We start from the raw sequence: 551,759 nt of genomic DNA, 5'->3' as shown, positions 1-551,759 counted from the left end.
TTTTCTTAATAAATCCAGTTTGATCTTGTTTTACTATTTTTGGTACACAGTCGGCCAATCTGTTTGCTAATAGTTTTACTATTATCTTATAATCTGAGTTAAGTAGAGATATTGGTCTATACAATGCTGGTGTTAGTGGATCTTTCCCCGTCTTTGGTATTACTGTAATTATTGCTGTTTTACATGAATCTGGTTCATTACTTCCAGGAGAGGAGGAATTAGTAACTCTAAATGTTTTATAGAATTCTACTGGGAGTCCATCCTCTCCAGGCATTTTATTGTTCAGTAGCTTTTTTAATATATCCTGTATTTCCTCTATTTCAAATGGTTTTATCAATTTGTTTTGCTCCTCTTCTTGCAATTTCGGTAGCTCAATTTTAGCTAGAAACTCATCTATTTTGTCTTCTTTCCCTTAGTTCTCAGTTCAGTATAATTGCTCGTAGAATTCCTTGAAGTTTTCATTGATCTCTGTTGGGTTATATGTAATTTGTTTGTCCTTTTTCCTTGATGCCAATTCCGCTGTTTTAGCTTGTTCTGTTTGAAGCTGCCAAGCTAGTATTTTGTGTTTTTTTCTCCTAGCTCATAATACTTCTGCTTTATTTTCATTATGTTCTTCACTACCTTATACGTTTGTAGTGTTTCATATTTTATTTTTTTGTCCACCTATTCTCTTCTTTTTGTTGTATCTTCCCTTGTTGCTAGTTCTTTTTCTGTACTTACTATTTCCCTTTCCAGCTGTTCTATTTCCCAATTGTAGACCTTTTTCATCTTAGTTACATAACTTATCATCTGCCCTCTGATGAAGGCTTTCATGGCATCCAATAATATAAATTTGTCTTTCACTGATTCTGTATTTATTTCAAAGTACATTTTAATTTGCCGCTCAATAAATTCTCTAAATGCCTGTCTTTTAAGTAGCATGGTGTTTAATCTCCATCTATATGTTCTTGGTGGGATGTCCTCCAGTTCTATTGCTAATAACAGGGGTGAGTGATCCAATAACAATCTAGCTTTATATTCCATTTTCCTAACTCTCCCTTGGATATGGGCTGACAACAGGAACATACCTTGAGTATGTTTTATGTTCACTCGAATACTATGAGTATTTCTTCTCCTTTGGGTGTTGTCTGCTCCATATATCCAAAAGTTGCATTTCCTGCATTGATTTAACCATAAATTTGGCTACTTTGTTCTTTTGCTAGTCTTTTATCCATCTTTGAATCCAAATTAAGGTTAAAGTCCCCTCCTATCAATATATTCCCCTGTATATCTACAATCTTCAAAAAAATCTTACATAAACTTTTGATCCTCTTCATTAGGTGCATATATATTGACCAAATTCCAGAGTTCTGAATACATCTGACACTTTATCATTACATATCTCCCTGCTGGATCTATTATTTCCTCCTCTATTTTGATTGGTACATTTATATTGATTAATATAGCTACACCTCTGGCTTTTGAATTATATGATGCTGCCGTTACGTGCCCTACCCAGTCTCCTTAATTTCTTGTGTTCCACTTCAGTTAGATGAGTTTCCTGCATCAATGCTATATCTATTTTTTCTTTTTTTAGTAAATTTAATAGCCTCTTCCTTTTGCTTTGGTTATGTATTCCATTAATATTTATAGTCATATAGTTCAACATGGCCATCTCATACTCAGTTTACATCTCATTTGCACTTCGTCACCACCACCTTTCCCCCATTTTTATTTCTCAGTTTTCTTTTTGAACACACTGCATGACAACATTTCTAAAACATAAAATATTTCAACCATTCCCACATCTAAAATTCCCTTAACCCCAAGTGTCGGCCCCCCCCCTCCCCGAGTCACCCCTTGTCCTTTGCCGGGCAACCACAACTCCCCTCTCCATTCGGACTGCAAATCCTTTCACAAGTGTCAAATGATTTCGCAGTGACTGTTATTCTCTCCCACCCAACCCCCTCCAGAAAAGACTTTTATCTGCACATTAAAACAAAGCTCCCCCTCATTCTTCTTTTTCTATTTTTTTTTTTACCCCCTTCTCCCTTACTTCCCTCCTTTAGTTCTTACTTATACATTATTTTTACGCCTTTATATGTAGTTTGTCATCATTCTTCATTCTTGTTACATCTCTTCATCTCTCTTTCTCTCTTGCAGGAGTTCTGCAGATTCTTGTGCTTTCTCCAGATCCGAGAACAGTCTGTTTAGCTCCCCCGGGATAACTATTTTAAGCACCGCTGGATATCTTAACATAAATTTATAGCCTTTTTTTCCCCACAGGATCGATTTTGCTGTGTTAAACTCCTTCCTCTTCTTTAGGAGCTCCAAACTTATGTCTGGGTAGAAAAATTTTTTTTGACCTTTGTACTCCAGTGTTTTTTGTCTTCTCTAATTTTATTCATTGCCTTTTCCAATACATTTTGTCTTGTCGTGTATCTCAGAAATTTTACTAAAATAGATCTTGGTTTTTGCTGTGACTGGTTTCGGGGCTAATGTTCTGTATGCCCTTTCTATTTCCATTCCTTCCTACATTTCTGGCATTCCCAGGACTTTTGGGATCCATTCTTTTATAAATTCTTTCATATCTTTGCCTTCTTCATCTTCCTTTTTGGCCCATTATCTTTATATTGTTTCACCTACTATAGTTTTCCATTATATCCATCTTCTGAACTAACAACTCTTGTGTTTCTTTAACTTTGTCACTTTCTTCCAATTTTCTTTTTAAGTCGTTCACTTCCATTTCTACCATCATTACATGTTCTTCCACATTTTCTAATCCTTCCCCTACATCTGTTATTACCAGCTCACTTTTTATTTCACTAAATTCTAGTGTCAGCCATTCTTTTAATGCTTTCATTTGTTCTTGAAATTTTTTAAATCTATGTTCTGTCCATTCATTTTTACCTCTATTCCTCTGTGCAGAGCTTGGTGTTCCTTTTCTTATTCTTCTGTGTCTGCTCTTGGGTTTGTCTTCTATTTCTCTTCCTTGTATCTGTGTCTCTTCTGACTTTCTTGTTGAGCTGCTTGTCTCAATTTGTTGGGCATTTGTTTTTCATGGTTTCTTGATGGTCCTCTTCTTCTGGGCTGGTTATCTGTTGGGCCTCCTGCTTCTGTTTTTCTTTCTCATCCCTCCCTTTCCCATTGCTTTCTTTTTCTTCCAGCTGGGAGCCGTGCTGTCGGGCATCTCTCAGCTGTTTGTGCTGTGTAGTTTCACTCCATAGCTGGTCCCCCTTCCCGTCAGTGTTCTCCTCGTCATGCGCAGTTGCGCATCTCTCTTTGGCTCAGTGAGCCATTTTTGCAGTCCCGCAGTCGGTACGTCTCGACCCTGCGGGGTCTCCACTAACCTCGGGGAGTGGGCTCCTCTTTCCACGGCGGGTCCCTGCTTTTTCGTGCAGGTAAGGCCTTCTCCTCTCTCTTCTGGCATCTTTCCTTTTTTTCCCCCATTGTTTTTGGTTTTTCTTTCTTAGGTGCCATTTTCTCCACACCTTTCTTTTATTTGTTGTGTTCTGGGTATCTGGGGCTTTGCTTTTCCCTCACTTTTTTTCTTCTTTTCTGGAGAGGGCTGATATTCTCCTACCAGCCACTACTCCATCACGTGACTCCTCCAATGTCTCTTCTACCTTATCCCTGTACAAGTTCCCTTGAGATTCTTGAGCAACATCAGTAAAGAATTACAATCAGGAGTGAAGACAGTCATCATATCTTCTGAATATTAGACAAGACACATTTCTCTTAAACCATCCTTCATAAATGGCAAAGCTAACAGGCCCGTTCCAATTAAGAACAATGCTCGACTCAGCAGGTCAAACAGCATTCTTTGGTAAAACACAAAAGTCTGCAAACACCGTGGTTGAAGTAAAAATGGCCCCATTCCAATTCATCAGTCTACTACTTTTCCATGAATTATATCAAGTTCTTCGATCAAATTCAGGCAAGATGTTTTGAACCAGTAAGAAACCCCGTCACTGACTAAAGACTTTGATCACGTGCCTTAAAGCTGGCAGATGCCTTCATCTTAAGGATTCACTTCTCCTCCTGCTGATTCCTGTCCATGCCAAATACCCTTTAATGGGAGTGTTTCAATTTGAACAACCAAATCTTGGCAGCAGAGAGCAAACCTCAGTGAAGCAGCAAGGTCTGTCTTGTAGCCAGACCTTTCCACACCAGCCGACGATCAGCTCAGTGGAGCTGGATCCTCGCACCCCAGACACAAACTGTTGTGCTCAATAGATAGAGACAATAGAACACTTATTTCCTGCCAGAACTGTTGCCCTTGATTTTCTCAGGTCACAAAACACTCGGACCTTTGCTTGAGCTTCCATCAAAAACAAATGCAGACACCCTATAGTGAAGGTAGAATTCAAACCACGAGCCGACTGTATGTCAAACAGCAAAAAAGTGGTTTGCACATTGTCAAATTCATCTTCCAGGTAAGAGGAGTAGGCCTTCTTGTTCCAATCACCACTGAAGAGGATTGTGGGTGATCTGATGATCTTAAATAGACCTTTGTACTTGTTCGTTATAATCCTTTTTCTTCCTGCAGTCCAAAATTCAATCTTATTATATTTAATGACTTGGTCTCCACTGCTCTCTGCAGTGCATATATTTAAAGATTACAATTCTCAAAGGACAAGAACTTCATCCTGAATCTATATTCCTTAGTTTTATCAGTGGTAATTTGGTAACCCATCAAGCCGCTTCTAAACTTTGTGACAAGCATTCCAGAGAGCCTGATTTATTCAATCTTAAGACATTCCTTTCATTCCAGAATTCAATCCTTTGAACCTTCCCTGCACTTCCAAGGCAAGTACACCCTTCCTAAAATTGTGTACCATGCTCAAAGGTGAGATACAATTAACTGCTAATTCACTTTGTTCCCCTCCAAATGACTGTGCTATAAAAGTTGACCTGCATTCCTATGCACCCACTGCTACATTGATGTCCAAGCACTGACATGTTTATTCGGAAACAAAGTGAGAATGGGGATCCAAACGAAGTGAGCTTCACTGAATGGGACAGCAGGATCGCAGGATACATGATGTATACCTGCCCCCTCAAAGTTCATGTTATTTATGCATTCAGCGTCAATAACAGTAGGCTGGGGAAGCTTCTCCATTCAACAAAGAAGTCAACTACTTGCCTTGGAATTAAATGTTCCACAACCTAAAGCTAGTGATGGGATAAGCAGTGCAAAAGTTACACTTCTAGCATTAACAGCAGGCAACTAAACTGTATCACTGATTACCCAGCATGTCACCCCTCTGGACCCCAAAATGTATGGTTTACTGAACTTGAAATCTGCCAGAAAATTTTTGAAAAGCGATGATACCAAAATGTCAGATAACTCTACTAGAAACACTTTCTTGCAAGACAATGAATTCCATTGCTCGTATTTAAAAAATGAAATTACATAGCACTATTAATATGGTTATTTATTAATTTTGAAATTGTTGATAAAAGAACTGTACAGTAACTATGCACCTGGGTTTATATTTATTATATTTAAATAAACTTAAACTTCTAGCACCATGAAGTTGGATTTTTCTTCTTGAACATTGCAATGGTACATTTACCATGATACAGTTAACACAACTTTACTGCTGTGTTCTTGAAGGGGTAACTGTCGAGACCAGCAAGATGCCTAACGGGATAGGCTGTAATAGAGTGGTGAAAGCCTATTGGCTGCTCCCTCCCACCAATGGTAACCTTCAGCTGAAGGTATTTCACAATAATCAGCTGCACAATGATTCACATCCAATAGGTTTGAGATGCATTTCCCCAATATTCCCTTTTTAATGTCATCTCAGCATTACTCGTTGTTGGCAACAAGTGCAATAAATTGAACTCGAAGGAAACCACAAGTAGTTGGGTTTTATGCTCACTGAAAACATCCTCTCTTCCCCAGATATGCCCAGCGCCAAAAGTCAAAATAAGACCACCGTCCTGTCAACTTTCTACTGGAGCTCTATTGAGAGTCTCCTGGCCGGCTGCAACACAGTGTGGTCTGGTTGTAGAGTATTGGATCAGAGGTCAATTCACAGGACCACAAGAGAGGCAGAGAGGATCACTGGAGTCTTTCCCCCACCCCACCCCCCCCCCCCCCACCAATCGATGCAACCAACTGAGATTGTTGTCTGAAAAGGGCTCACAAATCGTTATCACCCCACACACAGCATCTTTCAGCTGCTCCCGTCAGGGAAGAGATGCAAGAGTATCAGAGCAGGAACCACCAGGCAGAGAAGCAGCTTCTTCCCACAGGCAGAATGTTGAATGACTGATGCATTGCTCCTACAATCCCTCTGAGAATCTATAATTTAACTATTTATTTATTTATACATATATGTAATGCATATAAATAGTTTGTAAATATGTGTGTTATGTCTTTATATGTGTTTGCATGTTTTTACATCAAGGACTGAAGTAGGCGGTTTCATCCAGTTGCAATTATAAAATTGTGTGACAAAAATAAACTACCCTGGGATCACCATCATCCATCTGCACTACTGAAACATTTTGTTTTCTTGCGTTAACTGCAAATGTGAATTTTTATTTATCCTATGATATATCTCTTTTTCTATCTTGCATTTGGAGTAATTTAAAATTTTACTATTGTAATTGGTGTACCTTACTTACCCACTTGGCTACAGCAAGAATTTTGCTGTCTGTACATTGTACTGATGTACAGTATAAGGCAATAAACTCTCGTTGAATGTTGAATCAAATGAATCCATCTCCAGGCTTTTCTATTTATATTAAACAGGGCACATCAACCAATTTTACCTTCCTTTTCCATGCTATTATCTTTTGCATTGTCCACAGCAATCTTGGGTCCTCTTCGAACATTTGTTGATGTTACTCTCCTTCCAGATTTGGTTGGTGTCAGAACCGTGTACTTTTATTTTGCCATAATCGCACAAATTCTCCACCTTCAACAAGTGCAACTGAAGGCAATTCCCACATCAGTCTTCATGACACTTGCGACTTTCCACAGCAGGAGGTCTTTCATTTCTTCCCCCCCCCACCCCCGAAACACACTTAAAAGAGCCAGTTCTCATGGCCAAGATCTGACACCTACATCTACTCTCGAAGCAACTCAAATATTGTTATTCTCACCAATCCTCCCAAAACCCCTGTGGCTTAGAATACTTTATTCTGGACTATTTTGGTGAATCATACATTCTGAGACTTATCCTTAAACAAATGCTCAGAGGAAGGCACTCCACAGACTGAAAATACAGATCAGGTTTATTTACAACTAAAATACACAATGTCAAACACTTGAATCTGAGCATTCACCCCTACAATTGCCACCAACGTGTCACATTACCATCACCAATTCTTTGCACCATCCTTAGCTCCAACTGGTTATACTTCCCAGGGCAACACTAGGATGAGCTGTCCTACCATAAATAAGATGACAGAAAAATATGGACATACCAAGAAATTATCTGCAAATACAGTCAAGGAATGGCACATGGACAAATCCAATTCCAACCATGGTCTGAATATATTCCAAAATTCATTGCAGACAGAAATGAGTTACTTTTTTCTCAAAATGTGTAATGAAATGGAAAGGAACGAATTCTCAAACGTCAATCAGCAATTCAATTTGAAAGCGTGGGCTCTCTTTTATAACAAGTTATAATTAATATCATTAAATTCTAAAAATACTGGAGGTGGGTGGAGGGAGTTCAATCTACCAATCAATTACTGAAAACTGAAATTCCTGGGTTTATTTACCAGGACAGTGGGGGAGAAAAAAGTTGGCTTACATCCAAAATTGGGAAACTAGGTGATACAATCTGAAATAGTTAAACAGCAATTATGCCTTTCATTACAGATAAATGACATTCAAATCCAAGGCTACATTTTGGTGACCAGCAATTCTTTGTTTGCTCAAAATTCCAGCTTTGGTGTTTCTCAAATGTTCTGTAGCTTTTTTCACATCTCTATTTTGATACAGTAGTGAACCAAACTTTAACAGTTGCTTCAGTTGATGGCAAAGATTTCACAAAGCACCTGGTTCTGTGGGTTAAATACCAAAACCATCAATCCAAAATACAGAAGCACAGAACCTATTGAATTTTGAGAATATGCTTGTGTTTTTTAATTCTGAGATTTGAAGATTCCAGCTCAAGATGAAGGAAATGCTTCAGAAACAATCATGTGATCAGTGATAGCACTGGGTTATTGGGGAAAACAGCTTACACATCAAGTGTGAAATTGTATAACCTCACAACTTACACGTATATGGAGAACAATGACATCAGGCATATAATATAGGTCAACAATGGAATCAGCTCAGCTAAATCCACCCTCACCGACATTGTTCTGAACCTGGTCACTGATGTATGATTGTATGATGTATGATGGCTCCTGGTTGAAAAACCTCCATTAGCTTTAGCTGGCCAGCACACAATTCTTTAACTCTTAAGTCTTAGGGGTTCCTTTATAGACAAGAGAGTTATGGCTCCCACGGAGGGCTTCGTCTGCCATCTACTTCTCCTTCAGCGTGATAAAGTACATCCGCCAGTGTATGCTCAACCACAGCATACCAGCCCATGTCACTGATCTAAAAAACAAGTGGAGACAACCAGGACAAGGTTAACAGTGCAAGCTCCTGAAAACTGCCAGTCTCTTCCAGCATAGAGTCACACAGCACAGAACAGGCCCTTTGGCCCAATGTCCATGCTGGCCTAGGTGGCTTTCTGGGCTAGATCCATTTGCTTTCATTCTAACCCCTTCATATCCATATACCTATCCAAATGATTTGTGAACATTGTAATTGTAGTGAAACACAAAAGTCTGCAGACAATATGATTCGTCAAATACAGAAATGCTGGAGGAACTTAGCCAGACTTGCAGCGTACATTGGAGGTAAAGATATATTACCCAAGTTTCAGGCTTGAGCCCTTCCTCAAGGTATGAGCATTGTAATTGTATCCTATAGCTTCTCCTGGCAGTTTGTTTCGGATACAGACCTTCTGAACAAAAATGTTGCTCCTCAGGTTTCTCTTGATTCTCTCCAATGCTTCAGGCTAGAGCCCTTCATCAAGGTGTGGGGGAACATCACACAAATGCTGGAAAAACTCAGCAGGTCAAACAGTGCCTCTATGCAGCAAAGGTAAAGATACATCACCAACGTTTCGGGCTTGAGCCCCCACACCTTGATGAAGGGCTCAAGTCCGAAACGTTAGTGATGTATCTTTACCTTTGCTACATAGAGGCACTGTTTGACCTGCTGAGTTTTTCCAGCATTTGTGTGTTTTTTCTACTTAACTATGGTGTCAAAGGAATCCTGTGTTTTACCCCTTTCAGGTGCATGGAGCTCATCACAAGAACATTAGCACTAATATGCATTTCTATTTTGAAAACATATTGTAAACAAAGCAATCAAGCAGCTATTTACATAACTTACTGGTTTGAATGGAATCTCTTTTGGAGGACATTTGAAATTTGGTCCAAAGTTAATTGATACCTAAAGAAATCAGTCAAACATCAATTACATATTTCATTTTAAATGACTGGATAAAACATCAGTTCGATTAAATTCCATAATCGGTCTAACATAGATTAAAAACAGAAATGAATATCAAAATTCCATCCAATTCTCTCTATTGTATTTGTTTGATAATGCATGAGCTTAATATAATGTCAGATAATAGAAATGAACCTGCAGTTGAAGAGATCCATTTGCTTATATCTATTAAATGTACCATATATTTTGGCGTAAAGTCAATTATTGAAACCCTCAAAAAGCACTCAAAAATCAGGGGTCGACTTATACGCCAGATACAAAAATGAAATCTTAAATTCAACTCTTAAAAACTCTGCTTGACATAGATTCAACATACAAGATGAGCCGAAGCATCTCCCCTCCGCCAGTGCCGACACTCCCCAACACCTCCCTACCGCTGCCATAACCCACCCAGACATTTTACGTTTGTAGAGCCTGAGGTTCACTCTCCTGCCCGGGAGCCGACACGAAGCCGTGGTTCCTGCACCAAACGCACTTGGGCAGCGAAGCGACTTCGGTGCAGGTGACACCGCACCGGATGTTGAGAATGGAGTCGCCGTCACCGATTCCGGCTGGAGCCGATGCTAAAGACTTGGACCCAGCTCCGTTTGGCACCTTCCCGGTCAGAAGGAAAGGGATTTTTTTTTTTTTTTTTTTTAAACTTGCTTGCTTGATTTACAGATTTGTTACTTGACAATTGGAAAGTGTAATAAAGTTTGGTTTGTTGCTGGGTGAACTGGACATCAATATCCAGCATGTTTCTTGCAGAATTTTTTTTTGGGGGGGGGTGGTGGTTGACTTATATATGATAAAGCTATGAAAATGAGGACCTAACTTATCTGAAGGTCGACGATTTTAATGCTGAAATATACAGTATATTGATTTTTTTTTCCCCCCAAATTTAAATAGTTCCCTTCTCTTCAGCCTCATCTCATCACCTGTACTCTCACACTATTAAAATTACACAAATAATAAGTATCCAAAACCAGGTGTCCACTCGTAAATCAGACTCAACAACAAAATCAATCAGGGAATCGCGTAAAGATTTATTTTTTCCACTTTGATTTTTTTTTTCCTCTCTGTATTGCAGTTTATTTACATTTCTTTATTTGTTTCTTGTCTATGTTGAAAAGGGGTTTTTTTTGCACAACAACTAAATGGTAATTTTGCCTCACCTTCAGGAAAAAGAATCTCGGGGCTGTATGTGATGTCATGTATGTTCTCTGACAATAAATAAATCCGAATCTTTGGACTTTACCCAGCCTTACTGATATTAGGGAAAGGGCTCCTCTATGATGCTGATAATCATTGCTCCTCCGACATTGCATGCTGCATCGTTCCAGTTGCTTTTATATGACATGGACAGTCAATGACCAAGGTGGTCATGTCCATGGTGTTAAGTTGTTAACCTATATTTAATATTAAGAAGTGTATGACTTTGCAAAGCAGGTGCTCCGTTACACAACACTTGTATCCTACAAACAGGGTCTTTTTGCAAGGAAGCCCACCGCAGTTGGACGCAAGCTTTTTTTAAAAATATATGGTTTAGCTTCCCATTTTTACAGTCTGTTTGCGCCTATTCACATGACCTGTAATCTGCAGACTTCATCTTGCACAAGTTTCGAAAACAGCACAGCCTTGGCTCTCACGTCTTGCAGCTGCGCTCCTAAAACAATTTATTTTACAGACTAGCATTTTCCCATAAAAATATTCTTTTTAAGCCTTTTCTTGCTGCTGAAATGTATAAAGAAAAGAACCAAATCTGTACAATCTCAGCTCATAATTTGTAATTTAGCAACTGGGACTTTGGTGGTCCAATTTGCATTTAATTCATTCATGGGGTGTGCTCCAAGATAACACTGACTACTCAGACCGACCCTTCCTGGAGAAGGGAGCAATAAGCCACCACCTTGAACTGCAGCCCACGAGTTTCACAGCTCATGGACAAAGCACCATCATTTCAACAGACATAGCCAATGGCAAAGTGCGACTGGACATTACAGACAAAGGATTAATGAGATGATCTGGCACCTGTGGTTATTGGTAGATGCCGGATAAGTGTATTTGCTAGTTGCTTGAGATTGCGTGCTGTGTGATTGGCAAACTGACCGCTACTTTTTATCTGTTTATTTTCTGCAATTTATTTGCCGGTTGCTTGAATTTCAAATCATGGGGATTTTACTATACCTCATTTGATCATATAATATGCAGAAACTTACTGTGCAGTTCTTGTACAAAGAAATTGCAGGATGATAAACACCGGCATACACATCTTCAAAGGCAGTTCCCACATTCTCACCATTCTTGTAAAAAATCATCTGATCAAAACAAAATATGCTTGGTAATTCATCCATTAATTATAGCACAATCACAAAGGATCCATACACAACCCTCAGTTCACACTGAAATGACATTAAATAAACAACTCTTCCAAACAAGCACCATAGCTCCACTACTGTTGTGACACCCTGATTATACAATTGTTCTTAGGGTGGGACTGACTCCTGTACACAACACTCCAACTCCAAAGTCAGAGCCTCACCTCCAGCCAGGGGCACGTTGCACCTGATCAGAGGATGCCAAGTGGACTGACTGGCAATATTCAACAACTGCACCTAATCTCAACTGAGGTCTGATAGAATGCACTTTTTTCTGCAGGATGAGATGATCCCCTTGCACCATGCAGGAGAAGATCAAATGCTCGACTGAGCCTCACTTCTCCGGCCTCCCTAGAAATGTGGCAGGACCCAGACCTTGGCGCTTTCAAGGATGGGGCAATTAAGAGAATCACAAGGGCAGGAAATTGTGAAAGGACAGTAAGTGGGGCAGAAGCAAAAGATCTTACCTTGCTACCTGCTGCTGGTTTGAGGCTCTTCTCGGCTTTATCCACAAAATCTTTCTCCTCAAAGTACAAGTAGCTCTTGAATTTAATTAGAGCCTGCATTGAAAGAAAACATGGATGCTAACTTTGCAAAACAAGCTCTTTCACTGCCTTTCTATCATCTGAATTTGCTTGGTCTCATGTTTCATGTTGTAAAGCAAAAACAAGTAAGGAAGGAAGGATTCTCCATACTTGTTGCAGAAGATGGCAGCCAGTTCTATGGACACACATCTGGACTACAGGAGTCAGATCCCAAAACAAATATGTCAAGAGGAAAAGATTGGTGAAATCCAGAGTAGGTCCCTTGCAGTCAGAATCAGGGGAATATATAATGGGGAATAAGGAAATGGCAGACCAATTAAATTCTTACTTTAGTTCTGTTTTTACAAGAGAGGATACAAATAACCTCCCAAGGATGTTGGGAAACATAGAGACTAATGCAAGGGAGGAACTGAAAGAAATCAGTATCTCTAAGGACATCATCTTAGGGAAATTGATGGGATTGAAGGCAGATAAATCCCAAGGGCCTGATAATCTACATCCTAGGGTATTTAAGGAAGTGGCCATTCAGATAGCAGATGCTTTAAGAATTATTTTCCAGAACTCGATAGACTCAGGATCAGTACCCATGGATTGGAGGGTAGCTAATGTTACCCCACTATTTAAATAGGGGGGTAGAGAAAAACCGGGGAATTATAGGCCGGTGAGCCTTACATCAGTAGTGGGCAAAATGATGGAATCCATTATTAAGGATGTAATAGCGGAGCATATGACTAGCAGAGAAGGGATCGGACGGAGTCAACATGGATTTACAAAAGGTAAATCGTGCTTGACAAATCTATTGGAATTCTTTCAGATGGTGACAGGTAAAATAGATGGGGGAGAGCCAGTGGATGTGGTGTACCTGGACTTCCAAAAGGCCTTCGATAAGGTCCCGCATAAACGACTGGCTTCCAAAATCAAGGCTCATGGGATTGGGGGCAAAGTATTGATGTGGATTGAGAACTGGCTGGCAGGTAGAAGACAGAGAGTTGGGATAAATGGCTCGTTTTCTGAGTGGCAGGCGGTGACCAGTGGGGTGCCACAGAGATCTGTACTGGGATCCCAGCTGTTCACAATTTACATTAATGATCTGGATGAGGGGATTGGATGTAATATCTCCAAATTTGCAGATGACACTAAGCTAGGAGGGGTTGTGTGCTCGGAAGACGGGGTCAGGAAGCTCCAGTGTGATTTGGATAAATTGGGGGACTGGGCAGATACATGGCAAATGCATTACAATGTGGATAAATGTGAGGTTATCCACTTTGGCAATACAAACCGGAGGGCAGATTACTATTTGAATGGCAATAGATTAAGAGATGGGGAAGTGCAGAGAGACCCAGGGGTACTTGTACATCAGTCTCTGAAGGCGAGCATGCAGGTACAGCAGGCGGTTAAAAAGGCAAATGGTATGTTGGCCTTCATATCAAGAGGGTTTGAGTATAGGAACAAGGATACCTTACTGCAGCTGTACAGGGCCTTGGTGAGACCACACCTGGAGTATTGTGTGCAGTTTTGGTCACCTTATCTAAGGAAGGATGTTCTTGCAATGGAGGGAGTGCAGAGGTGATTCACCAGGCTGATACCTGGAATGGCAGGAATGACATATGAGGAAAGATTGCACAAATTGGGATTGTACTCGCTGGAGTTTAGAAGATTGAGAGGGGATCTCATAGAGACCTATAAAATTCTGGCAGGACTGGACAGAACGGATGCAAATGGGATGTTTCCAATGATGGGAAAATCCAGAACCCGGGGCCATGGTTCGAGGATAATAGTCAAACCATTTAGGACCGAGATGAGGAGGAATTTCTTTACCCAGAGGGTAGTGAATCTGTGGAATTCATTGCCACAGAGGGCAGTAGAGACAGGTTCATTAAATATATTTAAGAGGGAATTAGATATATTTCTTCAGTATAAGGGTATTAAAGGTTACGGAGAGAAGGCGGGGATGGGGTACTGAACTTTAAGATCAGCCATGATCTCGTTGAATGGCGGAGCAGGCTCGAAGGGTTGAATGACCTACTCCTGCTCCTATCTTCTATGTTTCTATGTTAAGCAATCTGATGTGATGCCATAGATCAGGCAGGACAATTTGACCACAGTAGTGTGGCCTTAACATCTCATTGTGGTGCTCACTAACTCAACCCTTTGCTTTAATCTGATTAAAATGATATGTAGACATATCCCACCTGTATAATGTCAGTATGCAGTACAAGGAAACAAAGTTGGCCTCAATGATTTGATTCTGCCCCTGCCATAACCCTCAATTTGTCTGTCATCATAAATCTGAGCTACAAATATACAATCTCAATAAAGAATTCCAAAGACTATAGTCCTCAGAAATTGCCAAATCTCAAGAGCACAGGAGGCCACCATTTTGTCCAACTCAATTTAAAGCAATTCCATCAATCTCATTCTCATGCTTTATCCCATAAATTTCCTAGGGTTAGTTAACTTAGAAAGAGACAGCAGCCACTGTACAATGCTCATAAGCCACACTTGAGAGGAGAATTAAACCATTCAGCCCATTAAGTCTGGTCTGCCATTCAAATTATGGCTGATGTATTCTTCCTTTCAACCCCATTCTCCTGCCTCTGCCCATACCCATTGACACCTCTACTGATCAAGAAACCATCAACCTCTGCTTCAAATCTACCCAATAACTTGGCCTCCACAACTGAGAGAGCAGGTAGGACTTTGGTTTTAATATTTCATCCACAGTCACAGGCCACTGAGCACATAGCATTGCCTCAAACCAATTACCATTTCAGTTCATTACAAGATGGTAACACACAGCCAGTTGTTGCTTCCTGACCATTCCAACCCAGTATAATCATGCAGAATACACAGGTAAAGACACCTTCTAATTGGTCCTTCTCCTCACCCAAGGTCACATGGGCTTCCCTGGGCCAGCCCACTAGCCGGCTGCAGGACAGAATCCCAGCACGTAGACTAGCTAGCTTGTTCCCTTTGGAACCACCCCTGAGCTCTATTTCAAATTGCTAGCCACAAGTGACAATGCAAGTCTAATTGCAAGGTGTGTGCTGGTGAAGGGTGGGGGGCAATATGAGGCATGCGCCCAGGATCGACCATGTCTCACCCATTGTAGATGGGTATATATAATCTTGATCACTGAGGTCCTATGCCTGTTTGTCATGGAAGGTGTAGCAGGTAGTTTATTTGAACCCTCAAAATAACATCAGCATTGTTTAGTTAACTGGTTGGCATTACTGGTTGGCATGTGGGTGTGTGTCTTCTGCTAAATATTTTTGTCACGTATAAATAAAGTTCACCATTTAGTACTAACGTCTCCAGGATTGTCACTCTTTGAACCCTTTCTCCCACCACATAGATCGATCTATTCGTTGACACCCCTGAGAATTACCTTGTCTTTATAAGTGTCAGGCAGTGCCCGGGCAGCCTCAGTGTCCTCAGGAAGGTAGAGGTAAAAACCAAGAACATCTCCTTGCCCATAGCCTTCAGAATAGTGCCTGCCTATCGACTGATGGAACTTGGTCCCCTTCTTACTGCGCCAAGAGTAACTGAATTTATCATATCCCAAAGGCGCCTGGAGATTGCCTGGAAGTATCAAAGTTTGAGGAAGATTATCATGCAGTTCCTGAAACCCCTCCTCTGAAAACACCTTCTGCCATACATTTTAAGTCCTTTATCGAGGTTTCTTAAAACCACAGTAAAAATGCTTGAGGAACTCTGCAGGTCTCGCAGCAGCCATAGGAGGCAAAGATATATAATTGATATCTCAGGCCCAAGCCCCTCAAGGTATTTGTTCCTCCTGTGTTTCTACAGCAATCACAGTGTCTGCAGACTTTTGTTTCACTTCTTAAAAGTATCGCCTAAGCAGTGTTTACCAGGAATCAAATGTTAGAAACGGGTAAAAGCAGAATAACTACCCCAAAACTCTTTTTTCCTCTACAATGCAAATCTAAGTTTGAGGCAATATCCTCCTCTCCCTCTTTCCCCCACCTTTCTATTCAGGCATTGGTTCGTGTAGTGGTTGCAGCAACACAGTTACAGCGCCAGTGGACTGGGGTTCGAATCCCATGTTGTATGTTCTCCCTATGCCTCTGTGGGTTTCCTTGAGGACTCTAGCTTCCACCCACTGTTGTAAAAACACACCACGGGTGTAAGTTAATTGCGTGGCATGTGCTCGTGGACCAAAAGGGCCTGTTATTGTGCTGCATGTCTAAATGTAAATTTAAATGTAAAAAAAGTAAAATTCACAAAATATTATCTGCCCTTTTTCTACTTACACCTTATGAAGAGCACAGGCTCTTCACTTCCTATGATGGTGTGAGACCTACTGAGTTTCACCAGCACATTTGTGTATTGCAACTGACCCTTCATTGAAGGAGCTATCACAGCTCAGGGCCATAACGTCCAATCATTGTTAGTTCCATTTTCACCTGACCAACTACTAAGTGCCACTGTTATTTCAGCCCTTTCTCTGTATAGCTATCCATTGTGTTAAACATTTGCACCAAATACCCCTCTGAAACTGGATAAATACCCATCTAGGCATCCCCCCCCCCCCCCCCCCACCACATCTTCACACAGGTTTATGTAGTACCATACCTAAAGGCTGTGACCAGCCAAGTCTCGCAGCTGTCTCTGTGGGCATCTCATCCACTGTGATCTCAAAGTACCAGCCTCCTTTCCGGATTCCATGAGACGCCCGCACCATGGAGTAACCTTTCTCTCCAGTCACAGTCAGCCGGTCATCCGAGATCTTCAGCTGCGGGGCTGGAAGGAATGCAAAGTGTCAAAACTCAATCTCACTCTCTTTAATGGTTCCATTAAACGTTCACCAAAGCACAAGATTCAATGAGATATTCAATACCTGCCATTTGCTTCCCAATCATCAGTATTATTGTTCAGGACCACCTCAGCCAACAGTGCAGTTACTCTTTGTAGTAAAGGCCAAATTGCCAAAGGCTTTCTTAACTGCTTGTTGGAACTGTTTGCTAACATTTTCTGATTCATTCATTTGAACATTAAGACAGTGGATGAGGAAAATGGAGCATTTTGAGTCCATCGTTTGACAGAGCTGGGCCTTCTGATCTGCACCAAGAGCGATCCCTCTCACAGCCTGGTAAACCAGCTGCCAATCAAGGGTTAGATCTGCCCATCGATGAGGCTGACGTGTAATTGGTCCTTTTAGCAGGTGTGTGATTTGTCCTCCAGATTCAATCAATGGTGAAGCTGACACACGATTAGTCCTCGCAGGTCATGGGACAGCCCCTGCATTGAAAAGGTCCACACGTGGAGCACTCTCTTTCTCTCTTTGCTGTTCCCTGAGGAAATTTGTTGAACGCCAGGCTGCGAGCCACTGGCAGCTCCAGGAGAGCAACTACGATGGACTCGTCCCGGATCCCAAGCAGCAGCAGCAACAATGGAGTATGTGTATTCATTTAGTTACTTGGTACACCGTGCCTGTGGTTGGTTGACACTATGTTCAACCCTCCCAATCAGGAGTTGAGATTGTTTAAGCAATGATTTATTTGGCTATGTAAAAGTGTGTGTGTGTGTCGTTTTTGTGAATTTCCATGCATAAATACAGACCACTATTTGTTAATAACGTGTCCAGCCTTGATTCTCTTTAAACTTGTCAAACCTATTCTGAACACAACAGAAGGGCCCAGAGTGAGATTTGAGCCTTCAACAACACAGGACTGCTTGCAGGAGTATGCTAGCTGCAGTGAAATTAGTCTGTTGATGACTCCTTCATGATCCCAAGCCTGATTCAATTATACCCCATCCCACAAGTATGAGCAGGCTGCAACACCTGCAGTTCTAATCAGTGATCAGAGCATGATAAAACTGCAGCAATCCAAAGAAGATTTCTGCTCTCCAATTTTACCTTGGAGGACCCCTTTTCTACCTTGCTTCCAAGCTCACAAGCTACTTGGGGGAAGGCACCAGCTTTGCTGCACACATTAACCATCTAAGACTCTCATATTCACAAAACAAAATTTATTTATTTATACATTTGTATGTATGAATATTTGTCCTGCATGCATATTGTATATTCGTGTATTTTGCATCGAGGACTGGAGAACACCATATCCACCATATCATCCCTTTGTACTTGTGCAATCCGATGTCAATAAACTTAACTTGAACCACCCCACCACGAGTGACACCTGCCATTCGCTTCCCCACCCAGGATAAAAATCAATCTGCACCAAGGACTCTAATGTACACACCTCGATCATGGAGTGCCAAAAGAACTTTTTCATAGAGGCAAGCCCTGTAGAGGTCTCCAGGGATGGGCTTACCAGCCCAGCAGTCTAGTTCAAGTTTCTCTGGATCTGGGGCATGGGGATCAGGCTCAGCCAAGATGTACCGATATCCATCCTTATTGAACGGATGTTCTAAGGGATAGCCGTGAGGGGGCAGACGTTGAGCAGCAAATAGTGGGTCACTGTGAGAAATAAAGTACGCAGAAAAAAATTTAGTTAGCACGACATTATTCCAGTTCCAGTGACACGAGTTCTAATCTCGAGCCGTCTGTGAGAAGTTTGTGCGCTCTACCCCCACCCCGGGTGCTCTGATTTCCTCACAATCTCAAAACGTACCGGAGTTGTAGGTTTCTTGGGCAGCACAGGTTTCAATGGCCAGAATCAGCTTCTATGGGTTCCAAATAAAAATTCTAACATTTTAAGTTCTCTATACCTCTATTATGTTGATATTAAAATTAAGACTGCACAATTCCCATCCAATTCCTGGGAAAAAAAACCTTTACTTAGAAACTATCTGTTCACAATCAAAGCAATCAGTCTAAATGTGCACTTTCCCAAAAAAGTCAACTGCTTAAAGGTTTTCACAACTATAATACATTTTTGTTCATTTGGGGTTGGGGTGGGACATCTCGTGAATGTAACCAACTTTACTGCTGCAGAATAGAGGGAAAGGACCAGTCACAAGAACACAAAATAGCCCCTGAAGCTTGGCCCATCATTCAATTGCATGACTGATCTACCCCTTTACCTATTCCCCAATTTCAAAAATGTACTACTCTTCACTTTAAGCACTCCTACTGATCAACCCTCTCCTCCAGATGGTCGTGGAGAATTCCACAGATTCATTTGACGACAAATGTTAACAGATTGCCATTTTAAATAATTGGCCCCTCGACTTGAACTCCATCCCGCTTATTTCTACAAGTTGGAGAGTCTCAAACATCTCAATGTCTACCCTGTCACAATGCCATCCATGGACCTGAGCTCTCAAGAAGGTAGCTGTTGGATTCCAGGCCTAAACTATTCACCTTATCTTGATAAGATGACTTATTCATCACAGGAATTAGCTGAGAGAATCTCCTCAAATGGCTCCAGTGTTACTACACTTTTGAGTTGGGTAATGAGATCAAAACTGTGCACAATTCTCCAGAAGTAGCTTTGCCAGGACCCTGCATGATTGAACCATGCCCATTTTTAAACTCCAATTCTTTGCGGTAAAGGCCAAATTGCCATAGACTTTCTTAACTGCTTGTTTGAACTGCCTGCCAACTTTTTGCAATTCATGCATTTGAACACCTAGATCTGTCTGCATTTCACACACTTGCAGATTCAGTTCATTCTTCCTAAGGTGCACGAGTTTGCACTTCCCAATATTAAACTCCATTCGCCAAGTTTCTGTTTCCAATTGCAGGATTACAATAGTCCCATCACACTTTTTGTATCATCAGGAAATTTGGACATCTTACCCTTCATCCCCTTCTTCCAGGTCATCAATACAAATAGTAAATCATTGATCCCTGGTCCTCAACTGGTTACAGCCTTCCAAACTGATAAAAACCCTTATTCTCGTTGTTTTCTATGAGATAGTGGTTTTCAATCTTGCTACCACAGGAGGCATAGACAAGGTAGACAGTCTTGTAGCATTCTGGAAATGCTGTATACCCATTAGAGCATTTGTTTTAAACAGAAGTGTAATTAGGTATGCAGAGCAGAGGAACTCAAACAGCAGATGAACTTTCAATCCAAAGCCCAATTCAAATGAAAAGCTCCCTGATTCAGAGGGAGAAGGCGCAAGAACAGAAAATGCTAGAAACAGTCAAGCACCATTTAAGAGGAGGGGAAAAAAAATAATCAACAGTTTTTGTACAAACTCCTTCAGAACATGAAGGATCTTGTACTTGAAATGCTGCTTCTCTTTCTAAACTTGCTGCCTTACTTGCCGAGTTTCTCACTTTTATTTTTAAATTTAATTCCAGATTCTGCATAATGCTGTTACAGTGCTGGTGATCTGGACTGGAGTTCAAATCCCGCACCATCTGTAAGGAGTTTGCATGTTCTCCCCATGTCTGTGGATTCCTCCGGGTGCTCTGGTTTCCTCCCACCATTCAAAAACATACAGTGGGTGTAGCCCAATTGGGTGTAATTGGGCAGTACAGGCTTGTGGGACAAAAGGGCTTGTTACTGTGCTCTAAATTTTAAAAATATTCCAGTATCTTCAGGTATTTTAAAAAGATACTGGGGAAAGACGACAACCTGCTGGAAGCTGCCAAATGACTTTGTGAAATGGCACCCAACATGGAATTATGATGGTTCTCAAAGATGGAGATAGCCAGCTAGGAATCCACCCGTTTCGGTGTTGCACTTGCCGCTCCCCAGCCGTGAGGGTCTTACCTTCGAGTCCTCTTGGCAGCCCCTCCTGAAGTTCCATCCTGTTTACGCTTTGCTCCTCTTCCTTTGCCACTCCCTCCCACAGAGCCACCTTGAAAAGAAGACACTGAAGACTGTGATCTGGGAGGAGAAAACCCAGTCCCGACACCCAGAGCAAAGCAACTGAATGGAGAAGCATGTAATAGCTATAAGTGTGTTTAAAAAACAGACCAGCCCATAAGCATTTGGCTTCTCCACATGCCCAAGGTAGGGAAGGATCCCAAAAGAAAACATTTTTTGGCAGCACCAAAACTAATTTTTTCAGCATGGTTGTACAAAGTTACTCACTAAGCTGTCCTCCAAGGGTGCTACTGCCAGAATCTCACAGGGAACAAAGAAATAAAATTAGATGTTTTCAAAATGATTTGCTTTCATGCTATTTAACTGAAGAAAAACTATTTCAGATTCAAGCATTTCATCTGTCCAATCGTTATGTACCAAGAAAAATATCAAGGAACTCCTTTTAAATAAAATGTTGAATGGACACAACATGGTACTCAGGTAGAATCAGCTCAAATTAGTACAGCCCACTAATAAGTGGCAATTCTGCCTTGCTTGCAAAGATCTCAGGGCTGGTATGTGTTGTCATGTATGCACTCTGGCAATAAAGTGGAAATTTGCCACCTCAATTCTCCTGCACCAAATCATATTCACATCCTCGCAAAAATCCTTACATTTTTACTAAAACTGCTTTCTGGTGCCTTTTGTCTTTCTGTAATCTAGTCACCAAATCCTCAACATTTTACAGTAAAACAAAATGGCACATTTCAAAAATAAATCCACACCAGAATACATGGAAACACTTGCTCACTCGAACCAAGGTCTGCTTTCCAAATTAAGATGCAAAATATTGGGAATAACCAGGTGTCAAGAGAGACCCATCCAATTTCAACCTTTCAACATCTTGTGTACATTCTTAATCCAACTCAAGCCCCCGAAATAATGAAAGCCAATAGCATCTTAAATTCATTGAGGTCCTCAAAAAGCTGCGACAATTTGTACAAGAGAAGGGATGCGTGCCTATTGATCTGGTCCTGGTCCCAAAGCAATTACAACTTCATTATGCAAATTGGTTACACCAAAGTCAGTCGAATTGAAGAAGAAAATTAGGACATAAGGATTCATTATCAAGGTTTGAACAATACAAGTACTTTTCTGTTGACATTCTAGTTCATATTCATAAACTAAAACTGCAGTTGTGTGCCACTGTCTTACAAGATTAATATCACTTTGTTCCATTCCAATGTCTTACTCCTTGCACAACAGTTGGGAGTTGCAGGGTTGCACAACGCACACTTTAAAATTAATGCAACTTCTAGATCTCCCCAAAAGTTAAAACAATTTTGTGTCTTCTTGATTTCCACATCCCTCAGAAGGCAAATTAGAGTTCCAATTAGTTTAGGTTTCCGCCTTGTTCCACGCACCACAGAGAGATGCTGAAAGAAAATTGGGCTGAGAAACCCACTGAAGGCAGTGAAAGAGCAGAAATTGCCAGGGGAGAGACCTCTTAGCCTAAGAATTATGATGTGTAGTCGCTAAGAAATCTGTGTGGTGCTGAAGGGAAGTGAAAATTAATACATAAATATGACCAACTTCAAGTTGCGCACAGTTCATCAGGATCAAGACATCAAAATTAACATGACTGCAAGCAATAGTTACCCTTCTATTCAAATCCCTTCACAACTATTTTGTTTTGCAATTTTCACTGGTAGAATAAAATACATTGGAAAGAATGCTTTGAGCCCCATTTAGAACATTCTTTTCAAAGACACCATAAATTGTGACCCAAATTCTTCTAAGCAATCTTCCTCCAAGGGTGACTTTTTTTTGTATCTAGTAACCATATCTTCATGAACTCCATAAACTAAACAAAGTCACCCAATTTGATGAGCAGATTGCAGTAACTTACTGATCATGAAAAAGGAACATCTGAAATGGACTGTTGCTCAAATAAATGATTCTAACCAAGTCTAATCTGAAAAATCTTCAACATCAGAACCAATACTCATTGACTGGAAGATATTTAAGCCTCTTTCACCTTTAGTTATATACAGAGATGTATTACTTCATGAACTTAACCATGGGTAACCCTTGAAAATAAGCACAATTTTACCATAAAGTGTCTAAATTACACATTAAACAAAAATGACAATTCATAGATTAACAAATCTATTCCAAAATTAATCCTAAAGGTACTTCACACAAATGTATACAATTTGTAATTGTATTTCTGACAGTGGATTGGGTCTAATCAAGAAGGCTGGTGGAACCTATTCTGACCATTTTGAGAAAATAAGCACATGAAAATAATTTCAACTCATGAGACTGACCTTTCATCTTGATTCAACTTGAGCTCATCTTGTGGCAGATGAAAATCAAGTTGAAGCTAGCATTAGCCTAAAGCTATCTGCACTACTCCTGCAGCTGTTGAAGGTTATCTACCCCATCAGTCTGCCACTTTCAAGTGTGTTCATTTGCACCTGGAGGTAGACCATCTTCCAACTTTTAAGATAACTTAAACTTGTAAGTCAACTGCTATGTAACCCAAACACATCAGCTGAAACTCATCACTACATCTTCATCCATGACTCCATACAGAGGACTTTCTGTTCTCAGCTACGCTGGCAAGTGTAGAGAACAGGGCTCCCACATGCAGCACAACCAGAGTTGTCTTCTCCCAACCGACCACCCTTTGACCGTGGCTCTTCTAGGAGAAATCGTAACTCACCTTGTGCGGAGTCACGGGTGCGACCCCCAGTCCCGTCATTGCACGCTGCACCGCAGAGTTGCCCTGCAAACACAAATTGTGAAGCCACGATTCTCGCGTGTCAGCCCATTGGGTTTAGTCAGCAGAGAACAGCCAGGGTCCAGGAGAATTAAATAAAAAAGGGACCTGGCTTAACACAGGACAAGGAAACCAACACTTCAATAAAGGCTCTGCATGAACAAACAGTCAGAGCTCCACACAGCTATCACTCTGCGGGTGGGACTCGGAGACTGGACACTGACTTCAGCATTGATGTCCGCACTCCTGACACTGCCAGGGAATAAGGTCCAGTGCCAACTCCAAGTAGTCATGCCCTTACACGAATGCCCTGGTTATCAACAGCTAGGCCTATTTGACCCAATGTCACTGCCTATCTGGATGTTGTCCATCTGCAATAGGATCAGGGTTCAAATAAAAATAACAAGCAATTAATACTTCTTCCCACACCTGCTACCCTCCCTCCATTCAAGAAGGCTGAAGCTATGATGCAGCAATCACATTGCTCCTTAAACAAGTACAGCAATCTCAGCAGGACCTATACCGGCCATTGACCCACTCAAGGGCAAATGGAACACAAAGCAGCAAGAGTTGCCAGAAGGAAAGGTAATGATCAAAAAAGCATTGAGAAAGCACTCAAGTGGAGGGGTGTGGGTGGGGGAGAAAGGGTGCTGCACAAAGAAATCCAGTGCATTTAAATATGATGCCATTCTCTGAATTATGGTAACTCACCTGGGACGAGGCTGCATCTTAATTTTACAGTAACCAACATCACAGCTGACCTAACGTCCCCTCCCCAAGAATCCTAGGGGTGCAGCTTGTAACGCTCAAGTTTACAGCTTTTGGAATGTTCAACAAGGCAAAAGCAAGAACATCTCCACCACCACCACCCACTCACAATTTCAGTTTAAATGGATCATCTGATCTGAACTGTGCAAAAATAATGCAATCACAACAGAAACATGGCCATCACTTTCATCTGCATTTTCAATGTTTGGTTTTTAACTACTGTCTCAATTCAACTGGTACAATATGGCTTGACTACCAGTACTTCATGTTACATTCACCATATTTGTTTCTCACAACTTAAGTGCTGCATTTTGTCCAGCTCAGATCAGAGAAAAAAGGAAAAGTATTTTTATTTTAAAAAGCACTGCAAATCGCTAAACAAGCATTTTAAGCCAGGTACAAAATACTTAAGTTTCAGAACTTCTTAAGACACAAACTTTCACCTCCAAATGAAGGTCCACCTGGAAGAGAAGTTACAGCATGCATTTGAAGTCTGAAGTCAACAGAAGCATCAACTATGGATTCTTATACGTTACTTTTTTTTGTTTCGATTTGAAGGCAATATTCCACACTCAGCCCGGTTATCGGTTAGTACCGCTCTGCTTCCCCCAGGGTTTCCTGCTGCCCCCACGGGTAGCAGGACACCGAAGCACATAGCCGAGCTTCCCTCTGCCACTTCCACAGAAAGCCCACCTGAAGGGAGTAGTCCACTTGGTCCACCAAAGCTTTGCACACGGCCAAACGCAGCGTGTGAGTTGGCCTTGCATTAAATGAATGAGACGATCACTCCATAACTACATACAATGCTGGTTGTATCAGGGATATTTCATTCCTTAAATATCTACTAAACATATTAACACAAGATCAATAAACTAACGACAAAAGGTCATACTACAACTACCAAACACAGCAAGAGGATTTTTAAGAAGCATTTTCCTACAATGGAATTCTCTTCATGTCTATGGCAGATAAATTGATAGAGACTGATTGCCTTCATGAGTCAACAATTTTATTAATATTGTAGCATGCAAAATCCAAGGTGGTAGAAGGCCAATTTTCTCATCAATGATCTTTCCCTTCATCATTTTCTTTAATACCTACATTAATTCTTACTGAGAAAAGGACAATCAGGATATAACCTATTCTTGCACAAAGAGAAGGGAATAGTCGGAATGTGGTACATTCAGCTGTGTACTTCCATGTAATGGGAGCGAAGTGACAAGCTTGAGCTATCTCAATATTTTGGCACTGGAAGGTAATGGGCGAACTGTGAAAAGCGTAATGGAAATAGGAAAGACAAAACTCACAAGTTGGCTTCGAGCTCCTATTACAGGTACCATCTCTACACCTTGGCATCATATATCCCACAACATGAGATTTGCACTTTCACAGAACTGTGATCAGTTACGTAAACAATCCTATCCATATTCTAGTTGAATAATAATTTGGTGTTAAACTGAGAAAAATCTCCCCAAGGCAGAACCTCGTTAAATTTAAATAGTTTCTTTTAAAAATAACCTTCAGTTTATACCCTGCACCTATTAAGTTGACTTTGTCTCTAGAATATTTTAGTGTTTTGTCAATAATCCAAGAACTGCAAATCACATTAACAAATGGTGCACTACATGAGATTTTCCCCAAAATAGCTGCTGTATATGTTTAACAGCAAATTTATTTGACTTTTCAAATAAGATTTCCTTGTATCTAAATGGATAAACTTACTGCCAGTCCTATTTAGTGCAGAAATTTCCCCTGCCACAAATAGGGTTCCCATGATTGTTAGTGTAAATAAAAACAAGGCTCACACTGTAAGGAAGCAACCACACATCTCCTTCCTCTGGCTTAGTTTATCTACAAATGAGTGCTAATTTTGAAAGTTAATTAATCAGATGGCTGGTACATTGAAGAGTGGCCACGGAAAACAAACTCAGTTAAAATGAATTTGAACTAAGCCAGAAGAAACATTCATGGCAAGAAACTCAAAACGAGATGAGTTCAAATCGAAGTCGTCTACATACCATTGAGTGTGCTTCCTGGAGTTAAGGCACCACCTTGTTTCTGTGTGTCGTAGGCTGGGCCAATGTTAGAGAGATCCTGTAAAAGAGTTCCAAGCACCATGTTACGAAATTGACTTCGTCTCTAGAATACTTTAGTGTTTTGTCAATAATCCGAGAACTGCAAATCACATTAACAAATGGTGCACTACATGAGATTTTCCCCAAAATAGCTGCTGTATACATTTAACTGCAAATTTATTTGGCCTTCTATTACTCAGTAGGTTTTGTTTCCTGAACGCTTTGGAAGTGTTTTATGAATTTTGGTCTGTTGATCATGAAAATCACCTTAAAATTTTCCTATCACGTACAGTACCTTTTTTAAAAAAAAGGTTAAAACCTATTTTGTGATTTTTTTTTCTGTCATATATTTTAAGTCTTCTAGTATATTGCCCACAGAGCAAGCTGTTTTGGTCAATCTAAGCATGCCTGGGCATACACTCAGTGCAGGTGCTATGCTAACATTGTCTCAAGCCTGGGCATGCTTAGTCAGCTATATACAGATGCTGTGCATTACATTGATCTAGATTGAACACATGTTTATGCACATATTCATAGCGGGTATTCTTAACAACAGCATTTATTGTCTTCAAGAGGATTCAATACAGCAGAAATATCTCGTCAATGTCGTCACAGCTGCAATACATTCTGCTACATTTGTGGTGAGGGTACTTTTGCGCAAACAGAGGAACTACTGCCATGGTCTTTGCCCTCAGACAGCTCCAAGAAAAGTGCAGAGAACAAAACAAAGGACTCTACATCACCTTTGTTGACCTCACCAAAGCCTTCGACACCGTGAGCAGGAAAGGGATTTGGCAAATACTAGAGCGCCTCGGATGCCCCCCAAAGTTCCTCAACATGGTTATCCAACTGCACGAAAACCAACAAGGTCAGGTCAGATACATGAGCTCTCTGAACCCTTCTCCATTAATACTGGCGTGAAGCAAGGCTGCGTTCTCGCACCAACCCTCTTTTCAATCTTCTTCAGCACGATGCTGAAACAAGCCATGAAAGACCTCAACAATGAAGACGCTGTTTACATCCGGTACCGCACGGATGGCAGTCTCTTCAATCTGAGGCAGCTGCAAGCTCACACCAAGACACAAGAGAAACTTGTCCGTGAACTACTCTTTGCAGACGATGCCGCTTTAGTTGCCCATTCAGAGCCAGCTCTTCAACGCTTGACGCCCTGTTTTGCGGAAACTGCCAAAATGCTTGGCCTGGAAGTCAACCTGAAGAAAACTGAGGTCCTCCATCAGCCAGCTCCCCACCATGACTACCAGCCCCCCCACATTTCCATCGGGCACACAAAACTCAAAACGGTCAACCAGTTTACCTATCTCGGCTGCACCATTTCATCGGATCCAAGGATCGACAGCGAGATAGACAACAGACTCGCCAAGGCAAATAGCGGCTTTGGAAGACTACACAAAAGAGTCTGGAAAAACAACCAACTGAAAAACCTCACAAAGATTAGTGTATACAGAGCCGTTGTCATACCCACACTCCTGTTCGGCTCTGAATCATGGGTCCTCTACCGGCATCGCCTACGGCTCCTAGAACGCTTCCACCAGCGTTGTTTCCGCTCCATCCTCAACATTCATTGGAGTGACTTCATCTCCAACATCGAAGTACTCGAGATGGCAGAGGCTGACAGCATCAAATCCACGCTGCTGAAGATCAAACTGTGCTGGGTAGGTCATGTCTCCAGAATGGAGGACCATCGCCTTCCCAAGATCGTGTTATATGGCGAGCTCTCCACTGGCCACCGAGACAGAGGTGCACCAAAGAAGAGGTACAAGGACTGCCTAAAGAAATCTCTTGGTGCCTGCCACATTGACCACCGCCAGTGGGCTGATATCGCCTCAAACCGTGCATCTTGGCGCCTCACAGTTCGGCAGGCAGCAACCTCCTTTGAAGAAGACCGTAGAGCCCACCTCACTGACAAAAGACAAAGGAGAAAAAACCCAACCAACCAATTTTCCCTTGCAACTGCTGCAACCGTGTCCTGCATCGGACTTGTCAGCCACAAACGAGCCTGCAGCTGACGTGGACATTACCCCTCCATAAATCTTCGTCCGCGAAGCCAAGCCAAAGAAAGACAGTTAAAGCTAAATTCAGTAATAGTTCATTCAATGTTTCCCCAATTTTCTACGTGATACAGCAAATCTAAAATTATCTTTGTATTGAGTTTGAAGTTGTCCATCATAATCTCCATTTTTTTTTCCAGGAAGAAATCCTTGTGGAAAATGTCCAGTGTAATCAGTCAATTTTTAACCATTAAAGATGTGAGCATTTCTTCTGACATTTTCAGTGTGAAAAATCACACTGTGCTGATGGACATCAACCTACTCTATAATCAATCTAACCCTTTGCCTCTCACACAACCCATAATGTCTCTGTTATTATCAGCCTTGCCCACTCCCCAACCCCACACCCAAGCAGTGTTGAAGGCACCAATTCTCTTAAAAAAAAAACCTACCTCTGACATTTCCACTCACCTTAAACAGATGTCTTCCGGTATTGACCAATGCCACCAGAGGAAAAACGCGCTGGCTGTCCACTCTATCTGTGCCTCTTACCTCTATTAAGTCACCCCTCATCCAAAAGGAAAAGCCCTAGCTTGCTCAAATTTTTCTAATAGACATTTATTTACTGATCAAGACAGCAACCTGGTAATTCTCCTCTGCACCCTCTCTATAGCTTCTAAATCCTTCCAATGATGAGGCGACCGGAAACGAATATAATATTGTGTGGTCTAACTCGGATTTTGAAAAGCTGTAACATTACCTCATCTGCCATATCTTCCCATTCTGCTGTGTGACACAGGCAGCAATCCAGAAATTATTACCCTGAGGTCATGCTTTTTAGTTTCCTAACTCCCTATATTCATTCTTCAGAACCTTTTCACTTTTCCTGTCTGGGTCATTGATACCACTGTGTGCCATTTTTCTGGCTGTTCACCCTCCCTCTCAAGAATGTTGCATCTTGCATGAGCTAAGTGAATAGAATCTTTAAGAATAAAATTTTCATTTGTATACAACAGAATCCCAAATGCTTCACAAAATATTGATTGATAAATATTCCTGTGTGCTAAAAACTTTGATCAATATATTAAAGAGTCCTTAAAGGGAGGTGGGAGATACTAATAGGGCAAAATTCAGAATTCCATGGTTAATACTGAAGTTGATCAATGTGGTAAAGGGTGAGGCATGTAGAATTTGAACACGAGGATGAGCATCTCAAACTCGTCATTGTGGCTGGAAACCAATGTTGCTTAGCAAGCAAAGCTCTAGTGCTCAAAAACTCAGTGCACGTTAGGGAAAGGGAATCACTTCAAATGTGAATGAGATAACTTCTGCGACTATGGAAACATTTCAAATGTGAATGAGATAACTTCTGAGACTATGGAAACATTTCAAATGTGAATGAGATAACTTCAGAGACTATGGAAACATTTCAAACGCCAAATCAAGAGGCAGCCTTCATAGTTCAGGTCTTTTGGCAGCCGGTGGGCTGATGCAAGGATGAAAAGAACTTCTTGTAAGCATGGAGATTTGGTTCGATGATAAACTTGAATGGCATTTTCACTCTGTCACCTTACACTTGAGCGCCATTAATAGCATAGCGGTGCCAGACACCAGAGTTAAAATCTGGTGCTGTCTGTAAGGAGTTCTCTCCGTGTCTGCATGGGTTTCCTCCAGGTGCTGCGGTTTCCTCCCATGCTTCACAACGTACCAGGGCTGCAAGTCAATTGGGCTCATGAGCCAAAAGGGCCTGTTATTGTGCTGTGTGTCTACACATCCATGGTTCTTACCTGGTCCAGCAGTCCAAACTCTCTCTGTCACCTTACACTTGAGCGGCATTAATAGCATAGCGGTGCCAGAGACCAGAGTTAGAATCTGGTGCTGTCTGTAAGGAGTTCTCTCCGTGTCTGCATGGATTTCCTCCAGGTGTTCCGGTTTCCTCCCACGCTTCACAAAGTACCAGGGCTGCAAGTCAATTGGGCTCATGAGCCAAAAGGGCCTGTTATTGTGCTGTGTGTCTACACATCCATGGTTCTTACCTGGTCCAGCAGTCCAAACTTGGGGTAATCTTCCTGTGAATCTTTACTCCCAGGATCTGGGTTCTCCTTCACAAGAAATACATCCCGCTCTTTAGTCTGAAATTGCAGACATCCAAAATTGGTTAAAAGCACTAAAACCTCATCAAAGCTCCTGGCTTTAGCCAGTTCTGCCACTACATTTACCTAGTTATTTAGTTTGGTTCCTCTTCCAATGAGGTCCTCAGATTATAATCTTGTATTCCAAAACAAGCATTACAAGAACAAACAGTTTGAAACAAATAATGCATCACTGCATTAGCAGGCATGCCTTTCAACAAACAGCTCTAGAATTATCCTCTAAACAAATTTCCCCTCTACAAGAATCTCCACAAAATATCTCTTTAAACAAACTCCTCTCCTGGTTTGGTGTATTTGTTTTATAGATGCTCCTGTGAGTGATACTAGAATGCCCCTTGCTGTGACAACACCTTCCAGATCTGTGGCCTCAAACACCAAAGACAAATTAAGGGACATCACTACCTGCAAGTTTCCATCCAGTAGTCTAATGTGGAAATGAAGCTACTATATAACTTAGGCACCTATGGGGATTGGTAAAAGTGAATTTGCCGGTTGTTTGAGATTGAGCGATGCATGGATTGACCAATTTTAAACTTCTGTATTTTTCTTACCCATTTGTTTTCCGTGATTTTTTTTGCCAGCTAACGAGGAATTTACTGTGCAGGGTATTTTGAAAGTCTAGAAATCTGCACCAAACAGTGCCATGGGAGCACCTTCATTGGAAGAATTGTAATTAGCAATTCAAAGTGTGACTCTATTTTATCTTCTCAAGAGAAATTAAACATGGGCAATACATGATGGCCAAGAGCAAATTAAATATATACATTCAAATGCTGTAAAATGACAGCAATGACAAGCATCTATGTACACAGTCTTTGTAACAGTGTTACTACAGGCAATGGACCACCTTGACTAATTTTAAAAAAGGACGACGGGCATGTCAACATTAAATGTGACTGCATTGCTTCTGCAGGAGTAAAAAAGTACCAAAGCCCAGGCTCAACTGATTATCTGATGGTGTTCCAAGATAGATTATAATTATGCATTAGATTCACTTTAGGTTCAGCTAATCTTTTCCCTGGGCCCTAATTTGGCCTCAGGCCAATATATGTCCACAATGCCAAGCCAAAGAGATAAGATAGAGGTAGGCAAGTTGATTACATTGGTGGGAGAAGAATAGAACTAGAGGACATAGCCTCAAGATTCAGCAAAGTAAATTTAGGTCAGAGATGAGCAGAAGCTGCTTTTCCCCAGAGGGTGGTGAATCTGTGGGATTGGGTGCCCATTGAAGGCAACTTCAGTAAATATATTTAAGATAAGGTTGGATCGATTTTTTTTTTTTTTTTTTTTTTTACAGAGTAAGAGAATTAAGAGATATGGGGAAAAGACAAGTTCATCAGATCAGCCATGATCACATTGAATGGCATAGCAGGCTTGGCGGGCCGGATGGTCAACTCCTGCTCCCATTTCTTATGTTCAAACTGTAGGGCATCTTCATAACTCAAAGCGCTTGAGAAATCCTTGAAATAAGGTTCAACTTTCAGGTACTTCTCTAATTCTGGGGATTTTGCCAATCCCTCCAACTTTAACAGTCAAGACTCTTGGCTTCAAAATTTCTTCTCTCTATGCTTTCCTCAAAACATTTTAACATCTGTTGTATGTAGCCTGCTATCAAATTTTGCTTGGTAACATTCCAGTGTATTGCTCTAGGAGGTTTCTCTCAGGTTTATGACCAACTGTAAAAGCATTTGTTTAAGATTATCATTAGGCAGTGGAACATTATTCTTCCAAAATATGAAGCAAACATCTTCATTGGAGAGAGGACAGTAAAACCCCCAGTTTCTAGCACCTATGGGGATTGATCGAGCCAGATAAGTGAATTTGCGGGAGGGTGCAATTTTAAACTTTTGTATTTTTTAATCTATTTATTTTCGGCAAATTTTTTTTTACCCGCACTTGAATTCCGGAATTGAAATTCTGAAACTCAGCACCAAACAGTGCCATAGGAGGACCTTCACTGGAAGAACTGTAACTTGGAAAAGAAAAGTTTATTGATCGCAAATATCACCACTGCCTCATCTTCTTTTAAATATGAAAAATCACAGAATAAATATTCATCCATATCCTATGGGAACTCACTCACCATTGTCTTCACGATGTTGTTTGGCCAAGTGATTTTGCTAGGTCTTTGTCGGGTAGTCAAACATTCCCAGTATTTGTCAATAAAAGGAATAATATCCTATAGGAAAGAAATGGAATGCAAGAAAATGAGCTTAAACTGAAACTGCAATCAAGAAACATGAGGTATTACATTTCAAAATCTCTACTCCCCTGCCTGTAGATCTGCAGGGAAATCTGCCTAAGTAAGGCAAGCCCCTGGAGGTTTAAGGTGCAGCTTGCTTGAGAGCTGACATGTCACAATAGCAAGCCCATAACTGACAGTCAGGAGCATTTGATCTAAAGAAGTTGGCTCCACATCCTTCTCTAGACAGTGTCCCACAAGTGCACAGTGACCTTCAGAAATGCCAACCGAGACGAAGCCCTGCTCTGCATGCTCGTACTCACCATCAATATTCAGATGAAAAATGGTTCCTAGGCAGAACTCAGAGCCAGGAAAAGTGAGAGGAAAAAAAAATTATCCCAAAATAGCGATGTACCTCTTGGTACGGAGGACTCTTGTTTAATTAACTCGGGTGAAAGTTCAACCCCCCCCCCCCCACCACATCACCCAACTCTGCATGGAAAGAATCACGTCCTCCAAGCATATACAGTGCAAGAAGAGAATCCTCTGCATTTTACTCTTTTCACAATCACCACCATGAGGTCAATTTTTGCAGTGCTGGACAATACCTCAAACCATTTGGTACACAGAGAGCCTTCCACTCCGAAATACAAAAGCAGAACTTGCCCTTTCTCTAGGGCAACATGGTTAGAGCGATGCTGTTACAGCGCCAGCGACCGGGGTTCAAACCCGTCGCTACCTGTAAAGACTCTGTACGTTCTCCCAGTGTCTGTGCAGGTTTCCTCCTGTTGTTCTGGTTTCCTCCCACCCTTCAAAACATATAGGGGTTGAAGGTTAATTGGGGTATTTGAGTGGCACCGGCTCAAGGGCTAGAAGAACCTATTACTGTGACGTATGTCTAAATTTAAATTTAAAATGCAAAAATTTTAAATTTAATTAAAATTTAAATGTAGTCCTTTTGACATTACCAAAATGAAGCAGCTCAAAAGGTGGCACAGTTTCTTTGTAACTTAGGATTTTGGAAAAGGGAACCATGAAAACCTTGTTCTGGAAAGGAATGAGACTATGGAGAGATACCCCACAGGAGCTATCTGGTCACAAGCCCCAACAGCATACCTTATCTTTTGAAAACATGGTCTTGGGATGCTCGTCCTGAGTTCGGGAGCGCCAGGTCAAATTAGCAAGACCTGTAAGGCACATTTCCTTCAAGTCTACAGGAGGGGGAGAGAAAAAAACACTTACATTTGTTCTGCACCTTTCACAACACGACACGAACCACAGCAATGCAAGTTTGAGGAATAAATAGCTTCCAGAGCACTTGAGAATTTTCCATAAGTGTATCCAGGGAATCAAAGCAAGCATATGACAAGGCAGATGGGACCCCATCTTATTATATGTAGTATTCCCTGAGCCCTCGTAACTCATTACAGATCTGGATTATAGCTTTAATATTAATAGATATTCTGTTCAATACAATAAAGACATGCCTAGTTTCAGCAATTCCCCTCCAGAGAAGAGCAGCATGGTTAGTGTAGCAGTTAGTGCAATACTATTACAAAGCCAGTGACCTGGGTTCAAATCTGATGCCGTCTGTGAGAGGTTTTTGGCGTTCTCCTTGTGACTTGCACGGGCTTTCCCTGGGTGCTCCGGTTTACACCCACCCTCCAAAATGATTGGGGATATAGGTTAATTAAATGTAATTGGGCAGCATGGGTTCAAATGGCCAGAATTAGCATCTACAATGTGGCAAATAATTTTTTTTTAATTTTTTTAAAAAGGGCCTTTAAGCACAGGGTAACAAAAAGGCATTCAAATGGGGTTTTGTTTCATTCATATCCTTACTTGCTTGTTTTCGAAGGAAGTACGTGTTCCCACTGTGATGACATAAATTGCAGTGAAAAATATAGTTGGTCATGAACGGAAGGCATGAGCTGGAAAAGAGATTCTGAATTAAACAGCAATTAAAAGACAAAACAAATGTAGGAAATACAAGATAGGATGAAATGCTGGAAATACTCAGCAGGTCATACTTGTTAATAGTCAACATGGTTAACATTTCAGGTCAACAATGGACCAGAAACATTAATTCTGTTTCTGACCTACTCAGCAACTTCACTATTTTGTTTTTAGTATCAAAATTAAAGGCATCAATACTAAAACTTTCAGAGTGATCTTGGTTCAATCAGTGCAAATGAGACAAAGGTGGAATGGCTGTTTCACTAAGCCCAACACTGAATTCACATCTACTTTGTTTTAAATGTGAAAACAAAATCTGACATTTGAAAGTGTTTAATCAAGGTGTCAGAACGTTGTAAATACCAATCAGCTATTTTGAGATCTACTCCCCCCATCTCGTGCCACAACTACCTGAGTGAGAGGTATCAAAGACCTGACAACATTGTCAGGAAAAAGCCTGACCTGGGACAGAGAGGAAGAATAGTTTCCCATTAAAACAGTTACGCACGCTTTTCTCTGTACAACTCCAACAGTCACGCTTCTTCAACACACCAAAAAGGCCATTCAACCCAACTGTTCTCCACACAAGCCTTTCTCCTTGCATCCTCTCCTAACGCCATCCTTGTATCACCATCATCTCTCCTTCACCTTGGAAGGAGTATTTACCTCACTCCTCTTCAAATGAATCCATATACTTCATGGAAAGAGGTAGAGGTGCCACAAGACTCGGAACAACAGGTTCAGGAACAGCTGCTACACCTCCACCATCAGCAATAAACTCAATCAGGGACTCATTTAAGGACTTTATTCCCTCTCTGTATTCAACAGTGAGCTTGTTTACATTTCTTTATTTGTTCGCATGTGCATGTACAGTTTTTTTTTTGCACAACCAATAAGAGGTCATTCTGCCCTAGACCACAGGAAAAATAATCTTGTCGGAGTCGTATATTTACCTTCATTGGGAGCAGTGCCAGCTGCCGCTGATGAAGTAAGCGATGTGACACATGGGGGCTGGGGGGGGGGGGGTAATAGCACACATGCACAGTTATGTTAAGGGTCAGTATGCGGGTGATTAATCTCCTATGTGTTTTTTTAATATTCAAAGAACCTGCGTGATTTTTCCGTTGTGATGTGTCTCCCTCTCTTTCCGGAGTGGCCGTTCACACAGGAATGACCAAAACTCCAAATACCATGAGTTAAGACAGAATACCTGAAGTGCAGTGTTTAAGGAGGCTGGACATCCTATTCATTAGTCTCTTCTTCATGGATCGCCTACAGTTCAGTTTTGACCACAGACAATCCGTGAAAATTACTAGAGGTCAAGGAGGTAAAGTGCCGGAACAGAAATGAGCCCTAATTCCCGTTCCGATCTTTATAGGTAGACTGCATTGGGGAAAATTGGGAATAATTTCCTAGAGCGTAGCGGCTGTGTAACAAACATATCCGATGCAGGAGGAGGAGAGCAAGAATATCAGGATCTCCCATGTAACAGTGAGCCAAAGAAAAGTTCAGAGGAGTTTAGCTGGATGGTGTTTGGGAGCTGAAGAATTAACAGCTGATCAAACACGTTCACGGTTTTAAATTCTTTTAATCACTTTTCCCACGGAGAAAGGGGCCATGCCCCAGCCATATAATGTGAAAAATCTTCCCCACAATCTTTTTATTGTGTGGAAACAAAAATTTTGTAGGCTTTGCCAAACTAAAGCTTCCAACAAGTTTAGCATGACCTCTTTACTTTTCAATTCTATCGCTCAGAACAGTGATTCTCAAACATTTTTCACTGACAGAGCATCTTTGCAGACTCATGGGCGTGAGAGACTGGCGGGCTTAAACTCCCTCACCAAATGGGAATTTGTTTTAGTTGGTCTTCGTTCATGTGAATTTTTTGTCATAAAATTTACAAACTTATTTCACGTATGACTTGATTATTACAACAGTTATATTTGTCTTCACCATGGAAGCTGTAAAATTTATTCTGAATTAGAGAGCGATTGAAAGACAAAAATATACAGATGTAGGAAATATGAGGTACAACGAAGTGCTGAAAATACCCAACTGGTCGTATTTATTGAGTATTAACAAATACTCAACATGGTTAACATTTTAGGTCAACAATGAACCAGAAACATTAATTCTGTTTCTGATATAGCAGATCAGAATTAAAGGCATCAATTCTAAAAAATTCAGGGGAATCTTTCAAACCAGTGCAAGTAAGACAAAGGTGGAAAGGCAAATTCACTCATTCAAACTCTGATAACATGTGGTCCACAGAGTGAGAAATACTGGCTGAGAGCAAGGTACTTACAGGCAATCTTGACCAAATTCATCTGTCCACAAAATAGTGGGTTCAAGACAAAATTAAAATTACTAGTCATCTTAAATTAAAAGGAAAATAATGTACCACCTTAAATACACAGGGCCAATAGTCCCTCCAACAGAATTTCTTACAGGAGCTGGTGGAGAATAAGGTGTTAATTACATACGTTGTATCAAGGCCAAACGTGTCTGCTGAAAACCATTTCACACAGATCCCACATTGGAGCTCCACTCCACCAAGATGCCGTACAGATTCCTCTTCAATTGCCCCTGCCTGCTGGGTATCAGTGGTTTCAGTGTTGTCAGCGGATACCTCCTGCAAATATATAGTTTAATTATTGGGTGTAGAACGGAGTAGTTCCATACTGCAGTTCAACTTGTGCAAACACAAATTTAAAAATAAGTATCAGGAATGTAGCAAATACCAATCAGCACCCAAGCTGATTATCAATATAAACCAAGCAATAAGCGGCCCATTACATCCGCCTGACTACGTAAAGATAGCCTTGTGCTAGGAAGTGGGCCTTACATGGTGCAGGGATGATGGTATAGAAGCTAACCATTAGACAGTGACAGGTGTGTCATTGCTGGCTCATCCTGAGCACAAAGCACTGCAAAAGGTAGTGGGCACAGCCTCCCCACCATCAAGAACATCTACAGGGATTGCTGCATTCAGAGAGCAGCAGCAATCATCAAGGATCCACATCACCCAGCCCACGCTCGGTTCTCATTGCTACCATCAGGAGAGAGGTATAGGTGTCACAAAATACACAGCACCAAATTCAGGAACAGCTGCTACCCTTCCACCAGACTCCTCAATGACAAATTCAATCGGGCATTCATTTAAGGACCCTTAGTTTTGCAATTTATAGATTTATTTAACCTTTCTGTATTGCACAGTTTACATTTCCATGTGTTTACATGAGTACAGTTTTTTTTGCATTACCAATAAGTGGTGATTCTGCCTCGTCGGCAGGAAAAAGAATCTCAGGGTCATATGTGATATATGTACTCTAACAATAAACCTGAACCATTCCTTCTCCTTCTGCACCATTGACCTTGATCATCTAGGAATGCAGAAACACAATAAAACCACACCGCTGAGCTCCCCTTCAAACCTTTGACCTCACTTCTGTACAAATATACTACCCATTCCTCCAGGGGAATATCAGTTTTACAGGGATGTAGGTGTGAAGATCAGAGCTTTATTACTTTCAGTGTATTATTCTACACTAGTTATTCTACACTAGTCTAAGCTTTGTGAGATGAAACAATTTTGTAGTGCTGAAAATAAGCCTTCCTTGACCTAAAACTTTCAACTGAAGGGCATGGCTGAGAGAGTTAAAGAGAATCAAAGGGTCTGCGATCATGACAAATAAAGACTACATTCATAGAGAAGTATATACTTACAATGTCTTTACAAGCAGTAGTCTCTGTGTCCATATTAACTACATCTGCCATTGATGAATCACTGTAATGAGACAAACATATCAAAATTTAGCATCACTGAGCAGCCATGTTGAATCAATCACAAACAAGGCTCATCAATGGCTATTCTTTGAAAGGAGTTTGAGGAGATTCAATATGTCACCAAAGACTCTCAGACACCTCTGCAGGTGGAGAGCATTCTGGCTGGTTGCATCACTGCCTGGTACAGAAGTGTCAACACTTAGGACAAGATAAAACTCCAGAGGGTTGTTAACTCGGCCTTTGACATCACGGGCATCAGTCTTCACTTCGAGAACATCTACACGCAGTGTTGTCTTAAGAAAACAGCCTTTATCCTCGAGAACTTTATCCTCGAGAACTTTATCCTCGAGAACTTTATCCTCGAGAACTTTATCCTCGAGAACTTTATCCTCGAGAACTTTATCCTCGAGAACTTTATCCTCGAGAACTTTATCCTCGAGAACTTTATCCTCGAGAACTTTATCCTCGAGAACTTTATCCTCGAGAACTTTATCCTCGAGAACTTTATCCTCGAGAACTTTATCCTCGAGAACTTTATCCTCGAGAACTTTATCCTCGAGAACTTTATCCTCGAGAACTTTATCCTCGAGAACTTTATCCTCGAGAACTTTATCCTCGAGAACTTTATCCTCGAGAACTTTATCCTCGAGAACTTTATCCTCGAGAACTTTATCCTCGAGAACTTTATCCTCGAGAACTTTATCCTCGAGAACTTTATCCTCGAGAACTTTATCCTCGAGAACTTTATCCTCGAGAACTTTATCCTCGAGAACTTTATCCTCGAGAACTTTATCCTCGAGAACTTTATCCTCGAGAACTTTATCCTCGAGAACTTTATCCTCGAGAACTTTATCCTCGAGAACTTTATCCTCGAGAACTTTATCCTCGAGAACTTTATCCTCGAGAACTTTATCCTCGAGAACTTTATCCTCGAGAACTTTATCCTCGAGAACTTTATCCTCGAGAACTTTATCCTCTTCACTCTAACATCGGGAAAAAGATACAGGAGCCCAAAGACGAGCAATCAGCGGCACAAGGACAGCTTCTTCCCCTCTGCCATCAGATTTCTGAATGAACAATGAACCACAGATACTACCTTACTTTGTCTTTTCTTTGCTCTATTTTTATTTATTTGATAAGGTGTTTATGTAAATGTTTGCACTGTGATGCTACCGCAACACAACAAATTTCATGACAATGAATTCTGTGTCCATCACATTCATGTAACCATATAATAATTACAGCATAGAAACAGGCCAACTTGGGCCTTCTCGTCCACACCAAACACTTTCTCCCACCTAACCTCACTGACCTACACTCAACCCAAAACCCTCAATTTATTTCCCATCCATATACGTAATCCAACTTCTCCTTAAATGCTAATATCAAGCCTGCCTCCACTACTTCGTCTGGAAGCTTGTTCCACACACACCCACCACTCTCTGAGTAAAGAAGTGTCTCTCTCCCCCCCCCCTCATGTTTCCTCTTAACTTTTGCCCCTAAGCAGCTTGAAAAAATTCAAATACCTGCATCTTCTTCTCCCAGATTCCTCCATCTAAACTCTCCCTTTCCACTCCTGATTCCTGCTCCTCAACCCAGGCACTCCGCATACTCCAATTCCTCCCATGTTTCTCCTCCATCTTAACCCTGTCCCATTCTCCCTCCCCATACTCCTGGCATCTGTTCCCATGCTCTTCTGTCTCCTCCTCCCATTCCCTCGACATTCTCTTACCCACGACCCCTCTTCCACTTCATGTGCCCCCTCCCCCTCGCACCACCTCTTCTTCCTCCCCCATGCGCCCCTTAACCTCTCCTCCCTGTCCCCTCACCACGTACTCCCAACCTCTCCTCCCTCCATCCCCTCTCCTTCTCCCAGACCCCTCTCCTCCCCCCATGCACCCCTTCCCCGTGCACTCCCCTCTCCTAGCCTTCCCCCCACGTGTCCCTTAACTTCTCCACCCCTGCCCCCTCCTTCCCCCTACGTCCCTTGCGCACCTCCTCTCCTCCCCCCGTGCCCCCTCTCTTCTCCCCTCCTTGTCCTTGACCCCGTTGCCCCACATGCTTCCCTTCCCTCCTCATTCAAATCCCTAGGCCAGGAGCTTTCGGCGTCGACAGGCCCCGCTGAGCCTCCGCCCAAGCCTGCTCCCCTTCCAGGCGATCACCTGCCGCAGCTCACGGCTGCCCTGGGCCCGGCCGCAGCTTCCTCCGCCGCTGCCGCTGCTCCCGCCTCGCCGACAGCCGCCATCTTTCCGCCCGCCGCTCTCGCGAGAATTCCAGCCCGTCCCCTGTCCAATGAGCTGAGAGAACGGGAGACGTTTGGCTCTTAAAGAGGCTGAAGCAGTGATCTTAAAGGGATCGGGTTTAAAAGGTTAAATTCCTCTTAGAGAAGGTGAGTGCAGTTACTCCTGTGTCAACCCAGGAGGGTTTATTTTTCTTTATTTTTTTTTTAAATATAAAGAAAATACATTTTATTAGTACTGAGGCTCAGATGATGATAAGGTGATGGTCATACACATTGTACAATGAATCTCCAGAGGGTTATTAACTCGGCCTGCCTCATCACAGGCACCAGACTTCACTCCATCAAGGACATCTACATGAGGCGGTGTCTTAGAAAAGCAGCCTCTATTCTCAAAGACGCCCCCACCACCACCCAGGCTAGGCCCTCTTCACTCTGCTACCATCGGGAGCCTAAAGACGAGCCCTCAGCGGCACAAGGACAGCTTCTTCCCCCTCCACCATCAGATTCCTGAATGATCAATGAACAAAGGTCGCTGCCTTCCTTTTCAGGCACTTTTTAAAATTTATGTACTAAGATTGCTGCTGCAAAACACCAAATTTGGTGACAATAAATTCTGATTCTGACAATGTACATCTGCATTAAAATTCTGACTTGCGGCAGCTGATCATGGATTTGTTAAAAAAAAACTAATTTAATTAAATGAAAAGAGACAATAAGAGATATATGCAAGATATATATATAAATATTCACATTAATCCAAGAGCAAAAATGTGACCTGCACCTCTGTGATTAGATTTCAGATTTATTGTCAGAGAACATACAGGACAACACATACAACCCTGAGGTTCTTTTTCCTGTGGGCCAGGTAGAATTACCACTATTGATTGTGCAAAAAAAACCATACTCAACATACACACATAAACAAATAAACAAATGTAAACAAACTGAACTGTGCAATACAGAGAGGAACAAAAAAACAATAAAGTGCAGAAGTCCTTAAGTGAATGAGTTTATTGTTGAAGAGTGGAGGGGTAGCAGCTGTTTCTGAACCTAATAGTGTGAGTCTTGTAACACCTGTACTTCTTTTCTGATGGTAGCAGCGAGAACAGAGCAGGTGCTAAGTGGTGTGGATCCTTGATGATCGCTGCTACTCTCCAAAGGCAGCATTTCCTGTCGATGTTCTCGATGGTGGGAAGGGGTTTGCCTGTGACGACCTGGGCTGTGCCCACTAACCAAGGGTCTGATAGCTGCTGCAAAGAAACTGTTGTTCAAACTTGAGGTGCTGGGTGGCAGGCTTCCATCCAAAGATAGCAACAAGAAAAAATTTTGACCATGCTAATAGCATCCTTTTTTATTGTTGGGTGCCTTCTTGTTGCACAGAGATGTTTACAAGAGATGGAAGGTCAGAGCCTGTGATGGACCTACCTATACGATGGACCTCTGCAGCCTTCTGTGTCCCTGGACAATTCCCAAACCTGGCAGTGATGCAAATATACAATAGATGGGCTGATTGGCCCACTTCTGCTCCTATATCTTGTGAATAATCTTTCCAGTAACATTTAAGTTTCATCATAAGCAAGACATGCTGACTGTTATCTCATTTCAAAACGGGGAGTAAATGAATCCTCTGCCGTCTAGTCTACAATATCTGGCAGTTTTCACTGGACAACAGTGAGAAATATACAGGAAAAATCAGCCATTAATTGGTGACAGGGTGTCTGTCCAATATTATATGCACCAACTGTTTTGAAATCTATTTTGTTAAGTTATTTTGTTTTTCATGAACTTGTGAAACAATATTTGAATAATTTAGTTCCACTAGCTTGTTTTAACAGACCCAAATTCCAAAAGCCATGGTGCCTTCATTATACAAACAGATCCCACTGAATGGTGGCAGCTGTTCGTGTGCACACCTTCCTCACCACAGGATGGCAGTAGGATCTAAAGGTCACCACGTTACTGCTGATGTATCAGCACAGACGAGCTGCTCGCAATCCTAACCAGAATCGTCCTGCCAATAAACCTTCACCCAGTGTAAAATCGCGTTAATTTTACAGAAAATGTAATGATGCACGATCTGAGGGGATGAAGACGGGGGGGGGGGGTCAGGCTGCTGAGGGTGGGGGAAGGGGGATGGAGGAGGTCAAGGTGCCGAGGTTGGGAGAGAGGGAGTCAGGGTGCCGGGAAGGGGGTGGGGGAAGAAAGAGGGGGAGTTAGGATACCGAGGGTGGTGGTGGGAGGAGGAGGAGACAGGGTGCCGAAGTTGGGTGGGAAGAGAGTCAGAGTGCCGAAGTTGGAGGTGGGGGTGGGGGAAGGAATCACGGTGATGAGGGTTGGGGGGAGGTGAGAGTCAAGGTGCGGGGGAAGGAGAGAGTCAGGGTGCCAAGGAGGGCGTGTGGAAGGAGCTGCCCGCTGAAGTGGTGAATGCGGGCTCAATTTTCACATTTAAGAAACATTTGGACAGGTACATGGATGGGAGGGGTATGGAGGAGAGCTATGATCTGGGTGCAGGTCAGTGGGACTAGGCAGAAAAAGTCCGGCACAGACTAGAAGGGCCGAAGGGCCTGTCTCCGCAATGTAATGTTCCGGGAGAGTGTCAGGACGCTGAAAGAGGCGGGGCAGGACATCTACAGATAATAAAGTGAAGCGGCGGCGGTTCCCCAACGATAACCTCACACACTGCGCTCCGCCCGTGACCGAAGCCCATGGCATCCGACCGAGAGAGGACAGGCTGGATCCCAGCTGAGCTGATCTGGACTTGCAGGAGGAGAGAAACAAGCATATCTCACCAGGGCAGTTGACGCATTAAGCAGCTCGTTTTCGCTTCCCAATTCAAAGAGACCGGCACCTCACACCTCGCTGACTGAAACTCCACCCAGCCCCAGACAGACCCCACGGTCCCAACTGGTAACTCTATTAAACCCTTGGAAATGTTGCCATCAAAAATAGATGGTGGACGAAGCGGGGGGGGGGGGGGGTAAAAATTAAAAGGATAATGAATTCAGGAGATACCGTTCGTCCCCGATTGCAGTTCTATCTCGCCCAACCTTGTGCACCGTTGCATCGGGATTAGGGGGGAGGTTGCGATTTGAATAGGCTATTTTCTTCTCTGAAATGCTGATCTCGTTTCCAGGGGTCTGATTTAATCATTCGTACTAACAACCGCTCCGTTACTGTGAGTTCAAGGGGTTGGGCGTCTGATAAATTTGGAAGGGGGGGGGGGGGGGTCAGATATTAGCAATTGAACTGAACCGTCCACTCTCACCCAAGAACAGACAGATAATCTAAAAACTCTCCCACTCCCACCCCCAAAATCTTGTTCGTTGATCACCAGGAAATTTTTCTCCCAAGTTATTTTTGCTGTGATCCAACGTTAATATTTTAGGTGTTCGTTGGGGAGGCGGGGGGAGTGGTGAAGGGTTTAGTTCAAGTCGGAGGGGGTGGGGTGGTTCCCCAAGAAAAGTCCGGGGTCAGCTGCGAACCTGTGTGTATTGGCATGTAGGAAGTTAAGTCTGCCATTGCGAGAGGCGGTCAGATCAAACCGCGGTGCCTGGGCTATAAGAGGCGGGCACTCAATACGCGCCTGCAGTTTCTCCGACTTTCCCCATCAGTCCGGATGGGTCAGCGGCTCGACCGTCCGACCCAGATGCCTGCTCTCCTGCCCCTCTTGCTGCTCTCCGTCCCGGTCCTTGCCGCCGCCGCTTGGCACGGGAGGCCGGGTCAGGACCGGGACGCTCTGCGCTACTTCCTCGGTCGAGCCCAGATGGGTCGGGGGGCGGTCAGCCCCGGGACACGACCCCGGTACCCATTTTACATGATCCAACTGTACAAGGCGGTGACAGGCAGAGGTGGCAGAGACCTTTCCGCCCTGGATCAGAGAGCGGCGCATGAAGCGGACGAAGTGGTCAGTCTAATGGCCAGGGGTGAGTCTGTCTAATGTGTTTTAAATGTAAACCTTTTTTTAAATAAAATTAGAAACAAAATACTTTTTTTTTAAAAAAGGGGGTTTGTGGAGAGGGAGAAATGATGTTTCAGGATTGGTTTCCTTCCGTATCTTCCCTGGATTCAGGGTTAGGCAGTGTGAACTTGGCCTGGGATCCACGCCGCGCAAGTATTAAATCAGTGGTTCTCATCCATTTCTTTCCACTCACATGCCACTTTAAATAATCCCTTACAGACAACCATTTTATACCATAGGTGCACCGTGGTTAGTAAGGGATTACCTAAGGTGGCAAGAGAGTGGAAAGAAAAAGGTTGACAATCATTACTACTTGCCGGTATGGACGAGATGGGCCGATGGGCCTGTTTCTGTGCCACTCAACGCTCTTTCTCGAGTTTCTGGGTCTTGTTCTTTCGCGTGTCCAAGGAATGTTTGGGAAGTGTGGACGGTGCTGTGATGTGGGTAGGGGTGCAGACCGGGGTTTATCCAAATCCAGTTTCCCCCAGCATTGGGGGGGGAGGGGGGGGTTGTTGTTGGTCCCCGAGTTTCCCACCGGGTTTCGGGATACAATTCCAGCGCCGCCCCCCCCCCCCCCCCCCTTCCTCGCTGCGCAGGTGGGCAGAGATCTGGCAACTTCAATGAAGCAAAAAAATTTCACTCCTATCTTCATCTCTCCCCCCCCCCCCCCCCAATTTTTTCCCCCCAACCGAGACACCGCCTGGGGACGTTAAGGGGCAGGTGCAAACGCTTGGTTCCGGGAGTTGAGAGAGGCAGAGAAAACCAATGAGAGACCGAACATCGTGGTTAAATGGATTGACTTTTTAAAAACTGCCCAGAATACCGTTCATTCCTGAATTAACACCATTAAAATAGATAATCCAGTCACTAATGGCCGTTGTTTGTGGGAGCTTGTTGAACACAATACAACCGTGTAGGGCATTCAAATCATTCAAATTGGCGTGAAAGGTACTGTATGAATGTACTTTGTCAAACAACTTGTGAGCAGGAGTCGAGGTAGACCACTGGGTCCCTCCGTTTAATAAAATCACGAGTGCTCTGGTTACATTTTCAACCCCCGCATTCCCGTTTACCCATGATATTTTTCACCCCACCCCGGATCGACCCACTTCTGCCTGAAAAGTGTTTAACGATTCCGCTTCCACCGCCCTTTGAAGAAGACCAGCCCCAAAATTAAAAAAAAAGAATGAGTCTTAACACCGTCTTGAGTAGAACATACAACATTACAGCGCAGCAGAGGCCGTTCGCCCCTCAATGTTGTGCAGACCTATATATTCCTACCAAAAAACTAAACCTTTCCTTTTTTTTTTCTTTCATTCATATGTCTAAGAGTCTCTGAAATGCCCCTAATGTTCCAGCCTGTACCATCACTCCTGGTAATGCATTCCAGATACCCACTACTCTCTCTGAATAAACTTTCCCTCCCTTCACTTTCTACATGTCCTCTGGTGTTTGTTGTTCCCACAATAGATGGGAAATGGGTGCTGGCCATCTATCTTGACTATGCCTCTCAGAAGCTTGTAGACCTTCTTCTCTTCATCCTCTCCATAACTTCCACATCCTTTCATGAAATGACTCGAACTGAATACAAAGGTCTCGCCAGAGATTTGTAGAGTTGCAACATGACCTCTCTACTCCTGAACTCAGTCCCCCGCTTATGAAGCCCAGCATCCCATAGGCCTTCTTAACTATCCTATCAATCTGTGTGGCGACCTTGAGAGATGTATGGATTTGGACCCCAATTTCCCTCTGTTTTTCCACACTCCGAAGTATCTGACCATTAACCCTATACTATGCTTGTGGTTTTGATCTTCCAAAATGCATCACCTCACACTTATCTGGATTGAACTCCATCTGCCACTTTTCAAACCAACTCTGCATCCTGCCTGTCCTTTTGTAACCTACAACATCCCTGAGCACTATCCACAACCCTCCCAACCTTCATATCATCTGAAACTTCCTGACCCATCCTTCTGCTTCTTCATCTAGGTCACACATGTCAAACTCTGGCCTGCAGGCCAAATTTGGCCTGCAATATAATTATATTTGGCCCACAAGATCATATCAAAAATGTATTAGAGGTGGCCCGCTGGCCGCCGCGCCAGTATAGCGCATGCACAGTAACTGCTGTGTCCCGGGTGAGAGAGAGAGAGAGAGAAAAATCCTGGTCCTTGAAAAGTAGTGGTGGGTGGTTTTATAAACACGATGTCGTGTCCCCCCACCCCCCCCCCCCCCACCGCAGCGCGACCTGGCCGGTGTTAGGGGAAGCCAAGGCCGCTTCCCAGCGCCCGGAACCCCAGTGGCACAGCGTTTCTTGGAGCTGCAGATGGAGTCGGGACGCTGGAGGGAAGATTGGGGCTCCCTGCCGGGCAATGGGGTCGCCGGCCGCCCTGTGCCTTCCCACCGGACCAGCGACGGGTGCCCGTAGTACACATGGAGAGCGAGGCTGGTCGGGCAGGTAGGGTGGAACTCCCCGCCAATCTCGGGAGTGGCGTGGGCTGGATCGGGATTAGCCGCGCTCTCCTGCTCCTCCACTGCTGACCGGGATCCCAGCGCGGTCCTGAGCGCAGAGACTGCCCTGGAAAGGTCCTGGGACACCGGCATGGAAAGAAAAGGGGGTCCGGGAGAAACTCAGAAGGTCAAGGGGGGTCCGAGAGAAACTCAGAAGGTCAAGGGGGGTCCGGGAGAAACTCAGAAGGTCAAGGGGGGTCCGGGAGAAACTCAGAAGGTCAAGGGGGGTCCGGGAGAAGCTCAGCAGGTCAAGGGAGGTCCGGGAGAAACTCAGCAAGTCAAAGGGGGTCCGGGAGAAACTCAGAAGGTCAAGGGGGGTCTGGGAGAAACTCAGCAGGTCAAGGGAGGTCCGGGAGAAACTCAGCAAGTCAAAGGGGGATCCGGGAGAAACTCAGCAGGTCAAGGGAGGTCCGGGAGAAACTCAGCAGGTTAAGGGGGGTCTGGCAGAAACTCAGGGGGGGGCCTGACCTCGCCAGGACCGTTGCCCACTCCCCCTCCCTGCCGCAGGCTGACCCGCGACTCACGGTGACGGGGCCGCTGATCCACCGAGATGCCGCCCTGCAGCGAGAGCCGATGCCCCCGCACAGTCGTTGTCCAACCCGATCGCCCGCAAACCCCGCCCTCCTGCACACAGGCCTGAGTAAGTATTATGAACTTTAATCTCAGGATAAAACGATCTTCCAATAGTTTCATGTCACAGTTAAAAATGGTCCTGCACCTGGATACAAGCTCATTAGGCATAAAACTTGAAAAGTGTGTAAATCAAAGGATATCTGAACCAATGGAAAAAGGGCATGGCAAATAACCCTGCTAGAGTTCATGCCCACAATCTGTCACCCATTTGATTGTTTCAGGAATCATGTTATTCTGCCACATTCTCAATAGCCCTCAGATTTTACTATTCAACAGCACACTAGCAACATTTGACAAATCCTCTATAGAGAAATATTATTTATTGAATATTTTATTTCTCATTTGTTAATGCTTCTGGAAAGAGTTTATCCAAAACTATTATTAAACATTTATTTTAATAAGAAAAAGTTTAACATTACATATGTTGAAAGAAGAGAAAACATGCAGATGTTGTTGAAAATTTTGAATAAATATTTAGTTCGGCCCTCGATTTAGTCCAAGTTTTTAATTTTGGCCCTCCGTGAATTTGAGTTTGACACCCCTGATCTAGGTCATTTATAAAAATCACAAAGAGCAGAACAGATCCATGTGGAACCCCACTAGTCACAGACCTCCAGCCTGAATCTGTCCAGCCTTTCTTCCTGTGGTCAGTTTGGTAAATCTGGGAATAGCTTCCTGTGCATTAACAACCTTTCTTAATAAGGACACCAGTGGTGTACATCAGCCATTTTCAATGGGCAGGGGTTGATGACCGCAAGGCACTTTCGGGGTGGGGGGGGAGCATGGACTGATGTAGTCAGTCGGAGAGATCTAATGAAGAAACCAACTAAACTTGACTGTTTCACAGGGCTGGATTAAGCCAGTGTGTGGGGCCTGTAACATATGCTATAAAGGGGGTGAATTTAAAAAAAAATACTCACAAATATTAAAACATACAATTTTTACTTGCATAATAAATTAATTAATTTTTTTCATTTGCTATACAGCCAGATAATACAGCAAATATGTCTGTCAGTAATAGTATTACTTACATATAGCTATCAAATTCAGTGTCAAAAGTAACAAATCTACAATTTACAAGTTAAATTTTCTAGATTTAGCATGAGGAAATTTGTTGATGATACTGGAAACATCCATTTCATGTAGAAGTTCATGTTAAATTCTCACATCACCTCACACTTTTACATAGCACTCATCAGTCTCGGCATATACTTAACTAACTCAATTTGAACAAAATTATTTATTCGTATAATGATGCTTATAATGATTACATATCTTGCAGATCCCCCCGTCATGTAAACAAACCAGCCAGCTGACTGAGGGCCCGAGATGTGTTTTTATGGTTCAGCTAAGACGTGTTTCCATTTTTGTTTTCATCTTTGTGCTATGACTTCAGTTTCAAATACCTTCATATTTATGCATCAAATATGTACAACATAGATACCACACTCTCATTAATTACTGTGTTAAAATAATAACTCCAATTAAAGGTGTTAATTGGTTAAAATCGCTAACCTTAAACACCCAGTCATTGATAAAAGTTGAAGGCAATATTCTACTATAGCAACAGAGCAAGTGCAGAATCACTGAATCGGAATTGATCACTTGCCAGCATTTAGCACGGGGCCCTTGAAAATGCAAGGATCTTAGCATTTGCTACTAAGCTAATCCAGCGCTGGGGCCCATAAACTTTGAGCAGAGTCCAAAGGGGGCTATAGCTAAAATAAAGTTGCGAGTTCTTCGCTAATGCTGCTTATGTCTGCTTTTGTATTCCATTCCCCTTGCAATGAATGATTATATTCTTTGGTTTTCCCTCTGCTGCTGTACCTGCACATCAGCTGCTTGTGACACTCTGTGCCTTCAACTCCTGCAGTCTCATATTCAGATGATGCTTCTTAGTGCTCTTCTCCCAAAATAGATAATTTCCCCACATTATAGTCTGTTGGCCAGGCCTCTATCCACTGACTTAACTAATCAACCATTCTTCGTACCTTCCTTATGTCATCTTTATAATTGGTTTCCTATCTATCTTGTTCCCAACAACGTCATCCAAAAAAAATTAGTGACTCTGTTCTCATCCAAGTCATCATTCATCCATCATTGTCGATGAAGACCCTAACACCATTAGTCACTTGAAGATTGGATGCGGTGTGTCCGAAGATGACTGATCAAGCCAATTAGCGCACAGAATGTCCTGGCCCATTGTGCAGATGTGTGTGGGCACTGCAGTCGGTGGCTCTGGGCTTGCGCACCTTGCACTTCAGCAGGTGACCTTGCTTCGTAGGCTTGATGGCCAAGTCAGGCAGTTTTGTGCTGGCATTTTCCAGGTCGTGACTATGTCATGCGACTTTTGGGAGGCCTTTAGTGTGCCTTTGTAACATTTCCACTGTCCTCCACGCCATCTAAGTCAAATATAAATCTCTGATTTACAGTTTGTGTCCCCTTCCTCATCTTTCCCTCACCAGAGGAAATAATTTCAGGTCTGGAATCATGAAGGGTTTAGGCAGTGTTCTTAGTCACAGGAAAACTCAGGATCAGGTGATTAGTAGCGTAGACATGAGGGGTTTAAGAAGAAACTTTTGTATGCTGTGTGCATGATCTGACACTGGCTGTGAGCAAAGTGGAAGCTGTAATTGAACATGAAGGAGCAGGCAATCTGGCCTGCGAGCCACCTCTGCCAATCAACAAGGATGTGTCTGATCTGGGTGCAGACGTGCCTGCCTTTTCCCCATAACCCTTGCGGTACAAACTCATGTAAAAGTTGGCCCTCACTTTTTGGGCAAAATAAATCTGGAATTTTCCATGTACGGTGTAAAAAGTCAATGCTTGTCTCTCATCTTGGCCCCGGCCGCCTGCCGATTGAAGCTCCCAATGCCTCTTGACACAGATATTTAATGCGGTCCTGACCTCCTCCATGATAGGATATGTGTTTTGATGTGTATAATTAGGTTCTTTACTTCAGTGATTTTAATCTTTATTTGTTTAAAGATCATTTGAACCTGCTACGGATATGGTATTTTGGATTCTTGTGTGAATTTCAACCCCTCAAAAGGAATCCATGTAATAGTCAACCCCATAAATTTAACATTAAATAGTGGTCTACAAAATTTGACTTTTATACAAGTGCATATGGTAATTTCCCTATTATGCAAAAATCTATCTAACTGTGTCTTAAATGTATTTAATGAGGCAGCCTCTACTGTGTCCTTGAGCAGAGAATTCCACAGATTCACAGCTCACTGGGAGAAGCAGTTTCTCCTCATCCCCATCCTAAATCTACTCCCCCTCCCCCCCCCCCCCCCCCCCCCCCCCCCAAATGCTGAGGCTGTGCTCTCCAGTTCCAGCCTGGGTTACCAGTCAAACTGTTCATTGTCACATGTTACAGAGATGCAGCAAAAACCTTGGTTTTTGTGTTGCACACTAGCAGCTTGCAGAAGGTTACCATGCTCCAGTATCCTTTTGGATCCACAATACTTCAGAGGGAAAGGGAATAATTCCCAGAGTTGTAGGGAAGGAGCTGGCTAATGTAACTGATGGGTCCTCAAGAAGCCAGAATTAATTAGAAGGATGAAGGTCCTTCTTCATTGCAGTGATCCTGATTTCCTAATTCTTTTAATACCCTTAACATCTTGATCAAATCACCTTCTAAAATGAATAGAATCTCTTGTTTCTTGCTATTCTTTTTCTATTTTTCTTTCTTTTCTCAGGGGAGGGGGGTATAGTTAATTATAGTTAGACATGAAATAGCTATCAATGGATGTTATATTACTTTGGAAACTTATTTTGTCTTGCACTGTTTGCCTTGAAAATTTGTAAGTGAAATATTTTTAAAAATAAAATGAATAGAATTGTTTGTTATCTTACTTGCCATTTCATTCTCCAAGCCTCCGACCTAAATTCCAATAAGCACTGATCTAAGAAATACTTTTTTTATTGATCATGTGGTCTCTTTCCGACTGAGTGCTAATTCTCTGAATTTATTTGTGGCTGCCCAAGTCACATTTGGTTAAATACATCAGAGGAAGGTCACTGTCACCCCATTGGGTTTCAATGAGGAGTTGGAAACTGTTGGGATCCCATCCATTGGGCACTGTCCATACTGTAGTCTGAAACTGAATGCTGACCATCTGCTGGCTGGGAATGGGCGAGACTCTGAGGAGATAATGGGCCTCATTTTGACAAAGTTCTCCACCACGTCAATGATGAGTCACTGACTTCATTATTACACAGGATGGTCAAAGATGAACTGGAGGCAATGAGCCACACAGAGGTACAGCTAGAGGGAGCCACTGTCTCACAGCACCAGAGTTTGGAGTTCAGTACCTACCTCGGGTGCTATTTTTGTGGAGTTTGCATGCCCTTCCCATGAAGCTGGGTTTCCTCCAGTTGGTTCGGTTTCTTCCCATACTCCTAAGATGTGGGTCAGTGGGTTAATTGGCCAATGTAAATTCCTCCAGGTGTGCAGCATGGCTCTGGGCAGGCAGGTGAGTGAAAGAATCTGGGAGGACACAATGAGAATATGGGCAAAAATTATTTTAAAGTGTTTAATATTAATAGGTGGATGGTTGAGGCAGACTCAGTGGCCTGTTTTCCATGCCTTTGACCAATTCTGTTACCCAATTCCCAAGGTCTTTCTCTCTTGAGAAGTGATTGCAATTCTGTGTGATACCTCTCAAAGGACTTAGAATTCAATGACCACTCTCTGTGCTGTAAATTTCTATAATCCGGTAATCTTCTCTTGCAGCTTGGAATCGCAGCGAAGATGGTTGGTTTATCGATTTTGACATGACGTCTATTTCCGTCCATGAGACTGTACAGTTTGCTGAGCTCCGTATCCGTCCACCCTTGTCCTCTGTATGTCAAAACACCACAGTTGTCATTAACCATAGCCATACTTACAAATGCAACATTAATCGGACATGTCATGAACACTTGGCTCTTGGCTCCTTCATCATCAAACCTTCCAGCGCCAGGTCGGGCTGGCAGGTCTTCAACATCACTGGCCTCCTGAACAGCTGGCTGAGCCCAGAGTTGTTTGGCAATCAGGATATTCACCAGCCTCTCGGCAAAGTTTGCCGGAAGGTTGAGGAGCGGCGACAGCGTCCATTGGGAAAGTTCGGCAAATCGGGATCCGCAGGGAGCCAAAGGAAGCTTCCTCACAGGAGCATCAGCCAGATCATGATGGTAGTGTTCGTCAAGAGGAACAGTACCAGGGTAGGAGGGGCCACCTCCACACTGCTGAGCACGGTGCAGCAGTCCTCGAAGAGCAAGGTGGACACCGGCAGCAAGAGATACAAGAGGAACAGGAAAGAAAGGTTGAACATGGGCAACAGCACCTTGGAGCTGAGGAAGGACCAGTCCTTGTGCCGGAGGATGGACATGGAAGTGAGCTTTGACCAGATTGGCTGGGGCGAATGGGTCATCTACCCCAAAAGTTTCAATGCCTACCGGTGTGGTGGAGAATGCCCGTCACCAGTGGATGAGACCTTCATGCCAACGAACCATGCATACATGCAGGTGAGATGAATGAGGTGCCTCACCACCAGTATATAAGATTGCATCATTAAGAACGAAGTACCTTGCCTACCATTCTATCATTTCCATTGTCTCTGGTCTTGTATCAGTTGAAACATTTTGGGTCTCTATACCCTCGACCACAATGGATGGCATGGTTGGCATAGCGGTTAGCACATGCCTTTACAGAGCTAATGATTGGGACCAGACTTGGGTTCGAATCTTGCACTGACTGTATGTTCGCCCTGTGTCTGTGTGGGGTTTCTCCAGGGGCTCCCGTTTCCTCCCACCCTTCGAATATGTACCAGGGTGTTGGTTAATGGGGTGTAAATTGGATGGAACTGACTCGTAGGGCTGAATTAGCCTGTTACAGTGCTGCATGTCTAATTTTAAAAAAGTAATTTAAAAACTAATCTCACCGCAGTAACAGTTCTAACGTGTCATTACTTTGTAAACCTGTTTCATTGACAATTAAACACAAGTCACTCACTCTCATTTAAGAACACCCTTTCCCCCTCAGACCTCTCTCTCCTGAGATATTACCTTCGGTAAAGAGCTTGGAATGACACAGTCCTCTGAATCCTGACCTTGCAACCCTTTCGCCACTCATTCCTTCTGACTTGTGGAATTCCTGTACTCGAATGAGTTCACAAATGGGTCCGAGTCTTCACACCTACTTCCTGGTGTTGAGTTTGATTTTGTTCCTTGGTTAAGGACACAGGAAGGAGTCAACCATCCAGCCAGCCTTATTGTCAGGTTCACCGAAATGCAGTAAAAAGTTATGTTTCGTGTGGCACCCAGGCAAGTTGACTCGTACTTAACTACAGCAAGTAAATTTAATTTTAAAAATTTATTTACAACTCTGTAGAAGCCATTTAAACCAGAGCTGCCCAATTACAGCTAATTAACTTACAACCATGTACGTTTTGGAGGGTGGGAGAAAACCAGTGGCAGATTTGAATCTGGGTTTGAACCAATCAAAAAGTCACTGTAATATGTGATAACCACCACATTAGCCATGCCATCCAAGTAGTGCAATAATAAAAGTGGAGGGTGCCATGTTACAGACGCTACAGAACGGTGGTGCATCAAAATGGCTACTGGGTTTAACCTTGTACTTGTACACCTTACTGACTTCCAGCATTTGGTTATTCCATTACCCTTGGGAGTGTTCTCACATTCCCTCCATAAACCTCAACTTGTCTGCCACTATTAACTCTCACTGCCCTTGCAGTCTGACACTTTCTTCAACTTCTACCAGGTTTTGAGCCCTGTCCCTATTTTGTACATCCCTCTGGTTTCTATTTCATCAGTTTTCTTTAGATCTACTAATCTCCAAGCTTAATTTGGCCTCTTTGCATGTCTGCCTGATCCTAGTCAGTCTTACAAGGGTCCTTAGCTTTGTGGACCATTTTATTCACACACCCCCCCCCCCCCCCACAAACCCCAGTGCTCTCTGCACCAACCTCACTCTCCCCTCCACGTAAAACCAAGCTTCCACATCTTGCTCCTGATGAGATGTGAATCTTGCCATTGTTGAACCTCTATGTGCAGGAAGAGTCTGTTCAGTCCATCGTACCAGCCTGGTCCTTTTTAAAGTGATCCCACTCCCAAGATCCCACTCTTTGTCCGCTTCCCCATTTGGAAAGCTCCTGTTAAACCTGCACTCTTAGACAGAGTCCAACACACTGCATATCAGCATTGCCACAGGAAGAAGTACTTATCCTTGATCTTGCCAATAGAGAGTTTCTTTCTTCTTGGAATATTAAATCTTTCTCCCAACCACCATTTTTGTTTCAAGGTTTATTTATCTCTGCCTGAAGAGCCATAAATGTTCCATTTGCTGGGCAAGCCATTCTAAGTTGATCAAATGGACAGCCCGGTTGGTGTAGGGGTTAGTGCAACACCTTTACAGAACCAGCGAATGGGACCAGACCTGGGTTCAAATCCCATGCTCTCTGTGAGGAGTTTGTACTTTCTCCCTATGCCTGCATGGGTTTTCTCTGGGGGCTCTGGTTTCCTCCCACCCTTCAAGAACATACCAATGGTGTAGGTTAATGGGGTGTAAATTGGGCGGCATGGATCTGTGGGCCAAAATGGCCTGTTACCGTGCTGTATGTCTAAATTTAAATGAAAATTTAAAATAATTTGTTCAGCTCTGGGTATTTTTGGTTGCAGAGTTTGTTGAAGTCCTTCCATCCAAAGCGAGTGCCCTGTACATCATGCGTGCCAATCCGGATGAGCCACTTGTCCATGCTGTACTACAAAGATTGGGAGGTGGTACTGAGTCACCACAAGGATATGATCGTGGAGGAGTGTGGCTGCCATTGAATGAAGTGACATGAAACACTTGCCCTTCTGATTTAAAAAAAAATGTAATATAAATAATGAAATACAATATAATCTACAAAATATATTTTTGTATAAATGGAATAAAGGTGATGTGAAAATATAATTGTTCCGAGGGGACTTTGACATGAGAATGGGATTGGGCTGGTTTTAAATTTAGACATGCATGTAGCATGATAACATGCCTTTCTGACCCATGAGTCTGTGTTGCCTAACTGACCTACAATACCCGTATATTTTGAACAAAACCAGAGCACCCGGAGGAAACACATAGACGTGGGGAGAACGTACAAACTCCTTACAGACATCGTGGGATTCGAACCCCCAGTCACCGGAGTTTTAACAGCATTGCGCTAACCGTGCAGCCCTTTACGCTAACCATACTATTAATTCTGTCCATCGCTGATGCTCGGTGGCTGCAGAATGCTGCACCTCCACAACGAAGCCTGATACAATGGTGATTTCCAAACACATGACCTGAGGGCCATGGGGAAGAATGGCACTGAGAAATGCCTTTCAGTCCCCTGAGTCAGTGCTCACCATCAGCTCCTATTTGCCATCTAGTCTGTTATTCAATAAGATCATGGTCAATCTAGCCATGAACTTAGCTCCACTTACTTGCCCTAATCTTCATTTTCATCTTTTTCTCAAATGTGTTCAGTGAGGCAACTCCTACTGCTTCCTTGCATGTAGAATTTCACAGATTCACTATCTAGGAGAAGCAGTTCCTCCATCTTCAATCTGCTCCCCTGAACCTTGAGACTATGTCCCCCAGACCTGGTGGAAACTGCTCCTCCCAAACCTGCAATCACCGCCACCAGAAAAGACAATGGCAACAGGTGCTTGAGAACACTATCCCCTTAAAGTTCCCCCCAAGTCATACGCCATTCAAACTTTGGAAACACATTGGTGATCCTTTGACAAGTTGTAGTCCAGCACTTCCTCCCAAACTGAACAGAGGGGCCTTCACCAGAAAGCAGCTTTCCCCTCTCGGAGAGCAATGAAGATATGGGCATTGTCAGTAATGTCCAAATCCCACAAAATAAATAAATGAAAGAAAAAAATATAACTTATCAAACCTTCTGGACCAAGAATACACCAACCTCAGTTTCAAACCCTCCATTTGTCCTTGGTTTCCATCATCTTTCTGGGAAAGACCTTTTGCCATTCTATTGGAACAGAGGCCCATTTTGGGTGAGAATGGTACGCAAACCAGAGATGGGTCCATTTACAGTAGAAGTCCAGAAATTTGGACTGCTCGGGGATCGGGTCGGTGCAGATTTTCTGGATTCTCGGGCAGTACTTTTAAAATTCGAATTTATGGATTAATAAAGAACAAATGAAGAGGTAACTGTTGATAGTTTATTCATTAGCAAGTACAGCATGCTTCATTCATCAGAATGAACAGTTTTAAAGAAAAATAAAGTTGACATGACAAAAATATAAATATAAAATGTTCGCTTGTTGCTGCTGTGCATCCGTGGCGTTTATGCATAAATGCACACAAAACTCTACTAAATTTAAAAGTTAGAGAGTTTTCAAGTCTGGATTCTGGGGTGGTCCAGATTTCTGGCAGCTGGAGTTTTGGACTTCTACTAAAAAAGGTTCCACTCTCCTTCAGAGGTTGACTGATCCTTTGCGTATTCCCTCTGAGGGAATTTGGTTGAAGTAGGTTGCAGATCTCCTGAAAGACAGAGTGCTTGGTAAGAAAAACAGGACTAAAATCTTTCTGCAGTCTCATTTCCCCTCTGCTGTTGATAGCTTCTCCACCTGTACTGCTTTGATCTTTCTGAACCCTTCACTTTTCCAGATCCACCCTCAGCCCAGCCAGTCCTCGTGGCACCTCCACTTGCATCTATTTAGCACCTGAGGTTCACAAGCATGTCAGGTTCAAAGTGGCCTGGTGTGTGCACTTATAAATGTTTGGTGGGCAAGCCACTTTTGGAGGATTTACAAACTCACCGATAGACACAGGCTCTGCCACCAGTCATTGACTTGCACTCTTACCACGTGAATCCTCACTTTTTGTTCTCCCCTCCCCACATTCTCTTCAGCTCCCCCAGATTCAATTCCTTCACCTATGCAATAAGGGCTGTTTGCAGTGGCCAGTTAACCAAATTACCTGCTTGTCTTTGGAATGTAGGAGATAACCAGAACAAAAATAAAACACGAAAGTCCGCAGACACCATGCTTGAAGTAAAAATGCAATGCTGGAGAAACTCAGCAGGTCAAACAGTGTCCTTTACATAGCAAAAGGTAAAGATACATAACAGACATTTCAGGCTTCAGCCCTTCATCAAGGTATGGAAAAATGTTGGTAGGTGTCCAAACAAAAATGGTAGAGGGGGAAAGGGCAGGGAGAGGAGCACAGACCCACAGGCAGGAGGTAATAGGTAGAATAACCAGAGCACCCAGTCATGAGGAGAATGTGCAGACTCCAGACAGATTGTGCCCATTTGAACCTGGGTCTCTGACTCTGCAAGACAGTGGCTCTCCCAGCTCTGCCACTGAGTGAGGCAGCTTAGCTGCTGGGCTTCAAACATACAAGAACAGATAGGACGGTGGGGGGGGGGGGGGGGGAAATCACGTTGACCTTGAACATCGTTTGGACTGAAGTCCATGGAATTGGACATCAATGTTTTGAAAGGGTACGAAGGATACACAAAATCCAACAGAAGCACGTTGGGTTATTCTCACTGCAAGAAAGAGATTTGACAGAGGTGGGAAAAATCATGATGGGCATTTAGACCACTGGTTCTCAACGGTTTGTTTTCTATTCACATACCACCTGAAGTAATCCCCTATTAACCACAGAGCACTTATGATGTAGGATATCATAGGTACTCTGTGGTTAGTAAGGGATTACTTAAAGAGGTTACTGTGTGGGGAAAAAATGTTGAGAATCACTGATTTAGGGTGAATGGAGAGGAGGACGGTCCAACAGATAGGGACACAGATTGAAAATCTTGGGAAGTATTTAGAGAGGCGGTGTGAAGAGAAACTTATTCAAAAACGGAGTCATTATGATCTGCAGCTCAACACTCTTTTAAGTTGGTGGAAGCAGCAACCAATCAAAAAGTCAAGCCAAGCTTTATTGTCATCCAATTACATAAGTGCAACCCGACGAAACAGCGTTCTCTGGTCCTCAGTGCAAAATACGCAGACACACCACCAGACATAGCACATATTCAGACAAGCACTACATACGCTGGACAAGTATTTAATCTATGCAAATAGATAAATAAATACTGTTTTGTACATACAAGAATCTTGGATGGTCAGTGTGAGCAGTTCCTTGGGTCGTTCAACGTCCTCACTCCCCGAAAAGGAGGTCTCTGGAGAAAGATTAAAGGTTTGAGATTTCAGGAGCTGTAATCCAGCTTCATCTCAATGGGCTGAAAGGCCTTGTGTACCTTCATAGGCCCTGTGACTTTTCTTTCAGTACTGAAGGCAAATTGGTGTTATTTACACAAAGGCTTTCAGCAGTGAGACCCTTTACGGGGATGGAATGTTAGCTTTAGGAGCTGTAAGTGGTTAATCTATTAGTTGACAGGGAACCCACTGTGTTGTAGCTGGGTGTCTGTTCCACCAATAACATTCACTGAGATGCAACAGGTGAGGATTTGCTTTATGATCTCCGTCTGGGCCTGCAGGCAGCTGGTGTCCACGGCCACCATTGCTGCAAGAGGTCATGGCCTTTCCCTCCTCCCTCCCCCTGCCTGTCTGGGAGCACGTTTACTTAGCAGGTCACAACAGGAGTCGACAGGGGCATCCAAAGTAAAAGCCTTGGAAGAAGGCCCATCCAACAATTCACAGGGAGCTCAGAGGCAGTAGTGGAGAAGTGTGGGCAAGGTTTCGGGGCCCTTTTACATTATCGGTGCAGTAGAGAGAATATTGCTTGAGGATTTCTGTGAATATTTAGTATCTATCTATCTTATCTTTGTTAATTTAATTCAGTTAGTTTACTAAACGTGGTTAGCACAATGCTATTACACTGCCAACGTCCTGGGTTTGATTCCAGTGCTATCTATAAGGAGTAAAAATACAATGCTGGAGAAACTCAGCAGGTCAGACAGTGTATTTTAAATAGCAAAGGTAAAGATACATAAACAACGGGCTCGAGCCTTTAATTCTCAATGAGTTTCTCCAGCATCGTATTTTTACTCCTTACAGACAGCACTTTGTGAACCCAGGACTCTGCCACTGTGAATAGTGTTTCCTCCGGGAGCTCCGGTTTCCTCCACTCTTCAAAAATGTGCAGAATTTGTAGGTTAAATTGGTGTATTGGGGGTGGTACAAGCTCAAGGGTCCATTTTGTCAAAATTTGAAAAATTTATATTCAAACTTTGAAGTTGAACATGAGCCGAGTCCTTCATGGGCTCCGACCTCCCATCCATCGGAGACATCTCCATGAGGCGCTGCCTCGAGAAGGACTTCCATTACCCTGGTCACAACCTCTCCTTGTTTCTACCTTCAGGGAGAAGGTCCAAAACCCTGAAGACCAACACCTCTAGATTTAAGAACACTTCTTTTCCAATGGCTCTCTGGACTTTCCCTGTCAGCCCTAACCATAAACACCTTCACCGTAAAGAAGACCTGACCGCACTATCTGAATCCCACCTTTTCTTTCTTTTCTTTTTCAATCTTTTTATTATTATTATAATTTATAAACACATACAGTTCAAAGAGATATAAAAAATACATAGTAAGTAATGAATTAATACAGAGATATTAAACAATAATATTAAAGAATAAAAATATATCATAAAAAAAATTTTTAGATCAGTTTAGGGTGTGAACTATCTCTAAAAAAAAGATATAATTAATAACAATATATGAAAAAAGAGAAAAAAAACCCCAAAAAAGAAGAAAAAACAAATCTGAATTAAAAAAACCAAAAAAAACCACAGATATAGCTAAACCACGCCGATCACTCCGATTTCATCTTACAGCCCAATTATCATACATAATCATAGAAAGAAAACAGAGCCAGATCAACTCACCACAAATGAAAATATTGAATAAATGGTCGCCAGGTTAACTCAAACTTAGAAGGGGATTCATAGACAGAGTTTCTAATTTTCTCTAAATTTAAACATAGTATAGTTTGGGTAAACCATTGGAAAACAGTGGGAGGATTAACCTCTTTCCAATTCAATAGTATAGATCTTCTAGCCATTAGTGTAAGAAAAGCAATCATACGATCCGCAGGAAGAGATAAATAAGTCAAATCTATCATAGGTAATCCAAAAATTGCAGTAATGGGATGTGGTTGTAAATCAATATTCAAAACAGTAGATATAATGGAAAAAATTTCCTTCCAATAATTCTGTAAAGAGGGACAGGACCAAAACATATGTGTAAGGGAAGCTATTTCCAATTGACATTTATCACATATAGGATCGATATGAGAATAAAAGCGATGGAGTTTAACTTTAGACATATGAGCTCTATGAACAACTTTAAACTGTATTAGTGAATGTTTTGCACATAGAGAAGAAGAGTTTACCAGTCGCAGAATTTTATTCCAATTTTCATTGGAAATATGAAGGTTGAGTTCTCTTTCCCAATCATTTTTAAACTTTTCAGAAGTCCCAGAATTTATTTTTGTAATTATATTATATAATTTAGATATCACACCTTTTGGAGGGAATTTTGAATATAGTATATCCTCTAAAACAGTCGTAGTCTCCCGATTGGGAAAAGAGGGTAAAGTCGAAACTAAGAAACTCCTAATCTGCAAATATCGAAAGAAATGAGATCGAGGTAAATCATATTTCATGGATAATTGTTCAAATGACATGAAAGAGTTATCCAAGAATAAATCCGAAAAGCATGTTATACCTTTAACTTTCCAGAGTAAATAAGCTTGATCAATTAGAGAGGGATAAAAAAGGAAATTTAGTACAATAGGAGTTTCCAAGATAAAATGACTTAGGCCAACACCTTTTCTTGGATGGCTGTAACTGTGAATATTTATTATTTATCTTTTTATGTTTATTATCTCTTTCCGTAGGATATTTGACTTTCGAAGATTTTTTTTAAACAAAGTACCTGTTTGGCTGCAGGACGTAAGAATTTCAGTGCACATGTACATTGGGTTATTTACATGACAATAAACATTCTCTCACTGCCGATTTAGCGGGAAAGGCTCCTAAGTGCAGCATGCCCGGTAAGTTTACCCGCTTCCTAGGAGAGTTGGCAGTGTGAAAGGGGCATTAACACAAAGGATCAAGTCTTTTGTCCCTTGGTGTCTGTGTGTGTGTCATAAGGTTACTTTGATAGAAAATGAAATTTTGATGGCACAGGGATTTTCTGGTCTAAAACACCAATTTTCTTGCCATGTAACCGGTTGAAAACTGCTGGCCTTAATATTGTTTGACCCGTGACTCCTTATATTTTTCTCTATGTGGCCCACAACCAAAAAGGTTTGGCCAACCCTGGATTAAAGGATTAAGTGTTGGTCAATGTACTGGGAAGAACATTCTACTCACTTTTGAACACTTGCTTGCAAACTTTCCTGTCTGTTGGAGACAGCCAACAGGGTTTTGTTTTCATTTCCTCCCTGCCACCCCCCCCCCCCCCCCCCCAGATTAGGCTCAGCGCTGTAGCGAGAACATCAATGTGTCTCTTGCGTTCAAGTTTCGGGAAGGGAGACTTGAACCCACAACTTCTGACAGAGGCAGGATGCCTGCAGCTGTCGCGAGCATTGTTTACTTGATTGGGGTGGGGGAGAGGTGGATCACCACCCCATGCCACAACCTGCTGATGCTTGTCACAACCATCACCAATCATGGCCAGGCTGTTCCTGAGTTCAAATTATTTCTTCAGAGGGAGGATGGGGACTTCCCTGCAGTTTGGTTCGGTCGGCAGTACCGCTCTCACCTCCTGCTCAGAGTTGGTGGATCAAGTTCCAAAAGATTCTGATACGAGCGGTCAGGAGGGCGAGGTGTTCTCCCACAACCGAGGGAGGCTCATCAGCTTATTTTCAAAACACAGTAAAACCCCTGGTATCTGGCACCTATGGGGATTGGTAGATGGTGGATAAGTGAGGTTTCCAGTAGCTTGAGACTTACTTTTACAATGCCTATCATTAAGAATAAACAGTTTAAAATATAAAAATACTACACTGTACTTACACTGAACAAACTTCACTTACATGAATATTTCAACCTTAAATCATTTTACTTTATTTTCAGTCATTTAAATGTCGCTGCATCTGCAGGTTCCTCCCCTTCCACGGAGCCACCCAAAAGATGAACAATAGCATTAGAGATACTTAACCCCGCCCCCCCACTAAGTTTAATGATAAAGCCTTACTAATATACTTAATAATAAACTAATAAAGATAAAGACTTTTACTAAGCAGGGATAAGGAGTCACCCCAGCGGAGAGCAGCATGAACTAGCTCTTCATCATGGGCGACACTATTTTATTCAAACAACTGTGACAAGCAAAGCCTGGCCGGGGCCCTCCGCTGGCTAAATAGCTGCTCCCACCATCACCAAAGATTCATTTGCTACTTAAGAGAGCATTTACTTCAACAATTTTAAACTTTTATTTAAATTTTTATAAATTATAATTTATTTCATTATTAATTTATTTTCCTCGATTTTATTTTTTAAATTTCCGGTTATCTGGGGTTTTACTTCAAGATCAAGAGCCAGTCTATTTTATCCAGTCCTCCAAATCTTGGTTTTATAATTGAGCAGATCAATAAAATAATTCAAGATTCTCTGTCCCACTTGAACATTTGAAATTTACTAAAATAGGTGAAAAGGGCAAAGAGTTTTTAAAAATCTTTTGCTGGATGTACAAAGCCCAACCACAGTGTTGTGAAAAGCCTGGCCAATATAAGACACAGAAAGTCTTGTAACTGGAAGCTGCGGGGCCAGGTTACAGTAGCTAGGTTTGATAGACCCCTATATAACCACAGTGGCAATATTTTTTTTAAAATTAGACGTACAGCACTGTAACAGGCCTATTCAGTCCATCGAGTCCATGCTGCCCAATTACACCTCATTAACCTACACCCCCAGTACGTTTTATATATCTTTTTAAATGTAGACATATAGCACGGTGACAGGCCCATCCAGCCCACCAGCCCGTGCCCCCCCTCGAAATACACCAATTAATCTTCAATCCCCAAATGTTTTGAAGGGTGGGAGGAAACTTGAGCCTACGGAGAAAACCCACGCAGGCACGGGGAGAACGTACAAACTCCTTACAGACAGCATGGGATTTGAACCCAGGTCTGGGCCCTATCGCTGACGCTGTAAAGGCTTTGGGCTAACCGCTACACCAACCATGCTGTCCTTATCTATCCCAGACTAAACTTCCCCACCATCACACCACAGTCTCATCCATCGCAAACTAATCCTTCTAACCTATTCTCTCCCACACTCATAGATCTGCTTCTACTCCAGAAACGTATCCATTTCTAACTCTGCTCAATATATAAATGTTTTCCTGTCGAACAACCATTCCTGGAAAATAGTTTCTCCTTATTCTTAATTTTAAAAACATATTTTGGACACACAGCATGGTAACAGGTCCTTTTGAACCCATGCCGCCCAAATGACCCATAACCTCTTGTACATTTTCAATTATGTTTTTTTTATATAGGTGCTGCGTTCCTGGAAATTATTCCCAATTTATCGGAACGCAGTCTGTGTAAAAAGATCAGAATGAGAATATGGACTCATTCCCGTCCCGACATTTTACCTCTTCGACCCCTAGTAACTTTCATGGATCGTCTGCGGACTTAATTGAACTGCGGGTGATCTATGAACAACGGGCTAATGAATAGGATGTCGCTGGCGATGTTGCTGCAGTGGCGCTGTAGATTGCACAAATGTTATACGTCACAGTCAACATTGACTCCATGTCATCGCACATCCCATTTCTTGGCACGCCTGACTTCCAGTATTCTGCCTAAATCCGCAGACAGATATGAATATTTTGAGTTTTGGTTGTTCCTGTGAGAACGGCCACTGCCAGAAGGTAGGGAAACTCCTCAGAATGGAAAAATCATGTGAGGTCTATGTGAAAAACATAAATTGTGGAAGGAAACCAGAGCCCTTGGGGAAAACCCATGCAGACACCTACAAACTCCTTGAGCGACAGCATGGGATTCAAACCCAGGTCCAGTCCTGATTGCTGGCACTCTAACAGCGTGGCTCTAACTGGTACGCTAACAGTCTTTGCAGCTATGTAAAATGTATAAGGTAAGAATGGATAAGATAAACAGCCCAGGGCATGGGGAGTTTAAAACTAGAGGGCATGGTGTTAAGGTGTGAGGATCGAGATTTAAATAAGACCTGAGGGCATCTTTTTCTCCCCCGCACGAAGGGTGGTAGGTATGTGAGGTGCTGGAGGGTGTGGTGGAAGTGGGTACCATGTTTAAAGGACATTCAGAAAGGTATATGGGTAGGAAAGTTACAGAGGGACATGGGCCAGATAGGACTAGCTTGGGTCGAGCACTGATGAGCTTGATTCTGTGCTGTAAAACTCAATGATCCCATTGTTGGTATTCCTCCAACCCTGACACCCCAACCACAGGAAAAGCCATTCTATTTTCACAAACTGTCCATTTGGCTGCGGCAAGTAAGTATCTTGGCACATCTGCACTTTGTACAATGTGTATGACAATAAACTCATTGTCATAATGATCAACGTCATTGGGTGGCACTGGGTTGGTGTCACACAGTACGATAACTCATAATGTCACCACCAGCACCCCCCCCCCCCCAACCCAGCTTCTTTTCCTTTAATTACTACTTCATTCTCAAAAAAAGTTATTGGTTCAGGTTCACAAATACCAATGAACCCAAAAACATCAGAAAATCTAACAAAAGCATCAACTATTAAAAACACCAGCAGCAATGAAAACAACAGCGCTTGCTTGTGGTGTGTATGGATGAAACCACGTGATTTGAAGCATCGTTATCATTGGGTAATAATGACGGCTCTGACAGGAGTGCAGTCGAGGTTCAAAAAGTAAATTAGCATTGAGTTTTAACCTTGTAGGTCTATTGATACATGTAAGTGGGCTTACGGAAAATGCTTTTGTTGTTATAACTAACAACAGGGATATTTTTATTTAAAAAAATACATTTCTGATGAAACTCTGCACAAAAGTTTTATAGACAATCACTTTGGTGTCACCCCCTCTGATGGTGTCACCTGGTGTAGTCTGCACGCTCCCCCTCCGCACCCCCCCCCCAAGACACCAGTGCTATCACAGCGCCTGAGACTTGGGTACGAATCTGCACATGTCTATGTGGGTTACCTCCAGGCAATCCAGTTTCTGCCCTTCAATTGAATGGAGATATTTAGGTGGAACAGGCTCATGGGCCAGAAGGGCCTGTTACCATGCTATATGTCCGAATTTAAATTTAAATCACTGTAAAAACCTTCCTCTCTCAGCTGTGGGGGAATCTCTTATTGTCTGTCCATTTTCCCACCGCTGGCTGTCTATTGCCTGAGAAGATCAGACTGAAGTCATTGCCCTTCCACCAATGTAACGTTATTAGCCTGCGTTCATGAAGAACATTCACATCTCCAATTGGGCAATTGCTTTGCCTGTTCACACTCGACCTTCCAGCCTGGGAGGTCTCTCAGATAAAAGACTAGGTCATATCCTTTCTGTAGCGCTGGAACCCTCACATCGTTAAATGGAATATTGTTTTAAGCTTAGCCAAGCACCACTATCTGATTCGTCAGGACACAACAAAAGGATTTAACTGATCAACCCCAGCATAAACAGCCCCTCTGCACTCTGAACCCAGACACCTATTTGTTTGTTCAGTCTAATAGAGATTAGTTCAATCCACATCAGCCTGGGCAGGCGGAGCTGCTACAGGTCCTTTGAGTGATTCCCGCCTGCATCTGTTTTTGTTACAACAGCTAAGCCTGGGTCCTGCATTCCATGCCTTTGTCAACTCCGGGTTCCCTTCGGCTGCTTGACTGATGCCGAGTTGGTCCCCTCCCCTCCAGATTCTCAATGCAGCAGCAGGAGTTTCAATCCCACTGCACACCGGCCTTGAGCTGGCTGGGTTACGGGGTGATGCGGTTGCGCCCATCTCCCTCAAAAGTGCGAGTTCACTGAGATTGGGTACGTTGGCCTTTGCTGGGGATCGTAGAGTGTGTGACGCTGGGATCACTTGTCTGGGACAAACTCTCATTGCTGGGAGATCCTGTACCTGATGAAAGGAGGACTCAGCCTGAAATCCATGTGACTTTCAATGGAAGGCACATGGATTTCTCCCCCAAAAAGTAAATGTTATTCACAATAAATTGTTTACAGAAGAAACAATTTCCATATCCTTCATGGCACGGTTAGTGTGGCACTGTTACTGCGTCAGCCACCCAGGCTCAAATTGGGTGCTGTAAGGAGTTTGTATGTTCTCCCAGAGCCTGCGTGGGTTTTCCCTGGGGACTCCAGTTCCCTCCCAAACAACAATATCCATTGGCCATTGTAAAAAAGAAATACTTCCATTGATTAATACATCAAGCACATTCCTTGCCCCACAATATAACTACATATGTACAATTGTAGCAAACAATGAACTCATCAAAATGACCATTCCACCCTCTGTGTGGCCTACTTCTCATTTGTATTTGGAAATATTCCCCGTTCAGGCATTTATTCAAATCCCTTTCAAAATCCCAGGTAAATCTACTGCCACTACCCTTTCAGGACTTGAACTCCAGATCGCAATTTACAGCCCAAAATTAATTGGTCTCATCTCCCAAACCCAGTTTCTAAACCCATACCTTCTATTCAATGCCCTGCCCTCTGGCGCAAAACATTTATCTGTTTCATCAGGACCTCTCATTGCTCTCTCATGTGATGTACTCTGACAATAACTTTGAAATCTACTCTCAGAAGAGGGATTCTGTTCTGAAATGACAGTTCTGATTAGTTGTCACCCGCTGTGAACCAAATGACCAATCTGTACACAGCAAGCTTCCACATTTACAGGTCATCTGTTGGAGTGATGTAGAATGAAGAATAAATATTGGTCAGGACAACAGGGCCATGTTATTCCATAAATGTCCCAGGACCTCTTAAGCCCTCAGGAAGACCCTCCATCCTCCATTAGAAGACCGTCTGCCTCACAATGTGGTAGAGTTGCTGCAGAGGAATGGATCGGAAGCCAATACACAGGACCAATATGAGTGCCCCCCCCCCCACCCCCCATCGACATGATCTACCGGGATCACTGAATGAAGAATGTGCGCAAAATCGTTGAGGACCCCTTCCACCCCACACACAGCATCTTTTAGCTGCTCCCGTCGGGAAAGAGATTCAGGAGTATCAGAGCCAACGTCACCAGCCTGAGGAACAGCTTCTTCCCACGGGCAGCAAGAATGCTGAACGACCAAAGGAACTGCTCACACTACCATCTGATATTCTCATATTTGTGAAACAATATTTATTTATTTGTATAGATGAATACTTGTCCTACATACGTATTGTTTGTCTGCATGTGGGTGATGTCTGGTTGTGGGTCTGCGTGTTTTGCACCAAGGGCCGGAGAATGCTGTTTCTTTAAATTTAAATTAATTTTAAATTTAGACAGACAGCACAGGCCCTTCTGGCCCGTGCCACCCAATTTCACCCAGTCAACCTACAATCCCCAGAACATTTTGGAGGGTGGGAGGAAATTGCTGTCCCCGGGGAAACCCCATGCAGCCCCAGCAACCTGAGTTTGAATCCACCGCTGTCTGCAAGAAGTTCTTCTCGTGTCTACATGGGTTTCCTACAGGTCCTCCTGTTCCCCCCCACCCCAGCCTTCAAAAGATACGAGGGTTGCAGTCTCATTGGGGTGTTTGGGTGGCACAGACTCGTGGGCTGGAAGAGCCTGTTACAGCATTGAAAGGAGAGCATGGCCAGGGTTTATGATGTTGGGTTTGAAACATTATTGTTGAAGGCTCATGGTGGAGTTATTCTGCTGGCTGTTGACCTCTTCCTGGCTGGGATGGCAGGTTCATCTTCTTTCACTAAGGGGCACATCTATATCTCCTGCAGCCAACCTACTGAAAGACCCACCACACACCGGACACACCTCTCATCGGGGAGAAGGCTGGGGTGGGGGGACATTTTCACAGATAGAGCAAATCATCCACAAGGGGATACATGATCTGCTGGAATCCAGAGCACAAAATCTGCTGCAGAAACTCAAACTCACCATCTGGGGGAGAAAAGCAATGGTTGACATTTCCAGCCATAACATTTCAGCCGCTGACCATATTTCTATCTCCCGCTATCATTGATTGACCCACTGAGATCCTCCAGCAGATATTATTTCGTTCTCTAAGATGTGCATTTAGCATCCTTAGGTTTATAACGGATCAGAAAAACCAGTGGGTCTGAGATTTTTCTGTATCAAGGAGGGGCGGTTGGTGAGGTGGTTCGCGCAACGCCTTTACAGCACCAGCAATTGGGACTGGAGTTTAAATCCCGCACTGGCTGTAAGGAGTTTGCACGTTCTCCCCACGTCTGCATGGGTTTTCCCTGGGGGCTACAGTTTCCTCCCACTGTTCGAAACATAAGTCAATTGGGTGTAAATTGGGAGGCACGGACTTGTGGGCCGAAATGCTGTATGTCTAATTTTGAAATATTAAACGTGGGGACCAGATTTAAACACAGCTGTCAGTCTCTACATTAAACTGCACCCAACCCACAGGAAAACTCCTCCATCAGTTCACACTTAGGCAACGACAACAGTGATTCCACTCCAAAAATGTTTGACTGGCTTTGGAAAATGTCTCAAGACCAAGAAAGGCGCTACAGTAATGCAAGCCTTTCGGGCCTGCTTTATCCTGAAGCCTCTTCATGATTCGAATGTTTTTATGGAGAAACATAAAAGCTGAACATGCTGGAATCCTGTGCAGGCAAAAGAATCGCTGGAGAAACTCGGCACGTCAGACGGAGTCTGTGGGTAGAAATGGTCAGTGGACACTTCTGGATCCTCAGAATCAGAATTTATTGTCAGGAACATGTAACAAAATTCGTTGTTTTGTGGCAGCGTCACAGTGCAAACATTTCTATAAACCATGTTACAAAATAAATACAAAAAAATGCAAAGAACAGTCAAAGTAAGGCAGTGTCTTTGGTTCGGGACTCTGATGGCGGAGGGGAAGAAGCTGTCCTTGTACCGCTGAGAGCTTGTCTTCAGGCTCCTGCACCTTTTCCCTGATGGTAGCAGAGAGAAGAGGGCATGGCCTGGGTGGTGGGGGTCCTTGACGATAGAGGCTGCTTTCTTAAGACACCGTCTCTTATAGATGCTTTCAATGGAGTGAAGTCTGGTGCCCGTGATGTCGCAGGCCGAGTTAACAACCCTCTGGAGTTTTCTCCCATCTTGAGTATTGGCATCTCCATACCAGGCAGTGATGCAACCAGCCAGAATGCTCTCCACGGTCCACCAGTAGACATTTTCGAGAGTCTTCGGTGACATACCGAATCTCCTCAAACTCGTCAAGAAGTATAGCTGCTGGCGAGCCTTTTTCATGATAGGGAAGAAGGAGAAGGTGGGGGTGGGGGGTGAGGGAAAGAGGAGAGGGAGGAGATCTGGGAGGGATATGGGGACATGGGGACACAACTACAAGATTCAGGAGAATAGATTTAAGATGGGGATGAGGAAAAACAGTTTTTCCCAGAGAGTAGTGGGTCGATGGAATTCTCTGCCCAGGGAAGTAATTGAGGCTACTTCATTAAACATATTTAAGGTTCAGTTGGATTTTTACATGAAAAAGGAATTAAGGGATAAGGGGAAAAGGCAGTTGGTGGAGATGAGTCAATGATCAGGTCAACCATGGAATGGTTTGATGGTCTGCTCCTATTTCTTATATTTTTGCATCAACATGGAGACTCCAGGACAGATCCTCTGAGATGTTGACACCCAGGAACTTGAAATTCTTGACCCTCTCCACTGCTGAGCCCTTGATGAGGACTGGGACATGTTCTCCTGACTTCCTCCTGAAGTCCATTATCAAGATTGACCACTTCTACACATGGACGATTCTGTCAGACCTGCTGAGTTTGCAGCCAGTCCTTTGTTTGCTCAAATTGTATGTTTGCCTTGCCCGCTCTGCCAAGTTGGAGGGCTGGGGTGTACCTCCACAAGGTGGTCTCCGAGTGTCGGGTGCTTGTGGGGGAGACAATTTCACACCCCCCCCCCCACCCGTAGAACACCACAGAGATGGTGCTGCAGTGTTAGAGCTGTGTCTCTTTATGTAGGGTCTGCAGACCCTGTGAACTCAGCAGGACTCGCAGCGTCCATAAGATGTATTACTGATGTTTCAGGCCTGAGCCCTTCTTCAAGGTTTAAAGCCCAAAACGTGACACTGTGAGTGAGACCAGCTGAGCTCCTCCAGTATTTCTACCCTCTTAGTAGGGGGCTGGGCAGAGGAGTGTGCTTGAAATCCTAAAAGAGATAAAAAATAAAGGACTATATCATAAAACTAACGTGAACCTGAATCATGTCAGCAGCGCAGCGGAGGCATCACCTTCTGCTTTGCCTCCATCTTTTCACTGACCAACTCTCCCCCTCCCTCCCTCCCTCCCCCACTTTATCCCTTCCCACAACCAGTAAGGAGAGAACTCCTTCAGTCACCCTGATGGGGGCTGATTAGCTGCAATCAACATCTTCAGAGGGACAATGAATAAACAAATGTCTGTCTGGTTCTCACAGCAGCGAAGAGCTTAGCTGATACAGTTGTGGGTAAGCAAAGGAAAGTAGCCTGTTGCTCCCAGATCAAGGATTTAGTCAGCAGGGAACTGGAAGAACATCGACTAATTCAAACTGATATCTGAGCCTATCTCATAATCTCAAAATGATCTACGTTAATTGCTATAATCCATCATGTTCTTTCTTTTATTTACAGTTTGCATAGTCATTCTACCATTATTGATATTTGACTGTTTCACAGACATTAATCTACCAATTACTGCAATTCAGAAAAACACTGTGCTGGAGAAACTCAGCAGATCAAACAGCGTACTTTCTGTAGCAAAGATAAAAAATACAGAACCAATGTTTCGGGCTTGAGCCTTTCATCAAGGGTTCAAGCCTGAAACGTTGGTTCTGTATTTTTACCTTTGCTATATAAAGTACACTGTTTAACCTGCTGAGTTTCTCCAGCTTTGTAATTTAACTTTAATTTTGACATGCAGCACAGTAACAGGCCATTTTTGCCCACGAGTCTGTGCTGCCTAATTTACACCCAGTTAACTTACAAACCCCAGTCTATTTTTGAACGATGGGAGGAAAACCCCATACAGACATGGGGAGAACATACAAACTGCTTACAGACAGCGTGGGATTGAAACCCCAGTCCTGATCGCTGGCGCTGTAAAGGCGTTGAGCTAACCGCTAAGCCAACCCTGCCGTGTTTTTTTCTTCAAACACCGGTTCCAAAGATTTTACCACCAATTACTGCAAGCTCATGCTTGCCTGACGAGCCAGAACATATTAAATCATCTGTATGAATGATTGCAAGAGTGATTTGGGTACACTGCTGACATCTAGGACACATGAACACCGCCCCGTGTGGAGGAAAATGGAACAGTAAATTATTTTGTCACAGAGTGAGTTTCAATGGCATAGAAAATAGAAGCAAGTGAAGGCCATTCAGCCCTTTGAGCTTGCTCTGCCATTTGAAAAGATCATGTGACCTCTGTGTCCTATTTCTACTTTCTCTTCTCCCCCCCCCCCCCACCTCTTTCCTCCCTGATGCTTTCAGCCATAAGGGCCACATCCTTAGTCTCAACATGGACAAGATGAAGGAGATGATCGTGAACTTCAGGGGGACCAGGAATGACCACCCTCCCCTACTCATCAATAACTCGGAATTGGAGAGAACCAAGTTCTTTGGTGTTCACTTAACTAGTAACCTATCGTGGACATTCAACATCCCCTCACTTTGTCAGGAAGGCACAACAGTGACTGCAATTCTTGAGAAGACTGAAGTGGGCAAGGCCACCTATATTTCAACCTTCTACAGGAGATCTATTGAGAGCGTCCTGGCCATCTGCATCACAGTGCGATATGGTTGCTGCAGAGAAATGGATTGTTGGTTAATCCACAAGAGTGGCAAGGGGGATTACTAGAGTCTTCCTCCCCCCCATCCCCCCCATATCAACATGATTTACTGGGATAGTTGTCAGAAGAGGGCACACAAAATCACTGAGGGACCCTTCCACCCTGCACACAGCTTCTTTCAGCTTCTTCTGTTGGGGAAGAGATACAGGAGTGTCAGAGCCAGCACCACCAGGCTGAGGAACAGCTCCTTCCCATGGGCAGTGAGAATGCTGAACGACCAAAGGAACTGCTTGCACCAACTGTCCAAGACTCTAATTTTTACTAAACACTCCTGTGGATGCAGACTAACTTGATGAGTTCCTCCAGCAATGTGTTGTCTGCTTGTGGCCTAAATAACTCATGGTAGGCGATCCACAAGTATACGATGAAAAATTTCTCCTCATCTTGGGCCTAAATGGTTTTCCACTTTATCCTTAGAGCCCTTGTTCTGGACTTGCCCAAAATTAGGAACATTCTTCCTGCGTCTAACCCAGGGGTGGCCAACCTTTTAATTTTTAGACTTACAGCACGGTAACAGACCATTTCGCCCACGAGTCCCTGCCACCCCTGCTACATACTCATGGGCCAAAATGGCCTGTTGCCGTGCTTATGTCTAAATTAAAAATTAAAAGGTTGGCCACCCCTGCCTGTCTAGTCCAGTCAGAATGTTATACATTTTGAGAATATCCCCTCTCATTCTACTGCATTCATCAAGCAAGAAATTAATGTATATTATTTGAGTTTTTCTTTTTCTGTTTGGCATATGTACATTGTACGTGTGTGCATGACGGCAATGTTATTTAATTTTAATGAGATAAATGCACCTGATTCAAAAAGTTGACTGATATCTGTGTGGTCACTTAGCCCCTTCCTTCCTCAAATCAACAATAAACTCCTTGACCTTGGTGACATTGACAGCAAGAATGTGGTTCTCAGTCTCCATTCTGTATTCTTACTCATCATGTCCGGTTATTCGGCGCTATATAAATGGAAAGGATAATTGAGAGCAACAAGGGTCTCACATTAGAGCTCGGTTGAAAGAGGATTTTCCGTTGCATTGGCAAAGGTATAACCTTTACCTCTTTAATATAATCAAGTCTGCTGTCATCGAGGAAAAGGAGCCTGAAAACGAGAACTCAGCGGCACAAGGACAGCTTCTTTTCCTCTGCCATCAGATTCCGGAACAATCAATGAACCAAAGACACTGCCTTACTTTTTGTGCACTGTTATTTTTTTTTATAGAGTAATGTTGTAAGATGGTTCATAATATGAATGCTTGTACTAGATTCAAGATTCAATTTATTGTCATAGTATTCAAAATTTCTTTTTGTCCGGTGCAAGGCAGACGGATTCGCCACCGACAGGAATTGCCTCAGTGTTCTTGCATTATGATGTTGCCGCAAAAAAAACACCGAAATTCATGACTTGTCCAGGACAATAAATTCTGATTCTAGGTGTTATTTGACCCAAAGCAATCAATACAGAAAACATTCGAGAAAGAGACAGAAGGCAGTCAACAGCAGAGGGCAGCACACCCACATTTTTCAGGAGTAATTAAACTGCTTCTTATGACCCAAATTCTTATGACCCAAAACCTGACAAATCACAAGAGAATCAATTTGATGCCAAGCCACAAACCGTCATGTGCTAACGACAGATGACAAAAGAGTTGGGTTAAGAGGAGTACCATTAAAACTGTAAAGAAGTTACCAGAAGAGGGAGGGGTGAGGTTATAGAGGAATGTCAAGAACAGATAGAGAAGGATGTTACAAAGTGAAGCATTTTATCAGAATCAGATTTAATTATCATGAATTTGTTGTTTTTGTGGCAACATTACACATGCAAAACACCATAAATTAAATTTTTTTTAAAAAGTAAATAAATTAGGGAAAGTGAGGCAGTGTCTGTTCAGAAATCTGCTGGCAGAGGGGAAGAAACTGTTTCTGTTCCATTGGGTGTTCATCTTCGGGCTCCTGTACCTCCTTCCTGATGGTAGCAGTGAGAAGTGGGCATGGCTTAGGTGGTGGGGGTCCACGAGGATAGAGGCTGCTCTGTTGAGACACCGCCTCTTGTAGATGTCCTCGATGGAGTGAAGATGACGGTGTTGAACGTTTACAATTATCTGTTGTCTTTTCCTGTCCTGTGCATTGGCACCTCCATACCAGATAGTGATGCAATAAGTTAGAATGCTCTCCACGGTACATCTGTAGAAATTTGCAAGTCTATGGTGATGAACCACATCTCTTCACCAAGTATAGCCACTGGCGAGGCTTCTTCATGATTGCATTGACGTGCAGGTTCCAGGATAGATTTTCAGAGATGTTAACACCCAGGAATTTGAAGTCCCTAACCCTCTCCAGGACTCAGGATTAAAAAAAAACACCCAGCAATTCTGTTATGGTGAGGCGTTAGGAGTTTGAGCAGATTTGCTGTCTTTTGCACTATGGGTGATCCAGTCAATTAGGGAAGTGAAAATTTCCTAGCAATACTTCCCTATTAGTCTGAAAGCAATCTGCAACCTCCTCGCACATCTGATCCTCCAATTCCGGTTGACTTGGGGGAAGATGAGGCCTATATTACAGTAGTAAAATTCAAAGGTCTGCAGACTTTGTGGTTGAAGAAAAAAGCTGGAGAAACTCAGCAGGTCCAACAGTGCACTTTATGTAGCAAAGATGCATAAACAACATTTCAGGCATCAAGTAATGACCTGAATAAGATGGTGGGGAGGAGGGGCAGGGGAGGAGCACAGGCTGGAGGTAATAGGTGGATAAGGGAGAGAGGGCACACCAGCAAACTGAGGTGGGGGTAGGGGGAGGAGTGGTTCTGCGAATGGAGAAGGGGATGGAGAGCTGGAGGAAAGAAGACAGAGGGATGAGGAAGGGGAGGGAGAGAATGGAGAAGTCGATGTTAATGTCATCCAGTTGGAGGGTTCCCAGACAGAAAATTGGGTGTTGCTCCTCCAATTTACGAGTGGTCTTGGTTTGACTGTGCACGAGGCCATGGACAGACATGTTGGCACGGGAGGGGGGTGCAGAATTGGAATGGTCAGCCACTGGGAGATCCCTGTCAGCGGAAAGAGCAAAGGTGCTCAGAGAAGCGACATCTCTCTGTGCCCGATCTCTCCAATGTAGAGAATGCCACAATGGGAGCACCAGATGCAGTAGATGACCCCCAGGGATACACAAGTGTTACAGTCCCATATTCATAACTACAAGATTGTAGACCACCAAGATGGAAAATAGGGTATCTGTGCATTACCGACTCTGAAGAAGTGGTCACAAAAGTGGATGAAGCGAATGAACAGGAGGGGCGATTGGGGGCAGAGAAATGGAGGTAACACCAATAGTTATATTCGGAACTGGATAGAAGTACACACATTATTGTTTACAAGCTTATGAGAGTCATAGATAAGGTAGACAGTCAGCATCCTTTCCCAGGGCAGGAGCAATAAACACCAGAGTACATCTATACAAAGTGAAGGGAGGAAAGTTTTGGGGAAACATCTGGGATAATTCTTTTACTCCAAGAGCCGTGGGTGCCTGAAATGCATTCCCATGGGCTGGAACGTTAGGGGCAGTTAAGAGACTCTTAGGCAGGCACATGGATGGAAGAAAAATAGAGGGTCATGAGGGGTTTTTTTTGGTAGATATATGGGTCAGCACAACATTGTGAGCTGAAGGGCCTGTACTGTGCTGTAATCTTCTATATTTAGTTCCAACATAGTTGGCAGATCAGATCATCCTATTTATATTGTACTTCCTTTTGTTTGCTTGAATTATTGCCTGATGTTTTGACACAAATCTCACTTCCCCACCAGCACCTGAACAAAAGAACTTTGCTTTTAAGCATTTACTGTTTTTTTTAAAAATTGCACTTATTTTACTTGTGGTTTTAGTAAAAGCACAATGCTGGAGAAATTCAGCTGGTTAAATAACAACGATAAACAACTATAACTAACATTTCGGGTTTGAGCCCTTCATCAAAGTATTAGCAAAATGTGGGCAGGTGCGTGAATAAAATTGGGGGTGGGGGGGGTGGGATGGTGAGAGGCAAGGAGGAGCACAGTCCTTCAGGCAGGAGGTAATAAGTGGACAACGGAGGGAGAGCACAGCAACAAACAGGGGGAGGGAAGGGATTGGAGAGCTGAAGGGAGAACAGAGAGCAGGTGAGCAGAAACTGGAGAGTCGATGTCAATGCCATCCAGGAGAGTGTCCAGATGGAAAATCAAATGTTGTTCCTCTAGTTCACGGGTGGGCTTGGTGGGATAGTACATGAGGCATGGGGAGACAAGTCAGCATGGGAATTGGAGTAGTTGGCCACGGGGAGGTCTCTGTCATTCGTGCGGACAGAGCGAAACGATGAAATCTCCCAGTCTGCGTCCAGTCTCTCCGATTTAGAGAGACATGTCCAGGCATTTGATGCCAGTGTGCAACAAGAATTGGCACAATCGACTTTCTTGTTGGAACTGATGTTACTCAAGAATAATATTGAATTTGATAACATGGTTAAAGAGAATCCTTAAAGAAAACATTAATTCCAGAAGATTAAAATGATTCCAAATTCATAGTTCTGTGAAAGTGGTGACACGAGAGGATGGGGTAGTGTTTAAAACATTTAGTCTGCTTGCCTTCATAGGCCGAATTTAGTGTAGAGTTGGGACGCCACAAAATGTTGGTTGCTGGCTGCACTTACAGTATTGTGTCCAGTTCTTGATGCCACACTACAGAAAGGGTGCAGTCACTGCAGAGAATGTAGAAGTCTACAGAATGTAGAACATTTCTAGGGGTGTAGTGTGGAGAGCATTCTGACTAATTGCACCATTGTCTGGTATGGAGATGCCAATGCACAGGACAGGAACAGGCTACAGAGGGTTGTAAAACTTTACCAGTGCCATCATGGGCATTAGACTTCCCTCCATTAATGACATCTTTAAGAGGTGGTGTCTTAAGAAAGCAGCCTCTATCATAAAAGGACCCTCACCAACTTTTCTCACTGCTACCATCAGGAAGGAGGTACCTGAAAATGGACACTCATTGTTATTAAAAACAGCTTCTTCTCTGCCATCATCAGATTTCTGAATGGACAAGGAACCTATGGACACCACCACTTTTTTTTTGGACAAATTTTTTAAAAATCTTGTAATTTTATAGTAATCTTTGCACCTTGTTCTGCAACCATACAACACATTTCAAGACAACATTCCGCCCACAAACATTGCTGCCTTCTGCGGTGTTGAAGAGGTGCAATTGATGTGGGGCTCGGGCTCGGCAGCTGGACACATGGTCTCAATCAGACTCCCAGCACTAGAACATGTGCAGGGACATTGGGAACAGGAAGTGACAGCTTTGGGAGTAGAAGCTACATTGTATGAGGTGACAAGATCCCGACCACTCGCTGACGAGTCGATTCTTTCCTTGTTTTTGGCAGGGCTATGCTGGAATGTGGTGACTCTTTGCCAGCCTTTGAGTGGCATACAAATGAAAATGTCACCACACCAGACAAAAACAAGGCCCTCCATAATGTCTGGGACAAAGACACTTTTTAAAAAAATTTATTTTCCCCTGTGCTTCACAGTTTAAAATTTGTAATCACACAATTCACATGTAATTAAAGTGTACATTTCAGATTTTTTTCAAGGTTATTTGTATACAATTTAGTTTGACCATATAGAAACTACAGCGCTATTTGTACATAGTTCCCTTATTTCAGGACAACATAATATTTGGGACACTTGGCTTCACATTTGTAAGATCTCAGGTATGTTTAATTGCTTCATTGGTCCAGGTATATAGGCTGGCTTCTAAGCTTTTGATCACCTTTGGAGTCTGTAGTTGCCATTTTTCGACATGAGGACCAAAGCTGGATCAATGAAGGTCAAAGAAGCCATTATGAGGCTGAAAAACAAAACAGTAAGAGACATCATCCAAACCTTTGGATTACCAAAATTAAGAGTTTGGAACATTATTAAGAAGAAAGAGCAAACTGGTGAGCTCAGTTATCGCAAAGAGACTAGTATTCCAAGGAAGTCTACCACAGCTGATGACAGAATTCTCATCATAATGAAGAAAAATCCCTAAATGCATGTCCAATAGATCAAAAACATCCTCAGGAAGCAGGTGTGGTTATGTCAATGAATATCGTCTGCAGACGGCTTGATGAACAGAGTTATGGAGACTACACTGCATGATGGCAAGCCACAGAAAGGATGGCCAGATTACAGTTTGCCCAGAAGTATTTAAAAGACCCTGCAAAATTCTGGAAAAAGGTCTTGTGGTCAGTTGAGACCAAGATGAACCTGTATGAGAGTGATGGCATGGAACTACCCAAGATCCAAAGCATATCACCTTTGCCATGGCTTGCATCATGCAGTGTAGCCTCTGTATCTCTGTTCGTGAATTCTTCTGTGGACAGTTGTCATTGACATATTCACACTTACCTCCTGAAGAGTGTTTCTGATCTGATGGACAGGCATTTAGGAATTTTTCTTCATGATGATGAGAATTTTTCTGTCATCAGCAGTGGAGGGTCTTCCTTGGCCCCCTAATCTCTTTGTGATTACTGAGCTCACCAGTACATTCTTTCTTCTCAATGATGTTCCAAACAGTTGATTTTGGACATCCTAAGGTTTGGGCGATGTCTCTTACTGTTTTATTCTTGCTTTTCAGCCTCTTCATGGCTTCTTTGCCATTTATTGGCACAATTCTGGTCCTCATTTTGAAAAATGGCAACTACAGATTCCAAAGGTGATCAAAAGCTTAGAAGCAGCCTAGTTCTCTTATACCTGCACCAGTGAAGCAATTAACATCCTTGAGTACTCACCATCAAATGTCCCAAACATTATTTGGCCTGAAATGAGGGGATTATGTATAAAACATGTTTTAATGTCTGCATGGTCAAACCAAAATATGTAAAAATAAAATCTGGAATGTGCACCTTAATTCCATGTGAAAACTGTTTGATTACACATTTAAAACTGGATCACGGGGCAAATAAAGGAATAAAGTGTCTTTGTCTCAAACATTATGGAAGCCACTGTATATCCAGAAAGACACAACAAATTCAAATATCTTAATTTCATTTTATTTCATCTGCTTAACTTTTCCATCTCTTTCTTTTCCCTCTCAACAGGAATTACATCTCTGAAAGCTTAACCTTTAGCCATGTTTACCAAAGGTGTATAAAATTGAAACCAGATTAAACAGATCAAAAACCCAAGACACCCATTCTTTACAACGTTTGGCACCGATGAGAATAGCAAATGCCCCACCATGTAAATCATGTGGCACTTGCACTTTTCACAGCAGTTGAAGAAAGTGTCACTGTCTGCCACATCACAGAGGTGGACGGTTCCATCAACGGCAACAAAAAAAAATGTTTGCATATTTTGATTTTTTTTTATTAAGTAGAGCTGGTGGCTGGGAGAAGACATATGGACTGATGCACAAGCCCATATCGAGGGGTTCCAGGACCAAAGCTCCTCAGTCCAGAAGAAACCACATGGTGCTCCTTAAATATCCATCTCAAATTGGGCATCATCACCTATTACAGGAAACAGAAAGAATTCCATGACCTTCGATTCAGTTTAAATTCATTCAATAACACCGGACAATGAAGATTTTGCTTCCTGAATAGGGTGCATTTTATGAATTCTGGGCTGCTGATCACAAAAATCACCTAAAAATTTCCCCATTACATAGTATTTTTAAGATGCAACTTATTTTTGTGATTTCCTGTCACATTTTAAGTCTACTTCAAGCACACTAACCATGATGTACAACACGTCATTGAAAATTCATTCACATTTAGGATTTCTTCCCTGCTGATCTTGGTGCAGTCGGTGACGAACATGGTGAAAGTTTTCACCAGGAATTTGTGACCATGGAAAAGTGGTATCAGGGCAACTGGAAACCATCAACGCTGGCCAACTATTATTGGATATCGACATGAGAGGCATCAGATGCCGAGTACAAACAAAAATCAGCTCAAACATTTTTAGGTCAGTTGAACTGATGTAACGCGTCAGCATCATTATATGATTGAACATACTAAATTCAATCAAAGTTAATTTAAAGTTTTTCCAACTTCCTACGTGAAATGACAAATCTGAAATTATCTTTGTGTTCAGGTTGAAGTTCGCTCTCATAATCCCCAATTTCTTTTCAGGAAGCAAACTTGTAATCTTAAGCATTATTTCCCTTGCTCTGTTCCTTCCATCTCCATCAACCATCTGCAACCACTTACTCCATGCTTGTTTCAAAACTTCTTGTTCCTTACCTGTAGTGCACATGGGTAAACTTGTATGCCCGTTTAACTACTGCACTGCAATAAAATTCATATTTTCACATGCACATATGTCCTTGCACAGTCATCAATCCTGCAAGACCTACTGATGTTCCTTGCTGCCCCAATCACAAAAAAGACTAATGAACTCCCACTCCACCCACAATTCTATCCAGGGGCGGTTCATTCAGCCACAATTTCTTATCCAGCAGAAGATCAACTTGTCCATTTGAGTTTGCATGACAGTAGTGGTGAACCTCAGTCTTTTGGCAAACAAGTGGGCTGGCAGCATGGTGAGCATTGTTCCTTCTAATTGTTGTCAATGTGGAGTTGACACATTAGAGGCATAAACCACAGAAATTGGCCCTTTGGCCCACCCTGGCCACTTTCATCTTTAAACATCCACCAACAGTAATTTCATATACCTTCTTAGCCTTGGCGATCTGAGTATATTAAAGCCTGTGGGGATTGCTCAATAAGTGAATTAGCTGGTTGCTTGAGATTGCATGATTGGTGAACATAGGGATCACCAATGTTAAACCCTATTTTTTTTAACTATTTCTTTTCTGCATTTTTTAAAATCATTGCTTGAGGCTGCCAATTGCTTGAATTCTGTATAACGGGGATTTTTTTTTACTATACTTGCCTGTTTAACTTGTCTGTTAAATATTATGAGAGTCTCTGCCTTCACCACATCCTCTTGTACTACATCCCAGATTCCATCTGCCTTTTGGGAGAATTATTTTTCTCCTCCAGATCCCTTCTAAACCTTCAGCCTTTTACTCTCAAGTTTTAGAATCTCTGTTTTGGTGCAAGTCAATATATTTAATTATCTTTAGTTAATTTGGTCAAACAGCACTCAACCACCACCCCCCACTCCCTTAACCTATGTTGACCATCTTTGATTAATACTTGCCTTTCCAAATGTAGATTAATTCTACTCCTTCAAATATTTCCCAATAACTTCACATCTAATCATATTAACTCACTGGTGTGTCAATACCCTGCTGCCCTTCCTGAGTAACACTGGGACCACCTGTCCCCCTGAACATTACCTGTAGCTAGTGAAGATTTCAAAGACTGTCAGAGCCCCCAGGAATCTCCTCTCTTATCCCCATGGAATATCTTCCTGTGACTGCATGCATTTAATTTCTTCCCAGATCTAAAGTCCCTGGTAGGTATACAAAATTTTGATGGGTAGAGACAGAGTAAATTCAAGCAGGCTTTTTCCACTGAGGTTAGGCGAGATAAAAACAAGAGGACATGGGTTAAAGGTGAAAGGGGGAAAAGTTTCAAGGAAATCTTAGAAGGAACTTCTTCACACAGAGTGGTGGGAGTGTGGAATGAACTGCCAGTTGAATTGATAAATACAGGCTCAATTTTGACATTTAGACAGGTACATGAATTGGGGGGGGGGGGGATATGGTCAGGGTGCAGTTCAGTGAGACCAAGCAGAGTAATAATTCAGGAATGACTAGAAGAGCCGAACGGCCTGTTTCTGTGCTGTCGTGTTCTACAGTTCTATCCCAAAGATGTACTGAGTGATTGAAAATTCACCCCTTGGAGCAGAAAAAGACAAACTCTTTGGCATGTGAAATGGAACAAGTTAAAGTTAGAGGGAAATAAGGAGGGAGAAATGGGACTGTTGGGATTAACCTATTTGGAGCTGGCAGGGAAGAATTAACTAAATAGCTCCAATGCCATAAGTAAGCAAGCAAATGAGATTTGCTCCAGGTAGGTAATTTCAAACAAGTTATTGCTGCTGCAAGGATTTCTAGTTACCTTCTCTGAAAATGTATCTTTAAAATATTTCAAGTGAAATGTCCTACCTTTGAACGAAAAATATTCTGAGCTCAATGAACAAACTGTGTTATGCTAAGGTTACTGCTATCTGATAACTCACCATAGGAAAATAGCTTCCAACCTCAACCATACTGTTCAGATGCTGCCAATAAAGGAGTTTACAAATAAATCCACCAGTGATCATGACCATTAAGCTATTCCCTTCAAGACAACATGGGCAGCATTACAAGGCCACGTTCATCAGATTGTGCATAGGTGTTTGAGGAATCAAATCCATTTCAACCACTTCAAATTGCTCTGCCAATATAGAGAGAGCTAACACTGCCTCCTCTTACGCTGCTCAAGGTCTGGTGGACGAAAATTCAATTGTCATTAATAGTTTCACTCAAAAAGAAAATATCTTTATTTCCCCACCCCACATTACCCTTCACTAAGATCCGAGGAACCTTCTGATCTTCATCCTTACCGCCAGCTCCCTTTTCTTCGTGGCTGTTTACGTGGTTCACTGCTGGCTTCACCTTCTCTGTAGTAGATGGACTTGTTACACCTGGGATGTTTGGAAGGTCACGCGGAGGGGTCCTGGCCACAGGAGAGTTGCGGCATTCCATGAGGAACTTGCGGTCATAAATAATACGGGTGCCTGCAGCATAACAGCAATGCACTCGTTAGAATAGGGACTGAGGCGTCCTCTGTATCGGGCATAGTTTTATGAAATTAAATAATTTTTCCTTCAGGCAAGGCTGCCACAGTGAAAAGACACCTAATATCTGAGACCATGTTATTTGCCCACAGGATGCAAGATGGCTTTGTGTCAGTGCCCGGTGTTAATGAGACATTTTGAATTGATCCTGCATAATGTTAAGAACCAGCAATACCACTCAATGATGCCTGCTCACAAGCCAAGGATAATGTACAAATCTGAACACAGACTGGAAGATTGTTTTGTTCAGTACTTTTGCTCTGTCTGCTGCAATAGTGGGGATCTCCCAGTGGCCAACCATTTCAATTCCACACCACACTCCCACCACTCATGAACTTCCAAACTGAAGCCACCCTTAACTTGGAGGAACAACACCTAATATTCCGTCTGGTCACTCTCCAACCAGATGGCATTAATATCAACTTCTCTGGTTTACGTTAGGCCATTCCCTATTCCTGTCTCCTTTCCTCCAGTTTCCCACCCCCTCCCCTCCCCATTCAGAGAGCTATCCCCTCCCCCATCACTTCCCAGCTTCTCTCTCTTCTGGTCCTCCCACCCATTCATCTACGGCCACTTGCCTGTGGGCTTGTGCTCTTCCTCTCTCCTCCACCATTTTGTTCAGACATCCACCTGCTTTTTGAACATTCCTTGATCAAGGGTCTCAGACCAGAAATGTTGGTTATGTATCTTTGGCACAATGAGCACTGCGTGACCTGCTGATCTTCTCCAGCATTTTCGTCCATGCACAAGTGAAACTCTGCTCTACCCATTTCAAATGGAATTTTTAAAGATGGTAATTGTGGTCCTTCTCACAGCTGCCCTCATTTTATTGTCTGTCGGGCACTTAGGGATAAACCGACCATTACATGTGGTGCTTGTTAAGTCTGTTGCATGTGGTTTGCTGTCTTCTGCCTGCAGTTTCTTTCCAGAAAATTTCAGCTTCGGGGATGATCTAATTTCAACTATGAACACTGGAACATTTCTTCTTACTGGTTCGGATATTTTGGGTATTGTTTACACTTCGCAGCTGGGAGTAAGTAATGGAACAAAGAGCATACAAAAAAGGCAGAACAAAAGACGAGCATGGCCAACTCGGGGATTTTATAGGCATTATCTATCACTCACAGACCCCTCCTTTTCCAGCCATAATCATTTATCAGTTGCATACAGCATATATTTTGCTGTATTTAGTCCGAAGTACAACTGTCATCTTATTTAACATCCCGTGTGGTCTATAAGGAGTTTGTACGCTCTCTCAGTGTCCTCCAGTTTCCTGCCACTCTTCAAAACATACGAAGGTTAACTGGTGTATTTGGGCTCCTGGACTGGAAGGGCCTGCATGACTAAATTTTAAAATGTAATTTAAAAAAAATTCAGCTACAATTAAGCACAGAAGATGCTAATTTAGCCCAGCCGTTCTAAACGTGGGTCACGCGACCCCCCCCCCACCCCCACCCCAAGGGCCACAGCACATTTAGAGGTGACCATAAACTGAAATCATAAAATATTTTAAAGTTTTTTATGTAGACAGTAGTAGAGAAGTATGGAAGAAACCAACTAAATGTGCCTGCTTGACAGGGAAGGGGGCCCATCAACTTTGAGCAGAGTCCTGAGCCAAAAGAGGTTGAGAATGGCTGATTTAGCCTATTATGCGCATGCTGACCAGGAACTACCTTACTGTGTGAATCCTTCCTCCCAGCTCTTGAAGTGATTGTCAAGCTACTTATAAAAAATACTGTGGGCTGTTACTCCTGCCACTCTTTCAAGCAGTGAGTTCAGATCCTCACTGTTCAGAGTGAATAGTTTTCCCCCCCCCCCCCAATACTTACACGAATTAACCGCTTTATGCCTGTCATCGGTGATTCTAAGGGAAATAATTCCTCATTATGATGATGAAGCCCTTCATCATTTCATACACTTCAAGCATATCTTTCCTCGTCTTCCAAAGAAAACAAGAGTTTCACCTCCTGACAGTAATTCACCAGCTGTAACAACACTCTCACAATTCTGCCCTGCGTGATCTTCAGTGCTTTCCCATCCTTCCTTCAGTGTGGGGCCCAGACTGCATCTGGGATAGCTGTGCCCTAATAGGTCCTCTGTAGTCTAAACATGACCACAATGTGCCAAATTTCTAGCCTCTGTCAATAAAGGCAAATGTCCTGTTTTCCTTCTTAAATCAACTCCTTGCCTTTGTCATTCTACTTTTAGGGATGTCAATATTGCACATTTTATCCATTCTCTGGCCTCATCTACAGACCCCAAATACATTATTCTATACTTACTGGATTTGACATCTTCCAACTTCAAAATTTCCTTCTCACTTTCAGCGATGCAGCTTATTTGGGTATCAATCAACAAACTTCATTATCATGGGCAATACCTTAAAACCCGAATAATTTATACATTCCACAAAAATGGGGCTAGGTCCCAAATCTGATTACACACAGCCCTCCAGTCATTAAAATGAGTTGATCATTACTCTGGTATCTTTCAACAAATCAATCAAGAGGAATAGAAGAGCAGGGATGTGATGTTGAGGCTCTATAAGGCACCGGTGAGACTTCACTTGGAGCATTGTAAGGAGTTTTGGGCTCCTTAAGAAAGGATGTGTTGAACTTCTCAGAGGTTCACTGGGATAATTTCAGGAATGATAGGGTTATCAAACGAGGAGCATTTGACAGCTCTTGGCCTGAATTAGTTGCAATTTAGGGGAATCTCGTTGAAACATTTTGAAAGTTGACATGGACAGAGTAGATGTGGAACAATTATTTCCCCTGGTCAGAGAGTCTAGGACAAGAGGGCACAACCTCAGGATTGAAGGGTGCCTGCTTATAATAGAAATGTGTGGGAATTTCTTCCCACGGTGGTAAACCTGTGGAATTTGTTGCCACAGGTAGTTGTAGAGTCCAGGTCATTGGGTGTATTTAAGGCAGAAAATGATAAGTTCTTGTTTAGCCAGGGCATCAGAGGTTATGGGAAGAAGGCCAGGTAGAATAAGAAAATGGACTCGATGGGCTGAATAGCCTGTTTCTGCTCCTATGTCTTATGGTCTTTTAATCCAATGCCATTTCACCTTAAATTTGAACTGGAGGTCTGAAGGCAAGTTTTTTTTAAAAAATGAGTATTTAGCTTAATTTCAAGTAGATGATTGTTCATGCAATGCCATTTTGTGACAACTGGAGCATGGTCTGTACAGGTTTCATGGCAATATACAGGACTGGAGTTGAGCTTGTAAAATCTCTTCTTTCCCCAAATGCAGTGACACATTTTGTGATTATGGCTGTATGATAGAACATGATAGACAAGGAGGTAAATTCAAGAGAGGGAGTAAGATTGGAGGCAATAGGTGACATGGGTAGTAATCCAATGAGAATACATGCTGATAATCCCTGGCTGATAGTGTTTAGAACATGCATTGTAACATCACCTAATGTAAGTAAACGGGCTCAAGAAATGATTTGAGTTTGACAAAGAGGTATTTTCCTAATTCCTTTCTTCACTTTTGACTGACATAACTTAGTGTATAATAAAATACATTTTAAACTAATAAATACAAAATCAAGGTGAGCAGGACTATTACACTCCTGAGAAAACATTAGAACTCATAATATGTCATAACTTTTGCAGGGCTTTACACTCAGGGTATGTGGACACCAATAATCCTAAGCAAAAGGCCCTACAAAAGGCAGTGGACATAGCCCAGGATATCACAACCAAAACCCTCCCCACCACAGAGAACATCCACAGGGAACTCTGCTGACAAGAGAGCAGCAGCAAACAAGGTTCCACATCACTCAGCACACGCTCTTCTCGCTGCTACCATCAGGAAAGAGGTGTAGGTGCCACAAGACTTGCACCACCAGGTTCAGGAATAGCTACTCCCCCTCCACCATCAGACCCCTCAACAACAAACTCAATCAGGACTCTGACTTTTGCACTTCATTGATTTTTTTTCTCTCTGTATGGCACAAGTTTTCTGCAGGAAAACGAATCTCAGGGTTGTATGTGATGTCATGTATGTACTCTGACAATAAATCCAAAATCTGAATCTAATTAGCAATGTAGAAATATTGCCTTCAACTACTATTTGGATACTGCAAATCCATTTTACAGATTCCAAGAGATTTTTTTAAAATCTTTAATTTGGTCCCAATAGATACAGGTACACGATCCTTTATCCGGACATCCCCAAAATCTGGCAAGTTGGAACCGGCGGTCAGGGGAGGCAGCCGAGGAACTGTCGGTCGGAGGAGACTGCTGGGCGGTCGGGGGAGGTGGCCGAGGGACCGGCGGCCGGGGGACCGGCGGTCGGGGGAGGTGGCCGAGGGACCGGCGGTCGGGGGAGACGTCCGGGCGGCTGAGGTACCGCCAGTCGGGGGAGATGGTCGAGAGACCGCGGTTGGGGGAGGTGACCGAGGGACTGGCGGTTGGAGGAGACGGCCGGGCGATTGGAAGTGGGTGGGGGTGGATACAGCAGCACAATTTGGGTGGGCTTTCCAAAATCCGGAAAAATCCCAAATTCAGAACACACTGTCCCCCAAGGGTTCCGGATAAAGGATTGTGTACCTGTACTCTAATTCATGTTGGTGCTGTGCATTTATTGAAATGTACCCATTGTGGAGTGGTGCGCACTTCTTAATTCATCATCAGTATTTGGATAAAACAAGAGGCAGTTGGAATGAAATCGTGGGAAAATACACATTTGGTAAACACTGGTTCTTATTCAAGAGGCAGTAAGAAAGCAATATTGCTTAACTCCCTTTTAATTCTTCACTGACATGTGATACCCAACGCTGACATGTTTCATCTTTGTTATTGAAGGAATAGGATTTAACACTGCATTTGAGCACACATACCGTGACAATTTATTCTTAATTGTCAAAAGAAAATCAAGTCGTTTTCAGGCAGCATGGTTAGCAAAGTTGTTAGCGCAACACTGTTACAGCGCCAGCCACAGAGGTTCATAGTTTTGTACGTTCTTCCTGTGTCTCCGGTTTCCTCCCACCCTTCAAAAATATACAGCGTTGTGGGTTAATTGGGTGCATAGGATCATGGGCTGAAAGGCCCTGTTTCTGTGCTGCATCTCTAAATTTACTTCCTGGATTGTTGCATAAAATACACCATATTTAGCTTGTATTGCTGAATGAGAAAGACCCTTCAGAATAGGATTAATCCAGGTAAAAATACGATGGAGAAACTCAGCAGGTCAAACAGTGTGCTTTACATAACAAAGATAAAGATTCGTAACCAAGCCTGAGCCCTTCATCAAGGTATGAGCAAAATGTAGGAAGGTGCCCGGACCTTTGCTATATAAAGTACACTGTTTTTGGCCTGCTGAGTTTCTCCAGCATTGTGTTTGAACATCAATCACTGTGTCTGCAAACCTTTGTGCTTTACTCAGGATTAATCCAGGGATGAGTTAGGTCCAGAGACTTGGGTAACTTTCCAATTAATGGTGTGCTTGCTACAAAAACACATGACACAACTTCATGGCAAATAAATAGCTCCTTGTTCTCACCCCCACCCAGCTGCCTACATGCATGGGCATGTCACTATGGCAGGGAGCAAAAGGACTAAGTCTTACTCACAAAATCTATTTCAAGGGCTTGTCTCTTCAAAAGTAGGTGAAATAAATAAATAAACAAGCATATCATGTATGAAGTAAAACACGAAAATCTGCAGATACTATGGTTGAAGTCAAAACACAATGCTGGAGAAACTCAGCACGTCAAACCAAGTCCTTTATAATGCAAGGGTAAAAATATATAACCAAGGTTTCGGACGTGAGCCCTTCATCAAGGCATGCATGAAAACTAACACTTATTTTAAAGGGAAGAAGCACAATAAACATAACTGAAATTAATTTTCCATAGACCAACACTCACAAGAACTTTGGATGACAATGATTTCAATTAACATGCAAGGTGTCCTGTGTTTGACTGCAGGTAGGACATTACCAAACTATTGTGCAAGATGCACAAGTCACACTGGAGTTTGGTTCTCTTGGTGCTTGTTAGTAACACTGCGGAAATGTTGATTTGAGCAGGAAAATTTATGCACATGATCCATCAACTATCAATCAGCTCCATTAATGCCTAAACGTGCAAAGGGTTTAAAGACAAATGACTCTTAACAGACGAGAGATAGTAGGATTTCTCTGTATGCAGCAAGGTTGGAGCAAGTTCCAAGGGTGCTTCCAACAAATTTGATGATGCAAAACATCCCCTTGCAGTGGGACTTACTACCACAAGGTAGTCTGTCCAGTTACCTGTAATTTGATTGAGTGATTAGTGGTCTACAAGTTTTCATCACAACATTCCATAGAACCAAGAACACTAAAGCACAGGAACAGGCCCTTCAAGTCTGTACCAAACTATTATTCTGCCTCGTCCCATTGACCTGCACCCTCTATACTCCTTCCATGCATCTGTCCAAAATTTTTCTTAAATGTCAAAATCGAGCCCGCATTTATCAATTCAGCTGGCAGCTCATACCACACTCCCACCACTCTCTCGTGGAGAAGTTCCTCCTAATGTTCCCTTTAAACTTTCACCCTTAACCCATCCTCTAGTTTTTATCTTTCTTTTTCAATTTTTTTTAATTTATTTTTATAATAAATACAGTACAATGAAGAAAAGGGAACAAAACTGAAAATACAACATCATATGTGTGTGTGTGAGATATATCAAGATAAAACTTCAAACAGTATAAACTTAGTTCCCCTCTCTACTGAGCTGGATGAAGACAGACATCAAAAATATATATTCACACATATATCACACATACATATACACACACATGCATACATACATATACACAAATTCATACACACACACATATTTTCTAAACCACTCTATTAAAACCATCTGAGCAGCTTATCCTGAGGTTACATATATTTTGTAGCTTTTGATTCATACCAGATTAAGTACATCTAATCACATTAAAAAAAACATTTAGATCAAATGAAAATAAGACATAAAAGGTTGCCATGTATCTTCAAATTTCACGGATGAATCAAATACATGATCTAATTTTTTTTCTAAACGAACAGAACCACTGAAACATTCATGGAGGTCTAGAGTTTTTCCATTTGAATTAAAATGGCTTGTTTTTATCTCTCCTAATCTCAGTGGAAAGAGATTAGTCTATATCCATCATAATTTTGTATACCTCATTCAAATCTCCCCTCATTCTTCTACGATCCAGGGAATGAAGAGGCCAACCCTAAAATCTTCATTTGAAAAACTCTGAGTTATCTCAAAGGATCACAGGAAGAAGGTATGAACCAAAGTTTGATGTTCAATCATGCACCCTCAATAACTTGATGAGAAGTTGCAATTCAAGCACATCACCCAGAACCAATGATCCCAATACAACATCTGACGCTAATGGTTACCGGCAGCTGAGAACTTAAGTTCATTCTCTCATCAATTAATCTGCAGTTAATGCCAAGTGTTGCCTGTTGTTTAAAAAACTGTGGAGCAGCAGAGTGAAGAATTAAAAGGGAGTTTTGCTGATATGCTCACACCCCCTGAAAGAACACCACCCAAAGAAGCAAAAAAAATCTCCAAGAAAATGACTCTTCTGCTTTATCAGATTTAAGTGGCGTGATAAAGAACAACATTCCAACCGCCAAGTGGTCTGTGTGGAGGGACGGATAAGTTGTTCAACCTCAAATTTTAACTACTTGTTCTTGAGTTAAAAATGAACTCGACTTAGTGAAGGGATGCAAACAACTGAACATGATTCAGCACATCGATAAATGATCACTGCTCACATGCAGGGCTTCTAGTCACTTCAACTGGCTATTCAATCTAAAATAGACTCAGCAGTGAAGCTGTAACAGGTGGAGGAAGAGAAATCACTGAAGCAGCTGACCAGGGCACCATGTATTTTTAAGGGAAAGGCCGGAGCAGATAGGAGAGGGGTACTTAACAAAACAGGTGTAAAACACAAAAGTTTGCAAGTAACAACACAAAGCTGGAGAAACTCAGGCCAAAGAGTGTACTTTCCCTCCTCCCTCTGCTTGCTGGTGTTCCTTCCCCCCCCACCACCATTTTGTTCAGACACCTGTCTACATTTTGCTCATACCTTGATGAAGGGCTCAAGCCCAAAACATTGGTTATGTATCTTTATCTTTGCTATATAAAGTTCAGTTTGACCTGCTAAGTTTCCCCAGCAGTGTGTTTTTAGTAAAACAGGTTATGGTGAGCAGGTTAAAGGATCCATTATTGTCATGTAATACTACATTTGGAATGTAACATTCTTGAAATTCTTTAACTTTGTAAGGAAGACAGAGAGTCGCCGCTTTGTCCAGCGCCCCTCACATGAGGCCCTAGCATGGAATTAACTCATGATCCCTAGTTTACAAGACCAGTGCTCTAACCACTGAGCTACCAGATAATACTTCATCTGATCCAGTTGTGAATCCATAAATTAGATGTTCACCATATCTGTTGCCTGCATCCCATAAGCCCAGGAACCATGTAAAGGGCCATCACCAGGAATAATGGTGATGAGGACTAAGAAACTGCAGATGGTGGAATCTGTAGCAAATATAAAACAATTGCCAGAGGAACTCAGCAGGTCGAGCAGCATCAAAGGTTCCTTGAAGGGCCCCAGTGAACAGTCCCAGCTTCTTTTTCTCCCATTGATGCTGCTTCAATCCTCTGAACTCATCCAGCTATTGTTTATTGGTTGAAAAGGAATAATATTTGTAAGATGATAAGAGAGTTACAAGGCGCTGTATTCTTTTGTTTGCGAGTGAGCAGTGGAGTGGAGAACAAAGATTTTTTTTCAGGAAACAAAACATTTTCCATCAAAAGCCATCAGGGAGAGCTAACAATCTGAGCTGATCTCAGAATGGCACATACAGAACAACTAATCCCTGAAACAATTCCAATTTCACCTCTTGTACGATATCCAAAGACCAACCCCATTGGAGCACCTTCTCAAAGTTACTTCACAACTATGGTATTAAGTATGGTCACTGTTAGATAAGGTATACAGCAGCCAATTTGCATTAAGCTCTGACAAACAGCCAAGAGACTAATGACACATAATAACAACTTGAATTTATAAATAATATTCAGAAATAAAAACAAAATGTAATTTAGGACTTTTTACAACCTTGGATCAGCAAAAGTACTTAATGCTACTGAAGTACTTTGACCTATCCAGACTATTGCATGCAGGACACCAATAGCAGGTTTGACGTCAGAGGTTGGCTAGAATTCAGTAGGTGAGGTTCAGAAGAGCTTCTTTGAAACCTTGTGGATGTTAAACAAATAGAAATTTCAGAGTGAAGCCCCCCACAAAAATAAATATTAAACATACAATTCAGCATCTAAGATGTGATTGGCCAATCAAATAATTCTTGGCTTGCAAGAGTCTCGTCATCTTGGGCAACACAGTTAGTGTACCAGTTAGCATGATGCCATTACAGCGCCAGTGATTAGGGTTCGAATCCAGCGCTGTCTACAAGGAGCTTGTACATTCTTCCCACGTCTGCGTGGGTTTCCTCTGACCATTCAAAATTGTTCGGGCTTGTTGGTTAATTGGGTGTATGGGGGGTGGGGTGGGAAGAGACACAGACTCGTGCGCCAAAGGTCCTGTTACCATGCGATAGGTCTAAATTTTAAAAAAATTCACATTATCAGCAATCTCTCAGCATTAGGATATCTCATAGATTGAGGGAAAGTGTTCAAAGACTATTATCTCAAATCCAAACTGCTTGGCTATCTGAAGGTACCAGATTAAATTTGGCTGAATATCCTGACCTATGGTAGGCTGACCAGAATTGGCATTGGCTCCTCAGACATGGGCATGTACTGAAGAAAATTAGCAAACATTTGACTCGTGAATTTTGGTGCTTGGAAATAAGTGGATTTTATTGGGCAAGGAAAGACTTAATGGGCCATTTTTATAATTTCTTCCTTTTGGCAGATATACCACTTGTTGAGAAAGAACTTGAAAACAGAAACTTAAAAAAAAGGCAATGGATAAAGAAAAGATAAAATGTTGGGTTTAGAGATAGTGTGGCTGAGAATACAGAATGACTGAACCAGCATTCATTGTTCTAAGTTGTATCACGATCAAATACCATGTAATTATCAAGCTGAAAGTTATAATACAATGCACAAAAATAAAACCCTAGCCATGTCACTGTATTATGCTTTCATGGTTCATAATGCCTAAAGAGCTTAAACCAAACTTGTTATTAATATGTTATAACTGATAAAATAAATTTTTAAAAGCAAGAAACCAGAAATATACTGCACAAAATAGTTTTAAACATTAATTTCCTTCCATACCAAACAAAATACTTGTATTTCTACTGCTCCAGTCATGTCGTTTTAGAACACGCTGAAGTGCTTCATGAGTTGTGAAGAACTTTCTTTTGATGTCTAAAAACCAAAGAACCATTCCATCCAATTTATGCTCAAGAGCGACATACAAATGGCAACATGATTAGCTGGTTTAATGATAGCAAGTCAGGAAGTAAATATCAGCCAATTTCTTTGGTCTTCTTCAAAATAATCCAATAGGATCTTTGCTTTCAAGCTTTGTGGTCTTAATTTAACATCTCATCTGGACACACCGCCTCCAAAAAACATAGGATTTCCTGTGTTTTGGATCATCAACTTATTGTGTTTAAACCACTAGAGTGATGTTGAACCTACAACCTTCCAATGCACTTGTCCATATCTGAAATGTAAATGTTGATTAAAAGATTATAAACTTAAGTGGGAAGTTAATTTCACAATGGAAGCCAAACCAACTGACTGGTATTTTTTTATCCTGTGCAAAAGAGTAAGGGCACACAACACCTTTCCTTGGTCATTGATTAGAAAAGCTGTATGAAATTGTACTTTAAAAAAGTTATTTTAATGACAATAAGACAGACTCTGTTTTTAATTTAATGCATAAAAGTGCAGGAGAAACTCAGGACTTCATGCAGTGTTCTTAGGAACCAAAGATATGCCACCAACATTTCAGGCCTAGGTTTTTGTCAAGGCATGAACTAACAGGTTCATAAGAACTAACTAACTTATAGGTATGGGAAGACAGAAGAATAAAGTACTGCGAAAGGATAGGGGTTAACTCTCTGAATGGAGAGGAAAGTGTGTGGAGAGCTGAAAGAAAGGAAACATAAGGAGAGAGAGAAAAAGAGATCTAACATAAACTGGAGGTGTCGATGTTAATCCCATCTGGTTAGAGAGTGCCCTGGCAGAATATTAGCTGTTGTTCCTCCAATTAGCAGGAGGCCTCGATTTGGCAGTGCTTGAGGCCATGGAAAGACATGTCGATGTGGGAATGGGGTGCAGAATTGAAATGGTTAACCACTGGAGGTCTCTGTTACTGCAGAAGTCAGAGCGAAGGTGCTCAACGAAATGATCCCCAGTCTGCGTCCTGTCTCCCCGATGTTGAGAAGGCCACAACAGAGCAGTCGATGACCCCTGTATATTCACAAGTGAAATGTTACTTCACTTGGAAGGATTGTTTGGGGCCTCCGAATGGTGGTGCAGAAGGTGGTGTGGGCACAAAATGTAGCATTTCTACTTCATTAAGGACATCTACAAAGGCAGTGTCTTAAGAAAGCAGTGATTATCACCACCTAGGCTATGCCCTCTTCTCACTGCTAGCATCAGGAAGGAGGTACAGGAACCTAAATAAAAACATCTAATAGTACAGAAATACCTTCTCCTCTGTCATTAGATTTCTGAGTGGAAAACGAACCACAGACACTACACTTTTTCTCTTCATTTGCACAAACTTATTTTTAAAAAAATGTAATTTATAGCAGTTTTTCCCCTGTAATGCTGCCGCAAAACAATGAATTTTGCGACACATCACGACAATAAATTCTGACGGTGAGGGAGAAGTAGGCGCAAATGTAGCATTTTGTGGTGTTTTTTTGTCACTTTTTAATGAACATTGGTTCACTTGCATGTTATTAACTTGATCATCAAATATATCACCACAGAAAGTTATCGACTTGAAATGTTAGTTGTTTCTCTTAATGCATAATGTTGAGCATTTCCACTATTTCTTTGTTTTGTCAGATTTCAAAGGCAATGTGTTGCTTTGTGGTTATTGTTGCCGCACTTTCTTTCAACACTTGGAGATGCAGTGGCTTTGAAACAAAAATAGGATTTGGATTTTCAAATTTCAAAATATTTTCAAATAGTCAGCATGTGTGATGGGCGAGGGAAGGGTTACATTGGGCGGGTGGGTGGGGAAGGGAGACGGTAGGTGGGTGGGGGAAAGGAAGGGAGACGGTGGGTGGGTGGGTGGGGGAAGGGAGACGGTGGGTGTGTGGGTGGGTGGGGGAAGGAAGGGAGACGGTGGATGAGTGGGGGGAAGGGAGACGGTGGGTGAGTGGGGGAAGGGAGACGGTGGGTGAGTGGGGGAAGGGAGACGGTGGGTGAGTGGGGGAAGGGAGACGGTGGGTGAGTGGGGGAAGGGAGACGGTGGGTGAGTGGGGGAAGGGAGACGGTGGGTGAGTGGGGGAAGGGAGACGGTGGGTGAGTGGGGGAAGGGTGAGTGGGGGAAGGGAGACGGTGGGTGAGTGGGGGAAGGGTGAGTGGGGGAAGGGTGAGTGGGGGAAGGGAGACGGTGGGTGAGTGGGGGAAGGGAGACGGTGGGTGAGTGGGGGAAGGGTGAGTGGGGGAAGGGAGACGGTGGGTGAGTGGGGGAAGGGAGACGGTGGGTGAGTGGGGGAAGGGAGATGGTGGGTGAGTGGGGGAAGAGACAATGGTGGGTGGGAAGGAAGGGTGACAGTGGGTGGGAAGGAAGGGTGACAGTGGGTGGGAAGGAAGGGTGACAGTGGGTGGGAAGGAAGGGTGACAGTGGGTAGGAAGGAAGGGTGACAGTGGGTGGGAAGGAAGGGTGACAGTGGGTGGGTGGGGGAGGGTGACAGTGGGTGGGTGGGGGAGGGTGACAGTGGGAGGTGGGGGAGGGGAAGGGTGACAGTGGGAGGTGGGGGAGGGTGACAGTGGGAAGGTGGGGGAGGGGAAGGGTGACAGTGGGAGGGTGGGGGAGGGGAAGGGTGACAGTGGGAAAGTGGGGGAGGGGAAGGGTGACAGTGGACGGGTGGGGAGTAAGGAGGTTTAGTTAGTGATCGGTAGTGGTCAGGATAATGCAGACGGGCCGAAGCCCACACAAAGCCTTACCTCCTGGGGTGGTGCTGAAGAGGGTCCCCCCGGGGGTGGTGCTGAAGTCGTGCGGCAGCTGCACCGAGTCGCTGACGGTCACCCTGCGGCTGGGAATAGCGCGGCTCTCGGTTTTCTGAGCGGGGCCGGACATCGTGGCGCCACCTCAACCGGGACGGGAAAGCCGGGCCCGGACTCCCTCTTTCACCCACCCACCGCTACCTCAAGCAACCCCCGGCCCCACTCACTCACTCACGCCAGGCCCAAGCACCCCGCCACCGTCAACATCCGCTCGGCCCGGCGCGTCATCCTCGGGCACAGCGGAAAGAGCCGAGTAGCTTCGGACCACCTGTCATTTTCGGCAGGAGGGGCCGAAATAGCTGAGACTTCGGACCGCCCGACGCGCTGTGGCGTCATCTTCGGAGACACGCAGAGCCGACGGCTTCGAGCAGCTGAAGCCGGGCGTGACGTAATAATCGGCAGAGCCGAGCGGTACGTCATCTTCGGCAGGGGGCGGAAAGAGACGAACTGACCACTTTAAAGATGTATTTGTTTATCCTTTCTGCAGCAGTCCATCGTTCCCACAGGGTTCAAGACAGCCACCATCATCCTGGTACCCAAGCAGTGGCAGATTAACTACCACCAGGCCCTAAATCAGGAGCTCCAGTGTAGGCTGAGGGAAAGGTTCAGAGTTGGGACCCTAATGTGCCTAGAGCTCCCGACTCCCCACTCTGAATCCTTCACTCAGCAGTCAGCCTACTACAAGCCGGATCTCCTGACGCCCAACGCCGAACCCTCCCCTTGGCCTACTGCTGCACGTGCACACTGAGTGGATGTACAAAACACAAAGTGGGGCAGCACATAGCTCCAGAGGTTAACAGGGAGATCACCACTATCCCCGCCCACAGTGGTGGTACCCACTCTGGGATGCGGCTGCAGCATGATTCTGTCGGTGCAGCGGAACGCACTTTGTTCTGGGCCTGAGCTGTTGATGGGTAACAGTCTCCATGGCTACCGTGACTATGGCGTTTATTCTCAAAGCATCTCCATTCATGTCATCAGCTGCACGATGTTACCGCCCCCATAGACCCCAATGTCTACTTACATTCATTGGCTGTAGGTCATGCCCTCTGCACGGATGCCAGAACTTCCTTGGCTTGCTGACCTCCATTATAAAAATGCTTTGGGCATCTGGTGATAAAAGTGCACCTCCCAGAGATGTTGAACCCATTTCAATCTGCCTAGAGAAGAAAAAGGTCTACAGAAAATGCTATAGCCTTGTTGCTTCACTCTGCCCTGACCCACCTGGAGAACGATGCTGCTATTCATTGACTTCAGCTCAGCGTTTAATATGCTGTTTCATCAGGTTGTACTTGTACAATCAGATGGCAATAAACTTGACCTATTTGGCTGCAGAAGCAGGAATTTCGGTGCATCTGTACATTGTACTTCTGAATATGACACAAAACTCACCTTAATTTTGACATTGCCAAGATGATGGACTGCGAATGGTGTGTCTGTAGAATGAATACAGGTTCTCGGCCCTTTGACTATCCAAAGTCAATCCAGGTTTTAAAATGTTTCAGCAGTTTTCTGTTAAAAGTTCTGTTAAATTAATGCTTAATGATTTATTTGACCTGTAAATGCTGGGAATACAGATCTCATACAGACTTGAGTCTCTGTACAACTTTTCACATCCTTCAAAGTGCAAAGTGTATTTTTGGAATGTGGGTAGCCTTGTTGGTGTAGCGGTTAGCGCAACACTGTTACAATGGTAACAACCCAGGTTCGAATCCTGTGCTGTCTGTAAGGAATATGTACATTTTCCCTGTGTTTGCGTGGGTTTTCCCCGGGGGCTCTAGTTTCTTCCCACCGTTCGAAATGTACCGGGGGTTATAGGCCTGGGTGGCATAGGCTCATGGGCTGAAAGGGCCTGTTACTGTGGTGTATGTCCAAATTTAAAATTTAAATTTAGTGTGACAATAAAAACACACAGAAATGCTGGAGAAACTCAGCAGATCTCACCACGTCCTTAGGAGGTAAAAATCTATTTGGGACATTTTGGGCTTGAGCCCTTCTGTAGTGTACTAATAACCAACTAACCTACATTTATTGAGGGATAAATATTGGACAATCCTGATCTCTAGTGCTGTCTGTGTGGAGTTTGCCTGTTCTCCCTGTGGGTTCCCCAGATGCTCCAATTTCTTCCCACAGACATTTAGATTAGTACGTTAATTGGCTGCTGCAAATTGCCTCGTACATAAATTTGGCAGAATCCAGGGGGACCCCTTGGGAATATGTGGAGAATAGATGCAGGTGTATCAGAGCCGGTACCACCAGGCTTAAGGAACAGCTTCTTCCCACGGGCAGCGAGAATGCTGAATGACTGAAGGAACTGCTTAGGAGATGCTCATATTTCTGAAACAATATATATATATGAATGCTTGTCCTACATGTGAATTGTTTGTCTGTATGTGTGTTATGTCTGCATGTTTTGCACCGAGGACGAGAGAACGCTGCTTTGTTGAGTTGTAATCAGATGACAATAAACGTGACAATATTTAGTTTAATGGCGATATTGAATTCCTTTCAACCAATTCAATTAAAAGTTGGTTGCTCTCACAGATAAATGATTCCACATTGCCTGTTTTGTCTCAACACCCAAGATGGTTCTTAACCCACATTGCATTGCAATTAGCACCAACTAGCCAGAAGGTTTTGCAAACATTGATACAACCTGAGGTCCCCAAAAGGACACCCATCACACCAGAGTCAGTAAAAGTGATCAGCAGGAAGACACAGAACTGACAGCAAGATCCAGAGTTAGTTTCTTTTTTAATTGATGAACATTACATGTGCTACATAATTCCACTTCCTAGTTCTCTGTTCAACAATACATAAGCAACACCAAACCAGTACAAAAATATTTCTTCGCAATGAAAATATCTAACAGCAATTTTCAATTCAAGATAAGAAAAGACAATACATTAATTCATCTTGTTACTACATTTAGCAGTCACCTTACATTAAAATATCCAGTTCTAAGAGCTGAGCATTCTTTGTGGACCAGGTATCTAGAATTTCAGAATTATTTAAAGACCTGTCAGTGGAAAAACAACTGACAAAAATATGAGGGAGAATAACCTCCATTGGGAAATTAGAGATGTTTTTTTTAACAACCTGCTCTCCTCCAGCCCTGGGCCCATAGAACTTCCTCATCTTCATCATCATTGATTGGCATGTCTTCAGCTCTCAGGGCACTAAGCTCTGGAATTCCAATTCCAAAATCTGTCCTCTGCCGTCCTTCAAATCTTCCTGTGACCCGATCTCTTGGCCACCTGTCCTCGGACCTCCTAATGTCCCTAGGTTTCATATTCTGTTTGCCAGCCCTCCACACGATGCTTTTCCCTCCCCAAGTCAGGAAGCTGTGCAAATTGCTCTTGCCCAATTTCACCCTCAATCGAGATTGACAGAAGCATAAAATTGACTGTTTCTGGGATTTCCTGGCTTGGCCAGTTAGGTTAAAATATGCTCCTCAAGGACTTCCTCAATTCAGAATTTCTTATTTCCTGTGAAATTTTTCATCTGTAAACCAAGTATCTAATTTTTGTCTAATCTGTTTAAAGGGAATGTACAGGACAATTTCTTTTCCCCATACAGACTGCTGGTGTCTGGAAGGGGCTGCTAGGAGTACTGGTGGAAGCAGATACAATAATGGCATTTAAACAGTTTCTAGATAGATACATTAACGTGGATAGGAACAGAGGAAGTAGGAACAGGAGTAGGCCAAAAATGGCCCATCGAGCCTGCTCCGCCATTCAATACGATCATGGCTGATCTAATTTATGACCTAACTCCACCTACCTGCCTTCTCCCCATATCCCCTAATTCCTCTAAAATGTAAAAATTTATCTAACCAAATTTTATTTATGTTTAATGAGGCAGCCTCAACCACTTCCCTGGTAAGAGAATTCCAAACATTCACTACTCTCTGGGAAAAACTATTTTTCCTCATCTCTGTCCTAAATCTACTCCCCCGAATCTTGAGACTGTGTCCTCTTGTTTTAGTTTCCCCGGCTAGCTCAAAAAACCTTCCTACATCTATCCTATCCATACCCTTCATAATCCTATATGTTTCTATAAGATCTCTTCTCATTCTTCTGAACTCGAGCAAATACAATCCTAGGCGATTTAATCTTTCATCATAAGTCAAAGTGTATGCAGCAGAAATTTAATTTAATTGGACAACATGTTCACCACAGACACATGAGGCAAAGGGCCTATTTCTGTCCTCTATAGTTCTAGGTTCTACCATATATGCCAGCATATAGGAATATCCGAAACTTAAAATTTACCTCAGAATCGAGTCGTCTTATACACTGGATCTAAAATCTCAACCTGGGGACAGTGAAAAAAAATTCATACATTAAAGAAGGTCTCAAGCCAAAAATGTTGGTTATATATCCTTATCTTTGCTGTATAGAGTACACAGTTTGACCTACTGAGTTTCTCCAGCAATTGTTTTCACTTCAACTACAGTTTGCAGACTTTCATGCTTTACCGCAGTTGCTAAAATCTATGTTGGACACCTGGTGGAGGAAGATCATTACTGCAGAGATGTCTGCAATATTAAGCTGGAAGTGCCATCTATTTTGGGCATACATTGTGTTTGATGTCAGGTTTCTCCCTTGAACATATCAGTAGATCTGTGCTAGCTCTTTGAAAGCACCAGCCAATTATTCTCTCTCACCTGTTCCTCCCTCCAGTTCTTTAAATAATCCGAGTGAAATACGACGCTGTGATTACAATCAAAAGACAAAAATGCTGGAGGAACTCAGCAGGTCTCACAGCATCCGTAGGAGATAAAAAAATATATTACCGTTGTTTGGGCCTGGTCTTTTTTTAAAATTATTTCTTGAGGAAAGGATCAGGTTCGATATAGATGCTCCCCTACTTACAATGGTCTGACTTTCAAATTTTCAAAGATGCAATGGTACGATAGTGTGACCTCAATATTTACTTTCATGTTCTAAGTTAAAGTAAAGTAATCGCAAGCATCATTGATTTTTCCAATAAACGTTAATTATTCCTTTAAGGTGAATTCTTTGTAGCCTCCTTGTGGAATCACTTCTTTTTGTTTCATCAGAAATCTTGCAGGGACTGATACAGCAATCTTGGGAGAGAGCTGGGCAGTGGGATCAGTGTGGGGACTGATTCAGCGCTGTCGGGAGAGAGCGGGGCAGTGGGAGGACTGATACATCACTGTTGGTATTATACAAGGTGTACCTGAAATAATCAAGATTAATGATGGATATGTCGGAAAGTTACCCCATCGTAGGTTGAGGAGCACCTGTATATCTTTACCTCCTATGCTACTGCAGTACTGGCTGGGTTCCTCAGCATTTCTTTGTTCTGACTTTAAATACTCTTGTACAGTTTCACTCTTCCAAAAGGCAGTGAAACCCTTTAATAATGTTACAGCAACTGAGGTTAAATCTCTTATAAAAATGGTTTTCAGTAATCCTATCAACCAGAATTTTGGAAACTGGTTATGTTATTGTGTGCAAAATTTGCAATGACGAGATCCCTGACGTTTGATGGTAATACACAGACATCTTGCTCTGTGACTAAGAAAGAGTGTGTTAGATTGTGAGCTGCATATTTGTGAAAAGTTAGCTGGTGTGGGCTTTCCATCAAAGATAGAAAGGTGAACCAAGTCAAAGCCCAGAGTATGTCCGACTGCAGTAGAGAAGTGGTTATCTGACAGTCAGTGGCCATGTCTTCCCAATACTGGCGATACCAACGTCTTCTTCACAAATGTTCATGGAGATGTGGAACTCTCCCAACCCAACCAGCAGGTGTTAGATTGTTGGTAAGCAATGTTTTGTGCAATATATCCGAATGAGGGGATAAATAAACCAAAATCTATCTGAAGGAGACTCTGGGTGGCCCTCTCCCATTCCTGTTGCCTGCAAGTGCGATGTATCAAATGTTGTTATCTACAGTAAATGACTCATGCTAATTATAGAATAACAGATTATAATTTATCACAATACCATGGTGAAGCACGTGGCAACCTTTTAAAGTACAATTGTTATTGTGCAAATCATTAACAAGCAGAAAAGTAACTGCCCCAGTTGTTTTGAGAACCAAAAATGCAAACACTCAGGGGTAAATTTGATCCTAATTTGTTGGGTGAAAAACGATGAGATTAGGTATTTTTCAGTGACTTTAAGTGATGTAAAATTAGAACAGATGCCATACTGGAGACATGCCTGATTTAGTCCATTCTTTGATGCATGGCTATGAAAAAAGCTGCCCCAATTTTGACCGTACTTACATTTCTGCTAAATGTAGCAGGCATCATTCATACTTGTCATCTCTTCTATATGTCCTTTTTCTGTATTATGTCATAGCTGTCCTGGGCCTCACCATGCCTCTGGATCTGGGAGGGCGTTGAGAGGATGGGTCTGGACCTGTGCAACCCCTACTCACCTAAATCCATTCACGCACACGCTGTTCCTTTCTGAGGAGTGGGAAATACTCGTATCAAACCCCACAAACTGACTGAAAGGAACCATCACCATCCTATGGGATGGAGATCCAGAAGAAGTTGTCATATTCTAAAATTGCCTATTAATTGCTCCATTGTATTTTTTAAATATCAGTTAATAGAATTCAACTCAAATATTTAGTGGCAGTAATAATAAATTGCAAAGTTTTTATTTAATGCAATGTTATTTTGAAATTTCAATCATGGATGTGGTCTACAAGTGGATTTTTCCCTTGGCAGATTCATCAAAGGAGTGAAGCAAAGATCTGAAGGATCAAACAGGACCCTAGCTACCTGCTGAAAGGAAAACACTCTCTAGAAAGCATGCACACCATTTATTTCCGCACACCACCTTCAGAACATTTGAAACAATGATCAACAGCATCATCTCCTGCAACTTCCCTTGTCATTAATTAATACTATTCCAAAACCATCAGAAGACCCAGTCTCCCATTAATATTCTTCCCGTGTTTGCTGCCTCTCCACTTCATTTTATTTTTGAGCTGACCTTTGCTGATGTAGTGCTTTTTTTTTTGCAGCCTGATCTTTATACACCTCCCAGCAGTTAATTAATTTCCAAGTTTCTTAAAAAGGGGTTTGCCAGCTTAGAGTATCCTCCGTCCAAGAGAATTGTACATATCTCTGTTGTTCCCCACCTTCCCTTCTAGGCAATGCTCCAAATGAATTGACCAGTCCTATAAATTTTTGCAGCACTGAAGGAAGGGGATTTGGAGCTACGTGAGCCCTAAAAGAGCTCCATGTGCTTGACTCTTTTCTCACCCCTCTGCAGCATTTTAATTTCCCATTCTAAGCACGCACTATTGTAAAGTTGCAACTCAATCAGACACCTTTTCATTCAACGAACTCTAAGTCAGCGTCACACATGCAGGCAAAGATCCTCATTATTTCTCCTCTGATTCTTTTGGAAATTATCTCAGATCCCCTGGTTACTGAGCTAATACTTTTACTGATTTAGGGGCCTCCACCTTTTTGGACATGCAGCACGGTAACAGGTCATTTTGGACCACAAGTCGGTGCCGCCCAATTTACACCCAATGAACTTACACCCACCCCCCCACCCGAGGAAAACACACGCTGACATGGCGAGAATGTACAAACTCCTTACAGACAGCGAAGGAATCAAACCCTTTTCCCAATTGCTGGCGCCGTAAAGGCGTTGTGCTAGTTGCTATACCAACTGAGTTGCCCCTATGCCAACCTAATCCTCGGGAAATAATCCTTTACGTACTTTTTTCATTGATAATTCAATAATCACACTGCATTGTGCCAAATTTTTTAAAAAACCCACTGTAAGACCGTAAGATAGAGAAGCAGAAGTAGGCCATTTGATCTGTTGAATATGCTCCGCCATTCCATCATGGGCTGATCCATTCTCCCACTAAGCCCCACTTCCCAGCTTTCTCCCCCGTAACCTTTGATATCAGACAGCAAACTATTTGACCAGTGACAGATCTCCATTATGTAACTTCAGTTTGTTGTGTTCTCATTGATCTGTATGTGCAGTAAGTAAAATTATCCACTTGGAGACTAATCTCATTTCATTGCTTCTTATTGAAATTCCATTTGGTGAGTTCCAAATTCAATCACAATTCTGATCAGGAAACAGCTAACATTTCTGGCTAATGAATTTTCAGTAGAACCGTGTTTGAATTTTGATGGACCAATTAACCCCTAATATTCTACCTTAACAATGAGCAACTTTTCAACTACAAATTGGCACATTCCACAACATGGTTAGAGAGAGAGAGAGAGAGAGAGAGAGAGAGAGAGAGAGAGAGAGAGAGAGGGAGAGAGAGAGAGAGGGAGAGAGAGAGAGAGAGGTTTAAACCACATTTACACAAGAATTCTACTTTATTTATACAAGGTCCACAAAAGAGAAAACCTATCAATTACAACATTTAAAATATCTTCACATTTCTCTGGCCTTTCAACTAAATTACTGTCCCATTAAACTGGCCAAAACAAAGTTCTATTTCCTTAAAGCAATTTCTTACTAAATTCTCAACAAGCAATAAAGTCAACATTTTATCTTTTCAAAAGTCTACAGAGCTTTATATTCCTACAGCAAATGAGAAATTGAAGGGACCAAGGCCTCACAGTGCAGAATCTCTGCAGGTACAATATGAAATTTTCACCACTCAAAAGGACTTCTGTCGGTAAAATTACAACACCATCACACTGGGTTGATTGGGAGATTGAAGACCCATAAAATGGCTGCACTGAGCTCAGAGGTGCAGACGTATTTCACAAAACGTAACAGACACTTGAACTTGCTTTGACTAAATTATCACTTGGTCTTGATGCCAAACTGCCTTTTTTGGGACCACCTTCTGCAAAGGGGTCTCATCTCGTGGCTGAATGACCAAAATGCTTATTTCATTCACCTGATTTTGAATCAATCCATTGAACACACTCTGCTAATGACCTTTTGGTGCATAATATCTTGGATAATGTGGGTGCCACTCAAAGGCCACAGCGCCAAGGATTATGTCCAATGCAAGCACATGATCCCTGGGTCTGCCTGGCAGCAAATCAAATGGCACATAGGTGCAATGTGTTAGATCACCTGCAGCCATCAATTATTGGTTTGCAAGTTGAAAATGTCTACAGTCTTCTGCTTAAATCACTGAAATTATAGATTATACGACATTTCCTGTCAGAAGCTAAAGGAATGAAGATGGGTAAAAACATTAACATTTTTCAGCCTCCATTCCAGTTCCTTTGACTTTGCAAATGTAGAATGCCCCTGAAACAAGCCAGTACTCATTAAGCAATGCTGAATGCATGTGACTGCACAACAATTGCATGAAAATAATCCAGCTACACTCTTCCTTTGTAGCTAATGTGATCCTGGTTCAGCCTTCCCTCCCATGGTTGTTCTATTGATTTAGTGCAGTTCAGTCAAAACAGAGCAGTAGAAAAACTGCAATTCTTTTTAGTAAAATATCACAATTTTAAAATTATCACAGGCAAAAAACATTTTAACCCACTATAATTGTAAATCACTGGAGTATTGCAAGGAAAAATATTCTATGTTTAGTTATAATCCCATATCACCTCATTTCGCAATCAAAGTGAGACATAGGGTTGTACATAAATTTCACACCCCTCATGCACTGCTTTGCAAACCTGCGACTTACATGTAAAGTAGAAAAGGAACAGCATTGTTCCTGATTCAGGTCTATTTGCTAATAAATTATTTTTCTTAATATCTGAATATAAAATATGTACGTTTCGTACACAAGCTCAGTGTGAAAATGAGGAAGCAATACATCCAGGGATTGCTTTTCAAATCAACTGTTTAAGTTCAAGTAAAAAAAAATAAGCCCGGTATATTCCTCAATTTTCAAGAAATGAAACCCTGATTTATTAAAAGTAGGTATTAAGTGTGAATATGAACTCAGCAGGAGCATCCTGTTTGTACCCTTATATGATTTCTGGAATATATAACAATTTTAATCAACCTGGCTCAGCCGCAGTAAGATCCATGCAAGGAAAAGTACCATGCTTTCTAGAACTGAACCATTGTGCTAGTCAACCACACCCATGTCAGCAACAAGTTTTAATAAATGTCACCAGTTACTGCTTAACGGACTAACATCTCTCACTCACGTGCCGCAGTCTGAAACAATCGATGCAGCAATAAAGGGTGTGTGTGTGTGTGTGTGTGTGTGTGTGTGTGTGTGTGTGTGTGTGTGTGTGAATGAGTGAGAGAGAGAGAGCGAGCGTGAGTGGGAGACTATGTGTGTGTGAGCATGTGAGAGAGAGAGCGCATGCGTGAGAGAGAGATTTCATGCATGTGTGTGTGTATATATAATATATATGCATAAATCAGAGAGTGAGAGAAGTTAGTGCTGACTGTTAGGAAATTTAAAAAAAACTCACTTTGATTGCCATGATCTAGCCACACTGCAGTGCTCTGTTTGCTGGTCATTAAAACCTGGTAAGCGTTTGGCTGACTTGGAAGAAGGCCTTCAAACTGCTGGATGCTGGAATAACTGTTTGTTTAAAACAAAGGTTCTCTGATCCACGCCATGACTTCAAATGACAGTGGAGGAGGAGGAGGCTGCAGATGGTGGGCTTGTATTCCAGAAGAACCATTTGCGCTTTAACTGACGTTTCTGACACAGGTAGTCCTCCTTATCACGCTCTCTCCTTGCTCGCTGATAGTGATCATCTTCTTTGAGGAACCAGACAGGAGGCCAACGGTGCTTCTCAAAGTAATCCTGGTTTTCTGAAAAAGCACATCAGTTAAATTGTTAGTAACATACAGGATTCCTGCTTTCTTCCTCTGTACTTGAATAGATTTCTCTGGCATGATTCTGACCGTGCACTAATTTTCTCTGTACACTGCACCATATACTTGCCACTATATCCTGTACAACGTATTGTAACAATATTGCCAACACTGTTGTTTTATTTATTTTTTTATGATGAACGATCTGCAGAATGCATTGACTTGCCTGGATAGCAGACAAAACAAAGCTTTTTGCTGCACCTTGGTACACATGACAACAAACATTTCAATCAACTAATCAATTGTGGGGCTAAGTGAGCAGTTTCAGTATGTCTACATTAATTTTTTTAAATTTAGGCATACAGCACGGTAACAGGCCCTTCTGACCCATGAGCCTGTGCCACCCAAATAACTCAATTGACCTACAACCTCCTGTTTATTTTGGGAGGGTGGGAGGACACTGGAGCACCCGGAAGAAATGCACATTGACACAGGGAGAACATACAAATTCTTTACAGACAGTGCCGAATTCGAATCCGGGTCGCTGGCGCTATAACAGTGATGCACTAATCAGTACGCTAACTGTGTCGCCCCATTGACTAGCGATTTCCCCAAGCTGAGCCAATTGTCATCATTTTGAGCGAGAGCGAGAGAGCGCGAGAGATGGAGGGAGAGTGAGAGATGGAGGGAGAGTGAGAGATGGAGGGAGACCGGGCAATGGAGAGAGAGAGATGTCGATGGAGAGAGATGGGGCAGAGAGATAGTGATAGAGAGAGAGAGAGTGGGCAGAGATAGATAAAGAGAGAAAGAAGGATCAAGAGAGAGAGTGGGACAGAGAGAGAGAGAGAGTGGGACAGAGAGAGAGTGGGATGGAGAGAGAGAGAGTGGGATGGAGAGAGAGAGAGTGGGACAGAGAGAGAGAGAGTGGGACGGAGAGAGAGAGAGTGGGACGGAGAGAGAGAGTGGGACAGAGAGAGAGAGAGTGGGACGGAGAGAGAGTGGGACGGAGAGAGAGTGGGACGGAGATAGAGAGAGTGGGACGGAGAGAGAGAGAGTGGGACGGAGAGAGAGAGAGTGGGATGGAGAGAGAGAGTGGGAAGGAGAGTGACAGAGAGGGAGAGTGACAGAGCGAGAGAGAATCAGAGAGAGAGAGACGCAGAGAGAGAGACGCAGAGAGAGAGACGCAGAGAGAGAGACGCAGAGAGAGAGACGCAGAGAGAGAGACGCAGAGAGAGAGACGCAGAGAGAGACGCAGAGAGAGAGAGAGAAAGACAAACACAGAGACGCAGAGAGAGATACAGAGAGACAGAGAGAGAGAGAGAAAGACAGAGAGAGAGTCAGAGAGAGAGAGAGACAGAGAGAGACACACACAGAGACGCAGAGAGAGACGTAGAGAAAGAGAGACACACACAGAGAGACAGAGAGAGAGAGAGACACACACACACACAGAGAAATACAGAGAGATGGAGACAGAGAGAGACACACAGAGACAGAGAGAGACAGAGAGAGAGAGAGTTGGAGAGAGAATGGATGGAAAGGTGTTCTGAGAAACAAACTGAGCATTGGTGGAGAGAGAAGAGTGAACATGAAATCATAGAGGGAACAGTTTTTTTTGATTGACAATATGGACGAGTTTGCCTGCTTGCAGTGGGCATGGAATCAGAAAGTGAGGGCAGAGATTAGGGTAGAAGGACAAAAGCAAGATGCCTTGTGCTCTGAGGTGGAGAGGAAGAACAGGCAGGGAACAAAACATAAAGGTAGCCAGTTAGAGGATTTAAAATGTGTCTATTTCAACTCTAGGAGTATTAGGAATAAAGGGGATGAACTTAGAGCATGGATCAGTACGTGGAACTATGACATTGTGGCCGTTACTGAAACTTAGCTAGGGGAAAGGCAAGGTTGGTTGATGCAGATACCTGGGTTTATGCATTTTAAAAAGAATTCGATGAGATGTAGAAAAGTGGTGGGGGAGGGGGGAGTAGCATTACTAGTCAGGGATAATACCATGGCTACAGAAAGGGAGGACACTGCAGAGGGAGCGTTTACTGAGTCGGTGTTGCTGGAAGTCAAAATAAGAAGGGAGCTATCACTGAGCTAGGTGTAGTCCATAGGTCCCCAATAGCCCTTGGAACACCAAGGAGCAGATAAGCAGGCAGATTTTGGAATGGTGCGGGAAATACAGGGTTGTAGTAATGGGTGATTTCAAGTTCCTAATATTGATGACATCTGCTGACTGCGAGGAATAGATGGGGCTGAATTTATCAGGCGTGACACAGTATGTGAACCGACCGACTAGAGGAGAGGCCACACTGGATTTGGTTCTGGGGAATAAACCTGGTCAGATGGGGGAGCATTTTGGTGAGAGTGACTACAACTCCTTTAGCTCCAACATAGCTATGGAAAAGGACAAAAACAGTCAAACTGTGAAAGTGCTTAACTGGGGAAGGGCTAATTATGAAGGAATGAGGCAGGAATTAGCGAGAATAAATTGGAAATAGAAGTTTAAGGGTGAAAGCACAGCGGACCACTTGTGCAGAGTTCAGGATAGGTTTGTTCCACTGGGACAAGGAAAAGATGGGAGGAAAAGGGATCTGTGGATGATGAAACAGGTCAGGCAATAGTCAAGAGGAATAAGGAAGCATACATTAGATATAGAAAACAGGAAACAAAAAGGGCTCATGAGAAGTATACGGTAGCTAGAAAGGAGCTTAAGAAAGTACTTAAGAGAGTTCGGAGGGCATGAGAAGGCCTTGGCATGTAAAATTAAGGAGAACCCCAAGGCGTTCTATGCATATGTGAACAACAGAATGATGATGAGAATGAAGGTGGGACTGCTAGGGATAAGGGAGGCAACGTGTCTGGAGGCAAAGGAAGTTGGGGAGGACCTAAATGAATGCTTTGCGTCAGTATTCATAAGAGAAAAGGATCTTGATAATGGTGAGGTCAAAATTGAACAGGCCCGTGTGCTGGACAATGTGGAGATTAAGGAAGCAGAAGTGTTGGATCTTCTTAAAAACATCATGATTGATAAGCCCCTGGGGCCGGACACAATATACCCCTGGCTACTATGAGAAGTGAGAGAAGAGATAGCTGGGGCAGTAGCTATGATCTTTGAATCCACATATCCTTCAAAGTCGCCACACAGGTTGATAGGATAGTTAAGGAGGCCTATGGGATGCTGGACTTCATTAATGGGGGGAATGAATTCAGGAGTAGAGAGGTCATGTTACAAATCTTTGGTAAAACCACACTTAGAATATTATGTTCAGTTCTGGTCACCTCATTACAGGAAGGATATGGAAGCTATGGAGAGGGTGTGGAGGAGATTTACTAGGATATCACCTGGGTTGGGAAACAAGTCATGAAGCAAGGTTCGCAGAGTTGAGACTTTTCACTTTGAAGTGTAGAAGGATGAGAGGAGACTTAATAGAGGTCCACAAGATTATGAGAGGCATAGATTGGGTGGACAACCAGCATCTGTTTCCCAGGGCAGGATCAGCTAACACCAGAGGAAATATGTCAAAGTTAAGGGAGGGACGTTTAGGAGAGACATTAGGGGTAAGTTTTATTTTTTTTTAATTTGTGGGTGCTTGGAGTGCCTTGCCAGGGATGCTGAACCATTGGGGGAATTTAAGAGACTCTTTGACACGTAGATGAAAGAAAAATAGGGGGTTATGGGGTAGGGAGGGTTTAATACTTTTTTAAAGGAAGGACTATATGGGTCGGCACAACATTGAGGGCCTGTACTGTGCTGTATTGCTGTATGTTCTATTCTGCTGGTGAGAATGGGCATTTGTGGCAGGAAATCAGGAAACTGGGACTCTTTTTGAACAAAAGACTTTATATGGAAATAAATTTTATTGGGATAACTAACAAAGTGTTATCACAATATATTCAAAGGTTTTTTTATGTTCCACATTACTAAATAATGAATTGCATTTTAAAATAAATTATTAACAATAATTCATATTCACGTTCATAGCGAAGGAAGGGTTCAAAGGGTTTGAGCTAGATGACAAGTTGAGTGCACAAGGCTTGGAATTTTTTTGATCGAGTTAAACAATGTTATTGCCGAATGAGAAAAGGTATCAGAATCCTACCAGGAGACTTTGCTTTCATTTCCCTGGGAAACTTGCGACAAACGTTGTTGTAGTTTGTACAGATGTGATGCAGGCACCATTCAGACAGTTGACGAGCACAATGGAACTGTACACAAAACAAGAGAAACAGGAGAAAGTGTCAACTCTACTGCACAGTACAACCATTTGAATAAAACATCTGCCTGGCTGGAGATTGGGATTTTGGCTTGACAAAGACTACAGTGAAGAAATTGGGGTGGCCCAGCAATTTGGCATTGCCACAATCAAAGTAAAAACACACTGAAATGCTGGAGGAAACTCCATTGATCTCGGAACGTTGAAGGGAGTTAAAGATATAATACTGATATTTCTGGTCTGGGGCGGGTGGGGTAGGGGTGGGTTGAGGTTGGGTAGAATTTTGTATTAGATTATCTGCCAAGCAAGAGAAGGAAAATAATCCTTAACAAGTTGGATGAACCACATTTATAATAAACTTTGCAATTAAGCATTTCCAATACTAATTCCTTTTTTTACTAAAATATTGCATTATGGCTCTACTATTGTGTGTTCCTGTAATGTGGGGACCAGTATTAAACATGATGCACCAGCCTGACGTTTTATCCGTTTCTAGCATCTCCTCAGTTGATTTTTAATTTAAAAAAAATTCAGACATACAGTGTGGCCCATGACTCCATGTCGCCCAAATACACGCAATTAACCTACACCCCTCATATTTTTATGAATAGTGGGAGGAAACAAGAGCCCCCAGAGAAAACCCACGCAGACAGGGGGAGAATGTACAAACTCCTTACAAGCAGCACGGGAATCAAACCCTGGTCCCGATCGCTGGCGCTGGGAAGGTATTGCGCTAACCACTTTGTCAACTATGCCGCCCACAGTGTCAAGTATCAAGTGTCCACCCACCTTCTGTTCAAGTGCCTTATTGACTTGTCTGGCTACCTTTAGAAGTCAAAGTTCAGGTACCAGTATCCCTCTGTTCCACACAATTTATTTATACTTTATTCCATTCCCTCCTCAAATGTAAGAACACAGTTTTCCAGAATTTCCAAATCATCATTGAAGATAGTCCAGAGAGGTTTACGAGAATGATCCCAGAGATGAGAGGGTTAATGTATGAGGTATGCTTGATGGCTCTGGGTAAGAAGGGGGAATCTCATCGAAACCTAATGAATATCAAAAGGACTGAATGGAGTGGACGAGGAGAAGATGTTTCCAGTAGTGGATGAGTCTAGGACCAGAGATCACTTTAGAACAGAAATAAGAAAGTATTTCTTCAGCCAGAGGGTGATGAATTTTTTTTCTTTTAAATTTTTTTATTTTTCACAATATAAACCATATTGACCAAGTTACATACAGACATTTTTCTTCTTAAATATATAGTGTCATTTTTCCCCCCTTTTCCCCCCTCCCTTCCCTCCCTCCCTCACCCCTTCCCCATTTATTTGAAGTTCAATCTATAAGATACATTAAACCCGTTAAACAATGTTGTCACTTAATAAAAATAAACAAGAAATTTTACTGAGTCAGTTCTTTTCGTTGTCTTCTCCTTCTGTCATTTTAGGTGGTGGAAGTCCATGGTAGGATTTCTCTATTGTGTTTCATGTATGGCTCCCATATTTGTTCGAATATTGTAATGTTATTTCTTAAATTATGTGTTATTTTTTCTAATGGAATACATTTATTCATTTCTATATACCATTGTTGTATTCTCAAATTGTCTTCTAATTTCCAGGTTGACATAATACATTTTTTTGCTACAGCTAGGGCTATCATAACAAATCTATTTTGTGCTCCATCCAAATCGAGTCCAAATTCTTTGTTTCTTATATTACTTAGGAGGAAGATCTCTGGGTTTTTTGGTATATTGCTTTTTGTGATTTTATTTAATATCTGGTTTAGATCTTCCCAAAATTTTTACACTTTCTCACATGTCCAAATTGCATGAATTGTTGTTCCTGTTTCTTTTTTACAGCGAAAACATCTGTCTGATACTGTTGGGTCCCATTTATTTAACTTTTGAGGTGTGATGTATAGCCTGTGTATCCAGTTATATTGTATCATGCGTAACCTCATGTTTATTGTATTTCTCATAGTTCCGGAGCATAGCTTCTCCCATATTTCATTCTTTATCTTTATGTTTAGATCTTGTTCCCATTTTTGTTTAGGTTTACCGTTTGTTTCCTCTTTCTCCTTTTCTTGCAGTTTGATGTACATGTTTGTTATAAATTTTTTTAATTATAATTGTGTCTGTAATCACATATTCAAAATTGCTTCCTTCTGGTAACCTCAGACTGTTTCCCAATTTGTCCTTTAAGTAGGTTTTCAGTTGGTGGTATGCAAACATTGTATCGTGAGTTATATTATATTTATCCTTCATTTGTTCAAAGAATAATTTATTTCCCGAAAAACAATTTTCTATTCTTTTGATCCCTTTTCTCTCCCATTTTCTAAAGGAAAGGTTATCTATTGAGAAAGGGATTAGCTGATTTTGCGTCAATATTAGTTTTGGTAGTTGGTAATTTGTTTTATTCCTTTCTACATGAATCTTCTTCCAAATGTTGAGCAGATGATGCAATACCGGTGAATTCCTATGTTGCACCAATTTTTCATCCCATTTATATAGTATATGTTCAGGTATCTTCTCCCCTATTTTATCTAGTTCTAATCTGGTCCAATCTGGTTTTTCCCTTGTTTGATAAAAATCTGATAGGTATCTTAATTGTGCGGCTCTATAATAATTCTTAAAGTTTGGTAGTTGTAAGCCTCCTTGTTTGTACCATTCTGTTAATTTATCTAGTGCTATCCTCAGTTTCCCCCTTTTCCATAAGAATTTCCTTATTATTTTCTTTAACTCCTTGAAGAATTTCTCTGTTAGGTGTATTGGTAATGACTAAAATAGGTATTGTATCCTTGGGAAAATATTCATTTTAATACAGTTTATCCTTCCTATCAGTGTTAGTGGTAAGTCTTTCCAATGCTCTAAGTCATCTTGTGATTTTTTTCATGGTAATTGATGGATGGTAATTGAGTTTATATAGATGGCCGAGGTTTTTATTCAGTTGTATACCTAGGTATCGCATTGCTTGTGTTTGCCATCTAAATAGCGATTCTTTCTTAAACTTTGCGAAATCCGCATTATTCATTGGCATTGCTTCACTTTTATTTGTGTTGATCTTGTACCCCGATACTTCTCCATATTCCTTCAATTTCCTATGTAATTCTTTTATTGATATTTCTGGTTCTGTTAAGTATATTATAACATCATCTGCAAATAGACTGATTTTATATTCCTTCTCTTTTATTTTTATCCCTCCTATTTTATTTTCTGTTCTTATCAATTCTCCTAGTGGTTCTATAGCTAACACGAGCAGTGAGGGAGATAGTGGACATCCCTGCCTTGTTGATCTGCTTAAGTTAAATTGTTTTGATATATACCCATTTACTGTCACTTTTGCCAATGGCCCTTTATATAATGCTTTAATCCAATTAATATATTTCTCTGGTAGGCTGAATTTTTGTAGTACTTTGAATAAATAATTCCATTCTACTCTGTCAAAGGCCTTCTCTGCGTCTAAAGCAGCCGCTACTGTTGGAGTTTTATTTCCTTCTACTGTATGAATTAAGTTAATAAATTTACAGATATTGTCTGTTGTTCATCTTTTTTTAATAAATCCAGTTTGGTCTAGATTTACTATTTTTGGTACATAGTCAGCCAATCTGTTTGCTAATAGTTTAGCTATTAATCTGTGTTAAGTAAAGATATTGGTCTATATGACGCTGGTGCAAGTGGATCTTTCCCTGTCTTTGGCATTACTGTAATTATTGCTGTTTTGCATGAATCTGGTATGCTTTGTGTTTTATCAATCTGGTTGATTACTTCCAGGAGGGGAGGAATTAATAAGTCTTTAAATGTTTTATAGAATTCTATTGAGAATCCATCCTCTCCTGGTGTTTTATTGTTCGGTAGTTTTTTTAATATCTCCTGTAATTATTCTATTTCAAATGGTTTTATTAATTTATTTTGCTCCTCTGTTTGTAATTTTGGTAGTTCAATTTTAGTTAGAAATTCATCTATTTTGTCTTCTTTCCCTTCGTTTTCAGTTTGATATAGTTGCTTGTAGAATTCTCTGAAGTTTTCATTGATCTCCGTTGGATTATATGTAATTTGTTTGTCTTTTTTCCTGGATGCCAATACCATTCTTTTAGTTTGTTCTGTCTTAAGCTGCCACGCTAGAATTTTGTGCGTTTTTTCTCCTAGCTCATAATATTTCTGTTTTGTCTTCATTATGTTCTTCTCCACCTTATATGTTTGTAGTGTTTCATATTTTATTTTTTTATCTGGCAATTCTCTTCTTTTAGTTGTATCTTCCTTTATTGCTAATTCTTTTTCTATATTTGTTATTTCCCTTTCCAACTGTTCTGTTTCCCGATTGTAGTCCTTCTTCATCTTAGTTACATAACTTACTATTTGCCCTCTGATGAACGCTTTCATTGCGTCCCATAGTATAAACTTATCTTTCACTGATTCCGTATTTATTTCAAAGTACATTTTAATTTGTCGCTCAATTAATTCTCTAAAATCCTGTCTTTTAAGTAGCATGGTGTTTAATCTCCATCTATACATTCTTGGTGGGATGTCCTCTAGCTCTATTGCCAATAACAGGGGTGAGTGGTCCAATAATAGTCTAGCTTTATATTCCGTTTTCCTAACTCTCCCTTGAATGTGGGCTGATAACAGGAATAGGTCTATCCTTGAGTATGTTTTATGTCTACCCGAATAATATGAATATTCCTTTTCCTTTGGGTGTTGTTTCCTCCATATATCCAAAAGTTGCATTTCTTGCATCGATTTAATTATAAATTTGGTTACTTTGTTCTTTCTGTTAGTTTTTTTCCAGTTTTATCCATGTTTGAGTCCAAATTAAGGTTAAAATCCCCTCCTATTGGTATGTTCCCTTGCGTATTTGCTCTCTTCAAAAAGATATCTTGCATAAATTTTTGACCTTCTTCATTAGGTGAATATACATTGAGTAAATTCCAAAATTCTGAATATATCTGACATTTTATCATTACATATCTCCCTGTTGGATCTATTATTTCCTCTTCTATTTTGATTGGTACATTTTTATTGATTAATATAGCTACTCCTCTGGATTTTGAATTATATGATGCTGCTGTTACATGTCCTATCCAATCTCTCTTTAATTTCTTGTGTTCCCCTTCAGTTAGATGTGTTTCTTGTATGAATGCTATATCAATTTTTTTTTCAGTAAATTTAACAGTTTCTTCCTTTTGATTTGGTTACGTATTCCATTAATATTTAAAGTCATATAGTTCAACATACTCATTTCATACTTTGTTTCCTTTACGTTTCCTCATCACCACCTTCCCTTCTTATCCATTTCTGCTTTCTTTTTTTGAAAACATTATAAGACAACATTTCTAAAACATAAAATATTTCCACTAATCTCATATCTAAAATTCCTTTAACCCCAATAGTCCCTCCCCTTTCTGAGTTGCCCTTTGTCCCTTGTCGGGCAACCACATCTCCCCTCTCCATTTGGATTTGCAAATCCGCTCGCAAGCGCCAACTGATTTCGCAGTGACTGTTATTCTTCCCCACCCAGGCCCCCCCAGAAAAGATTTTAATCTTCATATCTAACAAAGGTCACTCTCTTAATTCCCTCCTTACTTCCTTTCTTCCCCTTCTTAGTTCTTACCTATACTCTATTTTTTATATACACACACACACATATATATATATATATATATATACACACACACATACACACACACACATATATATGTATATATACACACACACACACATACACATATATATATATATTTATACACACATACATACACACATACATACACACATACATATAGTTTGTTGTCATTTTTGTTCTTTTTACATCTCTTCATCTCTCTGTTTGTTTTGTAGTTGTTCTGCAAATTTTCGTGCTTCTTCCGGATCCGAGAATAGTTTGCTTTGCTGCCCCGGGATAACTATTTTAAGTACCGCTGGGTATTTTAACATAAATTTATAACCCTTTTTCCATAGGGTCGTTTTTGCTGCATTGAACTCCTTCCTCTTCTTCAGGAGTTCAAAACTTGTATCTGGATAGAAAAATTTTTTTTGACCCTTGTATTCCAGTGGTTTTTTGTCTTCTCTTATTTTTTTCATTGCCTTCTCCAATATATTTTCTCTTGTTGTATATCTTAGGAATTTTACTAGAATGGATCTTGGTTTTTGTTGTGGTTTAGGGGCTAATGTCCTGTGTGCCCTTTCTATTTCCATTTCTTCCTGTAATTCTGGTCTTCCTCAGACCCTAGGGATCCATTCTTTTATAAATTCTTTCATATTTTTGCCTTCTTCATCTTCCTTAAGGCCCACTATCTTTATATTGTTTCTTCTATTATAATTTTCCATTATATCTATCTTTTGAGCTAACAGCTCCTGTGTCTCTTTAACTTTTTTATCAGATTCTTCTAATTTCTTTTTTTAAGTCATCTACTTCCATTTCTATGGCTGTTTCTCGTTCTTCCACCTTGTCTACTCTTTTTCCTATATCTGTCATGATCATCTCTAATCTATTCACTTTTTCTTCTGTACTTTTTATTCTTCTTTTTATTTCACTGAATTCCTGTGACTGCCATTCTTTTACTTTTTCCATATATTCTTTAAAAAAAATTTATCCATGTATTTGCCCTTCCCTTCATCTTCCATTTCTCTGTGTTCTTCCTCCTCTTTTTCTGAGTCCACTCCAGGATCTGTGTCCTTTACCTCTGTCTCTTCTGGTTTTCTTGTTGAGTTGTTTGTTTTATTTTGTTGGGTATTTTTGGTCTTCTTATTTTTATTAAAAGTGTCTTGGTGTTGGTCTTCTTCCTCTGGGTTGGTCATCTGTTGTTTCTTTGATTTCTTATTTTTATTCTCTTCCTTCTTGTTCTCGTTATTTTCTATGTTTTCCTGTTGAGAGTCTTGCTGTTGTGTTGTAGTTGTCTGTTTCAGCTGTGGAGATTTACTCCTCAGCTGGGCCCCCCTCCCGTCAGTGTTAATTTTGTCTTGCGCATGTGCTGTTGCGCACTTTTGTTTGGCTCCGTGAGCCATTTTTGTAGTCCCAAGTTCGGGGCTTCCACTGACCTCAGGGAGCGGGCTTCTCTCTCCACGGCGGCCTCCTCGTACCGGTAAGGCCTTCACCTTCCTCCTCCAACGTCCTTCCTTCTTTTTTTCTTCCCATTGTTTTTGGTTTTTCTTTCTTCGCTGCCATTTTCTCCACACTTTTACTTTCACTTTGTTATGGTTTTTATGTTTGTGCCTTTGTTTTTTCTCTATCTTTTTTTAACTTTTCTGAAGAGGGCTGGAGTTCCCCTCCCGGCCACTACTCCATCTCGTGACTCCCAGAGGGGGATGAATTTGTGGAATTTGTTGCCGCAGACGACTGTGGAGGATGTCATTGGGTATATTTAAAACAAAAGTTGATTTGTTTTTGATTCATAAGGGCACAAATGTTATGGGGAGAAGGTGGAAAAATTGAATTGAAAGGAAAAATAAATCTGCTATGACTTGAATGGTGGAGTAGACTCGATGGGCCAAATGATTGAATTCTCCTCCCAAGTCTTACAGTCTTATCATCATCTTACACTGAGTTTGAAGAGTTCTACTGTACAATAGTTCTCTAGTCAATACCACTGATCATCACATTTGTTTCTTGGCATTGAACTAAGTTTGAATCCCCATTTGCCTTGGATTCCACTGAACTTTACACCTGATTAGTCTGTTATGTAGGACTTTATCAGATTCCTTGATAAAATCTGTGAAGGCTTCATCAAAGATATTGAACTAACACATTTCAGTGAATTTAGCTACACACCAGTCCAAGGTGGCTGTCCTTGATTCACGTGTAACTGTCCATAAATTGGATTGGGAGCCCCTTCACTGCACAGACTGGCGAAGTGACAACACTGGGGCAAGTGTAGAGGTGATCTACCAGGATGGGGGCCTGGGATGAAATGTTTGTTACGAGGAGAGTGTTTGTTGTTCTTGGAACTGAGAAGGTTGAAGGGACTGAGAGTGATGCAAAATGACTTTAACCATAGTAGTCATCTGAAGCTGGAGGACACATTCAGAGTCAGGAGGAAGAGAATTGGAGGGGAACTGAGGGATTAGAATGAATAATTGCAGATATGGAAGCAGTGGGTTCCATGCTAAATGAATCGATGACTGTTCAAAAAGGCAAACTCTCAGAAAGACTACAGCTGAACAAACAATGCCTATTATGACGGTGACAACCTCATCTTGACAGTGACTTTCAAAGTACCTTTAACACAAAAATGATCTGTTGGGTGAAGGCATCAATTTCTGTGAAATTTCTTAGCTTACTGCATTCTCGCTCAAAGAGTGTGAGCATCACTGAAACCATGGAATGTTTTTAAGCTTACAGCCAACTTGACAAGGGTATGCATGCAAAAAGACCACTTAAACTTGTTTTGAAAAAAGCTTTTTTTTGGTTTTCACTTAATTTACCATATTTTTCTGTGTATAAGACAGTATTTCAACCTTAAGGATTTCACCCCAAAACCAGGGGTCGTTTTACATGTCAAGTATAAAATCCAAACTTGAACAGCAAAGACAGCATTCCTCCATGGGGTCCATCTGCCCAGTAAAAGCACAATGCTGGAGAAACTCAGCGTGTCAAACAGTGTACTTTATGTCGCAAAGATAAAGAGACACAACTAATGTTTCGGGTTTGAGCCCTTCATCAAGATATGAAAGGCCCGAAACATTGGTCATGCATTTTTATCTTTGCGATGTAAAGTACACTGTTTGACACACTGAGTTTCTCCAGCATTTGTGTTTTTACTTCAATCACGGTGTCTGCAGACATTTGTGTTTTACATTCATCCACCCAGTCAGACTGCTGTCTGCTCTATACAGGCTTTAAAATACGCTAATAAAATTTAAACTTTATTGCATAATTTGCTTTTAAAATAATGTGAATTAGTATATTGTATGGACCTAGCACGATCACTCCACTGGATGGCGGAATGTGTCAGATTTGAGGTAGTCTTATAAAGCGAGCATAGCTCAAAACCTACATTTTAAGTGGAAATTCTGGGGTATTCTTATACATATCATCTTATATACCGACTTAAGTGATACATCACAAATAGTTTGTACCTGAGCAATTTCCAAGAACAGTAAAACGTCTCCATCTATGTCCACACCCTGTTGTGTTGCTTCAATCAATCCACATACAGTGTACTGCTCTACAACACAAGAATAGAAGATTTATCAGTTTTTGAAGCATTGGTTTTCAATAGCTACTTTTATGACTTGCACTTCCACAGGGCCTCTGATACTGGAAAGTCGTAGATCATTTTGAAGGGTGAGAAAGAATTGAAGAAGTTAGTGGTGATACAAAGATCACGATTAATCACAACAATGGTCCAAAGAGGGAGGGTGGGGGAGGTCAAGCATACATACAGCATGGTAACAGGCCCTTTCAGCCCACGAGCCCGTGCCACCCAATTGACCTATAACTAGTATGTTTTGAATGGAGGGAGGAAACCCATGCAGACATGGGGAGAACATACAAACTCCTCACAAACTGTGCCAGGTTGGAACCCAGGTCTCTCACCGTGCCGCGATGGAAGAGTCAGGATAAAGAATTCCAGAGATATAGGTTCCTACAGATCTTTTTATTTCACCTTTTGAATTCTGAAAATCTTCCATCCTTCATAGGACAATAAGTGGCAATGGTCACCCACATGTTGGATTCTTCCGTTGAGTTTCAGGTAATGGTGGACATCATAGTGTCGAGAGTTGGAAGGCTCAGAACTAGCACTGCCATTTACTGTCAAGGGTAGCAGTTTTTTGGTGATAGTCATTGGCATGTTTAGAGCACGAATGCTACTTATGGGCCTATGTATGAATATTATGTCGTGTTGCATGCGGGTTTAGATTCCTTATGTTCTGAAGAAGATTTAGACAACAAGCAAGTTTTGACTTGACAATGGAGTGAAATCAGCATATGTTCCTCAATCCTAATTGTCCATGAGGAGGTCTTGGTGTGCTGACATCTGATGATGTTATTTTCATGGTGCTGTTGTGGAGAGAGCTCCAGGACAATATTGGACAATTATTCATTGGAGCGACTCACAAAATTGTGGAAAATAAATTTTAAAAAGTAAAATCAATAAAAATAAAATAATAGGTAAAAAATGTACATTTAAAATTGAAAAAATAAATGTTCTCTGAAGTAACACATCACTTTGGTGAAGATGGGAGCAAATATTCAGCCAGCAGAGTCATGCTTTAGTTGTAGCAGCTGTTTGAATAAAGTTGAAATAAAATGGCATCAACCAGGATGAAGAGCAGATTGATGCCATCTGCCATTGGGGTGACTCTTTTGAAGTGTCTCCATATCCGTGCTTAGTAAGAGTGGCCACAGTCAGAGGCTTTACCTGTAAACGGCAGGGAGGGGTTGATAATTATCTATAATGTTCAACTTTCAGGCGGCTCCGTGGAGGAGGAGGAGGAAGAACCTGCAGATGCAGCGACGGTTAAATGGTTTCAAAGAATGATACTGAAAATAAAGTAAATGTTTTAAGGTTTATATATTCATGCAAGTGAATAACTACAGTATAGTATTTTATCTTCTAAACTGTTTATTCTTAATGTAGGTGTATTAGTTAGGCATTGTAAGTCTCAAGCAACTGGAAAATAGACTTATCCGGAATCTACCAATCCCCATAGGTGCTGGATACTATGGGTTTTACTGTACTTAATTCTCTTTTGAAATGTAGAATTGAAAGTGCTCAGAATGATTGAGATCATGAATAACAAGCTCTATGATTGAACAAGCAGATGCTGGCTTTGGTCGCAGGTTCTCGGGTGTTCACCACAGTATTCAGTTGTATGGTGAAATGGACCTCATCAGCTTCATTGGGGTAAGCAATCATTTTCATCATTATTTCTGCACTATACCGAGTTCTGGCCCGTTATTAGTGATAGAAACTGCAACTGCACAGAGTGCCAGGCACTTCTTGCTTACAGAGGTTGGACTTTGGACAGGTGATACTTTCTATAAACACCAATTGCACAATAATTCCATCACTGGACCCGTTCCAGGGGCAACAGATAACATTATCACAGTATCACAGAACATGTGATTTAACAGGCAACATTCTTATCTTGGAGATGGAATATTGTGGGAATGGCGTGTTTTAGGGGGGAGAAACCTCATCTGTCTGCGCTAACTTGGGAATATGTGATCTGTCAGCATGATTGAAATGCCAGTTTCTTGACCTTTCCTTTATATTTATTATCCCTTTCCTCACTGGGGTAATTTAATGTATGCAATCATTAATGGTATATCTTGCATTCCTGCTTGATACCCACAAGACAGACATTTGGACATACCTATAACTCAGTGGGAGACATGGTTAGTTAGTGCTAACAACAAGGGTTCTAATCTGGTGCTGTCTGTAAGAAGATTGTACATTCTCCCCATATCTGCCTGGGGTTTCCTCTGGGCGCTCTGGTTTCCTCCTACCTCCCAAACGTATGGGGTTTGCAGGTTAATTTGGTGGCACAGATTTAAATGGCCACAATCAGCTTCTACTAAATTAAGAAAAATAAATTTAAATGACAAGCTACAATGATCTTAAATGGGAAGTATAAAGTGGTAAATGAATTTTATGTATACTGGGAGGAGACCAAAGTTATTTCATCTGAAAACCGTGCATCTCTGAGGGACAATTTGACAAAAATGTAGCTTCAAAGATAACCTTGCATCCCATTGTAAAGTGTAATGGGGACACATTGACGGAACCAGAATAAAGGTCATATAAACAGTGGGAGGAATTACTTTGGTAGGATTATACTATTGGTATCCCAATAGTCAGTATAATTAGAGAAGTAAAAATGTAGGGAAATTGAAAATAGGCGTAGAAATAGAATAAAACATGAAAGTATTCAGATGTAGCAATAGAACTAGAAACACAATGCTGGAGAAACTCAGCAGATCAAACAGCGTAATTTATCTATTAAAGATCAAGCACTCCACTCCTTTCACTCTCCATTCACAGAGCCATCTCCCCTCCCCCTGTTTACTGCTGTGCCCTCCCTCCATTATCCACCTATTATCTTCTATCTGCTGGCCTGTGCTCCTCCCCTGCCTCTCCCCCCACCTGTTTATTCAAGACCTGCCTACATTTTGCTCATACCTTGATGAAGGGCTCAAGCCCGAAATTTTGTTTATGTTGCTTTGCCTTTTGCTATATGAAGTACGCCATTTGACTGGTTGAGTTTTCCCAGCATTGTGTTTTTACTTCAATCACTGCATCTGCAGAACTTTTGTGTTTTACTTCATTTGGTAGGTTGACTGGCTCCTGGCATAATCGGTGAATGATAGAACTTGGGGGGCAGTTGGTGCAAATGTGGACATAATAAAATGGGATTAGCATAGGATCCATGTAAATGAGTGTTTGATGGTCAGAACAGACATAATGGGCCATAGGGCCTATTTCTGAGTTGAATCATTCTACCACTATGAATCCTGAATTAACCATTCCAATGGAAAGGTGAAGAGAGCCAAGATCAAGACTATTACCTGTTAATGCAACCAGATGAGGTAAACAAAGGCGGTTTGCCAACACAATAAGTTCCATGGAGTCCAGCTCCGGGCTAGAGCAGAACTGTCCTGTATATAAATATTCCAACACTGCTCGCATACAGCTCTTGCTTGTGTTTGGGAAGTACACCTGTCAGAATGTTAACAAAAAACATTATGAGTAACATTCTTGTACCTCCTAGATACAATTAACTGCAACACCTCACAATGATTTGGTCTTGAAAATTTCTGCCTTCACAGCGGAGCATTCAAGTTCAGAAAGCTCTGCAAATTTCAATGTCACAGGCAGATAGAACCAGGCAACAGGCTCTTCAGCCTACAAATCCAAAATGTTCCAAACTCTGAAACTTTTTGAGCGCCATCATGATGCCACAAATGGAAAATTCCACCCCTGACCTCACTTGCCCATAGGGGGGTTCTGACGCTCCGTTTGCACCAGTTTGTTACCAACCACCAAACCTGCATGCATTACTCACTGTTTTTTTTGCTTATTCTCTGTTGAAAATAATCAATAGCCGAAATGGTTCTGAATCAAGGCAAGTACAAAATATTATTATCACGTGAAATCTGAAATTCATCTCCACTTAAAATGCCATATTTGAGTGTAACATTATTGTGTTAAAAAATAAAATCCAGTGTAGTGTAACCTTCTGATCAAGACACAGCATTGTAGGTGGAGCCTGTCGTTTGTTGATGTTTAACAAGTGATACAGGGATTCTGCTGATGCTACTATGCTACTTAGTTACCCTAAACACATTATTCCAATATCCGACAAAATCCAATATCTGAAACACTTCTGGTCCAATGCATTTCAGATAAGGGGTACTCAACCTATACCAATTTTTCACACTAACCCTGCAGGAATCCCAATTTATTTTCCCTATCAACTACTCCAAGTTTTACCCCTGATCTGCACACTAGAGGATGTTCATTTGCAGTAGGCAGGAAACCTGGCCAACCACATTGGGTGATGAAACCGATCTCTGTCAGAACTTGGATTGCCAACTATCAGCATGCTTTGGAGTCCTCAGACATTGATCTTCAAGGCACGGCTGCAAGCAGTGACTTGTTACAAAATCACTGGTGGGAAAAGCTGTTTGACCAGCAATCACAAACAATCCAATCTGGAAATGTAAATGATGGGATTGTTCACCACACCAGGCCATTTCTACAAGAGTAAAACAGTTAAAAACAAACCGCTGGAGGAACTCAGTTGTTCGGGGCAACATTTGTGAGGGGAAAGGAACTGTCGACGTTTGATGTCAACACTGCATCAGGAAGGAGAGTAAAGAGGGAAGATAGCCTGTACAAAGAGATGAGGGTCAGGGATGGGGCAGGGACCATCAGGTGATAGGTTGACTGAGGAGGGATTAAAGAACGACAGACAGATTGATGCCCGTATGGGAAGAAGTTGTCGGCCTTTCCAGTCAACAACTTACACCAGGACACACAGCAGAGGAGGGTCAGTCAATATAGAGGAGGGCGAGAGGTGAGACAGAGGCCAGCAGTTTGTTATTTGCTCCAGATTCCACCATCTGCAGGCTCATGCATCTTCAATGAAACAGGTAGTGGTTCACGTCGAAGCCCTTTCTTGAGAACTGACATGAAATTTTTAACACTGTCTGTGTCAGCTACACTATTGTTTTTGAATCCAGAAGGTTCAAGTTTTGCTCTAAACACTTGAGTGTGCCACTCAAGCTCCTCCCTCCCTCCCCCACCATCTATTTTCTGTAAAATTAGGAGTGCAATCACTTTTCAAATGAGTAAATTTAGACATACAGCATGGTGACAGGCCCTTTGGCCCACAAGACCACATCCCCCCAAATACACCTATTAGCCTGGTAGGTTTTGAATGGTGGGAGGAAACCAGAGGCCCCGGAGGAAACCCACACAGACACGGGAAGAACATACAAACTGCTTACAGACAGCACTGGATTTGAACCTGGATCACTGGTGGTATAATAGCGTTGTGCTAACCGCTACACTATCTGTGCTGCCCAAGCTGATGAAGGAAGATAGTGAGGACGACATGCCAAATGATCTCTGTGGGACAGGAACCTTTACCATGAGAATATAATGATGCGAGTTTATTGTCATATTCACAAGTACAATGTGCAAATGCACTGAAATTCTTGCTTCTGGCAACCACAGAGTCACACAAACTACAATGGTGTAAATTATTAAGAAATGATAGATAAGTAAATATTCACTCAGCAAGAAAAAAAAAAGCAATGTTTCACTTGTTAAATTGAAAAATGTTAAAGTTTAAAACATTTACACATACAGCATGGTAACAGGCCATTTTGGCCCACAAGTCTGTGCTTCCCAATTTACCCCCAATTAACCTACACCTCCCCAGAATGTTTCTAATGGTGGGAAGAAACCGGAGCTTCTGGGGAAAAGCCACACAGACATGGGGAGAATGTACGAACTCCTTACAGACAGAGCGGGATTCGAACCCCAGGTCCGGTCCTGATCACTGGTGCTGTAAAGGCATTGCGCTAACTACTGTGCCAACCAAAGCTGCTTGTGAAGATAGATCTTTTGGTGATCCCCGAGTAGTTATAGTTAGAATAATATGGGGTGGTTCAAGACAGAAATATCTGATTATTAATCACCATCACAGGAACAGTGTAGCATATTTTTGATAAGAAATTCCTTCTTGTACATCTGAAGGATACTCAGTTAGTGTGTGAAATTAGAATTAATATAAATTGAGGGAAATTATGAAAGAAAGCTGAATTGCATGAATTTTAGAGGAGTGTTATCATGTTCCAGTGTTATCCAATCTCCAGAGATGACACTTGTAAAATTACACCCAGCTGGACTCTGGTTCATTAATATCCAATGTGATAGCTGATCACTGATAGCACATGTACCTATTGCATCATTTATAAATTGCGGTCACCAGCAATGCCTGTCTACATGCAATGGCCTCATACATGCAAATACATTTCCCATTCTGTAATGCCTGGACCCCAAACAATCTGACAGTAGGTGTGTTTTCTATTGCAGACAAGATTACATTGGCACGCATACAAATTAAAATCACAACAAATTGAAATTGGTAACCTGGGATGGAACGAATAACGTTGATTGGCCTGGAATCTTAACAGAGGGAAAAATCTTGTTGTGCTGAGAAAGTGTAGAAAATATCTATTTGAATCTGACATATCAAATGATGGGATAAGTTCGTGGAGCTGAATGGCCTCTTTAGTGTCCAATGTTCAGAAATCTGGAAAATAAACTTTGGGAATATGGATACTCAAGCGGTCATCATCAAGTAGTTCTTTGGTTGAACTGCAGTGTGGTCATCAATGGAGGTACAGTACCTCCTTTACACTGACATGGCCTTCTTGGTCCAGAGGGCCTCCCGGTCTAAGTTTGCAAACAGCCTACAATGAATGAAACTATGTATTTGAATTATATTCTGTGGCACATTTAGTGCAATGCTTTTACAGTGCCAGTGACCTAGGGACAAATCCGGCGCTATCTGTAAAGAGCTTGTCTGCATGGGTTTCCAGTTTCGTCTCACCCTTCAAAACATAAAAGCGGTTGTAGGTCAATTGGGATATTTAGGGAGCATGGGTTTGTGGGCCAAAAGGGCTTGTTACAGTGCTAGTTGTCTAATTTAAAATTTAGTCTATCAATTTAAATTTAAAATACTATCAGGGTGGAACAATCTTTTTCTTATTTAATTTTCCTGACATGACATCTGAGCTGGGTTAAAAAAAAATTAAAATATTGGAAACATTCAACAGGCCAGGCAGTTAGATTTCAGGACAGACCCTTCATTAGAAAGGTTGACTCTCTTTCTCCATCCATAGATGTTACCTCACTTTGCTCAGTTTTTTCCAGCATTTATTTTTATTTGTATTTCAAATTTCTAGCATGAAGGTTTTTCGGTTGAATCCAATGTACAGAGTGGCCAGATATGGAACTCAGCGATTAGCAGTGTTAGTTCATTGCTGATCTCCGAAATAACTTGGATGTCTCCACGTGAATGAAAGTGACTGACGGTGAAGAATGGGACCTAATAATTTTGAAGCTAACTCTTAAGGCTGAATCCTAAGGTTTGTACTCCATTCTGGATGTTCTAAACACTCATTGGAAAAGTTGTCTCCTGATTTTGGTGTGAAAGTAGCTGCTGTCTTTGCTGTGAAGTCCCTGGAAAAATATCAGAAGTGGTAGATTGTCTTTAGTGAGATTTTCATTCTTCAGCTTTCTTACACATTTCATTCACCTCATTTTGCTTGGAACTGCACTATTTAAAGAAGACTTTGCCTGCAATTGTCCTCACTGGAAATTCCTGCAGCATCTAATATCGCTTTGCACTTGTTCCTGGTCAGTTTCATCCATGGGAGGTCAGGTTCAAAGTCACTCTCAACTTCCAAGCTGCCGGATCATTTCTGGCTGTGATGTGGAGGTCACCAAGCTCCATATTCCAGGTGAGAAAGCCTGACTGACATTTCCGTTAGCCTAAAGGAGCAGGTTAAGAGGATATGAAGATCTGCCTGCACTGCAGTTTCACTGAACTGCATTTGTAGCCTTGTCTAATCCAGTATTGGTCCTGGTTGGGATCTCCTCAGCCTATTAGCAGTGGCCCCAGAAGACTTTGTGCTGTCATCACAAAAGGGATGTGCAAAGGAGGTGGTAAATGAGGGCTTAATCTTAAGCTTTGAGAATAAATTGGATACATGGATGGAAGCGGTCTGGAGGGTTATGGATTGGATGCAGATCAATGGGACTAGTAATGTTTCAGCACAGACTAGAAAGGCCAAATGACTTGATTCCTGTGCTGTAGTGTTCTATGGTTTTACTCTTCAATACCCTCTGACATTGTTGGAATGTTCTCCCACCCATCTCAACTACAGTATAATGATCGAAGCTGGAAGAGGGCTGAGGATGGTGTGTGTGTGTGCATTTCAACAAGGCATTCAATAAGGTTCTGCACAGTTTGTTGCTCTGTGGTGGGATCCAAGGTGAGCTAGCAGAATGGGTAGAAAAGTAGCAGCTGAGGGTGATGGTGGAGGGTTATTTTTCTATTTGGAAGCCTGTGACTAGTGGTGTGCCATTGGGTTCAGTGCTGGGCCCATTGCTGTTTGTCATCATCAATGATTAAGATGAAAACTTACATGCCCATGATTAGTAAGTTTGTGGATTACACAAAGGTGTCTGGTATTGAAGGTCATGAAAAGAATTGCCAAAGATTGCAGCAGAATCTTGATCAGATGGGCAGGTAGGCAGAGGAGTGGTTGATAGAATTTAATAGAGTGAAGTGTGAGCTGTTATATTCTGGGAGGACCAACACAGTGAATTGTAGGGATCGGGGGAGTTGTAGAGCAGAGGGTTCAAGGAGAACAGGCACTATAGGCCTTGTAAGTGCAGTCGCAGATTAAGAGGGTGGTTAAAAAGGCTTTCTGCACACTGGCTTTCATCAGTCAGAAGATTGAGTACAGAAGTTGGGTGGTCATATTACAGTTGTTCAAGATGTTCGCGAGGCCCTATTTGAAGAACTGTCTTCAGTTTTGCTCACTCTGCTGCAGAAGAGATATTGTCAGTCTGGAGAGGATGCACAGAAAATTTACAAGGATGTTGCCAGACTCAGGGGCCTGATCTGTTGGGAGAGGTTGAGCAGACTGGGGCTTTATTCCTTGGAGCACAAGAGGATCTCACAGAGATGTTAAAAAAAAACATGAGAGGAATAGATCACATGAATGCAGAGAGACTTTGTCCAGAGGAGGGCAAATTGGTAACCAGAGAACAGAGGTTTAAGATGAGTGGGGAGAAATTTAACAGGAACCTGAGGGGTAACTTTTTATATATAAGGTGAGTTTATGAACTGCCAAAGGAGGTGTTTGCAACGTTGAATCAAAAATATTGGATAGATACATGGATAGGATAGGTTTTGATACGCTTAGGGGGATAAGGGCCAAATGCAGGCAGGTGGGATGAGTGTAAGTGGGATATTTTGGTCAGTGGGGGTAGTTCCGATCACTATATGACTCGAACTTTAATTTTTAATTTAGACCTATAGCATGGAAACAGATCATTTTGGTCCATGAGTCTGTGCTGCCCAGTTTACACCCAATTGGCACACCCTGCATGTTTTGGAGGGTGGGAGGAAACTGAAGCACCCACAACAAACCAGCATAGACGTGGGGAGAATGCACATTGAAGATTGAATCCAGGTCGCGGGCACTGCATTAGTCTTGGAACTGAAGATGTTGATTTTTATATAACTCTCACACTAAATTGGGATTATACACATGTTGCCTTAACACAGGTTAGATTCAATTTCCAGGTTGGTCGGTGTGGTTCACCTGATGAGCCATCTGCGAACCCCTGTTGCTGCACGACGATGATCCTGGTGTGCAAACATGTGCAACCGCTAAGTTTATATTAAAGTCAATAAGGATATTTGCATATTTGGCCAGTCAGAATTTACTGCCAACGTGTCACTAAGGTAACACTTCAGGTACACCCCACAGATTGCAATAAATTTACTGAGGTTCTTGTTTATGACACTGTTTTTTTTAAAAAAATGGTTGTCATCCAAAAAAATTCTTCTGCATTCATTACATAAAAGGGAACTGCTCCATCATCAGTTCTATAAATAACTATAACCTTTAGACAAACCAATGCAGTGCTGAAGGAAGGAAGGAAGGCCAGAGTCTGTGAGCTGCATCAACTAGCATCACTCTTAATTACAGCTGAGTGATAAAGAACAGCACTCCACAGAGTTCAGGCAGCACCACAAGGGACATCATCTGCACAGGTCAGCTCTTGATTTTTGTAGAGCTTTTCTGATTATTAAGACAAAACAAAATCTATACCACTTTTTAAAACAGCAGATTGCATGGCATGACATACAGCAAGGTCAACGAATAGATACTGTATACTGTGCTGTGAAATAAAGATAGCTCGTATCATCCTCGCTTGTATTAATGCCAAAAAAAGCTGATAGATCTTTTCTCTAAATTTGGAATAAACAGTCAGCCACATCTTGTTTAAATGGGCCTTGGCCAACATTTGTCAAACATAGTTGAAACAGATTGCACTGCACATGAAGATTTTGCTTCCTGGACACTTTTGGGTGTATTTTATGGATTTTGGGCTGCTGATCACCAAAATCACTAAAACTTTCTTATCACGTACCTTTTTTTAAAAAGATATAACCGTGTTTTTTGTGATTTCCTGTCACATTTTAGATCTATTTCAAGCAGGCAAAAATCATGAAGAGCGATATGTTGATGAAAATTAATTTTCTGCATTCACACTTCGACCCTTCCTGGCTGATCTCGGTGCTGTCAGTGATGAACACGGGTGAAAGGTTTCACCAGGACACTGTGACCATGAAAAAGTGGTTATCAAGGCAAATGGAATTCATCAATGCTGGCCGACTATTGTTGGACACGGACATGAGAGGCATCAGATGCTGAGTACAAACAAAAATCAGCAGCAAAACATTTATAGGTCAGCATCATTATGCAACTAAAAAATTCAATAAAACTTAATTTAATGTTTCTCCAACTTCCTACGTGATAGAACAAATCTAAAATCTGAAACCTTTATGTTCAGCTTGAAGTTTTCTCTCATATCATTCCTCACTACTGCCTGGAGCTCATCTTTGATTAAGAGTGCAACTCCACCTCCCTTACCATCCTGTCTATCTCTTTGCACCAACTGAATCATGACCTCTGACTGTTCATCCTTCCATGCCTTTATTGCAACAGGAGAGAGGAGCTGATGGTGCAAATAGAAATAGGTTGGCATAATTTGATAATCATTGCAGAGCCATGGTTAGATATTCAAGGATATCGGACATTTTGGAACGATGATCAGGAAAGGAAGGTTGGTTAATTCTGTCAACACTTTGAGATCACTGCAGTGGAGAGCAATGACATTGGCTCACAGAGTTAAGATGCAGAATCAGTTTGGGTTGAGATCAGAAATATCGAAGATACATATAGTGGCAAGACCCGAGTAGGGATTATAATCTCAGAATGTTTCGTCATGAACATGTCATTGTTTTGCAGGAGCACTGGAGCGCAAATATTGCTATAAATTTACATTTGAAAATAAATAAATTAGTGCAAAAGTAAGAGAGTGCAAGTTAGCATCTGCGATCATTGTCCATTCAGAAATCTGATGGCAGAGGGGAAGAAGCTATCTTTGTGTCCTTGTCATACTGTGTAACAGCAAACAAATCATGGATGATTTGTGGATTGGACATGTAAAATTGGCAGAAATAACCTTGGTGATGAAGTTCATAAAATGCATTCAGGATAGTTTCTTAGAGAAATGTGGAACCAAAGGAACAGGCTCTTTCAGATCTGGTATTAAATTAAAATGATAAATTTTAAAATATTTAGATAGACAGCATGGAATCAGGCCCTTTCGGCTCACGCGTCCGTGCTGCTCAATAAACCCACGACTCCCATACATATTGAACAGTGGGAGGAAACTGGTGCACCCAGTGGAAACCCACGTAGACACGGGGAGAACGTACAAACTCCTTCCAGGCAGTGTGGGATTCCAACCCAGGATGCTGGTGCTGTAACAGCGTGGCACTAACCGTGCCGCCGTGGTGAGAAATGGTCCTGACCTGAAGCCTTCACTGACCACAGCTCTCCACAATCTGGTGATTCCCTCCAGCTTCTGATTGTTCACTTGCTCTTGAACTGAAGTGAATTATTTATTGTTGTGACCAGCACCAAGGCACAATGACAAATTTTGCTTCCCCCCCCCCCACTACCTGCAGTGAATCAAGGCTGTCTGAGAGGCAGCAGTTGATGTGTGCTCTGACCAGCCTCTTGAAGCACTTCATGAATGATGGATGTATTATGTAATGAGACAGGAATAATGAATTACCTCATTGGGAAGGAAACAGTGATCACAGTGTGGCAGCATTTCAAATTCAGTCTGAGGGTGAGAAAGGTAATTACAATAGTTAGACAAAGTTAAGGATGATATTGAAAGAAAAGGTTAAAATGTTGTCTAGATTAATGGTAAGTCAAAAGATCGTGGCATTTCAGAAACCAGCATAGGATGATGAAAAAAGATAAAAATACTGTATGTTCTTCTGTAATCATTGAATTTTCTGGGTCAAATTTGGTGGGGGGGGGGGGGGGGGGGAGGTCAACTTTCACACAGACTTCAAATTCACTTGGTCCATCTCTAGCAACACTCTCCCTTTCCTCGATCTCTCTGTCTCCATCTCAGGAGATAAACTCTCGACAGACATCTTCTATAAACCCCCAGCCATCACGACTACACCTCTTCCCACCCTTCCATTCTCTCAACTCCTCCGCCTCCGTTGCATCTGCTCCCAGGATGAGGTCTTCCATGCCAGATCAGTGATGCCCTCCTTCATCAAGCAATGTGAATTTCCCTCTATCACTATCAATTTAGCACTCGCCTGCATTTCCTCCTTTACCCGCACGACTGCCCTGGCCCCCTCCACCCCCACGCACAATGACAGTATTCCTTTTGTCCTCACCCTCCACCTCATCACCCTCCACATCCTCCTCCACCATTTCTGTCACCTACAATGTGATCCCACCCAGTAGACACATATTTGCCTCTCTGCCTTCCGCAGGGACCATTCCCTGTGACTAATTTATCCACTCCTCCCTACCCACCAATTCTCCCCTTGGGACCTACCCCTGTGACTGCAGGAGATACTCCATTTGTATCTCCTCCCTCAGCACCATTTGGGGCCCCAAACAGTCCTTCCAAGAGAAGCAACATTTCACTTGGGAATCTGCAGGCGTCACCTCTGCATTGGAGAGACTGGATGCAGACCGGAGATCGCTCTGTCCGCCGCAAAAGTGTGGATCTCCCAGTGGCCACCCATTTCAATTCTCCATCTGTGGTGCACTGTTAGCCAGAATCAGACACACACAAAGATAAAGACTGTACAACAGACTTTAATCCACAAAGACTTCCACAGAGCCAGGCTGGCTGTGGCTGCAGCAACTCAGAGTGAGGCCTCAGGAGGCCAGTGCAGGCTTATATCCCGGAGGGTGATTGGCACCCGACCGGGTGGGGCTTGATCCATTCAGGCCGACTGATTGACAGCCGGCCAGGTGTTGTCCTGTCCCCTTACACTCCTGCAGGTACAGAGGTTGCCCCCTGCAGTAGGCCGGTGGTGTACCACCACACCATCCCATTCCCTTGTTGGCATGTCTGCTCATGTACTGCCAGACTGAGACCACCTGTAAATTGGAGGAACACCACCTCATCTTCTGACTGGGCAACCTCCAACCAGATTCCATTAATATCAACTTCTCTGGGTTTCATTTAAACCACCCACCCACCCACACCTCTGTAATCTCTCCATTCCCTGTCTCCTTTCATACAGACATGATAAATTTTACCTAGCTCCTTATCACATCCAATTAACACCTTTTGTTGATCTGGATTTAATTGTTTGAATTCTGTTACTTTCTGACATATCCTACTTCTGCCTTTTCTGATTTGTTTCTTGAAGAAGGGCTCAGGCCCGAAACGTCAGCAATATATCTATGTCTCCTACAGATGCTGAAAAGTCCAACTGAGTACCTTCAGCATTTCAGTGTGTTTACTACAATCACAGCGTCTGCCTATCATGTTTCACTTAGATCTGTTTGCAGTCTGCCCCATTATTTCTGACAATTTATTGTCAGAGTACATGCATGACATCACGTATAACCCTGAGATTTTATTTTCCTGCAAGCGAGGTAGAATTACCAATTATTGTAGTGCAAAAAAAATCTGCACTCAACATGCACATGTAACAGACTGTGCAATTCAGAGAATAAGATGAAAACGTAAAACTTCTTAAGAGTCCCTGACTGAGTTTGTGTAAGCCGAAGAGTTGTGTCACACAATGAAGCACCTTTTCATTGTAAAATGGGATATTTGTCTCCACCAGAACGATGCATCTGGGGGGAAACCCACACAGACACAGGGAGACCATACATGCTCCTTACAGACAGCACTAGATTTGAACCCCAATTGTATTTTTGTTGAATTTGCAGAGTCAAGATCTTCCTCCACTCCACCCCTCCCAGTATACTTCAAGCAATAGCACCAAGTCCTTACCTCTTTGGTTGAACTCTCCACAAAGGGACCTCCAAACATCGCTGCCATCCAATCACAGCTGGAGATCAGCAAGGGTTTATGGGCACAGATTGTTCCATCGTCCATCTTAAATACCACGTCTGTCATAAAACAAGAACACCAGAGAGGTTCATGGCAACGTTGTTCTTCTGCAGACATTAACCTAACAAACCACGCTTGATTGGTCAGTTGCAGAGCTTGAAAAATTAACACCACACAATTTTGTATAGACCGAAAGAAAGCCACACATTTCTCTTTGAACTGTTGCAATGATGAATATTATAGATTGAAGAAATCCCTTGCATGGTCTTTTAAACCTGTTTTTCCACTCAATAAAATGATTACTGGTTCGATATCTAGTCTTTACTTTTCCACTTGATTCCTAGAACTTTTGATTATTCTTCAAGGATCTATTTGCAGCTTGCCGAGGTAGAGGATTCCAACCTTTATTGATAAAATTACAAAAAAGAATACTGGGTGATCTCAGTTTTAATTGGGCAACCACTTATCCTGAGATCTTTACCAGATTTACTCACCGATTCATCAAGTGCTTTCAGAATCTTATTTCTTCCACACAACCCCAATCCAACCAAGTTGTTCTCATATGACAGCACCTTCATCCCAAAATAAATTTAGTGTACCTCTGCACTGCCTCCAAGATTTTAAAAGATTAATAATTTAAAAAAGATGCAGCACAGTCAGTGCAACTCTGTTACAGGGCCAGCGACTGGGGTTTGAATCTGGCGCTCTGCAAGAAATTTGTACGTTCTCCCCGTGTCTGCGTGGGTTTCCTCTGGGTGCTCCGGTTTCCTCCCACTGTTTTAAAACATACAGAGTTGGAAGTTAATTGGGTGGCATGGGCTCGTGCTGCATGTCTAACTATACATTTAGATACTCTTCTCCTTCCCTTTGCAATACTTCTGGTATGGCCTTACCAAGCCCTTCAATAATTGTAGCAAAGAAAAAGTTTGAAAGCCACTGTTTTAATTGTACCTCATGGACTCGTTATGTGCACGGTTTCATTGCTCCAAAGCAATTTTTCTCAAGCAAAATATTTCAGTGGCCATCAGGTCTAGAGCAGTGGTTCCCAACCTTATTTTTCCCCCCACTCATATCACGCCTTAAGTAAGCCCTTACTAACCACTATGCCGTAGGTGCTCTGTGGTTAGTAAGGGATTATTTAAGGTGGTATGTGAGTGAGGGGGAAAAAAGGTTGAGAACCACTGCTATGGGGCAACCAGGAGGCTCATGAAGTCAACAGTGAGAAAGCAGTGGGAAGGAATAGTCGGAGGTAGCCCATGGTTTACAGATTTGGAAGCAGGACCACAAAAGGCTCAAGATATTAGTGCTGCTCAACTTGCTCTGTATTAACATCAGCACGGTGAGCTCTGACTCTACATTCATTCCATTGAGGAGCGGGATCCAGGGACTGACAGCAATGTGCCAATCCTCCTGTGTTGCTTGTTTGGACTTACAGGGAGTGAATTTTTTAGAGAAATAACTATACGTTTGTGGCCAAGATTAGTACTTTTACCTTCAAATGCCACCTCCCACCAAATGTACCCCTTGGCTTCCACTCTGTTCACCCATGAACAATTCCTGTCATGTTATGGAGCTGCTGGGTATAGAAGAAGCCTTTCAGTTAACACAAGCACTTCGAGCTACTGGCACACCTCCCTATGTGGACTCCACAAGCTCTTAATCATCCTAAAAACACCAGATCCTTCTCATAACAACATTTTCCAGAAATTAATCCCTTAGTTGAACTGTACGAGTCTGCATTCAGCTGCATGAAGTAAACAGATTATATTGCATCCTGGATATCTTATTTGGATCTGTTCACTCAAATAATTGATCAACACCACTTCGTTTGCATTCTTCTGGCACACATTAGTTTTATGAATATTCGCTTTACAAAAATTTGCTTTTACAAGGAAAGCCATGTTTGCTTTTATGAAAGGATTTGAGTGGGTTTTTGCTTTTACAAAAATAGCCTTCAATAGTGGTGAATTGGCCTTCGCTTTACTCCATTTTGGCTTACGGAAGGTTTCATAGGAATGCTCTAGTTTTGTAAAGCAGGGTGTACCTGCACATCATAGGGTTTGGATGACAAATTCATGCATGCACATTGCACACTATACTAAAACTTTTAATTTTTTTTTATATATACACACCCAATGAACCTACGACCCCCCAGTACATTTTGAAGGGTGGGAGAAAACCTGAGCAGTCAAGAGGAAACCTACACAGGAACGGGGAGAACGTACAAACTCCTTACAGAGAGCAGATTTGAATCTGTGTTGCTGGCGCTGCAACAGCACTGCATTAACTGTTCCTCTAACTGTGCCTTCCCCTACGTTAAGCGTGCTGCACCACAATGTAGAGGCACACTGAGGGTTCTACAAGTGGTTTATAAAAATAAATGTCTCATGTAAATAGCAGCTTGCTTCTTAATAGCATATGGAAGTAGTAATTCCAGTCATTTTTAATTTTCTGTTTGTTTGTAACAATGCTATCATGAAAATAGAAAGCTAATCTCAACCAAACCGAATAAGAGCACACATCAGTTATTGCATCCCAAAGTTAATCCATCTGCAGTTTCTGAACAAAGATTAAGAAGTTGGCCAACTTGACCCTTTGTGACTTGTTCCAAATTGCATCTTGCTTCTATTTTCCTTTCCTGGTTCCCCATACCTTCATACCATCCCTCATGAGAATCATTCAATTTGATTTACAATTTGAAATGGAGCATCACCTGCAGCAACTTTTTACAGGGCCAAGTTTCTGATCCCCACCACCTTTTGTGTGAAACATTGTCTGGCATCCTAAATAAATTAACCTTCATTTTAGAATTCTTCTCCAGCCTCCAGCTGGTATGGATCAGCCCCACCAACTAACTCTGCTAGAGGGAATAAGTAACATGTCCTCTCTGTGCCCTGGGAGCCCTTGGCCAGAACTGGACACATTTCTGGTTGTCAAAACACACTAATGTTGGAGGAACTCAGCTGGTCTCACAGAACCCTAGGAAGATGCATTACTAACGTTTCAGGCCTGAGCCTTGCCTCAAGGTACGAGTGAAAAAAGACACCTAAATTAAAGAGAAGGGGGGGGGGGTGGGGGGAGAAAGGAGTACTGACCAACAGACAAAAGGTGTTAATTGGATATGATAAGAGGCAAGGTGAAAATTGATGTTAGTTAGCTCTGTGAAACATCAATTGACCTACAACCCCGATATGTTTTTGAAGGGTGGGAGGAAACCAACGCAGACACGGGGAGAACATGCTCCTTACAGGCAGTGAAAGATTCGAACGGCTACACCAACTGTACCACCACAGAGCAACTTCAAGCGTCTTAAGGTCCTTTCCAGGAATATTGTGATGTAAAATTGGACATCAACAAGACAAGAAGGTGTTAGGATAGATCATAAACAGACAGGTTTCAAGGATCAATAAGAGGTTGGTGGTCACGATTAAAGGCCAGCATCACAGTCTGGTATGGGAACACAAATATCCCTGAGCACAAAAGCCCTCCAAAAGGCAGTGGACACAGCCCAGGACATCACAGGCAAAACCCTCCCCACAAATAAGTTCATCCACGTGAAATGTTGCCGTCGGAGAGCAGCAGGAATCACCAAAGACCCTCACCACCCAGCACAAGCTCTGTTCTCACTACTGGCATCAGGAAAGAGGTGTCGGTGCCACAAGACTCGCACCACCAGGTTCAGGAACAGCTGCTCCCCCTCCACCATCAGACTCTTCAACAATAAACTTAATCAGGGACACATTTAAGGACTCTTATTTGTGCGCAGCTTATTGGTTTTCTTTTTGATCTCTCTGCATTGCAGTTTAGATCCGTTATCTGTTTACACGATTACATGTTTTACACAGTGTACAGGTTTTTGTTTGCACTACCAATAAGTGGTAATTTTTGCTGCGCCTGCAGGAAAAAGGAAGCTGAGGGCTATATGTGATGTCATGTATGTACTCTGACAAGAAATCTGAATCAGCTGAAGGTACAATACCAAGGATCAAGTGACTAGAACTAGGCATGTAATGAGTTGAAGAAGCAAAGAGATCTCAAAAGGCTGCATGGTTGGTAGTCAAGCTATGGAATGAAATCATGAAATGGATTGAAAAACTAAGCTGTTGAAGAACCAGAAGCCAGAAGAAGTAAACATATTAAAGGGCATGAAGAGCTCGTAACCTCAAGTTCAAGTTTATTTTTCATCTGATTGCGCAAGTAAAATAGTGTTCACTGGTCCTTGGTGCCAAATATGCAGATACACAACTAGATATAACACAAATACATTCACAGGACAAATATACATATACAGGTAACCTGGTGCATTTGAGGAATCAATTTAAGTAATTTTACTTATGAACTATTTTGGGTGACTAATTAGGAACCTGGCAAAACCATGTCTTTACATTGCAAATTTGGATCACTGAACAACACCAGAATCTTAGCCAAGAGCAGCAGTTTTTTTTAATGTTGAGTTTTTAACCCACTCATAATCCTTCTCCAACAACAAAGGATTTATTGTATCCGTGGAACACAAACACAGAAAGCCTTCAGTACAATTCTTAAACCTTGAAAATTCTTGTGAGAAAGAAATAACCTGATTCTTCCAAACATTTCATCAAATGGAAAAAGTCATGCGAAAATTATGAGCGCCCTCTTGAGATCTGTAAATTGAAATCCTCTGCTCCCTGAAGCCTGAGGATTGGTGCAATCCCCAGATTGAACACAAATTGTTTTCCAGCCAAAGATAATAGGGAACCATTGTGACTTTCATTCACCTTCTGCCACCTGAGCAAACATCACAATACATTATTAAGGATATCAGACAACTCTGGCTAATGTTCCACTTTTTGATCATAAAAGTGTTACATTATTATTTAATCATCTAAATTTATTCAACATGCTTTATTCAGCATACTATTCACAACATTTTTTGCCATTCGAGTTTCCTTACAAAGAATGAAAAACAATTTTTACCTGTGACATAGGAATAATGAACTTAATCTTAGCACTTATCAAGTTGAGAAGTAGAAAGGGTAGACTATCTTAATATCAAGCCATCCATAGAATTCACAGTACAGAGACCCATGCCAGTCATTCTACTACTTGTTCCTCCTCCAACCTCTCAGCGCACACTTGCAACATACCCACTCATCCCTTGCCACTAATCCCTCCCCTTGGCACCTTCCCCTGTGACTGTAGAAGTGCATTTGTGCCCACATATCCTCCCTCACTATCATTCAGGACCTCCAACAGTCCTTCCAAGCAAAGCAACTCAATGTGAACCTGCAAGAGTCACCTACTGCATCTGGTGCTCCCGTTGCGGCCTTTTCTACATCGGAGAGACTGGATGCAGACTGGGAGATCACTCTGCATCAATGACATAGTTTTCCTAGTTGCCAACCATTTCAATTCTGTGCCCTACTCCCACACCAACACATAAACATTGCCTCCTGCTCTGCCAGACCAAGGCCACCCATAAAACAGAGAATGTTCATTCTGGGCACCCTTCAAGTGGACACCTTCCAGTTTCTGCTAGATCACACCCTCTTTTCCTTCTCCATCCCTCTATCTCCCCCAGCTCTCTTCCCTTTCCATTCACAGAGCCACCCCCACTCCATTTTTTTTCTTTTGTGCCCTCCCTCCCTTACTCACCTATTACTTCCTGCCTGTGGAGCTGTACTCCTCCCCTGTCCCTCTCCCCCCCATCATTCTACTCAGACACCTGTCGAGATCTTGCTCACAATTTGATGAGGGGATCATGCCCAAAACATTGGTTATGGATCGTTATCTTTGCTCTTTTAAGTTCGCTGTTTGACCTGCTGAGTTTCTCCAGCGTTGTGGTTTTACTTCAATCACTGAATCGGCAGACTTTTCTGTTTTACTCCACCAGATTCTTGCAGTCTATTCTCCTCTGAGAGGCTCTGGAGCTTTCCTTGAAAACCTTTAATATATCAACTGTTTATGCACCACGAGATCACACTCTTTTTAAATTCTCTGCTTCAGCATTCCCAAGTTGTTGGCAATTGCCTTGCATTTATGCCACATGATATTGGAAAAGGTTCAAGGATGTGCTCATAGGCCCCTTTGAGAAATACAACATCCTTACCGACACCTGGAATCTCTGGTCCTTGACCTCTCAGACTGGAGAAGGTGCAATTAGGATTTTATCCAGAACCCCAGGCCCATAAATTGGGAGCACAGATCAAGTTCAGGTTTATTATCATCTGATTGTACATGTGCATCCCAATGAAACAGCATCTTTCCAGACCAATACACACAATGATCACAGAAAAATAGATGCTCCCCTTACTTACAAGGGTTCGACTTATGATTTTTCTAAGTTACGATGGTTGAAATCCGTACTTCAATTTCAAATTCCGATCTATTCCACTACTTGCTACTCTTTTGCGATGCTGACTCCAACCACACTCACAGACTCTGGAGCGATCACGCGAATGGTTAATGGGTGAACAACCCATCATGTCTACTAAATGCCCATGAGCGTCTCCTCACCATCCAGCAATCAATTTTAGTTCAAACGTTCTTCATACCCAGTGTGCTTTCAGCTTTGTATGTTAATGGTTTTTTCAGTGTGTAATAAAGGTACAGGTATATTCCACTTCACGAAACTAGAATGTTCCTTTTCGTTAACTTAAACTTTTCATAAGCCAAAATGGTATAAAGTGAAGACCCATTCACTACTATTGAAGGCTATTTTCATAAAAGTGAAAACCTATTTAAATCCTTTTGTAAAAGTGAACACAGGTTTCTTTGTAAAATCAAATTTTTGTAAAGTGACTATTAATTCAAACTGCAAACAAATTTTAATTATTAAAAAATGGTAGGTTTGGTATTCTTTGAATTTTGATTTTTTAAAAAAACTTACGACCGTCAAAATAAATATACACAAATATTTGGGATGATTTACTTGGTTAGAAATCTCACAGCTTGTGGGAAGGCGGTATTCCCCTGCCCAGCAGACCTGATTTTGATGCTCCTGTACTACCTTCTCTCTGGATTCTAGAGTCTGGGCAAGATTAGGATAATTTCACAAGCTACCGAGCCACCTGCTCCATCTACCACAACCTCTCTCAAATGTGGAGTAGCCCAGTCCCACAATTGCCACCTCCAATCTAAACAGAACTCTGGTGGAAACAAGTTATTCTTGAGGCCGATGGATTAGTGCTTTTAACACTGAATTGTGCTGCTTTTAATATTGAACAGGCCTCTGGATAGGAACTATGTTATTTGAATAAAACTGGGCTATGCTTGGATACAGATCAGAAAAGGATCCATTACACTGCTGCCTCTTGGCCTGCAGAGAACACTGAACCTTCAGCCTGTTCCACAATGAGATGATCACTCCATTTATTTTCCTCATAAATGAACCAGGTTTAGTCAGACATTAGCCGCCTTCAGGTGGAATCACCTGGAGAAAGCAGCTCTGGAGCAGGCAACGTGTCTGTGAAGAGACATTTAGGTGGCAACACTGAAGGTGTTCTGCCATCTGAAAGGTCTGAAGCAGGGAGAGGGATCACAGAGCAAACACCGGCTCACAGCAAGGGCAACAGTCTGAAAGCTGGTCTCCCCGCTGCCTGACAGCAACCCCCTCCCCCCGGCGCGGGACTACAGGGCTGGGGCAGCGGGAGAACAAGGCTGGGGTGGCGGGGGAGGGGGAAGAATGGGGCTAGGGCAGCTGGGGAGAAATACAGGTGGCGGGGGGGAGGGGAGGTTGGAGTACTGGTCTGGGGTGGCCAGGGGGGTGGGGAACTACGGGGCATGGGCGGCTATCCCCGAGAATCCTGACTTATCGAAAGCTCTCACCTTTTAAATTTAGCAAGATTTTGTGTGTATGCATAAACTCCATACTTTGCCCCGCTGCCCCAGCCCTGTACTACCCCGCCAGCCGCCCCAGTGCCATAGTCCCCCGTCTGCCACCCCAGCCCCGTAGTCCCACACCGAGGGTCTGTCAGGTAGTGGGGAGGGTAGGTTTTAGCGACGGGGCTGTCAGCGGGTCTCCAGCTGACCGTCAACAGCCTGCCCACTGCTAGGCACCTGAAAGTTGCTAGCAGCTTTGCCTGAGTGCTTTCAGGTGCTACGGGGGATTTTTGGAGCAGGATATTATACCTATAGGAGAAGGGTTGGGTAGGTAACCTCTTGGCCAGGTTCTCCACTTTCAGGTGGCCACCCGACAGCCACATAGGAGTACAATAAATAGGCTGCTTCACAGACGGGTATTGTGGCCATCTGAAAGTGGGTATTATTGCACTTCCTTGGAAAAGCATGACAATGCAATGCTCAAGAGTGAAAGTTCATGAACAGGTCAGTCACAATGCTTCTAGAATTCCACTGATAAAGCATTAGTTTATCTGATGACATTGTTTGTACATCAAGATAAAAATCTTGCAGATAAGAGGCATTTACAAATTAAAATTAACAAACAACTGGGCAAGTTGAGGCCAATGGAAAGAATAATAGCAGCAAGGTGAGATCTTTACTGCAAAGAGATAAATTACAATAAAAATGATAATTTAGCATGGTTCAGAAATCCTGGTATCTGGCCCACTTAGTAGACTATTATAAAATGTAAACTTATTATCCATGGCTGCATGCACTCATGAGATTGGATGTCTATTAGAGAAGGTGTGGTCTTGATGTGTGGTTGGAGTTAGGGCTGGGGTCTGAAACCCTGGGGGTCAAGAACTTGGGTAGGTTTGTGATAAGTGGTAGGGTCCAAAGTGCAGGAGAGGGTCCAGAATGTGAGCTAGGATCTGGAGTGCTTGTATACTGCAGAAGATTAAACACATCTGGATTATTTTTCTCATACTCCTTTTGAATTCACTGGGTCCAGTTTCTCACATGCTTTAAACTCACTGGAAAATTTATTATTCTACTACTAACATGCAAAAATAACACATTGGAGACATGGGGGTTACATGCGATGGTGTGGAAAATCTGAATCAGAATTCAGATTCAGAATTTATTGTTGTGAATATGTCACAAAAATCATTGATTTGTAGCATTATAGGTGCAAATAATGCTATAAATTACATTCAGAAATAAATAAAATTAGCGCAAAAAGATAAAGTGAGGTAATGTCAGTGGTTCATTGTCCATTCAGAAATCTGATGGCAGAGAGGAGGAAGCTGTTTTTGTGCCGTGAGGTGTTTGTTTTCAGGCTCCTGTATCTTCTTCACGATGGCCTGGGTCTTTGAGGATAGGGTCTGCTTTCTTAAGACACTGCCTCTTGTAGATGTCCTTGATGGAGTGAAGACTGGTGCCCAACTCAGTAACTGTTGTCCAGTGTGATCATAGCACATTCAACATTTCCTTTGGTATATTCCATTGTTAATTCCTACTTTAACCTAAACATTTGGCAGCACAGTGTCTAATTGGCTTCTTAAACCCACAATTAGGGAACACTTTCCTTGTAATATGACATTGTGCTATTTATCACGTTAACAAAGAAGAAATTGGTACAAGAACTCTTCAAGCAAGCATCTGGCTCTTCTCATATCTCAAAACATTTGCGCTTGAGGCCCTATTATTTATTTTTTTTGAAACTTTATTTAAAGATTTTATTACATGAATAAAACAAAGAAATTACGTTTAAAGAAAAAATAAAAATGAAGCAATTATTGCAACACATTAATAACCTAACCTAAATCAATCTAACACCCCCCCCATTTATACGACCACTAAAAAGAAACTATATATAAAAACCTCACCCTTCCCCCAAAATAAAGAGTGAAGAATTAATAAAGTTAGTAATATTATATATAAAAAAACTCAAACAAAAGAAAATAACAAGTAAAAATATTAATTAAAAAAAGTTATCAAATCTAAAATATCACACATAAAACATATTTAAATCTGACTTAATTGCAAGTACTTAACAAATGTAGTCCACTTCAACTTATAAAAAGACATCTTATCTTGAATTGAAAAAGATATCTTTTCCATAATTAAACAAGACTTCATCTCTAAATACCACCTATCTAAGGTTCGTATATTTCTATCTTTCCAAGTAAGCGCTATACATTTCTTAGCCACTGCTAAGGCTAAATAGATAAAAGAAATCTGATAATGATTTAAGCCTAAATTGATTAATGATTGCATATTCCCTAATAAAAATATCAGGATCTAATACAATATCGATATTATATAAACTATTAAATATAGATTGAATACCTTTCCAAAACTGTTGCAATCGATCACAAAACCAAACTGTTATGTAAAAAAGTATTAGCCGTCTGATCACAACGAAAACAACAATCTACCTTACTAAGACCAAACTTTTTTAATTTCTCTGGTGTTAAATATAATTGATGTATAAAATTATAATTAATCATCGCTAATCTAGCATTAATCAATTTCCGAATACTATTCTGACAAATTTGCATCCAAGCTTCTTCAGGTATTATAGAACCTAAATCTTTTTCCCATTTCAACTTATCTTTATCCCAATCTGTCTTATTTTCATTTTCTTGTAAAATACAATACAAATCAGATATATATCCCTTTTTTGGTATAGAAAGTACATATTTCTCAAAACTAGTTTCAGGCAATAAAATCATATATCGGCCACATACCTGTTTTACAAATGATCTTAACTGATAATATACATATACAGAATTTCCACTAATACCAAATTTCCTTTGTAATTCCTCAAAAGAAGAGGCCCTACTATTGAACTGGTTGTACAACACAATTGTCCAATATTGTCAGGCCTTCTTCTTTTCTTTGGCTTGGCTTCGCGGACGAAGATTTATGGAGGGGTAATGTCCACGTCAGCTGCAGGCTCGTTTGTGGCTGACAAGTCCGATGCGGGACAGGCAGACACGGTTGCAGCAGTTGCAAGGGAAAATTGGTTGGTTGGGGTTGGGTGTTGGGTTTTTCCTCCTTTGTCTTTTGTCAGTGAGGTGAGCTCTGTGGTCTTCTTCAAAGGACGTTGCTGCCCACCGAACTGTGAGGCGCCAAGATGCACGGTTTGAGGCGATATCAGCCCACTGGCGGTGGTCAATGTGGCAGGCACCAAGAGATTTCTTTAGGCAGTCCTTGTACCTCTTCTTTGGTGTGGGTATGACAACGGCTCTGTATACGCTAATCTTTGTGAGGTTTTTCAGTTGGTTGTTTTTCCAGACTTTTGTGTAGTCTTCCAAAGGCGCTATTTGCCTTGGCGAGTCTGTTGTCTATCTCGTTGTCGATCCTTGCATCCGATGAAATGGTGCAGCCGAGATAGGTAAACTGGTTGACCGTTTTGAGTTTTGTGTGCCCGATGGAGATGTGGGGGGGGGCTGGTAGTCATGGTGGGGAGCTGGCTGATGGAGGACCTCAGTTTTCTTCAGGCTGATACAACACTAAACAAACACACAGATCATGCCACTGAAATTCTCTGAATTGCTCACAAATGAACTGTCAAGGCCTTTTAAATATTAGACAACCTAATTTTGATTATAACGATAAGTACGATTTCTTTATATTGAGAAGGTAGATGGGCAGAAAATTTCAATTTTGACCTCAGCTATCCTTCTCCATATGAATTCAATCTTTATCTTTTAATAGTTAACAGTAACCTATTGTGACTGCACTTCCTGGGAAGACTGAAGTGGCCAAGACTACTGGCCACCATTATGTCAACCTTCTACATAGGCTCTACTGAGAGCATCCTGGCCGCCTGCATCACAGCATGGTACGGTTGCTGCAGAGACATGGATCAGAGGTCAATCCACAAAACTACAAGAGAGGCAGAGAGGATCACTGGAGTCTCCTTTGTCCTGCTCCCATCAGCATGACCGACTGGGATCGTTGTCTGAAGAACGTGTGCAAAATCATTGAGGACCCCTTCCACCCTGCACACAGCATCCTTCATCAGGAAAGAGCCAGCACCACCAGGCTGAGGAACAGCTTCTTCCCACTAGAAGTGGGAATGCTGGACGATCAAAGGAACTGCTCGCACTGACCATCGGAGACACTCATATTTATGAAACAATACTTATTTATGTATTTGTACACATGAATACTTGTCCTACACTTGTCTGTATTTGTGTTATGTCTGGTTGTGGGCCTACATGTTTTGCACCAAGGACATGCTGTTTCGTCAAGTTGTACTTGTGCAATTAGATGACAATAAACGTGACATACCATATATGCTAGTGTACAAAACGACTCGTAAATGAGATGGTCCCCTGAATATTGATCTAAAATGTAGGCTTTGAGCTATACACGTTGCACAAGACTTCCCCAAGACTGGCACTTACCGCTGAGAGCTTACTGTTCCAATAGACCTTTACCAGCCATCGCACTGACCAGTGGAGTGACACTGTCACAATATTTTAAAATCAAATTGCCCAGTAAAGGTTTTCATTTTATAAGCACATTTTAAAATAAACCAGCGTTTGCTCCTTTAACAGGCTGTTTAAAGCCCGTTCAGAGCAGATGGCAGTCGGACTGGGTGGATGGACCCTGCAGGGGAATGCTGAGATTCTGCTGTAAAAGTTTGGATTTTGTACTTGGTGCACAAGATGACCCTGGTTTTGGGGTGACTTTTTTTTTAAAGTATCATCTTTTTGCCGGCACATACGGTAAACAAAAAAGCCTTTCTGACTAGCAGAAACTGGACACACTTACCTGAGAAGGTGCCTTTGGCAAGGCATTCTTTCACTCGATTTGCTCTCCTGACATGGAATGCTTTGGTAATCTCTTGGTTCATGAAGGCCTCGTTATTCAAGATATTGGCCACCATCATCCGCAAGTCAAACACTTCCAGCAGCTCAGCAATGTGGGCAATCTGCATCAGCTCCCCCTCATTCTCATCCAGCTGACCGGTATACAAGTAGCGCATGACCGCACTGAATGCGTCAGGGTGAACAGAGTAGTCCATCCTGACAACGGTCATCAGTCGATGGGTAAAATTGACAGGATCTTCTGCCATCTCTTCTTGAATGCTGATAAAAGCTCTGCTCCATGATGACAGAATCTTTCCCCTTTTGAACCATGCCTTTGCTCTTGCGCTGTTATCCGAAGCATTGAGTTTCAAGATGCTGTCACTTGTGGAAGCCCGAAGACTTGATGATGATTGGATGGTTGTCACTTCGTCTGTGTTTTCACTGACATCAAAACTGGCAGCTCTCATTAAAAACTCCCTGCCCTGCCTGTCGTGGTGAATCACTGTCCTTTCACCACCAGACTCACGGTCTTCACTGAGATCCATTAGAAACAAGTCATAGAACTTTGAGGAGGAGGTAGACAAATAAATCTTGTGAGCATAGATGTTAACCTTGTCCTGAAGCACTAAGATGACATCGGAACAAAGGGGATTGGCCAAGAGAAGAGCAGGATGCTCCTCGTTGGTGGTTGGAGGATTGTGAATGGTGATGATAGGAGGAGGCGGTTTGGGGGGCAGGAACGGTGCCTGCAGTAAAGGCTTTTGAACATTTCTTAAATGCGACTTCCAGAACTGGAGGTGTCGTCTGGAAATCAAGGCAGCTCTGATGGCATTATCGAACACGTCCTTGATGCCAAATTGGGCAACCACGCTGGTTTCATAGTAGGGGATTCCTAGTTCTTTGGCAACCTCTCGACCCTTTTCAGGAGGCAAGATCTCGTTGTGTTTTATTGGCCTGTGAAGCATAGAGAAAATGCAAATTGAATAGGGAGCTCAGAACTTTGCACATAATGCTAAGATGCAATGGATCGATCTCGCGTGGCTTCCAAGGCATTTTCAAGAGAGCTTAAAAATTATCTGTACATTGCTTCAGCCAACTCAGCATACTTTGAGGCAGAGTACCCTCAAAGGAGGAGAATATTTGCCACTGATAGCAACTTGGGCAGCATGGTTAGCACCTGTAACCAGCGTTCAAATCCAGCGATATCTGTAAGGAGTTTGTACATTCTCCCTGCGACCTGTCCAGCTTCCTCCCACCCTTTAAAATGTACTAGGATTGCAGGTTAATTGGGTGTAATGGTGTGGCATAGGCTCATGGGCTAAAGGGCATGTTATATGTCTAAATTTAAAATTAAATTTTAAAATTTAAATTTAAGAGTATACTTATTCTGAGAATAATAACTTGCATCAAGTAAAAGGGAACAAAGTTTAAATTGGGCATTATGTACAGTACAGACATGTGGACCAAAGGGCCTGTTCTTGTACAATGATCTATAAACAGAAAATGATTGATATTATATGAATAGCTCTCAACAATAAACCCTGTTGTCAGGAGCTTTAAATAAGATCAGGATAGCAACACAGCTCTGGTGGAAAATATTACTCAAGAGATTGAGAGCCACTGGTTTCTCAACATTATTTGACAAAATGTGTTGTTTTCATTTATACAGCACCTTTAAAAGGCTGCCCCAAATCAAGTTCTTGGAATACAGTACTTATTTGTAACACAAGAAACACCACAATTAATTTCTGCAAGTTCCCACATGCAGCAATGGGAGAGCGATCGATTAATCTGTTTTAATGATGTTATTTTGCACGATAAGTATAGTTTAGGATAAGGAGTAATGCTGGGATCATTACATTCTGGAGGTCTTATTATTGAATAGACAGACATGGAATATGAAGTGGGTGGAAGAACATCTATCAAGTGCAAGCAGCAAATTTCGTTTGACTTGGGCATCAAGTTCAGCACAGACAGGGCCTGTTCTATGAATTCTCCAACTTGTGTAGATAAAGGTGGCGTGGTTATTGTAGCAGTTAGTACAATGCCATTTCAACGTCAACAACCTGAGTTTAAATACGGTGCTGCCCGTAAGAGGTTTGTACGTTCTCCCCGTATCTGCTCGAGTTTCATCAGGTTTCCTCCCACCCTTTAAAAATGGACAGGAGCTTTACATTAAATGTTGTATTGGGCAACACGGGCCTGTGGGACAGAAGGGCCTGTTACTGTGCTGTACATCTATATTTAAAAATGTTCACTCTTTATCAGGACTGGTTATTTCTAGTTGCCCTTCCTCTCTTTTATATTTGTTCCTGATATTCAGATGTGCCTGGCACATCTCAGTTGGGTCAAAGAGTCAATATCACCCAGCTCTCAACATTAACTGTGCATAACACAGAAAAGGGAACTTAACGGCCCATTCAATAGCTACATCCTTTCACCCTATTCCAGACATTCCCTTTATTCATAACACCGAAAGAGGAACAATAGCAATATGGATAATTATTGCCCGCCCCCAACCCCCCACCAAATTTACAGACTGGGGAAACTCTTACTCTACAAAGATAAAGAGGCACTTTAATGCCCCAACAGCAAGTGGCATTAACCAAATCTTCATCCTGGGTGATGACATTTTATTCAAACACAACTTTATTCAAACAGCTGCTACAAGCAAAGCACAACCAAGGCTCTCCACTGGCTGAATATTTGCTCCCATCTTCAAAGAACATTCACAATTTTAAACTTATGTATTTTTTAACCTATTATTTTATTTTTATTAATTTTACTTTTTAAAATTTATTTTCCTTGATTTTTGATTCACTCCAACAAATAATTGACAGCACTGAATACAACAAAAGACCATAAGATATTGGAACAGAAATAGTCTAGAGTCTGCCCTGCCATAAAACCATGAGCTGATCCATTTCACCACTCAGCCCCACTGCCTGACCTTCTCCCCATAGCCCTGGCTAATCAAGAACCTGTATTCAATCTCTGCCTTAAATACAACCATAGAGTTGATGTGGCTACAGATTTACCATCCTCTGGCTGAAGAAATTCCTCCGCTTCGCTGTTCGAAGTAGCCACCCATCGATCCTCAAGTTGTGCCCTCTTGCCCTCAACTTCCCAGCGTGGGAGACCACCTTTCTACATCTACTCAGTCCATGCCTTTCAACATTATTCCACTAATTGTTCACAACCCTCCTCTGCTACTTAGACTAACTTGGTTATGCTGCAAGGTGCTGGTGAGACCACATTTCAAATACTGCATGCAGTTCTGGCTTCCTTACTTGAAGAAGGATGTACTGGAAATGCAGAGAAGTTTCACCAGGTTGATTCTAGAGATGATGGGGTTAGCCTACTAAGAGAGATTGAGTTGTCTGGGGTTGAAATATAGAAGACTGAGAGGACACCTTATAGAAAACGGTTAGTGTAGCACAATGTTGTTACTGCGCCAATTATTGGAACCGGGGTTCGAATCCCCCGCTGTCTATAAGGAGTTTGTACATTCTCCCCGTGTCTGCGTGGGTTTACTCCAGGTGCACTGGTTTCCTCCCACCTTTCAAAATGTACCAGGGGTTGCTGGTCAATTGGGTGTGATTGGGCGGCAAACGGGCTCATTACCGTGCTGCATGTCTAAATTTAAAATGTAAAAACAAAATTAAATTTAAATGCATAAAGTTATGAAAGGCACAGATAAGATAGAGGTAAGCAAGTCATTTCCATTGATGGGAGACCAGAATTAGGGGACATAGCCTCATGATTCAGGGTAGTAGATTTGGGGCAGAGATGAGGAGGAACTGCTTTTTCCAGACAGTGGTGAATCTGTGGAATTCGCTACCCAATGAAGCAATGGAAGTGACCTCAGTAATATATTTAAAACAAGGTGGGGTCAATTTTTTTTTTTTTTTTCCACATGGTAGGGGAATTAAGGAATATGGGGAAAAGGCAGATAGGTGGAGATGAGCCTCTCATCAAATCAGCCATGATCTCATTGAATGGCGGAGCAGGCTCGACAGGCCAGACGGCCAACTCCTGCTCCTATTTCTTATGTTCATATAGAGAAATAATTATGAGACTGGTGTTGATCATTTCAAAGTTTATGTAATAGATATTAGATTACAATATAAATTGGAAGCAGAAAGTTGCCTGCATAATGTACACTTCAAATTATCGAATATAAAACAGGGTATATAGCAGTGTTCTATTATGACAATATAAACTCAAACAAAATTTTGAATTATTTCCTTTTTTTAACCTATTATTTATTCTTTATCTCCCTGAACAAACAGACTTGCAATGGATTCTGAATCTTCTCGGGAAATACACCTAAGCTCGAACGAGCTTAACAATGCAAACAAGGTAGAGGACTCCTGTGGAAAAAAATCTTTCCTTCACATTTCTATTATGGACAACTGACTCCACTCCCTTCCATTCCAATGCTGAAACCCTAAACGAGATTCTCATTCCTTAACTCAGCAAAGAACCAATGGAGTAACTCATTTGAAGATCTTATGATTTGTGAAGACTCACCAACCCATCCGATTAACATTGATTTTGCTCTTAATTCACCCTAAACAAATGCCTGCAGTTTGGTTTATTCACTTGGAAATCCATATTAACGGACATACCTTGCAAGAGGTCTCCGTGCGCGATTAACTGCTTCCAAGTCTGTGTACCGCAAGTCCAGCTGGCAACCGACCAAGATGACAGGCGCGCGTGGGCAGAAATGTTTAATTTCCTGGTACCACATGGTTTTCACATGGTGCAGAGAGTTGGGATTAGCAATTGAAAAACAAAGCACAACCACATCAGACCTGAGCAAAAGAAAAAAAAAAACACAATCACACAATTGCTCATGAAAGTTACTTACAGTTTTGTAAAAGACAGGCCTGTAACTTGGTAAACTGCAATGTATAATCGCAGAAACCACTATTGTAGTCCATGTTGGTGCTTGATGAAACCTCTTATCTTCATCTCCCCCACCTTTAGAACAGTACAATACAGGTCCTTTGGCCCTCAATGTTGTACTGATCTATATGTTCCTGGCAAAATAAAATATTAAACCCTTCCTTGTAACCTATTTTTATGACTGCTCATTTTCTCTTCAATGCATGGATAGTTCACTTAATTAATATCTAAATTTAACTATGAATGTAATTCAGGTTGCACATGGATAAAATTATGATGGTATCAGTCCAATTGCAGCCTCTCCTTCCGTTTATGTCAGTGCATGTACCAGTAGAATCATTGCAGGTTGGATACATTTGTCAGCTCCTTTTGCACTGGTAGAATCCTTATTGCATATTAATTGGATTGGACAATACTTCAAAAGAGACACCAGTGCCCTTCTCAATGAGAGAAAGAAAAAAAATACAATCAGCTTAAGGACTCTAATTGGTGGATTAGATAATGTAATTACACTGTTTTAATTTTGTTTAGACTTTAGAGTGTTAGTATAAGACTGATCGAAAGATTTTTTTTGTTTTATGCAATCTTCCCAGTTCTCCTCTCATAATGTTAATTTCAGGCATTTACTTAGGAAAGTGAAATTCGACATGGTTTTTAATTTCTCAGAACATTCTGAATTAAAACAGAAAATGTCTTTCCAGGTGAGGCAGAACTTTACCTGCACATTGTCTAACCTCACCCACTGCATTCAGTACTGACTCCTCTTCACCGGGAAAACTAAAGGCGACATGGATGACCACTTCTGTAGGAAGTAGGAGGGACTAGGCTTGAGCTTCACATAGCCAATAATTTCAGTTCCCACCAAAGTTCCCACAATGATGTCTGTTCTCAGCCACATTCATCATCAGGATGCGTTTAAACATAAATGTGAGGAACAACACAACATAGTCCTCCTGGACAGCCTTAAACCTAATGGCTTAAATATCATTTTTTCCCCTAATTTTCCCCCACCTCTAGCTTGTTCCACTTATTCACTTTCTGCTTTCTTACTTTTCTCTCTAATCAAACCTACTTAAGATCTCCCCCTCTTCTCGTTTCTCCCCCTCTCCCACCATTTGTCCAAAACCCTATCACCTCAGCCCCTCCCCTGCAACTCTTAATATCACCTTCCCCTCCACCTTTACATCACCCTCATTTTACTTTATTCCCGACATGAACAATGACTGACCATTTCTACCTATGGGATACTCCCTGTCCCGCAGAATTCATTGCTTGCTCCAGATAAAGCCTTTAGCTTGAAATGTTCTGTTTCTCTGTCCATGGACTTTGCCTGTCCAGCCAAATCTTTCTGGCATTTTCTGTTTTCATTTCAGAAAATTCTGAACTTTGTGTCAATATTTGCTTCATTACTTTTTGATAAGTGCTTCAAAAAGAAATGTGGTTATGGTGGTGGTGGTGTGGGGTGGCATGGTTCCCACTCAAACTAACCCAAGCAAGGCCTGTTCACCTTTTGCATTGCTATACCTGCCATAGGCAAACCGTCTGTCCTTGTGATGGTCCCCAAATGTATCCCAGAGTCGTAATGATACACTGACATCATCAACTACATCACGGGAACGTTCCAGGACCTACAGAAAACAGAACAAGTTGATTCTGTTGATGAAATGATTTTGATGTAATTTACGTACAAGATCGCCATGCCCCAACCTCACCCATTCAATACCAATTGGAGTACAGGACAAGAAAATGAGTGCAAATGTTAAAGTAATTGAGAATGATTTGAAGAAGATTTGAGCACATCAGTGATTTTTTTTAAATTTAATATCCCTTTCCCAACATTGAGTGGTAATTAACAAAGCCACTTGAGTGTTAAATTCCATTGGACAACAATTTTTTTCCCCCAAAAGGTTTGCTTCCTGAAATAAAATTGGAGATTATGATAGGCAAGTTCAAACTGAAACCAAAGATAATTTCAGATTTTCTGTTTCATGTTGGAAGTTGGAGAAACATTTAATGAACTTTTATTGAATTTAGCATGTTTAATTGCATAATGATGCTGACACAAGCTCTCAAGTTGACTGCACATGTTGCACCACAAAAGCAAGGAGCCCAGGGTCACCAATTTTACAACCAAAGTACAGCTCATAGTCTTTCTTAGTAAGTGCAGTCATTGAGCCTTAAGCATATACTCTCTACAAATGTAACAGAATGTATCGTAGCTGTCACGACATTGACAAGACATTTCCGCTATATTGAATCTTCCTGAAGACGATTGTTAAGTACACTCACTATATGCTAATGCCTGAAGAACATGTGCATCAACATGCATTCGATCTATTGCCCTTCTTTCACTGGCATCTCAGTTAATTAGCCATGCAGTGTCCTGGTTAAAGAAGCTGTTTTTTGCTGTTTCCATTGGGCCATTTTTAACTGGGACACTACATGCTTTCACATTGACCACAAGTCATCCCCGGGGATAGGAGCATCTACCTTCAACATAGTCCATGGATGCAACGTGTCCTTTTTTCACTAGCTCAATTGGCACATCGGCGCCAGATGATGCCAGGGATATGAGTAGAGGTCGAGGCATCAATCTTGGGCTTAATTTTGCATGATTTGACACTGGCGTGCCAATTGATTCACTTTTTTACTGAACCCTTAACCAGTAAATTGGCCGTCAATTCATGGGACAAGGTTCCAGGGCTTATAATCAATGTAAATCACAGCATCTGCATATGTGAGCTGCTTCATAGCCTGTCTACATCTATCCTGACTAAGCATGCCCAGGCCTAAGATATTTGCATAGTGCCTGCACTGGCTGCATACCCAGGCATGCTTGGACTGACCAAAACAGCTTGCTTTGTGGGCAATATATGAGTAGACAAAATATGACTGGAAGTCACAAAAATAGGTTATATCTAAAAAAAAACTGCATATTAGGAAAGTTTTAAGGTGATCAGCAGTTCAAAATCTGTAAAATACACCCAAAAATCTTCAGGAAGTAAAATTTTTGTTGTCCAGTATTATTTTGAGGCCCAAGTATTTGGCTGTATGAAAAGAATGCTGTGGGGTTGGAATACACCTTGAATATTGCTAATTTTGGTTGTTAGAATACAAGAGAATATTATTGTCTATTTTAAGACCCATGTGATTGCTTTGAAATGCATATCAATCGTGAAATGGAAAGGAATGTATGAAGCTGAGTTGTTGGCCTCCAAGGTGTAATGTTCGCCCACAAAGAGACTGCAAGGAGTAGAGCAGTGAAATAATTCAATGTGCAGAGCAATGCTTGACACGGTTGCTGCATCATTGTCCACATATATATATATATATATATATATATATATATATATTGAAGAAACCGCTTGTTCACTGAATGCAAGAAGCCAGAAGTGGCACAGCCTGTACCGCTCCCTCATAGCTCCTGAAACCTGGGTTAAATGCTAATCTCTGGTGCTGTCTGAGTGGAGTTCTGCACATTCTCTTTGGGGCCCCTGTGGCTGGCTGCTCCAGTTTCTTCTTGCATGCCAAAGCTGCAGGATTATTGGCCATTGTAAATTGCCCCTAATGTGTGAGGAGTGGAATCTGACGGTTGGTCGAGTGGAGGTGGTTTGGTGAGGGGGGTGGGGAGGATGTCAATAGGGATAAAAGAAGATTAGCACGGGAAAGATATAAATGGATGCTTGATGTAAGCTTAGTGATTTGGAGGGCTGGTTTCCATGCCACAAGACTCTAGAACTTTAAATCCAGTTCGAATGGAAGGCAGCCAGCAGTTAGTGATTATGTAACTGAAATTGACCAAGAAAACACCATCAATACGCAAAAGGGCGAGAGAAACTCAGCAGGTCATGCAGCATCTATAGGAAGTAAAGGGTAACCAACATTTCAGGTCGAAACACCGTCAAGGTATGGCAGTGGGAGGACCTCAGGCTAAAAGGCTTGAGGTCATAGGTGAATATATGTGAGAGAGAGAGGAGAAAAAATACTGAGTTGATTGGGGAAGGGAGCAGCTCTGTGAATGGATAGGGAAGGGGGTGAGAGCTGGAGGAAAGGAGACAGAGGGGTAGAGAGAGAGATTCAGGAGAGCTGAAGAGATCAGCCCCGAAACATTGGTTACCCTTTATTTCCTACAGATCCCAGCATGTGTAGACTTTCTTGTTTAAATCATCAGTAGTTCTTCTGCCTCAATGGTGGAGGTAACGTTATTTTATATAAGTGGGGTGGGAGTGCTTTTATATCTATAATCCTTCCCTCAGGAATTCACCAGCACCTCTGCAATGTAGTGCCCTGTCTTACCTCTGACTACAACCGAGCAGCCAGTTCTGGAGCTGTGCAATGAGGCTCATGCATATGGGTTTGGAATCCTTCCTGAATCTCAACCGATGTGCTGAATGTATATACCCACGCTTCAAGTCTCTGATTTACTCCTCACAACCCAGCAAGAAATTAATGTTGTTCTGATGTACAGAGCCATCTGGTATATTTTCCCATGTGCCAAAAATTTTCAAGCCTTGTACATTAGCAAGAGAAGAACTACAAGGATGATTTGTCATGCTAAAAGCTTGAGGGCCAAGGAAAGGTTGCAATAACAACCAGCATAGCAGCTGTCAAAGAAGTAATGCTTTAGAGATATGGAAGTTAGCCTATCTGGAAATTTACTTAGTGATCTTTAATATTGATAATTTTACATCCATCTGAAAGGGCAGATGGGTGCAGGCTGGTTCAGTACAACATCCAATCAGAAAGTCGACATCTCTGAAAGCACAGCATTCCTTCACCACCAAAATATCAGCTTCTATTACATGCTCAAATTTCCAGAGCATTAATTGAACCTACAACTAAATAAATCTGGCCAGACAGCTGCAGAATTTTTGATTTTTCTTTTAAACTGCCTTTTCCAGTTAGACTTTTAATCTAAAAACATGAACAATTTTTCAACTTATTGCCAGAGGCTATTTATATTGTAGAGTTTATTACAAGAATTATTCCTGGAATAAAATGTTTGATGGCTCTTAGACTATACTCTTTGGAGTTCAGCAGAATAGGGGGGGGGGGGGGGGTGGGGGCGGGGTGGGGAGAAACCTCAGAAACTTTTTGAATTTTGAAAGATCTGGATGTGGCAAATTATTTCCCGTGGTAGGGGAGTCTAGAACAAGAAGGCACAACTTCAGTACTGAAGGTGCCAATTTAAAACAGAGATGCGTAGGAATTTCTTTGTCTGGCGGGGGGGGGGGGTGTCAACCTCTGAAATTTGCTACCATAGGCAGCTGTGGAGGCCAGATCATTGGGTGTATTTAAGGTGGAGATTGATAGGTATCTGAATAATCAGGGGATTGAAAGTTATGTGGATGTGATAGTACAGATTCTATCACCAATGAGTAGATTGGCTACAATATAATTTGTAGTGGAGGATGATTGTGATTGGCTGAGAGCATAGCCACGCCTACTGACAGGTCTTAAAGGGTTGCTCCGAGCCAGACCAGGTCATTCTGGACTGGTCAACCTACATGTGATACGCTCCAGTCTTCTAGTTAATAAAAGCCTTGGTTGGGATCAACAAGCCTTTGATTCTTTCGACACGCTCTACAATTTTATTAACTAGAAAGTTTTAACGGGATGGAGCATATGCACGGCTGGAACTCCTCAACATCGACCCACATTCAGGCTACAGCCTCGAATGACTTTAAGCACTGGGTGAGCCACTTCGAAACATACTTACAACTCTCTGTCCCTGCCGTGATAGAGGACAGCCATTGACTACTAATATTGTTGACTATGGTGTCTCCGAGAGTCTACCAGAGCATCCAGGATGCGACCACTTAAGCCGCAGCCACGAAGGTGCTGAAAGGGCTCTATGAGCGACCAGTGAAAAGTGTCTACGCTCGGTACAAACTAGCGACAAAGAGGCAACAGCCCGGTAAGTCCTGTAGAGCGCTCTACAGGAGAGAAGGCAGGGGAATGGGGCTGAGTGGGAAAATGGATCAGCTCATGATGTAATGGCAAAGCGGACTTGACAGGCTGAATGGCCTACTTCTGCTCCTATATCTTATGGTCTTATTATACTTGTAAATAGTTTGTGAACATATATCCCTATCAGAACAGGGAAAACATGAAATAAATTTTAACATCTATTGCTATAAATTGAAGATACAGTTCATAGTACTGGATTTACAATGATATCAAAACCTAAAATCCCATGAATGCCAAATAATATGAAATATTGATTGCTATTTTCAATATTTTCTGATTCAATAAAAGAGTTGCCAAATTTACAGACTTTTGCTTTTGTTTACCAGTCATTTGTATGCAAAAGAAAACCCCACCTTAAAGTTGCAGAAACTCAGCTCGATCCATTTAAATTCTTCAGATAAAGGAGCTTGAAACCTCTACCTTCTTGGATCGTCTTCATGATCAACACCGTAGGGTAAAGCAAAATTCTAAGCACAAATTCTGAAATTCTCAAGTTGCTAGTTCCACATAATTCTATAATTTAAACCAGTGGTTTTTCAACTTTTTCTTTCCACTCACATGCCACCTTAAGCAATCCCTATATGCCATAGGTGCTCTCTGATGAGTAAGGGATCACTTAAGGCCAGATGTGAGTGGGAAGGGAAGGTTGAGAACCACTGCTCTAGATTCAATTGTTTCTGAAATATTTTGCTGGAGAAAAATTGCCATTTGGCCCATTTCCTTTGGAGTTATGAAACCATGCACATAATGAGTCAATTAGGGATGATTAAAACAGTGGTCTTCAAACTTTTTTTTCTTTTCACACATCCCACCTTAAACAATCCCTTACTCATCAGAGCACCGATGGCATATAGGGATTGCTTAAGGTGGGATGTGAGTGGAAAGAAAAGTTTGAAAAAAATCACTGCTTTAAACCTTAATTATATTCTAAGATTCCTTAAATTAAAATCATCTTTCCTTCCCATTCTATTATCATTTGTACATTATCTTGTGACTGAATTTAGAGTCATGGAATCATACAGCACCAAATAGGCCCTTGGATCCATCTCGTTCATGTTGACAGAGTTGGCATTCCATTTACTTTATTTCATTTAGGATTTTCCAATTCAAGTTCCTGCCCCAAATGTCATTTGTACATTATCTTGTGACTGAATTTAGAGTCATGGAATCATACAGCACCAAATAGGCCCTTGGATTCATCTCGTCCATGTTGATAGAGTTGGCATTCCATTTACTTTATTTCATTTAGGATTTTCCAATTCAAGTTCCTGCCCCAAATGTCTTTGAAGGTCAACATCACACCTGCTACTAAAGTTTCCTCTGGCAGCACAATCCAGTTATGGGCCACCCTCTGGGTGAAAGAATTGGCCCTTGATCCCCTTTAAATCTTTCTCCTCTAATCGTCAACCATGGCCTACTAGTTCTAGGGGAATAAAAGACTGACATTTCATTTTATTCATGCCCCCCATGACTTTATAAATCTTCCTCGGCTCTATTACTGTCTCAGAGTCCTGGAATGAGATGGCCCTGGAAGTAGTAACTAACTGAACTTACTGTCCCCGTGCCACAAGACAGAATCATGAACTACTCAGCAGGTCAGACAGCATTAACAGGACAAGAGAAAGAATTAACCTTTCAGCTGGGTGATTGTTTTCACATAATTAGAAAATATCATTGATCTCATAGTTTTTAAACAAGGGGAAAGTAGTGTTGGAATGAGAGAACAGTGATAGGATGGAGAGTATTTAATTACAAAGCGTAAGATGGTACATGTGGGAATTGGAGAATGATGAAAACAAAAGGACAATACAATCTGGAGTTTGCAAGGAAGAACTGCGATCTGACTGCGCAGTACAAAATTCAGAAGGGGCTTGATTGAGTGGGTCCAGATGAGGGACATTTTCTCAGGAGAAGGGGTCAGGAGGAATTCCTTCATATCAATCATTATGAACCTTAATAATTCATCATGCTAAAGTGGAAGGTCAGTGGTTCAGCATTTTCATGACCAAGACCAATGGATGTTTGGATCTAACTGAATCATGAGATATTAGGATTGACTACAAATACAGTTGCCATAACATATCTGAAAACATAACAGGATCATGGGGTCTGTAGGCTATTCCTGTTCCTATTTTTCATGTTTGTCCTTATAGGGTAGTTCTAAAGGAGATGCAAACACAATACCCGTCTTTCCCAAAAAGCAATTCAGTTAGATGTGAAAATATTTGTTGGGTTCACAGGATTGCCAGGCACTTATGAGAAAGAAAAGCTCCTGTTAACACTGATTTTTTTATTATTTTATTTTAAAATTTAGACATGCAGCACAGCAACAGGCCTTTCTGGCCACAAGGACTATGCTGCTTGATTACACCAACAATCCCCATTCGTTTTTGAAGGGTGGGAGAAACTGGAGCACCCCTGTAGACATGGGGAGAACACACAAACTCCTGAAGAACAGCACAGGATTCAAACCCCAGTCCCAGTCACTGACACTATAACGGTGCTGTGATAACCGTGCCCCCCCACCACCCCCAAACATGGTATTATATTAATGGTATTGTATGCATGCATGGTTGTTTTATGCTGTCTAATTTCTCAAAAACAAGCTTCAAAAACTTGACAGTAAACACAATAAAATGCACACCAATTTGCACATTTTATAACCAACCAGGAATGCACCAATGATAAAGGGCACCCATTTCTTACCTCTTGGCAGACACGATATTGGTCAATGGCCCAGACCGTTGGTACGTGTGTAGCTAGTAGCTGGTACTGTGTTAATGTGGCATTACATGCTCTTGCGCAGATCAGCCTGGTCTTTCCGACTGCATTGTCACCCACAACCACACACTTGATTGTTTCCACATTTGGCCTCTCGTAGTCCATATTTCTATCCATCAACTGTAGGCTGGACACAATGAAAAGAATGGTCAGATTAAAACAATTGGAAAATTTCAATATGACCTTTACTTTCTATCCACAAGTGACCTACTTTCACAGTGCCTGATGTTTGCTTGGATAATCATTGTTCTTTGTTGGAGTAGTGCAAGTCTCATTTCATTGTCCCGAGTTTCCCCTCATGAAATTCTTGAGCTGTACATGAGTATGCTGCAAGTTTGCTGTGTGTGGAAAGACAAGTTCGATGGGTCCCAAGAGCAGTGAGTCTGAACACAGGTTAGAACATTACAGCACAGAAGCAGGCCCTTCAGCCCTTCTAGCCTGTGCTGATCCCTTTTCCTGCCTAGTCCCACTGACCTGCACCCAATACCCCACCCACCCATTTACCTGTCCAAATTCTTAAATGTTAAAATTGAACCCACATTCATCACTTCAGCTGGCAGCTCATTCTATGTTCCCATCATTCTGTTCCCCCTAAATTTTTCCCCTTTCACTCTTAACCCATGTCCTCTGGTAAGTTAAGCAGCAATCTTTATTTACGTGTCGTGAAGTTGCAACAGGAAGACACACACGCCAGATTGTACAACACCCTCGCTGGAGATGTAACAACTACCCAATACTCGCAACCACAAAAACAATCAAGTAATAAAATATGGTGCCCACTGCCCCTTGATACAGTCCAGACATGGCTCTGAACTAAGCTAAACTCAGGACAGTAATTTCTAGACACACGATACTACAGCTCCCAATCCTTTGTCAGTGCACACCTACCAACGACTCTACAGCATTGCCCACTGTTCACCACATGGAGTGGAGCTAGGGTTCATCTCAGGGGAAGAAGAAGAGACCAATGGTCCAAACATGGTGGGCTTGATAGTGCCATTGGCTGGCGGGGGGCAATGGCGAGGTGTGTGCGAACTTGTGGGCAGGGCTTGACCTTAATGGGTAGGTGAGATGACTAGGTAGCTGCCAGTAGGATCATGTGACACACGTGATCCTCTGTATTACAACGTTACAATTTTGTAGTTGAAAAAACCCAGAAAATAAATAGGTTCAAAAAAAGCCATGAGAGTCTAAAATTAGTCCCACCCCCGCTCCCCCAAAGCGGTCAATTCACCAATCTCAAGCAACCAGCAATTTCACTTATCTGGCATCTACCAATCTCCATATGTGCCAGATATCAGGAGTTTCACTACAGAGTTTAGAAGATAGAGAGAACTCATTAAAACATACACAATTCTGAAAGGGCTTGACAGGTTACACGCAGGGTGGATGCTTCTCTTGGCCAAGAAGTCAAGGTCCAAGAGGCAGAACTTCCCAACAAAGAGTACATTAGAGACCAAGATAAGGACACATTTCTTGACTCAGAAGGTGGCACACATTTTGAATTCTTTACTCCAAAAGGCAAAGTAAAACCAGTTGTAGATATTCAAAATAAATTAGATTTTTTCAAGACAAGAGCAGAATGAGGGAAGATGTGAATGGAGATGGAAAATGGTACCATGTGTGATTTTTAACGACCAATGCTATTAGCTTGGAAGGTGGAGCGACCTTAGCCTGCTAAGTTTATGTTCTTGTGATATGCACTTCATTCATTTTAAATGCTGAATTATCCGATGTTTGTGAAGGTACTTCACAAAATAATAAAAATACTAATTAAGTTATATCTTTCAAATAAAGTTTATTCACAATTATAATATAGTTCACAATCAATTTCATTCAAGGCAGTGAAGGGCTTTTAGTTATGCCATATATACACATTTTCTCTGTACATTCAGTGCTCTGGGGAAACTGCACCAATTATCTCAAGGAAGATTATGCCATCTTATTAATATCACCACACATAGCAGAGACATTAACACTCTTCACAAAATGGAACAAAAATGTCACTTTCTTACAAACAATATTTAAAATACTTTTATAACAAATGAAACTACAGAGAGTTCAGACTGCCAGACAAGAAAAATAGCTAATTATTAATGGCTCAAATATTAATCACGAGTTTGCAAAGTGGATGGCATTAACATAGACTTCTCTAGTTTCTGCTAGCCTTCTCTCCATTCTCCCTCCCTTCCCTTTCCCCTTATCTTCTTTCCTCCAGCTCTCTACTCTATTCACCGAGCCATCCCTTCTCCCCTTACTTGCTGCTGTGGCCTCCCTCCCTTATCCATCTATTACTTCTTGCCTTTAGGATCGTGCTCCTTGTCCCTACCATTTTGTTTGGACACCTGCCGACATTTTTTCCACATCTCCTTCCATTCTTCACTCCTTAATCTCTCATTTTAATTCAGACACCTGTCTGCTTTTTGCTTATACCTTGAAGGGCTCAGGTCCAAAACACCGCTAATATATCTTTACATCCTATGGATGCTGTGAGACCAGCTGAGTTCCTCCAGCATTGGTTTGTTTTACTATGCTTCATTCCTTCAATTCTTCACACAAGTAATACAGTACTTTTTCATCCAATGCATTGTACCTCCTCACTTATTTTTTTTCTTACGGCACACATCGGTAAGATTCTCTCAGTCCAGTTTAATCATTATAAAATAATGGGGGATTCTGATCTGTAACAGCTTTGCTCATCATTGCTCAAATTACAGTAAAAGACTACCTGAAAAGACCAATCAGCTCCTCATATTACATTCATGGCTGTAAACCCTTCCAGATGGTTCAAGGTCAGAAGCAAGAGAACCTTCGATAATCTTCCAACTGTTGAGGCAAATTATTGCTTATCCATCAGTGACAGAGGTGAACAGGTCTTCTGGGTCCAAGATTGAGGGCTCTGGTAGGACACGTCAACCATTCTTTTACTCCCACTGACTTGCCTTCTCGACTTGCTGAGCTTCTCTGGTAGATTACTTTCTTCCTTCTGTGGTCTACCCAACTTGGCTTGCCTTTGCTCTCACTAAGCCACGCAGGGAACTCTTAACTATTGCTTTCTGATATTTGCAATCCATGCAGCTCAGTTCATTACTGATGAAGTTACAGGCTAGTTTAGATGTTTGAATTGATGATTGGTGAAGGCATCATCGGCCACAGACTAGAACCTCAATTCCTTCCATGGAGTTAACCCTTTGAATCAGGAAGTTTTGATTTCAAGTTCTATTCCAGAGACTCCTGTAATAAATTGAGGTGGACAATCTAGCATACTTTAAAGGGTGATAAACCATCAAAGGGATTGCTAAACTGATGCTTTTCAGTACATTTACACATGAGCATCACCTCATTTCTTCTGTGTGATTCCCAAGTGCAAATTGTTGTTGTTTACAAGATCACAAGATAGAGGATCAGAAGTTGGCCCATTGAGTCTGCTCCACCATTCTAATCATAAACTGATCCATCCTCCCACTGAGCCCCTCTCCCTGACTTTCTCCCGTAACCCTTAATCAAATACCTGTCAATCTCTGTTTTAAATACATCCAACAACCTTGCCTATAGCAACAGGTTCCACAGATCCTCTGGCTAAAGAAAGTTTTCTGCATCTGCTTTAAATTGACACCCTTTTATCCTAAAGTTGCACCCTCTTTACCACATAAAATAGTAACTACTTTAGCAACGGAACTAGAAAGTATGAAAAGGTGCGAGGTTATGAATGCAGTCGACAAATGCAAGAATTTATTCAACAGTTACTGGAGAATTTGTAGACAATCCTCAGAATTGCTTATGTTTTGCTCTCTTTTTATTTTGGTTGCCGTGGTGGAGGAAGCATCTGGGCTGGGAAAGACGTGCATCTTTGGAATACCAATGAAAGGGAGCAAATTACTAAAAGACAGAGAAAATATATGTTTTCCCATCAAGATTCTGACAGTCCTGATTCCTGAGATGTATTCAACCCATCTTTGCAGTCATCTATTTTTCTTGTCACTGAATGCATTCAAAAGGCTATAAAAAGGTATGATTTATTTATAGGCTTACTGAAGGCCTGGTAAACTGGAGGGCTGTTGCACATCATACATTTCAGATCTAGTTTCGGTTGTGCTGGGCTCAGACATTGAAAGACTTTCAGTGATTATGTTACGCAGCATTAATGAGATTACAAAGGCTCTGTTATAAAACAGCAAGCAGTTGCTGCACAAAAAAAAAAGAGAAAATGCTGGAAGCGCTCAGTGCAGCATGTGGAGAGAGAATCAGAGGCTCCAATTCTGGTCTGGGACCATTCGCCGGAGCTGGTTTTGCATACAGTTAGCGTGCTTTTAGTGCCCTTCTCTACTTGCTTTGCTGGTGTTGGTTTTGTTGTCATTACACCATTCAACGATCTGATCGATCTCCCTTCTATACACTTCCTCACTGCCGTTTGTGATTCTGTCGACAACTACGGGGTCATCAGCAAACTTGTAGATGGCAATGGAATCATGTGTGACAACACAGTCGTAGGTGTATAATGAGTAGAGCAGTGGGATAAGAACACATCCTTGGGGTGCGCCTGTGTTGATGATCAGTAAGGAGAAATTGTTTCCAATTTGTACTCACTGTGGTCTCCCAATGAGAATATCAAGGATCTAGTTGCGGGGGCGGTGGGGAGGGGGGTTAAGTAAGCAGTAAATCTGCCTCACCCACAGGAAAAATAATCTCAGGGTTGTATGTGATGTTATGTATGTACTCTAAAGGTCCTGAATTCAATAGGCAATTCAGTAAACCTGAGTGTACAACTTCAAATGCTGCAGTGAGTGATTGCTGGAGGTCTGAGACTCAGCCCATATGGTCAGACTATCAGAACATATTGGTTCAGGAAGACTGCAGAACACTAGTGGGTGTTATTTAAATATAGAACTAGAATACGTGTCAATAGCAGCGCATTTCACAACCTCCCACTTCTGAAACTAGTCACTGAATATGGGTTCATGACAACCTTCTTAAAAAAAAACAGCATGACCAACATCACCTCAATAGAAACTAGGTGGATGCTACAGAACATGTTTTTCATTCACCATCATTTAATTGACCGAGTCCAACTCACATTAAGTGGTAATAACAGTTTGTTGTAGCTTGTGTTTTGACCAAAATTTAAAAAACTTTCTGCATTGCTCATCCTTGATTTGTCAAATACATTCTCCTTTGTTACTGCCTGATTGAGATGACATATAAAACAGTACAAGAGAAGAATAAAACACAAACGTCTGCAGATACTGTGATTGAAGTAAAAACACAAAGCTGGAGAAACATAGAATTTAGCATGTTGCTAAAGATTTGATGCAATTACAGAGATTTCTGGATCACTTCTAAAAAGAATTAAGAAATTAAGAGGTATCAAGCTGTTGTAAATGACATATTGTGGAGATCAAGCTTGATAAGGTCAAAAAGTGTACTTTATATAGCAAAGATAAAGATACAGAACCAGCGTTTTGGGCTCAAGACCTTAACAAGGTATGAGCAAATTGTAGGCAGGCACTGGAATTAAATGTTGGGGAGGTGGGGTGAGTGGCTCTCTGAATAGAGAGGGAAGGGGCTGGAGAGCTAGAGGACAGAGGGATGGAGAAGAGGGAGAATAGGGAGTGGTTCCACAGATTGGAGTGTGCCCAGATAGCATACGAGGTGTTGCACCTCCAATTTACAGATGGCCTTCGTTTGGCAGTTCAGGAGGCTCCTGCAATGTACGAATATAAAACATAACTGTACAACTAGACTAATAAATGTTCATATATTGGGTTCAAGTATTTCAGTAACAAGATTTGAATGCAATTTTTAAATGCCATGCTTGAGCTAATCAAAATTGCACTGTACAAAGTGCAAGAGATCAAAACTGTTACACATCTAATGTCCATAAAATCTTTGTTTTATCTTTGTACCAAAGGTACATAGACAAATTGCAAAGCAACATGCTATGGATTCAAGAAACCTAAAATAAAAACAATGACTTTTCTAGAATGTTGAATGCAAGTCAGTGCCTTTACATCAAAAAAAAAATTTTTCTGATCCATTATTTCTGTAATACTATCTTCAGATAGAATTCAGTGTTAATTATGAGATTATAATAATGTCCTGCCACAGCTGGAGCAGAGCGAAATAAGTCTCTAAATTATTGCCAGTTATTATATAAAAATTTAAACACAATTTGTTGCTTTAGTGTACTGTTTGATAGACACAATTTGCTCATACCTTGTTGAAGGTAGGAAATTCAGTCTTCTGCAACTACTTCACCATTCTATGATTTTGTACCTTGGTGCAATCATCCTTCACTCACCCCACATTCCTTGATTTCTTTCATATCCGAACATTTATTGATCTCTGGAGCTAGTTGCCTGAAGGCATTGTTATGTATACTTAGCTTCTAACTTGCAAAATGTGACAATTTAAACACAAGGCATTCTAAATGATTCCAGCTCATCGTTAGTTCTTGACAGAGATGTGAAAAGCTATGGTTGGTAAACACGAGATTCTTATTAAACCAGTTTCAGATTTAGTGTCAGAGTACATGCATGGCATCACATATTATCCTGAAGTTCTTTTTCCTGTGGATGAGGCAGAATTACCACTTATTGGCAGTGCAAAAAGAAAATCTGTGCATAATGTTCAGAATTTCTTCTAAGCTGCACATGTGCACACTGGACTGTGCGAGCACGCGTGTGCACACTTTCAACTGTGTGCACACTGATTTCCAATGTGTGCATGCACAGCTTCGAGGGAACACCATGCAAACAAATACTATACAGAAATATAAACAACTGACTGCAATACAGAGATGAACATAAAAAAATAAGATGCAAAATTAAGACTCCTTAAATGAGGAGTCTAATGCTGGAGGGGTAGTAGCTTTCCTGAACCTGATGGTGAGAGTCTTGTGGTACCTACACCGTTTTCCTGATAGTAGCAGTTGAATGGAGCGTGTGCTGGGTGGTGTAGATCCTTGATGATTGCTGTTGCTCTCTGATGGCAGCGCTCCCTGTAGATGATAGTGGGGAGAGTTTTGCCTGTGATGTCCTGGGCTGAGTCCACTACCTTTTGCAGGGCTTTACACTCAAGGGTATCGGTGTCCCCTATACCAGACCATAATGCAGCTGGTCAGCACACTTACCATCACACGTCTGTAGAAATTTGTCAGGGTTTCTGGTGTCATACCAAACCTTCACAAACTCCTGAGGAAACAGAGGTGCTGGTGTGCTTTTTTCATGATGCCTTTCGTGTGCTGGGTCCAGGAAAGATCCTCCAACATAGCAACTCGCAAGAACTTAAATTTGCTCACCCTCTCCACCTCTGATACCCGAGATCACACCTCTGGTTTTTCCTTTCTGAAGTCAACAATCAGCTCCTTCTGGAATATTTCTGAAATGTTTTCCAGCATGGCAGCCAGATAGAGGATCATGGGGTCATAAAATGGAGCCATGCACTTAAACCTTTCCTCAAACAAAAATAGTCTTGCTTTTTAGATTGGAAGCTTGACGTATTTTCTACTATTTTGCCATAAATCCTTTCCAAATGGGTGAAGATCAACCAACCCAGAATATGATAAAGTTAGAGGAATTATTATATTTCTTAGCCAGCATTATCTAATGGATGTTACATTATACCAATAAAAACACAATGGTGAAGAAATTCAGCAGGTCAAACAGTACAAAGATACATAACCAACATTTCCGGCTTGAACACTTCATCAAGGCCTGACCTTCATTCCTCTCAGCTCACACCTTAATGAATTCCACACACGATACGATGCCAAACTCCTCTTCTGTCGCCTCCATTTCCAGGCCTACATCCACGACTGTGTTTCTGCTCCTACTCCCCCCTCCACGATTCCTTCTTCCTCCTCTTGGACACATCATTCTAGCCAGCTGCCCACTCTGGATCTTTTTATTTCCAATTGCCCCAAGACATCAACAGCCTGAACTTCACTCCCCATTTTTATTCTACCTCCTCTGAACACTCTGAACACTCTGCCCTCCATTCTCTCCACAACAATCCCAACCTCACCATGAAACCTGCAGACAAGGCACACTGACCTCAGGACACCATCATAGTACATCACACCACCGTCCCTAACACCATCTCCAATTTAATCACCTCTGGTCATCTCCCTCCCACGAAAAACTCCTCGATGAATGGCTCAAACCTGAAAAGTTGGTAATGTATCTTTATCTTTGCTATATAAAGCACCAAAGAAAAGGTACAAGGACTGCCTAAAGAAATCTCTTGGTGCCTGCCACATTGACCACCGCCAGTGGGCTGATAACGCCTCAAACCGTGCATCTTGGCGCCTCACAGTTTGGCGGGCAGCAACCTCCTTTGAAGAAGACCGCAGAGCCCACCTCACTGACAAAAGGCAAAGGAGGAAAAACCCAACACCCAACCCCAACCCACCAATTTTCCCCTGCAACCGCTGCAACCGTGTCTGCCTGTCCCGCATCAGACTTGTCAGCCACAAACGAGCCTGCAGCTGACGTGGACTTTTTACCCCCTCCATAAATCTTCGTCCGCGAAGCCAAGCCAAAGAAAGAAAAGAAATATAAAGTACACTATTTGACCTGCTAAGTTTCTCCAGCATAGTATTTTTACTTCAATCTACAGACTTTTGTCTTTTACTTTACATTATACCAATAGTCAGTTCAAATTATTCAAGTACATCTAAATACCATGAAGCCATTATAATACTTACTTTGGATACTATCCCCTTTCTTTTGTCACCCAAAGTTAAATTCCCCCTCAAGTTCTAACTTGCTTCTACCCAGACCTGAGGCTTTTCTAAGGCAGTAGTCTCTGTGAGTGATTTAACCATAATTCCCACGAATAAACCCTGTACTTTCAGATCAGAAAGCTGCACGCCATCTTACATTCTCCTTGTATGTGACGCTGAGCAAACAAATGCCCCAGTTACTATGTAAACTATGTGATGTGGAATTCACAGCAAAAGTAGAGTTGCTATCTTGTGTTACATACAGAAATTTGTCAATGAATGTTGTACCATTTTCAAAATGATGGGAGTTAAATAGGAATACTAGGCACACGCAACAACAACAACCTGCATTTATATAACATTTCTTTGGAGAATGCAAAGCTGGTCAGAGTCAATTAAACTTGCTAAAGAATAAGTTGTGCATTCTGGATGCAAGGTTGGTCACTGAATCTTCATCCAATCCTGTACTCACTCCTATCTGCAATGAAGTCTTTCAAACTTTTTGTAGTTTGATGACACGGCTATAAATACCTAACCATCCTCCAAAATCTCAAAGACAGTTGATCTGGTTATTAGCTTCACTGGACTTCGTGGCAGCTTGCAGAGCTCAAAGTGGCTGCAGCCCTTCCAATGGTAGTGGTGACCGACCAAATAAGTATACATTGTATTTGACGGCATATAGGATCACCCCTCCTTCCCCCTCCCAAGTATATTTCCTCAAAAACCACCCCGGGTCCTATACGCGAAGGTAACATTTTGGTGCTGCCATTTTGGGTGCCAAAATACAAGGAGCTCAAACTACTCACCGAGCTTCAAGAAACCTGTGGAGGTGCTGCAGCTGTCCAGAAAGTGGGCCTGCAACTTAGTGAACCACCTTCCCTCAGGTGACCCATGCTTTCTGCCACATATGCCACAGGTACTCTGTGGTTAGTAAGGGATTACTTAAGGTGGTATGTGAGTTGGAAGAAAAAAAGGTTGAAAAATCACTGGGCTAGCATGAGATCCTTATCAAATGAAAATCAAAACAAAAAAACTTTATGCAACTTCAAATACTAACCAGCTGTTGAACAGTTTGTTCATTAAAATCTCTTCTACTTTTGTACCATAAATACAAGGCCAAGTTATTGTGACAGAAGTAGTTTATGTTTCATGAATGATAGCATGGACCTAAATCTATTCCAACCCAATTACTCTGGCTGTAGAAGTTTCATTCTGTGGCACACGTATCAATGTCAGGAGTCAGTCCCTGCCTTTGTCTCTCTTCTTTTCAAACCAAATGTGCCAGAGCAATTCCACAAAACAAAAGTTTGAATTCAAACATAATGAAACAAAAACAACACAGGAGAATAGAGGCCCTGCCTTTTCAATAACTTCTCAGATGACACACTTGCTATTTCAGGGATCAATCTGACAAATCTTCACTGCACTTCCAAGTATATTTAAGGAGTGTCATAAAATTTACACAATACTCCAGATGTGGCCTCATCAAATTTCGAGCAATGCTGCGCAGCTTTCAATCCTACTGCTGCTCCATCTGGAGTGTTAGTTTGCTCACAACATTGGGTATTATTGTAAATGAGGGAAACTGTTTGCATAACAAGTCCTCAGGCTAAAACGCACGGCACGACTCACCTAAACTGACAGCACGTAGCTTCACTTCAACCACAATAAAGCTGAAAACAAACCAAATTCTCAGCAAAGACCTTATGTTGATTTTCATTTTCAGAACCAACACATCAGTACATTATCTGTAACTTGACTATACTGTACCTATAAATCAATATAGATTGCTAAGTTCAAAAACAGCATTGGGAAGAAACATTCATTCAGAAAGCTCCATTGAAATAATTCCAGCTGAAGTTTAATCCGTTGCATTGTGAAAAGTGATTCAAACACAACTTCACTTTGCAAAACTATTCCTCCTTGAAATATTGATGTTTTTTTTAAATATACACAGCCACTTTGTTCCGAGAAATTATTTCTTTTTTCCAGAATGCATGCTGTGGGGTTGCCATTCCAGTTCCATCTTTTTTTTCCTCTTTCCAATATTTTTTATTATAAAACAAAATATATATCCAAAATAAATGCATATTAATAAATAGCTGTAAACAATTTTTGAAAGCAACAAATAGACAAAACAACTATCTAAAACAGAAAACTATTTTAATAATCTAACCCTTCCCTTGTGAACTTATGATTAAACATATGGGTCTATTAATGCATGAAAGAAAGGACAACCAAACCATAAATTGCGATCCAATAATCTTATAAATTCTGAAACTAATTAAGGAAACGACCCCATAAATTTAGAAAATTAAGTTTCATTAAATTAGCAGAGCATCTCATTTCTCTCTCTCCCCCCCTTCCCCCCATCAAGAGTCAAGCATGCCATCACATCAGATAACCATTGAGTCTGTATAGGAGGGACAGCATCCTTCCATCTCACAAGTCTAGCTCTTCTGCCAATAAGAAGAGCAAAGGCAACTCCATGGGATTGTAGCCCAGGCAAATTTAAATCAGCTGACTTACTTATTCCAAATAGGGCAAGAAAAGGATGAGGAGCCAAATTAATATTAAAAACTAAAGACAAGGTATGGAAGATTCTTTACCAATATTGGAAAGCAAGGAACTATGACCAAAACATATGAAATAATGTGCCTTCAGTCTTGCATCTATCACACTTTGATGAGAAATCATAATAAAATGTAGCCAATTCTTCTAAACTCTAGAGAATAAAAGCCTGACCTTTCTCTCTTTGTTTTACAGACCTGACATCCAGGCATCTGTTTGGCAAATCTTCATTGCATTCCCTCCATGGTAAGTGTATCCTTTTTTAAGACAATATAATTCCCAATATTTTGTACAAATGAGGGCAGTTTTTTATGCAACAAGTGCTAGAAGTAAAAATAACTGTATAGATAAATGTAATTATGAAACACAAGCAATTTACTGCATGGTCTGATAAATATCAGTGGCTTCGCAAGAGCAGCTCTGTAAGACACCAAAGTTCCAAAATAGCATCTTTGATCGATCACTTTTAGCAGATCTATTTGCAAAAACAAAAACCTGCCTCATTAAATAAAAATAATCATGAAGCAAAAATGAAAATGCCACAGCCCAGGGATCATTAGGAAGTTTTCTGCTTGTGCAGCTGTGACCCATTTTGAGTATTTATCATCTGAAAATAGTGAGCTGAAATTAAGTCTTTGTTACAATCCAGCTGATTAATAATTACTGTCTTCTTCACAGTTGCAAAAATGTGTTGGACTTGGACTGAATTCAGCTTCCACAGCATAAGCATTATTCTGATGACCTAATATCTTTGAACCAGCATCATTCACAGGCATTCTCAACCTTTTTTATTCCCCCGCTATGGCCCCCATGAGGACTCTGCTCAAAGTTTATGGGCCTCCTTCCTCATGAAGCAGTAAAGTTTTGGGTTCTTCCGTACTTCTGTTCTACTGACGACATTAAAAATATTTTTGTTTTGCAATGTGAAAAGAAATTAAGGTGCTGTGGACCCCGCTGGGAATGGTGAGTTGTCATCTGGACTTTCCAAAATGCCTTTTGTATTCTCTGCATTATAACTGAGACTGCACTTCAAAAAGTCTTCATTGACTGTGGCACTCATGAATAGCACTGTAGAAATGCAATATTTTAATTTCTTTTGTACTTTGCATTTCTATAGTGCCATTCAGGACACGATCGCACTGAACAGTTTCTTCAGTTTATTCCAATAAATCTTGCTCAGTGAAAACAAATCATACCTCGAAAGAATACCAGAGGGGATGAACAATAAATATTGATTTACAACATCCCTGGCATAAACTAAAAATGGTAATGGAGATCGTATACAAGGGTGGTGGGGGAGGGGGAAAGAAAATAGGAAAAGTTCAAATCTCAAATTTATCGGCAGAGTACATACACGAGATAACATACAACCCTGAAATTTTTTTTCCTGCCGTCAGTCTGCCTGTCCCGCATCGGACTTGTCAGCCACAAACGAGCCTGCAGCTGACGTGGACTTTTTACCCTCTCCATAAATCTTCATCCGCGAAGCCAAGCCAAAGACTCATAAGCAATGGTTACACAGCCTTGTTGAGTAATCTCAACACAGAATTTTATGTGAACACAAGAAATAGGAGCTAGTTTAGGTCCTTCCGGAAGAACTCAAGATCATGGATAATCTGGCCTTGGACCTTGTTCCATTTATTTGTTGTTCCCATAACTCTTCATTTCCCTGCTATTCAAAAATCTGTATACGAAATGAGGCGGCCTTCATTGGGCAGAGAACTACACATGGATGCAATACTTTCAGGGAAAATCATCTTTTTCTTAAATTAGGCAAAAGCCTAATTAGGGAGTCTTGAATGTGTAGCAGGCTCTGCAGTTGGCTGGTTGTTGCAGCCATTAACAACGGCTGGCCTGGGCGTTTCCCTGGAATGCTTAGGGGGAGCAGCATCGATGGGCCTCGGAACCCAACTGTTGGTGATAGAAACAGTACTGCTCACCAGTGGGGCAAGGCATTCAGGTAGTTGGTTGGATGATCGGTCAATAGTCTTCCTGAACATGCATGAGATGTTCTGATCTCAGAAGCTAAACAGGCTCAGGCCTGGTCAGGTCTTGGAGGGGAAACTGCCTAGGAACACCAGGAGCTGTAGGTTTCTGTGAGGGGCGCTGGGCAAAGTAAGCGACTCTCTATCTGCCTTACAGTTGACAAAAGGTAAGAATTTCATGTCTGTTACATTCCAAATGTAGTATTACGTGACAATAATGGAACAGTTTCCTTTTAAATTCACTCTTGAGGGTATGACTGCTTGTTCTCATCTCACTGGCCAGTGGAAATAACCTCTGCTTTTATCTTATCTATTCCTTTCATAATTTTATGTGTCTATAAGATTCATCCACATCCTTCCAAACTCTAATGAGCATAGACACAGGGTAGTCAACCTCTCCTCAAACCAATCCCCACTTTTCCAAGATCAACTTGATGGTCCTCCTCTGTTTCATCTTCAAAAGCAGTGTATTTCTTTTTCATCAAGAAAGACCAGAACTGCACACAGTACTCCAGGTGCAGCAGCAGGATCTCCCTCCTCTTGAATTCAATAATTTCAGCAATGAAGGACAACATTGCATTTGCCTTGCTGCAACTACAAACAAAGAACATTGAACATTACAGCACAGTACCAGCCCCTCGGGATACCAACCTATGTAAACCTACTCAAATATCTAAACCTTCCCTCCCTCACACCTATAACCCTCTACTTTTCTTGCATCCATGTGCTTGTCTGAGTCTTTTTAAATGTTCCTATTGTACCAGCCACCACCACCACCCTTGGCAATTCATTCCTGGCACCGACTACTCTGTGTGTAAAAGAAAACTTGCCCTGACCTCTCCCCTAAACTTTCTTCTCCTCACCTGATACAAATGACCTTAGTATTTGCTATTTTCACCCCAGAAAAAAAGGTTCTGGCTGTCCACTCTGTTTCTGCCTATCATAAATCTTGTTGGCCTCTATTAAGTCACTTCTCATCCTTTTTCGCTCCAAAGAGAAAATGTCCAGCTCTGTTAAATTTGCCTCAAGACATTCTCCAATCCAGGAAAATCTCTGCTACATTCTCTCCAAAGCTTCCACATCCATCCTGTAATGAGGCGACCAGAACTGAACACAATATTCCAAGTGTGGTCTAACCATCCCCTGACTAATGAAGGCCAGCATTCTGTAAGCCTTCTCAAATTACCCCATCAACTTGAGCAACCTCGAGAGATCTATGGATTTGGGCCCCAAGATCCCACTGTTCTTCCACACTATTAAGAATCCTGCCATGAACCACGTACTTCGCCTTCAAGTTCGACCTTCCAAAATGCATCACATCACTCTAATCCGGATTGAACTCCATCTGCCACTTCTCTGCCCAACTCTTCATCCTGTCTATATCTTGTGATAACCTTTGACAACCTTCTACACTATCCACAACACCTCCAACCTTCATGTCATTTGCAAACTTACTGACCCATCCTTCAACTTCTCCATTCAGGACATTTACAAAAATTACAAAGAGCAGGGGTCTCAGATTCTGTGGAACTCAACTAGTATAACCTTTTTAGTTTCAAGAACTCACCCCATGTTTGACCCTTACCCTCGTACCAGCAAGTGATCTGGGAGAGGTTAATAACTGATTTTTTTTGTAAGATAAAAAGTCTTCAAGTACTCCCAGGTAACTCTTCATAATGTTAATCGGGGTAGGGTGGGAGAAGATCGCTTAATTCTTCCTAATATCTGCAAAATAACATTATCGAATACAGACATGGGTACAATTACTCTCTCTCCGCTCAGAATTCCCTATTTAATTAGGAATTGAACCGCTGCTATCTCCCTTCCTTGGTTCAGTTGCTCATTTTACGCTTGAAAATCCAATCATTTCAGCATCATTCAAACTTTAAAGTGCAGTTGAATTTCCTTTCAAAGCCCTAATCCTCAAGGATTACCCATTCTGTAAGTGTACGATGCAGCTGAATTACTACGCGTTGAGTCAGGTGCGAGGACGATTCCGATTCGGTCATGGAAAAAAAATTAATTGCAGATGCTGCACACCTGAAATAAAATCAGAAAGCTGCCTCTCCGCAGCAAGCGAGTGGATGGAGGAACAGAATCAACTCTCAGGTCTATACCTGAAGTATGCAAACTGCAGTCAAGAAAGTAAACACACTGCACCGTATTTTGTTGTGGGTTCATCGGGTTATAATCAAGATCTTCGGGGAGATACTTTAAAGTTACAATCTGCGCAAACCATAGACCATATTACAACTATGCCAGCAATTATGGAATCAACATTTGTCGGTAGCTCTGCTCCTCTCCATAACCTTTGATTCTATTGATCTGAGATAATTAGTTTGAACTCTACACTCGTGATCGTTAAGTGCATTTTCCTCCCGCACACAAAGAGAGAAAAAAAGAAAGTTGTTGACCTCTCCCGTGACAATACTAGGCAAGGTTCGTACGTGGGGTATTGGTGCACAGGGACCAGTATAAAAACTTTAAAGTCTACCACTGGCTCTCAACCTTTCTTCCCCCCTCCCCCCCTAACTCACATACCACCTTAAATAATCCCTTACTAACCACAGACCATAGGATGCCATAGCTGCTCTATGGCTAGGGATTACTTACGGTGGTAAGTGAGTGGGGAAAAAAGTTGAGCACTAGTGGAGTCCGACAAGAGTAGGGCGAAGGCGAACACAGGAGTTACTCTTGCACAAGAGAAATTCACCTTGACTAATAAGGTAGAAGCGGCCAATGCGATGTACCTAACAGGGGTTGTATTCATCACCGGAACTACTGTACATGTGAAGCACCATTCATCGCAGCAAGGGTAGCAAGAAAATTCAGAAATTCTGGGATGAACCAGGAACAGTAGTCCGTACGCCCCCGTTTTTGGTACCGATCCCTGTTCCCAAGACAACTCACTCAACTTAGTCACTGGTGTGCATGGCTAGACTCTTGACAATGGTACAAAAAAAAACGCGCGCACAAACCCTGCCCAATATAGAAGCTAACACAAATAGCTGAGAAGATAATGCAATTCACAACGCACCGTTTCTGGAAGCAAATATCCCTTCAACGAGGAAGTAGGTCGTGTTCTGCTCCTTGTTCTTCAGGGGCTTGCAGGCACCTTAGTCATTGTATCCATTTGAAGAGTGTGTTAATTAAAAATAAATAGTTCGACATCATAACTGAATGAATAGTCACGTTATTAAGCAAAAACATAAAAATATTCGCGCAGCACGACAAAACCGGGATGGAAAATCTGCATATCCACTGACAATATCATGTCTGCGCAGAAATAAGAACCCTGTCTATAAATATTGGATGAGGATGTAATATCAGATGGAAAAAGACTGCAAAGAGAAATTATCAATCTTTTTATGCATTAAAACCATCCGCTAATTCGGCTCACGCTGCAGTTATGCTTTCATTCATAAAATTAAAATGATTCTGCAGCGAGCACAATGCAAGTTGCAGGAAACAGCTGCGCCCGCCTCCTCGACCCTTTGCTATTTGCTCACTCGACTCTCCACCCAGCCGTACGTCACAATAGTTTTGCCCACCATCCAGCGTTTAATTGGCTCTTCGCCCATGCCAATCACTCGGCGGCTGCTCAGTACCGGAAGGGTAGGACTTCTCGAAACAAGGTTTCGGGAGTGAAATGTACGCGACCCTGAAATAAAGGCATTTCAATAAAAAGGCGAGGAAACGAGATGAATAGTCCCTTCAAGTGCATTTATCAATTGCTTCCACATGATGCGGGAACAAATGAGATTATCGAAGGGGAGTCCACTCTCCACCCCCAAATTAAACATTTGTCGTCTTTCGAGGAACGACAGCAGTCGGTTTAGAAACAGACATATCATCTTTATAGGGAGTATTTTACTATTGTGACAATAAAAAATAACAAGAACGTTTCCTGAATTGTTTTTCTTCGCATCTAAAATTGGTTGGAAAATGCCCATCCCCCAACTATTGTTCCATTTTATTTTAAGGTATTTTTATTGATTTTAATAAAGAATTTATATGAACAAAAAGGGTACAATTCAATAAGATTCAAATACAATTCAACAATTCTGTATATCACTAACATATATAAACTGTAAATCATATCCATAATTAATATTCTAAATAGTATATTGTGGCGACACATATTCTCGTAGCGGCGAACCGGCCCTGCTTGTCACGGGGAGTCAGCAGGCAGTCGCGGCAAGGATGGCGTTGCGGGACCATCTCTTCCGGTCCAGACCGGAAGGTTGCGTACATGCTTGCGTCGTCGGGACGTTGGGGGCGGAACGGAATAAGGCTTTAAAGCCTGCAGTGCGAGATTCAAATTAAAGCAGTTGTGATACCACAGCCTGTTGTCTCAGTCTCTTTGCTGTGCCCGCTCACAACACACTGCAATATACCTTTTTTAGAAAAAAGAACTAATAATAAAAACAAAGAGGAAAGAAGAAAATAGTAAATGATAAAAACTCAAACCCTTTACCTAACCACTTTGCTAGATGCTATATATTAAAAGAAAGATATAAAAGGAAAATGAAGGTGAAAAAAATTATATAAAGAACTTGGAAAAGAAACGAGTTAATTTAATTATATTGGAGTAAAATTATAAAGTAATATAGTGAGTCATAAATGACCCCCACAACTTGTGGAATCTTATATTTGAATTATTAATTGAATAACAAATCTTTTCCATATTCATACAGGACATAATGTCACACAACACTGATCACGAGTAAGCGGGGCAGCATCTTCCATTTAAGTAACAGCGCACACCTCGTCAAAAGAGAGGCGAAGGAAATGGTGCAACTCGGAACCAGAGATAAAGAAGAATCATCCCCTCCCGTTGTGCTGAAGAGGGGCCACCAAAGGAATCGGTGTTCAACTTGTATTGAAATTTTTTTGTTCCATTTTTAACTCATTACCATAGCACAATAATCACCTGTGATTGTGGATGGACAGGAGTACAAATAGAATTTAATTGATATGCAGCACGTTTGGTGTCCTTTTCAGACTGATATGACAATCTTTTCATTTTACTGGCAAGTACTTTTGAAGTGCATCCCACCAACATGCCAAATCAAGCACAAGGTCCCAAAAGAATAGCCAGATGTATGAAGGAGGCAAATGCAATGCTGGCTTTCATTTCAAGAGGAATAGAATATAAGAGCAAGGTTGTGATGTTGAGGCTTTATGAGGCACTGGTGAGACCTCACAGGGTATTGTGAGCAGCTCTTCATTTAAGAAAAGATGTAGTGACTTGGAGAGGGTTCATAGGAGGTTCTGTGGCGGCGCACTCTCTCATGGCAAACCGGCCCCGCGTGTAATGCCACATGGCAGGGCAGCCATGGGAAGATGGCGCTGTTAGGGTTTTCTCCCTGCCTCAAGTCTCCTGCCCAGCGAGCGCCTGGAGCAGTGATTATGACGTCACAATGCACGAGGTGACTGAGCTAATGCTGTCCTTAAAAGGGCGTGCGCTGAATTTGAATAAAAACAGTAGTTAATGACTTTCAATGTGGTGGCTGAGTCTTTCTTGGCTGTATCCAGCACTACATTGGTAACCTCGTTGAGCCCAGATGCCTCTCTGGTCTCAAGAACATGGATCTGGCAGAGATCAATGCGGTTGCCATCAAGCTGCCTCACCTTCTGGACCCATCACCCGCAAACGTGGTTCGGGCAGGCGGAGGCACAGTTTCAACTGAGGAACAGTTCAGCAGACGCCTTGATGTTCTACCATGTCATGAGCGTGCTGGACGAAGAAACGGCAGCCAGGGTGGACGATCTAATACACAACCCACATGGTGAGGGTAAATATCCTGCCCTCAAGAACCTGCTCCTTGGCACTTTCATGCTCTCCCCTCAGCAGCGTGCCTCCAGGCTCCTGCACCACGACGGGCCCTAATGGATGAGATGCTGGTGCTGGTGGAGGATCACAAACCTTGTTTCCTATTCCGTCAGATCTTCCTCGAGCAGATACCCGGGACATTCAATTACTCCTGGCGGATGAAGACTTCATGGATCCACACCAAGTCTCAGCCTGAGCGGACACCCTCTGGTGCACCAAGAGGGAGAATGAAGCATCCCTCAGTCAGGTTGCACGACCAAGAGCCAGCCGGCTGCAACACTCCCCCAATCACAAGCTGGAGGAGCACCATTCCACCTGGTGCTTTTACCATCAGCACTGGGGAGCACAAGCTCGTAAGTGCTGACAACTGTATGACTACCAGGGGAAATGACCCGGCCAGCCACCGTTGATGGCTGCGACGGCTGGTCACATGGACAGTCTCATTCACGTTACCGACAATTCCACCGGCCGACATTTCCTGGTGGACACAAGAGCGGAACTGAGTATCCTGCCCCCCACCGCCCTTGAGACAGTGTGATCTCATGGTCACACCTTGAGGGTAGCCAATGGTTCTGCCATCAAGACCTTAGGTACCCATAGGGCGCAGATCCAGATCGGGAAAGTGAAATTCCGCTGGAAGTTCGTGTTCGCCTCAGTGGGTACTGCGTTGTTAGGGGCCAACTTCCTGATGGCACACGGATTGTTGGTCGACATGAAGGGCAAGAGGCTGGTCAATGCTCGCACCTTCCATTCGGTGCGCCTGATGCCATGAACGCCTGCAGGCCCAAGATCACCACCATCGCCACATCCAGGGATGAGTATTCAAACATACTCCATGAGTTCCCCGCCATCCTTCAACCACGATTCAGCGCCACCTTACCCCAGCACAGGGTATACCACCATATCTCCACACAGGGCCCAGATGAATTCCGCCCAAGAAGCTGCAGCTGGCAAAGGAGGAGTTTTCCTGGCTGCAGGAGTTGGGGATCATCTGTCGCTCGGACAGCACCTGGGCATCCCCTCTCCACATGGTCCCACAATCCAACGGGGGCTGGAGACCCTGCGGCAATTACTGGTGTTTGAATGACACGACCACACCGGACAGGTACCTGGTTCCACACTTTAAAGACTTCTCGGCCAATCTCCACAGCGCGCAAGTCTTCTCCAAGGTTGATCTGGTGCAAGGGTATCGTCAGTTCACAGTCCATCCTGAGGACATTGGCAAGATGGCAATCATCACCCCCTTTGGCCTCTTTGAATTCCTGTGTATGGCTTTTGGCCTCAAGAACGCAGCCCAGACTTTTCAGCACCTCATGGACACAGTGGGTAGGGACTTGGACTTTGTTTTTATCTACCTGGACGATATCCTTATCGCCAGCTGCAACTGTGAAGAGTACAAGGCTCACCTCCATACCGTTTGCCAAACTGGCAGAGTTTGGCCTCATGGTCAATGTGGCCAATTTGCCAGTTTGGCAAGCAGATGCTGCAGTTGCTGGGGCACACCATCTCGGCAGCAGGTGCTGCCCCGGTGCCAGAGAAGGTTGCGGCCGTCCAGCGGTTCCCCAAGCCAACTACTCTCAAGGGCCTGCAGGAGTTCATGGGGATGGTGAATTTTATCATCGATTCATCCCCGGCCCCGCTTGCACCATGCGATGGCTGTTCGCATTGATCGTCACTAAGGAGAAAGTCCTGACCTGGTCAGAGGAGGCAGAGACCGCTTTTGCTGCAACAAAGGAGGCCCTCGCCAACGTAACTCTATTGGTGCACCCATGCCCGGAAGCACACATGGTGCTCTTGGTGGACGCCTCAGACATAGCGGTAGGGGGCGTACTCGAGCATTGGCTCAACGGACAGTGGCGCCCGTTGGCCTTCTTTAGCAAACAGCTGTGCCTGCCGGAGCTCAAGAACAGCGCTTTCAACCGGGAGCTCCTGGCGCTGTACTTGGCCATCCGGCACTTTCAATACTTTCTGGAGGGCAGGCCCTTCACGGTGTTCATGGACCACAAGCCCCTCACACAGGCACTCGCGATGGCCAAAGATCCGTGATCAGCTCGCCAGCAATGCCACCTCTCCTACGTGTCGGAGTTCACCACTGACATTGGGCACAGGGCAGGCAAAGTCAACATTGTGGCGGATGTGCTCTCCCATCCGGCGATCAACGCTCTCGCCCCCTGGCCTTGACTACACACAGAGATGCAGGCTCTCCAGACTGCCACCTCTGGCCTCGAGCTCCAGGACATTCAGTTATCCAACAGCCCGGACACGCTGCTCTGCGATGTCTCCACCAGCTGGTCGTGCCCAGTAGTCCCACTGCAGTGAAGGTCGGTTTTCAGCTTAGTTCATGACCTAGCCCACCCGTTAGTGAAGACTTCGGTGCAAATGGTGGCAGAGCGGTTTGTGTGGCACGGGCTCAAAATGGAGGTGACTGAGATGGCAAGGAACTGCACAAGGTGTCAGGCCTCCAAGGTCCACCGGCATTCACAGGCCCCCAAGGTCCACCGGCATACACAGGCCCCAATCCAGCAATTCAACCCGGCGGTGCGGAGATTTCAGCACATCCACGTTGATGTCGTAGGCCCCCTGCCGGTGTCCAGAGAAGCGTGTTACCTTCTCACAATAGTCAATCGGACCACGATTGTTACGAATGTTTTAAAATTGGTACATTATATCTCTGTAATAAAACAGAATTCCACTTAAATATGAAATGATGTGAGTAAGGTTCTGAAATACTAGCCAATTCTACCCTAGCCCAAATAGGAGGATATGAAACATCCAACATGCGATTAATAAATCTTAATTGAGCTGCTTCTTAATAATTTTGAAAATGAGGCAATTGTAAATCTCCCAAGGCATATTTCCAAGTCAATTTATGTATCTCTACTCTAGCTAACTTCCCCTTCCATAAAAATTCTCGTACTACTTTATTTAAGTCCTTAAAAAAAGATTTCGAAAGTAAACAAGGGATCAACTGAAAAAGATACTGAATTCACGAAAAAACATTAATCTTAATACAATTTACTCGACCTACTACTGACAAAGGTAAATCCTTCCACTTAATCAAATCAGCCTTAATCTTTCTCATTAACAGTACATAATTTAAATTATACAGTGATTTAATATTTACATCAATCATTATATCCAAATAGTTAACTTTATCAGTCCAACAAAATTTAGTAATTTGTCTACACTGATTATAATTTGCATTAGAAATTGGTAATATTTCACATTTGTCCCAATTCACCTTATTATGTTCTAAACGTTCTTGCAAATAAATTAAAGATCGTTCTGGATTAGTTAAATATATCAAAACATCATCAGCAAATAAATTAATCTTATATTCATAATCTGCTATTCTTATACTCTAATATTCTCATTCTGTTTTATAGCTTGAACTAATGGTTCGATGACCAATGCAAATAGAGCTCGTGACAAAGGACAACCTTGACGAAATGAACGCGATAATTTAAATAACAAAGAGGTTTGACCATTTTTCGCCACCCTAGCAACTGGATTATTATAGAGTACCTTTACCCAACCAATAAAAAAGGGTCCAAATTTAAATTTCTCCAAGGCTTTAAATAAAAAATTCTATTTGACCCGATCAAAAGCTTTTTCAGCATCAAGAGCAACTACCATTGGTAGGTTAGGTTGCTGATGTGATTCATTGATCAATGAAATCACTCTAAGAATATTATCAGAGGCATACCTATTTTTAATAAAACCTACCTGATCAACATGTACCAATTGAGGTAAATACTTAGCAACTCTATTTGCCAATAATTTCGTTATTATTTTATAATCTACATTCAATAAACAAATTGGCCGATATGAAGCTACATTCAAAGTGTCTCTGTCTTTTTTTGGTATAACCATTATTATTGCACTCAAACACAAACCTGGTAAAGCTTGTTCCTGTGTCACCTGTTGAAGAACATCCATAAATAGAGGAGACAAATCATCATTAAAAGTTTTATAAAATTCAACAGTAAATCCATCAGCTCCTGGAGACTTCCCATTAGGCATTTGTTGAATAACATCCTTTATCTCTAAATCAGTAAAAGGAGAGTCCAATTTCCTCACATCGTCTTCCCCTAATATTGGCAAATTTAAATCAGACAAAAAGGATTCAATAGAACCATCGTCTCGAACTCTCTCAGAAGTATATAATTTCTGGTAAAATGATAAAAATTGGTCATTAATTTCTTGAGGTTTATAAGTAACTAAATTATCTTTTCTCACAGCATTAATAGTTCTCGATGCTTGTTCTGTTATCAATTGCCACACTAAAACTTTATGAGCTCTATCCCCTAACTCGTAATAACGTTGCTTAGATCTTTGAATCAAACATTCGTACTGATATGTTTGTAATGTATTATATCGTAACTTCAATTTAATTAAAGCTGCTTTATTTTCCTCTGTACAATTCCTCTGAAATTCTTTTTCCAAATCAGCTTCTGTTTTTCCAACATCTGATTCTCCGTCAAAAACGTCTTCTTTTCCTTTGATGCAAAACAAATAATTTGACCACATAAAAAGGCTTTTAAATCATTCCATAAAGTAAAACTACTCTGAACTGAATTCCAGTTCAAATCTAGGAAAGAAGCAATTTGATCCTTAATAAATTTTACAAATCCGGCTTTTTCAGTAACATTGCATTAAACCTCCAATGAAAAGTGAAATGAGTGACTTCTGGCCCAACCCAAAAAATAAGTAACAGTGAATGGTCAGAAACTATTCTACTCTTACATTCAGCTTTAGAAAAACGTGACTGCAAATGTGCCGATGCCAAAAATAAATCAATCTTTGAAAATGAATCATGATGCGAAGAATAAAATGAAAAATCTTTCTCAGTAGGATTTAGCCTTCTCCAAACCTCTATCAAATTTAAGTCTTTCATCAGAGAAACCAATTGGACCGCTGTTTTCGATTTTTTCAAAGTTTTCAGAGATTTATCCAATAATGGATCTAATACACAATTGAAATCTCTCCCAATCAAGATATTTTCCTTAGCTTGACTCAGAGTTAAAAAAGCTTCAGATATAAATTGCTCATCGTCAACATTTACAATTAATCATTAAGATTCGACCAGCTGTTTCCACCGAGGATTAAAGTTCAAATGCAGGACCCACGCATGCCCAGTGCGTCCCGGGTCCGTGATCTCGAGAGGGTTTGGGCCATCGGTGACGCTGGCCAGCAACAGGCTGAACATGTCGGCTCTGGGTCTGTCGGGATTAAGACCAGGAGTTAAGTGAGTAAATCATTGGTAGAACTGAAAGAACAGCAAGGGAAAGTTTCTCTGCAAACTGAAGGTATGGAAGAAGAAACATCGACTACAGTTGAATTGAGAGAAGGTAGGCCTCAAGGAGAGGCAAGTGAATCTACTTTTGATGCTGTCTTTACAATTCTTGAATCTGTAACTCATCAAATGGGTAACATGTCAACACAAATGTCTACTCAGATTGACCATGGATTTATGAATATGACTGAAAAATAAATAATATTTGTGAGGATGTTTCTTCTGTTAAGAAAGATATTTCTGTTAAAGCTAATGTCAATAGATGTTTGAATATGGTGGATACAGTTCAAGATAATTTTAAGAAAGTGGAAGACGCCTTTCAAGATTGTAGAGAACAAGTGGAACGTAATAAAGAAAAAAATAGAAAAAGTGGAAGATTCTTAAGTTGGATGGGAAATTCAGAAGAAGGATTTATTGAAGATCAAAGTCACTGGAATAATGTCAAAATAGTAGAAATTCCAGAAGGAATTTTTTAAAAAGTGGATCCCTGCAGGGTTTGGAATTAGATAGGGCACATAGAGCTTTGAGAAGCAAACCATATCCAGGTCAACCTCCACGAGCAGTTTTTATTCGTTGCTTACGGTATCAAGACAGGGAAACTATTTTGCGAGTTGCGGTCCAAAATGCACGTAGATATCAGTCTCCGTTGATGGTGCAGGGTAATAAGGTTTTCTTTTACCCGGACTTAAGTCAAGAAATTATTAAAAGGTGTAAAGAATTTAATTCTGCTAAAGAGGTGCTTTGGAGGAAGGGATACATATTTTCTTTTTGATACCCTGCAGTTTTGAAGATTTTTTTAATGGCAATTTCCAATCAAAGTTTTTTGAGAGTGATCGCGATGCTTTAATTTTTGCCTATTCTTTGCCAGACAGGGCTACTGAAAGGCACTCTTCACCTAAGAGGACGACACCCGATAAGAAGAATGGAAATGGAAATGGGAATGGGAAGGCAAATATGTCAAAGAGTTTGATTGACTTTGATGACCCGGAATAAGCTTTGGGATTGAATTCACTGGGGTTATGAACTGATTTAGATTCATAATTTTGTAAGTCCAGTTGGGGGGGATGGATGACGCTGAAGCTTTTGGAAGTCATCTGCCACCTGTTGCGGGGGTGGGGAGGGGGGTGGTTATTTCTTTCAGCACGCGCTGAATTTGAATAAAAAGCCATTAACCACTTTCAATGTGGTGGCTGAGTCTTTCTTGGCTGTGTCCAGCACTATAATTCACTCAGATTAATCTGGGAATGAAAGTGTTTGACAGATCTTGGCCCGTATTTGTTGGAAATTAAGAGAATGATTTCATTGAACATTTCAAATGTTGAAAGGCATGGACAGAGTAGATATAGAAAGGTCATTTGCCATGATGGGAGAGTCTAGGCTTAGAACAGGAATTTCATCAGCCAGAGGGCAATAAATCTGTGGAATTAGTTGGCACAGTCAGTTGTGGAGGATAGGTCATTGGGTGCTTTTAAGGCAGAGGTTGATAATTTCTTGATTAGCCAGACATCAAAGGTTATGGGGAGAAGGCAGGGAAGTGGGGCTGAGTGGGAAAATGGATCAGCACGTAGTGAGGTCACTACAGTTACAGCTAGGTTATAGCTCTTGGTTATGGCCCTAAGGCTGTAGCTCGAATCCGCAGGAGAAGAAAGAGAATAGTCTCTCGGCCAAAGTGGCACTTGGCCAGGTTGATGGTTAGGCCAAAATAGCTCAGCCTGGAGAATAATTGTTTTAAGTGGGCGGCGTGCTTGGTGCGGGTGTGGCATGCGATTAAAATGTTGTTGAGGTAGATGAAAGCAAAATGCAGATCCCAGCCCACTGCATCCATCTGCCACTGGAAAGTCTGAGTCCCGTTTTTTAACTCGAAGGGCATGCGGAGAAATTCAAACAATCTGAAGGGGGTTATGATGATAGTTTTTGGGATGTTTTCAGGGTGTACTGGGATCTGGTGATAGCCCTTGATGAGGTTCACCTTTGAGAATATCCGTGCTCCTTGCATGTTAGCAGTGAAGTCTTGGATATGGGGCACAGGATATCTGCTCGGTATGGTGGCCTCGTTGAGGGGGCAGGAATCTCTGCACAGCCTCCAGCCACCCGCTGCCTTGTGGAGAGGGGATTCCCAATGACTATCAGAGCGCTGCACAATGCCAAGTTCCTCCATAATTTTGAACTTGTACCTGGCTGGATTGAATTTCTCACAGGGGAGACACCATGCCCTAATGTGGAGGAGAGGGCCCTCTGTAATGATTTGGTGCCTCACCCCATGTTTGGATTCTGCCAAATGGAAGTGAGGCATGGTGATGGAGGGGAATTCAGCTAGGACAGTACTCACTGAGTGCAGTTGGGGGCTGGTGAGTTCAGTGCTCTTGAGCGAGAGTGACTAAGATTTCCGGACGTGCACTAGCCGGCACCCCTTGATATCCACCAGGAGTGAGTTGGCCCACAGGAAATCTGCACCCAGTAATGGTTGTTGCATGGCCATCACTGTAAACTTTCAAGTTAATTGTCTGTTGCTGAAGTGTAGGGGAATGGAGCGGGTGCCGAATGTTCGGATGTTGGAGCTGTTTGCCGCTTGGAGTTCCTGGCCCACTTTGCCACAGCAGGCCTCCAGCTGGTCAGGGGAATGATGCTGTATTGTGCCCCAGTGTCCACTAAGAAACGTAGGCCCGACAGGGAGTCTTGAATGTGTAGCAGGCTATGCAGATGGCTGGTTGTTGCAGGCATTAACGATGGCTGGCCTGGATGTTTCCCTGGAATGCGCAGGGGGAGCGACTCGGAACCTCACTGTTGGTGATAGAAACAGTACTGCTCACTGATGGGGCGTGGCATTCAGGTAATTGGTTGGACGGTCAGTCAGTGGTCTTCCTGGCTGGGCGTTGATGACGTGGTGCTGTCACCCACTTGAGCGAAGTGCAGGTATCCCTCTTTGCTGCCCACAGCAGGGCTGCTTGGGCAGCTATCTGGGGGCCTCGAAGTCTTCCTCTGCAATGAGCAGCCAGATGTCCTTGGGCAGCCTCTCCAGGAAGATCTGCTGGAACAGCAAGCAAGAGGTGTGGCCATTGTTGAGAGCAAGCATGTCGCTCCTGAGCGAAGGGACCCTGTCCCCCAAACCATCGATATGGAACAGTTGGGCAGCGCACCTGCACTTTGAGAGCCCGAAAGTGTGGGTAAACGGGTCTTTGATGGCCACATACACTCCAGACGCTGCTGGAGGAGGTTGATGATGCAGGCTGTGGTGTCCTGATCGAGGGCACTGACCACGTGGTAGTAGCGCGTGTTGTCAACGGAGATCCATCAAATGGCGAACTGTGCCTCGGCTTGCTGGAACCACACCTGTGCTTGTGACATGCAGAAGCTGGGCAGCTTCAATGCTACGGCATTGATTGCAAGTTGCTCTTCCATCTTCAGGTCCAATGCACCATTTGGACCAGTCGGGGTCACCACTGTAGCGAGGTCGCTATGGCTGCAGCTAGGTTATAGCTCTTGGTTATAGCCCTAAGGCTGTAGCTCAAATCCACAGGAGAAGAAAGACTCACACACTAGTAAAGAGTATTCGACAGTTTATTCAGTGGCAGCTCTGCCTTTTATAGTCAGCTCAGCTGTGTCATTACCGGGGCATAGTTTGAGCGGGGCCAGCTGCTGATTGGTTACCTTGGATGCCCGGGCCCCAATTGGGACCTCTGCAATCCACCGGCAGTGATTAACCAGTTTCATCACTCTGCTGTCAGCCTATGGAGACAGGCCTCTCAGCCCGTACGATGCTTTGCCGATCACCGCGTTTGAGGCAATTTGCTGTGTTGGCCCAAGGCGCAGGCCCCGGGCAGCTACAAGCTCATGATTGAATGGTGGGGCAGACTCAATGGGCTGAATAGCTTATTTCTACTGCTATGTCTTATGGGCTTAAGATGGTACTTGCTCAGTGCTGCACTAATTTTTATACACAAGTTTTGAGTGTGAGAATTGAATCAACAATCTCAGAGTTGAAAGTATAAAAAATCTGACATTTGAAATATAATTCTCAAAAATAATGTAATTATGTAATTCTCAAAAGTGTTAATATTGCGATTGCCATGCAAATGGGAAGGTTCAAGAATTAAAGATTGATTTATTGTCATGTAATATCACACAAAATTTGCTTTACTCTGCTGTAAGGCAGACAGATTCACCATCAGCAGAAAATTGCCGGGCACAGTCAGAGAAAGAGAAGCGAAAGAGAGTCCCCCCTGTAGAGCGCGTTGAAAGAACCAAAGACTTGTTGATCCAAACCAAGGCTTTTATTAACTAAAAGACTGGAGCATATCACAAGTCAGTCGACCAGTCTGGCTAGGAGCAATCCTTTAAGAGCTGCCAGTAGGTGTGGCTACGCTCTCAGCCAATCACAGTCATCCTACACTACCATCTGTACATATACACATTGGTGATAGAATCTGTACTATCACACCCCCAGAGTCACCGAGTGTTCATTGATACACCTCTAGTGCTCCCACAGCCTCTGCAGCCATCAGCCCAAACTATTGGCAACCCGAGGACCAGGTCTGAACATCTTACATGATTAAGAAGCCCTTAGAGCCAAAAGGAAAAAGTATGCATCATGGTTAATGTGGTTTATGGTGTGAAAAATAAAAAAAATTAAAAAAAAAAAAAAGCCCTTAGAGCCCTTGGCACCCTCTCACATTCCTTTGACCGCATTTTGGGCAATTGCAAACCCATTCTTGCCTAATTGAGAGGAATCCTACATTATATCTGGAGGCCAGGGATGTCAGTGGGAAAGCAGATGTTGGACACCATCAGCAGGTCACACAGCATTTCAATCATTGACATTAGGCTGAAGGCATTAAATCTCCACTAACTTTGAGTCTCTGAAGCTTCTTTTCCTCAACCACATTTTACTTTTAAGATACATCACTATTTATCATCGTCTTTCACTTTCCCCTTGAGTAATTTATGTGACTCTTAACTCTTGATGCAGATTGTTTATAGATTTTAAAAATGACCTGTCTCCTGTGATGAAGTGAGCACCACTTTTCATCTGAAAGAGACAGTAAAATGTACCATTGTATAGTTTTGATTGGTGTTAACTATATAAAGGGACAATTTCATGTATTTCTAAAATTAAACTGCATCTTATGTTCCTCGATACTACTAAGTGACTAACATAACAAATTGTTTTCTAAAGCTACAGTCATAGTATTATATCCACATTGCTTTTGGCTGTGACACAAATAGAGCAATGCAAAGGTAATTGTTTGATTCTTGGTCTATGCCCTGAGCATCATTAATAGCCACCATAGCAACAGTTTTCTTTAATGTAGCTGCTGAAGATCAAGCTGTGCGGGTGGGTCGCGTCTCCAGAATGGAGGACCATCGCCTTCCCAAGATCGTGTTATATGGTGAGCTCTCCACTGGCCACCGTGACAGAGGTGCACCAAAGAAGAGGTACAAGGATTGCCTAAAGAAATCTCTTGGTGCCTGCCACATTGACCACCGCCAGTGGGCTGATATCGCCTCAAACCGTGCATCTTGGCGCCTCACAGTTTGGCGGGCAGCAACCTCCTTTGAAGAAGACCGCAGAGCCCACCTCACTGACAAAAGACAAAGGAGGAAAAACCCAACACCCAACCCCAACCAACCAATTTTCCCCTGCAACCGCTGCAACCGTGTCTGCCTGTCCCGCATCGGACTTGTCAGCCACAAACGAGCCTGCAGCTGACGTGGACATTTACCCCCTCCGTAAATCTTCGTCCGCGAAGCCACGCCAAAGTAGGTTGTGTAGTGAAATGTTTGCGATGCTTGACAGGACAACAAGATTTGATAGATAGCCAATCTTATCAGACGGATGAGGATAACCTTAGTCAAAAAGGTAGATTTTGAATGATGGCTCTCAGCAGTGAAGTGATTGTCGCAATGCTGTTACAGTGCAAGCAACTGGGGTTCGTATCCTGTGCTGTCTGTAAGGAGTTTGTACGTTCTTCCCATGTTCTTCCTCCAACCCTTCAAAACATATCGGGGATTGTAGGTCATACGAGTGTTCTTGGGAAGCATGGGCTCACGGGCTGTGCTGTATGTCTAAAAAAAAAGTGCATAAATAATTCAGGATTTTTGTTACATTTTCAAGATGTGGTACACTGACAAGGCCAGCATTTATTACCCATCCATAACTGCCCTTAAGTAGGTGGTGGTCTTCTTCAACTGCTGCTATCCTCTGACAAAGATGGGAATGGAATTCTAGGAGCTTGGACTCAGTGATGATGAAGGACCAGTGATACATTCTTAGGTCAGGATGGTGTTAATCTTCATGGGGAACTTGCAGGTGGTGGTGTTGGCAGTCCTCTCCATTGTAGTGGGAGACCAAGGATGTGAGTTTTTGAGGTGCTGTTGGGTGAGTAACTCAAGTGTATTTTGTACACAGTACACTCTCACTTACCACAGTTCTCTGGTGGTGGAAGAAATTACCTGTCTTGATATAGCAACAGGAGCTCTATTGAGAGCACCCTGGCTGATCCATCACAGTGTGGTACTGTTGCTGTAAAGCATCGGATCGGAGGTCAATCCACAGGACCATAAGAGTGGCAGAGAAGATCACTGGGGCCTCCTACCCCCTCCATCAATGTGATTTACCAGGATCATTGTCTAAAGAGGACTCACAAAATTATTGAGGACCTCTACTACCCTCATGCAGTATCTTCCAGCTACTCCCATCGAGAAAAAGATACAGAAGTATCAGAGCCATAACTACCAGACTGAGAAACAGCTCCTTCCCATGGGCAGTGAAACTGCTGAACGACTGATGAAACTGCTTTTACAAACTCTCCATGACTCAACTATTTATTTCATAATAATATTTTTTCATGTTTGTATATGCAATGTAACATGAATATGTATCATTTGTATGTGTGTTATGTGGGTCTGCAGTGTGTTTCACTGAGGACTGGAGAATGCTGTTGCATCAGTTTGAACTTGTAAAATCAGATGATAAATAAATTTGAACTTGAACTTTTAGAATGTCTGTTGAAGAGCCAATCCAGATAATAGGAAGAGGTTGCAGAGGTAGGAAGTGATAAAACAATATTTGAAAACATGGATAAAATATTTGTCTAACTTGGATGGATTTTCAGATTATTCAGCTCTCTTCAATTTTCTTATCATTATTATTAGTTTTAATTTGTTTTTAAATTCTGTAATTTGAGACCCTCTACATGTGAAGCAAGTCAATGTCAGATGTTTTCATGAATTTGGCCCAGATACAATCAAAGTGAGTAATTCCTGGAATAAAGCAAGAGATTTCTACTGCAACAAAACTAAAAGACTCTTAGTTATAACCAGTGAACAGACTATTTTATTTTTCACAAAGCTCTCTGATCAATGACATATCTGTGTGAATTACCCATTTCAATGCCTCAAAAATTGAGCCTGATTATTTGAAAATTAGTTTATTTTTTAGTTAATGAATAATGGACTATTTATGCAACTCTTTGTTAATATTAAATCTGTGCTTGAACACTGCATTCATTTCCTTTCATTACCTAAACATCATCTGAAGTTCTCAGGTTAAAGTCACATTTAAAAAGTTAACTCTGTTCCTCTCTCCACAGACTTTGCCTGACTAGCTGACCACATCACTTTCTCATTTCATTCCAGATTTGCAGCATCTGCAGATTTTTGCTGTTTGATTCCTTTCACAGTCAAATTGGTTTTTGTATAGTAATTGAATTTTCTCTGTGTATGCTTTAATAAATGAGCCAGTAGTAGATAAAACAACATCCAGTCTATTGTTTTGTTTTGACCACATAGTTAAAGGCATCTTATCACTGAGAAACACAATACTGTATCTTGGGAAGTAGAGTTATAGAGTGCCATATCTTTCAACAGGAAGTTAGACATTGTCAGAGAGAACATGAGGTTGAAAAATAAAGTTAGGTCACTTAATCTTTACCTTATCTGCCATCCAGTGATAATGGGACACAATCAGAAATCTGAACAAAAACAGTAAATATTAAGAAGTACTCTGCAGAACTGGCTGTACTGATGAAGATGGAAAGAGAATTAACATTTCAAGCCAACATCACTTCAAAAGCAAATGATAAATTAAAGAAATATGAAGCTCATAACTTGCTTTCCTTTCCAACAACCCATAAACATTAGTTAAGCGTTACATTAATTCAAAATCTCATTTCCTCTCCCAACTCTCTGCCTTCTGATTCCAATGTTGATCTAATCACATTTTTTGTAATTTCAAGGCACAGTGACGAGGCACATTGCAAATGTTTAGACAGAAAAATTAAATATTGTGAGAGAGTATGTGTAACCGAGTTAAAAATGCTTTTTAATAATTTTTATTCCCAATTCTGTATTTGTGAATTTTATCTCAATTAGTTATTTATATTTACTGTTATTTTAATAATATTTCCAGTGGGAATACATTTTGTGGTGCACACCTCTTCTGTACCTCTTGAGCCCCTCCTCTCTTGTTCCTCAGATTGTTGATTGCATGGTGATGGAGCAAAGGTGCAGAAGGGAAGAAAAACCAGAAGGCAATTGATGTTATATTGTCTTCTTCAGACACCAATACTGGAGAACAATTCTGTGAGTTGTCTCTTTTTCTATGCTCTATTCAAGCCCCTTACACTGGATTCCAAAATATTATTGCATCTTACAGAAGGTTTTGTATTGTTTTGACCGTTAATTTAAGTCCTCCCTAAGTGGAGTTATAATCTTTGCAACCAAAACACCTCTACGAGCTAAGCGGGATGATGTGGGCTCTTGTCATAAAGCCAGTATAATAGGGCATAGAAAAAGAGATGACTCACAAAATTGTTTTTCAGCATTTCTTTGTTCTCTGCAGAAGATAATATGACGTGACCAGGCAATAATGCGGCTTTTGTGCATAAAAATCCCTTTAGACCTCAAAGAAATCTCAGGATGCAGATTTATTTTTCAAAAATATTCTAGCTATGAAAATGTCCTTCTCAACATTGCTTTGCAAGAAGAGCTCAGAGGCATGACAATGGGGTGCAAGTACTCCTTTGATTTTCTGCAGAAATTGAATTGAGTGGCAGAGTTGAAATTCTGCTATCCTTTAGACCAATGGTTTTCAACTTTTTTTTTCCACTCACGTACCACTTTAAGTAATTCCTATGCCTTAGGTGCCCTGTGATTAATGGTAGTAAGGGAGTACTTAAGGTGGTATGTGAGTGGGAATAAAGGTTGAGAACTACTGCTCTAGACCCAAATGTTACTGAAATATTTTGCTTGAGAAAAATTGTCATTGGCCCATTTCCTTTGGAGTTATGAAACCATGCACATAGTGAGTCAATTTAGGTATGATTAAAACAGTGGTTTTCAAACTTTTTCTTTCCACTCACATACCACTTTAAGTAATCCCTTACTAATCACAGACCACCTATGGCATAGGGATTAGTTAAAGTGGTATGAGAGTGGAAAGAACTATGGAACCATCAGACACCATCCCATGGAAACATGCTCTTTGACCTATCTAGTCTGCACTGAACTAATATTTTGCCGTCTGATTGACCTGCACACAGACCATGGCCCTCCATACCCCTCCCATCCTTCTACCTATCCAAATTATCTTTAAATATCAAAAATCAAGCCTGCATTCAACACTTTAACTGACAGTTATTCCACTCTCTCACCACTCCCTTCATGAAGAAGTTCCCTCTCATATTCCTTTAAACATTTCACCTTTAACCTATGTCCTCTTGTCTTACTCTACCTTGGTGGAAACAGCCTGCTTGCATTTACCCTATTCCTCTCATAATCCAGTGTTGTCTGTAAGGAGTTCTCCCCATGTCCACGTGGGTTTCCTCTGGGAGCCTCAGTTTCCTCCCAACCTTCAAAACATTAGGAGTTGGAGGTTAATTTGGTGTAAATTGGGCAGCAAGGCTCATGGGCCTGTTACCATGCATATATATCTGTCAAATCTCCCCTCATTCTCAGTTCTTCAAGTCCCAGTAACATCCTTGTAAATCCTTTTTATGTAATATGATTGATCACAGTCCTCATGATTGGAGAATAGAAGGTGAGAAGATAAATAGAGTGTAAGGACATCTGCAAGAGGTAGGGTCTTAAGAAAGCAGCCACTATCCTCAAGGTCCCCCACCAACCAGTCCATGCCCTCTTCATACTGCTACCATCGGGACAAAGGTACAGGAGCCTGAAGACGAGCACTCAGTGACAGAAAAACAGCTCTTTCACTTCTGCCATCTGATTTTGAATAGACAATGAACCACAGACACTACCTTACTTTCTCCTAATTTCTTGCACTGTTTATTTATTTTTGTAATGTAATTTATCGCAATATTTGCACTGTAATGTTGCTGCAAAACAACAGATTTCATGACATGTTCTTGACAATAAATTCTGGTTCTGAGATTGTAGGTGAAGGGTCATATGGATTATAAACTAAGGTATGGGTTGATTGGGATTAATTCGATTGAAATAAAATCCATAATAAGGTAACAAAAACAGTAAATATTTATTTGGCATAATTGCAACCTCAAGACTTAACATATCTTGGGCAAAGGCTTACCTAAAGAGAGAAAAGGCAAACCTGCTATTTTTGGCATGTTCTAATTTTCTAATTTACCAATAAAATGTCAACTTGGAATGGACCCAAGATTCCACTTTGCCACTGAGGAAAGTAGTAATTCAGATTTGGAGTGGGCCCAGATGGAACGAGAGGCCACTTACTCATCCTTAAGTGAGCAATTAAGATTTTTGCTCCAATGGTGACCTCATCTTGAATTCATAATTAGGTGCGAGAATGCAATAATACTGCAGAGTACATTAAGGTCCAATGATGAGAAAAGAAAATCTGAGTGACATTCAAACAAAATACTCATGACTGCCATAAGTAGGTTATATAATTGGGTATAGTTTGCAGGCACAAACAGGCTGTAGGGTAAAGCAGTCATTTGTCAAAGGTTAATCTTGGAGAGTTTTGTGTTCTTTGTCCCAATTTTCATGGAATAGTTGTAACACAATGTTTGGCATGTGGAGACAGATATCAGGAATGCTTTACACTGCCTCTTGCTTCTCAAGACTCAATTTATATAAATAATAATAAAACAGTATCCTACCACATGAAATTTCTTTTTCCCTGCTGCAAGGCAGACAGATTTGCCACCAGTGAATTGCCTAACCACCTCTTAGTCTTACGGTCAGACTAACAGTTAGAGAGAGTGAAGCAAAAGAGAGTCCCCAAGAGTCACCCAGTGTCTGTATTATATGTCTGTGTATTTTTAAAGATGTATTTATTATAAAATATTGTTACGTGCAATGTATTATATTCATAAAAGTGGGCAATTACATTTCCCCAAACCTTACAGTGTGGTCTCTGTTGGAATGTCGCAAATATATAAAGTATTTTGGAGAACCTGTGATGCATGATGAGAAGTTATTTCCATTGGCATTAAAAGTACCAGTAAATGTGTCTGAAGAACCAGTTTGCTCAAGTTTCTTGAGAAACGAGCTACTTTCAAAAAAGAAGGAACACCAAATAGCCATTATGCAGCACTCTTACCACAACATCGAGCAACAATGGCACAGCAGCATTTTTGAGAACAGCAGCATATTTTGGCATGAATATAGACATTTAGGCAGCACTTTTATTAAAATGTCACATAGATTAGTTTTTAAATATGAAAATAGTATTTAACTAGCATAATCCTTGGCTTTAATATGCAGGAGGCAATGGCTTGCATGCTATTATTGTATTGTATTGCATTGAAACTGTATCAGATAATGAGATCTGCTTTTTGTATATATTGGCACCTGCAAAATGTGTGAAATTTCACAACAGGTTATAATTGTAAATTATTACAAGCATGCTTGTAAAGTCAGAACTTTTCAAAACATTTCGCAGGATTACAGCAGTCAAATAGTTAATGGTGCTGAAATAGCCGACTATAAATTTAAATCAGAGCATGTGAGCACACGTCATTGAATGTTTGACCTCGACAAAGAATTCTGCAGGTACATGCACAGTGGTAAGTGGAACTGAAAAGTATACAATTATTGCAGTCACTGGTTCTGGAATCTGATGCATCCAATCAATTATATTGTTGCTTATGGAAAATGCATAATATATTAATGAAGTAACTATGTTCAAACTTTCAGAATTAATTCAGTTAAATATGATTGGAAACTAATTACCAAATAGCATCGTTAATTTTCTCTTTTCAGGTCAGTGTCATTCTTCGATATTCTCAGCGTCCTTTGCACACAATATTATTTATCAGTCATGCTCACTGCTGTCATTCATGAATACTTTTAAAATGTTTCATCAAATCAATAAAAAATACATCAGGGCTACAGGATTTAAAATATTATTTTTTTCCCTAGAAGAAATGGCTATCTTGGTTATTAGCTTTTTCTGCTTCTGGTTCGTGCTGATGGCATGGATAAAATAGTGAATTTACACCATAAGAAAATACTTACATGAAGTCAGAAACATCCATTTTTTAAATCACCAGCCCAACATGGATTCAGTTGCGTGCGACATCAAGATGTGCGGCAGTAGCTTATCAAGATGAATTCTACAGAATCTCCCAACCCTACTGAGCTCTAAACCTGGGACAACATTTACAAATCCATTGACAGAAAGGTATTGCTCTTCCTTCACTACTGAAGCTGATAAGACCTGGACTCCCTATTAGCACAATGGGAACAATTCAATAGAGCACATTTAAAGATAACAGTTCACCATCACAAGTGGAAGTAAGAATGGAAATAATTGCTGGTCTAAAAAGAATGATATCGATTTTACAGGAATGAATCAGGCAATGATTAGTGTAGTGGTTAGCACAATGCAATTACAGCGCCAGCAACCTGGGTTCAAATCCGGTACAGTCTGCAAGGAGTCTCCCTGAATTTCCTTGGATTTCCTCTGGGTGCTCTAGTTTCCTCCCACCCTTCAAAAATGTATGGTGTATTTGGGGGGCATGGGCTCATGGGCCAGAAGGGTCTGTTAGTGTGCTGTATGTTTAATTAAGATGCAAAAAAACAAAAGAAGGAATAAAAAAGTTTGAATGAGGTACATCAACACAGTTCTCACCACTGTTGACGACTGGTTGAAATTGCACTTGAGGTCTGTTGTTTGTTCAGAAATTAGACTGGCACTCTGTTGAGTTTGTCTAGCATTGTTTTTAATGTTTTTTCAACAATAAGCTCCTTGCTGATGTTGAGGGCAAATTGTACTTGGGGGCAACACACAACCAGATTCTCGATCTCCATCCTCAGAAACAGAATTGTCTTGTGGCTGCTTTACAGGTGTAAAATCACAATAAATTACATTAATAAATAAATAAACAGATTAGTGCAAAAGAAGATAAAGTGATCCACGTGTGTATTGCTCCTTACTATCTTCCAGAAAATAGGGTTGGCATTGCTTGATCAGTCTTGATGAAGGTTTCCAACCCGAAATAAAAACACACTGGTGGGGAAACTCAGCAGGCCAACCCGTGTACTTTATGTAGCAAAGATAAAAATACATAACCAATGTTTTGGGCTTGAGTCCCTCATCAAGGTACGAGAAAATGTAGGCCAGTACCCAAACAAAATGATTGGGGGAGTGGCAGGAAGAGGAGCACAGCCCCACAGGCAGGAGGTAATAGGTGGATAAGGGTGGGAGGGCCCACCATCAAACAGTGGAAGAAGAGGGATGGCTTTGTGAATGGAGAGGGAAGGAGGTGGAGTGCTGGAGGAAAGAAGACAGAGGGAATGGGAAGGGAGGGAGAACAGAGAGTAGGCTAGCAAGAAACCAGAGATGACTATGTTAATGCCATCTAGTTGGAGCTTTCCCAGAAGGAAAATCAGACCCTCACCACTCAGGCCATGCCCTCTTCACTCTGCTACCATTGGGAAAATAGTTAAGGGGCCTAAAGATGAGCACTCAGCGACACAAGGACAGCTTCTTCCCCGCTGCCATCAGATTCCTCAATAATCAATGAACCAAAGAAACGACCTTACTTTTCATGCACTATAATTCAATTTTTTTTATTAGTAATGTCATAATTTGGTTATAATATGAATGATTGCACTATTCTTTGGCTTGGCTTCGGGGATGAAGATTTATGGAGGGGTATGTCCACGTCTGCTGCAGGCTCGTTGGTGACTGACAAGTCCGATGCGGGACAGGCAGGCACGGTTGCAGCGGTTGCAAGGGAAAATTGGTTGGTTGGGGTTGGGTGTTGGGTTTTCCTCCTTTGTCTTTTGTCAGTGAGGTGGGCTCTGCAGTCTTCTTCAAAGGAGGTTGCAGCCCGCCGAACTGTGAGGCTCCAAGATGCACGGTTGGAGGCGATATCAGCCCACTGGCAGTGGTCAATGTGGCAGGCACCAAGAGATTTCTTTAAGCAGTCCTTGTACCTCTTCTTTGGTGCACCTCTGTCTCGGTGGCCAGTGGAGAGCTCGCCATATAACACGATCTTGGGAAGGCGATGGTCCTCCATTCTGGAGACGTGACCTACCCAGCACAGTTGGGTCTTCAGCAGTGTGGATTCGATGCTTGCGGATTCTGCCAGCTCGAGTACTTCGATGTTGGTGAATGAATGTTGAGAATGGACTATAATGCTGCCTCAAAACACCGAATTTCATGAATTGTTCACAACAATAAATTCTGATTCTGAGCTCTAACTAGTCCTCGATTCCCTCTAGTGGTTAGGAAGATCACTAGCACTCTACCATTACAGTCTGACCTTCTGTTTACCTAAGATGATGCAATCCTAGGTCTCCACTTGTTTACACTCCAAGTCCTTACTGGGAGATTTGCGAATCCTCAAGTTTTTATTGCAAATGGTAGCAATTTTACTTTGTAACCAAAGTTCAAAATTTAGATTTATTGTCAGAGTACATGCTTAACATCACATACAACCCTAACATTCTTTTTCCTGTGGGCCAGGCAGGATTTCTACTTATTGGTAACTGTGAACTGTACTGAAGAAAAAGATAGATACACAGAAGAAAGAAATGTAAACAAACTGTGCAATGCAGAAAATAACTTTAGTGATAAATAATGAGCAAAGAATCCGTGATTGAGTTTCTTTTTGAGTCTGTTGTTTAGGAGTCTGAAGCTTGAATCCTGGTTAGAAACAGGGGAGGCAACAGCTGCAATTTGGAGGATCAGAGACCATGATGGATGGAGAGTCATGATCGCCCATGATGAACGATAAGGCACTTGAATGGTTGAGGGATAGGAACCGTTCCTGAACCTAGTGGTACGAGTTCTATGACACCTATAGCTCTTTTCTGATGGCAGTAGTGAGAACAGAGCATGTCCTGGCTGGTATAAATTTTGATGATTGCTGCTGCTCTCCGATGGCAGCATTCCATATTGATCTTCTTGATGGTGGGAGAGTTTTGCACTGGGCTGTCCACTAACTTTTGCAGGGCTTTCCATTCAGAGGTATTAGTGTCCCCATACCAGGCCATGATGTAGCCAGTCAGCATACTTTCTACTACACCTCTGTAGGTTTACCAAGGTTTCTGATGAACAGCTGAAAACTCCTGAGGAAATAGAGGTGCTGACGTGCTTTCTTCAAGATGGCATTGGAATGATGGGTCTAGGAAAGTTACTCTGAGATAGTGACTCTCAGGAATTTAAATTTTCTCACCTCTGATTCCTTTCCCAAAGTCGGCAATCTGAGCTTGTTAAACCACTGCCACATTTCCCATTTTAATCTGTGCAGCCTCCTTTAAATTCATACATTCATGATTAGACAAACTATACAATCCCATGATGTTTATCCATTGTCATCAATAAAGACCTCAACACCATTAGGTGGTGGCATTAAGATTAACGCATGATTTGGATTAAAATGAGGGAGAGTTGCACAGCGTCAGCCTCACTCTCTCTCTCTCCCCATTTCTCATCTGGATCCAGAGGGAAGACAAAAGTCAAGATGACTGGACATCTTCTGTGTCTTATGCTCTTTGCATTCCACGATGCTTGCAGAGACCACCTTCTTGACCATTCATTGACTTGACTTCTTGACATTGACTCACCTTCTTGACTTTCATTGGTCTCATCTGCTCAGTCTACCAGAGTCTGTCTTCACATGCTGGTATAGACATCTCCCTATGTCACCGTGGGTTTGGGATCCGTCAACTACCCTCACCTGGTTTAGCTGGCTTGTCGAAGCAGTTGCCCAGGGTGTGCTGCTATCACCTGCAAACAGCTACGGGGAGCCACATGTGAGAGCTGAGTGCCAGGTGGAGACCAAAGGGGGACAAACAGCCCTGAAAATGATGCAACATGTTCCCCCACCAGAGATGCTACCCCTCACTAACACCCCTACATTCCCATAATATCACTGCCATAGTCACACCATATATAGTGTTCAGTGATTCACTCAAGCTTACAATACTGATTCTGCACGTTAAAACATGCATATTTGAACTATAGCACTGGGAGTGGTGAGACAATTATTCTGTACAATTGGTTTAAACATGTCTCCATATGAATTATCTCTTTATTTGACTGGAGGAAAACAAGGGTGTTTTTAATCAATATATGAGTGTCTTAACAGAAGGAAGCAAAGGGGACTTTCATTTCCCTCCTGCAATGCCTCATGAAGTGAAAAAGGTTCCATCCTCTCTACAAATTATTTGAGAGGTAAAAAGAAGCTAAAGTTCCAATTGTGGACATCTTGACTCAATAAAACCCAACCCAACTTATACAAGTGGAAAAGATTAAATCAATAAAATTCATCAGTCTCAGTAAGCTATGTGGCCCTACATCTCCAGAGAGAGAACTGTAAGATCTCACAAAAGGCAAGATGAGAAAGCATTGCTGATAACTTTCCTTTCAAATGTTTAATCAAGAGTGGAAACAAGCAAAGGCAGTTCCATATGTGTGTGCAATGAGAAGCTTTGGAAGAAGATGGTGAATTTCATATAATAATTTAACAAGAACTACAAAACCAAAAGGTCAATATTGACATCTTGCATAAAGTCAGCAAACATGGGTTTGATATCCTCAGGCAGCTGGTGTCACCACAAGACCTTAACATATAGGTGCAGAAGTAGGCCATTTGGCATATCAAGCCCACTCCACCATTCCATTGAGTTGAACTATTCTCCCAAAGCCCCACTCCCCAGCCTCCTCCCCATAACGTTTGATATTCCAACTATTCAGAAACTGAGCAATCTCGGCCTTAAATATACCCAAAGCCACCCATGGTAGCAAATTCCAGAGCTTCACCACTCTCTGGCTAAAGAAATTCCTGTTTTAAATGGGCACCCATCAATCTGTACTGGATTCCTCTCTTGTACGAGACTCCCTTATAAAACGTTTGTGGAACTCTCATAAGATGGTCTCATTTGAATACAGGCAGAGTACCTACTGTCCCATGGCTGAATTGCAAGAATGAGAAATCAGATGTTATAAGCTCAAGTCAAAGGCAGTCTGCATCATTTTCAATTATTGTTTCTGGAAATGATTTTCTCAGGAAGAGGCAGGAACCATGACTTCATTTAGTGGCCACCAGATGATCTGATACAATTCAATGAGCTTTATAAATTTGAGTCGTGGTGGTGCAATATGTTGCCTTGTAATTGAGATGTATTGTTATTGAGTTTGCTTGTTTTAAGTTCCTACAAGGAAATAAATGATGGCAGCTTTGGCCTGTGGCAATGTACACCTGTCAACTAAACTGATGATATAAATATTGGAAGTTGTGTGCGTCCTCTCAGAGGTAAAGGGAGTGAGATGGTGAGAGAGAGAATGATGGAAGGAGTTTACACCACCGTGACAAGAACAACAAAAGAGAATCATGCAGGTTTGTTTGTCATTGAGCTGAAAGAGATAATGGATGCAACAGTGCTGTAGTATTAAACACAGGAAATATGAAGATTTATTCTGCAAAGTTAAAATATCTTCCTTTGTTTCATCCCAAGACGCATGTTTGCAACCTGATTAGGCAGATTGGGAAATTCCATCTTTTACAGTGAATTGTCAGATCAGTGACTATAATTGATAACACAATCAAATGCCTTGAAGAGAACCAAGTCATTCTTTAATTCCTTTGCAAAGAAACTTATTAAACTTCCTCTTGAAATCTTCCCTTGATTCTAAAGCTAGAATTAATTGGCAGAAGAGAAAAGGTTAACGGGATTAGTTTATTTTACACAATGCAGATTTCCTGGTTATGCTCCAACAGGCAATGTCCTGGAGAGGATGCTGGTAGAGTTTCATGTGCCTGAATGGTCAAATAATGTGTTTATTGTCATATACAATGTACATGTGCACTCATAGGAAATTAGGAGGAATTATTATACCTGTGGGTGTATGCAGTTGTCATGGGAATTTCTTGTTGGTATTTCCTGAAATGGGGATAATGAGGAAGGGAAGGAAGAGCCTAAGGTAGGTTATGTGAACATTCATGCAGGATGAATTTAAAACAGCAGTGTACCATGAAGGAGAGACCTTGAGTAGGAATGAAGCAAGGAGTGTTCCATGCAGATTCCAAGAGTTACAAACTTGATTTGGAGAAAGTGAGTGGAGTTATAGAGAAATTGTTCACTGAGTAAACAAGTTCAGGCAGGTGATAAAGGAGTTTGGTGGGGAAGGAGTGGTTGGGCTTTGCTCAAGGAAGAGTTATCCTAGTCCTGATTGAACGGTCAGAAAGAGGAATGAAAATAGGCTGCATGGGACCAGGAAACTGGAAAATGTCAAAGTGGGAGAAGGCATCAGAAGTGTCACAAATGTAAATAGGAAGGTACAGGGCAAAAGGGGAAAAGAACATAGGAAGAAAGTTCCTTCAACAAAAAAATGGGTTTACCAGGAGAGTCTTGATTGTGGTCCTGGGGTGAAGGTAAAAGGAAGTATTGCATGGCTGTGGGACTATGAAGCTCGATACTGACAAGAGAAGATCACTTGAAGAAATATGGTCATGACTGTGATATCTAGAGCAGGAGTGGCCAACCTTTTAATTTTTGATTTGGACCTACAGCACAGTAACAGGCCATTTCGGCCCACAAGTCCCTGCCACCCAATTAATCTACACTCCCGGTATGTACTCGTGGGGTGAAATGGCCTGTTACTGTGCTGTAGGTCAAAATTTAAAATTAAAAGGTTGGCCACCCCTGGTTTAGAGGAAGGTATGAAGAGATGTTAAAGAGCAGGTCTTCAACTTATACAAGATAGTTGTCAGTTTGCCTAACAATTGCAGCGCTCTCCTTATCAGCAGACTTGATGAGTGTAGCATGATCAACATAGGGCAGGTTGGAGAGAGGAGGGCCAGTAAAAAATATTGGTATGGTCAATATCACATTGAGGGTCAGTGATCAATAAATCTAAAGTGGGTAAGAAGCCAGAGGAAGGAGTCTAGGTTGATAGCAAATTCTGAACATAGGAGAAAGGGTTCATAGGTTGGGGTGAAGAATCCTGGCAAATGAAATGGATTTGAGATAAAGATAGATTCAGATGAAATGAGGCAGAGGTGTCTGCTGAGGACAGAGTGTTCAGGATTAGAAAGGAGATCAGAAAAGAAAGTGAGTACACAGTAGGGGTAATATTGAAATAAGAGATGAGTGGAGAGCACATAAAGGATGAACTACCTTGGATGCACACCTTCTCATCTGTGAGGAAGGCATAGTAGCACCTACACTTTTGAAGGAGGTTGAGGAGGGCAAGGCTACCGACCCCATCTTGACAACATTTTACAGAAGCACAATTGAGTTTCTTGTCCGGCTGCATCATTGTGTGGACGGGTGCAGCTGCCAAGCATCGGACTGGAAGTCAATACAGAGGATCATCAAAATGGCCGAGAAGTTTACTGGGGTCTCTGTTTCCTCTATTGATGACATTCACTGCAAGAATTGCTTAAATAGGGCTCAAAGAATTATAGAGGCCCTTTCCATTCAGACACAGTATCTTTGACCCATCCACTTCATCAAGAAGTAGATACAAGAGCATCAAAATCAGGACTGCAAGGCTGGGAAATAGCTTCTTCCAGCATGATGTGAGATCATTTTTAATTTAAATTATAAAATTTAGAGATACAGCACAGTTGCAGGCACATCCAGCCCACGAGCCCGCACTGTTCAAATACACTCTACCAACCTTGTATGTCTTTCGAACATCAGAGGAAACTGGAGCACCCAGGGAAAACCCATGCAGACATGGGGAGAACATAAAAACTCTACAGACAATGCCAGATTTGAATTCGTGTGGCTGGTACTTGTAATAGTGTTGCATTAACCACTACACTAACCGTGCCACCCTACTATGAATCAGTGAGTTTTGCAACCCACAGATTCATGGATAAACCTTGCAACTTTAGTTTTGGGCTTTATTATTTATGATTGTTAACTACCCATCTTTCACAATTTCTTCCATTGCTCCAAAAACAAATAGACATCGTGCTTCTTTAAATAACTGTCAATATTTAATTAGATGGAAATACACAAATTCTGTCCAGTTGGCAGAACACTTATCTTTGCATGATTTCTATTGCTAACTTGCCAGAAGATAACTTGATCAAAGGACCAAATTTCCATTGTTGAAAATAAGTGCATTGTGGTGGTTGAAAAAAATACATTAATGGTAATATTAATTGGATGCAGTAACACTGTGGTTCATTTGTGATGGCTATTTACTGAACATTTAAATTTCTCTCAAAATGAAGTGAAATTATCTGGTTGGTTGATCTCTAGATGTCAATGAAGATATAAATTCAAGGCTTCACATGATAAATAAACCAGAAGTTTGCACGGTTGGCATTTTAAAAACTGAAATAAGCATTTTAGTGCAAAGTAACAAACTTAGCAGTATCTACTGTTTAATAAAAGCAGAATCGTGTGAAAATATGAGGACAAACTTGGGAGGAAAATGCAGGGGTTATGGTTAGGTATGGACTTAAAAGCTCAGCTCAAACTGCACACCCCAACCTTCCGGACTCCAACCCTTATCACAATCTAAAGAAGAATGCAAGTTATCTAACTCAAAGAATATGGAAGAAAGCTTTGCGTATCATGTTTAGAATTACATAAACACATCCTTGTTGTATTTCTCGTGTGCCATGAAGGTTTTCCTCAGTCCTTTCCATACTGAAGAAATTGATGACTTGGTAAAATTCAGTTTCATGTTGCTGTGAACTCAGTGTTTAGCCACATGCCATCCTCCGATGACAAACAGTAAAATATTGCAAAAAAAAGCAGTCCTCAGCATTTAAAGAAGTATCAACAGAGACAAAAACTATAGAAAGTGTCCTGAAATTTGTTACAAGAAGCCAAATAACAAAGCACAGTTTTTAATCTTACCCATCTGAGCTCAATCCAAAAGGAAACAACAAAGGGGGGGAAAATGGCAGGTGAGTTAATGTAGTTCATTTTCTATCTAAAGTACTGTACATGCTGGAAAACAAGTAGACTTTCTTTCAGAGAACACAAATTGCTAATAAAAATAGAAAGCATTGGTGTTACCTGAGAGAAATATAACATTTCTGTGGTTAGTGTTTGTGGCTATCAGTGGAGTTGCATTGCAAATTCTATGATGGATTGAAAGGAATGAGGCAAAAAAACCAGATAGTGCATCTACAGGTCAAGCAAATAACACTGCCAATGAAGATTTTTGTTCACAAACACATTTTGGTGTGTTTTATGGATTTTGGGCTGTTGATCACAAAAATTACCTTAAAATTTTCATATCATGCACCATTTTTTTTAGGAATAACATTTTTTTTGTGATTTCCTGTCATATTCTGAGTACAAAACCATGAAGCACAACATGTCAAAGAAAATTTATTTTCTGTATTCGCATTTGGACTTCTTCCCTGCTGATCTTGGTTCAGTCAGTGACGAACATGGTGAAAGGTTTCGCCAAGACATTGCAACCATGAAAAAGTGGTATCAGGGCTCTGGAATCCATCAATGCTGGCTGACTATTGTTGGACACTGACATGAGAGGTATCAGATGCTGTGTACAAATGAAAATCAAGGGCAAAACATTTTTAGGTCAGTTGAACTAAGGCAATGTGTCAGCATCATTATGCAATTAAACATGCTAAATTCAATCAAAGTTAATTTAATGTTTCCCCAACTTCCTACGTGATCCAGTAAATCTGAAATTATTGTTGTGATCATCTTGAAATTGTCTATCATAATCCCCAATTTATTGTCAGCAAGCAAACTGTCTGGAAAAAATTGTTGTTCAGTGTAATCAACTGTAACATGGATTCCCTTCTCTTAGTTGGGAACTTGGAAGAAACCATATGAAAGATCAAAAATCATCTCTCTACCTGTCATCTGGTGGACTCGATCGAGTTTTGTCTGACCAATGTTTTAATTTTTACCCATGTTTACCATCTAACACATGGTCCACATCAGCTCTTCATGGCTTGTGATACATTGCTGTACATCTGACTTCCTAGTCTGCCTTCAGTGACAGTCTCTATCAAGCCTTCACTTTCATTTGGTTCACCTCTGGCTCTTCACGTAATTTTTTTAACTTCAATTTCAAAAGGTAAGTGAGTATCCATGAAAAAGCATATTTGGACACTGGAGCAAAAACACAAATGGCTGGAGCAACTCAGCAGGTCAGGCAGCATCCATGGAAGGCAATGTTTTGGGCTCTAATCTGACATCAGTCTATCTTGTTTACTTGGACACTGAATTCTGCTTATGACCAGAGACAGAAATATGTTGGAAAGACACTTTAAATATTCATCTACTTAAATTACCAACTGGAATTTTTTGATTATAATTTGGTAGCATTAGTCATAAAGTCACGACTAAAGGGACTAAAAATATCAATGTTTGACATCTGCAGTTAAGAGCTGAAAATGAACACCAATGGGGAGACTACATTTGGATACATGCAGTATTGATCTCATTTAAAGAATGGTGTTAATGCATTGGAAGCAGTTCAGAGAAGGTGATTTAGACTGGTATCCAGAATGAATGAATTGTCTCTTGAAGAAAACTTGTCCCCTCTTGAATTTAGAGGGATTTGATTGACCCTCAGGGGACTGACAGATTGGATGTATTAAGGAGGCTTCCTCTTACAGAAGAATTTTGAACTTGGGGTGATAGTTTAAAAATAAGAGGCAGCCTATTTAAGACAGATGATGCAATATTAGCTCTTCTCACACTCATTTAGAACCTTACAGATATAATTGGTGCTACCTTTGTCGTTGGATTAATGCCAGTTAGCCAATCCATGTTTACATGAAATGACTTGGTCAAGCAATTAGGTTAAAAGGAACAGCAATTTCTGTCCCTTCTCTTGACATAATCATCTTATGTGACCTCAAGGTGAGAAAAAAAGAAATACACAGTGCCTGGAGAATTGTCTGTCGAAAATGAGTCTAGTGTTTTTAAAGAGGTGAGAACGTGAGTGTAGAAATGAAGCAAGGAAAATGATCAGACATGAAGAAACAACAATAAACTGAACTATTGAAAATCTCAATATCTCATAATATCAAACGTGAAAGAGAAACACAAAGTATTTGCACTGAGTAGTAAAAAACAGTGACAGAGCTTTATAAGGACTGTCATTTAAAATTTTATGAATCCCTCAGCATGAATACATTGGCTTCAAAGGGCTTGGAATGTAAATAGAGGACTTTATATGGTTTGAACTTACTTAAAAAATTGTAATTTGTTGAGAAACTATTTCAGAATTTTTCTATCTCAGAAAGCATCTGCCTCAACTTCCAACTCCACCACTCGTGCTCCAATTTCCAATGGAAATATCCAAACACGACCTTGCTGGCAGTGAATGGAATAAAACACACACTGTTAAAAGAACTCAGAAATCGATGCAGCATCTATGGAGGGAAGAACAGGGTTAACTTTTCAGGCTGATGACCTTTCATCAGGATTGTGAAAAACTAATAAAAGGTACTGAAAAAGAATCAAAGGACAGAGAACAAAGAAAAGTCTGCAATAGGAGGGAGCAGAAAAGATTGTGACTAAAAAGGCAACAGATTGGGATGAAAGAGGGGTAATAAAGGCATTAGTGAATAACAAAATGCCATTCTGGGGTGTTCAAAACACAGATGAATAAAATTACCAGTAAAGATTTAAAAAAGGCATGATGGAATCTTGCAAGAATTGCATTGTTGAACTCAAAAGCCTCTTCAAGACGAGAACATTGTGCCTTATTGCGTAACGCCATTCTGTGTAAAGGTATGAACACGGAATGGGGTGGGGGGGGGGTGGGTCATTGCAGTCCCACCTTAAGCTGGCAGCAGATGTAGTTAAATCGCATCATACTGGCATTTTTTTTGGTTCAAAGCAATCCAAAAGGATTGGTCTTCTTTACAGCAGTATTGCGGGATCTCTGTGTAAAAAGGGTTAATGTCAGAATGTCATTAAGGTCAGAATTTTAGGTATTGTTCTTTGAGGTTACGTTGGGCTTCATTGCAACAGTGGAGGAGGTCAAAGATGAGCAGATCAGAATGAGAATGGAATAAAGATGTCCACTGACTGCTTCTGGAAGCTAGATGTACTTGTGGGCCCAACAGTGTTTTCTGCAAAGTAGCATCTAATCTGAGTTTGGCTACATCAGTGAACAGGAGAGCACATTATGGACAATGAATGCAATAGGCAAAACTGGAAGAACAAATAAATATACATTGAGACGAAAATCTTGCAGTAACAGCAGGAGTGGTTTATTGCTCTTTATCAAATATTATGGGTTTGGACATTCTCTGGCCCTTTTCTGCTTGTCATGCCTTCAAACAAACCCATTGGATATGTAACCTTCTTAGAACAGACATAACAGGATCAATTCAAACAATTTTTATGAAAAAAGCTTCAATGTAACTCAAGAAATTTATACAGGAAGAAAAATAGTTTTACATGCAGGCATGCAGGGAAACAGTTAGTCTTATTTTTATACCCTGGATTAAATACTTCAGGTGCAGTATGTGTACTGCTTCTCCTGCGTTACCTTGACAACCCAGATATTTGTTTTAAGCCACGCAAATGCATTTTTAGTAACTAAACTATACCTAGGTTGCTTGGAATCAATCTCAGCCACACAAATCCATTTGACACTTGTTGACTTGGTCAGTTTCTATTGTAATTTATCAAATGGTAAATATTAGTATTTTTCAAGAGAAAGCAATGTAGGTGCTTTTGATGGATCATCGAAAAGTGCAATGGGCTGTGTCATCCATTGGGCAACCCCTATCTCCTGCCATGTTTGGCAGTCACCATATTCTCTTCCCAACAGGAGCAGAAAGGCACCAGAGTATCTTGCCAAGCCAGTTGATATTATGTGAATTTTAGAAATGTGTGAAAGAAAGAAATTTGACTGTTTTTATGAGGGCATTAAAATCATACGACTCATTCACTCATGCCTAAATTCATATCATTAATTTGGTTTCTGATTACTGGGGTCCCAAGCTATTCCAGACATCCTCTGCCCATGCCCCTTTGTGAATTCGGCATTCACTCTTTGACTCCTCACACTCTGGCAATTGGGAGGAACGACAATGTAACTGCTGGGATTGCTCTGAAAAATTTTAGGAGCACTCAATGTCACTTAACATCCTTCACACACTGAATTATACATTTTCTGCAACTGGATTCATTACTTCCTGTCTCACACATCACAGTCAGTGAGGGATGGAGGCAATACCTCCTCCATGATCACTCTGAACACCAGGGCTGTAGTAAATCACTGTAATGTATAATTATCTGGTCAAGCATACCTAATGGCTGGTTATACCTGTGGGCCATCCCCACAGACTCCTGTATAAAGGTGACTGTTCCACAGCCCCCTGCAACTCAGTGCAGGAAAACTGAACAGTAGGGATATGGTATGTTCTCAAGCCTGTTGGTTTTTCCACAATAGTCTCTTGAGTGATTGATGGTGCATCAATTGCCTACTATACTTCCTGCATATTCCTGACCGTGTGGCCAAACTCTGTGCTAAGTCCATCTAGAAATTAGCAGATGACATCACTGAGGTAGGCTGGATCTCAAACAGTAGTAAGAAGGAATATCAAGAAGAGATAGAGGGACTACAGGCCTTGTGTCAGGGCCAGAACCTCTCCCTCACTGCCAGCAAGATTAAGGAACTGGCCACAGATTTCCAGCAGAGCGATGGAACTCACTCCACAATCTGCATCAATGGAGGAGATAGTGGACATCTTTAAGTTCTTAGTATTAAAACTTCCAGAAACTAGTCCTGATCCAGCTACATCAGCACAATGGCCAAGAAAGCCACCTCTTCTTCCTTAGAAGCCTGATAAAATTCAACAACCTCCACCATCAAAATATCCTGCCAGGATACATCACTGCATGTTACAGGAACTGCTTTGTCCAAGATCCCAAAAAATGAAAAAATGTTGTGAACATACCTCATATCATCTCACAAACTCTCCTCTCTTCCATCAACGCCTTCTGCTGCCTCGGAAAATCAGCTATCAAACTAAAAGACTCATCCCACCCCAGCCACACTCCCACTCACTCCTCCTGTCAAGAAAAAGATTCAAATGTCTGAGATCATGCACTACTATGTTCAAGGACAATTTCTTTCCCATCTATTTATACCTCTGCTACATCTCCCAACTTTAGTCTGCCTCAGCTCAGCTTTTGCTGAATGCCTCATCTCCTACTCGTATTCAAACTTGCACCAAGTTCTGTTCACCTATCACTTCTTTGCCTGTGACCTTAAATGACATCCAGTTTGGCAACGCTACAATTCCAAATTTGCATCCATGTTTTCAAATCTTTCTGTGGCCTTGTCTTTTAACATCTCTTCCAGCCTTTCAACTCTCTGTGAACTTTGACTTTCAGCTTGATTTCAGCTTGCAATCATTGAAACTGGGCTGCTTTGTTCTTCTTCTCAGCCAAGAATTTTTTTAAAAATTCAATTTAAACATACAACATGGTCCAAGAGCCCACGTCGTCCAATTACTCCCAATTGATGTACAATCCCAAAATGCTTTGAACAGTGGGAGGAAACCTGAGACCATAGAGGAAACCCACGCAGACATGGAGAATGTACAACCTCCCTACTGACAGCACTGGATTCAAACCTTGGTCCTGATCGCTGGCACTGTAACAGCGTTGTGCAAACCGATATGCTAACTGTACTGCCCTTTATTATAAAATTTTTATTTATTATATAAAATTTATATAATTTATTATAAATCTTGGAATTATGCTAAAATCTGTGCACTGTGGCTTCAGTTGAGATAGGTTCATAGGCAAAGATTAGGCATTACAAGCAGCATTTTCCCTCTGCCTGACTCAATGACATGCTGTGTAATATTTTTATCTACTGAGCCACATTATGTACCTTAGCCAATTTTATACAAATGTTAATATTAATTCTTCAATATGTGAACTGAGGTATGGCCATGAATCTGGTTGTACATTACAAGTAGCATCTGGCCTGTTTAAATTAGTTTAGGGATCTCCAAAAAATAACATCTGAACAAAATGCAGTGATTTACTAATCCAGATGGGAATGTCAACGGAAAGGGAAATTCTTAAAGGTATTAGAGAAAGAAGCACATTGATCCTTCACTGCTTGAGCTAGGTGTGAAATTTACTGTCAGAATGCATGACTAAACTGCAAATTCCACTCAGCACTTATCACAAAGTTTAGAATTCAAGATTCCTTTATTGTCATATAATATTATACAAAATTGCCTTCTGCCATTCATAAGGCAATGAGTCTCCATTAGGGTGCTCGGCGCCCCTTCCAGTAGACGAGAAAGAGAACCAATTCATAGCCCCCAAAAAGCAATTTTCATCTACGTGTAGAGAATTGCTAAAGCACATTCTTAACTATACTTTTAGAGCATGTAAGGGAACTCAACAACCTGAATTACAATTTCATGTGCAGTCCTTGAGGTGGCACAGTTTCTGATTAACGAATGGAAAAACTTAACTTTAGCACAATTTTAATCGTATAACCATGCAGATTATGGAATAATCTTAAGTAGAATAATAACATAAATCTTCTTCAACAAAGCTCTGGGTATTTATTTCATAGTGAAGTATTTCTTTAAAGCTGATTAAACCTTTCAGCATATCAACAGATTATATTAATTCACAACAGTAATCGTGTCTACTTTTCTCTACTTCAGAACAAAGTTCTCTTGCATGCTGTTACTTCTTTTCATCTCTGGATAGAGGATGAACTGACAAGTTTATTGCAGTCTTGCTGCAAGTTCTGTTACTTAAGGAATGGATTTAGTGATGGTGAAGAAAGGGCAAATTATTCCCAATTTAGGATGGTGTGTGACTTGGAGGGGCATCTGTGGGTGACTCTGCTTCTATGTGTCCACTGCTTTTGTCTTCAGGCATAGGAGGCACGGTTACAGAAGCATTAACAAATAATTATAGTGTATTTTGTAGGTGGTACACCCTGAGCTATGCTGTATAGGTGTGGTGGTGGGAATACATTTAAGATGACAGATCAGTTGCCACCTGAGCAGATTGCTATCCCCTGGTTAATATTGAGCTTCTTGAATGAAATTGGTGTTGTACACATCCATTCACACACATGGTATTACATCACACTGTGGACCTGTGAATTTGAATTGGTGGTAAGGCTTGGTGAAGTTGCATGAACTGTCCTTTTGTGTCAGGATACATACATGGTTGGTCCAATTTATTTTTTGTTCAGCAGTATCCCCAGAAAGTTTTGATTGAGAGACATACCAATTATAATGTCACTAATGATCATGGGTCGGTAGAATATGTAGTTGCAGAGAGGACAGGAGATGGTTGGTTTGGGGAATGTTAGGATTAACTATTGATGTAGATGGCTATTGTTCAGCAATTATAGACTGTAAATGTTATCATCATCACATGCCTGAATGTTATCAAGGCTTTGATGCACTCAAGGACTGGTTGGTTCATATACTGAGAGGTCGTGTGAAGAATTGAACATTAGGCAAGTGAACAAGCTCACTTCTGACTGTATAATGGCAGGGAAGGCCATTGATGAAGCAGTTGAAGATGGTTCAGCTGAGGACATTCCTCCATCTCCTGCAACATCGAGGGGTTGAGATGGCTGACCTTCAATACTACAATCATTATACCTTTTGGAAGGTATGATTTCAGTCACCACTAAGTTTCTACCCTGCATTCTCACCAATTTCAGTTTTATGAGGTCCCTTTAATGCTGGAGGCACATGAGATGTTGCAGTCTGGAGCTAAAAAAAACAATCTGGAGGAACTTTAGTGGGTTGAGCAGCATCGGGGAATGAAAAATAATTGTTGACAATCTGGGTTTGAGATTGTGTTCGAAAAAAACACTTTCATGATTTGTCAAGGCATTTTGAATTGGGTATAATTAAGTTAAAGCTATGCTGTTAGTTGAACACAATTGCAAGATTGATTTGAATGAAAAAGCATCATAACCCCTTTCATCTCAATATTTCCAGACAACCTGCTAATCATATCTAATACTCTTCAAAGAGACACAATACAGTCCTGTAAGCTATTCTTAACCATTCAATTATTGATACATTTTGAGATGAAGAAAATGCTTATTGAAATTGGTAAAGCATTCAAAAATTGATGAACAAAATCCTTTATAGATTGGAGTACTTATATCAACAGCAATGAAGTGTTTTGAAAGGCGGGTGTTGAAGCATATCAGCTCTTGCCTGAGCGGTGACATGAATACGTTCCATTTCGCCTACTATAGCAGCAAATTTATGGTGAATGCCATCTCACTGGCTCTACACAAAGCCCTGGAACACCTAGATAGTGAAGATGCATTCATAAGGATGCATTTTATCAACTACAGTTTGGCATTTACTGCAGATACAAATGGCGGCACCCATGTATGGCAGCAGCCTTGAGGAGTTGCAGACTCTGGGGCAGCGGAGGATTGGCATATGACGATGGTACAAACCAAGGTTGGTCATACAGTACACAGTAAATAGCAGGGCACTGAGGAGTACAGTAGAACAGAGGGATCTGGAAATACAGATACATAATTCCCTGAAATTGGTGTCACAGGTAGATAGGGTTGTGAAGAGAGCATTCGGCACATTCGCCTTCATAAATCAAAGTATTGAATATTAGAGTAGGATGTTATGGTGAAGATGTACAAGACATTAGCAAATTCGGTATACTATCTGCAGTTTTGGTCATCAAACTACTGGAAGGCTATCAATAAGATTGAAAGAGTGCAGAGGAGATTTACAAGGATATTGCTGGGACTTGAAGAACTGAATTACAGGGAAAGTTTAAACAAGTAAGGACTTTATTCTCTGGAGCATAAAAGAATGAGGGGATATCGATAGAAGTATACAAAATTATTAAAATTATAAATTTGGGCCTATGAGTCCATGTCACCCATTTTACATCCTTTTAACCTACATCCCAGTATGTTTTTGAAGGATGAGAGGAAACCAGAGCCCATGGAGAAAACCCACACAGACATGGGGAGAATGTACAAACTCCTCAAAGACAGTACGGAATTCGAACCCAGGTCCAGTCCTGATCACTGGCACTGTAAAGGCATTGCACTAACCACTACACCAACCATGCCTCCCTGATATTCTATCTATATCCATTAAAGATGGGTATAGATAGAGTAAATGCAAGCAGACATTTTCTGCTGAGGTAAGGAGAGATTAAAAAGTAGAGGACATGGGTTAAGGGTGAAAGAGGAAAAGTTTAGGGGGAACATTAGGGGAAACTTCTTCATGCAAAGTGTGGTGGGAGGATGGAATGAGCTGCCAGCTGAATGTGAGCTCAATTTCAAAATTTGGACAGATATATGGATCGGAGGGGTATGGACTAGGTGCAGGTCAATGGGACTAGGCAGAATAATAGTTTAGCATAGACTAGAAGGGTTAGTTCAATGGAAATATTTCAGATGACCTTACACTTTTGCACGTTGCATTCTAGATTTTTCCCTTGTTATGAGTCCAGAGGACCCCAAAACCCAGCAGCAATAGATATGCACCACGACAAAGGGTTACTTAAACAAAAGTTGCTTTCATCTTTGAACATGAAAATAGAATCAAACTAAAACTTCTCTATTGACTGACTTAATCCCCTTCTAATGCTAAGCGCACATGTATGTAATGTGTGTGTAAATTCAGCAAAGTTCTTTGATTCACAGTCCAATCTCACTGGTTGCAGTCAATGCTTACACAGAAGTTAACATTAACAAAGTTCACCAGGCTTTGGTGCTTAACAAGTAAATGGTTACCACTCAGAAGGGTTCTTGTTGGTTTTCATGTTCCAGGACATCTACAACGGATTCCTTTTTAATCAGCTGACAAAACTTGCCCCCTTCAGGGTTCTCCAGATGATAACCTCTTTCTTTCAGGTCATCACAGAGTTCCTTTCTGTTTCTCCTATTACAAGGGAAACACCGGACAGCTAGTCCTCTCCTTTGACCAGGCTATCGTCCAAAGCTTGCCAGCTTGTCCCTCTGGAACTGATGTCTGTGTCTCTCCCCTCTCTCTCTCTCTCTCTCTCTCTCTAACTCCCTCCAACTCTGAGAGCAAAGCCTCTTTTTTCCTGCTCTCTGCCTTCAAAGATCACATGACTTTCCAGACAGTAAGTTGTTTTCCAGTCAAAGCTGCTACTGCCTGTTATTACATTTGTTGCCTTTTGCAAAGAGCACTCATTATTGAAGTCTCTAAGCACTTTTGCAAAAGCTCCTGCAAAAATTCTGCATTTTAAAGTGTTTGTGTGTGACCTGCTCTAACAAACCTTTCCCAATTTTTCTCTCAAACACCTCTATATATTCTGAAACACCCTGTATATGTAACCTGCCTCTTTCAGCCTCCTCATATCCTGTTCCCAACTTACAACTGTAACCCGCTCTATAGCATCAACATGCATTAGATTTGGTTCCCACAATCACAGTTTTTTCCTGATGAATACTTGGGACTGGAACACCCATTCCTGCAGAAGCCCAGCAACCACAGCCTGGTTTTAACCAGTTAAAGCCTAGCACCTACAGCCTGGTTTTAACCAGTTAAAGCCCAACATCTACGGCCTGGTTTTAACCAATTAAAGCCCAACACCTACAGCTTGATTTTAACCAGTTAAAGCCCAGCACCTACAGCCTGGTTTTAACCAGTTAAAGCCCAACACCTATAGCCTGGTTTTAACCAGTTAAAGCCCAGCACCTACAGCCTGGTTTTAACCAGTTAAAGCCCAACACCTACAGCCTGGTTTTAACCAGTTAAAGCCCAACACCTACAGCCTGGTTTTAACCAGTTAAAGCCCAACACCTACAGCCTGGTTTTAACCAGTTAAAGCCCAGCACCTACAGCCCGGTTTTAACCAGTTAAAGCCCAGCACCTACAGCCTGGTTTTAACCAGTTAAAGCCCAGCACCTACAGCCTGGTTTTAACTGAATTCTCACACCAGGTCAGCGAATTTGTCCACCGTTCATATAAAAGTACAAATCACCTTCCAAGTTCCAGCTGCTATTCCCTCCCTCCAAAAAAAGAGCCGCTAAAACATCCAGGAGGAGGAGGAACGGGCGTCATCTTCGAGCTCAGCGGCCATGACGTCTTATGACTGAGGTTGTAGGCACCCAATGAGAGGGGCGCTGTGGTAGAAGGGGGGCGTGAACTTCAGCTGGCCGGTGGGTCGCGCGCTGGATTTCAACCGGTTGGTGGCTTTAATCCCAACTGGATAAGGGTTCCTTGCGGCCTCGATTTTTGCTTCACTTTTATTTTTAAAATAAAAGTAGGATTATAAGGTAAGCTCCTGAATTGCTGGGAGGGAAGCGCGATTTTATCGTATTTTGCACCAGTTGTTGGTGTTGTCTCCTTTAAAGTGAACAACAACAACCACCAATTTGCCCTGACTTTGGTGATGTTTGACGAAGGTGCGTTCCCCCCCCTCCCTCCCTCCCTCCCTCCCTCATCCTCCTCCTCCCTCCCCCCCCTCCTCCCCCTTTATTTGCCAAAGCTGTCAACTTTGTCTTGGCTTTATTTCCTTCCAGTGAAGACACAAACCGTTTTGCATTGGTTTTGGAATTTTCAAATATTTAAAATACAAAATAACCCCTCCTCCCACCAACCCACCCAATGGCCCCCAAAAAGCAAGAAAGGGAGATTTAAACAATCACAAATACAACCAACTACCATGGATCAGAGCAACACCACCACGAGAGATTCAAAATTTTAAACCCATATGATCTAAATAAGGGTGGTGGTGGACAGGTGTTTTTCCAATTGGAAATCTATAATCATGGAGACTGGAGGCTTGGGGGATGGGGTGGGGTGGGGTTTACTTATGGTGATAGGACCACCAGCCTACTGCAATGGGTGATCTCTGGACCTGAAGGAAAACCATCTAAGGGCTGACTCCACCTGGCCGGCTGTCAATCAGGTGACTCAAATATAGACCTGAGCTGGCCCCTCCTGAGCCAGTCACATGGGAGCCACCGGAGCATGAACCGGTGTTCAGAATTTTATCTGAATAAAGCCTGTTGTACAGTTTTTCAAGTTTTGAGCTTGCGTGCAGCTACCTCAGTGCACCCACAACTGCATGTAATGCTTTGAGTATGCTTTACTTTTAGATCATGTGGGTCTGGGGTTATGTAACCTTTTCTCCAATTACCTTGCTTAAGTGTATCGTGTGCATCGTATTGATGGACAGAGACCCTACACCATTGCTTCAAGTGTGACAGCAGAAGAGGGTTCTCTCAAGTAGCTGCTACGTAATTAAAAAGTGAACCAAAGAATTCTGTGTGCTGTGCCTGATTGCATTGGGAGTTTATTGGAATATTTGGGAGATAAATTGGTAAAATTAGAGTAGGTTACATACATACACACACTTTAAAACAGATCTTATTTGAAATATTGAAGAATTCATATTCAGTAACTTTACAGAAACTATGGAGAATACTGTGCACATTTCATGGGTAGGTACTAATTGAAATGATGTCATTAAAGCCACAAGCAGGAGACACTCTGGCTGTTAAAAGCAAAGGTTTTGACAGAGTGCACAGAAAGGTCACTCCTGGGTTTTTGTTTACCTAAAGACAACAGCTTGACCAAGAAGACTAACTCCTATTGTTCGCTGGAGAAAGTCAGGGATTTTGCAAGTGAGAGAGTCACATGGGCTTTCTGGCAGTTAGAGAGAGAGCTGAAACAAACAGGAGAAGCTGGTTGGAACTGAAACAAACACCAGAGTGGCAGACGGCTGGAAGTGCTATCTGTCTGATGTTTCTCTTGGAATAAAAGGAACAGAAAGGAACTCTGTGATAGCCTGAAAGAAAGAGGTTATCATCTGGAGAACCCTGTTGGGGCAAGTTTCATCAGCAAGACATTGAGGTGACTAATGGTGGTACTTCAGTTGTGGAAACCCTGGAACAACAAATCTCTTTCTGCAAACCCTATGAGAACCTTCCTGAGCGGTAAACATTTACCTTTCGAGCACCAAACCCTGGTGAACTTTACACATGTAAAATTCTATGCACAGTATAAGAATTGTCTGCAACCAGTGAACTTGGAGGAATGAGAAGTGAGATTGAATTGTGAATCAAAGAACTTTTCTTACATTTACACACACATCGGATACACTTGCATTTAGAATTAGAAGGGGGTTAAGTTGGCTTTAGTTAAGATAATAGAGATAAGTTAAAGTTTGATTCTGTTTTCATGTTTAAAGATAATTAAAAACAATTTTTGTTTAAGTAATTACTTGTCTTGGTGAATGCCTATTACTGCTAGGTTTTGGGGTCCTTTGAGCTCATAACAGGAGAGACAAAAACCCACTACAACAAATCAAGAAAGTCAATGGTATGTTGAGCTTCATTGTTAGAGAGATTGAATTTAAGAGCAGAGAGGTTCTACTGGTAAGGCTGCACCTGGAGAAGTGTATACAACTGATCCCTTTACTTGAGAAAGGATATGCAGGATTTGGAGGTGGTTAAGAGGAGCATCACCAGGTTAATTCTGAAATCTTATGGAGAGATTCGATCACTTGGGGTTATACTCAATGAGAGTTTAGAAAGATCAGGGATGATCTGATTAAAAATTATAAAATAAGTAGATAAGACAGGGAGTTTGTTAAGATAGGATGGCATTAATATAGACTTCTCTGGTTTCTACTAGTCTACTCCCTGTTCTTCCTCTCTCTTCCCCATCCCCCTCTCTCCTTTCCTCCAGCTCTCTACCCCTTTCCCTCTCCATTCACAGAGACATCTCCCTAACCCATTTGATTGTGCCCTTCCTCCATTTAACTCTTACCTCATGCCTGTGGGCCTGTGCTCCTCCCCACCTGCCATTTTGTTCATACCTTGATGAAGGGCTCAAGACTGAAATGTTGGTTATGTATATTTATCTTTGCTATATAAAGTACACTGTTTGACCTGCTGAGTTTCTCCAGCATTGTGTTTTTACTTCAGTCATGGTGTTTGGAGACTTTCGTGTTTTACTCACAGGAAGGTTGTTTTCATTGGCAGGTGAGAATGGAACTAGGGGATGTAGCCAGGGAAGTAGATGTAGAGATAGGGAGGAACTACCTCTCCCGTACAGCAGTGAATATGTGGAATTTTCTGCCCAAGTAAGCAGTAGAGGCTGCCACATTAATTTATTTAAAACACCAATAGATAGCTATTTTTTAAGAATAGGAGAATTAAGGGTTATAGAGAACAGATGGATAAGTGGAGTGACGTCCACTGTCAGATCAGCCATGGTCTTATTTAATGGTGTTTCAGTCATGATGGGCCAAATGGCCAATGCCTGCTCCTTTTTCTCATGTTCTATTGTGTTTACATTTGCTGGCAATGGATCAACATGAGGAAACATGATTAGAGTGATGGTTTAGAGCCAGAATTGAAATGTGTTTAATGTAAATTATACCTCCAGGCATGATCTGCAGTCAGCGAACATTTGGTTAAAAACCTGGCAGTCAAGATATATGAATTATGGTCAACTGCCTTTAGAGGAAACACTGAAGTTGCCTAGTGTGACAGATTATGTTATATTTTATATTGTATATAGATATGTTTTAAAGGAGATAAATTGTGGCATTTTTTTTTTTAGTGTAGGTCACAAACAAATACAAACATTTCAAAACTGATCTCTTTTAAAATGCCAGAGCTCTGCTCAAGCCAGACAGTCCATGCTCCTGTGGAATAATGGATTATTGTTTTGGAAAGCATCAGATGAACGAACTCAGAAGATTGGGTTCGGTGCCGCAGTCTGTCTAAGTGCAGAGTGCTGTTCTAAGAAGGTCATGTAGTTTACTCTGATTGAGAGAAAATTCAGCAGCTGGGACTGGAACATGACAAGCTGGAAAGTTTGTGGAAAAACCTCATTTTGAAGACTAGTTGTGAGTTCTTAGTTCAGCCTGTTCAAAGCCCTTGTGGTCTATGTAAGAGGAGATGGCTGGCTGTATAATGCTTCACTTGAAATAAAGGAAACCGAAAAGGAACTCTGTGGTGACCTGAAAGAAAGAGGTTATCATCTGGAAAACCCTGATGGGGAAAGTTTCTTCGGCAAGACACTGAAGTAGATGATCAGAAGGAATCAGTTGTGGGTGTCCAACGAGCAACAAAAAAATCTTTCTGAAAACCGATAAGAACTTTCCTGAGAGCAGTCGGTCCTTGTATCTCAAATTGTCCAGTCCTAGGAACATCCTTGTGAATCTTTCCTACACCTCTCCAGTTCAATTGCTTCCTTCCTATTAGATAGATGGCTAGAACTGTACACAGTAATCTGGGTGGTTTTATCAACCTCTCTTACAGTTGCAACATGATGTCCCAGTTCTTGTACTCATTTGCCCTGCTTGATGAAGGCAAGAATGCCAAACAGCTTCTTCACCACCCTCTCTACCTGTGTTGTCACTTTCAGAGAATTATGTATGTGTACTTTGAGCTCTCGGATCTTCTTGGCTTGGCTTCGCGGACGAAGATTTATGGAGGGGTAATGTCCACGTCAGCTGCAGGCTCGTTTGTGGCTGACAAGTCCGATGTGAGACAGGCAGACACGGTTGCAGCGGTTGCAAGGGAAAGTTGGTTGGTTGGGGTTGGGTGTTGGGTTTTCCTCCTTTGTCTTTTGTCAGTGAGGTGGGCTCTGCGGACTTCTTCAAGGAGGTCAAGGAGGTTGCTGCCTGCCGAACTGTGAGGCGCCAAGATGCACGGTTTGAGGCGATATCAGCCCACTGGCGATGGTCAATGTGGCAGGCACCAAGAGCTTTCTTTAGGCAATCCTTGTACCTCTTCTTTGGTGCACCTCTGTCTCGGTGGCCAGTGGAGAGCTCGCCATATAACACGATCTTGGGAAGGCAATGGTCCTCCATTATGGAGACGTGACCTAGCCAGCGGAGTTTGATCTTCAGCAGCGTGGATTCGATGCTGTCGGCCTCTGCCATCTCGAGTACTTTGATGTTGGAGATGAAGTCGCTCCAATAAATGTTGAGGATGGAGCGGAGACAACGCTGGTGGAAGCGTTCTAGGAGCCGGTAAAGGACCCATGATTTGGAACCGGATCGGGGCCGCCGCCTCCTACCTTCTGCTCGGACTGGGGCCCGGACCGGGGCCACTGCCTTCTTCTTTCTGCTCGGACCGGGGCCTCCGCCTGCTTCGCTTTACCGAGGCCGGGGTCGCCGCCTCCCCCTCACTTCTGCCTGGACTGGGGCCTCCGCCTGCCTCACTCTACCGAGGCCGGGGTCGCCGCCACCCCCTCGCTTTTTACATTTTACACCCCAATTACACAGCAGTAAGAAAGGGTGTGACTCGGTCAACCCCGTCAGAATCCAACCGGGTCCCTGATTAGAGAACCCAATTAAACTTACCTAGGCCATGTCCACAGGTGATTTGCGACCAGGTATGGTCCGACCTAGGAGGGGAGGCAGGCCCCTCCAGCCTGGGTAAGAAACCTGCATAGGAGAAGGCCACTCCGATATAAAACCATTGACCCAAGGACCTCGCTGCCACGTCCCAGCTTGCTTGGCCACGGCACACGAACCATGGGTGTAAAGGGTGGGGCCAGCACTGCGCACACTGCACTCCACCTAAAAACTCCTTTGCGCAGGCCCGAGGACAGGTCCATGTCCTCCCCCTCAAAAGATGCTCACAAACTCAAGCTAGCATGCTGGAACATCAGAACCATGCTAGACAAGGCTGACAGCCACCGACCTGAACGTCGGTCTGCCCTAATCGCACATGAATTCCTCAGACTTGACATTGACATAGCTGGTCTCAGTGAAGTCCGCCTCGCAGATGTAGGCAGCCTCCAAGAACGCGGCGCGGGCTATGCACTCTACTGGTCTGGCAAGCCTATGGATGAACGACGCCTGTCTGGTGTAGGCTTCATGGTCAAGAATTCCATTGCCTCCAAACTCGAAAACCTCCCCACAGGCCACTCGGACTGGATCATGTCCATGCGATTCCCCCTTCAAAACAAGCGTCGCATCACCCTCATCAGTGTCTATGCTCCAACCCTCCAGGCGGAACCAGCAGAAAAGGACAAGTTCTACACTGATCTGCGCAACCTCATTCAACGCACTCCTACAGCCGACAAGGTTGTCATCCTTGGCGACTTCAACGCTCGCGTCGGCAAAGTCTCAGAAACCTGGCCAAGAATCCTGGGCAAGCATGGTGTCGGCAATTGCAATGACAACGGGCGCCTCTTGTTGGAGCTCTGCGCAGAACAGCAGCTTGTCATTACAAACACCCTTTTTCAGCAGAGGGACAGCCTGAAGACTACCTGGATGCATCCCCGATCCAAACACTGGCATCTCCTGGACTTCGTCCTGGTGCGAGAAAGAGACAACGAGATGTGCCCCACACCAGGGTCTTGCCCAGTGCGGAATGCCACACTGACCACCGGCTGGTTCGCTGCAAGCTCAACCTTCACTTCAAGCCAAAGTCCAGGAACAGTAAAGCCCCCAGAAAGAGGTTCAATGTTGGAAACTTGCAGTCAGACGAAGTGAGAGGAAACTTCCAGGCAAACCTCAAAGAAAAGCTTGAGGATGCAATCCGCCTCAAGGATTCGTCCCCGAAACCCTCTGGGATCAGCTGAAGACTGCCATACTGCAATCCACTGAAGAGGTATTGGGCTTCTCCTCCAGGAAAAACAAGGACTGGTTCGACGAAAACAACCAGGAAATCCAGGAGCTGCTGGCAAAGAAGCGAGCTGCCCACCAGGCTCACCTTGCAAAGCCGTCCTGGCCAGAGAAGAAACGAGCCTTCCGTCGCGCATGCAGCCATCTTCAGCGCAAACTCCGGGAGATCCAAAATGAGTGGTGGACTAGCCTCGCCAAACGAACCCAGGTCAGCGCGGACATTAGCGACTTCAGGGGTTTTTACGAGGCTCTAAAGCTGTGTACGGCCCCTCACCCCAAGTCCAAAGCCCGCTGCGCAGCTCAGACGGCAAAGTCCTTCTCAGCAACAAGATCTCCATCCTCAACCGATGGTCAGAACACTTCCAATCTCTTTTTAGTGCCAACCGCTCAGTCCAAGAATCCACCCTGCTCCAGCTCCCTCAACAGCCCTTAAGGCTAGAGCTGGATGAGTTCCTCACCCGGGTAGAGACATATAAGGCAATTGAACAACTGAAAAGTGGCAAAGCAGCAGGTATGGATGGAATCCCCCCAGAGGTCTGGAAGACTGGCGGCAAAACTCTGCATGCCAAACTGCATGAGTTCTTCAAGCTCTGCTGGGACCAAGGAAAGCTGCCTCAGGACCTTCGTGATGCCATCATCATCACCCTGTACAAAAACAAAGGTGAGAAATCAGACTGCTCAAACTACAGGGGAATCATGCTGCTCTCTATTGCAAGCAAAATCTTCGCTGGGATTCTCCTAAATAGAATAATACCTAGTGTCGCCGAAAATGTTCTCCCAGAATCACAGTGCGTCTTTCGCGCAAACAGAGGAACTACTGACGTGGTCTTTGCCCTCAGACAGCTCCAAGAAAAGTGCAGTGAACAAAACAAAGGACTCTACATTACCTTTGTTGACCTCACCAAAGCCTTCGACACCGTGAGCAGGAAAGGGCTTTGGCAAATACTAGAGCGCCTCGGATGCCCCCCAGAGTTCCTCAACGTGGTTATCCAACTGCACGAAAACCAACAAGGTCGGGTCAGATACAGCAATGAGCTCTCTGAACCCTTCTCCATTAATACTGGCGTGAAGCAAGGCTGCGTTCTCGCACCAACCATCTTTTCAATCTTCTTCAGCACGGTGCTGAAACAAGCCATGAAAGACCTCAACAATGAAGACGCTGTTTACATCCGGTACCGCACGGATGGCAGTCTCTTCAATCTGAGGCTCCTGCAAGCTCACACTAAGACACAAGAGCAACTTGTCCGTGAACTACTCTTTGCAGACGATGCCGCTTTAGTTGCCCATTCAGAGCCAGCTCTTCAGCGCTTGACGTCCTGTTTTGCGGAAACTGCCAAAATGTTTGGCCTGGAAGTCAGCCTGAAGAAAACTGAGGTCCTCCATCAGCCAGCTTCCCACCATGACTACCAGCCCCCCCACATCTCCATCAGCCACACAAAACTCAAAACGGTCAACCAGTTTACCTATCTCGGCTGCACCATTTCATCAGATGCAAGAATCGACAACGAGATAGACAACAGACTCGCCAAGGCAAATAGTGCCTTTGGAAGACTACACAAAAGAGTCTGGAAAAACAACCAACTGAAAAACCTCACAAAGATTAGTGTATACAGAGCCGTTGTCATACCCACACTCCTGTTCGGCTCCGAATCATGGGTCCTTTACCGGCATCACCTACGGCTCGGATCTACAACACTTTTTCAGACCCTGCCTTTTACTTTTCATGTCCTTCCCTAGTTTAACTTGCCAAAACGCAACACTTTGTACATGTCTGAACTAAATAACATCTGCTGTTACTTGGCTCGGTTTCCACATTGACATAGATCCTGTTATAATCTTAGATAACCTTCTTCACTGTAGTGCTAAATACATTCTTAATCAAATTGTTGATTATGGATGATGAACAGTACTGGACCTATCATGGATGCTTCTGGCACACTGTTGGTCACTGGCCTCCATCTGATAAAGAATCCTCCATTACCACACTCTTCTCCAACCTACAAGCCAAATTTGAATCCATTCGGCTTGCTCCCCCTAGATCCCTTCGGATAACCATATAACCACTTACAGCACAGAACAGGCCAGTTCGGCCCTACTAGTCCATGCTGTAACAAATCCCCACCCTCCTAGTCCCACTGACCAGCACCCGGTCCATACCCCTCCAGTCCTCTCCTATCCATGTAACTATCCAATCTTTCCTTAAATGTAACCAATGATCCCGCCTCGACCACGTCTGTCAGAAGCTCATTCCACAACCCCACCACCCTTTGCGTAAAGAAATTTCCCCTCATCTTCCCCTTATAATTTTCCCCCTTCAATCTTAAACCATGCCCTCTAGTTTGAATCACCCCCACTCTTAATTGAAAAAGCCTATCCACATTTACTCTGTCTGTCCCTTTTAAAATCGTAAACACCTCTATCAAGTCCCCTCTCAATCTTCTATGCTCCAGAGAAAAAAGCCCCAGTCTGCACAACCTTTCCCTGTAACTCAAACCTTGAAATCCTGTCAACATTCTCGTGAACCTTCTCTGCACTCTCTCTATTTTGTTTATATCTTTCCTATAATTTGGTGACCAAAACTGTACACAGTACGCCAAATTTGGCCTCACCAATGCCTAACCTTTGGGACCAACCTACCATGTGGGACTTGTCAAAGTGTGGTTGAAGTCCATTTAGACAATGTCTACTGCCCTGCCCTTATCACTTCTTTTGGTCACCTCTGGGAAAACTGAATCAGACATGTGAGACATGATTTCTCATGCAGAAAGCCAGATAAGTATGAAATGGATTTTGAAAGGTCAAACTTGAAGGCAGAGTACATGGTTAATGGTAGATTTTTAAACAATATTTTAATTTTCATAGACTTGCAAAATTCAAACAAAACATTCATGTAATATACAGGTCTGTATTTATTTCCCCCACTCTTCTTTTCCATCCCATTCCCCAAACTCCGCATCCTCATACAACTAAAACTACAGTCAATTAAATTATATTGATACAAATTCCAGTGGGTCAAAGACCCCTACGTAAATCTGGGAAAAGGCACAGGTAAAAAACAAATAGAAAGGCTAAGTAACAAAGGATAAAAAAATTCAAAATAATTTAAATGAAATTGAATTAAAAAATAAATTAAAAAACTCAAAATCAAACTGAAAAAACACCTCTCCTGTCCCACTTCCTTGTTCACATACATTTCCCCCACTGGGAGGGATTGCTCCAGTACCCCTATTTTGAAATGTTTTTGGGGGGGGGGCGGTGGCTAGTCAATTTGTGTGCCAATATATTTCAAGTAAGGTTGCCATACCTTAACAAATGTGTCATGTTTCTTCCTTAGATTGTATGTGATTTTCTCCAGGGGAATGCAACACTGCATTTGCATATTTCATTGTGTTGTACTTAGTTGGGAGTTGGACTTCCACAAAACTGCTATACACTTCCTGGCTACTGCCAAGGTGACCTTTAAATATGAACTTTGATATTTGGACAGTCTAAAACTCAGATCTCCAATGTCTCCCAAACGGTACACTTCTGGATCCTGTGGAAAATCAACTTTTGTAATTTTTTTTGGAATGTCCCCAAGGTCCTTCCAGAAAGATCTTACCTTTGTAAATAGCCAGGAGGCATGGACGAAAGTTCCAACCTCCACATCACACCTATAAAACACTGAAATTTCAGGTTTTGAATTGTGTAATTTTTGAGGTGTGAGGTACAGCTGGTGCAAGAAATTGTATTGCACCAACCTGTATTTGGCATTGACGACTCCAGTCACATTGTCGTGACAAAGGTCTTGCCACAATTCTTCATTGATTGTTGTACCAAAGTCCATCTCCCATCTCTTCCTTGACCTCTGTAAGCCCAGCTTCAGGCCCTCACTTTGGAATATGTAATTAATCTTGGGGTATATTATATTTTATATTATATATTAATATGTCTTTAAAAGAGATTGTGGGCTGTTTAGTGTAGGTCACTTCAAGTAGACTAACACCACATCTGATTTAAAATGCAAGAGCTTTGCTGAAAGTGAAATACTGAGATACCAGTGCCTTTGCAAAGACAATGAAAACTACTTTGGAAGTAATTTCAAAAGGTAGGTGCAAATAAACAGTCCAGGCTCAAAGTGCTGATAAAGATCTTTCAAGGATTGGGCTAGCCTTGCAAGAAATTCTGGTTTTTTCAAGCAGAGAGAGAGGATAGAACCAACAGGATTTCTCTTTTATAGAGAGAAAGAGAGAGAGAGAGAGAGTTCAGTGGCTTTTAAGGCTGCAACATGACAAGCTGGTTGGAAACCCCATTTTGAAGACGGGTTGTGAGTTCTGAGTTCAGCCTGTTGAAAAACCCTTGTAGTCCTTTGTTTAAAAGGAAATGGCAGGTTAGAGTGTTTCTCCTGAAATGGGGAACTCTATGATGACCTGGAAGAAGAGTGTCCGATGAGCAATAAATCTCTCACTGAAACCAAATAGAACCTTCCTAAGTGTTAACCATTTCCCTTTTCACTGGAGCATAGTGAAAATTCATAAATGTTAAATTCTGTGCACAGTTTAAGAATTGCCTGATACTGGAGAAGTGAGATTAGACTGTGAATCAAAGAACTTTCCTGAACATATACACATTACATACACGTGCGCTTAAAATTAGAAGGGGGTTAAGTTAATAGTAATAAGTTAAAGTTTGATCCTGTTTTCATGTTTAAAGAAAATTAAAAGCAACTTTTGTTTAAGTAACCATTTGTCTTGGTGAATTTCTATTGCTGCTGGGTTTTGGGATCCTCTGGACTGGTAACAAATTGGGGACTCGTCTTTTCGGATTGAAGTATTTGGAGATTTGGGATCTTAAACTTTTGGAGTTTTTGCAATTTATTAGTTAATTTTTTTTCCAAGCTAATTTAAAGCTTGTGTGTGTGTGTGTGTGTGGAAAACAGCAGCAATGGATGTTAGAACATTTTTGTTACAACCATCACCTGTGGAGCTGCAGAGAAAAAGAAAAGAGGAACCGATGGTCATTGTGAAGGAATTAAAGCTGGCTGAAGTCAAGCATTTGATGAGGAAAATACAAATACAGAAGATTATAGTGAAATATTATATAGGTGAGGGAAAATTTGTTGAGAAAGACAGACAATTTTCCGGAGGATAGATCTTTTGAATTGCAATTGGAATTGGAAAAGTGGAATGTGGAAGTAGAAAGAGAGAAATGAGGGTGGAAGAAGAAAGAGAAACGGGAGTTTGAATTGCAGGGACATGAGGCAGAGCAAACTGAAAAAAAGAGATGAGGATGAAAAATGGAGGATATATGAAGCAGAGGAAATTAAAAAAAAAACTAGAAGAAATATGAGTTAGAGGTGGCCGAAAAACAGGGAGGATGAGTCCTCTGGATTCATAACATCCCTGTTGAATTAGAATCTCCACATTACTACATTTAGGTAGGGTCATAGAAGATCCCAATTTTTCCCTTACTTTCAGATAGCAGAAGATTGTTCTATTAGACAAATTGTATTTGTTCCTCAACTGGTCGAGTGACATAAGCTGCCTTTGATTGTAACAATCCTCGATACACCTGATCCCTTTCTGGCACCCCGTGTCCAGGATTTTATTACCCAGAGTCAAGGGTATTAAATTGTTCTGGGTCAAAGCCGTTTAGGGAGATAATCCCACTTTCAATCTAATACATTGATCTCTTCTTTGCCATATCTAAAGTATATGCTTTAGTATGGGGTTATTTGTTTTTTAAAAATCAATTTGTATCCCATTTATATATAAACTCTCCTGCTATGTTTTCATCTACCACATATAGTCCAGTTTGTGCCAAGGAGGGGGAGGCCTTCCCTCAGAGAATGAGGCAATAAACTTTGCCTGGTGTGCCCAATAATATTTTTTGAAATCAGGTAATTTAAAACCCCTCAAATTATAGTTCCATGTTAGTTTTTTTTCCATGGAGATTCTAACCACTTTACTGTTCCACAGGAACCTTCTATCATTTCTATCTTATTTGTTAAGCATCTTAAAAAAAAACCCGGGGTAACAATTGGAAAAAGATGCTGGAGCCTTGGCATCACCTTCATTCTGACACAGTTAACTCTGCCCACCAGTGTGATGGGCAGAGTCCTCCATCTAGCTGGTCTTCCTCAATCTTCTGGAGTAAAAGGAGATAATTAAGTTTGTATAAGTTGTATAAATTGTCTAATTTTATCCCCAGATATTTAATGCCTTCTTGTGGCCATATTTAATGCCTTCTTGTGGCCATTTGAAATGACTTCTCTGTTGATATTGTCTATAATTCCCATTTGTCAAAGTCATAATCTCACTTTTGTCCAGATTTACCTTGTACTGCAAGACCTTCCCATAATCCTCCAGCATGGTCCTCAGCCTGGCCAATGACCCCACCCGGGGTCTGTCAAATATAGTAACACATCATCAGCGAGAAAGGTTGTTTTTTTTTTTGTGTTCCTCCTGAACTCCATTATGCCCGGATCCTTCCGACTAGCTTCCGCCAATGGTTCATTTGCCAGTATGAACAGTGCTGGGGAGAATGGACATCCCTGCCTACTGGATCTGCTCAATGGAAACACTCGAGACATTTGCCCATTTGTAATAATTTTTGGTTGGGGTTTACAGTAAAATGTCCTCACCCAATTAATAAATGTTTGACCCAATCCATATTTCTCCACTACCTTGAACAAAAAGTCCCACTTCAATCTGTCAAAAGCCTTTTCCACACCCAGTGCCACAGCCAGTCCTGCATCAACCCTTGTTTGTGCCAGATGTACTATATTAAGCAATCTAGCTATATTATTTGTCTCCTCTCTACACATCCAGCTTGGTCTGGATTCATTAATTTCGGCAACTATTCTGCCAACCTGTTGCCCATGCTTTTGCAATGATTTTATGATCTGTATTCAATAAGAGATGGGTCTATGTGAAGCAGGATTCAATGGGTGCCTGCCTTTTTTTTGAATCTCTGTGAGAAAGACTCTGGGAGGGTATGAGTCTCTGCTGCCTGATCCATCACCTTCATAAAAAGGAGCTTTAACAGATCCTTGAATTCTTTATAACATTTGGCAGGAAACCATCCTCCCTGGTGATTTGCCAGCCTGCAGAGAGCACAGGGTCCATGCAATCTCCTGTTAATGGCAGATTTCTTACAGTGTGGAAGAACGGAGAGACGTTGGGTTCAAATCCATCGCTCTCACTAGGTTGTTGCACAGGTTGATGGTGTGGTTAAGAAGGCTTATGGAATGCTGGCCTCATTAGTCAGAGGGACTGAGCTCAAGAGTCATGAGGTAATGATTCAGCTATATAAAACTAGTTAGACCGCACTTGGAATATTGTGTTCAGTTCTGGTTGCCACATTACAGGAAGGGTGGATTTACCAGGATGTTGCCTGGATTAGAAAAAGTGCCTTGGAGGCAAGGTTTTTCTCTTTGGAGCTAAAGGAAGAGAGTTGACTTAATAAAAGTCTACAAGATTATAGTCCCTTTCACATTTGCAAGTGATCCCTGGAATTAACGGTCAATCAGCCTTTAAAGTGTTTAGTGTGAAAGCAAAATGAGCTCATCATCATGCTGAGGATTGATGGCTTCAACCCCAGTGCAATCCCCGGCACCTGCAGACGCCGGCATTGCAATCGTGTAAGTGTGAAATGGGCAATTGCATTGTGAGATTGAAAGGACCCAAGTTTTTGTGTGAATACAGGAATGTAAAGGAAGAAAACATTAAAATGAAGGTATAAACTTTGCTGTGGGAAAGTCGCAGCGAGTGATAATAGCAATAAAGGTCAATTTTTAAACAGCATGGGAAAGTTGGTAGCGCTATAGCACACAATTTATAAAGATCATGGGAAAAAGCAATGGCGGACCTGATTTCCCAGAAAGGTGTGCGGCAGAGAAATCCCTCTATGAATGCTCCATGTATGCAGTCGTGCATACACCCTTTTCTCTGATGCACAGAATTCTGGGAGGGCAGGTCTGCCATCGCTTTTTCCCACGGTATTTATGAACCGTACGTGATAGTACTATCAACTTTCTAATTGTGTGCTATAGCAATATCAACTTTCCCAGGCTGTTTAAAACTTGTTTGCTATTGCTAGCACTTTCCAATGGTCCGTAATAAAGGCTTATGTAGGTCAGCACAACAACAGCAGGGGCTGAAGGGCTCATGCTATGTTGTTCATAAAGTTTAATTATGTTATAATTGGGCAAGATTAATTATGTTCAAATATAAGATCATAATACATTGATCAGGATTTAGGGCAGGTTCACCATCGCTCAATGCGTCATGACGTCACAGGTAGAAAGAAGGTAGAGCAGTCCTAACCCTGTAGATGGTTCCTTGCAAGTGTGAAAACATTCAATGCCCCTGTGTCCCCATGCTCATTGTGATGGTGTTGGACATGCTGTTTCTGATCTGGACTAACTGAGGATCCAATTACAGAGAAAGGTGTTTAGGCCCAACAGGTTCAACTTCCTAATCATTGTGTTGAATAATTGTGTTGAATGCTGAGCTGGCCTATGAACACCATTTCAACATATGAGTCTTTATTTTCCAGGTGGGTGCGGGATAGGTGGAGCGTGGTGGCAACGGCGTCATCTTTAGATCGGTTGGGATGGTATGCAAAATACAGGAGGTCCAGTGAGGGAGACAGCTGAGCCTTGATGAGCTCCATGACTAGCTTCTTGAAGTACATCATGACGGTGGATGTGAGTGTGACAGGACAGTAATTGTTGAGACAGAACACTGAGGGCTTCTCATGCTCATTTATCTCAAAATGCACAAAAAACATAAACAGCTTTGGGTCTGATTTGTGTTTGGATGGGGATATGAGTATTAATCGGTGGAATGATTAGAAAAAGAAACGGCAAAGCTGACCAAAACTATGGGTGAAAAGGAAAAAAAAACACAATGCTGGAGAAACTCAGCAGGTCAAACAGTGCATTTTATGTAGCAAAGATAAAGATAAATAACCATCGTTTCTGGCTTGAGCCCTTCATCAAGGTATAAGCAAAATATAGGCACCTATCTGTTTGACCAGCTGATTCTCCAGCATTGTGTTTTTACTTCAACCACAGTGTTTGCAGACTTTCATGTATTACTCCTGTGTGAAAAGAGATTAAAAAAAAAGTAAAACAGAAAAAAAAAACCATTATGGAGTGAGCCACTGACAGAAAAAATAAATTTACCTTCCTAAAAAGTATTTTTAAGAAATTATTCTGTAATTTGTAAATGTGTAATAAGTTGTAACATGTGCAACAAGCAATGAGGTTCAGAGTTCCAAAAATCACAGAATAATAGACATTTGTTTGATTTTTCAGGATGAAGCAGCTTGTATATCTGCTGTTTGGGCTGAATGCTCTTTCTCATTGGAAGGCAGACTCTTCAATAAATGAGGAAGAATCAATATGTATAATTGAAAACAGCGGCAACAGTAGTACTTGCAGGCAAGCACAAACAAAGATCTGATTGGACATTAAGTTGACCATTGTTGGGCAAGTTGAGCTTTTTCATACCACCTCTTTCTTATTGACATTGCATGACAGAGTATATGACATTGTCACAAACCACAGGTGGAACATTTCCAGCCATGTTACCATTGCATTGTTCTAACATCTGAATTGAAGGCAGTACTACTTTCAAAAATGCTGAAAGGAAAGAGAAGCAGATGAATGATGGAGGAAAAAGAAGAGGACTGATGGTAAACTTGTAACATTGGAAAAAAAAATGGATTCCCAGAGTGGTGAAGTGCAGAGTGAGGCTCTGCAAAGTGGGAGAGCGCACGTGTGAGATGTGTGAATCTCTGCACACATAGTCTGAGATTTCCTATGTTACAATATCCCAAAACCACAGGAGAGCTTATGTGCACCTTTATAAATTAGCCTTCATTTGGATATTAGTTCTAATTTGAATTCCATTTCTGCTACAGAAATATTCCACAGTTGAGATACTGGAAAAAAAGTTAAATTTCCATAATTTTAGATGATGTGTTGACATTTCTAGTGGCTAGCAATATTTATAATGTAACATGAAATTGAAGATTTTCTGGAAAATTTGTTTTTTATTGGCACTAAAAACAATAGACATTCTTAATAAATCCTAGTAACTTGACAAGCTCTGATTATAGTGGTTTTGGGAGGAAGTAAATGTATGTCTTTACCACAGCATAGAAGCAGGCTATCGGATGCTAGAAGTTTGCATTGGTGTTTTTACCTCCAAATCTAAAGTGTTAAATTTAATTTTGTACAATGCTGTAATCTCCATGGCGAAGTTTTTATAAACTTCATTTACATTTATACTTCTTTTAAATTTGTGATACCTCATTTCCATTTCCCTGGTTATTGAAAACAATTTTCCAAATATTGATATTATGATTGTATGCAATACACAAAAGTGCTGGCGAAACGCAGCAGGTCATGCAGCACCTGCAGCAAGCAAAGGGTTGCCTTTGTATAGATGCTGTGTGACCTGCTCTTTCTCCAGTACTTTTGTGTATTACAGTATCAACACAGCAAACTTTCCATTCAGCTGCTCCACTGCAAAGTCTCTTTGAGGGATACTTACCCTAAACAAGTCCTCTTCTCTTCAAAGGGAATTCTATGAAATCTCTTTCACTACCTGACAGCCCGCACTGGCCACCCCAGTACTGATGGCCCGCGCCAGCCGCCCCAAACCTGACAGTCCGAAGGGACAGGAGCTACAGTGCACTCCGAGATGCCTCCCGTGCAGCTGTCCCTTTCAGGTGGCCAGCGTTGCGCTTTCAGCCCTGCCACCTGAACGACTATCCCACAGGTCTGAATCCGCTTCTGCAGGTGCATTCTTGGCAGCGCATTCTCAAAGCTATTCTTAGACTTTCCTAATAATTTATATACCCAATTAAAATTCCAGTGTTTCAATGTATTGCCTTCATAGTTAAATGTATATCCTTGTAATAAGTTATTGGTTCTCATTTTTATTTTCAGGTTTTGTTTTTAAATACATAGTCATGAAACAAAAATCAAATCAGTGCACAGCTAATACACATTGGTGGCATGAACAACAAAAAATGTGTATAAAAAAAAAAAAAAATTAGTTAAAATTGTTACGTGTAAATTGCAATTGTTATCCTCTGTCTATCAAAAAATGTATATATACTTCCTGTCTCCCCTAATTTTGTGATCTCCTGGATAAGGCCTGAAGCATGCAAACCTAATTTGGAAGATAAAATCTAGAAAATTCATCTCCAAATGCACCTGTTTAGCTATTTGCAAACAATCTCGTACAATAGCTGTCTGTCCACATTAGATAGTGATCGATATTTCTTGAAGGAATTCAGGAAATGAGCATCTATCATGTAAGCAAGGTGACCTTTGCAGATGTCTGCAGTTCCAATTTGAAAAGGGTCACTCTTGCCATCTAACCTTGAAATTGCATTTTTCAAGATATAATGTGTTCAGATTTTAGTTAGAGAAAACTACATTTTTAAACATATTTATTATCATTTTCTGAGGGGAAGTACTTGTAGTAACTAATATATGGCACTAGGTGGTACAGACGTGCTTTACATAGTATTTCAGGATTTCCACCCTTAAAAGCTGCAAGTCCAATGCTTGTTGGTACATAAATCAACAGGGAATTGTGCTTGGATTAAATAATTGAAATTAACAGTTCATCCTATCAAATTTGAAAAGTTACTATAATCATAAACAAATAAAACCTCGATACACTGGAAGTCCCAACAGATTAGAAACTAAGGATTATATTGCCACAACTCAAGAAAGAAGCATACCAAAAGTGATCTTGTGGACCACTTGGCTGGATATCAGTTTTACAGAAAATGTTGGAATCTATTTCTAAAGCTGCAGTACTAGGGCTCTTAAAAAAAATCATATTGTCGTTTGGTTTTTGAAAGGAAAAATATCTTTGAACCAAATGAATATTTTTAATTTAAGAAAAAAATTTAGACATACAGCACAGTAACAGGCCATTTTGACCAACAAGTTTATGGCGCTCAATTTGCACCCAATAAACCTACACCGCTGGTATGTTTTGAATGGTGGGAGGGAACAGGAACCCCTGGAGAAAACCCACGCAGACATGGGGAGAATGTACAAACTCCTTACGGTGCGGGATTCAAACCCCAGTCTGGTCCCAATCGCTGGCACTGTAAAGGTATTGCAGTAACCGCTACATCACTGTGGATAGGGTAGTTAATCATGTATTAAATTTAACCTGGTGCAGAATCCCCAGCATCAGTTTTGGGGAATCTTGGTAAGCTGTTTTGCCATCAGACTTCATGTGGAATCCAAAGAGGTTTGCAGCTGGGAATCACCGGCAGGTTTACCTGGCAAATTTCAACCTTTATTTTTTTATCTTTGCTATATAAAGTTCAATCTTTGACCTGCTGAGTTTCTCCAGCATTGTATTTTGACTTAAAATGTAAGATATTTTACATCTTGCATTATGTTGACAATATTTATTTTTTAAAAATTGTTTAGTTCCAGGCAAAACCTCCAAGTGATTTATCCAGAATTGGGAAATGCAGCCTGTATTATCATCCCAAAATGCCATCAATTCCAAAAACATCTGAGTGAAGAATGGGGTGAACCGAGTATTAAATTTCCTGAAGCCAAAGAGGTAAAATGTTGCAATAAAAGCGTCTTTGCTTGAATGTCAGCTTGCTGTTGCTTTTTAAAGCTATTCCATGTAAAAAGTAGTCTGTAAAGTAAAACTTTCATTAGATTAAAACTAAAATAAGCAATTCATTAGCAATTTTAGAGTTATAAGATTGTGCTCCTAATATTACATATTGATAAAGATGGCAGAGAACAAAGTAAATTTGTATCTTTATATTTATTTGTGTTTCTGGACATGGACTCTGCCAGCATTTATTACACATCCACCACTGCCCCTGAACAAAGTGGGTGCTAGGTCTTGTATATACTTGCCTGATATTAAAGACAACAACCATGTTGTTGTTGATCTGGAATCACATGTATACCAGACCAGGTAAGAATAGAAGGTTGTTTTATTGAAATATTGTCAGGTTTGGTGGGTTCAAAGAGAGTCGAGTCTGGTTCAAAGAGAGTCGAGTTTGCAATCAAATCTAACTTTATTAACACAGCAATTAATAAGAGAGACAATTTATAAGAGAGTGTGGGAACCAATCGTAACGGGAGACAAACGGAAGAACATTAGACAGTACACAAGTATTAATTTACACAGGCGATGCAATCATTCCTATAAACAGGAGTGATACACACCCTCCCGCACCCCTGAATAAGGGGAGGTGGATCTGATACCACTGTACCCATAGGGGTATTTGCAACTCTCAGACCCCTGATCAGTTGAGAGGAGCGGCTCTACTGCCAGTATTGATCTTTAGCAATTTGAGCTCTAGCAATACCACGGCTCGGCTTCAGCAACCCTTCCAAGCAATGACTGCAGCAGCAACCTGACACGGAATGGTGTCTGGGGCTAGCACCACAAGACAGAGAGGGTCCTCTATGCTGGTGCAAAATATAGGACTCTAGCCAATGAGGACGCTGAGTGATTTGCACACTGATCTGTGGTCTGAGCCCAATTTTAACTGGCAGTTTGTAACATTATCAATAACTTTGTAACTTTAAGTGTAACAAAGAGTACAGTGCTAACAGGTGATGTGACTTCCCGGGAAGGTCATGTGACCTCCAGCAAATGGCAGGGAGCCTCCTCCAGACGCAACAAAGGCTTCCTCCTCTGAGGGGCATTAATAAACTCAATGTCTTCAGATAACAATCTTATCGTTAAAGACGAATAACACTAGACAATTTTTTTCCAAAAGGTTTGCTTCCTGGAAAAAAATATAGGGGTTATGACTGATAACTTCGAGCTGAACACAAAAAATAATTTCAGAATTGCTGTATCTCGTAGGACAGGGGTGTCAAACTCAAATTCACGGAGGGCCAAAATTAAAAACTTGGACTAAGTCGAGGGCCGAACTAAATATTTATTGAAAATTTTCAACAACATCTGCATGTTTTCTCTTCTTTCAACATATGTAATGTTAAACTTTTTCTTATTAAAATAAAGGTTTAATAATAGTTTTGGATAAACTCTTTCCAGAAGCATTAACAAATGAGAAATAAAATATTCAATAAATAATATTTCTCTATAGAGGATTTGTCAAATGTTGCTAGTGTGCTGTCGAATAGTAAAATCTGAGGGCTATTGAGAATGTGGGAGAATAACATGATTCCTGAAACAATCAAATGGGTGACTGTTTGTGGGCATGAACTCTAGCAGGGTTATTTGCCATGCCCTTTTTTCCATTGGTACAGATATCCTTTGATTTACACACTTTTCAAGTTTTATGCCTAATGAGCTTGTATCCAGGTGCAGGACCATTTTTAACCAGGAATATATTTATCACTGTGACATGAAACTATTGGAAGATCGTTTTATCCTGAGATTAAAGTTCATAATACTTACTCAGGCCTGTGTGTGGGCGATCGGGTTGGACAAAGACAGTGCGGGGGCATCGGCTCTCGCTGCAGGGTGGCATCTTGGGGGATCAGCGGCCCCGTCACCGTGAGTCGCGGGTCGGCCTGCGGCAGGGAGGGGGAGTGGGCCTCCAGTTCCGGGCGCTGGGAAGCGGCCTTGGCTTCCCCTGACACTGGCCAGGCCCCAAAACCAGAGTCCACGGTGAGACCCTGCAATGTAAACAGAGGAGGTGGGGGCGATTAGCGGGCTGACGCCAATGCATTCTGGGATTTGTTGTATTACTGTGCATGCGCTATACTGGCGCGGCGGCCAGCGGGCCACCTCTAATACATTTTTTTTAAACTTTATTTAAGATTTTATAACATGAATAACATATAGGATTACATTAAAAAAAATTAAGAATAAAATAATAAAATTGCAATACAATATCAGTAATCTAAATAAACTATACCCTCCCCAATAATTATTACACACTCTAATACATTTTTGAAATGATCTTGCGGGCCAAATATAACGGGCCAGAGTTTGACATGTGTGATGTAGGAAGTTGGGGAAACATTAAATTAACTTTTATTGAATATAGCATGTTCAATCACATAATGATGCTGACACATTGTGTTAGTTCAACTGACCCAAAAATGTTTTGCCACTGATTTTCATTTGTACTCAGCATCTGATGCCTCTTGTATCAGTGTCCAACAATAGTCAGTCAGCATTGATGGATTCCAGTTGCCCTGATACCTCTTTTCCATGATTGCAATTTTCTGATGAAACCTTTCACCATTTTAGTCACTAACTGCACCAACATCAGCAGGGAAGAAGTCCGAGTGCGACTGCAGAAAATTAATTTTCAAAGGCATGTTGCACTTCATGTTTTTGTAGCTTGAAGTAGACTTAAAATATGTCAGGAAATCACAAAAATAGGTTGTATATGAAGAATGGTGCTTTTTATAACCAACATCCCAAAATCCATAAAATACATTCAGCAGGGTTCAGGAAGCAAATTCTTTGATGTCCAGTGTTATTTTTGTTTTATTTTAATTTGATTATTAACTGAATTTAAATTCTATAGTTATCAGGCGGTATTTGAGTTTTATTCTTTGGATTATTAATCCAATACTGAGGATTCCTGGTCCATTAACTGCATATGCCATTCTAGACTTTAGATTGTCTCAAAGTGTATAACAGCCTATAGTAATCAAAGAATAAGGATTATTCTTAGAATCTTAGATTCTGCCAGAATCTAAGAATAAGCATTTTGCAAATTTACAGTGACTACTTTTTTATTATAACAGGAAGAAATGGGAATGACCTCTTAAATTTTCTCATTCTTTACATGTAATGTTGCAGACAAATGGAATTAGTATTTTTAAAATTAAATATAAATTTCAGAGGAGAGCTGGTGCAGATGTTTCAGATTTAGATTTTGCTTTCTCTCCTCCGCAAGTCTGTAGTTTGTGATATAACATCAGGCTCTGAGCCAAAGCCTTGGGGTGAACTGACACAAAGTCTGGGACTGAGACATGACTGGAGAAGTGGACCAAATTTGAGGATGCAAATAGTGGGAGGTCTTGGAGCTGAAATGGGTAATATAAATTGATCCTGGAGAGTTTAAGACACCTGATCTGAAATGAAAGAATAGTTAGTACTGTGGTGAGGGAGAACTTGGGGCTGAATTTGTGTTGGGATGAAGTTTGAAACCTCATCTTGAGTGGGGGAATAGTCTTCTCTGTATTTGAGGGTCTGGCTTTCCATGATAAGAATGAAATAACTGGCAAATTCTGAATATTGGAGAGATATTGGAGAAAGTTAAAATCTACATTTCGTTAGCGAATTTCACATGACAAAATTTACACTGATATGTTAAACTATATGGCAATATGCCTTTTTATTCTCGTCTGATTTAATTTGCAAGGACCAACAGTAAAAAAAAAGTTAGATGTGGAAAATTTTAAGTACATATTAACAGTAATTGCAGAAGAAAAAATTTTAATTTTGAATGATCACTTGTTCAATTCTATGTGCGTGGGGAGGGGGTTTGGGGAGGAGGTGGTGGAGATTACAAGGAAAATAATGTAACAGTAGATGGCAATAGCATGACTGAATTTCACTCAAGTTTAATCAGCACATAATAATATGATTACTTTGCAATTTATCCCTTTGTACCAGTTGTCCACACTGCAGTAATCAATTTAAGATTATTACCAGTACAAAGAATGTGATGATCTAATTGAATGAAATTCTGCATTGGACACGGAGCCCATTGTTGTAAATTGAAAATGTTTAAAAAAAGGAATTGATTTATTAGCACCTGAAATGGTTACCACAAGAGGACACAGGTTTAAGGTGCTGGCAAATAGGTACAGAGATGATGTCAGAGGTAAGTTTTTTTAAAATTCCGAGTGGTGAGTACATGGGATGGGCTGCTGGCAACGGTGATGAAGGCGAATGTGATCGGGTCTTTTAAGAGACTTTTGGATACTGGTCAGTACATGAAGCTTAGAAAAATAGAGGGCTACGGGTAAGCCTAGAAATTTCTAAGGAGAGAATTGTTTTGGCATAACTTTGTGGGCTGAAGGATCTGTATGGTGCTGTAGGTTTTCTATGTTCCATGTTCTAATTTTTCATGTGCAAACTATACATGGTTTGGATCATTGCAGTGATTTATTTCCTGGTAAAATCACACCCATTGAGGACTACTCTGTGGAATTCACATCAGCATATTGAATTTTTTCCAGTAGGATTATTGTATTAATGATCTTCCAATTCATTCGCTGAAAATGTCTTGAATTGCTGGTATAAATTTGAAATTTTGGATGCGAACTATAGCATTTGTTGTGAGCCATAAGAAACAAGGATCAGGTTGTGACATCAGTTTGTTGATACATGTACCAAGCTGTAGCTGGTCAGCTGGATATCCCATACAAAGAACAGAAGTGGAATGGCAGAATTACAGAGAGATCAGTTGGTATGGGACAAAAGCAACATAAAGGTATTGTTGCTGCAGAGAAATGGATCAGAGTTCAATGCACAGGAGTACTGGAGTCTCTGTTCCACACTCCCTCCCCCCTCCCCCAAATCCAAAGACATGATCCACTGGGATTGTTATCTGAAGAGGGCACACAAAATCATAGAGGACATTTTCCACCTTGCACATGACATCTTTCAGCTGTTACTGTCGAGGAAGAGATACAGGAGTATCAAGCTGAGGAACAGACTCTCATGGGAAGTGAGAATACTGAACAACCAAAGGATCTGTACACTCAAACCATCTGAGACCCTCATATTCATGAAACAATATCTAGTTATTTATTTGTATAGATGAAATACTTGTCCTGCATATGTATTGTTTGTATGTGAGTTATGTCTGGTTGTGTGTCTGTGTTTCGCACTGAGGACTTGTGTACACTGTTTTGTAAGGTTGTACTTGTACAATCAGATGACAATAAACTTGACTTGATAATCTTACTCCTGTGAGGTTCATTCAGGAGTCTGATAACAATGGGAAAGAAACAGTCTTTGAATCTGAAGGTGCTTAATCTCATACTTGGAATCCTGTTCCTTTTAATAGATGTATATTTTAATATATTGGCTGCTTTTCCAAGGCAGAGGGAAGTGGAATTAGAGTTAGTGGAGGGGAGAGGGACTTGTGTAATTGTCTGACCTATGTTCATAACTCTTGGGCAGGGCATGCTTTGCAGGATGCATCTTGACAGAATGCTTTCAGACTCATCTGTAGAAGTTGTTGAGGGATACAACCGAGATGACAAATTTTCTCTGGTCTCTGAGTAAGTAGAGGAGCTCATGGCATTTCTTGGCCATCAGGATGACATGGGTGGACCAGGGCAGGTGGTGTACACTGAGTATTCTGCACACTACAGTTCTTTGGAGCCACTTGGAGCAAGTAGCTTGATCAGGGAAGACGATCATGGAGAGTGTGAGAGAGGTGGTATCCATGTATGCAAGAGCTTGCTATATTCCTCCCACCAAGTGTTTTTTCTCCCCACAATTGTAGCCTCTTTTGCAGTCATAGGCACTTTTTGTGGTCTGATGCTCTTCGCTTTGGCTATCATAACAGTTAAACTGTTACAAGCTTTTTTTTAAACTGCCCCAGATGGAAACTATGATAGCATTCTTTTTGATAAATGTTTGCCTGATTTCATGATATTCTTCTGACTGGTTGCTAGCACTATATGTAGCATTAGGTTCGATCATCAAATGAGAGTGGAAACGCATTTCCATATGGAGAAGTTGTACTGTCCTGTTGCATTGGGAAAGGCTGAAAATACATAATCCCATTATTGGATTTATTTCAACTCTAAATCCAAGCACTTGATTTATTGAATGCTTAAAAAGCTGTAGTGCCTATATAACAGAAATGGAGCTGGGTGATTTGAATCATTGTCTCAACTGATGTCTTCCTGCTTCAAGTGAATTTCAGTAAGAAAATTAGTGTTGTACACCATTCTCATGAGATAATACCTTAAAATTGAGTTCTTGATCAATTAACCAGTAATTTTTAGATATGTTTATGATAATACAGCAGGTATCATAATGCTTTGTGACACACCTCTGCCATTATTTTGTTGGTTTGTCATTGGTTGATCAAATAAAGCACAATAATTATTATTTTGTGGCGAACCGCACTACTCCATGATCAAACTGGCGTCTGTAGTTGCGGGCCCCCACAGGATCAGGAGTTCCCGGTGGCACAAAGAATTCTGGGAGGAGTGTGACTTCAGAGGTCGGCTGATTGTCATAGCGCCCCTACAGTAATTATTTAAATGCCAGCGAAGATTCCATTAAAACAGTTCTGTTAGCTCAGCTCACATACAACTTCTGTTGTGCTTTATTCACTGCACCACTTGCGACATTGGCGACCCCGACAGTCCAAATGACATTTTAGACCTCACTATGGATGCGCAGAATGCCATTGTGCTCAAACTTCCAATATTTTGGACCTCACAGCCACAGGTCTGGATTGAGCAGGCCAAGGCCCAGTTCCATCTATGCCAAATTACTGCTGATGTAACAAAGTACAATTATATCATTGCATCGCTGGACCAAGACACTGTGGGACATATTGTCAATTTATTACTCCAGCCGCCAGCTAACTACAGGTATGAAGCCATCAAAGTCCTGCTCATATGTATTTTCAGCCTTTCCCAATGGAACAGGACAGTACAACTTCTCCATATGGACGGCCTGGGCGAATTAATGAATGAGGTGCTGGCGCTCATGGACAGACACAAGCCCTGTCTACTTTTTGAGCAACTTTTTCTTGAGCAAATGCCAGAAGAAATCTGTTTGCTGCTTGCAGACAAAGACTTTAATGACACCAGTTGCTTAGCAGCCCATGTTAATGAGTGGTGGCATGCTAAGCAGCATGGTAGACTTTTAGTTGGGTGCATAGTGGTGCTCGACAAAGGGCATGAACCCTCCCCACTCAGGATGGCGGTGTGGCATCAGACTCGACTGGACGCAGCACAGTCCCGCTCTCTGACACCTCTACCTCAGCTTGTGCAAGAGTCCTCATTGCCAATTAGATAGTGTGACTACCCATGCCCATCTTCTTTGATAGAGGAGCTCAGTTTACGTCTGGGTTATTCTCTGCAATTATGCTCCACAATTGCACAGTTGCTGGGCACACAACTTCATCGGTCAATGGCTCATCATCCCCAGTCCAATGGCTTAGTGGACTTTTTCACCGTCATGTGAAAAGGGATCTCATGGCATGTCTTAAGGGACCGGATTAGATAGATGAACTACCTTAGAGACTTTTAGGTATCCGTACCATACTGAAGGAAGCTCTAACTACGTCCTCCGTAGAATTGGTTTACGGAGCCTTCCCCAATGGTTCCAGGGGATTTCATTCCAGCAGCATGTGGGCAGCAGGAATCTCCCTCTTCCATACACACATGCTTAAAGAAGAAGGTTGGTACACCTGGCATCTTTCCTGACCACTCGGCATGGGTCTACGACTTCATACAATCTCCCTAAACTCAAGTTCTGCCTTTATGTGCAAGGTCCTTTCAAGGTGGTACAGACATTGGCGATAGGCAAGAAACGGTTTCAGTAAATCACCTTAAGCAGGCACATGGATCAGCCAGTACGGGTGGCAAGCCTCAGCGCAGTGGGTGTTCATTAGCCCGTTCTAGTTGTTTAGGTAAGACTTTGGTGTCACCTCAGAACTCTGGTTCTGGGAGGGTGGCGGGGTTATGTGGCGATCCGTGCCACTCCATTATTAAATGGGTGTCAGTATTTGCTGGCCCCTGCAGGATCAGGAGTTCCCGGTGGTTGGGAGGGGGGGGGGGCACAAAGAACTCTGGGAGGCACATGAATTCAGAGGTCAGGTGATTGTGATAGTGCGCCAATTGTAATTATTTAAACTCCTGCGAAGATTCCAATAAAAGAATTCTGTTGGTTCAACTCAGACAACTTCTGTTGTGCTTTATTCATTGCATCGCTCTCTAAAATTCATAATTTAATTTTCTTAACTGCTCCATGATAAAAGTTTGACCAATAAAAGGTGTGTTCCCTTTTTGGACTTTTAAGATACCTATCAAAGCATATAGGATAACGAAGCCACATACGATCAAATATTTATCGTACCACTGTTCCAGTTCTTATTTTTGAAGACCGAAGATTTAAAATTTTATAAAATGCATGACAACATTTGAAATTTAATAACACTGAGTAATATATTTGAAATGAATCACATTATATTTTGTTTTGATAGTTTACTCAAAATTAATTCCAGTTTTGTAATTTGTATTGTGAAGAATTGTATGAATGGAAGGAAATATGAGTAAACAGGAGTCAAGAGTGAAATTGAATTTAATGGGTTTGGAGGCAGCTTTTATCTATTGGATTGTGGTGTCCAGTTTGCAGTTGGGGCAACTGATAGAGGGACGTGAACATATTTGGATGCGACAATTCTGGGAGAAATAAATGTACAAAATGTGTGGTTGTTAATTGACCATAGATTTATTTTGGCTCCCTCTCATGATACTGACCTCTGCCTAATCCCTGCTCTCCCCTCTGATCTACCCAGACTGCTGGCACCCACCTCCCACCCCCCTATTGGTCCAGGCACAGCTATATTGTTTTCCTTGTAAATAACCAGGCTCTCTTGCTCCATCATTGCCTCACCATTTATTTTGGAACTTTTCTCTTTAATTAATGGAAACTCTACATTTGCATCTCTAGATATAATTAAACTGTTTTGTAATGGTCTTTGGACTTTTCAAGGCCAAAATACTTGGTGCAGTTCTTCTGTGTGTGTATATAGTATCAAATTACATTTATATATTTCCAGTTATCTGCAACTGTAATGTGTGTGTAAAAAAAAAAAAAAATATGTTTTCAAACTGTAAATCCAATCCTTGCTGTTAAAATTTTAGCAAACCTCAGTTAAAATGTAAAAAGGCCAAAAAGTTAAGTAAATAAAATTACCCACAAAGCAGTGAAGGCTTTTGATTCCATGGCTTCAGGATTTTGCAGTTGATGAAATACTTCGAAAGTATAACCACTTTCAGTCATGAACCAAGAGGCGGATTGTAGTCAATCTGGCCTACCACCTGTTCTCACCTTTCCTCGGCCTATCCTTGCCATTTGTGGCTATGTTGTTCTTTTTGAGCTCAAGGCCTGATTATACAGCCATTATGTAAAGCCCATCCAAAAAAGCTCTCCCTGATGCCACCACCATGAACCATCAAGTCCCAGCTGCCCCAGAAAGTCCTTGCACTCATTTGCACCTCCCTGTGACCAAAGACATCTTTAACTTTTTTAATGTGTAAAAATCAAGGGGATTTCAAACAGAGACAGATTGGAATAATTAAAATAATCAGAGAACATGCCACCTGCTCCCATTCAGAATTGGAATTTATTGTTATCAACAAGTCACGAAATACAGTGTTTTGTGGCAGTATCATAGTGGAAACATTCATATACACCACTTTACAACAATAGTGCATGAAAAGTAAGGCAGTGTCTTTGGTTCATTGATCATTCAGGAATCTGATGGCAACGGGGAAGAAGCTGTCCTTGTGCTGCTGAGTGCTTGTCTTTAAGCTCCTGCACCTTTTTCCCAATGGTAGCAGAATGAAGAGGGCATTGGCTGGGTGGTGGGGTCTTTGAGGATTATGCTTTAAATCCATTTATTCATACCACTTAAATGGTTAAGGTTCTGCTCCTGGCTCCAGCCATCTGGGGATGGATGTAAAATGCATCCAGTCCCTCAGCTCCTGGACTAGTGATTGAGCATGAGGTCAAGTGCACCAACAATGCTTGTAGCATGCAGGTGAGTAAATCAGAGATGAGTTGAGTCAGAATGAAATTACTGGTAGTTCTGTATGCAGCTGATGGCCAGTGGTAAGAGCCTGTCAGTCCATCAATGATTTAACTGTTTTGCACATCACAATGATTGTGTTTATTAACCTATCTCAATCACTCATTCTTTGGTTTGCAATTGTTGTTTGTTTGATTTTACTCCTGTATGTACTGTAGTAGGTTTCATATGTTATCAATAGCAAGCAATTAAAAAAAAGAATGAGAGGAAAGGTAAATATCTTGGATTAATTTCTCCAGGATTCATTGCCAAAATGTATTCAACCTAAAGGCTTGGATATGGGTATGAAAATTTCAAAACTTGGAAAAAGCAAGAGTGTGGAGGTGTGGTTAATAATATGAAAGAGTATAATATCATGCACGAGGATGTAGGTTGGTGTAATGGCAAACAAATGACAGGTGAAGTTTGTTGTCGAGAATTGTGAAATAATAAATTTTAACAGAAGATTGAGATCATTTGCTTAATGACACAGTTTCAAAAGATATTTAGAAACAAAGGCTATCTTTGAACGTTGTATATGTGCATAGAACTTTGAATGTGTAAGATTATTTTATGGGGTTATTTATAATTGTTTGACAAACCCAAGTGGATCAACCACATGAATAGTGTTCCTATATTGCTGAAAGACCTCAGCAGTTAAAGGCATGATCTGGTTGACCTATTATGTTCTTCCAGCAGTTTATTTGTATTTGCTCCAGATCCCAGCGTCTAAACATCCCTTGGCTTTCCAGGCTAGAAGCGGTGTATCTTGCTGTTTTGTTTGGATTTCTACCATCTTGAAGGCACAAGTCAAAAATGTGATGGTATACTGCCCATTTACCTGGATGAATCCAGTTTTAACAAGTGTGGAAGCTTGGTTCCTTCTAGCAACCTTGAGTGATTGGCACACATTGCTACTCATGGGGTAGTGTAGCAGTTAGTGCAATGCTGTTACAACGCCAGTGATCAGGTCCAAGATTCAAATCCTGCGCTGTCTGTAACGAGTTTGTACATTCTCCCCATGTCTATGTGAGAATGCTCTGGTTTCCTCCCACTGTTCAGAAACTTACCAGGGGTGTAGATCAATTGGGTGGCATGGGCATGTGGGCTGAAATGGCCTGTTACTGTGCTGTATGTCTAAATTTTTTTAAATGTCTAAATTTAAATGTTATCCACTATGTTTATTCTGTTCTTCATTGATGCTGCTTCTGTGTGCAATCTACAAATGCACTGAAATTACTCTGCAAAGGGTTTTGATGTTACTACCTGCAAGAAGTTCTCCATGTCACTCACCATCCGACCTTGTAAATACATTGTTTACATCTCTACCAGAAGATTTGGCATGGCAACTTACCACTATCTTCTTGAGGTGATTAAGGAAAGGTAATATGTGTGAAGTTATCTCACAATGGTTAGAACCCATGAATAAAAGATTGAGCAATATATTAGTTTGGATGGATGATTGGTAAACAAAATGTATGGAGCAGGAATAAAGATTATTTTTGGTGGGGTAACACCAATGCTGTTTCTCACCCATTATTGTTTCTTTGTCCTCATACTTTGCTTTGGCCTGGAAATTGAAGTTAGCCAATTAGAAATCTGCTGATAAGTGCTCAGCTGATGATAGTTTTCCATTTAATCTGCATAATATTAATGGTAAATGTTCCAAATTTAGCTGCACTAGCAGAACATGATAGATTATGCCAAAATCAATCCAATAATTGCACATTTTCTTTCTTCAACTATTGAGGAAGCCAATGCTTCAGTGAAGATTTGTTAATTTTACGCACCCCTGCAATAAAGAATTTTTTTGGATGTTGGCTTTACTGATCAGAAGCAGACTGGTATTTGGCCCCACAATTGTGATCTAAACAATGCGCAGAAGTATTGCTGGGGAGGCAATCAAATGCTTTGCTCCAAAATGGAATTTTGGAGAAAGAGGGACATTAAACGTTTGAAATCCTGATAGAGGCAGACATTACAGAAACAACACTGGGAAGGATGAATGTATTTATTTTTGTTTGCTAAGAAGGGTTTGAAGGTAAATAGTGGCTGGTTTGTGGGTGAGAAGAAAGTGAACGAAGTTTGGAGAAATGGGATTAGAAATCCTATCATGAGATAACCCGCATGCCAGACCTTCATTGAACCTGTGCATAAATATTAAACTATTAATAATGAATGCAACTTGCAATTCAGGTAATTTTGGATAATTTGTGTAAGCCTTTGTGGCTCTTTGACCCTGCACATCCATTTTACCTTGTGCAGCATGGTGAGGTAAGGGTATATTGAAAGTGGAGAATAGCCTGAATATCAGCAGAGGAATGCACAATCTCACTCAGATCATTATCCTATAGATTTGCTATTCCCTGTAATACTTCACTGGTGTTTTGTCTCCTTACTTCCTATTTGGGCCATCAGCGTTGGCTTTTTTGTACTAATTTTGATCAGCTAATATTGCTTGCTGTCTTTTGTTTCTCATTTCCTATTTACAGAGAATTGAGATTGTTTGTGTCTGAGCAGTAAATTTTGGTCCAAAAACTGGATGAATGCATTGAGTAAGAAGGCTTTCTCTTTCTAGTAGTTGTACGTAAAATGCTTTTGTATCTCTTTCCATTCTTTTCTATTGTTGTACTTCAGACCTTTCATAATACTGTTCTTTTCATTAATAGTATTTGCTGCCCCCACAGATTGAAATGTTGCCCACATTGGTTGCTTTTTTCTGATATCACTTCTCTTGCCATACATTTTGTATATGCATACTTGTATCTGAATACTCATATTTCTGCACCAGTTAGCTGACAATTTCACACCCTGTCTTGTTTAAAAAATAGTGTTTTTTGCCACTTGTCTTTTTTTTTTGGTAACTTCTTATCTTGGTTTCAAATTAACCACAACTTCTTACCTTCTGCAAAGGGTATTACAGTTTGCATGACAATCAAAAGTTGTTTAAGCATGGTAAAGGTGTCACTTTTTAAAATGTTTTTATTGTTTCTGATGATTTAAAATGATTGATGGTGTCCTGAAAATTAATCTTTGTGTGTACTGCAGTAAAGTGTGTTTAAAATCTATGACACCCATTCCCATCACTTACTTGTAAAAGGTTATGATTAAATATTGGTTTCTGCACACCAGTTGATGCTGATTCACTGTAAAACTGGTTTACAAGATGTCAAAGTTCAAAGTATGATTGTTTTCATTTAAACAATCAGGTTAAAAGTCTCTGAATGATGGAATTCCCCACCTTGTATAGTTGTCAGATGGACAGTTGCTGGGTTTGTGATCGGTGTCTTTACTTGATTTATGAATATTGCTCAGCTAAACGAATAAAGAACATTGGTAAAAGAAAATAGACAAATTACAGCTAAAGTAAATTTGTAAAATTTCCACCTAAGCAGTTACTGTATCAAATGATGAATCACTTGAATTCTATTGTAACTGCCTGTGATGTATGGTCATATTATCTCCAAAACTGTTGCGTGATTTTTTTTTTATTGCTCATGTTGGTGGCAGTCAGGAAAACAGATTACTTTTTAGGTCAAATCGATATGTATTTCATTTACTGAGTTTTCAAACACACTTTAAGTTTATATAAAAACATACTGTAGATCTCTCCGCAGAATATTTGCTCACATTTCAAAAATGGTTTTTGCTCTTTGCTTTAACTCTTCTTGTTGAATTGCTATCTCGATTTTTAAAAGATTTTGTAAAATATTATTTTTGAACGAGTAATGCACTCACTGAATATGACTTCAAATGTATGTTGTATAATCAGCATTCACAGAAGTGGTAGAAAGATATGTTTATGAAATTTGGGAGATTTCCTGAATTAGAATTCATTGTCTGAACATATCATGAAATTCATTGTTTTGTGGCAGTAACACAATGCAAACATTTCAAAATAAATTTAAAAAAAGACAAAATAAGATACTGTCAATATTTCATTGTTCATTCAGAAATCTGATGGCAGAGGGGAAGAAGCTGTCTTTGTGCTACTGAGTGCTCATTTCCTGTATCCTTTTCCTGATGGCAGCAGAGTGAACGGGGCATGGCGTGGCTGGTGGGGGTCCTTGAGGATAGAGGCTGATTTCTTAAGACACTGTCTCTTGTCGATGTCCTCAATGGAGTGAAGACTGGTGCTTGTGATGTTGTAGTTAATGACCCTCTGTTTTTTCCTGTCCTGAGTATTGGCACCGCCATACCAGACAGTGATGCAACCAGTCAGAAGTTTTTGGTGACATACCAAATCTCACAAAGTATCGTGGCTGGTGAGCCTTCTTTGTGATTACATCTGTATTGAGCTTCCAGACAGAACCTCAGAGATGTTGACACCAGCCATTTGAAGCTTAGAGGAAAGAATTCTTCTTTCTTTGGCTTGGCTTCGCGGACGAAGATTTATGGAGGGGGTAAAAAAGTCCACGTCAGCTGCAGGCTCGTTTGTGGCTGACCAGTCCGATGCGGGACAGGCAGACACGATTGCAGCGGTTGCAAGGGAAAATTGGTTGGTTGGGGTTGGGTGTTGGGTTTTTCCTCCTTTGCCTTTTGTCAGTGAGGTGGGCTCTGCGGTCTTCTTCAAAGGAGGCTGCTGCCCGCCAAACTGTGAGGCGCCAAGATGCACGGTTTGAGGCGTTATCTGCCCACTGGCGGTGGTCAATGTGGCAGGCACCAAGAGATTTCTTTAGGCAGTCCTTGTACCTTTTCTTTGGTGCACCTCTGTCACGGTGGCCAGTGGAGAGCTCGCCATATAATACGATCTTGGGAAGGCGATGGTCCTCCATTCTGGAGACGTGACCCATCCAGCGCAGCTGGATCTTCAGCAGCGTGGACTCGATGCTGTCGACCTCTGCCATCTCGAGTACCTCGACGTTAGGGGTGTGAGCGCTCCAATGGATGTTGAGGATGGAGCGGAGACAACGCTGGTGGAAGCGTTCTAGGAGCCGTAGGTGGTGCCGGTAGAGGACCCATGATTCGGAGCCGAACAGGAGTGTGGGTATGACAACGGCTCTGTATACGCTTATCTTTGTGAGGTTTTTCAGTTGGTTGTTTTTCCAGACTCTTTTGTGTAGTCTTCCAAAGGCGCTATTTGCCTTGGCGAGTCTGTTGTCTATCTCATTGTCGATCCTTGCATCTGATGAAATGGTGCAGCCGAGATAGGTAAACTGGTTGACCGTTTTGCGGAAACTGCCAAAATGTTTGGCCTGGAAGTCAGCCTGAAGAAAACTGAGGTCCTCCATCAGCCAGCTCCCCACCATGACTACCAGCCCCCCCACATCTCCATCGGGCACACAAAACTCAAAACGGTCAACCAGAGGAAAGAATTAGGGATCTGGAAAAAGGCAAGTGAGCACAGCAGGTAGCTGCACAACTTCATGGCTCCAGTATTGATACTGACCTTGGTTGCTGTTGGTGTGGAGTTTGCCCATTCTCCCTGTGATGGATTGTTTCCCTCCGCTGATTTAGTTTTATCCCAACAATGTGCTGTTGGCTAAATTTCTCTTGGTGTAGATTAATGGCAAAACAACCAAAGGAAGGTTAATGATACATGAAAGGGAAGAATTTGCAAGGCTACTGGCAAATGAGAAGAATGGCAATGAGACACTGGAGTGCTCTGTTCAAATCCCACCTGAATGCTGTGGACTGAATGGCTTCCTTTGTTTTAATACAGAATTAAGTTCTTAAAATAATGTTGTTAGCCAAGCTTGTGTGATTAAGAAATCAAAATTAGGGTTAAAACCGTCTTGATTCATTAAAGAATTTTGTTTACACGTCAACTGTTACAAAACACCTCTTCCTATTTGCTGTTTAATTGTACACTGACATTCATGCCCAAGTATAGTGGGATTGCAGAGCTTTGATCCGTTAATTGGTTGCAGAAGAATGTAGCATGAACTTTAGTGCACTGCTTCCTTGTTCCACAAATGTCGTCCTGTCTAGCAGCTTCAACAAGTTTATGCCACTTTTAATTAAGTCTTGTTGGTCCTGTACTCTTTAATGAACTAGGACAGGTGCCTGGTTTGATATGAGCAAGTCAGGAGCATGTATGTTTTGGTGGAGTATGTTTGTGCAGCTGATAGTCCACATTTTCCTCATGCTGTACAGTCTTTTTTTACACTACCAGTAGGTGGTAATTCTACCTGGCCCCCAGAAAAAGAAAATCAGGTATGCACGCTGATAATAAATCTGAAATCTAAAAATACATTTTGTTGTATCAAATACATGAGGGAATAAGAGTGTGCCACCATAGAGGGGAAATGAAATGAGAGAAGACCAATTGGAGTAGTGTACTCATTGGTTCATACTTTGCCCTTTCTGCTGATGTTTTCCAATCAACCTGGGTTAAAGTGGGACAAGTTATCGAGGGGGGTCTTGTAATGATTGCGACCTAGGATCTGTGCTAATAAAATGCACTTGTCGATATTGGAATGGGAATAGAATCAGTTTTCAGAGGCAGATTGAACCATCAGTAAAAAAAGCATGCTGTCAAAGATTTTAAGTGAGGAATGATAACTTGGATGGATATTAATGAAGGATGTCAAGCAATAAAACAAACTGCTGGAGAAACTCAGTGGGTGAAGCAGTATCTATGGAGGCAGAGTGATAGTCTGCATTTTGGGTCAACACTATGTCCTGACTAAGAGAGGAGATGCCAGTATAAAGAAGTGTGAGGGAAGGGTGAGACAGGCTGACAGGCAAAATGAGGAAGGAGATGTTGGGCAGATGGGAAAGGGAGTGGTTGGGAGACGGTGGCTGATGGGTGATAGTCAGGGACAATAAAGAAAATGAGAGAGGAGAAATGGAGCCAGGTGGGGTGGTGAGAGGTACAGACTGAGATGATGAGAAACAAGACTGAGAAACAGAATTTGATAAGGAGAAGTGGAAAATGAACAGATACATCAAGAAATTTATCCCTCCACAAAATGGTAAAAATGTTTACTTGTGTGGTTAACATAATTATGTTTCTCTGAGGGCCAGAGAACACTGATTCGTCAAAATATACTTCTGAAATAATAAACTTGACTTCATTTTCCTCTTTTAAAAACTACCTGTTTAACCATGGCTTTGATCATCTCTCTATATATCTAATATATCTTCTCAGCTATTGTTTGTTTGAAAAAGTTCCTGTGAGGCTCTTTAGGACGCATTTGGTCAGTTGAAAGTGTTTGATCAATAAAGGGTGTTGGTGCTGAGACACTTGCAGGACCCAGGTGTGCATGCTTGTGTGTGCATGTGCCCACATTTGGCTTGGACTTCCATTATTAATAAATGATTGGTGTGTAGAAATAATGCAATACTTCACTCTCAAACTACTTTTCCTTTTAGGACAATTAACTTTTGAAACATTGCCACCGTAGAATGTACAAGGGATGACAAGTTAGGTCCTTGCTTTGCTTTGTTATTTTCAGCTTTCCATAACTGGGAAGCTGCAGCAAATAAAAATTGTATCTGTACATTTTATTTGTGTATTACAATAAACTCATTCACTTGAAAATTTTGTGTTAAGAACAGAGCATCTAATAATTCAAAGTAATGATTTGGAAGCTTGTCAGGTAGAATTTAAAATGAAAAGTACTCAACACCTGTATCTTTGCTGCCCAGGTATTCCAGAGATTTGTGTCGAGCCAATTGATCAGCTGGCAACAAAATACAATTAATTAAAATGTTTTGTTATCAACATAATACCATTAAAGAATGCAAGGGTATATATTCAACCATTCACTATTCTCTTTGATGAGGTAAAACATGAATAATATTTTGTTCTCTAAATTTTGGTTAAAATTAGCAAAGCAAAGATGGCTCAGTTATTTCTCTAATTCTGGTTAAATAGATATTTCAGTGATTGTTTTTAAATTAAAATTAATAGCTCTTCCTGCTTTATTCTTGAAAAATGGCCCTGACTCAAATGTTGATTGTCCATTTTCTCCATGGATGCTGCCTGAGCCACTGAGCCTTCCAGCTTCTCATTGTTTGCTTTTATAACCTTGTGCTAAGACCTCTTGGCTCTTATTATGAAGGTATGCATCTGGTAGATAATGAGGACAAAACAATTCTTGTTATTTCCCATGACATGATCATCAATCATAGAAATAAGTGATGATATCTAATGATGTCAGATTGTACTATTAAATATTGCTGTTAGATTCTTCATCTTTTGGACAGTTTCCATGACAACATTAATAAGATTAGTGATGGCACTGGGACAGCACACAAAACAGACGGTTTGCCAGTCCCATGTTTAAACAATCTAATTTTTGTTATTCAGGCAGTGGAGTACAACTGTGATTGAAGCAATTGAAAGAAGCTTTAGGATTGCCATCTAATGTAATAGAATTCATTGTACTTGCAGTGTTACACAATTTGCTGAAATAAAAGGAAAATAATGGAAATAATCTTTCTGGTTTGAATAACTGTCTGAAGTACACTTTACTGGTTTCTCTCAAAGTAAATTGAAATCAAAACAATAGCCATATTGTTTCAAGATAAGGAGACTGTTGTTTAAATCTGATGGTGTGTGCAGATGTTTCACAATGAGTGGGGAAACTCTGGAATTCTCTATCCCAGAGAGTTCTGGAGGCTAGATATATTAAAAAGAAGGTAGGTAGTTTTTTTTTTGAAGACTCAGAATTGATGGAAATTTAGAGCTGGAGTGGAAGATAATTTGCGGGCTGGGAGCAAATCAGCTCTGATCACATTGAATGGTGGTGAAGTTTCAGGGGCCAAGTGATGAATCCCTGTTCCTGTTTTCTTGTGTTAATCTGGGTGTCTGCACTTATTTCTCTCTGATTATATCAGTCCCTGCATTTCAGAAATTCCTCATTGACTGTGAAGTGCTTTGAGGTGTAATGAGGTATGCCTTCTTCAAAATTCCAGCTCCCTGTGCTGCCACCTTTGGATGACACCAAGCTTTCTTTGTTTCTCAATACTTCCTAGGGTATTGTGTATGAACATCTCCTCCACGATCTCCATCAGTACCGGAGCACTACAGGGCTGAGTTCTTAGTCCTCTCTCTCCACTCGTTGTATCCCTATGATTGTGTGGCTTGGTACAACAGAAACACCATCTGCAAGTTTGCTTGCGATACCACAGTAGTGGGTAGTATAAAAAGGGGTGATGAGTCAGCATATAGATTGAAAACTTGGCTGAATGGTGCACCAACAATAACTTTGCACTTAATGTCACCAGAACCAAGGACTTAATTATTGACTTCAGGAAGAGAAAACCAGAGGTGTACATTGGGAGATCAGAGGTGGAGAAGGTGAGCAAATTCTTGGGAGTATTCCTTTCTGCTTAAGTTTGATGATTCCATTGTTTAACAAAGCCATTTAATGCAATTACAGCCTCCATTAAAGCTTGAGCCTTTGACTCCCTTCTAATGACTGATGGATATTGGAAATATAATATTAAAGAATTTATGGAAAATGTTTCTTACTCATTGCTATTCTTACATTTTTCCTTATGCTTATTTACACACTCTTGCAGTTAATAGTGAAATGGAATCAATCCAGAAGCAGAATTTTCAATGCAATTTTACATTTTGCTTTTATACCTGTATGTTCCACATGATGCATATCCCTCTATTCTCTGAATATTCATTGTCTATTCAGATGTCTTGTACTATATATGCTTCCACCACTCTGCTAGCTCCCTGTTTCTGTATTTACATAGAAAAAAACTTTCAACTTTCACCTCACCTTAAATGCATGTCTTCTAGTATGTGATGTTTTTATCCTGGGGGAAAAAGATTCTGATTCTGATTGTCTATCTTATCAGTGCTTCTCAATAGGGACAGCACAGTTAGTTTAATGGTTAGCACAATGCTGTTACAGCCCCAGTGATTGGGAATGAGGTTTGAATCCCACACTGTCTGTCAGGAGTTTATCAGTTCTTGCCTTGTTGGCGTGGGTTTCCTCTCGGGATCTCCCACCATTCAAAACGTACTGAGGATTGTAGGTTATTTGGATGTATTTGGGCAGCTCAAGCTCGTGGGATGAAATGGCCTGTACTGTGCTATATTTCCAAATTTAAATGATCTTGTACTTCTATAGGTCATTGCTCCACTTTCACATCCCCAGAGAAAATAACCCAAATTTGTCCAACCTCCACTTAGCTGATACTCTCTAATCAAGGTAACACACTCTGCATCTTTCCTTTAATGGGGTAACCAGAAACTCTCTAATCTAGGCAACACACTGCATCCTTCTTTTAATGGAATTTCACGCAATACTCCAAGTGCAAAAAACCAAAGTTTTGTATAACTGCAACATAACTTCCTTTTATACTCAATTCTCTACCCCAAGGTTTCCCAAACTTTTTCTTTCTCCTCACGTACTGCTGAAGAAATCCCTATGCCATAGGTGCTCTGTGATTAGTAAAGGCTTACTTAAGATAGTATGTGAGTGGAAAAAAAATTTGAAAACCACTGATTTAATCGTACCTAATTGACTTGTTAGGTGCATGATTTCATAACACCAAAGGAATCACAGAGCACCTATGGCAGAGGAATTACTTAAAGTGGTATGTGAGTGGGGAAACACTACTTGTATCCAATGAAGGAAAGCATACCTTTCTTTACCATTCTATCTACTTGCACAGCCTCTTTCAAAAATCTGTAAACCAGAACCCTCTGCAGATTAATACTTTTAAGAGTCTTGCTATTAACTGTATACTTTCCCCTTACATTTGACCTCCCAAAGTGGAGCGCATCACACTTGTCTGAATTAAACTCCATCTGTCATTTCTCTGCCCATATCTGTAATTGATCTACAGTAAAACCCCTGTTATCCAGGATTCAAGGAACTGGCAAAAAATATCAAGGAAAATAAATAAAAATAATTGAAAGATATAAGACTCTGAAGTAACACATAAACCTTTGGTGAAGATGGGAGCAAATATTCAGCCATTGGAGTGTCTTGGTTGTGCTTTGCTTATAACAGCTTTTTGAATAAAGTTGAGTGAAACAGCAATGGCGTTGCCCAAGATGAAGAGCTGGTTTGTGCTGCTCATTGTCTCTTAAAGTGTCCACTTATCCCCACTTAGTAAGAGTCGCCCCAGTCTGAGGCTTTATTTGTAAACTTGAAGGAGTGGGGAGCTAATTATCTATAATGTTATTGTTCGTATTTTGGATGGATCTGTGGAGGGGGAGGAACCTGCAGGTGCAACGATGATTAAATGTTTTCAAAGAATGTGACTGAAAATAAAGTAAAATGCTTTAAGGTTTATATATTCATGCAAGTGAAATTTATTCAGTGTAATGAGTAAAACATGAAAGTCTGCAGACCCCGTGGTTGAATTATAAACACAATGCAGGAAAAAATCAGCTGGTCAAACAGTATACTTTATGTAGCAAAGGTAAAGATACATAACCAAGATTCAAGCTTGAAACATTTATCTTTGTACATAAATTTCACTGTTGACTAGCTGAGTTTCTCCAGCATTGTGTTATTATCTAGAAACACAGAACATTATAGCATGGAAACAGGCCCTTCAGCCCTTCTAGTCTGTGCTGAACATTTTATTTGCCGAGTCCCACTGATTTGTATCCAGTCCACGTCCTCCTTACAGCTCCCATCCAAGTACCTGTCCAAATTCTACACTCCCACCACTCTCTGTGATATGGTATAGTATTTTTTGTCTTTTGCCTTTTAAACTGTTTCCTCTTAGTGCAGATGTATTAGTTAGGCATTGTAAGAGAAAGATTTAAACAACGAGAAAATATACCAGGCGTTTTACAGTATATCTTTTTGTATACTTTGATAGCCCTCAACTGCTCACAACTCCAACAATCTTGGGGCCATCAACAAACTTACTAACCCACTCACAGGACTAATGCCTTTCTCATTTTTATTCATGCACGAGATCTGGCAGTCAGCAAGCCACAAATTCATGGAAGCAGTGATTAAAAATGATCTTTTTGCACAGTAGTTGCATCAGAAATCTTCTTTCTCTCCAGTGTACTCCTCTCATCTGTCTCAGCCCTCTATTTGCATGGATATGTATATTTTAAAAAACACAATGGAAAATTATATATTAAAAAAAATGTTTTTGTTCAATTTTCTCATGGCGATTTACATGACAATGATCAAAGGTCCTGTCGTGGTTGGCTATTGCTATGGGAACTTGCAGTATAACAATGAAAAAGAAAGCTGATGTAATGCAAACTTAACCCAGTCTCATTTCTCAGATGAAACTACGTGTTAGATTTCAGCAATTTTAGTTATTTTTTTAGTCATTTATATTTGAATGCATTAGCAAGATTTAGAAATACTAACACACCTGAAATTGCACATGAAGTCACTGTCGATTGCAAACTATCACTAGTTTTATATAAGGACCATTGGCAGCCATGTGATATGCACAAGGTTCAAGATATTTCAGACAAAGCTTAAGATTCATTGCTTAGCAGAGTAGTGTTAACACAATAAGATGTGTAAAAAAAGATCTTTTGTGTGATCTTCTCATGTAGATCGTAGAGACTAGGGAGGAATTTGTGCTGGATAGCAGGTGGGGTAGGGGCCAAGATGATTGAAAGTTAATGTTAGGGGACTTTGGATGGATGGCTAAAGTTGAGGAGGTTGACTGACGCAAAGGGATGAAGATAGCAGAGAGGGAAAATAATTGTGGGAAGTGTTGGATCCCTTCTGGGAGATTCTTCGGGGAAGAATTAGTTAGGGGGACTCAGGAAGGAACATTGCCTGATGGCAGCAACAGCAAACAGAAAAGAGAGATCACATAGATCAAAGAAGGCATCAGCTGGAAGGAAGTAGATTCTGTGCAGAGTCTGGCAAAGATCCTGTGAAGTAAAAACACAATGCTGGAGAAACTCAGCTGGTCAAGTTTTATAGAGCAAAGATAAAGATACCTAACCAATGTTTAGGGCTTGAACCCTTCATTAATGTATGGAAAATTGTCGGCAGGCACCCATACAAAATGGTGAGGGGAAGAGATAGAGGGAGGAGCATGGACCCAAAGGTAGGAGGTAATAGAGGGGGAGCACAGCGGCAAACAGGGGGAGGAAGGATGGCTCTGTGAATCAAGAAGGAAGGGGGTGGAGAGCTAAGGGAAAATAGACAAAGGGAAAAGGGAAGGAGAATGGAGAGTAGATTAACACTTTTACGTACTAGACCAGCAGCAATAGAAACTCACCAAAACAATGGTATCTTCAAACAATTTTTTAAATTAAAAAACTATTACTAATATAACATTTCTTACTTAATTCTAAACTTAACTCTACCTTAACCCCACTATGCACAAATTTATAGAAGTGTGTGTGTGGGGCAAAACCCAAACCATTATAGTTTCAGCTTAATTCTGAACAGATGATTTTAAAGTTCAGTCAATTTTGTTTTGAAACTCAGATTCTTTAAATTGTTGCTCAAAAGCAATTATGGAGTAGATGTGAGGCATTAGACTTCTCAAAACCTATGAAATTCTTGTAGAGTTGTTTCAGAGAAATGTTTCTTCAAATGAATAATTTTTCACAAACCTAGGCAAGAGTTAAATGAAATGCCATGTAGAAATGGACACAGTAGAACTGCCTTCTTTTGGCAAAGAGACAGTGAAGTGGCTATTTATTATAACCGATTTTGTGGATAACACCACAACAGGACCCTCTCTTGAGAATGTCTCTGTAATTCTGACCTCAGATGTTCCTTGATGCAATAGCACATAGAACATTACAGCACAGCACAGACCATTCAGAACCTATACTGTGATGTGCCGACCCATATATCCCTTCTTAAAGAAAAGTACTAAACCCTCCCTACCCCATAACCCTCTATTTTTCCCTCATCCATGTGTCTGTCTAAGAGTCTCTTAAATGCCACCAATGTTTCAGCTTCCACCACCATTCCTGCAAGGCATTCCAGGCACCCACAACTCTCTTTTAAAAAAAAAACTTACTGCTGTTGTCTCCCTAAACTTCCCTCCTTTTATTTTGTACGAATTTCCTCTGGTGTTTGCTAATCCTGCCCTGGGAAACAGGTTCTTGTGTCCATCCTATCTATTGCCTCTCATAATCTTGTTGATCTCTATCAAGTCTCCTCTCATTCTTCTGCACTCCATAGAGAAAAGTTCCAGCTCTGCTAACCTTGCTTCATAAGACTTGTTTCTTAATCCAGGCAACATCATGGTAAATTTCCTCTGCACCCTCTCCATAGCTTCCACTTCCTTCCTATAATGAGGTGACCAGAACTGAAGTGTAGTCTTACCAACGATTTGTGGAGTTGCAACATGACCTCTCTACTCCTGAATTCAATCCTCCTATTAATGAATCCCAGCATCCCATAGGCCTCCTTAACTATCCTATCAACCTGTGCAGTGATCTTGAGGGATGTATGGATTCGCACCCCAAGGTTCCTCTGTTCATCCACACTGTTAAGTAACTAACTATTAGCCCTGTACTCAGCCTTCTAGTTAGTCCTTCCAAAGTACATCAGCTCACACTTATCCAGATTGAAATCCATTTGCCACTTTTCTGCCCAACTCTGCATCCCATCAATATTATCTTGTAACCTTCGACAATATTAAAATGCACCTTCTTGAAGTGTCTTTAATCATTTGACATGACCTCACAAAAGATTTTTGTTTCATTTCTCCAAAAGCACGAATCATGGCAGATGGCCTCTTGTCTGTTTATACAAATGATCAAACAAAGACCTCCTTGTTTGACTCAAATGTTTTCCTGAGTGTTTAAAGTTTATCTCTTCCAAAGGTTTATGAGCTAATGTGGTTCTGAGTTGTCTGCTCAGTTTAATCAGCAGAATGACTGTGTGCACATGTACTCCTCCCTAGCAAGCACCATTGTTTTAGGTTCAAGGAAGAATAATTTCAAATTTTATGATTTACACAATTTTAGCCAATAATGGTTTAACAGACATTTCGACTTCCAAAATAGTTTCTGTGTTTAGGGGTCTGTGGTGTCTGTGAATGTGACCCTGTCCACCCATATAGCCACATAAAATAACTAAAGATGAATACAATTCCATCGCAAGCAGAAACAGGAGAAGTCGATGTTCATGCCATCCGGTATCTGCAAAAGGTCCAGGTAAAATTGGACACTTCAAGTCATGGTAAAGTAGGCTTCAGCCTCTAGTTAGACTTGTTTCAGTAAGCACAAACTCATGTTATTTGCATATCTCAACTGCAAGAACAATGTGACGCAAAATAAATCAAAATTATATATTTTGACAAAATTTTACATACCAATAGACCTCTTGGCATCTCTGCATTTGTGTGCATCACAAAGGATCTGAGTCTAATCTGTTAAGAAGGGAATTTTAATAAATTTCCATTGCAGAGTTAAAAATAAAACATTGGTCTGTAGATCAGAATTTTTGGACTAGTGGATTTTCATCTTTTCACTAAGAAATTACTTTTTTTTTACCTTTCACTCATCACAGCTGTTGTTGTGTTCATTCTTCCCTTCTCTTCACCTCTCTCTGAGACAAAATATTTGATCTTAAACTTTGTTTTCATTTCTGTCAATTAGTTCTGGAATGATACCTCTGTTCTTCACTCCTCTAATATGGGCTGACGTATTTCAAGCATTTTCATTTTTTTTTCCATCTCATTTATTGTATTGGCAGCATTTTATTCTTTAAATCTGCCAACCAAAGCCATCACAAATATTTAATTAAGCTTTCGGTAACTGTTTGCTTTCCCCTCCCCATCAGGGTTTATCATCTGTTTTATTTTGTCTGTTTATAAGCCACCTTGGTTTAATATTTTATTAGAGGTGCTATTTTCTTGTTAGCTTTTCTTGATAGAGAGTAAGTTATGTTTTTAGGAACAGGATGTTCTATCTTATGTTTCAAAAAAATAGTTTTTGTACCAACTATATTGACTCTATTTTCCTGTGCACTTTAAGGCCAAATTCAAACTTACCATAATTAATGTGAGCAGGGTATGAGGCATCAGCTTGATAATGCACTCCATCTTCTAGATTTTTGAGTTGAATAATTTAAAAATATAGATTGGAGTCTGATGGCAGCATTTGTTCATGAATTCCATTTTGACTTAAATTGGTACTAAGTGTTCTCATCATGTGGAAAGCACAGTGAGAAGGAAAAATTGGCCCAGACAAGAAGGAGGTTTATTTAAGGATTGGGTGTGGGGAAGATTTTGCCTTGCCTCATGTTACCTTTTCTTCTTCTCTTCCGTGCTCCTTGGCCAGATTTGTAATTGTGGTAAACCACTGTTATACTATGATTGGCTACTGCCGGATGGACACACCTCTTGAGACTGATCATACCCTTTACCCCTTGCATGCTCCCCCATCGTCCTGCCATGATCAGTCTATGAGGTTGGTTGGTGTTCCAGTTTATAGTCAATAAAAGCCTATCCGTTTCACAACCTCAATCTTTTGTGGTAATTGATGGTGTATCAGTAATTAAACACAGTACAGAAGCAGAGTTCCTTGAAAGTGGTGACCCCAGTACACAGGAGCGTGTTTGCCATGCTTGCTTTCATCAGTCAGGAGTTTGAATATCATATTACAACTGTATAAATTGTTGGTGAGACTGCACATCGAGTATTGTGGGTAACTCTGGTTACCCAGTTTGAGGAAATATATAATTAAGCTGAAAAGGGTGCAGAAAAGAGAATGTTGCCAGGACTGGTAGAATTGAATTGTCAGGAGTGGCTGAATAGGCTGGGAAATATCTTCATGGAGGCTGAGAAGGGAACTTTATAGAGGTTTATAAAATCCCAAGTGGCATAGATAAGGTAAATAGTTTTAGTCCTTTTTTTTTCCAGGCTAGTGGAATCTAAGACTCGAGGCCATAGATTTAAGGTGAGAGGGGAAAGTTTGAAAAAATGCTTGATGGTCCCCTTCTACACATAGAGGGTGGAGAGTAAATGGAAGGAGGGGTCAGAGGAAGTAGTAGAGGCAGGTACATTTTTTTAAAATTTAGAGCAGCCATTCTCAATGGAGCACCCCTCTGCAGGGCCACAGCACATTGAAGTAAAAGCCTTGGTATCTTTTCCCCTCACATGTCATAAATATTTTTAGTTTTTTTCTGTGGTCGGTAGGAAAGAAATATGTAAAAACACAAAACATGATTGCTTCATAGGGAATTGGACCTGTAAACTTTGAGCAAAATCCTGTGTGGGGATGTGGGGGGAGGGGGAGAATAGCCAAAAACAAGGTTGAGAATGGTTGATTTAGAGATCCAGAACAATAGCAGGAACTACTGGCCCATGGGCCACATATACCCAGGTTACCAATTTACTCACTGACTCTCATACCTCTGGAGTGTGGAAGGAAACCAGAGCACCTGGATGAAACACAAGCATAAATGGGGAAAACATGCAAACACCTTACAAACAGCAATGGATTTGAACCGTGGGTTGTTTTTCTGTAATATCGTTGCACTAACAGCTACTCAGGTACATGGATAGGAAAGATTTAGAAGGATATGGGCTGAATGCAGGCAATCTCCCAATCGGTCTTATCCATATTTCTTTTCTTTGGCTTGGCTTCGTGGATGAAGATTTATGGAGGGGTATGTCCAAGTCTGCTGCAGGCTCGTTGGTGACTGACAAGTCCGATGCGGGACAGGCAGGCACGGTTGCAGCAGTTGCAAGGGAAAATTGGTTGGTTGGGTGTTGGGTTTTTCCTCCTTTGTCTTTTGTCAGTGAGGTGGGCTCTGCGGTCTTCTTCAAAGGAGGTTGCTGCCCGCCGAACTGTGAAGCGCCAAGATGCACGGTTGGAGGCGATATCAGCCCACAAGCGGTGGTCAATGTGGCAGGCACCAAGAGATTTCTTTAAGTAGTCCTTGTACCTCTTCTTTGGTGCACCTCTGTCTCGGTGGCCAGTGGAGAGCTCGCCATAGAACACGATCTTGGGAAGGTGATGGACCTCCATTCTGGAGACGTGACCCACCCAGCGCAGTTGGGTCTTCAGCAGCATGGATTCGATGCTTGCGGACTCTGCCAGCTCAAGTACTTCGATGTTGGTGATGAAGTTATTCCAATAAATATTGAGGATGGAGCGGAGACAGTGCTGATGGAAGAATTCTAGGAGCCGTAGGTGATGTCGGTAGAGAACCCATGATTCGGAGCCGAACAGGAGCGTGGGTATGACAATGGCTCTGTACACGCTGATCTTTGTGAAATGGTGCAGCCGAGGTAGGTAAACTGGTTGACTGTTTTGAGTTCTGTGTGCCCGATGGAGATGTGGGGAGGCTGGTAGTCATGGTGGGGAGCTGGCTGATGGAGGACCTCCGTTTTCTTCAGGCTGACTTCCAGGCCAAACATTTTGGCAGTTTCCGCAAAACAGGACGTCATGCGCTGGTGAGCTGGCTCTGAATGGGCAACTAAAGTGGCATCGTCTGCAAAGAGTAGTTCACGGACAAATTGCTCTTGTGTCTTGGTGTGATCTTGCAGGCGCCTCAGATTGAAGAGACTGCCATCCGTACCGAATGTAAACAGCATCTTCATTGTTGAGGTCTTTCATGGCTTGTTTCAGCATCATGCTGAAGAAGATAGTAAAGAGGGTTGGTGCGAGGACGCAGCCTTGCTTCACGCCGTTGTCAATGGAGAAGGGTTTGGAGAGCTCATTGCTGGATCTGACCCGACCTTGTTGGTTTTCGTGCAGTTGGATAACCATGTTGAGGAACTTGTGGGGGGACATCCGAGGTGCTCTAGTATTTGCCAAAGCCCTTTCCTGCTCACGGTGTCAAAGGCTTTCTTGCAACAAATCTTGCAACAAATTATATATAACTGAAATATAACCCTTTTTCGGTATGGACAAAATCAAAGATTCAAATCTCGACAAAGTAGATAAAATCATCTCTCTACCATAATTATCTTTTTCTAACGAAACAATCTTGTCTTGTCTTTATACCTTTAGAATCCCAAATCTTTAAATGATTATTAAACATTGAAAAAGGAATAAGCTGAATGTTATACAATGGAGTTAAAATTGATAATTTATCTTTCGACTCTAACACCATGTTTTTTTTATAATGCAGATCTTTAACAAATGTTTCAATAACGGCATATCATATTGCTGTAACAAAATCAAATTCCAACGAAATATAAATTCATGTATTTAAACCCTAGATATACATGCCATTTTCACTTTAGCCCAGCTGGGAGGCTGATCTAAATCTATCAATCTACTAATAAACTTCATCTGGGCCGCTTCATAATAATTTTGAAAATGTGGTAATTGTAGTCCGCCCAGTGTTTACTTCCAATGCCACTCGGGCTAATTTACCTTTCTATAAAAACTCTCGCACTGCTTTATTTAAATCTTGTAAAAAGCCCTTAGAGAGTAAAAAAGGTAATGACTGAAATAAATTGAATTTGAGGAAAAATATTCATTTTAATACAATTAACCCGACCAATCAAAGTTAATGGAAGATCTTAATATAGGTACATAATTTAATTGATATAATGATTGATAATTCATATCCTAAATAAACACACCTAAATATTTAATTTTACTTGTCCACCTTAATTTTGTAATTGTTTTAAATTCAGAATAATCTCCCACTCCAACTGCTAAAATTTCACTTTTATCTCAATTAGCTTTATATCCCGATAGTTCTCCAAATTTCAGCAAACACTCTTGCAATTGTTTCAACGATCATTTCGGTTCCGTCAAATATACCAACACATCGTCCACAAATAAGTTAATTTTATATTCTTCATTCTTAACCCTCATCCCTCTAATTTCTTCATTTTGTCTAATAGCCTGAGCTAACGGTTCAATAACCAACGCAAATAAGGTTGGTGACAATGGGCAGTCCAGTCGCGTTGAACGAGTCAATTTAAATGGTAAAGAAATCTGTCCATTTTTCACCACCCTCGCAATCGGGTTCATATATAAAGCCTTAACCCAACTTATAAAAGAAGGGCTGAATTTAAATTTCTCTAACACTTCAAATAAAAAATCCCACTCAACCCTATCAAAAGCATTTTCTGCATCTAATGCAGAAAAGGTTGTAAAATTAATCGAAATATATTATGTGATGCATTTCTATTCTTAATAAAACCTGTTTGATCAATATGTACCAATTTAGGTAAATATTTAGCAAGTCTATTAGCTAATACTTTTGCTTTAATTTTATAATCTACATTTAATAAAGAAATGGATCTCTATCTTTTTTTGGAATAACAGTTATTAAAGCTCTTGAACATGATTCTGGTAACTTCTGATCTTCAGTAACTTGATTCAACACTTCTCCAAATACATTAGAGAGATCATCATTTAAAAATTTATAAAATTCCACAGGGAATCCATCATCCCCTGGGGACTTTCCATTCGGCATTTCCTGAATAGCTTCCTTAATTTCAAAATCCATAAATGAATTAGGGAGATTAGGGTAGAAGGTAGAAAAGAGAATGTATGTGAGGGTCATTCTCTGAAGTGCATATATTTTAATGCAAGAAGCATAGTGAACAAGGTAGACGAGCTTAGAGCATGGACAGATACTTGGGGGTCATGATATTGTGGCAATTAGTGAGACCTAGCTACAAGAGGGGCAGGACTGGCCCTGCCAATCTATTACATCTGTTTCAGATGTGATAGATCAGGGGGTAAAAAAGAGGGAGGAGTTGCTCTGCTTGTTAAGGAGGACATTACTGCCGTGAGGTGGCAAGATGGTCTGGAGGCTGTTTGGGTGGAATTGAGGGGTGAAGGAGACATGAGGGTGCTAATAGGGGTGTATTACAGACCACCAAATGGGTCAAGAAAACTAGAGGAACAAATGTGTAGAGAGATAACGTATATGTGTGAGAATCATAAGGTAGTGATCATGGAAGATTTTAACTTCCCTCACATTGATTGGGATACCCATACAGTTAGAGGGCTGGATAGGCTAGAGTTCGTTAAATGTGTTCAAGATTTTTTTCTGAATCAATTAGTAGAAGAACTGACTCGGGACAGTGTAATACTGGATCTCCTGTTAGGGAACGAGCTAGGTCAGGTATCAGACATTAATGTTGGAGATCCAATTGGGTCTAGTGATCAGAATTCTGTTAGTTTTAAGGTAATGTTAGGGAAGAGCAAGGAGGGACCTAAAGTTGAGCTTCTGGATTGGAGAAGAGCAAATTTCGAAGGAATAAGAAGGGACTTGGGGAATATTGAGTGGGACAGGATATTTTCAGGTGAGGGTGTAAATGAAAAATGGAGGATATTCAAAAAAGAAATTTTGAGGGTACAGAGTAGTTATGTCCCAGGGAGTAATCAGCATATGTCCCAAAGGAAAGGCTGGAAGTCAGAGGGAGGCTTGGTTTTCGAGGAATATTGGAAATTTGGTTAGGAGAAAAAGGGAGGTGTACAAGAGGTATAACGAACAGAGAGCTGACAATTTGAAGGAGGACTACAAGGAGTGTAGAAGGAATCTTAAGAAAGAAATTAGAAAGGCCAAAAAAAGGCATGAAGAGGCTTTGGCAGACAGAGTAAAAATAAATCCAAAGGGTTTCTTTAAGTATATTAAAAGTAAAAGATTAGTGAGGGATAAAATTGGACCCCTTGTAGATAATGAGGGTAGGCTGAGTGAGAAGTCAGAAGAAATGGGGGAAATTTTGAATGATTTCTTTGCCTCGGTATTCACTAGGGAAAAAAAATATTGAACCAGTTGAGGTAAAGAAAAATGGGGAGGTAATGAAGCATATAAGGATAACCGAGGAGGTAGTGATGGCTGTGTGGAAAAAGATAAAGGTGGATAAATCTCTGGGACCGGACAAAATATTCCCAAGGACACTCAGGGAGGCTAGTGGACAGATAGTGGGGCCATTAACAGATATTTAGGATCTCACTGGCCACGGGGGTAGTGCCAAAGGATTGGAGGGTGGCGCATGTGGTTCTGCTGTTTAAGAAAGGGTCTAAATGTAAACCTGGGAATTTTAGGGCCGTGCGTCTGACGTCTGTGGTGGGCAAGTTGATGGAAAGTGTTCTGAGGGATGGTATTTACAAATATTTGGAGGTATAGGGATTGCTAGGGAGTAATCAGCATGGTTTTGTCAGGGGTAGATCATGCTTGACAAACCTGATTGAGATTTTCGAGGGGGTTACAAAAAAGGTTGATGAAGGGAAAGCTGTGGATGTTGTCTATTTAGACTTTAGTAAAGCTTTTGACAATGTTCCCCACAGGAGGTTAGGAAAAAAGGTGGAGGCATTAGGTATAAGTGAGGAGGTAGTGAAATGGATTCAGCAATGGTTGGATGGGAGGTGTAAGAGAGTAGTGGTAGAAAATTGTTTGTCCAATTGGAGGCTGGTGACTAGTGGAGTTCCTCAGGGATCGGTCCTGGGTCCACTATTTTTTGTTATATATATTAACGATCTGAAAGTAGTGGTGGAGAATTGGATAAGCAAGTTTGCGGATGATACAAAGATTGGTGGTGTTGTGGACAGTGAGGAAGATTACCATAGATTAAAAGGTGATTTAGGAAGGCTGGAGGTGTGGGCTGAGAAATGGCTGATGGAATTTAATACAGATAAGTGTGAGGTGTTACATTTTGGAAAGGCAAATCTAAATAGGTCATATGCATTAAATGGTAGGCTATTGAGATGTGCAGAGCAACAAAGGGATTTAGGAGTTGTGGTAAATAGTACCCTCAAGGCTGATACTCAGGTAGATGGTGTGGTGAAGAAGGCATTTGGAATGTTGGCCTTCATAAATCGGAGTATTGAATTGAAGAGTAGAGAGGTTATGATGAAATTGTACAAGGCATTGGTGAGGCCAAATTTGGAGTACTGTGTACAGTTTTGGTCACCAAATTATAGGAAAGATATAAACAAAATAGAGATAGTGCAGTGAAGGTTCACAAGAATGTTGACAGGATTTCAAGGTTTGAGTTACAGGGAAAGGTTGTGCAGACTGGGGCTTTTTTCTCTGGAGCGTAGAAGATTGAGAGGGGACTTGATAGAGGTGTTTAAGATTTTAAAAGGGACAGACAGAGTAAACGTGGATAGGCTTTTTCAATTAAGAGTGGGGGAGATTCAAACTAGAGGGCATGGTTTAAGATTGAAGGGGGAAAATTATAAGGGGAAGATGAGGGGAAATTTCTTTACGCAAAGGGTGGTGGGGTTGTGGAATGAGCTTCTGACAGACGTGGTCGAGGCGGGATCATTGGTTACATTTAAGGAAAGACTGGATAGTTACATGGATAGGAGAGGACTGGAGGGGTATGGACCGGGTGCTGGTCAGTGGGACTAGGAGGGTGGGGATTTGTTACGGCATGGACTAGTAGGGTTGAACTGGCCTGTTCTGTGCTGTAAGTGGTTATATGGTTGTAAGATTCCAATTCCTGAACCTCATTTCCATCTAATACTTTAATTTAGATAAGTGAGAGTCAATAGAACTTTTATCCTGTTTCCCCTCAGAAGTATATAATTTTAAATAAAATGAATAAAACTGGTCATTAATTTCCTGAGGTTTATAGGTAACTTTTGAATTCTTCTTAACAGAATTAATAATCCGAGATGTCTGTTCAGCTTTCAATTGCCAAGCAAATCCAACAGATTTTTTGTGGTGATTTTTGGCATTTTTATTTTCAGGAAGGTGTGGTAAACCACTGGATTAATCTGCCTGACTACACCCATTGACTTACTGTACCTAAGGCTCCTCCCACAGATGCCTGAATAAAGGTGACTATTCCTCAGTCCCCTCCTCAGTTCAGGACAGTCGACCAGTATGGATGTGCCTTCATTCTATTGCAAATAAAAGCCTATCAGTTTTTCTCAACTTTAGTCTTGGTTCATCAATTTTATTCACAATAGTCTTAACAATGGAGCAGATCCTGAAGCCAGAGAAGCTGGAAATCGACCCCCAATCGCCTGAGGCCTCGACCAACTTTGAACTCTGGCTGAGGTGTTTCAAAGCATTTCTGTAGGCGTCATCAGCCATGATTTAGTCAGAAAACAACAAACTGCAGGTACTGCACTCCAGAGTCGAGCCCCTGGCAGACTTGATAAGGGATGCTGCATTGTATCTGAAGACAATGGACATATTGAAAGGCCAATTCCTGAGAAAGGTCAACGAGGTCTTCGCCATACACCACCTAGTGACCTGAAAGGAGCGACTCGGGGAGTCTAATGCTGAGTACCTCCAGGCTCTGTGTACCTTCAGATGGGCCTGCAAATGCAAGGCCATGATGACCGTGGAGGACCTGATTAGAGGTGCCTATGCCGCAGGCATCAGGTCCAATTGCCAGAGGGTATTAGAGCAAGGTGAGCTCAATTTGTGGAGGGTGGTCGAATTGGCAGGCATACTGGAGGTGGCCCTTCAGAATATGGAGGCCATCTTATGGTTGCCCTAGGATCCGCAACTTGGGACATGCCACCACCATTACGTTCTACCAGTGATTTGACCATGTTGGCTGTACTCCGCGAGTGCCTTAACACCGCTACTACCAGCGATCAGACCACTGCTGTTGTAGTCTGTGAGCATCCTAAATGCTTCTTCTGCAGCCCTGGCAGGCACCCGAGGAAATGCTGCCCAGTGAAAGACGGGATTTGCTCCAGCTGCTAAGGTGTACAGATCAAAACCACTCTTCTCCAACAGCGCCATGTGGAGACCGCCATCTTGGACATTGCCATCCCTGGGAGCTAGCAGTGCCATGTGTGAGTCGTGGGGGCTGCCATCTTTGAGACCCAGCAGCGCCATGTGCTGGCAGTGGAGGCTGCCACCTTGGATGCCACCATCTTCTGACTTAATACTCGAACTCTCCGATGCAGCGATCTGGCACTGGCTTCTATCACACTTGACCAGATCAGACCCTGTCAACTTCGCCAGATCAATGATGGACATTCAGGTAAACAGCCACATGACAAATTGCCTGTTAGATAGTGGGAGCACAGAGAGCTTTATCCATCCCAACACAGTGCAGCATTACTCCCTCATGATAAGGCCAGTAAGCCAAAAATTCTCCTTAGCCTTAAGGTCACATACGGCGATGTCTGTGCCTATTGTGTTGTGATTTTGACCGTGTGGGGCATAGACTACAAACACTTTAAACTCCTGGTGTTGCCACAGCTCTGTGGTGCTGTGCTACTGGGACTGGACTTTCAATGTCACCTTAAAAGCATGATGATGGAATATGATGGGCCCCATCCATCCCTGATTGTTTGTAACCAGCAGTTTTTAAATCGCCCATTGTGCTCCACCTTCCCTTCAGCTTCTTCCCCCTGCACACAGCAAACAAACTTGATCACCCATTATGCACCACCTGCAGACTCTTCACCCTCAAAATCACCCCTCTGTTGCTATTCGCTGACCTCACCCCTGACTCTAAACCCATCCCCACCAAAAGTAGGCAGTACAGTGCTGGGGACAGGGCCTTTATTAGGGTGGAGGTGAAGCAACTACTTGATGCGGGGATCATTGAGGCCAGCACCAGTCCTGGAGAGCACGTGATGGTAGTGAGAAATGAGGAGAAAAGCAGAATGTTTTACCATTAATAGGTACAAATAACTGAACGTGTACCCCCCCCCCCCTCCCTGTATATCCAATATGGTGAACCATATCGCACAATATCGGGTCTTCTGTACTATCGACCTAAAATTGGCATACCATCAGCTTCCCATCTTCTCGGAGGACTGCAAATATTACTGGGTTTGAGGCAGATGGCTGCCTCTATCATTTCCTGAGAGTTCCATTCAGGCGTCACCAACAGGGTCTTGATCTTCCAACAGAAAATGGACAACATGATAAATCAGTGCAAGCTGCAGGCGCATTCTCATATCTTGCCAACGTCACAATCTGCGGCCACAATCTCTTCAAAAATTCCTCCACACCGCCAGGACCACCAGCTACAATCCCCAGGGGAATAGGCAGATGGAAAGGAAGAACGCTGTAGTCTGGAAGGCCCTGTGGTCTAGGGGCCTCCCAGTCTCCCGCTGGCAAAAGGTCCTTCCTGAGGAGCTCTATTCCATCAGGTCCCTTCTATGCACAGCCACCAATCCACACCGCATGGACGTATGTTTTCCTTTCCCAGAAAGTCAGTGACAGGAATCACGCTACCAGTATGGCTGACGTCCCCAAGGCGATTCCTACTCAGGAAACGTGAGGAGACACAAGTCCGACCCACTGGTTGAAACAGTCCACCTCCTCCACGCAAATCCCCAATACGCCTATGTGGTGTTTCCCAATAGGCAAGAAGACACTTTCTCCATTAGGCACCTGGCACCCTCAGGGACTCTGGAGACCACCACTGATCACCCAACACTCCTCCCACTCATGATGCACCAAGGCCATGGCGCATTATCCAACAAATGACATGCTAGACTCATCGCCGAACACCCATCAGCCCAACGGCAATGACTTCATAAAGGCACCCAGACTCTCCAGGACCCCATCGCTGCACCGCAGTCCCAGGTGGTACTACGATGGTAGGTGTGTTTATTATGTCTGGAGGCAGATGAGCAGGAAATGGTGGGTAAGGGCTGAGTTGATGGTGGTGGAGGGAAAGCCATATTTTTGGAAGAAAGAGAACATTTCAGAAGATCTAGACTGTCTTTAACTTTTCCTAGTTCTGATAAAATGTCAATAACTAGAAATGTTGACTATGTTTCTCCTTCCTCTGTTGTGCTGAATTTTTCCAGCATTTTCTGTTTTTTTTAAGAGCTCCAAAAACTGCAGGTTTTTTTTTGCTTTTTATTATTGTTGTAGTGGAAGTAGCTTCTTTATAGTGATTTGAAGCTAAAATAATCTATTTTTAAGGAAGCTCAATGACGATGCACATGGTGTTAAAATGCTAAGAGATGTCTCAAAAACTGATAAGTAGAAACTCTGTCTGGCCTGTGGGATAAAGAATCTCAGGGTTGTATGTGATGTCATGTACGTACTCTGACAATAAATTTGAACTTTGAAATATTATGCAATATTAGCACTTTGGGTTGCTGTTATTGCAATTTCCCATCCTTTGTTCATTGTTGCTGATAATTGTCTTTTGGACCAATTTTATTTGATCTATCTATCTCCATCTATTTGTCTGTCTGATAGTCCATTTCTATTTATTTGTTTATTCATCTGCCCAACTATTCATTTATCTGTCTGCCAGGCTATTTATTTGTATAATTTTTTGGCAGTCCTGCTATCAATCAATTAATTAATTAATTAATTTATCTGTCTACCTATGATCTATTAATCCACACAGTAGCTATCTTTTTATTTATTTATTTACGTGTCTGCCTGTAGGACCATCTATTTATATATCTATATTTATTTATTTGCCCCGTTTTATTTACTTATTCACCTCCCTATTTATTTATGCAGGCCGCCATTTCTATTTATTTATCTATTTAGTCATCGTCTATCTATCTATCTATCTTTTATTTATCAGTCTATTTACTTATTTGGCTCTTTATTTATTTACTTATCTGGCCATTTATTTATTCATCTATCTATCTATGAACCTACTGACTGACTAGTCGGTTTGGTTGTTGGTGGAAAATGGCACATTTATTTCCTTGAGGCATATTGAACTATGACATAATGAGCAGTGCTATTTAATGTTTTCTCTTTGAGACCGAAACAGTCGATCATGTCTGATTATGTAATTTGCTGACATAAACTAACATTCCAGAATGAATATACAGTATTATCATAGTTTTATGGCATGGAATCAGTGCTTTTGGCTGTCCATGCTAAGTTGTGTACCTGAGGTCGTTCTATATCCCTCTAAACCTTTCCTATTCATGAATCTGTCCAAATGTCTTTTTATCATTACACTAACACTTCCTGTGGCAGTTTGTTCCATATAACCACAATCTTTTGCGTGAAAATGATGTCCCTCAGGTCCTTCTTAAATCTTCCCCTTCACTTCACAACTTAAATCTATGTCAAGTTTTATATTCCCTTACACTGAAGAAAAAAAAGCTATGATTATTTTCCTTAACTATGGCCCTCATGGAGGTTTATAATCTTCTATCAGAATCTTCTATCGTCTCTTCCTCCCCCCCACCCCCTCCCACCAGCAGCCTCCTTTGATTAAGGGATAAAAGACCTAGCCTATCCTACTTCTCCATGCGGTTTAAGTCCACCAGTCCTGGATATATCCTTGTGAATGTTTTCTGCACCCTTTCCAGCTTAATGATATATTTATCATAGCTGGGCAGCCAGAACCGTGCATCATACACCAACATCTTGTGCAGTGTAACATAATGTGCCTGCACCTGTATTCAGTGCCCTGATTGATGAAGGCAAACGTGCTAAATGCCTTCTTTACCACCCTGTCTACCTGAGTTGACACCTTCATAAAACTATGCATGGGTACTTCTCAGTCTCTCTGTTCGACACCCCCCCCCCCCCCCCAAGGACCTACCATTTACTGCATAAATCCTCCTGTGGTTTAACCTAGCAACAAAAAAATGCAACTTACACTTGTCAGAGCTTAATTCCATCTGCTGTTCCTACTTTCTATCTGATAACTTTCTTCACTGTCCACCTATCATCATATGCAAACTTACTAACAATGCCCCCTACTTGTCATCCAAATTGTAAATATAGATGAGAAATAATTTCTGCCCAGCACTGTATGTATAAATACATGCACACACACAAACATATGTTTATTTTAGAAAGTTATGCAATATATTCTTCAGTCATCAGACAAAATCAGTGTTCATTTTATCATTTGGAATTTTTATCCTATTAGCAATTGTAAAAAGGAAACCAAGGACTTCAGGATGGGAAAACCAGAGGTGTATGATCCAGCAATCATTGAGGAATCAGATGTTAAGAGAGTGAGCAAATTTGCCTCCAAGGATCTTTCCTGGACCCAACACCCAACACACTAATAGCATCATGAAGATAGCACATCAGTGCCTCTACTTCCTCACGGGTTTGCTATGACATCAGAAACTCTGGCAAATTTCTACAGATGTCATGTGCAATGGAAAATGTGCTGCATCACGGTCTGATATGGGGATACCAATACCCCTGAGCGAAAAGCCCTGCAAAAGGTAGTGAACATAGCCCAGGACATCACAGGCAGAACCCTCCCTACCATCATTTACATGTCAGAGAGCAGCAGCAATCATCAAGGATCCATATTCCTCTGTTCTCACTGCTACCATCAGGAAAGAGGTATAGGTGCCACAGGACTCACTCCAGCAGGTGCAGGAATTCCTGCTTCTCCTCCACCATCAGAGTCCTCAATAACAAACTCAATCAGGGACTCATTTAAGGATTTTCTTTTGCACTTTATCGATTTATTTTATTCCCTGTATTGCACATTTGTCTGTTTACATTTCTTTATTTGTTTACATGTGTATGTTAGGTTCATTTATTTTTCCATTACCATTAAATGGTAGTCTGCAGCAGAAGTGTAGAGACTGAGGCTAGTTAACCACAGTCTTGTTTATTTCCCTGTTCCTCTGAGGAGATCCTAATTCTATCCATATAATTTTCATAAAAGTCTGTTTAAAACACTCTTTCGACATGGCATAATGTGATTCTCAAAAAAAAAAATTGGGAATTCTTGATACCATTGCTGGGTAAGATATTAAACCAAAGTCCAGTTTGTGTCTTCAGAAGCTTGTTCAAGATTACTTATTCGGCTTTCAAAATTGTGAAATTTTTGAACAGCTTCCCAGAAGACATGGATTAACATTCATATTCGTAAGACAGTGCCAGTTTAAAACAGAAGGTAGAAAATTATTATTGCACAAGACCACATTTTTTAGATCAAAAGCATGACCTGGCATACCTGCTGTAATAAAATGGCTTTCACAGCTCACAGATTGCTACAGTTGATGCTAATTGATGTTGCCTTGTGACACATTTGTTCATTTAATTTGTCATGTGAGTAGTGCCAAAGCTGGAAGTCTATCTAAGAGTCAAAAGGCTCTTTTTCGCTTCTTTCCTTTTTGTTACTAATACTAATAATTCTATGGTGTGAATGGCAGGTGGATGGTCAAGAAGGTTTTGTACTAATGAATTGATATCAATCAGAAATTTTATCTTGTGGACGTTCCACGAATCTTTTCAGAGTTTTGGACACCAATTGTCCCAATGCCTTATTATTTCTGGTTATTCCTTTATTCCCCATTTTTTGTGTCTTCTTTCGTTAAAAGCTGATTTTTGAAAGAGTTATTCTAATTAAGATTTTTTGCTGTCCTTCGAACCATATCAAGTTATCCTCTTATTTTGAGTACCTTAAGTAGGTTTGAAAGTGACAATCAAAATGTACATGAGCTTGTTTCAAAGTATCCTCTGCCCTGCCTTCAAATTTTCTGACATGCAGGAAATTTCAATCCTTTCCCACCCTGGAGTAAACTGGAATAAAATGTTACAGCAAATATTTGATGACTTTCCAATTATTAAAACAAAAAAAACCTCAGCTTTTTAATTTTCCAAGAGTTTGGCTGTCCGGTCCTTTTTTTATTTGTTTACTGAGCAACATAGATGATTGCACACTGAATATTATCTATATTATATTATCAAAATTATTATATTATATTATCAAAATTATAAAAAATATTATCAAAAATATTCATTGTAGGGATAATTCACAGATTAGATATTCAGATTCATATTTCAGATTATACATGACATCACATAAGATATACATTATCACTGTTTAATATAAATGTAAATCAAAAAACCTATCCATATTTATTTATTTAACAATATTTCTTAAAATATAATTCTGGATATAAAATAAGTAAAACTACATTAGACAATCCCTTAATTCAAACAAAGAATAAATTCTGTCTAATAATATGATCTATGACAACCATATTTAAACCCATATTTAACATTAATCTAAAAGAAAAAAACTAGAAAAACTTCAAACTAAATCTAATCTCCCTCCTCCCTCTAATCAATGCGACCTTTTCGAAAAGGATGTAAAGATGTGGATCAAATAGCAACCTTCAGAAACTGACAGAATCATCAGAACATCCAAACTTCTTAAATCTTCCAATCATGATAGTATTCGATGAATGGGCCAATGATCCTCTCTATCACTCTTATTTGGCTCTGATTCCAGACTTCCTAACATTTTTGGAGGCTTAATCACTTGATCTCTATATCTAGTGCTTCCTCCATACAAAAAGCTTTTCAAAGTTGATTTAAAATGTTTTAAAAGTTTTTACATTGCTTCTTTGAGTTTGTGTTTGGACTTGTTCATAATTTTGTGCAGAAGATTAGTGCATAATTTCTGGCACCTCCAAGGCAGACCAGAAGGGTCGGTCATCTGACCTGAAGCACAGCATCCAGACAGGGCCATGAGCCTACTTGAGATCATCATTCTCGTCCTTTTCCGCTAATTACTTGCTGATCCTTACTTGGCCTGTACGGTTCAGCTGATGTTTCCGAATTGTCAATCTACATCTCAGCAGAATTGCGTGATATTCTTGGGATTCACGTTTGCTGCAGATGCATTGACTCATACTATGTGGTGTGAAATGGATGTCCCCACAAGCCTCTGACTCTGCTCGTTGCTGTTTTCAGATGTATCTATGGTAACACAATAAGAAGCATTTATTGCTTTCAGCAACACGCCTTGTATTGCATTCTTCTGACACAATAGCACAAATGATAATTTCTTTGGTGTTGAGATCCTAAACTTGCACTGTATGTTTGATAGAGTAAATAAAGCAAAATTGCTTCCAGTGGCAGAAGGGTCGGCCAGCAGAAGACATGGATTTAATATGATTGGCAAAAGAACCAGTGGTAAGATGAAGCTCTTTATTTAGTGGCAAGTTGCTATTGTCTGGAATACTTTCTGAAAAATTAGATGAACCAGTTTCAATTTTGACAGTCAAAAGGGAATTGGATGTGTAGTTGAAAAGGATAAAATTGTAGAGCTGTGGGAAGAAATCTGGAGGAAAGGTAAAGTCGGGTGAACTCTATTGTTCTTTTTCAAAATAAGTTTGTTCAAATTAATTTCATTATGAAGATAGAAATTTGTTCTTTAATTAGCAATAAAAGTTTTAGAGAATATTCTTATCAAATTCAGCCTGGCAATTTGATGAAAAAATATCCAAGAGTTAAACCTGGAGTAATATTCTTTTGAAAATCTTTCAACCAGGAAGAGACAAAAGATACAGAGATGAGAAAGAATGTACATTATTAAAAAATTTAAATTTAGATATACAGCGCGGTAACAGACCCTTTCAGCCCACAAAGTCCTGCCACCCCATTAACCTACAACCATGTATATTTTTGAATGGTGGGGGGGGAAATCCAGAGCACGTGAAGGAAACCCACACAGACATAAGGAGAATGTACAAACTCCTCGAACAGTGTTGTGTGCTAACTGCTTTGCTCACTGTGCTATTAATTTTGATACAACAGAATGGACATTATGTAGTGCTTTCATATGTCATGAGACCTAAACTTTGGATATGTACAACAGAGCAAATTGAAGTCTGTTACTAGATTTGGAGGGATTGTGAAAATACTCATTAATTTTGTCCCAAAAGACGAGTGATGGGACATATTTAATATGATGGGTAAAAGATATGGGGGTTGCTAGGGGGGTGATGAATGTTTTTAAGTTTTTAAGCAGACTATCTTAAAAATCTGGACAATTTAGGATGGTAGAAATTGAGGGATTTCAAAAGGTTCTTGGATGAAGGAAGATAATTTGCTGGACAAAGGTGAAAAAGTAGGGATTGTTGGCAAGGCTTTGGATTGAATGACTACATTTTGTGTTGTTCAGTTTCTATGATGTTTTCTGCTAGATGCTAGCCAAGTATATGGTATCTGAATTCCTCTCTGTTTACCAAAACCAATTCCACCAGCATGGAGATGGGGATGGCATTGTTAAGCAAGTGAATATGAAACCAGATGCAAATCAAAATCGTGATAATGAATCAGTATTGATTGACCAGATTAGGCCAGTGCTGAAACCTTTAGCTCACTCAGAAGCAACAATGTTTCCCCTGAGCCTGAAGATAACTCATAATTAATCTTTAGTAAATATTTGATACAAGCTTTTTTGATGTGTGATGGGGAAAAATAAAATGTGAAATGTTCTAATTTTCAAAAGGCACATCACTGGCCATCCTCAGGACTTATTGTACCTCACCCAATGCTGACGATGATAGGGCTCCAGCAATTTCTTCTCTGGCTTCCCACAGTGTCTTTTGATGTGCTTGTATTTATCTACTTTTCAGCTTTTAAGACTGCCAGCACACCCTCTTTTGTAACAGAGGTACATTTCAATACATCACAATTCTCTTTCCCGAATTCCTCAGATTTCATGTAAATAGAAGAAATATTCATTTATGACCACCTCTCTCTCACCAGTTCTCTTCGTAGTTAATTCCATAATTGGAACAAGCTAATTTAAAAAGTATTCTTAATAAGACACCAATATTTAAGGCCAATTATGTACTTACTAAATTTTAGGTTAAATACCATGAGTTTCTCACCAAATTACTTCATTAATAAATTAAAGTCTTTTAAAAAGCTACATATACTGGAAATCTGAAATACTCTTGAAATGATAATTTTACTCCTGACCTGATTCTTTCCAATATTTTCTTTTTTCATTTTGTTTCAATAGGTTGCCAGCACAATATTAAGATTTCACTAAATTTTTTGATACGTTATAAAGGTTATAAACACCAAAGATTGAAAGTTGATACCAAATCAAAATTAAAATAAAGTAATTTTGTTTGATCAAGTTTATTGGTTACAAATTCACCTTTGCATGATGCACAAAATCATCTGCTTTGTCTACCCTATTTAGTTGTTGGTTATTCTGTTTCCGATGTTAAAAGACCAGTTCAGAATTGCCTAACTCCATATCGAATCCTGCTACCTTTCTACAACTTAAATGTCTCCTGATGATATTATAAAGACTGAACTTACCGACAGAATATATGGAAAGAAATCTTTATTTATATTCAGACAGATAGATGATAAAAGGTAGCAATTTGAGATAATGTTGTGTCTGTGTCTGGCTGGCATGATATGTACAGTACACTGGGTTCTATGTGCTCTGCATCACACAAGATTTCTAGGATAATGTACGAGGACAAGCTGTTAATTGAAGATCTTGCATCTATTTAAACTGCAGAAGGTAAACAACCAGTAATAAATTGTGTACAATATTATGATGTGGTATGACGCATAATTGTTTGGCATGATAGAAGGCCCTTCTGGCCCATGAAACCTATGCCACCCAATTACCCTACCAATCTGTATGTTTTTGGAAGGTGGGAGGAAATCAAAGCACCTGGAGACAACCCACGCAGACACGGGAAGAACGTACAAACTCTTTACAGACATCACTGGATTCAAATCCAGTCGCTGACACAAGAACAATATTGTGCTAGCTGCTTTGCCAGCCATGCCACTTATATCTGGGACTTTCCAACTTAGAGAGAACTACCTGCTGGAACAGGGCTATCAATGTTGCTGAGATTTTTAAACACAAAGTATGACGGGCTATGAAAGAAAGGAGAGTAAATAACAGAGATTGGCTGCACATAAGGCTCAAGCACCTGATTGGATTACTTTTGCTTGTATACTTGCCCACTAGTTTGATATATGCACTTGCTGTGTTCTGTACATTTAAAATCTACATCTTTTGAATGACTTATAAACTTCCCATATTCGTCCTTTGTGCAAATTGTTCTGAACTGTTGCAAGAAGCAAGCAATTGGCAACTTGATTTTTACATGCCTGAAGGACAGTTACAAATAATTTTTGTAAATCCATTTTGGCACAATCTATACGCAGGTCAATGGCCCATCTCCGGCAGCTTCTCTTACACTTGAGCTACCTTCAGTTTATGTGCACTAAAAATGAACCTTTCCTGAGAAATTACCATTAAATGTGACAGCAACTCAGAAAGTGAAGACCCTGATAAAGAAACCACCAATCAAGAATGGGATTAATGCCAGATAACAATTATGACAACACCTGACCACACTTGACCAGTGCAGTACTAGAAGTTTGATTTCATTAGTGAGACTGATTATATTGGATAACAATTTTCTTTCAAAAAGTTTGCTTCCTGAAAAAAAAATTGGGGATTATGATCGACAACTTCAAGCTGAACACAAAAGATAATTTCATATTTCCCATATCTCATAGGAAGTTGGAGAAACATTAAATTAATTTTTATTGAATGTTTAGTCGCATAATGATGTTGACACGTTGCGTTAGTTCAACTGACCTAAAAATGCTTTGCCGCTAATTTTCGTTTACATTCAGCAGCTGATGCCTCTCATGTCAGTGTCCAACAGTAGTTGACCAGCACTGATGGATTCCAGTTACCCTGATACCACTTTTCCAGGGTCTCAATTTCCTGGTGAAACCTTTCACCGTGTTCGACTCTGACTGCTCCAGGATCATCCAAATGCAAATACAGAAAATGAATTTTCTTTCATGTTGTACTTTATGGCTTTTCATGCTTGAAGTAGACTTAAAAGTATGACAGAAAATCACAATGTGATAGAAAAATTTTAAGGTGATTTTCATGATCATCAGCCCAAAATCCGTAAAATACAAACAAATGTGTTCAGGAAGAAAAATCTTCATTGTTCAGTGTTATTGGCCTGGAAATTACTCTGATATATTTTCCATTTATGGAAATAATTGAATGAAACAAAATTATTTTTTTAAAGAAGGCCAAATGCTGAATGATAATCATCAACCTAAGTTCTGGAAGTCAAAGTAAAGATTTTGGCAGGTCAACGATTAAACAAAAAATTAAGCCTATTTCCTTTACTTCTCAAAAAATGATTATGTTGAGGCGTCCCTTAGCAGTTGAAGCCCTTGGTCCAAGTCGGCCGCGGTGTTGCCCGATCTTCGAGAGGGTTCTTGCGATGGAAGGGCCGCCGAGGAGCCTCTACGGGTCCAGCCCCTTCGTGGAGGACAGTTTCAGCCGCCTCTCCTCGCAGAGCAACATCTACGGCCTGAGTGCTGTCCCCAAGCCCAAGGGCGGGTGCAATCTGCTGACCGCCTCCCTTAAAAGGAAGGTTATCTGCTTCAGATATCAGAAAAGAAAGAAAAAAGAAAGAAAGAAAAAAAAATGATTGCTTCATTCTACTTTTGGCTGCAAGCGAGGCCACGGACCAAATAATTGAGATTGACATTCTCAGAGGAAAATCAATCTTTTCAAGTGACCTCGAAGCAGTGACTTTCTCTGAACACATGTTTAACTGGGCAGGGAGGTGAAAGGGCTTTCTCTGAAAAAGATAAAATCCTCAGTGAAATGGACAGATTGTAACATCAGATGGTCTGAGGTACATGACCAGACTTAAACAAGTTAACTTTATTGACTGAACTATAACTCAGCAAATTTTGCCAAACAAATTTAATTACAGCCTCCTATTAAATTAAGTTTGAACTTATTTGAACATCTCCTTTGATTGGAGACACAAGAGACTGCAAATGCTGGAATTTGGAACAAAAAGGAATTTGCCCAAGGAACTCAGTGGGTCAAACAGCATCTGTGGGAATCTTGATGAAAGGTTCAGGCTCAAAAAGTCAATTGTTCTTTTTCTTCTACTGATGCTGTTCTACCTGCTGAGTTCCTCTAGCAGATTACTTTTTGCTGCTATCCCCAATGCCTACTGTTTTCATCCACCTGAGGCATCTTACAACATGGTTAGCGTAGCAATTATTGCAATGCAATAACTGCAATTACTGTACCAGCGACCTGGGTTCAAATCCAGTGTTGTCTGTAAGGAGTTTGTATGTTCTCACTGTGTCTGCATGGGGTTTCCTCTAGGTGCTCTGGTTTCCTCTCACCATCCAAAATGTACAGGGTTGTAGGTTAATTTGGGTGTAATTGGGTGGCATGGATTTAAATGGCCGGAATCAGCTTCTATTTTGCTGTAAATAAAATCTAAAATGAAAAGAAAAAAAAGAATTTTCTTCAAGTAATATGAGTCAGGTCTGTTTTCTTCATGACAAGTTGTTGAATTAAATAATATTTCTCCTTTGGGGAAATGAACAGGTGAGACATTTTCTCCAGTTTCCAAAATTTGGAAGCTAGATGTCAAAAATGTCTGAAGGAACTTGAGCTTCTTTAGAGGCTAAGGTTGAGACCCTTGAGACAAACAGTTGACTATCCCATTGCCTCTGATGAAGTTGCTTGACTCAGTGAATAAAATGGTAGGGGGGAGGAGCACAGTCCCACAGACAAGAGGTATCAAGTAGATAAGGGAAGGAGGACACAAGAGAAAACAGGGGGAGAGGGATAGCTCTGTGAATGGAGAAGGGACGGGGTAGAAAGCTGGAGGAAAGGATACAAAGGATAGGAGAAAGAGAAAGAACAGGGAGTGGTCCAGCAGAAAACAAAGAAGTTGATATTAATGCCATCTGGTTGGAGAGTGCCCAGACTGAATATTAGGCGTTGTTCCAACAATTTACACTTGTGTTTGGTTTGGCACCGCATAAGGTCACGGACAAACACGTCGTCACAGGAGTGGGGTGCAGAATTAAAATTGTTAACCACTGGAACATCCCTGTCATTGATGTGGACAAAGGTGCTCAGTAAAGTGATCGACTAGTCTTCATCCAGTTTCTCCAATATAGAAAAGAGCACAATGGGAACACTGGATGTAGTGAATGACTCCCACAGATTCACAAGTGAAGTGTTGCTTCACTTGAAAGGACTGTTAGGGGCCCCAAATGGTGGTGAACAAGGAGATGTGGGCACAAGTGTGACACTACCTGCGGTCATAGGGGAAGGTGCCAAAGGGGTGATTAGTGGGAAGGGATGAGGGAGACACAAGGGGAATCAGTACCTCTGGAAGGTGAAGAGGGGAGAAGATATGTCTGGTGATGGGATCATGTTGTGGCTGATGGAAATTGTAGAGGATAATATTGGATATGGAGGCTGATGGGGTGGTAGATGAGGACAAGGGGAATCCTTTTCTTGTGTCTAGAGGCAGAGAGGGCCAGGGTAATTGTGCCGGAAATGGAGGAGATGTGGGCAAGTGCTGAGTTGATTGTGGCAGAGGGGAAGTCATGTTTTTTGAAAAAGACGGACATATAGAGCAAAATACCTGGATGTATGAAAAGAGTTAGCACAATCTCATGGAGCCTTGGTGTGACTACATCTATAGTATTATGTACAATATTTGTTTTTATATCTGAAAAAAAGATATTGTTTCTGTAAAAGTGCAGCAAAGCTGCACCTCACTGGTTTCTGGAATGGTGTGTCTGTCAAATAGGGAGAGTTTGAATAGGATAAGCCTTTGTTCTCTCGAGTTTGGAAGGATGAGAGGTGAGCACAAAGAATCACATCAAGTTCTTACAAGGTTTGAAAGGATAGAATCTAGTACTGGAGATCATTGTCTCAAAATAAATGGTGAACTATTTTGTACTGAAATTTGGACAATTTTCTTCACTCAAAAGGTAATTAATTTTTGAAATTCTCTAACCTGAAAGGTTGTGAAGGCTTTATCATCGATTGCATTCAAAGCAGAAGTAAAAAGATTTCTGGATATTAAAGGAATTAAAGTATTTGGAGAAAGGGCAGGAAAGCCAAGTTCAAATTTATTGTCATTTGATTGTATATGTAACCTGATGAAACAGCACATCTCTGGTCCATAGTGCACACAACACAGTACATCCTATGTACAAGCAACTTGTATACACAGAGCGATCCAAAATAAATATATATTAAAATAATTTACGAGTTTCTAGGATTGTTCAAGTCTCACTGCCCATGGGAAGAGCCTGTTTCCCAGCCTCGCAGTCCTGGTTTTTACGCTTCTGTATTGTCTGCCTTGAAGGGAGTTCCTCAAAGATGCTGTGTGCTGGATGGTAAATGATTCTCAATGATTTTCTAAATCTTCTTTAAGTACCGCTCCCTGTAGATATTGTTGATAAAGGGAAGGGAGATGCCAGTAATATCAGCAATTGTCCTCCATACTGACATCCAATCTGATGCTTTGCAATTATCATACCATGCTATGATGCAGCCAGCCAGGCCACTCTCTATTGTGCTTCTGTAGAATGTTCTTAAGATGCTGCCCAGTAGCCTTGCCCTTCTCATTGTCCTTAGAAAGTATTTGGGAAGATCCTGTTAAATGGTGAGAAGACTTGAATGGCCTGCCCAATTCCTTATGACCTTATTCAAAGTTCAAATTTATTGTCAGAGTTCATGTATGACATCAGATACAACCCTGAGATTATTTTTCCTATGGGAAAAGCAGAATTTCTAATTACTGGTAACTGTAAATTGTACTCAAAGAAAGAACTGTAAACTGCCAATACAGAAGTATAAATATTCAGTAATAAATAATGAGCAAAGAGTCCTTAAATGAGTCTCAGAAGGAGCCTGTTGTTCAAGTGTCTGACAGTTAAAGGGTAGCAACTATTCCTGTACCTGGAGATACAATCCTGTGACACCTGTACCTCCTTCCTGATGGCCTTGTACTTCATTCCTGTCTCTTATCAGAGCATGGTCAATATATATGTGTTAATAAACTTCAAAATCCAAAATTCTAAATGAGATTGCATCATCCATTATTAATGCTAGTGAGAAGAAAGGAGTAAAACACAAATGTCTGCAGACACCATGATTGAAGTAAAAACACAATGCTGGAGAAACTCAGCAGGTAAAACAGTGTACTTTATATAGCAAAGATAAAGATGCATAATCAACGTTTCAGGCTTGAGCCCTTCATCAAGGTATGACAAAAGACACCTGAACAAAATTGTTGGGGGGGGTGGGTAGGGGCAGGAGAAGGATCACAGACTCGCAGGCAGGAGGTCATAGGTGGATAAGAGAGGGAGGAAGCCTCTCTGAATGGAGAGGGAAAGGGGTGGAAAGCTGGAGGAGAGAAGGCAGGGAATGGGAAAGGAAAGAGAACAGGGAGTGATCTAGCAGAAGCAGGAGAAGTCGAATTAAGTCTAGTGAGGCAAGAGTATAAATACATCTTTTTCTCTTTTCCTGTACATCCTTCAACCCAATCTACTGCATTCAGTAAACTCATTGTGGCCCTTCTACATAGGTGAAACTAAATGTAAATTGACTGAGCACCTCTGTTCAGTCTGTGGTTGCCAACTATATAAATTGCCTTCACCATTCCAACAGAGACACCTCTGTCCTCCGCCTCCCCCAATGTCATGCTGATGCCAAAGGTAAACTTGAGGAACAACACCTTTTATTCCTACTGGATGGTCTTAAATTTAATGGCATGAACCTCAATTTTTCCTTTTTAAGTACCCCAAACCCCACCCCTACCTCTCTCTGGTTCCATTCTTTTCACCTTTTTTAAAATCTACTCGTATTATTTTTCTCTCTAACCACCAGCCATCCATCCGTGATCTCCCTCTACCTGTCTCTCCACTATTCCCATCCATTATCCTAACACACCTTAGCCACTCTCCAGCCGCTCCCTCCCCCTCTTTTGATATACTTGATAGACCCAAAACATTGACCATCACACCTTGAGGAAGTGCTCAGGCCCGAAATGTCAGTAATAAATCTTTACTTCCCATAGACACTGCGAGACTGGCTGAGTTCATCCAGCATTTCTGTGTTTTGACTCCAATCACAATGTCTGCAGATGTTCAAGTTTTATTCCATTGGCCATATCTACCCATAGGCATGCCTGCCCTACTGAGTCCCTTCAGCTTCTCATTGTCGGCTCAAAATTCTAGCATCTGCAATTCATGTGTTTCTCTTCACATCTTTATCTCTTTCTGCTTAATTAAACTTTTCCCACTGACCAGTAGTGATTTTTTAAAAATACAGTATATAATTGTAGCTTACTTGGCATCTTTTCAATCTTCTTCAGCATGATGCTGAACCAAGCCATGAAAGACCCCAACAATGAAGACGCTGTTTACATCCGGTACCGCACGGATGGCAGTCTCTTCAATCTGAGGTGCCTGCAAGCTCACACCAAGACACAAGAGAAACTTGTCCGTGAACTACTCTTTGCAGACGATGCCGCTTTAGTTGCCCATTCAGAGCCAGCTCTTCAGCGCTTGACGTCCTGCTTTGCGGAAACTGCCAAAATGTTTGGCCTGGAAGTCAGCCTGAAGAAAACGGAGGTCCTCCATCAGCCAGCTCCCCACCATGACTACCAGCCCCCCCACATCTCCATCGGGCACACAAAACTCAAAACGGTCAACTAGTTTACCTATCTCGGCTGCACCATTTCATCAGATGCAAGGATCGACAATGAGATAGACAACAGACTCGCCAAGGCAAATAGCGCCTTTGGAAGACTACACAAAAGAGTCTGGAAAAACAACCAACTGAAAAACCTCACAAAGATAAGCGTATACAGAGCCGTTGTCATACCCACACTCCTGTTCGGCTTCGAATCATGGGTCCTCTACCGGCACCACCTACGGCTCCTAGAACGCTTCCACCAGCGTTGTCTCCGCTCCATCCTCAACATCCATTGGAGCGCTTACATCCCTAACGTCGAAGTACTCGAGATGGCAGAGGTCGACAGCATCGAGTCCACGCTGCTGAAGATCCAGCTGCGCTGGATGGGTCACGTCTCCAGAATGGAGGACCATCGCCTTCCCAAGATCGTGTTATATGGCGAGCTCTCCACTGGCCACCGTGACAGAGGTGCACCAAAGAAAAGGTACAAGGACTGCCTAAAGAAATCTCTTGGTGCCTGCCACATTGACCACCGCCAGTGGGCTGATATCGCCTCAAACCGTGCATCTTGGCGCCTCACAGTTTGGCGGGCAGCAACCTCCTTTGAAGAAGACCGCAGAGCCCACCTCACTGACAAAAGGCAAAGGAGGAAAAACCCAACACCCAACCCCAACCCACCAATTTTCCCCTGCAACCGCTGCAATCGTGTCTGCCTGTCCCGCATCGGACTTGTCAGCCACAAACGAGCCTGCAGCTGACGTGGACTTTTTACCCCCTCCATAAATCTTCGTCCGCGAAGCCAAGCCAAAGACAAGAAAGACAAGACTTGGCATACATTTTATCAATGTTTTTAAAACTTCAGGAACTTGAGAGAGCAAAGTCAATTTAATTATAAAGGACTGTATCACATTTCACCTTTCTCCATGCTTTTAAAGTTAACTTGAAAATAATGTTATGATGTGTTCAATTTTTAATAATGCTGTGACATGATTATTTTAATTTTTAACAGTTATTTAAGTTTGATTACAGTGCTCTGTTCTCTGAAGGTCATACTGCAATTGCATGTCAGGTGAACCATGAACAATTCAGTAGTGGCTTGATTTTTGAATAAATGAATTTGACCTGGAGTGAAGAAATAGATCATTGGAAAGGGATAACACAGTCTTATCCAAAATCATTTTGAATCCAGATGGAGCCCAGTCACTAAAATTGAGTTTATTAACTGAGGCACGTTCAGTATTTGTTGTTCCCATGGAGACCATTTACAGAATAAAGTCTTGTCATGTAATCCTATTAGAAGTAGTTTTTTTTAGGCTTTAGGGACAATTTGGTAAATTTGTAGTTAATTTGAAGTGTCCACCATAATTAACGTTTTAGCAGAAAATAAATTATTAGCTGGAACGCGATAAGCTACAAAATTAAATTTTATATTACCTGTATCTTGTAAAGTACTAACCAATTAATTAGGAAAGATACTGAATTCTGCAAGAAAAATTAGCAGCAAACAATTTTAGTTATTCAGTACTATTGGAAAATGAACTAAAATGGCTTGAAACAAAAGTCTACAGATGCTATGATTGTAGTGAAAACAGCATCAGATGCTGTGAGACCTGCTGAGTTCCTTCAGCATTTCTGTGTTTTTTAATAAAATGGCTTGCTTTGATATCAATAAATCCAGATTTTCTTTCTTGTTAGTGACATTTTTGTTTTGTTTCCTCTCAACCTTATCTTTTTCAAAGGTTTGAACTGAAGTAGAAAGCTAGAATATACCTTTCATTATTTGCAGGTTAATTATTTACGTTAATGAGCCATCTTTCATGAAACCAAATTAATAAAATGCAGGACATGGAATGCTTCTGTAAAAAAAAAATGATTTGAACACAGCCAAAGACCACCCAAACATCAGTCCCATTTAAAAGGCAGTTTGAATAAAAATGGTGCTTGGTGTAAAGTTTGTGTGTTGTTTTTAAAATTCATTGACAATTAGAGAGACATGTTCTACTGACCATTTTGGGCATGGGACAACCTATGATGACCATCTTTCACAATATTAAAGTGGGACCTATGACAAATAAAAAGTCCATGGTCTCTTGCACTGCCAGACTGAGACCATCCATAAATTGGAGGAACAACACCTCATCTTCTGATTGGGCACCCTCCTACCAGATGGCATTAATAACAACTTTTGTTAAAACCACCCTCCCACCCACCACTCACTTCTTTCCCCATTGCCTTCCCTTAGCTCTGTCTTTCCCTTCTGATTCCTTTCACACAAACATGATAAATTCTTACCTCGTCCCTTATCATATCCAATCATCACATTTTGTTGGTCTGGATTCTTCCCCCAGCCAACATTGTCTGAATTCTGAGACTTTCTGAGATTTCCAGCTTCTTGCTTATTCTGCCCCTATTCTGTCTCCAATGGATGCTGAAAAGACTGGCTGAGTTCCTCCAGCATTTCGGTGTATTTTTACAACGTATTTTCACAGAGTCTGCAGACTTTCATGTTTCACTCAAATAAGAAGGGTATTGGTGTGTAAAAAAAAAAAGAAAAAAAAAGTGACAAGGGGAACCTATTTTAGGTGCATCCATGGACTGTTCATGTTTTGTGAGTGACCTTGTTGACCTTTAAACTAGATCAAACTGTGGATACTAGTAACTACTGTCTTTTGCAGGTGATTTTTTTTCTCTATCACTGTGGAAAATCATTTTTGAAGTTGATCAGGTGAGATTCAAAACTCATGGTACAAAGCTCATGATAGTTGGATACCAGGAAAGTTTGTTTTTCCAGCATTAGGTGCATTGAAGGTTCATCCTGACAAAGCCACACATAATCAAACAGGTGCGCTTGAGCAGAGCAGAGCATGTACTTCAATCCCCTTTGGTGCTCTCTCAGCTCTCCACTGAACTTGTTTCTTTTCACTGCCCCCTCCCAACTACCCACAACAGCTCACATTTAGTACTGTCTTTGAAATCCCTTGTTCTAATGCTTTGCAGCAGTCTGTCAGTTTAGAGTAGGGACTGGATCCTCCTTGGTTCTTTGGGTTGGGATCCTCTTTTTCTTCACTCTCACACCTGATCCTGAATGGTTTCAGACCAGATGTTAAGAATAAACTCTGAAGTTGTTATATGTTATAACACATGTTATTTCCTTGGTTCCCTCAACAGAGGCTTCCTGTTTTTGTGCAATTTTGCTCAGTCTAATATCACTTTCAACTTATTCCCCTCACATTTTAATACCTGCTCAGTCTAATCTGAAAGTTCACTCACTCCACATTAGTTTCAGTATACTTCCCAGTCAAATCCTCATCTATCCTCCTTTCCATATACTTTAATATAAAAGGTAAAGGTTACATAATACTACATTTAGAATGTAACATGCATGAAATTCTTTAATTATTATCTACTGCAAGACAGCACCCCTCACAGAAACCTATAGCCCCTGGTGTTCCTAGACGATCTCCCTTCTAACTACTGACCAGTCCTGAGCCTGCTTAGCTTCTGAGATCAGGCAATCTCAGGTGCATTTAGGTTATTAGGTGCTATTAGATGGGATTAGATCCCATCCAATCTAGTCTTGTTTATAATGCTGAAAGTCCCACACATCTACTAGGACCATACTGGTGTTGTTATCATTGGGATACTGCTGCCACTGCCAGAAACATTAAGCAACCTTCCAATCTGCCTGCTGTTCCTGCTCCAGGGAGCCAATGAAAGGAAGTGTGTGCATGGGTTTAGGGGCAAACACAGTTCTATAAGTACAGGAATTAGAACTAGTTTCTGTAATTCAGGAATGTCCTGATCAAATGGATGCTCTTTATCAACTACAGTTTGGCATTCAACACTATCATCCCCTCAAATGTGATAGCAAACTCCAAAACCTATGTTTTGGACCCCACTATGTAATTGCATCCTGGATTTCCTCACTTCCAGACAACAATCATTGAAGTTTTGTAAGAGCATCTCTTCCACAATCTCCATTATTATTGGAGTGCCACAGGGCTACGTTCTTAGTCTCTGGCTCTACTTGCTATACACCTATGACTGTGAGGCTCACTATGACATCAACATCATCTACAAATTCGCTGACAATACCATAGTAATTGTATATAAAGGGCTGTATACAAAGGGGTATTGAGTCAGCATGTAGGAGGGAGATTTAAAAACTGCTGAATGGTGCACCAAAAACAAATTCAATGTCACCAAAACCAAGGAGCTGATAGTTGACTTCAGGAAAAGAAAACCAGAGGTGATCATTGGGGGATTAGTGGTGGAGAGGGTGAACAAATTTAAATTCTTGGGAGTCACCATCTCTGAGGATCTTTCCTGGACCCAACACGGTAATGGCATTGTGAAGAAAGCACATCGGTACCTAGATTTCCTCAGGAGCTTGCGGAGGTATGGTATGACATCAGAAACCATGGCAAATTTCTACAGATGTGTGGTGAAAGTGTGCTGACTGGCTGCTTATGGTCTACTATGGGGACACCACTACCCCTTAGGGTAATGCCCTGCAAAAGATAATGGATACAGGGCAGGACGCCACAGGCAAAATCCACCCCACCATCAAGAACATCTACATGGAATGCTGCAGTTGGAGAGCAGCAGCAATCATCAAGGATCCACGCCACACAGCATATGTCCTGTTCTTGCTGCAACCATCAGGAAAGAGGTATAAGTGCCACAAGACTCACACCACCAGGGTCAGGAACAGCTGCTGCCCCTCCACCATTAGACTCAACAACAAACTCAATCGAGGATTCATTTAAGAACTCTTACTTTTGCACTTTATTAAATTTTTTTCTCTGTTCATTGCTCTGTCAGATTGTTTATATTTCTTGATTCGTTTATATGTATACGTTGAGAATAGTTTTTTTTGCACCACAAAATAAGTGTTAACTCTGCCTTGCCCGCAGGATATAGAATCTCAGGGTTGTATGTGATGTCACGTATGTACTCTCACAAAAAATCTGAACTTTGCACTTTGATTCACTTTAGACATGTCAGTTAAAGACTCTGTCAATGGCCCTGTAGAGGGTCATTTCCTTTCCATGTTGTATCAGCATTGAGTCATGGACATCATGATTGGACAAAGCTCTGGGCAAGAGTCTGTTGCAGGTGTTCGGGTGAAATGAGTGGTACTGAGGTTAATGGTTGCTGACTCTGAGTGAGTGTCAATAGCTGGTTGAAGAGGAATGGAGTGCTCTGAGTCAAGTGTATGTCCAAATCAGATGGCCACAGGGAATGGGAAGGCCAATGGTCAGTGATGCGAGGCAGGCAGGGTTTGTGAAATCAGGGCAATAATGGTATGTATTTGATCATACATATTGATCATTGCTGATAATGCTAGGATCTCCACTTGACCCCTAATTGTTTCTGAACTGAGGATGCAATTGAGAGTCAATTATATTGGTGGGAATTAGATGGCATAGAGTCCAATGCAAATAAAGATGCCAGATTCTCTTCTATGAAGGATATGAGTGAACCAGATGAGTTTTGACACAAACTTAAATAGAAAAAGATAAAATGGTGGTACTAATAGACCTCTCTACTCAACCCTGGCAAGCACTGCCCATCAGTAAGTCACTAGAGGGGCCAGTATCTGTGGAGAGATGAACAGTGTTGATATTTCAGGTGAATGACCTTTTATTGCCACTGTAAAAGTAGGTGGAGACTGAGATTGTTCAGGTGTCACAAATGCTAATGGTTCTGTGTAGGAGAGAATGATGAATGTTTGTTAGTCATCGCTGATCTGTCTGGAAGAGTGTACAGAGAGGGAGATGAATCAGCAATAAAAAGAAAAAAAAACAAACCCTGCTGGAACTGTGAGATCTTGAACACAGCAATTGCTCAAACTTGATATGAAAGAGAAAGCTGGAAATACACAGCAGGTTCAATTTCATTACGATTATAACAATAATGCTTTCTGTGTTAACCTTGTAGTTAATGACCTTTCATCAGATTTTTCCCAATTCTGAAACAAAGGGTGGTTATCTGAAACAGTAGAACAGTAAAATCCCCATTATCCGAAACCTACAGGGATCACAGATGGAGGATGTGCGAATTTTCTCTTACATTATCTAACTAATACACCTGCATTATGAAGATACAGTTTAAAAGACAAAAGACAGTGCAAAATATAAAATAATTAGAAAAAAAATCAGTATTGTAGTCTTTACTTATGTAGAGTTCACTTTAATCAGGTAATTACTGTAACTTACTAAATTTAAATTCGAACCCCAGTCTCTGGTACTGTAACAATGATGCGTCAAGTGCTATGCTAACCGTGCAACTGTCATAATTAACCTCCTCATCCCCCAAGTTTTCAGGTAAAGCCTTACTAATACACTTAATACTAATAAAGATAAATACTTCCAACAGGGATAAGGAACCACTTTGGGAGCGGCATCAGTTGGCTCTTCATTCTGGATGCCACCATTTTATTCAAACACAACTTTATTGAAACTTTATTTAAACAGCTGCTATAGGAGGGGCACATCCGAGGTGCTCCGATATCTGAATGTTTGCTCCCATCTTCACTAGTGTTGCTTCGGAGAAAATTTACTTTTACAATTTTAAACTTTTATTTACATTTATTTATTCTTATTTATTTTAATTTTTAAAAAAACATTTATTTCCTCAATTTGCTTGAATTCCAGATATGGCATATTTTACTGTATTTTATATTAAGGCCCGAGGACTGCCTGGAGCTTATGCTGGGAGGTGAAAGAAGGAGAGGTCAGTGTAGGAAGGAGATGTAAATAAAAGTACCAGGAAATTGGATGGTTCAGGGTGGTGAACTGAAAATATTTTCTTAATCAGTGCTTGGATTCACCAGTGATGAAAAGACCAAAATGTGAAAATGAAATTGGAATAAGTGCAAGTAAGCTATTTGATGGGCCCTTGGTGATGAGTTGGGAAGAGATTTAAAAAAAACATCAGGTGTTGCATTGCATGGGGAAATCTGGTGGTTTTGCTGTCCATTCTCACTGAGGCTAACTTTTCAACATGAAATTATTTGAAATTAACTTCCCCAGCAACCGTGGTGAGACTTGAACTTGTATGTCTGGGGACTGTAGCTGGGGACTGTAGCTGCTACTTTATTGTTGTGGGAATGAGGTCAGGAATTGCTGGTGAGGAATGGTAGTGGTGGGGTTGCTGGTGTGAGAAGTGATTGGTGAAAGGTTAGGGGGTGTTTGCTGGAGGTCAGCAATTTGCGGGATGATTAATGAAAGAACGGAAACCACTGTCAAGGGCTGAATTGGTTGTTGATGAGCAGCAGGTGGTGAATTGGAAGAGGAATCTGCTAACTTGAGTATGTGTAATTGGAATTGGTGAGACAGACTTACAATCATTGTTGAACTTGTGAGAGGAGATCCCAGGGGTTGAGTGATTGGTGGGGGTTTGGAGGATTGTTCAATGTTGGTGAATTTTAAACAGGAGATTAAGTTGATTAAAACAGTAAAACGAATGGTTTGATTTTGGAATCTTTTAAGTTAACTCGATCAACTCGTCAAGGTTGTCCTTTATCACCAGCTTTGTTTGCGTTAGTGATTGAACCTTTAGCACAGTTGATAAGACAAAATACACAGATACAAGGTATGAAAGTTTTAGATGAGGAGTATAAAATTAATTTATTTGCTGATGACGTTTCGGTTTATTTAACAAATCCAGCTCAGTCACTTTTGCATTTGAAGGAATGTTTAATACAATATGGATGTCTTTCTGGATATAAAGTTAATTGGGAAAAAAGTGAAATATTACTGGTAAGTGAAGGAGATTTTTCAGTTTATAAGAATATTATTAATTTGAAGTGGACTGATCGAATTAAATACCTGGGTATAATTTTGAATGTTAATTATCAATCTTTATATGCTCTGTTAATGAAAAGAATTAAAACTGATTTGATTAAATGGAAAGATTTACCTATTAATTTAATGGGAAGGATAATACAATTAAGATGAATATCTTTCCGCGTATACAATATTTGTTTCAATCTATTCCGTATTTACTTGATAAAATTTTTTTTCAAGATTTAAATAAAATGGTTAGGGAGTTTTTATGGAGGTGTAAATTTTTGAATAAATTAACTTGGAAATATGAGTTAGGGGGATTACGTTTACCACATTTTCAAAATTATAATGAGGCAGCCCAACTTAAATTTATTAGTTCATTGATGGATTTGGTACGGCCTCCTAGTTGGGCTAAAATTGAGATGGCAAATATTTCTGAATTTGAAATACATCAATTTTTGTTTAGGTGGAATATGAATTTGTTACAACAATATAATGTGCCTATACCAAAACATTTAATGAAGTTATGGATAAAGAAAAATAAAATGATAGGTTCTATGGGGTAAATTATTGGCTTTGACTCCGTTGTATAATAATCAACTTATTTCTTTTTCAATAAATAATCAAAGTTTATTGCATTGGAGATTTAAAGGTGTGAAAAATTTGGGAGATTGTTTTAAAGAAGGTAAGTTTTTATCTTTTAATCAGATGAGGGAAGATTTTGGTATTGATAATAATTCTTTATTTCTTTATTATCAAATTCGATCTTTGGTAAAATGTATGTTTGATAGAGATATGATTTTACCTAAAATGACTAAATTTGAGACTTCTCTTATGAAGGTACCAGAGAAGGGTTATATTTCATTTATGTATCAAATATTACAGGATGGTATGGATAAAAAGGGTTGGGATAGATCAAAAGGGTTGGGATAGATCTAAAATTAAATGGGAAGCGGATATTGGTTTTATTTTTTCTGAAGAGGATTGGTTAGATATCTGTTACGATAGTGTAACTAGATTGATAAATGCACATTATGCAATGATGAATTACAATTTTTTACATCAATTATATTTGACACCTGAAAAATTAAAAAAATATGGTTTTAATTAATCAGATTTGTGTTTTAGATGTGGTGATACAGTTGGAACTTTTTTTCATGCTGTTTGGTCATGTATACATATATCTGTATTAGATTAAAATAGTTTTAGATCCAACAGTATTTTTATTGGGTAGTTTGCAACCTCTGAAAGGCTTGGGATTAGATAAGTTTCAGCTTGCTTCTGTATATTTAGCTTTATCCGTAGCAAAAAAATGTATTGCTAGTATGTGGAAAGATACAAATATGATTGATATTAATAGATGGCATAATTAGATGAAATATTGTTTAATAATGGAAAAAATTATGTATGTTTTGCATGATAATTATAATTTTTAAATGAATAAGTGGCTGTTATACTCAGAATATTTACATTTCAATTTATATTGATTAGATTTTAATATGTATATTTAACTTTTAAAAAATATTCTTTCTTTTTTCTTTTTTATGGCTCTCCTTAGGAGAGTTGGCTGAAGGGGGGGGGAATCTTTTCTTTTTTTATATAGATATATATATATATAAAAAATGTTCACGTTCATGTTTAATTGCTGTATATGTCATATATTATTTGTTTTTTGAACGAATAAATAAAGTTTAAAAAAAAACAGTAAAATACTTTTCACTGTGGTAGAGCTAAAAGATAGCTAAATCAAAATGAAAAGAGTTATTTTCATTATCATAATTTCAGATTTTGATTAAGACGGCGGCACAGTTAGCATAGTGGTTAGCCTAGCGTTGTTATAGCTCCAGTGATCGGAACCTGGGTTTAGATCCTGTGCTGCCTGTAAGGAGTTTTTATGTACTCCCCGTGTCTGTATGGGTTTTTCCTGGGGCCTCTTGTTTCCTCCCACCCTTCAAAACGTATAGGGGCTTGTTGATCAATTGGTTGTAATTGGGTGGCATGGGGTTGTGGGCATTTACTGTGCTGATGTCTAAATATATATATATTTTTTAAATTATAAATTTGTTGTTCCATTCATTCACTGCATAAGCAAATATGAATATTAACCAGAATTCTGTAGAAAATCCAATACTAAAGTGGATGGTTAAACCTCTAACTTTTGAGTTTAGTGAAATTCTTTTAAAAAATGACACAAATTTTCTCCAAGGAATTTAATTTTGCAGTGCAACGCTCCAGTCCCAAGCTTTTTCTGAAATCACTTGAACCCCTGTGCCTGAAAACTCACATTGTAATATCTCATTTCAGGGAGATATCTTGCTTCTTTCTGTTTCCCATCTTTCCAAACAGATTTCTCTAGGTAAGGTCAGGAACTCAACTGATTATTTCAGCAAAGAACTTGTGTTTGGTTGAAAAAAAATTATTTTGAAAAAGTTGCAGTTCATTTTTGCCTGAAATGATAAACTTTACAACTCAGAATATTTTTTATCTCTTTTTTTCCTATTGAAAGCATTGGATTTCAATCTCTGTTTAAAAACTGTAACGATTAGATGAAGTTAATAAATCAGTCGACTTGACCCAAGTCAATAGAGGAAATACGATTATAATGAACAATTTAAAAAAAAAAGATTAAACAGCTGAAAAACTACTTTAAGGATGGTAGGCATAGAAGATGGGTCCTGAAAATTACAAAGGGTTATTGACAGATTAATGAGTGAGTAGAACAGCTTTAAATGGACTTCAAATAAAAAGGTCCAAGTTCATTATCTTTGGACTAAATGATATATTCCCAGATTTTCCAAAGTTGTGAATTTGGAGAAAGAAAAGAATTGAACAGAACTGACACAATTCAGTAAAATGCTTAAATGGGTGTAAATGTCAGAAAACAGTATGTCATGGAATGTTAGTCATTGACCCAAGAAAATTGGAGTACAAAGTGCAGACAAGGTATAGCTCAGTCTCTCATCTCCCATCTAGAAAACATTCAGAATTATTGTCAGAATACATACATGACATCTCATACAACCCTGAGATTCTTTTTCCTATGGGTGAGGCAGAATTGCCACTTATTGGTAGTGCAAAAAATCTGAACATGTAAACAAATAAAGAAATGCAGAGACGAAAAAAATAATAGTGTCAAGTTTACTGTCATCTGATTGTACAAGTACAACCCAATGAAACAGCATTCTCCTTGGTGCAAAACATGTAGACACACAACCAGATATAACATATACGGACAGACAAGTATTTTATCCATACACATAAATAAATATTGTTTCAATATATTAGAGTCTCAGATGATTAATGTAGGCAGTTCCTTAGGTTGTTCAGCATTCTCACTGCCCAAGGGAAATTGCTCCTCAGCCTGGTGGTGCAGGCTCTGATGCTCTTGTATCTCTTTCCCGACAGGAGCAGCTGAAAGATGCTGAGTGCAGGGTGGAAGGGGTCCTCAATGATTTTGCGTGCCCTCTTCAGACAACGATCTGGTAGATCACGTCAATATGTTTGGGGATGGGGGGGACGAAGGGAGACTCCAGTGATCCTCTGTACTACTCTTATGGTCTTGTGGATTGACCTCTGATCCATTTCTCTGCAGCAACCGTACAAAAGTAAGAGTCCTTAAATGAGTCCCTGTTTGAGTTTATTGTTGAGGAGTCTGATTGTGGAGAGGTAGCAACTGTTGCTAAACTTGGTGCTGCGAGTCTTGTGACACTGTACCCTTTTCTTGAAGATAGCAGCGAGAACTGTGCTGGGTGATGTAGATCCAAATCAGGAACGATTCCACAAAAGATGTACATCTCTGATTGATTACAGTAATACCTGGGTTTTATATATATAAAAAAATATAAATAATAAAAATTTAGGGAGTTAAATTTCAAGAACAAATTGATACACCTTGTTTATAATCTCACACTGAGAGAAATTTGTAGGGAAATTGAAACATTTAAAATGATTTTAAAAATGTTCATTACAGTAAGTATAATGAAACTTTTCTTTGGTAAGAAAATCATCGAAAGGGAAACTATTAAAATTAAAGCTAACCATTTTGAAGTGAAATCAGAAAATGCTTGCTCCACACAAATGCATGTAAAAACTTCCCAAAAAACCTCCCTTCCCAAAAAAACAGTAGACTGTGGCGGCGCACATCCTCATGGCGAACCGGCCCCGCTTGTATCGCCATGTGGCGGGGCAGCCATGGGGAAATGGCGTCGTCAGAGGTTTTTCTCTGACTCAAGCATCCCTTCCAGCGCACACCCTGGGCAGCGATTATGATGTCACAATGCACCAGGTGACTGAGCTCATGCTGCCCTTAAAGGGGCGCGCTGAATTTGAATAAAAACAGTCGTTATCGACCCTCAACGTGGTGGCTGTGTTTCTCCCACTGCTCACACCCCCACAGTGGTGACCAAAACAAGCCCAGACAATTTTCTGGACTTAAAACACCATGGATTCAGCAGTGGTAAACGCTGTCTCCATCAAGCTTCCCCCCTTTTGGACCCACCGACCGAGATTGTGGTTCGGGCAGGCGGAAGCACAATTTCAACTCCGCAACATCTCCTCAGATGCCACGATGTTCTATCATGTCATGAGTGCTCTGGACCAACTGGACCAAGATACGGCAGCGAGGGTGGATGACATCATCCAGCACCCCTCGGCTATGGGCAAGTACAATGCCCTCAAAAACCTGCTGCTTGGAACTTTCGGTCTAACTCCCCAGCAACGGGCTTCCAGGTTCCTTCACCTAGATGGGCTTGGGCCATAGTCCGTCGGCGTTGATGGTCACAAGCCTTGTTTTCTCTTCCGCCAGATATTCCTGAAACAGATGCCGGAGAACATTCAGCTGCTCCTCACAGATGAAGACTTCTTGAACCCAAGGAGAGCAGTAGCCCATGCGGATGCCCTCTGGTGCACGAAGAGGAAGAAAGAGGCAGCCCTCAACCAGGTGACACGACCAGGAACCAGCTGACCTCAAGCCACTCCCAAGACCAAGCCAGAGGAGGGTCAGTCGACCTGGTGTTTATACCACCAGCGCTGGGGAACGCAAGCCCATAAGTGCCACCAGCCCTGCCGGTTTCAGGTAAATGACCAGGCCAGCTGCCATTGATGGCTGCGACGGCTGGCCACATGTGACAGACAGATCCACCGGCCACCAATTCCTGGTGGACATAGGGGCTGAGCTCAGCATCCTTCCCCCCACGGCATTAGAGACTCACATCTGATCTCGACATCCAACCCTGCGGACGGCCAACGGCTCCACCATCAGGACCTATGGCACCCGCAGGGCACAGATCCAGATCGGGAAGGAGAAGTTCCACTGGAGGTTCATCCTCGCCTCTGTGGGCACCGTGCTGTTAGGGCCGACTTCCTCAAAGTTCATGGCCTATTGGTTGACATGAAGGGAAAAAGGCTGGTCAATGCCTGAATGTTTCACTCCACCCTACTGGACACAGCAAAAACCCGCAGGCCTGAAATAGTTGCCGTAGCCGCTACTAAGGATGAGTTTGATGAGACCCTCCATGAATTCCCTGCCATCTTAGAGCCACAGTTCAACGCCGCCCTGCCGCAGCATCTGGCCTTCCACCACATTGACATACAGGCCCCTCCACTGCATGCTAGACCCAGACGGTTGCCGCCTGAAAAGCTCCAGCAGGTAAAAGAGGAGTTCTCCAGGCTCCAGGAACTGGGAATCATCCGGCGCTCGGACAGCACCTGGGCATCGCCACTCCATATGGTCCCGAAATTGTCCACGGGCTGGATACCGTGCAAGGACTACCGTCGGTTGAACGACGCAACCACCCCCGACAGGTACCCGGTGCCCCGCATACAGGACTTCTCCGCCAACCTCCATGGTGCACGGGTCTTCTCCAAAGTGGACCTTATGCAGGGATACCATCAGATCCCGGTGCATCCAGACGACATGGGTAAGTCGACCATTATCACCCCTTTTGGCCTCTTCGAGTTCCTGCGTATGCCCTTCAGTCTAAAGAACATGGCCCAAATGTTCCAGCGCTTCATGGACGCGGTTGGAAAATACCTGGACTTTGTGTTCATTTACCTGGACGATATTCTCATTGCCAATCACAACCACGGCAAACACAAAGCCCACCTCCGCACACTCTTTACCCGGCTGGAGGATTTCAGCATCACGGTCAACGCGGCCAAATGCCAGTTTGGCATGGAATCCCTCCAGTTCTAGGGGCACACCATTTCAGCGGCCGGCGCCGGAGAAGGTAGCGGCCGTTCAACGATTCCCCAAACCCACCACCCTGAAAGGCCTCCAAGAGTTCGCGGGGATGGTAAACTTTTACCATAGTTTCATTACCGGAGCCACGCGCACCATCCACCCATTGTTCGCGCTCATGGCCACCAAAGAAAATACTTTATCATGGACAGAGGAGGTGGACAGAGCTTTCATTGTGACAAAGGAGGCTCTAGCCAGCGCCACACTGCTGGTTCACCCGCGACCGGAGGCGCACATGGCACTCTCCATGGACACCTCAGCTACGGCAGTTGGGGGAGGGGTTCTGGAACAGTGGCTCGATGGACAATGGCGCCCACTGGCCTTTTTCAGCAATCAGCTGCGCCTGCCGGAGCTCAAATACAGCGCCTTTGACCGGAAGCTCCTCGTGCTGTATTTGGCCATCCGCCATTTACGTTACTTCCTCGAGGGGAGACCATTCATAGCCTTCATGGATCACAAGCCCCTCACTCAAGCACTGGCAATGGCAAGGATCCATGGTCCACCAGACAGCAGTGCCACCTTTCGTACGTGTCTGAGTTCATGACCGACATCCGACACAGGGCTGCCAAGGACAATGTAGTGGGATGCGCTCTCCCGTCCAGTCATCAACACTCTCGTGCCTGGCCTGGATTATGAGCAACTGGCTCAGGCACAGAGGAATGATGCGGAGAGCAGGCCTTGATGACTGCCATCTCGGGCTTCAAACTTAACGATGTCAGGGTGCCCAGCAGCCCGGACACATTGATCTGTGACATCTCAACAGGCATTCTGCGCCCGGTGGTCCTGCTGCACTGGAGGGAGAAGGTCTTCAGTCTGATCCACGACCTCACTCACCCAGCGATAAAGACAACCATGTGGATGGTCGTGGAGTGGTTTGCGTGGCACAGGCTGAAGAAGGATGTGGCAGGAATGTCCAGGAACTGTACCAGGTGCCAGACCTCCAAGATCCAGTGACACATGCAAGCCCCCATCCAGAACTTCGACCCGGCGGTTTGCAGATTCCAACACATCCACATTGACTTCGTTGGGCCCCTGCTGGTGTCCAAGGAGGCTCGTTACCTCCTCATGGTGGTGGATTGAGCCACAAGGTGCCGGAGGCCGTCCCGATTAAGGAGGCCTCCGCGGAGACATGCACCAAGATTCTAGTCAGCCAATAGATTGCCCGTTTCGGAGTCCTGGCGCACATCACTAGCGACAGAGGGGTGCAGTTTATGCCTGCCCTGTGGACTCAAATGGTGAAGCTCCTGGGGGTCAAGCTCCCCCACACCACAGCATACCACCCACAGTCCAACAGGTTGGTGGCGAGGTTCCACAGGCACCCGAAGGCATCGCTTATGGCCAGCCTCTCTGGACCAGACTGGGCGGATGAACTACCCTGGGTCCTCCTTGGGATTAGGACGGCACCCAAGGACGACCTGCAGGCTTCAGCAGCGGAGATGGTCTATGGCGCACTGCTTTCCCTGCCAGGCCCTGACACCACGGCCACCGACAGAAACCTGTTGGCGCACCTACGCAGGCGACTGGCCTCCCTCACTCAGGCACGCCACGGCACCCGGCTGTTTCAACTCCCCAAAGAGCTCGACTCGGCCCAGTTCGTTTCCTTGTGGAGGAGACCACAAGGTGCACCACTACAGCGACTCTATTAAGGGCCATACAAAGTCTTGCACAAAGTCCTGCGGAACCTTCACCCTGGACGCTGGGGGGGGGAGAGAGGAACTTTTTACAGCGGACCGCCTGAAGGCGGCCCATCTGGACTTAACATAGCTGGTGCAGACGGCCGCGCCCAAGCGCAGGGTCCAGCTGCCAAAGTGACAGGATGCGTAGCCAGTTCTGGGGGGGTGTTGTGTGGCAGCACGCATCCTCATGGCGAACCGGCCCTGCTTGTATCGCCATGTGGCGGGGCAACCATGGGGAAATGGCGTTGTCAGAGGTTTCTCTCTGACTCCAGCATCCCTTCCAGTGCCCACCCTGGGCAGCGATTATGATGTCACAATGCACCAGGTGACTGAGCGCATGCTGCACTTATAGGGGCGCGCTGAATTTGAATAAAAACAATCATTAACGACCCTCAACGTGGTGGCTGTGTTTTCCAAACTGCTCACACCACCACAAGACGAATGAATATTTGCTAATTAAGTGAATGGTGTGCATAGATTTTTGTGAGCTAAGAATTTCAGGAAAGACTGATAGGAGAAGGGCAAAGGAAGTTACATTGCACCTGAAGAAGGACCATCTTCTGCTTTCCATGGATTCTGCATGACCTGCCGAGTTTCTCCATAACTGCAAAATGGTTGCATTTCAGTGGAATTATGCAGCTGTATTTAAGGGTCTGAATGACCTACCTTTGTCTTAATACTTCTCCAATATCTATTTACCTTATAAGATAGTTATTTGCCAGAACTAAGTCTTGGCTATATTCATGCCAATTAATTTGTGAGAAAGCTACATGTTTATGCATTTGGCTTCCTGTGGAACAGCACTTCAGAAATTATAATCATTTTATTCAGAGCTATTTACTTGATTGTAACCTTTGGCATTTTAATTAATATCATTGATGCATTGTAGTTGTTTCTATACAGTTCATTAGATAACAAAGAATGTCGTAAGCTTTCTAAAAGCAACTCATCTAAGATTATTTACATAGTATCTTTTCTGTGACCTCTGATAGGTGAAAAAGTAGTTATGCAAATCAAATTATTCACAAGTCGCAAGTTAACTTGACTTGGATTCATTTTTGCAATTTCATCATCATTGCTGGGTTATTGCATGCCTGACATTATAATGGGAATGGCATCAGACATTTGCCTAGATATTAAATTACATGGAGTAGGATTTGTGTTTAGATTTCATGGCATTTCAAAGCTCCATGACTTTCCCACTCAGTAGATAACTTGCTAATGCTCCTTGGATGTGAATGATACCCACTAACGAGAACCAACACTTCTATGATCTGGGTCCTATGTGAAAGCAGGTCCTCACAGTGCTAAAAAAATGGAATTTCAACTAGCTTCTTTCTCAGTTAACTATTTACAATTTGTGGTGGATTTTCCTCAGATCTCTTCGTGTGAAGTCATTAGTGTGACTGACCTACTTCTTCGCCGATCGCCTTTTCAACCCTCCCTCTTCATATACCTCAGTTCCAGGATACTCCAATAACTCAAGATTCAAGATTCCTTTATTGTCATGTCATAAAAACTGCACTATTACATGGAATTTGCTTTAGTCTGCCTATTTGCCATCAGCAGAAATTGCCTGGTGTCTCTTACAGTCAGAGAAAGAGAATCAAGAATCCCCTCAGAATCACCGAGTGTCCGTGGATTCGCCTCCAGCACTACCGCAGCCACCCAGAGTCGAGTCTTACCATCAATGGTCCAGATCTGAACCTCTGGCACGATCAGGAAACTTTCAGCGCCCTCGGCATCTTTTCACGTCCCGGTTCCAATACTGAGCTCCAAATTAACTTGGGCTGTCTCCTCCATCTAAAAACTGCTTGCCACAATGACTTTGTCTCCAGTTGTCACCCACCACTCTTCAGAAGCTGAGCATGATCTACCCCCTCCCTCGTTGACCCTTCTGATCACCAACTGAAGCACTGTCCACACTCACTCTCACAGCTGAGGTCTGGATCTGCTGTGGTGTGGAATGAATGATGGATATTTCTTGGGCATGTATGAAGCCTAGGGCTTTGTGAGCTGTAGAATTAGTCAACCAGGCACCTTCCTTTTAATGAGGTGTTTAAGCACTACAATAAAATCCTTATTATCCACTATTCAAGCAATCGGCAACCTCAAGCAAGCGACAAACTAAATGGCCAAAAATAAATGAATAAAAAATACAGGTTTAAAATTGGGGTGCCAAGCCATTAGTTCTCCATTCAGTCTCAAGCAACCAGAAAACTCGCTTATCTGACATCTACCAATCTGCATAGGTGCTGGATACTAGGGGTTTTCCTGTATTTATTTTCTGGGCAAAGGTCTCACTAGGACCTCCAGGGGTAGATGTGGCACGTGATTATGCCAATTTATCTTCTATCCTGTGACAAATGTGGAAAAACAGAAGAATTTGTTGTAGGAAATAATCAAATCCATCATATGAACCAGAGTAGAAACTGCTGGGACAGTATTGGAGTGGAGTGCAGTGAATTAGCATTATGTACTGTAAAAGATAATAGTAAATATTCTAGAACATGATTGCTTCTAAGAGATTTCATGCAGATCTTTGAATTGAACATGAATGGATTAGATAGAGAAATGGGTAGTTAGTCTGTGGAAAGAATGGATATCATGTCCATCAATCAAGACCTTATTGTTGCTTTCAAATGTAATGATAAATCACTTTATGTTGAACAGAAAGTCAACGTGATGCCAATAAAGTTTTCATCAAGTTTAAGTTGATCAACATTGCTTCAAGCATAAAATGATGTGTAACACGCATGTATTCTACTGATAATACATTTGCATGTAAAACACTTTGAAAGTTCAAATTGAGCATGATCAATCTTTAATTAATTGTGGGGAGCACAGAAAGAGAAGTTCTCAGTCTTGCACAGTCCTGTTAGCAGAAGAGTTAAATTAAGTGAAGTCAAATGATCAACCCATCATATGGTTTAACAGATTGCTGACAGTCAGTTATTAATACTGTGAAATTTTACTAACGCAATATGTTGTGCTCATGAAATGTTTTGACTTCATACAGCACAATTCCATACTGGTAAAATATTTGGTGTTTTCTCACTGCCAGGAGGAGATTCTTACTCTTAATAGATATGTTTTATTTGTAAGTGTTTTACATAAAAAGTTGTAACATTGGCCTTTGTTGTGGCCTGTAATTTTGATATGCTCAAAACTGTTGGGTTAAACAAAAATAAAATCAGAGATGCCTTACCTTTTTGCCTGAATTTTACATGTGAAAATAATAAATATTTAAATCTTCATGCACAAATAAACACATCTACTATGACAATAACTTCCAAATTATGAATATAGCCATTCATAAGCCCCCATAAGTGTGGGTCATTTTTCTGATATAGACAATGGTTTTCATATCTCCATTTCTTTCGTTGAAAAATATTTCACAACATTGTAAAGATTCAGGCTGATTAAAATTTCAGGAGGCCAAAAAAGGAACAGTTTCCCTAGCAGCATTCATTTTTGTGTAACTGAAATGGCGGTTGATTGTAAACGGCAGGATGGAATTTTTTTGTTTCTTTTGTGATGTGTATCCATTGATGCCAAGCAAAAATTCAGAACCTTCATTCACTTTGACTGGAGCAGGGTTTCAGATTCATGTTTCTGTATCATGTTTATGAGGCTAATTTTATTGAAAATATAATTGAATATTATAAAATATAATGATACAATGTTACAGCACAGTCTAGGCTCTTCTTTTTTTAAATTTTTTTTATTTTTCACACTATGAAACATACTGACCAAAATACATAGACATTTTTCTCTTGAATATATACGGTGTCATTTTCTCCCCTTTTTCCCCCTCCCTTCCCTCCCTCCCTCACCCCCCCTCCCCATTTATTCAAAGTTCAATCTATATGATGCATTAAACCCGTTAAACAATGTCGTCACTTAATAAAAATAAACAAGAAATTTTTGTCTTTTACTTTTACATACTGGGCCAGTTCATTTCGTTGTCTTCTCCTTCTGTCTTTTTAGGTGGTGGAGGTCCGTGGTAGGATTTCTCTATTGTGTTTCATGTATGGTTCCCATATTTGATCGAATATTGTGATGTTATTTCTTAAATTATATGTTATTTTTTCTAATGGAATACATTTATTTATTTCTATGTACCATTGTTGTATTCTCAAGTTGTCTTCTAATTTCCAGGTTGACATAATACATTTTTTTGCTACAGCTAGGGCTATTGTTCCCGTTTCCTTCTTACAGCGAAAACATCTGTCTGATACTGTTGGGTCCCATTTATTTAACTTTTGGGGCGTGGTGTATAGCCTGCGTAACCAATTATATTGTATCATGCGTAACCTCGTGTTTATTGTATTTCTCATAGTTCCGGAGCATAGCTTTTCCCATGTTTCATTCTTTATCTTTATGTTTAGATCTTGTTCCCATTTTTGTTTAGGTTTACAGTTTGTTTCTTCGTTCTTCTTTTCTTGAAGTTTGATGTACATGTTTGTTATAAATCTTTTAATTATCATTGTGTCCGTAATCACATATTCAAAATTGCTTCCTTCTGGTAACCTCAGCCTGCTTCCCAATTTGTCCTTCAAGTAGGTTTTCAGTTGGTGGTATGCAAACATTGTATCGTGAGTTATATTATATTTGTCCTTCATTTGTTAAAAGATAATAATTTATTTCCCGAAAAACAATTTTCTATTCTTTTGATCCCTTTTCTCTCCCATTCTCTGAAGGAAAGATTATCTATTGTGAAAGGGATTAGTTGATTTTGTGTCAATATTAATTTTGGTAGTTGATAATTTATTTTATTCCTTTCTACGTGAATCTTCTTCCAAATGTTGAGCAGATGGTGCAATACTGGTGAATTCCTATGTTCCACCAATTTTTCATCCCACTTATATAGTATATGTTCAGGTATCTTCTCCCCTATTTTATCTAGCTCTAATCTGGTCCAATCTGGTTTTTCTCTTGTTTGATAAAAATCTGATAGGTATCTTAATTGTGCTGCTCTATAATAATTCTTAAAGTTTGGTAGTTGTAAGCCTCCTTGTTTGTACTATTCTGTTAATTTATCTAGCGTTATTTCCTTATTATTTTCTTTAGCTCCTTGAAGAATTTCTCTGTTAGGTGAATTGGTAAAGATTGAAATAGGTATTGTATCCTTGGGAAGATATTCATTTTAATACAGTTTATCCTTTATATCAGTGTTAGTGTTGTCTTTCCAGTGCTCTAAGTCGTCTTGTAATTTTTTCATTAATGGCTGATAATTTAGTTTGTATAGATGGCCTAGATTATTATCTAGTTGTATACCTAGGTATTGGATTGCTTGTGTTTGCCATTTAAATGGTGATTCTTTCTTAAACTTTGTGAAATCCGCATTATTCATTGGCATCGCTTCACTTTTATTTGCGTTGATCTGAATTTTACATTACCATGGACAAATAAGTCTGATATTTTTTACATCAGTCTTAACCTTGATTTTTTAAAGACCCTGAATGAAACACGAAGTAGTGATGTTGAGATATTTGCCTGCAGTATCAACAAAAATTTCAAATTTCTCTTGAATAGGGTGGAGATGAACAAATTGCCCAGCATCTCTGATAAACAGTGTGGATTGCTTGATGCCAACTTGGAATAATGTTTAAATCTCCAATATTGAATCCTTGCTTTGATTTTAAAAAAAACCCAATTTTTATCATTAATGTTGCATTGATTTATAAAAACTTTCATTTAAAAAAATAAAATTTAAATTTAAAAATGTAAAATTATGCAAAGCTTTGATCCAGAATGTTGATTCATCGTAGTGCAGTCATATGTTATTTTGTTAAATGTTCATGATAATTATGATCAATTTAGTGACCTTGGGGGAAGAAGACTATGGTGAGAGAAGAATCAATCCCTGTTTGGATGGTTATGAGACAGATCTAATTATACTTGAATAACCATTACTGGGAAATTTTTGGATTTGTGCCATCTTTCACTAGAAAAAAAATAGTTTCATGTTCCACACTACTTGATGTATTTTCAACAATTTTATTTCACTCAAATCAATGTCTCATTCACCGACCTTGACTATAAAGGAAATACGTTATTTCCTTGCCACACACCATTAGGAAGTGAATAAGGGAAGAAGTTTGACGTGATTGAGGATGCCTTTCAAAGATCAGAACCATGAGAACCTGGCTTAGAGAATCAGAAGGATGAAGAAATGCACTGTTGTTGCACGTACAGTTGGTACTGTCTTTGCTTTTCCATTAAACTCTTGCCAAATGTAAGATAAGCATTTTATCACTGGGTGGAGGGAAGGTGAAGCTGACATGATCCAGTATGAGATGTACATTTTTCAACTATTCATGAAAAGAGATTTAAATTTGAACTCAGCTCCATTATTTTCATCTGTCATTGAGTTTTGATATTACAGGTAAAAATTTGGTTATGCTCAAACAGAAACAGGCATATATCATTTTATGGATTTGATTATTCTGTTTAAAATATTACACAAAAATAAAAATGAACCAAAAAGAATAAAGATCGTATTAAGAAGAAATGGGGTTATGGAGAAAATCTGCCATTCAGATCTTTTTAAATAAAATAAACTTGAAAAGCAATTCACAAGAATTGCTATTCTTCCTTTTGAACGGGCAACTGCAGACTTGGTAAGGTGTATTGTACAATTATTTTTCAACCGTCAAATTTCTGAATCTAGACTTGGATGATCAATCAGAGAAAATCAAACTTATTTCTCCATATTCTAAGTTAAACAATGGTTAGCTTTTCTTTTGTGTAGTCTGATTGATGGAAATTGAATTGTGGATCAAGAAAATAATATGGGCTGTAGATACTTAATGGATGGAAAGTAATATTTATTATTGATTATGAAGGCTGAAAACAAATTATGCAGATGGTATTTTAATATAAAAATATTTGTATGTCTGCATCCATTTATTTATTTTGATATTGGTTGTCATATTGTTGGTTTGATAATTTAAAAAAGAACACTCACTTGCTACGTTACATTAAGGCTCTATCACTGATGGGATTCTTCGTATCCTGTTAGTTTTGTAGTGTGGTGACATGATTACAACTGGATAATTATTGTCTTTGTGTGGTGCAGTATTTTTCATTGTGGCCCATTATATTTGTCGAACAGGACATGATGCATGTGCTCATAATGGTGGATCCTGATGCTCCAAGCAGAAAAAATCCTAAATACCGTTACTGGAGACATTGGTTGGTGACCAAAGTACAAGTAAGTGACATCTGATGATGAGGATATAGATAATTCATCTTGTTATACTCTGGCAATTTATTTCTGATATTTTATTTTATTAATGTGTTGATTTGTAGCAATGCTAATTCTTTGGCTAAACCTCCAAACAGCAGTCTCAAATTCCGTTCCCAGTGGCACAGCTTCTGCCTCATAGCATCAGATTCAGATTTCAGATTTATTATCAAAGAATACATACAAGATATCATAAACAACCCCGAGATTCTTTTTCCTGCAGGTGAGGCAGAATTACCACTTATTGGTCGTGCAAAATGAAAAACTGGACTCAGCGAACACATGTAAACAAAAAAAAACTAAACAAAATGACTGCAATTAATAAAGTGCAAAAGTAAGAATCCTTAAATTAGTCCCTGGATTGAGTTTGTTGTTGAGGAGTCTGATGATAGAGGGGAAGCAGCTGTTCCTGTAAATGGTTGTGCAAGTCTTGTTTTCTGGCCTCTGACGCTGCCTGAATGTGGGGTCTGCAGAGAGAAATGGACAAGGGACATCTGTGACTGCACGAGTTTCCTTCTGTTTATTTTCCCCTTCCCCTAAGCCCAAAGTTATGTACGTTGCTATGTTAAATGACCACTGAAGATTGCCCCCAGTGTATCAATAAGTTGGCGGACAATTGATGCGAATATAATTAATGATGGGTTAGCTCTTGGAGTTGGCAGAACTTTCTGGGTGAAATAGCCTCCTTCGATTTATTTAAATTTAAATTTAGACACGCAGCATGGTAACAGGCCCTGGTGGCCCACAATCCCATGCTGCCCAATTACATGCCAGATCCCCTGGGGAAAACCTACAGAGACATAGGGGGAACATCCAACTTCTTAGTGACAGCGCAGGATTTGAAACCTTGATTATTGGCACTGTCACAGTGGTTTGCTAACTGCTACGTTAACCATAGCGGTTGTAATGTTGTAAAGAATCTTGAACCTGTTCTTGTTTTTTATTTTAATGCATTTAATGCATCATCAAGGATCCAGACCACCCAGCACATGCTCTGTTTACTCTGCTATTATCAAGAAAGAGTATATGGGGAGGAGTCACACGATGGAGTAGTGGCTGGTCGAGTGGAACCAGCCCTCTCCAGAGAAAAGAAAAAAAAGTTTGAAAAAACAGAGCTCAATAAACATAAAATACAGGAAGAGAAAGATAAAGTTACAGAGAAGAGACAGAAGATGGCACCTAAAAGAGAGAAAGTAAGAATAACAGAGAAAAGGGAAGTAGGAAAATCACTGGAGAAGAAAGAAGAAAGCCTTACCTGAACATTGGAGCAGGGAGCCACCGTGGAGAGGAGCGGCCAATCTCTGATGTTGGTGAGTCCCCAGAGGAGCTGTGTCCTCCCGACCGGCAGACTTCAAAAATGGCTCTCAGAGCCAAGAAAAGGTGCGCAGTGCGCGTAAAAGAAAAGGTTAACGCCGGCAGGAGGGGGACTCAGCTAAGGAGCGGCCAGCTGAGAGATACCCAGTATCGGGGTGTTTGGCTAGGGAAAGTAAGCAAGAAAAAAGAAAAGAAGAGTGGTAAGAAATAGAATGAAGGGCTGAAAGAGGATGAGCAGCAATGGGGAGACCGGCAGGGGGACGACCTGCAGCAGGAGGCCCAGCAGTGGGTCGGCCTACAGCGGGGGGCCCAACAACTGGTCGACCTGCAGCAGGAGGCCCAACAGCAGAAGACACAGCAGTTGGAGGCCCAGCAAGGATACAAAAGCAGCTCATCAGAGAAGGATGAAGATACACAGATAAAGAGGAGAGAAGAGGACACAGGCATAGTTACAGTCACAGAAGAAGAAGAGGAAGAAGCCTTTTTTGAAGAACAAAGTAGGTCATTAAAAGAATGGCTATCATCATTAGAATTTACTTCAATCAAAAGAAAAAAGAAAAGTGCTGAAGACAGAATGCAAAGCTTAGAGTTGGTCATGAATGAAATAGGGAAAAGAGTAGAAAATGTAGAGGAATGAGGAGCTGCTGTAGAAATGGAGATAAATGATTTAAAAGGGAAGTTGAAAGAGAGCGAAAAAAAATTAAAGAGACACAAGATTTATTGTCACAAATAAATGACGTATTGGAAAACGACAGTAGGTGAAAAAACATAAAAATAGTGGGCCTGAAAGAAGGCAAAGAAGGGTCAGATATGAAGGAATTTATAAAAGGATCGATCCCGAAGGTGTTGGGAACGACAGATTCACATGAAGAAATAGAAATTGAAAGGGTGCACTAGTTCCAAAACCGCCACCACATCAAAAACCTAGATCCATATTGGTAAAACTTCTAAGATATACGACAAGAGAGAACATACTGGAGCAGGCAAGAAAGGTTAGAGAAGACAATAAGCCGTTGGAATATAAGGGACAAAATACATTTTTTTACCTGGACATAAGCTTCGAACTTTTAAAGAAGAGGAAGGAATTCAACACGGCGAAAACAATCTTATGGAAGAAAGGTTATAACTTTATATTAAGACATCCAGCAGTACTCAAAATATTTATTCCTGGGGAACGGAATAGACTGTTCTCAGACCCAAAGAAAGCCCAAGAATTTGCTGAACATTTGCAGGACAGAAGAGAGGAGGAGGAGTGACAAGAAGGATGACTGGCAAGAAAATATACAAAGCTATAAAGTAAAGATGATGTATATATAAAGATTTAAATATGGATAAGAGAAGGCAAAGAAGGGGGAAAAAGAGAGAGAGCTTTGTTATATGTATAGGAAAACAGTGGGAGAATAATGGTCACTGCAAAATCGGTTGATGCTTGTGAGTAAGTTTGCAAACCGAATGGAAAGGGGAGTTGTGGTTGCTGTCAAGGGGCAAGGGGCAACCCAAGGAGTGAGGGGGGGTTCATTTGGTGTTAAATAAATAAAATATTATGTTTATATTATGTTTATTAATATAAACATATTAATGTTTATAATGCTTATAAACATTAATGGAATATAAAACCAAATGTAAGTGTATCCCATTGGAAAAAAATCACATATAATTTAAAAGACATATAATTTAAAGTTACAATGTTTGAAAAAACCTGGGAACCATATATGTAACGTAATAGAAAGAGCAGGCCTCGGACCACCACCACCTAAAATGATAAGAAAATAAACAATCAGATTTAATATGAATAAGTAGATGACACATCTTTTTTGTTTGTATTCCTTTTGTATAAAGATATTGTTTTATTGTATTTTATATGTTCAACAGTTACTGTTTTTGGAGGGGGGTGGGAGGGAGGGATGGGGAAAAAAGAGAAAATGTCACTGTGTATATTTAACAAGATGCATCTGTAAATATATTGGTTGATATGGTTCATAGTGCGATAAATAAAAAAATTACAAAAAAAAGAAAGAGGTATATGTGCCACAAGACTTGCACCACCAGGTTTAGGAACAGCTGTTATTCTTCCACCATCAGACTCCTCAACAACAAACTCAATTAGAGACTCATTTAAGAACACTTACGTTAGCACTTCATTGATTTTTTTCTCTGTATTGCACACTCCATTTGTTTATATTTTTCATTAAATGTGTATCGTGAGTCAGTTTTTTTGTGTGGTACAGTGGAACCCTGTTATAACGTAATAGTTGGGATCCAAAAAAATCGCATCATGAAAAAAGCAGGGTCATGCTAAATTGGGATGTCACTGTGTACAATATATACACATCAATCACGGTAGAGCCCCCCTTCGCTCATGGCAGCACAACCCCCCACCTCACTGTCCCCCGTTCGGGGGAGCACTCACCTCTCCAACTCGCAGCAGCACCCACCCTCCCCGTTTGCGGCAGCACAACTCTCCCCCCCCCCCAATTCGTGGCAGCACTCACCCGCCTCCCCCATCCCCCCCCCCGTTCACAGTAGCACTCACCCCCCCTTCGAGGAAACACTCACCAACACCCCCACCCCTGTTGGTAGCAGGACCCCCCTTCATCCATACGATGAATTTCCCACCAAGATAAACATTACTGTATTTACCTTAATCATTTAGACATGCCACTTCAAAACATCTGCTGCGCCACAGGATGGCCATCCCTGGTACTGCATCTTTAAAAATGGGCTCACTTAACATCCCTTCTCAAAGAACGGAATGTGGATGTTAAGCAGCGCATACCTAGTATACATTGGGGTCCAACGACTCATCGCATTATATTCAAATTCACATTAAATTGAGGTGCATTAAATCGGGGTTCCACTGTAATTCTGTCTCGCCCACATGGAAAACCGTCTCATGGCTGTATGCGATGTCATGTATGTACTCTGACAATCTGAAATCTGAATCTTATCTTAGGTGTAACAATGGTGATATCTCTTTAATTGATACTTAATCATTCTGATTGAAAGATTGTTAAAAATTTTCTGGTCATGTGACGCCAATAACTGGGCCAAATTTCGGGTCTATTATCTAAACATCAAACAGATTTTTAATCCTGGAACTGGTTGGAATATAATGAGTTGATGTTGAACATCTGACTGTGTGTCTGCATGTTTTGAACCGAGGACCAGAGAACACTGTTTCGTTGGGTTGTACTTGTGTAATTAGATGACAATAAACTTGACTTGACCTTGACATCTTTTTAGAAACATCCCTGTTTGGCTCATGTATGAAACAGGATTTTTGACCAGTTGATTGCATTTTTTGATGCCAACAGTCAAATTGTATGAGTAAAATGCAACAAAGTAGGCATATCAGAAATACTGAAGGACCTGGAGAGAATGGACAGACACGATAAGGATTAGAAATTGGCTTTGTGACAGGAAACAGAGGAAGTAGAGATTAGATATTTTATTTTTAGATTCGGAAATAGATTGATGCTTACAAAGGGATGGATCTGGGCAGTAGTGCCAACATTACATTGAAATAATAATGGGCAGTGTTTTTATGGGCAGGGCTTATTTGTTGGCAGAACCACAAGAAGGCACACTGTATAAAGGAAGATGCTGAGATCAGTGCAGAATTGATGGACCATCTCCTCTAACAGTTTACATTAAATGTAGTTATATTAGGTGGAAAAATACATTTAATATACTTTTTTTCTTGAACTATGACTAGTAAACTTCAAAGACAACACTCTCTTCCTCATGCGCTCATCCATCCCCACTAATTCCACCTCCCCCCCACCCCCAGCACCTTCCCCTGTGATCGCAGGAGGTCTCACAAATGACCACACCTCTTCCTTCATCCAGTTCCCTTTGTGGCCTTCTCTACATCAGAGAGACTGGGCACAGATTGGGAGATCGCTTCGTTGAGCACCTCCTTTGCATCCACACCAGTGACAGAGACCTCCCAGTAGCCAACCATTTCAGTTCTGTGTCACACTCCCATACTCGCATGTCTGACCTTATGTACCATCCCACCAAGACCACCCTCAAATTGGAGGAACAACACTTGATTTCCCATCTGGGCATTCTCCAGCCAGATGGCATTAACATTGACTTTTCCGGTTTGTGCTAATCTGCTCTCCTCTTTCTCCCTCCCACCTTCCCTTCCCCTTTCTAGTTTTTGCTCCCTTCCCCCTTCTATCACCTAGCCACCCCTCCTCCCCTTGATCGCTGCAGTCACCTCCCTCCCTTCTCCACCAATCACCTCCAGCCTTTACAACCACACTTCCCCACCACCCACTTTTTTTTGGACGCCTGCTGACATTTTTCCATACTTTGATGAAGGGCTCTAGCCCGAAACATGGGTTACGTAGTTTTAACTCTGCTATATAAAGGACACTGCTTGACCTGCTTTCTCCAGCTTTGTGTTTTGACTTCATCCACGGTGTCTATAGATTTTCATGTTTTACTTCAAAGACAACACTCAAATCATTTCAGAAAAAAATATATAAAAGAGATTTTATTCCACCAAAAAGATAAGCGTTCACACTTCAATTCTAGAGGACAAACATTTTCCAGTCCCATGTATCAGGAGAAAATCAGGAGAACACGATCCAAGCTTCATCGAGGGCTCAGTAGTGGAGAGGGTAAGAGCTTCAAATTCCTGGATGTCAACATCTCTGAGGATCTGTTCTGGAGCCTCCATGTCGATGCAATCATGAAGAAGGCTCATCAGCGGTTATACTTTATGAGATATTTGAGGAGAGTCAGTATGTCACCAAAGAGTCATTCTGGCTGATCTGTTATGGCAGTGCCAACACTCAGGACAAGAAAAAGCTCCAGAGGATTGTTAACTTAGCCTGCAACATCACGGGCTCCAGTCTTCACTCCATTGGAGACATCTGCAAGAGACAGTTTCTTAAGTAAGCAGCTTCTATCCTCAAGAACCCCCAACACCTAGGCCATGTTCTCTTCACTCTGCTACCATTGGGAAAAAGGAGCTTGAAGATGAGCACTCAGATGCACAAGGACAACCTCTTCCCTGCTGTCCTCAGATTTTAAGACACTGCCTTAATTCTACTTTTTGTGCTTTATTTTTCTAAGGTGGTTTATAGTGATTATCACATCTCCTTTACAGCACCAGTAATTGGGACCAGACTGAAGTTTGAATACCGCACTGTCTGTAAGGGGTTTGTATGTTCTCCCCGTGTCTGCATGGGTTTTCTCCAGTTTTCTCCCACTGTTCAAAAATGTACCGGGAGTGTAGGTTTATGGCACCACGAACTCATCGGCCGAAGTGGCTTGTTATCATGCTGTATGTTTAAATAAATAAATATAAATGTTTGCACTGTGATGCTGCTACAAAACAATGAATTTTGTGACTTGTTCATTACAATAGGTTCTGATTCTGATTCTTGGGGCATTTCTTGCATTTAATGCAAGAAACATTCAGAACAAGGTAGATGAATTGGCTGTGGAAATTGAGACAAATAAATACAATTGGATTGGGATTACAGAAACATAGCTGCAAGGTGGGCAAGCCTGGGAACTTAACATCCCGGGGTATACAATATTTAGGAGGGATCGGCAAGAAAGAAAAAGGGGTGGGGTAGCATTGATGGTGAGAGAAGGGACCGACACGATTGACAGGAAGGATATTAACTCGGAAGATGCGGGATCTATATGGGTAGAACTGAGGAATAGTAAGGGGTGGAAAACGTTAGTGGGGATGGTATATAGGCCTCCAAATAGTAATGTAGAGGTGAGGGAAGGCATAAAATGAGAAATTAGAGAAGCACGCAATAAGGGAACAGCTGTCATCTTGGGAGACTTTAATTTACATATAGATTGGACTAGCCAAATTAGTAAAAATACTGAGGAGGAGGAATTCCTTGAATGTTTATGGGACGGTTATCTAGACCAATATGTCGAGGAGCCAACTCAGGAGCAGGCCATTTTAGACTGGGTATTATGCAATGAAAAGAGGCTAATCAGCAATCTTGTTGTACGAGGTCCTTTGGGTAGGAGCGATCACAATATGATTGAATTCTCACTCGACATGGAGAGTGAAGAAATTAAAACTGAGACTAAGGTCCTGAATTTAAATAAATGGAATTATGATGGTATGAGACAGGGGTTGAGTAAGATTGATTGGGTGGTGTTTATGGAGGGGGGGGGGGTGTTGATGGTGGATAGACAATGGAAAGGATTCACAGATCTAATGGAAGAATTGCAGAAATCGTTTATACCAGTTTGGCATAAAAATAAACCAAAAAAAGTGACTCAACTGTGGATAACAAGGGAATTTGGTCCAAAGAGAGACCATATCAATTGGCAAAAAAAAAGTACCAAATCCAAAGTCTGAGAACAGTTCAAGATGCAGCAAAGGAGGACAAAGGGATTAATCAAGAGGGCAAAAAAAATTGCAAAAGTAAGCTTGCGGCAAACATAAAAACCAACTGCAAAAGCTTTTATAGATATGTCAAGAGGAAAAGATTGGTGAAATCCAGAGTAGGTCCCTTACAGTCAGAATCAGGGGAATATATAATGGGGAATAAGGAAATGGCAGACCAATTAAATTCTTACTTTAGTTCTGTTTTCACAAGAGAGGATACAAATAACCTCCCAAGGATGTTGTGAAACAGAGACTAATGCAAGGGAGGAGCTGAATGAAATCAGTATCTCTAAGGACATGGTCTTGGGGAAATTGAAGGGATTGAAGGCCGATAAATCCCAAGGGCCTGATAATCTACATCCTAGGATACTTAAGGAAGTGGACATTCAGATAGCAGATGCTTTAAGAATTATTTTCCAGAACTCGATAGACTCAGGATCAGTACCCATGGATTGGAGGGTAGCTAATGTTACCCCACTATTTAAAAAAGGGGGTAGAGAAAAAGCAGGGAATTATAGGCCGGTGAGCCTTAGTGGGCAAAGTGATGGAATCCATTATTAAGGATGGAATGATGGAATCCATTATTAAGGATGGAATGATGGAATCCATTATTAAGGATGTAATAGCGGAGCATATGACTAGCAGAGAAGGGATTGGACAGAGTCAACATGGATTTACAAAAGGAAAATCATGCTTGAAAAATCTATTGGTATTCTTTGAGATGGTGACAGGTAAAATAGATGGGGGAGAGCCAGTGGATGTGGTGTACCCGGACTTCCAAAAGGCCTTCGATAAGGTCCCACATAAACGACTGGCTTCCAAAATCAAGGCTCATGGGATTGGGGGCAAGGTATTGATGTGGATTGAGAACTGGCTGGCAGGTAGAAGACAGAGAGTTGGGATAAATGGCTCATTTTCTGAGTGGCAGGCGGTGACCAGTGGGGTGCCACAAGGATCTGTACTTGGACCACAACTGTTTACAATTTACATAAATGATCTAGATGAGGGGATTGGATGTAATATCTCCAAATTTGCAGATGACACTAAGCTAGGAGGGGTTGTGTGTACTGAAGAGGGGGGTCAGGAAGCTCCAGTGTGATTTTGATAAATTGGGGGACTGGGTAGATACATGGCAAATGCATTACAATGTGGATAAATGTGAGGTTATCCACTTTGATAATACAAACCGGAGGGCAGATTACTATTTGAATGGCAATAGATTGGGAGATGGGGAAGTGCAGAGAGACCGAGGGATTCTTGTGCACCAGTCACTGAAGGCAAGCATGCAGGTACTGCAGGCAGTTAAAAAGGCAAATGGTATGTTGGCTTTCATATCAAGAGGGTTTGAGTATAGGAATAAGGACACATTACTGCAGCTGTACAGAGCCTTGGTGAGACCACACCCGGAGTATTGTGTGCAGTTTTGGTCGCCTTATCTGAGGAAGCATGTTCTTGCAATGGAGGGAGTGCAAAGGTGATTCACCAGGCTGATACCTGGAATGGCAGGAATAACTTATGAGGGAAGATTGCGCAATTTGGGATTGTATTCGCTGGAGTTTAGAAGATTGAGAGGGGTTCTCATAGAGTCATATAAAATTCTGGCAGGACTGGACAGAATGGATGCGGAAGGGATGTTTCCAATGGTGGGGGAGTCCAGAACCCAGGGTCATGGTTCGAGGATAATAGGCAAACCATTTAGAACCGAGATGAGGAGGAATTTCTTTACTCAGAGGGTGGTGAATCTGTGGAATTCATTGCCACAGAGGGCAGTAGAGGCAGGTTCATTGAATATATTTAAGAGGGAATTAGATATATTTCTTCAGTATAAGGGAATTAGGGGTTACGGAGAGAAGGCGGGGATGGGGTACTGAACTTTAAGATCAGCCATGATCTCATTGAATGGCAGAGCAGGCTCGAAGGGCCGAATGACCTACTCCTGCTCCTATCTTCTATGTTTCTATGTGCCTGCTTTTCAAAAAAATCTCCTGGAGGAAGGACGGGGTAAGAATGATAATTCAATGAAACTTACAACCCATCATGGCTGCAACATCTCTCTTTGAAATTGGAATAGTAGCAGTGAAAGAGCTGTCCAGCCTATTCTGGTTTCTGGTGCTCAGGCTTGATATTGGTCAACCTCTGGTCCTGATAGATGATCTCTGGGTTTTGGTGTTTGGTGTGCACATAGGCCCAGCAATGGCTGAGCCTTGATTCAAATTCGTCATGCCTGAACGATATCTTTTCAAGAGTTGTAGATGTTGTGGGTTTTCCCAGCCCTAACCTCAGGGCTTCTACTCTCTTTACTAACTTTGTGTACTTTATCTATGCTGTAGAAGTCCAGTGCAATCCTGTTAAGTCTACTGCTTTTCTTGATGCATGTCAATGACCTGAACTTGGATGTACAGAGCAGACTATTCCTGAAAGTGTGTACTTATACACTTAAAAATGGCATTTGCATGCTTGTGAAACAGTTCAAAATAAAATTTAATAGTAGGTGTACAATGATACATTTTGGTGGGAATAATGTTGGAACAATACAAAGGAATAGGCAATAAATGTTGGCATTGCAAGTGACGTCCAGGTGTTGAAAAACAAACGATACATTTTGGTGGTAATAATGTGAGAATAATGCAAAGGAACGGGCAATAAATGTTGGCATTGCTAGTAATGTCCAGGTGTTGAAAAACAAAGGATACATTTCTACAGAATGCAGGCACAAAGTAAGTTAAGGGTATTGGTTGGGAAAACTGAAAAATGATTTATAAAAGTATATGGGATCCTGAGCATTATAAATCAAGGAAAGTAGCAAAAAGCAGAGAAGTTGGATTGAAACTATATAATATAATGGTTCACCAAGAAGAAAAAAAGGCAGCTCTGCCAGGGCTGCTGTAACAACAGTGCTGCGACTGGTACAGACCCACGGAAAGTGAGGTCGTAGCACTCCTCGTGAGGTCCAACTGCCCAGTCTGGCTGCCATTGGCTCCATGCAGGCTTTAAATGACCTGTTAAAGGAGCCATCGATTTATTTTAATAACCTGCAACCGTGGAGTCTGAGCCCAAAATGGCAGCGCTTATGTTCAGCAGTGGCCTTGAGGGGTGGCAGTCTCTGGGGAAGCAGGGGATTAGCACAAGGAACCAAAAAATGGGGAGACCACACACCCCTGTTTGAGAGGGAGAAGTAAAACTATATATTGTCTGTATGTTTATTTGTCTTTTTTCTTCTATTTGGATTGCTGGAGGGGATGCATACTGACACATAGGATATTAAACAATGGAAACAGGACAAAACTTGTAGGGGGGATGTAAAGGAAGGGGGTGGATTATACTTTAGCAGGATGAGTAAGGTAATGAAGTTTGTAAATTTTAATGTCAACGGGATAAACGGGACTGTGAAAAGGAAGAGAGTGTTAACATATATTAAGAAAATGGGAGTTGATGTAGATGTTCTTCAAACACATTTGACTGAAAAAATACATTTGAAATTAAAAAGGGATTGGGTTGGACAAGTAGCATCTTCCTCATTTAATTTTAAGGCAAGAGGTGTGGCAATTTTGATTAAAAAAGAATCTTCTAATTAAAAATTCAAAATGCTATGATGGACCCAGTAGGGAGATATGTAATGTTGCATTGTCAAATAGATTCTGAATTGCAGACTTTTAAAAATTTGTATACTCCAAATATTGATGATGAGAAATTTATTCAAGAAATATTTTTTAATTTGGCAGAGGCACATGATAATATGTTAATAGGAGGGGATTTTATGTTTTGTTTAGACCCATTGTTAGATCTGCTCAAGTAGTGCCGAGAACAAAAGTAGCAAAAGCTACATTGGTCTTAATGAGATATTTGAATTTAATAGATGTATGGATGAGGATTCATCCTAGAGAGAAAGATTATTATTTTTATTCAAGTAGGTATGATTCTTATTTTAGAATTGATTTATTTTTAATCTCAGCACAAATTACAAATGAAACCTAGGATTTTTGAAGCCGATTATAAAGTGAGAATTCTATCAGATTATTCACCTTTATTAATAATGATGGAAATGCCTGATAAGGAGAAAATGATTTATAGATGGAGACTGAATTCTTTATGAAAAGAAAAGATTTTTGTGAGTTTGTTAGAACACAAATTCGGATATTTTGTAATACATATATGAACTTGGTAAATGATAAGTGTATTATATGGGAAGCTTTGAAAGCATATTTAAGAGGTCAAATTATAAGGTTTACTTATAAAATTAAAAAGGAGTATACAAGAGAGATTGATCAATTAGAAAGAGAAATAACAGTTTTGGAAAATGATCTTCAAAAGCAGGGTTCTGAAGATGAGTGTAAGCAATTAATTAATTAAAAAATCAATATAATACATTACAAAGAGCAGAGAAAAAATAAGAATAAAGCAAAGATGTTATGAATTAGGAGAGCGATCACATAAAGTACTTGATTGACAATTAAAAGCAGAACAGATATTGAGAACAATTAATGCAATTAAAAAGGATACTAATGTTGTTACTTATAAACCTCAAGAAATAAATTAATAATTTAAGAATTTTTATTTCAAATTATATAGCTCCAAATTTATAAAAAATGAAAATAAAATAGATTGATATTTATCATAGATAACTTTGCCTATATTAAGTTTGGAAGAGCAAACTTAACTGAATGCTCCTTTTACTCAGGCAGAGGTGAGGGAAGCTATGAGCTTATTACAGAGCAATAAGTCTCCAGGAGAGGATGGATTTCTGTCTGAATTTCATAAAGAATTTAAAGATTTATTAATTCCTATTTTTATGGAAGTATTAGATCAAGCTTCAGAAGCCAGTACTCTCCCAGAATCATTTTCAATGGCAATAATTACAGTGATCCCTAAAAAAAAGATAGAGATCCTTTAAAGCCTTCATCTTGCAGGCCTTTTTCATTATTAAATGTGGATTATAAAATTGTTGCAAAAATTTTGGCAAATAGAATGATTAAACTGTTACCTAAATTAATAAATATAGATCAGACATGTTTTGTAAAAAAAGAGACACTCATCTGAAAATATAGCTAGATTATTTAGTATAATTCACAGCACTATAGGAGAGGAAGAGTGTTGCAGTGGCTCTAGATGCATAAAAAGCATTTGATAGACTTGAGTGGGATTTTTTTTGTTTAAGGTGCTGCAAAAATTCGGACTTGGATTGACTTTGTGAACTGGATTAGGGCATTGTATAATAATCCCAAAACTAAAGTAGTGACTAATGGACAAATATCTGCACTGTTTCGAATGATGAGGTCAAGTCGACAAGGATGACCTTTATCTCCAGCTTTGTTTATTTTAGCTATAGAATTACTTGCTGAAGTAATTCAGAGTGATTTGGAAATTAAATGATTTAAGGTAGTTCAAGAAGATCATAAAATTAGTTAATTTGCAGATGATGTTTTAATATACTTGATTGAGCCCGAGACAGCTTTATGAAAATTTTATGTTAAATTAGAAGAATACGGAATAGTTTTGGTTTATAAAATAAATTGGAATAAAAGTGAAATTATGCCATTACAGAAGGTGATTGTTCTCAATGTCAAAGAGATACCCAGTTTAAATGGAGAAAAGGGGATTTAAAATATTTAGGCATTCGCAAAGATAACAATCTGAAACATTTATATAAATTGAATTATTTACCATTATTTAAAAAGATTGAGGAAGAGTTTAAAAAGTGGACTAATCTACCAATAACTGTAGTGGGAAGGGTTAATTGTATTAACATGAATATATTCCCAAGATTACAATATCTTTTTTAAACCTTACCTATTTTAATACCTCAAAAAAAATTTTCAGTGACTGAATAAATATGTAAGAAAATTCGACTGGAGAGGTACAATGTCAAGAATTTGTATCGAGAAGTTAACATAGAAATATGAATTGGGAGGACTATTGCTTCCTAATTTCAAAAATTATTATTGAGTGGCACAAATGATATTTCTTACTTCTTTTTTTGAATGAGAAGAAAAGCCAGCATGGGTTAAAATAGAATTGAATAAAATAGGTGAGAAAAAAACAGAAGAATTTATATATAAATGGGTTCAAAATTAATGGCTGGTGATAAAGAAACACCATTGTTGAAGCATTTGATTAATATTTGGAATAAAATAAATGAGGAAATTGGTGTAAGAAGATGTATATCGCCCAAAATGCCTTTGATTCAAAATTTTCATATCTTTTTCGAGATAATCAATTTTTGGATATTTGTTTTCGTAAGGCAATCATATGTGTTGAAGATTAATGAAAGGGGCCAATTAATGTCATTTGAGCAATTGAGAAATAAATATGGAATAATTCAAAATACCTTTTTTTCTTATTTTCAATTAAAAGCATATTTGAGGGTTAAGTTAGGACCAACCATGTTGTTACCTCGATGTACTGAAGTAGAACTTCTTATTAGGACAGAAATTGTTAAGATATTGACATCTATGATATATTCTTTATTATAAGTAGGACCTCCTAAGCGTAAAGTTCATAAATTTAGACAGAGGTGGGAATTAGATTTGAACATTATAATTGATGAACAAAGATGTTGGGATTGTATGATTAACACTATAAATGTAAGGTATAGATTAGTTCCATATAAATTTTACATCAGTTATATCTTACACCACAGAAATTGAATAGATTAAAATCAGATTTATCAGACCAATATTTTAGGTGTGATGTTGCAACATTTTTGCATTCAACTTGGTCTTGTCCTGAGGTAAGACCTTTTTGAGTGGATTTTGGGAAATTGTTGGAATGAGTTACAGGTGTCGTATTTCCACAAAATCCAGATTTATTTCTATTGGGAAATATTGAAGGAACAAGACCTGCATTAAAATTATCAATTGCAATTTGTTAAAGTTGCATTAGCGGTGGCAAGGACATGTATTGCAGTTACTTGGTAATCAGATACATGTTTGTGTATGGCAAGATGGAATGTAGAAATTCAAAGTTGTATTACTTTAGAAAAAAATTACATATAGTTTCAGAAATAAATATCCTATGTTTTTGCAAATTTGACGCCTGTATACCCAAATATTAGGTTTAAATTTGTAAAATTGTCCTTCCTTTGTCACTGGAGCTGCAAGAATCTCCTCTGAATTATGTTAATGAATTTTTAAAAAATTTGTGTTAGGCTACATCCCTATGTGCAATCCTGAAAATTCTCTTTTTCTATTATATAACTATATTATATTTTTTATTATTGGTTATTTTGTGGGAGGGGGGGTCTGGGTGGAGAATTTGGATGGGGGTGTAAATACCATCATGTATATAATTTCTAATTTGTTCTTTTGGGACATCTATTACATTAAATCTTGATTATTACATGTATGGAAAATTTTTAAATAAAATATTCAAAATAAAAGGGAGGGAGAAGTAGAGAAGATGACTCATGGGACAGTGACCATGATAGAGTACCAGTGAGGGGTTCAGAGGGTGAAGAATATACGTTGGTGACTTGAGGCGAGGAACACAGTAGTCCCTGGGCTGCAGGTAACTGTGTTCCAAGAACCCACACCAGGGCGTGGGCTGATGGAGAATGGCTCGATACTGTCTGAAGGGGTTACCAGGTATCGGGGTTATGAGGAGGTGAAGCCATGGACTCTGGGAGTAAGAGGCTCCCAGCAATTTCTGCTGATGGGAAATCTTTGTCTGCTTTATGGTAGGCTAAAGGAAATTTTATGTAATATCACATTTTCTGTTTTATTACATGACAATAAAATAATCTTGAATTTAATTCAAGTAATGTGTTCATTTGTGGGTATATGCAGAAAAAATTATTGGGAAGTCTCAGTTTTCTCCTTCTCTATCACTATGCCAAATTCATAAATATTCCATTGGTGGTTTAATGACTGATGTGGATGCTTTGTGACAGGAACAAGGGATTGGACTTGTTTTCCGTAAAGAGAAGGTTGAGGGACAAACTGGTAGAGGGTTCAGAATCACAAAAGACCTGGACAAAGTGAATTAAAAAAAAACTGTTTTCATTGACAAAAATAACTTGATGTTGCAGATTTAAGGTGCTTGGTAAAAATAAACAAAAGTGTCTTGAGAGGAGCACCTCTGGCAATGGTAGTAATGATCTGCAAATAACTGTACAAAAAAGAGGTGGAAGCATATTTAGAAAGAAATTAGATAAGTACTCAAATGGAGGTAAAAACAACTGGGCTACAGATATTGGGGGGGGGGTAATGATATAGACTGCTTTGAGAGAACACTCAGCTGGGTAAATGAACTCTGCAGTCACAATTTTACGACTCTTTGAAAATGTATTTGTTTTAAATGGATTAATCTTGTAGATCATTAATATATTCAAAAAAGGATCTTGTTGAGCATATGGACATTTCTATTCCTGTGAATATTTTTGTTAAAAGCTACTATAATATGATAATCATTTCATGGAAATATCCTGTGCATATTGTGTTTACAACACTATGAATGTCTGTTACCACACATGGAACTTTGGCATGACTCACAGAATTAACATATAATATTAGAGATCTGGAAACAAAAAAGAATACTTTTTTTTGTATTGTTTTTCATGGGAACAGAGCAGCTAACTCTAGGATTTTAACAGGATGTGAGTTAAGGCAGACAGGAAGCAAGCAATGTTATCGAGGCAGAATATGCAGAATTGGAATGGATACATGAATGAAAACAGCACTATCAGTGCTTTTTCATGAACTTTGGCATATGGTCATTTCAATGGTTTTGCAAACTGCCATCCTACATCTTAATATCGTAAGGGGATTGTTCACTGATGATTGCCTTTAATCCTATTTGCAACTCTGTCTGCATACACCAAGACCTCGTTAACCATCAGACTCGAACTAATACATACATATCCAATATCTACTACTTCTTGATTCAACAACATTATCAATCTTATGGATGATCATCTAAAATTGATCATATACTTAATGGCAGGTCAGAGATTGCATGTTTTGGGGGAAATTAGTCTACCTTCTATTTCCCCAAAGCCTTTCCATCATCTACAATGCATGTTAAGAGTGTAACGGAATACCCTGCTTTGGTCTCGAGAGTGCAGATCAGGAACCCTAAATATGCTTGGCATTATTCTGGTAGGGTAAAGCATCTTCCTGTTTGACACCCTATTCTTCACCCTTTGTGTTCATTCCTGATACTATACTGTAGTATCGGTGAGTGCAAGTGACAAATACCCAACAAGGCAACTTCAGCACTTCCCAAAACATCAAACTCTTGTTATCTTGAATTGATAAGGTGCTCAGCATAATTGGAATGACAGTAAAACACAAAAGTCTGCAGCCGCTGAGATTGTAGTTAAAAACACAATAAATGCTGGAGGAACTCAGCCAGACTCGCAGTGTCCATGAGAGGTAAAGATATATTACCGACGTTTTTGGCCTAAGTCCTTCTTCAAAGTACAAGGTTATATCTAAAACATCGGTATTATCTTTAACTCCCATGCATGCTGCAAGACTGGCTGTATACTGTAATTGGAATGCCAGCCTTTCAAGTTTCCCTCCAAGATGCACATCATCCAAACTTGGAAATGTACCATTGTGGCTCAAAGTTGTCGTGCCTGCCTGAGAGCACAGAGAAAACAGTGGTTTGAAAGGTGCCTCAGGACCATCTTCTGAAAAGAAAATAAAGCTTTAAATGCTTGCCTTGCCAATGCCTTCCATTCCCTGCATCTGAGGGAAAAAAAAGGAATCTGATTTCTTCTGCTGCTTTACCTTTTGCTAGCTAATCCTACACATGCACTTTACTTAAACTTCTGTTGTATTTATTTTGTTCTCTTAACTGTACCACAACCCTCCCATTACATCGAAGCACTTTTGTGTTTCAGATTGGTACTTTTTGCTTGTCTCTCAACAAATATAAGGATAACCGAGGAGGTAGTGATGGCTGTGTTGAAAAAGATAAAGGTGGATAAATCTCCGGGACCAGACAAAATATTCCCAAGGACACTCAGGGAGGCTGGTGGACAGATAGTGGGGCCATTAACAGAGATATTTAGGATGTCACTGGCCACGGGGGTAGTGCCAAAGGATTGGAGGGTGGCGCATGTGGTTCCGCTGTTTAAGAAAGGGTCTAAATGTAAACCTGGGAATTATAGGCCCGTGAATCTGACGTCTGTGGTGGGCAAGTTGATGGAAAGTGTTCTGAGGGATGGTATTTACAATTATTTGGAGGTACAGTGATTGCTAGGGAGTAATCAGCATGGTTTTGTCAGAGGTAGATCATGCTTGACAAACCTGATTGAGTTTTTCGAGGGGGTTACAAAAAAGGTTGATGAAGGGAAAGCTGTGGATGTTGTCTATTTAGACTTTAGTGAAGCTTTTGACAAAGTTCCCCACAGGAGGTTAGGAAAAAAGGTGGAGGCATTAGGTATAAATGAGGAGGTAGTGAAATGGATTCAGCAATGGTTGGATGGGAGGTGTCAGAGAGTAGTGGTAGAAAATTGTTTGTCCAATTGGAGGCCGGTGACTAGTGGAGTTCCTCAGGGATCGGTCCTGGGTCCACTATTGTTTGTTATATATATTAACGATCTGGAAGTAGGGGTGGAGAATTGGATAAGCAAGTTTGCGGATGATACAAAGATTGGTGGTGTTGTGGACAGTGAGGAAGATTACCGTAGATTAAAAGGTGATTTAGGAAGGCTGGAGGTGTGGGCTGAGAAATGGCTGATGGAATTTAATACAGATAAGTGTGAGGTGTTACATTTTGGAAAGGCAAATCTAAATAGGTCATATGCATTAAATGGTAGGCTATTGAGGTGTGCAGAGCAACAAAGGAGTTGTGGTAAATAGTACCCTCAAGGCTGATACTCAGGTAGATGGTGTGGTGAAGAAGGCATTTGGAATGTTGGCCTTCATAAATCGGAGTATTGAATTCAAGAGTAGGGAGGTTATGATGAAATTGTACAAGGCATTGGTGAGGCCAAATTTGGAGTACTGTGTACAGTTTTGGTCACCAAATTATAGGAAAGATATAAACAAAATAGAGAGAGTGCAGAGAAGGTTCATGAGAATGTTGACAGGATTTCAAGGTTTGAGTTACAGGGAAAGGTTGTGCAGACTAGGGCTTTTTTCTATGGAGCATAGAAAATTGAGAGGGGACTTGATAGAGGTGTTTACGATTTTAAAAGGGTCAGACAGAGTAAACGTGGATAGGCTTTTTCAATTAAGAGTGGGGGAGATTCAAACTAGAGGGCATGGTTTAAGATTGAAGGGGGAAAATTATAAGGGGAAGATGAGGGGAAATTTCTTTACGCAAAGGGTGGTGGGGATGTGGAATGAGCTTCTGACAGACGTGGTCGAGGCAGGATCATTGGTTACATTTAAGGAAAGACTAGATAGTTACATGGATAGGAGAGGACTGGAGGGATATGGACCGGGTGCTGGTCAGTGGGACTAGGAGGGTGGGGATTTGTTACGGCATGGACTAGTAGGGCTGAACTGGCCTGTTCTGTGCTGTAAGTGGTTATATGGTTAAATATAGACCAAATCCATTTTATTCTTTATGCCACACAAAAAAAATCTGCCGCAAACCTACCACTTTCTTATCCAACACCCTGCTCCCTAAGACTGCAGCTGACAAAACCCCATAATAATGCCACAGGAGCTTTTGTAAAAATGAGTCAAATCATTGGAATGTGACATCAACTTTTCAGCTATTCTCTGGAAGAATGACCTACTTCAGGTATCTGGTTCCATGAAATTTCAATTTATTTCAAAATATCCAATGCTTAAATAGCTTTAAAATATTTTTAATTATTGTATGTTCTGAGTATCCTTAACTGGATATTAACTGTGTTGAAGTTTGATCTACTTCTTGAACAGCAGTCTGATAATCAGATGCACACACCTAGTTGAAAACTTGCAATGGGAAGATTGACTTTAATGCAGGTATTATGATGGATTGTTTAGAAGAGCACATGGACAAATCCAATGTCTGACACCTTATGTTTGTTGAGTCATGATGATGAATTGACTTTTTCAAAGAAACCAAAACTGTGGGAATATTGACATCCTCATGGTCTGCAACACAAATTTGAAGCAAGGGCTCATTTTGCTTCAGAGTTATATAGTTGAGTTTAATTGTCAATTGAATGCGGTTAGTTATAAATTGGGCTCACTAAAAGTATACCTGCTCTTTGCCCAAAATTTGACAGCTCAAGCAACTAAAATTCTTACATCACCTATTTTGAATATAAGATATGTTTAATATCTATGATTGTTTATCCTATTTTTAATTGAAAATTAATTCTGAACAGAAAATAGATTCTCTTGCCACCAGCTTGACTCCAGTATAAATGCAGTCGAAAGACTGTAAACACGCACCCTCATTTGAAACAGTCTTCTGTATCCAAGCAACAGCGATCACACTAGCAAAGTGACATCAAAGCCACTTTGTCATTTTGTCAACTGCCTTAACTGTAGCATCGTTTCTATATAATGTTGTTTTTGGGAACCATAAACAATGTATTTGTAATGTGTGTGTATGCACATATATAAAACCTTGAGGTGGGTGATGCAGAAACTTGTGAGACTAAGATTTGTGACCATTATTTCCCACAGAATGATTTATTTTAATATATGTCTGACTCATTGAAATAGGTTACAAAGTGAAGCTGGGCACTCAATTACAAAAATGAAGAGAAAATATCCTTTTTGGCTATAAGAACAAAAGCAGCTTATGTTTACATAGTTTTTGTAAATTAAAGATATGCCATACTATTGTAATGGAATGCATGGCCACAGAAGTTGAAGGGACCAATTGGGATTATGAAAGAGGCCAGAACTGCAGAAATCTAGATGGTTTGTAGAACGGAAGTGGTTTTAGAACTAGACCATTGGGAAAATATTTCAAAATGGGTGGTATTAAAGCAAGAGTCAGCAAAAGCCAGAAAATGCGGGGAGCAAAATGTGAATAAAATCATGAGCAAATCAAGATCTGAGCATTCAAATTGTGGGTAAATAGATTTAACAGGGTTGATCACTTTGGTAGGTCATAAATCAGACATTCCTGACGCACATGAACTAAGGCAGGCCAAAACCAAGCCTCATGAAGGGACCAGACCTGAAACAGGTTACCCTTTACTTCCCATGCCATGGAATGCTATGTCACCTGCTGAGTTTCTCCAGTATTTTGTGTATTGCACTTGACTCCACCATCTACCGATTTTCTTATTTAGAAACAATGTTATAAAGGCAGAAATTGGCCTTTTTAATTATTAGAAGAGATACATGGACTAAAACCTAGCTCGATGTCAAATGAAAGATGGTTACAATTGTTTAGTTAAGATTCAGAAATTTCTAAGGCTGGTAAAGATAGCTGAGGAAATGTTTTGTGGAGAAGACCAAAGACCATGTGGTGATATCCCCATATAAAGGCTTGCGCCGGCCCTTGGGTAGGAGTAGAGCACATGGAACCAGAAGGGATGTTGAACCATGTGTGCAAGTTTTAAGCTAATTAAAGTCTGTAGTACAGCCTTTGTAGTTTGAGCTTGTTCGTTCTTCAGCACATCACAGACAGCACTTCACTTTGCCTCATATTTAGCTCCAGGAATTGCTGCTCAATTGCATTGCATGTTGGTTCCACTGGATAACAGTCTGAGTCACTGGAGAGCCACCTGGAGGGGTACTATATTTTCAAGTTGTCTTCCAAATTCATATCATTTTTAACTTCCAGACGATATTTAAAACCAATTTGTCTGCTGTCTATTCACTCCACTTCCATGAAACATAATCAAAATCACAAAGTATGTGTCTGTAAATTAATCTAATTTGTCACCACCTTTCTGCAGGCCTTGACAGTTGAACACTGAATTTTCCACCAGCTCATCTCTACAGTTCACCCAGGTGATTATATCTTTGTTTAGCAACATTATTTTGATCCATGAGCAATGGTGTTCTTGATGTATCTATGTTAGGTGCCTCCTGTTTCTTATCTACATGCAACATAATCTCTTGAATAAACATAATTTCATTGCAAAGCATCTGGTCCTACAGTAAACAAAAATGGTGATGAATAACGAGGGTTAATTTATACACTCAAAATGACAACAAATGTGCATGTTTCAGGCAGTGATGAGGCTAGAAACCAGATTAATGGAAATTAAACAGAAAGATTGGAGATGATTACATATTTAAGGAATATAGATAAGGTGGTTAAAAAAAGAGTTGAGGGGTACATTTTCTATGAAGAATGTGTTAGATATCTGAAATGTGCCACCAGAGGATATGGTGGGTCAAATAAAATTCCTATGCTTGAGAGACTTTTAGAGAGACATTTAATTGAAGCAAGGTATGGAAAGGTATGGACCTAATGTAGCAAATGGAATTGCATGGATGAGCATAAAGATCACCATGGATGTAATGGGCTGAAGGACCTTGACCCATTTCTATGATTCTAGAGATATTAATTTGCAAGGACAGTGAAGAAAGTTTTCAAAGCTTACAGAGGGATTTGGATCAGCTTGAAAAATGGGCTGAAAAATGGCAGATGGAATTTAATGCAGACAAGAGTGAGGTGTTGCAATTTGGAAGAAAAAACCAAGAAAGAACATACACAGTAAATGGTAGGGCATTGAGGAATGCAATAGAACAAAGGGATCTGGGACTACAAATACATAATTCCCTGAAAGTAGCATCACAGGTAGATAGGGTTGTAAGGAGAGCAGTCTTCTTAAATCAAAGTATAGGAGTTGGGATGTTTAAGTTGAATAAGTTGTTGGTGAGGCCAAATTTGCAGTATTGTGTGCAGTTTTGGTCACTGAACTACAGGAAAGATATCAAAAGATTGAAAGAGTGCAGAGAAGATTTACTAGGATGTTGCCTGACCTTCAGGAACTGAGTTACAGGGAAACGTTAAACAGTTGAGGACTTTATTCCCTGGAGTGTAGAAGAACAAAGGAAGATTGATAGAGGTATACAAAACTAGACAGAGTAAATATATGTCAGCTTTTTCCACTGAGGGTAGATGAGATACAAACCAGAGGACATGGGTTAAGGAGAAAAGGGGGAAAAGTTTAGGGGGAACTTTATCACACAGAGTGGTTGGGAGTGCAGAACAGACCACCAACTAAAATGGCGAATGCACTCAATTTTAAAATTTAAGTAAAATGTGGACAGTTACATGGGCGGGAAGGGTATGGAGGACTATGGACTTTGTGCAGGTCAGTGGGACAAAGCAGAAAAATGAATTGGCACAGACGAGAAGGGCCAAAAGGGCCTGCCTCTGTCCTTTAGAGTTCTATGGTTGTATGACTTTGGTTAGTTGAGGAAGTTGGGTTATGAAGTGGGGAGTGTTATTGAACAGATGGAATATAAAGTGGAAAAAAAATTGGTTTATAATATAATAGTATAAAGATGCAAAATGGAAGCTGGCCTTTTGGCCCACATGCTGACCATGTAGTAATAGATAGTGGCACTGCTGCAGATCTGGAAGGAACAGGAAGTGGAGACAAGTCTTCCAGCACTTGTGTCCTATTGCCCAGTCATTAATGTCAATAGTACAGGTTTAAAAGGCCTTTAGAACGGGAGTCGGCAGTTAACCATTGGAGAGCCCATGGAGGTCAATGATCAAGATGGCAGATCCCAAACTTGGCAGGCCAAACCATGAGGATTGTGGACTCTGGGGAAGAGGTGGACCAGCACAGGGTATCAGAGCACCACCCTGCCGCGAAGGAGAAACTTGGGAAAATAATCTACAGAAGTAGGAGAACACTGCATCATATAGGCAAAAGGCTTGGCAGCCAAAGGATTCACAAGATCATAAGATAAAGGTACAGAAATAGGCTATTTGGCCCATCGAGTACACTCCACCATGAGCTAAACCATTTTCTCATCTAGTTCCAATTTGTGGCCTTTTCCCCATATCTCTTGATACCATAGCTAATTAGATACCCATCAATCTCCTCCTAAAACTCCCCAATGATCAGGCCTCCACAGCTGTATGTGGCAATTAATTCCACAAATCCATGACTCGCTGGGTAAAGAAATTTTTCCTCATCTCTATTTTAAATGGGTACTTTCTGATTCTCCTCTAATGGGTATCCTCTAATGCCCTCTTGTCCTGGACTCACCCACCAAGGGAAACATCTTATTCACATCTACTCTGTCCAATCCTTTCAGCATTCAAAATGTTTCTATGAGATCCTCTCCAATTCTTCTATTCTCCAATGAATACAGTCCAAGAGCCAATAAAAGCTCCTCATATGTTAGCCCTTGCATTCCAGGAATCATGCACATAAATCGGGTCCAGAGTATTCTGAGGGGAAAGGGTGAACAGCCAGAAACTTGGTACATGTTGGTGCCAATAACATAGACAGGAAAAGAGAGGAGATCCTTGAGGAAGATTGCAGGGTGTTAGGAAGAAAATTGAGAAGCAGGACTTCCAGGGTGGTGATTTCAGGATTGCTGCCTGTGGCACATGCTAATGAAGGCAAGAATAGCAGAATTAAGTAGATGAATGCATGGCAAGGAGACTGGAGTCGGGGACAAATTCTTGAATCATTGAGATGTATTTTGGGAGAGGTAAGACCTATATAAAAAGAAAGGGATACACCTGAACTCAAAGGGTACCAATATCCTGCCAGGGATGTTTAATATGGCTATTAGGGACAGTTTAAACTAAGTTGGCAGGGGGAAGGGAACCAGGATGTTAGGGTCGAGAAAGAGGAAAATAGAAAAAAGTCAAAGATACTGTGCAACAAAGATGACAAGAAGGACAGGCAAGTGGAAAGGCAGAATAATTTGCTGTGCAATAGAAATACAGCAAGATCAGTAACAATTGTACTGTACTTAAATTAACGTACTATTAGAAATAAAGTAGATGACCTTGTGCAGCTACAGATTAAAAGATATGACATTGTAGATGTGATTGGGAGTTGAATATTCAAGAGTACACAGTGTATAGGAAAAATAGGCAGGTAGGTAGAGGGGGTGGCTTGGCCCTGATGGTAAGAAATGATATTAAATTACTAGAAAGAAGGGACTAGGGTCAGAAAAGGTAGAATCCTTATGGGTTGAGTTAAGAAATGGCAAGGGTAAAAGGACCTGAATAGCAGTTATATACTGGCCCCCAAACAACAGCTGGGAGGTGAGCTACAAGTTATAGCTGGAAATAGGAAAAGCATGTCAGAAGGAAAATGCCAAAATAATCATGGGGGATTTTAACATGATAGGGGATTGGAAAAGTCAGGAAGCTACTGGATCTCAGGAGAGAGAGTTTGTAGAATGTCTACAGGATGGCTTTTTGGAGCAGTTTATCGATAAGACCACCAGGGGATTGGTGACTTTGGATTGGGAGCTGTGTAATGAACCTGAGGTGATTAGGGAACTAAAGGTAGTGGAACTCTTAGGATTGAGTTCAGTTTCAAATTTGAAAAGGAGAATGTAATACCAGGTGTGTCAATATTTCAGTGGAACAAAGGAAATTAAAGTGGTATGAGAATGGAAATGGCCCAAGTTGACTGGAAAAATGAGCTAGGTGTGTCAATATTTCAGTGGAACAAAGTAAATTAAAGTGGTATGAGAGTGGAAATGAACCAAGTTGACTAGAAAAGTGAACTAGATGGAGGGACGGCAGAGCAGAATTGGATGATATTTCTGCAAGAAATAAATAAAGTGCAGGATAGCTATATTCCAAGAAAAAAGAAAATTATGAATGGAATGAGGCTAACAAGAGAAGTTAAGACTAAAATAAAAGCAAAAGGGTGGGCATACAAGGAAGCAAAAATTGGTCAGAAAACAGAGGACTGGGAAACTTTAAAACTTACAGAAATATACTAAGAAAGTCATTAGGAAAAAAAAATGAATTATGAAAGGATACTAAGAGTTTTTGTTAATATATGAAGAGTAAAAGAGAGGCAGGTAGATATAGGTCTGATTGAAAATGATGCTGGAGAAATTATTATGGGTTACAAAGAGATGGCAGAGGAACTAAATGAGTGTTTTGCATCAGTCTTCACTCTGGAAGACATTAGCAATATACCTGAAAGTCAGAGGTCTCAGGGAATAGAAAAGTACAGTCAGGATTACTAGAGAAAGTGCTTTATAACTTAAATGGACTAATGATAGATGTCTTCTCGGCTGGGTGAGGTGCACCCATGGGTTCTGAAGGAGGTGGCTTTAGAAATTGTGGAGGCATTGGAAATGATTTTCCGAGAATCAATAGACTCTGGAATGGTTCCAGAGGACTGGAAGGTCACAAATGTAGTTTCGCTGTTTTAGAAAGGAGGAAGCCAGAAAAAAGAAAAAAAAAGCCTATTAGTCTGATGTCGGTAGTTTGAAAGTTATTGGAGTTGATACTCAAGGACAAGGTTATGAAATACCTTGAGGTGCATGGAATGATAGGTCCAAGCCAGCATGGTTTCATGAAGAGAAGATTCAGCCTGAGCAACCTTTTGAAATTTTTTGAGTTAATCTCAAGTAGGATAGACAAAGGAGAGGCTATGGATGTTGTGTATTTGGATTTTCAAAAGGCTTTCAATAAGGTGCTACATAAGAGGCTGCTTATTGAGAGCTCATGGAATTACAGGAAAGCTATTAGATTGGGTGGAGCATTGGCTGATAGGCAGAAAGCAAAGGATGGGAATAAAGAGGTCTTGTTCTGGTTGCTGGATAGTAGTGGTGTTCCACTGGGGTTGGTGTTGGGGCCACTTTTTTTTTAATAATGTATATCGTTAGTTTAGATCATAGATTAAATGTTTTGTGACTAAATTTGCAGATGACACCAAGATAGATGGAGGAGCAGGAAGTGTTGAAGAAACCAAAAGGTTGCAGCGAGACTTGGATAATTTGGGAGAGTAAGCAAAGGAGATACAATGCCGAGAAATGTATGGTTGTATATTTTGGAAGAAGAAATAAACAGGCAGATTACTATTTAATTGGGGAGAAAATTCAAAATTTGGAAGTGCTTAGGGACTTGGGGATCCTTGTGCAGGATACCCTAAAGGTTAACCACCAGGTTAGATTGGCAGTGAAGAAAGCAAATGCTATGTTGGTATTAATTTCAAGAGGAATAGAGAATAAGAGTAAGGAGGTGTTTATGAGGCTCTATGGGGCATTGGTAAGACCTTATTTGGAGTACTATGTGCAGTTTTGGGCCTCTTATCTGAGAAGGGATGTACTGATGTTGGAAAGAGTTCAGAGTAGATTTACAAGGATGATTCCTGGAATGCAGGGGCTAACTTATGAGAAGCATTTATCAGCTCTTGGACTATTCATTGGAGTACAGAAGAATGAGAGGGGATCTCATAGAAACAATTTGAATGCTGAAAGGATTGGACAGAGTAGATGTGAATAAGATGTTTCTGCCCAAAGTGTTTGTTTTTTGGGATTGAAATGTCTGTGGATCCTTCAATATATTTTTTAAAATAAACCAACATTGTGCTGATTATTCAATCATCAATTAATCTTGAAAAGGATCAAATATTACTTGTTGCAAACCATTACTGCTAATAGACTCCCCAGTTTCATTTGCATGAAGTAAACATTACTATGTTATAAGTGATGCAGATGTTCTTGTTTTTAACTGTCATGAATAATAATTACAGGTCATATAGCAATGATTAGTATGAAAAGTCTGTTTAAAATACTTAATGCACAGATGTTAATTTGAGCAGTTTTTACTGCTCATTATGCTTTTAATATGTGCTGCTTAACAAAACACAAAATTAGTAGAATTTTTTTTTAACCATGTAGCAGCAAAATTTTAAAGACAAATCACCAAAAATGTGCTGAAATCCCTAAAGAAAATTGCACCAATGTGGAACCATAGCTATTTCGGAAGGTTCAAATGTTTAAAACTGATACATAATGGAGGCTTCAAAAATGGAAGGAGGATATTGAAATTATTTACAAATGACATCACATCTTACATATAAGTGCAGCACAGAAAAGCTGGACAAAAGAATCCATTAGTGTTTAAATGCCACAAAATATCCTCCAGTCCTCATCTTAAAAGTAACTTTTCTCTTTCATACACTTACTTAGCTTCATCTTAAATGCACCAACATTAATTTCCTTAGTCCTTTGATGGCAAGTTCCACATTTGAATCACTCTCTGGATAAAAATGTATTAATTGAATATTTTATTTGATTTAATCAAGGCCAATTTATATACCAGTTGGACTGAATAGACTAAGAATTCTTCTCTTAACAATATATACGAAAGTGGAATGTGTAATTACCCCACAAACTGCCACTCTCACACCAGTTTTAATGTAGTCTTCATTTAACAAAATGAATGAATTTTCAATGCATTGTCCATTGTTTTCCTGATGACTGCATGACAGAAGCAAGTGTTGGTTTGCAAATTTACACAACAGACCTCTGAAACTGAGGCTCCAGCTTTTAAGGGCACCTGACCTTAAAACAATGGAGCTGTTGTAAGTTTAGTGTTTAAGTGGGTGTGATGGATGTTCCAGTGGAGGGGAGCCAGGTTTAGATAAACTATTGGTGAAACAGGTATGTAAATGAAGTGATTGTAGTGCAATATCTAGAATTGTGTGATTGTAGAGCAATGACCAGAACTGCTGGAGAAACTCAGCAAGTCATGTAGCATGTATAGGAAGTAAAGGGTATCCAATGTTTCGGGCCTGAGCCCTTTATCAAGGAATGAGCAAAAAGCAGACAGGCGCCTGAATAAAAGATAAGGGGAGGAGAGGAGGAAGGAACAGGGGGAGGTGTATAGGCTAACAGGTAAGAGTTGCCAAGGGCCTGAGAAAATGCTTGAAGAAACTCTCATACAGACCCTTTGATTGTACTCTCACTAATCTGCTAATAACACTTCAGAAATTATCCTTGGAAGAAAAAAACTGCAAAATGTTTTTTTCCCATTCTTGGGTTGGAAAGTGGTAGAGTATTATACATTGAATTTTCCTGATCAGACATTTATTTTTCTGCACCTGGTGCCATAAACAATGATACTGCCTAAGATAATAATTTTGAACATTGAAGAGGAGGATGAGAGTGTAAGGAGCAGCAATGGTGAGTCATATTTTTACATAACATTACATTATAAAGCTCATTGTGGAAGATAACAAGGATATTGAATAAAGAAACCACAATGAACTGGTTACAATTTAATATGTAACTGCCAAGTGTTAGGTTCATACATTTATTCATTGATGTTACATTTTATTCAACAAGTTACATTCAATAATTGCAGACAAACAGGCTCTGAAACAGGCAAAGATGAAATTAAGGAGCACCTTAATTAGTCTGAAATAGTCACTTCATGGTGATGTAATATTAATTTATCTTCAACGCCAAATTAAGTGAATTGGATTTGTGCTAATCTCATTCTTACTGAGTTTCACCCCAACTCGGTTCTGTATGAGGATGCCATTCAAGGTAGAATTGATTTGAAAGAATTTCTGCAGCGCCTATATTGCAGATAGTGGGGCCATAACTTCAGCCTGTACTTATGATTTCATGTTCATTATTTTCCACTCATTGGAAAAATTGTACAAGAGTCTGAGAAGCAGCTAAATTTCTATAACCTGGATTATTTCCTCTGTAAAATTAAGTGGGTAAATGGGAAAAATTCTGCAATGTTGGGTTGAATTGTGCTTTATGTTTTTGGAAGAATTCATTTGGGTAGATTCAGTTGCATTGTTGGACCTACTTCAGTCCTGAAGTCAGTTTACAATTAAATAATTGGGCTTGCCTCTGTCTGCTTCCCTGCCCCCCTCCCCCCCCTCACCAAAAAAAAAACCTCATGTTGCCTACAGGCTAAGAATCTCATTTAGTTTGGTGTGGTGACCACTCTTCTGAATTCCAGTGGATACAAGTCTAACTTGATTAATGTTTCCTCATATGTCTACCTATTTATTTTTGGTATTAATTTGGTATGCCTCCTCTGAACTGCTTCCAAAGCATTGGCATCCTTTTACATGAAAACCAATGCCGTGTACAGTACTCCAAATGCTGCAAAGCAATGAATTTCGTGACATGCTCCTGGCAATAAATTCTGATTCTGAAAGCACATCTTGAAAGTTCTTCCCAAGTTAAACATTAACTGTTGCTTTTTTATATGTAGGTAAAATTACCATAAATGATATCTCAACAAGGAGGTAACCTGTTTCTACTTTAATTCTACATTTGGGCCTTCAGAATACAATGATATAAATATTTATTTATTTGTATTCACTATCCTGCCTTTAGAAAGTTGATCCAATCCCAAAGATATTCTCCACTAGGTTTTCAATTATTTGGAAATAATCACACTCTCCTGAATCTGTACTAGCTGGAAAAGAACAGGGCTGAAGCCAAAGATAAACTTTATTTCTTCAAACTTTGTGGAATGAGGATTGAAATACTATAGCAACTCTAAGAATAACAAGATTTATTCTGGCTCGAGATGCTTCTTTTACTGTTAAAGAAATGAGGGAAACACTTCGATCTATGCCTGGTGGGAAGTCTCCAGGAGACGATGGTTTTATTTCTGAATTTTATAAAGAATTTCAGGATTTATTAATTCCTTTATTGATGGATGAATTGAAACAGTTGATGGAGACTGGCTCTTTTCTGGATTTTTTTTCTAAAGCAATTATTACAGTTATTTTTAAGAAGGATAGAGAGCCACTAAAAGCAGGATCTTATGGACCTATTTCTTTATTGAATGTGGATTATAAAATTGTTGCCAAGGTTTTGGATAATAAATTAGCTAAATATTTACTAGATTTGATTCATGTAGTCAGGTAAATTTTATTAAAAATCAGTATTCAGCAGATAATATTGTAAAGCTGATTTATTTAATTAATACTTTCTAAGAGTGATCCAACCAACCAATGGTAATTTCTCTTAATGCAGAAAAGGCCTTTGATAGAGTGGAATGGAGTTTTCTGTTTTAAGTTTTGGAGGTTTAATTTCAGGCCTCTTTGGTTGGATTAAGGCTTCATATAAAAATCCTACTGCTAGAGTTGTGACAGATGGACAGGTATCTTCACCTTTTATGTATTTAGATCACTAGACAAGGCTATCCTTTGTCGCCAGCTCTATTTGCATTGGTTATTGAACCTTTGGGTCAGATGATTAGATAAGATGGTAATATTAAAGGTATTAAGGTAAAAGCAGATGAGTATAAAATAAATTTGTTTTCAGATGATGTTTTGATATATTTAACACAACCTTTGTTGTCTTTCAAGAGTCTGCATGATAGATTGGAGCAGTATGGTGAAGTATTGGGATTTAAAATTAATTGGGAAAAGAGTGAAATCATGCCTTTAACTGATGTGGATTATTTGCTTTGCAGGCATGTTGCAAAATTTAAGTGGTCCAACCAGATAAAATATTTAGGTATTATAATAGATAGTAATTGTCATTACTTTTATGAACTGAATTATTTACCTTCACAGTCTAAAATTAAATATGATTTAAATCGGTGGAAAGATTTAACTATAACATTAATAGGATGTTTAATTGTGTTAAAATGAATATCTTTCCCCAAATTCAATATCTTTTTCGATCTATTCCTTGCAAGATTCCTCAAAAAATTTTCAAAGATCTGAATGCTTTGGTAAGGAAGTTTTTGTGGAAAGGTAAAATGGCAAGGGTATCATTGCAGAAATTAACTTGGAAGCATGCATTGTTTATGTGAGATGGTAAGACCTTTTTGGTATAGAATTAAGGAACTGTGATGCAGCTGGACAGGACATTCTTGATAGTGCTCCTGTAAATGTTGACATAATGATGGCTGGTAGCCTTGTCTGCTAGGTTTTTCTTTGAAGGCTTCAGCATGTGGGTGTAAATTCACAGGATGTTCAATAAAAACATTGGGTATTTTACTAAGTAATTACTCCATGAGGAGTCGAAACGGAGCACTAGTTATGATTCAAAATGCTGTTATGAGATTGTAAACAACACATCATACACAGATTATCTCTTTCCTTGTCACACCAAAAACAATTACTTATGAGTTGGTAAATTATGTAGATATTAGAAGTAAACATGATAAGTTTATTTCTTGCTAAATAATTTAATACAGCTGATAACCAATATCCTTTCAGTTATGACATTGGGATCAATTTCACTACACTTCTAACATAATAAAGTAATAGTTTGCAGATCTGATTTTACAAGATTTTATTATCAGGCTGGCACTGAAAATTTGATGTCAGCATTCCGTCACATTGCTGGCTCTACCTTGCAATAGCTGAATACAAACTCTGATGCCTCTTATCTCTTCCTGGACTACAACCTGAGTGTGAGTAGAGTTCTGATTAAAAAGTCACTGACCTGAAGTGTTAACTCTGTTATCTTTTCAACTGAATATTTTCAACATTGTCTGTTTTTGTACCTTATTAGTGAGGGTGGTATGTTTTGTGTTTCAACAAATATTAATAATATTCTAGATGTTCAATGGTGTTATAATACCAATCAACTCTGCATAGAAAGTGCACATTTCATCTGCAGTTGAATGTGGTTTCCCTTTGCCAGCATTTATTTCCCTTTGCTTCAACCTTCCTGTACTATTCTATTGTTGTTAATTTTATTCTTAACTTTAATGAAGGCTTAACTTTGCTTTATTGGTTCCAACTGGAGCTATCCTAGTCTCCCCTCTTATTTCTTTAGTGCTTCTCTTTGCTCATTAACCTGGCAAATTAACCACGAGGCTTTTCTTCAGTCATGAGTTGTAGGTACAAAAAAGGCATTTCTATGTTGACTAGAAATAGTTTCCTTGCCAATTAATAATCAGGGTTTTTTTAACACTCTAGAATGAATGACTTGGTAGAGACAATTAAACATGGTCATGTTTGTGCTGAGGGATCAAATTCTGGTTTTCCCTTTGATTTATTTCTTCTTGTTTAAACTAGCAGGTATAAAAGTATTAAAAAAAGAAAGCGAAAGAAATGTAGATCTTGCCTTATACTAAAATCTATATGTATGTAAATTATTTAATTAACTATTTTCATCAGCATGATCAATGGAAATGGAAGGAGTAAATAGAAAATTTGCTTTGGGTATAGCTCTTCAGGTTCACACTCTAATCCCTTTCTTCCCCTCTGTCATCAGATTCCTGAATGAACAATAACCCACAGACACAGCTTTACTTTGCCTTTTTCTTGCACTCTTTATCTTGTCATGTGTTTTATATGAATGTTTGCGCCGCGACGCTGCAGCAAAACGACGAATTTCGTGACATGTTCATGACAATAAATTCTCATTCTGGTTCAAAGTTGACACCTTCTCTCCTCTTTCAACAATCTGTTTCAATTAGGAGAGGGTGTCCCATGTTAAGAGCCTGAGGCCACTGCCAACACATGCACAATTTTCCCATTTTGTTTAGCAATGGGTTTCATAACAGCTCAAGTAGAATTTTTTTTAATGTTTAAAACTTATTTATGCTGTTCAAATTATAACAATATGTTACAATCAAAATCATTAGGGAAAAAAACCAAATGTGAATAGGCAGAGTAATAAAAAGTATTTTGACAAATCTAATGGAGATTTGTTTTACATTTAACTACCAGAATAGAAAATGTGTGGATGTATTTTATCTGGACATCCCAATGGTATTTGCTATGGTGCCATGCAAGATTTAATAAAATAAAGGTTAATGTATTTATCAAGAATAGAATTTGACTAAAGGGTATAAAACCCAGAATAAGAAAAATTAGTTTTTTAAAAATTACCACTGGTATCAATAGCAGATTTATGGCCAACATTAATAGCATCGCTGAAAAGGCAGTGTTGGATGTTTACTTCTAATCCAAACTCAGGTGGAAAAATTAGCTTGGAAGCCTTCAAACTAGCAAGTGTCACTATCCAAATGGATCTTGGTATTCACGCGTAAGTATAGCAAGGAAATGGGAAAGCACATCGAGTTTTGGACTTTATTGTAAGGGGATTGAAGTAAGGAAATCTTGAAAAAATTTATATTAGGACCACATTTGGAATACCATATATGGACTTGGATTCCAAATTGGCCTTTACATATGGTGTTTAGATGAATGAGAGATGATATAATTGGAACATTCAAGATTTTGAAAGGGATGGACAGAGCAAATCCAGAACATTATATTTTCAGGCTTTTGACTTGAATTTTAATGGTCAATGTATAAAAATAAGGAGATAGTTACTTACAACTGAAATAAGATGAAATTTCTTTCATGATGAGGGTTGGAAATCAATGAAGTTGTCTATACCAGATGGCTCTTTTGTTGAATCTTTTTGGCTTTGAGATTTTTAAATTTTTATGATATAAAAATTGGAGTAGAGATGGCCTGAGGAACAAGATTGGTCGCAATCTTGCATACATACATACACACAGCATGGTAACAGGCCCTTTTGGCCCACGAGTCATGCTGTCCAATTACACCCAATTGACCTACATTTTTGAAATCTAGAGAAAACCAGAGCACCTGGAGAAAACCCATGCAGACATCGGGAGTATGTACAATCTACTTACGGACAACATGGGATTCAAACTCCAGTCCTGATCATTGGCACTGTTACAGCATTGCGCTAACTGCTATGCTAATCGTGAGAGTGGTTAAAAGTTAAATCCCTGCTATCTCTTTGTTCGCATATATTTCATAGCGTAAAGTTTAACAGTTGAGAGCATTTAATGTTTTGTGCCTTAATATATAGAAAATATTTTTGTGTTTTATTGATTTATGCTAACATTATATTAGGGTAATAAAATGCTTCTTAGAGCTTTTGGTCCATTATTATATTTTTATTATAGGATTGGGGATGTGACTGAAGTACAGAAACAATAGATATCTGGAACTGCATACACTATTCACAACATCCCCATAATTAGGGCTTCACATGTGTCATCATCTAAATATTATGTTTTGAAAAAAATTCTGCTGACAATGGTATGTCAGTAACATTTCTAAGGTCAAAGTATGTTTAAAGTATGAATAGTCAGGCAGCTCAATATTTAAATTTTTTTTTGCATGGAAACAAGTATGAATAAACCCTAAGGTAAAACGTGCCTGATTTTGAGCTGGCCCTGCTTCTTGGATGCCACTTGGATATCCTGTGATCAACACATCCAGAAAGGTGGACATGCTGGACATAAGTCTCCATGGAACATCAGGGTCTTTGCATGGCACAGTCAGAAGCCATGGCAGGTCAGAATGAAAGCTATTTCATTGATGGATGGGTTATGCCACTTGTCAAACTTGTCAAAATGCCCCTGTTTTTCCTTTTTTTTTAATTACCAAAGTGCATCACATCACACTTTCTCACCTTGACTGAACATCCTCTTTCCCACCTGCTCAGCGTGTCTGTATTCCTTTTGGAGATTTATTTTCCTCAAAGCAGATTCTTACCAAGCTTTGAAGCAACTAACCTGGATATGTTGCATATCATCCTTTTCTCATCCAAGCTATTAATATAAATTGCGAGTTGTTGACGGTCAGGCTTATCAACTAACCTCAGAGGCGACAGCAGATCCATGTTCCACAAAGCCACTGTAACTCACTTACATTGGTTTCAGACCCATCCCATAATGTTGCAATATGTATTACTGGAGCTCTGTGGCTCCTTTGAACAATCACATCCTTAGCTCACCTGTCAGACATTGATTGACCATGGAATACATGGACTATGGAAGATATAAAGATGGTGCCGGGCTGTGGACTGCTGGAGAAGCTCAAAATGGCTGGAGAAATACCAGGTATTGGAACGGGGTTGTGAGGGGGCACTGAGGAAGCTGAAGGCTCCCTGACGGAGTCAGAGGTTCAAAGCTCAGATTGCCAATATTTTGGGCTGAACTCTTGTGGCTGCGGAAGCACTGGAGGCAAATCTATGGATACTCAGTGACTCTGGGGGGACTCTCTTTTGCTTCTCCTTCTCTGACTGAAAGTATGATTGTAGGTCTGACTAAGAATTGTAAGAGGCGCTTAGGCAATTTCTGCTGGTGGCGAATTCTATGCAATGGGGCACTGTTTTATTACTATGACAATAAATTGAATATTGAATAATGGTCAGATTACAGTTGTGTCCAAGGACTGGCTCTGCAGGTAGACTCTCCCCGTGTCTGCATGGGTTTCCTCCAGATGCTCTGGTTTCCTTCGGGTGCTCTAGTTTCCTCCCATCATTCACAAATGTTTGTAGGGTACTGCACGTCTAAAATGTAAATTTAAATTTGGGCAGCACAGTTAGCGCTATATTGATGTAGTGCCAGCGATCGGACTGTGGTTCAAAACCGCCGCTGCCTTTAAGGAGTTTGTACATTCTCCCTGTGTCTGCATGTGTTTTCTCCGGGGGCTCTGATATCCTCCCATCTTCAAAAACATACTGAGGGTTGTAGGTCATTTGAGTGTAATTGAACTGCAAGGGCTTGTGGGCCAAAAGGGCCTGTTACCATGCTGTATGTCTAAATTAAAACATTAATAGGAACCAAATGGTGCAATTTTAAAGTCATCCTTGGAAGTTGAAGTACAAGTTAAGAAAACATATCAATCTTTCGTTGCACAAAGAGAACCAGGAACAAAATGTTGTCAAATCTCTGCAGTTCAATGAATAGACTACCTGACTACCTGATTTGTAGCTCATTTGTGCTTTTTCGTGGCTTCTGCAGGAACAAAACATCTTCCCTTGAGGAGAAATTGTGACTCAATTAGCTTGAAATATTTTGATCCACTCACAAAATTGGACTAAGCCCATCGTGTTTATTGTCTACACTTTACAAAATCATGAGAATGAGGTCAGATCATGTGCACTCTTCACTGGGGCAAATGTGTTTGGATTTGCATATCATGATTGCAGAGCACATTTTCTAGTATAGGATACCGTAGTTAATCAATCCTTTACAACCTAATACCAGAATGACCCCGATTTTTGGTCTGCAACCCATCAGGCTTACTGTCATGACCACAGGAGCTGTGCCGTTCTCTTGCTTAATAGAATAGCAACAGAGTTGTTTAAACTTTACAACATTCACCAAGATTTCTATTCATTTTCCTAATTAGACTGGGTGCTGCAGGGGGCTTGTTGAAACAGTTTGCATGCAGAAATAATTTTGTTTTAATTAGCCACTTGCAAATGCGTCTTGGTAAAGCAATCAATTGCAACCATGCATTGTTTTTCTTAAGAGACATTCAGTTAACTAAAAAGATTTATGGTTTCCTTAAAAAGAAATGTAGTCTGTTATCAATTTATATATTTATATCTTCTGAATAACAGAGTGTTGAATTTAACACAATATGCGTTACATTCCAACACATTTTTGTTTATTCAAGGACTTCATAAAACGTGTTAAAAGTTTCACATTCAATATCAAGCTGAATTAACACACTTGGAAGTGTTGACACATGAGTGAGCAAAATAGACAGGATTCTTGTGTTCTGAATTAGTTTTTTTTAGCCGTACCGACTGACCTGCAATTGATTAACAACCTAATTAAACAGTACTTAAGGGTTAGCTAATTAATGTCAACATAATTAGGGCTTACTGAAGGCCAGAATTAGCAGGAACATTTTTTCCTATTTTAGCAGCATATTTGTTACTCTTTCCTCATCCCAGTTTTAAATTACAGTATTTTTTTTAATGTGTGACATTTGAGGTATTGCAATTTTGTCTTCTCCAATGTGCGACAGTTATATTTAAGCCACTTTTAGTTGCAATTTTGCACGTCCTTGCTGTTTTCCAAGTCTTTGAAAATTGAAAAAAGCCTGGCTGTGGTCCTGGCTAAATCTCACGAAGACCTGAGTCTGTTACTGTCTTTTGTAATTTTTAGAAGAATGATAGGAACATCAAAAATTATGAAAGTCATAGATAAGCAAGAGGTAGGTAAGTTGTCCCCCATTAGTAGGGTAGACTAGAATGAGGGAACATAGCCTCAAGTTTCAGGGTAGTAGATATAGGACAGAGATGAGGAAGAACTGCTTTTCCCAGAGGGTGTTGAATATATGGAATTTGCTGCCCTCTGAAGTAGTGGAGGATACCTTAGTAAATATATTTAAGACAAGGTTAGATAGATTTTTACATAGTAGGGAAAAGGCAGGTAGGAGGAGGTGAGCCTATCATCAGATCAGCCATGATTTCATTGAATGGCAGAACAGGCTCGACAGGCTGGATGGCCTACTCCTGATCCTATTTCTTATGTTCTTATGTAACCAAGGAACAATCTACATTTTTCTTATTTTCTGGGGGTTTTTTGCTACACAATGTTTTTTTTAAACGAATTAAGCTTCCATAAGTGCAGAGGATTGAACATGGACAATTACCTGTAACTTGAATTAACCTGATAAACCAGTGCTAGCATTGGCTGGAAATTATGAGTTTATTCTGTCAGGCTTTTGTAGTCATAACCCAGAAGTTCTAGCTTACACATTATTGCCCAGTTTCATAGCAACAGAGCTGGTTTGAAAATGCTGCATGCAAAATATGCCAGATCAGACTATGCTTGGCAGGGTCACTTGTTTACTGTGTTTGTCAAATTCCATTGTACTCTTTGTATTTACAGAATATTTTGATGTTAAACTTTGATGGGGACCAATTAATGCCTTGCTAAGAAGATAGGTTACTGGTAAAAGCCAACAAATCAATGTGATGTTTGTGGACATTTTCAAACTTGTGTGGTGAAAGTATTGCTTGAAATGTTAATCATAGCTCCCCCTACTGTTTCTACATTGATAATTCCAGATGGGAAAGGAATCCAAATTTTCCATTTCCCTGAAATTTATTGCATGTCTTTGAAATACAGATATTTTTAAAATTAAGCCATGTAAGCAAAGAGATAAATTGCAATAACCCTGAGATCTTCCTGAATATGCCTAAAGAAACTGAGCATTGTTTGATATGGTCTTCTACTTCACTACTGTAAAACCCATTGTTTTACAGGCAACTAAGGGGATTGGTAGATGCCAGATATGCAAATTTTTCAGTCGCTTCAGACTGTGTGTATCATGAATGGAGAACCAAAGGAGAGGTGTGCAAATTTTAAACTTCCATATTTGTTTAACTATTTCTGCTGAAATCTCGGTATCCATACCATTGAGAGACTGCCCCACACATACACTACTATAAACCCTTACATAAAAAGGTTGCAATGTGAATGGCTGACTCAACATTACAAAAACAGCTTCTTCCCCTCTGCTATCAGATTTCTGAATGGACACTACCTTACTTTCCTCTTTTTTTTGTGCTAATTATTGTTTAAAAATCTTGTATTTAGGAATTGCAATTTGCAGCAATTTTTGCACCTGTTCTGCATAATACTGCTGTCACAAAACAACAAATTTCATGACACATGTTCATGTCACCAAACCTGTGTATGGTCTGGTATGGTGAAACCAATATCCCCGACTTTAAAGCCCTACAAAAAGTAGTGGACACAGCCCAGGGCAACACAGGCAAGGCTCTCTCCACCATTCAGAACATCTACAGGGAATGCTGACATTGGAGATCAGCAACAATCATCAAGGATCCACATCTCCCAGTACATGCTCTGTTCTTGCTGCAACTGGACTTCCTCATCGCCAGGCCAAATCAATATGGATTGGCAATCCTTGCTGGCCATCAACACAGGTACCTCAAGGCTGCATGCATAGTGCTTACTCTATTCCCACCATAACTTTGATTGCACAGCCAAGTTAAGCTCCAACTCGATCAATAAATTTGTCAGCAACACTGCTGTTGTTGACTGAATAATGGGCAATGATGTTGGAATAAAGGATGGAGATGAGATTGAGAATGGCTAGAACAATAATCTTGCTCTCAATGAAAGCAAGACCATGATATTGGTTTAGAATTCCATTGTGAAGCTGTTCCACCACTGTTATCTCTTTCCTCCTTTAAGATTCTTAACATTGAAGATATTAATCAAGCTTTTAATAATTTTTCCTCATGATGCCCAGTATCACGAATTGTTGATATTATCACAGGAAAATGTCTTGGCATACAGAACAAGGATAGTACTTTTGTAATAATGTTGGTTACAGGACACCAGAATTTTGTTTTGGATTAATTGATTACTCTAGATTTTATTTAGAGTAGATAGGACATCAAGTGCAAAGATTCTATAGCCTAAGAATTCATTTCACTATATCTTTGGACTACAAAACCATTAATGGTGTGTTCTTGCCTCTTTGAATCCCTCTGAAAAAAAATGTCCTCAACAGCAGTGCTCTTGGTCTATTATGTTTTTGACTCTGAATACTTCATTAGGTGACAACTACTGCAAGTCACAGCAGACTCAATGAATTTCATTCTGCTGTTGACAGTTTGCTCTGCAGCCAGTACAGCAGGGCTTCAGTCTAAAGACATTGTTCCCATGGCAACCAGATGGCAGTAACACACAAAATGGCTGTGATGGAGAGTGCATGGGTAAGGGATAGTTCCAAGATTCTCCAGGAAGAATTTGGAGATTTTGATCGATAAGATATATGCCAGAAAGAATGCCCTCTGTGCATAGGTATCCAGAGAACCCATAAATGAAAACATTCACCAGCAGTATGGAGGTAGTTGGCATTGCATCCTACAGGAGTCACACTTTGTAGACAAAGGAATAATATAGTTACTTGACCTCAGTAGGTACACCAAGATAAGTTTGAGAGCTCTTTTAAAATTCAACTGCACACACACACACATACACACAACTTGAAATGAGAAGAAAATGCTAAACATATTCAGAATCAGGATTTATTGTCATGAACAAGTCATGAAATTTTGTGTTTTGTGGCAGCGTCATAGTGCAAACGTACTATTATAACCTTATGACCTTACTATTAAAAAAATAACAAAGCAGCAAGGCAGTATCTTTAGTTCATTGATTTTTTCAGGAAACTGATGGCAGCAGGGAAGAAACTATCCTTGTGCTGTTGAGTGCTCATCTTTAGGCTCCTGTATCTTTTTCCCTAAGGTAGCAGAGTGAAGAGGGCATGGCCTCAGTGGTGGTGGGTCTTTGAGGTTTCTGTCCTCAATGGAGTGAAGTCTGGTGCCTGTGATATCGTAGACCGAGTTAACAACCTTCTGGAGTTTATTCTTGTCTAGAGAGTTGGCGCCTCTATACCAGACAGTGATGCAAAAAGCCCAAATGCTCTCCATGGTACATCTGTAGAAGTTTACGAGAGTCTTCTGTGACATACCGAATCTGCTCAAACACCTCACAAAGTATAGCAGCTGGTGAGCCTTCTTTGTGATTGCATCAACATAGAGACTCCAGGACAGATCCTCGGAGATGTTGACACCCAGGAATTTGAAATTCTTGACCTTCCACTACTGAGGCCTCGATGAGGGTTGTGTTCCCCTGACTTCCTGAATAAGTCAGGCCACAGGCAGCAATTGAGGAGTGCGACAGAGTTGAAATAAACCTGAAGGTTTACTTTGTTTCATCCCCCATGGATGCTGCTTTACATATTACCATTTATTTTGGCATATGTTGTATCATGAAACCCTAAAATATTTCTCAAAAAGTTGGGGGGTGGTCGACTTATACGCCGGATATACTTTTGAGACCTTAAGTTCACTGATAAAACCAGATTGATATCAATTCAGCATACAAGTCAATGCTGGAAGCACCTCACTAACGCCAGTGCCGCCGCTCCCCGAAACCTCCCCACAGCTGGGCGTCGTCATAACCACTCCTACGTGGGTCCTTGAGGTTGTCACCGTCACTCCTGCCTGATAGGCCAAAGTTCCTGCTCCTGCCAGGAGAACACCGTCTGTGCTCCAGCTCCGTGGGCTGTTGATGCTTCTGCATGGTAGTCCAAGGTTTCTGCTCCCGCTTAGAGCACAATGTTGCCGCTTCAGCTCTATGGGTTGTCGCCATTGCAGTCTGGTAGGTAGGCCGAGGCTTTTTTTTAAAACTTGCTTAATTTACAGCTTGTTACTTGCAATTGGGGTGTTTAAAATTTTTTTGGGTTGTTTCTGGGAGGCATGGACACCCCAAAAAATGGTGGGGGGGGGGGTGGATTGAATTATACCATAAAGCCCTTAAAGTTAGGTTGAAAAATGGGGATCGATTTATATGCTGGTTGACTTATATGCCAAAATATGTTGTAATATTTCCAAACTTTATGTTGTAGTTTGAATTTACATTGGATGTTTGGATGCTATTGCTTGATACTGACTTAGTGTTTTACCTAATTTGAAGCAAAGATTGGAAAGAGGCAATATTACAGCTATCAAGTTCAATGCCTCTCCTGTGGATGGGTAGGAGACTAGTGAAGGCCAGACTCAATTAAGACAACAAAAATCATGATGATATGCAAATGAAACATGCACCCTCATCATAAATTCATCTCTTTTTAATCGATCAATAATGAACAGCTTTGTCAGTATGCTTGCTTCTCTCTTCCTTAAATGTAACATTGCAAAACAATTTTTTTCAAAAGTTTTGCTTCCTGAAAAAAAAAAGGAATTATGATAGACAAGGTCAAGATGAATACAAAGATAATTTTGGATTTGCATAATCACATAGGAAGTTGGAGAAACATTAAATAAACTTTTATTGAATTTAGCATGTTTAATTGCATAATGATGCTGAGCCAAGCACTTAGGTTGACTACAAATGTTGCACAACAAATGTGCGGAGCCCAGGGTTTGTCTTGGTCACGAATTTTACAACCGAAGTAATGCTCATAGGCTTTCTTAATAAGTGCAGTCATGCTCTGTCTTTGAGCCTGGGTGGGTCACGTCTCCAGAATGGAGGACCATCGCCTTCCCAAGATTGTGTTATATGGCGAGCTCTCCACTGGCCACCGTGACAGAGGTGCACCAAAGAAGAGGTACAAGGACTGCCTAAAGAAATCTCTTGGTGCCTGCCACATTGACCACTGCCAGTGGGCTGATATCGCCTCAAGCCGTGCATCTTGGCGCCTCACAGTTCGGCGGGCAGCAACCTCCTTTGAAGAAGACCGCAGAGGTCACCTCACTGACAAAAGGCAAAGGAGGAAAAACCCAACCCCAACCAACCAATTTTCCCCTGCAACCGTGTCTGCCTGTCCCGCATCTGACTTGTCAGCCACAAACGAGCCTGCAGCTGACGTGGACATTTACCCCCCTCCATAAATCTTCATCCGCGAAGCCAAGCCAAAGAAGAAGAAGAAAGATATACTCGCCACAAATGTATTGCAGCTGTTGTGATATTGATAAGTCATTTCTGCTGTATTGAATCTTCCTGAGGACAATAAATGCTAGGCTGTCCAAATATCAATTTGAGTTTCTTCAAATTTCATTGGCAGTGACCAGGAAATGTATTGCAGTTACCTGCAAGTCTGATTCTCTCTTGGAAATAGCCTGTTGGAATACTGAAATGCATAGTTGTGTTCTCCTGGGGAAAATTACCTACAACTTAAGGAATAAATACCTGTGTTTGCAGGTATGGGAACCTTACTTACAAAATGTAGGTTTGAATACTTAATAAATAAGATACTTATTCTATTTATTTTTCTTCCCTCTATTTTTCTTCCTTTTATTGAAATTTAGATAAAAATAATTTGGCCTCTTCTTTGTTGAATTGGATTTCAGATCAAGATCGCACCTTCTCTTTTTCTTTTTCTTTTTTCTCTTTCTTTTTCTTTCTCCTCTTTTTCTTCTCTACTTTGTCTTTCTCCTGTTTCCTTCTTTCTTTTTCTTTTAGTTTTTTTCCTTTTTCACCTTTTTTCTTCATTAGGGGGTTTGTTTGGGGGAGGGGGATAGGGGTCATATTTGGAACATGTATTAATGATTTGCATTTAATTACTTATCTGTGATGATAATTTGGTATTTTTTGTTAATAAAGTATTCAAAAAAAGTGCTATACACTTACTATGCTGTGGCCTGAAGAACATATGCATCAACATGTGTTCAATCGATATCAATGTAATACACAGCATCTGTGTATGTGAGCTGCTTTTTTGGGGGGTATCCAGCTTTTATTTTAAGCATTTAGAACTTTCACAAACACTGTGTACTTGCTGCTTAGTTATAGTGTTTCCTTGTGTTAATTTTTGGATGATGATTTCACAGCTTTAAACTAAGCAGTGCTTGGGAGTTTGTCAGTACTCAGGGAAGCCCTTTATCTTGTTCCCAAGGTGATGGCTAGTTAATTTCTGCTCTAATGATTTGTCATTGGGATGAGCCAGGAACTCCCTCCTCCACCCCACACAACTACTCCTACACAGACACATTGAAGCTGCATAACTAATTGGATTTCCTTCCACCTACAAGGTATAGCCTTCTCCTTCTGTTCACTGCCTGACACCTCCTTGGCATCACTGTTTTAGAAATGTCACCAAAAATGTGAAAATCAACCATCCTGGAATCAATCAACCCTTACTTTCCAACATTCACAAACGTCTACTTGAATTTACCCTTTGCAAACCACAGTACAAAAAGAAAAACTGACAATATGGTTTTAATATTATAGATTATTAACCAAAATGTTTGTGGGGGCGATGTGATCAGACAGAGCTGACACTTTACAAATTAATATGGAGTATAGATTATAAATCATGGGATTGATTTAACACGGCCATTTACAGAGATTTCATTTTTGACAGTAACTCCTCAGAAAACTTCAACTGATTCATAAACCTCGGAACAGACCATTCACCTCAACTCATCCATTCAACTAAGTTAGTATACTGGGGAAATCCCATTTGTCACCCCTGTTATCTGCAATTCAAGCAACTAGTAAAAAAAATGGACATTTAAAATCTGCACGCCTCGCCATTAGTTCTCCAATCATGCAACAACATGCAATCTCAAACAACCAGGAAATTCATTTATCCAGCAATCCCCATAGGTGCTGGATATTAGGGTTTTTGAATGTTATAATTATATCCACTTTAATAGCTCCTCTGGCAATTTGCTCCAAATATGGATGAAAACGTTGGCCATAAACCTTAAATCTAGAATTGCCAACCCAGAGAAATGGACTGCGAGCATTTATAAACTTCTTTCCGTCACCACTCAACCTCTGATGCTCTTGGGATTAAAGATCCAGCCTATCCACCCATCCTATAATTCAAGCCCTCCAGTCTCGGTAGCATTCTGCTGAATCTTCTCTGGTCCTTTTCTAATTTATTGATATCCTTCCTCAAGTTTGCCGTCCAGAACTGGGTTCTGATAAGGGTTTAAGATTAGAATTAAGGTCAAACCTTTTCTCTCAGATGGTTGTAAGTCATTGGAACTTTATCAGGAGTGTGAAAACAGAGTCTGAATATTTTTAAGGCAGTGATGAATGGATACTTGATAGGCAGGTGCATGAAAATTTACTGCAGGTGGACAAGGATTGAGTTCACAATCAGATCAACCCCTATCTTCTTGAGTATTAATCTACCTGTGTTTGAAAATGGCAGAGATATTTGAGGGGCTGAGTATCTTTTTTTAAAAAAGAACTGCAACCTTCTCCTTTTATACGAGTTAATTTTCCATGCTGCCTAGGGTACCTTAATATTGTCTTATGCCTAAGGCCCTTGCTGTTACCTCATGTGATGGTTTGGAGATGAATGACTATTAATTATTCTTAAACATGGACAATGTAAAGAAAATCATGTGAATTGTTGAGGAAAAAAAATGAGTGAAGAATTGAATTAATTCTGAAAAGGATATTTTCAGTTAATCGTTTAACATGTATCGACCATCTTAGAAAAGCACTTGTATGGGAATCACTGCCCGGAAGTTTCTGCTAACTAAAGAGTTGTGTTGACTGGCAGATTGAAAATAATTAGTTCAGCCATTGTTAACATTGGGACATATTTTGCTCGTTAAATTAGAAACTCCGTTCTGTATTGTTCCTCAAGTAAAAGCTATTTGAAAGCAGTGAAGAAATTTATAGTGAGGGGAAAGACCTGTGATAGGGCTGCAGGTCATTTCACATGGACTGTTTAGATATGAGTGTAGCTTGCACCCCCAATCAAATATGTACAGTGCCAAGTCTGCACAATCTCGCCTGTCACAACTGTTGAGCTATGATTCATTTTTATTGTCATTAATAGCTGTAGTTGGTTCTGAGCAAATAGCCCAAAGGTAAAAAATGAACTAAATTGGCTGCAATTTATTTGTGTGTTGGCAATATTAAAAATTAACAAGATATTTATAAATTTGCTGGATTATTAAATGAAAATAATGGCCAATTTGTCATGAATCCAGTTACAAGATTATCAACTGGATCTCATAAAAATATTATTTTTATTTGATTCATGTTCTATTTTTGGTGTGTTTATTTATAAGAAGTCCATGGCTGGTTTAAAGTCTGGCACCCAAACTATATTTAAAAAAAAAAATCAGGATTCAAGATTCAATTTATTGTCATGCAATAAAACAGCATCATATTACACTGGCCTGAGAGTTGCTGAAGCTGGGATGCCATCCATATGTCTTCTCTGTTTGGCCCCAGGTATCCAAATATAGCAACCTGCTATTAAAAGTCACTGGTTGTTGCGTTAATTAATTTTTTTTCAAGGATGGAATCAATCATTTTAATGTATGTATAAAATAATGTGGAATAAATATTGGTAAATGGACTTGGGTTGATATGATTGGATGGGGTTTTTGGAGGTTGAAGTGTCAGGTTTGAGATGACAGCAGGAGAGACCTCCATGATTTAGACCCAACAATGATGAAGGACCAGCAAAATATTTTTACAGATCAGGATGATGTATGATAATTGTCATTTTCTGACACTGCTGTGGCTCAAGTATTACATACTACTTAGACTGTATAACAAATTTGCTTCCTGAAAAAAATATGGTGATTATGATAGACAACTTCAAGCTGAACACAAAGATAATTTCCAATTTGCTGTGTCACGTAGGAAGCTGGAAAAGCATTAGATTAACTTTTATTGTATTTAGCATGTTTAATCGCATAATGATGCTGACGTTGCATTAGTTCAACTGACTTAAAAATGTTTTGTCGCTGATTGTCGTTTGTACTCAGTATCTGATACCTCTTATGTCAGTATCCAACAATAGTCGGCCAGCATTGATGGATTCCAGTTGCCCCAATACCACTTTTCCATGGTTGCAATGCTCTGGTGAAACCTTTCATCATGTTTGTCACTGACTGCACTAAGATCAGCAAGGAAGAAGTCCAAGTGCGAATGCAGATAATGAATTTTCAATGACATGTTGCACGTCTTGGATTTGTATGCTTGAAATAGGCTTAAAATATGAAAAATAGATTATATCTAAAAATGATACATAATAGGATATTTTTAAGTTGATTTTTGTGATCAGCAAACCAAAATCCATAAAATATACCCAAAAGTGTTCAGGAAGCAAAATCTTCATTGTCCAGTGTTATCAGCTCCGAATGTTGTTCTAATCTTGCTGCATGCAGACACAGGATGCTTCAGTCACTGAGGAGTTGCAAATGGGGTCGAACATTTTGCAGTCATCAGTGAACATCCCTTGTGATGCAAAGGTGGTCATTGATGAAACAGCTGAAGGTGATTGGGTCCAAGATATCTCTCTGAGGAGATCCTTAATGGATGTCATTTATAGCAGCAGGAGCAGGCAATGTGACTGATCTGAGCCAGGTCTCCTCCTCTATATCAGCCTCAAACCTCTCGATTTTTCTAAACTTTCAAAAAATTGTCCACCTCCTCTTCAAGTATCCTCAATGATTTAACCTCAGTGACCATTTAATGTGGAGAAATCAGATTTATTGTCACATACATGACATTCCATACAATCCTGAGATTCTTTTTCCTGTGGGTGAGTGCAAAAAAATGTACACAAGAGACATATGTAAACAAATAAAGAAATGTAAACTTACTGAGAGAAAATTAATAAAGAAATCAACCTGATTACCACACCATCTGTTTTCTCTTGTTCCCTCCCTTACTCATCTATTACCTCCTTCCTGTGGGACGGTGCTCCTCCCCTGCCACTCCCCCCACCACGATTTTGTGCAGACACCTGCCTACATTTTGGTCATACCTTGAAGGGCTCAAGCCCAAAATGTTGGTTTTGCATCTTTATCTTTACTATATAATGTACGCTGTCTGACCTGCTGAGTTTCTCCAGCATTGAGTTTTTACTTAAGTAATGGCATCTGCAGACTTTTGTGTTGTACTCCATTCTACCATGACTATCTTCTTTTGTGCAAGGTGTGAATCCTTTTCCCTTTTTGTTTTCCCTTTGATGGTCATTGAGTTTAGTTTTAAAGTAAGCTTTCATAGACCACAGTTGGTGAAATGCTGCCATAATTTCAAGGACATTCAATTTTACCTCACTTCTCGAATTCAGATCTTTGGACCAGGAGTGATGCAATCAGATCAATATTATATATTAGTTTCTGAACTGGAATCAATTAGTTTGAAAAACTGGAGGGAATGATCTTGGGGGGGGGGGGGGGGGATGGGCGAGGTGGAGTCCTGAGAAGGTCTGAAGCAAGAACTTTTTCATGTATTCCAAAAGGAAGGAAACTTATCTTGGATGTGTGGTTTTAGAGGAAGTGTATAAAGTTAAAGGAGAAATTGTTCAGTGGGAGAATGAAGATAATGACTTTGATTTTTGTAGTTTTTAGTAAGAAGGAATATCTCATTATCTATTCCTTTCTATTGAACAAGCAGTCTAAAAACTTCAGTACAGTTCAGGGAGGATGAAGAGGGTGATGAAGTTGAAATAAATGTCATCATCATTCATGTGGATATTGATACTCTCTTCAGATGGTGTTGCAGGTGTGAGATCTGTCTGCTGTAGTCCTTTGCTTCAAATAATTAACCTGCATCTACCTTCTTTGTCCACTTATGTGTAAATCAACTTCAGAATAAACTCAAAATTATAATATTTTTTGGCTTTACAACCTCTAAATTAATGAAATAACTTCAACTCACATATGAGTTCTTGCCAATTTTTGAACAGTGTAAACCACAATAGGGATGATTTATCTTTTACCTAATCTGGTATAACCATGTGTTAACTGAGGTGAAATCTACAAATGTCTGAATCAATTGGAGGCAAGAAACTAGGGATTCCAGAAACATTTTGGAATCTTTGTTGAATGTGCCATACTGAAAGACTGGATTTTAAAAAGTGTTTCAGAATCCTGACCATGCTGGCTGACACCACTGTAAAGCTGCCTAATTGAGTATTTCATCAATTAACAATCTAATTTATTTTAAATGCTTAAATTGTATAGCCTCATTGTTTCTCAATTTATCATTTCAATACTAATGCCAATTACAATTAGAAAATGTCAAAGTGCATTGAAACTCACTCCTGTGGATTATTAACTCTTGGTTGTACGTACATTGAATAGCTCCAAAACATTTTGTTCTGTTATCTTTAGTTGGTGGATAAATTCATATATATTTCACTGGTTTCCACATTCTACATTTATTTCTTTTTTTTTTACTTTATTTATTCATTCAAAAAACAAATAATATATGACATATACAGCAATTAAACATGAACATGAACATTTTTTTAATATATATATATATATAAAAAAAAGGAGAAAAAAAAAAGAAAAGATCCCCCTACCCCTTCAGCCAACTCTCTCAGGAGAGCCATAAAAAAAGAAAAAAGAAAATATTTTAAAAAAGTTAAATATACATATTAAAATCTAATCAATATAAATTGAAATGTAAATATTTTTAGTATAACAGCCACTTATTAATAAAAAAATTATAATTATTATGCAAAATGTATGTATTTTTTCCATTATTAAACAATATTTCATCTCATTATGCCATCTATTAATATCAATCATATTTGTATCTTTCCATGTCCTAGCAATACATTTTATCGCTACGGATAAAGCTAAATATACAAAACCAAGCTGAAACTTCAGAGGTTGCAAACTACCCAATAAAAATACTGTTGGATCCAAAACTATTTTAATCTTATACAGATATTCTAAAAACGATTGAATTTTCTTCCAAAAAGATTGTATATGTATACATGACCAAACAGCATGAAAAAAAGTTCCAACCATATCACCACATCTAAAACACAAATCTGATTAATTAAAACCATATTTTTTTAATTTTTCAGGTGTCAAATATAATTGATGTAAAAAATTGTAATTAATCATTGCATAACGTGCATAAGTGGATAATTGTCTGTCAGGTTGGAGGCCGGTGACCAGTGGTGTGCCTCAAGGATCTGTATTGGGCCCATTGTTGTTCGTTATATACATTAATGATCTAGATGATGGGGTGGTGATTTGGATTAGTAAATATGCAGACGATACTAAGATAGGTGGAATAGTGGATAATGAAGAAGGTTTTCAAGGATTGCAGAGGGATTTAAGCTGCTTAGAAAAGTGGGCTGAAAAATGGCAGATGGAATTTAATGCTGATAAGTGTGAGGTGCTTCATTTTGGTAAGAAGAATCAGAATAGGACATACGTGGTAAATGGGAGAGCATTGAGGAATACAGAAGAGCAGAAAGATTTAGGAGTAACGGTACATCGTTCCCTGAAGGTAGAAACTCACGTGAATAGGGTGGTGAAGAAGGCTTTTAGTATGCTGGCCTTTATCAATCATTGCATGGAATATAGGAGTTGGGAGGTGATGTTGAGATTGTATAAGACGTTGGTGCGGCCTAATTTGGAGTCTGTGTGCAGTACTGGTCGCCTAATTATAGGAAGGATATAAACAGAGTGGAGAGAGTGCAGAGAAGGTTTACCAGAATGTTACCTGGGTTTAAGCATCTAGAGTATAGGGAGAGATTGGACAGATTAGGTCTTTATTCTTTGGAGCGTAGAAGGTTGAGAGGGGATTTGATAGAAGTATTTAAGATTATGAAAGGGATAGACAGAGTGGATGTGGATAGACTATTTCCGTTAAGAGGAGGAAAGATTAAAACAAGAGGACATGAGTTAAGAATTAAGGGGCAGAGGTTTAGAGGTAACATGAGGGGGAACTTCTTTACTCAGAGAGTGGTAGCCGTGTGGAATGATCTTCCGGGAGAAATAGTGGCGGCGGAGTCAATTGTATTATTTAAGAAAAGGTTGGACAGGTATATGGATGAGAAGAAGATGGAGGGTTATGGGCATTGTGCAGGGAGGTGGGACTAGAGAGGGGTGTTTGGTTCGGTGCGGACTAGAAGGGCCTAATGGCCTGTTTCCGTGCTGTAATTGTTATGTTATGTTAAATTTATCAATCTAGTTACACTATCATAACAGATATCTAACCAATCCTCTTTAGAAAAAGTAAAACCAATATCCGCTTACCATTAAATTTTAGATCTATCCCAACCCTTTTTATCCATACCATCCTGTAATATTTGATACATAAATGAAATATAACCCTTCTCTGGTACCTTCATAAGAGAAGTCTCAAATTTAGTCATTTCAAAGAAAAGTATTGCTATCACTTCATCTTCATCCTGGACCTTTTTTGGCTATGGCCCCTTACGGCCCTGTGCTCAAAGTTTACAGACCCCAATCCCTGAAAGCAAACGTAATGTTCGTACTTTGATGCTGCTGCAAAACAACAAATTTCGTGACGATCATGACAAGAAATTCTGTATTCTGGTTTAGTTGGTTTCTCACCTACCAACAACATACATACATTAAAAAAAAATTATGATTCAGTCACTGGCCCCCAATTGAATGTGCTGTGGCTGGGAGGGGGGTGGGGGCTCTGTATGGCTGCTATTGAGAATAGCCATCTTGAGGATTCCTGACCAAGGACCCAGGCCCCCAACATTTGTTAGCTTTTACTTCCTATGTATTACCTGCTTTTGTGTATTGCAAGGGTTCATAGTAGACCAGAGGAACGGAAAATTTTGGGACCCAGCAGTAGAAGACTAAGAAGCTCATCAGAATGAATGAAACAAAACTGGAGAGAAATCTTGCATGTTGTGTGAAAGCAAATACAGTAGTCAAGAGTTCTGGAAAGAGGATAGCCAAGGTAAAAGCAGGCCCTGAGGCAAATGAGGCTGGTGAATTAATAATAGCAATCAAAGAAATGGCAGATATATTAAATAAATGTTTTGTATCAGTCTTCAATGTGGAGGACATTGTTAAAATCCCTGAGATATAGGATGGTTTAATTTCAAGTAACATAGTAGACCACTTAAATTTTCCAATCACAAGGGCGAAAATATTGGAGAAACACAGGGGGTAATGAAGTGGTTAGTGCAATGCTGTTGCAATGCCAGCAACCTGGAATTGAATCTGACGGTATCTGTAAGGAGTTTTTTACGTTCGCTCCATGTCTGTGTGGGTTTCCTCCAGGTGCTCCGGTTTCCTCCCAAACTCCAAAAACTTACAGAGGTTGTAGGTTAATTGGAGTATATCGGGGACATGGGCTCGTGGTGTGGAAGGGCCTGTTACCATGCTATATGTCTACATTTAAATGGAGAGGTCACCAGAAATTGAGGGACTGCACATCAGAGTTTAAAGCAGGTTAAAGGAAGTGGTCACAGTGATAATGGACTCGTTGTTAGGAATGTGACTGTTGTTGAAACAGTGGAAGGGCAGAATGCAGGGAATAACAGGCCAGTTTGCTTAGTACTGTAGCTAATACTGATGCTGGGCAATATGCTAAAGCTAAAAATCGAAGAGGAAATAACATACCATTTAAGAAGGCAACTTGTGATTAAATCTGATCAACATGATTTCTTGGAAAGTTTGACAAATTTGCTCAAATTCTTTGAATGTATAACAGGGAGAATTGATACAGGAGCCCCTGTAAATGCAGCATATTTAGATTTCCAAAGAGCATTTGACAAGTGCCGTTGGGGAGGTTGGTGCAGAAAACTAAAATTTGTCTGTCTCATAGAAAACAGAGTTGGAATAAATGAATCCTTTTTAGATTAGAAGGAGCTCATTAGTAGAGGACTCCAGGAGTCAGTTCTTGATCAACAATTATTTTGTTTATTTAGAATACTTTATCATCTGGAGCAATGAACTATAGGTAAAGTTTCCAAATTTGGTGATGTAGTAAAAATTAGGTTTCAGAATATGTTGTGATAAAGATTCTGTAATTCAGCAGCAAGATATAAATATATTGAGCAAGTAGGCAAAAGATTGGCAAATAGTTCAATGTGGGGAAATGTGAGGTCATACATTTCGGAAAGAGAAATTAAACAATAATTATAGAGAGAATGAAGTGAGGGATGGTCATATGATCTAGGTGTTTTACCATAAATCACAAATAATCTAGCAGGCAGATCCAACAAACAGTTAAGAACCCCATAGAACATGACAGCACCCTATTTTTCTGCTTCATCCCACTAACCTGCACCTGGACCATATCCCTTCATACCCGTCCCGTCCATGTACCTGTCCATATTTTTCTTAAATGTCAAAATTGAGCCTGCATTCACCAATTCAGCTGGCAGCGTCTCTCTGCATGAAGTTCCCCTAATGTTCTGAGATGAGTTGACTGGTAGATGCTGAGCAACTTGAAAATCTACAGGTTGATGTGAAGCGGAGCTGTAGAATTGTACAGCACAAAATCAGGTGCTATGGCCAATCTGGCCAAGTTAGTCCCACTGAGACTGTTCTAATCACTTGCATTTAGCCCATGTCCCTCCAAACCTTTACTATCCACTCTCAGTATAAGGGTCAGAAATTTAAGACAGAGATGAAGTGGGTTGCAAACCTTTGGATTTCTGTTCCCCAGAGTTTAGTTGATGTTCATTTGTTACATATGTTCAAGATGAGGATTAATTGATAGATTATAGAGCACTAATAGAATCAAGTGTGTGGATACAGGCTAAAAAAGAGGAATTTATGTAGAATCATATTGAATAATGGAGATTGCTCAAGGTGCTGAGTACCCATTATTTTATCTTGTTTTTTTGTGTAAATCCTGCTCCTCTTGGCACCATAAAAAGAAGGTATTTTCAAAAACATATTTAAAGTACTTACTTCTGAATTGCCTGATGGCTATTGAGTCAATCAAGCAGAGCAGATTCGATGAGCAATAATCTCTTGTGCCCCCATGTGAGTCTGCTCAACCTGCATTTTCTATTCATGTCGGTGCCACTGGGATGTGGTCTTATGGTATAGAAGTGCACATTGTTATTAATTATGCAGTTATTAATTATTCAACACTATTAGAAAGGGTATAGAGAAGATTCACCAGGATGTTGCCTGAATTGGACAACATGTTTTAACACATCTCCTCACTTGTCAGGAAGGTACAACAGAGACTGCACTTCCTGAGAAGACTGAAGTTGGCAAGGCTACCGGACTCCATCCTGTCACCCTTCTACAGGAGCTCTTTCGAGAGCGTCCTGGCTGGCAGTATCACAGTGTGGTACAGTTGCTGCAGAGAAATGGGTCGGGGGTCAATCCACTGGACTATAAGAGTGCCAGAGAGGATCATCAAGTCTCCCTCACCCTATCAATGTGATTGACTAGGATTGTTGTCTGAAGAGAGGATGCAAAATCTTTGAGGACCCTTTCCACCCTGCACAAGGCATCATTCAGCTGCTTCTGCTGGAAAAGAGATACAGGAGTATCAGACTCAGTATCACGGAGGAATCACGTGATGGAGTAGTGGCCGGACGGTGAACTCCAGCCCTCTCCAGAAAAGTCGGAAAAAACAAAGGAAAACACAAAGGCACAAAAATAAAAATTAAAGAAAAGTGAATATAAAGGTAGAAAGAAGATGGCGACGAAAAAAGAAAAATCGAAATCAACGGAAAGAAGAGAGGAAGAGAAGACAACGGAAGAAGAAGGAGAAGGCCTTACCTGTTCGAAGAGGCCCACGGTGGAGAGAGAAACCCGCTCCCTCAGGTTGGTAGAAAGTGGACTACAAAAATGACTCGCTGAGCCGAGTAAAAGTGCATGCAAAAAAACACACCGACGGGAGGGGTGACCAGCTGGGGAGTCGATCTCCACAGCCGGCAATGACAGCTGCAGAACACCTGCAGCAAGAGGAGAACATAGAAGACAACGAAAACAAGAAAGAAGAGAAGAAAAGGGCAACAAAGAAACAACAGATGGCCAACCCAGAGGAAGAGGAAGAGGAAGAGTACAGTGAAATAGAAGAAGGGAAAGGCAAGATAAAGGATATACTTTCTCTTATTAAAGAATATATGGAGTCATTTAAAGAATGGCAAGCGCAAGGATTTAATGATTTAAGAAGAAGAATAAACAATACAGAAGAGAAAATGAATAAAATAGATATGACCTTAACAGAAATGAGAAAGAGAATGGACAAGATGGAAGAGCGGGAAGCAGCAGTAGAAATGGAGGTAGAGGACTTAAAAAAGAAATTAGAGGAATCTAATAAAAAAGTTATAGAGACACAAGAACTGTTAACTCAGAAAATAGATATAATGGAAAATTATAACAGAAGAAATAACAAAAAGATAGTGGGCCTTAAGGAAGATGAAGAAGGCAAGAATATGAGAGAGTTTATAAAAGATTGGATCCCCAGGATCCTAGGATGTCCAGAACTACAGCAAGATATGGAAATAGGGAGGAGTCACGTGATGGAGTAGTGGCCGGACGGTGAACTCCAGCCCTCTCCAGAAAAGTCGGGAAAAACAAGAGAAAATACAAAGGCACAGAAATACAAGTTAAAGAAAAGTGAGTATAAAGGTGGAAAGAAGATGGAGACAAAAGGAGAAAAATCAAAATCAACGGAAAGAAGAGAGGAAGAGAAGACAACGGAGGAAAAAGGTGAAGGCCTTACCTGTCCGAAGAGGCCCGCTGTGGAGAGAGGAGCCCGCTACCTCAGGTCGGTAGAAAAAGAACTACAACAATGGCTCACAGAGCCGAGTAAAAGTGCGCAACCGCGCATGCGCGAGGAGTCGCGCATGCGCGATGCGCATGAAAAAAAACACACCGACGGGAGGGGGGACCAGCTGGGGAGTCGATCTCCACAGCCGGCAACGACAGCTGCAGAACACCTGCAGCAAGAAGAGACCACAGAAGACAATGGAAACAAGAAAGAAGAGGAGGAAAGGGCAGCAAAGAAACAACAGATGGTCAACCTAGAGGAAGAAGAAGAGGAAGAATACAGTGAAATAGATAAAGGGAAAGGCAAGGTAAAGGATATACTTGCTCTTGTTAGAGGATACATGGAGTCATTTAAAGAATGGCAAACACAGGAATTCAATGATTTAAGAAGAAGAATAAACAACACAGAAAAGAAAATAAATAAAATGGATATGACCTTAACAGAAATGGGGAAAAAAATGGACAAGATGGAAGAACGGGCAATAGCAGCAGAAATGGAGGTAGAAGACTTAAAAAAGAAATTGGAGGAATCTAATAAAAAAACTAAAGAGACACAAGAATTACTAGCCCAAAAAATAGATATAATGGAAAATTATAACAGAAGAAATAACATAAAGATAGTGGGCCTTAAGGAAGATGAAGAAGGCAAGAATATGAGGGAGTTTATAAAAGAATGGATCCCTAAGGCCCTAGGATGTCCAGAACTACAGCAAGAAATGGAAATAGAAAGGGCACATAGAGCATTGGCCCCTAAACCACAACCACAACAAAAACCAAGATCTATTGTAGTAAAATTCCTAAGATATACTACAAGAGAAAAGGTACTGGAGAAGACAATGGAAAAAGTAAGAGAGGGCAACAAACCGCTGGAGTATAAAGGGCAAAAAATCTTCATTTATCCAGATATAAGCTTTGAACTCCTAAAGAAGAGAAAAGAGTTCAATGCAGCAAAAGCGATTTTATGGAAGAAAGGATATAAATTTACACTGAAGCATCCTGCGGTATTGAAAATATTTATTCCAGGACAACAAAACAGACTATTCTCGGATCCAGAAGAAGCACGAAAATTTGCAGAACAATTACAAAAATAGACTGAGGGATGAAGACGGGTAATGAGAGCAAAAATTATCACGATTGATATGTATGTGGGTAAAGACAAAAATAGACTGAGGGATGAAGACGGGTAAGGAGGGTAAAAATGACCACGATTGATATGTATGCGGGTAAAGAGGTATAAGAGTGAATAGAGACAATGGGCATATGTGAAAGTATCTGTAATTAGAGGAAAACATAGAGAGTATAGACAAGAATTAATAAGGGAAGGTAATGGAATAGAGAGAATAAGGAGGGAATTAAAAGAGTGACCTTTGTGACATATAAAAAGCGAAATCTTTTCTGGGGGGGGCTGGGTGGGGGAAAAGAGCGGTCACTGCGAAAATCAGTTGACGCTTGCGAGTGGATTCGCAAATCCAAATGGAGAGGGGAGATGTGGTTGTCCGACAAGGGATAAAGGGCAACTCAGGAGGGGAAGGGGAGATTGGGGATAAAGAAGATAGAAATAGGAGAATAAGGAAAATGTTGGATGTTGTAGGAATGTTGTCTGGTAAAGAGTTGAAAATAAGAAAACAGAAATGGAAAAGGAGGAAAGGTAATGATGGAAAAACGGAAAGAGAAGATAAACAAAATATAAAATGGCTACGCTGAACTATATGACTCTAAATATTAATGGAATACATAACCAAATTAAAAGGAAGAAACTACTAAATTTACTGAAAAAGGAAAAAATAGATATAGCATTTGTCCAAGAAACACACTTAACTGAATTGGAGCACAAGAAATTAAAGAGAGATTGGGTAGGACATATAACAGCAGCATCGTATAATTCAAAAGCAAGAGGAGTGGCTATATTAATTAGCAAGAATGTGCCATTTAAAATAGAAGAGGAAATAATAGATCCAGCAGGGAGATATGTTATGATAAAATGTCAGATATATTCAGAGCTTTGGAATCTACTTAATATATATTCACCTAACGAAGAAGATCAAAAGTTTATGCAAGATATCTTTTTGAAGGTAGCTAATACGCAAGGGAACATACTAATAGGAGGGGATTTCAATCTGAATTTGGATCCAAATATGGATAAAACGGGGAAAAAAATTAACAGGAAGAACAAAGTAACCAAATTTATAATTAAATCAATGCAAGAAATGAAACTTGTGGACATATGGAGGAAACAAAACCCAAAAGAAAAGGAATACTCATACTACTCGACTAGACATAAAACATACTCAAGGATAGACCTATTCCTGTTATCAGCCCACATTCAAGGGAGAGTTAGGAAAACGGAATATAAAGCTAGACTATTATCGGACCACTCACCCCTGTTATTGGCAATAGAGCTAGAGGACATCCCTCCAAGAATGTATAGATGGAGATTAAACCCCATGCTACTTAAAAGACAGGATTTTAGAGAATTTATTGAAAAACAATTAAAAATGTACTTTGAAGTAAATACGGAATCAGTGGAAGATAAGTTTATACTATGGGACGCAATGAAAGCATTCATTAGAGGGCAAATAATAAGTTATGCAACCAAGATGAAGAAGGACTATAATCAGGAAACAGAGCAGTTGGAAAGGGAAATAATAAACATAGAAAAAAAATTAGCAATAAAGGAAGATACAACCAAAAGAAGAGAATTGGCGGATAAAAAGATAAAATATGAAACATTACAAACATATAAGGTGGAGAAGAATATAATGAAGACAAAACAGAAATATTATGAACTAGGGGAAAAAACACACAAAATCCTAGCATGGCAGCTTAAGACAGAGCAAACTAAGAAAATGGTATTGGCAACAAGGAAAAAAGACAAACAAATTACATATAATCCAAAAGAAATTAAGGAAAACTTCAGAGAATTCTATGAACAATTATACCGAACCGAAAACGAAGGGAAAGAAGGGAAAATAGATGAATTTTTGACTAAAATTGAACTACCAAAACTACAAATAGAGGAACAAAATAAATTAACAGAACCATTTGGAACAGTAGAAATACAAGAGATAATAAAAAATTTACCAAATAATAAGACACCAGGAGAGGATGGACTCCCAATAGAATTCTACAAAACATTTAAAGACCTAATAATACCGCCCCTCCTGGATGTAATCAACCAGATTGATGAGACACAAAACTTACCAGATTCATGTAAAACAGCAATAATTACAGTGATACTAAAACAAGGGAAAGATCCACTCTCACCAGCGTCATATAGACCAATATCTCTGCTAAACACAGATTATAAGATAATAGCTAAACTATTAGCGAACAGATTAGCAGAACAGGTACCGAAAATGGTAAATTTAGACCAAACTGGATTTATCAAAAAAAGACGCACAACAGACAATATTTGTAAATTTATTAACTTAATTCATGCAGTAGAAGGAAATAAAGCACCGGCAGTAGCAGTTGCTTTAGACGCAGAGAAGGCCTTCGACAGAGTAGAATGGAATTACTTGTTCAAAGTATTGCAAAAATTCAGTTTACCGGAGAAGTATATTAATTGGATTAAAGCATTATATAAGGGACCGTTAGCGAAAGTGACAGTAAATGGACATGTATCAAAGCAATTTAACTTAAGCAGGTCAACGCGGCAGGGATGCCCACTATCACCATTATTGTTTGCGCTAGCTATAGAACCACTAGCAGAATCGATAAGAAGAGATAATAATATAAAAGGAATAAAAATAAAAGACAGGGAATATAAAATCAGTCTGTTTGCGGATGATGTGATAGTGTACTTAACAGAACCAGAACTATCAATAAAAGAGCTATATAAGAAATTGAAGGAATATGGAGAAGTGTCGGGATACAAGATAAACGTAAATAAAAGTGAAGCAATGCCTATGAATAACGCGGATTTCTCAAAATTTAAGGAGGAATCCCCATTCAGATGGCAAACGCAGGCAATAAGATACCTAGGTGTGCAAATAAACAAAAATCTAGGCCAATTATATAAACTCAATTACAATCCACTAATGAAAAAATTACAGGACGATTTAGAGCATTGGAAAGAGCTACCACTAACACTGATAGGAAGGATAAACTGTATTAAAATGAACATTTTTCCAAGGATACTATACTTATTTCAGGCATTGCCAATACAACTGACAGAAAAATTCTTCAAAGAGTTAAAGAAAATAATAAGGAGATTTTTATGGAGAGGGGGGAAACCGAGGATAGCACTAGATAAATTAACAGAATGGTATAAACAAGGAGGCTTACAATTGCCAAACTTCAAAAATTATTATAGAGCCGCACAATTAAGGTACCTATCAGATTTTTACCAAACAAGGGAAAAACCAGACTGGACGAGACTAGAATTAGATAAAATAGGGGAAAAGATACCTGAACACATATTATATAAATGGGACGAAAAATTGGTACAACATAGAACTTCTCCAGTATTACACCATCTCCTCAATATATGGAAGAAGATTCATGTAGAAAGAAATAAAATAAATTACCAAATACCAAAACTAATATTGACGCAAAATAAGCTACTCCCTTTTACAATAGACAACCTTGCCTTTAGAAAATGGGAAAAAAAAGGGATTAAAAGAATAGAAAATTGTTTTTCAGGAAGTAGATTCTTATCCTTTGAACAAATGAGAGATAAGTACAATATAACTGGAGATACAGCGCTGGCATATTACCAACTGAGATCCTACTTGAAAGATAAATTAGGAAGCAACTTGAGTTTACCAGAGGGAAGTAACCTTGAATATGTGATTACAGATACAATGTTAATCAAAAGATTTATAAAAAATATGTATATTAAACTGCAAGAAAAGGAAAATGAGGAAACAAATGGTAAAACTAAACAAAAATGGGAACAAGATTTAAATATAAAGATAAAAAAGGAAACATGGGAGAAGTTATGCTCTGGAACGATGAGAAATACAATAAATACGAGGCTGCGTATGATACAATATAATTGGTTACACAGACTATACATTACACCGCAAAAGTTAAATAAATGGGACCCAACAGTATCTGATAGATGTTTTCGATGTAAAAAAGAAAGGGGAACAACAATTCATGCAATCTGGACATGTGGGAGAGTAGAAAAATTTTGGGATGATCTCAATCAGATATTAAATAAAATAACAGAAAACAATATACCAAAGAATCCAGAGATCTTTCTCCTAAGTAACATAAAAAATAAAGAATTTGGAATTGACTTGGAAGATGCACAAAAAAGATTTGTCAAGATAGCCCTAGCCGTAGCAAAAAAATGTATTATGTCAACCTGGAAATTGGAAGATAATTTGAAAATACAACAATGGTATATAGAAATGAATAAATGTATTCCATTAGAAAAAATAACATATAGTTTAAGAAATAATATTGAAATATTCGAACAAGTATGGGAGCCTTACATTAAATACAATAGCGAAAACCTACCGGGAACAAACATTACCTAAGTTGATGGAAGGAGAAGAAAAGAAAAGAATGGACTCAGTAGAATTTCTGGTGTATTTTTGTTGAATGACAACATTGTCTAACTGAATTAATGCAACCTAGATTGTATACCTAAAATGGATGAGAGGGGGGGGGGTGGGGGGGTGGCTTGGGAGGAGGGAGGGGGGAGGGAGAAAAAGTCACTGTAAATGTGTGGAAAAGAAAAAGTGTATATCATGGCTATTGTGATTTATGGTGTGAAAAATAAAAAATTAAAAAAATAAAAAAAAAAAGATATGGAAATAGAAAGGGCACATAGAGCATTGGCCTTTAAACCACAACCACAACAAAGGCCAAGATCTATTTTAGTAAAATTCCTAAGATATACTACAAGAGAAAAGGTACTGGAGAAGACAATGGAAAAAGTAAGAGAGGGCAACAAGCCACTGGAGTACAAAGGGCAAAAAATCTTCATTTATCCAGATATAAGTTTTGAACTCCTGAAGAAGAGAAAGGAGTTCAATACAGCAAAGGCGATTTTATGGAAGAAAGGGTATAAATTTATACTAAAGCATCCAGCGGTATTGAAAATATTTATTCCAGGACAACAAAACAGACTATTCTCGGATCCAGAGGAAGCACGAAAATTTGCAGAACAATTACAAAATAGACTGAGGGATGGAAGACGTGTAACGAGAGTACAAAAGACTGAGAACTAAAAAGACACATAAGTTTTGAACTCCTGAAGAAGAGAAAGGAGTTCAATACATCGAAAACGATCTTATGGAAAAAAAAAACCATTCTCGGATCCAGAGGAAGCAAGGAAATTTGCAGAACAACTACAAAACAACCAGAGAGATGAAGATATGTAATAAGAGTAAAAATGACCACGATTTATATGTATGTGGGTAAAGAGGTATATGTGTGTATATGTATAATGTGCATACATGAATGTATCCGTATTTAGAGGAAAATATAGATAGTATAGACAAGAATTAATAACGGGAAGGAAATGGAATAGAGGGAATAAGGAGGGATCTAAAAGAGTGACCTTTGTTACATATGAAAAGTGAAATCTTTTCTGGGGGGGGCTGGGTGGGGAGGAGTTGCGGTCACTGCAACATCAGCTGACGCTTGCGAGTGAATTCGCAAATCCAAATGGAGAAGGGAGATGTGGTTGTCCGACAAGGGATAAAGGACAACTCAGGAGGGGAAGGGGAGATTGGGGCTAAAGAAGTTTTAAATAGGAGAATAAGGAAAATGTTTGATGTTTTAGGAATGTTGTCTTATAAAGGGTTCAAAACAAGAAAACAGAAATGGATAAGAAGGAAAGGTAATTTTGGAGAAACAGAAAGGGAAGATAAACAAAGTTTAAAATGGCTACGTTGAACTATATGACTTTAAATATTAATGGAATACATAACCAAATTAAAAGGAAGAAACCGCTAAATTTACTGAAAAAAGAAAAAATTGATATAGCATTTGTGCAAGAAATACATTTAACTGAATTAGAACACAAGAAATTAAAGAGAGATTGGGTAGGACACGTAATAGCAGCATCGTATAATTCAAAAGCAAGAGGAGTAGCTATATTAATTAGTAAAAATGTGCCATTTAAAATAGAAGAGGAAATAATAGATCCAGCAGGGAGATATGTAATGATAAAATGTCAGATATATTCGGAGTTTTGGAATCTACTCAATGTATATTCACCTAACGAAGAAGATCAAAAGTTTATGCAAGATATCTTTTTGAAGGTTGCAGATACGCAAGGGAACATATTAATAGGAGGGGACTTCAACCTGAATTTGGATTCAAATATGGACAAAACTGGGAAAAAAAATTAACAGAAAGAACAAAGTAACCAAATTTATAATTAAATCGATGGAAGAAATGCAACTTTTGGATATATGGAGGAAACAACACCCAAAGGAAAAGGAATATTCATATTACTTGGCTAGACATAAATCATACTCAAGAATAGACCTAATTTTGTTATCAGCTCGTATGCAAGATAGAGTAAGAAAAACAGAATATAAAGCTAGAATACTATCGGACCATTCACCCTTAATATTGACAGTAAAGTTAGAAGACATCCCTCCAAGAATGTATAGATGGAGATTAAACCGCATGTTACTTAAAAGGCAGGATTTTAGAGAATTTATTGAAAAACAAATAAAAATGTATTTTGAAATAAATACGGAATCAGTGGAAGATAAGTTTATACTATGGGATGCAATGAAAGCATTCATTAGAGGGCAAATAATAAGTTATGTAACCAAGATGAAGAAGGACTATAATCAGGAAACAGAGCAGTTGGAAAGGGAAATAGTAAATATAGAAAAAGAATTAGCAATGAAGGAAGATACAACTAAAAGAAGAGAATTGGCGGATAAAAAAATAAAATATGAAACACTACAAACATATAAGGTGGAGAAGAATATAATGAAGACAAAACAGAAATATTATGAACTAGGTGAAAAAACGCACAAAATCCTAGCATGGCAGCTTAAGACAGAACAAGCTAAGAAAATGGTATTGGCATCAAGGAAAAAAGACAAACAAATTACATATAATCCAGAAGAAATTAAGGAAAACTTTAGAGAATTCTATGAACAATTATACCGAACTGAAAATGAAGGGAAAGAAGGGAAAATAGATGAATTTCTGACTAAAATTGAACTACCAAAACTACAAATAGATGAACAAAATAAATTAACAGAGCCATTTGGAATAGTAGAAATACAAGAGATAATAAAAAAATTACCAAATAATAAGACACCAGGAGAGGATGGATTCCCAATAGAATTCTACAAAACATTTAAAGACTTATTAATTCTGCCCCTCCTGGAAGTAATCAACCAGATTGATAAAACACAAAGCTTACCAGATTCATGTAAAACAGCAATAATTACAGTAATACTAAAGCAAGGGAAAGATCCACTCTTACCAGCGTCATATAGACCAATATCTTTACTTAACACAGATTATAAGATAATAGCTAAACTATTAGCAAACAGATTAGCAGAGTATGTACCGAAAATGGTAAATTTAGACCAAACTGGATTTATCAAAAAAAGACGCACAACAGACAATATTTGTAAATTTATTAACTTAATTCATGCAGTAGAAGGGAATAAAGCACCTACAGTGGCAGTTGCTTTAGACGCAGAGAAGGCCTTTGACCGAGTAGAATGGAATTATTTGTTCAAAGTATTGCAAAAATTCAGTTTACTGGAGAAGTATATTAATTGGATTAAAGCATTATATAAGGGACCATTAGCGAAAGTGACAGTAAATGGACATGTATCAAAGCAATTTAACTTAAGCAGGTCAACGCGGCAGGGATGCCCACTATCACCATTATTGTTTGCGCTAGCTATAGAACCACTAGCAGAATCGATAAGAAGAGATAATAATATAAAAGGAATAAAAATAAAAGACAGGGAATATAAAATCAGTCTGTTTGCGGATGATGTGATAGTGTACTTAACAGAACCAGAACTATCAATAAAAGAGCTATATAAGAAATTGAAGGAATATGGAGAAGTGTCGGGATACAAGATAAACGTAAATAAAAGTGAAGCAATGCCTATGAATAACGCGGATTTCTCAAAATTTAAGGAGGAATCCCCATTCAGATGGCAAACGCAGGCAATAAGATACCTAGGTGTGCAAATAAACAAAAATCTAGGCCAATTATATAAACTCAATTACAATCCACTAATGAAAAAATTACAGGACGATTTAGAGCATTGGAAAGAGCTACCACTAACACTGATAGGAAGGATAAACTGTATTAAAATGAACATTTTTCCAAGGATACTATACTTATTTCAGGCATTGCCAATACAACTGACAGAAAAATTCTTCAAAGAGTTAAAGAAAATAATAAGGAGATTTTTATGGAGAGGGGGGAAACCGAGGATAGCACTAGATAAATTAACAGAATGGTATAAACAAGGAGGCTTACAATTGCCAAACTTCAAAAATTATTATAGAGCCGCACAATTAAGGTACCTATCAGATTTTTACCAAACAAGGGAAAAACCAGACTGGACGAGACTAGAATTAGATAAAATAGGGGAAAAGATACCTGAACACATATTATATAAATGGGACGAAAAATTGGTACAACATAGAACTTCTCCAGTATTACACCATCTCCTCAATATATGGAAGAAGATTCATGTAGAAAGAAATAAAATAAATTACCAAATACCAAAACTAATATTGACGCAAAATAAGCTACTCCCTTTTACAATAGACAACCTTGCCTTTAGAAAATGGGAAAAAAAAGGGATTAAAAGAATAGAAAATTGTTTTTCAGGAAGTAGATTCTTATCCTTTGAACAAATGAGAGATAAGTACAATATAACTGGAGATACAGCGCTGGCATATTACCAACTGAGATCCTACTTGAAGGATAAATTAGGAAGCAACTTGAGTTTACCAGAGGGAAGTAACCTTGAATATGTGATTACAGATACAATGATAATCAAAAGATTTATAACAAATATGTATATTAAACTGCAAGTAAAGGAGAATGAGGAAACAAATGGTAAAACTAAACAAAAATGGGAACAAGATTTAAATATAAAGATAAAAAAGGAAACATGGGAGAAGTTATGCTCCGGAACGATGAGAAATACAATAAATACGAGGCTGCGTATGATACAATATAATTGGTTACACAGACTATACATTACACCGCAAAAGTTAAATAAATGGGACCCAACAGTATCTGATAGATGTTTTCGATGTAAAAAAGAAAGGGGAACAACAATTCATGCAATCTGGACATGTGGGAGAGTAGAAAAATTTTGGGATGATCTCAATCAGATATTAAATAAAATAACAGAAAACAATATACCAAAGAATCCAGAGATCTTTCTCCTAAGTAACATAAAAAATAAAGAATTTGGAATTGACTTGGAAGATGCACAAAAAAGATTTGTCAAGATAGCCCTAGCCGTAGCAAAAAAATGTATTATGTCAACCTGGAAATTGGAAGATAATTTGAAAATACAACAATGGTATATAGAAATGAATAAATGTATTCCATTAGAAAAAATAACATATAGTTTAAGAAATAATATTGAAATATTCGAACAAGTATGGGAGCCTTACATTAAATACAATAGCGAAAACCTACCGGGAACAAACATTACCTAAGTTGATGGAAGGAGAAGAAAAGAAAAGAATGGACTCAGTAGAATTTCTGGTGTATTTTTGTTGAATGACAACATTGTCTAACTGAATTAATGCAACCTAGATTGTATACCTAAAATGGATGAGAGGGGGGGGGGTGGGGGGGTGGCTTGGGAGGAGGGAGGGGGGAGGGAGAAAAAGTCACTGTAAATGTGTGGAAAAGAAAAAGTGTATATCATGGCTATTGTGATTTATGGTGTGAAAAATAAAAAATTAAAAAAAAAAAAAAAAAAGATATGGAAATAGAAAGGGCACATAGAGCATTGGCCTTTAAACCACAACCACAACAAAGGCCAAGATCTATTTTAGTAAAATTCCTAAGATATACTACAAGAGAAAAGGTACTGGAGAAGACAATGGAAAAAGTAAGAGAGGGCAACAAGCCACTGGAGTACAAAGGGCAAAAAATCTTCATTTATCCAGATATAAGTTTTGAACTCCTGAAGAAGAGAAAGGAGTTCAATACAGCAAAGGCGATTTTATGGAAGAAAGGGTATAAATTTATACTAAAGCATCCAGCGGTATTGAAAATATTTATTCCAGGACAACAAAACAGACTATTCTCGGATCCAGAGGAAGCACGAAAATTTGCAGAACAATTACAAAATAGACTGAGGGATGGAAGACGTGTAACGAGAGTACAAAAGACTGAGAACTAAAAAGACACATAAGTTTTGAACTCCTGAAGAAGAGAAAGGAGTTCAATACATCGAAAACGATCTTATGGAAAAAAAAAACCATTCTCGGATCCAGAGGAAGCAAGGAAATTTGCAGAACAACTACAAAACAACCAGAGAGATGAAGATATGTAATAAGAGTAAAAATGACCACGATTTATATGTATGTGGGTAAAGAGGTATATGTGTGTATATGTATAATGTGCATACATGAATGTATCCGTATTTAGAGGAAAATATAGATAGTATAGACAAGAATTAATAACGGGAAGGAAATGGAATAGAGGGAATAAGGAGGGATCTAAAAGAGTGACCTTTGTTACATATGAAAAGTGAAATCTTTTCTGGGGGGGGCTGGGTGGGGAGGAGTTGCGGTCACTGCAACATCAGCTGACGCTTGCGAGTGAATTCGCAAATCCAAATGGAGAAGGGAGATGTGGTTGTCCGACAAGGGATAAAGGACAACTCAGGAGGGGAAGGGGAGATTGGGGCTAAAGAAGTTTTAAATAGGAGAATAAGGAAAATGTTTGATGTTTTAGGAATGTTGTCTTATAAAGGGTTCAAAACAAGAAAACAGAAATGGATAAGAAGGAAAGGTAATTTTGGAGAAACAGAAAGGGAAGATAAACAAAGTTTAAAATGGCTACGTTGAACTATATGACTTTAAATATTAATGGAATACATAACCAAATTAAAAGGAAGAAACCGCTAAATTTACTGAAAAAAGAAAAAATTGATATAGCATTTGTGCAAGAAATACATTTAACTGAATTAGAACACAAGAAATTAAAGAGAGATTGGGTAGGACACGTAATAGCAGCATCGTATAATTCAAAAGCAAGAGGAGTAGCTATATTAATTAGTAAAAATGTGCCATTTAAAATAGAAGAGGAAATAATAGATCCAGCAGGGAGATATGTAATGATAAAATGTCAGATATATTCGGAGTTTTGGAATCTACTCAATGTATATTCACCTAACGAAGAAGATCAAAAGTTTATGCAAGATATCTTTTTGAAGGTTGCAGATACGCAAGGGAACATATTAATAGGAGGGGACTTCAACCTGAATTTGGATTCAAATATGGACAAAACTGGGAAAAAAAATTAACAGAAAGAACAAAGTAACCAAATTTATAATTAAATCGATGGAAGAAATGCAACTTTTGGATATATGGAGGAAACAACACCCAAAGGAAAAGGAATATTCATATTACTTGGCTAGACATAAATCATACTCAAGAATAGACCTAATTTTGTTATCAGCTCGTATGCAAGATAGAGTAAGAAAAACAGAATATAAAGCTAGAATACTATCGGACCATTCACCCTTAATATTGACAGTAAAGTTAGAAGACATCCCTCCAAGAATGTATAGATGGAGATTAAACCGCATGTTACTTAAAAGGCAGGATTTTAGAGAATTTATTGAAAAACAAATAAAAATGTATTTTGAAATAAATACGGAATCAGTGGAAGATAAGTTTATACTATGGGATGCAATGAAAGCATTCATTAGAGGGCAAATAATAAGTTATGTAACCAAGATGAAGAAGGACTATAATCAGGAAACAGAGCAGTTGGAAAGGGAAATAGTAAATATAGAAAAAGAATTAGCAATGAAGGAAGATACAACTAAAAGAAGAGAATTGGCGGATAAAAAAATAAAATATGAAACACTACAAACATATAAGGTGGAGAAGAATATAATGAAGACAAAACAGAAATATTATGAACTAGGTGAAAAAACGCACAAAATCCTAGCATGGCAGCTTAAGACAGAACAAGCTAAGAAAATGGTATTGGCATCAAGGAAAAAAGACAAACAAATTACATATAATCCAGAAGAAATTAAGGAAAACTTTAGAGAATTCTATGAACAATTATACCGAACTGAAAATGAAGGGAAAGAAGGGAAAATAGATGAATTTCTGACTAAAATTGAACTACCAAAACTACAAATAGATGAACAAAATAAATTAACAGAGCCATTTGGAATAGTAGAAATACAAGAGATAATAAAAAAATTACCAAATAATAAGACACCAGGAGAGGATGGATTCCCAATAGAATTCTACAAAACATTTAAAGACTTATTAATTCTGCCCCTCCTGGAAGTAATCAACCAGATTGATAAAACACAAAGCTTACCAGATTCATGTAAAACAGCAATAATTACAGTAATACTAAAGCAAGGGAAAGATCCACTCTTACCAGCGTCATATAGACCAATATCTTTACTTAACACAGATTATAAGATAATAGCTAAACTATTAGCAAACAGATTAGCAGAGTATGTACCGAAAATGGTAAATTTAGACCAAACTGGATTTATCAAAAAAAGACGCACAACAGACAATATTTGTAAATTTATTAACTTAATTCATGCAGTAGAAGGGAATAAAGCACCTACAGTGGCAGTTGCTTTAGACGCAGAGAAGGCCTTTGACCGAGTAGAATGGAATTATTTGTTCAAAGTATTGCAAAAATTCAGTTTACTGGAGAAGTATATTAATTGGATTAAAGCATTATATAAGGGACCATTAGCGAAAGTGACAGTAAATGGACATGTATCAAAGCAATTTAACTTAAGCAGGTCAACGCGGCAGGGATGCCCACTATCACCATTATTGTTTGCGCTAGCTATAGAACCACTAGCAGAATCGATAAGAAGAGATAATAATATAAAAGGAATAAAAATAAAAGACAGGGAATATAAAATCAGTCTGTTTGCGGATGATGTGATAGTGTACTTAACAGAACCAGAACTATCAATAAAAGAGCTATATAAGAAATTGAAGGAATATGGAGAAGTGTCGGGATACAAGATAAACGTAAATAAAAGTGAAGCAATGCCTATGAATAACGCGGATTTCTCAAAATTTAAGGAGGAATCCCCATTCAGATGGCAAACGCAGGCAATAAGATACCTAGGTGTGCAAATAAACAAAAATCTAGGCCAATTATATAAACTCAATTACAATCCACTAATGAAAAAATTACAGGACGATTTAGAGCATTGGAAAGAGCTACCACTAACACTGATAGGAAGGATAAACTGTATTAAAATGAACATTTTTCCAAGGATACTATACTTATTTCAGGCATTGCCAATACAACTGACAGAAAAATTCTTCAAAGAGTTAAAGAAAATAATAAGGAGATTTTTATGGAGAGGGGGGAAACCGAGGATAGCACTAGATAAATTAACAGAATGGTATAAACAAGGAGGCTTACAATTGCCAAACTTCAAAAATTATTATAGAGCCGCACAATTAAGGTACCTATCAGATTTTTACCAAACAAGGGAAAAACCAGACTGGACGAGACTAGAATTAGATAAAATAGGGGAAAAGATACCTGAACACATATTATATAAATGGGACGAAAAATTGGTACAACATAGAACTTCTCCAGTATTACACCATCTCCTCAATATATGGAAGAAGATTCATGTAGAAAGAAATAAAATAAATTACCAAATACCAAAACTAATATTGACGCAAAATAAGCTACTCCCTTTTACAATAGACAACCTTGCCTTTAGAAAATGGGAAAAAAAAGGGATTAAAAGAATAGAAAATTGTTTTTCAGGAAGTAGATTCTTATCCTTTGAACAAATGAGAGATAAGTACAATATAACTGGAGATACAGCGCTGGCATATTACCAACTGAGATCCTACTTGAAGGATAAATTAGGAAGCAACTTGAGTTTACCAGAGGGAAGTAACCTTGAATATGTGATTACAGATACAATGATAATCAAAAGATTTATAACAAATATGTATATTAAACTGCAAGTAAAGGAGAATGAGGAAACAAATGGTAAAACTAAACAAAAATGGGAACAAGATTTAAATATAAAGATAAAAAAGGAAACATGGGAGAAGTTATGCTCCGGAACGATGAGAAATACAATAAATACGAGGCTGCGTATGATACAATATAATTGGTTACACAGACTATACATTACACCGCAAAAGTTAAATAAATGGGACCCAACAGTATCTGATAGATGTTTTCGATGTAAAAAAGAAAGGGGAACAACAATTCATGCAATCTGGACATGTGGGAGAGTAGAAAAATTTTGGGATGATCTCAATCAGATATTAAATAAAATAACAGAAAACAATATACCAAAGAATCCAGAGATCTTTCTCCTAAGTAACATAAAAAATAAAGAATTTGGAATTGACTTGGAAGATGCACAAAAAAGATTTGTCAAGATAGCCCTAGCCGTAGCAAAAAAATGTATTATGTCAACCTGGAAATTGGAAGATAATTTGAAAATACAACAATGGTATATAGAAATGAATAAATGTATTCCATTAGAAAAAATAACATATAGTTTAAGAAATAATATTGAAATATTCGAACAAGTATGGGAGCCTTACATTAAATACAATAGCGAAAACCTACCGGGAACAAACATTACCTAAGTTGATGGAAGGAGAAGAAAAGAAAAGAATGGACTCAGTAGAATTTCTGGTGTATTTTTGTTGAATGACAACATTGTCTAACTGAATTAATGCAACCTAGATTGTATACCTAAAATGGATGAGAGGGGGGGGGGGTGGGGGGGTGGCTTGGGAGGAGGGAGGGGGGAGGGAGAAAAAGTCACTGTAAATGTGTGGAAAAGAAAAAGTGTATATCATGGCTATTGTGATTTATGGTGTGAAAAATAAAAAATTAAAAAAAAAAAAAAAAAAGATATGGAAATAGAAAGGGCACATAGAGCATTGGCCTTTAAACCACAACCACAACAAAGGCCAAGATCTATTTTAGTAAAATTCCTAAGATATACTACAAGAGAAAAGGTACTGGAGAAGACAATGGAAAAAGTAAGAGAGGGCAACAAGCCACTGGAGTACAAAGGGCAAAAAATCTTCATTTATCCAGATATAAGTTTTGAACTCCTGAAGAAGAGAAAGGAGTTCAATACAGCAAAGGCGATTTTATGGAAGAAAGGGTATAAATTTATACTAAAGCATCCAGCGGTATTGAAAATATTTATTCCAGGACAACAAAACAGACTATTCTCGGATCCAGAGGAAGCACGAAAATTTGCAGAACAATTACAAAATAGACTGAGGGATGGAAGACGTGTAACGAGAGTACAAAAGACTGAGAACTAAAAAGACACATAAGTTTTGAACTCCTGAAGAAGAGAAAGGAGTTCAATACATCGAAAACGATCTTATGGAAAAAAAAAACCATTCTCGGATCCAGAGGAAGCAAGGAAATTTGCAGAACAACTACAAAACAACCAGAGAGATGAAGATATGTAATAAGAGTAAAAATGACCACGATTTATATGTATGTGGGTAAAGAGGTATATGTGTGTATATGTATAATGTGCATACATGAATGTATCCGTATTTAGAGGAAAATATAGATAGTATAGACAAGAATTAATAACGGGAAGGAAATGGAATAGAGGGAATAAGGAGGGATCTAAAAGAGTGACCTTTGTTACATATGAAAAGTGAAATCTTTTCTGGGGGGGGCTGGGTGGGGAGGAGTTGCGGTCACTGCAACATCAGCTGACGCTTGCGAGTGAATTCGCAAATCCAAATGGAGAAGGGAGATGTGGTTGTCCGACAAGGGATAAAGGACAACTCAGGAGGGGAAGGGGAGATTGGGGCTAAAGAAGTTTTAAATAGGAGAATAAGGAAAATGTTTGATGTTTTAGGAATGTTGTCTTATAAAGGGTTCAAAACAAGAAAACAGAAATGGATAAGAAGGAAAGGTAATTTTGGAGAAACAGAAAGGGAAGATAAACAAAGTTTAAAATGGCTACGTTGAACTATATGACTTTAAATATTAATGGAATACATAACCAAATTAAAAGGAAGAAACCGCTAAATTTACTGAAAAAAGAAAAAATTGATATAGCATTTGTGCAAGAAATACATTTAACTGAATTAGAACACAAGAAATTAAAGAGAGATTGGGTAGGACACGTAATAGCAGCATCGTATAATTCAAAAGCAAGAGGAGTAGCTATATTAATTAGTAAAAATGTGCCATTTAAAATAGAAGAGGAAATAATAGATCCAGCAGGGAGATATGTAATGATAAAATGTCAGATATATTCGGAGTTTTGGAATCTACTCAATGTATATTCACCTAACGAAGAAGATCAAAAGTTTATGCAAGATATCTTTTTGAAGGTTGCAGATACGCAAGGGAACATATTAATAGGAGGGGACTTCAACCTGAATTTGGATTCAAATATGGACAAAACTGGGAAAAAAAATTAACAGAAAGAACAAAGTAACCAAATTTATAATTAAATCGATGGAAGAAATGCAACTTTTGGATATATGGAGGAAACAACACCCAAAGGAAAAGGAATATTCATATTACTTGGCTAGACATAAATCATACTCAAGAATAGACCTAATTTTGTTATCAGCTCGTATGCAAGATAGAGTAAGAAAAACAGAATATAAAGCTAGAATACTATCGGACCATTCACCCTTAATATTGACAGTAAAGTTAGAAGACATCCCTCCAAGAATGTATAGATGGAGATTAAACCGCATGTTACTTAAAAGGCAGGATTTTAGAGAATTTATTGAAAAACAAATAAAAATGTATTTTGAAATAAATACGGAATCAGTGGAAGATAAGTTTATACTATGGGATGCAATGAAAGCATTCATTAGAGGGCAAATAATAAGTTATGTAACCAAGATGAAGAAGGACTATAATCAGGAAACAGAGCAGTTGGAAAGGGAAATAGTAAATATAGAAAAAGAATTAGCAATGAAGGAAGATACAACTAAAAGAAGAGAATTGGCGGATAAAAAAATAAAATATGAAACACTACAAACATATAAGGTGGAGAAGAATATAATGAAGACAAAACAGAAATATTATGAACTAGGTGAAAAAACGCACAAAATCCTAGCATGGCAGCTTAAGACAGAACAAGCTAAGAAAATGGTATTGGCATCAAGGAAAAAAGACAAACAAATTACATATAATCCAGAAGAAATTAAGGAAAACTTTAGAGAATTCTATGAACAATTATACCGAACTGAAAATGAAGGGAAAGAAGGGAAAATAGATGAATTTCTGACTAAAATTGAACTACCAAAACTACAAATAGATGAACAAAATAAATTAACAGAGCCATTTGGAATAGTAGAAATACAAGAGATAATAAAAAAATTACCAAATAATAAGACACCAGGAGAGGATGGATTCCCAATAGAATTCTACAAAACATTTAAAGACTTATTAATTCTGCCCCTCCTGGAAGTAATCAACCAGATTGATAAAACACAAAGCTTACCAGATTCATGTAAAACAGCAATAATTACAGTAATACTAAAGCAAGGGAAAGATCCACTCTTACCAGCGTCATATAGACCAATATCTTTACTTAACACAGATTATAAGATAATAGCTAAACTATTAGCAAACAGATTAGCAGAGTATGTACCGAAAATGGTAAATTTAGACCAAACTGGATTTATCAAAAAAAGACGCACAACAGACAATATTTGTAAATTTATTAACTTAATTCATGCAGTAGAAGGGAATAAAGCACCTACAGTGGCAGTTGCTTTAGACGCAGAGAAGGCCTTTGACCGAGTAGAATGGAATTATTTGTTCAAAGTATTGCAAAAATTCAGTTTACTGGAGAAGTATATTAATTGGATTAAAGCATTATATAAGGGACCATTAGCGAAAGTGACAGTAAATGGACATGTATCAAAGCAATTTAACTTAAGCAGGTCAACGCGGCAGGGATGCCCACTATCACCATTATTGTTTGCGCTAGCTATAGAACCACTAGCAGAATCGATAAGAAGAGATAATAATATAAAAGGAATAAAAATAAAAGACAGGGAATATAAAATCAGTCTGTTTGCGGATGATGTGATAGTGTACTTAACAGAACCAGAACTATCAATAAAAGAGCTATATAAGAAATTGAAGGAATATGGAGAAGTGTCGGGATACAAGATAAACGTAAATAAAAGTGAAGCAATGCCTATGAATAACGCGGATTTCTCAAAATTTAAGGAGGAATCCCCATTCAGATGGCAAACGCAGGCAATAAGATACCTAGGTGTGCAAATAAACAAAAATCTAGGCCAATTATATAAACTCAATTACAATCCACTAATGAAAAAATTACAGGACGATTTAGAGCATTGGAAAGAGCTACCACTAACACTGATAGGAAGGATAAACTGTATTAAAATGAACATTTTTCCAAGGATACTATACTTATTTCAGGCATTGCCAATACAACTGACAGAAAAATTCTTCAAAGAGTTAAAGAAAATAATAAGGAGATTTTTATGGAGAGGGGGGAAACCGAGGATAGCACTAGATAAATTAACAGAATGGTATAAACAAGGAGGCTTACAATTGCCAAACTTCAAAAATTATTATAGAGCCGCACAATTAAGGTACCTATCAGATTTTTACCAAACAAGGGAAAAACCAGACTGGACGAGACTAGAATTAGATAAAATAGGGGAAAAGATACCTGAACACATATTATATAAATGGGACGAAAAATTGGTACAACATAGAACTTCTCCAGTATTACACCATCTCCTCAATATATGGAAGAAGATTCATGTAGAAAGAAATAAAATAAATTACCAAATACCAAAACTAATATTGACGCAAAATAAGCTACTCCCTTTTACAATAGACAACCTTGCCTTTAGAAAATGGGAAAAAAAAGGGATTAAAAGAATAGAAAATTGTTTTTCAGGAAGTAGATTCTTATCCTTTGAACAAATGAGAGATAAGTACAATATAACTGGAGATACAGCGCTGGCATATTACCAACTGAGATCCTACTTGAAGGATAAATTAGGAAGCAACTTGAGTTTACCAGAGGGAAGTAACCTTGAATATGTGATTACAGATACAATGATAATCAAAAGATTTATAACAAATATGTATATTAAACTGCAAGTAAAGGAGAATGAGGAAACAAATGGTAAAACTAAACAAAAATGGGAACAAGATTTAAATATAAAGATAAAAAAGGAAACATGGGAGAAGTTATGCTCCGGAACGATGAGAAATACAATAAATACGAGGCTGCGTATGATACAATATAATTGGTTACACAGACTATACATTACACCGCAAAAGTTAAATAAATGGGACCCAACAGTATCTGATAGATGTTTTCGATGTAAAAAAGAAAGGGGAACAACAATTCATGCAATCTGGACATGTGGGAGAGTAGAAAAATTTTGGGATGATCTCAATCAGATATTAAATAAAATAACAGAAAACAATATACCAAAGAATCCAGAGATCTTTCTCCTAAGTAACATAAAAAATAAAGAATTTGGAATTGACTTGGAAGATGCACAAAAAAGATTTGTCAAGATAGCCCTAGCCGTAGCAAAAAAATGTATTATGTCAACCTGGAAATTGGAAGATAATTTGAAAATACAACAATGGTATATAGAAATGAATAAATGTATTCCATTAGAAAAAATAACATATAGTTTAAGAAATAATATTGAAATATTCGAACAAGTATGGGAGCCTTACATTAAATACAATAGCGAAAACCTACCGGGAACAAACATTACCTAAGTTGATGGAAGGAGAAGAAAAGAAAAGAATGGACTCAGTAGAATTTCTGGTGTATTTTTGTTGAATGACAACATTGTCTAACTGAATTAATGCAACCTAGATTGTATACCTAAAATGGATGAGAGGGGGGGGGGTGGGGGGGTGGCTTGGGAGGAGGGAGGGGGGAGGGAGAAAAAGTCACTGTAAATGTGTGGAAAAGAAAAAGTGTATATCATGGCTATTGTGATTTATGGTGTGAAAAATAAAAAATTAAAAAAAAAAAAAAAAAGATATGGAAATAGAAAGGGCACATAGAGCATTGGCCTTTAAACCACAACCACAACAAAGGCCAAGATCTATTTTAGTAAAATTCCTAAGATATACTACAAGAGAAAAGGTACTGGAGAAGACAATGGAAAAAGTAAGAGAGGGCAACAAGCCACTGGAGTACAAAGGGCAAAAAATCTTCATTTATCCAGATATAAGTTTTGAACTCCTGAAGAAGAGAAAGGAGTTCAATACAGCAAAGGCGATTTTATGGAAGAAAGGGTATAAATTTATACTAAAGCATCCAGCGGTATTGAAAATATTTATTCCAGGACAACAAAACAGACTATTCTCGGATCCAGAGGAAGCACGAAAATTTGCAGAACAATTACAAAATAGACTGAGGGATGGAAGACGTGTAACGAGAGTACAAAAGACTGAGAACTAAAAAGACACATAAGTTTTGAACTCCTGAAGAAGAGAAAGGAGTTCAATACATCGAAAACGATCTTATGGAAAAAAAAAACCATTCTCGGATCCAGAGGAAGCAAGGAAATTTGCAGAACAACTACAAAACAACCAGAGAGATGAAGATATGTAATAAGAGTAAAAATGACCACGATTTATATGTATGTGGGTAAAGAGGTATATGTGTGTATATGTATAATGTGCATACATGAATGTATCCGTATTTAGAGGAAAATATAGATAGTATAGACAAGAATTAATAACGGGAAGGAAATGGAATAGAGGGAATAAGGAGGGATCTAAAAGAGTGACCTTTGTTACATATGAAAAGTGAAATCTTTTCTGGGGGGGGCTGGGTGGGGAGGAGTTGCGGTCACTGCAACATCAGCTGACGCTTGCGAGTGAATTCGCAAATCCAAATGGAGAAGGGAGATGTGGTTGTCCGACAAGGGATAAAGGACAACTCAGGAGGGGAAGGGGAGATTGGGGCTAAAGAAGTTTTAAATAGGAGAATAAGGAAAATGTTTGATGTTTTAGGAATGTTGTCTTATAAAGGGTTCAAAACAAGAAAACAGAAATGGATAAGAAGGAAAGGTAATTTTGGAGAAACAGAAAGGGAAGATAAACAAAGTTTAAAATGGCTACGTTGAACTATATGACTTTAAATATTAATGGAATACATAACCAAATTAAAAGGAAGAAACCGCTAAATTTACTGAAAAAAGAAAAAATTGATATAGCATTTGTGCAAGAAATACATTTAACTGAATTAGAACACAAGAAATTAAAGAGAGATTGGGTAGGACACGTAATAGCAGCATCGTATAATTCAAAAGCAAGAGGAGTAGCTATATTAATTAGTAAAAATGTGCCATTTAAAATAGAAGAGGAAATAATAGATCCAGCAGGGAGATATGTAATGATAAAATGTCAGATATATTCGGAGTTTTGGAATCTACTCAATGTATATTCACCTAACGAAGAAGATCAAAAGTTTATGCAAGATATCTTTTTGAAGGTTGCAGATACGCAAGGGAACATATTAATAGGAGGGGACTTCAACCTGAATTTGGATTCAAATATGGACAAAACTGGGAAAAAAAATTAACAGAAAGAACAAAGTAACCAAATTTATAATTAAATCGATGGAAGAAATGCAACTTTTGGATATATGGAGGAAACAACACCCAAAGGAAAAGGAATATTCATATTACTTGGCTAGACATAAATCATACTCAAGAATAGACCTAATTTTGTTATCAGCTCGTATGCAAGATAGAGTAAGAAAAACAGAATATAAAGCTAGAATACTATCGGACCATTCACCCTTAATATTGACAGTAAAGTTAGAAGACATCCCTCCAAGAATGTATAGATGGAGATTAAACCGCATGTTACTTAAAAGGCAGGATTTTAGAGAATTTATTGAAAAACAAATAAAAATGTATTTTGAAATAAATACGGAATCAGTGGAAGATAAGTTTATACTATGGGATGCAATGAAAGCATTCATTAGAGGGCAAATAATAAGTTATGTAACCAAGATGAAGAAGGACTATAATCAGGAAACAGAGCAGTTGGAAAGGGAAATAGTAAATATAGAAAAAGAATTAGCAATGAAGGAAGATACAACTAAAAGAAGAGAATTGGCGGATAAAAAAATAAAATATGAAACACTACAAACATATAAGGTGGAGAAGAATATAATGAAGACAAAACAGAAATATTATGAACTAGGTGAAAAAACGCACAAAATCCTAGCATGGCAGCTTAAGACAGAACAAGCTAAGAAAATGGTATTGGCATCAAGGAAAAAAGACAAACAAATTACATATAATCCAGAAGAAATTAAGGAAAACTTTAGAGAATTCTATGAACAATTATACCGAACTGAAAATGAAGGGAAAGAAGGGAAAATAGATGAATTTCTGACTAAAATTGAACTACCAAAACTACAAATAGATGAACAAAATAAATTAACAGAGCCATTTGGAATAGTAGAAATACAAGAGATAATAAAAAAATTACCAAATAATAAGACACCAGGAGAGGATGGATTCCCAATAGAATTCTACAAAACATTTAAAGACTTATTAATTCTGCCCCTCCTGGAAGTAATCAACCAGATTGATAAAACACAAAGCTTACCAGATTCATGTAAAACAGCAATAATTACAGTAATACTAAAGCAAGGGAAAGATCCACTCTTACCAGCGTCATATAGACCAATATCTTTACTTAACACAGATTATAAGATAATAGCTAAACTATTAGCAAACAGATTAGCAGAGTATGTACCGAAAATGGTAAATTTAGACCAAACTGGATTTATCAAAAAAAGACGCACAACAGACAATATTTGTAAATTTATTAACTTAATTCATGCAGTAGAAGGGAATAAAGCACCTACAGTGGCAGTTGCTTTAGACGCAGAGAAGGCCTTTGACCGAGTAGAATGGAATTATTTGTTCAAAGTATTGCAAAAATTCAGTTTACTGGAGAAGTATATTAATTGGATTAAAGCATTATATAAGGGACCATTAGCGAAAGTGACAGTAAATGGACATGTATCAAAGCAATTTAACTTAAGCAGGTCAACACGGCAGGGATGCCCAATATCACCTTTATTGTTTGCGTTAGCTATAGAACCACTAGCAGAATTGATAAGAACAGATAATAAAAGGAATAAAAATAAAAGACAAGGAATATAAAATCAGTTTATTTGCGGATGATGTGATAGTGTACTTAACAGAACCAGAACTATCAATAAAAGAATTATATAAGAAATTGAAGGAATGGAGAAGTGTCGGGTTACAAGATAAACGTAAATAAAAGTGAAGCAATGCCTATGAATAATGCGGATTTCTCAAAATTTAAGAAGGAATCACCATTTAGATGGCAAATACAAGCAATAAGATACCTAGGTGTACAAATAAACAAAAATCTCGGCCAACTATATAAACTCAATTATTATCCACTAATGAAAAAATTACAGGACGATTTAGAGCATTGGAAAGATTTACCACTAACACTAATAGGAAGGATAAACTGTATTAAAATGAACATTTTTCCAAGGATATTATACTTATTTCAGGCATTGCCAATACAACTGACAGAGAAATTCTTCAAGGAGTTAAAGAAAATAATAAGGAAATTTTTATGGAGAGGGGGGAAACTGAGGTTAGCACTAGATAAATTAACAGAATGGTATAAACAAGGAGGCTTACAACTGCCAAACTTTAAAAATTATTATAGAGCCGCACAATTAAGATACCTATCAGATTTTTATCAAACAAGGGAAAAGCCAGATTGGACGAGATTAGAATTAGATAAAATAGGGGAAAAGATACCTGAACACATATTATATAAATGGGATGAAAAATTGGTACAACATAGAAGTTCTCCAGTATTACATCATCTCCTCAATATTTGGAAGAAGATTCATGTAGAAAGAAATAAAACAAATTATCAATTACCAAAACTAATATTGACGCAAAACAAGTTACTCCCTTTTACAATAGATAACCTTTCCTTTAGAGAATGGGAAAAAAAAGGGATTAAAAGAATAGAAAATTGTTTTTCAGGAAATAGATTCTTATCCTTTGAACAAATGAAAGATAAATACAATATAACTCAAGATACAGCGCTGGCATATTACCAATTGAGATCCTACTTGAAGGATAAATTAGGAAGCAGCTTGAGTTTGCCAGAGGGAAGTAACCTTGAATATGTGATTACAGATACAATGATAATCAAAAGATTTATAACAAATATGTATATTAAACTGCAAGTAAAGGAGAATGAGGAAACAAATGGTAAAACTAAACAAAAATGGGAACAAGATTTAAATATAAAGATAAAAAAGGAAACATGGGAGAAGTTATGCTCCGGAACGATGAGAAATACAATAAATACGAGGTTACGTATGATACAATATAACTGGATACACAGGCTATACATTACACCTCAAAAGTTAAATAAATGGGTCCCAACAGTATCTGATAGATGTTTTCGATGTAAAAAAGAAATGGGAACAACAATTCATGCAATCTGGACATGTGAGAAAGTAAAAAAATTTTGGGAAGATCTAAATCAGATATTAAATAAAAAAACAGAAAACAATATACCAAAGAATCCAGAGATCTTCCTCCTAAGTAACATAAAAACAAAGAATTTGGAATTGATTTGGAGGATGCACAAAAAAGATTTGATAAGATAGCTCTAGCCGTAGCAAAAAAATGTATTATGTCAACCTGGAAATTGGAAGATAATTTGAAAATACAACAATGGTATATAGAAATGAATAAATGTATTCCATTAGAAAAAATAACATAGTTTAAGAAATAATATTGAAATATTCGAACAAATATGGGAGCCTTACATTAAATACAATAGCGAAAACCTACCGGGGACAATCATTACCTAAGTTAACGGAAGGAAAAGGAAATGAAAAGAATGAACTCAGTAGAATTTCTGGTGTATTTTTATTGAATGACAACATTGTCTGACTGGTTTAATGTATCCTAGATTGTATACCTTAAATGGACGGGAGGGGGGAGGTAGGGAGGGTGGGATGGGAGGAGGGAGGGGGGGCGGAGAAAATGGCACTGTATATGTGTGAAAACGAAAAGTGTGTACTATGGTTAATGTGATTTATGGTGTGAAAAATAAAAAATTTAAAAAAAAGTCTCAGCATCACCAGGTTGAGGAACAGCTTCTTCCCATGGGTAATGAGAATGGTGAACGACCAAAGGAACTGCTCACAATAATCATCTGAGATGCTCATACTCATGAAATAATATTTGTTTATTTATTTATTTGTTTGTATATATGAAATACTTGTCCTGCATATGTATTGCTTGCCTGTATGTGTGTTATGTCTGGTGGTATGGTTGTGTGTTTTGCACTGTTCAGTTGTAGTTGTGCAATCAGATGACAATATACTTGACTTTTATGAAGCAAAGTTGACAGAGTTGGGGCTTTTTATCTTTGGAACGATGAAGTATGAGACTTTATAGATGCACTGTATATAAGATAATGAGAGGCTTAGATAGGATGGACAGCCAGCTTCTTTTTCCTGAGCGATAATAGCAAATATCAGAAGATGTACAAGGTGAGTGGAGGAAAGTTTAGGGGAGACGTCAGAAGTAAGTTATTTACACAGAGTGGTGGGTGCCTGGAATGCATTGCTGGGGTTCATGGTGGAGGTTAGTACAATAGGGACATTCAAAAGACTCAGACATGGATGTAAGAAAAATGGAGGGTGATGGGTGTGAGGTAGGGAAGGTTTAGATTGTGTGAAGTAGATGGTCAGCACAACATCATGGGTCAAAGGGCCTGTACTGTGCTGGAATGTTCTATGTCCTATTATTAATTAGTATCATAGCTTTGTCCTTTATAGGGGTCTAGCCAAATAAACCCCAACATTATTGGAAGTATTAGGGGTGAATTTCTTAGTAATGGATCCAAAAAGATGGCAAAGAGCAACCTCTGTATCTTTGTTTACATCACTTGAATCTTCATTCTGCACTGGTGGGGGGGGTTGGCCATGGCACTGAGTGCCATCAAGAATCACTGACGACCTGTGAGAAGGACAGCAAAAAGATTCTGTAACTTCACTGATGTCATCAGGGTAAGTGGGTTAGTGTTCTGAATCTTCTAATCTCATTTTATAAGTACAGGCTTACAACACACTCCCAGCACATGTGCATACATGCCCATGGGCATGCACGCACGTGCACACACACACACACACACTCACACACACACACACACACACACACACACACACACACACACACACGCACACACAAATGTGATACGTCAGCAGATTTGATTGGCCTGTATTCGTCCTCCACTTCCTTCATGTCTGGAGTTGGATATCCATCCTTTAAACCTGTTCTGCCTCTATCAAGATCCTGCTCTTCTACATCCCTGCTGTTTTCCCCCATATTTCTTGCTATCCAGAAATCTATCAATCTCTTTTAAGACTGAGCTACTGGAACCATTATAGATAGAGGAGTCCAAGAATTTATTGTTCTCTTTCATTTAATCATATTTCTTATTCTTGACATTTTGCTTTTTTTTCATGTACACCAAAGTGGATTAACCTCACAATTCAGTATGTTATAACTTATCCGCAATCTTCTTGTCCACTCATTCAGCTTGCCACTTGTCTCATTGAAGCCTCTGTACATCTTCCTCTGTAGTCACAATTACACCTTTCGTGGTACTATTAGCCAACTTGGGGGTATGACATTTTGTCCTGTGGCCAAGTCATTGATGTAGACCATGAACAGCTGGGTTGCAAACACAGAATCATGTACCCATTTGTAACAGATGTCAATTTGAAAAAGAACTGTTAATTCCCACTGCTCGTTGTCTGTCCAATAGCCAATTCTCAATCCACATCAGTATATCATCCCAATATCACGTGCTCTAAGCTCCTGTTCAGGATCTTATCAGAGTCTTCCATAAATCATTTGCTAACTACATGCAACCAATCTTAGGGCCTCCTGATATGGTCCAACTACTGCAATTCCCCATTCATTGCCACATTATGTCTGTCCATGGTTTTGTGTACTGCCAATTTGAGGCCACGGCTAACTTGAAACACTTATATTCCGTCTCAGCAGTTTCCATCCAGAGAGTATTAATGTCACCCTCCAATTTCTGTTAACCCCCCCCCCTCACCTGGTCTCTCCCTCAGCCTTTTATTTCTTTTCCTCCAGCTCCCCAGCCCTTTCTTCTATCAGAGAGTAATCTTTCTTTGCCCTCTTCCCCCATTTCCTTCTAGCTCCTTTTTCTTCTTCCCATCTCCCATTTGCTAGCCGGTGCTCCTCCCCCTTCCATCCAATCATTTGGTCAGCACATCTGAAGAAGGTCTCAGCCTAAAATGTCAACTGCCTTTTGCTTCCTATGGATACTGGACAAGTCTGTCCAGCACTTCTGTGTACTGCACCGCATTCCAGCATCTGCAGATTTCTTCGATCTAAGGTGACTGACTTTGTCTCAATGTTTTTGGCAGAGAGCATTGGACCCATAGAAATATAGTTGTTCCTTTATGTCCTTTATAGTGTCTGACCGACCTCGGACATCTGTCCTGTAGCTTCAGCTGATGCAATATACTCAATGTGACTACCACATAAACATGCATGGCAAAGATGTAATAACAGGAGTAATTATAGTGTATCACACCCAACATGAGAGAGATGATTTCTTGTGGATTCTGTAATCTTCAAACTGAATTTAGTTGACCACAGAAGTGAAAAGTAAACAAGTGGTTTCTTTAGAGTCCTCACAACATTCACAAAGCAGAAAATTGGGACTAGGTTTCATCTTTAATGTTCCAAATGAGTATTGCTTAAGAAACAAATGTTGTTGATTATGTGTGCTGAGTTTAGTACTCTCAGAAGTATCAGAACCAATTTGACAAGCTCTAATTTGTGTTGAAAGTCAATTTTCATATCAAAGCTTCAAGGTTTACCTTAAGAATACTTAACAACCGCAATGGGTAAAGTTGAGCCCCAATGTTTACCCCATAACAATAACTAAGTTCCTAGCAGCCCTAAATTCTATAATAACAGGTTGAATAGATTTAAATTTCATTTAAATGCACCTTTAATACAAAATTTGGTCTTGATTTAAAAATGTGACTCACACCTGCACAGATCTTCCCACTACTAAATTGGTATTCTTCGCGCCTATTTTACACCTGCAAAACAAGCATAACGTACACCAATTTCACCCATGATGTGTTAAATGCACCAGAACACAGCTGTTCTTCTTCAACATGCATGGCTTAGTCTGTCTGCATTTGCTTTGAAATAATTTAACCCATTGGTGTTGATATTGAAGTCTTCAGAGGAAAATAGCAAAATTCAATCTTAACCAAAGGAACAGAGACATCCTTTTTGTGATTACAACAATTTTACATTAAAATTGACATTTTTAACCATTTCAAACATTATAGTGCCATTTATTTCATTTATTGGAAGTGGAAAGGTTGCTCTTAGATATTTAGGGTTGTTCAAGTCATCCAAGCTGAAACAGCCCAATAACCATAACATTTAAGTAAGAATCTGTGGCATAGTTGTATTGGTGATTTGGGTTTCTCAGGAAATCTGACTCAAGATTGGAAGTGGAGATCCCAGGTTCATTCGTAAGAGATTTTGCAACATTACCTTTGATTCAGGAGAAGTAAAGTTGCTCCCCCTCCGGGGAAAATAGAGGCATTATTTTCCTCATTGGAAAACCAGATTATCCCATCACCATAAGTTAAGAGTTGACTATTTCTCAATCTTACTTTTTTAAATTCTTATAATCGTATTTTATTATCATACAGGTAATGGTTTGGAGAGGTGCTGTTTACTTGGGTTGTATATATGTAATCAGATGATGATAAACTTGATATTTAGTTTGTCCTGTAGTCATTAAAATATATTTAAAGTTTGCAGCTCCAAATTCAAGGGCTGGTTCTATTTGCATCAAACAGCTGGCTCAGAGGACAGGTTATCTGCCAAAGGGGCTCTTGCCATTTCTTAATTCCCACTGTGTGATACCCACATAATTTTAATTTATACTTTACAGTTCAGATTAGAGATTGAAATCTTATGTAATAATCTGAAGTCAAATCCAATGGAAAAGCACCTTCAAACAATTTAGCTAACCAATGACAAAATTAAGTGACTGATTTTGAAATTTCCAAAAATTCTACAATCTTCTGTTCTCCCATTACTTACTTGGGTATTTATGTGTCCATTTAATATTGCAGAACATTAATAGATTTCTGTCAGGCTTTATGATTTTAGACTGAAACAGTGTAAGAAGACTATTAACAGTCATACACGCCAGCTATTTTTTTTTAAATTCTAGCATGTTAAGTCATTATCAAGCTATAAATCATTCTGGTTGAATGAATTTAGACTTTTGTAAATTAACATCATGTTGTCATACTGAACAAAGCCCAGATTATGCAATTAATTCTCTTCAGACAAGTTGTACATTAGTTGTTTAGTTAATTATAGTATATTTTAATATTGCAATGGAAAGGCAACATTTGAAAGTAAACTGACAAGTTCTAAATCTGGACTATGTTTTATTGGGAATTGCAATCCCCACCAAAAATGTTCAGAACCTTGATTTTTGCAGTCGATGACAATTGAATATACATTGTGCCTGACTTTGAAGAAAGCTGTCCATCAGGATCCAGCTATTTCCAGCTTCCAGCTTCCCCATTCTCAATATTTATTGCTGCCAGATATCAATTATTGGTAGCTGCTTGCTCCCTATATGAGCAGTTTGAGGAGTTTTGGTATATCATCGAACACTCTCAAAAACTTCTTCAGAAGTTTTTCAAAAACTGAAGAGTATTCTGGCTGTCTGGTATGGAGGTGCCAACGCTCAGTGTCGTGTATTTACCCTAAAGAATGGTCTCACACAATAGGAACTGTGATCACTCTTAATTCTGTTCAAGATGGCGTCTAACTGAACATGCATATCAAATGTAATTTATTACATGATGTCATGCAACATGCACATTCTCATAACGCTCTTCCCCACAAAAAGAAAATTGTACTTGTAAATAACTATACAGTTTTAACTTAAATATGTTAACACTGTGGACACTGCAGTGAAACTTAAGCACTACTTCAACTAATTATTTTAACTAGAAGTACCCAACAATCCAACTTGAAAATGCATTAAACTGGGAAAACAAACAAAGTCTTTAAGATGTGCTGAAAGGTGTCTTCTTGGATCTTCTTGGGGATGAAGAACACAGAAGAGAAGTACGATTTTCTGACTTCTGGAACAGATCATCTCTCATTGCTGATTAACATTACTGGTTGTGCATCCGGTACTTCGCTGGGATTTTACTCCTGGGCAGCTGAGTCAGGTTGTGCAAAAGGCAGAACGTCAGGGCAATTGCCCAAAATCGGCACTGTAGTGGGGTCCTCTATTGCTCTTAACTGGTCGGTGTGTCATTTCATGTCTTGTCACCCACTAGTTCAGAATATGAACATGGACTTAGTTCCTTGAGAAACATGCCTCTTACCCATGTTTCTTTATGCTCCCTGTAATCTCATATCAATGGTTGTTTTTCAATCTCCAGAGATCTTCTTGGGTTGTTGGCTGCTGAATACAAAGTCCAATGTTTGAGTGGACTGCAGCAAGTTGGGTTCTCAAGTTGTGTCCAAACATAAGTTTGTTTTGTAGAGGAGGGTGTTTTCTAGTGGAGTGTAGCGTTGTTCTGTATGATAATAGATATACTGTGATTTTATGATTCCATTATGTTTTTAATGAAATCTTTGCTTTCATTGCCCATTTAAAAGTCCAAATAAAGCACTCCTCTTCCTCGTTCACATTCGGATGGTAGAGGGTGCAGTCAAGATGTGCCGCATCTTGTTGTTTCGCAGGAACTGCTTTAAAGTGTCTGATACAAATTGAGGTCCATTGTGTGAAACCAGTTCTATGGGTAATCCATAACCTGCAAACATTGGCTCTCAATTGTCTTTTCTTTTCTATTGTTGTTGATCACATTTGCCACACAATTGGCCATTTGGAGTGTACATTGACAATAATCAGAAGGTTTCCCCCATAAATGGACCAGCATTTCGGTACCATGTGATGGCCATTTCCATACGTTCGCTTCTTCTTGTGGTGCTTTTTGTTGCATTTCTTGGCATATGTGGCATGACTAAACCATCTGTTCAATATCTATGTCATTCATTGGCTACCAGATTGCATCTGGTCCATTCCTGGATAGTTGGTGTGGAGCTCTTGCCATGATCGTTCTTGTCCCCCACAACAATTCGATTGAGATTTGGTTTTGCCGAGTATAAAAAGCTTTCAAGTTGAGGTAATACTGTTGGCCTTGGGCCTCCCATTCAAGGTGAAGTACAAAATTTTCGATAGTGTGGCTTCTTTTCTTACCTCTTTCCTGATAGCCTTAGCTATAAAGGCCAAGGGGTGAAGTTGTTCCTGCTGTAGCTACCGCAGTCAAATTGATGTTCCCTTCTGTCTGTTCTGTTGCAGGCAGACGTAAGAGTGATAATACATCAGCATGACCATTCTTGTCTACAGGGCGATGCTTAGATCAGTGGTCTTCAAACTTTTTCTTTCCACTCACATACCACTTTAAGTAATTCCTATGTCATAGGTGCTCTGTAATTAGTAAGGAATTAGTTAAGGTGGTATGTGAGTGAAAAGAAAAAGTTTGAAAACCATTGTTTTAATCGTACATAATTAACTCATTATGTGCACAATTTCAAAGGAAATGGGCCAATGACAATTTTTCTCAGGCAAAATATTTCAGTAACAATTGGGTGTATTCTAACACCACCTTAAGTAATCCCTATGCGGAGGAGTCACATGATGGAGTAGTGGCCAGTCGGGAAAACCAGCCCTCTCCAGGAAAATAGGAAAAAAGTTAGGAAAAGACAAAGCACAACAAAAATAAAATATGAAATAGAAGATAAAGTGACAAAGAGAAAGGAAATGGCACCCAAGAAGGAGAAAGTAAAAACAACCGAAAAAAAAGTAGAAAAGTCGCCGGAGAAGAAAGAAGAAGGCCTTACCTGCACGGAGGAAAAGGGAGCTGTGGTGGCGAGGAGTGCCCGATCACCGAGGTTAGTGCTGGCCCTGCGAAATCACGACCTCCCGGCCGATGGACTTCAAAAACAAAAGTGCGCAATCAAAGGAAAAAGAGGACATTGACGGGAGGGGGGCTCAGCAGCCACAGCGCGAACAGCTGAGGGACGACCGACACCAGGGCGCTCAGCTGGAGGATGAGAAAGGCGGCAAAGGAGGGATCGAGGAAACCGACGAGGGAGAAAGACGGAGAGGTGACCGACAAGAGGATCAATGGCAGGAGGCCCGACAGATGAGCAGCCCAGGAGGGGAGGACCAACAGCAAGAGGAGGCCCGAGAAAGAGATACAAGCAGCTCATCAGGAAAAACAGAAGAGACACAGACACAAAGAAGAGAAGAAGAAGAAGACCAAAATCTTCACAGAAAAATAGAAGGTAAAACTGATGGACAGAATATAGATAAAGCTTTTTTTGAAGAACAAATGAGATCACTAAAAGAATGGTTATCATTAGAATTTAGTGCAATTAAAAGGAAAATGAAAAGAGCAGAAGATAAAATGTAAACTTTAGAGCTGGTCATGACCAAAATAGGGAAAAGAGTTTAGAAGAGCGGGAAACGGCTGAAGAAATGGAAGTAAATTACTTAAGAGAAAAATTGGAAGAAAGTGATATAAAAAATTAAAGAGACACAATATTTGTTATCTCAGAAAATTGATATGTTGAAAATTATAGTAGGTGAAACAAAATAGTGGGTGAAGAAGGCACAGATATGAAGGAATTTATAAAAGGATGGATCCCGAAGATCCTGGGAATGACAGAAATGTAGGAAAAAATGGAAATAGAAAGGTCACACAGAGCATTAGCTTCGAAAACACAGCACATCAAAAACCAAGATCCATCTTAGTAAAATTTTTTAGATATACGGCAAGAGATAATATACTGGAGCAGGCAAGAAATAAAGTTAGAGAAGATAATAAGCCATTTGAATACAAGGATCAAAAAATATTTTTTTACCCAGACATAAGTTTTGAACTCTTAAAGAGGAGGAAGGAGTTTAATACAGCAAAATTTATTTTATGGAAAAAAGGTTACAAATTCATGTTAAGACATCCAGCTGTGCTTAAAATATTTATACCCGGGGAGCAAAACAGACTGTTCTCAGATCCAGAGGAAGCACAAGAATTCGCAGAACATTTGCAGGACAGAAGAAGAGATGAAGAAATGTAACAATAATGAAGAATGGCGATAAAGTATATATAAAGATGTAAAAACAATGTAATGTAAAGATTTAAAGAGGAAAGAGAGAAGAGAAGGAAGGAAGGGGGAAAAAAAGAAGAGAGAGCTTTGTTATATATGTAAAAAAATGTTTTCTGGGTAGGGCTGGGGGGGGGAGAGGGAATAACCGTCAATGCAAAATCAGTTGACGCTTGTGCGCAAGATCGCAATCCAAATGGAAAGGGGGGTTGTGGTTGCCCGACAAGGGTCAAGGGGCAACTCAGAGAGGGGGGGGAGGATTTTGGGTTAAGATATTATTGGGTGTGGGGACTGTTGGGGTATTTTATGTTTTAAATCTGTCATACATTGAGTTTAATAAGGGAAAACTAAGAGATGAAAATGGGAAAAAAGGGATGGAGGTGGAGAGGAGGTGGAAAATCGGTGTAAGCAAGATATAAGATGGCCACATTGAACTATATGACTATAAGCATTAATGGAATACATAACCAAATTAAAAGGAAGAGGATACTAAATTTATTGAAGAAGGAAAAAATAGATACAGCATTTGTGCAGGAAATGCATCTAACTGAAGTGGAACATAACAAATTAAAGAGAGACTGGGTAGGACACGTAGCGGCAGCATCCTATAATTCAAAAGCTAGAGGTGTGGCCATATTAGTTAACAAAAGTGTACCAATCAAAGTAGAGGAGGAAATTAGAGGAGGAAATAATAGATCCAGCAGGGAGGTATGTAATGATAAAGTGTCAGATATACTCAGAATTTTGGAATTTGTTCAATATATATATATATATGCCTACCGAGGAGGATCAAAAGTTTATGCAGGATATTTTTTTGAAGATTGCAGTCACACAAGGAAATATATTGATAGGAGGGGATTTTAACCTTAATTTGGATCCAATGTTGAATAAAACTGGACAAAGGACAAGCAAAAAGAATAAAGTAGCCAAATTTATGGTTAAATCAATGCAGTAAATTAACCTTATGGATATATGGAGGAGGCAACACCCAAGAGAGAAGGAATATTCATATTATTCAAGTAGACACAAAACATTCTCAAAGATTGATATGTTTTTGTTGTCGGCCCATATTCAAGGGAGAGTTAGGAAAACTGAGTATAAAGCCAGACTACTATCAGATCATTCACCCCTGTTATTAGCAATAGAACTGGAGGACATCCCAGCAAGAACATATAGATGGATGTTAAACTCCATGCTACTTAATAGACAGGAATTTAGAGAGTTTATTGAACACCAAATTAAAACATATTTTGAAATAAACACAAAATCAGTGGAAGACAATTTATATTATGGGACGCAATGAAAGCCTTCAATACATAAGTTATGTAACTAAGATGAAAAAGGATTACAATCGGGAAATAGAGCATTTGGAAAGGGAGATAGTAAGTTCAGAAAAGGAATTAGTAAAAAGGGATGATATAACAAAAAGGAGAGAATTGGCAGACAAAAAAAATAAAATAAGAAACATTTCAAACGTATAAGGTGGAGAAGAACATAATGAAAACAAAGCAAAAGTATTACGAACTGGGAGAAAAAACACATAAAATATTAGCCTGGCAACTTAAAACAGAACAAGCTAAAAGAACAAGGAAAAAGGACAAACAAATTACATATAACCCAACAGAGATTAATGAAAACTTTGAGGAATTTTATGAACAATTATACCAAACTGAGAACAAGGGGAAAGATGATGAAATAGAGGAATTTTTAGCTAAAATTGAACTGCCAAAATTGCAAGAAGAGGAACAAAACAAACTAACCATTTGAAATAGAGGAAGTACAGGATATATTTAAAAAGCTGCAAAACAATAAAACACCAGAAGAGGATGGATTTCCAATAGAATTTTATAAAACATTTAAAGAGTTATTAATTCCTCCTCTTTTGGAAGTAATGAACCAGATAGAAGAAACACAAAACAGCAATAATTACAGTAATACCAAAGACGGGGAAAGACCCATTAACACCAGCATTTTATAGACCAATGTCTCTACTTAACTCAGACTATAAGATAGTAGCAAAATTATTAGCAAACAGATTGGCCGATTGTGTACCAAAAATAGTAAAACAAGATCAAACTGGATTTATTAAGAAAAGATGAACAACAGATAATGTCTGTAAACTTATTAATCTAATTCATGCAGTTCAAAGAAATAAGAAACCAACAGAGGCTGTTGCTTTAGATGCAGAAAAAGCCTTTGACAGAGTAGAGTGGAACTACTTATTTAAAGTATTACAGAGTTCAATCTACCAGAAAAATACATAAATTGGATAAAGCATTGTATAATGGACTGTTGGCAAAGGTAGCAGTAAATGGATATGTATCAAATCAATTTAAATTAAGTAGGTCAACTTGACAGGGATGTCCATTATCCCCCCTCATTGTTCGCCTTAGCAATAGAACCTCAGAACTGATAAGAATAGAAAATAAAATAAAAGGGATAAAAATAAAGGAGAAAGAGTATAAAATCAGCTTATTTGCAGATGACATCATAGTACACCTAACAGAACCAGAGGTATCAATAAAAGAATTACATAAGAAATTGAAGGAATATGGAGAAATATCGGGGTATAAGATCATGAGATCAAGAGATGCCAATGAGTAACGTGGATTATACATAATTTAAAAAAGAATCACCATTTAAATGGCAAGCACAAGCAATCCAATACCTAGGGATCAGGTTAGATAATAACTTAGGCCACTTGTACAAACTAAATTATCAGCCACTAATAAAGAAATTGCAGGAAAACTTAGAATATTGGAGAGAATTACCGCTAACATTGATAGGGAGGGTCTTCTTTGGCTTGGCTTCGCGGACGAAGATTTATGGAGGGGGTAAAAAGTCCACGTCAGCTGCAGGCTCGTTTGTGGCTGACCAGTCCGATGCGGGACAGGCAGACATGATTGCAGCGGTTGCAAGGGAAAATTGGTTGGTTGGGGTTGGGTGTTGGGTTTTTCCTCCTTTGCCTTTTGTCAGTGAGGTGGGCTCTGCGGTCTTCTTCAAAGGAGGCTGCTGCCCGCCAAACTGTGAGGCGCCAAGATGCACGGTTTGAGGCGTTATCAGCCCACTGGCGGTGGTCAATGTGGCAGGCACCAAGAGATTTCTTTAGGCAGTCCTTGTACCTTTTCTTTGGTGCACCTCTGTCACGGTGGCCAGTGGAGAGCTCGCCATATAATACGATCTTGGGAAGGCGATGGTCCTCCATTCTGGAGACGTGACCCATCCAGCGCAGCTGGATCTTCAGCAGCGTGGACTCGATGCTGTCGACCTCTGCCATCTCGAGTACCTCGACGTTAGGGGTGTGAGCGCTCCAATGGATGTTGAGGATGGAGCGGAGACAACGCTGGTGGAAGCGTTCTAGGAGCCGTAGGTGGTGCCGGTAGAGGACCCATGATTCGGAGCCGAACAGGAGTGTGGGTATGACAACGGCTCTGTATACGCTTATCTTTGTGAGGTTTTTCAGTTGGTTGTTTTTCCAGACTCTTTTGTGTAGTCTTCCAAAGGCGCTATTTGCCTTGGCGAGTCTGTTGTCTATCTCATTGTCGATCCTTGCATCTGATGAAATGGTGCAGCCGAGATAGGTAAACTGGTTGACCGTTTTGAGTTTTGTGTGCCCGATGGAGATGTGGGGGGGCTGGTAGTCATGGTGGGGAGCTGGCTGATGGAGGACCTCAGTTTTCTTCAGGCTGACTTCCAGGCCAAACATTTTGGCAGTTTCCGCAAAGCAGGACGTCAAGCGCTGAAGAGCTGGCTCTGAATGGGCAACTAAAGCGGCATCATCTGCAAAGAGTAGTTCACGGACAAGTTTCTCTTGTGTCTTGGTGTGAGCTTGCAGGCGCCTCAGATTGAAGAGACTGCCATCCGTGCGGTACCGGATGTAAACAGCGTCTTCATTGTTGGGGTCTTTCATGGCTTGGTTCAGCATCATGCTGAAGAAGATTGAAAAGAGGGTTGGTGCGAGAACACAGCCTTGCTTCACGCCATTGTTAATGGAGAAGGGTTCAGAGAGCTCATTGCTGTATCTGACCCGACCTTGTTGGTTTTCGTGCAGTTGGATAATCATGTTGAGGAACTTTGGGGGACATCCGATGCGCTCTAGTATTTGCCAAAGCCCTTTCCTGCTCACGGTGTCGAAGGCTTTGGTGAGGTCAACAAAGGTGATGTAGAGTCCTTTGTTTTGTTCTCTACACTTTTCTTGGAGCTGTCTGAGAGCAAAGACCATGTCAGTGGTTCCTCTGTTAGCGCGAAAGCCGCACTGTGATTCTGGGAGAATATTCTCAGCGACACTAGGTATTATTCTATTTAGTAGAATCCTAGCGAAGATTTTGCCTGCAATGGAGAGCAACGTGATTCCCCTGTAGTTTGAGCAGTCTGATTTCTCGCCTTTGTTTTTGTACAGGGTGATGATGGTGGCATCACGAAGATCCTGAGGCAGTTTACCTTGGTCCCAACAAAGATAGGGAGGGTAAACTGCATTAAAATGAACGTGTTCCCAAGGATGCAATACTTATTTCAAATGTTACCAATTCCCTTAACAGAATTTTTTTTAAAATGAACTAAAGAGAATAATAAGGAAATTTTTGTGGAAAGGGAGGAAACCGAGGGTAGCGTTAGATAAATTAACCGAGAGGTATAACCAAGCTGGTTTGCAGTTTCTAAATTTTAGAAATTATTATAGAGCAACACAATTAAGGTATTTATCAGATTTTTACCAGACAAGGGAAAAACCAGACTGGACTAAGATAGAACTAGATAAAATAGGGGAGAAGGGAACATATACTTTATAAGTGGGATGAAAAGTTGGTGCAATATAAAAGCTCACCAGTATTCCATCATTTACTTAATACATGGAAGAAGATCCACTTAGAAAGGAAAAAAACCAATTACCAAATACCAAAATTATTATTGGCGCAAAATCCACTAATCCCTTTTACAATAGATAATCTTTCCTTTAGAGAATGGGAGAGAAAAGGAATCAAAAGAATAGAAAATTGTTTTTTGGGAATTAATTTATTAACATTTGAACAGTTGAAGTACAAATATGGAATAACTCAAGATACAATGTTTGCATATCATCATTTGAAAGTTTATTTAAAGGATAAATTGGGAAACAGATTGAGGTTACCTGAAGGAAGCAGCTTTGAATATGTGATTACAGACACAATGAAAATTAAAAGATTTATAACGAACATGTACATTAAGCTGCAAGAGAAGGAAAATGATGAAATAAACTATAAACCTAAACAGAAGTGGGAAAAGGATTTAAACATAAAGATAAAAAAATGAAATATGGGAAAAGTTGTGCCCTGGAACTATGAAGAATACAATAAACACAAGGTTACGCATGATACAGTATAATTGGGTACACAGGGTACATATCACTCCTCAAAAATTAAAAGAATGGGATTCAACATTATTGGATAGATGTTTTTGCTGTAAAAAGGAAATGGGGACAACATTACATGCAACTTGGGCATGTACAAAAGTGAATACGTTTTGGGAAGAACTAAATCAGATAATAAATAAAATTACAAAAAATAACATACCAAAAAATCCAGAGATCTTTTAAGTAACATAAGAAGTAAAGAATTAGGCCTCAAACTGGGTAAAGTGCAAAAACAAAATCATTATGATAGCCTTAGCAGTAGCAAAAAAATGTATAATGTCAACTTGGAAAATGAAGCATGAGAATACCGCAATGGTACATGGAAATGAATAAATGTATTCCATTGGAAAAAATAACATATAATTTAAAAAATAAAGTCACATTGTTTGAACAAATTTGGGAACCATATATGGAACATAACAGAGAGATCTTGCCTAAGACCTCCATCCCCTAAAATGATAAGAAGACAAAACGACTAGATTCAGTGTGTGACAAATAGATGATGGATTTTTCTTGTTTATTTTCCTTTGTGTGAAGATATTGTTTTATGTTTTTATTGTATTGTAAATTTAGAATATTTATGGGTTTTGGAGGAGATTGGAAGAGGGGAGGGAGGGAAAGGGGGAAAAAAGGGGAGAAAATGCCACTGTGTAAATTTAATGAGAAACATTTGTACATATTTTGGTTGATATGGTTCACAGTGTGAAAAATAAAAATAAAAAAATTTAAAAAAGTAATCCCTATGCCATAGGCAACTATGATTAGTAAAGGATTACTTAAGGTGGTAAGTGAGTGGAAAGAAAAAGTTTGAAAATCACTGCTTAAGATCATAATCATACACTGCAAGCTCCATTGCCCATTATTGAATTCTTGCAGCCGCTAGCGCACTAATGCCTTTCTTGGGGCCTAAGATCAAGCTCGGTGGTTTATTGTCTGTCACTAATGTAGGTATGGTGAGATCACTTGAGACCAAATATTATGGCCAGTCCTTCCTTCTCTAGTTGTGCATAGCTTCGTTCACAGGCCGTCAAAGAACGGGAAGCATACGCAACTGGTTGTTCTCCCTTTTCTGTGACTTGTGACAATACTAAACCAACAGGCGAAGCATCAACAGCAAGGGTAAATTCATTGCCTGGGTCGTAGTGAATGAGAACATTGTCCCTTGAGGTCAGCAGTTTCTTCAAACGATTGAAAGCTTTGTTAGTTTCAGCATTTCAATACCATTTCTAGTCTTTTTTCAGCAACTTGTTGAGTGGGTTGAACAGTGTTGACATGTTGGGGATGTGCTTTCGATGATGGTTAACCAAACTCAGAATGATTGCAGCTTAGCTCAATTTGATGGGTAAGGTGCAGTGCCAACAGCTTAAGTGCCAGCTGCATCCATCCTGACTCTCAAATATATTACTGAGGGTACCATAAAATAGATACTGTCTTGATGCAGTTGTTCTAACAAAGTCAGGAGCTTTTCCAAGTTTGTGAGATGCTCTGCATCGTCACAACCCGTAATGATGATGTCATTTAGATAACAGCCAACATTCAGTCTTTGCTATAATTTGTCTGTAAATGCTTGAAACATCGCTGGGGCTGATGATATTCCATACGGCATCCTGATATAAGTGAACAACCCCAGGTGAGCGTTGATAGCAACATACTTCCTCGATTCAGGATCCAATTCAACTTTTTTAAAAATTTTTTTTATTTTTCACACTATGAACCATACTGACCAAAATACACACAAACATTTCCCTCTTGAATATACACAGTGTCATTTTCTCCCCTTTTCCCCCCTCCCTTCCCTCCCCCATTCACCCACCCCTCCCCACCCACTCAACGTTCAACATATATGATACATTAAACCCATTAAACAATGTCATCACACAATAAAAATAAACAAGAAATTTGTGTCATCTACTTTTACATACTGGGTCAGTTCATTTCGTCTTCTTCTTCTGTCATTTTAGGTGGATCCAATTCAACTTGTTGATATGCTTGTGATAAGTCTTGTTTCGTGAATTTTTTTTACATTATTCAGATCTTGAAATAATTCATCCACTCTTGGAATTAGATGTCTGGGGACTTGCAGGGTTGACTTAATTGTTACCATATAGTCACAACAAATTCAAATTTCGCCACTGGGTTTTCTGACTGGTACAATTGGAGCTGCCCAGTCACTGTACTGAAGTTTCTCTATTATTCTTTCACTTTCTAATCTGTTGAGTTCAATCTCAATTTTTTTTATATAGCAAAAGGTACCAACCTTGGCTTAAATAACTTGTTTTGGCTTCTGGTTTCAATTGCAATTTGACCTGGACTCGCTGAATTTTTCCCAGATTCTTCCCAAACTCTGTCTGGTACTTCTGAAGCACCTGTTTCAGTGTTGATTTTTTTAATCATCAAAGTTTGTACATTCTTCACCGCACTAATCAATCCCTTCCAAACAAGGCGGGTCCTTTTGTATCTACTATGTAGAGAGGTAGTCCGTCCTTTGTCTGTCCATTATACTTGATGTCCATTTCACATTTCCCTAGCATTTTGACTTTCTCTCCTGTTACTATCTTTAACACTAAGTCAGACTGTTTCATTTTAAGTTTGGGCACTAGTTAGTCTTTCAGATCTTTCAGCATTAATGACACAGCAGCTCCCGTGTCGAGTTCCATTGGTTCGTTGTTAACTTTAATGCAAACAAGAATTTCTAACCACCGATCAAGTATACTACAGATGTACATTAATGCTAAGGCCCTGTCATCCTTGGAGTCTCACTTCTGGCTCACTACTAGAACTTCTATCCTTTCCCATGATGTTTTTAACTTTGGAAAAAAATTTTAAACTTACATTTCTGGTTTTTCATCCTCCTGTGACCCTCTTTCTCTCTCTTTTCTTTCTGTCTTGGACACTTTGACTTGATGTGTCCAATAATGTCACACAACTAACACTTAGCCTTTTTGTATTAACATTTATCAATGCCGTGGATATTTCTCCCATAGCAGAAACATTCTTGTTGGTCCATTCTTTTCACTGCATGCTCAGCACGTATAACATTGATGTGACGATTGGCTATTTCAAAACTCAATGCTATCTCATAGGCAGACTTAATGTTCAAATTTTTTGTGATCAACAATTGTTGTTGGTCAGCCAAACCGATTACCAACATGTCTCTCAAGGCCTCGTCCAAAGTTTCCAAAACTACATGTCTCTGACAAATTATGCATTTAGGCCAAATATTGGCTCACTGTTTTGCCACCCTTTTGCTTTCTGCTATAGAATTTGTCTCTTTCCATGATCTCTATTGGCTTTGGGAACAGATGGTCTCTGACAAGATCACATACTGTATATTTTAGTGTCTAAGTCGATCCCCATTTTTCAGCCTAATTTTAAGGGTTTTATGGTATATCCGGCATATAAGTTGATCTGCATTTTTCAGGCTGTCCAGGTCTCCCAGGAACAACCCAAAATTTTTTAAAACACTCCAATCACAAGTAATAAAACTGTAAATTAAGTAAATTAAAAAATCCTCAGCCTACTAGACAGCAACGGCGACGGCCCATGCAGCTGGAGCAGCGACATCGTGCTCCAGGCTGGAGCAGAAACCTCAGCCTACCAGGCATCAGAGACAACAGCTCATGGAGCTGGAGTGCCAATATTGTGCACCTGGCAGGAGCAGGAACCTCAGCCTACCAGCACCAGCTGCAACGGCGACCTCAGGGGCCCAGGTAGGAGCGGTTATGGCAGTGCCTAGCGGTGGAAAGGTGTCGGGGATCGGCGGTACCGGTGGTGAGGAGATGCTTCCAGTGTCGATCTATATGCTGAATTAATGTCAATCTGGTTTTATTGGTGAATTTAAGGTCTCAGAAGTATATCTGGCATATCAGTCGACCCCTCCTTTGAGAAATTTTTTAGTGTTTCATGACTCGACTTATAGGCTGAAATATACAGAAACTCTTTATATGACGTGGTTTTATTGGTGCCAATAGGGTCTTGATTGGACCATATGTTCTGCTCCCTACCTCGTTCAAAACAACGCCTTTTTTTTAATTGCAAGTCTCTGTATCTCTCACGTCATGGGCAAAGCAGTACATAACAAACCTAGCTACATAATCATACTAGTCTTCAGTTTCTCTCTACATTCCCCAAAATGTCCTTCTGCCATTTTCACTACAATACAAAGTAAATCCACTGTCCAAGTACTGTTTATTCTCAATCTTTCGTTGTCTTCGTCACAATTTTTTTTACTGCTGATGAACACGCACTTTCATCCCGTTGCTGCTTTCACCACAAAAATTCTCACCTCCAACACCCTCTTTACTCGAAATCCCATAGATTCTGTTGTCCAGAGTGTAGAATTTTTTGTTTTTATCCTCGTTGCCAATTCTGTCATGTATTTACCCTAAAGAGTAATCTCACACGATAGGAACTATGATCATTCTTTATTATGTTCAAGATGGCATCTAACTGAACACGCATATTGAATGTAACTTATTACATGACGTCACGCAGTCAAGAGCCTTCCTATAACACTCAAGATGAGAAAAAAACTAGAGGATTGTTAACACCACGGGTATCAGTCGTCACTCATCAAGGACATCTACAAGAGGCGATGTCTTAAAAAAGCAGCTTCTATCCTTAGGGACCCCCACCACCCAGGCCATGCTCTCCTCATTCTGTTGACATCAGGAGCCTGAAGACGAGCACTCAGTGGCACAAGACCAGCTTCTTCCCCTCTGCCGTCAGATTCCTGAATGAACAATGAACCGCCTGCTTTTCTTTGACTATTTTCATTTATTTTGTGTGGTTTTTTATATAAATATTGGCAGTGTGATGCTGCCATAAAGCAATGATTTTCGTGACATGTTCGTGACAATAAATTCAGATTCTGATTCTACTCTATTTCCCTTCCCCCAGACTAATGATGTCTTGAAACTGGTTTAACAGGCAATTTCATCATCAAATTCAATTGAAACAAATTTGAGAAATGCATACATTAACAGAAGTTTTTAGCTCACCTTATTATGGATGAATTACCACCTCATTTTGTTTTATTTGCTAATCTGAAGGATCCACAATATGAAAGCGACAGCAAAGTAGATCAGTACACCGTTTAAAAGCTCACTCACATCTCACACAACAAAGCATTGCAGTTTCATTTTTTTCCTCTGCTCTGGCAGTAGATTATAAGTACTTGTTAATCTCATCAGATCTGAAAGTGAGCTGGAGGAGGTTTCAAAATGTCTAGCAGAAAATCACTGAAAACAATTTCAGGTTTGTCCATGAATGTACTCCAGGAGTTGCAAGTTTCACAGTGAATTGGGAGTTGAACAGCCTTTACACCCACAGTCAGGGTCACAAACCCTTGCAGTTCAATGGTGCACAGGTCAGAGCCAATGTTTTTCCTTCACATGCACTTCCTTCCATACTAATTCTTCTCTCTCTATTAACAGATCCTATTTCCTGAGCCTTCCTTTGTATTTTGATGTACATTTGGTGAAGCCTGCATTTCCTCTGAGAAACAATTTTGATTAATTAATTTTTTGAATTTATGAACAAATGTGATAAGTCTGGCATCAATCTTTGTACTTGCAAAACAGCAGAAGGATTTTATCAAGCTATATTATAATTTGAAATCAGAATATCTCGGGATTCACCTCCACCTCAGAATTAGATAAAAGTTTCCTAGTTCATTCTCTCTTCTCTGAAAGTACTCTTTCAGTTCTGGTATCATGCTCATAAAGGTTTTTTTTTTACCTTTCTCTTGTACTTCTGAATCATTTTGTTGTTAGGAGGCCAGAATGTATTTTTTCAATCTGATCCAATAACATTTCTACATTAGGTGAGCAGACGTACTTTGCTTTGAAATTTGAAGGTGGTGATTTGTTTACTTTTAATGATTTGTGAGTTTGATGCCTCTACTCAGTTGAGAAATATTTCCCTTGTAGGTTTGTCTGTCTGGATGTGGTCTTAATCCTGTGCAATGTAAAGAAGAGGTGGTCAATCAATCTTGAAATTGACAGAAGTAATACAGATGGAAGGAATATTTTTCAGTAGAATGAATGGCCTCCTACTTGAATCATTGTGCATGATCATTCAAGAAGCACATGCAGGATCTAATATTTTTATTGTACAACCCAATTTTTTTTTATTGTACAACCTCTGTGTCTTTAACAGAGATAGAAGCAAGCAGGTCAAATGCCAGCTGTTATGCTGAGATGCTTATGGACAGTTCTCTGTGTTTTAGAACCCATCAGCTAATCCACTTACATTGTATGGCGACATTCATGCATCAAGATATTTAGTAACATATAATAAATGAGTGGGAAATGGTGAAAAGGAGAATGGATTTGATTAAAGGCTTCTCTTTTATGTTGCCAGTCACTATCATTCTTCTCTTATCCTCCAGAACTAACACCCCAACAATGAGATGCTGAGTGATTTATTGCCACATGCTCCATGAATGTAAACCAATACACTGTGCTAGAGGAATTCAGCAGGCAACACAGCATCTATAGGAAGTAAATGAAGGTATAAGGTGTCTTGACAAAAAGGGCTCAGTTTGAAATGTTGGTTACCCTTTAGTTCCAAAGATACTGCATGACCTGTTGAGTTTCTCCAGCACTTTTGTTTATTGCCCTGTAATCACAGTGTCTGCAGATTTTCTTGTTTAATTCCATTGATATACTCTTTACATGGACAAACACCTTTGATGTTAATGCTTGCAAAGAGTTCCTCTAATCTCTCTGCAAACTTGTGCAGTGCAGCTGTGGCATTCCTTTGCAACTGCTACCCCAACATCATCTCATTTTTTGATTCTCCCCAAAGTGAGGTCTCTGTGACTGGATGAACAGTTTTGATCCCAATTTTTTTCTGCCTTCAACACTTTATGCACTTGCGGGTTTCATGGTGTAAAGAGTGATGCTCTGGATTTTTTTAAAATTCATGGACTTTGTTGAGGTCACTCATGAGAGGCTGGTTTTAAAGGTTTGTGAAAAGTCTGTGATGCTGTGATTGTAAAACCACACAGAAATGCTGGAGGAACGCAGCCGGTTTCGCAGCGTCCATAGGAGATAAAGATATATTGCCGACGTTTCAGGCCTGAGTCCTTCAAGGAATAAGCAAAAAACAATAAATCTCAGAAGAGTGCTAGCTGGGGGAGGAGTCCAGACCAACAAAAGGTGTTAATTGGATAAGAGAGGTAAGAATTGATTTTGTCTCTGTGAAAGGAGACAGAGGGAAAATGGAGAGAGACAGAGCTGGGGGAAGGCGATTGCAGAAGAATTGGTGGGAGTGGGGTGGTTAACGAAAGACAGAAGTTTATGTTAAAGCCAACCGGTTGAAGGGCACCCAGATGTAAGATGAGGTGTTCGTCCAATTTGTGGGTGGTCTCAGTCTGGCAGTGTATGAGACCATGGACAGATGTGTCAACAAGGGAATAGTAGGGAAAATTGAATTGAAATGGATGGCCACTAGGAGATCCACACTATTGCAGTGGACAGAGCAGAGGTGCTCAACAAAGTGATCTTCCAGTCTGTGCCCAGACTGTTTAAACCAAGGCAAGCTGGCAAGTCTGTGACCATTGATGTGCAGCAGGGATCAATGTGGGAGCCCTCACTGTTTCCCATATAAATTTATGATTAGTAAGTTTGCAGATGACAGAAAAATTGGTGGTGCTGTTGATAATGGGGAGGATAATCTTAGGTTACAGACCACCTGGTAAAAAGGGCAGGGCAGTTATTATTTATACTTATTTTCCAGGTATTCCTGCATATATGCAACAGACGGCGGGTGCTGGAATCTGGAGTTAAAAAACAATCTGCTGAAGGAATTCCCTCTGATGCTCAACCTGCTGAGTTCCTGCAACAGATTGTTTCCTTAATCCTGCAAGCAGCTGTGCAGTGCTTAATTTTCTGAAGAGCTGTAAATGTACAAGACATTTGTTTGAACAGCAGTGAACATCTAACTGTGGGGAATAAGAAAGCCATGCTGTCACCTATTTCTTCATGTTGTCTCACAACTGATGATTTTTTTGGGTTTAGACACAAGTCTCGAAGAACTTCAACAATGGTGTCCTCGGATTGAATGGTTGTCCTCCAGCCTTGATTCAAATTGGCCACCTTTCCTAACTGCCCCATTGGTCAAATACCGTCAAAGGCTATTCTTCACAACTCACTTCAGGAATTCAGCATTGTACATCTTGTAACCAAAGTTGTAAATGTAATCTAGAACCATATGGTCCTTGTGAAACTAACAGAGCATTATTGAACACATTAGAGATTCGATAGCAGTGGATACACCTTCCATCACTTTACTGATAATTGTCAGTCAACTGCTTGGACGGTAATTAGCCATGTGTGTCTGGCTTTTTATGGAAGGGAGTGCTTTTGCAATTGCAATGTTCTTCTTTGGATGATCTTGTTGTCTCTGCATTTCAACAAATGGCTGATTTTTGAATGGAAGTATTTGAAGCTGCAGCTGGGACGGTGTATTGCCCTTTACCCTTTGTTGAACCCACGTTTTCAGCCATTTCTTGAGGTTATGTATATTGTCAACTGAACTGGCTGAAGACAGACTTCTGTGGTTGGAGCAATTTTGGAGGAAGCAGAGGTAGATCATTACTTTAGTACTTCTTACTGAAGATGGTCAAATTCATTGCAACCTCCTCTTGGCACTGTGCCTTGCCATGATGGATGTTCCTGGAGTTTCCACGTTCCTTCAAGCTGTTCATTTTAAAAAATTGTCTGGCTGGAGCTCCAACTTGGTCCACAGGCTCTGAGATTGCCAAGGACTACCTATTGCTGAACATATAAATAATCTTTTGATGGAACTGTTACAGGTTGGAAACACTCTTGTTTTTAGTATATCTGTTGCTGTCTCTTGCATTCCCAACTAAGCTTTGAATTGGGCCTTGAGGTTACAGATTCTGGTTGAATACAATTTTACTATTGTTGATGTGACAGAGCAGGATATCAGCACAAGATCCATGTGGATGCTTTTGCTAATGCGATGAGTCAATAAGCCCTTGGCACGTACAACCCAATGAAACAGTGTCCTCCAGTCCTTGGTGAAAAACTATAGACACACAACCAAGCATAACACAAATACAGACAAACAATATATGACAAGTATTCGTATACAAATAAATAAATTTTGATACTTCAATATGAGAGTCTCAGATGGTTAGTGTGAGTAGTTTGTTTGGTTGTTCCAGCTTTCTCACTGCCTGTATTGAATCTTCATTGGCTGATGATATCTCGTCAACTTCTTCCCCTCATCAGGGATTTGGATATCCCTGCAATCCCTCATAGCCTACACCATGAATTGTAGCCTGTATGAAGTCCCTTTTGATCATTTTGACATTTTTGCAAAACAGACAATGTAAAGCCAGTTTGCAATGTGACTGAATAATGGTGAAATCAAAATGACTGTGGCCTTATCATGTTAAGCAGAATTGGTTATGATCCAAAAATAAAATGTTAAGAGAGTGGCTTGGTTAATGTGGCATTCACAATGCGTTGAAACGTGTGAGCAAAAAAAAAATATTTTACTACTTTTTTCTCTAGTTATTTTAAAATTCCTAATTTATTCAGCTTTATTTCCATTATGTTACTTAATAACTAAACTATCAAAATCTGTTAAGATCTCAGAATGAATAGAAATCCATAATAGCTACATCATTAGTCACCAGACCTCAATACCAAATTAGTTTGTTGTGAGCGTGTTGATAAATAAACATTGTTCTTCCTGAATTGATTTTAACTTTACTGGGCAGACACTGTTCAAACGCTGGTTAGATCGTTACCTGATTACACTTGACACTGAATTCTAATGTAAGATTGAGTATGCCAAAAAGTTTTCAAAACATCACGTCTCAGATCCATTCTGGTTAATTATTAGTCATTAATCTATTCCAAATGTTCAATGTCTCCACTGGTATTCATTATTAATACTGATAGCAAGACGGTGGTTATAATCCTAGATTAGTATCGAAAAGCATGGACAATTAATCTGGAGACTTGAGTTTAAATGTCATAACGACATGAAAAATTAAAAAATTAATTTAAAATAATTTAAAACTAAAATCTTATTTCATTAATGATGAGCACGAAACTTTTGTTGTAAAAATCCATCGAGATCCCAATAGAAACCAAAGTTCAAAGATCAGATTCATTGTCAGTGTACATACATGACATCACATACAACCCTGCAATTCTTTTCCCTGCGGGCCAGGCAGAATTTCTACTTATTGGCAGTGCAAAAAAATGTCATTCTTCTGTGGTTTGGCTAATATCTAATGCTCTAAAAAATCAGAACAATCACCCCCATTCATGGGGGTAAATAGGGATGAATAATAAATACTGGCTTTGCCAATATCACCGCATTACGTGAATGAAAGAAAGTAGAAAAGAGTAGTCTAGTACCAATGCACCTGAAAATGTACTGCCACAATTCCATAATACAAGCGAGGCAACAGAATAATTAGAATGCCACAAGAATTATAGGCTAATCAACATTTCTGGCCTGGGCCCTTCGTCAAGTATGATACTTTACAAAGGCCCCAGGCCCAAAAGCTAGGTTACCTTTTACTTCCTATGAATGCAGCATGACATGCTGAGTTTCTCCAGCATGTTTGAGTATTGCACTTGACCCCAACATCTCCAGACTTTCTCTTTTTAACACTTAGAAAACTGGATCTTTAAACTAAAGTCCAATGATGTAAAATTCTCCAATCATGGTAATATACATAGCACAATTTTGATGAAGTTTTGCCTATCCTCATACATCCACTACTGCTCTCTGTCCAAACTAAATCCCTCTTGCTTGTCTTCTGCTCACTATATTTTATCATTGACCAGGAGAGCCACAAGGAAGGAAAACAATGATTCATGCTCAGTGACTCGGGTGAATGTAAAGACGAAACAAAATTTACTCTGCGTGTCTTGGTAATTAGAGGCATGTTACATGGTGCTACACAGTCAAAGCACTATTGGATGTTCCATTTGCAGGTTTTAAAATGGTACTCTCATCCTCTTCAAGATATAGCTTGTGTTCCACATTTCTTCTCACTTACTGGGAATATTTAGCCAGAACTTGCACAACAGTAACTTTTCAATCGACAAGTTTGAAAAATTGTATGGAGTTTTTTTTTGAGAACAAACGTTTGGGGTCATCATTTGAAAGTAAATTTACAAAATGGGAGTTGTACTTTTGTGGTCAAGCAATGACCAGCAAAACAAATTCAGGTAGATGTGGCATATTTCAGAGTTGATGGTTATATTTTTCTATTCATTTCTCTTCAATAGAAGTATATTTGGTTGATCCTTCTTTGGCTTGGCTTCGCGGACGAAGATTTATGGAGGGGGTAAAAAGTCCACGTCAGCTGCAGGCTCGTTTGTGGCTGACCAGTCCGATGCGGGACAGGCAGACACGATTGCAGCGGTTGCAAGGGAAAATTGGTTGGTTGGGGTTGGGTGTTGGGTTTTTCCTCCTTTGCCTTTTGTCAGTGAGGTGGGCTCTGCGGTCTTCTTCAAAGGAGGCTGCTGCCCGCCAAACTGTGAGGCGCCAAGATGCACGGTTTGAGGCGTTATCAGCCCACTGGCGGTGGTCAATGTGGCAGGCACCAAGAGATTTCTTTAGGCAGTCCTTGTACCTTTTCTTTGGTGCACCTCTGTCACGGTGGCCAGTGGAGAGCTCGCCATATAATACGATCTTGGGAAGGCGATGGTCCTCCATTCTGGAGACGTGACCCATCCAGCGCAGCTGGATCTTCAGCAGCGTGGACTCGATGCTGTCGACCTCTGCCATCTCGAGTACCTCGACGTTAGGGGTGTGAGCGCTCCAATGGATGTTGAGGATGGAGCGGAGACAACGCTGGTGGAAGCGTTCTAGGAGCCGTAGGTGGTGCCGGTAGAGGACCCATGATTCGGAGCCGAACAGGAGTGTGGGTATGACAACGGCTCTGTATACGCTTATCTTTGTGAGGTTTTTCAGTTGGTTGTTTTTCCAGACTCTTTTGTGTAGTCTTCCAAAGGCGCTATTTGCCTTGGCGAGTCTGTTGTCTATCTCATTGTCGATCCTTGCATCTGATGAAATGGTGCAGCCGAGATAGGTAAACTGGTTGACCGTTTTGAGTTTTGTGTGCCCGATGGAGATGTGGGGGGGCTGGTAGTCATGGTGGGGAGCTGGCTGATGGAGGACCTCAGTTTTCTTCAGGCTGACTTCCAGGCCAAACATTTTGGCAGTTTCCGCAAAGCAGGACGTCAAGCGCTGAAGAGCTGGCTCTGAATGGGCAACTAAAGCATAAATTAGCAGATTTTATTTTGAAGCTTAAATATGAGCCCAAACCTTTTGAAGATATTCTTACAGATAGTCCAGTTTCAGAATAAGATTTTTAAAGGAAACATAGATGTAATTATATGAACTTCATAATTCATATTTGTCTCTTAAATAAGAAACTGTCAAGCAGAAGTGAACAACTTAGCAGTTTCCTCAATGAAAAGCTGGCTATCCACTACAGTGTCATTATTCTGCCTTATTTCACATCCATCAAGTCACCTTTATTTAGCATTCATGCCACGCTGCACAGTAAAGGCGAGATAGTGTTTCTCCAGGACCACGGAGCATATTTGGATAAATATGTTAGAAAAGAAGTTAAACACATCAAAATATTAAGACATATGCAATAACAGTCCATGTTACACTATCCACAAATGTTCAGGGGGCTGATGGCTTGGGGGAAAACACTCGTTACCCAATCTGGATATAGAGGCCCAAGTGCTGTGGTACCTCCTACAGGTGGCAGAAGGGAGAACAGTTTACATGAGGGGTGTGGGGAGTCCTTCAAAATTTTTATTGAAAATTAATGGTGCATCAGGGCTGTTGTATTCAAATTTCATGGATATAAAAAAAGGTCAAATGGTCCCACTTGGAAATTAAAAATTCTCTAATTCTCAAATCTAATGCCATTAACTAAAACATACATGTTTATCAAAGTCTGGCCCAGTTACTCTGTCCTGGAGAAGCATTGGAGGAACATGCTGTGGTATGTGAACTTATGAAATACTAACTGGAGGAAGTTTTCTCTGCCAATCCAGTGATCATAAGGAAGCACAATAGCTTGATTGGTGAAGTTACTGCCTCTGTTCCAGTGGGACTGGTTCATTCCCAACCTGAGACTCAATACTCCACTGTGTAATTAGATCCTAAATTTCCTCACCTTCAGACCACAATCAATGAGGATTGGTAAGAACCAATCTCTGTCAGTATTAGAGCACTACAGGGCTGTGTTCTTAGGCCCCTGCTCGACTCGCTGTACACCTATGTCTGTGTGGCTCGGTACGATAAAAACACCATCTACAAATTCACTGACGATACCACAGTAGTGGGTTGTATAAAAAGGGGCGATGCATCAGCACACAGGAGAGAGACTGAAAACATGGCCTAATGGTGCACCAACAACAACTTCACACTCAATGTCACCAAAACCAAGGAGTTGATTGTTGACTTCAGGAAAGGAGAACCAGAAGTGTACGATCCAGTGATCATTGGGGGATCTGAGATGGAGAGGGTGAGGAATTTAAGTACTTGGGAGTCACTATCTCAAAGTATCTTTTGTGGACCCAACACACTAAAGGCATCATGAAGAAACACGTCAGTGCCTCTACTTCCTCAGGAGTTTTCAGAGGTTTGATATGACTTTGGAAACCCTAGCAAATTTCTACAGATGTGTGGTGGAAAATGTGCTGCATCACGATCTGGTATTGGGATGAAAAGGTTAAAACCTTGTATTTATGATTTGTGGTTGTTTTGTGACTATCTCTTTAAGGATAAATTGTTTTTGTGGAGTTACCAGAGTTACTATGACATCATATGTCGTGATATCCGAGCATACGAGGAGCTCATTGTCATTCTTGGAATAACCATGGAAGGAGAGTAAGCTCACTCGAGAAACTTTTCTTTGAATTCATCATTATTAATCATTTATTATCGTTTTAATTTGTTTATATTTGTTTGAAATTGAGTATCGTTATAATTTACAATATGCTTTGTTTTACTCATCGTTATGCAGTGCAAAGCTATGAAAATTTTTATTTGCCTTTATCAACGAAAAGTTAAAGCTATTTACAGCTGCAATTGTGAAGTTTGATTTATTTGGATGAATAAGATGCAATTTGGAATATCGAAGTTTATGTTTCTTGGAAGATGACATGTTTTGAGATTGGGAAATATTAGAAGCTAGGAAGTGTTGTCTAGAGGGGACACCAATACCTCTGATCATAAAGCACTGCGAAAAGTAGTGGACACAGACCAGGACATCACAGATAAAATTCTCGTCTCCATCGAGAACATCTATAGAGAACGCTGCCATCAGAGTGCAGCAGCAATCATCAAGGATCCACACCACCCAGCACATGCCCTTTTCTTGCTTTCAGGAATCAGGAAAGAGGTCTAGGTGCCACAAGATTCACAACACCAAGTTCAGGAATTGCTGCTCCCCCTCCACCATCAGACTCCTCAATAACAAACTCAATCAGGGACACATTTAAGGACTCTTACATTTGCACTTTATTGATTTTTCTCTCTCTGTATTGCTCAGTCCATTTGTTTATATTTCTTTATTTGTTTACATGTGTATGTTGAGTACAGTTTTTTTGCACTACCAAAAAGGGGTAATTCTGCCTTGTCTGCAGGAAAAAGAATCTCAAGGTTGTATGTGATGTCATGTACATACTCTTAACAATAAATCTGGATTCTGATTGCATGGGTATCTTCTGAGTGCTCGGGTTTCTTCTCACATCCCAAACATGGACAGGTTGGTAGATTAATTGACTACTGAAAGTTGCTCCGAATATGTATGTGGACGTTAAATCTCTAGATAGCTGATGAGACTGAAAAAATAAAAAGAGTTTGGTTTTAAATTAGTTTAAGTGGATGGTTGATAGCTGCCACTAACTTGGTGTTTCTTTGAGAGCATCTTCATCGGAGGACGAGAACATCCAAGATAATAGCTCAGCTCTATCTTCAGTAATTAGGGATGGACAATAACCGCTGGCTTTACCAACAATATTTGTATCTCACAAATAGACTATTACAGTAAAATTCCTGGTATCCAGCATCTACAGGGATTGTTAGATGCTGAATAAGCGAGTTTTACAAGTTGCTTGAGACTCACTCTTACAATGCCTAACTAATGTACCTGCATTAAGAAAAACAGTTTTAAAAAAAACAAAAATACTATACTGTACTTACACTAAACAATTTCCACTTGCGTGATTATATAAACCTTAAAACATTTTACTGTAATGTACATGCTTTGCGAACATGGGAAAGAACGATACGCACACTAAAGTCTTGGAAAATGAGACTGATTTATTGCTCTGACCATCGCGCTTATATGGGCCCCTGGCACTGACATCAGGCCCCCGCATTATCGGAGCACTGGCTTCAGATTGGCCGGATTGTTCCCATCAGAGTTCCCCATCTTCCTGCCATTTGGAGGTCACCTAGGATGACGGCTAGTGTTTATCCCCCCCCCTCCCCCACCCCATATCCATGCAGTCGTCACGTTTGTTGGCCATTTTGTGGCCCGGTCCATGTCTCTGCGTGTGGGCTGCTACATTACTTTATTTTCAGTCATATTATTTGAAAACATTTAACTGTTTCTACAGAGCCATCTGAAAGATAAACAATATCATCATAATTAACCTCCCCTCCCCCAAGTTTACAGATAAAACTTAAAAATATACTAATAGAGATAAAGTCTCTTACTAAGTAGGGATAGGGAGAGACTAGAAGAGAATCACCCCAACAGCGAGCAGCATCTATCACCTCTTCATCCTGGGCTGTTTTATTCAATCACAACTTTCTTCAAACTTGATTCAACCAGTTGCTATAATCAAAGCGTAACCAAGGAACTCCACTGGCTGAATATTTGCTCCCATCTTCACCAAAGATTTATGTGTTACTTTAGAGAACATTTACTTTTACAATTTTAAAACTTTTATTTACATTTTCATTTCTTCTTATTTATTTTAATTCTTTTATTTATTTTCCTTGAGCTTTTACTGGTTGCTTGAGGTTGCCAGTTGCTTGAATTCTGGATAACACAAGTTTTACTGTATATCATAGAAACAGGCCCCTCAGTCCACTATATATATGTGTCAACCATCAAGATCCATCCATACTAATTTATAGCGTGACTTTACAATTCTATTGTTGATATGATCTCTGATTTTTATATTTTTGAATTTAATTAATAGCAGTATGCACAGCTCTAGACAATTCTAAACATTGTCAATACAGTGTACTAAAAAAATCCTCCTCAGCTCTATGTGAATTGGCTCCTTATTCTGCCTTTCCTTAACCCACCAAACCAAATATCCTAAGGTTTCTCCGAGCATTACTCAACCTGCCTTTCTCCTGCTTCCCTGCCATTTCACCATGAATCTACCCCTTCCCTCTGTCTCTCCAGCCAAGAAATGTCTCCAAGGATTTCTCTGTCAATCATCTGGGAAGCCAAACATCACTCATCAATAACCTGTAAAGAGACCAGTCACTTAATCTCCTCTTACTCCTCGAGGCAGCAAATGAAGATGAATAAATCAGAGTAGTAACACCATGGATTCTTTATTGTTGGGTGGAGGAGGAAACGAGTGAGAAGGTTTAGGAGAAAGAAGATGCATTCCAAGATATTGCTGTAATAATAAGTTGTGACAGATGAGAAAAGAGCCCACATGATTTTTTTTAATGGTCAACTGAGATCTGCCAGAGGAAGATGTAGAAAATGATATAATTACGACATCTAGAAGACATTTGGGTAGGGACATGGATAGGAAAGGTTTAGAGGGACATGGAGATCTGCCAAGCTCTACGACTCCAGGAGTCTGCTTCCAGACTTGCCATTGCATGGACTCTCAGGAGCACACAGTACTCATTCAACACTGACAGTCAGTAATATTATATTGAGAGCCCACTATAAAAAGCTCAGACCCCAATTATGCAAAGTTGATCACAGTAGGTATTGTCTCAATGTATGCTCCAACTTCCAGTTCCCTACAGTAGGAGGGGACACTGCAAAGTTGAAAATATCTCCATCTCTGACCTCTCTGAGATTTCAAATCCTGCATTTTCCACGAGATTTCTGGTTCTTTGGCCTTGCATTGTATTGACTGAGTTGTACTCAGACAAATTTATTAAACAAACTTACTCATTATAGTCTACAGTTACTGGAGAATGAGGCTGAGTGGGTGGATGGATCAGCTCATTATTAGAATGCCAGTGATCTTGTAAAGAAATTGCTGAGCCTGCCCCACAGAAAAAGAATCTCAGGGTTGTATGTGATGTCATGGTTGTACTCAGACAGTCAGGATAATTTTAACATTGATTATGACAATACTGGACATTCAAAATAAATATAAACCTTTCACAAAACTCCACTCAAGTGATGTTGAAGCCAGAGCTGTAGATTTTGACAAATTCCATGTCATTTCATATTTGTCTCAAACATTTGATTCTGAAAAAGGGTCAATAATCATACTGCAAATACCTGTGTATAATTTTTCTATACAGAGGGAAATTCCACTGGAATTCTACAGGAATAATTATACTGAGCATATTTAGACTTGGTATATTGGACTAACATAATCTAATTTCTCACTTCCTGCATTTATAGTTTATTATTTGTGTAAACATTTATTTAGTCTGAAGTTTTATTTTTGACTTGTGGCTGGGAAATTAGAGTATTAGGTAACTGTTAAGTTCAACAGTGATGTATGCAAGCACTTTCTTAACCACTATGCAATGAAATTACATGTTATTTTCCCTCTTTTGCTGATAGTTTTTGCTCATATTTTGCTCGTTGTGTAAGTATTGAATGTTTTGCAAGATATTTGCTTCGCTGGGACTTTTATTTGAATGGTTGGTCTTCGTGTGGGTACAAAATTTGATTGGCACTGAGTTTTCTATGTATGGTGTATCATTTTTGTACCTATCCAATAGAAGTTTATGAGTCCTGAAGTATATATATTTAACCCTTGCCAGCAGTATGGACATTTAGACATACATACAGCACAGTAACAGGCCCTTTTGGCCCAGGAGCTTGTTTTGCCCAATTAAACTACAACCCCCAGTACATTTTGAACAGTGGAAAGAAACAGGAGCATCTAGAGGAAACCCATGGAAACACAGGGAGAATGTACAAACTCCTTACAGGCAGTGTGGGATTCGAACCCAAGTTCTGATCGCTGGCACTGTAACAGCGTTCCGCTAACCGCTACGTAAACTGTGCCGCCCTACATTCCACTGCAAGTGCAATTAAGATCAGTCAACTCACCAAGAATCACTATGCAATTCTGAAACAGTCTGGTTGGGCATGAAATATAAAATGAGTGATAGCAAACGCCAGCCATTTTTAAATTGGACTCTTTCTACCCAAAAAGAATTGACCTTCATTCCCCATGACATCATCCATAAACCCGATATTTCAAATTGGTGTGAATAGTGTAATCCTAAATATAAATAAATTGTTATGGAGATCTATAAATCATTTAAATTTATTACTGGTAGTGGAAAATCACTTGTGGTCTACAGGGCTGAGGCTAAAGCAATTTCGTGATAACGGCAGATGTGCAAAAGTTAGAATTGTCATGACAACTTGAGACAATCATTTTTCAATCATTGCCCTTTTGGCCTCAAGTTTGGATTTGGGCCCGATGCAGGATCTGAATTAGCAATATTCTCTACCTTTCTGCTTTCCACAGATGCTGCCTGACCAACTGAGTTCCTCCAGCAGTTCCTCTTTTGCTCCAGATTCATCCATTTCCAGTCTCTTGCAATTTTTCCCAATCCCATCATAGCAACACGTTCCCCACCTCTGATGTCCAAGCCTAACTACCAACCTATCCTAAACCTCTCTCAGTCACAACTTTAGTCACTTCCATTTCCCAGATCTGCAACTTGTATAATCCTCAGCAAGCTCTGCTCCTGCTTTATTGTGAATTTCCTTGGGCAAGATCAAAATGAATATTGCTGTTCGCAGACGCCTCACACCAAAGTTGCAGTGAGCTCCCTGTGCCCCAACCTCCGTATAGTGACAGTTTAACAACCCTTTTGAGGGACTGAAGAATTCTTAGGCCTAGTCATTGTAAAGCACATAACTCAGCGACAAAACACTGCGTTGTCCTGTAATGAAATAAATTGTTTTAATTTCTTACTTTGGTCTAGCTGATTATAGAAAAGGAAAGAATTAAATTTAGCAATTTACAAAGCCACATATTATGAAGCCATACCTAATGCAAAACTATTACAGTGAAGTTTGTCTTGAAGCCGCCTTTCCTTTTTTTCTTGTTGAAGGTTGTTCAGCCATATAGTCATACAGCATGGGAACAAGTGCTTCATCCAACTCCTTCTTGCTGACCAATTTGCTTAGCCAAGCTAGTCACATTTGGCCCATGTCACTTGAAAGCTCCCTATCCATGTACATATCCAAATAACATACCCACCTCAACAGTTTCTCTGGCAGCTTGTTCTATATACACACCACCCTTGTGTATGAAAAAGTTGCCTCTGAAGAACCCTTTAAATACTTCCTCTCTCATCTTAAAACTATGCCCTTGAGTTTTAGGCTCCCTTCTCTAAGCAAAAGACACTGACTATTCACTTTATTTTAGTCACTCATGATTTTATGTACCTAAAAAGTCACGCCGTAGCCTCCTAAGATCCAGGGAAAAAATAAAATCAAAGTCTATCTGGTCTCTCCTTACAACTCACGCCTTTTCAATCCAAGTAACAACCTCATGAAATGCAATGTACACAAGTGCTGGAGAAACTCAGCAGGTCCCACGGCATAGATAGGAAGCAAAGGGATATAACCAACAATTGGGATTAAACCCTTTGGCAAGGTATGAGCAAATGTCAGACAGGTACCTAAATGAAAAGGTGGGGCAACAACATATGTCTGTCTAGATGTTCTTCAACCAAACCGACTTCCAGTTTCCATTCAGCCCGTCTCTCTCTTTGCTCAGAGGAGGCAACTTCAGTGAATATATTTAAGACAAGGTTGGATAGATTTCTAAATAGTAAGGCAATAGTAAGGATTTCTAAATAGTAAGGAATATGGGGAAAAGGCAGGTAGGTGGAGAAGAGCCTATCATCAGATCAGCCATGATCTCATTGAATGGGGGAGCAGGCTCAACGGGCCTACTCCCACTCCTATTTCTTATGTTCTTTGTCCCTTTGTCTCATTTCCTTCAGTTCCCCACCCCTTTCCCTTTCTCTATCCTTTCACTTCTCAGCTTTTTTTCTCTTCTGCCTTCCCATCTATATTCACGTGTTGACCTGTGCTCCTCCCCTGCCACCTCAACCTTCCTCTTCTCTCCTCCCCTAACATTTTTATTTAGTTATCTGCCTGCTTTTCCCCTCATACCTTGATGAAGAGCTCGGGGCCCAAAATGTTAGGTATGTCTCTTTGCCTCCTATAGATGCTGCGGGACCTGCTAAGTTTCCCCAGCAATTTTGTGTATTAAACAGTACTCTAACTGTAGTTTTACTAATACGTTGGACAGCTTTTACATAATTACTCTAACTCCTGTATTCAGTGCCCTGACTGATGATGGCAAACATGCAAAATTCTTTCTTCACCACCTTGTCTACCTGTGTCACTATTTTCAAGGAACTATGTACCTGTACCCCTCGGTCTCTCAGTTCTAAAAGATTATGAGAGGTGTAGATAAGGTAGACATCCAGCATCTTTTCTCCAGGGCATAGCAGCAAATACAGACATCTGTATAAAGTGAGGGGAGGAAAGTTTGGGGCAGAAGCCAGAGGCAGATTACTATTTGAATGGCAATAGATTGGGAGATGGGGAAGTGCAGAGAGACCTAGGGGTTCTTGTGCACCAGTCACTGAAGGCGAGCATGCACGTACAGCAGGCGGTTAAAAAGGCAAATGGTATGTTGGCCTTCACATCAAGAGGATTTGAGTATAGGAATAAGGATACCTTACTGCAGTTGTACAGAGCCTTGGTGAGACCACACCTGGAATATTGTGCGCAGTTTTGGTCGCCTTATCTGAGGAAGGATGTTCTTGCAATGGAGGGAGTGCAAAGGCGATTCACCAGGCTGATACCTGGAATGGCAGGAATAACTTATGAGGAAAGATTGCGCAAATTGTACTCGCTGGAGTTTAGAAGATTGAGAGGGGATCTCATAGAGACATAAAATTCTGGCAGGACTGGACAGAATGGATGCGGAAGGGATGTTTCCAATGGTGGGGGAGTCCAGAACCTGGGGCCATGGTTCAAGGATAATAGGCAAACCATTTAGAACCGAGATGAGAAGGAATTTCTTTACCCAGAGGGTGGTGAATCTGTGGAAATCATTGCCACAGAGAGCAGTAGAGGCAGGTTCATTGAATATATTTAAGAGGAAATTAGATATATTTCTTCAGTAGAAGGGAATTAGGGGTTACGGAGAGAAGGCGGGAACAGGGGTACTGAACTTTAAGATCAGCCATGATCTCATTGAATGGCGGAGCATGCTCGAAGGGCCAAATGACCTACTCCTGCTCCTATCTTCTATGTTTCTATGTAAGGTTTTTTTGCACAGAAAGTAGTAGATGCCTGGAATGTATTGCTGGGGTGGTGGTGGATGCTGGTACAATAGGGACATTTTAAAAAACCAGACAGGCACATGGATGCAAGATAAATACAGGGTTATGGGTATGAGGTAGGGAAGGTTTAAATTGTAAATACTTTTTTATAGGTCAGCGCAACATTGAGTGCCAAAAGGCATGTACTGTACTGTAATATTCTTTGTTATGCAGTACTCTCCAGGGGTCTGCCATTTACTGTGTTTCTCCTATCTTAGTTTAACATAACAAAATTCAACACCTGACAAATTCCATTTGCCATTCCATAGCCCAGTTCCCCAGTTGCTCAATAAGTTGAGGGTGGCACGGTTGGCATAGCGGTTAGCACAACGCCTTTACAGCACCAACGATTGGGACTGGATCGGAGTTTGAATCCTATGCTGTCTGTAAGGAGTTTATACATTCTCTCCACATCTGCGTGGATTTTCTCTGGGGGATCTGGTTTCCTCTCACCATTTGAAACATACCAGGAGTGTAGGTTAGTGGGGTGTAAATTAGGTGGCATGGACCTGTGGGCCAAAATGGCCTGTAATCGTGCTGTCTAAATGTTTTTAAAAACCCGTTCTAGTTTGATAACCTTTATCACTGTTTATTTTTGCCACCAATTTTCATTTCACCAGCAAAATGACTAATTATACCACCTGCATTCTCATCCAAATTGTTAATATAAATGGTCAACATTGGACTCTACCAATCAATCCCTGCAGTACACCATTGGTCACAGGCCTCCAATCAGAAAAACAATCCGTCATACCAATCCACATACAACTTCTCAGGGTTAAATGTGATGTTGTGTATGTACTCTGATAATAAATTTGAACTTTGAACAAACAGTCCTCTGGCTCCTACCACCAAGCCAATTTTGTATTCATTTGGCTAGATTACCCTAGATTCCATGTAATCTAACCTTTCACATTAGCCTACCACACGGGCTATGTGAAAGTCAATGAAGACAACATTTATTGTACTACTCTCATTGGTCTCGGTCATTTTCATCAATGTTCTTGGTCAAAATTTTTACTAATATCTTATTGGTAAATATATTTGTTTTTTTATGCAATTTTTTTCTGTATAAAAACGACTCAGAACAAAATTTATTTCAGGCATGAATTCTTTTTATTATATGAAGTGTTACTGTATGATTGTAGTTTTTTTTAAAATGGTGATTGGCAAGAAGATTGTCATGATTAATAATGCAGCATTCTCACACATTGAATTACTGATCTTTTTTCTTCATGTAAGTATAATTTGGTTCCAAAGTTATTTTCAATTTTTTGAATAATGTTTTTAATGATTATTAACAAGAAATGTTATTCTGTAGTACAGTTCGATTTAACAATACTGGATATTTTTCAGGGTGAAACATTATAACAACTTCAGGGGGATTTTACATCACTGAACAATTGATTGATCTGAACATCAAATAATATCAATCCCTGTGCAATGCTTCTTTTCATTGTGAAAGAAATTAGACCACATTCTCCCAGGAATGCCTATTATTGAACACTCAAATGAGAATGAGATTTACATGGCAACCCACCATTGTCTTTCTTAATCACATTCCCTCTCTCCATAAGAACATCCTGCTTAATAATCTCATCAACCAATGTCGTTGAACTGAGTGGCTTTCTGTGCCATTTCTGACAACTATGTCATGGTAGATCTGGAATTTTCATGTGGGACTGCATAAATAACTGGGTACATTCCCTTTTTCAACGAACATGAGCGAGCCTGGTGAATTATTATAATAGAAACACAGAGATGCTGGAGGAACTCAGCAGTCTCAATCTCAGTGTCTGCAGACTTTTGTGTTTCACTCAAATTATTATAATAACCCAGTCTTTCCACATCACCATTATTGCCACCACGATTCATAACTAACTTTTTTGAGATTTATTGAATTTTAATTCCTCAGAAGCTGCATGGGATTTGAAAATTCCTGTCTTGCCCAGTGATCTAACTACAGTGCAACAGGGCTCAGAATTTTATCAGCTAAGAGTGAAAATATAGACCCTTTCTAACATAATCAGGGCAAACAAATGTTTAAATTGCAGCTTCCTGAAATGCATTATTATCATTGCAAAGCAGAAAATGATATCAAAGTTGTGAGCTTGTTGATAAAATAACCTGACAAAAATTTTGTGCAATTGTCATGTTAAGACCCAGCTAAAAAAGCTCATCAGTCTTTGGCATTTGCTGCCGACATTACAGAATCAGGATCAGAATTTATTGTCATGAATATGTCGCAAAACTCGTTGTTTTGCAGCAGCATCACAGTGAAAACATTTTTATTAATCACTTTACAAAATAAATAAAAATAGTGCAAGAAAAAGATAAAGTAAGGCCATGTCTGTGGTTCATTGTTCATTGAGAAATCTGATGGCAGAGGGGAAGAAGTTGTCCTTGAGCCGCTGAGTGCTCGTCTTCAGGCTCCTGTACCTTTTTCCTGATGGTAGCAGAATGAAGAGCATGTGGCCTGGGTGGTAGGGGTCCTTGAGGATAGAGGCTGCTTTCTTAAGACATTACCTCTTGTAGATGTCCTCAGTGGAGTGAAGACTGATGCCTGTGATGTCGCAGGCCGTGTTAACAACCATCTGGAGTTTTTCCTATCCATACAGTGATTCAACCTGTCAGAATGCTCACCACAGTATACCTGTAGAGGTTTTCAAGTCTTTGGTGACATACCAAATCTCCTCAAATCACATTAACTACAACCTCCAGAAAAGTGTAGTTGTAATAAGATGGGTATCTCCATCAATTTGGAGTGTTGTTATAAGCTGGATGTTTCCTTACCTGCTTAATATTTCCAGCATTTTATGTTCTTCTTCACATTAACAATATCTGCAGGAATTTGCCTTTTCTCACTGTCTGTTGGTTTACGAAGCATAAATATTTTGATTGCTTTTTATACACCTTGGAATTCATTTTCCATCCAGCTCTAATCCCTACTTTTCATTTGCTTTTGCAAATGATAAGTCTGGCAAATCAATTCAATGAAGGATGGACAGCAATTGATATGGATGAATTCATATCAAAAGACATTTCCTGGTCTTATTAGCTGCACTTGTATCTAAATATCTGATTAATAGTAGGTCACAAGGACCATGTTTCTTTTTGCACCCACCTATTCCACATAGTATTCTGTGTTGTCATACTAAAATGTCTCTGCCAAAATGATAAGGCTTTGGACAATATAAGACACTTAAAAAGAGTCATCAAAGTTCATAGCACAAAAGATGGCATTTGGCCTATTATGTCTGTGCTGGCTAAAATGGATTTTTGATTAGTCCTACTATCTAACTCTTGGTGCAGAGCCTGACAGGTTATGGGTCCTGATGTGTTCACACAGGTTCTTTAAAGATATAAATGAGTATTTCTCCCACCTCCCATTCATGTAATAAATTCTAGACTCAATATTTGTTGAGAGAAATTACTCTTTCCAGCTTTCTTTGAATCATTCTACCAATTAATTTAAAATCTATATACCAAGTTATTTGTCTCTTTGCTTTATATATATTTTAACTGCCTAAATACTTGACAAATCAATCTTCACTTTGTTCCTTGTTGCTGTTATTCTCCTGTTATGGAAATCCCCTCTACATTTTTAAGTGTTTTCATATCATTTCCATGAAGTCATGACCAAAACTAGAAAGCGATATTCTAGGAGTGTCAGGTGCAGATCTGATACAATGACAAGGTTGAATGAAATATTATGGGATTCAGCATTCACATTGGCACCTGAAAGAACTTGTTCTCCAATACTGAACAGAAGTCAGAAGCACCAAGCAGAGAACCAGGAAGGTGAGCAAAGAAGCAAAGTCAGCTGCAGCTTCCATCTGGCCTGTGGAGCTGTAGCTACCATCAGAAGATCTGCACTGGGTTCTACTCCCAAGCAAAACACCATTGACTCACTGGAAATCATGTCTGTTTCATTTATAGAATCAATATGCCAGGAAATAATGTAACCGTGGGACTATTGATCCTAAAAGTTGGCTGGGGGTCAGGGAGCAGAGGTGGTGGTGAATGGAAGGAATTGTGCGGTGGATATCACCGGGGGGGGGGGAGGGTGGAGGTAAGGTTTGAAACCACAACCTTTGGCATAGCTTTAACTGCTCCCATTGTTCCTAGGATGGCGCAAAGTTGGGTGATGGCACCTAGTCATGCAAGAGTGAAGGGAAGTTTGGGGAAAAAAGAGAAAGATAAACTGATTGAAAGGAAGGTATTGCAATATACTCAAGGCTGAACTTTACAGATTTTAACCTTGATTATGGCCCAGTTAAAAACAAACTATACTGTGCATTAGCTGGGGATCTACAGAAAAGTTAGAATGATGAATAACACTGGTAAAATCTGCTTGGTTCATGCAGCACTTTATCTATTTGCTGAGGGAAAGTCAAATGGATATGATTAAAGCCATTCATCTTGACATTCTCTGCCTTTTAACTTTGCACTTTTCTCCCAGTAAGCCTTTAAAGCACAGGCTCAGTGTTAAAAGAAAGATTGGTTGATTGGGGAAACAACTGTCTGGATGAAGTATACTCCATTTTATTGTGAGTAGTTTCTTGATACATCAGTTTATCCACCAACTAAGTCCAGCTTAAATTCAGCTGGAAAAATTAACAACATATATTTCCAAATGTCACATGTATTTTTAATTCAGTTTAATTTTGTCCATTAATTCTAACTGCAATCCTGATAGGAATAGAAAAAAAAATCTGCAACTGGAAAATTTCATCTAGTGCCCAAATACCATTTAAGTTTGCAGATGACACAAAGATTGGAGGTGCAAGGATAGTTAGGAAGGCCTTCAAGGCTTTCAAAGGGATCTGGACCAGCTGGAAAGTGGGCTTCAAAATGGCAGATGGAATTTAATGCAGACAAATGTGAGGAATTGACAAGCCAAAAAAGGACAGTAAACGGTAGGGTATTGAGGAATGTGGTAGGACATAGGTATCTAGGAATACAGGTTCATAATTCCCTGAAACTGGCATCACGGGTGGAAAGGGCCATAAAGAGAGAATTTGGCATGTTGGCCTTCATAAATTAGAACTATATTGTTACAATATAGCCCTTAAATGTTCAACTTGTCTGTGATTCAGACTTCTACAGTATTGAGTATAGGAGATGGGATATTATGGTAAGATTTTATAAGACTTTGTTGAGGCCAAATTTGGAGTATTGTGTGCAGTTCTGGTCATCTAACTACAGAAAAGATATCAATATTGGCAAATTAAACCATCTTTAAAATGAGTTCATCACGGACTTACAATCTGTGGGTGAGGCTCAGCTTGACCTTCTTGTAGCCAATCATTTCAACTGTACAGCCATTCCTGCACAGATATGTCTATCCTTGGCCTCATCTATTGTCAGGATAAGACCAAATTTAAACTTGAGGAACAACACACCATGTTCTTCCTGGACAACCTTGAACAAAAGAGAATGAATATCGATATTTCCAATTTTAGTTAAGCCGCACCCCCATCCACTTCCATTATTTCCATCTCTACTTCTTCCTGTAACCATAATGAAGTGGAATGGCTGTAAGAATTGTTCCTGAATTCGTCTCATTTGTTAATATAACAGGGTGTATTCAGAGCTGGTGATGGAGGAATGTGGCACGTTGTCTGTAGATATAGTTTCTGAGAGGTAAACTATTGCTTGACTGGTAATTTGAGTTTGATGTAGGTTCCTTCTTGGATCAGAAAATAGTGAGTTTTATTCTACTGCTGCACCTCATACCGAGTGGTTCATAGGATAACAAATATGCAATATAAAGGCCCAATTTATTGGGCCTTTATTTCTGAAGGCTGATGCACATTGAATGAGTGCAATGCAAAACTGTGAGGATCTATGTTGAATAATTGAAATTGGAAGATGTCCTCTGACAAGAAGTTTCAAAAATTATTTTTGATATCACTGTCCCTTCTCATTTTTCATTTACAGGGCAAAGATCTCCTGGATGGAAAAGTTAAAGGCAAGGTTCTGTCAGGTAAACAACGTCTACTCACTGATCTCTTAATATGCCATTTCCACCCACATCACAACTAATAACCCCTACACAGCCTCCTAAAGCTCAAAGTATTGGGCTGGCACCATACTCCCCCAGACCTGTGACTGAAGGATTGCTCAGTGATTTAGTCAGAAGAGGAGGTGTGCTCATTAATTCTCATAGAATAAGGAAGGTAATTAAAGCTGTTCACAATTATCTTAAAGGTATATTCTCCCAATGTTGAATTGTGTCAGTTTTCCTTCCGTGGCAGTTCCTCTATACCATCCTGGACAGATGAATAAAACTAAAACCTATGACTCATGAGGTGTGCAGTTGTAATTGCACAAATAAAATTAAGGTCTTTTGTCCAATGCAACAAAAATCCCACTCACGTTGCTTATTTATATTCTGGAACCTGCAAACTAACAAAGCATCCCAAGCACTTATCCAAGACGTTAGCAGGCAAACTGAGGCAACACAAAACAGATAATGCTAGTCAAAAGCCAGGTTTAAATAAGGAGAAAGAGGAGATAAAAGGCAGAGAGATTTTAGAACTGAATTGTGTGGAGAAGCAATTAAAATAGGGATGTTTAAGAGTTTTTGAGGGAGAGGAAAGATGACAGAAATAGGGAAGGACAGACTTTTGGACAGTATAGAAATAGGTGTGAAACAGGAAAGTCTACAAACACTGTGATTATACTAAATGCAAAATTTTGGGCAGTTAGAAATAGGGGTGCACATACAAAAGTTGAGACAGGGTGAACAGGCCATTTAAACAACTTGAAAGTCTTGGAGAGGAAGGATAGTCACAATTGTCAACAGTTGAAGTGTTAACGGCTTGATGAGGATTTCAGCACCCTGTAGGTCGAGGTAAAATCCATCAGAAATGAAAACAGGGCGATCATGGAGATAATGACATAGCATATCAAGTCAAGTCATGTTTATTGGTTCTTTTGGAATATTTTATTTATAATTTATAATTTTTCATCCAGGCTTGTAGTCCTGTACTGCGACCTACCAATGATGGCAGTTCACAATCTCCTATACAGCTACAAACGAGCCTGCAGCTGACGTGGACTTTTACCCCCTCCATAAATCTTCGTCCGCGAAGCCAAGCCAAAGAAGATACATCTACATATATTCCTTTTCTCTATGACTATATTATATATATATATGTATATATATATATATATATATATATATATACACACACAAGCCCACATCATTGCCCACCCCTCCCCCCACCTATAAAACTAAACAATTCGTTCATACTCCAATGTCAATAACAATAACAAACACTAACATGAAGGAAATGAATAAGAGTACAAATAATAAAAAGAGAAATGAGAAAAGAAACCGGGACTATCACGGCTCAACGGACAGCTTCTAGGTTGGTGTTCATTCTTGATTTTCCTTGATCAGATTCAGTGCGGGAGAGGGAGAAAGCATGTATGCTGCCAAATCTGAAAAGTGCTGGACTTGTTTCTCAGATTGCAAGTTATTTTCTCCAGGGGAAATCAACTTTGCATTTCCTTGTTCCATCGGTCGATACTAATAGAGTCGGACTTCCAGGTCACCGCAATGCACTTCCTGGCCACTGCCAATGCGATTAACACAAATTGGATTTGAAATTTTGACAGCTTCATTGTAAGCCTTATGTCCATTATATTCCCCAGCAGGAACACCTCTGGGTCTTGAGGGAACTGTTTACCTATAATTTTTTCCAGGACTTGGCCTAGATCCACCCAAAAGGGGCTCACCTTGGCACATGACGAAGTTGCATGTACAAACTTCCCGGCTGCAACACCACACCTGAAGCATTTGTCTGGGAGTTCTGGCTTTGATCTATGGATTTTCTGCAGTGTTATGTACAACTGGTGCAGAAGGTTATACTGGACCAGCCTGTACCTTGCATTAATGACCTTGGTCATACTTTCCTGGCACAGGTCGGACCAACACCTCTCGTCAATTGTAATACCCAAGTCCGACTCCCATCTTTCTCTTGACCTATGAAGGCCTGGTTTGGGTCTCTCTGTCTGGAACAGGTAATACATTGCTGAAATAAATTTCTTGCTGATCCCCCTTCGAATCAGGGCCTCTATGCTACTGCAACGAGGTAGGACCATACCTGGACCTAATACGTCCCGTAGAAAAGACCTTATTTGAAGATAGCAGGGGAATGTTTTATTCTGTAAATCATATTTATTTTTAAGCTTTTCAAATGACATTAATTGCCCTTGCTCATAATAGTCCTCTGTACACCTGACTCCCTTACGGAGCCAGATGTCCAGAATCTTGTTACCCATTGTTAGTGGTATTAATTTATTCGGAGTCAAGGGAGATTTTGGTGACAGCCCCATCTTAATATCCATACTGGTTAATTTTGGTCTTTAATATGGGGCTGCACTTCTTCCCTGTCAACAATTTAATGTCCCATTTATAAATAAAATCCTCTGCTATCTTCTCGCTCACCAGGTGCAGATCAATTTGTGCCCAGGATGGTACATCTCCTCCCTGAAAAAGGGAGGCGATGTATCTCGACTGAGCTGCCCAATAATATTTTTTGAACTCCGGCAATCTCAATCTACCTAGTCTATAGTCCCATGTTAATTTTTCCATAGAGACCCTTGGTCCCTTACCATTTCAAAGAAACCTCCTAACCATATGTGATAACTGTTTGAAGAAACCCTGGGGCAACGGCACAGGCAATGTTTGGAAAAGATGTTGGAATCTTGACAACACATTCATTTTGATGCAGTTGACCCTGCCTATCCTGATAAGCAGGGGCATCCACCTCTTTAAGTCCTTGACTCTTCCCAGCAAGGGGGCATAATTTAACTTGTATAAATTATTCAAGTCACTATCAATATTAACTCATAGGTATATGATCCCCTTCTGTCGCCACTTTAAACTACTAATTCCTTTAAATTGATTATAATTACCCTCAGTGAGTGGCATCACCTCGCTCTTATCCCAATTCATCTTATACCCAGAAAGTTCCCCATAGTTCTCCAGTACTTCATGCAGCCTAAGCAAGGAAGTCGCAGGGTCTGTCAAAAATATCAGTACATCATCAGCAAACAAGTTAATTTTGTGTTCCTCCTGGCCCACTCTATAACCTTTGATGTCTGGATCCTGCCAAATGGCTTCTGCCAACAGTTCCATAGCCAGCACAAAGAGAGCCAGTGAGAGTGGGCACCCTTGCCTACTAGATCTGGTAAGTGGGAAGGCTGGAGAGACTTGCCCATTGGTTACAATTTTCGCCTTGGTTGCGTGATATACCACCCTAATCCAATTTTGAAAAATTCGTCCCAACCCTGCCTTCTCCAGCACCTTGAATAAAAAATTCCCACTCCAGTCTATCAAAGGCCTTTTCTGCATCCAAGGAGATGGCCAGACCCTTCTCACTTCTGGAATGTCCCAGATGCATAACACTCAGCAATCTGCCAATATTATCTGCTACTTGCCTTCTCTGCACAAAGCCTGTCTGATCCTTGTTTATCAATTTCGGCAAATGCAATGCCAATCTATTTGCCAAGGCTTTGGCTAGGATCTTGTAATCAGTATTCAGGAGAGAAATTGGCCTATAGGAAGAGGGCATAAGCTGATCCTTTCCCTTCTTCAAAATTGTCGTAATAATCGCCACTGTAAAAGATTCCTGGAGGGACCTTGTTTCCCTAGCCTGGTCTATCACTTCCATATAGAGAAGCATTAATAAGTCCTTAAATACTCGACAGAACTCAGGCGAGAACCCGTCCTCCCCCAGAGACTTACCTGTTTACAGTGCCCTCAATGCTTTACCCAGTTCTTCCTCAGTAAAAGTAAGATCTAATCCTGGCTAATCCTCTGGGGTCAGGCAGGGAGGTCTTATCTGGCCAGGAACCCATTCTCAGATTTCTATAATCCTTCATAAAATTCCCTGAAGGTCTCATTAATTTCCTTTGGTTTGTATGAGACCTGGCCATTCCCCATTCGTATTACATTAATTCTTCTAGAGGCTTGTTCTTCCCTCAACTGCCATACCTTATGTGCTCTCGGCCCCAACTCATAATATTTTTGTCTCGACCTCATAATAGCCTTTTCCATACTATATTTCTGAAATGTATTATATTCCAATTTCTTGTTTGTGAGAGCTCTTTAATGGTCCTCTAGGCCTGATTCCTGAAAATCCTTCGCTAATTGGGTCATGTTCTTTTCCAATTCTTCCACTTCCCTCGTATAATTTTTCTTGACCACTTTCGTATACTCAATTATCTGACCCCTCAAGTATGCCTTGAGGGTGTCCCATAGAAGAAATTTATCTGGAGTAGAGGGGCAGTTGTCCTCACAAAACTGAGTTATTTGAGATCTTATAAAGCTACAAAACTCTGGCTTTTTCAATAGCAAAGTGTTAAGACGCCACCTACACGTCCTGCTTATCTGTCATGTCTATAGTCAAGATTGGGGAGTGGTCTGAGAGAAGTCTCGCCCTGTACATGGCTTCCATGATCCTACCCTCTAAATGGGCTGAAGCCAATAGGAAATCTATTGTAGAGTAGGAGTCATGTTGTTTCGAGTAGAATTGTTATCTGATTGTTCAAGTATAACCCAATGAAACATTTTGGGCGGCATGGGCTGGAAGGGTCTGTTACCATGCTGCCTGTCTAAATTAAAATAAAAGAATTAAAATGAAATTAAAAAAAACAGCTGTATGATATTAATCAAAGGTGAAACACGAAAGTCTGCAGACACCATGGTGGAAGTAAATACAATGCTGGAGAAACACAGCAGGTCCAACAGTGTTCTTCCAGTCCTCAGTGCAAAACATGCAGACACACAACCAGATACAATATACATTCAGACAAACAGTACATAAGCAGGATAAGTATTTCATCTATACAAATATGTTTTGTACATATGAGATTCTTGGATGGTTAGTGTGAGCAGTTCCTTTGATTGTGCCGCTGGATGGAAATAGAAAAAGAATAAGACTAGATAGACTTTGCAGCATCAAAACCATGTAGATCACTAGCAGAAGAAGAAATGTACACCTGCAAAATCTCTAACCCTGTGGCCTACATTAAGGTGCCAACACCACTGCCTTGTTTCCCTTCAAGTTGCCTTCTATCCTTAGACATATGCCATGATTCTTCATGGTCATTGGGTTTAAATCTTAGAATGATCTCCCCAAAAGTATGATTCACCAAAGGACTGCAGCAATTCTCAAGATAGCTCATTCCTTCTCAAGGCAATTAGCGATATACAATTAATCTGCCATTAACAGTAATGTCACATCCAAATAAAATGAATACATTTTATTTTAGAAGGCATGGTTAGCATTGCGGTTAGCGCAATACTATTCAAATCCGACGCTATCTGTAAGGAGTTTGTACATTCTCCTTGTGTCTGTGTTGGTTTCCTCTGGGTGTTCCAGTTTCCTCCCACTCTTAAAAAATACAAGGGTTGTAGGTTAATTGAGATATTTGGGCGGCATGGGCTGGAAGGGTCTGTTACCATGCTGCCTGTCTAAATTAAAATAAAAGAATTAAAATGAAATTTAAAAAAACAGCTGTATGATATTAATCAAAGGTGAAACACGAAAGTCTGCAGACACCATGGTGGAAGTAAATACAATGCTGGAGAAACACAGCAAGTCCAACAGTGTTCTTCACAGAGCAAAGATAAAAATACATAACTAGCATTTCAGCCTTGAGGTATGGAAAAATGTTACCGGGTGTCCGAACAAAATGGTGCAGAGGGAGGCATGGGGGAGGAGCACAGAGGAAAGATAAAAATACATAACTAGCGTTTCAGCCTTGAGGTATGGAAAAATGTCGCCAGGAGTCCGAACAAAATGGTGCAGAGGGAGGCACAGGGGAGGAGCACAGTTTCAAAGATAGAAGGTCATAGTTAGATAAGGGAAGGAGAGCTCAACAGCTAACAAGGGGAGAAGTATGGCTCTGTGAATGGAGAGAGAAGGAGATGGAGAGCTGGAGACAAGACAAAGGGAAGGAGAATGGAGAGTGGTCTAGCAGAAACTGGAGAAGTCAATTTTCTAGTTGGAGAGTGTCCTGACTGAAAATTAAGTGTTGCTCTTCCAATTTATGGGTGGGATTGTACATGAGGCCATGGTCAGACATCTGGGAGTGGATCACGGAATTAAAGTGATTGGCCACTGGGAGATCCTTGTCACTGACGCAAACAGTGCAAAGATGCTCAGTAAAGTGATCTACCAGTCTGCGTCCAGTCATAACGGGAGTACCGGATGCAATGGATGACTCCCCAGATACACAGTGAAATGTTGCTTCACTTGAAAGGACTGTTTGGGGTTCCGAATGGTGGTGAGGGGGGATGCGTGGGTGCAAGTGTGGCACTTTCTTTGGCCGCATGGGAAGGTTAATGTTTGGTTGGAAGGGATGAATGGATGAGGGAGTCACAGAGGGAGCAGTCCCTATGGAAAGAGGAGAGGGGTGTTACAGAGTCCAGAGGATCCCAAAAACCAGCAGCAATAGATATGCACCATAACACAGGGTTACTTAAACAAAAGTTGTTTTTAATTATATTTGAACAAGAAAACAGAATTAAATTTTAACTTATTACTTAACCTACCTAATCCCCCCTCTAATATTAAGTACAGGTATGTGTAATGTATATTTAAGATTAGTAAAGTTCTTTGGATCACAGTCCAATCTCACTCAGGCAATTCTTGTACTGTGCACAGAAGTTAGCATTAACAAAGTTCACCAGTCTTTGGTGTTTAACAGGCAAATGGTTACCACTCAGGAGGGTTCTTGCTGATTTTCAGAGAGATTCATTTTCCTGGACATCCGCAATTGATTCCATCTCAATCAGTCTTGCTGACGAAACTTTCCCCCTTCAGGATTCTCCAGATGATCCTCTTTCTTTCAGGTCACCTTTCAGATCGCCAGTCTTCTCCTTTGACCAGACAGCCTTCCAAAGTTTGCCAGCTTTGTCCTTTTGGAAATAATTTCTGTCACTCCTTTCTCTGTTTCACACCCTCCCTCTTTGAGAACAAAACAGTTCTCTGCCTGCAAAGATCGCATGCTCTCCCAGGCAAACTCTATTCTGCAACTTTGTTGCTTTCTTGCAAAAAACACTCTGCAAAAGTCCTGCATATACTCTGTATTTTAAAATGTGTGTGTGCAAGCTGCTGTAACAATTCCTCCCAAACCACCTCTAAATACTCTGTCACAGGGGAAGGTGGTGGGATCATGTTATAGGTGGTGGAAATTACAGAGGATAATGTGTTGGATGTGGAGGCTAGTTGGGTGGTAGGTGAGGACAAGAGGAATCCTGTATTTGTTACGTCTGGGGGAAGAGGGGTCCAGGACAGATGAGTGGGAAATGGAGGAGATGTGGGTAAGGGATGAGTTAATGATGGTGGAGGGGAAGCTATGTCCATGGAAGAAAAAGGACATTTCTGATGATCTGGCCTGGAAGACCTCTTCTTGGAAACAGATTGGGAGGAGACAGAGAAATTGGGGGAAAGGAATCAAATCCTTGCAGAGGACTCGTGTGAAGAAGTTCAGCCGAGGTGATTGAGGGAGTCAGTGGGCTTGTCAAATATGTCCGTGAAAAAATTGTCTCCCAAGATGGAGACAAAGAGATCAAGAAACGGGGAGAGTGTTGCCGGAGATGGATCAGGTGAATTTGAGATCAAAGTGAATGAAGTTGATGAGCTCATTTCGGGTGTATGAGGCAACCCCGATGTTGTCCTCAATATAGCATTGGGGGCCTTGCCCGTGTAGGCTTGCAGCGTGGATTGCTCCACAAAACAGTTAATGAAAGGACAGTGTCACCTGATTTGCATGGAAACTGAGGCACCATCTATTGCTCAAAAGACTATTGGAGAGAAACTAAAAGACTTTTTATTCACTTAAGAACACAAGCATATCCATACTGTTTAGTTGGTGTGTACTGAGCTACAAGGGGCTGTGGAACAGTCACCTTTATACAGGAACCTGGGGGGGGGAGGGGCCACAGGTACAACCGGCCAATGGGTGTGCTTGACCAGACAATTATACATAACAATGGTTTACCACAGAAACCTTAAATTGAACATTTTAACTTTGTTTGAAGGAGGCTCATAAATGGTAACAGGATCGATTTGATGCTTCCTAAATCATTTATGCAAAGGAAAGGAGTATTCAGACTCACCAAGAAATGTTTTTCACTGCAGAGTAACTGTTTCTTCCCAAAGAAAATGGGTACAATATCACCATTAGATGTCATGGTGAATGTGCTTGAACAGTTTCTATGACCTGAATTTACTGAAACTTTAAAAAAAACTTTTAATTGCTGCCAACACATTGCAGTTACAATGCTTATCTGTACCAGCAATTTCATTGCTGTTAGTATAGTTTGCGGTGGTCATTTTTACATTTATCACACTTTTGTTAATGTACATAAACAAGCTTTGTATAAAGAAAAGCATTGACTGTTATTTTACATTTTTGTGCCATGGGTAATATTGAAATTAATCATACAAATTCCTGAGGTCATAGTTTTTGAAGATAATTAACTTATTTATTGCAACAAACTATAAGAATTTAAAAGTCTGTATCAACATTTCCACTTATTACATACAATATCAGGAAATAAATGTACTTTTAGCTATTTTTTCTCTTCCAAAACTCCTCCTATTTACCTCATACCCCATATGGACTGTGCTCCCGAGGAATATTCAGGCTCTATTCCAGTTGTCAGTCAGGTAAACAAAAAGAATCGAGGGAGAATATTGTTCCATGAACCCAATTTCACCCCACCCCAGTAATCACATCATTAATAAACCAATTTCATAGCACTTCCAATGGAACACTCCCTTCAATTTGCATATCATAGCACCTTGAGATTGAATTTCCATAACTATCCTATTAAAATATACATATATCTATGAACACTTTGCTGTTTGTCCTTATCTACTTTCATTGCCATTTATGCCGACTTTAACCTGCTCTAAATTGGTATATTTCCAGTTATTACAAGTTTTCCCCCTCACCACAAGACAAAAATCTAAAACTTGCCTCTTTGGAGTTATTTCATCAAATGTTACTGTAATGGACTTTGTTGTGCACTATAGAGCTGATCCTGTGCACTCTACAGCCATCTGATTATGCTGCTCATGAAGTAACTCCAGCAGAGAGCTGTTACTGTTAACACTTCCAAATAGTAAGAATGACACAGATTGTAACCCACTTAAGCATATGGAGCTCTGTTTATTTTTCAGTGATATTCACAAAAGTAGATCTAATTTTCAAACCACAATCAGAGATTGCCATAATTCAAGAGTGAGCATGTCTGTGTGGAGAGTGATAGTGTTGGGGGAAATCTAGTTTGTGTTTGCTTCACAGGCACATTCTTGGAACTGAAGCTGGGGCCTTTCTGGTTGCCTCACCATCACAATCCCAAAGGTGATAAAGTGGCCTTGCCAATGAAGCCACCAAAGGGAGGGAGGAAACCAGAGCACCTGATGGAAACCCATGCAGAACCGGGAAAATGTACAAACTCCTTACAGAGAGTGCTGGATTCTAATCCGGGTCACTACCGCTGTAATAGCATTAATGTAACCGCTGCACTGATGCTGTAATAGCGTTAAGATGACTGCTACGCTCACTGTGCCGCCTAAAATAAAATGCATTCATTTTATTGGGATGTGACGCCACTGGCAAGGGCAGCATTAATCATACATCGCTAATTGCCTTGACAAGGCAGTGATGAGCTATCTTGAGAATTGCTGTGGTTGCTCATCACACTACAAGGATAAGATTTGCCTTTTAATAATTGCTGAAGGATGAAATGTGGTGTTTAATCAGGAGGGGGATAAAATCAAATAGAAAAACTTCAGTTCTTTCCATCATCTATTGAGGGGAAGGATGTTTTCATTTTGATTCTTCCAGAATATACCAATATAATTGTCTCCTGCCTCCTCAATTCTCAGCAAATAAGGAGTAACAATAAATGCCAGCATACAAGTGGTAGTCACATCTGGTGAATGAATAAATGAAAAAAAATATAATCTACAGCAAGACATTGACCGTGTGTCTCTGTGATAAGATAGTACATCAACCCCTTACTCCAAAGTATCTTTCGAATGAGTTAAATGACATTTTATCTTGATGTAACAATGAAAGAAATGGATAACTATACCAAATGCAATTGACAGAAAAATTGTGAAATGTTCAATGAAATGCAGCAATGTTGTTCTATTGTTCACCGTAAAAGATTCAACCCATATATCTCTCTGATTTCCTCGCTTATTTCTCATACTCTTATTTTCTTCCTTGAAGTGTTTCAAAATTCAGCTCCAAATTCCATTAATTAGCTCCACGAATGGCCACTTTGGTGATATTTCTAAGAATGCGGGTGAAAAAAATCCATTTCTCCTTTTCACGTTTCTAATATTGAGGCTAATTTAACGTATGCTGAGCCGTACATTAATTACCTATGATATTGCATTGATGTTGATCCTTTAATTTAAAAGGATTCTCACCTGTCCATCACCTTATAATGGGCCGTTGAATTTAATCTCATCTTTTCAAAATCTTTGTCTTTGTTTTCCAGTAGCTCCACAGTATTCCCCTTTCTTCCTTTTATAGACCCCCAGCACTGATTAAGCACAGGCATCCGCCATATGCCAAAATGTTATGTCTTGTTATTCACAAAACAATGAATCCAATTCACATCAGCCTTTACTTCAAGGTGAGCTATTGGAAAATTGAAATAAGATGCAGGCTTGTCAATGATTGCTATTGAAGTTTATGAAGTGTCTGATTATGTATCCTGTTTCAAAGGAGTTGCTGGTGTTCTGTATTGCTTCAGCAAAGATCAAAAATGAAAAGCATGTGTACACATGAATTCTGCATGTAAAAGATTTATAGTCAGAGAGACAGTCTGATAACAAGTGTCAGAAGTGAGCATGGAAACTGCAGGGAAGAACTGAGCTTTCGAAAATAAGTCAGCAAATTAGGATTTGATGGGATTATAAAAAATGCAAAATATATAAATGGATTTGTTTGTGAGTTTATTAACTATTATTTTATGGTTTTTGACATAATTTAATTATTTAATTTAGACATATAGCACGGTCCATGTCACCAGTTTAAAAAATTCATGACTCCAATACCTGCTGCTTGTATCGTGAAACACACAGGTCCAGAAAGAGTGCATTTTGGCTCAAGTGGTCCACAGTGGTATTTCCAGTCCACTTGCTTCCTCGTACCTCTTTTTTATTGATCCAAGTTTCATTTATTGTCATGTAATAAAAACAGTGCAATATCAACGGAATTGGCTTTGGTCTGCCACAAAGCAGACAGATTTGCCATCGTAGGAAACTGCCTGAAGCGCGTCTTACAGACGGAGAAAGAGAAGCAAAAGTGAGACCCCTCAGAGTCACTGATAGTCCGTGGATTCTCCTCCAGCATTTGCGTAATCCTCACAGTCACACAGACTCCAGTCCAAACTATCATCACCCTGACCTCCAGATCCGATCCTCCGACATGATTAGGGAACCTTCAGTGCCCTAGGCCCCCTCTTATGTCATGGCAACCAGAAATCTATGAAGATGTCAACAAACTGGAAGAATATTGTGTTGCTTGTTGTGTTTCTCCTCACTTGTCAGGAAGGTGCAACAGTGACTTCACTTCCTGAGAAGACTGAGGTGGGCAAGGCTACCACCAGTCAACTTTCCACACAAGCTCTATCGAGAGTATCCTGGGCTGCATCACAGTGTGGTACGGTTGCAGAGGGCATTGGATCGGAGGTCAATCCACAGGACCTTAAGAGCAGGAGAGAGGATCATTGGAGTGCCCTTCCTCACCCCCATCAATGTGATTTACCGGGATCATTGTCTGAAGAGTGCACACAAAATCATTGAGGACCCCTACCACCCCACACATTCCAGCTATGCTTGTTGGGAAAGAGATACAGAAGTATCAGAGCCAGCACCATCAGGCTGAGAAACAGCTTCTTCCCATGGCCAGTGCGACTGCCGAACAACTAAATGAATTTGCTCATACTAACCCTCTGCAACGATATTATTTATTGAACAATATATATTTATTTATATATGTTCTGCTAATGTATCATTTGTCTGTATATGTGTTATATCTGATTATGTGTTTGCATGTTTTTGCACTGAGGACTGGAGAATGCTGTTTCGTCGGGTTCCACTTGTGCACTTGGATGATAATAAACTTGAGCAGCCAGATTAGTTCATGGTGTATTTGCATACATCACTAAATTTCTTTGATCCTTTCAGCATGATGAACCACTAGATGCTCCAGAAAACTACGTTGTCATGAGACCTGGTAGGTCTCCATGATTGCCAAGAAGCTTGCATATGGTGTCACTGATCAATCAACTTTTAATGATTATAAGAAGCCAATGATGCTGTTACCTTCACCTGCTGCAGTTCTTCAGTTGTTATTTGGAGGTTTGCAAGATTTTCTCCCAGCAGCAAGTCAAGATCATTTGTGTTTTAGCACCAAACCACAAGTGTTATTACAGTTCCCAACGAAGAATGATCCTTTTACATAGTAGAGATTAGGAAATTGGCACATTTTCTCACTGGTATGGACCCTGCAACTATAGAAGACCATTGGTAGAGAATGAGAGTATTCAGTGTCTGCATTGTACCAGACTATGTTACCTTTCCAGAGTGATAGTGGAGCTCCACCCTCCAGGCAGGTTCTGTCACTCTGTTGCTCTGAATCTCCTTGGTGAGTGGTCGGCGAATTTTGGCAGTGAAGAAGCAAGTCACATACAACAGAACACGCTACCCCTGAGAAATCTGGAAGCCAAAGAATTTTAGATTTGGTTGAATTATTGGAACTGACCAGGGATTTCATGATGGATATACCAGTTAAAGTTCAATGGAAGTGGTTAGATTTTTGGTATAGCTTTTCTTAAGCAGATTTGCAAACATCAAGCATTCAAGTGCTGTGTGATTGGCAATGTACTTTATGTTCATGCCACGGCATATTAAATTGTCCATTTGACACTCAAGTTGCTCTTTGAGCAATGTAAGAGCACCCTGATGAATTACTGATATGTTTAGATTTTGAAAAATCCAAATAATTAGCAGAGATACAACACAAAACTGTCAATGGAGTTTATAATTAAAATACTAAAATTAAATCACGAAAAATGTAACTAATATTTTGTTCCCTACGCTGGTAGAGTGCAGGTTCAGCACTAACTCTATCACACCCTGCATGAGAGCATATGGGCATCACTGCATATGAGTAGGATCTGTATCCTTTGTGGCATTGCTCAGAATGGAAGCAGAGTTGAATGAGACATCAAACCAATGTATTCTCGCCATAGCACTGTCATTGAATATACCCATTAACAGTACTGTTCTCTGAATACATTCATTGGGTTTTATGTCAATACTTCAGATCACATACTTGGAATAAACTACTCCAAACATTGTTAAATAAACATATCTATGGGAAATCCAATACTTGGATTTACTTAAGAACATTATCTGGTTCTTTCAAGCTATTGAGTTTATATTGCTGACCGTTTTAGTACAAGATGCAGTTTAATGAACTGTGGGATAAAAACCAATGTTCCATGGAAATTGCAGTCATTTTTCTCGCAGTGAGCATCTTTTTGGAAAATGCATCAGCTGCCTGCTGATAATAAAACTGAGTTAAACAACAACCAATTCAACTGGAAACAAGCAATTGTGATATTGCTATGCAATATTTGGACAGTAAAATCACTAAGTTTTAAATTGGTCTTTTTTTTTTGCAAGAACACAAAATGATGACAGATGATGAAGGCCTTTTGGTCCATCTTTATTCATCCACTTTCCAAATCCAGTGCTTTATAAGTGGACAGAAAGGGTTTTGCTTTTAATAATGTATCTGTAATTCTATTTCACAGTTTGATTACCATGTGTACAACTCAGAAATACTGTAAATTCAGTGGGATTACTTCATTGGAAATGTTTACACTTTCTCACATGCCTGCCAGTCAGGTGAGAGACGTCGTGGGAATGAAGTAGCAGCTAGGGGTAGACCCTAACATTTGAGATAATTTGGGTCAAATTGATGATGAGCAGGAAAGATGTTGCAGGAGACTGGATCAAATGGATTGTAGAAAAGAGATATCAAATTGCAGCATTTACCTGAGATGCCAGGATGAATCAGTACTGATACAACGCACCACAATGAAAAAATAAATGAGGCCATATACGTAGACCTTAGAAATAAAAAAAAGTGGCAGTCACTTTTTGGCGTTAGATAACAGGCCTCTTACCAGTCATTGGGTTTAGAGGAGCAGATATACAGGCAAGTCACAGAGGGATGCAAGAGAAAGATTGTTCGACTAAGAGGAGACTTCAGTTTCCACAGTATTAACTGGATTGCCTTGGTGTGAAAGAATTATATGGGAGTATACCAGGAGATGTTTTTTTTTTACCCTGTCATGAATAGCGAGAATGGATTAGTACTAGATCTAGTCCCAGGGCCTGAAGCCAGGCAAATGGGTGGTGAACTTGATTTGGTAAGTTTCAGGTACAGTAGTTATGGAAAAGGATAAGCAGAGTCTGGAAATACAGTGTCTGAGTTGAGGGAAGGGCAATTTCAATATTGTAGACAGGACCTTTCATACACAAACTGAGAGGAATTGCTTGCAGGTAGATCTACATTCAGACAGTGGAAGTCTTTCAACAGTGAATTAATGACAATTCAGAGCCTGTGGTTTCCTGTAAAGTTGAAGAGGAAGGATGGCAGGTCCTGGAAACAGTGAACAGTGGATAACAAGAGAAATTGAAAGTTTGATTTTTAAAAAAATAAGTATATGGTATTATAAGGCATTGAAAATAGGGAAGCCCTTTAGAAATCAAGACAGTCTTGTGGGCACTTTAAAAAGGGAAATAAGAGGACAATGAGGAGTCAGAAATAAGATTAAGGAAAATACCAAAGCATTTTGTAAGTATATTAAGAGTAACAAGGTAAGGAAAGAGTGGGGTCCATTAGGGAGCAAAGGGGAAAATCTGTGCATGTAAAAGGTCAAGTTCTCAAACTAAAAGTTTTGCCCTGCATTCACTAAGGAAAGTGATGCTGTAGTTAGAAATTTGATTTTGAACAGTGAAGTTCAAGAGTACTTTAAAAAGGTGTGGTATTAAATGTCCCAGAGATGGATAAAGTTCCAGGACTTGATGAGATGTACCCCAAATCAAGGAAGGAGACTGATGGAGCCCAAATTTGATTTTTAAATCTTCACTGAGCGAGGAAGCATGCCAGATGACTGGAGGGCAGCAAATGTGGTACCTTTGTTCATGCAAAACCACAAGATTAAACCAGGTAATGACAGGTCTGCAGGTTTCAGGCGGTGGTTTGCAAGTTATTGGAAACGTTTCTGAGGAACAGGGTGAATCTACATTTGTAAATACATAGAACAATCAGGAATATTTAACACAAATTTGTGGGTTTTTTTGAGAGGGTAACTAAATATATTGATGAGGGCAGTGTGGTTGATGTGGATTACAAGGAGTTCAGTGAGGATGAGAATGTCCCACATGGTTATGAAATCCAAGCTGTTAACAAATTGGATCTAATGTTAGCTCAGTAATAGGAAACAGAGAGCGATGGTGGAGGGTTACTTTTGTGTTTCGAAGCCTGAGACCATTTGTGTACAACAGGGGTTGGTGCTGGGACCTTTGCTGTTAATTGTGTACATGAACAACAGGTATCAATGTTACAGAGGTGATTAGTAGGTTTGTGATTGCGCAGAAATTGGTGGTGTTGATAATATGGACATTTTTCTTAGTATATGAAAAAATATTGGTAAATTAGTAAGTTGAGCAAAACATTAGTAGACAGAATGTAATTGTGACAAATGTTCATGGGGGGGGGGGGGGAGAAGTAATTAAGGGTAAGAATAAACAAAGAATCTTTGTGTATGTCCAAAGATTCCTGAAGATAGCAGCACAGGGAGATTGAATGGTGAAGAAGGCACATGGGATGAAGAGTCGTGAAGCCAAAAAGAGTGCTTCAAAATATTTGTTTATTCATCTATCCTTTTTATTGTAGCTTTTTCAGTCTTGGCATTTGTGGTGATTGTATTTTAAATGCTTTTGTAGATGGTACATCTTGTGTGACTGCAGCAAGTAAAGCGTGGCACTGATTAGCTGCTGCTGCCATGAATGATTTGATAGGGTTCAGGCTTTGATTTTCTCTCACCTCCAAGACAGTGTGATCCAAGCATAAATGATTGGCTGGAAATCTGTATGCAGGAGAAGCAATTTATTCTTCACCACCACACAGCAATCAATAGATTCTTAGCAAAACAGTGTCCTGACAGATAAAGTATTTATCCTCCCTTCAAGTTCCTTTTGGTCCCTTCTCCTCTTTCTTGTTACAATCCCAGTGCATAATGGGACTTGGAAATCATGCTTGAACATACTAAAGCTTCTATGAAACTTCTATCTGTGCTCTTCTGACATGCTCGGCTCCAAATGACTCATAAGAAAAAGGAATTTTTACAGGTACCCAGAGTACACCTGACATTATATTTCTGCAACTTAACTTCACAAGGACCCTCCGGCTGAATTTTGTAAGAGCTCAGTAGTACTAATGCACTCTAAATGTTCTGTCTGTTGTTTTGTCAAGCTCACTAAACTTCCCATATCTAGTGAATACATGCTAATTGTCTGCTTTCATGATTAGTGTGTCTTTGTGCTATGAAAATTTTGCACAGCTCTTGAAATCCAAGGGGTAAAACACGAAAATCTGCAGATACTATGGTTGAAGTAAAAACACAAAGGTGGAGAAACTCAGCAGGTCAAGCAGGATCCTTTATATAGCAAAGGTAAAATACATAAGCAATGTTTTGGGCTACAGCCCTTCATTGAACTATGGAAAAATGTCGGCAGGCATCCAAACAAAAGAGTGGGGGTGGGAGGTGTAGTTGCAAAGGCCCCATCTTCTTTACTGTGTGTTTTCATTCTTATTTTTGACACCATTTGAAATTGGAGGAAGGTGCTCTGCATCTGTAAAACAATAACAGGAAAAATTATGGTGGAGAATTTTCACTGCAGCTCAACAATTTAGAAGAGAAATGACAGACCATTCTTTGTAATACAGTGAATGTTCTACTTACTGGGCAATGACCCTTTCTGCTTCTTCACATCTACCTGGTGCTGTTTTGCAAAGAACTGTAAAAAGCATTTTAAAAATAACCTGATGTTCAGTTCTTTCCCATTGTAGTTTAGTCACCCAGCAGTTTTCCTTGCACTCTGGTAACTATGTTTATTTATCATTTACCTATTTTGTGTGTTTATTATCTCTTTTTGATTTAATGTATAATATTGTAGTTGAGTTACAAAATACCTGTCTGGCTGCAGCAAGGAGAAATTTTTGTGTATGCAGTATGTACATTGTGCAATGTGCCTAACAATAATCGTTTATCATTATCATTTGCTCTTCACAAAATTAAGAAACCCCCCCTTGTAAAGGTCAGTTGGCATCTACCTTGGCTTTTCCTTAGCATCAGCAAAATACTGACAGGTATTCAGTTATTGGCTATTCCAGGTTGTTCAGAGTAGATGGAGTGGGTCTCCTTGAAACAACCGATGTTCCAGAAGCATTCGTGCTGCTATAAAAATAGACTATAAAACATTACAGCACCGAAACAGGCCCTTTGGCCCTTCTAGTCTGTGCTAAACTATTTTTCTGCCTGGTCCCACTGATCTGCACCCTCCATACCCATCCCAACCATGTACCTGTCCAAATTCTTCATAAATGTTAAAATTGAACCCACATTCAGCACTTCAGCTGGCAGCTTGTTCCACACTCCCACCACTCTGTGTGAAGAAGGTTCCCCTTAATGTTCCTGCTAAACTTTTCCCTTTTAACCTTAATCCATGTCCTCTTGTTTGTATCTCACCTACCCTTACATTTACTCTGCCTAGACCCCTCATAATTTAAAATACCTCAATCAAATCTCCCCTCATTGTTCTACGTCCAGGGAATAAAGTCCAAACCTATTTAACCTTTCCTTGTAACTCAGTTCCTGAAGTCCTGGCAATATCCTAGTAAACTTTCTCTGCACTCTTTCAATCTATTTGATACCTTTCCTGTATTTAAATAAAAAAATCTGTGAGAAACTTTCAGAACTTTGGCACAAAAATAATAAAATGGTTCATATTTAAGTCAGAGAAATGTTAGAAGTTCTTGAACTATTTATTATTTTTGTCTCCATGACAGATGGAAAGTGCTGGAAAGTAATCTTGCTGCACTGTACTTTATAAATCCTGACGCAAGTAGAAAACTATTCTATAGGTTCATCAAATAACTTATTCAGTTCTGGTTGATGTAGAGGTGCTGATATCACTATTCCATAAAAATTAATTTTCCAACACACCTCAATTCATATTTGGTGAGAAAGCTGCATGGGATCCAAAATGACCCATTCATCAAAAGGTGTCAGACTCTTCCCAGGACCTGGCCGAAATACTTCAACTTCATTGTGAACAATTTCAACAAAAGAAAGGATTAAAATAAAAAGGTTTCAAACAATTTGCAGAACTTATTAAAAAATACGGATGGACCAGATTAATATACATTTGGAAAAGCAATGGTTTATTGAGGAAAGAGCATTTGCTGTGTTGTGGTCTTGTCAGACTCGATTGATTAAATGTTTCAAAAAGTAGGAAATACATTGATAAGAGCTGTACCTTTGATGTAGTCTACATGAACATCTGTAAAGCCTTTGACAAGGACCCATGTGAAAGGTTGATCTAAAAAGTTTGAGCCATTGGATCCAAACTTGGCTTAGTGGTATAATGATAGAGGATTCGTTTTATGATTAGAAGCCCAGTGTGAGCAGTTGGGTAATGCAAGGATCAGTGCTGGGACACATACTCTTTGCCATTTATATTAATGATTTGATATGAATGTCAGATGTACAATCAGTAAGTTTTCAGATTGAGGATTTGTGGTGTTTTTGATTATGCAGAGAAAGCTTAAGTTACATAGCAGTATTGGGTGGAACAGAGGGAGATGAAATGATGATTTTTTTGGGAGCTGCCACCAAGGAATGGAGCTCATTGATTCAAAGATAACATGGATGCCATTTTGTGGACATTCATGCTGATGCATTAACTCAATGTCTTTGTTCCAACAAAATTTTATTCTTTGAAATAATTGTCTTTTTTTATAAATATCTGTACATTAGTTTACTGTAGAAATCACAACATGATAAGAGGAAAATCACTCCTTTCCATTGGCATCATCTGAGTCAATAGTTCAAATGATAAGGCATAATACCATTGTACCATGCCTCTAGGGAGTAATGAGGAACAGTAGAACCTTGGTACAACAACCCTCAGAGTATAAGCACTGAGGAAGAAGGCAGATGAGATGTTTTCTTTCATTAGCAGAAGCAATGAATTGGTGATGTAGATATGCAAAACTATAAGACAGGGATACTTTTACCTATGGCAGAACTCCTGAAGCTCAAAGAGCAGAAATTTAATGTGAGGAGTTAGAGGGGAGATGAGGGATTTTCACTCTGATGGCAATTGGAATTTAGAACAATGCCTGAGAAGGTGCTCTCAACAGTTAATTAGTATCTGGAATACATTTGAATTACCAGGGTAATGAAAACTACACTAATAATTGGGATTAGTAAAGATGCTCTGCCGAACAACTCTAAAGATGAGATGATATGACTAGGACTATTGGCTTAGATGAAGCCAATGGCAAGGTGTGGTTTTGCTGAATGCTCTTAGCATGCTGTGATTTGTACAGATATTTCTAAAAATAAGACAATTATTTCAAAGGATAAATTTTCATTGGGACGAAGGCTCAGTATGAATGTCCACAACTGGCATCCATGTTGCTTTTATTTTGTTTTAAATTCAGATATACAGCGTGGTAGCACCCTTTTCAGCCCATGAGCCCTTGCAACCCAATTACACCCAATTGCCCTACAACCCTGGTACATTTTGAACAGTAGGAGGAAACCAGAGCCCCCGTGGAAAACCAATGCAGACACAGGAAGAATATACACACTCCTTATAGACAGCGCAGGATTCGAACCCAAGTCCCGATCGCTGGCGCGATAATAGCATTGCTCTAACCACTACACTAACCATGAATAAATCTTGTAAATATCAAATAAAGAGATTCAATTAAATAGTGATACTTTCCTTCTATATTGCAAGATTGGTTTTAATATAACATGATTATTGAACTAATGTTCAGTGGAAATTCCCATAGATTTTATCGAAAGGCTTTCAATTAGAATAATTTTTATCTTGTGTTCTGGTCCAAAAGGTAAATGTTCAGCATTCTTCTATATCACTCAAATACAGTCTTGAATTGTTTAAATGCATAATGAGCATCATGGTCAGATTAATATATTTACAAATTCAACACCATTTAACATTATCTTTTATGCTGATTACAATAGAGAGCAGAATATATTTATTTCCCATTTGATGAAACATATGTGCTTGATAAATATATCTAATTTACAAAAGAAGTTGTGCAATTGCTTTCTCAGTGAAGGAATGTTGATTTTTATGACTTTAATTTTGTTTCATTGTATCACAGAGTATAGACCACCCACCCCTCCATCTGGCACAGGGTACCACCGTTACCAGTTCTTCCTTTATGAGCAGCCAGACGAAGCAATCATTACACTGAGTGAACATGAAACAAAATCCTTTGGTAAGTCTATTTAAAAAAAAAGGTTGGGCAACATTTTCCTTTCAACATCGATGTTTAAGGTGTTTGCAGAACTTCTCTGTATTGTGAAAACACACTCAATTTTTTAAGTGATTCATGACTGAATTGTGAAATAGTGGGACACTTAATTGCAAAATTGATTCCATTTTCAATGCTGCCTCTGAACCCTGGTGATGCATTTGCATTAAATTGATATTGCGACGTGCAGTCCAAACTTCTGTGGAGGTGAGCAAATTTGAATGAGACAATGCTATTGTCTTAGAAAACATTTGGAACAATAAGGTTAGCTGGAACCAAATAAAAAGGAGAAACTAAAGATGATATTTATACATCAGACCAAGGAATTGCCCAGCATTCTGTTTACTTCACGGTAAGGTAAAGTAGCTGATAAATAGTACTGTTTTGTATGGTTATAGTTTGATTTCCTTAACTTCATTTGTATATTTCATTGGTCTTGGAAATAGTTTTATTATTGAGATGAACAGAGATATTAATCTCAATATTATTCTCAATACATTGGGGTCACTTTTATTAATGATGCACTGATGTCTGGGTCTATCTCTATAAAGTGTGTATTTGGCCATATCTGATTATGAAGTAACTGGAAAACAAATTTCACCCTCCTGTAGTTTTGCTTACTCCACACCTTCATTAACCTGATTGAAAGTGGTTCCTTCGAACTTCACATTAATTAGAATACCTTGATATAATGTTTATTATGTAAGGCGCATCTCATTGCAGAGTTTTGTTGGGTACAATATGCTGGAAAATGCCAGCAGGACTACATTAAAACTACCGACATTTTTTGAAGTGCTGTGTACAAGTGCATGCATTGGCTGTTATTCAGAAGAGTATTTCTGACTGCAGTCCAAGGTTAGACTTCCTGTTGTCTGGATTATGAATTTGCTGCAATTCTTCAGCACTTAATCTGGGGAATCTGCCTCAAAACCTGCACTAAATAGTTGAAAGATCATTACCATTCATTTCAGTGCAGAGGCCCAATGCAATTTTTTTATATGTAAAATGTGTGCACATTCATATCACAGAGTAGAGCATTTTCAGCACGGTTCGTCGGTTAGTACACCGGTATTACAGCACCATCGACTGTGGTTTGATTTTCGCACTCTTGTTTGACGTTCTCCCTCTGTCTCCATGGGGTTTCCCCGGTGGGGCGGGGGTGTCCAGTTTCATCCTACCGTTTTAAAAAGTACTGGGGGTTGTTGGTCAATTGCATGTAATTGGAAGTACAGGCTCATGGGTTGAAAGGCCCTGTTATTGTGCTCTATGACTAAATTTAAATTTTAAAAAAAATTAAAGAGTGAAGATCAGGTATTGATGATTTTCAACAAGACCTGGACTTACATTGAAGGCCCATGTCCAGGCATAGCAGGAGATCAGGAGAGCAAATGGTTTGTCATCCTTTATAGCAAGTGGATTTGATTACAGCAGCAAGGGAGTTAGATTGCAATCTTACAGGGTCTTGGCAAGAGCAGACCTTTGTGCAGCGTTGATCTCTTAACCTAAGAAAGGATGTTCTTCCATAGAGGAGTGCAGGAAAAATTCTTCAAGCTGGCTCTAGGGATGCGGGTTTGCCTTCTGAGGAGCTAGTGAGTAAACTGGGACTGTATTCCCCAGAGTTTAGAAGATTGAAAAGAAAAGCATAAAATCATAAAAGGGGCTAGATGAAAAGAGGTTATTTCCCCGATTGAGGAGTCTAATTTGCCAGGATACTATTTGACAAGGGTTAGATTATTTAGCCCTGACATGAGAAAAAAAAAGAACCTTTGTAATTTTTAAAGCTGGAGGAGACTTTGTCATGGTTTATTTAAAACACTACATCAGGAAAGTACGACATTGTTATTTCTGTTTATTTTGGGATGTATTAAGCAACAATGTAGCGTGAAAATAAGTTGACAAGCCCAGTTACACACCCAACATTTTGTAGAAGCTAACTCTGGTTGCATTGATAAGACACGCAATCCTAACTCCACATGACAATGAATAGCTTTGAAATATTTGACCAATTGACTAAAACATGGAAGAAAATGTTGGGCTCACTTGGCTTGTCTTTGTAATCCCACTCCTTACACATAACCCAACTTAGTTTAGGATCGTCAGCAAGCTTGGTAAAAGACATTTAGTTCCTTCAGCCAAGTCACTGATTTAAATACATTGTGAAAAGTTGGAGCCTAAACACTCAGCTCCGAGGTGTCCCACCACTCACATTACCAAATCTTTATCCTTGTCAGTATATTAGGCAGATTCCACATGTTCTAGTCATACTGAAAACCTTCCAAAACTACAGTACCAATACTCAGATCCCTTGATGGATTGCACTATTTGTTTCCTACTGTGAACGGTAGTCTGTAGTTCTGTTTTTTGACTCCTTCCATCTTAAGTAGTGAATTTCCAGTCCATAACTAATTCCTAAGTCCATTGAATTTGTGAGGTAAACTACTGTCTCTTAACTGCCTCCTTGAAAACGCTGGGATGTGGATCATTGAGTACATGGAATTTATTAGCTTTCAACCTCAACCTTCTCTCATACTATTTTTTGACTAATAATTTCTTCCATTCCTTATTTATGCCAAGCCCTTGATTCTCCAACATATCTGGCAGGTTTTGAGTAAAATGCAGATATTTAAACATTGTGCCAAAGATATCATTGGGACACATCACATGTAATGAAGCTTTAATTAACACTTAATTTGCAGAAGCTCACATCAGTTGAAATTTCTATCAACTGTTAGAAGTTCATCAGTAATCTATTTGGGTACATATCCCATTTCCAATCTCTCTAAAAACACCAAAATGTTGGAGAAACTCAGCTGTCCATAGGAGACAAAGATATATTGCCGACATTTCAGGCCTGAGCTCATCCTCAAGGAATAAGCAAAACCAGAAAAACTCATCTGGCTAGGGAAAGATCATGACAATTGGTGTTAATTGGATTTGAGAAAGAAAGAAGTCTGAGTGAAAGGAGACAGGGTAAAGGGAGAGAGAAACAGAGCTTGGGGAAGAAGTGAGCGGGCAGGAGTTTAACGAAAGCCAGAGAAATCAATATTAATGCTATCTGGTTGGAGGCTGTCCAGTCGGAAAATGAGGTGTTGGTTCCTCCAATTTGTGCCTAATCTCAATTTGGCAGTGCATGAGACTGTGGTCCAGACAAGGGAATGGGATGGAGAATTGATATGGATGGCCACTGGGAGATCCAGAATCAGTAGATGACCCCTGCAGATTCACATGGGAAGTATTGCTTCACTTGGAAGGCTGTTTGGTTGTCTGATAAGGTACAATTTGATATAACATGAGTGGCAGATCATGTTTAGATCCTTCTGGACACTGAAGAATTTGTTTTGGTACTTCAGTTGAGGCCATCATACACTGTAACATTGTTATAATTTGATAGTTACTCTGTGCAATTATTCAAGCTTTCTTGTTCCCAAACACATTGTCCTCGCAGTAATATTTGAATTCATTAAAATTATTCCTGTTTGGCCAATCGTGTACTCTATTGTTGCTCACAGAGTGGCTGATTTTATACAATCTCATGTATGTTGCCAGTTATACATGCAACTTTCCCACATGAGTGATTTTGATGCACATGTGGGCAGTATTACATATGCGTCATTTGTCTCTTCGATATTATGCACTGGTGGATAGCCCCGATGATTCAAAAGTACATTTTACCCAAATGTGTTGGCTTTCATTTACTTCTGTCACATGCACAAAAGCTAAATTACCTTCACATCCTGCCTTCCCTTCCCCAGAACTGATATTATTGTTAAAAGAATACGTGTAATCCAGCTGTCTTGAATATATGCCAACTTTATATATTCTCCCCAGGTAAGTAACAGTTGGTCTGACAGTGGTAATCTCATCCTTTCTATTCCTCTCTGTAGAAATACAAATATAAGTGTTGGCCTATTCACATGATTGACTGTGTGCAGATCTGATTGGTCAGTCAAAAGAGCAACATTTTTTACAAAATTTGCAATGGGTCCTTGTTATATATTCAAAGCACAGAAATGCTGGAGGAACTCAGCCGGTTTCAAAACGTCCACAGGAGGTAAAGATATATTACTGACGTTTCAGCCCTGAGGCCTTCCTCAAAGTATGGGTGAAAAAAGATAGGCCTGCAAAATGGGCTGAGTTCCTCAAACGTTTCTGTGTTTTGACTACAATCACAGAATCTGCAGACTTTCATGTTCCTCTCCTTGGTACATTCTTTGGCTTGGCTTCGCGGACGAAGATTTATGGAGGGGGTAAATGTCCACGTCAGCTGCAGGCTCGTTTGTGGCTGACAAGTCCGATGCGGGACAGGCAGACACGGTTGCAGCGGTTGCAGGGGAAAATTGGTTGGTTGGGGTTGGGTGTTGGGTTTTTCCTCCTTTGCCTTTTGTCAGTGAGGTGGGCTCTGCGGTCTTCTTCAAAGGAGGTTGCTGCCCGCCGAACTGTGAGGCGCCAAGATGCACGGTTTGAGGCAATATCAGCCCACTGGCGGTGGTCAATGTGGCAGGAACCAAGAGATTTCTTTAGGCAGTCCTTGTACCTCTTCTTTGGTGCATCTCTGTCACGGTGGCCAGTGGAGAGCTTGCCATATAACACGATCCTGGGAAGGCGATGGTCCTCCATTCTGGAGACGTGACCCACCCAGCGCAGCTGGATCTTCAGCAGCGTGGACTCGATGCTGTCGACCTCTGCCATCTCGAGTACTTCGACGTTAGGGATGAAAGCGCTCCAATGAATGTTGAGGATGGAGCGAAGACAACGCTGGTGGAAGCGTTCTAGGAGCCGTAGGTGATGCCGGTAGAGGACCCATGATTCAGAGCCGAACAGGAGTGTGGGTATGACAACGGCTCTGTATACGCTTATCTTTGTGAGGTTTTTCAGTTGGTTGTTTTTCCAGACTCTTTTGTGTAGTCTTTCAAAGGCGCTATTTGCCTTGGCGAGTCTGTTGTCTATCTTGTTGTCGATCCTTGCATCTGATGAAATGGTGCAGCCGAGATAGGTAAACTGGTTGACCGTTTTGAGTTTTGTGTGCCCGATGGAGATGTGGGGGGGCTGGTAGTCATGGTGGGGAGCTGGCTGATGGAGGACCTCAGTTTTCTTCAGGCTGACTTCCAGGCCAAACATTTTGGCAGTTTCCGCAAAACAGGACGTCAAGCGCTGAAGAGCTGGCTCTGAATGGGCAACTAAAGCGGCATCATCTGCAAAGAGTAGTTCGCGGACAAGTTTCTCTTGTGTCTTGGTGTGAGGTTGCAGGTGCCTCAGATTGAAGAGACTGCCATCCGTGCAGTACCAGATGTAAACAGCGTCTTCATTGTTGAGGTCTTTCATGGCTTGGTTCAGCATCATGCTGAAGAAGATTGAAAAGAGGGTTGGTTCGAGAACACAGCCTTGCTTCACACCATTGTTAATGGAGAAGGGTTCAGAGAGCTCATTGCTGTATCTGACCCGACCTTGTTGGTTTTCGTGCAGTTGGATAACCATGTTGAGGAACTTTGGGGGGCATCCGATGCGCTCTAGTATTTGCCAAAGCCCTTTCCTGCTCACGGTGTCGAAGGCTTTGGTGAGGTCAACAAAGGTGATGTAGAGTCCTTTGTTTTGTTACATATGCTTCAATTATACCTTCTACTCATTCCCTAAGAAGTGAATGATAACATTGCTGATACTACCATCAGCAAAAAAAATCACCCTCTAAGATCCACCATTTCACGACCCTCATGACAAACATTTTTTCTCTCTTTTGCATCTTGAGTTTATGTATTTTATCAGGTTAATTTTACCTCCTTGGATAATCAGATAGCATTTTCCACAGTTCTCTATGCTCTCTAATATAGTGGTTCGAATATGCCTTGCTGATTGGTGGAAGCAAGTTATCCATGGCACTTACAAAGTGTCTAGACAAACACTTGAACTGTCAATGCATAGTAAACCATGAAAGTCTGCAAACACCATGGTTCAAGTAAAAACACAATGACAAAGAAGCTCAGCAGGTCAACTGTGTACTTTATATAGCAAAGATGAAGATACATAATCAATGTTTCAGGCTTGAGGCCTTCATCGAGGTACCATATCTCGATGAAGGGCTCAAGCCTGAAACGTTGCTTATGTATCTTTATCTTTGCTATATAAGGTACACTGTTTGACCTGCATTGTGTTTTTATTTTAATATATAGCAGGCTATGAGCCAACTGCTAGCATGTGGTCAAACAAAGATTTGCTGGAGGCACTCAACAGCATCCATGGATAGAAATAGTCAGTCAATTTCAGATTTATTGTTAGTTATGACAGGAGAGGCAGAATTACCATAGGAAAGAAGATGAGAGAGGTAGAGGGAAGGTAATGGGAGAAGCTGTTAAGAAGGGGTGGGGGGGGGGTGGGGAAAGAAAAGTTGCAGAGAGAAAAAACAAGTACAGAATAAGTAAAGAAGAGATAGAAATAGTAAAATCATATGGGGATAGGAGTTACTTAAAATTATAAAAATCAATGACCATGACAGTCAGTTTAAGTCTGATAAATGGGTTTAATATGGAAAGGTACATGCTCATCAACATGAACATGGTGGGCTGAAGGGCCTGTTTCTGTGCTGTGGAACACTTTGACTCATACTAAAACATAATTTCTCTGTATCACCTGATTCTTTCTGTTGCATTCTTGTGATATGTGTGGATCTAATTTCATTTTATTGGCTTGTTATGTTCTGCCAATATTGTTTATAAAGCACCTCTAATTGTCTTTTTAGTTCCCTTACAAAACTAATCCTAAATAGCTTTATTTCCCTGCCTTTTAGCCAGAGTATATCTGAACAATTGTGATGGGTTTCTCTATATGGTCATGGAATGAGAAGCCTGTGTGGGTGGCAGTTCCCTGATATTTATTAACATTTTTTGCATTCCATTTTGTCTTTTGTTCATCTTTTCCCTTCTTGTAATCTTATACACCAAACATTTCCTGAAATCTGTAGATCATGAATTCCATGTCACTTACCTTCAAGACTTGATATTAAGAGAGAGAATGTGTTGGAGCTGTTCAAATGCATTAGGATGGATAAGTCCCCAGGGCCAGATGGAATATTCCCCAGGGTGCTCCACAAGGCAAGGGAGGAGATTGCTGACCATCTGGCTAGGATCTTTCTGTCACCGTTATCCATGGGAATGGTAGCGGAGGATTGGAGGGAGGCAAATGTTGACTCCTTGCTCAAAAGGTAGTAGGGAAAGTCCAGGTATTTATAGACCAGTGAGCCTTACATCTATGGTGGGCAAGCTGTTGGAAAGGATTCTTAGAGATAGGATCTATGGTCATTTAGAGAATCGTGGTCTGATCAGGGACAGTCAGCATGGGCAGATCATGTCTCAAGCCTGATAGAGTTCCTTGAGGAGGTGACCAGACATATCAATGAGGGTAGTGCGTGGATGTGGTCTACATAGATTTTAATAAGTTGACAAGGTCGCATATGGAAGGCTTATTCAGAAGGTCAGAAAGCATGGGATCCAGGGAAGCTTGGCCATGTGCATTCAGAATTGACATCCCTGTAGAAAGCAGAGAGTTGTAGAGAAGGGAGTACATTCGGATTGAAGGGTTGTATCTGGTGGAGTCCCTCAAGGATCGATTCTGGGATGTCTGCTTTTCATGAATTTTATTAATGACTTGAATGAGGGGGTAGAAGGGTGGGTTGGCAAGTTTGCAGATGACACAAAGGTTGGTGGTGTTGTGGATAGTATAGAGGATTGTAGAAGATTGCAGAGGGACATTGATGCAGAGCTGGGCTAAGAAGTGGCAGATGGAGTTCAAACCAGAGGTGGTATACTTTGGAAGGACAAAATCCAAGGCATAGTACAAAGTTAATGGCAGATATTTTGGTAGTGTGGAGGAGCAGAGGCATCTAGGCGTCCATGTCCACAGAATCCTGAAAGTTGCCTCACAGGTAGACAGGGTAGTTAAGAAAGGTTATGGGATGTTAGCTTTCATAAATCGAGGGATTGAGTTTAAGAGCTGGGAGGTAATGATACAAAACTCTGGTTAGATCACATGGAGTACTGTGTCCAGTTCTGGTCATCTCATTATAGGAGAGGTGTGGAAGCATTGGAAATGGTGCAGAGGAGATTTACCAGGATGATACCTGGTTTAGAGAGTTTGCATTATGAGCAGAGATTAAGGGAGCTAGGGCTTTATCTTTGGAGAGAAGGAGGATGAGAGGTGACTTGATAGAGGTATACAAAATATTAAAAGGAATAGATAGATTGAATAGCCAACGCCTCCTTCCCAGGGCACCATTGCTCAATACAAGAGGGCATGGCTTTAAGGTAATGGGTATGAAGTTTAGGGGAGATAATAGAGGAAGTTTTTTTATCCAGAGAGTGGTTGGTGCATGGAATGCACTACCTGGGTCAGTGTTGGACACAGGTGCATTGGTAAATTTCACTAGACAAGCATATGGATGAATTTAAAGTGGAGGTTATGTAGGAGACAGGGTCTAAAGATTGACACAACATTGTGGGGCCTGTACTATGCTGTACTGTTCTATGTTCTATGAGACTCAACAATTTTGAGATCACAAGCGGTACCAGTCTGAAAAAGAGGCAGTTCTGATCTGATTCCTTGATCCTCAACAGTTTACATCTAAATAATATCTCCTACCACGATCTTTGCTGCAGCCTCCATGTAAAAGGCAGAATCCAACATTGAAGTTATCCACACTGGACAACAGATTTTTTTTTCAAAAGGTTTGCTTCCTGAAAGAAAAATGGGCATTATGATGGACAACTTCAAGCTGAATTCAAAGATAATTTCATATTTTCTGTATCACGTACGAAATTGGAGAAGCATTAAATGAACTTTTATTAAATTTAGCATGTTCAATTGCATAATGATGCTGACAAATTGCATTAATTCACCTGACCTAAAAATGTTTTGCCACTGATTTTCACTTGTACTCAGCATCCAATGCCTCTCGTGTCAATGTCCAACAATAGTCGGTCAGGACTAATGGATTCCAGTTGCCCTGATAATGCTTTTCCAGGGCGCAATGTCCTGATAAAACCTTTCACCACATTTGTCATTGCTGCACCAAATTCAGCAGGGAAGAAGTCCACATGCGAATACAGAAAATTAATTTTCAATGAAATGCATCACTTCATGTTTTTGTGTGCTTGAAGTAGACTTAAAATATGATGGGAAATCACAAAAATAAGTTATATCTAATAAACAATATGCAATAGGAAATTTTTAAGGAGATTTTTATGATCAGCAGCCCAAAATCCATGAAATACACCCAAAAGTGTTCAGGAAGCATAATCATTGTTGGGCAGTATTTATTCCACCTGCTGGAAATTGAGAGAATTCCAATAAGATCTGTATGCACAACCAGGAATTCCCACATTCTCTTGGATGTGCCTAAACAATCATTTCCCATTGATATGCCATGGATAAACAGAACAGATTAAAAATTTGCAACAAAAACTTTTCACCTCTTGAAGCCACCATTCATTAATGTTCTAATCGACTCCCATTTTCACTGCACTGTACTATGTTCATTTCCTCTATGTACCAGTCAGAGAAAATCACTCTGCCGAATAGCATTCAATGTTGTTATTTATCACAAAGCAGATCTTAAATAACATATCCCTTTGCTAATCTATCCATTTTCCAATATCTTTCTAGATATTCCAAGTTGTGCATCATGGATACTGGCCCTTTGTTCTGAATCCATTCTGACCATCAATCACCCATTTACACTAATCCCAATTTATTCGCTCAATCCCCTCAACATCCCCCGCCCCCCTCCCTCCAAGAGCGACTCACCTAAAAGTGGGAAGATACAATGGCTAATTAGCTTACCAACCTGTGCTCAGAAAGGTGTGGGAGGAATATCAGAGCGCCATAAAGAAGCCCATACAGTCATGGGGAGAATGGGCACAATCCACATCGATAGAACCAATGGTCAGCATTGAACCCAGGTCAGCGGAACTGTGAGACAGCCACTGTACTAGCTCTGCAGTGTGCCAGCCCGATGCACAGATTGCTGATGGCCTCTCAGCTGCTGATTGAAATCTTTGCTTTTTTCCAAATAACCAAAAAGTCTGTCAGTGAATTGCAGTCAAACTGAACAGACAATATATGGAGGTAGGAACTCGGATGGGTGAGTCATCGTGTGCAATCGCAGCCAACTCTGCCTGCTGTGCACTCAAATGACTTGGTAATTTCAGTGACACCATAATTTCATTACTGAAATTTCATATCCCTTCCTTTCTCCCTTTTCCACATAAGTGGGTCCATCTACATCAGTGGTTTTCAAACTTTTTCTTTCCACTAACTGAAATATTTTGCTTGAGAAAAATTGTCATTAGCCCATTCCCTTTGGAGTTATGAAACCGTGCACATAACAAGTCAATTAGGGACGATTAAAACAGTGGTTTTCAAACTTTTTCTTTCCACTCTCATACCACGTTAAGTAATCCCTTACTAAGCACAGAGCACCTATGGCAGAGGGATTACTTAACATGGTATGTGAGTGGAAAGAAAAAGTTTGAAAACCACTGATCTACATAGATCTAGCATTCCTGCAGGTGATCATCTATCTTAAATTGTCTTGGTTTCCTGTGCCCTCGTCTGCTGTACATTTGTGTGATTTTCTTACGTATCCCATGTTTACTGTCAGGTTCTACCTTTACATCACATGACTCCAATAATGCAATCAAATAGCACTGGAAACTATCCTTTCTTCAGTCATTCCATGCATCTGTAATAGTCAGTGTTATTACTATTAAGGTGACAGTATTTGTTTTTTGTAAACACAGCAGAAAGCTTAACTGCTCATTGAGTAGCTCACAATCTTCCACATGATGAGTGGTCCAGAGATAAGCTTGCACCATTTCAATTCTGCATCCTACCCCCATGCTCACATGTCAGTCCATGGTCTCATGCACTGTCCATCAAAGACCACCCTTAAATTGGAGGAACAACACAATTTTCCATCCAGGCACTCTCCAAATGGATGGTATTAACATCAACTTCTCTGGTTTCTTCTAGCCTACTCACCTTTCTCCCTCCATTCCCTATCCCTTTGTACTCTTTCCACCAGCTCATCACTCCCTTCCCTCTTTATTCACAGAACCATTTTCTATCCCTGTTTGCTGGTGTGTGTCCCTTCCTGATCCACCTATTATTACCTCCTGCCTGTGGGACTGTGGTCCTCCCCCTGCCCCCACCCCCTACCATTCTTTTCGGGCACCTGCCTACATTTTGTCATATCTTGATGAAGGGCTCAATTCTGAAATGATGGTTATATATCTTTATCTTTGCTACATAATACTTTATAATACTGTTTGACCTGCTGAGTTTCTCCAGCACTGTGTTTTTACTTCAACCACAGTTTGTTTTACAGCTTGAACTTGAAACTTGCTTGTGCCATTTCTGCCAGAAATAATATCCAATAATATTCATGGATTCATAGATACATATTGGAAATAGTCTTTTTGACTGACTAATTCTCTATTCAAGTCAAGTCAAGTCACCTTTATTTATTGTTCATACCCTGCTTGCACAGTTAAGATGAGATAGACTTTCTCCAGGACTACGGAGCACATTTACCTAAATATAAATTAGAATAGAAGGTAAGCACGTTGAAATATTAAAATATAAAGACGTATACAGTAAAGGTCCACATTACACTATCCACATATGTTCTGAGAAGGCTTAGGGGGAGAAAATTTGTTGCCCAATGGACGTAACGACTAAGTGATACGATACCTCCTACCAGATGGCAGAAGGGAGAACAATTTACGTGAGGGGTACGTGGAGTCCTTCACAGTGTTTATTGCCTTTTGCCTGCATTGAGTGTGGTAGATGTCCTTCATGGTAGGAAGAGAGGCCCCAGTGATCTTTTCCACTGACTTCACTATCCTCTGCAGAGTCTTGCAGTCTGAGGTGATACAGCTTCCAAACCAGGCGGTGATACAGTTGCACAGGATGCTCTCCATACATTCTCTGTAGAATGTAGTGAGGATGGAGGGTGGGAGATGAACTTTTTTCAGCCTTCGCAGGAAGTAGAGGCACTGCTGGGCATTCTTGGCAATATTAAGGGACCAGGTGAGATTCTCTGCCAAGTGCACTCCAAGGAATTTGACAACCTTAACAGTGGAGCCGTCAATGGTCAGTGGAGCGTGGACCCCTGGGCCCACCCGAAGTCAACAACTACCTCTTTTCTTTTCAGATACAGGTTGTTGGCTCTGCACCACTCCGTTAGCGACTGCACCTCATCTCTGTACACTGACTCATCATTCTTACTGATCAGGCCCACCATGTCGTGTCATCAGTAAACTTGATGATGTGATTCGACTTGTGTTTAACTGCACAGTGGTGGGTCAGCAGAGTGAACAGCAGTGGGGGGGGGGGAGGGGTTGCTTCATGCTCAGTGTGACTGCCTGAGGTCTCCTCGACACGAAGTCGAGAATCCAATTGCAGAGGGAGGTGTTTAGACCCAGCAGGCTCAACTTTCTTGTTATGATTGTGCTAAATACCGAGTTGAAGTCAATAAACAGCATTCGAACATACGAGTCCTTGTCTTCCAGTTGGGTGAAGGCTAGATGGAGGGCAGTGGCGATGGCATTGTCCATAGAGTGGTTGAATCTGTATGCGAACCGCAGGGGATTTATAACCACCTATTTACAGTAATCTAATCCTAACCCATTTTATTCTCCCTGACATTCCCATTGACTACTCCTCCCCTTTCCCCGAGTGAAGTAGCTATAAATCAGCAAGAAATCCTGTGAAAGGCCCGTACTTCTGAAGCTCAAGCAATCGACAACCTTTCGTTAAGTGAATGGATTGTTTTTCTCACATTCTTCTGCCCATTCCAATTGATCAGACTCCCATGCCAGCACAGACAAATGTCCAGTTTGTGCTCTGATAACCCTGTGAACACCAGTAACTGTATTCTATGTCTCTAAAATGATCTCAAAGCTAAAACATCCTCTAATATTGGTATTGTATATTAATTCCTCATCCATGATCCTCTTTTCTGATTTCAACATGAACCTCAAAAACTGTACTTCCATTTAACCTATCTGAGTCTTTTAATATTTATACTTTTTCTCACATCATGTTGGGAGATACAGTAACTCCGATCACAGCACCATATGTTGTTCAGTGTTGTCTCTAAATAGACAACATAATGAAGCAGTCCTGCTGAAAAGTCCTTCCAAGCTCATAGCCATTTTCTGATGCAGTTTAGATTGACTACAGTATCCCACCCCACACCCTTGCCAACATGTCTGTCCATGGTCTTGTACACTATCAGACTGAGACAGTACTGTGCTAAACCATTGTTAAGTATAATTGTCTGGTCAGGCACACCTGTGGCCCCTCCCCACAGGCTCCTGTATAAAGGTGAATGTTGCACAGCTTCCTACAGCTCAGTGCAGGACAAACGAATAGTATGGATGTTTTTGTGTTCTTAAGTGAATAAAAGCCTATTGGTTTTTCTACAATAGTCTTTTGAGTAATTGATGGTGCATAAAATACCTCATATTCTGTCTGAGCATCCTCTGGATGGCGTTAACATGGACTTCTCCAGCTTCCATTAACCACCCTCACCTCCCATTTATCCTTATGCCTCCTTTCCTCTAGTTCTGTCTCTCTTTCTTCCCTTTTCCCTCTGTCTCCTTACCCCAGTTCTGCATCCGCAGATCAATCGCGCCACCCCCCCCCCCCCCACCTCAGATGGTTAGTGTGAGCAGTTTATTTGGTAGTTCAGCATTCTCACTGCCTGTGGGAAGAAGCTGTTCCTCAGCCTAGTGGCTGATACTCCTGTATCTCTTTCCCAATGGGAGCAGCTGAAAGATGTGTGGGTGGAAGGGGTCCTCAATGATTTTGCGCACCCTCTACAGACAATTATTCTGATAGATCACATCAATGGGGAGAAGAGAGACTCCTGAGTCCTCTCTGCTGCTCTTATGGATGGATTTGTCTCCATCTTTAGAAAAAAAAATTACATCTTTTGAGTTTTCACAGGTTCTCTCTCAACCATCACCTCTCCTGCTCGTGATCTTTCAGAATTATGTTTGTGGGACAAATGCTGCACCTTCTTATTCCATAATTCCTTTATTCCACTCCAGACTTGTGTTCACTAATGCTTCCCAATCCCTCTTCATGAACATTTCCTTCCCTGAAAATGTACATACATGTCCTCATCCATTCAGCTAAATCCACTAACTTCCATTGCAATTCCATAAGTAATGATTGACAAAATTTATTACAAAGCCATTTTCTTCCATGCAGTCTCATCCTAATGTTCATCTGCCTTAGCCCAATTCATTAACATGCATATCCAACCTTTGTCAAGTGGCTACATTTATATTTGCTATAAACTCTAGCAACATATGAAGGGCTATGCCTATTGGAGACCATAAAAAATAGGAACAGGGGGATATATCAATAATGTTTCTTTCTAAATGTTGATTATAATTGTATAAAGTACTTCCATTTTAGTTCCAAGCAACTTGTATGAATTTCTGTCCACAGGCTTCAGATGAGTGGCACAGTTAGCGATTAGCGCAACCCTGTTACAGCGCCAGTGATAGGGACTGTGGTTTGAATCTCATGCTGTCTGTAAGGAGTTTGTATGCTCTCCCCACCTCTGTATGGGTTTCCTCCAGGTGCTCTTATTTTCTCCCACCCTTTGAATCGTACTGGGGGTTGTAGGCCAATTGGGAAGCATGGGCTCGTGGACTGAAAGGGCCTGTTACTGTTTTCAAATTTATGTATCCATCCTACTTACTTGTGCTATTTGCAACACAGTTATCTTAAGTTCATTTTGTTAATTGAAATTAATTTTCTTCCTCTTTGGCAGTCCCTTGAGATTGAGACCGACTTGTTTCTATTTCAATTTTGTGGGATTAAAGTGGCCAATGTAGGAATCTCATGTTTCTGACAGGGCAGATGAGTGAGTAATTTGTGAGATTTTTCCACTGCTATTGCAAAGCTGCTGTGTGCTTAATCTTCTCAAAGCCATCCCAAGTGCATCTTCTCCATCTTGACTAGTCATGAGCTTGACATTCCCAGAAGTTGATGGGGTTATTGTATTCTTGAATATTTTCTCCTATCCACCTGGTAATCTCTTTGCGCGACTGTCGAATGTTTGTTTAAGGGTCTGATATCTGTCATGCCAGTGAAACTCCCCGCACAAATCCAGGTCCTAAATCCTTGGAATGTTGGCACAGAAAATGAGACCAACCTTGGTTCTCTTATCTTTTCAAATGTGTTTGGAGGAGTTGATAGGATTTTGCTTTCAAGTAGTGAATTTCAGAATCTCCCTGCTGCTGGTCGATCAGAAGTTTTGTGTTGATGCTTTTTTTTTCTCTTCAGATTCTAGACCTACTGTGTTTTTGCATTATTTCTAATCCTTTCCAAATCTAATTACGGCTTGTTGGAAACCCATGTATATTCTCAATCTTTTGAGGAATTCTCTAAAAATGAATTTTAATGAGATAATAAAATGTTAGAGCTTACTTTACTGAGGGGGTCTGCTGTTACACGTTTATAAAAAGGTTTATCTCTTGAATTAATTTTGTCTTATGCCACAGTGATTCTGAGTGGGTTAAAACTGAACCATCCTATTCATTATTATATCTCAAGGTCGATATACTATGCCAAACTCTTTAATGCCTTTAAAGATCTGTTTTCAACTGCCTTGTTTCCATGGATACATGATTTACATGATTCTTTCCCAGGAGACAGGATATTTCTCAGTAAAATTACAGTACTTCCCTTTGTAAAATGCAATATTTGTGAATTCCTTTGTTAACTTAGGGCAGTGCGTACATTTTCCTATTGGAAGGTTAACATCATCAAAAGACATTGCGGTTTGAGGTCCTTCTTTCTGTAAGACAATTATACAGTTAAAAATGTAAACAACTGTCCAATTGGTCTCAATTTTATCAATTGCTTATTCCCTATATTTAAAAAGATTAAAACACAAACAATTGAACAAGAAATAGAAGTTAAAAAAAATGAAGAACATAATCATCCATATTTTATAATGGGAAGAGTCCATGAAGAGTCTTCAGAATGAAAGACAATGGGTAAATATTTGATAAATAAAGTGTGATGTGGGGGAATATGAGGTTCTCCAGTTTGGAGGAATGAGAATGGCAGAAGCAAAACGCAATTGGCTGGAGAAACTCAATGGGTCAAGCAGCACCCACTGGAGAAAAAGAATGGTCGATGCTTTAGACTGAAACCCTTCACCAAGACTGGGAATGTAGCAAAGAGTTGAAGAACCTTCTTGATGAAGAGTTTTGGCCTGAAGCATTGCGGGTTCTTTATCTCCCACTGATGCTACTTGACCCACTGAGTACCTCCAGCTGATTGTGTTTAGCACCTGCATTCTCCTGTGTGTCTTTAGAAAAGGCTTAATATTGTTTTGATGGAGTAAAATAATGTCAACGATCGTATTCAAAGTTAAGACAGCACAGAGTTAATAGAAGGCGTAAAAAGTAGAGAACTAAGGCTGGAATCAGATCAGCCATCTTAGTCAGAAATGAGGGATCAAACCACTTAGGCCACTTGCACCTATGTTTTTATGTAGTTCAAACAACTTCAAATTAATTTGTAATTTTACTAGTTGTACACACTTTGGTGCAGTTGTTCCTTTAATGTTCTTACTGCTTTAAGAGCCCAAGTAGCCATGAGGCTTGCACAGAGCTAGAAAGTTCCCCTTCTGTTTTGTCAGAAATTTTATAAAGGAACATTAGAACTCTATAAAATTAATTCACTCCCTTGAGCCATTCTGTGGGATCCTGTCCTGAGTTGTACATTAATTCCATAGCCTTTCATATCCTAAAAAAAATCTACTGTATATGTTGGTGAATAAAATGGTATTTGAACCTTATAAATGTTACCCTAAAACCAGGGATCGTCTTATATGCCAAGTATAAAATCTGAAGCTTTATATCACAAAATATTTTTCTACTGAAACGTACATTTGGGAATCTGGATTAATAGTAATGTTTTATTAAAGCAATAAAAATGTTTTAGAAACCTGTCTAACATACCTTAAAAGTACAGCACAACAAACAAAGTAAACAGCATACACCAGTCACCATTTGCAACAGCTGTCGAACAGTTTCAGCGCTCCCCCGTGGGGTCCATCCACTCAGTCCAACTGCCAACGGCTCTGTACAGGCTTTAAACGGAGTGTTAAAGGAACCAATGGTGGTTTATTTTAAAATGTACTAATAACATTTAAATTTTTGGGTAATTTGCTTTTAAAAAATTGTGACAGTTTCACTCTACTAGTCAATGGTAAAAGACTATCAGGGCAGTAACTCTCAGCGGTAGGTGCTAGACTTGGGGTAGCTTCATACAGTGAGTATAGCTCAAACCCTACATTGTAAGTGGAAATTCTGGGGTCATCTTATACACCAGTCATCATATATGCCACCATATACAGTAAATATCTCAATTCCATTTTCAATAGAATCCAATACAGGTACACTATCCTTTATCTGGACATCTAAAATCTGGAAAGTTCCAAAATCTGATAAGTGGGGAGAGATACGGCAGCGTAAGTCTGGTGGGGGTGAGGGGGAGAGACAGGTAGCGCGACTTGGGCGGGCAAGGGGAGACACCGGCAGCGCGACTCGGGCAGGTGGGGGGGGGAGACACCAGCAGCGCAAACTCAGGCGGGTGAGGGGGAAAGACTGGCAGCGCGAGTCGGGCGGGTGAGGGGGGGAGACCAGCAGCGTGAGTCAGTCAGACGATGGGGGGGGGAGACCAGCAATGCAAGTTGGGCAGGCAAGGGGGGGTGAGACTGGCAGCGTGAGTTGGGCGGATGAGGGGTGGGGGAGACCGTAGCGTGACTGGAAGGGGGTGGATATGGCAGCACAATTCGGGTGAGTTTAAATCTGGGTTTCCAAAATCCGGAAAAATTCAAAATTTGGAACACACTGTCCCCCAAGGGTTCTGGATAAAGGATCGTGTACCTGTACCTCAGCTTTCTGGCTCCAGATTTCTATTTTCTTTTCTTTGGCTTGGCTTCGCGGACGAAGATTTATGGAGGGGGTAAAAAGTCCACGTCAGCTGCAGGCTCGTTTGTGGCTGACCAGTCCGATGCAGGACAGGCAGACACGATTGCAGCGGTTGCAAGGGAAAATTGGTTGGTTGGGGTTGGGTGTTGGGTTTTTCCTCCTTTGCCTTTTGTCAGTGAGGTGGGCTCTGCGGTCTTCTTCAAAGGAGGCTGCTGCCCGCCAAACTGTGAGGCGCCAAGATGCACGGTTTGAGGCGTTATCAGCCCACTGGCGGTGGTCAATGTGGCAGGCACCAAGAGATTTCTTTAGGCAGTCCTTGTACCTTTTCTTTGGTGCACCTCTGTCACGGTGGCCAGTGGAGAGCTCGCCATATAATACGATCTTGGGAAGGCGATGGTCCTCCATTCTGGAGACGTGACCCATCCAGCGCAGCTGGATCTTCAGCAGCGTGGACTCGATGCTGTCGACCTCTGCCATCTCGAGTACCTCGACGTTAGGGGTGTGAGCGCTCCAATGGATGTTGAGGATGGAGCGGAGACAACGCTGGTGGAAGCGTTCTAGGAGCCGTAGGTGGTGCCGGTAGAGGACCCAGATTTCTATAACACTTGCATGAATAACAGTGCTTTATACAACAATGATTATTTTGCCATTCCACAATCGCTGAATTTTGGTACAATCTAATTTTCAGAGTGGCTAGTTGATGCTGGGTTTTGGTAGAGTTCACAAAGGATATTCCTGATCTGCTGTCTCAGTAATAGAGTGTTCAGCAGATTGGATTGGGAAAATGAGCAATCACAAGGGGAACAAACACAGAAGGGTAGGGAAGGGAAGGTTAGGGAAGGGAAAGGTAGGGAAAGGAGGGTAAGGAAGGGTAGGGGAAGGGTAGGGTAGGGAATGTGCAGCTGATGCTAAATTTATAAATAACTCTGCCTCCAGTTTCCAAACATATTTGATTATTCTGAAAATGCAGTGATTGAGCAAAATGTCAAGAATTATTTTGAGAAAAAAAATAAATCTTATACTTCTCCCACTTTTATGTGTTAAGCAAATGATCATAAACCTTCCTGTTTGAAGGATAATAAAGTTACAGGTCATGCCATATTATAGAGCGAAGCACAAAAGTCTGCAACGCTGTGAGTGAACTCAGCCAGTCTTGCAGTGTCCAGAGGAGATAAAGATACATTGCTGACATTTCATCAAGGAATGCCATATTAGAGTTTTGAATTGAATAAATTTCATCACAACCTATTATTGTAAATGATTCTTTTTCTTTTTTTCTTTGGCTTGGCTTCGTGGACGAAGATTTATGGAGAGGTATGTCCATGTCTGCTGCAGGCTCGTTGGTGACTGACAAGTCCGATGCGGGACAGGCAGGCACGGTTGCAGCGGTTGCAAGGGAAAATTGGTTGGTTGGGGTTGGGTGTTGGGTTTTTCCTCCTTTGTCTTTTGTCATTGAGATGGGTTCTGCAGTCTTCTTTAAAGGAGGTTGCTGCCCGCCGAACTATGAGGCGCCAAGATGCACGGTTGGAGGCGATATCAGCCCACTGACGGTGGTCAATGTGGCAGGCACCAAGAGATTTCTTTAAGCAGTCCTTGTACCTCTTCTTTGGTGCACCTCTGTCTCGGTGGCCAGTGGAGAGCTCACCATAGAACACGATCTTGGGAAGGTTATGGTCCTCCATTCTGGAGACATGACCCACCCAGCGCAGTTGGGTCTTCAGCAGCGTGGATTCGATGCTTGCAGACTCTGCCAGCTCAAGTACTTCGATGTGAGTGATGAAGTCACTCCAATGAATGTTGAGGATGGAGCGGAGACAGCGCTGATGGAAGCATTCTAGGAGCCGTAGGTGATGCCGGTAGAGGACCCATGATTCGGAGCTGAACAGGAGCGTGGGTATGACAACGGCTCTGTACACGCTGATCTTTGTATAAATGATTTAATGAGTTGCAAATTCACAGCAATGCATTAATAAGGTTGTAATATCTTCAGTTGTGAAAATAGGTTATAAAAAAGTAGACTAATAAACAAAGAAATTAGTTTAATGCACATTTGCTGACACAATGGATGTTTTGGTCGGTGTCCTCATTTGTTAGGAATGAAGTTTAACTGAAGCAGCTTACGTTCCTGTCATGCTCCTCAAGCAGAGAAAGATGTCCAAGCAGTTACTAAATGAAATAAAGATTGCGGACTCCTGCCTGAAAGATAAACAGTAAACCTGTAAGGAAGAAAGGTCAAAGAGAAATGGCTTGCTGATATATTTTTCTAAACTGTGAGGAGAGAGTTCCAGTGAGCAATTTATGGTGGTTTTTTTAGCCTGTTAATTTCAAGGCCCATGCCATTCACTGGGAGATATGATGGTTCAGTAGACTTGTAGGTTGGTTGAACATGGATTAGCATTTACTATTCACCTTGCACATAACAATCCTTTCAATTCAGTGGAATGTTTATTTGCAGGTTCATCTCCTCTTAACTAATAACAAACTTCCATGAGTGCCACTAAAACATGTAAGTGACATGTTATTTTGTGCTTTAAGTAAGGTGTATATGCACAGCAAATGGCTGATCTGTAAAATAACAAATAAACTCAGACAGAGACCAAAGTATTAAGTACGACAAAACTATGAAAAGAGGGTTGGATTGATCTCATGAGAAAGTTATTATGGGATCTTGGAATGGATACAGCATATAGAGAGAGAACAGATTGACTGATTTAGGATATGGAGGAATGAAAAGGAATTATGAGCCTTCAGTGCATCTGTGCTTAAAATGTGAAGACCATCAGAGTAGCAGAAAGGATCACTGGAGTCTCCCACCCCCCACTAATCGATGTGATCTACCGGGATCATAGGGTATGAGGGCATGCAAAATCTTTGAGGACCTCTTCCACCTCGCACACATCTTTTAGCTGCACCCATCAGGTAAGAGATCCAGGAGTATCAAAGCTAGCACCACCAGGCTGAGGAACAGCTTCTTCCCACGGGCAATGAGAATGCTGAGCGACTAAAGGAACTGCTAACACTAACCATCAAGTCTCTCATATTTATGATACTATATTTATTTATTTATCTATGTGAATGCTAGTCATATGTATTGTTTGTCTGCATGACAGTTGTGTGACTAGGTGTTTTGCACCAAGGACTGAAGAATGCTGTTTCATTGGATTGTACTTGTACAATCAGATGACAATGAACTTGACTTGACTGCTGAATGTCTGGTGATATCTCAGGGTGAAGATTGATTAAAAGTTCCATTTTTAAATTATATAACCACAAATGAAATTGCCTAGAAACCAGAAATATTTTTACTCATTATGAATTCCTACTTCCCATCCATCGGGAATTAATCCGGACACTTTTGGACACTATTCATCTTTGTGCAGCTTGTTTCTCGCAACGCTATTTTAGAGCCAGCAACCTAGATTCGAATCCAGTGCTGTCTGTAAGTAGTTTGTACGTTCCCTCCGTGTCTTCATGGGTGTCCTCCAGAGGCTCCGTTTTCCTCCCACCCTTCAAAACATGGGGGTTGTAGGTTAATTGGGTGTATTTGACCAGCACGGGCTCATGCACCGGAAGGGCCTGTTATGGTGCCGTATGGCTAAATTTAAATTTAACATTATTTGTCCCTGTGATGGTATCATCAATGTATATGATGCTCTTCATTACTTTTCTGTACAACTTGATGATGAGAGTTTGTTGTCATACTCTTAAGTACAATCTATAAATGCTTCGAAATTCTTACATGGTGAAGCTACCCAGGTACGTAAAATAAACTAGTAGCCATTCAGTATCAATTAAATTAACATCCAATGGGAAAAAAATAAAAGAATAAATATTAGTGAAAACAAAGTGGTTATAATTATATAATTGTGCAGACAGATGTTTAGTGGTCATGGAGTAGTCATGCTTAAATGTTGGGAAAAATAGTCTTCTTGAACATAAAGGTACCAGACTTCAGGCCTCTATATGTTCTGGCAGTAATGATATTGAGAAAAATAAATCTTTCAACCTCATAACTGTGGACAATATTGGTATGCCAACACATTTTACAATTTTCATTTCTCACTATTCCAAAGATGGGGTTAAATATTTGAAGTGTGATTAAACTAAGCTGAAATAGAGTAGTTTGAAATGTCTGTTCTATGCTCTAAAATTCTGTACAATTCTCTTTCATTTTCCAAGTGTTGGGATTAATACTGTGGGTATCTTGGCCCACATTCACAGAATAAACAATACAATATCTGGAACCGTTTCAAGCACTATCAAATTAAAAATTGGGCCATTGTTTCTACAGTACCGAATGACCAGTATTCACACGTTAATTTTGACATCTGCATTTGTCTGGCTGAGCGTTCATGGTTGGTTGCACAGTAACTCTGCTTGAAATTAAATTGAAAATAATATCTGTAAAAAAACCCAATAACAATGGTAAATAAGCATATGGGACATCTTTTTAGTTCGTCACCCTTGGGAATATCCCAATTGTTATCTAGTTTCTTCATCTAAGAAACCACTAACATCATGAGTGTGTTTTATTTCGCATGAACATCTGCCCCCGGAAGAATATTTTATTCATGCCCAGCTGCAATGGTTTCAGAAGCAACATTAACTTTTACTGATCCACCATTATTGTATGGATTTTGTTCTCATGCAGAATCATGGTTGGAAATTTGTCAAATCCTTTGTATTTATCATGTGTTCATTTCAAGGTGTTCTGTGGAAGTACAAGGAGATGGAAGAATTTTTTTTCACTTTCTTATGCCAGGGACTGATGACAGGAGACATTGATAGATCATAAACATACAGCAATCTTGCCTCAGGAGTCATGCAACTATCAGTATGGAAGTGGCCCTGTGGTCCAACCTCTCCATCTCAACCAAACTGCCTCTCTCATGATCTATCATACGAAACAATGCACCACACCTACCTTGGAAGTGTGTGGAAGGAGTGCGCACACACAGGGTAGCGTTAATAAAAGCTCTCATGACTGGAGGGAGAACATATGTTTTTGTTAGCTTATAACTGAGGGTAGGGGCTTACAGTGGTCTTCAGAGGGGCCCAGTGTTATATATGCATAGATGAGAATGGAGCTGGGAGACAGAGCCAGCCATCAGTATAACACACAACCAGTGAATCTCAATTCACTGCATTCACCCCTTCCTGTAGAATTTAGGGCCTGTGAATGAAGACAGAGAACATTGATTCAGAAAGAAAAAAAAATCCGGAAAAAATATACAAATGTTTACAAACTTAAGCGGTCTGGAGGTATGAAGATCCTGGTGGAGAGCCTAAGCACAGGAGGCTCCTTGAGTCTCCAGGTTTCCTTGTGGGGGAGATGTGGCAGGTGGGGTCTCCGGCTCTGCTGTGGAGGGAGATTCCTCCTGAACCGGATTCCCTGAGGCCCTGACTGGGGGAATGAGCTCCATGGTTTGCAGGGTACTTGAGGCTGTTCTGGCTTCTTAATCTCCAGGTCATTATGTGCACCAAACAAGTGAGCAAATCAGTCTTTCTAAATGTGTGATCTGACCACTGCCACTTATCTGTGTCTTTCACCTTTCAAAATGTTTTCGGTCTACACTATTTTTATAAAAAATAAATGTCTTGTTAGGATGTATTTGAATAATTTGTGGTAATAATGTGCTAGGGATTCATGAAAATAGTTTAAAAAATTATTATGATAGCAAAGAATGAATGTAGACACCCATGATCTACTAGGAGAGGCTTGCACTAAACGTGTGCACTTTCAAATCAAGTTAAGTTTATTGTCATCTGATTATACAAGTACAACCCGATGAAAAAATGTTCTCAGGTCGTCGGTGCAAAACATGAAGACACACAACTGGACATCACACACATAGAGGACAAGTATTAAAAATTATGTACAAATGAGAATCTCGGATGGTTAGTCTGAGCAGTTCCTTTGGTCGTTCAGCATTCTCACTGTCCGTGGGAAGCAGCTGTTCCTCAGCCTGGTGGTGCTGGCTCTGATGCTCCTGTATCTCTTCTCCAATGGGAGCAGTTGAAAGATGCTGTGTGCAGGGTGGAAGGGGTCCTCAATGATTTTGCATGTCGTCTTCCAACTACGATTCCAGTAGTTCATGTCAATTGTAGGGGTGGGGAGAGGTGTGTGGAAGACTACAGTGATCCTGTCTGCCACTCTTATGGTCCTGTGGATTGACCTACCATCCATTTCTCTGCAGCAACCATACCACACTGTGATGCAGCTGGCCAGGACACTCTTGATAGAACTGCTATAGTAGGTTGACATAATGGTGGCCGGTCGCCTTGCCCGCTTCAGTCTTCTCATGAAGTGCAGTTGCTGTTGTGCCTTCCTGACAAGTGAAGAGAGAATTTTCTCATGAAGTCAAACTCATTTTCCGTGATGGGGAAATCCCCACTGAAACAGATTTGGAAAATAATAATGTGTTGAATACTTACCTATCAGTGAAATACTTGCTAGTGCTGAGACTGACTGGAACAATGGGATTGTAGATGGCAGCTATCTCGTGGGATGCAGACAGCCATCTCAACTCATTCTTTTGGCATACCTGTTTAGCTGATGAGCTATCTAGCATGGATTTTGCCTTTGGTTTCACACAAGGTTCCACTTAACATATATCTCCTTTTCAGAATTGTGTTGCAGATTAATTTAAGGCCTTAAACATTTGAGACATTTACTGTTAATTGCAGTGAAGAATGTCTTAAAGTTATTAAAAACATTAGTAATATAATGAATTATCATCCGTTAACTAAAAATAATGAGTTTAGTAAGTAGTGATTTCATCAATGTACTGTCCTGAGCCTAGGAGTAGTAACTTAGGAAATTTGGTGAATGTCATTGAATTAGCATTGCCTGCATGAAGAACATTATCCCAGAACCTGAATGTTGAGACCTAAAGCTTTCCAGATATTGGCCTCAGGCCACATTATAATGAAGGGAGTGAGGCACAGGAGCCTGCCAGCACTGTGCAGTGGAAAATCTAGCCACTCGAGTGTCAGATCAGTGGGCTAAGCTCGGAGCCATGGGAATCCGTGGGATTGGAGGGGTTAGCAAGTTCTCGATTTGCAATGGAAGAGAATGGGTGTCACAGATCTGGTCTGAGTTGTGGGAAGAATGCCATTAATTGTTCTATTTAATGAGAGATCAGAGTAACACTTCTCTATGTGACACATTCAGATGGTTTACTGTACTTTGATGTCAGTCAGACCAGTTTCCCTGAGTGCTGGCTGCCTTAGAGAAAACCAGTCATGGAGCAGAAGCCTCAAATAGATGCTTGACCCCTTATTTGCATATTTAAAGAGCAAAACACCTGCTTCTTTTCTGAATATGATGAGTGGTTCACTTACAACAAAAAGATGTATGCATACTTTATACTTAATAATTTTTGTACTCCATAACTAACACATGCCAGCTTCAGTGATGTGTGAATGCCAGGATCTTGAATTTTAGAGAGAAGCATGCAAAACCTGAATAAAACAAAGTAGTTGGCTGATGACCAGAACTGAAATCACTGATGTGTTAAAGAAGAACCTTGCGTAAGAAATAGGAGCAGCGGTTGGCCATCCGACCCTTTGAGCCTGCTCTGCCAGAGCTGATTTGGTCTTGGACTCAGAACCACTTATAACCCTTAATTTCCCAACTATTCAAGATTTTTTAAATCTTAAATGCATTCAATGAGGCAGCCTCCACTGCTCCTTGGACAGAGAATTCCATAGATTCTGGGAGAAGCAGTTGCTCCTTCTCTCTTTCTTAAATTTACTCCACTGAATCTTGAGACTCTGCCCCCTTGTTGTAGTCTCACTTGCCAGTGGAAACAACTTCTGGGCTTCTATCTGTCTATTCCTTTCATAATTTTATGTCTCCATAAGATCCCCCCTCATCCTTCTAAACCCAGTGAGTTTAGTCACATGCTACTCAATCTCTCCTCATAAGCTAACCCTTTCATTTCTGGAATCAATTTGCTAAGCTTCCTTCGCACCAACTCCAAAGCCAGTATATTCTTTCTCGTAAGGAGACCAAAAGTGAACACAATACTCTAGGTGCAGCATTGTCAGTACCCGGTACAGCTGCAGCAAAAGCTCCCTGCTCTTGAATTAATTATTTTAGCTGTAAAGGCCAATATCCCATTTGTCTTCTTGAGTACCTGCTGCATCTGCAAGGGAACATTTTGTGAACCATGCACAAACACTCCCAGGACTTTCTGCACAGCAGCACGTTGAAATTTTTCCCCATTTAAATATTAGTCTGATCTACTTTGGTTACCAGAGTGGATGATCTCATATTTACCAACTTCGTACTCCATCTTCTAGATCAGTGGTTTCCAATCCCACCGACCCACATTCCACCTTAAGCAATCCCTTTGCCATAAAAGCTCTGTGACTAGAAAAGGATTGCTTAAGGTGGTAAGTGGGTGGAAAGAAAAAAGGTTGAAAACCACTGTTTTAATTGTACCTAATTGATTCATTCTGTGCAAAATTTCCTAACTCCAAAGGAAATGGGCCAATGACACTTTTTCTCATGCAAAATATTTCATTAACAATTGTGTCTAGGGCAGTTGTTCTCAACCTTTTTTTCCCCACTCACATACCACCTTAAGCAATCTCTAACTAACCGCAGAGCACATGGCATAGGGATTACTTAAAGTGGAATGTGAGGTTAGGGGGACAGTTTCAAAAACCACTGTTCTAGATCCTTACCCATTTACTTAACCTATCTATATCCCTATGCAAACTATCTGTCTCCTCGACACAATTTGTTTTCCCATTCAATATAGTGTTAACACACTTCCAGTGAGAAGCTGATGCCTCAACAGATGTTCTCAGCGATAGAATGCAAAGGCATGATTTTTCGTGACCCAAAATATCAGCATTTTTATGGTGAACCATCTCAAATCTTGTCAGCAGATAGGTTCCCCTAGCTACCATTGCCAGAACACTTTAATTCATTGTGATTGACGGAGACTGGGCAAAAGAATCTTTCAGAGTCAGTAGCAATGGCTATATGCACTGTTTCTATGGTTACCATCAAATTGTATCAAATTTTATCCTTGATATACCGTTTGAATTGATTTATAAATCCTGCAGGGGTTCAGATGCACAAACATCCCAATACGTTCATATTCTGTTGTCAATACCTTAAAACCCATTGACACTACAGCCAAGACATTCCTTTGCCCTTAAATCAGTGTGCAATGTTGAAAAGCTTGTGGTTTGCCTCCCAGTCCCATTCAGCTAAGATTTTCAACAAGAGTGTGTGTACATCTAAATTGCACTGTGTCAATTTTTTCTGCAGCCACATGTTAAAGTGTTATATGACCAGAATCACCCATCTTAATCCTGTGCCATTCAGTGTTAGAGCTTGGCTTTGTCTGCACTTCCAGAGAAGACTGAAGCGGACAAGTCTACCGGCGACCATTATGTGATCCTTCTATAGGAGCTCTATCAAGAGTGTCCTGGCCAGTTGCATCACAGTGTGGTACAGTTGCTGCAGAGAAATGAATGGTAGGTCAACTCACAGGATGACAAGAATGACAGAGAGGATCAATGGAGTCTCTCTCTCCTTCCACCCCCCCCCCACCCCCCCCCATCGACATGATCTACTGAGATAATTGTCTGAACAGAATTCACAAAAATCATTGAGGACCCCTTCCACCCCGCACACAGCATCTTTCAGTTGCTCCCATTGGAAAAGAGATACAGGAATATCAGAGCCAGTGCCACCAGGCTGAGGAATAGCTTCTTCCCATGGACAGTGAGAACGCTGAACAACCAAAGGAACTGCTCACACTGGCCATCCAATAAGACAACATGTATTTATTTATCTGCATAGATAAAATACTTGTCCTATATATGTATTGTTAGTCTGTATGTGTGGTTAGTCTGTATATGTCTGGTTGTATGTCTGCATATTTTGCCCTGAGAACCAGAGAATGCTGTTTTGTCAGGTTGTACTTGCATATTCAGATGACATTAAACTTGACTTAACATTCATGCATTTAGTTTCATTTGCTCATTTTGGCTATGGGGCCCTTAAGACTGCTAAAAGTTCATGGGCTCCCTTTAAAATGTATTTGGGCTGTAGGTAATAGACAACAGACTCGCCAAGGCAAATAGCGCCTTTGGAAGACTACACAAAAGAGTCTGGAAAAACAACCAACTGAAAAACCTCACAAAGATAAGCGTATACAGAGCCGTTGTCATACCCACACTCCTGTTCGGCTCCGAATCATGGGTCCTCTACCGGCACCACCTACGGCTCCTAGAACGCTTCCACCAGCGTTGTCTCCGCTCCATCCTCAACATCCATTGGAGCGCTTACATCCCTAACGTCGAAGTACTCGAGATGGCAGAGGTCGACAGCATCGAGTCCACGCTGCTGAAGATCCAGCTGCGCTGGATGGGTCACGTCTCCAGAATGGAGGACCATCGCCTTCCCAAGATCGTGTTATATGGCGAGCTCTCCACTGGCCACCGTGACAGAGGTGCACCAAAGAAAAGGTACAAGGACTGCCTAAAGAAATCTCTTGGTGCCTGCCACATTGACCACCGCCAGTGGGCTGATAACGCCTCAAACCGTGCATCTTGGCGCCTCACAGTTTGGCGGGCAGCAATCTCCTTTGAAGAAGACCGCAGAGCCCACCTCACTGACAAAAGGCAAAGGAGGAAAAACCCAACACCCAACCCCAACCAACCAATTTTCCCCTGCAACCGCTGCAATCGTGTCTGCCTGTCCCGCATCGGACTTGTCAGCCACAAACGAGCCTGCAGCTGACGTGGACTTTTTACCCCCTCCATAAATCTTCGTCCGCGAAGCCAAGCCAAAGAAGAATTGGGTGCAATTGGCCTGCACAGGGTCGTGGGCCAGAAGGGCCTGTTACTGTACTGTATGACTAAATTTATACATAGCATTTAAATTTACAATTTATAAATTTCCCCATGAAGCAGTCAAGTTTAGTTTGTTTCTTCTGTATGTCTCTCCCACCAACTACATTTTAAAAAAAATAAGAAAAAAATACTTAGCATTTCAGTCCATGGCCCTCTTTAAATGTGCTGTGGCCTCCCAGGGAGTGCTGTATGGCCTCTGTTGATCTGGAGTAAATGGCTCCTTCCAGCTTCAGCTCCTTACTGTGCTTGAGGAGTTGGTGTTGGTAATCAAGGCTAGTTCTGCTTCAATATTAGTAACCCTTGGAAAGCCCAAATTCGTTTAGAAAACTTAATTGTTCAGATCTCTCCTTCTCTCATTTCATTGTTCTTCCTGTTTCAGAAATGTCCATTGTGCCCTCACCTCGGGGATCAAGAGGTAAAAAACTCTGTGGTTGCACTTGTTACCTCCAAGCTCCAGCCCGGACACTAGATAAAGTTTAAAGTCTGTTGTTTCTCATCATGTCACACACAGAACAAGCAGACTGCATCCAGATGAGTGGAGGAGAGATTAGTGTGTCAAACCAGGAGAACAACATCTCATATTGGTTCTGCTCTAGAGATCTTAATTGGAAAAACTATGTGAGTTGTTGATGTCAGATCTGCTAGAATGCTTGCAAGTGATCTTGAGAAAAGTAGAACAATCTCTCCAACTTTTTCCAGGGCTTTCAGCAGAGGTTTGTACCCAATCTTGCCTATATGAGAGTAATAGACACTTATTTGGCAGCAAGGACAGATGCATCCATGCTGCCGTGGTTGATGCCAGCACACATGGAGGTTACCCAGACCTAGGACCATCCATCCAGTGAAGGCTCAGTCTACTGCCATCAAATTACTGGAATTACTAATTAGCACATGCCCCAAGGCAATATGCATTTCTTACAAATGCTGACGTGGTTGATGCCAGCACACATGGAGGTTACCCAGACCTAAGACCATCCATCCAGTGCTCAGTCGACTGCCATCAAATCACTGGAATTACTAATTAGCACATGCCCCAAGGCAATATGTATTTCTTACAAAGCCTGACTCAAGAGATTGCTAATGGCTCTGTTGAACAAGAATGGGTTGACCTCTCCGAATGATACTACTATTGGGACCCATGGCTCAGCAACCCAGAGAAAGTCAAGTGCCCAATTGAAACACCTTGGCTTAGAGCTGATAATGATCAACCTTCAAAGCCACCTGCTTGCTACTTCCTCCATTGCAAGGATTTAATCTTCCACCAATTTTCTGGGAACCAACTTAGAAAAGTTGCAATGATGTGATATGATTTAACATAGAAATATTTTTTATTATGAAATCCTGTTGACTTTCATGTCTTGTACAGGGCTCATGAAGATGGTTACAAGCAGAGGCAGCTCAAGATGGAAAGTCTTGATGAAGGGCTCAAGCCCAAAATGTTGGTTATGTATCTTTATCTTTGCTAAATAAAGTGCACTGTTTAACGTGCTGAGTTTCTCCAACATTGTGTTTTTAAGATGGAAAGTCTGCCTGCTGAACACAAGTTCCTTTATTCAATGGCTTGGTTTGATCTTGGTCTTTGTGAGGAGGCAGGCTTGCTGTGATCGTGACTAATTCAGCATGTGCTCTTCCATACTGGGTTGTGTTTGTGCAGTGCAACATGTCACATCAAACGTTATGGACCTTATACCGGCAGGGATTGCCATATGAGAAATATGTGGCTTGGAATCCATCTTGTAGTCACTTTGTGCAATAATGACATTATATATGCTTAAAAACCACAGCTGATCAAGGAATTTCCGATGATTGAAATGGACCTTCAACAAGACATTCAATAACATCTATTAGATGTTTCCATGTTGTATTTGAATAACGAGACGGCTCACTGGTGAATCTGTCATCAAATACATTTTCTGGTGCAAAAAAGTGAAACACGAAAATCTGCAGATGCTGTGATTGTTGTAAAAAGACTCAGAAATGCTGGAGGAACTCAGCCGATCTCGCAGGATCCATCAGAGGTAATGCTATATTACCAACGTTTCGGGCATTTCTTCAAGGTGTGGCTACTGTCAGGCAAATCAAGTTTTTTGCTATGTCTAATTTCTGATGAGATTTCCAATCAGACCAACAAATGTACTGGCATCAGCTCACTCTCATGAGGAGATCTGCATTCAGAGAACAAAGTGAATCGATGTTGATTTGATGAGACATACAATCCTCAGCCATTCTTTACTATAAATTCGATAAATATTTTGCTGAACATTATTTTTGTGGCATGTTTTACATTGATTGATGCGGGTCATCAGTGTCTTTGACTCTTGGCAGTAATATCCCTCTCAAATGTGAAGCATTTATTTGGAGCGGTGAACTAGTAAAGCCAAAATTTTCAAGTTCAGGTTTATTTATCATCCGATTGTACAAATACAACCTAACAAAACAGCGTTCTCCAGTCCTCGGTGCAAAACGTAAAATATACAACCAGACGTGTCAAGTTTATTGTCATGTAAATGTATAAAAACAAACCCGTCGAAACAGCGTCCTCCGGTTATCGGTGTTAAACATGCATGAACACAACCAGACAAACAATACATATGCAGGACAAGTATTTCATCTATACAAATAAAAAAAATATATTTTTTGAGAATATGAGAATCTCGGATGGTTAGTGTGAGCCAGTTCCTTTAGTCATTCAGCATGCTCACTGCCCGTGGGAAGAAACTGTTCCTCAACCTGGTAGTTCTGGCTCTGATACTCCTGAATCTGAATTAGAATCAGGATTTATTGTCATGCACAAGTATTTTGACGCAGCATCATAGTTTAAACATACATATTATAACCATCTTATATAACTTTACTATTAAAGTAAAATAATAATAACTATTATAGAGCATGAAAAGTCATGCAGTGTCTTTGGAATCTGATGGCAGCAGGGAAGAAGCTGTCCTTGTGCTGCTGAGTGCTCGTTTTTAGGCTCCTGAACCTTTTCCCCGGTGGTGAAGAGGGTGGTGAGGGTCTTTGAGGCTGCTTTTTTAAGACACTGCCTCATGTAGATGTCCTCGATGGAGTGAAGTCTGGTACCTGTGATGTCGCAGGCCGAGTTAACAATCCTCTGCAGTTTATTCTTGTCCTGATTTGGCATCTCCATACCAGGCAGTGATGCAACCAGCCAGAATGCTCTCTAAGGTACCCCTGTAGAAGTTTACTAGAGTCTTTGGTGAGATACCAAATCTCCTCAGGCATCTCACAAAGTATAGCTGCTGGTGAGCCTTCTTTGTGATTGCATCAACGTGGAGGCTCCAGGACAGATCCTCAGAGATGTTGACAGATCCTCGGAGCTCTCGATGAGGACTGGGATGTGTTCCCCTGACTTTTTCCTGAAGTCCACAATCATCTCCTTGGTTTTGCTGATGTTCAGCTGATCCATCCCCCTCCTGGACCCTTCCTCATTGCTGTTTGTGATTCTGCCGACAACTGTGGTGTCGTCAGCAAACGTAGATGGTATTGGAATTGTGCCTGATCACACAGTCATGGGTGTATAATAATTAGAGCAGTGGGCTAAGCCCGCGTCCTTGGGGTGTGCCTGTGTTGATGATCAGTGAGGAGGAGACGTTTCCAATTTGTACTGACTGAGTAAGTCAAGGATACAGTTGCAGAGTGGGGAATAGAGACCTAGAGTTTGTAGCTTCTTGACCAAGCACTGAGGGATAATGGTATTGAGGGCCAAGCTGTAGTCTTTGAAGAGCAGCTGAATGTATGAATTGCTGTTTTCGAGGTGATCCAGAGCTGAGTGGAGAGCCAGCGATATTGCATCTATTGTGGAGCGATTGTGACGACAGACGAATTGCAGTGGGTCCAGATCTTTACTTAGGTACGTGTTAATTATGGCCATGACCAGCTGCTCAAAGCATTCCATCACAGAAGAAGTTAGTGTTACTGGGCGGAAGTAGTTGAGGAAGCCCACGCTACCTTCTTGGGTACTGGGATAATTTATGCCCTTTTGAAGCTGGTAGGAGCCACTGACTGCACCAATGAGAGGTTGAAAATGTCCTTGAACACCTCAGCTGGTTGGTTGGCGATTTTTAGTACCCTGCCAGGTACACCTGTATCTCTTACCCGGCAGGAGAAGCTGAAAGATGCTGTGTGCAGGGTGGAAGGGGTCCTCAATGATTTTGCACGTCCTCTTCAGGCAACAAATCCCGGTGGATCATGTCGATGGTGGGGAGGGAGACTCCTGTGATCATCTCTGCCATTCTTATGATTGTATGGATTGACCTCTGATCCACATCTGCAGGATTGACCAGCGATCCATTTCTTTGCAAAACACACATACAGACAAGCAATACATATGCAGGACAAATATGCATATATAAAAATAAATAAATATTGTTTAATAAATAGCAGTCTCAGATGGTTCATGTGAGCAGTTCATTTAGTCATTATACTGCAGACAGTGGCGGAAACCATTTGGCTATTGCAGGTGGTTTTAATTCCAGATAGTAATGACTCAAAATGCAAGAGCCTGCAAATTGATAATGATATGGCTGTGTTGTTGTGGATGGTCATCATCTATTGAAAGCCCTGAAAGGTCCAAAGTCATGTGAAAGCCAGCCATTCTCAACAGGGGCCCTGGCACATTTAGTAAAAGTCTCGTTTTCTTTTCTCCTTGCATATGACAATTTTTTAAAAATTTTAATATAGTTTGTAGGAAAGAAGTGTGGAACTTGAATGATCCACGGGGAAGGGGCCCATAAACTTTGAGCAGAGTTGTATGGGGAGGGGGCATAGCTGAAAAAAAAGTTTGAGAATATCTGGTCAAGGCTATTGCCTGAATTAATGTGCCTGTAGGTGCAGAGCCAGTGAAGTAGGTGCCTCTGATGAGGCCCACCATGACACTATATTTCTACTAGTGTTCCTCTTCCTCTATCTCTTATTACTTCTCATTGTACTACAGGTCAGTAGGTAAGTGTTGTGCAGGCCATCCGCCCCTTCAAGCCTATCGCACCATCTAAATTTAATTTTATATATAGATGTATATATATATATATATATATGTAAACATACAGCACGGTAACAGGCCATTTCAGCTCATGAGCCTGTGTTCACCCATTTGCACCCAGTTGACTTACAACCCCTGGTTTGTTTTGAAGGGTGGGAGGAAACTGGAGCACCCAGAGGAAACCCACACAGACATGGGGAGAATGTACAAACTCTTTACAGACAGCTCCGGATTCACACCAGTTCTGATTGCTAGTGCTGTAACAGCGCTGCGCTAACCATGCCGCCCATGATCTAACTATCTCTCTGTACTTCCTATCCCTTGATCTATCAAATATTCCTTCATCTCCACATTAAATACATCTAATAAGAACAGCTTTTGCCACCAGCCTCCAGATACATTCGATGTGGAACAAGGTTTCATATGTGATTCTGGGTAACTGGAGTCCTTGAAAACAACCTCTTCACCCTCACCATATTTGGAGGCTAAATGCAAGTGTTTTTTGTGCTTCCGCTGACTCCATTTGTGCTCAGAACCACAAGCAGCCAGGGCAATGAAATCAAAAACAATAACAATATGGGTCAGAAATCAATTGGTGCTAGATCCATGAGGGCCCCACAAAATCATATGCACCTGACTCCTACAAAGGTAGAGATGATTCATTATCCTATGGGGTTGCTGTTGTAGCCTTGCTTGTTGTGAGAGGCCTGTGCAGTTTCTTAATCAGAACTATATGAAATAATTGCAGCGAGGAAGTTCACTGCTACTGTTTGACTTTTCACTCTGTCTAAAAACACCTTTTCTAATAACATTGTATGATGCCCACTTTGAAGTATAGCAATTACAATGTACCATGATACAGCAAAAGAAATCTGCAAATCTAGAAATCTGAAATAAAGTGCGAGAAATACTCAGCATATCAGGCATCACCTATGGAGTAAGAAACAAAGTTGTCATTTCATATAAATGACCATCAGAATGGGAAAAGGGAGAAGGAAGTCTATTCTGAGTTGCAGAGGTGAAGTGATGGAAACTGCAATTGTAGAAATGGTACAAACCCTAGAGATGAATAAGGGTAGTTGGAGAGGGGCAAATAAAACCACAGAACAAGTTGGAAGGGTGAGATGCAGAACATGGCAACTACAGGAAATCTTAAACTATAGAGACTGAAATAAAAGGTTCCGCTGGCATTAGGTCACTGAGCTTGAACTGTCAGAGAAAAACTGTTATAGGGCAGCATGGTTAGCGTAGCAGTTAACCCAACCCTATCATAGCACCAGTAATCGGGTCCAGGGTTCGAGCCGGCGCTGTCTGTCAGCAGTTTGTATATTCTCCCCATGTCTATGTGGGTTTCCTCTGGGTGCTCCAGTTTCCTCCCACCCTTCAAGCATACCGGGGGGGGGGGGGGGGTGGTGTAAGTTAATTGGATGGCACTGGCTAAAGGGCCAAAATAGCTTGTTACTATGTGGTATGTTTAAATTTTAATAACTAGTAACCTTCCATCAGAGCAAGTCATTTAAAAATGAAACCCTTGGTGGTGTTGCAGATCATCTGCACATATTGGTGTTTCTCTGACTTGAAGTTGTGTTCACACAGAGGATGGTGAATAGACAGAATGAGCTACCAGAGTAAGCCAAAGAGGCAGGTACAATTCTAATGGCGAAAAGTGTTTTCAATACATATTTGGATTGGAAAGGTTTGTAGGAATATGGGCCAAACCTAGACAAATAGGATGAGTTCGGATGGACATTCTAGTCAGCATGGATGAGTTGGGTCAAAGGGTCTATTTCTGCATTGTATAACGCCATGGCTAAATATGCATATGTGCATTTATCATTTCTGAGTGAGGGATACACAGTCAGCGTTTGTGGCTGTTTATGCCTTTGAAATATATGATAAACATCAGGGTCTTTATGATTAAATTACTGAGTATATTATTGTGGAACTGTTAAAGCTCATTCAAGACTGGCAATATATTTTAAATAGGAAATTTCCCATATTGGAGTTCTGAAAAGTAATTATAGCCATTACAAAATACATTCACAGGAGTATTAAATACTGGGGTCTCTGTCTCATTTTGGATGGATTGCAAATTAGAAGGAAGTGTTCCACTCCTCCATCAGAGCACAGATGGAAGATTTGATGTGATTCTATTGTAGTTCTTTGTTGTACCACTTGGCGCCACTGAAGTGTTATTTAAACACAATGCATGTCACAGAAACTTTGGTTTACATAACACCTTTCACAACCTTGATGACTCAAAAAGTCCTTCACAGGTGACAGATACTTTAGTCACCAGTTGTAATGCAGAAAGCATAGAAGACTATATATACACAGCAAGCTCCCACAAGCAACAGTATGACCATGACAAGATCAGAGCAGCCATGGCATCTTTTGTGTGCAAACTCCCTACTATGCACAGAGCTAATGCCCATACATAATTCTCACAAAAAATTGCAAGGTTGGCACGGTTCGCGCAACGTTGTTACAGGGCCAATGACTGGGGTTCGAATCCTGCACTGTTTGGAAGGAGATTGTATGTTCTCCCCACGTCTGCGTGGGTTTCCTCCGGGTGCTCCGGTTTCCTCCCACCCTTCAAAACATGCCTGGGTCATAGGTTAATTGGCAGCACAGGCTTGTGGGCCCAAAGGGACTGTTACCATTTTGTATGTCTAAATTTAAAAATATATAGATATTTAAATAGTCTGAAAGCACCATTAATTAAAACAGAATGGCATTTTTCAAACCTGGAATTATTTACAACAAATTTATTGTTAGAGTACATACATGGCATCACATACAACCCTGAGATTCTTTTTCCTGAGGACCAGGCAGAATTTCTACTTATCAGTAGTGAAAAAAAACTACTCAAAAAGAAGATACATATTCAAAAGAGAGATGAGAAAACAAAGAAAAATGGATGGATGCTGTTTCACAGACACACAATACACTTTACATCATCATGTACTTTGCTTTGCCCTTGTCCCACTGGGACATTAACTTCAAGGCATGCTCACCAGGAAGGACACATGGCCAAATTGGCAATGCTGATGAGGGTCAGCAATGACACTCTTTGAGAGTAGGACATTCTCTTCAATACTTCGATTCACCCTCCTTGCATCTGCTTTGGTAAGGAAGCAGATTCAGATGCCACAGGGGGCCTTGGAGGATCTGAAGAATAGGCACAGGCAGTTTGTTTACATTTCTTTCTTTGTTTTCCCTTCTCTCTTTTGAATATGTATCTTCTTTTTGAGTAGTTTTTTTTCACTACTGATAAGTAGAAATTCTGCCTGGTCCTCAGGAAAAAGAATCTCAGGGTTGTATGTGATGCCATGTATGTACTCTAACAATAAATTTGAACGTTTAACTTTAAGTGGAAGCCTGAGGTGGCATGCCTCCTTCTCATATTAGAAAGAACAAATGAATCACAGGGGACAAGCAGGAAGAGGTGCCAGAAGGTGAGGAAGAATCTGAGGAGTCACAGGAGAGAGGTTGGAAATTTGAGGGGAAAATAAATAGATTAATAAAATTTCTCATTGCTTCTTGCACTTGCCCACTCAGAATTCAACACCCTGAGGAATTAAAATTCTGTAAATGGGAGGTGTCTCTTTCTGGCATTCTGTCTGGTTGTATCACTGCCTGGTATGGAGGTGCCAATGCTCAGGACAAGGAGAAACTCCAGAGTGTTGTTACCTTGGACTACAACATCACGACCACGAGTTGTCACTCCATCGAGGACATCTACAAGAGGTGGTGTCTTAAGAAAGCAACCTCTATCCTTAGGGACCACTACCACCCAGGCCATGCCTTCTTCACTTTGCTACCATCGGTAAAAGGTACTGGAGCCTGAAGATGAGCATTCTGTGGCACAAGAACAGCTTTTTCCCCTCCGCCATCAGATTTCTGAAGGAACAATGAACCATAGACACTGACTTACTTTGTCTTTATCTTACCTTTGCACTATTTTTATTTATTTTGTATTGTAATTTATATATGGTAAATGTTGGCATTGTGAACCTGCGGCAAAGCAACAAAATTGTTACATGTTCATTTTAAATTTAATTTTTAAAAATTTAAATTTAGACATATGGTAACAGGCCATTTTGTCCCTATGAGTTTGTGCCACCAATTTACACCCCCAGTACATTTTTGAATGGTGGGAGGAAATTGGAGCCCCTGGAAAAAAAACCCACGCAGACACAGGGAGAACATACAAACTCCTTACAGCCAGTGCAGGATTCTAACCCCAGAGTGGACCTGATCGCTGGTGCTATAAAGGCGTTGCGCTAACCTACTCAAACTATGCTGCCCATTCTTGATAATAGATTCTGATTTTGAGGTGTGTCAAGCACTGATCAGTAGTGGGCAAGAATCCGGCAGAAGGCACAAGGAATCAGGTGAGGAGCAAAGACAAGGCAGAAAGTCACCTGGCACAACCAGCTTTGAATCAGCATGCACACCTGTCCCCTGCAGCCAACCTTTCCAGACTGCTTCCTCAGTCAGCTGGGTGTAGCTGGGCCGTCCAGGGCAAGAGTTTCTCAAAGGTCTGCAAGACCATCTGCTTACACTTCAACTGAGGAAGTAGCCTGCCATAAAGCAGACTGCAGCCACACAGGAGACACCACGACAAAGGGCGGGGAGCTGGAAGCACACACAAAGGTTACGGAACTTAGTGGGCATGAGGAATTTTTTTATCATAAAGTCAGATTGACTGTTTAATTTCCTGTTTAACCCTTTGGACTACCAACAATATTTCGTGTCCCAGTTTTGCGGGACAACTAACAAGCGTATAAACTCCATGTCCATGTTTTCAGGGACTAGCAATAAACGCATATGCTCCATGTCTCTGTTTCCCAGGATTGGTTTTATACCAGTTGGTTCATACTGCTGTTCATACTGTAATTTACCCATGGACTATTATGAAAGGTTAAAAATGACCAGAGTCTGAAGGGTTAAATTCAAGAAGCTTTGTTGTATATTTCTGTGAAAGAATGAGTAGAAATGCAGAATGTCTTGTTTTACCTGGCATCAATTTTCAGCCAGGTATAGCTGACAATGTTGTGTCACCTGTTGGCACCGTTGTACAGGCTGCTATGCCTGGTCTGGGAGGTTTGTTGAATGGCATGTGATGGTTCTCATTGAAGGGTGCCATCCCACTGAGGAACACAGCTAAATGGCGGATTCTTCCTTCATTGTTAGCTCTGTGTTCATGTTCTTGCTTCCATGTTGGTCTGAAAGTTCAGGTTACTGATGCTTTCTTGTTGTCACCCACTTCAGTTATTATGGTCACCTGTGGGAAAGGTGCCACACACAGCAAGCTCAGAGAAAGTTTGTCTGCTAAAATCTAATAGTGCCAACACATTATTCTGTTTGTATATCACCATAACAGCCTCCCATGACATTTTACAGAAGCACACTTGAAAGTGCCCTGTCTGGCTGTATCATTGTGTGGGTTGGTAGCTACAAAGTATTAGATCGGAAGTCAATTCGAAAGATCAGCAAAATGGAAGAGAAGATCACTGGGGTCCCCCTTTCCTCTAGAGAGGACATTTACTGGGAGTGTTGCTTAAATAGGGCTCAAAGAATTATAGAGAACTCTTTCCATCTTTGACCCACTACCATCAGGAAAGAATTACAGTAGCATCAAAATCAGGACTACCAGGCTGACAAATAGCTTCTACCAGCAGACTGTGAGATTTTCTTAATCATACAGCACAGTAACAGGCCCTTCCAGCCGCATGTGCCACCCAAATGCCACAATGAAGCTACAGCCCCTGAAGGGTGGGAGGAACCCGGAGCACCTGGAGAAAACCGACCCAGACAGGGAGAATGTACAATCTCCTTACCGACAGTGCCAGATTCGAACCCGGGTCGCTGGCACTGTAAGTGTTGCGCTAACCATTATGCTAAACCTGCTGCCCCAAAGTCTGATGCTCTACCAACTGAGCTATCTGGGCTCCCTTACTGATATCCAGGCCCCTTGATTGATGAGCAGTATCCTGTAACCCATTAAATCATCCCAAAGTATTTTTTATACATAGATGTGGTTATTATGATTATGTGGGTATTTTTGTGTACCATGGTCTGGAGAAATACTGTTTCCTTGGCCATTGTATGTGCAGTAAGATGAACTAGAATAGAACTTTCTAAGGGTGGACTAGTTCAATATCATTATTCTTTATAATGTACATAATCCAGTAATCTCCATTGTTAAGTGTGCACATGTTATTGGTGACTCAGGATAAGATCTAAGAATCATCATTTGGGATTGGCTCATTGTTGAAAATGCCTCTTGCCCCAATGTATTGGAAAACTATTATATGAACCAAACTATGATACACAGACATTAGCAAAGTGATTACTGTGAGTGTCCAAGGTCAATAAAAGGGAAGAAAACATTGAAAAAGTAAAAGGAACAGTGAGTCAACATCAGTGTCCTCTTCCAAGCCAGCACCTTCTTCGTTAGGGCCCTCATGACAAACATCTGTTCCATTGTTGCAGGTGACAAATTTTGCCTGCCCAACACTTGATTCATAAACAGATACTGTATTGTAAACAGCCTGGGAACACTTACCAGGCCGAGAGAGGCGAAGATTTAAGGACGTGCTCCAAAACCTCCTTTAGAAAGTGTAACATTCCCATTACCCCTTCCATAAATAATTCTGTGATTTGCTGGGTATTTTCAGCATTTTCTTTTCTGACTTTAAACCAAATTAGCATCTGCATTTCATAGCCCCTCTGCTCTTCTCACTTTATACCTATGACTGTGTGGCTTGTTACAACAACAGCACCATCTACAAATTCGCTGATCATACTTTGGTAGAGGGTTGTGTAAAAAGAGGCAACATATAGGAGGGAGATTCAAGGCAGAGGGAAGAGTTGAAGAGATTAGGAAAGGGGGTATGAGAAAGGGGTGAGGAGAGGGGATTGAGTGAAAGAGAGAGGTGGAGAGAGAGATGAGGAAAAGAAGAGAAAAGGATGGAGAGCGAGAGAGTAAAGGGTCAACGGTGGAAAAGGACAGTGGAAATAATTTGGCTTTAAACATGAGTAAAGCTTTCTCATCATAAATTATTTTCATAAATTTGTTTTCATAGTTCCAGCATAATTTCTGGAGCAGCTGGAATCTTTAAGTTTTGTCAATAGCCGGCCGAACCAGTGTTTCAAATAACCTGAAAATTAGCTGTTTGGTCACTATTGCTGCAGCACCATTTAATTGAGACTCTTATTTCATCAGTCATAGTTCCAGGGTAACATTAGATTCCTGTCTTGTCCAAACTCTGCTGATCCAGAGCCAAATCTTTCCACACACTTGAGGATAGAAAACAATTAATTGGCTTCAGCCATTTCACATTCCCAACCTGGCTCTGAAGAATTCTTCTGCTATTGCCTTTTAAGTTTTCACTCAGATTGCAGCGAATATCTTTGTTCTTTCATCTTATCAAAAAGATAATGTGCAGAGAAATAATCATTGTTGATGAATGGTACAGTATGTTTAATACTGAGGAGACACAAGATAGCACCAACCAGCTTTAAGAACTGAAATATTGTTACTTCCTGTTATATACTTTCCATAGGTTTATTTTTTTTTAATGAATTTCTAAATTTAACTTTCCATTAACAAATACATCCTGGTTGTAGCTTAAGTATGAATTGATGCCTCATGGAACATGACTGCAGTGTATAATTATTTTTGAGTTGAGGAACTAAAACTGCTGATCATTTTGGTTCACAGGTTAAAACAAATGACTCACTGCTCATGCCCTATGATGCCAGTCCTGATGTAGAGTCTCAGCATGAAATATTGACCTGTGGTGGCCCACTGCCTCAGCAATCGGGCACAATCAGGAGCCACAGCAATCGGGCGCAATCAGGAGCCACAGCAATCGGGCGCAATCAGGAGCCACAGCAATCGGGCGCAATCAGGAGCCACAGCAATCGGGCGCAATCAGGAGCCACAGCAATCGGGCGCAATCAGGAGCCACAGCAATCGGGCGCAATCAGGAGCCACAGCAATCGGGCGCAATCAGGAGCCACAGCAATCGGGCGCAATCAGGAGCCACAGCAATCGGGCGCAATCAGGAGCCACAGCAATCGGGCGCAATCAGGAGCCACAGCAATCGGGCGCAATCAGGAGCCACAGCAATCGGGCGCAATCAGGAGCCACAGCAATCGGGCGCAATCAGGAGCCCCAGCAATCGGGCGCAATCAGGAGCCACAGCAATCGGGCGCAATCAGGAGCCACAGCAATCGGGCGCAATCAGGAGCCACAGAAATCGGGCGCAATCAGGAGCCACAGCAATCGGGCGCAATCAGGAGCCACAGCAATTGGGCGCAATCAGGAGCCACAGCAATCGGGCGCAATCAGACTGTGCAGCAGCACTGGCCCCAACAAGCGAACCAGCGGTCGTACGGTTAAGGCAGTATAAGGGTCAGCAGCCCCACCATGGCGCTGGCCCCAGCTGTACAGCCAACAGCTTGGGGATAGTGCGCGGGGAAGAAGGCATTGTAATGCAAGAAGGAGGCCCGCATGTGGGAAACCTGCTATTGTTATGTGGGCGGTGATGTCAGTTGATGGGGAAAACGGCGGGAATGCCAATGGTATAAAAGGTGGGCTTCAGTCCAATAAAGCACAGAGCTATATCTTGCTACACCTGTGTGTGTCTTGGTGACCCCGACGGCATCTAAACCCAACAACGAGCAAGTCGGCAGCAATCCATGCAGTCATCCTGAAGCTGCCGACCTTCTGGACGAATCAGTCCAATGTCTGGTTCAACCAGGCTGAGGCACAGTTTCAGATCCGGCAGATCACAGCAGAGTCCACCCAGTGCTACTATGTGGTGAGCATCCTGGACCAGGACACAGCCATCCAGCGGCCCCTGTCGGAAGGCGCCTACACTGCATTCAAAGAGTTGCTTATCGAGACTTCTGGGCTCTCACGGCGAGAGAGGGGTACATTTGCTCCACTTAGATGAGCTGGAGGACAGATCCCCATCAGCCCTGATGAACGATATGCTGGCCCTCATTGGGAAGCATGAACCCCACATAATGTTTGAGCAAGCGTTCTTACCTGAAGACATCCAACTGCTCCTGGCGGACGCAGACTTCAGTAGCCCCCGAAAAGTTGCAGCACAAGTGGACATCCTGTGGAAGCAAAAGAAAGAGAGCTAGGCATCCGTGGGGTGTGTCACCAAACCCCACAGCCAGACCTGGGCCAAAGCACAGAAGGAGCAGCAACCCCACAAGGGAGGTCAGCTCAATGACCAGTGGTGCTTCTATCACCAGCGATGGGGCTGTGGACCCTACGAATGGCGACCACCATGCACGTACCAGAGAAATGCCGGGGCCAGCCATCGAAGTCATCAGCCTCCTGTACGTGAGGGACCATCAATCAGGGCGGTGGTTCCTCGTGGACGCAGGGGTAGAGGTCGGCATCCTGCCTCCGTTGGGGCAGAAAACCAGAAATGGGCAAGTGGGCCCTATGTTGAGAGTTGCCAACAACAGCACCATCAGGACCTATGGCACTGGTAAGGGTCCAACTGCAGTTGGGAGTCAGCCTCATCTCATGGGTGTTCACATTGGCAGCAGTGGAACAACTGCTTCTCGGGGCAGATTTTGTGTCTGCCCACAACCTGCTGGTGGTCCTGAAAGACCGGAGACTTGTCTATGCAAAGACATTCCAGACCTTCCCTCTCAAGGATGCCAGACTCCCAGCCCCCCAACCTGGACTTTGTGCAGCGTTTCTCAGATGAGTATGCCAAAATCCTCATGGAGTTTCCGAAAGTGTTTATCCCCTAGTTCACCTTGAAGATGCCCAGACACGGTGTGACATCACATCCTTACCCAGGGCCAACACTCCATGATGACTGCCCTGGGAGAAGCTCCAACTAGCTAAGGAGGAGTTCAAAAAGCTGGAAGAACTGGGCATAGTATGGCAGTAAGACAGCCCATGAGTTTCTCCCCTGCACATGGTGCCCAAAGCCATTGGGGGTTGAAGACCATGCAATGACTACCGCTGGCTTAACAAGGCCACTACGCCAGATTGCTATCCCATGCCTCACATACAGGACTTTGTGGCTGACCTATATGGGTTAACAATTTTCTCTAAAGTGGATCTCGTGTGGGGATACCATTAGGACCCCATACACCCTGATGACATCCCCAAGTCCGCCATCATCACCCTGTTCAGCTTGTTTGAATTCCTATACATGCTGTTCGGGCTGAAGAATGCCACACAAATCTTCTAGCAGCTGATAGATGCAATGGGCCGAGACCTGGACAGCACTTTTGTCTACCACAACAACATCGTGGTGGTGAGAAAAGACCGGCAAGAACACTTGGTGCAACTCTGCAACCTCTACACCCGGCTGAGTAAGTTTGGACTGACAATCAACTCAGCCAAATGCCAGTTTGGATCAGAGACCATTGACTTCCTGGGCCATAGGATAACCAAAGAAGGGGCCACACCACTACCCAGCAAGGTGGAAGGCATCCAAAATTTCCTGGGCCCAGCATGACCAAGGAACTGCAGGATTTGTGGGGATGATCAACTTTGATCATAGATTCGTCCCCTCAGTGGCCAGAATCATGCAGTCCTTGTTCGCCCGCATGGTGGACAAAGCCAAGGACGTAACCTGGGGCACAGAGTCGGCAGAGGCCTTCGTAAAGGCCAAGGAAGCCCTGGCGGCGCCACTCTTCTGGCTAACCCCAGGGTGGATGCTCCAACAGTCCAGGTGGTAGATGCCTCAGGAATGGCGATTGGTGGACTTCTGGAGCAGCAAATCGGAGGGAGCTGGCAGCTGCTGGCTTTCTTCATTCGGCGTCTGCGACCTTCAGAACTGAAGTACAGCACTTTTGACAGGGAGCTTCTGGTGGTACTTCCTTGAGGGCAGGACTTCTACGACTTTCACCGACCCCTGACCTTCACCCTGCCCAAAATCTCAGACCTTTGGTCAGCTCGCCAACATATATCTCTGAGTACACCGCATGCAACAAGTCTCTGGCAAAGACAAAGTGATGGCAGGCGTACTGTCCAAGCAGACCATCCACGCACTATGGAAGGGAGTGGATTTCGTGGCACTGGCAAAGCACAACAAGGCTACAAGGAGATTCCCCAATACAGGACAGCCATTTTGGGACTGCAACTCCAGGATATCTCAGTAGGCGCAGGTAACACCATCCATTAGTGTGATGTAGCCACCAGACAAATCAGACCTATCAACCCCACGACTTGGAGACAACAGGTTTCTAATCTATCCACGAGCTGGCTCACCCATCCATCAGGACCATGGTCTGGCTGGTGGCCAGCAAGTATGTGTGGCATGGTCTCTGAAAACAATTCAGCAGGTGGGTGAAGACGTGCACGCAGTGCCAGACAGCCAAGGTGCAGAGGCACACCAAGACCCCACCACAGCACTTCGAGCCCACAGAGCAAAGGTTTGACCACGTCCACGTGGACATTGTGGGACCCCTACCAGTTTTCCAGGGATTACGCTGCTTATTCACAATGGTTGACTGCTTCACCTGAAGAAGTCCCAATGGCAGACACTTCCATGACCTCCTGCCCAAAAGCCCTAATCTCTTCATCCAACCCACATCACATTGGACAGAGGGGCCCAATTCACTTCCAGCCTCTAGTCTGACCTCACGAATCTGTGGGGCACTCAGCTACACCATACTACAGCCTATCACCCACATGGTAGAGCACTTCCACAGACACCTCAAGTTCGCACCCATGGCCAGACTACAAGGACCCAACTGGGTGGACAAGCTACCATGGGCACTGTTAGAGATCCACACTGCACCCAAGGAGGTCCTCAACACCTCTTCCGCAGAACTCGTGTACAGAGCTCCACTGGTGTTCCCCAGGAATTCACACTGTCCCCAGACAAGCAACTGGACGATACAGCAGCACTCTGCAGGCTATGGGAACAAGTCAGAATCCTGGCCCTCACTCCACCGACCAGGCACGGACAAGTGAGGGCCAACGTACTCAACGACCTGCAGGTCCATATGTTTTTATTTGCAGGGATCCACACCATCCACCGCTACAGAGGCCGTACGAGTGTCCATTCCGGTTCATATGAAACAACGGCCCTACGTTCGAATTGGAGGTTGGAGGCAAGATGGAGGTCTTCACTACGGACTGGTTGAAGCCGGCACACCTGGACTCGACATGCCCCATCAAGACACCAGTACCACGCAAGGCAGACTTCCAAAGACAACAGATACACTGTCTTCAGGCATCAAAGACAAAACCGCTGGTTCTGGTTTTGGGGGGGGGGGGGGGTCGTGTAGTGGCATGCCACTGCAGCAATCAGGCCGGTGCTCTGGGCAACAAGCGCAACCAGGAGCCAGCAGACCGCGCAGCGGCACTGGCCCCAGCAAGTGAACAGGTAGTCATACGGCTAAGGCAGCATAGGGGCCAGATCCCCAACATGGCGCTGACCCCCACTGCACAGCCAACAGCTTGGGGATAGTACGCGGGGAAGAAGGCATTGTAATGCAAGAAGGGGGCCCGCACGCGGGAAACCCACTATCGTTATGCAGGTGGTGACGTCAGTTGATGGCTCAAACAGCAGGAACACCAACAGTATAAAAGCTGGGCAAAAACACAGAGCTATACCTTGCTACACCTGTGTATGTCTTTCTTCGAGTAGTGTGCGGCTACAGACCATCCTTTGCCACCACAGATGCTGCCTGGCCTGCTGAGTTCCTATAACACTTTCTTTCCTGCTCCAGATTCCAGCATCTGTTGTCTCTTATTGTCACCAACTTATTGTTTAATCATTTTGCCAAACAGCAGACTATATTCAGTCACAATAGAAATGCAGGAAAAGACTTTAAGGAGGAGCCAATCTAAAACATAATGTTCAAGCACATGTTGTGCATTTTCTGTCATTAGGGACATCATGTTTGACTAACCATTCCGAGGTTTTACTGAGGTAATGGGACGATGGGGAATGATCTAGTACATTGAGATTTGCTTCTTGTTTTGAAACTTCACCGACATACCACTGTGAGTTAATTGGAGTTCCTTATCATGTGTCTTAACAACTGCATCTTATTTCTCTGTTTAAGTTGCCATTGTTTAGACAAAATTTGAAGCTGAGTATATTAGCTTTTATTATCTAACACTACAAGTTGCACCAGATTTAAAAGCACATTTAATATTCACTTTGTCTTTGGAAATTGTTTTTATTAAAGTATACATAATTCCAAATGTTTTGACCTCTCTTTAAATTAATTGCTCAACAATTATAAGGAGAGGTGTGTGTAATTTTGACAATCTTGCAGTGGTCAAGAATTTGCTATATAATTGCATAATTAGTTACCTGAAATTTTTTTTATTATATTCACCCTCTCACTGTGAATGGATACATGGTTAGGATGGGTTTAGATGGTTATGTGCTAGATACAGGCTTATGGGCTAGTGTGAGTGGGACATTTTAGTTGGCAAGTTGGGCCTGTTTCCCTACTGTATGATCCTATGTCTATAAATTAATTCTGAGGTAAACAAGAAATCTGCAGGTGCTGAAGAACTGGAACAATGGAACAGTTGTGCCTGGAGGAGAGGGGGTGTGGGTGCTTGGTGGGATGAGGCCATAGCGGATGTGCAGGAAATGGAGGAGATGCAGGTGAGGGCTGAATTGATGGCAGTGAAGGGGAAACCACATTTACTGAAGGAAGACATCTTAGATATTCTGGAATGGAAGGCCCTCTCCAGGAAGCAGATGGAATGGAGAGAGACAAAATGAGAGAAAGGAACTGCATCCTTTTTTTTAGGGGACTGAGTGGGAAGAGGTCTAGTCAATGTAACTGTAGGAATCAGTAGGTTTATCATAGATGTCCATAAATAATTTTTCTTCCAAAATGGAGAGAGAATGAGAGAAGTTATGTCTGGAGGTGGAGTGGAGTGGGGGGTGGTGAAGGTGAAAGGGGAGAGAAGTTACATATGACAGGGGATGGGACGAGGGCAGATGTGTATTCAATTCTGATGTGACTGAAGTAACTGAGTTGAAACTGGGTAATGGAAGAACAACTAGGACAGACGCTTACCTTCTAAAAGTAAAGGAGAAATTCCATGTATTTCATTTTTTTTTATAGCTACCAGATGGAAGAAAGAAATCAGCAGTGAAAACTGATTTATTCCAGTATTTTATAAGTAAGCTTGTTATTATGAAGTGTTAGCTTTATGGATAATCGGCCTTGTAGCTAAAGTAAAAACCTGGAATAAATGCTGGATATTTGACCAATTAAATCCAATGCCTGATGACATATCATTTGGCAGTATTATTTTATATACATTCTAGCATAGCATTAGAAAATGACCCCCTCCCTTTACACTATGATGCACTTGTACAACCACTAAACCACTATTTTTATCCCTTTGTAATTCTCTAACAAGTATTCCTTCTTTCAGAGATTGTGTGGGGGTGGTCTTTAACACAGAATTCTCCACCACCTTCGATGCCTTTTCTGATTGGATGTTAGGAGATTTCGGCAGGCAGCATGAATTCCACCCCCAGAGGAATGCCTTGCTGACTCACAGTGTCAACCATGAGCACATGAAAATAACTCGCCCCCTCACTCCTCTTCCCCAATCCTCTTCCACTACCCTGGAGCAGAATCGAATGCTTCGTGCCTCAGCTGTAGATTTAAAAAAAGATAGAGAGAAATGTGCAGGCTTCTTTTTATGTATTATAAATGAAAAATAGGAAAAGATAATGCAGAACTATCCACTGCCTTTCAGTGAAAAAAAAAGCATAGCAACCAGTTTTGACGTATGCACTGGTTGGCTGATTGGTCACTCTAAATTGCCCCTATGTAGATGAGTGGTAGAATCTAGGGGAGATGGGAAGCATACAATGGGATTAGTGTGGAATTGGTGTGGATGGGTTCTTGATTGACAGCATGGACCCCTGGGGCTGAAATTTCTGGCTCTGTGCTGTATGACTCTATCACTAGTCACTGTTGTAATTTAAAAAAACAAGAACAGGGAAGAAAAAGAGTACAATTAATAAGTTTTAATTTGGAGATATTAAAGGAGGGAATTCCATTGCTTGCTGATTAAAATAAGGATCGGCAATACAAAGATAAAGAAGGAAGCACAAAAGTATACTACTGAGTTAAAGATAATAATTTTGAAATTAACATCCTGATTTATTTTTGAATTAAATTAAAAATGTGTTATCTTTTCTTAAAATGAATTTGTACAGATGACTGAAGCATTCATTATAAGAAAAAAATACTTGCATTTCTATTATGTGTTTCAGAATTTTGGGCTTTGCCAAAAGTTATGTTACTAGCAGCGAAATGTAGTCACAACTGTGACATCGGGCAAGTGACACTCAAATTGTACTCATCGAGCTTCAACCAACATGTTGTTTGAAAATCCTTTTTTATTTATGGATAACTATGGACAAGACTTTGGGCATATCTCCCCTGCAGTGTTTTGAACTCATGTCGTGAAACCTTTATTTCCACCTGAGACAACATTCCTCTCTTTTATATTGTTACAGAGTCCAGAGGACCCCAAAATCCAGCAGCATTAGATATGCACCATGACACAGGGTTACTTAAACAAAAGTAGTTTTTAATTTTATTTGGACAAGAAAACAGAATTAAACTTTCACTTATTACTTAATTTACTTACTTAACCTACCTAACTTACTTAATCCCCCCTCTAATACTAAGTGCAGGTGTGTGTAATGTATATTTAAGATTAGAAAAGTTCTTTGGATCACAGTCCAATCTCACTGGTTGCAGGCAACTGTCCACATAAGTTAGCATTAACAAAGTTCACCAGTCTTTGGTGCTTAACTGGCAAATGGTTACCACTCAGGAGGGTTCTTGATGGTTTTCAGAGAGAGATTCCTTTTCCAGGACAAACCTTGCCCCCTTCAGAGTTCTTTCTTTCAGGTCACTTTTCAGACAGCTAGTCTCCTTTGACCAGGCCATCTTCCAAAGTTTGCCAGCTTGTCCCTCTGGAACTGATTTCTGTCTCCTTTCTCTCTATTTCACCCCCTCCCTCTCTGAGAGCCAAAGCTGTTTTCCCTCTGCCTGCAAAGATCACCTGCTCTCCCAGGCCAGCTGGATTCTGCAACTTGGTTGCTCTTTCTGCAAAAAGCACTCTGCAAAAGTCCTGTGTTTTGAAATGTGTGTGTACAAGCTGCTCAAGCAATTCCTCCCAAACCACCTCTAAATACTCTGTCACTTTATCCTTTCTTCAGTAAGTAGAAATTCTGCCAGGCTCCCAGGAAAAAGCATCACAGGGTTGTATGTAATGACATTGATGTACTATGGCAATAAATCTGAACTGAACTTTGGCATTTTTAAAGGGCTTGTCTCAAAGATGCCCGCTTTGATAATGTGGCAATTTTCCAGTAATGCACTGAAGTGTTGTCAAAACTTTGCTTTCAAATCTGTGTAGAAGAATCTCCTGGCTCAAGGGAAAGTTCTAAACTCTGAGGCATGGTAAATGGAAGAATGAATAAAATATTTTAATGAACAAAGAAATTAATAGGGGCATAGAGTTACACTGGGAGAAATAGACCCGACAGCTCATCACATCAAGATAACTATCAAGTACAAACCACTTTTTTTTGACATACAGCACAGTAACAGGCCCTTTTTGCCCATGACCCTGTGCTGCCCAATTACACCCAATTGTCCTTCACGTTTAGAAGGGTGGGAGGAAACCGGACCACCCGGACACAGGGAGAACCCAGGTTGCTGGCGCTGTAATAGTGAAGAGCTGACTGCTATGCTAACAGCGCTGCCCAATTCCCATGGAAAATGAAAGGAAAACAATCATCAATGGATCAAGCTGAACATAAGAAAGATTTATTGAATAAATCTACCATGTAAGTTAAAGCGATTTTGATTTGACATGTACATTTTGCATATTGATAATAGGAAACCAATTACCACACCTTTAACACAGTGCAGAAACACAGTGACTTAGAAATACATGCAGGCAGTTGGTTCCAGCCCTCACTTTAACATGCAGTTAATTTTTAACTTTACTGAAAAACCCAGCACATACCCCATCGCTAAGAGTAACCTCCCACTGTTTATCCCCCTCCACTGGTTTCAATCTAAATGTACCCTTGCCACAAAGCTCAATCTGTTATCACCTTGCACCCTCAATCGACTGACCTCGCCCCTCCATAGAACACTACAGCACAGAAACAGGCCTATTCTAGTCTGTGCCGAACCTTTTTTTTGCCTAGTCCCACTGACCTGCACCCAATTCACAGCCCTCCATACTTCACCCATCCCTGTACCTGTCCAAATTCTTCCTAACTGTTAAAATTGAGCCAGCCTCAGCTGGCAGCTCATTCCATATTCCTACCACTCTCTGTGAAGAAATTCCCCAACATGTTCCCTCTAAACTTTTACCCTTTCTCAACCCATATCCTCTTGGATGTATCTCACCTACCCTTTGTAGAAAAAGCCTATCTACATTTACTCTGTTTATCCCCCTCATAGTTTTAAATACCTCAGTCAAATCTCCCCTCATTCTTCTACACTCCAGGGAATAAAGTCCTAACCCATTTAACCTTTCCCTGTAACTCAGTTACTGAAGTCTGGGCAACATCCTAGTAAATTTTCTGTGCACTCTTTCTATCTTTCCTGTAGTTAGGTGACCTAAACTGGACGCAATACTCCCAATTTGGCCTAACCAAGGGACTTTACCAACCCAGCTCCTTTGTATGCTCAACACTTTGATTTATGAAGTTTCAATATGCCATAAGTTCACTTTACTACCCTAACCACCTGTGATGCCACTTTCAGGCAATTATATATCTGTATTCCCAGGTCCCTCAGTACTACCACACTCCTCAATGCCCTGCCATTCAGTGTATGTCCTTGCTTGCTTTGTCCTTCCAAAATGCAACTCCTCACACTTGTCTGCATTAAATTCCATCTACCATTTTTCAGCCCGTTTTTCCAGCTGCAAGCTTTGAAATCCTTCTGCTAAACTGCTATTATATCTTTAATATTTGTGTCTGATATTGTACCCATTACAGATGTAAGGCTAACCAGTTTATAATTCCTTCCTTATCCTCCAGTTTTTTTTTAAATTAGTGGCATTGCATTATTTATCCTCCAATCCATAGGAACCAGAGACTTAATCTTGGAAAATAACACCCAATGCCTCTTTTATTTCTGGGACCACTTCCTTCAGGGATACATATGACAGTAAGTTTCCAACAATTTGGAAATCTTAATGGTCCTGCAACTGGCTGACTGAGTTGATTCCTGCACTTGTTCTACACACCTGACCTGGCGTTGGTTCCTGCCCTCACTTTAACATGCACCAGCATCCCAGTTTCCATGTTCCAGTTAGGTTTGCTGCAGCCATGGCTCCCATGCTCCATTTTACACACCAGTGCCCTGTTCTACCCTTCTGATTTGCATAGATTCGCACCCCTCCTGCTATTTTAGCTTTAACCACCCCCAGTAGCATGAGCAAACATTGCTTCTTGTCCTACAGTAGTAATTACTTTTGTTTTAAAGGGAAGTAGTGTGGCAAATCTATGTTAGTGTGACGTATGAAAGCTAGCTTTAGATCCTCAAAATCTGAAGCAGTGAACCATATGGTTAACTGTTCTCATGATGTATGTCTAAGCTTCAGGCAGCTAAGTGTATACCACAAATCACAGAGTGATTTCAATATTTAATTTAACAGTGTCCCTTGACTGTCTTAAATGGATATTACAGATTGGCTGAGAGCGGTCAACTTATTTATCTCTGACAGTAATCTTAAGCGTTCACAGTAGACAATGTGCTGCTGTTAGCAAAATTATTTATGGGAAGGCAATTTCTGTCAAGCTTGAAGTTCTTTGCTGTCCATCAGTTTTGATTGGCAAATGCTAATAGTAAGAATAAGATTGGATTTGAAGATTATGATTCCCCAACCCCGCCCCCTGACATAGGGTTAATGGTCAGGATCATGTATTCAGATGGCCAGGGATGAAACTAGCATCTTCATGAAGGAAGCATGAAAAAAAATGGCAAAAGGAGGAAAAATGGGGTAACGTTACCTTCAAGAATCGACATGAGCTTTGCAATAAACCATTTATTGTGGTCACACTCTCTTGAAACCCATTCTGTCAGGCAGAAGAAACATGAGCTACAAAAATGAACCTCTAGATTCACCACCCCACCCCCCCCCCCCCCACACCACCACCAGATTCTTTCCTGCTGTTAAATGGACCCTTCATTGGTCAAAGATGTACCCGTCCATTGTTCTAACTGTGCCTTTCTCTAAACCCTGCACTGTGCTTTTGTGACACGATCCCCTTCTCTCTTTGACATTATGACATTAGAGAGAGTGTCAAATGTAGTGGGCTTGAAAAGAAAATATACACAAGCCATACAACAGACTTGATGGACTGAATGGTCTAGTTCTGAACCTAAGTCTTATAGTATTATTCGAAGTCCATATTTAAAATGGCTGAGGCAACGTGAACTTGCAACTACGACAAGAATAGAACATCAAATAGGAAATGGTGTGTTATCTGCTAATGCCACTAGCTCATGCATGAGGTCAGAGGAGTTGCGGTCGCCTAGGCCCTGTGAGTTAAGCATGCAAACGGCCCATTCATGCCAGCTGAGTTTGAAAGAGTCGAGTAAGAACCGACAAAAGAGGGTATTCTTGGGTGGTTCACAAAAGGGCTGACTCTTGTTGCTGTGACTGGGTCCAGGGCGCTGATAGCATGCCAGAATTTGGTGTCTTCAGCCGTTATGCCTTTTTGTGCCTCAGCTAGTGGCAGCCAGCTGCGTGGTGGGTTGGCCCAAAATGGTGGCAAGTGGATGCCCACGTCATTCACTGTAGCCGGGGCTGGAACAGAAATGGTCGCGACTGTGGCAGGTTTGTCGCCAGCAGCTTCAGGAGCCACTGAAAAGCCAGTAGGGTCCATGCTGCTGCGTGCTCGGTAGGTTTCAAACCGTTGAAATCTATGCGGGGTCACCACTGCACTGCGCACAATACGGTGGCACTGCGAAAAGAAAGGAACACATCTGCACCGACTGAGTGAACCAGTAACTAACTCTTTATTCTCTGCGCTATAAAAGCAATACTTCGAACTCCATCCCCCCACCCGCCATGCTGGCTCATGGGTGTGACATCACCGCACAATCTCAGGAGTGGCGCTCACTCCCGCAGTCTGCTCTTTAACCCTGGCACTTCTCAGTGAGGAGGCGGTCTCTGCACTGCTGTATGTAGGCTGTGTGCTGTGGAGATTCGGCCCCTTGTGTACAGGGCAGGATCAGACCACTACAATAGAAAGATTATTTTTGTAGTGGCCTCTCCTGTAGGGCTGAAAAGTCAGTTACTAATTTATTGTGTCACAGTCACCCTTCAAATCTTATTTTACCAAGATTTGTTTCAAAATTGGTTAATGTTATTACAGTAGTGGTAAAAAAAAATTTACACACATACAGCACAATAGCAGGCCCTTCTCAACCCTGATCCTGTGGCAACCAAATACTCTAACTTACAACCCTCAAATGTTTTTGAATGGTGCGAGGAAACTGGAGCACCCGGAGGAAACCCACGCAGACTCGGGGGAAACGAACAAACTCCTCACAGACACCGCAGCTTTGGAACCTGAGTTACTGGCGCTGTAACCGCTGTGCGAGCCATGCTCATAACGTATGGTGCAGACACCAGTAAAAAATATTATTGTTGCATGGAAATTTGAGGAGGGTATGAAACTGAAGGATAACTGACATGGCAACAAAACTAACTTAGATATTTAAATATCCAGGAAAATGTAGATCCTGAAATCTGAAAATGCTGGAAACACTCCGCTTGGGCAAGCAGCATCTGAAGAAAGAGAAGCAGTTAATATTTCATTTCTTGGACCCTTCATCGGAACTTTGAGATTAGAAAACAAATTGCATTTGATTTCACTAGCATATTTGTCCATTAAAAGATTGAAAACCACCAATTTGGTGCCTGAAGAAAATAGTGTTTCTAACCATCTTGTCCATATCAAATTAACTTCAGCATTGCAGAGATTTGGAAATCCCCAAGTGCCCAGCAGTGCAGCATCTGACTGCAGACGCCAGTAATGTATGTGAGAGTATGAGTCATCCTGGTAGATGTGTATGTGTGTGCCTCACTGATCTACTCTCTGCAAGGGTGACTAAGAAGAAACTGCTAGGATCATGAAAGGCAGAAGTTGCAAAGCAGGAAAATGTCAGAAGCAGGTTGCTCTAGTTCAACAGAATGCCACAAACTTTCAAGACACCTCCACAAAATTTCAGGCTTTTTATTTAACCTTTATATTTTTGCTGCAATGTCATAGACCACAGGAAAAAAAATGTTACTGAGGTAAGCATTTATTATTGGGATGTGGTTTCTTGCTGCTGTGTGTCAGTTTGAATGTACAACTTTTATTTTTATAAGTACCTAAACAAAACTATCCATGTTTGTTTCCTGAGTATTTTTTTCCTGTAAATGAAGCTCTGCTTTTTAAGCTTATGTCAGTTTAGATTTTAGGCTATGCTGTAAGAGTGGAATTTTAAAAAAAACAATAATTTTGTTTTTGCCCTTTTAAACTCCCTGCAGGAACACTTGTTGCAGAAGCAGCTAATTACCACTCTGTTGGATGGCTATTATAAAACCATAATACAACATCATGTTAACAGATCTCTTGCTCAGAATAGATGACATTGATTTGAAACCGAGAAAGAAAGTCATTTTCTGACAAAAGTCCAAATTTTTCAGATTGATGATTGTTCTCCTCTCAAAGTGTCCTTGCATCTGGCTGCTTGCTGCTAATCTTTTCGCAGCTTATTATAATCAATGGAGACAGATCAGGAGGGATGGTAAACCAAATTCTATCAGATTCAATGTACAAGTGACTCCTTGGCAAGAGATCTAGGCAGCTTATCAATAAATGTTGAAAGGTTGCAGAATGTGTTAATAAAGCACTTTGGAGGGATTCTGTAAGAGCCACCAAGTACAGCACTCAAGAAATAGGCTAATTTTTATCAGATTGCTGGTTGGTGTTTATCTCTGGGATTCAGGATATTAAGAGATTGAAAGAGTACAGAGGAGATTTACCAGGATCTTGCCAGGACTTGAGGAACTGAATTACAGGGAAAGGTTAAGCAGGTTAGGACTTTATTCCCTGGAGCAGAGAAGAATGAGGGGAGATCGATAGAGGTATTCAAAATTATGAGGGATAGAGATAGAGTAAATGCATATAGGTTAGATGAGATACAAACCAGAGGACATGGGTTAAGGGTGAAAGGGGAAATGTTTAAGGGGAACATTCGGGAGAATTTCTTCACACAGAGAGTGGTGGGTGTGTGAAACCAGCTGCAGTGGTGAATGCAGGCTTAATTCTAACATTGAAGAAAAATTTGGACAGACACATGGACGCAAAGGGTATGGACTGGGTTCAGGTCAGTGGGACTATGCAGAATAATAGTTTGTCATAGACTAGAAGGGCTGAATGGCCTGTTTCTGTGCTGTAATGTTCTATGGTTCTAAAAAAAAACAACTGGAGAGATTAATGAGAATTGTTTCAGTAATAAGGGAATTCAGTTGCATGGATCGACTGAAAATTTGCAGTTCATCACCTCCTTCACCTGAGAAGGTGAAGAGGCCAGGGCTATTTAAAATCATATAGGAATTAGAAAGGCTGTGTAAACGTCTGAGCACCAGAGGATTTGGGGTGAGTAAATAAACAATCAAAAGCAAAGACAGATATTAAGAAAAGAAATGTTTATCCATCATGTGGTTTGGATGTGGAACACTCCGCCTGTTTGAAATAGAAACAGATTCAACAGTACCTCTCAAAAAAACGTTCAATAAATGAATAAAATAAAAAGTTACAGTGCATGGGGAAATCCAGACGAGTGGGATTAAAATTAAAATAGAAACTGCAAAAATATTGAGCACGAAAGTAGTGTGGAAGATGAAGCAGGAATCAAAGTTTTAGGTTGCACAATACATAAGCGTGGTTGAGAACTCAGCAGGTCACACAGCATTCATAGGAAGGAAAGGGTAATCAATGCTTTGGGATTGAGCCCTTCATCAAAGTATGAGTGAAAAGCAGGTAGGCAGAGGAGAGGAGGGCATGGAGAAAGGGTCACTGGGAGGAGGACAGGCCAACAGGTAAGATGTCACAAGTGGATAGAAGTGGAAGGGTAGAAGAGAAAAATAATTGAGAAGTGCTGGGGGAAGGAGTAGCTCTGAATGTAGAGGGAAGGGGGTGGGGAGCTGGAGGGAAGGAAACAGAAGGATAGGTAAAGAGGGAGACTCAGGGGAGGGATTTAACAGAAACTAGAAAAGTCAATGTTAATGCTGTCTAGTTGGACAGTACCCAGATGTTGTTCCTCCAATTTATGTAACATACCAGGTTAAGAAACTGATAAATAGAATTACTAGTTAGGTTTACTTCTGAAATTTTGTTCAAGAATAACATATTGCTATGCATCTTGTCAGCATTAGTGAGTTTATGTTCTTTGTAGCGCCCTCCTTTTCATTAGGCATGTAGTTAATCTGAGGAACGCATCTTTCAGTTGCACATGCTGTCTATTCTCATATGCAGTTCTATTCTTTCAGCAGAACAGCTGTTATATCTTTATATAAATTACAGCTAACTGAGTGAATGATACTCATCAAAGAAGGACAAGATTCTGAAATTTTGTCTTCAAGTTTATTTATCATCCGATTGTACCAGTACAATCTGACCAAAAAGTATTCTTCACACCAAAGTGCAAACACACAAACAGACATAACACACATACAGATAAGGAGAGTACATATATACATATATTTAAAATAAATATTAAGCAAAAAATGCAAAGCTGGAGGGACTTAATGGGTCAGGCAACATCCATGGAGAAACACACAGTCAACATTTCAGTCAATATCCTTTTTTGAGACTCCCTTCTGATATCCATCTGACAAATTTGCACAGTTAAAGCTCCACGTCTGGTGAACCCATAAGGCTTATTTCCTTTGATTTCTGTATATAATTATGTCCTTCTAATTAACAATAGGAGACCAGAGGTCACAAATATGACAGTAACTGTCTCATTTGTTAGAAGGATAATGAGAATAATTTGCAGCTTATGTTGAGCATACAAACGTTAAAAATAGAGTAATCCTGTAAAGGTAATGGTTCCATTATTGTCATGTAATACTACATTTAGAATGTAACATACATGAAATTCTTTAACTTTTGTCTCCCGTAAGGCAGAGAGAGTCACCACTTTGTCCAGAGCCCCTCACAATCCTGTAAAGATAAAGGCTCACTTCAGTGAAGAGAACAAAGCTGTTAACTGAGACAAGCGAGTGATTTTATCTTCGCATGAAACACAATCAGATACTTTAGCAAATCCAATGAATGACAAACTTTGCAACTGCAATATCAAAGATATTTTATGATTATTGTCATGCATCAAGGTACAGGCTGTACCCCTCTTGGGATGGATTTTTTTCAGAAAACTACATACCAATTTGTTGTGAAATCCTTGTCATCGTTTGACTCCATTTGCAATCTGTGTTGAGGATTGGTATGTAATTGGAAATGTAGTAAATAGGAAATCTTTATGGTCTTTAGCATTTTAATGCCTTCAAAGAATCTCATTGTTTATCTTGTCTTAATTTGATCAGCGCAATACAAAAGAATGATGCCTAATGCATAACGGTGTGTTACAGGAAATCGAATACTTATTAACTCTTTGCTACATTGCCAGTATTGTTCCATTGGCTTTAGTAGAACCTGTAAAGAATAGTTTGCTTGATTATTGTTAAATTGGACATCATAAATGCATGCTATTGACTGCTTCTTTCCAGGATGAAATTTCACATGTAGAACACTGCTTCTTTGTAATTAGGAAAGGCTAGTTTTCCATGAGAATAAACTGGAGGAACAAGTGTGAGATGCATAATCCAGTAATAACTTTGTATATGAGATAATTAAATGGTAACTAATCCTGACACCAGCATGATTTTCAGCAATATTTATGTAGCTTTTCTTTGGTTGAACTCTCATTTAGGCAAATTGAGGCTCATATTTATTGCTGTGTGTGCTTTTTAACTTGGTTTCTGCTTCATGCCGTTTTATTTAGGGATGTGAAACACATAAAATGTTTAAAGTGGCAAGAAAAATGGTCCTTTCATGTTTTCAATTATAACTAGTGAGAGAGGGGCAAGGGAAGGAGGGGCAACATGTATATGCACAGTCCACAGGTAGTAATGTTAGAACTGTACCAATTACAAGGATTCCCATCTTAAATCCCTAAATGCACCATGAGCATTGCAATCAAGACAAGAGTGTTCCAACTCCTGGGCCACTTTCCAATTGGCAATGTGCAAACTCAATGCAGGCAAACTAATGAGACCAGTTAATGTTGTTGTAGTTTAGGTGGTTGAAGAATAATTATTGGCCAGCTTGCCAGCATATCAATTATTAACCATGTCACTAGAGCAGCTGGGAGACAAAACAAGACCTTACTTTAAAGTCTTACTTGCAATGGTTCATTGATTTATTAAATTAATTCTGATTTAGTGGACTATCACTGGACAACATATTTTTCAAAAGGTTTGCTTCCTGGAAAAAATGGGGATTCTGATAGACAACTTCAACCTGAACACAAAGATAATTTCAGATTTGCTCTACCACATAGGAAGTAGGAAAAACATTAAATTAACTTTTATTGAATTCAGCGTGTTTAATCACAAAATGAATCTGACATATTGTGTTAGTTCAACTGACCTAAAAATGTTTTGCCTCTGACTTTCATTTGCACTCTGCATCTGATGCCTCTCATGTCAGTGTCCAACAATAGTAAGTCAGGATTGATGGATTCCAGTTGTCCTGATTCCACTTCTCAATTGTCGCCATGTCCTGGTGTGGTGAAACCAGGATCAGCTGGGAAGACGTCCAAGAGTGAAGGCAGAAATGAATTTTCAATGACATGTTGCACTTCGTGGATTTGTCTGCTTGAAGTCGACTTAAAACAGGGCCAAAGAAAATCAGTGTTGTATCTTTAAATTGGTACATGATAGGAAAATTCTAGAGTAATTTTTATGATCAGCAGCCCAAAATTCATAAAATACATCCAAAATTGTTCAGGAAGAAAAATTTTCATCGTCCAGTATTATTTTACACCTGATCTGTTTAATGCTAAGAATGCTATATCTCCCTCCCACAAAAAAAATCCCTTACCCTTTTAAAAATACAGGAAAATTAAACATAATGCCTTTAGGATTAAAATTTAATTCAACAAATTAACATATCTTCAGTTCCAAGTAAAGATTTTAGAATATTATACAGTAACATAAAAATAGTCACCGTAATTTGATGTTTAAAATTTTTAATTTAGACAAACAGCATGGCAACAAGCCCTTTTGGCCTACCTACAAACCCCAGTATGTTTTGAAGGATGAAGGAAACCCGAGCCCCTGGGGAAAACTCACGCAGACATAGGAAGAACATATATACTCCTTACAGATAGCGTGGGATTCATACCTCAGTTCTGATCACTGGTGCTTTAAAATATTGAGCTAAGCATGTTACAGTACAGGAGATAATCTGGCCCACCATGCTTCTGTTAAGTCCCACTATCAATGATCCATTCAATAAAGAGAGGTATGTGTAGTGGAAGATGAGGACAAGGGAAAGCTCAGCATCTACAGCCTTTCATTTATTTCAGTCCCACTCCCTTGCTCTTTTTCCAGAGGTCAGTAATTATTTTTCTTTTAAAGTTTGCAACTGATTTCTATTTGAAAGCCAATGTTGATTGCATTTTAAGTACCACCCCCTCCCCGCCGTGAATTGCAGATCCTAAACTTTCTCACACCACCTCTTTGTATAAAAAGCTACAGCTCATACATGATAGCCTGTTCACTTTTCCATAATCATAGAATTTAAAAACTAGACACAAAAGGAGCTTACCAATCTGTAACCGTTGCTAGGAGATGTGGCACATCTACAGTGATCGGTTGTTTAAATGGTGCCCCAGCCTTGTATGTGAAACTAAATCCATCACCATAGCAGTGGAAGAGAATCTCCTAGCAACTGGCTTAGTTGTAGGTAAAGTGACTGTTCGTAGATCTTTACATCTAATTTTTGAGTAGGATTTTGTTTTTAGCTGTTACATTTCTTGCTGAGATTTGGGCCAATTTTATTATTTTGTTATGGAGACGAGATGAGTGAAAAAAGGACCTTTCTACTTTTGCAGACCAAGCTTTTTTTTTTACCCACTATCAAATCCATGTCAAAAAATGTACTTTTAGTCCCTGGTGATTTGTCTGGGATTGTACTCACTGGAATTTAGAATAATGAGAGGGGATCTTATAGAAATGTATAAAATTATGAAAGCTATAGATAAGATAGAAGTAGGTAAGTTGTTTCCATTAGACCTAGGAGATAGAGCCTCAAGATTGAGATTAGGAGATTTAGGACAGAGATGAGGAGGAACTGCTTTTCCCAGAGGGTGGTGAATCTGTGGAATTCAATAAATGTATTTAAGACAAGGTTGGATTGATTCTTACATAGTAGGGAAATTAAGGGATATGAGTAGCAGATCATCAGATCTCATTGAATGACGGAGCAGGCTTGACGGGCCGGATGCCAGACTCCTTACGTTCTTATGTAAGGACAGAGGCAATAAACCTCCTTGTAACATGTCCTGAAAAAGTTATTATTTAGGATAAATAGTGCCATAAAACTTTTTAAATCATTTCAAAGTCAAGAAGAAAAAATATCAAAACTTTTAGAGGTTTGTAAAACATGGAATGAGGACATTCATCTGAAGTTGGTATTGGTTGATTGTAAAATTAGGATTTTTTTGTCATATAATAATTCTTCTGTAAATTTTATATGTATCTTTTTGGAAGCATCCACTTGGCAATAAAAGATGCTATGCCAAGGAGGTATAGGATAGAGCATTGGCAGAATCTGGGAAGGTCAGAATAGAGAAAGGATCAGTTCGTGCAGTCAATATGGAGCTACCAACCTTTCACCTGTGAGCTCAGACAAACACATGCAAGTCGAGGCATTTGAACTGGTCGAATTCCTCACAAAGCCTGTTCGCCTTCTGATAGAATTAAATGTCCGTAAGTAAATGTTGCAAGCTGCAGAAGTACATGCTGACGGACACACTGAAGCTTGGAGCTGCAAAACACAAGGAAGGACTTCAATCCAAAGTCCTGCTGCTACTGGACACTGAGGGACTGGGACCTGACAAATGCTGGGTGAGTACACTGTTCAAAGAGGGCACTGGGACCTGACAAATGCTGGGTGAGTACACTGTTCAAAGAGGGACACATAAATGGGGGTGTAGCTTTGTATTGTAAGGGTAGCACGGTCAGCATAGCAGTTAGCGCAACATTGGTGCAGCACTAGCATTCGGACCTGGAGTTCGAATCCAACGTTGTCTGTAAAGAGTTTGTACATTTGTGGTGAATGTCTGCCAAGCTGCCTCTCTGGCGAGCCTTGCTGTACTAACAAGGACACTCTCCTTGGATATAACTGTATATGCGCCTATTGTCTTTCATTATTGTACCATGAGTTTCTGCTAATAAAAGCCATGATTATTGTTTGACCACATCGTCTTTGTCTACTTCATCAACTGGCACTTCAACGTTCTCCCCGTGTCTGCGTAGGTTTCCCCAGGGACTCTGGTTTCTTCCCACTGTTCAAAACGTACCGGGGGTTGTGGGTTAATTAGGTATAATTAGGGCGGCATGAGCCCGTGGGTGAAAATAGCCTGTAACTGTGATGAATGTCTGAATTGGTTTGATGGTGCTATTAACATAATCAAAGACATTTACTTTTTGGATTGTATTTGCTGTATTTATTTTTATTGAGAAGGTTTATTTTTTTAAAGAAAAAAAGCTGTGCACAAACATGATCTCTAAAATGGTGATTTCCCAAAGGGGAGGTTGAAAAATCAGCAGTTTAAGTTATCCTAATTACTCACATTCACTTTGCAAAACAAATGGCATTGAACGACACTGACAGAAATCCAGGAGAAAAGCAATACCATGTATTTATTCCCATCTTAATTGGAAGTTCGCGTTTACTGGCAAGGAAGAGCTGATAAAATGCAACAACAAAGTAGAGAAGAAAGACGAGGTTGACTTTTTTATCCACCAGCTAAACAGTCAGCATCAGGTTGATGCATTCCCAGAGGCTGGAACATGAGCCAGATATGTGTGTGGGAGGAGAGCAAGGGGAAAGGGCCAGACTCGAGCTAAATGCTTGCAGTGAGAGTGGAAATATAATTTGGTGACACACCCCAACCAGTCTCACACACCTTCTACAACTTGTCTCAAACCAAAAATAAACAAGAGATGTGACAGCTGGTTGTCAGCTCAGCTTTCATAGTAACCCAAAATAAGGATTAAAATAAAATTAATTAAAGGAAGTGGATGGGAAGAGAAAGAATTCACACTTCAACAGTTTAATAGACACATTTCTTAATACAAACTGAAAAATTATGCTGAAGTAAAATTTCATTTAACTTGAATGATATGTGATAAACATTATAAGATGTCAAAATATTTTTTTTTAAATATGAAGCAAAATACAACTTGGAAAGACCTCTCAGAAAAAAAATCTGGCTTTCATTACAAGATTGAGAATTGTTTCTCCCATCTATGAATTTATATGATACAGTTTGTGACTGAGTTATAATATTAAATGGTCAGTGGAGAAATTAAGGAACAACTTGGAGTAGGGGTAAACAAAAAAGCCTGCAAAAGCTGGGATTGGAGTTCAATACACAAAAGTGCTGGAGAAATTCAGCAGATCATGCAGTATTCGTTATGTAATAAACGTTTCAGGCCTGAGTCCTGCATTAAGGTACAAACAAAAAAAACCCTGAATAAAATGGATAAGGAGGAGCAGAGGTCCACAGGGAGGGGTTAAGTGGATAAGGGTGGGAGGGCAGCTGGGAAGTGATGAGTGAGGGAAGAGGGTGGGAAGCTGGAGGAAAGGAGACAAAAGGGATAGGAAAAGAGAGAGAGATAGGGGACGGATGCTAACAGTAATGACCTTCCCACCCATATCCAACTCTGGTCTCTTACCTGTTAGTTTGTACTCCTCTCCCTGCCTCTTCATCCTCTCCCCTCCTTTCCTTGTCTCTCCTCCCCTTTCCTCCCCTCCCCTCCCTTCTCCTAACCTTTTGAATTCAGGCACCTGTCTGCTTTTTGCTCATACCTTGATGCAGGGCTTAGGCCCAAAATAAAGGCCTTAGGACTGAAGTGTTGGTTACCCTTTACTTCCTATCGATGCTGTGTGTCCTGCTGAATTTCTCCAGCAGAAGATTGTATCTTCCACTAGCAACACTGTCTGCAGGCTTTCCTGTTCCAACAAATTACAAGGCTTTCTGCACTCCTTTCATGGCAGGTATATCTTTGGTATGTGCTTGATCTTGAGGACGGAGTTGCTGGAAAGTAACATTTTATTGTCACCTCTTTCTGGCTTGCCTGCATTCCTTTTACCTCTCGACACAATATTCCCAAAAAGGGAAAACAGGGACATTTTATTTCCTGTTCTCAGAAGGTGAATTTTAGTTTCTACAAGCCTGAGGTGATTAGTAATCGAGTTCCTAACCAAGGATAATGAAAACACAGTGAAAGCTTTGACCAGTTCAGACTATTTCTTAATCAGATTCCGATCTAATTTCAAACAGTGGCTCAAAGAGATTGTTGCACATTGATTTGCATCATCCATACACTCTCCGTGTACTTCATGTTCTTGCATGTATGGAGCCCCAACAGGTATTTTTAAAAGGTACGCATAGATTGTGTTTTCAATGGATTTCGTATGCATTCATTGACATTGCACAACACTGCAGAATTTCTTGCCTTTCAGAATTCCTTTTCTCTTGGAGCCAGATAGGACAGAGGGCTTTCCCACCCCTGACTGCTGCCGCCCACTAATTGGTCCACCAGATTGTTTCTTCCCTTCATCCCTCCTCCCCCCACCTCATTACCCAATCCTCCAGACTTCACCTTAGCTATAATAATGAGGCTACTAGTAGCTGAGAACTAACAGATTGTCGAGCTCGTCGAAAGAACCAAAGACTTGTTGATCCAAACCAAGGCTTTTATTAGCAAAAGACCGGAGCTCTTCACAGGTGGCCGACCAGTCCGGAATGATCCGACCTGGCGAGGGACACAACCCTTTAAGGCCCAAACAATAGGTGTGGCTTAGCTCTCAGCCAATCGCTGTAAGCACAGTCTAGATACAGTAACTATATACACTATGTACATTGGTGATAGATCTGTACTATCACATTCACCCCTTCTTGGAGAATTGACCCTGGGAAAAAAAACAAAAACGAGGGAGAGAATGAAAAGGAAGGGGTAGGTCAAGGACTGTAGCGGTCAGGGGGTCTGACCATCCGGCGTGACCGCCGTGGTGCCAGGATTGGTGTCGCTGGAGTGGTGTCGCCAGCGGGCTCGTCGGGTGCGACTGCTCCGTCGCTCAATTCCCCAGTCGTTTTGTCGGCAGGGTGGCCCGGGTCATTGGGGTGCTGTTGGTCCTTCTGTTGCGGCACGGGGTCTGGAGCATAAGGAGTTGGGGGGTTTGCTGGGTCTACCGCGTCCTGAGCGAGGTCCCGCACCGAAACAGTGTCCTCCCGCCCGTCTGGGAACTCCACGTATGCGTAATGTGGGTTCGCGTGGAGTTGAGTCACTCGGTCGACCGAGGGGTCGTTCTTTGAGTGCCGGACGTGGCGTCGCAAAAGGACGGGGCCAGGGACGGTGAGCCATGCCGGTACAGTGGTTCCCGATTCGGATTTCCTCGGGAAAAGGAACATCCTTTCGTGGGGGGTGGCATTTGTTGCAGTACATAGGAGGGAGCAGATGGAGTGTAAGGCACTAGTGAGAACCTCCTGCCAGTGAGAGGTGGGGAGACCTTTAGACCGGAGAGCCAGTGTAACCGCTCTCCATATGGTGGCATTCTCCCTCTCGACCTGGCCATTACCGCGTGGGTTATAGCTCGTGGTCCTGCTTGAAGTAATACCACACTCCAGAAGGTACTGTTGCAGCTCTGCACTCATGAATGAGGACCCCCTATCACTGTGGATGGAATTGGGGTACCCGAAGATGGTGAAAATACTGTGAAGGGCCTGTATCACTGAGGTGGCAGTGGTGTCTGGGCAGGCCACAGCGAATGGGAAGCGGGAGTACTCGTCGATGGCCGTAAGGATGTAGGTATTACGGTTGGTCGACGGTAGGGGTCCCTTAAAGTCTACGCTAAGACGCTCGAAGGGGCGGGTGGCTTTGATAACGTGGGAGTTATCCGGACGGAAGAAGTGGGGCTTGCATTCGGCGCACACCGAACAGGCTCGGGTCATGGAGCGGATCTCCTCGACTGTGTAGGGTAAGTTGCGCGCCTTGACAAAGTGAGCAAACCTAGTGACCCCTGGATGACAGAGCGCCTCATGGAGTTTCCGTAGTCTGTCCATCTGTATGCTGGCGCACGTCCCCCTGGAGAGCGCGTCAGGGGGTCATTGAGCTTACCAGGCCGGTACAGGATGTCATAGTTAAAGGTGGAGAGTTCGATTCTCCATCTGGCGATTTTGTCGTTTTTTTATCTTACCACGCTGGGTGTTGCTGAACATGAAGGAGACCGCGCGTTGATCAGTCAACAGTGTAAAGCGCCTACCAGCGAGGTAATGTCTCCAACGACGCACCGCTTCAACTATGGCCTGGGCCTCCTTCTCGATCGAGGAGTGTCTACTCTCCGGACCCTGGAGGGTTCTGGAGAAGAAGGCTACAGGCCGACCGGCCTGGTTCAAGGTGGCTGCCAGGGCGAAGTCGGATGCATCGCTCTCGACTTGAAACGGGACAGACTCATCGATCGCGTGCCTTGGTTTGGATCAACAAGTCTTTGGTTCTTTCGACGAGCTCTACAATTTTATTGGCAAAAGACCGGAGCTCTTCACAGGTGGCCGACCAGTCCGGAATAATCAGACCTGGCTAGGGACACAACCCTTTAAGGCCCAAACAATAGGTGTGGCTTAGCTCTCAGCCAATCGCTGTAAGCACAGTCTAGATACAGTAACTATATACACTATGTACATTGGTGATAGATCTGTACTATCACACAGATTAGTTAGTTAGCCCTGTTGACCACTTGTCAAGTCGTTTTTTTATCTGATTGTACAAATACAACCCAACTAAACAATGTTCTCTGGTCCTCAATGCAAAAAAAAACCAGAAGCACAACCAGACATAACAATACATATGCAGGCAAGTATTTCATCCATACAAATAAATGAATAAATATTGTTTCATGATTTTGAGAGTCTTAGACAGTTAGTGTGAGCAGTTCCTTTGGTCGTTCAGCGTTCTCACTGCCTGTGGGAAGAAGCTGTTCCTCAGCCTGGTGGTGCTGGCTCTGATACTCCTGTGTCTCCCGATGGGAGCAGCTGAAAGATTCTGTGAGCAGGGTGGAAGGGGTCCTGAGAAATTTTGTGTGATCTCTTCAGACAACAATCCCTGAAGATCACGTCAACGGGGGGAGGGAGAGTCCAGTGATCCTCTCTGTTACTCTTATGATCATGTGGAATGACCTCTGATCCATTTCTCTGCAGCAACCATACCATGTTGTGATGCAGCCGGCCAGGACGCTCTTAATAGAGCTCCTCTAAAAAGGTGACATAATGGTGGCTGGTAGCTTCCGTCTTCTCAGGAAATGCAGTCACTGTTGCACCTTCCTGGCAACAGGAAAGATGCTGATGTAGCAAGATTGTTAACTTCTAAAGAAAAGATTATCAAGACATGTGGAGATAAATTTTGAGCTTCCTGTAGCCACTATTCTTGCAACAACATATGTGAACTCAGCTTCATCTATTGTCACAGTGAGGCCAAATGTAAACTTAAAGAACAATTCATCATATTCCTCCTTAACAACCTTAAACCTAATGGTGTGAGCATTAAGTTTTCTAATTTTAGGTGATCCTGCATCTCCATCAGGTTACAGTTTCCATCTCTTCTTTACCTATTCCTGGACATATTTTCCCCCTTCCAAGTGGTCTCTCCCTCTTCCTGACCCTCCACCTCTGATACTTTTGTCCTTTTACCTCTGGGCCCTTCCTCCAGCATTCTTTCCCCTTTTCTATATGTGATACACCCCCTTTCCTTTCATCTCGATCAGGTCCAGACCTGAAATGTTGACTGACCACTGGTTGCTGTCTGACCCTGCTGAGTTCCTCCAGCATTTCTTGGTTTGCAAAAAATAAACATTATTTTACCAACAGGAACCGTGGAACCATCGAACAATAAAGCACAGAAACAGGCCCTTCAGCCCTTCTAATCTGTGCCAAACTATTATTCTCCATAATTTCACTAACCTTGACTCCGACCATAGCCCTCCATATCCCTCCAATCCATGTACCTATTCAAAATCTTCTTAAAAATTAAAATTGAGCCGCATTCACCACTTTGTTCCACACTCCCACCACTCTCTGAGTGAAAAGGTCCCCCCTAATGTTCCCTCTAACCCAGGGGTCTCCAAAGTGGTCAATATCAACCCCCAGGAGTGGATGGAACCATCCAAGGGGTCGAAAAGGGGTTGATAACACCGGGGGGGAGGGGGAGGATAGGAGTCGATTTAAAATAGTACTTCCACCCCCCCCCCCCCCCACACAACCGCCCAGCACAAGGGGTGGGGTAGGCCATGAACCTTCGTGTGCTGCTGTCACGCTTCCCCCACATTGTGCATGCACCAACTGGCCACGCATGGCCTGTGAACCCCATGACATTGCATTCAACGTGTAAGTGCCCTTTCTGCTCGTAATCTGCCCTCCATTTGGGGATGAAGAGCTTATACCCCCAAATGGAGGACAAATTAACATCTGGCTCAAGGTGGGGCAAGGCGGAGAACAGAGGGGTCATAAGCTGGATATCTGGCCACCCTAAGCTCCCTCCCCCCCCCTCCACTCCTTGCCAGGATTCCATGCCTGGAGGTAGATGAGAGACCACATAGACCCTGAAGGGGGATGATGATCTAAACGTTTGGAGACCCCTGCTCTAAACCTTTCCCCTTTCAACCATGACTCATGTTCTCTGGCTTGTATCTCACCTACCCTCAGTGGAAAAAAACCTACCTATATTTACTCTGTCTATCCCCCTCTTAATTTTAAATACCTTGATAAAATCTCCAGTCAAATTTCCCCTCGGTCCAGGGAATAAAGTCCTAACCGGTTTAACCTTTCCCTGTAACTCAGTTCCTGAAATCAGGGCAACATCCTAGTAAATCTCACCTGCACTCTTTCATTCTTATTGATATCTTTCATGTAATGCAATTTACGGGCAGAAAGAGCACTTACATGCTGAATGCAATGTCCTGGGGTTTACAGGCCATGCGCGGCCAGTTGGCGCATGCACAATGTTGGGGAAGCATGACAGTAGCACACAAAGGTTCATAGCCTACCCCACCCCTTGTGCTGGGCGGTTGGGTGGGGGGGTGGAAGTGCTATTTCAAATCGACTCCTATCCCCCCCCCCCCCCGGTGTTATCAACCCCTTTTCAACCCCTTGGATGGTTCCATCCACTCCTGGGGGTTGATATTGACCACTTTGGAGACCCCAGGGTTAGAGGGAACATTAGGGGGGACTTTTACACTCAGAGAGTGGTGGGAGTGTGGAACGAAGTGGTGAATGTTGCGCATAATACTCCATATTTGGCCTCACCAATGTCTTGAACAATTTTACCACAACACCATTCAATAGCAAAATGTAATGATGTCGCTAAAGAAATAAGGCAGAATTCATTTCTTGGCATTATATGCTTAGCCGCATCCAGATTGTGCAAATTTTCTGCATCCCAAAGGCATCTTAAACCTGTATTCTGTATTTCTAATCTTTTGGCCTGCTCATACAATTTCCATTCTGCATGCAGCCCAAATGCAGGAGACTATCTACAAATCCTTTGATATGCTATCCTGATTCTTTCATTTACTGTATATATTTATCAGCAAATTGGAATATATCTTCAGAATGTATTGTCACGAGCATGTCACGAAATTCTTTGTTTTGAGGCAGTGTCACAGTGCAAATATTGCTATAAATTATATTTCAAAAATAAAAAAAATAATACAAGAAAAGAAGGGAAATGAGGTAGTATCTGTGGTTCATTGTCCATTTGGAAATCTGTTGCAGAGGGGAAGAAGCTGTCCTGTGCCACTGGGTGCTCATTCTTCAGGCTCTTGTAACTCTTTCCTGATGGCAGCAGAGTGATGAGGGCATGGCCTGGGTGGTGGGGGTCCTTGAGGATAGAGGCTTCCTGGAATACCGCTTCTTGTAGATGCTCTCGATGGAGTGAAGACTGATGCCCGTGATGTCATAGGCCGAGTTAACAACCTGGTGGAGTATTTTCCTGTCCTCTTCATTGAGATCTCCGTACTAGACAGAGATGCAGCCAGACAGAAGGCTCTTCACGGTACACCTGTAGAAATTTTTGGGAGTCTTTAATGGCATACCAAATCTCCTCAAACTCCTCACGAAGTATGGCCACTGGTGAGCCTTCTTTGTGATTGCATTGATGTGGAGGCCCCAAGACAGAGCCTCAGAGATGTTGATACCTAGGAATTTCAAGGTCAAATCAGAAGCCTGAGTACAGGTTTAATGGTCAGATACTTAACAGTGAGGGGCAACAGAGTGACTTTAGGGTCCAAATCCTTACATCTCTCAAGGTTGTATGCAGGTTGATAGGATAGTTAAGACCTATGGGATGTTGGACTTCATTAATGGGGGATTGAGTTCAAGAGTTAAGAGGTCATGTTTCAACTCTGTAAATCTCTGGTGAGATCTCACGTAGAGTATTGTGTTCAGTTCTGGTCACTTCATTATAGGAAGGATGGGGAAGCTATGGAGAGGGTGCAGAGGAGATTTACCAGGATATTGCCTGGATTGGAAAATGTCTTATGAGGCAAGGTTAGCAGAACGAAGTAGACATTTACTAGAGGACATTTACTAGAGGGCTACAAGATTCTGAGAGGCATGGATAAGGTGGGTAGCCAGTGCCTTTTTCCCAGGGAAGGAAAAGCAAATACCAGAGGACATTGCTAGAAAGTGAGTGGAGGGGAGTTTAGCGGAGACATCAGTGATAAGGTTTTTCACACAAAGGGTTGTGGGGGCCTGGAACGCCTTGCCGGGGGAGGTGATGGAGGCTGGAACATTAGGGGCAATTAACAGACTCTTAGACAGGCACATGGATGAAAGAAAAAATAGAGTTACGAGGTAGGAAATGTTTAGTACTTTTTTTCTTTTTTTTGGTAAGAATATATAGGTCGGGACTACATCGATGTCTGAATGACCTGTACTGCGCTGTCATGTTCTATGTTCCAATATGAAGTTCCTTTTATTTGCTTTAGAAGATGCATGATTGCATTGTTGCATTTTGGCATAAACCCTCCCGTTCATACTTGATTTATCCTAATACTATTTTTTTCTTTGGCTTAGGTTCTTGGGACTTAGATTTATTCATTTCCAGGTTCAAGCTTGGAAAACCAGTGGCATCAACCCAATTCATGACCCAAAACTATAAAGATTGAAAAGAAGCATCTCGCCGAAAGCTTTGAATGTTGCCCCACTGAGGAATAGCTTCTTCACGGCTGGTGCTTAACTGCTAACAAGGCATGATAAGATGGTGTTTTTTTGCTCTTTGATTTCACAGGTTTTACTAAAAACAATATAGAATGAGAGATATCCCACTCACTTGTCATGATTTCAAATAAAATTTAAATAAATTGAAAACATTTTATCATCAATAACTGGAGCTGTAAATTCTCTGATACTTCAATATACAATCTATGATGCTGGGATTACATATCTACGTTTGAACTGAGAAATAATGACAGATTATACTCTCTTCTAGACAAATAGGATAGGTTCTTGTGATAAGAAAAGTCTCTTGCCTCATTATTACTGGAATACTCACTTAAGATGAGTTTAGTGGTGACCACAAAGGATACCTGTCTTTTTATGTCCACACTAACGAGAAGAAAATGGCCAATATCAATATGAAACATGAATGGCCTCAAAAGGAAATATTATGAGGATGTTTTGGGGAGATCATTTGGGGTGAGATGCTTAATAACATCCAGCTCCATCAAACTGACTTTAGATAAACCACTAGCTTGATGGTGGAGCGATGTTTTCGTCTTTGCTTTGATTTTGCGACTAATTATCTGAAATGGTAAGGATATGATATTTCCTGTTTCTATTGCGTTTTTACCAAACAATTGTGAAGTACCATCACATGCAGTAAAATTTACTCAAACTTGTATTTAAAGAATGATTATCACACCATAATTGAGGATGTAGACACTTCACTTTGACCATGACCCTAACTTCTACTCTGAACATTTTTCCACAAGATAACTACAATGAAAAAGTCTATTTGTGCTATCTTAGTTCATTGCATGAGGAAATTCTTCCATGGCAACATCTAATTACTGTTTATCTAATTCTTCCCCTTATTACCATAGCAAGAATTTGCATTTAGATGTTGGTCACCCTTCATGTGATAAAGAACAGAATTTCCTGACACGGCGCCAAGCATTTCCTTCCTGTGGATGGAATCTTCCTCCCACGATTTAGTTAAACTAATTCTCTGCCTTTATCTTTCCCTTGTCAATAATGTACCTAAATAAGATCAATTTCAAATGCCACAATTCCAGAATGAAAAGGTTAGAATGCACTTTTTTTTAAGAATATTTCCACGTTTTTCATTTTCCCTCGAGTTCTTGACTTCTCCATTCATCTGAGTAAAGCAGGAGAATGTGAAGTGTAATTCTTTGCCTTGGACCCAGCATGACATCTGGAACTGAACACCAGACATTCTCACTTCCTGTTTGCTCAAGTAACAAAAATTTGCAAGTTCATTTGTTTTTAACCCAAAGTTAAGTTTAGGCTCCAGCGAAAGTTTCTCAGTTTCCTGATTGGTTCATTCAAACAGTAACTACTTGCCTGTTCTGTGACTAGTGAACTTAATTTTTTAAGTGGTAAGGTGTGAGTAATAATCAAGACGAGCATCTTGTAAGTTCCTTCAATATCAATATATTTTTGATTAAAATAAAACCATTCAGGTTGCCCTGAATACTATCATGGATTCAGCTGGGGAACTGTAATGCAAACAGCTGAACTGCTGTTAATTTATTTTTCTGCTTGTGTTTCACTTTTACTCATTTTCCTTTTAGTGCCTATTTCTGTAGTTTCTAATAAAATAATTCTGCTTGATGTAGTGAAAATGTAACTGGCCTGTTCCTCACAAGACAAATAATTTGGCAAAATATACTTCTTTTTTCCACCTCATAAATGAGTTATGCCCTCTGCCTTAGCACAGTGAATGGGTGCAGGGCACACGTTGAATGAGATGTGTTTTATTTTTGAAGTTTTCTGGGGTGGAAGATGCTCTAAGTCCAGGGGTAGGTCAGTTAGAGAGAGGGCCACCCTGCCCAGAGAACAGGCCCGGGTCTTGAGTCAGTCAGGTTAATGCAAGGCAAGGAGGAGGATTTTCACCAAGGATGGCAGAAAATGGCGTGGCAGGGAGTGGGGGAGATGGTATCAGTTGTGGAAATAGTGAAACTATTGCATTGTTGTAGAATGGCAGTGATTCATGATTATCCTTTATAGAAGGAATTAATGTGTTCTAATCCAGTCTTTCTTCCCCGCCCCCCCCCCAACCATGTGACTCCACTACCCAGCAACTGCCTCTTAATTTCCTTTTAACAATATCAACAGTTCAAAGGCATTTAGGGATGGGCAAGAAACTTGAAAGTGACTGAATGGCTAAACTAAAAGCCCTCCTCCACTTCCACTCTCCTTCATTTAAATCTGTTCTTTTGAAGAGACACTTAATGGCATGTTATCCACTGAACAAACTAGCCATTTTCAATTGCCAACCAAATGAGCCAACACGGAGGGTTTTGATAAGCATTTCTTGTCACATTAGGTGCTTCCTCTTCAAGGTGTTCTGGCAGTTTGATGCAGTACACCAGTATCGTTATGTCAGCTGTGGCCAACTGGAAGCACCCCTGCCTCTGTGGCAGAAGGTTTCAGGTTTGAATGTTATTCCAGAGATTTGAGCACATAATCCTTCTGTCTGTCCGTCCAGGGGCAGTGAAGGTGCACAATCAGTCGCCAGGTAATGTGAGGGTTCCATTGCTGAAAATTAACTAAGTCAGAAATGCTTTCGATAACAACCCATTTTGGATCACACTACATTCATCCACTTCATTGATTAATCATCCTCATAAAATACATAATAAAATGAATGCAACATATAGTTCACGATTACAAAGAAAGCATTTCATTGGATTATACTTGCTTGAAAAATTAATTAAAAATCTTTTGAAGAATTTGCAGAAAGACCAACTTCTGTCAGTCAAGTTATTCATAACCTGGGAGCCCCTTTAGTGGATGTTGGAGCCATCGTCTTTTGCGTAAGGCATTAATTTGAGGCTCCCTATGCATTCAGATGGTCTTTTGGTGCCAATGAGCAGCCAAAGTTAGGAAGTAAACAAGAAGCAGAGAGTAGGAATTAGCAGGTCTTTATCCAAGGGTAGGTACTGACTGGCTGGGTGCCACAGGAATTAGTGCTTTGCCCCCAGCTAATTACAACTGCATCTGTGATGGAACTAAATGTAACATTTCCACATTTGGAGACAACACAAAGCTGAAAGGGAGCTGTAAAAAGGATGTGAAGACACTCAACGTGATTCAAATAAATTGGGTAAGTGGGCAGATATATTGTTTTTTGACATGAATAGTTGTGAGGTTATCTACTTTGGTTCAAAAGATATCAACTATTTCCTAGTGTTTTGCCCCATCTGCATTTTTCTTGTTAAAAAAGTGACTAATTTACCAAAATATTTGCCATATTTCTACAATGGATTACAGTTTGATCCCAGTACCCTCGGAAAACAGCTTTCTCTTGTGCATGGTCTCTTCACTGCAGAACTCCCGCCCTGAGAGGCAGGATTGCAGCCCATCCCATCTAAATGCCACAACCTGAGCCTGCTCTTTCCTCAAGGACTCAGTGGGGAATCCCCACCGTCCGTATTCCTCTGTGGCAGATGCACCGTGCCATAAAGTGGGAAAATCTGGACCTATAGGCATGCAAATGTGGTGACTCTTCAGGGACACCAATGGAAACACAAGAGCCACACACATGTGACTCACCAGTACCTGCTGAATTACAACAATCTCCTTATTCATTCACAGTATTTGGCCATTGCTGACAAGGCATCGCATTCATTGCCCGTCTCCAATTTTGCTCGAACTGGGTGCCTGTCAGTTTATTTCTGAAGGTAGTGACAAGTTAACTACTGCAGTCATAACTCAGAGTCATACAGACCCAGAATAGGGAAGGACCAAAGTGAAACAAATAGGCTTTATGACCATCCAGCAGGTTTGTGTTCAACGTTCAAATTTATTGTCAGAGTACATAAAACCCTGAGATTCTTTTTCCTGCGAGCCAGGAAGAATTTTTAATTAGTGGTAACTATAAACTGTACTCGAGAAGAAAGAAATGGACATAAAAGAATGAAATGAGTGGCACAGACAGTGTAGTGGTTAGCGCAACACTGTTACAGTGCCGGCAACCTGGGTTCAAATCGAGTGCTGTTTCTAACTTTCTGTTTCCTCCCATCCTTCAAAATGTACTGGGATTGTCGATCAATAGCCTGTAATTGGGCAGCATGGGCTCATGGGCCGAAAGGGCCTATTCTCCTGCTGTATGTCTAAATTTAACTTCAAGATTTAACATATAAATTGTTCAAAGTTCTTTCTTTGGCTTGGCTTCACGGACGAAGATTTATGGAGGGGTAAATGTCCACGTCAGCTGCAGGCTCGCCCGTGGCCGACAAGTCCGATGCGGGATAGGCAGACACGGCTGCAGCAGTTGCAGGGGAAAACTGGTTGGTTGGGGTTGGGTGTTGGGTTTTCAAAGTTACGGTGGTTCAAATCCGCACTTTCAGTTTCGAATTCCGAGCTGTTCCCGCGTTTGTGATATGTGGTACGCTACTCTCATGATGCTGGGCGGTGGCAGCATCATGCGAGAGTAGCGTGCAGCATATTCTTCATGCCCAGCTGTGTACGTTCAGCGTGGAATAAAGATATTCAAGATGTAATTATAAAAAAATGGTTGGCGCAGTTTTCTTTTTCGACTTACGATTTTTTTCAACTTATGCTAGGTTTTCTGGAATGTGACCACATCGCAATTTGAGGAGGCCCTGTATTCGTTCATAAATAATGAGCCCTTAAATGAGTCTGTGAATGAGTATGTTGTTCAGGAATCTGATGGTTGAAGGCTTAGAAATGTTCCTGAACCTGGAGGTATGAGTCCAGTGAGACCAACAACACCATTCCATTTGGTGGGAGAGTTCTCCTTATGATGTACTGGGTTGTGTCCACTACTTTTTTCAGAGCTTTCCACTTTCCCATACAAGGCCATGATGCAGCCTAGTTAACTGTAGTTAAATTCCCCTAGTTGCCATGCTGAGATTTGACCCCGTGTCACTGGATCATTAGTCCCGTGATGATAAGAGTTATGGTTTTGATCCTCATACCCATCCCCATCACTTGACTATAGAGTGTGTCCTTCAATGGGAAGTATGGGCAATGGGCAAGATAATGATATCTTGTGACCTTCACCACCCTGTGTTGCTCCAGCACTGGGAACAGGTGGGAAGGGAAGGAGAGCAGGAAATGGAATAACACTACGCAGCAGAATGGAGGTGGGAAATCATCCTCACCTGTATGCGCAGTCTGATAAAGCAACTGAATTTCAAACTTCCAACATTCAGCAGAAATTAAGTTTATATACAGCGCCCTCCATAGTGCTTGGGACAAAACAATTCACATGATTAAAGTGCACACTTTAGTTTGACCACATAGAAATTACAGCACTTTCAAACCAAAATGTATACAATAAACCTTGAACAAAATCTGAAGTGTGCACTTTAATCACATGAATTGTTTGATTACAAATTTAAAACTGGAGGACAGTGGCAAATAAATGGGGAAAAAAGTGTCTTTGTCCCAAACATTATGGAGGGTGCTGCATTATGCCTTTTAATCACCAGGAAAAGTGGGGCAGAGCAAATACCATCAAAGTTCAGCCTCGTTCAGATTCTGTCAAAAGAAATTGACGTTGTAAAAATGAACAAACTGCTCTGTAGTGATATGTATATATTGCTGCTGCTCTGTACATAAGTGGATGGCCTGCCCACTGATGACTTGACCCCTTGTAACCCCTCCCCCGTGACCTGACCATAAAGGTCCCTGCCCCCTTCCATTCATTCGAGCACAGGCAGTTGGGCCAGCCGAAATCTAATGTGTATTAAAGCCTATCGTTCTTCACTCAGTCTTTTAGAGTAACTGATAGTGCGGGTCATGCTCCATCCACGGAACAGTGTTGTTGCAATCAAGTGAGAGTGCAGTCATGCTGGCCTGGCCAACTATTGCTGGCACAATAACCCAATGAGAAGCTTGTCTACATACTTCTGTCTGGATCTCAGGTTTTGCTGCTTGTAAATTATGCATATGTGTGGTCACGGAGGAGTGTTTTTGCTGGTTTCATATCTATGGGCTTTTTATGTGAGGAATTCTTAGAGCTTTGTGTGAGTAATAACATGAGTCAGAGAGAGTTCCTCCCCCTTCTTTAATCAATTACTGACGACCCAGTTTCTGGTTCTTGCCTTACATTTGGCTTCACTGCTGCCTCAATGTCCTCTGATATTTGTGCTCCTATGCCTGCAGAATTAAAAATTCATCCATTCATCAATAATGTTTTACTTATCACTAACACAAGCGTAGTCTCACATTAAGCACGGCTCTCAGTGGTACTCAAGTCGATCTCCGCAATGATGTTGACTCCTGTACTGTGAAAAGTATACTGAGTGGTCGCATCGCAGCCAGGTTTGCAAACATAAGTGCACAGGAACGTAGAAATTCCACCATGAGCACCAGCCTCCTGTCCAGTGAAGATGTTGACATGAGACGCTGCCTCAGGACGGTAGCCAAAGGATCCCTATCACCCAGTTCAGGCTGCTATCTGTTTTGTTTTGCTGCTATCTCAGGCAGAAGCTGCAGAAACCTAAAGTCTGGCATCTCTAGATTGAAGAACATTCCCCCCCCCCCCCCCCCCCAACAGCTATCAGGGTCTTGAATCTCCCCGTACTACTCAAACTATATCACTACTCCAGGAGCACTCAAGATCTGTCTGCACTATTGAAAGAGCACATTTTTTGCAGTACTGCATCAATGACTATCTATCCTTTCATATTATCTTTCTTATCCGTTGTATAATGTGTAATAATTTATCCTCATTTTTTTATACATTTTACGTACCTTTGTCGCTACAGTAAGAATTTCAGTGCATGTGTACATTGTATATGGTAATAAACTCTAATCACCATCAACTCTCTCCAGCACACTGCCTATTATTATCGTCAACAAAAGTCAAAATCATTTCAGGATGTTGGCTCTTGCCTGTACCTACTGTATATTTCCTATTTTAACTTTCTTCCTGATAATTGGTTTAGTTTTGAAATTGCTTGATGGCAGTTTTTGGACAAGAATTCACCCCATGCAGGGTCTCTTAGCCCAGAAACAATCTGAACTGAAAACCCCTCCTCATGCTTCGCCTCTCCTGAATCAATGCTTAAATGAACAGTTTCCTGTTGGTTACAGCTGCTTCAAAATCGGTAGGTCAGGGGTTTGTTCCACACTCCAGAGCACAAGTTCAGTAATCTCGGCTGATTCACAACAGTAAAGCAGTTCTGCTTGGGATGACATGAAACCAAGGTTTTCTTGACCCTTACGTGTTCATCTACAAGATCTCTGGGTACAGTTTCATTGAAACACTGTGGTATCTTGGATAATACTCATCTCCTACTCATGAAAAAGATTCAGTTACAATCACTTTGTTCTTACCTGGACAATGAGTACACAAAGCCATGGTTTCCATGTCACATCAGTGAAAAGATTTCAACCCACTTCATCGCTTTTCCAGTGATTGCGCTTTGCAAAATCATGTCTTCCTTCCCCTTTCCTTTGGGTGTCAACATCTCTGAGGATCTGTCCTGGCACCTCCATCACAAAGAACACTCGCCAGTGGCTATACCTTGTAAGGAGTTTGAGGAGATTTGGTAATTCATCAAAGAGTGAACATTCTGTCTGGTTGCATCACTGTCTGGTACAGAGGTGCCAATGCACAGGACAGGAAAAAAAAACCCCAGAGAGTTGTGAACTTGGCCAGCGACATCACAGGCACCAGTCTTCAGTCCATCTACAAGAGATGGTGTCTTAAGAAAGCAGCCTCTATTCTCAAGGACCCCCACCAGCCAGGCCATGCCCTCTTCACACTGCTGCCATCAGGAAGGAGGTACAGGAGCCTGAAGTTGAGCACCCAGAGGCTCAAGGACAGCTTCTTCCCCTCGATCACCAGATCTCTGAATGGACAATGAACCCCAGACACGACCTTACTTTCTCTTCTTTTCTTGCATCATTTATTTATTTTTGAAATATAATTTATAGCAATATTTGCACCGTGACACTGCCATAAAACAACGAATTTTGTGACATGTTCACGACAGTAAATTCTGAATCGATCCGATTTTGCAAACTTCCTATCAAGTTGAATACTGAAGATGCTGATGTTCCATCCTCAAGAAAAGAGGTGAACAAGAGGGGTCAGAACATAGAACAATACAGCATGGGAACAGGCCCTTTGGCCTGCAATGTCTGCCAGAAAAGGCCAGGGAAGGTCTTTACAATTTGAAGGGATTTTATAAAGTCCCACCAAGAGTTCAGAATCTAGGCCTTCGATAGAGTAGAATGGCCTTATTTATTTACAGTTCTTGAAAAATTTAATTTTAGTCCGATATTTATATCTTGGATTAAACTTCTTTATAATTCCCCATTTGCCTCGGTTTTTACTAATACCCAAAGATCGCCATATTTTCGATTATTTCGGGGCACCAGGCAAGGGTGCCCCCTTAGCCCTTTATTATTTAACTTAGCTTTAGAACCTTTGGCAATTGCTATCAGAGAAGCACCCAATATTACTGGTATTATTCGTTGCAGGGATATTCATAAAGTATCACTATATGCAGATGATTTATTGTTATATATTTCCAATCCTGAAAATTCTATTCCTGCAGTTTTATCTTTATTAGCCCAATTTAGTAATTTTTCGGGATATAAACTGAACTTAAATAAAAGTGAATTATTCCCTTTTAATGGATGGGTTCCTATTTATGATAGTTTACCTTTTAAAATAGCTAGAGACCATTTTAAATATTTAGGGATTAAGATTACTAAAAAACATAAAGATTTGTTTAGGACTAATTTTTTCCCTCTATTGGACCTGATCGGCAGTTTATTTACCAATTGGTCACCATTATCCCTATCCATGATAGGCCGAATTAATGCTATTAAGATGATGATCTTACCTAAATTTTTATATATATTCCAAGCTATACCTATTTTTGTTCCTAAATCTTTTTTTGATAAGGTCGATTCTAAATTGTCCTCGTATATCTGGCAAAACAAGAATCCTAGATTGGGGAAAAAATATTTACAGAAATCTAAACTAGAGGGAGGGTTGGCATTACCCAACTTTAGAATTTATTACTGGGCAATTAATATTAGTTACTTAAGGTATTGGTTGAATTATTCAGAATTATCTCTAAATCCCCATTGGGTAAATTTAGAAATTAAACCGATACAAAATTTTTCAATTAGCTCTATTTTGGGAGCTGCTCTCCCTTTTACTCTTACTAAATTATATAAACTAATTGATAATCCAATGGCTAAACATACACTACGTATATGGTTTCAATTCCGGAGATTTTTTGGCCTAAGTCATTTTATCTTGGAAACTCCTATTGTACTAAATTTCTTTTTTCATCCCTCTCTAATTGATCAGGCTTATTTACTCTGGAAAGTTAAAGGTATAACATGCTTTTCGGATTTATTTTTGGATAACTCTTTCATGTCATTTGAACAATTATCCATGAAATATGATTTACCTCGATCTCATTTCTTTCGATATTTGCAGATTAGGAGTTTCTTAGTTTCGACTTTACCCTCTTTTCCCAATCGGGAGACTACGACTGTTTTAGAGGATATACTATATTCAAAATTCCCTCCAATAGGTGTGATATCTAAATTATATAATATAATTACAAAAATAAATTCTGGGACTTTTGAAAAGTTTAAAAATGATTGGGAAAGAGAACTCAACCTTCATATTTCTAATGAAAATTGGAATAAAATTCTGCGACTGGTAAACTTTTCTTCTCTATGTGCAAAACATTCACTAATACAGTTTAAAGTTGTTCATAGAGCTCATATGTCTAAAGATAAACTCCATCGCTTTTATTCTCATATCGATCCTATATGTGATAAATGTCAATTGGAAATAGCTTCCCTTACACATATGTTTTGGTCCTGTCCCTCTTTACAGAATTATTGGAAGGAAATTTTTTCCATTATATCTACTGTTTTGAATATTGATTTACAACCACATCCCATTACTGCAATTTTTGGATTACCTATGATAGATTTGACTTATTTATCTCTTCCTGCGGATCGTATGATTGCTTTTCTTACACTAATGGCTAGAAGATCTATACTATTGAATTGGAAAGAGGTTAATCCTCCCACTGTTTTCCAATGGTTTACCCAAACTATACTATGTTTAAATTTAGAGAAAATTAGAAACTCTGTCTATGAATCCCATTCTAAGTTTGAGTTAACCTGGCGACCATTTATTCAATATTTTCATTTGTGGTGAGTTGATCTGGCTCTGTTTTCTTTCTATGATTATGTATGATAATTGGGCTGTAAGTTGAGATCGGAGTGATCGGCGTGGTTTAGCTATATCTGTAGGTTTTTTTTTTAAGTTTTTTTTTTAAGTTTTTTTTTAATTCAGATTTGTTTTTTCTTCTTTTTTGGGTTTTTTTTTTTCTCTTTTTCCATATATTGTTATTAATTATATCTTTTTTTTAGAGATAGTTCACACCTTAAACTGATCTAAAAATTTTTTTTTATGATATATTTTTATTCTGTAATATTATTGTTTAATATCTCTGTATTAATTCATTACTTACTATGTATTTTTTATATCTCTTTGAACTGCATGTGTTTATAAATTATAATAATAATAAAAAGATTGAAAAAGAAAAGAAAGAGTTCAGAATCTAGAAAACAGGAGAGATATAACATCCCTATCCAACATTGGAATTATAAAGGTTAAGGTTAAAGTTCCATTATTGTCATGTAATACTACATTTACAGAATGTAGCATAGATGAAATTTTTTAACTTTGTCCATGGTAAGGCAGACAGAAAGTCACCACTTTGTCCAGCGCCCCTCACAGAAGCCTACAGCACCTGGTGTTCCGAAGCAGTCTCCCCTCCAAGTACTGACCAGGCCTGAGCCTGCTTAGCTTCTACGATCAGATAAACTCAGGAATATTCATGCTATTATGTTAATTGATTTCAAATGTGGACTGGTTAAAGTGGACATACAAATACAATACAGATAAAAAGTTAGATAGGCACACAAAGGAACGGCCAAGGAATTGCTCACACTAACTATCTCTCATTTGTACAAAATGATACCTATGTATTTGTTTATATGAATACATGTCCTGCATATGTATTGTTTATCTGAATGTGTGTTATGTCTGGTTGTGTGTCTGTGTGTTTTGCTCTGAGGACCAGAGAACGTTGTTTCGTCAAATTGTACTTCTGCAATCAGATGACCATAAATTTGACTTGGATGAAAGGAAAATAGAGGGTTATGAGGTAGGGAAGGTTTAGAACTTTTTTAAGGAATATATGGGTTAGCACAACCTCAAGGGCTGAAGGGCCTGTACTGTTCTATGTATGATGTAGAGGTATGATGTATAATTATAGAGCTCAGCAAATAAAGTGCAAGTTAATCTCTGCTGTCTTTGCCTTCAATCCTCTGATCCCCACCCACACTCTCCTGCCCGTGCACCATCCTCACTTCGATAACATTAACCCTTCTCACCACTCCACAGACGCTACCTGACCCACTGGGTGTTTGCTGGCCCTTGCTTCAGGTTTCCACCACCATCAGTCACTGTCTTTTGTTTGTAGCAATGCAGATGGCTTTGGAATCATGTTGAAGAATTAGGGGCTAAGTCAGGATGAGCGAGACAAAAGGAGCTGATCTGTTGGGTGGGCAACGCCAGCCACTTTGGCTCTGGGCATTCAGGTCATTGGGACTAGACAAGCCAAAGACGATGGCTCCAGAATTTAAATGTGACACAGAATCAGACAGCACACGCTGGTGGCCTGAACTGCCTCTGTCCATGGACAATTCAGCCAGTCCCGTTCTACCACCTTCTGCTCTTCCCAATTCTTTTCCCAAAACACCTAGTGACTACCTGGGCTGGACCCTCCTGCTTACTCTACTATAAAGTCCACCAAGTGCAGTAGCTTTTCCTCTTTTTTCTCTTCGGCCCTGAGACAAATCCTGTGTGGGCAACACTGGTGGAGTTGCTGGTAAGGTGTGCAGTACATAGGGATCGGTTGTAGTTGTAGATAGCATCTCAGCCATGCCCATGTTAGGCAAGGAACAACGGGTAACGTATTGTAGTCCTTGGTTGTGATAACTCTGTGTAGACAGTTGCTGGTGTCGATAGCATTAAGTCCAATGTAACTGAGCTTGTAAGCAGTTACTGGTATTGGTAGTGTTAAGTCTGATGTGAGTGATTACCCTGTGTTGTGTGATTGAGAATACTTGCTTGTATTATCCCTCCTGTGATCCCCTTTCAATAAAGATTATTCTGCATTCAGCCTGCATCCAGACCCGCTATTCTTTAATCCACCGAACTTTTCCTATCCAACACAACACTCCCCATATATTTTCTACTTCTCTGTTGGGCAATAAAAATGTTCTTAACCCCAATCACCATTTTCTTCTGACCATTCCCCATTCTTTGTCATGCACATTTCCAAGAAACGTTGGCGCTAATGTTTGCAGCTGGAATTAAACATTCTCAACAAATCTCTTTATCCATCATATCCACTGAGATTATTCTGACTTTTTAAGTGAATATGTATGTCCCTCTCAATGAGCAGATTTCGCTTCGAGTATAACTGTCTCATATTCCGTAGAATATCATAGCAGGAAAGTGAAAAAAGCCTTAACATTCATCTGTCTTTCTGAAGAACCAACTTTTCACCCATACATTAATAGTCTTATCATGCATGTTGGCAAGAATCCTAACCACATCTATTCAGATTACTATACTCCTCCAGATTATTAGAAGCCCAGTTACAACTCCCACTGACGTACTAATCCTCCTGCTTTATCTCATTCTCAGGCACCCAAACTTTTGCAACTGTAATTTCAATGAAAATAAACAGACCAGCCCCACTGCTGCCACCCCCAAACAGCCCTCCAGCCAGCCTATACGTTGCTTGCCTCCTTCTGTGTGCTTTAGATGTAACTTCACAACGGTTGTTACCATTTCTGTGGCAGCGAGAAGGGCATCTTTTTTTTGCTGCATTTCGCTTTTTGTTTCAGGACTTTCCTGCATCCCGCAAGGACTGGCCTCCTGATGAGTCGACTGCTTCACATATGAGGCCTCGACCTGTGCAGTAACATTGGCTGGAGTAAAACACGTAACTCTTGTAGGTGCTGTGTTATTGAAGTAAAAACTCAGCAGGTCAAAAAGCATTCTTTACATTGCAAAGATGAAGATACATAATCAATGTTTTGGGCTTGAGCCCTTCATCAAGGTAAGAGGAAAATGTGAGCAGGAACCTGGACAAAAAGGTGGGGGAGGGGGAGGGGAAGGGAGAGGAGCCCAGGCCCAGAGGCAGGAGGTGCATAAGGGAGGGAGGGAACACCAGCAAACATGGGGAGGGGAATGGTTCTGTGAAGGGAGAGGGAAGGGGATTGAGAGAAAAGAAATGGAAGGATAGGTCCTGCCTACATTTTGGTGACAAGACAGCAAAAGAATAAATTTCTCCCTCTCTTCCCCATCCTTCTGTCTCCTTTCCTCCAGCTCTTACTTACCCATAATTTCCCCACGCAACTGGAACTACTCTGTGTTTCCCAGAACAGTTCCAACTGCGCGGGGGATTATGGGTAGGGAAGACGTCCATTGCTATGCCACGCTTCGTCCCTGCTGCCCCGACGGCTCCCGCCCGGCCACCTCCCTGCCTTGAGGGGGGTCATGGAGGGAGAGGGGTGAGTGGGGAAATGGGTCTTGGGCTGATGGCATCATCAGCCCTGTCCCTAACCAGCCGCTTGAGGCGGCTGTACATTCAGGTCAGGAGGCGGAGCCTCACTAAGAAGGGTTGGAAACGGCACCTCAGATCCAGCCACAGCGCCTTCAGAAAGGTACATCTTTAGGCACAAGGGCGAAAAACCTCCGCCTTTACAGATGAGTGTTTTCCCTGCTTGAAAGTGCCTAGACACTTCGGTGACCCATTGTGTTCTGGGAAGGGGGCACGAACAAGTGTATAAACTGCACCCAGTAGGCCACAGACCCTCCCTATAATATGTATGCAGACTCTCTAAGCTGTGAAAAGCACTCATTCAGGCTGAAATCTGTAGAGTGGCCAACTATTGCAACTAAGGTGCCAAACACTCAACCTGTCTTTAATGGTAATATAATGCCAGGTTTTGCTTTTATCGATCCACATTTAATTGATATTCAAAACATACAGGGGGTTTAGATTGTAAATTGGGTGGCTTGGACTTGTGGACCAAAATAGCCTGTTAATATGCTATATGTGTAAATTTAAATTTAAATTTGATGTAATCACAAAACGCTGTATTGTACCATCTGCAGGTTCTTCTATATTTAGAAACACAAATAACAAGGATAGAACTTCCAAAGAGATACTGTAAATTCTCGTGTAAAAATCCAATTTTTTTTGGGGGCCAAGAAGTTGGGGGGGGGGGGTGGGGTCGTCTTTTACACGGTCCAAACCTTTGACCTCGTGAAGTACCTGCGTCGTTGAAGGGATCAGGAGCTCAGATGGCTGCGACTGGATGACAAATCCATGGTCGGAGCATCGGGAACTCGGATGGGTGGGAAATTCGGGCCATAAATAGAGGGATCGACTTTTACATGGTACCAAAAATTACACAAATATATTTGGTATCTTTTATTGAAGTCAAGCAACACACATCTGATTGTAGTGGTTTGCACAAGACCCAAATGTCCTCCAAAATGGTGCACTCAATTCTTAAGGGTATGAAAATACCTCATAAAAACCTCAGTACTTCCATCACAATAAAACAACCTCATTCATGTCAATTATCTTCGTAAGTCACATCACTTTTAACATATGTAAATATAAATCAGTCAAATGGTCAACAGCTGTATATTTTAATTGATCTACAAGTTTTGTTCATCTCCTTTATCTCCTTGACATCTTCAACTGCCAAGCTGCTACTTTTGATACTCCACACTAGATGTCTTCCTTTCCACTGTTTTAATCGTCCCTCATTGACTCGTTATGTGCACAGTTTCTTAATGCCAAAGGAAATGGGCCGATGATAATTTTTCTCCAGCAAAATATTTCAGTCACAATTGGGTCTAGAGCAGTGGTTCTCAACCTTCCCTTCCCACTCATATCCCACCTTAAGCCATCCCTTACTAATCACAGAGCACCAGTGGCACAGGGATTAGTAGTATGTGAGAGGAAAGAAAAAGGTTGAGAAATACTGGTGTAGAGTGAGTAGAGCAGTGGTGTAACCATGCAACTTTGAGGTGTGCCTGCGTTGCTCGTTAGTAAGGAGGAGATGTGGTTTTGGAGCTTGTTTGCCAGCACTGAGGGAATGATGGTGTTGAAGGCTGAGCTGCAGTAGATGAAGAGTAGCCAGATGTATTTGTTGCTGTTGTTTAGATGATCCAGAGCTGAGTGAAGAGCCAGGGATATTTCATCTGCTGTGGAGCGAATGTGATGATAGGTGAATTGCAGTGGGTCCAGATCATTACTTGGGTGAGTGTTAATTATGGCCATGACCAACCTCTCCAAGTATTTTGTCACAGTAGATATGAATGTTACTGGGTGATAGTCATTAAGGCAACCCTCCTTTCTGGGCACTGGATGATCGCTGCCCTTTTCAAGCAGGGAAGGAGCAGGAAAGAAACTGTTCTTGCTTGCTTCAGGAGGTTCATGTTTTCAAGCTCGTGTACTGACTGCCTGACAGAAGGGGTAGAAGACAGTGCAACTGGGGTGAGATGGGTCTTTCCTGAGAGTCAATGGAGGGCAGGTTGGTTTGCAACAATGGCCTCAGCTCTCTCTGCACATGAAGAACCGAACAACAATGAACGACCATTGAACTGTTGTATCGGAAAATAAGTTCAGCAAATTGCAGACTGGAAGATCCCACAAGAAGAAATGAAAAGCATGATGAACTAATGGGAATGTTTGTTGTGACTAAGTGGGAAAGAGACCCCAACTCTGCTTCAAATATTGGGACCTTGTCTCATGTTCTTGGAAAGGCTTCATTTTAATAGTTCATTCAAATCCTTCTAACATTCCATTAAAATATCGCTGTCAAACTCACCATAAAACTACATTTTCCAAACCTCTCTTTTTATTGATGGTAACAGGACTCGTACCATTTTGTTAAAGTTCTTTTGCAAGGACAGTTTAATTTTTTTTAAATTATCTTAGTGTTGGTGTATGAAAGTGGAATGTTTCTTGCCAACGACCACCATTAATCCTTTGCCAAGTAACCAATCAAATCAGGCAACAGGTCTTCCAAAAAGATTCTGTGCATTCCTTGAAGAAGGGCTCAGGCCCGAAACGTCAGGAATACATCTTCGTCTTTTACGGACGCTGAGTTCCTACAGCATTTCGGTGTGTTTCTACTGCAACCACGGCGCCGGCAGACTTTTGTGTTTCACTCACTTCCAAAAAAGATTGCTGTTCTTTCTCATCTGAAATTTACAACCTAAAAAAAACAAGCAAAAAAAAAAATTCTACCAACTACAAATGACTTTTCATCCTGTGAGGAATAATTTCTAATAATCCCGAGAGTCCATGAAAGAAACCAGAGTAGATGTCATCTGTTTAAAATGGGAACAAGTGGTGAGGTGATGGAGATGTGATTAATGCACCCATGAGATATGTATCAGCTGTGCTTTTAGTTTAACTGTTGCCTTGAGATCAGATTTCTCTGAGTCAAGAAGTAGAGGTTCAGGTGAAACACTGTTCTCAACCAAACCATTTTTAGGCATCACAGTGAATTTTTTTTAATGGCACTTTGTTTTAAACACTGTGCCACCCAGTTGGCCCAGAGGCTGGTTTTAGCTGCATTGCATTTTCTGCAGAACGTTGAATTGCTCATGACTCAAATATTTATTTAACAAATAATATTTATTTATTTTCATATTTGTTATGCGGGTTCTATGCTTATTATGGTGAACTATAATTGCCTGGTCAAGCATGCCTATTGGCTGGTTGCACCTGAGGCCCCTCCCCACAGGATCCTGTATAAAGATGGCTGCTCCACAGCGCCCTGCAACTCAGTGCAGAACAGCCAAACAGTAGGGCTATGCTACGTTCTCCACAATAGTCTCCTGAGTAATTGATGGTCCATCACTTATTTATCATTTGTCTGAATGTGCGTTGGCTGTGTTTGACCAGGGAACGCTTTTTCGTCAGGTTGTACTTGTACAATCGAATGATAAGTAAAGTTGAATTTGAACTAAAAGTGAGAGCGGATCTCATCTGGACAAGGCCTCATGTCCCTGCTGGGGCCTGGGACCCCGTGACGCTTCTGCCCCTTGACATTCTCTTGTGTTCCTATTTAACCCAGTGTCCTCTCCAGCATCTTCTCTTACCGAGACCTAGTCTCCATCGATCCACCCCACTCTCCTGCACCTCTCACATTGCTGCAACCTCTCCTGCCCTCCATGAACTCCTGAAACCTAATCTGCCCCCATGAACTCCTGCACCTTCTTCTCCACTTCTCACGCTGCTGCAACCTCGCCTGCCCTCCATGAACTCTTGTGGCCTCTCCTCCCCCACTCGCGCTACCGCACACTCTCCTACCCCCACTCCTGTGCCCTCTTATTATGTTCCTGCTCTTGCCTTGCTGAACCCTAACCTGTCCCCCCTGAACTTCTGTGCCTCTCTGGCCTCCCACATCCTCTCTCCCTCTCATGCACCCTTTCCTGCCTCCACCCTGTGTATTCCACCCTCTTTGCAGTTCTTCAACCTTTCACTGTGCCCATACACACCCACACCCTGCTGAACCCTGCATCTGCCTCACTTTACCCATATGTAACACTCCTTGCAACCCACTTTCCCCTCAATTCCTGTATTTCCGATGTTCTAATGCGTACATTATTATTACCATTGATTATTTTATGACTATAATTTAGCAAGCTCTCTAATGGCGAATAAATGGCTGTAAATGAGAGTTTGAGACAGTGACGTTCTGCAAATGGGGTCCTCCAGATATGTCCATTAGGTTGGTTCACTGCAAACAGTGCTGCCTGACGATCTCATCATCCAAATGCAATTCAGACCTGTTTGCCCATTGAGAGTGGGGGAGTGAGAACAATATCTGCTCCTACAAAGATATATTGAACCCTGTGGGGCATAGAAGGGAGATGTATTCCCTAGGGTGGAGAATTCTGCATGTGTAGTGAGATGTTTTAAGGTGAAGGAGCTAAAGGGGATCTGAGAGGTAAGATTTTCCACGCAGAGGAAGGGTGGGTATATGGAACGAGCTGCCTCTGGTGGAGGTGGGGTAATTACAATTTCAGATTTAAGATTTATTATCAGAGTACCTACCTGACATTACATACAACACTGTCTTTCCTTTTGCTGCGGGCGAGGCAGAATTATCACTTATTGGTAATGCAAGGAAATACTCTATTTCTTGGGTACAGACGTGTAAAAGTCATTTAGACAGGCCCATAGTTAGGAAAGACTTGGAGCAGTGTGGGACCAGCTCAGGCATGCAAATTGGTTGGCTGTTTCCAGACTGCATGACTCCATGACCTTAAAAGTTACAAGTCACCGCAAGCAATGTTTCTGGATGAAGAAATATTCATGACGCAAGAATTAATTTGACACAAATAAACAGCAGATTGATGCTAGATGGAGCAAGAGCCCGGTGAAGTCACCTGGATTCATCTGTTACGACAATACCCTGAAAGCGAATAGCGAATGTGCCAGTATCTGCATGTAACCAATTTTCTCCCTCTGACCACAGAAAGAGAAAGAGATTAATAACAGATCTAAAATAAGCAAATTGTCCCAATCACTGTGAATCCAACACACATGTTCCAATCACTGTGAATCTCACATGTGTGTTTCAATCACTGTGAATCTCACTTGCAACTTCCAATCACTGTGAATCTCACACGCATGTTCCAATCATTGTGAATCTCACTTGCATGTTCCAATCACTGTGAATCTCACTTGTGTGTTCCAATCACTGTGAATCTCACTTGTGTGTTCCAATTACTGTGAATCTCGCACACATGTCCCAATCACTGTGAATCTCATTTGTGTGTTCCAATCACTGTGAATCTCACTTGCATGTTCCAATCACTGTGAATCTCACTTGTGTGTTCCAATCACTGTGAATCTCGCACACATGTTCCAATCACTGTGAATCTCACTTGTGTGTTCCAATCACTGTGAATCTCGCACACATGTTCCAATCACTGTGAATCTCATTTGTGTGTTCCAATCACTGTGAATCTCAATTGCATGTTCCAATCACTGTGAATCTCACACGCATGTTCCAATCACTGTGAATCTCACTTGTGTGTTCCAATCACTGTGAATCTCACACGCATGTTCCAATCACTGTGAATCTCACTTGCATGTTCCAATCACTGTGAATCTCACTTGTGTGTTCCAATCACTGTGAATCTCGCACACATGTTCCAATCACTGTGAATCTCACACGCATGTTCCAATCACTGTGAATCTCACTTGCATGTTCCAATCACTGTGAATCTCACTTGTGTGTTCCAATCACTGTGAATCTCGCACACATGTCCCAATCACTGTGAATCTCATTTGTGTGTTCCAATCACTGTGAATCTCACTTGCATGTTCCAATCACTGTGAATCTCACTTGTGTGTTCCAATCACTGTGAATCTCACACGCATGTTCCAATCACTGTGAATCTCACACGCATGTTCCAATCACTGTGAATCTCACACGCATGTTCCAATCACTGTGAATCTCACTTGTGTGTTCCAATCACTGTGAATCTCGCACACATGTTCCAATCACTGTGAATCTCACTTGCATGTTCCAATCACTGTGAATCTCACTTGCATGTTCCAATCACTGTGAATCTCACTTGTGTGTTCCAATCACTGTGAATCTCACACGCATGTTCCAATCACTGTGAATCTCACACGCATGTTCCAATCACTGTGAATCTCACTTGTGTGTTCCAATCACTGTGAATCTCGCACACATGTTCCAATCACTGTGAATCTCACACGCATGTTCCAATCACTGTGAATCTCGCACACATGTCCCAATCACTGTGAATCTCATTTGTGTGTTCCAATCACTGTGAATCTCACTTGCATGTTCCAATCACTGACTCTTACATGCATGCTTTAATCACTGTGAATCTCACACACATGTTCCCATAACTGTGACTCTCAGGTTTAATTTGATGTCAAGTGTGTTTTCAGACAGTTTGACTTCCCCATCCACCTGCAATGTAAATCATCCCACAGCAAAGTTAGCATAGCAGTTAATACAGCTCAGTTACAGCACCAAGCAACTTGGATTCGAATCCGGTGCTGTCTGGAAGTAGTTTGTTGTATGTGCTCCCCGTGTTCGCGTGGGTTTTGTCCAGATGCTTCTGTTTCCTCCCACCCTCCAAAACGTAAAGGGAATGTATGTCAATTGGGTGTAATTGGTGGCATGGGCTCATGGGCCAGAAGGTATACTGTGCTTTATGTCTAAAATTTTTTAAATTAAGTTAAACTTAATTTTTTTTTAAATTCCTCATAAAATTAGCAAAATAGCTTGAACAATCTTTGCAAGAGCTAAATGAGCTCTACTCTCTTTGCTTGGTTACTGTACTTTCGGGTATAAGGTCAGCAGTCTTCCTATTCCCTGAGCCACTGAGTCATAACAGCGTGAGGGAGAAATTAAGGCATGCAGGAGAAACTCAGCAGGTTATAGCAGTGGTTTCAAACTGCCCCCTAAATTCACATTCCACCTGAAGCAATCCTTATGCCATAAGCACTCTGTGATCAGTCAGGGATTGCTTCAGGAGATATGTGAGTGGAAAGAAAAAGTTTGAAGACCACTGTTTTAATCATCCCTAATTGACTCGTTATGTGCACGGTTTCATATCTCCAAAGGAAATGGACCAGTGACAATTTTTCTCAAGCAGAATATTTCAGTCACAATTGGGTCTAGAGCAGTGGTTCTCAAGTTTCCCTTCCCACTCACATCCCACCTTAACTAATCCCTTACTAATCACAGAGCCCCGATGGCATAGGGATTACTTAAGGTGGTATGTAAGTCTGGGGGGGGGGGGGGGTAATTTGAAAACCACTGATCTAAAGGAAGTAAAGGGTAACCAATGAATGAAAAGTTTGGGGGTGGGGCGAGGATAGGAGAGGAGAGAGGAAGAGGCAGGGGGAGAAGCGCAGGCTAACAAGGAAGAGGTGGAAAAGGAAAAAAAGATGAGAAGTGATTATTCAGGTGCCTGCCTGCTTTTTGCTCATTCCTTGTCGAAGGGCTCACACCCGAAACGTTAGTTACCCCAGTGAGGCCTGCTGAGTTTATACAGACAATTGAAACGTCTGCAGAATCACTTGTTTAACTCTCGCATGAGGAGGTTCTAAATCTGAGGTGTTGGGATCAAGAGAGTTGTTCTGAGTTCTTACCCCTTCTCATCAGGTGAGAAAAAAGAGTTGCTGTCAGGGACAGGCAGCATGAGGTTGAAGAATCACCTGCCTGATCTGAAGGAGCATGAGACAGAGAGAGAGAGAGAGAGAGAGAGATGGTTGCAGAGGGAGAAAGACAAGGAAACTGGAGAGAAGGAGGAGCCAAGGGAGAAGGAGTACCAGGGGATGAAGGGCAAGAGAGGGAGTGAGAAAGATGGTGAGGATTTGAGGATGAAAGGGAGGGAGGAAGAGGAGGAGAGTAAGAATTTAGAGGAGTGTGTGACCAAGGGTCTCTGGGTGAGAGATAGAGCGACAGAAAGTGTTCCTGTACTGCTCCCACTTCCAGCCCATTGAATGGGATTCCAAGTCTTCTGTCAGGCTGAGAGGCTCATTGCCAAATATCACAGTGGGTGGGCCCTTGACCATATTTGTGTGTGCGGGTCATAGAGTCAGCTAAATCCAAGCCTTACCAAATACATCCTCAGTGGAAATCCCCTTCTCCAATGAATAAGGGTTGGGTTCCCAGCCCAGAAGTATGAATGAAAACTAATGCCAGGACTCCTCTTGCAGACAGATGTACAAGATCCAAAGACACCACCCAGGTTTCTTATCCATTAATAATCATCACTCAAAAATTTTGGGGTAGTCATCAATGTGCAGATGATGAAGAGGCAGGTACTGAGGAAACATAAAGGCTGCAGAACTGACACAGATTAGGAAAATGGGCAGAGAAGTGGCAAATGAATATTGGAAAGTGTGTGGTCATGCACTTTGGTAGAAAAAATAAATGAGCAGACTATTTTTTTAAATGAGGAGAAAATTGAAAATACCCAGATGCAAATGGACCTGGGAGTTATTCATGCAGGAAAATCTGAAGGTAAACTTGCAGATTGAATTGATGTCGAAGAAGGCAAACACAATGCTGGCGTTCATTTCAAGAGGAATAGAAGAGCAGGAATGTGATGTTGAGGCTTAACGAGGCACTGGTGAGTCCTCACTTGGAGCATTGTGAGCAGTTTTGGGCTCCTCATTTAAGAAAAGAGGTGCTGAAATTGGAAAGGGTTCAAAGGAGGTTCATTAGGATAATTCTGGGAATGAAAGGGTTATATAATGACTGTTTGACAACTCTTGGCCTGTACGCAGTGAAATTTAAGAGAATGAGGGGGAATCTCATTGAAACATTTTGAATGTTGAAAGGCATGGACAGTGTAGACGTAAAAAGGTTGTTTTCCATGGTAGGAGAGTCTAGGACAAGAGGGAACAAAGAGGAAAAGAGATACGGAAAAATTTCTTCAGTCAGTGGTGGTAAATCTGTGGAATCTGTGGCCACAGGAGGCCAGGTAATTGGGTGTATTTAAGACAGAGATTGATAGGTTCTTGATTAGCCAGGGCATCAAAGGTTATGGGAAAAGATTGGGCAGTGGGGCTGAGTGGGGAAATGAACAAGCTCATGATTAAATGGTGGGACAGACTCGACAGGCTGAATGGCCTATTTCTGCTACTATGTCACGGTCTTTGTCTTACTTGATAATTGAAGGCATGGCCACTAACAGTGGAGTGATTAATCAGGGATGGGCAAGGGTATGAACTGTGTTTTGCAGATACCTTGTTGTTGGAGGACTGTGGGAGATTATAGAGATCAACAGAGGAACAGGAGGGAGAGTTTAAAAATCCATATGCCTTTTGTTGCTACATATTACACCACCACCAGTTCGTGCATCTTGTTAAACAGGAAAGTCTACAAACACTGTGATATGATGTGACATACAAAAGTGCTGGAGAAATTCGACAGGTCACACAGGAAGCAAATGGAAATAACTAACATTTTGGGGATGAGCCCTTCATCAAGGTATGAGCAGAAAACAGAGGTGAGGAGGGAAGAAGGGGCAGGGGGAGGTGTGTGGGCTAACAGGATATGGGTGGGAGGGTAGAAGAGAAAAAAAGCAGAGGTGATGAAGGATGGGGTAGCTCTCTGAATGGAGAAGGAAGGGGGGGAGCTGGAGACGAGGGATGGGGAAAGAGAGAGACTTAGGTGAGGGGATTAATGGAATCCAGAGAAGTCGATGTTAATGCCATCTGGTTGGTGGGTGCTCAGATGGAATATTAGGTATTCCTCCAATTCTTTTTTGCCTTCGGTTTGGCAGTACATGAAACCAAAGCAGACATGTTGATGTGGGAATGGGGTGTGGAACTGAAATCGTTGGCCACCGCCTTCCTCTCTCATTTCCTCTCCTCCCCCCATCCTCCCGCCCCCCCCCCAACCACCTTTTTATTTACCTGCTTTTTGGACGTACCTTGACAAGGGTTCAGGGCCGAAACGTTGGTTGCATCCCTTTGCTTTCCAAGGATGCTGCGTGACCCTGCTGACTTTCTCCAGCTCTTTTGGGTATTGCGGTTGCCAGTTGCAACTTCACGACAACCACTGAATTAAGGATATCTGGTATTAAATTTCAATGCCATGAAACATATTAGGGAAAAGTTGTTCAGTTTAAAATTGTTAATTTTTAGAAGAATTCTCACCACTAAAGTTCAACAACGTTTTAACTAGTTTAACAAATGTTTAGCTTAGTTTAAAATTGTAATATTTATGAGATTTCTCATCACAAAATTGTGTACAAAGGGAACTGAGTTACAGCCCCTGAAATTCCAGGATAGAAGTAAACCTGTTGTTATACTTTCAGTCAGTCTTTCTATCAATGGTCATTAACTTTTTTTTCTCAATACATGTGATTTCTGGGTTGAGAAAGGAGAATTTGTCTCCCAGGATATTGGAAGAATGAGGTGATCTTATCAAATCAAGTTTTCTGAAATTGAAATCTCTGCACAATTTCCCTTCCAATCCAGTTTACTGAAAAGCGTGTAACCAGGACGTGAAATCTGACCGACTTGATACCTTCCAGATTTGACATCCCACGTTTCAATTAATCATTAACAATTTAAAGTGGTTGTTTTCCAATAAATACTGCCAAAATGTTTGGCCTGGAAGTCAGCCTGAAGAAAACTGAGGTCCTCCATCAGCCAGCTCCCCACCATGACTACCAGCCCCCCCACATCTCCATCGGGCACACAAAACTCAAAACGGTCAACCAGTTTACCTATCTCGGCTGCACCATTTCATCAGATGCAAGGATCGACAATGAGATAGACAACAGACTCACCAAGGCAAATAGCGCCTTTGGAAGACTACACAAAAGAGTCTGGAAAAACAACCAACTGAAAAACCTCACAAAGATGAGCGTATACAGAGCCGTTGTCATACCCACACTCCTGTTCGGCTC

General features: G+C 40.6%; 6 protein-coding genes and 2 long non-coding RNA genes across 19 annotated transcripts; 4 read left to right on the top strand and 4 right to left on the bottom strand.

Annotated features, from left to right (window-relative positions):
- Positions 1-7,209: 7,209 nt before the first annotated feature.
- On the bottom strand, positions 7,210-41,097 carry ash2l (ash2 like, histone lysine methyltransferase complex subunit). 3 transcript variants are annotated; one of them, XM_069917940.1, is made up of 18 exons: positions 40,992-41,097; positions 38,770-38,830; positions 37,527-37,675; positions 34,930-35,018; positions 34,204-34,298; positions 32,989-33,084; positions 30,789-30,884; positions 26,687-26,762; positions 25,112-25,129; positions 23,844-23,906; positions 21,080-21,167; positions 18,653-18,870; positions 17,022-17,189; positions 15,814-16,007; positions 12,348-12,440; positions 11,722-11,820; positions 9,404-9,463; positions 7,210-8,557 (listed from the first exon to the last, which is right to left on the bottom strand). In XM_069917940.1, exons 1-18 carry the CDS (start codon positions 41,072-41,074, stop codon positions 8,450-8,452), a joined length of 1,854 nt encoding a protein of 617 aa, XP_069774041.1. In that variant the 5' UTR covers positions 41,075-41,097; the 3' UTR covers positions 7,210-8,449. The 3 variants fall into 3 exon arrangements, with proteins under 3 accessions (XP_069774041.1, XP_069774042.1, XP_069774043.1); XM_069917941.1 differs by lacking the exon at positions 25,112-25,129; XM_069917942.1 differs by lacking the exons at positions 23,844-23,906; positions 25,112-25,129.
- Positions 41,098-44,640: 3,543 nt separating this feature from the next.
- Positions 44,641-56,175, top strand: LOC138754114 (nodal homolog). Its single transcript, XM_069917943.1, has 3 exons — positions 44,641-44,994; positions 52,918-53,690; positions 55,866-56,175. The coding sequence occupies exons 1-3, from the start codon at positions 44,688-44,690 to the stop codon at positions 56,016-56,018; spliced, it is 1,233 nt and encodes a 410-aa protein (XP_069774044.1). The 5' UTR covers positions 44,641-44,687; the 3' UTR covers positions 56,019-56,175.
- Positions 56,176-80,190: 24,015 nt separating this feature from the next.
- LOC138754112 (eukaryotic translation initiation factor 4E-binding protein 1-like) lies at positions 80,191-97,416 on the bottom strand. Of its 2 annotated transcripts, none has more exons than XM_069917938.1 (3): positions 97,085-97,416; positions 83,634-83,849; positions 80,191-80,665 (listed from the first exon to the last, which is right to left on the bottom strand). In XM_069917938.1, the coding sequence occupies exons 1-3, from the start codon at positions 97,215-97,217 to the stop codon at positions 80,634-80,636; spliced, it is 381 nt and encodes a 126-aa protein (XP_069774039.1). In that variant the 5' UTR covers positions 97,218-97,416; the 3' UTR covers positions 80,191-80,633. The 2 variants fall into 2 exon arrangements, with proteins under 2 accessions (XP_069774039.1, XP_069774040.1); XM_069917939.1 differs by having other exon boundaries at positions 83,676-83,849; positions 97,085-97,401.
- Positions 97,417-99,884: 2,468 nt separating this feature from the next.
- On the bottom strand, positions 99,885-179,005 carry LOC138754108 (rho-related BTB domain-containing protein 2-like). Of its 4 annotated transcripts, XR_011351568.1 has the most exons (12): positions 178,392-179,005; positions 162,288-162,414; positions 162,002-162,203; positions 154,850-154,953; positions 153,046-153,231; positions 148,377-149,368; positions 135,705-135,823; positions 124,595-124,745; positions 121,159-121,247; positions 111,975-112,080; positions 107,523-107,871; positions 99,885-101,461 (listed from the first exon to the last, which is right to left on the bottom strand). XR_011351568.1 is itself a non-coding variant. In XM_069917931.1 (11 exons), exons 3-11 carry the CDS (start codon positions 162,191-162,193, stop codon positions 107,678-107,680), a joined length of 2,133 nt encoding a protein of 710 aa, XP_069774032.1. In that variant the 5' UTR covers positions 162,194-162,203; positions 162,288-162,414; positions 178,392-179,005; the 3' UTR covers positions 105,372-107,677. The 4 variants fall into 4 exon arrangements, 3 of the variants coding, with proteins under 3 accessions (XP_069774032.1, XP_069774033.1, XP_069774034.1); XM_069917931.1 differs by lacking the exon at positions 99,885-101,461 and having other exon boundaries at positions 105,372-107,871; XM_069917932.1 differs by lacking the exons at positions 99,885-101,461; positions 162,288-162,414 and having other exon boundaries at positions 105,372-107,871; positions 178,392-179,004.
- On the top strand, positions 120,301-153,408 carry LOC138754111 (uncharacterized). Of its 3 annotated transcripts, none has more exons than XR_011351570.1 (5): positions 120,301-120,435; positions 122,848-122,930; positions 128,507-128,689; positions 131,828-132,092; positions 152,707-153,408. It is a non-coding gene; the product is annotated as an uncharacterized lncRNA (long non-coding RNA). The 3 variants fall into 3 exon arrangements; XR_011351569.1 differs by lacking the exon at positions 152,707-153,408 and adding an exon at positions 135,641-136,044; XR_011351571.1 differs by lacking the exons at positions 131,828-132,092; positions 152,707-153,408 and adding an exon at positions 135,641-136,044.
- On the top strand, positions 158,832-184,303 carry LOC138754110 (uncharacterized). Of its 4 annotated transcripts, XM_069917934.1 has the most exons (5): positions 158,832-159,242; positions 165,900-166,085; positions 173,565-173,615; positions 174,048-174,332; positions 180,052-184,303. In XM_069917934.1, the coding sequence occupies exon 5, from the start codon at positions 182,274-182,276 to the stop codon at positions 183,234-183,236; it is 963 nt and encodes a 320-aa protein (XP_069774035.1). In that variant the 5' UTR covers positions 158,832-159,242; positions 165,900-166,085; positions 173,565-173,615; positions 174,048-174,332; positions 180,052-182,273; the 3' UTR covers positions 183,237-184,303. The 4 variants fall into 4 exon arrangements, with proteins under 4 accessions (XP_069774035.1, XP_069774036.1, XP_069774037.1 ...); XM_069917935.1 differs by lacking the exon at positions 165,900-166,085; XM_069917936.1 differs by lacking the exon at positions 174,048-174,332.
- A 14,155-nt stretch (positions 184,304-198,458) lies between these two features.
- Positions 198,459-527,343, top strand: LOC138754106 (phosphatidylethanolamine-binding protein 4). Its single transcript, XM_069917930.1, has 7 exons — positions 198,459-198,491; positions 234,782-234,907; positions 237,938-238,076; positions 312,073-312,171; positions 434,912-434,957; positions 455,528-455,644; positions 527,033-527,343. The coding sequence occupies exons 2-7, from the start codon at positions 234,783-234,785 to the stop codon at positions 527,122-527,124; spliced, it is 618 nt and encodes a 205-aa protein (XP_069774031.1). The 5' UTR covers positions 198,459-198,491; position 234,782; the 3' UTR covers positions 527,125-527,343.
- LOC138754107 (uncharacterized) lies at positions 494,572-502,380 on the bottom strand. Its single transcript, XR_011351567.1, has 3 exons — positions 502,194-502,380; positions 498,639-498,712; positions 494,572-494,861 (listed from the first exon to the last, which is right to left on the bottom strand). It is a non-coding gene; the product is annotated as an uncharacterized lncRNA (long non-coding RNA).
- Positions 527,344-551,759: the final 24,416 nt, after the last annotated feature.

Source organism: Narcine bancroftii, chromosome 2 (genome assembly GCF_036971445.1).
Source record: "Narcine bancroftii isolate sNarBan1 chromosome 2, sNarBan1.hap1, whole genome shotgun sequence".
Taxonomy (NCBI): Eukaryota; Metazoa; Chordata; class Chondrichthyes; order Torpediniformes; family Narcinidae; genus Narcine; species Narcine bancroftii.
This window is presented reverse-complemented; position numbering and strand designations above follow the sequence as displayed.

Bases quoted from the DNA above. Each gene is read 5' to 3' on its own strand.
- LOC138754108 (XM_069917931.1), bottom strand. From the start codon at position 162,193: ATGGATAGAAATATGGACTACGAGAGGCCAAATGTGGAAACAATCAAG. The intron at 149,369-153,045 runs GTATGTCCGTTA...TATGCTTCACAG, and splicing joins GCACGGAGACCTCTTGCAAG to GCCAATAAAACACAACGAGA. The intron at 121,248-124,594 runs GTAATAGTCTTG...CTTGTGTTGTAG, and splicing joins TCATCTGGTTGCATTAACAG to AGCAGTACACTGTATGTGGA.
- LOC138754106 (XM_069917930.1), top strand. From the start codon at position 234,783: ATGAAGCAGCTTGTATATCTGCTGTTTGGGCTGAATGCTCTTTCTCAT. The intron at 234,908-237,937 runs GCAAGCACAAAC...AAAATTGTTTAG, and splicing joins GGCAACAGTAGTACTTGCAG to TTCCAGGCAAAACCTCCAAG. The intron at 434,958-455,527 runs GTAAACAACGTC...ATTGTATCACAG, and splicing joins TAAAGGCAAGGTTCTGTCAG to AGTATAGACCACCCACCCCT.
- LOC138754110 (XM_069917937.1), top strand. From the start codon at position 182,274: ATGACACGACCACACCGGACAGGTACCTGGTTCCACACTTTAAAGACT.
- LOC138754114 (XM_069917943.1), top strand. From the start codon at position 44,688: ATGGGTCAGCGGCTCGACCGTCCGACCCAGATGCCTGCTCTCCTGCCC. The intron at 44,995-52,917 runs GTGAGTCTGTCT...CTTCTCTTGCAG, and splicing joins GGTCAGTCTAATGGCCAGGG to CTTGGAATCGCAGCGAAGAT. The intron at 53,691-55,865 runs GTGAGATGAATG...TTTTGGTTGCAG, and splicing joins CGAACCATGCATACATGCAG to AGTTTGTTGAAGTCCTTCCA.
- LOC138754112 (XM_069917938.1), bottom strand. From the start codon at position 97,217: ATGTCCGGCCCCGCTCAGAAAACCGAGAGCCGCGCTATTCCCAGCCGC. The intron at 83,850-97,084 runs GTAAGGCTTTGT...GTTATGCTGCAG, and splicing joins CTTCAGCACCACCCCAGGAG to GCACCCGTATTATTTATGAC. The intron at 80,666-83,633 runs GTAATGTGGGGT...TTCCTGTAATAG, and splicing joins TCCTCGGATCTTAGTGAAGG to GTGATGATGCCCAATTTGAG.
- ash2l (XM_069917940.1), bottom strand. From the start codon at position 41,074: ATGGCGGCTGTCGGCGAGGCGGGAGCAGCGGCAGCGGCGGAGGAAGCT. The intron at 33,085-34,203 runs GTATGCTGTTGG...TCTTTCCTATAG, and splicing joins CCATGTTTTCAAAAGATAAG to GATATTATTCCTTTTATTGA. The intron at 26,763-30,788 runs GTAAGAACCATG...ACTCTTTTACAG, and splicing joins AGTTTGGACTGCTGGACCAG to GATCTCTCTAACATTGGCCC.